This window comes from Callospermophilus lateralis, chromosome 9 (assembly GCF_048772815.1).
Source record: "Callospermophilus lateralis isolate mCalLat2 chromosome 9, mCalLat2.hap1, whole genome shotgun sequence".
Lineage (NCBI taxonomy): Eukaryota > Metazoa > Chordata > Mammalia > Rodentia > Sciuridae > Callospermophilus > Callospermophilus lateralis.
The window spans coordinates 7,082,327-7,641,395 of NC_135313.1; the positions used below are offsets into that span (position 1 = coordinate 7,082,327).

General features: G+C 43.7%; 7 protein-coding genes, 1 non-coding gene and 1 pseudogene across 14 annotated transcripts; 4 read left to right on the forward strand and 5 right to left on the reverse strand.

Annotated features, from left to right (window-relative positions):
* Positions 1-15,247: 15,247 nt before the first annotated feature.
* Ecel1 (endothelin converting enzyme like 1) lies at positions 15,248-21,998 on the forward strand. Of its 2 annotated transcripts, none has more exons than XM_076866196.1 (17): positions 15,248-16,033; positions 16,617-16,685; positions 16,790-16,900; positions 16,979-17,071; positions 17,247-17,371; positions 18,039-18,261; positions 18,713-18,811; positions 19,041-19,115; positions 19,268-19,371; positions 19,668-19,726; positions 19,803-19,854; positions 20,414-20,481; positions 20,620-20,744; positions 21,053-21,118; positions 21,461-21,556; positions 21,705-21,781; positions 21,899-21,998. In XM_076866196.1, the coding sequence occupies exons 1-17, from the start codon at positions 15,248-15,250 to the stop codon at positions 21,996-21,998; spliced, it is 2,328 nt and encodes a 775-aa protein (XP_076722311.1). The 2 variants fall into 2 exon arrangements, with proteins under 2 accessions (XP_076722311.1, XP_076722312.1); XM_076866197.1 differs by having other exon boundaries at positions 19,268-19,365.
* Positions 21,999-31,341: 9,343 nt separating this feature from the next.
* On the reverse strand, positions 31,342-34,199 carry Alpi (alkaline phosphatase, intestinal). Its single transcript, XM_076865971.2, has 12 exons — positions 34,130-34,199; positions 33,932-34,048; positions 33,703-33,818; positions 33,388-33,562; positions 33,138-33,310; positions 32,764-32,898; positions 32,605-32,677; positions 32,357-32,491; positions 32,081-32,272; positions 31,775-31,891; positions 31,507-31,691; positions 31,342-31,440 (listed from the first exon to the last, which is right to left on the reverse strand). Exons 1-12 carry the CDS (start codon positions 34,197-34,199, stop codon positions 31,342-31,344), a joined length of 1,587 nt encoding a protein of 528 aa, XP_076722086.2.
* Positions 34,200-41,177: 6,978 nt separating this feature from the next.
* LOC143407092 (mitochondrial import inner membrane translocase subunit Tim8 A pseudogene) lies at positions 41,178-41,548 on the reverse strand (annotated as a pseudogene).
* Positions 41,549-60,153: 18,605 nt separating this feature from the next.
* LOC143406969 (intestinal-type alkaline phosphatase-like) lies at positions 60,154-63,021 on the forward strand. The gene is made up of 12 exons (XM_076865976.2): positions 60,154-60,217; positions 60,299-60,415; positions 60,529-60,644; positions 60,794-60,968; positions 61,047-61,219; positions 61,455-61,589; positions 61,671-61,743; positions 61,869-62,003; positions 62,091-62,282; positions 62,472-62,588; positions 62,672-62,856; positions 62,923-63,021. Exons 1-12 carry the CDS (start codon positions 60,154-60,156, stop codon positions 63,019-63,021), a joined length of 1,581 nt encoding a protein of 526 aa, XP_076722091.2.
* Positions 63,022-77,701: 14,680 nt separating this feature from the next.
* Positions 77,702-80,513, forward strand: LOC143407257 (intestinal-type alkaline phosphatase-like). The gene is made up of 11 exons (XM_076866415.2): positions 77,702-77,774; positions 77,855-77,971; positions 78,084-78,199; positions 78,348-78,522; positions 78,601-78,773; positions 79,009-79,143; positions 79,225-79,297; positions 79,423-79,557; positions 79,646-79,837; positions 80,027-80,143; positions 80,227-80,513. Exons 1-11 carry the CDS (start codon positions 77,702-77,704, stop codon positions 80,511-80,513), a joined length of 1,593 nt encoding a protein of 530 aa, XP_076722530.2.
* Positions 80,514-99,304: 18,791 nt separating this feature from the next.
* Positions 99,305-102,115, reverse strand: LOC143407258 (intestinal-type alkaline phosphatase-like). The gene is made up of 11 exons (XM_076866416.2): positions 102,043-102,115; positions 101,846-101,962; positions 101,618-101,733; positions 101,295-101,469; positions 101,044-101,216; positions 100,674-100,808; positions 100,520-100,592; positions 100,260-100,394; positions 99,980-100,171; positions 99,674-99,790; positions 99,305-99,591 (listed from the first exon to the last, which is right to left on the reverse strand). The coding sequence occupies exons 1-11, from the start codon at positions 102,113-102,115 to the stop codon at positions 99,305-99,307; spliced, it is 1,593 nt and encodes a 530-aa protein (XP_076722531.2).
* Positions 102,116-118,032: 15,917 nt separating this feature from the next.
* Positions 118,033-461,709, reverse strand: Dis3l2 (DIS3 like 3'-5' exoribonuclease 2). 6 transcript variants are annotated; one of them, XM_076866043.2, is made up of 23 exons: positions 461,551-461,709; positions 444,492-444,539; positions 444,032-444,122; positions 410,609-410,757; positions 409,925-410,082; positions 402,555-402,608; positions 398,531-398,632; positions 344,812-345,046; positions 308,394-308,494; positions 304,764-305,011; positions 286,069-286,242; positions 247,397-247,476; positions 213,366-213,478; positions 197,936-198,043; positions 183,184-183,417; positions 151,001-151,080; positions 124,382-124,565; positions 123,600-123,686; positions 121,042-121,189; positions 120,595-120,725; positions 120,353-120,457; positions 119,117-119,218; positions 118,033-118,547 (listed from the first exon to the last, which is right to left on the reverse strand). In XM_076866043.2, the coding sequence occupies exons 4-23, from the start codon at positions 410,658-410,660 to the stop codon at positions 118,380-118,382; spliced, it is 2,664 nt and encodes an 887-aa protein (XP_076722158.2). In that variant the 5' UTR covers positions 410,661-410,757; positions 444,032-444,122; positions 444,492-444,539; positions 461,551-461,709; the 3' UTR covers positions 118,033-118,379. The 6 variants fall into 6 exon arrangements, with proteins under 6 accessions (XP_076722158.2, XP_076722157.2, XP_076722159.2 ...); XM_076866042.2 differs by lacking the exons at positions 444,032-444,122; positions 444,492-444,539; XM_076866044.2 differs by lacking the exons at positions 444,032-444,122; positions 444,492-444,539; positions 461,551-461,709 and adding an exon at positions 461,129-461,503.
* LOC143407689 (U6 spliceosomal RNA) lies at positions 204,356-204,461 on the reverse strand. The gene has a single exon (XR_013092430.2). It is a non-coding gene; the product is annotated as a U6 spliceosomal RNA (small nuclear RNA).
* A 32,435-nt stretch (positions 461,710-494,144) lies between the features above and the next one.
* Nppc (natriuretic peptide C) lies at positions 494,145-498,333 on the forward strand. The gene is made up of 3 exons (XM_076866478.1): positions 494,145-494,343; positions 494,746-495,056; positions 497,962-498,333. Exons 1-2 carry the CDS (start codon positions 494,254-494,256, stop codon positions 495,034-495,036), a joined length of 381 nt encoding a protein of 126 aa, XP_076722593.1. The 5' UTR covers positions 494,145-494,253; the 3' UTR covers positions 495,037-495,056; positions 497,962-498,333.
* Positions 498,334-559,069: the final 60,736 nt, after the last annotated feature.

A 559,069-nucleotide genomic window follows, 5' to 3' on the forward strand; every position in this document is an offset into this window, starting at 1 on the left:
TGGGGTACAGGCAGCCTTTCTGGACCCCTGGAGACTAAAAATAGGAGGGCAAATACTCTAGATGGTCCTTAGAGCCTGTTCAAAGCCCTGTATTTACTTACTCAATCCTTACAACAACCCCATTAAACAGATCTTATTACTATCTCCACTTTATAGAGAGGCTCAGAGAGTCTAAGTGACTTGTCCAGGACCACACAGCTAGTGAACTCTATGCTTTGTATCTTTATTAAATTTTCAATGCTGGTTTGTTGGAGAGGGACTAGCCTATCCTCGTTTTACAGATGAGAAAATTGAAGTGTCCACCCAGCTCTTGAGTCCTCTGGCATGGCCCTGTGCCCCACTATGGTCCTACCTTCCTTATTGAAGAGAGGATGCACTCAGCAGGCTGCAGAGTGGGTGTGATGGGAGCAACTTTGGGGGAAACAGGAATATGAGGTTCCCTGGTCTGCCCTGTCTTGCCCTTTAGCCCCACTGTGGGACCACATCCTCTCCACACCATCACCACACCACTTACGTCTGAACATCTACAACCTGGAGTCCAGGACCTACAACTCAAGAACTGTATTCTATGGGAGGGACAGTTCCTGTTGCTGCTTGGACACCAACTCTGTACTCACTACATCAGCCTGGTTCCCATAGTAACCACCAGCTTGCTGTCTCCTAGAAACTAAGTGGTCCTCAGAGGGGGAGGCAGAATAGCAGAGAGGCTGACTGAGGCCAGGGCACTTGGACTCCAATTCCCACTATGTCATGTTCTAGCTGTGAGGTTTTTAGCAAGTCATTTAACCTCTTTGGACTGCTTTCCCATCTGTGAAATGGGGATGAAGCTGTTAAAGGGTTAAGCATTTAGGACAGACTCAACAATCTCTGAAACAGTGATGGGCCAAACCAAGGTGTGGAACAAATGGGAGATAGCCAGTGATCCTGGGTCCTGGTGGGAGCAGAGGAAGGTGAAGTTTGGATTCAGGATGGGACCCTTGGTGTGGGTAACCTCCTCAACACCAAGGACCCCAACTTGCCCACCTGGACTCTGGCCACCTGGACTCTGGCCCTTCAGATCACCACAGCCTCAATGTGGTGCTTTCTAACCAAGCGCCAGAGCCCAAGCTCCCGGCAGAAGGGAGTCCGTTCCTCCAGCCCAGGTGGTTTAGACAGTTGGGACAAATGCCAAAGTGTCCCAGACCTGCTCTCAGCCGGCTCAGAATTAGCTGTTTTTCTGGGTTTCACGGTTACTCGGGGGAGGGTCGAAACGCGGAGGGGGGCCGACCACCAGGGGAAGGTGCAGAGAAGGGCAGGGGGTGAGCGGCTGGAGCGCCCGGACGTGGGCCCGGGTAGGAGCGGAAGCGTCTCCCCAGCCCGTGTGTGCAGGGGTCTGACCCGGGCCAGCCGCCCAGCTCCACACGGCGGTGCCAGGCCCCAGGTGCGCACGGTGCGAGGGGAGGGAAGGCTGCGCGGGACGCTGACCCACATTCAGGGAGGCCGCGCCTCCAGCCGCAGTCCCGCCCCTGCGCCCTCGTGGGCTGCTCCGCCCCGCGGTGCCCAGCCCCCTCCCGGGAGCCAGCGCGAGGTCGCTGAGGCAGTGCGGGCCGCCTGATTCAATTAACTAATTCCCGACAAGACAGATGTGCAATTCCCTGTCGCCTGCATTAGGCGGAGATGGAGCACCTCGCGGGCGGGGACCCGAGAGCGGTGGGGGCGGAGCGGTGACGTCACGGCCCCGCTGCTGACGCCAGCGGCGCCGGGCCAGGTGTTCTGCAGCGACCGGGCCAGCCCCAGCAGCCTGTTTCCTGCGCACACCTGGGTCTCTGGGCCTCGGGGGTCGCCACCGAGTTGGTGGTTTGCTCCACTTAGGACTCCGGTGGACGCGACCTCCCTCTCGTCTCCTCCCCTCCCTCCTCTGTCCTTCTCCTTCTCGGATTCCCAGGATTTGCTCTCCTCCCTCCCCCGCGCCGGTCCCCTGGTCTTCTACTTTGGTAGTGCCTTCTGTGGGCGTGTGCACGGTGAGGTTCACACGTGTACCTAGGCACCCAGGCGTGCTCACACGTGTGCGCACAGGGGCCTACCCGTGCACACAGCAGGAGCACACTTCTGACATACACGTAGTGGTGCTCAGGCACACATGCACACAGGGACACAGCCACACCTGCACACGCATATACACACATAAACACGCCTTAGCTCTGGCCAGAGCAGACCCCCTTGGGCCCACTCAGCCTTAGAGGTGCTCAAAAAAGCTCAGCTGCTCCTCAGCCAGGTTTCCAAGAAGCGTTCGTGCAGTTAGAGCCGGGGTTGGGAAAGGGGGCAGGAGAGGGGGAAGGGAAGCCTTGTCAAGGACACCAGCAAAGGAAGGGGGAAAAAAATGAAGTGGAAGAAATAAAATCAAAAGGCTTTTAAGGCTGCTCTCCCCAAGTAGCTGATGTCTTGGCTGCGATTGCCGCAATGAAATATTGTGCTCTCCGATCGCTTAATGCACGGCCTGCAGCCCCCTCCCCCCGCCCCCGCAGCGCCTCCTCTCCTCCTGCTGCCTCCACCTTTCTCCCAGGCAGATCTGCCTCCTTGCTCTTGGAAGGACCCAGATTGGAGAGCACAACCTGCCACTGGGAAGCCACGCTGGCTGGGGACCCACCCACAGCCTGGGCAGGAATGGGGAGCCCTGCTTGGGGCTGGAACCCCTGTCAGTTCCCGGTAATTGTGGTGGCGGGGGCTCTCTCCTTGCAGACTTTGGGGATCCTCTAGGTGTAAGGGTATCCTCTTCAGGAGGGGAGGGAAATGAAGACCCTGGTGTGGTGATAGGGATCTCATCTCTTTTCTTGGAGTCCTCAGAAGCTGCTCACCACCCTCCCTGCCCGGAGGAGTGAGGGTGGGGCTCTTGGAAACTTGAATAGGTGTGTGGGGGGGAGTGGGTGTCCCAGCCTAATTTTTAGTCTTTAGCTAAAAACTGAGCCCAGTAATTGTTACAAGCCTGACTTTGCCTCGGCTCACATTTCAACTCCATCACTTTGTGGCTCTGTGACCTTGAACAAGCTCTGGGCCTCATGTGCCCAAGTTTCCACACCAGGAAGGATGGAGCAAATAATAGAAGCGGCCTCATAGGGTTATTGGAGGATTAAAAGAGAAAATATATGCAAAGTGCTTAGCACAGGAGGTGCCCTAAGTGGGGCTAATTATCTCTGTAATCTCCCCAATGGCTCCACCCCCTCGCCTGGACTCCAGGGGCAGGGGGGAGCTGGCAGAGAGGGGGGTGCCTGCAGCTCCTTCTCCTTCCCATCCTCCTCAAGCTTTCCCACGGTGGCTTTGGTGGCTTCCGCACCCTACCCCTCCCCCAGGCAACTGCTCACTCTGTGCACCTTTTTGTCAGGGCCGCCAAATTGGCCAAATCTCCGTAATGCTAAAAAATTGGTCCATTAGCTGGCGGGGAACATTGACGGGAGGAGAGAGCAGTGAGTGTGGCTGCCACCGATGCCTGGGCAGGGAGGGGTCTCCAGGACTCCCTGGGGGAACTGAGCTCTCTCTCTCTCTCTCTCTCTCTCTCTCTCTCTCTCTGAGTGTGTGTGTGACCCCGGCTGTATGCTAGATGAGTCCCTGGGAGCTTTCACTGTGTCACCTCCCGTGAGCCCCACAATGCCCTGAGAGGTTGGCCCTGTTATGATTTTGTGGACACTGAGGCTCAGAAATAATCAGAAGGGCTCCAGCAAGTTTGCTCAGTGGGTGTGGCCTTGAGGACTGCTCCCTGGCCTGAAATTCCACTGGCCTCCTTGGGACCTCTTCCCAGATCCCTCTTATCCCCAAACACCCAGCAAGCTTGTTTCCAGTGTGCTCTGCTCTGGCCCTGCCCCTGGGAGCTCTCACTGCGCAGGGGCAGCTGGCCTGGGGAGTTCATCTCCCTGGGATCAGCCTGCTCAGTTGCTCATTCTCAGGGAGCAATGATAGGTGTGAGGAGGAGCTAGTAGGTGCCTGGACTAGAGAGGGGAGGAGAGGTGGCTCAACCTTCATCCTGGGGCTGCTCAGCAATCCCTGCCTCCCTCCCTTCCTGAATATACTCACCGCTGTGCCATCCACTGAGCTTCTACAACCATGTGGACAGACCCTCATCCTTGTCTTTAAGAGGGAAACACTTGCTAATCTCCCACTCCAGTTCCCCCATAAGAAGTCAGGCAGGGTGGTAGGAACCAGGCCAGTCCCTGAGGATGTGGCTGCCCTCTTGAATCCTCCTAAGTTTCCAAAACATCAAGGTCAATGGCCTGAGCTGGGCCTGGGGCCTGGGAGGCCGAAGAGAGTGAAGCCTGCAGGCTGGGGAAATAGCCTTCTCTCTTGGCCATAATCTATCCTGTGTCCTGAGACATTACCAAGAGCCTAGCTGGGCTGCCATTCGCCCTCTGACCTAACTGTCTATTATAAATTGCATAATAGTGTCCCCCAAATCACAAGTTGAAACCCTCATCCCTGCCATGATGGTACTATCCATGAGGCCTTCTGAAGTGATTAGGTTATGGGAAGGGACTCCTTGTGGTGGGATTCTTACCCTTAGAAGAAGAGACATTAAAGAGTTTGCTTCCTCTCTGTTTTCTATCATGTGAGGACACAGAAGAAGACAGCTATCTGCAAATCAGGAAGAGGGCCCTGATCAGAACCTGACCAGGCTGGCTCCCTGGACTTAGCTTCCAGCCTCCAGAACTGGAAGGAATAAATGACCCCAGCTACTGTGCTTTTACAACAGCCCCAACTAAGAAAAGATTCATCCTCAACCTGGCTACCAGACTCAAGAAATGAAGGCTTCCCCCCAGATCCAGCTATGGCCCCCCAGTGAGAAGACATTGACGGACAGGGGAGTCTGGCTTCAGTTGGGCTGGAGACAAAACTAGAGTTCAGCTTCTCAAGGCATAATGGCTCTTTGAACCATTCCCCTTCTGCAGCTCTGGCAAAATCCAGCCAGAGGGGAGGCTGGGGGGGGGGGCAGGACTGTCAAGCACCAGCAGGTGACAGGGTGGCTGGTTGCTCAGAATACTGGGCTGCAGGAGGACATGCCTTCATCGCTGCTACTTCCTGAGGAGTGCAGTGGCCCTCTCCCGACTTGCTTTTCGTTTTCCCTGGGGCCGATTCTTCCCTGGGGCCCGATTTCGCGGTGCGGTGTAGTGCCTATGACTTTGGGTTTGGGATCAGGCGGTTTAGGTTCAACTCTGGCCTCTGTCACTGGCTGGCTCTGTAACTTTGAATAAGCCTCTTTGTTGTAAGCTTTGGTTTGCCCACCAGTGAGATGGGCAGGTAATGAGGGCACCAACCTTCTGAATGTTGGGATTGAATAAGACAGCGCCAGGTACAGTGGGAGCCCTTAGGACCCTGACGGTGAGGTTGGTGAAAGGGACAATGATGATGATGGTGGCCATGACAGGATCGTTACCATGCTGCTGATGATCATGGCGGTGATGATGGTGGTGATAATGATGGTGAATTTGGCAAAGACGATGGTGATAGATGAGGTGATGTGACGATGGCACTAACAGTCATCTAGAACAGGATGATGGCAGGGATGGGATGCTGTCACTCAGGCCTAAATGAAGGGCAAGGACAAGGCAGAGATGTGGCAGGGGCAAGCAGCTGAGGTACTGCCCAGCAGATCTGTGCCTGCCCTCCTGGTGAGGCCAGCTATGGTTAACCCCTAGTTCCAGCCACCCAGGAGAAGACAGGAGGCCCTCTCTTCTGGCCTGTGCCTGAGCAGGGGTTAGTTTGGGCCTCAGTCTGACTATGGCCAGTGTGAGTCCTGCTCTGCTGCCCAGAGCCTGCCAGCAGGTGAGCATGGGGTCTAGAGAGGCGCTTGTGGACTGGTACCTGATGCAGACCTATGCAGGGGTTCAAGGCCATAACCACTCCTCCCCTTCCCATGAGCTCAGGGTTGGGGAAGGCTAGTGCTGTGGAACTCTGGGCTTCTCTGCAGGAGGGGACAGGTCTGTGCGCTGGCTGGGCAGAGCAGCAGGGCTTCTGAGTTTGGTGTTGGAAGAGTTCAAGTCCAGTCTCACTGCTGACAAGTCAGGAGGTTCTGTTTCTGAATCTCTCTGAATCTCAGCTTTATTACTGTCCTGACGCCTGGGATAATAATAGTATCTACCTGGGAGTAGTTTTTTGTCTTGTTTTGTTTGCAAATTGGGCAGTCAGCGAAACACCTGCAACTAGGAGGCCCAGGAGATGTTGTTGACTTCATTATCATGGCCTTTGTTGGCTGTGATGGCTGCACAGACCTTGGCCAGGTCCCCATGCAGGATGCTCATGGGCTGGGCCCAGGGCCAGATCAGGGGCTCCCTGCAGGTGGGCTGAGTTCAGTGCTCCCCCTCTGACCCCTCACATGCCCGGCGCCCTGCCCTCCATAGCCTCCCTCCTGACCTCCCCCTGCGCCCTCTCCACAGGCTGGCGAGGGCTCTGACGTGTGAAATAAAAAGGGATTTTAATTACCTCTCAGCAAAACAGCAATTAGAGAGAATCACAGCACAACAGCGGCCCCCTCCTCCACTCCCCCCTCCAGGCCCGCCTTCTGCCTGCTCTGGTCCCCACCCTAGAGCTGAAGCCGGATGTCAGAGGAGTCCTCCAGTTCAGTTTAGTTCCCTGTCCTGTACCCTAGGAGGGTGGTCTGTGCTGGGGATGGGGACAGAGTAGGGCAAGGGCTGTACTCGAAAGCTCCCTGAAGGATGAGGGTCTCCTGGTGCCCACACTTCGGGGAGTATCAGTACCCCTCTCCTTGGGGTTCATGTGGGCACCACAGGGCTGTGCATCCATTGCAGGTGCCCGGTCCAGGCCATGGCAGTGGGCATGCCCAGCCCGTGTGAACACTGACTGTGGTGTGCAAGTCTGTCAGCAACCTGGGGCGGTGTGACCCACAGAATGAGCCAGGCACTGGGCAGCCAGCGCATTTTCCCTCTACAGGCTTTTAAAATAATTGCCTGTGACCCTGAGCTGTAGCTCTCTGTCCACTGGCCACTCCCACCCCAGGCTCCTGCTGCCAGGGTCAAGTCTCTGTCCATCTGCAGAGCCCTGGTGCTGCATTTGGGAGGGGGCTGGGGGCGGGGTGGGGGTGTCCCCGTGGGTAGCCTGAGGCTGGGGGCGGCCGGTAGTGGGTGGCTGATTGAAGTGGTAATTGCAGGCAGCAGGCCCTGGCTAATGCATGTTATGATTAAGCCCCATTACTGAGGGAGGCAGCTCAAGCGTGGGGCGGGGGCGGGGGCGGGGGTGGGAGGTGGGGAGGCTGGCTGTGGGAGGCTGACTGACAGCCTTTCTCCTGGGGAGGGTAGCAGGTGGCCACTGCCACCTCTGAGCTGTCCTGCGGAGTGGGGATAGCCGTCCCTGGCTGTGGGAGAGGTATACCTCATAGACACCCGCCCACCTGGGCCAAGGTCTGCAAGCCCCCATTCGGTTGTTGAGGGGCCCAGCCAGGGATGAGCAGCAATTTTCTGGCCATTAATTTTGGGGTTCCTGTGTCTATGAAGCCTGCTGGCCTCAATGCTCGGGTCGTTGAGTTGCTGATGTTAGACTGGCTGTCACTGGACAGCTGACATTAGAGACTACTCCCACCCCACCTTATCAGGTGGTACAGATGCGAGGGACCCCCACATGCCAAATGGCTATAGGAGGAGAGTCAGCTCACTGGTCCCTTGCAACATGGGCCCAGAGTCTGGCCTCCAGGGAAACAGACCTCAGCATCCAGAGGCCCAGAGTGGTTGCATGACTTTCCAAAGAACACATAGCAAAAGCTAGATGATCCCCGTGTGTCGCTCTAGTGTTTCTGTTTGACTACTTGCTTATGTAGCTTTGCATAAGTCTCTTAGCCTCTCAGGGCCTCAGTTGTATCCTTTGAAAAATGGGAGAAATAGTAGCATCCACTCCTAGGATTGTTGTGAGGACTGAATGAGATAATTTAGCACTTTAGAGCCCAGGGCCTGGCCTGGAGGTCAGGGCTAGTACACTTAGCAATGGCTTTGCTCTTTGACCCATAGCCTTTGGTAGGCAGGATCCTAAGATGCCCCCAAGATTCTTGGCTGTTGGTGGACACATGCACTTCTCCCCATTATTCACTCAGGCACAGACCTGGAGTCGGGGGATGGTGGCACATGCCTGCAATTCCAGCGCTTGTTAACAGTCAGCAAAAGCAAACACCTGATTCTACAAATTCAAGGAACTGAATTCTACCACAACCAATGAGGACCCCGAGCCCCAGCCCCTGCCAACACTTTGATTTCAGCCCAGTAAAACTCTGAGCAGAGAATCTAGCCAGGCCGAGCCTGGACAGGTGACCTCCAGAGACCGTGAGAGAATGAATCTGCGTTGAGGGAGGTGCTGAGTTTGTGGTTTGTTATGCAGCAACAGAAAATGAAAACCCTTGGTGGCAGTTGTGACAGAGGCTCTGGGACACTGTGCCAGGAGGGGAGCTTGGGGCCAGGCTACCAGCAGCCCCAGGTCTACCTGGCATTCTCAAGTGTGCAGATGTGCACCTGGATGCTGGCACCTCTGTGAGGCCAGAGCCCCTGCCAGGGCTATCGGAGGGGAAAGGAGGGCAGAGCTTGGCAGCCATTCCCCCTGCTCAGGGGCCAGCCTGGAGTTGTGGCATCCTGCCACCTGTCCTTGAATGTGACCTACTAGCCACACCCAGAGCGTGTCTGTGGGAGCCCCTTGCTAAGCACCTTCCCGGTCCATGCCCCTGGGGCGGGCACTTTGGGCAGAGGTGGTACAGAGGTGTTGCAGGCCCTTCCAATCCACACTCTTGTCCCTCGCCCAGTGCTGCTTTACACAATCTGCAGCAACAGTGCTCCCCAAAAGCGTTTGTGCATGCACGCATAGCCTGGAAGGAGGCCACACCCAGGGCCAGCCTGTGCCCAGTTCCTGAGCCCCTCTGAGCCCCTCTGTCTCCGCTCTGCAGCCCTGCTCTCTCTCCTACAAGGGACAATTAGTGGCTCAGCTTTAATTAGCTAACGATCCCCTTCAGTTCCAATCACTTGAAATGATGATGGAGTGCTGGGGGAGGGGACCTCAGGCCCAGGGACCCCACAAGCCAAGGAAGAATCAACTCCCATTGCCTGTCCCATGCCCACACCTCCCCGCAGGCACAAGCAGTGGGCCACGGTAGCCCAGACGGGAAGGAGTGCCGAGCTTTGAGTTCCACGCCCTGGGTCTCCCAGCCCCCACCACCTTATTTCCATCTTGCACAGGAGCTGAGCTGCCTGTGTCTCCATCAGATGGTGAGCCCAAGGAGCCCAGTCATCAGAGCTAGAGGACCACAGGCCCTAACCTCGCCACCGCCTCGTCCTTCATGTTCCCTGTCCCCACCCTTGGCTCTATCAGCCTGGCCCCACCCCTGATTCCCGCCTCGTGCCAAGGCTTTGCTAAGCAGGAAAGATAGAGCAATGGCAAACTGACCCATTCCCAGACTTAGCACCCCCAAAGGTTCCTGGGTCTGAGGTCATGGCTGGGCCCTGGCTCTGAGCTGCCTTGGCTTGGGACTCTGAGTGTCCTGCCTTCTCCTGAGGAGATCTGTTCACCCTCGAGCTGGGTGTCCCTGAGACTCTGACTGCAGCAGATATGGGTGCAAATCTCAGCTTCATACTTAGAGCTGAGTGGATGGGCTTGTTTCCTCCTTTGGAAACTGAGGCCAATAGCAGGGCCCCCCTGTGGGGTCACTGAGAAGCTCAGCCTGGGCCCCAGCACAAGGGGTCCCGCTCACTGCCCCCAGCTGGGGAACTGCACAGTGGAGCCTGTCAGGGGGATCCTGGGCTGACCTAAAGAGGGACACAAGGCTGAGGATGAGGACCCCAGGGGGAGGGTCCTGAACAAAGGCTGGAGGGGGGACACTACCATGCCTCCCACAGTGCCCTCCCCACTAAAAGTAAATGAAATAAAGAGATGTCAAGCGGTCACCGAGCTCACCCTAGTCGGGAGGCCTGAGGGGCAGGTAAGGAGGGCCTGGGAGTTTGTCTGTACACATACAAATGGGTGTGGCACAAATCCTTTGAAACAAGAATGTGTTTAGATATTCCCTCTATAAAATAAAACCCTGTGTAGAGGCTGGGCGGTGGCCAGGGAAAGCACAGCCTGCGTGGTGGAGAGCAGAAGGGAGGACGTGGGGGAGGGGAGAGGTAGCCCCTCTGTGGGCCACCAGGTCACAGGGCAAAAGAGAGCTGGGGTGTGTAGGGGGTGGTATGCACTGGTGCTCTAGAAGGTTCCTCACACAGGGGTCTCCATGGGCTGATCATAGTGGTCATCGGAGTTCACCAGATGTGTTCTCCATGCTGGGCTCTCAGAGGGACTGGGAGCTCCAGATGAAGGAGGAACAGGAGAGGGCCCAGGGGAAAACTTTGCATAGTACAGTGAAAGCAAAGTCCCAGCCCGCGGAGGCAGCACCTGACCAGATGGGAGAGGCCATTCCTAACTGACCCAGAAAGATGGATGGCAGGCAATTGGCCAAAAGAAGAGGTGATGAAGGAAGGGTGTTCCGGGTAGCTGGAACAGCAAATGCTAAGGCCCTGAGGTGCAGAAGAGCCAGCTCTGTTTTGATAAATGAAAACAGATCAGAGTTACAGAGGGAAGAGGGAGGCAGGGGGTGGGGAAACACAGACTGAAAGGTCAGAAAAGGTCTGAGGAGAGACATTGCCTCCCTGGCCACGTTAAGGTGAGTGGATAGCTCAGTCAGGAGGGATGAGGGGGGCTTCTGACAGCTAGGGGCCAGTAGGGAGGCCATCCAGACGGGAGGAACAGAGCAAGGGGTTAGGGCATAGCAGAGGAGCTCAGGTGGGGATCTGCAGAGGGTGGAGAAGACTCCAGTTTTCCTCTGTCCCTCTCTGTCACCTCAGTCACTTGGGAGAATAATTTCATTTCTCAAATTAAAAATCCATTTTTGCAGCTAGGCGCCATGGCACATGCCTGTAATCCTAGCAGCTTGGGAGGCTGAGGCAGGAGGATCACTGGTGTCTAGGAGTTCAAGGCCAGTCTAGGCAACATAGCAAGACCTGTATCAAAAATAAATAAATCAGTCAATAAAATCAAAATATTTTTAAAAATCCATTCTGTGCTGTGAATGATAGATGGGATAATCTCTGGGAGGCCAGGCAGTGAGGGCCTGGAAGTCTAGGGAGGTGCTGGATCAGGCCAGGAGTCCAAGGGTAGCCCTGGAGGCCTAGGACTCTGAAATCAAGTGGAGAGCAGGGTCTGGCCCCCCTCCCCCAGGAGACTCCACTGGGGTCTCAAGTAGGACTGATGGGTACTCCTTGCCCCAACTGCTCACGGCAGGAGGGCCCGTGGAGAGGCACATGGGCATGTGGGGCCCCCTAGCACCCGCTGCGCACACATACCTTCCCAGGAAGAGCCTGAGTCAGAACCATGTGACCGTCCTGCGGCTCCAGCCTTCCTCCACCCCTCCTTGCCACACTGGCCACTTGGGAGAGTCATTTCATTTCTCAAATTAAAAATCCATTTTGTGCTGTGAATAATAGATGGATGAGCCCAGGGAGGCCGGGCGGAGGGCAGGAAGCTGGTCCAGAAGACACCACAGAGCTGTGGGGCAGGAGGGAGGCCGAGGCTTATTCCAGAGCGGACGCCTGCTGCGACCTGATGCAGGGGCCTGGTGTTCCACCCAGAGATGGTGGAACCAGAGCAGAGCAGAAGCGGGGCGACCGTAGCAGGCCAAGAGGGGCTCCCGACCTGGCCTGGGCTGGCCAGGGCAAGGCACATGGCGCCTCACTTCATGAATGCTCAGTAGATATGAGTCCTTAGTGGGAACACTGCTGTCCCCAAAGAGTGCCAGGAGTCAGGGCTGCTGGGCACTCCTGCCCCAGAACCCCAGCAGAGGGGCGGGGATCTGCCTTTGGTTAGGGAGAAGGCTGAGGGTTGGCTCCTGTCCCCTCCCGCTCCCCCTGCACCCCAGATCTTCTCTCTTCAAGGTGGCTCTTGCTGCTGCCCGTCCCTCCCCCAAAGGCTGCACATCCAGCTGCCTCCCAGGCTTGGCTGGACTAGCTGGGCACTTGCTCATCAGTCATGGGGTCACCTTGGCATTTAGGGAGGGGCCCTAGAAACCTCAAAGAGAGCTGGAGGAGCTGGAGGTCAGAGCCTGGCGTCTGCCTCTTCTGGACTGTCCCACCTTCCATTTCTGAGAAGGGGCAGGAGAGTGAAGCAAAGGGTCTCAGGCCCCTCCTGAAGGCAGGCTGCATAGGGACAGCCTGGGCCAAGTGGTCAGAGGGCCTGGTTGCTGTGCTCAAGGATGGGCTGGCAGGGGAGCCCATGCGGCTGGGCATGGGAAATGAGATGCTGACCAGAGCGGCAGGTCGCCGGGCTGGCAGTCTGGAGGCAGATGAATGGATCAATGCCAGCTGAGTGTGGGAGCAGCGTGGCCTGAAGGGGTCTAGTAGCTGACCTGGGAGGGAAGAGAGGGGGACAGAGGTCCCCAGTCTCCTGTGGCTGAAGCAGGAGAGTCCCTGGAGAAACATGCTTGCCTGCATGCCTTGCTGTCGGAGGACAGTCGGCTTCCTGAGACAATATCCATTTTTATATTTCTTGGAAATTTCACAGCATTCATTTCGGGGAAAATAAAAGCTGTCATTGCTGGAGAAATGATACCAATCAGGGTCTGAAAAGGCTGGAAAATTATCCTCCTGGAGACGGAACGTTGAGGGGAAAATGCAGATTAAAAGCACAAAGAGGCACTCTGCCACCGCCCTGCCCTCCCCTCCCCCTCATGGAATCACCACGTTGTGCGTAATTCCATCTCTCCTCGGTGGAATTGATTGGACCTGAGAATGTATGGGTCAGAGGAGGACCCTGGGACAGCCAAGGACCCGTGTGGGGCTTAGAGATGGAAAGACACACCGAGGATAGGTAGAAGGGCAGAGGTGGCCGCTTTGGGCAAGGGGCCCAGTAGCTGGCTGATGACCACCCCCAGGGGAGGGTGACAGGATAGTGGCCTGGTCCTTGTAGTCCCCCCTTATCATTATTTTCATCAGGTAGGGCTCCATGGCTGTCTCCAACATTGCTCAGGCTGCTCCAGTAGAGTGGAGCCTTCAGACCTGGGAGTGCTGATGCTTTATGGGGTCCTTTGCTAGAGGCCCTGGGTGGAGCAATGGTGCATAGGGTGGGCAGAGGCAGCAGACTCCGGAAACAGAATAATTCATTCAAGAAGTCCGGAGTTCTCTGTTCCCCCTGTGGGCCTGGCCCTTTGAGTACAGTGTGAAGTGGGCTCTGCTTTGGGGGAGGAGGAAGATCCTACATTAAAAAAGCAAGTTCAAGTGGATGGGAGGTGGGTAAATTCAGAGTCCTGCCTGCACTGCCTGTCCACATAACAGGGTCTTGAAGCCTAGGCCTGTATGAGGCCTGGGGCTGCTGGGCAGAGGGGGCAGGTTCCCTCTCGCCCTGCAGGGGAGAAGCCTCTCTCATTCTTCTCTAGACCTTTCCTCACTACTCTGGGCCAGGTACTTCCTGGGCGGTGGTTCCAGGGCCAGCCAAGGCTGGGGAGGCACAGAGTCCCAGGCTCAGATTCTTCTTGTAACCACTGGGGTAGGGTGAAGGGAGTGGCTAACCAGAACCCCAGAGGTGGGCTGCCTCTAGGCAGAGGTTAAAAGGAGGACAAGGAAGCCCTGATGTTGAAGGCCGGTTCCACACCGGCCACTGTGTGGGCAGACACCGGCTCTCCATCCGCACCTCCCCACAGCCCTTGTGAGGAGTCTTCCCTGGGCTCAGCTCCAGCTCTTTGGGCTTGGCTGGGACGGCCCATGCGCCTCCCGGTCTCCAGCCTCTTTCCAGCAGGCTGGAAAGGAGGCTGAGTGGAAGTGCCACATCAGAAGGGGACCTCTGTATAAGGAGCAGTAGCTGCGCTCATTCCTCCCGTGACAGAGCTGGACCCGGAGTCCCCGAAGCTGGTGCACGACCCTCAGGAGCCTTTTTCCGCGGCCAATGTCCCCACCTCCGCTTTGCTGCGGAGCTGACAGGTAGCCAGGAGGGAAGCAGGAAGAAGGAGGGGGCGCGGGGGGCAGGCGGTGGAGGGTGGAGCCGCCGGCGCGCCCCCTCCCTCGGGGCCGGCGGGCGGCGCGGCGCGGCGCGGCGCGGCGGCCTCCGCGCGGAGGCAGAGGAGGCGGCGGGCTCACGGAAAGAGCGGACGCCCGCCCTGCTCAGCTCCGGCTCAGGCCCGGGCTCCGGCTCGATCTGCTCTGTCCAAGCCAGACCAGGGCGCGCACCTGCCTGGTAAGTGGCGCTCGAGTCTGCTGCCCCTAGGACCACGATTGCAGCCACATTCAGCCACCGTGGCCGCGGCGCCGATCCTCCGGCTTTGTCTGCGTGCTCCCGGCTCTGACTCCAGCTGCGGCTGCAGCTGCGACTCCAGGGCTCAGCTCCGCGGACTGCGCCGCGCCGCGCAGAAGACTCCCAGCCCAGGGCTCGGGACGCGCAGTGCTTGCTGGCTAGCGCGGGGGGTGAAACTTCCCCCAAGTTTGGGTTCTGGGGAGAACCTGTTGAAGCCGGGAGTAGCCCGGGCGGGGACGGAGGCAGAGGCTGGAACCAGTCTTGGGTTCTCCGTCTAGACCGACGGGTTGGGGGATGTCTACGACTCTGGCTGAGGGTGCTGCCGCTTGGCATTTGGGCCACTGAGTAGAAGGAGCCAGAGACTACTAGAAAAGACATAGAGGGCTTCCTCGAGGACAAAGTTAGGTTCTTTAGTGGCTTTTGAGCTTCGCAGTGCAGTGCGAAGAGCTGAAGGCACAGTCGCCCAGTACCGCACCTCCTTCTACAGCCTCTGCTCTTTCCCCCTCCCCCACCTGGCCTTGGCTGGAGCAGGTCTCGGACAAGAAAGGCGAAGAGAAACCGCCTGTCAATGAAGGCCTACTACGTGCCAGGCCCCGTGCCCTCCTGCTTTCTTTCAGGAGTTTCCCGAACCTGCAGCAGGCATGTGTGTGCAGGAGGAGGGGAGACCGGTTAAAAGACTCCACTGTGCGTTCGAGAGGTGGTGGTCACACTGAGCCTTCCTCTTCCCTCCTTCCCCGGGTGATGGAGAGAGGCCAGGTTTAGGCCGCGGTTGGGGAACCCGGGTGACCTCCGGCCCACAGACAAAGGCCTCCGCCCTGCCTAGCCATAGACGTGGGCTCCATGCGGCTGCAGCGCCTCTCTAAGCTGTCTTTGCCCTTCCCGCAGTTGAGGCCGGGGCCATGAGGACGCCCGCGAGGAGGCCGTCAGCTCGGCTCATGGTGTAACCCCCAGACGCGTCCAAGGCGTGCGTCGCGACCGGCTTGGCACCATGGAGGCCCCATATTCGATGACCGCGCACTATGACGAGTTCCAGGAGGTCAAGTACGTGAGTCGGTGCGGCGCTGGAGGCGCTCGGGGAGCGTCACTGCCCCCGGGTTTCCCGTTGGGTTCCGGGCGTGGAGCATCCGGGGCCCGCACAGGGCTGCCGCGCTGGAACCGGCGCGAGGTGTGCCTACTGTCGGGGCTGGTGTTCGCTGCGGGTCTCTGCGCCATCCTGGCTGCCATGCTGGCGCTCAAGTACTTGGGCCCGGGAGCAGCGAGCGGCGGAGCGTGTCCCGAGGGCTGCCCCGAGCGCAAGGCCTTTGCGCGCGCTGCCCGATTCCTGGCCGCCAACCTGGACGCCAGCATCGACCCGTGCCAGGACTTCTACTCGTTCGCGTGTGGCGGATGGCTGCGGCGCCACGCCATCCCCGACGACAAGCTCACCTATGGCACTATCGCGGCCATCGGCGAGCAAAACGAGGAGCGGCTGCGGCGTCTGCTGGCGCGGCCCTCTGGGGGCCCCGGCGGCGCAGCGCAACGCAAGGTGCGAGCCTTCTTCCGTTCGTGCCTGGACATGCGTGAGATCGAGAGGCTCGGGCCGCGGCCCATGCTCGAGGTCATCGAGGACTGCGGGGGCTGGGACTTGGGCGGTGCGGCCGAGCGCCCGGGGCCCGCGGCCCGCTGGGACCTCAACCGGCTGCTGTACAAGGCGCAGGGCGTGTACAGTGCCGCGGCACTCTTCTCGCTCACCGTCAGCCTGGACGACAGGAACTCCTCGCGCTACGTCATCCGCGTGAGTGAGTCCCCGGGCGCTCAGGCTGCCCGCGACCCGGGGGGCCGCGTGCGGCACGAGCTACCCGGTCGCCTGGAGGCCATGCCGCCCGGGAACGTAGTGGCAGCAAGGAGCTGGGCAGGCGGGCAGAGCACGGGAGGAGGGCGCGAATAATTTCCCTGAGTAATTGCGGTGTTTAGCGGAGCCGCGGGAATCGCGATTTCAGGCCTTCTGGAAGGCGGGGACAGCTGAGGGAGGGGGGACCTTGGGCTAGGCTGTCAGTACTGGGCTGGCTGGGACTGACCAGGAAGTTCCCGGGGCCCCAACTCCTATTGAGGGACCCTGTGAATGGCCTCTTAGGTGGGCAAAGCCGAGGCTGAGAGACAAGGGAGGATTGAGAGGTGGGTTCCCCCTGGCGCCCCCTGGCTGAGATAGGGCTTGGACCGTCTTTGTGCTTGAGGGAGGAATTCCAGTCTTTGTGCCCCTGGGGCTTGCAATGATGCGTGTCTGGCAATCCCTCTCAAAGCCTTTGGGTGTAAATTCAGTCTGTTTGGGAAATGTGGCATGTTGACCTCTGACCAGAGGGTCCTGTCTCCTTGTCCAGATTGACCAGGATGGTCTCACACTGCCAGAGAGGACTCTGTACCTAGCCCAAGATGAGGAGAGTGAGAAGGTGCCTGGGCATTGGGATGGGGCTGCAGGGAAGGCTGGGGTCCCAGGAGGGATGGCCTGGGCTAGGCCCGTCCCCAGCTTGAGGAGGCCCCTGTCCTGGTGCAGATCCTGGCTGCCTACAGGGTGTTCATGGAGCGTTTGCTCAGCCTGTTGGGGGCAGATGCTGTGGAGCAGAAGGCCCAGGAGATCCTGCAGCTGGAGCAGCGGCTGGCCAATGTGAGCAGCATTGGGGGGGCTGCCAGGGGCTGGGCAGAGGGCATGGTAGGGCTGGGTCAACTCTGGTCTCCACCCCAGATCACTGTGTCAGAGTATGATGACCTCCGGCGAGACGTGAGCAATATGTACAACAAGGTGACACTGGGGCAGCTACAGAAGATCACACCGCATGTGAGTGTGGCCCGGACCTTGTCAGCAGGGGTTGATCTTGGGACTCTGCGGTCACTCTCCCTAGGGATAGACAGGGCTTCTGTGGACCTAGACTCCCTGGTCTTCCTGTTGCCTCTCTTTGAACCTGCCCCCCCCCCCCCCGCTGTCCTCTGTGGTCCCCACCCTGTGCCCCCAGCTGCGGTGGAAGTGGCTGCTGGACCAGATCTTCCAGGAGGACTTCTCAGAGGACGAGGAGGTGGTGCTGCTGGCCACAGACTACATGCAGCAGGTGTCCCAGCTCATCCGCTCCACACCACACAGGTGGGCTGCACATCCCCCATGCCTGGACCCTATGTCCCCCAGCCTTCCCCCTGCCTGCTTCCCCGACCCTGGATCCACCTGCACCTGTGCTTGTGTGCAGGAGCCCTGTGGAGAGGCGGTGGGGAGCCTGGAGCAGGAGTGCAGTCCTGGGTTCTGGTGCTGGAGCTCCCCCTGCCTGTGGAGCTGGGCAGGCTGTGGCTTGCTGAGCTGCAGTCCTCACTGGGGATGCAGGGGCTGGCTGACAGGGTGGCTTCTCTGAGGGACGGTGTGGCCGCAGTTCTGCTGGCCCAGAGCCAGCTCAGGGCCAGCTTCCTGACCTCTGCCCACCTTGGGGAGGAGCAGGGGCTGATCAAGGCCAGTCCTGAGGCAGGCAGAGAGCCCTGAGTGTTCCCTGTCCCACCCCATAGCAAGTCAGGAAAGGGTGCTGGCTGTGACCCCTCAGGGTCAGGGCTGGTCAGTAGCAGGACTGTGTCCTGCTGTGCGAGTGGGGCTCAGGGCACTTCAGGCTGAGGCCCTGCTTTCCAGGACTGACCTGACAACCCTTCTCTGAGGGCAGTGTGGGGACCAGGTCCAGCCCCTGTGTGGGGACCCTGGTGTGACAGGTGGTTCCCTGGGGTGGCCCCCATGCCTGTGTGTCTGGACATCCCCCTGTTCCACCTCCCCCCAGGATTCTGCACAACTACCTGGTGTGGCGTGTGGTTGTGGTCCTAAGTGAGCACCTGTCCCCACCGTTCCGTGAGGCCCTGCATGAACTGGCCAGAGAGATGGAGGGCAGTGACAAGCCCCAGGAGCTGGCCCGTGTCTGCCTAGGCCAGGCCAACCGCCACTTTGGCATGGCGCTTGGTGCCCTCTTTGTACATGAGCACTTCTCAGCTGCCAGCAAAGCCAAGGTCAGGCTGCCCTGGGTTCGGGGTGGGTGTCCAGGTGCTGCTGGGTGTTGGGGATGGGAAGCCCTACACATCTCCCTGTGGCTGGGGCCCAGCCTCAGCTTAGGGCTCAGCCCTGAGCATTCCAGACTGCTGCTCACCAAGGGTCCTTCCCCCAAGGTCTCAACATGCTCTCTCAGCCACAGGTGACCTCCTCTGCCTTGCTTCTGCCCACCTTTCTCCGTCATGCTCAGGAGGCTTGGCGTTAAGAATGTATGGAATTTTTCTGGGGCAGGTTCCCCATTCTGGGCTGGTAGCTTATTGCAAGGTGTGGATCCTCACCTCTAAGGTCTTTCTTTGGTGCTCAATATTGCACCCTGGGCTTAGGAAGTGGCACTGAATCATAGGGACACCCTGGGAGCCAGATGCTGGGGCCAGATCTAAAGCCTTGTGGCTGCATCCTTGAAACCCACAGGTGCAGCAACTGGTGGAAGACATCAAGTACATCTTGGGCCAGCGCCTGGAGGAGCTGGACTGGATGGATGCCCAGACCAAGGCTGCTGCTCGGGCCAAGGTAAGGTGGGACCTGAGTCACAATTGTTGGTTCCACAAACATTTTCTGGTGCCTAAGGGTGCCAAATGCTGGGGAATAACAAAAGATATCAAAAGAAACAAAAATACCTTTGGAGAATCGACCTGACCTTGATCCCCGGACCTGGGCTGGCCTAGAGCCTCCTCCCATGGCAGTGAGGGGGCTGTCTCCTGATGCCCTGGTCCTTCCTCACCTGACCTGTCACTTGCAGCTCCAGTACATGATGGTGATGGTTGGCTACCCAGACTTCCTGCTCAAACCAGAGGCTGTGGATAAGGAATATGAGGTGGGTCCCACTCCCCCTGCCCTGCCCAGACTCACTGGGCATGCTTCCCCAGGCCCTTTGCCCAGACACCTGGGAAGCTCACCACCAGACACAGAGAAAGCCTCATTACTCCTCAGCTGGTGGCCTGGCCCTGAGTACTGCTCCCCTTGCAGTTTGAGGTACATGAGAAGACCTACTTCAAGAACATCTTGAACAGCATCCGCTTCAGCATCCAGCTCTCTGTCAAGAAGATTCGACAGGAGGTGGACAAGTCCACGTGGGTGCCTGGACCCAAGCAGGGGGTTCTGAGCAGGGATGGGGTGGGACAGCAGGCTCCTTCCCAAGGCCAGGGCTGGTGGAGCAAACCATATCAGATCCATGCCAGGTGCATGGTGTAGGGCCAACAGGGTGGTGGCCCTGCCCAGAGAGGGCCCAGAGATTCACAGTCAGAAGTTAGCGGTGGCGGGGCCCTTCAGACGGCTTTCAAGAAGGAGGCCAGGATGTGAAGGGGAGTAGGGGTTTTGCCACCCCCCACCCCGCCATGCCCCAGCTGACTGTAGCCTCCTTCCACAGATGGCTGCTGCCCCCACAGGCACTCAATGCCTACTACTTACCCAACAAGAACCAGATGGGTAAGGGGGTATGTCTCCACCAGGGGGCGGGACCTGAATGTGGGTGTGTCTCCCACTGACCACTGCCTCCCCTTAGTGTTTCCGGCAGGCATCCTGCAGCCCACACTGTATGACCCTGACTTCCCACAGTGAGTAGGGAAGCTCCCCTGGATGTGGCTGAGGGGTGGGGTCCCTGGTAGTCCTAGTCCTTTCTGCAGATTGGGGGTTGGGTTCTTGATTGCTACAGAACTGGGATAGGTCATGGCAACTGCGGACCCTGGTTCCCTATAGTCTTCATTTAGAAGATCAGGGTTTGTTTATTTGTTTGTTTGTTTTTCAACTCCTGGGCACCCCCTTACCTGTTCTAGGCTTGTTCAGGTGTTTAAAAAGTGGAGGGAGCTCCTAGGCTCCTAGTGATAAGGAGCCTCCGTATGGGTGGTAAGGGTGCCTTAGTTTCCCTCTTGTACCCCTCCAACTCTCTATAGCCCCCTCTAGCTTTGCTAGTTGTTATTTCCTAAAAGGCAGCTGGACAGGTTTGAACGCTTTCATGGCTCCCGAGGAAACTTAGGGCCCAGGACCTTGCAAATGCCTCTCTAGTTTCCCTGGCCACCTCCCAAGCTGTCCAGGGATCTCCAGGGGCCTGTACAGCAGTTTAGGCTCTTAAAAGGCAGATGAAAGCTGGGGCCTGACCCTGCTGCTGTGGCCCAGGTCTCTGAACTACGGGGGCATTGGCACCATCATCGGGCATGAGCTGACCCATGGCTACGATGACTGGGGTAAGGCCTGATGGAGCTTGGGATGGTGGCCGGGGGGAGGGAGGACAGGCAGTGGGGGTGCGGTGATGGGCTAACAAATGGATGAAGGAGGGGCTCTGGGGTAAGAGTCAGTCTCTGCTGCCCTGATACTGTCCACAGGGGGTCAGTATGACCGCTCAGGGAACTTGCTGCACTGGTGGACTGAGGCCTCCTACAGCAGCTTCCTGCGCAAGGCAGAGTGCATTGTTCGCCTCTATGACAACTTCACTGTCTACAACCAGCGGGTGAGGCCCCCTGCCCCTCGTGCCTCCAGCCCTGCTGGGCATGGACTGGGAACAAACACACTCAAGTGCACAAGTCCAGACCTGTGCCGGACCCCTGTACACACTCAGGGTTCCTATGCACAAGCACACAGGCAGCTGGGAGTTCACACCCCCATGGCACAAGTGGGAGTGGGGCAGGAGGAACGCTTTTTTCAAAGTCTCTGGGAAAGGAAAGGAGAAAGTGGGCTGGGGTTAGGGGCCAGGGCCCAGAATAGACAGGCCTGGGAGGCCAGCAGCTCCATGCAGCCTTGCCTCTTCCACTCCGGCAGGTGAATGGGAAGCACACACTTGGCGAGAACATCGCAGACATGGGTGGCCTCAAGCTGGCCTACTATGTGAGCCACCCTGCCTGCCCTTCATCCCTGCTGGTAGATGGTGGAAATTGATGAGGACCTCAGACCAGAGACATGGCCACCCTCCTGGCCTGCTTTGCTGAGCTCTGGCCTGGGCTGGGGTGAAGGGGTCATGAGTCAGGCCTTTACTGGGAGATCAAAGAGGGCTACCTGGAGGAAGTGGCTCTGGTCAGCTTGCCCTGAAGCTGACCACAGAGCATGGTGGGTGGCATGCAGAGCTGGGGTAAGTAGGAGCTGGCAATGCAGGGAGGAGCCGAGGGGGTGGGGGTGGAGAACTGTGCCCAGGGAGGGTGGGAGTAGCAGCCCCACACTCTGCACCCCCAGGCCTACCAGAAGTGGGTGCGGGAGCACGGCCCAGAGCACCCGCTGCACCGTCTCAAGTACACGCATGACCAGCTCTTCTTCATCGCCTTTGCCCAGGTGGGCAGGGGTGGCACTGGCCTGTGGCTGGGGTGGGACCCACATCCAGACTCTGCCCCAGCCCTGCCTTACCCAGGCCTGGCATGGGGGTGGGCAGTAGATGCCCAGCTTCAATTCCCCGTCCCCATCTGCTCTCTCTGTGGCCCAGAACTGGTGCATCAAGCGACGGTCTCAGTCCATCTACCTGCAGGTGCTGACTGACAAACACGCACCCGAGCACTACAGGTATGCCCACCTGCCTGCCTGGTTTGGGCAGCGGGCAGGAAGGGAAGAAATTAATGCCAGCAGCTGGGGTAGAGTGGCCACTGGGATCCTCAATGGCTGGGTTTCCCCCAACACCAGGGTGCTGGGCAGTGTGTCCCAGTTCGAAGAGTTCGGCCGGGCCTTCCACTGTCCCAAGGACTCGCCCATGAACCCTGCTCATAAGTGCTCTGTGTGGTGAGCCTGGCCGCCCACCCACCTGCCTGCACGCCCCCTCTGCCCTGCACGAATTGTCTCCTGCCAGCTGCCGGGACAGGCTTGTGCCCTGTGTGGCCTTGCTCCTGGCTTCCTCACCTTTCCAGCTCCTCCAGGACCAAACGCCTGGGCCTGCAGTCCCTCTCTTCAGGAGAGGATTGGAGCAGGTGTGGGGTGAGCTCTGGCAGGGGACACTGAGGTCCCCAGACTTGGCTCTAGGGAGCGGACCCCTGGCCAGGTCGGATTGTACAGGCCCCACCTCCACTGTATTCTTGCTGATGAGTCTGGTCAATAAAGCTGCTAAACTCTCACTGTGGCCTCATCAAAGCCCCCAGAGCAAGTGAGGCTGCAGCAGTCCCTTGGGAGGAGATTCAGTCCTATAGCACAGTCAGGACCCCAGAGGTCCCTTCTGGTGGCCCTGGGGTGGCTACCTCTGTCCTACTTCCCTGGGCACTTTGTCCTCCACCAAGCACTAATGCCTCCCTAGCCAGGCCTCCTCCCTCACACCCTGCCTGGTGCCTCCTGCCTGTTCTGAGACATTCCCTGGCCTGCCTGTGGCTTGCCCACCCATGGTCAGGGTGACACAGGGAGAGTGGAAAGCAGAGGCTGCTTCTGCAGTATCCTAGCCAGGACAGCACCAGCTTCCCCTCGGGAGGGGGTCGTGGGCCCCAGGACAGCACCAGCTTCCCCTCGGGAGGGGGTCATGGGCCCCAGGACAGCACCAGCTTCCCCTCGGGAGGGGGTCGTGGGCCCCAGGACACAGCACCAGCTTCCCCTCGGGAGGGGGTCATGGGCCTCAGGACAGCACCAGCTTCCCCTTGAGAGGGGGTCATGGGCCCCAGGGGAGGTGAGGCTGGGCCACACACCTGGGCTTCTGCAGTCTAGAGCCAGGGTCGCTGGGTGAGAAGGGGAGGAGCGGTGGGGGCTGGCAATGGGGCTCCACAAGTGGCAAGGGGAAGGGAAATAGGAGGCGCTGCTGGGCTGGACATGGCTGCCTGCCTGGTACTGCCCATCCTGGAGGGCACAGCTGTGGGCGAGGACACTTGTACTGATCAGTCTGGGATTCTCAGGGTCTGCAGGAATGGGGCCAGTGACACTTGCCCTTCCTCCCAGGTCCCTTTTTGCCTACTTCAGAGGCCCTGTTCCCATGTCTTGCACTACAGTGGTGACCTCCTGCCAGCTCAGTTCCTGTCACTATGCTTGGTGACCATGGTAGGCTCACCTATGCCCAGGCGTTCTCAGAGTGCCCCTTGCTGGGGTGACGGAAAGCAGTCTTCCGGGGAACGTTTAGTAGCAGAGAAATAAAGGAGCCATGATGGTTTAACTGTGCTTAAGCTTCCAGGCCCACCTGTATGCCTGTGTGTCCATGTGCCCAGGGACTCACTGCTCCTGCCTCAGCAGTGTTCTTAGAGGCTGGCTTGTCCTCTGCACCAGACCTGCTTTTGCCACTCACAGCTTTGTGATTGGGCTTTGAGCCCAGGGGTTGCTGCTGGGTGACCTTGGCAAGGGACTCACCTCCTCTGAGCCCAGGAACAATAATAGCCTCCGAGAGGAGAGGCTGGCTCACAGCCACCTGTAATGATGGATCCCAATGAGCACTCCCTCCCCCTCCCCAGGACCGCATGCTGCCTGGTCCCCAGCCCTCCCCCTCCCCACCTGTCACATACAGTTCATCCATGGAAGCCTGAATGAGGGTCCTCAGGGGGCCCCAGCCTAGGCATGCACCTCTGTGCCGACTCAGGAAGGCTTTGAAGCTAACTGGAAAGATGGCTGAGGCGGGACATCAGTGAAGGTGGGGGTGTGGCAATCTCCAGCTCTGGGACCCTGGGATTTCTGAGGCAACCAGAAAGGGACATAAGACATCTGGTGCCACCAAGTTATCCTCAGTTTCAGGCTGTTCTGACTCATTCAGTGGAGCCCAGAGTTAGGTTCTGTCACCCCTGGGTTTGCTTCCTTGCTGACCCAGATGTCTAGTGCCCTGGGGTGCACCTAGTGAGGAGCTCTGGTGCCATATTTTTAAATGGCTTGAGCCCCAGTCCAAATATGTTGGAAGTTTCGGGTTTTCTGTGTACAAAGGCCTCTGGGGGCCGGGGATGTGTTCCCTGGGGACTTGGGCTTTTCCTCATGGCCCTTGGGTAGGCTGGCCCTTTCCCACCCCTGCCCCTGCTCAGCAGGAGCACCACCCACACAAGACTGGTGTGAGGCTTAGCTGAAGGTGGGCCTGCCTGGCTGGGGCTGAGGCCTGATGTCCCTTTCTCTTTCCTGCCCCTCTGGGCTCTTTACTCCTTCCCTAAACTAGCTTGAGAAGCCTGCTTTCCCCTGGTTATTAGAAAGAGCCATTTTCCCAAGCCCTGGCCTCCAGATTGGTCAGAGGCTAGGACTGTCTGCTAGCCCATTGTCCTCTGGGCCCACTCCAGGGAGGACAGGGCAGTGGCAGGACCCTAAAGTCCAGCTTTTCTTCTCCTGTTCCTGTGGCCTCTGAACCAGCAAGACTGCAGAGAAGAGATTTAATTTTACACACAGGAATTACTTCCTCTCCTACTCCTTAAAACGCAGAAGGGACTGCAACTAGTGTCTGCTCAAATTAGCATTTTCTTCTTTCCTATTCCCCTTGTTAGGGGTCACAGGCCACTTTCATTGCCTCCTCCAGCTGACAGCGTATGTGGAGAGGGCTTCTTGAGAGACTGAGACCCTTTCAGCTTTGGAATTTGCTGCTGGCCCGGGCCTAGGCCACTGCCCAGCAATTGGTCCACAAGGCAGTCCTTGGAAGCCACCACTCATGCTATTTATAATTCCTTAGTATGCCTTTAGAAGGTTCCAGGACAATGAGGAGCTCCGCCCATCCTCCCCAGGGAAGGCTCTCTCCATGGGCTCACTTGACATTGCATTTGGAGCCCAGGGTTTACGCAGCACATCACCATTTAGCCCAGACCTGGGCAGCCGGGTAAAGGAGACTGGCCTTCTCTGCAGCATTCCTGGGGCGGTCACTTGGCCTTGCCTGGAAAACCAGCAGGGGAGGGAACTCCTGCTTCAGAAGACCCCCTCCCCTTGGGGACCATATCTGTGTCCTGGCCTGGCCTTTCCTGCAGAGTCCTTGTCATAAATTGGAACCTTCACCCTTGTGTCCTGATGGGGTCTCTGCTCCACCCCCACTGTGACGCCTTTTCCTCTGGTCTAAGGCAAGCCACGCCTCCTGTCCCTGCAGATATTGCTCCCCCCCACCCCCGCTTCCCCATCCATGACAAGTACCAACCTCTTTGTTCTGACTGCTGTTCTTGTGACATGGGTGTGGCTCATCTGGGCCTCTCTCTGGGGCCTCCTTCCCATCTCCTGGGGTGGAGGCTCTCAGCCCTCCTTGTTTGCAGCCCACTTTTGAGGTGCCACGCCACAGGGTACCCCCTTGCCCCCTGCACTGTGTCGGTTGTGCCTCATTCTCTCTCAGGTCGCCTGTCCTGCCGCTGTGTGCCCTGCTATAGCAGAAATAAGCCACTCTGTTGACCACAGTAGGTGCCTCTTCCCCGCCCTCCTTGCCACCCTGGCAGAGGGTTCAAGGTGCCCAGAGTGCCGCATGGGGGCACCAGGTTCAGCCCCAGCCAGCCAAAGTCCAGCATGAGCTAATTGGGTGGGATTGGGTTGGGTAGGGAGGCAAGGCAGGCGCCTGACTTTCCCCTCTCAGATGCCACCCAGGACCTGGGAGCTTCTGGCAGTGGCTCATAGCTGATTCATCAGGCCGCAGGCAGCTCAAGTCCCCAAGCTGCTGTCACACGGTGCTGTTAAACCGTATCTCTCCTTGTCTATACTTTGCATAAATAATAATAAAAAACTCCCACTTTCCTGTGGGACCAACCATTTGTAGGGGCTGCTGGGAGAGATGTGCACAGGGGGTCCTGCAGGAGCCCTGTCTTACCTGAGGGGCCCTGTGCAGGCTGGAGAGGGGCAGAGGTGCCATGCTGACTGATAAGGACAATTTGCAAGTCTGGTGAGCAAATTAGGACCAGAACAAGGAGCCAGGGCCAGGACACCTTCCTGTTAAGGGCCGATGGTGGCCTCACCCTTTGGGACAGGGGTTGGCTGTTTCCTCCTTGAGGGGCAGCTTCAGGGGCAGCTCAAGGGTCAGTCCAGGAGTCACACAGTTGGTTCCTGGGCACTTGCCAAGCACACTGGCAAAGACTGGCATCTCTCGTGGGCAAGGTTATATCAAGGGGATCTTCCTGCTGCTCAGCTGTGCTGCGGTCTGGTGTGTGCCCTGCTAGCAAATGTGCAAGTCCCACACAGCGGGAGTAAGAAGGCCCAGGGGCCACTTTAGATCAGAGGGTGCAATTGCAAATTCTGTGTAGCTTGCCCAGGTCTCTGGAGGCCTCCCTTAGGCCTGGATTCAGGGAGCCTCCGTGGGGGAAATGGAGCATCATGTGGTACTAATAGGTTGGGGGGCACCTGTTTCCAGGACCAACATCGGATGCCACACAGCACCAAGTTCAGGAGGAGGATATACCTGCTACCTGCCTGAGCCCTCCTGAGAGGCTGTGGGGAGCATGCCTGTCTCTCCCTATCATCACTCTGTGCAGGCCACCAGAGCTGCAGGGGGCATGAGCAGTGGGCTCCAGGTCTGCTTGGGAACCTGTGGTGTCCTCTGGGAGCAGGGAGCAAGGCACCCATGGTCACAGGGTCTAAGAGTTCTGCCTTAGGGCCCAGCATGTCTGGACCCTCCTGGTGGCCAGGGGTTTGGCTAGAGGGGCATGTGCCTACTATGTGCCTGCCCTATGCTGGGCATCTGGTCATCTCCTTCACATACTTTGGCACAGTCCTGCACAGTGTGTACCCGTGATGGGAATAAACACTCCTTGTGTTTAACACTGAGCCCCATCAGTCTTCAGCTGGGCAGCTGGGCAGCTGGGTACCTTCCCATATGATTCTGTTCCAGAGGGAAAGAATGTGGTGCCTCAGGCCAGGGGTTGACAGAATAAGCCTCCTCCTGCGAATTTGCTCACTCTGAGTGGATTGTGATGTATTAGAGTTTAGTGTGCCTGCCTAAGTGGATTTATGGATTATATGATCTAGTTTTAACCAAACTAATCCTCCAGTATGGTCAAGTGGCTTACAAAAGATTCCTGTAAAGAAACTGCAAATAATACCAAAAATCCACAGGCAAGCCAGAAGTGGCTGGGCTGAAAGTTCCCTAAGCCTGGTGCATCCCCCATGTGACATGGGACAAGGCATTAGCCCCAAAGAAAGAAAACAAACACAAAAAAACCATCTGAAGCTAGTCCTTCCTCATCCTTCCTAGTGCCTTGTCCCCCGAGATATTCATCGACAACCACATGGAACACTCATGGTTTGCAAGGGATTTAAAAACAGCTTTCAGAACATGAATACAAACCCCCGCAATTCTTTTCCCGGCGACGTTTAAAGTTATGTGCTGTTCAATCCAGTGCTTTTTGATATTTCCCTAAGCAATGATAAATATTTGGAAAGCTCTTTTCAAGTTTCTTGCATAATAGCATAAAACAAAAAACACCTACCACTAGGCAAACACTTTTTCTTTCTGCTGCAGTAAAAATGGCAGAAACAATGAACAGTAAATGATCTGTCGACAAACCAAAAGGCATTTCTTGTCAGCAAATGTTCTTGGAAGATGTGGAGAAAACATCACCATAGATTGGAAGAAATGAGTATTAGAACAAATTACCCAGTGTGGGAGGTTGTCTATACAGTTGGAGGGAAGTACAGATGTTTCTAACACGCTTCAGCTTAAGGTATTTGCTGGATTCTGTTCCAATAATGAAATACACAAACCACTTTGTGTGTGTGTGTGTGTGTGTGTGTATGTGTGTGAGTGCAGCTAAAGGAAAGACATAGCAGAGAAGATATATTGCCAACAGTAAATGCCTTGTTTAATAAAAACAGTGTCATGTGGGGGAAACAGTAAAAGTGGATCCACTGGTGGAAGAACTATTTGGAAAAGATTTTTTTTTTTTTTTAAAGAATTCTGGATGTCAATAAGGGTCCACAGGTAGCACTGCCTACAAAACCCACCCACCTACTAACCCACCCATCTACTAACCTACCCACCTACTCATCTACAAACAAACAATGATAGGATGGAAATGGAAGCTTCAAAGGTACATCAAATGCTATTGGAGGCCATCAGTGGGGTGAATTTTATAAAACCAAGATTGTCCTATTAGAGTAAAATCTTTGGTAATGAGAATGGGGTGACCATGAGAACGTTCCAGAAAACAAATGATGAATCTTCTTTATGGCTCCTAAAGATGAACGTTTAAAAGTACTGACAGGATGGGGCTGGGGATGTGGCTCAAGCGGTAGCGCGCTCGCCTGGCATGCGTGTGACCTGGGTTCGATCCTCAGCACCACATACATACAAAGATGTTGTGTCCGCCGAGAACTGAAAAATAAATATTAAAAAATTCTCTCTCTCTCTCTTTCTCTATTTAAAAAAAAAAAAAAAAAAAAAAAAAGAACTGACAGGAGTTGTTCTGTGTTTTTGCCTAACTTTCCTCCCTCTTTCTTGGAACTCCTGTGCCAAACAGATCCTCTTGCCTCAGCCTCCTGGGAACCTGGGACTATAGGTGTACCGCAACACCTGGCTCTTTCTTCAGGATGAGTGTGCTGGTATTTTTTGAGGTGATATGAACTTAGTTTTAGGTACTCAGTAAAAAGCTTGAAAAAAATAAATGCACTTTTGCTGCCCTGGCCCCATCTAGATAAGAATATCCTTTTAATGAAAAAGTAAGAAGATAATTATCTTGTTATGCTAAAGAAAGAACATTTTTAAAAATATCGTTTTGTTTTGCAATGCTGGGCTTGAACCAGGGGAGCTCTACCACTCTCCTACGGACCCAGCCCCTTTTAATTTTTATTTTGAGACAGGATCTTGTCAGGCTGTCCAGGCTGGCCTCAAACTTTTGATTCTCCTGCCTCAGCTTCCCAATTTGCCAGACATGCACCACTGCACCTGGTTTGAAAAGTGTTTTCCTCGGCACATGATTCTGTGGTCACCGAATGTAGTTGACTGGTAAAACCTACTCATACCCACACCTTGAAACCTAGAAGCAGAAACTATCCAACCTAATCTGTTTTTTAAAATTTAGGTATAATCTACATAATGTAAAATTAACCCTTGTAAAGTGCACAATTTAGTGGGTTTTAGGACATTCACAATGTTGTGCAACTTATCACCACCATCTAATTTCAGAGCAAACTGTTTTTAAAACTTGCAGTTTGGGGGGCTGGGGCTGTGGCTCAGCAGTCGCGCACTTGCCTAACATGTGTGAGGTACTGGGTTTGATTCTCAGCACAGCATATAAATAAATAAATAAATGGTCTGTCAACAACAAAAATATGGGCTGGGGATGTAGTTCAGTGGTAGAGTGCTTGCCTAGCATACCTGAGGCCTTTGGTATATCTCTAGCACTGCAAAAAAAAAAAAAAAAAAAAAGTAGTTTTCAAATGAAAAAGGTCTTTGGGTTTAAAAATATTTATAAAACATGAATATGTAACACCTTCCCACTGTGTTGAAAGACCAACTAATTGACATCAGGGAAGACAAAAATATACTAACTGGATTTTAACAAAAGCTTTCACATAATTGGTGGATGGAATTTAGAAACAAAAATGATGATTTTTGTAAATTCAGCTAAAGATGCCCTTCTTCCTTTCAGCTCCCATAGTTTTTGTGACAGCCACTAAAATTCAGAATTGAAATAAACGGCCCTGAGAGCCAAGCTATCAAATTGATGCTTCACAGTGTTAAATCAAGATTTTAGTAAATAAGGAGGCATATTCGATCATATTAATATTTCTAATGGGAGCAAAGTGCTTTTTGGAGTTTTTGTAAATGTACTAATAGATTTATAATATTGCAAAATTTATTGAAACACATGGTTGATTTCATCTTCATATAATTTTTTCGAATGTTCTTACTAGGGTAGGTAAGACCTGACTATTTGGTTGTGTACTCTAGAATGTTTTGGGGGATGCAGTTCAAAAATATTAGAAGTCCATACCTCATACCTCCCCTCTGCTTGCCCAGTTTCCACCTCTGCTCCACCCCACTAAAAAAGGAAAGAGAAAAAAAGACTAGACCTTCTCTGGAAGCAGCTAGAGTACTATGTTCTAAGCCAGGTCTTACAGGTCTAGAGTTCAAGCTCCTTCCCCATCCCTCCCAGCCTTCTACCCCTCAGGCTACTTCCTTGCCCCCAACCCCCACTGCTGTTCTGTACTGCTCAGGCCCTCACTTTGTCTCTGGACTCTTGCTCACTGCCTGCTCCTCAGGCAGCCTCTCCCTGGCCTCCTAATCTTGATCACGCAGCTGTCTGCAAGCACTCTGGGCCCTATACGCTCAAGGTTTTTCAACATCATATTGTACAACAGCTTATTTTATTATTGGTTTGTCTCTCTCAAGAGAATAGGAACCCCAGAAGGGCAGGGAGTCTTCTTTGTTCAGAAATCTGTGAGCAGCCTGAGATGGTCCCGGGAGGGGCCCAGGGTTGCTCTGGGCTGCCCCTCCATCCCTGCCAGTTATATGTCTGGGGGAGGGTTCTTGAATTTCCCGGCCTGGAATGGGCATTGGGAGGCAAGCATGGAGTTGCTGAGTATCTTGGGGCACCTCTTTAGTATGTGTAATGGCACCACTGGGCCTCTGGGGTGAAGAGAGGGGCAGAGAGGGACAGCTGAGCACTGTGTCACAGCCCATTGGGGATTAGCTCTAGCAGCCTCCTTGGCCTGCAGAATCAGTGGCAGGGTCAGTGGGAAGGTGGAGGAAAGCCAGCCTCTCTGGGGTTCCTCACATTCCTGAGTCCTAGGGTACCCCAGGGGTTTCTGGATGTGGCTCTGTGGGGGACCACTCTGGAGTGCTGTCATCTTGGTCATCCCCAAGGCTAGTAGGTGTGGTGGAGAGTCCTTCTGTGAGCCCGTTTTTTTTCAAAGGTGTGGGCAGCTGAGGTTCTAAAAGGGAATCAGAGAGCAGCCCCAAGAAAGCGTGAGTGTCACAGGCTCAGTCACAAGGGCACCTCTGCGGCACATCCATCCAGTGTCCACAAAGTGAAAAATGGAAGCTCTTCCAGGTCTGAGGCTGGTTCATCTCGCAGAGATGGCTATACCTTGGTAGAAGTCCGAGTGGGTACTCTGGAGGTGGCAGCCCAGGGTGAGGGCTAAGGTTGAGGCCCTAGACGTGGGGCCTCCGGGACCAGTGATGGGGACCCTGGGGTGGAGACCCGTGGGGAAGGAGGCAGTCGGGCCTAGGGAGCACTGGGCCGGGGAATGAGAACCAACTGCGGGGATCCTGGGGTGATCCCCGTGGGGCTGCGTGGTCAGGGCTGGGCGACTGCCCCCAGCAGCAATAGCAGCGTCCCAAGCAGCAGCGTCAGCGACAGTGGGGCAGCGACAGAGCTGGAACCCGCAGGGATGCTCTGGCGGGTTGGGGACGTCAGCTGAGAGCCTGGACCCACAGTGATGCTCTGGAGGGTCGGGGAGGCCAGGTCGCAGGCCTCATAGGGCTCCAGGCAGGCGGCGAAGGCCATGACGTGCGCGATGTAGTTCTGCTCCTGCACCCCATGCACCAGGTGCGCCTGCGGGCCGCGCGCCAACACCGCCACGTCCTCGCCTCCGTGCGTCTCCGACGACACGGGCACAGCCGCCTGCTGCTTGTAGGTGGGGGCGCCTGGCGGGAAGAGGAGTTCAGGGCGGGAGAGTCCCCCTCCACCCCTGTCCCCAAGAAGACGACCTTTCAATGGCCGCACTCACCGCTCTCAACCTCCGTGACGTCGGGTCGGTTGCCAGAGTTCAGCACGTAGCCAGGGCCATTGCCATACAGGATGGACGTGTAAGACTTGCCGTCCTGGGCCTTGAGCGGGGCCAGCCCTGCGGGGACAGGTGGCACCTGAGCTCACCGCCCTCCCCCGGGGACCCCAGTGTGTCGCACAGGCGCCTTTCGCCTGGTCACCAGCTTACTCCTCCCAAGAACCCTGCGAGGCAGGCGCCCTCAGTGCGCCCGGTTGACAGATGAGATGCGACCCCCGCCTCAGCAGCCCCTGTCGCGGTCCCGCCTACCGAAGATGGAGCTGCCCCGCAGCGTGTAGCCGCCAAAGGAGAAGACGTGGGAGTGGTCGGCGGTGACGAGGGTCAGCGTGTCCTGGTCGCTGGTGAGCTGGCCGGCCTTGTCGATGGCAGAGTCGAACATGACCGCCTCCGTCAGAGCCACATAAGCTGTGCCCTCGTGATGACCACGGTCAATGCGGCCCCCTGCGGGGAGCCAATAGGAGGCACGTGAAGCTTGCTCCTGTCCAGGTCCCCCTCCGCCTCCGCTCTTCTGGCTCCCAGACTTACCCTCCACAAAGAGGTAGAAGCCGAGGGGGTTCCTGCTCAGCACTCGAATGGCTGCCTCCGTCATCTCCATCAGGGAGGGGTCCAGAACCGGGTTTCGGTAGATCTCAAATTTTGTGTCTACAGGCTCAAAGAGGCCTAAGGGACAAGGGACCCAGTGATTACTGACTTGGGAGGGGGTCATGGCCACAAGCACACTGGCTCCAATAGCAGCTTTCTGAGGCCACTGAGGTCAGGAGTGGGGTCATTACCCATGAGATATGTCACGGATGGGTCCTGGGATGCCTCAACGAGCTGCTGGCGGTTCCACACATATTGGGCCCCCTGGAGGGACAGAGCCAGTTTTTAGTCTGAGACCTGCAGCCCCACCCTGGTCCCTGCCATGACTGTGCCTCTGTGAGTCCCGTCACCTGGTGCTTTTGCAGCCACTCCTGCACGAGGTCCCGGCCATCCAGCCTAACTCCAGTCTGGTTGACATCACCTGGATACTCAGGGTCTGGGGTTCCCTTAGGAAACATGTATTTGCGGCCCCCACCCAAGATCACCTGTTGCCAGAACATAAGGACAGTTGAACTTGGGGCAAAAAGAACCCCTTCTTTCTAGCTTACAGACAGCCCCCGCTACCCCACCAGGTCAGTACTGCCCCCGCTTGTTTGCCCACCTTCCCAGAGACCCTAACAGGCCCCAGAACTCAGGCTATTGGTTGCTTGGGGCTGTGGCCTTTCAAAACCCACTCCTCCAGCCAGCCCCCCCCCCCCGCCCCGCATTGCCCTTTGTGCCGCACATTAATGTCCATGTTGGAGACGAGCTGCGTGGCGATGTCCTGGCAGCCCTCCTGCAGCGCCGAGGCTGGCATGTCTGCATCTGAGTACCAGTTGCGGTTCACCGTGTGTACATATGTGCCAGCTGGCGAGGCATGCTGCACCCTGGTGGTGGTCACCACTCCCACGGACTTCCCTGGAGGTAGCAGGGGTCAGGGTGGGCCATCCAGAGCTCCAGGCCTGCCCTGACCCCAAGCCCAGGCCCAAGCCCACCTGCTTTCTTGGCCCGGTACATCACAGAGATGACCTCGTTGCCTCGTGTTGTGTTGCACTGGTCAAAGCGGGCAGCCGCACTCAAGCCAATGGTCTTGTAGTTGGCCTTGACCCCACACAGGTAGGCCGTGGCTGTGCTGGCGCTGTCTGGCACCTGTCTGTCCACACTGTATGTCTGGGGACAGAGATACCCTCAGCTCTGCTCTGGGGCAGACGTTTAGTCCTTCACCCAGGCCTAGGACAGGGAGGACAGCCCCATCTCTCCTGGGTCCTTCCCCTGCCACAGCCCCCAGCCCCCTGCTCAGGAGGCCTCACCTTGGACAGAGCCATATATGGGAAGTGGTCCATGGCCAGGGGTGTCTCGGGCCCCAGCTTGCCTTGCATCTGTCCCTTTAGGATCCTGGTGGCTGTCACCGTGGGCACGCCCATCCCTGAAGGAGCAGATCCCCGTCAGGCCTGAGCCCCAGGGCTGGTCTGGACCCAGCAGTGGCCCTGGGTTTAAGGTCCGTGAGCACCACGGGGTGGACCAGCATGGCGCACTCACCGTCCCCCAGGAAGATGATGAGGTTCTTGGCTGAGGTCTGAATGGGCTTCAGCTTCTTGGCGGCATCCAGGGCCTCGGCGGCTTTCTGGTTCCAGAAGGCTGGATTCTCCTCCTCCACTGGCCAAGGGGAGAGTGCAGGCTAGGTCAGCCTGGGGGCTGGCCTGTGGGGCAGGGAGAGGGGCTGGGGGAACCTCGTACCTGGGATGACACCATGGGCCAGCTGCAGCCTCAGGCCCAGCAGCAGCAGCAGCACCTGGGCTCCCTGCATGTCTGCAGGCTGGTGGTCGGTGGCCAGGCTGGGACACCAGGGTACCAGCTGCAGTGCAGGATGCTTGGGCTTAAATAGGGGAAGACTTTGTTCCTGGCTGTAAAGGTTCCATGTCCCTCCCCTTGCTCCAGCTAGCCATCCTGGCCCTGCCCTGCCCTGCCCTGTGAACTGAAGGCTTGCTGGCTGGTGGGTGGTGGAGAGTGTGGCTGAGCCTGCCTGGCATAAGCATCCAGACAGAGGTGGCTCCTGTGATGGACCCAGCAGGGGAGACAGGCGAGTGGGGCAGACGCCCTCTGGGTGCAGAGCTTTCACAGTGTCCTGCTGAGGTCACCCCCCTCTCTTGTGGAGGACCATAGTCCTTCCTTCACCTTATTTTTTCCAGTATTTCCTAGGAGCCTGCTGGGTCAGGCTCTAGAACAGAGCTTGACCCAGCAGGCTCTGGCGGGAGCTGGGTGCTGATCGGAGCTGGGGTTAGAAGCACACAACTTGGGCCAGAGACCTGGGTTTGGCTTCCTGATGCCACCAGCCCCATAGACAGGGGAAAGAGGGACATAGGGTAGCTCAGCTGCCCTGCCACCCACTTGGCCTCTCATCATAGCCTTGACATGTGGGTGGGCCCAGCAATAGGTCCCATGGTGACCTTGCTGTGGGAAAGGACAGTGCTGGGAAGGACCACGTGAATTTGGGCTTCTAGTCGAAGCTCCAGATTGTACAGGTGGGCTGGGCAGGACTGCCAGGGTGTGGAATTCACCCCTGGCCAGCCAGCGGGTGGGCCGGGTCTTTCAGAATGGCGAGCAGGCAGTTGCCCAGGAGGTTGACCCCTGTTCCCTTGAATGTGTAGAAGGACCCCAGGTGTGAGCCTGTTCTCCACAGGCCCTGGGCGCTCCCACGGTGTAGCCTCTGATAAAGACCTAGGAGGTTTCTGCAGCCCCAGGCTGGGTTCAGGAGTATTTCTCAGTTCAGTTCACCCCCACCCCCACCCCCACTGGTGCACATTCGAAGGAGCCAGAAGCAGGGGCTGAGCTCTCTGTACCGGGTTCAGAGCGGCAATGCTCATGTAGCCAGGATGCGAGGGCTGCCAGGGGCCGGGGACTGGCGTGGTTCAGGTGTGTCCCCCAGTGTGGTGATGATGTTGGGAGGTGGTGGACCTTTAAGAGGTGCAGGTAGGGGGAGGTGACCAGGTCATTTGGGGCCCTGTCCTTAGAAAGGATTAATGTAGTTCTCCTGTGGGGGAGGTGACCAGGTCATTTTGGGCCCTGTCCTTAGAAAGGATTAATGTAGTTCTCCTGGGACTCCAGTTAGTTTGTACCAGGGTGGGCTGTAAGAGTAGAAAGAATAGCCCCTCCTTCCTTTCTGGCTTCCTGTCTTGACTTATAATCTCTCCCTCTTCCATATACTCCCACCATGATGCCATCTACCATCAGTCAAGGGGCCCTTACCAGAGCCAGGGTACAGAACTTTCAAAATTTTGAGTGGAACAAACCTCTTTTCTCTACACATTATCTAATTCAGGTATTTTGTTGTTGCAGTGGAAAATGGACCAATACTCCAAGTGCCCATCAGTGGAAGAATGGATAGACAAAATGTGGTCCATACATATAATGGAATATTATTTAGCCTTAAAAAGATAGGAAATCCTAATACAGGCTACAATGTAGGAAAGCTTGTGGTCTTTATGCTAAATGAAATCAGCCAGTCACAAAAGGACAGACACTGTATGATTCTGCCTATTTGAGGTAGCAAGAGTAGTCTGATTCCTAAAGAGAAAAAAAAGAATGATAGGTCACCAGGCACTAGAAGAAGGGGACATGGGGTATTGATAATGGATACAGTGTCTCATTCAGCAGGATGAAAAATTCCGGAGATCCGAAGTACAAAGTGTGAATGTCCTTAGTACCACACACTTAAAAATAGACATCTGGAAGCCAAGGGCAGCGGCACCAGTCTGTAATCCCAACTACTCAGGAGGCTGAGGCAGGAGGCTCACAAGTTCAAGGCTGGCCTGGGCTACCTGGCAAGACCCTATCTCAAAATAAAAAGTCTTAAAAAGGCTGGGGATGTGGCTCAGTGGTGTTTGCCTAGCACACACAAGGCCCCGGGTCCCATCTCTAGCACCGTGTGCACACACACACACACCCAGGAGCCTTCCCTGCCTCCCTTACTGCCCCCTGCTCCCTTTCTGTCTTGTGCTGTCATGCTGTGTTAGGAAATTTTTTTTTCAAGTTTATCAACGAGGCTTTTTTATTGCCATATAATAATTATACCTATTTACGAGGTGCAATAGGATAATTTGATACCTGATACAATAGAATGAGGAAATCAGGGTAATTAGAATTTTCATCTCCTTAAACATTTCTTTGTGTTGGAAAGGAAATTCTTGGCTAAAGGTCAGGGGTGACTAGCTACTGGACAGGCCCTTAATCAATTAATCATTTAAAAAATTTTTTTAAACCAGGCTGTAGGTTAAAGGTTCAGAACTCCAAAGTCAGTCTTCAGCCAGAAAACTTTTGCAATGACTTATCATCCTGCTCTTAAACTGGAGTTCTCACATAACCAGAGATTCCCATAGAGGCGTAAGCCTGTAATTCCAGCTACTTGGAGGCTGAGGCAGGAGAATTCCAAGTTTGAGGCCAGCCTGGGTAACTTATTGAGACCCTATCTCAAAGTGAAAAATAAAAAATTCTGGGGATATAACTCAGTGGTCGAGCACCCTGGGTTCGATTTCCAGTACTGCAAAAAGAAAAAAAAAGAAGGAGGAGGAGGAGGAGGAGGAAGAGGAGGAGAAACAAGGCCGAGAGAAGCCCGGTACACTGTCCCCCAATGGTACCACCTACAGGTCTCCCTGTTTTTAAATGTACTCATTTACACGTGGGTCTCAGCTTCTCCTCCATTATATCATGGAGTAGGTTCGCGATGGCAGCGGAGGCTCAGGTCTGCCCAGCTCCGGCCCCACAGGACCCCTGTGTAAACACTCCACCTCCTGCTCAGCCCCTAATCCCTGCCAGCCAGTATGGAACCTGCTCTTCTAACCCTTTGTCATCTCTAAGTCATATCGATGGAATCAGTGTGTGGTCTTTTTTTTTTTTTTTTTAATATTTATCTTTTAGTTCTCCGTGGACACAACATCTTTGTTTGTATGTGGTGCTGAGGATCGAACCCGGGCCGCACGCATGCCAGGCGAGCGCGCTACCGCTTGAGCCACATCCCCAGCCCTGCGTGTAGTCTTTTGAGACAACATTTTTTCCACTCAGAATAATGCCCTGGGATTCATTCAAGCTTGGACTGGTAGTTCACCCTCTGTGTTGCTGAGCCCTATTCCTTGGGAAGCATGTACCATTTTACCGGTTTCGGGCTTAAAATGCTATTCATCCTTTTCAACCTTTCCAGAAGACTGAAGGTGATCAGGACAGTGGCAGTGCCTTATGTTTACAACACCTTATCTAGCACCTTTATAACCTACCCAATGAAGGAGGTCCTCTGTCCCGAGGTTTCCCCAAGAACCACATAAAGGAAATACATCTTCTAACACGTGGTGACCGTCCCAGCCTGGCTTTCCTGTGTGGGAAAGGTCCCATCCAACCAGAAAGCATGCAGCGAGCGCACGCAAGCACCCCACTGAGGGTGGCCTTGAAGGAAGCCCTGGGATGTTCCAATGGCCCCTCAGTGGATTTACGTCTTCCTACATACCAAGACTTTCCCCTGCAGTTTGGGTACCTCCCACGTTTTATTAAGCAGATCCCCTAGGGGGTTGTCTTGATCAGTCTTGTGGAGATCATCAAAGTACGCACCCTAAGAATTTCAGTTCAGGAAAACCTGCCAAAGCATTTCCTTGTATTTAGTTCACTCTTGTTCTGCTTGATGTTAGGTTAGCAGGTTTTTGAGCCAATCAATTTCCTTAGCTAATGACTAAACCTATGATTGATGGCATTAGGACTGTTTGCTTTCTGTGAATCTGTACAATTCCAGAGACACATTAGTAACACACTCAGGCAAACGCAGCTCAAGGAGGACTTGGCGATTTCCTCTGTGTCGTTCAGTAGGTCAAGGAAGCCTCATTAGGCCAGGCATGGTGGCACACACACAACCCAGGCAGCAGGATTGCGAGCTGGAGACCAGCCTGGGCACCTGTGAAACCCTGTCTCAAAATAAATTTTTAAAAAAGGGGGCGGGAGTTGAGAGTGGGCTAGGGATGCAACTTAGTGGTAGTAGTGCCCTTGTCCAGTGTGCCCAAGGCCCTGGGTCCAAACCCCCCCCCCCCCCCTGTGCAGGACATGGGTGGGGCGGGGGAGTCTGATTAGTTCTTCTCTCTTCCACAGAGTAAGACACACCCTTCAAAGCTTTCTGGGGGCCCAAATGGAAAATCCCCAAATTAGTTCTGTGTCAAAAAGACGCAATCTAAAATTTGATTTGGAGGCTTGTCAAAATTTATGAAAGGCTAAAATACTTGATCGAAATAAAATCACCGTGAACGATGGTCATTCAAACAAACTGACATCAAACACTCCAGAAGGCAAGCACAGAAAGTGATACATTGTAGAAAAACCCCGGCCCTTTCACAGAAAGGACTCAGTTTCCCAAGTGACCAAAACCCTAATAAAGACCACAAAGAAATGATCTTGGTAAAGCACAGAATCTTTGCTTCCTAAGCCAGTTTTCTGAAAAGTACCAGATAAAATAAACTGCTCTCATAATTTCCTATTAAGAACAGATCAATACTCCAGGAAAACCTTGTTATTTTAATACATTATACCAAATTCTAGTTTTCCATCACTGTACCTGATATTAATGCTTATGTAGAAAAACTTATAAATAATCCCCTTCCAATGTTAGCCCCCTAGATCACACAGAATTCCTCTCACTGATGACCTTGCACAGACTCCCACCTCAGCAGCTGTCCTGGGCTTCACTGTTTTCCATGTTGGAACAACCCGTCATTTATTCTAATTTAAGGCAAAAATCAATCTTTTCCTAAAAAAAAAAACAAAAACAAAAAAAACAACCAACCCACTTTAACTAGAATTTTTTACATTTAGTACCCTTCATTTCTAGTAAAACCCTACCAGGTAGGCAGCTTTGAAGGGCGTCATATTAGTGTTTTGTGGGCGGACACCGTTGCATAATTTTTCATGTTAACAAATCCACGTATGCTTACTTACTTCTCTGTCTAAAAACAAGATGACAAATGCATATACTCAAAACATGTTCAGCAATTAATGTTTCAGAGTGTTTCAGTTTGTTCTTTTTAAAGTTTTTTCCTGTGGTATTGAGCATTGAACACAAGGGCACCCTGCCACAGAGATACTGCCCCAGGCTTTTTTGTTTCTTTAATTTTGAGACAGGGTCTCACCTAAAGTTGCCCAGGTTGGTCCCAGGTTGCTCTTGAACTTGGGATCCTCTTGCCTCAGCCCCCAAAGTAGCTGGGATTGCAGGCATGGGTCACCTTGCCCTGCTAAATTTTTATTTAGTGTTGACTCAGACTTTCCATGAATACCTAGTTCTTAGCTTTACTAACATAACCTTAAGATTTCAAATCACTGGCAAAATTTTTCAAACTCTGTCAAGTTCATTTAGAAGTTTCCTGCCGTTTAGTCACCTGGGTTACTTGTCCCCACCATTGTGTCTGAACCACTCACTGAACAGAGCTAGCCTTGGGAAGGGTTTGGGAACCCTCAAGACACACAGGCTGGTACGCAGACTCTTGGTGTGTGGATGATTTTGAGTGGAAAGTCACTTGGAAAATGAAAGACTTCTGTGTCCCCTCATCTGCCTAAAGACCGGTGTCTCAAAGGACTCAGCTGTCAGCCATCTCTTCTCTTCTACTATCACCTTATGTCGGGTTTAGTTGTTGACAAATTGAGCAAGTATCTAAACAGACACAGAAGCAAAGAATCTAAAAGTTAAATGTGGTCCTTCCCGCCCCTCCATGACTGGCACCTGTCGAGATGTGTTTCCACTGTGCGTTCTATTCTTAGGCTGGATTTATACTTTTATGGCCTTGAACATCTAGGCATAGCGTGTCTGGACCTACAAATCCAGACAGGAAAGAATGTATTCCTATACTATCACTAATGCTGACAATTCCAAAGACTTTCCCATTTTCAATCAACAATTTTTTTGTGTGTGTGATACTGGGAACGGAACCCAGGGTGCTCGAGCACTTACTACACTCCCAGAGGTTTTATTTATTTTATTTATTTATTTATTTTTTTTTCACAGAGTAGAAGCTTTTATTTCAGTGATCAAAAGAATGCAGTCAATTGAACCTATAATGATTAACATCAGGCATGCACCTCTACCTGAAACTGCTGTTAGTTTTTGACTAGCCTAAATCTTTATAATTCTTTAGGCAATTTTTTTACCCTGATATACAGGGTAACTTAACCTCTTTCTATGCTATCTAGTAATGAGAATTATGTTCATTGGTTAGATTCCTTTATAATTAAAGGTCTTTAGATCCTTAGATTGCCTGGTCTACCTTGAGACCATACTTTAGATATATTTAAATAATCATAGGGAAGGGAGACAACCTAGAAAGCTGAAGAGTAATAAACACTCCATAGGGTTTTTTCCCAGCACTGATAGTCAAATATTAGATAAGACGACCCAGAGTTAAGTGCCAAATTATTATTCTCCCACTACTGCCTTTATGAAATGTGTCCCCCAAAATGTGAAATGAAGTCACACAAAAAAGAGATTTTACCTGTGTGGTCCCACCATCAAATTATAGAAAGCAGTTCCACTATCAAAATCATAGGAAGCAGTTAAGGGGACCTTGAGAAAAGCACAGTCCCGCATACAGTAATGTGCATATAATAATTTTCCATCTGTCAATTATTTTCACAAGATTAGCATTAAAAAACATAACCAAGTACATAGATGACCCTCAAACCCCACACCAGAAAATTGGTCTTTGTTCATTATCAGATGACAAGATGTCCAAGTGGGACAAAATGTGGGAGCCAGTTGTTTCCCCATAGCCATTTCTTCAACCATCCCTTCAACAGCTGTTCCTTTTCTTGAACTACCTTCTTTTTCCAAAAAGGTAATGCTGAGATCAGTCAGAAAGGCTTTCTGAGAAGACTGGCTTGGATTTCTGGGTCTGTTCCAGTCGATTCAAGATGAATTGGGCTTGTATCAATGAATCGCTCAGCCCAGTTCACAAAACAGGCCTCAGCCCGACTGTCCAACTTTGGCCCAGGCTTGTCCATGCACTTCTCCCAACAAAGTTCAGTCATCTGGTGCACCAGCTGCTGAAAGCGCTGCTGCTGAGTTTCCACCTCGATGAAATGCTGCAACTGTGGGTCCACTGCGCCCAAACCCGCCGCGGAGGAGGACGAGGAAGACTCCATCCCAGCGCGACCACGTGTGCGGAGACGGACTCCACACCAACTCACCGACCTTCCCAGAGGTTTTATTTTGATATAGGGTCTCACTAAGTAGCCCAGGCTAGCCTCTAACTTGCCATCTTCCTGCCTCAGCCTCCGGAATTGCTGCAATTACAGTACGTGCCCCATAAACAAATTTAAAACTAGTCTAGCTCATTTACCAAAGATTGACCTAGGTGACATGTACTGAAAGGCACATGGGTTAGTGTATTACTGTGTTTTTGTTGTTGCTGCTACTGTAATACAATACCTGAGGCTGAATAATTTATAAAGAAAAGAGCCTTATTTATCTCATAGTTCTGACATTGTCTTGCCTCTAATGAGGACCTTATGGCCAATGGCATCACAACAGCAGAAGAACGTTAGAGAGGGACAGATTGCATCATCACAACAGAAGCCAGGGTTCAGGAGGGGCTCTTTTTATAACAACACTTTCCAGAGGTAACTCGGGGTCCCAAGGATGGGATTTCCATGGGATGCCTGGGGCTGTGACATTACCTTAATCCCTCCCAAGGGCAATGGCTTCTATGACCTAACAACCTCTCACTAGGCCCAGACTTTTGGGGATTAAACCCAGGGCCTCGTGCATAGGTCCTACCTCTTAAAAGTTCCCACCATGTCTTACCATTGCCATGGAAACCCAAGCTTTCAGTACAGGAACATTTGGGGGACACACTTAAGCCATACTAGTTAGTTTCCATTCTTCTGAGATGATACTTTATATAAGCATTTGTATTAGTCTGATTTCTGCTGCTATAGTGAAAAGCTTGAGGTGGGTCCTTTATAAAGAAATGAGGCACTGGGCATGATACATATATATGTGTAGTCCCAGCTACTCAGTGCCTGGGTAGCAAGATTGCGTGAGCCCGGGAGTTCAAGCCCCTCTTGACAACATATCAAGACTGTGTGTCCAAAACAAACAAATGAGCAGAGCTTTAGGTAACAGCTGGAGGTCCAAGTATACTGGCCTTTGCCGGTCTCTGTGAGGGCCCCATGATGGAATCAAAATGGCAGAAGCACATGGCAAAGCAGGAAGCCAGAGAATGACTCAAGGGTCAGACGAAACTTTTGTGACAACCCTCCCATGAGAATGAACCAGATTCCCACAAAAACTGCACACCTTTCTCTGTGGGCAGTGTCCCCAGTGCCCCAGTGGTTCAATGACCTCCCACTAAGCCTCACCTCTTAAACATTCTACCATCTCGTAACATCGACACACAGAAGACCAAGCTTCCAACAGAAGGATCTCGAACCGCCTGGTCAGAAACCACATTTATTTGGAACGAATTAGGATTGCAACCCAGGAGACACAAAATCAAACAACCCTGATGTATTCCCAGGCTTAAGGAAAATGGTGGCCGTATTTAAAACCTGAAACCACGAGGGATTTGGTAGTTGGCATATTTGTTAGGAATTCTGAGGGGTGATGGTGAACGTTAAACTGTTATGAGAAAGGAATTGGGTGCAGCCAGCCTCTGAGTAGTTTGGGGGAAGGGGTCCCTAGTACAGAGGTTCAGCAGAGGTTAACAGAGAGTGTTTCAGGAAATTGGATTGGTGTAGTTCAGTGGGAGGGGCCCACGTGCCTCCTGGCTTTATTATAGGTGCCCTGAACCTATGTTACTCTATTTTAATTTTCTTCCTTGACATTTCCTTTAATTTCCCCAGGAAAGCATTGATGATTAAGGATTGGCAATCCCATGTCACTGGGACGGATCTGTCCCAGGAAGTCACGATCCCTGTCTGCAGGTGGACTTGGTCTCTGTGACTTCGGATGATGGCTTGGCTTTTAGGCCACATCTGACAACCAGGAAGCATCTGAAAATCCAGGGTCTCAGGCAGGTCAGAGATGAACCAATGTCTCTGGAGCCAGTAGAGAGTCCACTGGGGCCAGGGCTGGGTGGATATTTCCTAGACACTGGGAAACCAAAGAGAAATTGCTCCGAGGGAACTGGGGACAGATCCATCCAGCAGTTGGTGGGATTCCCATGGGATGCCTGGGGCCGTGACATTTGGACCATGGCATTCTTTTCCTAGAGTGGGGTGCAGTAAGAGCTGGACTTGGAGCTCTTGAGAGACAGAATGAGAGAGCAAGGATAAAAAGATGGGGGTCATTTCTAGGGCTAAGGGATGCTGATACTTTCAGAGGTGTCTTCTCAGGAAAGGCCTGAGTGTGGTGAGAGAGTTCAGATACCATGTTTCCAATGCTGTGACCAGGAACAGGAAGGCCTGGGAAGGTTCACAAGAGGTTCTGAGGCAGAAGGGAGGCACTGGTGTCAGTTAGGACTGGATAAAATTCAGGTCCAATTTGAATTGTGTCCCTCCCAAGGGATTTAAAGGAAGGAGGGAAGCAACCTCTATTTCCTCCAGGTCAAAACTCCCCTTAGGTTGGGGACAGTGGTGCACGCCTATCGTATCAGTAACTTGGGAGGCTGAGGCAGGAGGATCACAAGTTCAAAGCCAGTCTCAGCAATTTAGCAAGGCCCTAAATATCTTAGTGAGACCTTGTCTCAACATGAAACCTAAGGGGCTGGGGTAGTGGCTCAGTGGTAGAGTCTTTGCCTGGCACGTGCGAGGCGCTGGGTTTGATCCTTAGCACCACATAAAAATAAATAAATGAAATGAAGGTATTGTATGCATCTACAACCAAAAAAAAAATTTTTTTTAATGAAACATAAAAGGTCTGGGGTGTGACTCAGTATTTAAGAACCCCTGAGTTCAGTCCCCAGTACCAAAAAAAAAAAAAAAAAAAGTCCCCTCAGATTTTATCTCTAGGAATGTGTATCAATATGTTCAGATAGAAAAAAATGCTCATAGAAACCGTAACTTTTATTTTTTATCAATTTGTTCAGTCTCACATTAACTAACACTTAATCTGCCTGACTTTGGTTAGTGGTTTCATGAACCCATTAGCTTCCTCATTTAGAGTTTTGGAAAATTCTTACCCAGTCCAAAGTTCCATGACTTCCTTTACAGAACATCTCACTCTCCTCACACACAGAGTTGTTTCCTTTGGTATTTTTAGTTCTGGTCACAAGTCCCCAGCACTTTGAACCAGCATTCTATGGACTAGCACCATTTCATAATTATCAGAAATCTGTGCTTTCTCATAACACAATTTTAAAATGTGAAGGTAGAGAACGTTTAAAGACCCAAACACCTGTTTTTATGTCATGTAAAAATAAAATACCAAAGCAAAAAAAGTTTAACTTAAACTTTATATTTGATGTTTCAGTATTTTAACTTATTTAGGATACCTAAGGAATATTCCTTAGTTTGGTACAACATGACCTTAAGAGTTCAAGATACCGACAAAGATTTTTTAAACTATGAAGAGAACATTTACCAACCTTTATCCCATTGAAATTTACTTCATTTACTTGTTTTGAGCAATGATGTCTGGATTTCTCCTGGAGCCCTCAGGTCAAGACGTTTCCTGCCAACCATTTCCATAACATGCAGATGTTGGGTCGCTGTCCCCCAAGCAACAATTCCAAAGTTAAGTACATGGTATTTGGGGGATCAGAAGCGTAGTTGTTTATTTCTTCCATTTGATCAGCAATATTTATTTACTTAAGATTACTTGAGATTTCCTGAGTTACATAAACTTTGAAAAGCTTTTGTGCTTCTTTTCTTTAATTGATGTGAGCTCATTTAATTCTGAATCAACTTGGTCCTGTGTAGGCGATACACAATCACAAGCACAGACATAAGCATACATGTAGACATAACGTGCAATACAAGTACACATATGTACATAAATAGAGAAAAAAGCAAAGATCCTGCAGCTTCATTTAGATTCTTCACTTGCTAGCATTTAAACAGGTTCTTTCTTAGACCATCACCCTTTGGGTTACTTTTCTATCACCCCAAACCATCTTAGCTTGGGAACCCTAAATTTGCATGAGCAAGTCAACTAAGTTAAAAAATTTCTATCTCAAGCAGAACATAGATCTATGTACCATTATTTGCTGAGACAAGGGCATAAGGAAAGGCCCAGTGAAGGCAAAATGGTCAAAGGTGAGGTCTGTCTTGCAGATTAAGGAGTTTAATGTCTCTCCCTATGATAAGAGTCAGTCAGCCTGGCAGGGTGGCGTGCACCTGTAGTCCCAGCACTTGGGAGGCTGAGGCAGGAGGATCCACAGAGTCTAGGAATTGAGACTGTTGCCAGGCTGGGCAACCTAGTGAGAACCCATCGTGAAAAAAAGTCTGCAGAGTGGGAGACCCCCTTACAAATGGCAATGTCCTCCATTGATGTGAATTTCTTCCACAAAGAATTTCAGAACAACCAACTAAAACATCAGAAAGTTTTACTCTGCTTAGTAATGTGTTGGAGTCATAAATTCATAATTTGTGTGATCTGTTACTTTGCCTTCTTTTAAAGGGGTTTAGAGCTGTTTGGCCATATTTTCAAGATCATGGGTTAGTACAGGGGTCCAGTTTAACTGGTGCCATTTTACAGGCGAAGATAGCTCGTCTCATCTGCTTAAAATCCTGGTGGGGGAGAGAGCTTCTAAATGTCATTCAAGGTCAGTTTAAGGCTCATTTTGTCCACCCAGATCCCATGGTATATAAAAGGCAGGTGGCAGACAGTGACATCCAGACTCAAGACACCTGCATCCTGATCCTGAACTAAACATTCCACTCCTGACAGCATGAGCTGCTACTATGGCAACTACTATGGTGGGCTGGGCTACGGCTATGGTGGCCATGGCTGTGGGGCTGTGGTGGCTATGGTTATGGATGCTGCCGCCCACTCTGCTACAGAAGATACTATTCCTATGGCTTCTTCTGAGGCATTTCCTCAGCTGCTGAGCCTGTTGGCTGTCACGTCCTGTCTTAGGAATCATCTCCAACTTTCTTCACATGAAAAATGTTAAATGTCTTCAACATACCAACTACACAACAAGCTGTCTGATAAAAATGAATAAGATCAGCTACCTGTTTTGATTCATTCTTACCTCTTGGATTGAATGATAGTTTGGAGAAATGTTTTTTTTTTTTTTGATAATTATAACACTGCATAAAATGTGATTGAATTTGTCGACTTCTTTGTAAACACCCAAATTACTAAATTATTTCATTGGAAATAAATAAATAAATAAATACATGTAGATTTTTTTAAAAAGGCTCATTTTGTCTGGTTTTAAAACCAGCTTTCTGGGGCTAGGGCGGTGGCTCAGTGGGACAGCATTTGCCTGGCACCTGTGGGGCACTGGGTTCGATTCCCAGCACCACATGTAAATAAATAAAATGAAGATCCATTGACAACTACAAAATATTTTTAAAAACCAGCTTTCCCCAGTTGTGCACAGAAATAAACTAATGTTGGGTTTCTGAAAATTCCCTCTTTGAGCAGTGAATTTTAAGTCTTCCTGGGTTATTTAGAAATTCATGTGAAGAGGGTCAACAGGCATGGGGCCAGCTGGGGCTCCAGAGGGCTTGCTGGTCAAGCTCGTCTTCTTTATGAGGGAGCTGCCCGTTGTCAATTACAGAACCTGCTTTAAGTTGACCATAGACTGCGGGTGAGCGTTCTAGATCATATAACGTGCTACTTGAGGGCATGTCCCCAACAGTGTCACCAACAGGGTGGGCCACTCTCTTACATGTGTGGGGAAGGGAACTCCCCCCACAGGTGAGGGTGCACAAGGTGTTGAGGTGCTTGACTCCACGGAGCACTTGGCTAGGCCAAGACCTCCCTCTCTGACCCACGAATAGGCACACTCACGTAAGAATCCTGACGAAGCCACTGTTCGTCATGGATAGTGGGTCCCAACACCCCTACCAGGCTCTTGGTTGCCTACAGACACCCCTGGGCTGGAGGCCCGGGGTTCAATCTCCACCACCACAAAAACCCACGCCCTACTCTGCAGCAGTCGCAGGAGGAGCCGGGTCGTGACACCTCATGAAATGATTCATATTCAGCTAAAGCAACTAAAATGTCTGACGTGACATACCAGGGATGTCACGTTGAGCTCAATTATATCAAACCTATTAGTTCTCACCAGAAAAAGAGCCTGCAACCCACTGAACACGGGGGACCTGAACAAGCGCCAGCTTTGCCTGCTGAGTTACTTGCCTTGGTCACGGTCTTAGAGGCCCTTTGGCAAAGCCTGCCCTGCGTTAGGTTTGCTGCCGTGACACCTCCGAGATGTGGGCACCATGGTGACACTTCTTCACTTGGGCCTCTGCCGGGGTCTGATAGTAACCTCCTGTCCTCAGGGGCCATCCCTCCACCCTCAGAGCACTGGGGCTGCCATCTTCTGAACATGCATCCTGGTTCAGAAAAGCACAAAGACTTCGCTTCTGCTCACCTCCAGTCACCTGTCCCCAGGCGCAGACCACCCTGTTTCTTTAAATCTCCCTGCCCCTATCCTGGAGGAGGTGGATTTAAGATGTGGGGCTGTCTGTCCTCACCTCTGGCTAGCTTATGAACTCTTTTGCCAGACTGGTCACTGGGGTGATTGGCATCCTACTTAGGGACAAGATGGGGCCCATTCTGTCTGGTAACAAAACCATAGAAGTACCAATTTTTTTTCTTTAAGTCAGCCTTAAACAGAGCCGTATATCTATATATCTATATCTATATCTATATATATATATATATATTGGCATTATTAGAGGTAGGAAAATATCACATATACATAATGCACAGACATAAACCAATGTTAATAGGCACGAGCAGATCTCAGGTTTCTTTCTAAAACTGTTGCCTCATGACAGGTCCAAGACTCCCAGGCTGGCACTGGCCTACAGAACAGCTTAAGGTTACCTGCTCAGATGGCCAAAGCTTTCTTACCAATTTTTATGAAGAAGGATTTTAAGTTTTTTTTTATTTTTTGTAGTGTTGGGGACCAGACCCAGGGCCTCCCACATGCTAGGCAAGTGCTATATCACTGAGCCACACCCGAGTCCCAGGTTTTTCATTTTGAACAGTTTCCCGTAACCCCACAAGTCAGGAGGCTGAGGCAGGAGGCTGAGGCAGGAGGATCCCAAGTTCAAGGCCAGCCTGGGCAACTTAGAGAGATGCTGACTCAAAATGAAGAATGAAAGGGGCAGGGTGTAGCTCAGTGGAAGTACCCTGAGTTTAATTTCTAGTGCTACCAAAAAGTTGTTTAGAATTTTTAAAAAATGTTTTCTCTCTCCTTCTCCTGATGACAATCATTTCTTGAAGGCTGTATTTCTAAAAGATAACTATCAATTCTAGAGAAGGCAGGGTAGGAAATTTACATTTCAAAGACATAAAACTTAGATTTCACGCTTAAATATGATTATTTCTCTAGACAAAGAAAGGTGTGGGTGGGAAGCCAGGGAGGTAGAACGTGGGGCTCGTTGTGTGGATTTAACTCCACTTTCTCCAGGGTTTCTCGAAGCTGAGGATTCAAAGGAAGACGCCCTCACACATGGAGTTTCTTTCTAAATGTAAATTTATTCTACCAAAAAATAAAAAATAAAAATCATGAAAAACAGGGAGTTGTTTTTTTTTTTTTTTTTTTTTTTTAAATGTAGCTAATGTTTTTAACAAGATTTGTTCTGAGTTCTGGGGGACCCACTTCCTTTATGGGGCAGATACATTCTCAAAGGTTCTAGGTTGAAGCCTCCAGCCTCCGACCAACACATTCAGTGGTGAAAAGAGCAGGCTCTGCTTGATCCGAGGGCTCACCTCAATGAACCACTTTTTTTTTGTCACTGGGGGTTGGATGCAGGGTACTTTATCATTGATCCTCACCCCCGCCTTCTCTTTTTTCCTCATTTTGTTTAGTTGTCAGTGGTCCTTTATTTTATCTATCTCTCTATCTATCTATCTATTTATATGCGGTGCTGAGAATAGAGCCCACTGCCTCACTTATGCCAGGCAAACACTCCACCACTGAGCCACAACCTCAGTCCATCTCCGGCCCTTTTTATTTTTTATTTTGGGACAGGGTCTCCTAAATTGCTAAGGGTCTTGATAAGTTGCTGAGGCTGGCCTTGAATTTGCAATCCTTCTGCCTCGGCCCACCTGGTTGCTGGGATTACAGATGTGTACCACCGTGCCCAGTGATGAACAACTTTTTGAGGTGGGAAAGTAGCTAAACAAGAAAGTCATCAGATTCCCAATAAACAGAAGACAGAGAGAAAAATAGAAGGTATCGTCAGAGTCATCTGTCAATGTCAATGAGTTGCATGAACTATTTTTACTTTTCATTTAGAAGTCTCTGTGTGTCAGTCAAAAATACATCCATTGTTTAATTTAGGTTCGATTTTTCCCAGTGTGGCCACTGTGACTCTTGAGTTATTTTGGGTAAAGTCCAACTATTTCTGGGATAAATTCTTACATGACCATGTTATTTTAAAAAAAATACCCACCTCTTCATTGGATCCAAAGTAGTTGGAATCCACTGTGGAATCCAGTCTGACCTGGATACCTGAGGCCTATGTACAGGGTCAGTTTTGTTTCTCTCATGACTTCTGAACCCAGGATTTAAAAAAAAAAAAAAAAAAAAAAAAAATTTTTTTTTTCTTCCTTTCTCAAGGAGTTCAGAACAAAAATGTGTGGAGCTTGGGATCCCAGAAAGATGGACAGGCTTCCATTTTCTGCCTCCTGCTCCTGAGGTTGGGGGACTCTGCTTCACATCCACGTACTGTGCCTGCTGACAGGAGAAACGACAGCATGTTAAATTGACAGAATTCACTTGAGCAAGGAACGGTTTGGAATCTGGCAGCCTCAGACCAGAAGAGGTTCAAAGAGGACTCTGGCCAGCGACAGGGCCAGGGTGGGGCACAGAAGAGGGTCCCCGTACACAGGTGGCATTGGCCTTCTTCAAATCAGCAGGGGTGATGGAGGCTCTGCTGCGGTCACCAGCTGAGACTCGCCTGCTAGGAAAGCGGCCTCCTAAGATAGGCTCTCAGTTAGTTGGTGGCACTAGGCCAGGAGGTAGCTGCTTATGTGAGGTCACAAGTGTGGTGACATCCTCAGGCCCAGCTGAGTTTAACTGAACCATCTTCATTTGATGTTCATGGTTTCAGGAGCCCACAGTGCAGCTTCTCCTGTTGGTGAACATCACGTGAGTTGAAGACATGCCCCATTGCATGTGTTATTTTGTGATTCTCACTTTTCATCCAACTTTATGTCTGTGGAATTCCTTTAATCTCTTGCATTTAATAAAAGCCCTATAAATTTCATTGCTGTATAGTTTTCCATGCATGAAAATACTACACTTATTTTCTCCTCCCCTATTGATGAACACACTGGGCTGTTTCCAGTTTGGAGCTATATAAACTCCACCACTTTGACCAGATCAGTACATGTAGCTTTGACCACAAAGGCCACAGTGTCTCCAGCATTTTTACCCAGCAGAGCGCGGCCACACTGTGGGGTGGCACACCCTGACCCTCCCGGATGCTGCTCCAGTCTCTGGGGTGTGGAACTCCCGCTCCTGCTCTCCTCCAGGGCCTCCCACGGGCGGCCGCTCAGTCCCTGCCAGCGAGGGGGCTGTAATAGGCCCCGCCTGGTCTCTCTGCTTGGGCTGGACACCTCTCCAGGTGTCTGCTGGCCTTCGGATTCAACCTTCCTGAAGATGCTGGAGGGGACTGAGCGACCCAGGCAGAGCTGATCAGGGGCTGCCAACAAAGGAACAGCAGAGCTTGGAAGAGCGACCAAGGGCGGTGGAGAGAGGCGGCTTTGGGGCTGCTGTCAGAAGGGGGCCAGCAAGGAGGTGGCAGAACCTGAGACCAACGTGCAGCGAGCCACACCAAACCCCAGCTGCCTCTCTGACCTCTTCAGGGGCCTCTCCCTCCTTTGCGCCCCTTCCACCAGCATCCTACAGGCCAGCCCCCCTCCATCAGCTTCGAGCCCCCTTCCAGCCCCATGGCACAGCCTAGGGCCACACTTGCAGCCCTGTCTGTGGGATTAAATCAGGTGTCTCCCTGGCCTTACTTCCTGCCCTCTCTGAAGGGGCTCCCACACCTGGGGCAGGACAGGCAGTGTGGAGTCTGCCCCTACTGCATACTTTGCCCCAGCGTCCCCCCTGCCCTGCAGCTCCACCCTCCAGCCCGTGAGGTCCACACTCTTCCAACTGCCCAGCCCAGCAGTCCCATCTCACATCTGAGGCCCCAAAGTCCATGATCATGTCCCTGGACAGTGTCCAGGAGAATGCCTGGGTTATGGCTCTGATTCTATTTTAGGCAGGAAGCCCTGGGCCTGTGAGATCTGATTTGAACATCCAGGCTTCTGGGTGATCAGTGCTCAAAAGATTGTAACCGAATGAAATTGAGCTCTCTAGACAGGTCAGTGTTTGCTCCTGAGACCCCCACGGAAGCTGGTCTCTTGAGAAAGCCCAGCGCATCCTCCATCACTTAAGTGCAGCTACCAACAGCCCCGCAAGACCCTGAGGCCTCCCCACCTCCTCCTGGGCCTCACCTGCCAGGGCTGGCCAATGGGCTCCCTCCGTCATTAGCCTTTGGTTTCTGAGGCTACATCAAGCTTGGTAACTTCTCTGCCACCAGGCGTCCAGCTAGTGCAGACCCTCTGGCTGGTCAAGATTCCTGGCAGGAGGTGAGTGACAGTGTAATCCCTGGGGTCCCCAAGTGGCACCCAGTGTGCACCCTGGAACCACAGCCTCTGCTCCATGGAGTGGCCCTCTGTGACCTGTGTCCTTCCCCAGTCCCTGCTGTCTGGTTTCTGCAGGGACACTGGGGCCTGGAGTGGCCCTCTTGGGGCTGCCTCTGCAGTCAGTGCCATCTGTAGGGCAGAGCTGGTCCCACAGAGGACAATAAAGCTCCAGGAGCCCCCTCCCCATGTCCTGCAGCCAGTGCCCTCGCCTGGACTCCAGGAAGAAACTCCACACACCCAAGTGAGCCTGGGACCCCGCACATGGGCGAAGAGCTCCTTCAGGGCCATCCCTGGCCTGGGCCACGATATCCTTAAATGCTCTGTGAGCTGCACTGGCTGCCTATGCCCAACTTCCCCAAGGGACCCTTGCTCAGGCAGGTAGGGAGGATGGAGGGTGGCCCAGCCTCCTCTCCTGGCCCCGTGCATGGGCAGGACTGGCCCCGAGGGGAGGCTCAGCATGGCAGCTGCTGCCTCTGTGGCCTGAGGTGGCATGAAGACCCACCAGCCTGCTGCTCACCTGCCCGACACCTGTCCACCATGTCCCTGGGTGGCGTCAAGACTCAGCACCCCTGATCCCATGAGGTCTGCTAGAGGTGGCATCAGGGAGAAGAGGAGAAATGCAACCGGGGCTTGCTTCCAGAATCCAGCCCAGGCAGGGGTCCCACTGCGGCTACATGTGGCTGGGAGGCTCTGCTCGCACCCCAGGGCTCCCCGTATCCTGGAGATTGTTCCCTGGTACCCCATCCAGGGATTAAACCCTGCCACATACACTCCAAGTGCTGGGGACTGTCACCACAGCTCCTAGTGAGAATCTTGGTGAGCCCTGGAGGGCAGGAGGCTGGCGGAAGCCATTGCTCCAAGGTGGGTGGCAGCGGGTGGCAGCGGGTGGTGGGGTGGACTCTGCATGGGTTGCCCTGTCCTGGCCATGTCCACAGTGTGCCCTGCTGCTGGGGATCGGGACACACCCAGGACAGAGCTCAGCATCTGCAAAGGTGTCAGGCAGTGAATTGGTGGTGACAGAGGGGCCTGGTCCAGTGGGCCCCACAGGCTCAGCTCCCTTCCTGAGCACACTAAGACAACCCGTCCCCACAGAGCTGTCTGCACAAGCCTGGGCGTGCCCTGCCCAGGCTAAGGGTGTTGACAAACATCCTTTGTTTACCGCTCATGCCTCATGGTCCTCAGTCCTGCACAAGCACATGAAAAAAGTGTGCAAGAGATGAGGGAGGATTGTAGCTGGACATTGCTCAGGAAGAGCGTGTAAAGGGCATTTCACCAGCTATCGGATGACTAACATAAGAAATAAAGACACCAGCAAATGCTGCTGTGAAGATGTCAGAATAAAGATGGAGCCACTTAGGTCAACCCTGACTTTTTTTTTTTTTTTTTTTAATGGAGGCCATGAAGGGAGTGCCCAAATGAGGCCAGTCTGGTGGACACAGTGACTCTGAATTTGGCTCATTTCTAGATTCTTTGGACTTTGGTGTGGCCAATAAAAATATGATTAGAAACATATCTATCATGTAGTTGTCTTACAGATTCTGTGGCAAAGGCTATTGCTGCTCAGGAACACTCATTAAAGTCCCTTGTCAGAGTAGTGGATAAGAGAATTGCTCTTGGTTATTGGCTGTACAATGTGGTGCCTGTGCTGTTACTAATACTACATGCTGTACTTCTACAAATTCATTTGGGAGAAATTTAAACCCAATTATACAAAATAAAAGAACAGACCAGCTGGGCGTGGTACACACCTGTAATCCCAGCGGTTTAGGAGGCTGAGACAAGATTGCAAGTTCAAGGTCAGCCTCAGCAAAGGCGAGGTACTAAGCTACTCAGTGAGACCCTGTCTCTAAATCAAATACAAAATTGGGCTGGGGATGTGGCTCAGTGATTGAGTGCCCCTGAGACAACCCCTAGTACCCTCCCCGACCCCAAAAAAGAACAGACCAAATGTCTACATCAGATCTCACTTAGTTCTCCATGGTTTTCTGACTGCTTACCTTTAGGTCTAGGCTCATGTTTCAAAGCCAATGATATGATTTGAAGTTATAATACCATCTGTAATATCTATTTGCCTTTTTAAAACTTTAGGCCTTTGCCTATCAAATTTTTGCAGAAGTTCAAGTCCTAACAAAATAAGCTGACCTAACGTATTAAGATGGTTGCTGCTATGGAACTGACAACATTGAGCTTACAATGAACTTCAGGTAGCCTGAGACCACTCCTTCCAAACCTCCTTGTTGCTCAAATGTGGCTAAAAAGATTTTGGTACTTAGTTTATCATTGCTAGTGACATCCCTTCAATCTGAGACCAGGCCAACCAGGAAAGATCCATCCCAAAGGACCATCAAAATCTTCCCATGATGTTGATAAGCCAAGCTTTCAGAAAAAGATCTTGATCAAAAGGGAGGGAGTGTAAAAGTTGTCAGAATCTAATGGAGTCATTTATATCAACCCTAAAAAGTAAATGAAGCCAGAGCCAGGAATCGGGGACCCTCAAACATATTTGCCTGGTAACAAGAACTATGACCAGACACTGTGCCAGAAGCATCGCCTTGCCCACAGACCACCACACACTCACCCCAAGAGGACCTCTGCAAGTGCCTCTGCCCATCTACTTCCTGTTCCACCGAGGGTGAACCACACTTGTTATTAATTATTGTTGCCAAGGATTATTATTTCATAACAGCCAATGTAAATCTCATTTTTGCCTTTAAAATTCTCCCTTTACCAGGGTGTGTAACCCCAGCTATCTGGCAGGAGGATGGCAAGTCTGAGGCTGGCCTGGGCAAAAATAAAAACTAAAAAGTGCTGGGGATATGGCTGAGTGGTAGGGAACTTGTCTATCAGGCACGAGGCCATGTGCTCAATCCCCAGTGCCCAGGGGAAATGAAACCCTCCCTTGCTTCAGCTTCTCCAATACACCTGTGATCCATTACAGTGCACACATTCCAGATCAGGATTTCATTTCACCTGGGCAACAGTAATAACAAGTGTGGTTCAGATTGAAGGGATGTCACTGAGAGAGCCACTACTCTCTCAGTGTTGAAACTCCCCTGGGTCCAACCCTTAGTATTAAAATAAATAAATAAACTGGGTGTGGTGGTGCACACCTGTAATCCCAGGGACTTGGGAGGCTGAGGCAGGAGGACTGCAAGTTCAAAGCCAGCCTCAGAAAATTAGCAAGACCCTAAGCAACTTAGCAAGACCCTGTTTCAAAATGAAAAATAAAAAGCTCTGGAGATATGGCTCAGGGGTTAAGTGCCCTTGCATTCAATCCTTGGTACCAGTAAATAAATTAATAAATAAATAGGCTGGGGCTGTAGCTTAGTGATGGTGCGCCCCTGGGTGCAATCTTCAGTACTGAGAAAAAAAAATTACTGGTTGTCAGAGGTCAGGAACAGAGAACAGGGATGTGAAAAGGAGATGGAAAGGTTACACAGGGGTCCTGTGGAGCCGGAGCTGTGCAGGAACTTGGCCATGGCAGTTCTAAGAACCTACTCATATGAAAAACTGAATGAGACCTAAGACCCATGTGTATATGGTCATGTAAAACTGGGGAAATGTGAGCAGTGTCTGTGGGTAGAACACCAGAGGAACCAGGCAGATTATACCAGCATCTCTCTGTCTTATTTCTTAAAACTACATGTTACTCTCCGGTATGTCAAAATTACAATTTAAAAGGGGGATAATGTGTCAGTGCCAAGGCTTTCTGATTGGAGACTGACTTTGGAGTCTTGAACCTTTAATCTATAGCTTAATATTTTTAAAAACCAATTAGTTTGATTAAGGACTTGCCCAGTGGCTAGTCACCCCTGAACTTTAGCCAGGAACTTCCTTTCCCAACACAAATAAACACTTAAGGAGATGTAAATTCTAATTACCCTGATCTCATCATTAGACATTGTATATACATATCAAATTATCACATTGTATTGCATAAATATATAATTACTATATGCTGATAAACTTGAAAAAAAAAATAAAGACTTTTCCTAACACAGCATGATGAGCTAGGAGAGCTCTAGGGGTAACTGACAGGAGGCAGGAAAGCCTCCTTAGAGGGAATGTTCTCCCTGAGATGGGAGGACAGCAGCAGGTTCAGAGATGGGGCGAGATGGGAGGACCTAGGAAAGTTCTGCCTGAAAGGAGGCGTGTGGACCTGGTGGGGACTGAGCAGGGAAGGCAGATGCCAGGTGGCATGTGACGGTTCCCTGGGACTCGAGGTCATGCCGGTGGCTCAGTCAGTGAGACTTGAGTGGAAAAAGAGGCCACTGAGAGAGGTGTGGCAGGGGAACTTTGAGGAAAGTGGTTTTATTTTCTTTGAAAGAAATTGAAAATGCGATACATTTTACCATCCAACCATTCTTAATGCAGTCCGGTGGCATGGAACACTCACACCGTTGTGCGACCACCCCTGGGACTTTTTCGTCTTGCAAAACTGGGACCCTGGCAACCACCATCCCACTTTTGTCTATCAGATTTGACAGCTCCAGGAACTTCATATCATACGGTGTGTGCCAGGTTCAGCCCTACCCTAGCTGATATCAGCCTTTCTTTCCATTTTTTAAATATATATATATTTTAGTTGTTGTTGAACACAATACTTTTACTTTATTTTATTTATTCTTATGTGATGCTGAGGATTGAATCCAGGACCTTGCATGTGCTAGGCAGGCGCTCTGCCACTGAGCCCAGCCCCCTTTCCTTCCTTTTTAAGGCTGAGTGATATTCCACTGTATGTATGTATGGACCACATTGTGCTTATTTATTCATCCAGCCACAGGCACTTGGTGTATTTATCCATTTTCCATTGATATAACAAAATACCTGAATTGAGTAATATATATATATACATATATATATATATATATATATATATATATATATATATATATATACATATATATATATATACACACACACACACACACACACACACACACATATATGAAGTTTATTTCACCAACAGATCTGGAGGTCAACCCTGGTGCAGACATCTGCTCAGCTCTGGTAAGGGACCCCTTGATTGCACGACAGGGTGGATGGTATAACAGTGTTAGAGGGTGGGAGACAGAGGACCACCTGGTGAGATAGGATTCAAAAGGGAGTCAGTCTTCTCTCTCTCTTTAGTTGGTGGGTAGGTACTGGAGATTGAACCCAAGGGTGCTCTGTCACTGAGTTACACCCACAGCACTTTCAATTTTTATTTTGATTCGAAGCCTGGCTTCTAACTTGTGATCCTCCTGCCTCAGCCTCCAGAGGAGCTGGGACTACAGGTATGGGCCACCACACTTGGCAATCTGTCTCTTTTATCACAACTCACTGAGTACAAACTACCTGGGTGTCAGAACAACATCCATCCCTTCTGAGGGCGGCCGCCCCATGACCTGATCACCTCCCATGACTACCTCCTCCAGACATCATCCCCGTGCTGGGGACCAAGCGTCCAACACACCAACTTTCCAAACTTAAATCATAGCACTTGGGTTGTCCTCACATTCTGGCTACTGTGTTTTTGAATAAATGAATGGTGGGGACTGAGAATCAGGAAGTTCATTCACCTGTCTGGTACTATTCAGTTCGTGTAATCTTTTGGGGGTTTTTGTGGGGTGGGGGTACCAGGGATTGAACTCAGGCTCACTCAAACACTGAGCCACATCCCCAGCCCTATTTTGTATTTTATTTAGAGACGGGGTCTCACTGAGTTGCTTAGTGTCTTGCTGTTGCTGAGGCTGGCTTTGAACTCTTTTTTAAAAAATATTTTTTAATTGTTAATGGATCTTTTTATTTGATTTATTTACTTATATGTGGTGCTGAGGATTGAACCCAGGGCTTCATGCATGCCAGGCAAGCGCTCTACCACTGAGCCACAACTCCAGCCCCTGGCTTTGAACTCTTGATCCTACTGCCTCAGCCTCCTGGGCTGATGGGATCACAGGTGTGCCACACCGGGCCCAGCTCATATAATCGTTTTATTTCTTTATTTGTCCTAATTAGTTATTCATGTAATCTTTACTAAGATTATTCCTCCAGGTTCTTCAATGCTCTTTCCTTTCCCCTTCCCTCTCCTTCCACTTCTTTTTCTTTTCTTTAGTTGTAGATGGACACAATATCTTTATTTTATTTATTTATTTATTCATTCATTCATTTATTATGTGGTGCTGAGGATCAAACCCAGGGCTTCGCATATGGGAGCTCCACCGCTGAACCCTGACCCCAGCCCCACTCTCCTTCCATTTCTAAGATGCATTTCCTCCCTTCTGTGTGGCTCATCAGTGGTTTTTTTGAGGTGCTGGTCCCCCTCGGTGGGTTATCCACCGGCCCTCCACCAGGCCTTGAGCAAGCTGGGCAAGTGCTAACTACCACTAAGCTACACCCCAGCCCCTGGCTACTGTGAACAATGCTGCTCTGAACGTGGTTGTGATGGTTTAGATATGAGGTGTCCCCCAAAAGCTCATGTGTGAGACAATGCAAGAAGGTTTAAGCTGGGCACAGTGGTGCACACTGCAGCCCCAGTGTCTCGAGAAGCCGAGGCAGGAGGAACACAGTTTAAAGCCAGCCTCAGCAAGGTCCTAAGCAACTTAGCAAGACCCTGTCTCTAAATAAATAAATAAATAGGGCTGGGGATGAGGTTCAGTGTTTAAGTGCTCCTGAGTTTAGTCCAAAAAAAAGGTTTAGAGGTGAAATGATCAGGTTATGAGAGCTTCAACCTAATCAGTCAATTAATCCCGGATATGGATTAACTGGGTGGTAACTGCAGGCAGGTGGGGTGTGGCAGGAGGAGGTGGGTCCTGGGGGCGTGCCCTTGGGGTGTATATTTTGTCCTGTTGAGCAGAGCTCTCTCTGCTTGCTGATCACCATGTCATGGGCCACTTTCTTCCGCCGCACACTTCTGCCATGACGTCCTGCCTTGTCTCAGGCCCTGAGGAACAGAGCCATCTATAGACTGAGACCTCTGAAACCGTGAGCCCCAAAATAAACTTTTCCTCCCCTAGCTGTTCTTGTTGGGTCTTTTGATCACAGCTTCGAAAAAATCTGACTAAAATACTGGTACAGGAACCACATTCCTTTGCGGATACATGCAGAAGTGGGGTTGCTGCTGGATATATACTTTTGAAACTAGCCTGAGGCTAAGGAAAACTCTAGGACTTATCAGAGGCTACCCCTTGGGTGTGCCCAGGCCTGTGGAGAACAGTCTCACCCCGGGACCCATCTACCTGTCCAAGGGAACAGGGGTCAACCTTACGGGCACAAGAAGCGCTGGCTACCCTAAAAGACTCTGCCCATGCCTGGTTGGGTCCAGGGCCCTGGCCACACCCCTGCCTCCTGCTCCAAGCACAAGGGTGTGCACATGACACACACATGCAGAGCAGGCCCAGCACACCCCAACAATAGGCACAGACAAGGTCCCCCCTCGGAGGGGATCCACCAGCCCTCACGCTCCCACACCATAGTTCCTCAGGACCCGCTAGCCCCAGCCAAGCCTGGTGAGAAGGCACTGGAAGACTGGGCAGCCAGGTCACCCCATATCCCTCATTCCCTTGCCTACAGGGCTCATGGCATCAGGAGGCTAAACCTCTGCCCCTTCAGCACCCAGCACAGAGCCTGGCCCAGCCGACCCAGGAACAAAGCAGTCTGAGTCCCATGAGGCAGCAGGGGGAGGGGTGGTGGCCCTTGCAGCACAGAACCAAGCTGCTCCCGTGGTCCCACCCTACCTGGAGGAGACACAGGACCACACCCTGTGAAGACCACTGTCAGGACCCCTGCCCAGGCTGGCTCAGACACACCCTGCCACTTACCTTAGGCAAGCAGCTTTTCAGTTCACAGGACAGGGGCGGGGTCAGGGTGGTCACCAGGATTGTGGGAAGGGACAGCAAGACTTTACAGCAGGAACAAAGTCCTCTGACTTGGGCTCAGACAGCCTGCGCTGCAGCTAGTACCCTGGTGTCCCAGCCTGGCCACCGACCACCAGCCTAATATGCAGGGAGCCCGGGTGCTGCTGCTGCTGCTGCTGAGCCTGAGGCTACATGGTGTCATCCCAGGTAGGAGGTCCCCCCAGCCCCTCTCCCTGCCCCACAGGCCAGCCCCCAGGCTGACCTAGCCTGCACTCTCCCCTTGGCCAGTGGAGGAGGACAATCCAGCCTTCTGGAACCAGAAAGCCGCCGAGGCCCTGGACGCTGCCAAGAAGCTGAAGCCCCTTCAGACCTCAGCCAAGAACCTCATCATCTTCCTGGGAGACGGTGAGTGCGCCATGCTGGTCCACCCCGTGGTGCTCACGGGCCTTGTACCCAGGGCCACTGCTGGGTCCAGACCAGCCCTGGGGCTCAGGCCTGATGGGAATCTGCTCCTTCAGGAATGGGTGTGCCCACGGTGACAGCCACCAGGATCCTAAAGGGACAGGTGCAAGGCAAGCTGGGGCCCGAGACGCCCCTGGCCATGGACCACTTCCCATATATGGCTCTGTCCAAGGTGAGGCCTCCCGAGCAGGAGGCTGGGGGCTGTGGCAGGGGAAGGACCCAGGAGAGATGGGGCTTAGTTTGGGGTCCAGGGCAGTGAGGACCACCCCAGGCCTAGGCCAAGGAGTAAGGTTACACAGAGGAGAGTGTCTCTGTCCCCAGACATACAACGTGGACAGACAGGTGCCAGACAGCGCTGGCACCGCCACAGCTTACCTGTGTGGGGTCAAGGGCAACTATGGAACCATTGGCTTAAGTGCGGCCGCCCGCCTTAGCCAGTGCAACACAACACGAGGCAACGAGGTCCTGTCTGTGATGTACCGGGCCAAGCAAGCAGGTAGGTATGGGGCTGCCAGTGAGAACCAGGGTAGGCCAGAAGGCTTGTGTGGCCCACCCTGACCTCTGCCACCTCCAGGGAAATCCGTGGGAGTGGTGACCACCACCACAGTGCAGCATGCCTCGCCAGCTGGCACATATGCACACACGGTGAACCGCAACTGGTACTCAGATGCAGACATGCCAGCCTCGGCGCTGCAGGAGGGCTGCCAGGACATCGCCACGCAGCTCGTCTCCAATATGGACATTGACGTGAGCACAAAGGGCAAGGGGGAGTGGTGTGACCAAAGGGCAGGCCTGAAAACTGGCTGGAGTCCCAGGCCTCCAACCATCTGAACCCTGTGGCCTGCCTTGGCCTCTTGGGGTTAAATGGAGTACCCAGAACAGTCCTTCCCACAACCTGATGGGCAGCAGGGGGCTGTCTGTGACCAGGGGGCTGGAGGCCCCTCAGGCCCCAAGGCCACCTGTCCTGGGTCTCTGACTACAGGTGATCCTCGGCGGGGGCAGAAAGTTCATGTTTCCCAAGGGCACCCCAGACCCGGAGTACCCAAGTGACACCACCCAGAATGGAACCAGGCTGGATGGACGCGACCTGGTGCAGGAATGGCTGGCAAAGCACCAGGTGATGGGGCTCACAGGGCCGGGACCAGGGCAGGGCCGCAGGTCTAGGGATGTGGGCTGAGTGTGGGCTCTGTCCCTCCAGGGGGCTCGGTATGTGTGGAACCGCGAGCAGCTCATTGAGGCGTCCCAGGACCCAGCAGTGACCCACCTCATGGGTAATGACCCCCACTTCCTATCCTGGCACCCCTCAGGTGGCCCCCTGGAGCTTGTGTGCCTGTGGCCATCACCCTCCCCTCCCCTCCCCGGCCAGCGCCTCATCACTGGGTCCCTTGTCCCCCAGGCCTCTTCGAACCTGGACACTTAAAATATGAAATCTACCGGGAGCCAGCGCAGGACCCCTCCCTGGTGGAGATGACAGAGGTGGCCCTGGTCCTGCTGAGCAGGAACCCCCGCGGCTTCTACCTCTTCGTGGAAGGTGGGCGAGGCACGTGGGCAGCAGGGAGGGGGGCGGGGCAGTGCGGGGCGGGGCGGAGCTTCACGCCCCTCCCACTGGCTCCCGCAGGGGGCCGCATCGACCACGGGCACCACGCGGGAACCGCTTTCCTGGCTCTGACGGAGGCGGTCATGTTCGACTCCGCCATCGACAAGGCCGGCCAGCTCACCAGCGACCAGGACACGCTGACCCTCGTCACCGCCGACCACTCCCACGTCTTCTCCTTTGGCGGCTACACGCTGCGGGGCAGCTCCATCTTCGGTAGGCGGGACCGCGACAGGGGCTGCTGAGGCGGGGGTCGCATCTCATCTGTCAACCGGGCGCACTGAGGGCGCCTGCCTCGCAGGGTTCTTGGGAGGAGGAAGCTGGTGACCAGGCGAAAGGCGCCTGTGCGACACACTGGGGTCCCGGGGGGAGGGCGGTGAGCTCAGGTGCCACCTGTCCCCGCAGGGCTGGCCCCGCTCAAGGCCCAGGACGGCAAGTCTTACACGTCCATCCTGTATGGCAATGGCCCCGGCTATGTGCTGAACTCTGGCGACCGACCCGACGTCACGGAGGTTGAGAGCGGTGAGTGCGGCCATTGAAAGGTCGTCTTCTTGGGGACAGGGGTGGAGGGGGACTCTCCCGCCCTGAACTCCTCTTCCCGCCAGGTGCCCCCACCTACATGCAGCAGGCGGCTGTGCCTCTGTCGTCGGAGACGCACGGAGGCGAGGACGTGGCGGTGTTTGCGCGCGGCCCGCAGGCGCACCTGGTGCATGGGGTGCAGGAGCAGAACTACATCGCGCACGTCATGGCCTTCGCCGCCTGCCTGGAGCCCTATGAGGCCTGCGACCTGGCCTCCTCGACCCTCCAGAGCATCACTGTGGGTCCAGGCTCTCAGCTGACGTCCCCAACCCGCCAGAGCATCCCTGCGGGTTCCAGCTCTGCTGCTGCCCCACTGTCGCTGACGCTGCTGCTTGGATCGCTGCTGCTGCTGCTGTGGGCATTTGCCCAGCCCTGACCACAGGATCTCAGGGTGCTCCACTGTGCTCCTGATTGTCCCTGGTTTCACCTCAGGTCCCCACCACTGGCTCCTGCTTCCAGTGCCTGGTGCTTCCTGTGCCTCTATGTGGGACCCCAGCCCAGTGCCACACTCCAAGCTGTCACCTCCAGAACCACCACAGGGCTTTTCCCATGATGCCTTCACTTCTGGGAGAAGCAGCCTCAGGATGCTCGGCACTTCTAAACTAGATGTCCCTTGCAGAGGGACCATAGTGCTTCCCAGAGGCTGAGACCATGACACTCACATCTCTCCAGGTTGCTCTGGGACTCTGCTTCCTGACTTCGACTGCCTACGCTCCAGAGAAGCAGAAGATGCAGAAGGGCCACTCCACAGAACCTGCAGCCTTGGGGAATACCATGAAGGCACCTTTCCAGAGGCGTCCTCACCAAACCACTACTGGCCTTGACCCTGTAGTGCTGTTCAGCTTCAGTCTCTACAGAATCATAGGTCCCCTAGACCTCCAGCATATGGACAGTACTGGGAGAGGTGGGCATCCTACCACCCTCCCACTGACCCTGCAACTGACCCTGCCAGCCAAGGAGGGCTTGGGTGTGGAGCTTCCCAGCAGGCTATGACATATCCTCAGCTACCCCTCACTGCCCCACTTACACACTCTGCACTCTTCAGAGGTGCCAATAGTAGCAGTGCACACAGGAAGCCCAAGTCAGTGCTGGCCCCCTAACACCAGGCGAGGATGTCCCAGGCACACATATCCAAGGAGACACCCAGGAAGCTGTGGGGTTTAGAGCAGGCAGATCAGGGCAGCCTTCAGTCCCCTCCCCAGACCACCTAGGCTCTGGGCATAGATTACTGAACAAAGAAGTTCCTTTGCCTCTCTGGGGCCACCATTTTCCTGGAGAAAAAGCAATAAACTATGATACAATGTACTCCCAGTAATATCTTCATAAACCATGAGTATGTGGGGCCCAAGTGCAGGAGGGCTGGGTAATTGTGACACAGAGGCCAGGGTCAAGTACCTGCAGAACAGACAGTGAGTAAGATGTGGACAAGTGAGGGCATGAGCAATGCAGAAACCCAGTGTGGTGGCCTGGGTGCCCTGGGACATGCCCACCCTGCCCCCTGATAAGGAGTTCCCAGTGTGCAATGAGGAAACCCCTGGCGATAGATGGGTCCAATTCAAAGGCACCAGCTCCTGAGCATGGCGACAAGGGCTTCCAAAGAGAAGGTAATCTTCCAGAAGGGAGGCGGTGCTAGCAAGGAGCAGCTTGGGGGCCCAGCTACAGGGAGACATGGAGGGCGTCCCATGCACCACCTGGATGCCCATTATGAACCCAACTTAGCTTTGCTGGCAGCTAAGAAGTGCTCATATACAAAGAGGGCACCAAGTGCCATGCCAAAGGGCGGTTGGCCTGGCCTAGGCAGACGCGGGCCATCTCCTGGGGCTTGCCACTGCCCTCTATCTCTCTGGCCAGCTCATGCAGGGCCTCACGGAACATTGGGGACAGGTGCTCAATCAGGACCATGACCACACACCACACCAGGTAGTTGTGCAGAATCCTGGGGGGGAGGTGCAACAGGGGATGTCTAAACACACAGGCATGGGGGCCACCCCAGGGAACCACCTGTCGCACAAGTGACCCCACACAGGAGCTAGAGCTGGTCCCCACACTGCCCTCAGAGAAGGGCTGTCAGGTCAGTCCTGGTAAGCAGCCTCAAGTGTCCTGAGCCCCACTCGCACAGCAGGACACAGTCCTGCTACTGACCAGCCCTGACCCTGAGGGGTCACAGCCAGCACCCTTTCCTGACTTGCTATGGGGTGGGACAGGGGACACTCAGGGCTTTCTGTCTGCCTCAGGCCTAGCCTTAATCAGCCCCTGCTCCTCCCCAAGGTGGGCAGAGGCCAAGAAGCTGGCCCTGAGCTGGCCCTAGGCCAGCAGAACTCCAGCCACACCGTCCCTCAGAGAAGCCACCCTGTCAGCCAGCCCCTGCATCCCCAGTGAGGACTGCAGCTCAGCAAGCCACAGCCTGCCCTGCTCCACAGGCAGGGGGAGCTCCAGCACCAGAACCCAGGACTGCACTCCTGCTCCAGGCTCCCCACCGCCTCCTCCACAGGGCTCCTGCACACAGGCACAGGTGCAGGTGGATCCAGGGTCGGGGAAGCAGGCAGGGGGAGGCTGGGGGACATGGGGTCCAGGCGTGGGGAATGTGCAGCCCACCTGTGTGGCGTGGAGCAGATGAGCTGGGACACCTGCTGCATGTAGTCTGTGGCCAGCAGCACCACCTCCTCGTCCTCTGAGAAGTCCTCCTGGAAGATCTGGTCCAGCAGCCACTTCCACCGCAGCTGGGGGCACAGGGTGGGGACCACAGAGGAAAAGGGGCAGCGATGGTGACAGGAAGACCAGGAGTCCAGCTCTATAGAAAAACTCATCCATCCCTGGGGAGAGCGATCACAGAGTCCCAGATTCAGCCCCTACACCTGCCTGCACACAAGGTCTGGGCCACACTCCGGTGGGGATGGATTGTCTGCAGCTGTCCCAGAGTCACCTTGTTGTACATATTGCCCAGATTCACCAGAGGCCATCGCACTGACCGTGATCTTGGATGGAGACCAGACTTGACCCAGCCCTGCCATGCTCCTGCCCCAGCGGCAGCAGCCCCCAGCTGCTCCAGCTGCAGGATCTCCTGGGCCTTCTTCTCCTCAGCATCTGCCCCCAACAGGCTGAGCAAACGCTCCAGGAACACCCTGTCAGCAGCCAGGATCTGCACAGGACAGGGGCCTCCTCAAGCTGGGGACGGGCCTAGCCCAGGCCATCCCTCCTGAGACCCCAGCCTTCCCTGCAGCCCCATCCCAATGCCCAGGCACCTTCTCACTCTCCTCATCCTGGGCGAGGCACATAGTCCTGAGCCCATCCCCATGATTCTGGGGACCCTAGGTCCGAAGTCAGAAATCCACGTGCCAGATATGCCAGAGAGTGAAGTAGCACCCAAAGGCACGAAGAGAGGGCTGTCACAAGGCCCAGGGCACGAAGCTCCTCCCTGCACCCACAGAAGCTGGTCCAAGCCCACGGGGGTTGGGGTCCCCTGGGAGCTGGGCCCCCAGAGCTTCCTGGCCAGCCCCAACCCCCGCCCTAGCAGGTCTGTTGCCCCAGCCCCAGGTCCCTTGTCCCTCCACTGTCCCGCCTTCCTCCAGGCAGAGAATTAAGGCTCCCGTGGCTCCTCCTCCCCGCTCAGCCCCTGGATGCACCTGTCCCCATCATTGCGCCTCCATGTCACCCGAGGAGCTCTTCTCCACAGGCTGACAGCAGCGAGAGGAGCGCGGTGCTGTCCGCCCTGCTCGGTCTTGGGCTGTCCAGGCACCAGCCAAGGAAGGTTCGCACCTTGGGCTGAACTACATGGTTTCCCAACACGTTATCAACCACCATAAACTACTGGGAGGGGCATCTGGCATCCCAGGTATTTCCCTGTCTCATGCTGATTGGTGGCTGCTAGGGGGTTGCTATGGGTCTCCACCTAGCCTGACTGAGTCAGGGACACCTGGCTCAGCAGATCTCTCCTTTTATTTGTAGATAAACAACTTATCAGGGTGGAAATGTGCCTAGGAGTGCTCTGTGGGTCTTTTCATGGACAAAGATGATGTCCCTTCCTTGGACAGGCTTTGCTCTGAGATAGAGGCTGGTTTTTCATAAACAATGATGGCGGGAGGCAGGGAGCCTGAGAGAGGGGACTTTCTTTCTCCCACCATCAGAGAGCAGCCAAAAAAGAGGAGGAGTCATGAGGGGAGGACCCAGGGAGACTCTGCCTGAGGCCATGTTGGCCTGAAATAATGATTCCACTTTGAAGAATAAGAAAATAAATTATTCTGAAACAAATGAGCAACCAGGGGCCCAGAAAATGGACTCAAGTTATCCATGACAGCTGTGTGCAAGACGTTCATGAACTCTCAGTGTAATGCTAGATTCGGGGACCCCAGTAGACCTCCAGGAGCCGAATCCGAGGCAATCACAGAGTCTTTATTGCAAGCTCTCCAACCTGGACTCACAACCATTTCCCACGCAGTGGTCCAGAGGAATGAGTCCTGACCCTTAGTTCAGTGAGGATTTATAGTTTTTGTGGCGATACTCTATGGGTCACAATATCACACCGTTAATCATTTCACACCACGGGGAAAATCAAACAACAACTCTTAACGGTGATTAGCACATTCATTGGCGGGAACAAGTCGGGTAAGCATGATCCCTTAGTTCAAGTGGTGGATTGGTTTAGGCCACTAGGGGTTGCAAGAGTGTAGATGCTAAACTGCAGGGTGGCCTAAAACCACTGGGAGGGTCGCCTGGTATTTCCTGTGTCTTCCCTGACTCACTCCGATTGGTTGTTGCTATGGTCCAAATTAGGCCTCAGTCATTTTTTTGGTCTTTTCAGGAACTTGCATTTGCTGAGTCAAGGACATCTGGTACAGACAAATGACTCATGGGGTAGCTTATGCACCTAGGAACAGTTTTCCTAGGATAAGGATCCCCCTCACCCACAGGCCCTACTCTGAGGTACAGGCTGGTTTTTCAAAAATGGAGTCACATCAGTTCTCATTAAGGCCACAGGAAAAAAAAAGAAAGTCATAATTAAAAACATTTACCAAGTACTTTGATAGGAATATCAGGTAGATGGGGAATCTCTTCTATAGGTTTTGCTGAAAGTTGGTCCTTGTCCCTGTTGCCAATCCAATCTCAAGGACATGATTTTGATAAGAAGGAAAAAGAAGGTGTACTAGTTTGCTAGCAAAGGAGAAACACAGGGTCCTGTCCCAGAGACTGTGGCTCTCCCCATGAGCAGGAACAGGGGGCATTTAAAGAGGCTTACTGCCTTCCTTGTGTTCTCTGTTGGAGTGTAATTCACTTGGTAATTTGGGAGATAGTCCTTTCTGAGATCTTCAGATACCATCCCCAAAGTCTGGATTCTTTCTTTCCTATGGTGGGTGTGTACTCAGGACAGATAGATCTGTGCCTAGGATGGGAAAGAAAGGTAATCCTGTTTCCCCATGAGAATGGGGAGGGGGAGAGATTAGGGAGGAGCAAGTGACAGAGCAGCAAGGGCTACATTTAAAGCATAAAGTGGACCCCTGTTACAGGTGAAGGGAATTATGGGCTGGGGAAGGCTGGAGCTCCGTCAGCTTAGGGATCCATTCCAATCCACTTGGGATGCTTATGAGAATGTTAGGCCAGGCGCCACGGGTTGGCACAGGCCTGTAATCTCAGCAACTCAGGAGGCTGAGGGAGGACTGCAGGTTCGAGCCCAGACTGGGCAGCTTCATGAGACCCTGTCTCAAAAAAAAAAAAAAAAAAAGGACTAGGGATGTAGGTCAGTGGTATAGCACCATTTCATTCAGTCTCCAAAACAAAAACAATACAAAATTAAGGTAAACAGATATTCAAAGGCTGAAGAATGCCCAAGATAATCTCTGCTTCGCCCTCCAACAGGCCACCTTTCAGGGTCACGTGGCCCAGCCATGGACAAGCAGCCTGCAGTCCTTTAATGGAGATGCAGCTTCTTGGAAAACTGGTTCACAGGAGGCAGAGGGCATGTGGGGGTGGAGGGGACAGCCAGTGAGGCAGGCCTGTGGCTCAGGTGGTGAGGCCTGATGGGAGGAGGAAGAAGGCCGCTGCAAGCAGGTGCATTACACAGAGCGTGAGGATGGATTTTTTTTCCTTTGGAAAGATTTAAAACTGTGATAAAAACACAGAACATGAAATTTAGCACCTTAGAGGCTGGAATGAAGCTCAACACAGAACACTCACCTAGCATTGCCACAGGCCCTGGGGTGGATTCCCAGCCTGTTACCAAAAGCTCAGTCCTTGAGGCCAATCCAATAACAAGACAAGGTTTTGAGAAAAAGCAGAAAGAAGGTTCATTGCTTTGCTAGCAAGGGAGAAACACAGGGGACTCCTGTCCCAAAGGCTGTGATTCTGTCTAGCCACAGGAACAGGGGTTTTTGCAGAGGTGTGCTGGGAGCCATTAGCCAAGTAGGTATGACAATTTCCTTGCCAACGTACCCCATGTTGCTTATTGGAAGGACTCGTGGAAATAGGACATTTTGCAGTAACATTGCATGTAAGGTGACCTTGCTCAAGGACCAGGGTGGATCCGGGTTTAGGGCGGTTCCAGGTTTAAGATTATTCCTGCTGGGAATAGGGCGTATCCTGCTGCCTGAGTTCCCCTTGAGTCTCTCCCGGGATTCAGAGAGTTTTGGGGAGGCAGAGGAGGTGGATTTGGCAGAGAACGTGATTTTCCCCAGAACGTGTTTGTAGAAGGCCGGTGTGACCACGGGAATAAAGAATTGCTGTTTGAATCTACAAGCTGTGTGGTGGCTCGTGATTTTTGCCCAGCCAGACTGCGGCATCTGGTGGCTCGTACGCGGAACGCCTGAAGCTTGGGGGTAAGTGAAATTGCTCGCCCCTGAGGGAAGGCGAGAGAATGGGTGACCATTTCAAAAAACAATGTGTTCTTCTTTTGATTTATTTTGTTTTTGTTTCAAGCTGCCTATCCCTAGAAATTTCTCAGGCAAACTGGAAAAAATGGTTGACTAAAGGTTTGAAGTTTGTTGGCCCTGAGGAAGAGAAAATTGATACAACGATTTTTTATTCCATTTTTGTTTCATTCAGTTTCGGTTTTGTTTTGTGTTATCTTATTGGGTTGCGTTATCTTTATAGTAGATTAGAAATTAGTAAAAAACAAACTGAAAAGATGTTAAGTAAATTGTTTGAGGTTCAGACCATGGAGAAAGACATTTTAGATTAAGCAAAAGAGAAGGTCTCTCGAGCTAGTCAGACAGAGAAAGAAAATTTAAAGGAAAAGGGGTTGTTAGGAAAAAGGCCACAACAGGAGGCTGTTACTAACTCCGTTTTATCACCAGAGGGCGTAATTCAACCAATAGCCCCACTGATGGAGACAGCTGAGTGGCCCTCAAACCCCGTAGTTGATAATTGGTATCCTGAGACAGGACCTCAAAGATTAGCATGCCCTGTACTTGAACAGGTAGGAGGGCAGCGAATTCACCGTGCTTTAGATTTTAAAACAGTGAAGCAGTTAAAAGAGGCTGTAACAACCTATGGTCCCCAAGCTCCCTTCACAGTAAGCATGGTCGAGTCCATTACTAACTTGGACATGACGCCAGCAGATTGGGTTAGCATGTGTAAATCTGTGCTAAATGGAGGACAATATTTGTTATGGAAGGTTGCCAATGAGGAATTTTGCGCGGAGACAGCTAGGTGAAATGCAGCTAGGTGAAATGCAGCAGCCGGTTACCCTCAAAGAAATCTAGATATGTTGTTAGGAAAAGGACCTTATGAGGGTCAGCGGCAACAAATTGAATATGATCCTGCTATATATGCACAAATTGCTGCAGAAGCAGTTAGGGCATGGAAGACTTTACAAGGACATGGGGATTTACAAGGTCAGCTATCTAAGGTAATACAGGGAGCTAATGAACCTTAGCTGACTTTGTAGACAGACTAATTAAAACGGCTGCCAAAATTTTAGGGGATACAGAACAAGCAATGCCATTAATAAAACAACTGGCTTATGACCAAGCAAATCGTTGCTGCAGAGAGGTTATTAGACCATGGAGACATGAAGATTTAAACATATATATTAAATTATGTAGAGATATTAATGAACAAGGGCAAGTCTTGGCAGCTGCAGTACAACAGGCTTTAGATGCCAGGCCAAAAACATGCTATGATTGTGAACAAACAGGACATTTTAAAAGGAGCTGCCCCATAGGAGGAGGGTTTAACAAAACTAGGTATCAAAGAAATAGAATACCGGGTATTTGCCCACGATGCCATAGAGGGAGACATTGGGCTAATGAATGCCGTTCTCAAAGCACCATAGAGGGTACTCCCTTATCAAAAAACGGACAATGACCAGGTATTTACCCACAATATCGTGGAGAAAGGCATCAGGCTCCATTGCCAAAAAACGGACTGGTGGGCCCAATGCTCCGGGGCCCACAACCACAAATATACGGGGCAGTGGAGGAACCCAGCAACACCATCAGGGTAGTGCCCAGGACACAATGTCCATTAAATCCCTCATCAGACAAACCCGAGGGAGCGCAGGGTTGGACATCTGCGCCTCTGCCAGAGCAGTACTAACTCCAGAGATGGGAGTTCAAATCATTCCCACAGGAGTAAAAGGACCTCTTCCCCAAGGAACAGTAGGCTTATTATTGGGATGTAGTTCATCTACATTAAAAGGACTTATGATAAGTCCTGGGGTAATTGATCCCGATTATGTAGGTGAAATAAAAATTATAGCTAGTTCTCTAAGAGGTATATCAGTAATTTCACCTGGAGATAGAATAGCACAGTTGTTAATAATACCCAGCCTACATAATAAATTTCCTAGTCGTAGTGTAGAAAGAGGTTCCAGGGGATTAGGCTCCACAGGTGTAGATTGGGCTATGCTGTCTTTAAATTTAGATTCTCGCCCAATGCTAAAACTAAATATTCAAGGACATGAGTTTAATGGGCTACTGGACACAGGTGCTGACCTTAGCATCATATCTCGTCATGAATGGCCAAAACATTGGCCATTACAACAAGCCACTCAAACGCTTCGAGGCCTAGGAGTGGCGACTAATCCCCATAGAAGTGCAATGGTATTAGATTGGAAGGATCCTGAAGGATGTGAAGGAACTATACAGCCATATGTATTGGATCATCTTCCTATAAATTTATGGGGACGAGATGTCCTAGATCAATTAGATTTGATGTTAACAAATAACATCAATCCTAATGCGCCTACTACTAGGGCTAGACAAGTTTTTAGGAAAGAAAAAAGATTAGGAAAACAAGGACAGGGTATAGCAGCACTAATTCAAATAGATTAAGGAACAGACAGACATGGGTTGGATTTTCAGAAAGGGCCACTGAGACAATCAAAATTACTTGGAAATCAGAAAGACCAGTGTGGGTTCCTCAGTGGCTCCTGACTAAAGAAAAGATACAAGTAGCCCATGATCTGGTCAAACAACAATTAGCGGAAGGACACATACAACCTTCCATATCTCCCCATAATACTCCCATTTTTGTCATCAAAAAGAAATCTGTTAAATGGAGATTATTGCAAGATTTAAGAGCCATTAATAATGAGATGGTTATTATGGGACCTGCTCAATCAGGGATTCCTCAATTGTCTGCTTTGCCAAAAACCTGGCATGTTTTAGCTATAGATATTAAAGATTGTTTTTTTTTCAATTCCAATTCATCCCGAGGATAGTCCACGTTTTGCATTTACTATCCCTGCATTAAATCATGAAGGTCCTGATCAGAGATATGAATGGAAAGTACTCCCTCAAGGGATGGCTAACAGTCCAACTATGTGTCAAATATATGTTAACAAAGCAATCCAGCCACTTAGAAATCAAAATCCTGAACTACAAATATTTCACTATATGGATGATGTATTATTAGCACATAAAGATAAAAACATATTGCTGGAATGTTATCCACACTTACAAACTTATTAAAAAATTATAATCTAGAGATAGCAATAGATAAAGTACAATTAAATTTTCCAATTAACTATTTAGGAGTTCTATTATCCTCAACCATGGTCCGTCCACCAAAAATTCAAATACGAGTAGATCAACTCAAATCACTTAACGACTTTCAAAAGTTATTGGGAGAAATTGGATAAGGCCTTATCTAGGCATACCAACAGGAGAGTTGGGACCTTTATTTGATATTCTAAAAGGTCCATCAGATCCAAACTCACCTCGCATGTTAACTCCTAAAGCAAGAAAGGCAATAAAAATTATTGAGATATATATGGAAAATATACATTTGGATAGAATTCATATAAGTTTGCTTTATTGTTTATTGTACTACCAACAAATAATATTCCTACAGGAGTATTTTGGCAAGAAGGTCCATTATTGTGGATACATTTATCTTATTCTCCTAACACTATTCTTACTAGGTATCCTGAGGCTGTAGGACAATTAATACTCAAAGGAATAAAAGCAGTGAAGGGAGTGTTTGGAATTTCTCCCAATAAAATTATTACTCCATATACTATGGATAAAATTGATGAATTAGCTAATGAGTTAAATACTTGGGCAATAATCATGTGTAAATCTAATGTTACATTTGATAATCACTTACCATCTAATCCTTTGTTGTCTTTTTGGTCTAAGCATCCTGTAGATTTTCCAAAAATGACAAAAAAAAAAAAAACCCTATCATGAATGCTCCAAATATATTCACTGATGGGTCAAATAATGGTACAGCAGCAGTAGTTACCCCTTATCAAACTTTTACATTTTTAGTACCCAAACAATCAGCTCAAAAGGTAGAGCTTAATGCAGTTTTACAAGCCTTTTTGATGTTTAAAGATTCTGTATTTAATTTATTTTCTGATAGTCAGTATGTAGTTAATGCTATAGTATCCCTTGAAGATGCTGGTAGGATTTCCCCTTCTTCTACTGTTTTCTCTTTGTTTTCCACTATACAAAGTCTAATCTGGGACAGAAAAGATCCATTCTTTATAGGACATATTAGGGCACATACAGGATTGCCTGGAGCCCTTAGTTTGGGCAATGATTTAGCAGATAAAACTACACATGACATACATATTTTCTCTACACTAGAAGAAGCTACAAATTTTCATAAAAGATTTCATGTTAATGCTAATAGTTTACAAAAGCATTTTAAAATAACTAAGGAACAAGCCAGACATATAATAAAACAATGTCAAAATTGTGTGACCTTTTTACCACAAGTTAATCTTGGAGTCAATCCTAGAGGACTGATACCTAACCATATTTGGCAGATGGACGTCACACACTTGCCAGAATTTGGAAAATTAAAATATTTACATGTTACAGTTGATACTTCTTCCGGATTTTTGATGGGGTCCCTTCATGCCGGAGAAAAAACTAAAGATGTTATAGCTCATTGCTTACAAAATTTTGCCACTGTGGGCGTTCCTAAACAGTTAAAAACCGATAATGGTCCTGGCTATAACTCTACCTCTTTTAAAAAATTTTGCTCATCATTTGGTATTACTCATATAACAGGAATCCCATACAATCCCCAGGGACAAGGCATAGTTGAAAGAGCTCATCAAACTATTAAAATGTACTTATTAAAGCAAAAAGAGGGAATTGGAAGGGGGTATATATCCCCCAAAGATAAACTTAAAATAACGCTTTTTACTCTAAACTTTTTAAATTTGGATTCATCAGGACTTAGTGCTGCAGAAAGACATATTTATCCAAAAAATGTACACAAGCCTAAAGTACTTTGGAAAGATATTCTAACAGGACAATGGAAAGGTCTGACCCAGTGATTGTCTGGAGTCGGGGTTCTGTTTGTGTTTTTCCACAGGAAGAACAGCAGTCGATTTGGATTCAAGAGAGATTAACTAAAACAATTTCTACAGATCAAAAAGAAGATGATTTGACTCAAATCCATAACAGCTGATATCCAGAGCTCCAGCTTGGCTATTCTTACATCTGCGACAGTGATTAACCAGGGTGATTTTTTTAATATCTATTTTATTATTGCATTTTTCCACATCATAAGGTTCTATTTTTATTTTTGAGCTCATACAAACCTAGGTTAATGTTTTTCTGATCAGTTTTATTTTTTGACTGGAAAATAAACATTGCAATGGAGATTTCACCTAGGTAAAGCTACAAGGCCTTTATTATTGTCTTATGTGTTGTACGTTTGTGTGCACATTTGTGTTTTGTGTTGTATGTCTGTGTGTGCATATGTCCATATATCATATATGAGGAGCGCTCATGAAAAAATGGATCCGAATTATTTTTTTTCTATTCACGTGATTTAAATGGCTTAATTTAAATTAGGTAAACAGCTGTTAAGGATTGTTTTTAAAGGAGGTTAACAGATCTGTTTGCTTACTTTCACCTTTCCTTTTCATTATATTTAATAATTCTTTTCGGGATAATGTCTATTTAGCAACATTGCCAGAATTCCTATCTTCATCCCAGTGCCAGTGAAGACAAAGATAAAACCAAACAACAGCTTCTATGATAGCTATCACAGTAAACCGTATAAACTGATGCATCAATGAATATAACTCAACAAGTAATGCTCAATCAAGGAGTCAACGGACTTTGGGAGGAAACGGACTTTGGGAGGAAATGGACATATTGATAGATTCCTCCTCTTTGAACTGCTTGCAGAACTTGCCTGGACTATGTAACTAAAATTTGGTGCAGCAAATTGTGGTAGTGCTGGCATATCTTGCCTGATGGTGTCACCAGTGATACAATTTTTATTTCCTTGCCAGCGCACCCCATGTTAATTGTGGTAGTGCTGGCATATCTTTGCTGATGGTGTCACCAGTGATGCAATTTTTCCAAAGGAGCCATCAATTGACTTGGTGTCATGGCATTTCTGTATCTTCCTCCCTTCTGCTAGTGATGGTCTAAAATTTGGGGGCCAATGGCTGTATGCTGGACCGGTAGTCAGTGATGGGTATGATCCAATTGCAGTGGTATCAACCTAAGACAGGAGGCTGATGCCTAAAGGTCAGTTTTCCAATGACGGGTAAGAACCATATTTGAATTGGACAACCTACCAGGCACGGTCCTTAAGCCACATGGCTTGTTGTTTAATTAATCAGAAGCGGGGAGATGCTGGGAGCCATTAGCCAATTAGGTACGACAATTTCCTTGCCAGCGTACCCCATGTTGCTTAGTGGAAGGACTCGTGGAAATAGGACATTTTGCAGTAACATTGCATTGTAAGGTGACCTTGCTCAAGGACCAGGGCGGATCCGGGGTTTAGGGCGGTTCCAGGTTTAAGATTATTCCTGCTGGGAATAGGGCGTATCCTGCTGCCTGAGTTCCCCTTGAGTCTCTCCCGGGATTCAGAGAGTTTTGGGGAGGCAGAGGAGGTGGATTTGGCAGAGAACGTGATTTTCCCCAGAACGTGTTTGTAGAAGGCCGGTGTGACCACGGGAATAAAGAATTGCTGTTTGAATCTACAAGCTGTGTGGTGGCTCGTGATTTTGTGCCCACCCAGACTGCGGCAGAGGTGATTCAGAAAAAATGAGATTAGGGAGGAGAGATCAGAAAGGAGAAGATCAGGGAAGAGAAGTTTAGGGAAAAGAAGAATGGAAAAAAGAAAAAAAATCATGTAAGTTTCAAGGACACAAGGGATATAGTCAAAGCATCAAGTGAACCCCTGTTACACGCCCAGAAAAAAAACAAAAAAAAAACTTGTCCATTTTTAAGTTCAGTACTGTGAGGTGCATTCACAGGGTTGGGTAACTCCTCAGAACTTTCTAGTCTTGGAAGCTGAGGCCTGTCGCCATTAAGCTACCCCAGTTTCCCCTTGTCTCCAGGAATCTCACTCCACTGGGAACCCCGTCTGAGTGCAAACTCTGAGACTGGCACTTCACCAGGTGTACAGCCCTCGGGTTCCCCCTCCCAGCCTGCTGCAGGCTTTCCTTCATTTTTTAAAATAGTTTTGTTTCTTTATTTTTAAAAATTTTTTAATTTTTATGTGGTGCTGAGGATCTAACCCAGTGCCTCACATGTGCAAGGCAAGCGCTCTGCCACTGAGCTACGGCCCCAGCCCTCCTTCATTTTTTTGAGGCTGAATGATATTCTATGAAGGGCATGCCCACATTCGGCTTCTACATTCATTCAGTAATGAGACCTGCTTCTTGGCTACTGGCGACCATGCTGCTCTGAACCTGGTGTACAGAAATCTGAGTCCTGCTTCTAATTCCTTCACACATACATGCAAAAGTGGGATTGCTGGATCGAGAAATACTTTTGAACCCAGCTTGAGGCTTCAGAAACCTCCTAGGTCCTCATCCCAGGCTACATCTCTGGGTGTGCCTAGGGCCTCTGAAAACAGACTCAGCTCAGGGACCCTTCTACCTGTCCAAGGGAAACTGGGGTCAACTTCAAGGGCAGCAGCCTGCCCACTGTTCAGAAGATCAGCCCATGCCTGGTTGGCCTGTGGTTGACCCCATACCCACCTGCTGCCCCAAGCAAAGGTGTGGACACACAAGCAAGCACACCAGCTGACCCAAACCATAATGGCAAGGCCCAGGATGAGGTTCCACCAACCCCACCCACTCCCACACATAGTCACCTGGGAACAGTTTCCTGAAGGCCCACCTGCCCAAGTCAAACATGCAAAGACACGACGGAGTGGCCAGGAAGCCAGGCCACCCTTCCAGCATCATTTATGGTATCTATGGGGCTGGTGGCATCAGGAAGCCAAAACCAGGCCTGTGGCCCAGGTGATCTGCACCCAGAACAGGCCTGGCCCAGCTGGGTCTCAGGGACAAAGGGGTGCTGAGTCCCACAGGGCAGCATGGGCAGAGGGGTGGTAGTCCAGGCCAAAAGCCAAGCTCCTTGCCCAGAGGGAAGCGGCCTCCACTCCCACCCTACATGGAAGAGACACCTGGGGCCCAAAATGAGAGCTGCCTGTCAGCTCCTGCCCCAGGCTAGCTCAGCCACACCCTGACACCATCCAGGTTTGCCTTCACAGCACAGGGGCAAGAGATTAGGGTGGGAGAGAGACAAGAAGGCTTTAAAAGGGCAAATGGTCTTCCGACTTCTACACAGACAGCCTGCTCTGTAGCTGGTACCTAGGCGTCCCAGCCTGCCACCAACTACCAACCCGCAAACATGCAGGGAGCCCCGGTGCTTCTGCTGCTGCTGCTGAGCCTGAGGATACAGCTGGCCCAAGGTGTCATCCCAGGTAGGAGGTTCCCCCAGCCCCTCTCCCTGCCCCACAGGCCAGCCCCCAGGCTGACCTACCTGCACTCTCCCCCTGGCTAGTGGAGGAGGAGAATCCAGCCTTCTGGAACCAGAAAGCCGCCAAGGCCCTGGATGCCGCCAAGAAGCTGAAGCCCATTCAGACCTCAGCCAAGAACCTCATCATCTTCCTGGGAGACGGTGAGTGCACCATGCTGGTCCACCCGTGGTGCTCAGGGGCCTTGAACCCAGGGCCACTGCTGGGTCCAGACCAGCCCTGGGACTCAGGCCTGACTGGGATCTGTTCCTTCAGGGATGGGAGTGCCCACAGTGACAGCCACACGGATCTTAAAGGGACAGGTGCAAGGCAAGCTGGGGCCCGAGACGCCCCTGGCCATGGACCACTTCCCATATATGGCTCTATCCAAGGTGAGGACTCTGAGCAGGAGGCTGGGGGCTGTGGCAGGGGAAGGACCCAGGAGAGATGGGGCCTAGTTTGGGGTCCAGGGCAGTGAGGACCACCCCAGGCCTAGGCCAAGGAGTAAGGCTACACAGAGGAGAGTGTCTCTGTCCCCAGACATACAACGTGGACAGACAGGTGCCAGACAGCGCTGGCACCGCCACAGCCTTCCTGTGTGGGGTCAAGGCCAACTACAAGACCATTGGTTTGAGTGCAGCTGCCCGCTTTGACCAGTGCAACACAACACGAGGCAACGAGGTCCTGTCTGTGATGTACTGGGCCAAGCAAGCAGGTAGGTATGGGGCTGCCAGTGAGAACCAGGGTAGGCCAGAAGGCTTGTGTGGCCCACCCTGACCTCTGCCGCCTCCAGGGAAGTCCGTGGGAGTGGTGACTACCACCACAGTGCAGCATGCCTCGCCAGCTGGCACATATGCACACACGGTGAACCGCAACTGGTACTCAGATGCAGACATGCCAGCCTCGGCGCTGCAGGAGGGCTGCCAGGATATCGCCATGCAGCTCGTCTCCAATATGGACATTGACGTGAGCATAAAGGGCAAAGGGGAGTGGTGTGACCAAAGGGCAGGCCTGAAAACTGGCTGGAGTCCCAGGCCTCCAACCATCTGAACCCTGTGGCCTGCCTTGACCTCTTGGGGTTAAATGGAGTACCCAGAACAGTCCTTCCCACAACCTGATGGGCAGCAGGGGGCTGTCTGTGACCAGGGGGCTGGAGGCCCCTCAGGCCCCAAGGCCACCTGTCCTGGATCTCTGACTACAGGTGATCCTCGGCGGGGGCAGAAAGTTCATGTTTCCCAAGGGCACCCCAGACCCCGAGTACCCAAGTGACACCACCCAGAATGGAACCAGGCTGGATGGACGCGACCTGGTGCAGGAATGGCTGGCAAAGCACCAGGTGATGGGGCTCACAGGGCCGGGACCAGGGCAGGGCCGCAGGTCTAGGGATGTGGGCTGAGTGTGGGCTCTGTCCCTCCAGGGGGCTCGGTATGTGTGGAACCGCGAGCAGCTCATTGAGGCGTCCCAGGACCCAGCAGTGACCCACCTCATGGGTAATGACCCCCACTTCCTATCCTGGCACCCCTCAGGTGGCCCCCTGGAGCTTGTGTGCCTGTGGCCATCACCCTCCCCTCCCCTCCCCAGCCAGCGCCTCATCACTGGGTCCCTTGTCCCCCAGGCCTCTTCGAACCTGAACACTTAAAATATGAAATCTACCGGGAGCCAGCGCAGGACCCCTCCCTGGTGGAGATGACAGAGGTGGCCCTGGTCCTGCTGAGCAGGAACCCCCGCGGCTTCTACCTCTTCGTGGAAGGTGGGCGAGGCACGTGGGCAGCACGGGAGGGGGGCGGGGCAGTGCGGGGCGGGGCGGAGCTTCACGCCCTTCCCACTGGCTCCCGCAGGGGGCCGCATCGACCACGGGCACCACGCGGGAAACGCTTTCCTGGCTCTGACCGAGGCGGTCATGTTCGACTCCGCCATCGACAAGGCCGGCCAGCTCACCAGCGACCAGGACACGCTGACCCTCGTCACCGCCGACCACTCCCACGTCTTCTCCTTTGGCGGCTACACGCTGCGGGGCAGCTCCATCTTCGGTAGGCGGGGACCGCGACAGGGGCTGTTGAGGCGGGGGTCGCATCTCATCTGTCAACCGGGCGCACTGAGGGCGCCTGCCTCGCAGGGTTCTTGGGAGGAGGAAGCTGGTGACCAGGCAAAGGCGCCTGTGCGACACACTGGGGTCCCGGGGGGAGGGCGGTGAGCTCAGGTGCCACCTGTCCCCGCAGGGCTGGCCCCGCTCAAGGCCCAGGACGGCAAGTCTTACACGTCCATCCTGTATGGCAATGGCCCCGGCTACGTGCTGAACTCTGGCAACCGACCCGACGTCACGGAGGTTGAGAGCGGTGAGTGCGGCCATTGAAAGGTCGTCTTCTTGGGGACAGGGGTGGAGGGGGACTCTCCCGCCCTGAACTCCTCTTCCCGCCAGGTGCCCCCACCTACAAGCAGCAGGCGGCTGTGCCTCTGTCGTCGGAGACGCACGGAGGCGAGGACGTGGCGGTGTTGGCGCGCGGCCCGCAGGCGCACCTGGTGCATGGGGTGCAGGAGCAGAACTACATCGCGCACGTCATGGCCTTCGCTGCCTGCCTGGAGCCCTATGAGGCCTGCGACCTGGCGCCCCCAGCAGGCCAGAGCAGTGCTGTGGGTCACTGCCCTGTCGCCACCATAGTGTTGCTGCCCTTTTGGTTGCTGCTGTTGCTGAGGATTGCACCCTGACACCCAGGCCCTCTGAGACCCACCCAGGAACCCTGCAGCTGGCATCTCCTACCAACCGCACCCCCACTGCCAGTCCAAAACTGGGCTGCCTATCCTGATGCCCCCACCTTTGGCTCTTACCAAGAGATAGAGGGATAAGGCAGACTCAGACCAGGCAGCACTGCCCATCCCAGCCCCAGACCCTCCAGTGAGGACTGCAGCTCAGCAAGCCACAGCCTGCCCAGCTCCACAGGCAGGGGGAGCTCCAGCACCAGAACCCAGGACTGCACTCCTGCTCTGAGGACCGGAGGTCCGAAGTCAGAAATCCACGTGCCGGATATCCCAGAGAGAGTGCAGTAGCACCCAAAGGCACGAAGAAAGGGCTGTCACAAGCCCCAGGGGCACAAAGCTCCTCCCTGCACCCACAGAAACTGGTCCGAGCCCACGGGGATTGGGGGCCCCTGGGAGCTGGGCCCCTGGAGCTTCCTGGCCAGCCCCAGCCCCAGCCCTAGCAGGCCTGTTGCCCCAGCCCCAGGTCCCTTGTCCCTCCACTGTCCCGCCTTCCTCCGGGCAGGGAATTGAGCTCCTCGCCGCTCAGCCCCGGGAACCACCGGCCTCCAGAGGAGCGCGGCGCTGTCCGCCCTGCTCCGTCTCGGGCCAGTCCAGGCACCAGCCTAGGAAGGCGTGCACCCTGGGCTGCCCCGCGCCGCCTTGGCCTCCAGAGAGCGGCGACAGCAGGCGCCCCAGCCGCCCCTGGTTCAAGGTAGCGCGTCCTCTGGGATGGCGTGACCCCGCGGCCACCGCAGCATGCAACCAGTGGAAGTCCTGGCACCTGCCGGTGCTGGCGTCCAGGTTGGCTGTTCGCGCCGAGGCCTTGGCAAAGCCGCCTCTCTCCACCGTCCTTGGTCGCTCTTCCAAGCTCTGCTGTTCCTTTGTTGGCAACCCCTGATCAGCTCTGCCTGGGTCGCTCAGTCCCCTCCAGCATTTTCAGGAAGGTTGAATCCGAAGGCCAGCAGACACCTGGAGAGGTGTCCAGCCCAAGCAGAGAGACCAGGCGGGGCCTATTACAGCCCCCTCGCTGGCAGGGACTGAGCAGCCTCCGGTGGGAGGCCCTGGAGGAGAGCAGGAGCAGGAGTTCCACACCCCAGAGACTGGAGCAGCATCCGGGAGGGTCAGGGTGTGCCACCCCAGTGTGGCCGCGCTCTGCTGGGTAAAAATGCTTTAGAAACTGTGGCCTTTGTGGCTAAAGCTACATGTCCTGATCTTGTCAAAGTGGTGGAGTTTCAACAGCTCCAAACTGGAAACAGCCCAGTGTGTTCATCAACAGGAGAGGTTATAATAGTTGTGTTACTTTTATAAATAAAAAACCACACAGCAATGAGCATTTGTGAAATTCAGCAAATTACATGCATTCCTTTGAGATAATGTAGGTTGGGTTCTAGGTCACAATATTATATGGATATGACAATAAAGTAAGTCCTTTTCCCCCACCGAATATAAAATATCATGTTTACAGTGTAGTTTGTCAATCTTGTAATAACATATTGTTATGAAGTGCTTGGAATATCTTAAACTTCAGCACTTGGTAATCTTTGCTGGTGGAGGACCTTGTTTGTATGTTTGTAGCTGATTGATCTCTAATTGGTACTGGTGTCAGGAAGGTGACCCTGGCAGCCCTGGGGACACACATTGTCACACAGCATCTGGACCCACTTACTTGAGCGCCAGTTTGGTGGCCAGGATCATGTAGAGACCTGGTTCGAACACCAGCCCTACAGTAAGTACACTTCATCCTGCCAAACCCCATGGATAGTGAGGAGACTCCACCCAGGTCTCCCGAGCCACGTCCAATCATGTACCTGACCTCCTGAAACTCTAGTGCATTTGGCCCTGGCCTCAGCCACTGGAAGGGCAGAGACAGCTCAGAGAAGAGCTGCAGCTGCCTGGGACCTGTGTCTACAGGGGAGCCGGGTGGAGACCTAGCTCCAGGGGCCAGAGGTCACCCAGGGTTCCTTAGCCATCGCCTAAGGCAGAGCCTTTGTCCTTCACTAGGGAAGGAGGAAAGAAGAAGGCTCAGTGTGGCCACCACCTTTCACACACACAGTGGAGTCTGTTAACCAGTTTCCTCTCCTGTGCACACGCACTGGATGAAATCGTGAAAAAAAGCAGGAGGGGGCTGGGGTTGTGTGGTGGAGCGCTTGCCTACCATGCGTGAGGCAGTGAGTTCGATCCCCAGAGCCACATAAAAATAAAATAAAGATATTGTGTCCACCTATAACTAAAAAATAAATATTAAAAAAAGAAAGCAGGAGGGCCAGGGGTAGTAGTGCATGCCTGTAATCTCTGCTACTAGGGAGGCTGAGTCAGGAGTATCACAAGTTTGAGGACAAGCTCAGCAAATTAACAAGGTCCTAAAGGAACTTAGTGAGATCCCATCTCAAGAATAAAATAAAAAGGGTTAGGGATGTAGCTCAGTGGTAAAGCACCCCTGGGTTCAACTCCCAGTACTAAAAAGGAAAACAGGATGGCCTGGCATGAATCAGGCCTTCACTGACAGGCAATTTCTCTGCGTTTCTTGTCCAAGACCTGCTCCAGCCAAGGCCAGGTGGGGGAGGGGGAAGGAGCAGAGGCTACAGGAGGGGCTGGCTCATCCATAGGAACCCTGAAGCTGCACTTCACCTCTTCCCCTTGAACTGAGATTCTCAAAAAGTAAGGAAAAGTACAGGATGCCAATCCAGTATGGAAATGTCAAGTAGATGATGGAATTTGGAAAAGGAGTCAGAACTGGAGTTACACATTTGGGAGCCATAGGAATTTGCAGCTGTGAGACCAGACAAGGTAATTAGGGACACAAGAAGTAGCAGAGAAGGGTGACCTGAGATGATAAACCAGTGTACTCTAGAATTTAGGGCTTGGCCAAAAGAAAAGAAATTTGGGGGGGGGTAGGGGGATACTGGGGATTGAACCCAGGGGCACTCGTTCACTGAGCCACATCCCCAGCCCTATTTTGTATTTTATTTAGAGATGGGGTCTCACTGAGTTGCTTAGCGCCTCGCTGTTGCTGGGGCTGGCTTTGACTCGTGATCCTTCTGCCTCGGCCTCTGAACTGCTGGAATTATAGGAGTGTGCCACCGCGCCCAGCGAGAAGACTTTTAAGAGACAGAGAAGGAGCACTATAGAGGAAGGGGAAATGAGTCAAAAAGCCAATCAATGCATAAAGTGTGTTAATTGTCATTGTTAATCAAATACAATTTAGTTATTAGACATTTTTGATCAGTTGTATTGGTAAGAATTGGTAAATATTATTTATTAATGCTAGTTGGAAATCAAGCTTGCAGAATGTCTTCATAAATGTTGGATATATTTTGACCCAACAGTCTCATTTTTAAGACTCTCCTAAGAAAGTAACCAGACAAGAGCTCAAGAATATGGAAACTCATAACGGAATGAAATTAGAAATCAACATGACCAGATCCTACCTAAACTGTATAAACACATGGAGATTGATCAATACGCTTTTGAATGATGAATGGGTGATAGAAGGAATCAAGGAAGATATTTAGAAATTCTTAGACTCAAATGAGAATAGTGACACAACACACCAGAATCTCTGGGACACCATGAAGGCAGTCCTAAGATGAAAGTTTATAGCTATGAGTGCCAAGAAAATCAGAAGATCCCATTAAACAACCTAAAGATGCATCTCAAGGTCCTTGAAAAAGAACAAACCAACTCCAAACAGTAGAAGGGAGGCAATAATTAAGATCAGAGATGAAATCAATGAACTTGAGAATAAAAGTATGATACAAAAGATCAATGAAACACAGTTGTTTTTTTTTAAAAGATAAACAAGGCAAACTACCAAAAGAAAAAGGGAAAAAAACCAAGTTAATAAAATTAGAGATGAAAAAGGAGAAATCACCATAGACACAACAGAAACCCAGCAGATCATTAGGAGCTATTTTGAAAACTTATATTACAATAAATTAGAAAAGCCAGAATGGAGTCATTTCTAGACGAATATGATGTGCCAAAACTGAATCAAGAGGACAGAAAACCTAAACAGATCAATTACTTGGAATGAAATAGAAGCAGTAATAAAAAATCTTCCAAAAAAGAAAAGCTCAGGAGCAGTCGGATTCTCAGCTGAATTCTAGCAAACCTTTAAAGAAGAGCTAATGTACCAGGTGAGGTGGCGAATGTCTGAAATCCCAGCAACTCTGGAGGCTGAGGCCTGAGGATTGAAAGTTCAAGGCCAGTCTTAGCAATTTAGTGAGGCACTAAGCAACTTAAGAGAGACCCTGTCTCAATATACAAAGGGCTGGGGATATAGCTCAGTGGTTAAGAGCCACTGAGTTCAAATCCTGGTATGGAGAAACAACAACAACAACAACAACAAAACACAACTACTGCCAATTACCCTCAAATTATTCCATTAAATAGAAAGGGATGGAACACTTTCACATTCATTCCAAAACCAGATAAGGACACACCAAGGAAAGAAAACTACAGACAATATCCCTGATGAACTTAGATGCAAAAATACTGCATAAAATATTAGCAAATCATGTTCAACAACATATTAAAGAAGAAGGTACACCATGACCAAATTGGTTTTATTCCCGAGATGCAAGGATGGTTTAATATACGTAAATCAATAAATGTAATTCTTCACATAAACAGAATTATGGACAAAAATCACTTAGTAATTTCTGCATCTAAGATGCAGGAAAAAATATGCAAATTCATCATTGTGCTGTTTATAATGAGAAAATTATGTCATCTCCACCAAGAAGATAGGGGTAAACTTGAACAGTGGTACATGAATATAATGGAGTTTGTGTAGTTATTCAAATCATGAGGACATATGTGTGTATACACATTTATTTACACGATATGTTCACAGTGTCACAAAAATACTATTGATAGATTTTTTTTTTTTTTTTTTTTTTTTTTTAAGAGAAATCAAAGAACTAGACTTTGACCTGTGTGGGAGGCTTCTGCTAATCCAGCTTCAAGCCCAGGCTGCCTGCTGAGCATCGCTTTCCCAGACTCACTCCTGCACCCCCAGATTCTTACAGATTGAGACCCGGATGCCCTCACGCATTCAGTCCTTTGAGGTCCCTTCCCAGAAAATACCTGGGGAAGGCATGGGGCACCTTTACTAGGCAGTGGGACACTCTCCTTCCTGGCCCCACCCAGAAACTTGGCAGTTTTCTGTGGAAGGGGACATCTGCATGCGCCCCCTGGTGGGTGGAGTGGGCCACAGCGAGTCCCTGCCACACAGGGCATCAGGAACACAGAAGCAATGAGCCTCTTCTTGTAGGTGTGTACCCAGCCCTTGGGCTTTGGGTCCTTGGTGACAGACTTCCAGGCATTCTAAGCCTGGTCTCTTTGTTCTAAAGGTCAGTGATCCTTGCAGCGCTGACCTGAGTCCCCACAGCAGCCGTATGACACAAGGCTGTTGCTCCCATTTCATAGATGAGGGGTTGAGGCTTGGGAAGCTTAGGGTCCAAGGACACCCAAAAGGTGGGGATGGGGTTTCAACATGAGTTCAGGCTCCAAACTGTCTTAATTTCTTTCTTTTCAATCAGCATTTCTCAAAACTCAGCTGCTTGTGTATCACCTTAGTGACTGCTTGCCTTAGCCACATACCGCCTGTGGCATTAATAATTCCCATTAAGTGAACTCAGATTTTCAAAAAAATAATAATTATAAAAGGAAACTTTTAACTACCAAAAAAGGAGCACTACCATCTCCAGCCCCAAATAGTGGGCAACCGTGTATTTCAAGCGAACAAACAAAAAGTGACATTAATTGATTTCTCCCTAGGTCCTGTTGCCTCCCAGGGAAGTCTACAGTATGCTTCATCTGTGTTAGGAGGGAAATGGTAAAATTAGGGTCTTTTATGCTCAGTTTTCTGTTACTATAACAAAACACCAGAGACCTGGTAATATATAAAGGATAGAGGTTTATCTAGCTCATGGTTCTAGAGGCTGGAAAATTTGATATTGTGGTATCTACATGTCTGGTAATTTTTTTTTTCCTATAGAATCTCTTGGTGCAGGCAAAGGAGTTTGAAAACTCAGTTTTCTCCTTCCCTTCTTGTTAAGTCGCTAATCTCATCATGGGGAACCCATCCTCATGACCTCATCTAACTAATTTTCTTCCAAAATAGCTCCAACACGTGAACTTTTCGAGGACACATTCAAAGGATAGAGCATGATAGTGAAGGTGTTCCAGAGCCAGGAGAGTCTCCCCTGGCCAATATCAGAAGGGTTAGAAGAGACTCAAAAGGTCATTTTTCTCACTGGGAAATTCAGGGCTATTTAGTATCCTGCGTGGCTAGCAGCAAAAACACTCTCTGTTCTGCCTAAAATAATCTGGAGGACCCTACCTTGAAAATATATGTATATCTGTCACATATAATTAATTAGAACAAATTTAAAAATTAAAATAAAAAAATATGTGTATGTCTGGCAGGTTTTGCATTGTTGTGACCAAAATTCCTAACAAGAACAACTTAGAGGAGGAAAACTTTATTTTGGTTCACAGTATCAGAGGTCTCCGTCCATAGATGGCAGACGCCCTTGTCATAGGCCAGAGGTGAGGCAGAACATCCTGGAAGCCAAGAAGCAGAGAGAGAGGGAGCAGAAGGGGCTGCAGGACCCATAGACCCTTCCAGTGGCACAACCCAGTGACCCACCTCCTCAGCCACCCCGCACCTGCCTGCAGTTAACACCCGGCCAGTCCATTCAGCCCAGATGGACTGATTAGGTCACAGCTCTCCCAACCCAGCATTTCACCGCTGAAAACAGGAAACCTGGGGGACACCTCATATCCAAACGGTAACAATATGTATATCACATTTTGGGAAATGCTGGCTGAGATGAAAGTGGGAAACCTACCAGGAACAGAATTGTCTAATCCAGAATAAGCTGTGCCTTGTTCCATTTTTCCTTTATCTTTCTTTTTGAAATATATCAAACATTAAGCACAGTGCATAACACTAAAGGTATAACATGAAGAATAATTATGAATTTAGACATCCAAGTAAGTACCACCCGAATCAAGAAATAGACCATAGGCAGGAGCCCGTACCCCACCCCACACCTTCCCCTCTGGCCACCCCATCCCTTCCCTTAGCACCAAAGAAAACCACTTATTTTATTTTTTACAGTTGAAAGGAAAAATCTTTCACAAGCTAAACTGAGCAGAGTTTCACTAAGGAAAAAGGGTGCCTAAATCTGCCAACCCACAAAATCAGAGCAAGGTCTGAGGAGCCTGTTGGGCCCGCCACGTGGCCAGGCAGTATTTATGGACAGAAGCGGAAGTGAGGCACAGACACAGCATGATTACTTGCAGCTGGGCCTGGACATTGGGAATCAGAGATGCTCCTGCAAGTGACTGAGGTTCAGCTGGGGTCACCAGCTAAGGCTGGGCTATGTAATCCGGGTTTCGATGGCTTTAAGTCCGGCTGAAGCCCCTGGTGTGAGAACTGGAGTGCAGAGGCGCCACGGGCCGGGCTGAGACTAATATTCTGCCTCTTTGGGTCTCATCTAGATGGAGTGTGACCAAACCCTAGGGCTTGGAGCTATCTTGGTCAACACCTGCTGTGATTTGCATCTGGAATGCTTCCTGAAGGCCCAGGTGATAAAGGCTTGGTCCCCAGCTTGGTGCTATCAGAAGGTGGTGGAACTTTTTTCCCCTTTTTGGCATAGAGATGGAACTCGGGACCTCACACATGCTGGGCAAGCACTCTACAACTGGGCTCCATTCACAGCCTGTGGATGGAACCGTCAAGAGGTGGAGACTAGTCTTCAGGTCACTGAGGGCATGTTCTTGAAGGGGACAGTGGGATGTTGGCCCCTTTTTCTTTTAAAACTTGTTTGATATTGTGGATTGAACCCCCAGGCACATCACCCTGTGCTACCTCTCCAGGTCTTTTTATTTCTATTTTGAGACAGGGTCACGCTAAGTTCCTGAGGATCTCTCTCAGTTGCTAAAGCTGATCTTGAACTTGGGACCCTCCTGCTCAGCGTACCAAGGTGCTGGGATTACAGATGTGCACCACCATGCCAGCCCATGGCCCCTTTCTCTTCTTCTCTCTCCTTTGCCTCCTGGCCATGGGCTGGTGGTTGGCTCTGCCATCTGGTTCTGCCACGATGCACAGCCACAGGTCTGAAGCTGTGGGGCTGACTGATCACACACAAAGACATCTCAAACTTTGAGCCAAAAGAAACCTTTCGCTTCTTAAGTGACAGTGTATATCGGTCCCAGTGATGGAAAGCCGACATACACTGTCCTTTGGGGTCTTGGCCTTAACGTACATTCAAAGGTTCAGGTGTCCTTCTTGTCCTATCTTTACTGAAACCATCAACACTCATCCAGAGAGACCACTGAGCATTCACTATAGACCACACGTAGGCACTGAGGATATTTGAAGGGATACAGCACAGCAAGGGACCATCATGACACCGTAAGGAGATAATATCAACAGACTGAAGTGCATACTATATAGAAGCCCAAACCTGAACTAATCAAAATCAAGGAAGTCCAGGTTCAGGCGACATAGGCAGCTCGTAATATTTGAATCCATTTAGTCATAGTTCTCGTTTGGAGAGTGATGGCAATTGAGGACCGTAGCTCGTCATCAAATGGCCTGACTCAAAGAGGTGCCCACATTTGCTATTAAGACAAGTTCTAATGATCTAGAAGACCATTCAGACTAGAAAACCCTGGGAGGGCCAAGGCCACCACCATGAAAAGGGAAAGGAAAGGCTGACCTACCTGCACTCTCCCCTTGGCCAGTGGAGGAGGAGAATCCAGCCTTCTGGAACCAGAAAGCCGCCGAGGCCCTGGACGCCGCCAAGAAGCTGAAGCCCCTTCAGACCTCAGCCAAGAACCTCATCATCTTCCTGGGAGACGGTGAGTGCGCCATGCTGGTCCACCCCGTGGTGCTCAGGGGCCTTGTACCCAGGGCCACTGCTGGGTCCAGACCTGGGGCTCAGGCCTGACGGGGATCTGCTCCTTCAGGGATGGGCGTGCCCACGGTGACAGCCACCAGGATCCTAAAGGGACAGGTGCAAGGCAAGCTGGGGCCCGAGACGCCCCTGGCCATGGACCACTTCCCATATATGGCTCTGTCCAAGGTGAGGCCTCCTGAGCAGGGGGCTGGGGGCTGTGGCAGGGGAAGGACCCAGGAGAGATGGGCCTGTCCTCCCTGTCCTAGGCCTGGGTGAAGGACTAAACGTCTGCCCCAGAGCAGAGCTGAGGGTATCTCTGTCCCCAGACATACAGTGTGGACAGACAGGTGCCAGACAGCGCCAGCACAGCCACGGCCTACCTGTGTGGGGTCAAGGCCAACTACAAGACCATTGGCTTGAGTGCGGCTGCCCGCTTTGACCAGTGCAACACAACACGAGGCAACGAGGTCATCTCTGTGATGTACCGGGCCAAGAAAGCAGGTGGGCTTGGGCCTGGGCTTGGGGTCAGGGCAGGCCTGGAGCTCTGGGTGGCCCACCCTGACCCCTGCCACCTCCAGGGAAGTCCATGGGAGTGGTGACCACCACCAGGGTGCAGCATGCCTCACCAGCTGGCACATATGTACACACGGTGAACCGCAACTGGTACTCAGATGCAGTCGTGCCAGCCTCGGCGCTGCAGGAGGGCTGCCAGGACATCGCCATGCAGCTCGTCTTGTCTCCAACATGGACAATGACGTGAGCACAAAGGGCTCCTATCCAACCAAAAGCATGCGATTATGACAAGAGCACACAAGCACGCTGCTGAGGGTGGCCCTTGAGTGAAACCCTGTGAATGTTCAGATCGCCCACGGTGGTGGACACAGACCACTGAGGCTTTGAAGATCTTCCCAGGATTATGGGCTTAACAAAGAAAATTCTGTTTAAACCATTAGAAACTATTTAAGCAATTTTGAAACAAAACCCACCAGTGTTTTTCCATAATGTGTGTCATTTTGTCTATTCTATGATGTGTAATGGAATGCAAAACTTTCACTAGCAATTTTTTTGTACAGTGTTAGAGAGTGAACCTAAGGTCTTGTGGACGTCAGGCTAGCCCTCCCGAGCCACACTCCACAGGAGTGCAGGACCTTCGACTGTGGAAGCCTTAAGGACTCAGGAAGGACCAGGCTCTTCACGAGTCCACCCTTTTCATACTGGACTCACATCTTCTGACATGCCAGTTTTCCCCTGCAGTTTGGGTACCTCCCACGTTTTATTAAACAGATCCCCTAGGGGAGGATCTGGGGACAGAGATACCCTCAGCTCTGCTCTGGGGCAGACATTTAGTCCTTCACCCATCCCCTGCCAAAGCATTTCCTTGTATTTAGTTAACTCTTGTTCTGCTTGATGTTGGGTTAGCAGATTTTTGAACCAATCAGTTTCCTCATAAGAGTTCTGTAAATTCAGTCAGGTGCAGTGGTGTGGACTTGCAATCCCAGCAATTTAGGAGGCTGAGGCAGGAGGATCGCAAGTTCAAGGCCAGCATCAGCAACTGAGGCCTTAAGTAAATAAGCCTAACCCTGTCTCACAAAAAAGAGGACTGGGTGTAGCTCAGTGATAAAGAAGTACCCTCTGTTCCATCTCCATGACCAATAAATAAGTAGAAAGAAAGAATGAGAGAGAGAGAGAGAGAAAGAGAGGGGAAGGAAGGAAGGAAGGAAGGAAGGGAGGAAGGAAGGAAGGAAGGAAGAAAATAAAGAGCTCTGGGAATTCTCATCCAGTCCCATGGTACAATCTTAAAGTCATCATCAACCTCCATTTGTCAGCATCCTTTCCATGAGTGTCCTTGAAAAAAAACCTTTTAGGCTGATAGCTGCTCTGGAAAGTACCAGAGTGAACGATTAACTGTGGACGAGGAAATTCAGTTATTTCTGTTGCATACGTTTCAAGCTAATGACTGATGGCATTAGGACTGCTAGCTTTATCTTTATCTGTTATCTTTATATTATTTCTGTTGCACACATTTCAAGCTAATGACTGATGGCATTAGGACTGTTATCTCTACTATTTTTCGAGTTGGGGATTGAACCCAGGACTTTGCAGATACTAGGTAGATGCTCTACTACTTAGCCGCCAGGGCTTTTATTTATTTATTTATTTTGAGACACGGTCTGGCTAAGTTTCCTAGGCTGGCCTTGAACTCCTGCCTCCACCTTGTGGTAGCTGGGATTATAGGAGTCCCCCCTCCCCACATGCCTGGCCAGAGAGAACTTGATCTTCGAGTTTGTCAAGTTTTATGAAAGTTTCAAACACTCGGGCAAAGTAAGATTGCTGTGAACAAGTCATTTAACCAAACTATCAAAAGACTCCAAAAGGCAAATAGAGAAAGTTCCACAGTTGGAAAGTGGGCATAGGCACAGATGCCTGGGATCCCAAAGACTTTGGAGGAAGGAAGATCCCAAGTTCAAAGTCAGCCTAAGCAATTTAGGGAGACCCTGTCTCAAAAAAAAAAAAAAAGCACTGGGGATATAGCTCAGTCAGCACCCCTGGATTCCATCCCCAGCACCAAACAAAGGGGAAAAAAGAAAAAAAGAAAGAAAGGAAAAGAAGAAAGAAAGTTACACAGTTGTAGAAAAACCTCAGCTCTTTTATACAAAGGACCCGGTTTTGTCAAATGACTGAAAACCTAATAAAGATCACACAGAGCACAGGAAACAATGTTGGTAAAACACAGAGCCAGGTTCCTAGAATGTAAAAGATGAAATAAACCACTCTCACAATTTCCTATGAAGAGCAGATCAATACTCCTGGCAGGTTATTTTAACACACTGGACCAAATTCTAATTTCCCATCAGTGTACCTCTGATATTAATGCTTACATAGAAAACTTATGATTTATTTCTAATTTTAGTTCCCCAGCTCACACCTGGAATTCCACAAACCCTCCCCAGCCCTCCCTCCTGCCTCAGCCAGTCATCCTGTCATCCTCTCCTTCTCCAGGGACCGGTGGTCACTCTGCTTCAGAACAGAATGACTTTTTTCTCCCTCTCACGCCCCCTCCCTTGCTTTCCTGTGGATATGGGGCCCCACTTTGCTGCCCAGGCTGGCCTTGTGCTCCTGGGCTAGAGTGACCCCCCCTCTTCAGCTCCCTGGGTAGGCTGAGACTACAGGTGTGGCACTGTGGTTCCTGTCTGTGCCTCTTTTTAAAAAAGCCACCAAGATTCAATCACAGAGGCCCCACCCTGATGAGCTTTCCAAATCCTGATCACTTCCCAGGATCCCACCTCTAAACCATCTGCTTCCACCCTCTTGATCTTTCACAGCGGGGATTGAATTTCAGCACAAGAAGAGTTGGGGACACTCAGAACATACTGAAACCAGACTATAGCGTTTTATTCTCCCCTTTTCAATGAGGAATTTTGTTAGGATTGCTTTCCCCCACTCTGACCTCTACAATTCTGAGTTATTTTTGGTGAGGTTCGCTCATGTCCCTGGAAAGTTTTGTGGTTGTTTTTAGTATTTTAGTGCTGGAAATCAAAACCAAGAACTCATGCAAGCTAGGCAAGCATTCTACCATCGAGCCAACCCTCCAGCCCTCTAGAAAGTTCTTACATATTGTTATTATACCTAAAATTAGCTGGAGTCCCACCTTGGATCCAGATGATTTCTTCATCAAAAACAAAACAAACAAAAAACTTACCCCAGCCTTCTTAACTGGCTCCAATCCAGCTAATCTTCAAATCCAGTCTGACCTTGGGCCCAGTTCAGTCTGTCTGACCCAGACACCCGAGACTGCCGGCCTTGTTTCTGTCGTCAATTCTGAACCCAAAGGGAATTTGAATTGTGTGTGTGTGTGTGTGTTTTCCTCAGATAAACTCAAATAACCCAAAATACAAGTCCTCAAAGCCCCAAAGACTATCAGCACAGTGGTGCCACCAATCCACACTTGGTCCCTCTGCTTGGGAGCAAAGCTGCTCTGCATCCCTGACTGTGCCTGTCTGCTAGAAGGAGAAACCACAGACAGGTTCAATTTGGCAGAATTGGGGCTGGGGATGTGGCTCAAGTGGTAGTGTGCTCGCCTAGCATGAGTGAGGCACTGGGTTTGATCCTCAGCACCGCATAAAAACAAAATAAAGATATTGTGTCCACCTAAAACTAAAAAATAAATATTTAATAAAAAAAAAATTGGCAGAATATACTAGAGTAACAAGCAATGCTCAAATTGGGCAGCTCTCAGAGCTGGGAGAACTCAGCCCAGCGAGGCCCAGCAATGGGGCCAGGCAGCATTTCGATAGAAAACAGAAGTGAGGCACAGACACAGCTTCACTGATCACAGTGCAGTCTGCAAGGTGGCTCTTTTGAATCAGAGGGTCACCTGCAAGTGACAGCCCTGGCTGCTGCAATCAGCCAGTGCTGTTTGTTACAAAGGTGTCCTTGGAGGTGGGTTTTGGGTTAAAGGTATTAAGCCAGGCTACAGGTTTCTACCTGCAGACATGTCTCCGGCCCCACTAGGGGAATAGCACCAGGTGAGCTGTTGTGCCCCACAGAGGGTAGTTCGTCTGTTCCGAAGTGTGTGTAGGTGAGACTTGTCCATCACATGCTTTCTTTTGGGACTTGCACCCTTTGCCTAGCTATGGGGTTGTGACCTTCAGTTGAAGGCATACCCTGTTTTATTGTGCCTCAGATTATCGGCTTTGCAGTAACTCAGTTCCCCTGAAGACTGGTGGCGGCCCCGTGATGATCAAGCCCATCAGTGACATTTTTCACAAGCATGTGCCCACTTCCTGTCTCTAAGACATCAGCAATTCTCACAGTATTTCAGATATTTCCTTTTTTTTTTTTTCCCCCCCTTGGTGCCAGGGATTGAACCAGGGGTACTTCACCACTGAGCCATATCCCCAGCCTTTTTAAAATATTTTATTGAGAGACAGGGACAGGGTCTCTCTGAGTTGCTGAGGCTGGCTTTAAACTCATGATCCTCCTGCCTTATCCTGCGGAGCCACTGGGACTACAGGTGTGTGCCACTACTCCTAGCCATTTCCCTTTTTATATCTTTGATGGTGATCTGTCCTCAGTGGTCACTGGTGTTGCTGAGGATTCCAGGGTGCCTTGAACTGCATCTGTAGAGACTCTGCTTGCCACCAACCACTGCTCTGGATCTCTCTTCCTCTCCTTGGCCCCCTCATTCCTTGACACACCACAATATTGAAATTAACTATAGAAAGGCCTCTCAGTGTTCAAGTTAAAAGAAAGATCACACATCTCTCACTTTAAATCAAAATCTAGGAATGGTGAAGCTTACCAGGAAGCACGTGTTGAAAGAGCTCGGCTGGCGGAAGCTGGGTCTCCAGCAACTGCAGGCCAGCTGCGAATGAGAAGGAAAGGTGGTTGGGGGTTTTGTTTGTTTTGATGATTGTGCTGCTCTTGCAGTGCCAGAGACAGACCTGGGGGTTACCACATGATGGCAAAAGGAAAAAGTGAAAGGACAGGGCTGGGGCTGGGGCTCAGCGGCAGAGCACTCACCTCGCATGTGTGAGGCCCTGGGCTCAATCCTTAGCACCACATAAAAATAAATAAAATAAAGGCATGGTGTCCAGCTACAACTAAAAAATAAAAATAAAAAGGACAACTCTCATGAACACACAAGTGATAAGGCATCAGGGAAAAACATGCCTGTCATGGAGGAAGTTTTAATGGTCTGGGCGTGGTGGAACTTGCCTGCGATCCCAGCGGCTCCAGAGGCTGGCAGGAGCACATGTTGAAAGAGCAGGGCTGAGTTGCTCAGCCTCATAAGTGTGAGGCCCTAAGCAAGTTAGCAAGGCTGTGTCTCAAAATACAAAATAAAAAGGGCTCGGGATGTGCTCTGTGATAAAGCGCCCTTGAGTTCAATTCTCAGCGCAGCCTGAAGATGTGACGGAAGGGTTGCAATTCAACCATCAGACATTTTTGGTGGCACTGAGGGACTGGATCCTGCAGTGCTCTACCTCTCAGCCATTTCTGGCCTTTTTTTCCCCCCCTTCCTTCCTGCCTTCTTTTCTTTTCTTTTTGAGATAGGATGCTCAGGCCACTTTCAAACTTGTGATCCTCCTGCCTCAGCCACCTGAGTTGCTGGGGTTACAGGTGTTTGCCACTATGCCCAGCAAAACCGGAGCCTCTTACATGCTAGTCAAGTGCCCTACTACTGAGCTACATTGCCCACAGGAGTTGCTACCTACAGATGAGCAAACAGAGTGTCTTCTGAGATGGAATCTGCTGATGGAGAAGCTATGAACATTGTTAAAATAATAACAAAGGATTTAGAACGTCATATAAATTTAGTTGATGAAGCAGTACCAGGATATGAGCAGATGGGTCATCTTTTTTAAAGAAGCTATGCTGTGTGTGAAATCTATCAAACAGCATCACATGCCACCAAGAAATCTTCCAGGAAAGAAAGCATCAACTGGTGCAGCAAACTTCATTGTCCTATTTCAAGAAATTGTGCTAGGCATGAGGGCCATGCCTGTAATCCCAGCAAATCTGTCTCAAATAAAAAATAAAAATAAAAGAGATATATCTCAGTAGTAGAGCTTCCCTAATTTAAATCCTTGCTACCACTATCATGGAAAAAAAGGAAAGACAAAAGAAATTGACACCAAGCTGATCAATCAGCAGATGTCAACATTCAAGCAAGACCTCTACCAGTAGAGATTACCACTTGATGAAGTCAGCAATGATTGATATAGATATATATATATATATATATATATATATATATATATATATATATAATGAATGTCTTATACAAAATGCTTTGCATACTCGACAGACTTACTAATTCTGAATATAATAATTTATATGCAGTGGGGAAAAAAGACTTTTTTTTGCCATATTCTTCTAATACTGTGGTCTAGAACCTAACCTATAGTATCTCCAAGGTATACCTGTATTTTTTCCCCTTTAACAAAAGCCCATATCTATCATATTGTATGTCCTCTCCAGTTGATGAACACACTGGGCTGTTTCCAGTTTGGAGCTGTTTAAACTCCACCACTTTGACCAGATCAGTACATGTAGCTTTGGCCACAAAGGCCACAGTGTCTCCAGCATTTTTACCCAGCAGAGCGCGGCCACACTGGGGGGTGGCACACCCTGACCCTCCCGGTTGCTGCTCCAGTCTCTGGGGTGTGGAACTCCTGCTCCTGCTCTCCTCCAGGGCCTCCCACCGGAGGCCGCTCAGTCCCTGCCAGCGAGGGGGCTGTAATAGGCCCCGCCTGGTCTCTCTGCTTGGGCTGGACACCTCTCCAGGTGTCTGCTGGCCTTCGGATTCAACCTTCCTGAAGATGCTGGAGGGGACTGAGCGACCCAGGCAGAGCTGATCAGGGGTTGCCAACAAAGGAACAGCAGAGCTTGGAAGAGCGACCAAGGACGGTGGAGAGAGGCGGCTTTGCCAAGGCCTCGGCGCGAACAGCCAACCTGGACGCCAGCACCAGCGGGTGCAAGGATTTCCACTGGTTGCATGCTGCGGTGGCCGCGGGGTCACGCCATCCCAGAGGACGCGCTACCTTGAACCAGGGGCGGCTGGGGCGCCTGCTGTCGCCGCCCTCTGGAGGCCAAGGCGGCGCGGCGCAGCCCAGGGTGCACGCCTTCCTAGGCTGGTGCCTGGACTGGCCCGAGAAGGAGCAGGGCGGACAGCGCCGCGCTCCTCTGGAGGCCGGTGGTTCCCGGGGCTGAGCGGCGAGGAGCTCAATTCCCTGCCCTGAGGAAGGCGGGACAGTGGAGGGACGAGGGACCTGGGGCTGGGGCAACAGGCCTGCTAGGGCTGGGGCTGGGGCTGGCCAGGAAGCTCCAGGGGCCCAGCTCCCAGGGGCCCCCAATCCCCGTGGGCTCGGACCAGTTTCTGTGGGTGCAGGGAGGAGCTTTGTGCCCCTGGGGCTTGTGACAGCCCTCTCTTCGTGCCTTTGGGTGCTACTGCACTCTCTCTGGGATATCCGGCACGTGGATTTCTGACTTCGGACCTCCGGTCCTCAGAGCAGGAGTGCAGTCCTGGGTTCTGGAGCTGGAGCTCCCCCTGCCTGTGGAGCTGGGCAGGCTGTGGCTTGCTGAGCTGCAGTCCTCATTGGGGATGCAGGGGCTGGCTGACAGGGTGGCTTCTCTGAGGGACCCTGTGGCCGCAGTTCTGCTGGCCTAGGGCCAGCTCAGGGCCAGCTTCTTGGCCTCTGCCCACCTTGGGGAGGCGCAGGGGCTGACTAAGGCTAGCCCTGAGGCAGACAGAGAGCCCTGAGTGTCCCCTGTCCCACCCCATAGCAAGTCAGGAAAGGGTTCTGGCTGTGACCCCTCAGGGTCAGGGCTGGTCAGTAGCAGGACTGTGTCCTGCTGTGCGAGTGGGGCTCAGGACACTTGAGGCTGCTTACCAGGACTGACCTGACAGCCCTTCTCTGAGGGCAGTTTGGGACCTGGTCCAGGCTGTGTGGGGGCCCTAGCGCGACAGGTGGTTCCCTGGGGTGGCCCCCATGCCTGTGCGTCTGGACAGCCCCCTGTTCCACCTTCCCCCTGGATTCTGCACAACTATCTGGTGTGGCATGTGGTCATGGTCCTAATTGAGCACCTGTCCCCACCTGCATGAGCTGGCTCAAGAGATGGTGGGCAGTGACAAGTTCCAGGAGCCGGCCTATGGGCCTGGACCAGGCCAACTGCCACTTTGGCAAGGCACTTGGTGCCCTCTTTGTACATGAGCACTTCTCAGCTGCCAGTAATGCCAAAGTCAGGCTGCCTTGGGTTCATGATGGGCACCCAGGTGGTACATGGGATGCCTTCCATGTCTCCCTGTAGCTGGGGACCCAGGCTGAGCTTAGGCCTCAGTGCTGGTTCCCTAGACTGATTTGCACTACACTCCTCCCTGAAGTCACTCAGGTGCTGTCCCCACCAGTGATCTCTTTGCCCACCCTTTTCACCCATGATCAGATTATTGAGCCTTGGGCACAGACTGTGTCTCTGCTTGGACTGTTTCCCTGTGTGTAGAGGGAGCAGGGTGAGGGGTGTGGTGCTCCAAGACCTTGCTCTGCATCTCAACCACCCTTCCACCTGCAGGCTGGGCCCCACTCATGACCTATCTTTCTGAAAATAGCTGGCACTGTGTTGTATAACCGTTTATTGCTTTGTCCCTCCCAGGGGAATGGAGGCCCCAGGAGGGCAGAAAAATCTTAGTTCAGAGATCTATACTCAGCTTCCAGATGTCCAGGTAAAGGGTCCAAGGGCCACTCTGGTGGCCTGTCCCACTCCTCCAGCCTAGAGTTGGCTCTGCGGAGGGGTGAGCATGTAGCTGCTGGTTACACAGGACTGCCCCTGTATGCAGTGACAGGGCAAGCCCCATCTGCAGTTTGCTTGGGTATGGAGGTGGCTCAGCGAGATGCAGGGTCTCCTGGTTCCAGGACATGCCTGAGTCTTTGGCATCCCACTGCTGGAGTCTGAGGCCAACAAAGGCAACCGTGGGTCTGGTGGAGTCCTGGTCTGAGGGTGCCTGGTGCCTAACTCGGTCCTTCTCAAAGTATAGGCACAGGAGGGACTGGGTGGCTGAGCTTGCTGTTTTCCTAGGAGTTGAGGTTGGAGTTCAAGAGCAACCCAGGGATTGCAGTGGATGTCATTGTCTCAGCCTTGGGGGTACCATAGTGTCCTGACCATGGAGGGTCTGGGGCTGGGATGGGCAGTGCTGCCTGGTCTGAGTCTGCCTTATCCCTCTATCTCTTGGTAAGAGCCAAAGGTGGGGGCATCAGGATAGGCAGCCCAGTTTTGGACTGGCAGTGGGGGTGCGGTTGGTGGGAGATGCCAGCTGCAGGGTTCCTGGGTGGGTCTCAGAGGGCCTGGGTGTCAGGGCGCAATCCTCAGCAACAGCAGCAACCAAAAGGGCAGCAACACTATGGTGGCGACAGGGCGGTGACCCACAGCACTGCTCTGGCCTGCTGGGGGCGCCAGGTCGCAGGCCTCATAGGGCTCCAGGCAGGCGGCGAAGGCCATGACGTGCGCGATGTAGTTCTGCTCCTGCACCCCATGCACCAGGTGCGCCTGCGGGCCGCGCGCCAACACCGCCACGTCCTCGCCTCCGTGCGTCTCATCTGACAGGGGCACAGCCGCCTGCTGCTTGTAGGTGTGGGCGCCTGGCGGAAGAGGAGTTCAGGGCGGGAGAGTCCCCCTCCACCCCTGTCCCCAAGAAGACGACCTTTCAATGGCCGCACTCACCGCTCTCAACCTCCGTGACGTCGGGTCGGTTGCCAGAGTTCAGCACGTAGCCGGGGCCATTGCCATACAGGATGGACGTGTAAGACTTGCCGTCCTGGGCCTTGAGCGGGGCCAGCCCTGCGGGGACAGGTGGCACCTGAGCTCACCGCCCTCCCCCGGGGACCCCAGTGTGTCGCACAGGCGCCTTTCGCCTGGTCACCAGCTTACTCCTCCCAAGAACCCTGCGAGGCAGGCGCCCTCAGTGCGCCCGGTTGACAGATGAGATGCGACCCCCGCCTCAACAGCCCCTGTCGCGGTCCCGCCTACCGAAGATGGAGCTGCCCCGCAGCGTGTAGCCGCCAAAGGAGAAGACGTGGGAGTGGTCGGCGGTGACGAGGGTCAGCGTGTCCTGGTCGCTGGTGAGCTGGCCGGCCTTGTCGATGGCGGAGTCGAACATGACCGCCTCGGTCAGAGCCAGGAAAGCGTTTCCCGCGTGGTGCCCGTGGTCGATGCGGCCCCCTGCGGGAGCCAGTGGGAGGGGCGTGAAGCTCCGCCCCGCCCCGCACTGCCCCGCCCTCCCTCCCTGCTGCCCACGTGCCTCGCCCACCTTCCACGAAGAGGTAGAAGCCGCGGGGGTTCCTGCTCAGCAGGACCAGGGCCACCTCTGTCATCTCCACCAGGGAGGGGTCCTGCGCTGGCTCCCGGTTGATTTCATATTTTAAGTGTCCAGGTTCGAAGAGGCCTGGGGGACAAGGGACCCAGTGATGAGGCGCTGGCTGGGGAGGGGAGGGGAGGGTGATGGCCACAGGCACACAAGCTCCAGGGGGCCACCTGAGGGGTGCCAGGATAGGAAGTGTGGGTCATTACCCATGAGGTGGGTCACTGCTGGGTCCTGGGACGCCTCAATGAGCTGCTCGCGGTTCCACACATACCGAGCCCCCTGGAGGGACAGAGCCCACACTCAGCCCACATCCCTAGACCTGCGGCCCTGCCCTGGTCCCGTCCCTGTGAGCCCCATCACCTGGTGCTTTGCCAGCCATTCCTGCACCAGGTCGCGTCCATCCAGCCTGGTTCCATTCTGGGTGGTGTCACTTGGGTACTCGGGGTCTGGGGTGCCCTTGGGAAACATGAACTTTCTGCCCCCGCCGAGGATCACCTGTAGTCAGAGACCCAGGACAGGTGGCCTTGGGGTCTGAGGGGCCTCCAGCCCCCTGGTCACAGACAGCCCCCTGCTGCCCATCAGGTTGTGGGAAGGACTGTTCTGGGTACTCCATTTAACCCCAAGAGGCCAAGGCAGGCCACAGGGTTCAGATGGTTGGAGGCCTGGGACTCCAGCCAGTTTTCAGGCCTGCCCTTTGGTCACACCACTCCCCTTTCCCCTTTGTGCTCACGTCAATGTCCATGTTGGAGACGAGCTGCGTGGCGATGTCCTGGCAGCCCTCCTGCAGCGCCGAGGCTGGCATGTCTGCATCTGAGTACCAGTTGCGGTTCACCGTGTGTGCATATGTGCCAGCTGGCGAGGCATGCTGCACTGTGGTGGTGGTCACCACTCCCACGGACTTCCCTGGAGGCGGCAGAGGTCAGGGTGGGCCACACAAGCCTTCTGGCCTACCCTGGTTCTCACTGGCAGCCCCATACCTACCTGCTTGCTTGGCCCGGTACATCACAGACAGGACCTCGTTGCCTCGTGTTGTGTTGCACTGGTCAAAGCGGGCAGCTGCACTCAAACCAATGGTCTTGTAGTTGGCCTTGACCCCACACAGGAAGGCTGTGGCGGTGCCAGCGCTGTCTGGCACCTGTCTGTCCACGTTGTATGTCTGGGGACAGAGACACTCTCCTCTGTGTAACCTTACTCCTTGGCCTAGGCCTGGGGTGGTCCTCACTGCCCTGGACCCCAAACTAGGCCCCATCTCTCCTGGGTCCTTCCCCTGCCACAGCCCCCAGCCCCCTGCTCAGAGGCCTCACCTTGGACAGAGCCATATATGGGAAGTGGTCCATGGCCAGGGGCGTCTCGGGCCCCAGCTTGCGGTGCCTCTGTCCCTTTAAGATCCGTGTGGCTGTCACTGTGGGCACTCCCATCCCTGAAGGAACAGATCCCAGTCAGGCCTGAGTCCCAGGGCTGGTCTGGACCCAGCAGTGGCCCTGGGTTCAAGGCCCCTGAGCACCACGGGTGGACCAGCATGGTGCACTCACCGTCTCCCAGGAAGATGATGAGGTTCTTGGCTGAGGTCTGAATGGGCTTCAGCTTCTTGGCGGCATCCAGGGCCTTGGCGGCTTTCTGGTTCCAGAAGGCTGGATTCTCCTCCTCCACTAGCCAGGGGGAGAGTGCAGGTAGGTCAGCCTGGGGGCTGGCCTGTGGGGCAGGGAGAGGGGCTGGGGGAACCTCCTACCTGGGATGACACCTTGGGCCAGCTGTATCCTCAGGCTCAGCAGCAGCAGCAGAAGCACCGGGGCTCCCTGCATGTTTGCGGGTTGGTAGTTGGTGGCAGGCTGGGACGCCTAGGTACCAGCTACAGAGCAGGCTGTCTGTGTAGAAGTCGGAAGACCATTTGCCCTTTTAAAGCCTTCTTGTCTCTCTCCCACCCTAATCTCTTGCCCCTGTGCTGTGAAGGCAAACCTGGATGGTGTCAGGGTGTGGCTGAGCTAGCCTGGGGCAGGAGCTGACAGGCAGCTCTCATTTTGGGCCCCAGGTGTCTCTTCCATGTAGGGTGGGAGTGGAGGCCGCTTCCCTCTGGGCAAGGAGCTTGGCTTTTGGCCTGGACTACCACCCCTCTGCCCATGCTGCCCTGTGGGACTCAGCACCCCTTTGTCCCTGAGACCCAGCTGGGCCAGGCCTGTTCTGGGTGCAGATCACCTGGGCCACAGGCCTGGTTTTGGCTTCCTGATGCCACCAGCCCCATATACCATAAATGATGCTGGAAGGGCGGCCTGGCTTCCTGGCCACTCCGTCGTGTCTTTGCATGTTTGACTTGGGCAGGTGGGCCTTCAGGAAACTGTTCCCAGGGTGACTATGTGTGGGAGTGGGTGGGGTTGGTGGAACCTCATCCTGGGCCTTGCCATTATGGTTTGGGTCAGCTGGTGTGCTTGCTTGGGCGTCCACACCTTTGCTTGGGGCAGCAGGTGGGTATGGGGTCAACCACAGGCCAACCAGGCATGGGCTGATCTTCTGAACAGTGGGCAGGCTGCTGCCCTTGAAGTTGACCCCAGTTTCCCTTGGACAGGTAGAAGGGTCCCTGAGCTGAGTCTGTTTTCAGAGGCCCTAGGCACACCCAGAGATGTAGCCTGGGATGAGGACCTAGGAGGTTTCTGAAGCCTCAAGCTGGGTTCAAAAGTATTTCTCGATCCAGCAATCCCACTTCTGCATGTATGTGTGAAGGAATTAGAAGCAGGGACTCAGATTTCTGTACACCAGGTTCAGAGCAGCATGGTCGCCAGTAGCCAAGAAGCAGGTCTCATTACTGAATGAATGTAGAAGCCAAATGTGGGCATGCCCTTCATAGAATATCATTCAGCCTCAAAAAAATGAAGGAGGGCTGGGGCCGTAGCTCAGTGGCAGAGCGCTTGCCTTGCACATGTGAGGCACAGGGTTCGATCCTCAGCACCACATAAAAATTAAAAAAAATTTTTAAAATAAAGAAACAAAACTATTTTAAAAAATGAAGGAAAGCCTGCAGCAGGCTGGGAGGGGGAACCCGAGGGCTGTACACCTGGTGAAGTGCCAGCCTCAGAGTTTGCACTCAGACGGGTTCCCAGTGGAGTGAGATTCCTGGAGACAAGGGGAAACTGGGGTAGCTTAATGGGGACAGGCCTCAGCTTCCAAGACTAGAAAGTTCTGAGGAGTTACCCAACCCCGTGAATGCACCTCACAGTACTGAACTTAAAAATGAACAAGTTTTTTTTTTTTTCTTTTTTTTTTTTTCTGGGCTTGTAACAGGGGTTCACTTGATGCTTTGACTATATCCCTTGTGTCCTTGAAACTTACATGATTTTTTTTTCCGTTCTTCTTTTCCCTAAACTTCTCTTCCCTGGTCTTCTCCTTTCTGATCTCTCCTCCCTAATCTCATTTTTTCTGAATCACCTCTGCAAAAACCCCTGTTCCTATGGCTAGACAGAATCACAGCCTTTGGGACAGGAGTCCCCTGTGTTTCTCCTTTGCTAGCAAAGCAATGAACCTTCTTTCTGCTTTTTCTCAAAACCTTGTCTTGTTATTGGATTGGCCTCAAGGACTGAGCTTTTGGTAACAGGCTGGGAATTCACCCCAGGGCCTGTGGCAATGCTAGGTGAGTGTTCTGTGTTGAGTTTCATTCCAGCCTCTAAGGTGCTAAATTTCATGTTCTGTGTTTTTATCACAGTTTAAAATCTTTCCAAAGAAAAAAAAATCCATCCTCACGCTCTGTGTAATGCACCTGCTTGCAGCGGCCTCCTTCCTCCTCCCATCAGGCCTCACCACCTGAGCCACAGGCCTGCCTCACTGGCTGTCCCCTCCACCCCCACATGCCCTCTGCCTCCTGTGAACCAGTTTTCCAAGAAGCTGCATCTCCATTAAAGGACTGCAGGCTGCTTGTCCATGGCTGGGCCACGTGACCCTGAAAGGTGGCCTGTTGGAGGGCGAAGCAGAGATTATCTTGGGCATTCTTCAGCCTTTGAATATCTGTTTACCTTAATTTTGTATTGTTTTTGTTTTGGAGACTGAATGAAATGGTGCTATACCACTGACCTACATCCCTAGTCCTTTTTTTTTTTTTTTTTTTGAGACAGGGTCTCATGAAGCTGCCCAGTCTGGCCTCGAACCTGCAGTCCTGCCTCAGCCTCCTGAGTTGCTGAGATTACAGGCCTGTGCCAACCCGTGGCGCCTGGCCTAACATTCTCATAAGCATCCCAAGTGGATTGGAATGGATCCCTAAGCTGACGGAGCTCCAGCCTTCCCCAGCCCATAATTCCCTTCACCTGTAACAGGGGTCCACTTTATGCTTTAAATGTAGCCCTTGCTGCTCTGTCACTTGCTCCTCCCTAATCTCTCCCCCTCCCCATTCTCATGGGGAAACAGGATTACCTTTCTTTCCCATCCTAGGCACAGATCTATCTGTCCTGAGTACACACCCACCATAGGAAAGAAAGAATCCAGACTTTGGGGATGGTATCTGAAGATCTCAGAAAGGACTATCTCCCAAATTACCAAGTGAATTACACTCCAACAGAGAACACAAGGAAGGCAGTAAGCCTCTTTAAATGCCCCCTGTTCCTGCTCATGGGGAGAGCCACAGTCTCTGGGACAGGACCCTGTGTTTCTCCTTTGCTAGCAAACTAGTACACCTTCTTTTTCCTTCTTATCAAAATCATGTCCTTGAGATTGGATTGGCAACAGGGACAAGGACCAACTTTCAGCAAAACCTATAGAAGAGATTCCCCATCTACCTGATATTCCTAACAAAGTACTTGGTAAATGTTTTTAATTATGACTTTCTTTTTTTTCCTGTGGCCTTAATGAGAACTGATGTGAGTCCATTTTTGAAAAACCAGCCTGTACCTCAGAGTAGGGCCTGTGGGTGAGGGGGATCCTTATCCTAGGAAAACTGTTCCTAGGTGCATAAGCTACCCCATGAGTCATTTGTCTGTACCAGATGTCCTTGACTCAGCAAATGCAAGTTCCTGAAAAGACCAAAAAAATGACTGAGGCCTAATTTGGACCATAGCAACAACCAATCGGAGTGAGTCAGAGAAGACACAGGAAATACCAGGCGACCCTCCCAGTGGTTTTAGGCCACCCTGCAGTTTAGCATCTACACTCTTGCAACCCCTAGTGGCCTAAACCAATCCACCACTTGAACTAAGGGATCATGCTTACCCGACTTGTTCCCGCCAATGAATGTGCTAATCACGGTTAAGAGTTGTTGTTTGATTTTCCCCGTGGTGTGAAATGATTAACGGTGTGATGTTGTGACCCATAGAGTATCGCCACAAAAACTATAAATCCTCACTGAACTAAGGGTCAGGACTCATTCCTCTGGACCGCTGCGTGGGAAATGGTTGTGAGTCCAGGTTGGAGCGCTTGCAATAAAGACTCTGTGATTGCCTCGGATTCGGCTCCTGGAGGTCTACTGGGGTCCCCGAATCTAGCATTACACTAAGAGTTCATGAACTTCTTGCACACAGCTGTCATGGATAACTTGAGTCCATTTTCTGGGCCCCTGGTTGCTCATTTGTTTCAGAATAATTTATTTTCTTATTCTTCAAAGTGGAATCATTATTTCAGGCCAACATGGCCTCAGGCAGAGTCTCCCTGGGTCCTCCCATCATGACTCCTCCTCTTTTTTGGCTGCTCTCTGATGGTGGGAGAAAGAAAGTCCCCTCTCTCAGGCTCCCTGCCTCTCGCCATCATTGTTTATGAAAAACCAGCCTCTATCTCAGAGCAAAGCCTGTCTAAGGAAGGGACATCACCTTTGTCCTTGAAAAGAACTTCAGAGCACTCCTAGGCACATCCCCACCCTGATAAGTTGTTTATCTACAAATAACGGGAGAGATCTGCTGGCTAGGTGTCCCTGACTCAGTCAGGCTAGGTGGGGACCCATAGCAGCCCCCTAGCAGCCACCAATCAGCATGAGACAGGGAAATACCTGGGATGCCAGATGCCCCTCCCAGTAGTTTATGGTGGTTGATAACGTGTTGGGAAACCATGTAGTTCAGCACGTACACCCCTCTTGGCTTAAACCAATCATTTCAAATGAATACCCCCTTTGTATTGACCAATCACCCCTAGACAACTTGTTCCCGCCAGTGAATGTGCTAATCGTGTTTTGGAGTTGTTATTTGATTTTCCCGCGGTTTGGAGTTGTTATTTGATTTTCCCGCGGTGTGTGATGATTTGCTAGGAGATGCTATGATGTATGTGAGGTCCCTGCCTTCCCCAAAGAGTGTATAAAACTGCTGCAAGCCCTGGCTCGGGGCCTCTCAGCGTCACCAGTTGCTGTGTGCGCGCGGAGGACCGAGCTAGCTCTCCATAAACACCTCTTTGCCGCTTACATCAATCTTGGGTAATTTGGGGGTCCCGAATTCGAGCATAACATTTAGTACCTCTATCTCCTGCACATTCTGCTTGAGGGTGGAACATTCTGGGTAAATAGGATAGCCTGCCTTGGCCAAGCTCTTAAATGAACAGTTGGTTTTATTTACCAGGCTTAAAGTAAGGGATCCACAGTGATCTTCAGCCAGAAAGCCTTGGCAGTGAGCCAGGTGGGATGGACACCCCTGTAAGTCCAGCACCTCCAGAGGCTGAGGCAGGAGGATCACAAGTTTGAGGCCAGCCTTAGCAACTTAGTGAAGCCCTAAGCAACTTAGCAAGACCCTGTCTCAAAATATGAAGGACTAGGAACATGGCTTCGTGGTAGAGCGCTCCCAGGTTCAATCCCCAGTACCAAACAAAAAAACTACCAAAATCTGTGGTAACAACCTGGCCACATGGAACACCTGGGCACTCAGCCTCCACCTCCATGTCTGAGTCACCTGGCTCTGATGACATCAGTCTCTCTTGCCTTGGGATCAGGGATGACACGGCAGCTACAAGGCCTGCCCATGCACGGGGCTACAGACTGGTGTGGACTGAGAGAGAGCCTCTATTCCTCCCATTCCAGCATGATCCTTAGCTCTGTGGGGACGAGTTGTCTTAGTGTGCTCAGGAAGGGAGCTGGGCCTGTGGGGCCCACTGGACCAGGCCCCTCTGTCACCACCAGTTTACTGCCTGACGCCTTTGCAGATGGTGAGCTCTGTCCTGGGTGTGTCCCAATCCCCAGCAGCAGGGCACACTGTGGACATGGCCAGGACAGGGCAGCCCATGCAGAGTCCACCCCACCACCCGCTGCCACCCGCTGCCACCCACCTTGGAGCAATGGCTTCCGCCAGCCTCCTGCCCTCCAGGGCTCACCAGGATTCTCACTGGGAGCTGTGGTGACAGCCCCCAGCACTTGGGGTGCGTGTAGCAGGGTTCAATCCCTGGATGGAGCACCAGGGAACAATCTCCAGGATATGGGGACCCTGGGGTGCGGGCGCCCTTCCTCCCCCAGCACGGAGCCTCCCAGCCACATGTAGCCGCAGTGGGACCCCCACTGGGGCTGGGTTCTAGAAGCATGCCCAGGTTGCATTTCACCTCTTCTCCCTGGTGTCACCTCCAGCAGATCTCATGGGATCAGGGGTGCTGAGCCTTGACGCCACCCAGGGACATGGTGGACAGGTGTCGGGCAGGTGAGCAGCGGGCTGTGGGTCTGCATGCCACCTCAGGCTCAGAGGCAGCAGCTGCCATGCTGAGCCTCCCCTCGGGACCAGGCCTGCCCATGCATGGGGCCAGGAGAGGAGGCTGGGCCACCCTCCATCCTCCCTACCTGCTGGAGCGAGTGTCCCTCAGAAAATCAGGTGCAGCTCACAGAGCATTTAGGAGCATCATGGCTAGGGCCAGGGACGGCCCTGAAGGAGCTCTCAGCCCAGGGGAGGCCTCAGGGCCTTGAGGGGCTGTTGGAGCTGCATCTGTACTGCCGTGTTTCTCATTTTCTCGACCAGCATTTTCCAAAATGTGACAAACTCACCTTTCCAAAATGTGACAAACTCACCTTTCCAAAAAGTCTAGTTAGCTGCCATTCACAGAGGTCATTATATAGCACCAAATTGCATAATGAGACACTCTGTGTTGCCTGGGCTGGCCTCAAACTCCTGGCCTTTAGTGATCCTCCTGTCTCAGCCTCTTGAGTAGCTGGGACCACAGGTGCACCCAGTGAAAGTCATCCTTTTTTTTTTTTTTTTCTTCTTCCAACTGGCAGTTGAACCTGGGGTGACTGACAGCTGAGCTACAACCAGCCCTTTTCCATTTTGTGACAGGGTCTCACTAAATTGCCCTGCTGGCCTCGAACCTGCAATCCTGGGTAGCTGGAACTAAAGGCCTGCCCCACTGTGCTGGGCCACAACTTTCCTTTTCTAATTAAGGGAAAACTGAACTTGTTTCACAAAAACCATGAAGTGACCCGGGACACAGGTGTGGCGTGGCTGAGGCCATCGATCATTAAGAAGCTGTATTCCCGGGCCAGTAGAGAAGCATGCATGATATATGAGTTTTGAGAAATGCTGATGGAAAAGAAAGGAAGGAAGGAAACTTTGAGCCTGAGTTCATGTCGACACCCCCAATACCTGTGTGTCTTTGGAACCTAAACTCTCCAAGTTTCGGGGGCCTGGTGTGGTCAGTATTGCAGGGGGCCAGAGGAGGCCATGCCCTTGAGACTGTCCCACCAGAGGGACAGAGGGTAAATACTCTCCTGGCTTAGCAGCAGACCTCCAGAGGCTGTGTGCCACCCTTAACCAATGTCAGCTTTGCTTTGTGAGGTCAGGGTGCCCTGTATGTGTCCTCTTGAATAGCAGCAGTAATTTATCTTTGGCACGGGAAATGCTCGTGTTGAGAGCCACTCGAGCCAGCTAACACCCCCACACTGCAGGGAACCAATCAAATGAGCGCCCTCCTTGGGTTCAGGGGGCCAGCCTGGTGCCTTCTGCAGAGCGGCCTCCTTTCTAAAAGCTCAGATGACCCCATTTCATTGTCATCATTGTCGGGTCAAAAGATCCCAGTGTCCGACAACCTCCTGTCTTTGGAACAAAGAGGGCAGTCTGGGAATGTCTGGAGGCCTGTCACTGAGGAAGAGGCTTATTCCTTCTCCCATTCCTGAAGGCCTGTGTGGCAGGGCCTTGCCCCGGCCCACTCCACCCACCAGGGGATGCAGGTGTCCCCTTCCCCAGAAGGTGCAGATTCCTGGAGTAGGGACAGGAGGGAGAGTGTCCCATCACCAAGCAGGAGACCCCCACACTCTCCCCATACAGTTCCTGGGGAGGGGCGTCAGGGGACTCTCCAGCCCCTCTGCAGCAGTGAGCCAGGGCATTGGCATCTCAGCCTGTGAGACTCTGGGGGGCCGGGAGTGGGCCTGGCAGAGGGACACTTAGCTAGGTGGCCCTGAGCCTGGAGTTGGCTGTTCTTGGCAACCTTACCAAGGTGGCCGGAGCCAGGTCTCCCCTTGCCCAGCTGGGGTGGTGGTGGTGGTGGTGGCAGGGACAGCTGGGTGGTTCTACCAAGCTGTGGCTCAAAGTCCTGCGGAGGTGATGGGTGGACATTGGAATTCTGGGCCGAAGGGCTTGGGGGCAGGAGAAGCGCTGAGTGAAGGCCAAGCCCCCGCTCCTGTATTCAATAATTTCACTTTGATTTGGTATAAGAGCTGGAGGACAATTTTATTCCAATTTCACCCTCATTAGTCTGAAAACCTATTAAGGCGAAATATGCTAAAGGAGAGTTTTTGTTTCGTGTTCTACTTTGCATCTCAAATCTGGCTGCCTTTTCAATACTTGCTTGGCTAACTGCTTTCCTAACGGGACAGTGTACAATTTATGAACATTAAAAAACACAACAGTTCATGAACCTGGTTGAGGAAAACTACTTATCTAAGTAAAATAAACTATTTAAATGAATCTTACTCCTTATAATAAGTTTATATTGGAAAAAAAATAAACAATGAATGCCATAAAAGGCATAAAAAGAGAAGGTTCGAAGAGATCATCTAATAATAAGGTTTAAATTCATAACCTAAACTCAGTTAGGAGCAGATTCAGACTCATCACTCCAAGTTCAGAACATACTCCACAGCCCCCGCTTCCTCTAGAATCTTCTTTTCCTACTTTTTTATTTTAGGGATAAACCCAGGGCTTCTTCCACACTGAGCATCTGCTTTACCACTGAGCTGTGACCCAGTTCCAGACCCTTCTTAACTTTTGTGAAGTGTATCACCATCCTTTTCCCATCCCTCAGGGCTGAATTTCTTTCTTTTTTCTCTCCTGGTCCTGGGGATCAAACTCAGGGCCTCACACGGGCCAAGAAAGTACTCTACCCCTGAGCCACACCCCAGCCTCAGAGCTGAAATCAATCCTTTCCATCCCCACCCTAAATCTAATTAGCCTCTGAAATCTGTGATCTCAAGCCATGAATGCCCAGGACTGTGGCATGGTCTCCACACGCTGCCCACTGCTGGGCCAGCAGCCTCATCTGCAGTGCTGCCCTCCCAGGTCTCCCCTCGCCCTGAGCCCCCACCTCCCACCCCAAGCCTCTGCTTAGACACAGGAGCCTGCAGGTTCCACTGAGGGAACCAATATTTGTCGCCACCAAGACTGCCTATTTTATTTAATTTGTTTTGTTTTTGTGGCACTGGGCATTGAACCCAGGGGCACTCTACCTCTGAGCTGAATCTGTAGACCTTTGCATTTCATTTTGAGACAGGTTCTCACTAAGACTTGCCCAGGCTGGTCTTGAACTTGAGATCCTCCTGACTCAGCCTCCGGAGTTACTGGGATTACAGATATGCACCACCGTGCTAGGCTTTGCTACCTGTGTCTTTAAGTAGAAGACCTTAGGCAGCATTCTAACTGAATGGGAATACGAGGTTCCTGTCAGCAGGAATTTTATGTTAGTTACTAATGGACTGTTTAATATACCCTTTGCTGAATGTACAAAAAGCCTTTTAAACCAATTGTAGATCCATTTCTGCTAAGGATAAATAGCTTTTTTTAAACTTTCAGTTTTATTTTAATCCAAGTTATGCATGGATGTAAAGTATCAAAGAGATCTGCACAATTTGTTGAAACCAAACCAGAGAGAGCATTTCCCGGTCCCCTTCCCGCCTTTTCCCCAGAGGCAACCACTTTCCCTGTTGGCTTATTTTGATATTTACCACTGTTTCTGAATAACAGATGTCTTCATTTCTCAATCTTAAGTCATATCTATTGACACCTTCTATTTTTTTTTAATTTTTAATGTTTATTTTTTAGTTTAGTTCTCAGCAGACACAACATCTTTGTTTGTATGTGGTGCTGAGGATCGAACCCGGGCCGCACGCATGCCAGGCGAGCGCCCTACCGCTTGAGCCACATCCCCAGCCCTGACACCTTCTATTGACATTGTGTTATTGATCATGTAATGAACTATCCAACACAGCCTCACACAAGACATTTTCTGTCACAAACCTGCCAATGGCAGGGTGTTATGGGGACTGTGTCTGCTCCATGAGGTCACCACTGGGGTGGCTTTCCCCTAAGACAGCTGTCAGGAGGCTGGGAGGAGGGCTCCTCTCCCTGCGGGCCTCTGGATTTGCTCAGCTTCCCCACAGCATGGCTGGAGTAGATGCTCTAGCCTCTTAAGACCATGGCCTGAAACTAGTGCGTCATGTTAGCCATACCCGAGCCTGTCCAGATTCGAGGAGAAAGACATACAACTGTTTGGTTTTGAAACAGGGTCTCACTGTGTGGCCCTGGTGGGCCTCAAACTCCTGGGCTCAAGTGACCCTCCTACCTTAGCCTCCTCAGTAACTGGGATTATAGGCGGCCAGTGGGGCCCCATTTCTTGACAGCAGGTAGCAGGGCGGGACACATGACTTCTCTCTGCACTGGCTCTTTACCAACCGCAGCACCCTGCACAACCCCTTTGGCATCCCGCCACCCTCCCTTCAGTGGTGACGAGGACTATGTAGATGTACAGGGAGCTGGGAGAAATGACTTTCTTTCTTGCAGTTTTATTTCCCCTGAAGTCAGTCATTTTCTTTCTTCTTTTTGGGACTGAGGATTGAACCTAGGGGTGCTTAACCACTGAGCCACATCACCAGCCCTTATTTTTGAGACAGGATCTCATTAAGTTGCTGAGGCTGGCCTTGAACTTGCCATCCTCCTGCCTCCTGAGTTGCTGGATTACAGGTGTGTATCCAGAAGTAATTTTCTTATTGTCCCGTGTGAATCAGTTTCCATGTGCTTCATGTCATCTAATCCTAGATGGGATTGTTCTGATGGGACCGGCTTTCCAGTCTCCTCACCCTCTGGTTGTCCTGGCTGGATCTTCCAGCCCGGATGCCCTGCCCTCGCAGTGCAGGGAGGGCCTCCTTCAAATGGGTCCTGAGCTCTTTGCCACCATGGTCTGGGCTGGGAGCCACTCCTGTTTCCCTTTTCCTTGTCTGTGCCCTAACTTGTAGAGCCACATCCTTCCTGAGAAGCAGGCATGGGCCACACACTGGGAACTTGCATTTTTTAAAGTGTTTCTAAGCTGGGGTGGGGCTCAGTGATAGGGCCCTTGCCTGGCATGCATGAGGCCCTGGGGCCAATCCCTAGCACTGAGGGGAAAAAAAAAAATAAAGTTCTACTCTGACACTTAGATTTTCCCACCCCAACCCCAAGAGCCCTCATTTGTCCAGCATATTTCCTAGAGAACTCCATTTTTTCGTGATGGTGCGCTCATCTCTTTGAGGTTATCAAGGATAACTTCGTTATCTGGCACTTTCCTTTCTCTCCCAGCATGGTCTGTGTTATGGTTTAGATATGAGATGTACCTTAAAACCTCACGTGAGAGACAATGCAAGAAAGTACGGAGATGAGATGATTGCGTAACGGGGGCCTTAACCCAGTCAGTGCATTAATCCTCTGATAGGGATTAACTGGTGGTAACTATGGACAGGTCGGTCACTGTGGGTGTGCCTTTGGGGTCTATATTTTGTCCCTGGTGAGTGTAGTTATGTTTCTTTGTTGCCACGTCCTACCACTTTCCTTTGCCACACTCTTCTGCCATGTTTTGCCTCACTTTGGGCCCAGAGCTATGGGGTTGGCCGTCTACGGACTGAGGCTTCTGAACTTGCTCAGATTGTTCTTGTCCAGTCTTTTCGGTGGCAATGATGGAAAAGCTGACTAAAACAGCCTGTTTTCTCCTCATAGCTTTTCTGTATTTGAAGGTTTCCCTTGGAGGAGTGTCATCTTTGATGGGCTTATTTATACTACGGGAGGCGACAAAGCCAAAGGAAGCTCCAAGTACCTGAAAGGCGCTTAGGGACAGACATTCCCTGGGGCGTGAACTGCAGGGTCCCTTAGTTAGGGAACCCCAGATGCCGGGACATCTTTTTCCTCTGAGGGTGGAGGGAGTCCCTGGTAGGACACTTTCACTCTCCTGCCTGGCTGCCAGTGAGAAACTGATACGACTCCATTTTTGAAAATAAATAAATGACAGCAGCTTCTACCTCAAGGCCTGTCCTAAGGAAGGGGGCATGACCCTTGTCCTTGGAAAAACCCACAGAGCCTTTTTAGGCACATACCCACCCTGCTGAGTTGATCTCACCGCAGGTGAGATCTGCAGTGCCAGGTGACCCTGACTCAGGCTAGGTGAGGACCCATAGCAACCCCCTAGCAACCTCCAATCAGCATGAGACAGGGAAAATACCCGGGAAGCCAGATGACCCCCCGGTAGTTTATGGTGATTGATAACATGTTGGGAAACCATGCACTTTAGCACGTACTCCCCTCGTGGCTTAAAACAATCAGTTCAAAGGAATCCCCCTCTTGTACTAACCAATCACTCGGACCCAACTTGTTCCCACCAGTGAATGTGCTAATCAATATTAAGAGTTGTTTGACTTTCCCGCCGGTGTGAAATGATTTGCTGTGTGATGTTGTGACACATAGAGTATCCCCAAAACCTATAAAATCTCACTGAACAAAGGACGGGGACTCACTCCCTGGGGCCGCTGCGTTGGGAACGGTTGTGAGTCCAGACTCAAGCTTGCAATAAAGACTCTGTGATTGCATCGGATTTGGCTCCTGGAGGTCTACTGGGGTCCCAGGAATCTGGCATTACACCAGTGTCCTCAGGGCTGATTGGGCAGGGGGCAGTAGTGGTCTCAGCATCTCTTGGGTACATGTGCACAGGCCTGATGGCCCCAGAGACCCTGAGGTTTACCAGTCCAGTGATCTGTTTTCGCCAGTGTCAGGTGGGTAGTTGCCAGGCTCTGCAGGAGGGTTGGCCTACACTGGCAACAGTTGTTGCTGCCCAGAGGGACCCATTGCCAGGGTTCTGCAGCACAACTGGGGCTGACTCTCCACGGCTGGCTTCCTCCAGTCACCTGCTCTCCATTTCCTGGCTTCCAAAGGGCAGTCTTTCCCCTCCTCCCTTCAACCCCTGCCTTTCCCCCCTTCTTTCTTCTTCTTGCAGTCCCAGGGTCCTGCACATGTGAGGCAAATGCTCTACCACTGAGCTATATCCCCAGTCCCCCTTTTAAATATGAGACAGGGTCTCACTAAATTTCCCAGACTTGGTCTTGAACTTATGATCCTCCTGACTCAGCCCCCCAGGTGACTGGGATTACAGTTGTGCACCATTGTACCTGGTTTCTCACTCCCCTTTGGGGTAAATACTTTATAATAAGCCTTTCTGTCCTTGGGAGACTCTGGGGGTGTTGAAAGCCACAGCTGGTTTGGGATGGCACCTGGATTTTGCCAGAAGGAGTGGTTGTGAAGTAACACCAGCGAGCCATTAAGATGATGATAATTAAGTTAAGCTGTGTATAATTATTAAGATAATGACTGATTACTGTAACTGGATGATGCTAAATTGAAACAAGCTGTGTATTCGTTGTGTATGTGGACCTCTGCTGTCCGGCAGTGGGGAGGCTCCTGATGCCTCGGGTGCCTGCTATTTTTGAGTTCTCGCGGGGTTCCCATTGAGTTCCCGTTGAGTTCCCATTGGTTCTCACAGAGTTTCCGTGGAGTTCAAGAGAGTTCCCGTTGGGTTCGGGCAATAAAGTAGTTCCTGTTTGAATCTACAAGTGGCTCGTGACCCCAGTTATTTGTGCCCAGCCAGACTGTGGCACTGGGGAGGTGGTGGGAGCAGGTGTTTATTCATACTCTCCGTAATGACCTTCAGCCAGGGAGATCTGGCCCCAGCCCCAGCCCCGACCCAGGCCCTGGCTCCAGGCTCCCCTCGTCTGGAATGCTCTCTCCTCAGATGTCTAAGTCCACTTCACTCCTGGTTAGAAGTACTCTGGTCCCTGTAGGCCAGGCCTGGTGTCCTCTGGCCTGCTCCTGCTGCACACCCTGGGCTCCCCACCCTTCCTGAGCATCCACTTGTGCTGTGGTACCCACGCTGTCTCCCGAAACTTTCCTGACCGGCTGCGAGCCTCAGCCCTCCTCCCTCTTTTGCTGAAGGCCCCTCAGTAGTGTTGGGGACCCTATCCTTGGCAGCTCGGTCTCCACTCCCCGTGGGCTCTCCCAGCTGCACTGTCCTCATGCCATCAGCTGTTGGGTGCTCCTTTGCCTTTGGCCAGCTGAACTTGCCCCACTCTGTTCTGGATTGCCACAGCCCTCCTCCTCAGCCATTTGCTCCTGCGCCCTGCTTTGTGGTCAGAGCAGCTGCTAGGGGCACCTGGCACTGTGCTGGCACCTGCTTCTCCCACGCTATGTCCTGCTCTGCCTTCAAAGCAGGGTGCCCAGGGGCAGGCCACAGGGCAGGCCTGCTCCATGCTGGGCCACCACAGTTTTTTTTTTAATACCTTTATTTTATTTTTTTTATGTGGTGCTGAGGATCGAACCCAGGGCCTTGCACATGTGAGGCGAGCGCTCTACCAGTGAGCCATAACCCCAGCCCCCACAGTTCTTTTTTGAGGTCACTGCTCAGTGAGGGTGTGGGCCCCTTTATGGGAGGCCAACTACAACCTCATATGGCCTCTTCTCCCTCAGCCAAGCCAGGTCCAAGGCGTGTGCCTTCTCTATTGGGTCCAGGAGGCTGGCAGCGACCCATCACAGCTGGAAATACACTCACCTCCGAGCTTTGCCAGTCCCTGGTCATCTAGGGGGATTATTTGTGGCGGGCTCCCTCCCATGGTGACCTTAGGAGGCCCCTTGAGAAAAAGAGCCTCGTTCTGAGTCCAGGCTTTAGCCTGCACCAGCACACGGGTGCTTTGGGACAGCTGAAAGAATGAGCTTTTGGATCAGGTTTTGTCTTGTCACTGTGAAACAACCCTTGGAAGGGGCTGTCCCCTCATGGGACCTAAGGACATCTGGCCCACCAATGCACTACGCTAGATTGATCAATAATATTTGTTGGATGAGGGAGACACAGGACTCGGCTTCCATGCATGGACAAGCCTGAGCCATTTGCTGTGAGCCCAGGAGGCAGTGGGGTGGGTGGAGGCCTGGCATCTGAGCCTGGGCCCTGGCTGGGTGCAGTTGGCTGCTCCAGTTCAGGCAGAGACCAGTTCCCTTGTGGGTATGGTTCCCATTCCTGTCTAACAGGGCAGGGGCTCCAAGTGCCATCATGTCCTGGGCAGCAGAGTGAGGCGAGACTGTGGGGAGATTTGCAACCAGTATCTGCCCCAAGCGGGTGATCTGACTACCCTTCCCTGGGCAGTGAGGGGAGGTGTCAGGTCTGAGTATGTGCTGCAGGGTGCAGTGTGAGGGGATGGGACATGGCAGGAATGTCACCTTTCATGGTCTGGCTGCCTGGGCTGGGGAAGTACCCAGAAGCCTTCTAACTCAAGTACCAGACCCTCCCCTATCCCTCCTTCCAGATATATGGTTCCAGGAGGAGGCTCGGGGGATGGGGCAGAGAGGTGACATCCTCTGGGTGGCAGGGGAACTGGAGGGCAGGAATGATGACGTGTCTTTGGTCCTTCTGGCAGCCGGCCCAGGCCGATGGCAGAAGCACAGTGGCACCCAGACCGTCAAAGTGTCCTGTTACTGCAAAACATTCTTACCAGGGACCTATTGAAATTCTCTTTGAAGAAAACTCACTGTACCAAGATCTAAGAGCCTGCTAACCGACACCTCAGGGGACAGTATGGTAGAAGAGGGGCCTGGGTCGCCATGTTTTCATCCTAGCTCTGACAACCCCACGAGGCCAACAGGCACTCTCCAGTCCATACGTGGGACCAGGCCAGCTCTGGGAGAGGGTTGCTTCATGGCCCAGCTCTGTCCCTGGGTCCCAGAGGGTGGGGGATGAGTGGGAGCTCAGGATGCAGGGCAGGGGATGAGGCCAGGCAGGGCCAGCAGGACCCACTCCTCTTCCTGGTTGGGAAGGCTGATTGAGGACCCTCCTCTCCTCCAGCAGGCCCAGCCTCACTCTGTCCCCACATTCTCTGGGCACCGCCAGGGCACAGGATTGGGACTGGAGATGCTGAGGCACCGAATCACTTCCAGGGTGTGACTTAGGCCACTTGGGACTCTGGTCTAGGAATGGGGGGAGGGCTGTCACAGGACCCACATCCCTGTGGATACATGGGGCCCATGGCAGACAGGAAATGGTGGGGGCAGGGCTGGACACGGCCACATGGCAGGGTGACGGGTGGCTCGCTGTCATGCATACTAATTACATCTCTCATCAGCCAGATGAGGCCCTGGCATCAATCTGCCATGCAGCCAGCTCTGAATCACCCGAGGACTGTCAGGGGTTATCAGAGCTGGTGGCCCCAGCTCAGCTGTGGGGGTGGATCCCGAGCAGAGTCCCTTGCCCTGGGTGCACAGGGCCCCTGCTGCCCACTTCTCCATGGACCTCACACGCCACACAGCACTGCACACTTGATTTTATTCCATGACACTGATTTGCTGAAAACCCCCATTTCCTGGGCAGGGGAGGGCAGTGGGTGGCCTGGCAGAAGCGGGCTGGCCTCTCAGGAAGGCTGGAGCCCTCTTTGCTTGAGGAAGTGCCATCCAGGCCTCAGCCTTCCATCCAGCCTTGCCCTCTCCCCTCCAGTTCATCATTTAAAAACTGAGCTGCAAAAATAAAATAAACTGAAAAAATAAAAACAAACCCCTGAGATGTTAAAAACCAAATTAAAAATTCCCTTTGGTGTCAAAAGGTCCTATTCCTAAAAGCCAATGGGGTGGGGCTGGCTCGGGCCAGGCTCAGGGCTGGCATTCAGTCTTTCAGTGCACCATGGGACTCCCCCTCCTCCTCGTCCTCTTCCTCGTCCTCCTCCAGGGCCAGGGAGCCCTCGGGGCCCGGCTGCTTCAGGATGGCACTGTACTTGAGAACTGCAGCCTCCGCCTGCAGGACCACCTCCACCAGGCTGAAGATGGTGATGACCTGTGGCGGAATCCAGTAAGCGGGGACAGAGAGGGGCCTGTGGCCAAAACCCAGCTCCACCACTGTGTGTCCAGCTGGCCATGGAGGCCCACTCCCTCAGCCTCCGAAACTCCTGTTACCCCTGTAAACAGCTGCTCAAGGCCTCAGCCATGGGGTTGAGGGACAACCAGGAGCCAGGCAGCCCTGTCCGTGCACCTCGCTGATGCGCAGTGAGTGCTCCCGAGGGTCAGGGCAGACAAGCTAGCTGGACTGGCCTTGGAGTGACAGCTGCTCTACACAAACATGGGTGTTAAGGTCCCCAGCTCCATCAGATTCTCAAAGGACCCCACAAGTTAAAAATTCCTGCTTCAGAGAGACAGAGAGCTGCCCAGAGGTGTCTCCAAGTAAGGGTCAGGAGGCCAACTGAGCCCTGGGTGTGGCGGGGGCCTTGGCATGGAGGCCTGAAGCCCCACCTGGAGACTGTAGTGCTAGGGAGGGCAGGGGGAAGATGAGGGCACAGGGGACACCTAGGAGGCAGGAGAGGGCCCACTGCGACCTGCGGGGCAGAGGGAATATGATGGGGCTCTGACCTGCCGTGCTGGCTCCTGTTCAGGGTCCTTGGGTTCCCAGATGAGCGTGAGTTCGGGTTTCTTGCCCACCTTCTGGAAGTGGTAGGATCGCAGGGCCAGCGCCTGGGGGTGCACATGCCAGCTCCTCAGGCCTTGGGCTCTGGGTGCCACCTCCTGACCTTTAACCCCGGAAGGCCCCTTGCGTGGAGGTGGCCCTTTGTCCTGACCCACCTCTGACTGACTGGTCATGAGGAAGCTCCTGCCCTGCTGCCCACCCCACTGCTGGTTTTTTGACCTGAAGCAGGGGCCACCCCGTCCCTGGCCTCTTACTTCCAGCCAGCTTCAGGGAGGCCCAGCCAGTCCACCTTTGGTTGACTCAGCACCTGAGGGTGACCAAGAACCAAGGGATGGCTGCGGGTGGGTGAGGCAGGTGCGGCCATGCTGCTGGCACTGCCTGTGGACTGCGCCCCCTGCTGGCGCGGGGTCTGATAGCACAGGCTGAGGGCGGACAACAGCAGAGCTGACCTAGGTCTAAACTTTGGTCCTGCTCAGTGAACTTCAGCACCAGCGCCCTGATTACTTCCAGCTGGACTCTCTCGTGTTCTATGTTACTAATGCTAGTCCGTTCCACGCTGTGTGCCAGACTCCCCCAGGCACTTAGGACGTTAGGAGATTCAACCCAGGACAGGAGCCAGGTGCTCAGCACAGAGCCAGCTAGAGCCTGGCCCCTCGGCTAGCATCAGGACAGGGACCAAGACCCTTGGGAGAGCCAAGGCACCTGTCCTTCCTGGACCATCCTCTGGCCTTTCCTTTCTATGTTCCTACAAAAACATCCCCAGACACACATACTCTGCCACCCTGGGCTTGTTCTCTGAGTGCCTAGGTCTTGGGGACGGGGCCCAGCCTGACTCTTGGCCTGGAGTCCCATCCCAGTTGAGCCTAGCTGAGTGTCTTGTAAAGGTCTATCAGTAGGGCTAGGGCTTGGGGTCGGAGCTCTGGACTCTGCTACCATGTGCCCCAGCTGAGGGGACAATGGGACCCAACAGCCCGTGTCCCTCCAGCGTGGACGGCGACAGCAGGAACCTGAGTTTGTGTTCTTATCTCCACACTCGTGAGTCTACCAATAGCTGCTCTGGGCCAGGGACATTCAGATGAACCCCCGCAGTGGAGTGGAGACAGGCAAGGGGAAAAGGCCAGGAGCATGGTGCTAGGTCCCCAGGGGACGCCTGCCTCCCTGCTCAAGCCGGCCACACTCACATTGCAGTAGATGCGCTTCTGTACCCCGTAGCGCAGCACCAGGACGTCAAAGGCTTGGTTCAAGACGCCCATCACCATGGCTTCTGACTCCAGAGGGCCACTCTCCTGTGGGGACAGTGCTCCAGCATAGCACCCTCCCAGGGAGGGCCTACATGGTCACACCTCGAAGACTTCCAGGGAGGAGGCAGCCAGGAGTGGAGGTAGGGCAGAGGGAGGGGAAGCTGTCAGGCTGGTGGACTCACCTTGACCAGGACAGCAAAGAAGAGGCTGGCGCTGAGCTCCTGCACGCGCTTGGAGGCCATGCGGCGGTCATTGCAATGGTCAGCCTGCTTCTGCAGGGCATGGGGCTCCACTTCCAGCTGTTCCCTGTAGCCTGGGAAGAGGGTGGTCAGGGCTGCTGGTGGGGGCTGCGTGCATGAACCATGCTGGGTAACAGACAGCATGGGGCCCTAGCCCAGGCATGAGCTGGGGCTGGCAGAGGCAGGGGCCCTGGAGCTGCCCCACTGCCGTCCCCCAGCACCTGTGCAGAGGGAGAACATCCAGGCCCAGGATCCCCCGTACCCAGGCTGTTTGTCCCTCTGAGGCTCCATGGTCACAGAAGTGTAGCCTCCCAGCACTGGGCCCTCCTCACTCTGGGGTGGCAGCCCTTAGCCGCACAGGCCTGCCTGGGCCCCAAGCTGTACCCTCACCCAGCGCAGCGGCCAGCAGGCGGTGCACCATGACGTCAGCGAAGCGGCGGATGGGAGAGGTGAAGTGTGTGTAGAGAGGCACGTTGAGGGCGTAGTGCCGGAACTGCGCCTGGTCCTGCAGCACCCCTGAGCAGAAGTAGAGCGCCATCTGGGGGAGGGGGCGGGTCTCAGTGTTGGCTGGGCCAGGAGGGTACTGACATCAGAGTCTGGCCCCAGGCGCTTGGCACAGACTAAAGTGACAGGCAGCAGGCAGGTAAGTGGAGTAAGGCTATATTGGGGCCACTTTGCATAAAGGACCCCAGGGGCTGCACAAAGTTGGGCAGAGCTCGGGTATGCCCAGGCCCCTCTCCTGCTCAGAAGCTGGCTTCCTCCCAGGCTGCCCAGACTAGCTCCACCTCTGGTGGGAATGGGGTGCTGGGAACCCTCAGGACACTGGGTGGCCTCTTCCCATCAGGGTCCTGTGGCCGCCAGGTCAACTGGGCAGGAGCTCAGCCTCCTCAGGGCCCGTGGCTGCTGAGTTCCTGCCAGGAACAATAAGAGGAAGGTGGTCCCTTCCCTGGATGTCTATGGGGCTGCCACCGAGTCAGGACAAAGGGGGAGAGGAAAGCCTGTGGCCACACTTGCCCAGGGCTGCAGACTTGTCTTCTGGAGGCAAAAGCAGAAGCTGAGGGGAGCAGAAGCGTGTCTCTGCTGGAGGATACAAGTCCAAGGTGCTGTCTCCCGGACGGGCCTGCAGGGGATTCTGCGGCTTGTGGTTGGGTCAACCTCAAGCACTCTGGTCTTCATCCCTGCCCAGTTGAGGGCCACACTTGCACCCTGGCACCCCTGTGCCCTACAATGCCCCACCCCACAGCAGCCAAGGGGGCAGTTTTCCAGCCTACTATCCTGAGCCTCCATGGGGCCAAGACAGAGATCGGAGTTCTAAAGGCAGAGATTTGATCTGGGGCACAGGAAGCACCCTGAACCTCTTTTGGGCCCCAACACAGCCTGACTGGATCCTGGACACAGCCCCTTTGCTGCCTGGGAGCAAGTGACCAGGTTCCTTCTCTGAGACTCTAAGTCATAGCCGGCTGTGCTGGCCCCCCTGTCTGCTCCCTCCCCATTGCTCACACATACACCCTCCTGTGCACTTGGCCAATGGACAGCAGGCTCCGGTTACTCTGAGCTCAAGGGCCCTGGAATCCAGGGCACAGCTGGCGGTGACCTGCTGGGCTCCCTAACTCTGCTTCCCTTCCAGCACCTGCTGGGCTCTGGGTTATGTCCGGGGCAAGTCGCTGGGGGAGGTGGGCGCAGTCTCCAATCCAAGCCATGTCTGGCCTTTGTTCTCAGTGGTGGCCCAGTTCCACAAACTGGGGTGAAGAGGACAAAGGGCCCTGGCTCCCTCCTGGCTGGTGGAGGTGTCTCTGGGTAGGGTGGGATGGGTGGGGACCACCAGCTATCTCCAGGGCAGCCCTGGTGTCCTATGACAGCAGTTTACTTAGGACCCAGCCTCCCCCACCCCCTTCATGCTTGCTGGTGCTATTCCCTCTGCCTCGTCCCCTGTCCCTGCCCTGGTTCACGGGGCTGGGAGAGTGGAATACCGCAGACTCTTCTTCACTCCCTGACATTATATCCCTGGGTGGAGGTGGCTTCTGAGGTCACTGGCAGGCAAAGCCAGGAGAATCTAGTCTTTTCCAGTGACTCTGGGAGGGGAATCTGTCATGGAGTTCCAGTTGGCTTGATCTTGGAGTGGACAGTTTCTAGAGGATGGCCCAGGGGCTGCTGTGTCTTCTTGGCCAAGCTGAAGGTGTTGGGGGGGTACCATGCACAGTTCCTTTTTGCTTCCGGGGAGCCTGGTGGGGGACAGACACTTGGGACTGGGGGCAAGGGAAGGGCAGCCAGGTCCAAGTGACTCTACTCCAAGCAGAGCTATGAGGTTCAGGAAATCAGCTGCAAGTAGCTGAGGCCATCTGACTCTGGGGAACAGACTGAATCTGCTGGTGGCTGGGTCCAGAAAACTGGCCTGTGACTGCTTAGGGCAGGGCTGGGGCCCAGAGCTGTCCCCATAGCATTTGCAGCTCCTGTTGATCTGACAGACTACTGGGATGGCCTCTGTTCCCAGGATGCTTGGGCCCTGCAGGGGCTGAAGCACAGTCTGGAGGGTGGTGACAGGCTGCCAGGAGCCAGCCCACCTGTCTACCTCAAAGGCAGCCACCTGCCTATAGACACCAGCCCAGGCCCATGGTTGACTGTGCTTCTCCTGATGAGCTCTCTACTGGTTGGGTGCTGAGATCTTTTCTCCCTCTGGAGTCCCTAGCCAGCCTCCATCTGGAGCAGTTCCTGAGCACTGGAGCACACCGTCCTGCACACACAGCACAGGCTAGTCACCTGTCCCACGTGTTGCCTAGCCATCCTCCCCTCCCCCCCAAGGAGTGTTCCTCAGTACCACCCTGGTCTTTGCCTGCTCCAGCAGGTGTCCAGAGCAGAGGAATGCTGGTGGCTATGCATGCACATGGAGATCACCGGTTAGGGCTGTGGGTATTCCTGAGAATGGGGACAGAGGCCAGGTCCCTCCTTACCTGCATGGGCCGGGAGTACATGTTGGTAAGCACCTCCTTCCGGGCCAGCGAGTACTTGTCATCTCCAAATATTTTGGTCAGACTTTTCTAGAAGCAAAGCCCAGAAACCTGTGTGAGTGTGGTTAGGCTCGGGGAGAGGATCTAGGCCCATCACTGTCGACCATCTGATACCAACTCTGGGAGGAAGGTGGCCATGGGCCCAGACTGCTATGCTGGGTGCGGGAGGTGTGGCCCATCACCTTTGGCCCACACGGGGCCTGAGATTAGCCCTTCCGTGTTTAGGTGGCTGGCCTGACAGACTGATGCCCAGCTCTTTGACCTAAAGTACGTCTCTGCCTCCCCTAGGCTTGGGGCTTGGGTGAGAAGTCTCCCTCCTATGGGATCAGAGCCAGAGCTTGGGTTCCTCAGCCCCCTGATGTTTAGCTCCAGGTAGGAAACACCTGAAATCGCCTCCTATAAGGAACACTCCTTGACTTCCAATAATCCCAGGCTTCCATACTGTAAGCCTTTTGGTCCAAGACCAGTCCAGTCTGGCCCCAGGACCCTGGCCCACAGCTAATACTTGATTGGCCTTCCTTGGCCGGGTCCTGGTGAGGGACCCATGCCATCAGGGTCTCTGTGACTCAGGTCTTTTAACCAAGTCCTCCCTCCCCACTGTGGGAAGACCTGGTTGAAGGGGAAGGGGCCATGGTGGAAGTAGAGACCACCTTACCTGCCTTCTAGACCTCCCTTCTCTTTCCTCCCGGTAGGGCCTCCCGCCACCCTGTCTGCTGAGCACTCACGTTGAGGGCCCCCGCAGAGCTGGCATCCATGGACAGCCCCATCTGGTCACAGAATTCAACCAGGTCATTGAGCATCTTCATCTGCGGGGGAGGGTGCCGGCGCAGCAGGGCCTGCTCGGGGAAGGCGCGGTAGACCTTGTGGGCCACTGCCATGTTGGCCAGGAGCATGAACTCCTCCACGAGCCTGTGAGAAGGGAGGACTGGAGGGCCCTGGAGACCGGCGGCGCTCCGCCTGGCTCTCCAGCACCCTCAGGTCCGGTGTGAGAGGACCTTCCCACCATCCGGTCAATGGGATCCTCCAAGTCCTTTCTCTTTCCTCCCCTGGCTCATACCCATCTCCCTGAGTGTGGAAGCTTCCAGGAAGGTGGCTCAGATGATTCTGGTGCCAGGGCATTTGCATGGGGAAAGCCTGCTTCCTTGGAGAGGTGAGGGTCTGCTGGGCCTTGCCCAGCTTAGGGGAGACTCTCTTCCCTGCCTTCCCCAGGCTTCTGTCAAAGCCCAGTTTTCTCCCACCATGGCAGGAGGGGTCAGTGAGGAAGTTCTACAGGCCTGGCAGTGGCCAGAGGACTGGGATGAGCCCCCTTCCTGGAGGAGAGGGTAGTGTTGTGGGGTCAGCCTCATCATCTGGCCTTGTTCTTGGAAAGAAAAGCAGGGGCTCTCATGACAGAGAAGGGGCAGGGAGTGCTCCAGCAGATGGGGCCTGGGGCAGCCCAGGCCCAGGGTAGAGGCTCTGCCCACTGGCATACCTGGCCCCTCTATCAAGAGGTCCTTGGAGTAGAGTGGGGAGAACCACTGCTTAGCTGTGACTGTAAGGTCAGGCCTCACTGGCCCTTCCGCTGTAGGAGACCAGTGCACGGAATAAGCAGCTTCTGTGCTACCCCTGAGTTACAGCCACAGCTTTTCAAGTGGCCGCTTACTCCCAGCCTCTGATATGTCCTTGTGCCCTTTAGTGCCTGCCGAAACATGCGCATTCAAGCACCTTCTCTGACCACCAAGTTTCCTGAAATGTGGTTTGAATCCTGGTTCTCCCACACTTTTGCTGTGTGACCCTGAACCAGCCACAGACCCTCCCAATCCTCTTCCTCAAACGCATGTCAGGGCTGGTGCCAGCAACTGACCATAGGCTTGCGTGAAGGCGGATGGCGGAACAGGAGTGTCCACAGCTGTCCCTCAGACACAGCTGCGCTCTCCTCCCCCCACGCCTGCCACTCAGTGGCCAACACATGCCCTGTGGTCCTCTTCCCTGCCTGGCCCCTTCCCAAACCTTCCCAGAAGGCCAGGCCCAATTCCTCTCTATCCCTCCTGGGCCAGTTACTGATCCAGTACCATTAGACCCTTCTTGTTTGGTTTCTATACCTAGACTTTGACTTTGTCCACCCAGTTCCTGCTGGGAAGCATCTCCTGTAATCTACAGTCTGCTCTTAGTCAGGCCAGCACTGCCCACAGGCTTCATGTGCTCACATTCGTTCATTCATGCGCTTGTCCACTCAACGGACATTGCTATGGTGAGCCAGGCACAGTTCCAGACTTTCCTCCCATGCAGTCTCAGAATCCTATGGGCACCCAGTCTGTTCCTTGGATGAAGAGGAGACACCTGCAACCTCAGGGCTGACCCTGGGCTGCATTTCATGAGCAAGGCCGGTAGGTGGCAGCATGGCCCTATAGCAGGGCTGTGGTAAGACTGCTAGGCGGGCAGGCAGGGACAAGGAGTAGGGCTGTGCTGGGTGGCCCATGCCTCACACCACAGGTCAAAGATCCCCTCTGGGCAGAGTCAGCCTCTTGCTTCCAGTTCCAGATTCATCTCTCACAGTCTCAAGTAAGGACAAGGATAAGAATAGGAGGGAAGGGACAGGGAACAGAGTGGGCTCCTGCCAGGGGCCCCAGACAGTGACAACAGACTCCAGGGGATCTGCTTCTCCAGTGAATCCACTACTTTTCCTCCCTGGACCCCAGCACAGTTCCACAAGTCACCTGAGGCCTGTATAGAAACAAGTATACGTGGCCTGGGTGTGGCAGCACATGATTGTAATCCCAGCTATTTAGGAGGCCAAGGAAAAAGGATCCCAAGTTTGAAGCCGGCCTCTGCAACTCAATGAGACCCTGCCTCAAAATAAAAGACTAGGAGTAGAGCACCCCTGGGTTCAATCCTCGGTACCACAGAGGGAGGGAGAGGGAAAGGGAGAGGGAGAGGGGGAAAGAGGATAGAAAAGAAACAAGAACATGCTGACTAACCCTGACAATAATCTGGTAAAAACTTTGGATGCAGAGGTTGACCTTGGACAGGTCCCTTGGTGTCTCTGGCCTCCATTTCCTTTGGAGTCTCACCTTTCCTCCCTGTCGTCCTCCCTCTGCGGCTGGGAATTAAGACAGCAGCCTGTGGACTCTCTTCAAGACAGACTGATGATGTCAAGCATTAGCCTCAAACACCACTGTCACCAGCAGGGAGCTGGCACAGCAGTAAGTCCAAATTCCCTGGGTGTCGATAAGGCTCATTAGTGTTCTAGGGAAGCTGCAAGGACCATTTCCCCAAAGCCTGTCCTTAAGATCCTCCTCATGCCCGCAGGTGGGAAGAGGAGGAGTGGAGAGAACAGGCGAGCCTGTGCATACGGGCAGGCAGGCTGCACGGAGCTGGCAGAATCTCTGGGGACTGGAAGGTGGTCAGTCTTAGCAGAGCCAGGGATTTAAGAATCCTGGTTCTCCCACACTTATGCTGTGTGACCCTGAACCGGGCAAAGCCCACAGCAGCCAGAGGTCTTCTGAGTTCAAGATTCCCTGTGAAAAATGGGGTCAGGCAACCCAGGATGCAGAAGTGGTCTGGGAAGCACAAGAGGGGTAGGCATCCCTGCTCTCATCTGGGGGCAGCAAAGACACCCTTCCCTGGGGTCAACAGTCCATCCCCAGTCAATTCAAACAGTGGCCAGCAGGGGGCATCCACCATCTTCCTTCCTAGGACCTGGGACGTGGCAGGAGAAGCTTAGAACCCAGTAACTCTCAGGCAGGAAAGAGCCTCAGAGTTTAGAAACTACAGCCCTGTGGTGCAAGGTCCAGAGGTTGAGCCCCGAGGGGCTCCCAATCACTGTTTCTTCCTGAGCCAAAGCTGGTTCTGAGAGCGAGGTGGGCAGGCTCTGAAGAAGCACAGGGTGGCTGAGGGGCCTCTGACAGCAGAACCCTCTCATCTGATCTGATCAGGCTCCTGGGATGCAGTGCTGCAGGCACAAACCAGCAGCCGAGACTCAAACCAGGCCCCAAGAACATGCTGCAGGGACGCGGCCCTGCACACTGTCCTGCCTAGACCTTACCCCCTGCTCTGGGCACCTGTCCTCAGTTATAAGCCACCTCCTCTCCCAGCGACAGCATGGTACAGGCATGAGATCATCAGCCTGCTGGGGAGGGGGAGCTGGAACTCAGCAACTGCCTGACAACTGCTCTAAATAGGGGCTCAGGAATGGCTGTCAGCCAGGATCACCTTCCAGAAAAGCAAGCCAAGCCCTCAGAGACGGGGCCTCGGTCCCAGGCCTGGCATCTGCTGAACATCTGGAGCCCGCCACCACTGGGGCCCCACGACTCTGGAGGTCTGCGGCAGCGCTGTGCTGTGACAGGCGGTTGCCGGCCAGGAAGGCCAGGGATGCCAGTTTGCAAACTCCTCAGCCCTCACTCTGGGCATCCCCTACCTGTGCCCTGGGCCTGCAGGGCCTGGAATGGAAGGAAAGGGGTAAGCGGGAGGGAGCAGGTGTGAGGCTTCTCATCCCAGGAAGCAGCTAAGCAAGGCCCTCATCCCTGATGGCAGACAGTGCATAAGGGACACAACCATCCCACACACCAGACGCACCCCTCCACACAGCGAAGGCAGCTCTCGTCTAGAATGGCGTCTCCCAAGTGTACAGTGACAAAAGTATAAGCACAAATGAATACGAAATGCTGGGGGTTTGCTTTGTTTGTTTATTTTTACTAAGGCCACTCCTTTGCCTTTAAGAAGTGAATGTGCTCGTATGATAACGTTAGAAGAGGGAGACGCTGAAGGCAGCATCCCTGCCACCTAAAGATGAAACCTGTCTGTCATGTCTCAAAGGAGGACATTTGGGCAGTGTCTAACAGAGGTCAGAGAGCAGCTAGTTGAGATGTGAACTAAAACATCTGCCCCTTTTGAGGAAGACAGCCATCTCAACCAGGCAGGGGTAAAAAGGACAAGTGCATGGCCCTAAATAAATATCACCTTATCACTACACATATTATGATGTGACGGTCTGGATGCCACAACTCTGGGATTTGGGTTAGATTTCTAGAAGACTCTCCTGCTCTCCCACTACCATGCCGCCACCACCCTTGTCCAGGTGGCCACCTTCTCCCAACTAGCCTCCCCACTCCTAGTCATGCCCTGCTTGGGTTCTCTCTTCACACCAAGCCTGGTCACATTCCTGTCCTAGCTAAGCCCCCAGCAGCTCCCACTGTCCCTGCTGTAGTTCCTCCTCTTAGGAAAAGCATGTTGTAGGCCCCGATGGCTTCTACGTTCTTGACTGCCCCTTCTCCTCGTCCCCTACCTGACTCCAGCTGTCCCGAATTCTTATGCCCTTTTTGTTTTTGTCCTTTTGCCCTGTCTTTTCCAAAGCCTGGAACCCTAGGCCACTCTCCCCCATCGCTTTTTCTTGGGTATCACTCACTGGGAGGGCAGTGCTCCCTGGATATTCCCTTTGTCCTCATCATGGCACCTGGCTTTTGTGACTGCGATAACCTCTTGGTCATGGGCCACATGCTGTATGCTCCAAGGAAGGGACACTCCAGGCTGCAGCTCAGGAGTCAGGAGCGCTGGGTCCCCGTCACCACTGCCTTCCTACCTGGGCATGCAGCTCTCCCTACAAAGCATTCGCCCCAGCTATGCTGATACCAGTGCCCTGCCTGAGTCAACTTCCAAAGCTGGCCAGGAGGAGGCCACACTGTCTTATGCTCTTGCTTCCCCACTTCCTGAACAAGATGGTGGCATGTTATTTAAACAGCCAGAGTTGGCAGGCCTGACCCTGCAGTTATTTCTTTGCTTTCTTAACTTCTGAGCAGCAGCCTCACTCTGCCCTGGGTACCACCTGGCCGCCCCCCACATTATATGCTCCTGCTGCCCTGGGAACTTAATGTACCAACAGAAAAATGATCGGTTTCAAATGCACTACTCTCTAAGCAGTAGTTTTCATGCCTCCAGGGCCCACTGCCTCAGTGGCACTGTGACCCCAGAATTCATCCACTAGAAAGTGCGACAATGAGCAAAACACTGATTCTAAGAGGTGACAGAGGAAGGAAATGTTTTACATGAAGGATGAAACAACAAAGGAATGGGGGTGGGGTGGGGGAGCACTGGGCCAGTTTAGGAAATAAGGAATGGAGGACAAATTGTGCCTGGGTGGAGACCTGACCCTGGCCTCTGGTCCTCCTTTGGGGGCTATTTCAAAGAACAATGCAGGGGTGGTCAGGGGCAGGCCAGAGAAAGGCAAGGCAGCTGGGATGGAGGCTGAGGGCCCGATGCTGAAGCAGAATCAGGCAGCAGGAAGCGGGCCAGGGCCAAGAGCTGGTGCTACACAAGGGGCACCCTGGGCCCAGGCAGCTGGAGGAGAGCACAGAGGCAGTGGCCCTGACCAGAGGGACGCAAAGTGAGCTGTAGCAGGCTGTTTTCAGGCAAATGTGGAGGTCACTGGAGGGCAGGGAAGGTCACTGGAGCTGCCAAGAAGGAAGCCTCCAAGGTGGTGAAGCTGGGGAGTGGTTCAGGAAACAAAGGCAGGTGGCAGAAGCAGGAGCAAGGCTCTCAAGAGCAAGCCGAAGGTGCCCTCAGGGCAGAGGGCTGCGGGTGAGAGCCTTCAGGAGCCCGCCAGCACCTGGGTGAGGCCAGCAGGAGGAGAGAGGAGCTGATCCCGGTGTCTCCCTTCAGTGTGAGGAGGCCCTCCAGGGTTTGGGTGTGCTACGCAAGGCCCTGTACAGCGCCCACACCTCTCTGCTCCTACCACACTCCCTACAGGAGGGCTGTCCCATGTCAGCTGTTTCCTTATTGCACCCTGAAGGGCTTTTTACTGATACCCATGCTTCAGTGGCCAGGAGAGGAAGGGCCTTGCCCAGGGCCACAGTCAGTCAGGAGCAGAGTGGGTAACCTGGCGTGTGTTTAGAACTGTCAGATTTATACCCATTAGGCCAACTATCATGGCCTCGGGTCAGGGCCACCTCCTTGGGCAGATGTGGGGTACAGATAGGCATGGTTCAGACTCAGGACAGCTCTGTCTCTCAGCTGGCTCTTTTCCTCTCCTGGAGCTCAGTGGCTTGAGACAAGCAGAGGGAGGCTGGCACTCACTCCTCTTGGGCTTGTCTGTCCCCAGGTGTAGGCACAGAGGCAGTTACCACCTTCCTGACTCAGCCTGCTCCAGTCTTGCCCTCAGATCTCAGATACTCTGCACTTGGCCTCTCAAGAATGTCCATTTTACCGGCTGAAGCAGATGAGGAGCACCCTTGCCCCTTCAATTCGTGGAATAGACAGCGTAGATTTGGAAGTGACCGGAGCTAACTCAGGCTGAGTGGCATGGCTATTGCCCAAATCAGAAAATATATCCATTTTCAAAGACCAAAACCAAGAGTGAGACAGGAGTTGCCTCTCCTGCCCTCAGCCACCAGGGCACTTGTCACTCTGTGGGAGTCTCATGCTAATGGAATTAGGCCACTCACAGAGATTGTTCAATTAGCTTTTGGTGAAAACTGCTAACTTGGAGACTTGATAGGAATCGCTCCCAGCCAGTTTCAATTCATTTCTTCTGAAGACCACATTTTCCCCACTTGGGTACATCCTCGCTGTGGGCTTCGGAGCCCTCAGGCTCCTCCACGGCTGTGAAGGCAGCTGCTGGGCCTCTCACAGGCTGTGCACCCGAGCATAGCCCCTTCTCCAGGGCTGGGAGCCTGCAGGGGCAGAGGCAGTGGCCACCTCACAGGGGACCTACCGCTCTCCTAGCGGCTCCAAATTGAGTGTATGTGGCGGAAAACTACAAGGGAGTGGGGTGTGATGGGAAGGCAGTGGTCTGATCAGCATGGGATTGAGGGCTGCTGCTGGGGATGGGAAACTTTAAAAGATCTTTGCTGCTGTTTCCTCCCAGGCCAGGCCAGGGTGGAGCTGGTGGCCTGGGGTCTGGAAAGTGGAGGCCTGGAGAGGGAGCTGCAGGCAGTGTGGCTGGGGGCTGGAGGGAGGGCACCTCAGGAGGGAAGGCCACAGGCAGACTGCCATGGGAGCCCATCACAGCTGGGCCATGCACCCTGCTGCAAGCCTCTGGGCAGAGTGACCCAGAACGTCACAGCTCGGGCCTCTCACTGACCTCTCTCCTCTTGGGCTTGCTGCAACCTGCTGAACGTTTTGGACATTCCCGTGAAACCACAGGGAAATGAATGGGGCCTAGTTCCCAGGCATGGAAAAGCCCAGAGGAGCAGGCCTCTGGAGCCAGACACAACAGGCCCCGAGGGTGAGGCCGGAGCCAGATTTCCTCTTTGGTGAGGCGTAGCCCACTCCAGGGCCTTTCTATAGGTCCAGCAGGCGGGGCCTGCTGCAACAAGGCACTTGTTTTTCTAGCTCAAAAGGAAGTCTCTGGAGGTTAGGCATCCAAGTAAGGGTCTAGGGTCTTGCCAAAGGGAGGCCCAGTGGCTGTGGTAGGGAGTGGGAGAGGGCTTGCCCCAGCAGTTGACAGCGCAGAAAGTTCTTTGTCAGCATAAAGCTAGCCACTAAGCAGTGCTCTTCCCAAGGCTCGGCTCTGCTCATGGAGGCACGGGGCAGGCCTGCAGACGGGCAGCAGCCCTGGCCCCTAAGCAGAACCAGGTGGCAGTGTGTGCTGTGCGGCCTTACAGAGGGGGGCAATTAGGGTTTGCTGGCTCCTTGATGGTGTTGACACATATGCCTTTCTCCAGTCCAGCTGCTACCCAACTGGAACTGGAACTGCTGTCCAGAGGAGGTGTGGCTAAGGCACACAGAAGCCGGTCACCTTGGGGGAGCTAGGGAGCCATTGTAGTTCCCCCAATAGCTTTGCAGCCCCGCTGAGACTCCCAGCCAGGGAGTCTTTCATGCCCCAACAGTGGGAGCTGGCTCTGTAGCCCTGGACCAAGCACAGAGCTTGGACCAGTATACTGGCTTCAGAAGGGGGTGACTTGAAGTTGTTGTTTTTTTTTTTTTTTTTTTTTCAGTGCTAGGGATGAAACCCAGGGCCTCATGTATGCTGGGCAAATGCTCCATTATTGAGCCATACCCCCAGCTCTGACTCTGATTTTAAAATTAGCCTTTGGGCACTAAGACATTCAAGGGAGAGGGGTGTTCTGTGATGCTATGCTTTTAAAGTGAGACTTGCTTTGCTCACCTCTGAAAAGGCCTTTTGCCTCAAGGATGCCAGGGAATGGGCCCTTCAGCAGGGCCTTTGTCACAGTCACTAATGGTCGCAAGGAAACCTGAATGCAGCTGGGCTCTTGGTGTGTGTTCTCACCCACTCCTCACAAACCCCTTCATAGGAGAGGACTGCCGTTCTAATGTGCAGAAGGAAACTGAGTCTCTAAGAGGCCACAGAAGGTGACCACGTAGCTCTTCTACCAGAGATGGTGGGGCCCAGATCTGGAGCACCTCCTAGCGGTGGCCTCCCTGGGCTTTGGGGAGCCCAAGTGGCTGTGCTGGGTGGGAGGAAGCATGGAGACCCTGATCTAGAATGGCATACAAAATCCCAGTTCCCACCCTGAGGCCGAGGAGCTGCTACCTACCTAAGGCACGCCAAGCCTCACTCTGCCCATTCCAGAAAACCCTGTTCTCCTAGGACCCTTGCCTCCACTTGCATGGGCTGGAGGTGGAGCACAGCGGCAGGTCTGTGAGATGCCTGTGCTCCCACAGGGTGGCTCTGGTCAATCCAAGGGGAAGGGATCTTCTGAAGAGCATGAAGCCACTGTCTGGGGCACACACGGTCAGGCTAGAGAGGCTAAGGGGAGGGGAGCTGTCTGAATGGGCCTCCCACGATAGCAAGGCCAGAGAGGTGCTCAGGTCGGGGGAGGCCCTGCTGAGGGTGCAGCGAGCCACCCACAGGACCCACGGGCTGTCACCACCAGGACAGCCTGCTTCCGCTTCCAGTGATGCTTACTGCACCTGCACAGCCTGTCTGTCTGCTACCCCAGGCCACGGGGGTGCCAAGAATAGATGGGAGGAGCAGGTAGGAGGCACTCTGGCAGGTGGACATAGGGCTATTTGAGCTGTCAGGGTACCTAGGGACCTGTCCAGGGCACTGTTCATAGGGTTCCAGGCTCTGAGAGGCAGTGGGCAGAGTGGATTATTTTCACTTCAACCTCCCATATAGAAGGCTGTGTCTGAGTGAGCTACACTCTGCCATGTGGGTGAGGCAGAGATGGCTTCCTTGACATAGTATAGCTCCTGAAACCTGGGAAACCATCAGCCCTTCCTCCTCTCCATAGGCCTGGGGCAGAGCTGAGGCTTGTTCTGGAACTAGAGGTCAGAAGTACCTCTAGGTGTCTCTGGGCAAGCCTGATGCCATGTGCAGTGCCAAACTCAGCCAAATCATCCCACAACAAGTCAGAATTCTCATCGTTCATGTGAGCAGAGGGAGACAGAGCTGGAGAGACTCCCTGAGCCCATGGACCACAGACCCTGTCCACTGCTAAGGACATCAGATCCTGTGTTGCTTGCTATAAGCCCCCTGAAGATGAGAAGGAGGCAGCAAGGATTTTTACTAGCCCTTACCAAGGGTTCAGGGCCTTCCTGAGGCCACAATGGTACCCTATGGATGGGCACTTATGGTGGTCTGTCACATCACTACCCTCTTCCTCCTGACTAGTAAGGAACTTCCTCTCCTCAATAAGGGCTGTAGAGCTGAAAGTCACCAACTGTGATCTGGTTCTCCATCTGCCTAGAAATGTTTGGGCAGACAGAACCTGTCCCCAAAACTGTTCCCTGCCTGTGTCTGAGGCTGGCCACTCTGGGCAGGGCTGGTTGGGTTGGGTCACTGTCACTCTGGAAGCCTTATCTTCAGACATTTGCTTTGCCTCTGATGCTCTCTTGCTGCATAATGGGGTAAATAGGGCAGAAATAGGACTCAGTCCTTTGCCACGAGCTCCCTGTGCAAAGCTGCTTCTTCCCTCCATCTTCAGGGCTCCGGCCCTGTGGAGCCTGACAGCGGCCCCAGAACAAGCACAGGTTCTGTGCATTTACTTCTACTCAAACTTGGGGTCCCCCTGCTTCAGCCTCCCAGTAGCTGGGGTTACAGGCATGTACCACTGTGTCCAGCTTTCACCGTCTCATTTGTGAGGCCACTTTTCCTCTGCAGACCAGGCCTTGGGGCAAGGAGGATGGGGGACCCTACCTCTGGACTTGTGGGTACTAGTGAAATGTTTAGCAATCAGTGGGTACTGGTGAAATGTTTAGGAATCAGACTTGCTTGGTGCTGCACAGAAAATGGTGAGTGTGAAACAAGGCCTATTTTGTGGGGTGGAAGCAGAACCCCAGGAATAGAGAACAGGCTGGCACAGTTAGGGTTCCTGGAGCTTCTCTTCAGCTCAGCCCTGCGGAAAGATGGGCACATGAACTTGGCAGACCTAGATGCCTTCTGCTGGCCTAAGGGGACCCACTGATTTTGCCCTGATCAAATTCTTACTTGCCTGTAGATGGTTATTGCTTAAATCTAACATGGAGGTGCAGTGACTGGGACTCATTTTTCAGGACCTGATGAATGAATACTCTTGCCCAAGGGCAGCTGCCTCACTATAAACCCAAAACCCAGAAGACTGAGAAAAGCCTCTCCTCTGGTGATTTCCACTGCGCTCACACTTGTCCTATCACCCACTGGGATGCGGTCTGTTGAGTCTGGCAGAGCTCTTCATTAGTTATGTGACTTTAAAAATATTGACACATGGTTTTATGAACTAGGTTCAGAGTGGTTTAAATGGATATGTTCCCATCCAGAGTGTTCTGGGCTTCCCCGACATCATCTATCTGCCCCAGACACACACAAGCAGCGCCAACGGCACAGTGGCATCCGCCCTGTCCTCTCCTGCGCATGCAGGACGGCACCCTGCCACCTTCTCAGAGCACTTGCCTGCCCTTGGTTGGGATGGGGCTTGCAGGGCTCCACACTAGTGCTCCAGCCCAGAGAAGTACTGCACTACCTTTCCTTCGTGGGTTGGGCATGTCACTGGGAGCCTACTCCCTGCATTCCCTGTCACCTGCCTCATGAATGTTGGTTTATATGACTGTCTTCCTCAGTGTCTGTCTGGGTCTTCTCAAACCCATGCTCTGCACAGTGCTTGACAGTCTCAGGTGTCCAACAGTTTGCCAGAGCTGTGCAGTGGGCACATCTGTGACCCCAGACACTCAGAAGATGAGACAGAGGATGGCAAGTTTGAGGGCAACCTCTGCAATTTAGCAAGATTCTGTCTCAAAATAAAAAAAAAATGAAAAGGATTGCGTTCTATCTCCAGTATCAGGAGGAAAAAAAAAAAAAAAAAAAAGCAAGTTTGTTGAACAACCAAAGGACTGAGGTTTACAACAGGGCTAGAAAACACCTGGTGACTGGTCCTCCAATCCACAAGGACATGAGTAGGAGTTCCTGGGCCTTTCCTTGCACTCTGGGGAATTTCCTAGGGGTTGCTTTCTAGATTTGGAAGCGGGAAAGGACTCATCTGGCTTGTAACACAATTTTGAATATAAGGGCTTCCTGAAGATTCTCCTGACTAGGGGCCAGTTTTACTGGTGCTCAGACTAGCACTGGCCTCAGAGTCCCCGTGGAAACCTAGCCCAGCTTCAAGTGGAAGGAGGTACAAGGAGGGCAGGGTTCTTCACTTGGATGGTGGCTTGACTTTATCAGAGTTGGGCAGGCAGCAGATTTTAACAAGCTTTCTGGTCTGGTTAGAATCCCCAGGGCGAGGAAGGGAGTGGCCAGACACATGCTACCTGAGTATCTCAGGGAGGTACTTAGCCTCTCCCATCCTCCTCCCAGCAAAAATTATAGGAGGTCAACTGTATAAAGCTCTTAGCTCAGGGTCCAGCATGTTGTTAAGTATTATGCAAATATTAATCATTAATACGAGAGGTTGGCTATCCCATGTTTGAAATTCTTGGGATTAGAAGTGCTTCAGGTTTTGGAATATCTGCATAGGCTTTACTGGTTAAGAATACATGATTCAAAAATCTGATAAGCTCCTCCAAAATCCAAAATCTGAAGCTCAAAAAACTTCTAAATTTTGGATTTCCAGATTAGGGCTGCTCAACTTGTATTATGAAAATTCTCTATATTCAATTATGGTGACAAGAGCCTGCTATTATTGAAAATAGAAGAATGTTAGGAACAGGAAATATGAGGGGAAAAGCCCATTCTGTCCCCTCCCAGGAGGCGTCCCTGGGATCTGCTGAGCACCTCCAATGCTCCTGATATTATGCTGGGTGCTGGAAGAGCTAGCCTTGCTCGTGGGCAGAGACCCTCCTAAGTAACTCCATACCCCCAAGGCCTAGTGCTCACAGCTGGGCTGGAGGGGTGCTCCAGCACCTTCTGGACAGGGATGAAGGGACAACTGGCCCTGACTGTTAAGGGCAGAGGCAAAGACAGACAGGGAGGGGCTCTGTAAAGTCCAGTGAAAGCCAGTGACATTTAGTGTAGAAACAAATGGCACTGCGGAGTGCAGTAGACCCCATAGAAAACACTTTATGTTACAAAATAAACTTTTTTTTTTTTGGTACTAGGGATTAAACTCAGGGGCAGTTAACCACCAAGCAGCATTCCCCAGCCCTTTTTCTTTTTTTTTATTTTGAGATCTTGCTAAGTTGCTGAGGGCCTTGCTTAGTTGCTGGAGGCTGGATTTCAACAAGCAATCCTCCTGCCTTAGCCTCCCAAGCCACTGGGATTTTAGCGTGCTACTGTGTGCTACATCCTAAAATAAATATTTTAAACAATCCTAAGTTATTAAAAAAAAAAAAAAAAAAGGAGATGGCTCAAACATCAGCATGTTTGTATAAGGACTACAGCTGTCCCACAGGGAGCTAGATACCCACGACAAGGCAGCGAACAAGTGAGGGCATCCATGAGGGGGACCATGGAAGGGTGGGCACCATGCCTCTGCTCAGAGCTTTGTTCCAGAATCAGCTCTAGGCAGGCATCAGGTCTAGGGTGGTGAGAGCAGAGTTGCCAACCCGAAAAGAGTCCTGACCCTGCTGACCTGCGCTCATCACAGTCCACCCTCATGTGTGGTGCCGACTCTCCTCTGGCCATCCCTTGTTTCCCTCAGTTTTTACCTTGGACTCTGGCCCTGTGGTGCCTGGCCCATCCTTGTGGCTGGCGTAGGGTCACATGGGGGCCACCTGGGGTGGGGGGCTTCGAGTCAGTGGAGTGATATGGGTTCTCTATATCAGACAGGCCTTGCCAGCCTGATTTAAGAATCACTGCCTGGGCTGGGGATGTGGCTCAAGCGGTAGCGCGCTTGCCTGGCATGCGTGAGGCCCGGGTTCGATCCTCAGCACCACATACAAACAAAGATGTTGTGTCCGCCAAAATCTAAAAAATAAATATTAAAATTCTCTCTCTCTCTCTCTCTCTCCTCTCTCTTTAAAAAAAATCTATTTAAAGAATCACTGCCTAAGTGGGCCACTTCTTCCCATTTCACTCAGCTGGGGCTCTGAGTCACTTTGTGAGATCCCTTCCCAGGCCACCACTGGAGAAGCACTCTCAGAACAGACAGTCAATGCCTTAGGTTGCTCTTCAGTACAGGAGGCTGCTGCTAAGTGATTTATAGCCATCAATAGCCTTTGTCTGTCATCAAGCACAGCAGTTCCTTCAGGCCTCAAAGGCTTTTTGCCCAACCACCAAGAAAAGCCACAATGCCCCAGAAAGCCAGGGAGTGGCAGTGAGGATAGATCAGAAACACTTCCCTACAGAGAGCACAGCCAAAAGCAGAGTGAGCCAAGCACGTTCTGGTCACCTGCAGGCAGCTACAGGAAGGGACAGTCACAGGCACCTTTCTTCAGACTCAGACCCAACCTGTAATCCTGTGGCTTGCTTCTCTTCGGGGGCTAACCTCCTTCAGAGTGTCTAAGGCCTCTGTGGCCAGGGCCTGGGCTCTAGGTACCAAGGGAGGGTGCTTAGGCAGAGGCATTCTCTACCTGCAGCATCCGAATGGGCCTAGTTTGGAGCAGCATACAGATGGAAGGGGCTGTGGCACATGCCTCACTGTGTACCTAAGAGGGGACTCACCCAAATATCACAGTTTCTTCTAGAACTCCTGGAAGTCTTGGAAAGGAGCAAGCCTCCTTGATTAAAAACTGTTTTGTTGAGCCTTAGGCTCAAGGAGGAAGCCTCAGGGGACTGCAGAACAGTCTCCCTCAGGGATGTAGACTGTGGACACACAAATACCCAGAGAAGCCCAGAAAGAGACACGGGTCATGCCAAGAAACTATGAGAAAGGCACAGATACGGCAGGTACGGAGAGACAAGAGCGCTGGTTCTCACCCTGTCACTGAAAGAGCATGTCACCGTGGGCTGTGACTTATCTGGAAAGGAAACCATGAAAGGGCTCCAAGCCCCTATGGACAGCTGCAGCCCCAGAGTCTCCCCAGAAAGGGATCAACTGCAGTCCATCCCAGATAGATGAGAAAAGAGAATGGCAGAATCATGCGAAGGCAATTTAGCTTGAGAAAGGAAAAAAGTATTTCACTTCATGCAGCCCTGTGTTAGATCAACCAGAACACATCTACTCTCTTAGAAGGTCTTTGAGAGTTTTAAAGTACTTAGTTTTGAGGGTTTCTGGTGTCCTAGAATTTTCTGTCTTGTAGGGAAATCTCTTGGGTCATCCTTGGGTAGTTATTTGGGTTGCAAAAGGAAGTGTATGAGAATTAGGGAACATTCTCAGGCTCAGGAGCTCTTCCCAGCCCCAAGGCTTCGAGGCCTGCAGGGCCTGTGAGGTTTGGCTCTCTAGACTCTCTGGGCTCTTCATTCCTTTGTCTGAGTCTCAATGCAGAAAGTAGCTGCACTCAATTCATAACCCTCAAACAGGGACAGCTGGGACTACCCAGGGTTTACCCAAACATGGGTCTCCCAACAGCCAGAGCAGCCTGACCAGGAGGAAAGCCCTTGATGGCCACTCCCACCTTCTGGCCCCAACAACAGGAGACAAATGTTGGAAGAGGCTAGGAAGACCTGGACCTGGTAGGTAGCTCATCCAGGAGACCTGCAGGCACAGCTCTTTAGGGTTGCAGGCAAATGTGGAGGGCTCCTCTTAGCTTGAGGATGCTTGCTGCCTGAGTTTGCTTCCACAGCAATGGACATTGGAGAGGTGAGATGTGGCAGATGACAGGGCGTATAAGGAGATTAGGTGGAGGGGGTTACTGGAAAAAGGAACAGATGCTAAATAAACCTGTGAGACAATTTAGCAATTCCTATCTTGAACATCCATGATACAAGTGGCATTTTTGCAACCTTCAAGGTTATATATTCAGGGTTTTATCAAGGAATATGGGAACCTGGTCATTGATTCTGAAGTCATACTGCCTTAGTCACCATCTTAGAGCAAGGTCCCAACCAACAGAATTGATGACTCCAAGAACCCACGCCAGTGGCTGGTGGCCAGGAATCCAGGAATCAGCACATGCTGATCAACTGTAGCTCCCACCAATCTACCCTGGACACAGGAACCCCAGATTTGACCTCTCTTCTCTAGTGATGTACTTCCTGAATCTAAGTCTCTGGCAAATGACTCTCTCTCACTTTCTTTTTTTGATGGATTCTGGGGATGGAAGCCGGTGCCACTTTACCCCTGAGCACACCCCTAGCCCTTCATATTTAGAAAAATTTTTTTGCGACAAGGTCTCGCTAAGTAGCTAAGGCTGGCCTCCTGTGTTGCTGAGATTATAGGCCTGTACCATGATGCCAGGCTATGAATTGCTTTAGAAAAATCTAAATCACATCCAGAGCCACAGCTACAAGGAATCTGTGAAGTGTACCTTTCTAATTCTAGGTACGTTCAGCAGGAGCTGGAACACACTGCTTAGTAAATCAGTGCCGGGGCAAACAGAGAGGTTAGGTCAGCAGTCAAGACCACAGATTTAGCTTAGGCCTGGCAATGTAAACATTTGCTCCTCTTAAAATTTTTTTACCAAAAAGTATTTTTATTTGTAGAAATAAAAATACTGGGTAAAGACTTTTTTCACAAGAGGTATAAAAATCAGAACAGTATTATACTGGCACAAGAACAGTTTGTAGATCAGTGAAAGGGAACAGAGTACAGAGCCAGATCCAAGCTTATATGCACCTTTACTGCACTTTTGATAAAGCTGACATTGTGAAGCGGTGGGAAAGTTTTTTCAGTGAATGAAAAGACAAGACCTCCCTCACAAGGTTATGAGTAGCTTATAATAATTTTTTTCCTTATTCTTAGAATAAAGTCTTGTTTTAATCCCAGATTATATGTCCAAGCTATAAATTAGAAACAAGAATAACAAGATTGTAGAATTGGCATCTAGCCCACCCCCCTTCACTTTATAGAAGAAACGTAGGTTCAGATATGAAGAGACTTATCTGAGATCATGCAGCACACAAAAGTCTGAAGCCCAGGGTTCAATGATGAGCAATGACATTTAGAGTGCAAACTTTCCTTGTAAGATCAGAAATCAGTCTAAACATTTCCTTCCAAATGAGTTTTCCCTTAGGCAAGAAGTAAATGAATAGCTGAAAATCTTTGAACTCTAGAAAGGCAGAATGAACAGAGAGGATTGGTGGGAATTTTAATTGTCCAGAAGCATGCCACACAAAATCAACTCCTGAATACCCTACTATACATACACACTCTCCTGCTCACACATCCTCCACACACTTTATCATCATTTTCATAATAAAAATCAATTCCCTTAATGACACAAAACATAGCCCTAGTTTTCATATTCACTCTTCCCCATGTAACAACTTTACCCTTGGTCAGCAATTCCTTTTCTTTCACTTTTTTGAATTTTTTAATATTCATTTTTTAGTTTTCGGCGGACACAACATCTTTGTTTGTATGTGGTGCTGAGGATCGAACCTGGGCTGCACGCATGCCCGGCGAGCGTGGTACTGCTTGAGCCACATGCCCAGCCCAGCAATTCCTTTTCTTTGAAATAAAATTTCAGATTCTATTTGCTTAGCTGATGGTCCATACACCATCACAGCCACATTTTAAACTTAAAAATACTCTCAAGCCAGGCACGGTGGCGCATGCCTGTAATCCCAGCGACTTGGGAGGCTGAGGCAGGAGGAGTGCAAGTACAAGGCCAGCCTCATCAATTTAGAAAGGCCCTAAGTGACTTACTGAGACCTTGTCTCAAAAAACCAAACCAACAAACAAAACAAAAACAACAAACAAAAAACAGGACTGGGGTTGTAGCTCAGTGGTAGGGTGCTTGCCTCGCATGTGGAAGTGGGTACTGGGTTCGATCCTCAGCACCACATAAGAATAAAAAAAAAAGGTATTATGTCCATCTACAACTAAAAGAAAAAAAAAGAATATTTAAAAATAACAAAATAATAAAAAACAAAAAACTGGGGCTGTAGCTCAGTGGTAAAGCACTGCTGGGTTCAATCTCCAGCGCCAAAAAAGAAAACAGCTGCACAGGCCATACTCTATACAATCGACAGTGCAGCGGGAGTGTTTACATCAGCATCACCACAAACACATAAGGAATGTGCTGGGCTTTAAGATGGCTATGATGTCACCAGGCAATAAGAATTTTTCAGCTTCATTATAATCTTAAGGGATCATGGTCTGTCACCGAATAAAACATTAAACACATACCAAAAAGCAGTGTGTGACTACAGTATTACGAATCACATGCATAGGAGTAAAACTAATGAAAAATGAGCAAGACCCAGAGAAGGAAAATCACATATTATTGAGGAAAACTAGAGAAGACCTAAAAGAAGAGGACAGATTGTGTGTGTGCAGTAGAAGACCTAACATCATAGGAGTGTCAAATTTTGTCACGTTGATCTACAGATTCAAACAATCTCAATATAAAACCTAGTAAGTTGTGTGTGTGTATAGTAACTGACAATCCCAACTCTAAAATTCACAGGGGAGTGGAAAGGGCCGGTAATAGGCTACTTCTTTACAGAAGAACAAGAAGGTGGAAATCTAGCTCTACTGGGTAAAGACTTTTTTCACAAGAGGTATAAAAATCAGAACAGTATTATACTGGCACAAGAACAGACATGTAGATCAGTGAAAGGGAACAGAGTACAGAACCATACCCAAGCTTATATGCACTTTTACTGCACTTTTGATAAAGCTGACATTGTGAAGTGGTGGGAAAGTTTTTTCAGTGAATAATGCTGGCTTAGTTCAATATCGGTATGTAAACAAGGAAACTTATACTATATTCAAAAATCAATTCTAAACCGGGCGCAATGATATATACCCACAATTCCAGCAACTTGGGAGGCTGAGGCAGGAGAATTGTAAGTTCAAGGGCAGCCTCAGCAACTTAGTGAGACCCTATCTCAAAAAACAAACAAACAAAAAAGGACTTGAGATGTGGCTCAGTGGAAAAAATGGAAAAACACCTTTGGGTTCAATCCCTAGCACACACACACACACATACACACACACAAAAAAAATCTGAATAGATTTTTCTATATGAAAATGCCTTTGAATTTTGATATAGACAAATATTTATTAAATGGATACAAAAAGCACTCAAGCATAAATATAAATATTTTTTAAGAGACAGAGAGAGAGAGAGAGAGAGAGAGAGAGAGAATTTTAATATTTATTTTTTGGCAGACACAACATCTTTGTTTGTATGTGGTGCTGAGGATCGAACCCGGGCCACACGCATGCCAGGCGAGCGCACTACCGCTTGAGCCACATCCCCAGCCTGAAATATAAATATTGATACACAAAATTGCATTAAAATTACCCACTGGTGCTCATCATAGAAGGGAAAAGGCAAAGTAATCAACAGAGTAGAAGATAAGAGCAACATGAGTATCTTAGACTAGATACCACGTCCAGATTAGAGAGAACTATAAATCAAGAAGCAAACCAGAAAACCCAGCTGAAAAATAGGTAAGAGATTTGAAAAGGCACTTTACCAAAGGGCCAATGAACAGCTGAATGCTCACACACTGAGGGTAAGTGGCCCAGTGAATTTTGACACCCAAGATATCTTGATTGCTCCCACCAGGAGTGGGGTGAAGGGAGTGACAGGTATGAGAGCCTCAGCCATCCCTCTGTGCAGCAGAAACGGGGCCATGGGAGAGATGCACCCTTCTCTGAGCACCAGGGACCCCAGGGAAATAGAAGTAAGGGAGTCACACTAATGCCAAACCCCACCTGCAGCAAGGCGACGGGTCGTAGTGAGCTCACACCCGCACTGTGTGCAGCCAACTCCCACTTGCACGTTACAGCCACAGCTGCTCCCATGAGGTCACTTCTGGCACCTCTGGCTGTGCTGCCTCCAGTTGCCCCAAGCCCCTCCTCTTCTGCTTCCCGGCTCCTTTCTCCTAAGCCCAGGCTTCAGCAGGAACAAGAAAGCCATTCTTGATTCTGACCTGGCAGTGTCAGCAGGGCCTGGAGGCACTCACCCTCTGCCATGAATGGCTCTTAGGTGACATGGCTTTGAGCCGAGGAACTGGCGGCAGTCCCTAGTGCACACAGAAGTGCCACTGCCCAAGTGCTGGGCAGCGCTGCTGCTGGGCTGGAGATGTCAGAGCTGTGGGAAAACATCCCCTCTCTTACTCAGGGGAGAATGAGGAAAAGAACCAAGTAGAGGAGACAGAAATTAAACATGGGCCTTGATCCAGATTCCCCTGCTCTCCCTCCTGCCCAAATGTGGCAGCCAGCAAAAGGTGCCACTCAGATCCCCTGCCATGGAGCACGGATTGCTGATAGCCCCAGGGATGGCTGCTTAGATCACCACAGCATCTGCTTGAACCACACTTCCTGAGGGCCACCAAGGACTGCTACCAGACAGTGACTGAGCTGCCTCTCTTAGTGGGATTCAGACACAGGCCAGGTCCTGTAGGAAGTGAGGCTCCTATATAAGGCGACCCTGGCTTTGGCTCTGGGACTTCCCATTGGCTGGCCAAAGCTGTCTCAAAAGTGTGCTGCAGTTGGGACTTGTTGCCGAGCCCCTTCCCTTCACAGGGGTCAGGGCATAAAGGGGCTGAAGGCTCCCCTGCTCCCTCCTGCTTGTTCCCCCTTGATCTACTACAGGTGGCTCCCTCCACACATCTCATACATTGGATCCTCCCTCAGGGTCCGCTTCTTGGTAGATCTGAGCTCACCCAAGGGGTGATTCTGAGAAACAGGCAGAAGGAAGGAGATGGGGAACTGGCTACTTGTCTGATGGGCAAAGGACCCTAACCAATAGGTCCATGAGCATGAACCAAAACAAAGTGATGGCCCAGGTGCTCAAGGGTTCACCGGGAGCAACCTGGAAGAAGGCATTGTATCTCTTTGCCACGATGCAGGCATTGCACGGTCCTGGAGGCATGGTGTCTACAGGACTGTGGAGTTTGCCTGTCACTGCAGGTGAACGATGCTCTGCAGAGGGCTGACGGCAAACTGGTGTCCCTGACAAGCAGGTACAGGCTTAGCGTGAGTGCTGCAGGGCCTCTCTGGCCTGCCCTTCCCAAGTAAGCCTAACAAGTCCTGGCAGAAGGATGCTGAGGCCTCTGCCCTCAGAGCCACCCTGTGGGCCTGGTAGTCTACATGGTAGACTCTGAAGGCCTCAGTCCAGGGGCGGAAACCAGCAGGCGAACCAATGACTGAAGTGTCCTGGGGAAGGAGATCTGACTCTGCTGGTGATGGCTGTTAGGGTGTGGAACGGCTTCCTGAAGAAATGATGCTTAGCTCAGAGTGGGAGTAGCAGTAGGGTTGAACCAGATGGGTGGGGAGAGGGCTGCAGAGAAGATGGTTGTTCTTGAAACAGGAAATGATGTGGTTACACAGAGACACACTGTGAGAAACTCCAGGTGGTCTGGTAGGGTGGCAGTGGGGATGCTAAGCAGGCTCTTGGCCCACAGAGCTGCCTTGTGATGGGCACCCAGTCCCTTTCACTGTCCATGAGCTTCTGATGGCAGTGCCAGTGTTTTTCCAGCTCTGCAGCCCAACAGCCTAGAATTATACTGATACATAACTATATATTGGTTGAATGAATAGTCATATTTTACATTTTCAAAAGATAATCAGGCCAGGCCTGGTGGCACATGCCTATAATCCCAGAACTTAGGAGGCTGAAGCAAGAGGACTGCAAATTAAAGGTCAGCCCAAGCAATTTAGTGAGGCCCTAAGCAACTTATCAAGACCCTGTCTCAAAATAAAAAGTGATGGTGATGTAGCTAAGTGGTAAAGCACTCCAGTGCCAAAAAAGAAAAAAGTTTATTTAGATTTCTGGTTCTGATAGATGGTCAACTGAACTGATGTGGATCACTTTCCTTACACAAATACAAAGATGAAAAAAATATACTAAAAGAATAAGAAATATGTAATTAATGAAGAGGAGATGTCCAGATCCTTGAACTGAAGAGCAAACTAAATCAGAGCTGCAATCTTTACAATGGCACCCCAGGGTTGGGAGTATCCAACTTTGATACAGTTAGAGGGGCTGGGGTGTAAGTGCCACAAGAGGCAGGAAACCTGGCCAAGGAACTAAAACACAACCCACGTGAGCCAGGATCCAGAAGGGGCTGCTGGTCTTAAGCAAGGACCCAGGGAAACCTTTCCCACAGCCCAAAGGAAAGCTTGCATGTGGTGCAGAGTGAAGACATTTTCACTGAGCAAGGGAGATCCCGAGCCCATGCTATGCATGGGTGTGCAGTGTGAACGCACACCACCTAGGTGCTGGGACTAGGAGTCAGGACGTTAACATCCACACTGGCAGGATCCATGACACTCCTGGGGGTCCTGGCAGGAGACAAGCAAAAGCAATGAAAGAACACACCCATACGCGGGGTGTGTGGAACTCCTACAGCCAAAATGATCTCTGCTCAATTCAATCTTAAAATAAAAAAGAAACCACAGGAGCAAATGAGACATGCAAAGGTGGGTCAACACACACAACCAGAGAAGTGGTGCCCTTAGAACTAGAGCTAGAGATAAGGACCAGTCTGGAAGAGGCTATCAAGAAGTGTAGTCAAAATAACTCGAGAGATAAAAGAATGAACAGAAGTCATAATGAAAGCCCAGGAGACAGACACACACACACACACAAATAAAAAATAAATAGGCTGAATTTTTAAAGTGCCAAATAGAACTTCTGAAAATTAAAATAAGAACTAAACACTCTTATTGGGAAGGAGTATTAAAACAATAGATGCCAAACAGCTACAAGGAGAGTAAACCAACAGGCATTTGTGAGGAAGCTTCCTCACCTGCAGGACTGGCAGGTGAGAAGATAGAAAAAGAGGGGGCAGAGGAAGTGAGATGGTAGTTTTCTAATGGAAGTTCCAGAAGGAGCAATCAGAAAGAACCAAAGAGAACCAAAAGACAATAAATAAGAATTTCTAATTGAGAACTACACGAAACGATATAAATAAACACTCTAAAATAAAACTAGTCCTCTTGGATACAATGAAGTAAAATCTGCAGAACAGCAAAGACAAAGCTCAGGTCTCAAAAGCAACCAGAATGAAGCTCACTCAGGCAGCAGAGAGGACAGACTGGAGGTCAGAACAGACCGAAAAGCAGCTCCACAGTCCTAGTAATGCCAATGGCAGGGGGATGGACAGAAGGGAGCACTCTGGACCAAATTACCAGCTACTCCAAATCTGAAGTGGTCCCTTTCCCCAACTTCGTCCCCATGGCACATGAACCTCACCATTGCAGAAGCATACATTATCCCCAGAGGGGATGTGTAAAAGCTCCTCTCGGCCATGGACTGGGTCTAAGCTATCTCTGGCTCTCCTGCATCTAGCACAACACACTGTACACAGCAGGGGCTCAACATGAGTATCTGAGCTCCCACAAATCACATACACGCTCTTTCAGGCCTTGTTCTCTGTGAAGAGATTACATAATTTTTCTCAAATTGAGAAAAATGACCTTCAATCAGGACTTGATCAACTGGCTTTAACATTAAAGGCAGATATAGTTTTCTAGAACAGTGAAAAAGAAGGTGGTTCTTGGGTGGGAACTGGTGGCATCTGTGAGGGCTGTGGAGTGAAGCCTCAGACCTCTCAGACACAGATGTGAATAGCTGTTGGGAGGCTGACAGAATATTGTGGATGGAGAACTTTACTGGCTAACCTAAGGCACAATAGGGCAGCTTTATCTTTCTTCTAATGACCTCAGAGCTTCTTTAATTTTTAAAATTTGCAGTGCTGGGAACAGAACCCAGGGCCTCCCACATGCTAGGCAAGTGCTCGCCCTTCTTCTATTTTATTTTGAGTAAAAGTCTTGCTAAGTTGCCCAGGATGACTTGGAACTTACAATCCTCCTGCTTCAGCCTCCAGAGTAGCTAGGATTATAGGTATGCCCCAACCACCCCAGGACTTTAAGAATGTTTACCTGAGAACTGTGCCTCTAGCACCAGAGGAGACAGTGTCCAAGTCTCACCAGAGATGAACAAGTCCCAGGGCTCATCCTCCCTGGAGCCTGGAGACAGAATTAAGCCCCTTTACGCAAACAGAAATGGGATGACATAGGGCCAAGGACAAGGCTACCAGGATGCTCCAGGGAAGGGAGCTGGTAAGAGAATCCAGGAAACTTAGCTGACTCTCTATCTATAGATCCTGCATCCATGGATCAAAAATACTTGGGAAAAATTGATCTGGACTGAATATGTACAAACTTTTTTCCTGTCATTATTCCATAAACAATACAGCATAATATCTATTTGTACAGCATTTACATTGTATTAGGTACTGCAAGAAACCTAGAGATGATTTGAACTCTACAGGAGGATATGCAAATATCACACTGTTTAAGGGCCTTGAGCATCCACAGGTTATGGGGGGTATGTGCCAATCTATTGCAGATACCAAGGGACAAAAACACAGAGTTCATTTTTTAGGGCCACTGCATTTACAAGGAAAGGCCACTTGGGAGAACTGTCCACCAGCCTCACTACTTATTCAGAACAACACTTTTGCTGACAGACTGAATATGGCAGAGATGAATACTAAATGATTACAAATTATATTTCAGGAATTATCCAAAAGAGAAAGTAGTAGTTTCAATAAGGAGTCAAACCAAACTAACATCCAAGCTAGTTTTTTTCATTTGTAGACTATCCTGTCCCTGGCGTTACTCCTTCACATTACTTGGCCTGAAGTGACAAGGGCTCCTGAGGGCCTGGGTTGAATATCCTTATTTTCTATATGCTACTCTTCCCCTGTATTTGGGTTTTCTACCTAAAAGTGAACAGAGCAGAGACAGGGTGGAGCTCATGGGCTCTCCTGGGCTTCACGCCACAGTGTACATGTAGGAGAGGAGTCTGCTTTGAACAGAGAGCATGGCATGCAATGGGGGCTGTCAGAGGCATGTGAACCGCCTCTTCCCCAAGCAGCACAGTTAGCTGCAGCAATGATTTGTGGATGCAGCGTTGGTGACACCACAAAAACAGAAGGCAGATGAGCATAGGAGAGCCGAGTGTTCTGTTGGGAAGGAGGGTAACCAGCACTACTGCATGCATCCTGTATGCAAGGCTGGTGATGATGTGCTTGAGCTGACACTCCTGCCACAGGGAACTAGCAGTCTCATTAGTTTGAACAGATGAAGAAGCTGAGGCGGGGAGATTAGGAAAGTTGTCTAAGGAATGAGAATGAACCTCAAGACAGACTTAAAGACAAACGAGAGTGCAAAAGAGGCATTTGATTGCCACTTTTCTAGATCACGGCTCCTATGCAATTTCCTGCACGAATACTTTCTTTTATAGGTCTTTGGTGGCCAAGGCTCATCTATATTTACAACCCCTGGATTCTCTTCTTGCTATGATAGTATGCTGGGAACTTAGCATAGTTCAAAAGAGCTAGATTATCTTCTCTCATATTCAAAGATGATCTAAACTGCCGATACCAGACTTCTGCTAAGACATGACCCTGAAGGTAAGGAGGGTCAGCACCCTTCTCTCTCTGGACAAAAATTCTGCAATCTTTCTCCAAAGAGCAGAGTCAGGCCAGAATCAGGGTTCATAACACCCATGTATCCAAAGGCCTATCTGCCACCACAATCTGCATGCCTGAGGCTGCCACCCACTGACAACCAGCAAGCAGCTATGCAGGGAGAACAGCATGGTGGGGGACAGGAGGGTGGCAGAGTGGCATGTGTCTCTTACTACCCAGTGAATTTGCCTGGCTACCTGGGATCTCACCCAATTGTCCCATTCAGCCTCTGGACCATAGAGAAATCCTGCCCTGCTTCTCTGCTGCATTAAGCTTTATGAGAAGTTGCGATGGAGGCTCTAACACAGGTCTAGAAACTTTCTTCCAAAAGCTGTGCCACCCCAGAGGAGGAGTGTGGTGTTAAAGGATGCCCAATCAGCCTTTCCTATGACTCATGTGGTGGGAACAGCTGACCACAGCATCTACCCAAAAATAAACTGAAAGTGTCATAATGCCTCGAAGGAAATGTGAATGGAGATATGCCCATGAGGATAGCCAGTAAGCTATCTTATAGCCATAATAGAACGAGAGTTCTTGAGGAAGGCTGGACTTCTCTTCCGGGAAGTACTGTACAGCTCTGCTGGCAGGTGCCCCCTGCTTCCTTCCACTGGGAAAATTAAACAGTTTGGATTTTTAAATAATGAGACTGGAGCATACTGTCCTCAGGTCCAGGCTGGGACTGCTCTTGTTCCTGACCTGGGATTTCTGAGAGTGGTAACTTGGGACAATGATCTTCCTTCTGTTCTCTTCCCTGTGTGAATGTGCTAATGTTGACTTTGCCTCTCAGAGCTGTTCCAGTTACCTGCAGCAGGTAACTTGGGGCCCCTAGGCCTCAGCTTCTGAGGATACAACAGTAATCAAGAATGCTCCACAGGGTGTCACAGGGATTAAATGGGATTACAGATGTAGACTCCCCAGGACTGTAGCCAACACAGTAGGTGCTGAGCAGTACCTGCCACCTCACCACCAGGGCACATTCCTCATGCTTCACTCACCACCAATGTCACTGTCTCATAAACAACACACAGGGAGGCAGATAGTCCGTGACGAAGAGAGAAGATGCTCTAAAATCATGCCAGTGCCACCATTCTAACTTCCAATCTCTGTAAGCACCCAGAAATCAACCTCCACACTACAAAACCCACAACAGAGACAACCACAACAGAACCCGTTAGGTACATTCACAGGGGCCCAGAACCACAGCCAAGGTCAGAGTCACAGTGGATGAGCAATCACATGATCAGGGACCCGGCAGGGGGCAGGCTCTGGAGGACAGCTGAGCCTGGAGGGCAAGGTTTGTTGTCAAATGTGCTTCTAACACAGCACAACTTCTATGTGCATTCAAATCCTGTGTTTAGGAGCAAAAGAGATTTTACAGGAGAAATATTTTTGTCCCAGTCATTTTCCTGAAGTGAAAAGTGAGAGTCCCTTCCCAAGCACACCCATAAAGGAAGCCATGGCCAGAAAGCCTGTGTACGTGGCAGGGCCAGGTGGCGCTTCTGAGTGGGTGGCTTACTTGTTGCTGTCCCGGTACTCGTAGATGTGACATCCTTGAGGCAATCCAGTCTCAGAGTCCAGGATAAAAGCAAGCTTGAGCTGCACAAAGAGAAGGAGAAAGCAGGTGAGCTTCAGGCAGCGCTCCAGCAGAAGGAGGGGTAAAATGATCAAGCAACATTGGCTCCCATGGCTATGGAGAACCTGGTCCTCCCGCTCTGGGAAGAACCCACACCTCACAGGAACCCTATTGTCCATGTCCGTGCTTTTTCATTCAGCACACAACCAGTATTTGGGAAGTATCCCCTTCATGCCAGACACTGAGCTGGCTGAGAAGAAGTAACAGTACACTGCTGAGGCCACCTTCATGGAGTCTGGGTCTAACAGAGGAGCCTGGCAGCAACCAAACCACCAAACTGAGGACCAGGCACATCTACGCAGAACTTGGAATTAAAGAGTCTTTTCTGAAGCAAGAAAACCACCCCACGTTTCTGTGAAAGCAAATGACTGACTTAGAATGGGATGCGGGAAGGAGGGGGTCACCTGGAACCTGGAGGGGGGGCGCCTAGCATAGAGCGTGACATGTGCATAGGTCCTGGGGATCACCTGAAGCATGGCTGGTGAAGCTGAATCCTGACAGATAGAGGGACATAGTGGCTGGTGACAATGGGGAGGAAGGCCAGGAAGAAGATGAATTTTCTCGGCCACACTGGAATTTTGGGCCTTTATCTTAATAGCAAAGGGAAGCTTCTGGTTTAGGGAAGAGCTGTATAGTGTGATCAGAGCTGTTTGGGAAGGCTGGCCTGGTGGCTGTGTAGACATAGCAACTTGCGGTGAAAGAGCGGGAGGAGCAAGAGCCTGCGGGAAGCAGAGGCAGAGAGTGGTGAGGGGCGGGGCCGGAGGAGATGGAGAGAAGGGGACAATTGGAGATTCATAGTAGAAGTGCATTTTTAGAAGTAGAATCAGCAGGATATGCTGATGGATTTGATGTTGAAAGTGGTGACGACAGAAAGAACCAAGTTAAGGATGGTTCAAAGCATGTGTGCGCGCACGCCTGTGTGTGCGTACGTATATGTGGTACTGGGAACTGAATCCAGGGCTTCACATATGCTAGTCAACCATTCTGCTCCTGAGCTACACCCCCAGCTCTGTTTATTTTGAGACAGGGTCTCACTCAGTTGCCCAGGCTGGCCCTGAACTTGCGATCCTCCTCCCTCAGCCTCCCATGTAGCTAGGATTACTAGCATAATGCCACTGAGTGTGGTTAGGGATAGTTTAAGTTTTTGATCTGAACTAGCAGGCAGATGGTTGTTCCATTGTTAAGTGGGAAAACTAACTTTGGGAAGGATGGGGAGTCAAAAGTTTGATTTTTGACATGCTATCTTGGAGACACCCATTAGCTTCCTTTTGTTAGGGAAGATCAGGAGTAGGAATGCTGGCAAAGTTTTGGTTTCTTTCTTGACTCTGGTGGGGAAGGCTCAGGGTCCTGTTAGAGTCAAGGGGTCACCGCAGCCTAACATTTCCAAATGCAGAGCCAATTATCATACTTACAATTTACTGGGCTTTTAAATCACTAGGGAAATTTTAACTAAAATTAACTGCACTTTAGGAGGACACATTATTATGATCTTTTTTAACTGCAGGGCTGTTAACACAGCTAATGATCTGCATCATTAGATGCTGGACAAATTCTCTCTTCCTCAGAGGGAAACAAGCTCTCAGGAATGGTTTGTCCTATTATCGACCCAGATGAAAATTAAAAAACAGAAATAAGCCCTTTTTTACCATCATAAAACTGGAACTTGGAGTCAATGGCGTCCTTTCTCTAGAGCCCTGCTTGGCTCTCTCCAGCATAGCTATTTAAAAAAAAATTTATTAATTAACAATTTTCTCCTTATTTCTCTCTTTGCAGCTGAGGTCAGGCCCATATTAGTTTTGTCCATTTCAAAAGTCTACATTGCTTAGAAATTCTGACATCCTTTGGCTCAATGTTTAAATAATGGATTTGTGGCTCAGAAAAATGATCAGAAATGTAAGAAGAGGCCATGTATGGTGGTGCTTGCCTGTAATCCCAGCTACTTAGGAGGCTGAGGCAGGAGGATGGCAAGTTTGAGGTCAGTCTGGGTAACTCAGCAAGACTCTGTCTCAAAATAAAGAATCTAGCTCAATGTTTGAGCACCTGCCTAGCATATATGAGGCCTTGGGTTTAATCCCCATGACTGAAGAAAAAAAATGCAGAAAGAAAAGTTTTAACCGCAAAACTGCCTCCATGTTACTTGCTGGAAAGGCTCTGGAATGGCAGAAGGTTAAAAACTCACACTACAGACAGTCACACGTGGAATAGCGTATAGCCAATAACCTGCTTATGCAGAACTTCTTATTAACGTGGGAAAATATTTGGAATATTTGGATAAAGCAGGATGCATATTTGACTATATACTGTTAAAACTGTGTGAGAAAGAACAAAGACTGCATAGAAAGAAGGCTGGGAGGCGAGAGATCATAATGGCCCAGCAGTGGTCCCTGGATGGGAGGTTCTAGGTAACTGCTTTAATTTCTTGGCATTTTCTAGATTCTTCAGGATAAGCATGTTACTATGATTCTGAGTAGAGACTAATACATTTCCCCCTTATTTTATGACTGGTAACTCTTTTATTCGTTATTTTTTTAAGTTGTAGATGGACACAATACATTCATTCATTCATTCATTTATGGTGCTGGGAATTAAACACAGTGCCTCCCATGTGGTGGGCAAGCATGCTATCACTGAGCAATAACCCTAGCCCATGGTGACTCTTAATTCTCTTAAGGAATTCTAAGTTGTTGTGGCTTTCCTGGGTCTTCTGCTTCCTGGCTGTGCTTCAGCTATCATTGTTGAGGGTCTCTGCCTGTCTTTTTAATACCAAGAAATGTTGCCTTCAGGTCCTCAACCAGCCCCTATTTCCTGCTCCCTTATCATGAAAGAGGGCACTGGTTGGAGAGGGCTGAGCCACAGAGTTAGTTCAGAGACACAGGGATCTGGATGAGCTGGCAAGGCTGGCTGATAAGAGGCTCCATCTCAGGCAGAGCTGGGGGACGGAGGTTCTGGGAGACAGGTAAGATAGAAGCCTGACAGGACACACACACACTGAACCATGAGACACCGAAAGCCAGGATCTGCCATCCAGCCCCACTGCACCCCCAGCTCCTATGACCAGGTGAAAAAGGAGGGATGAGATAGAAGTTCTGGTCCTTGGTTCCGAAGGCTGAGGGAGGTAATTTCATGGAAAGTCTCAAGATCAGGAAGCTGCATACACAACAGCAGAAGGGCAGGCCAGGTGCTGAGTGGAGAGCTCAGCTTTGCTGCCTGCCTGCCCAGGGGAGGCTCCCCTTCATCCTGATGAGAGTCTGGACTAGGTATGCCTGCTGTTCATACAGAAGAACAACTTGGGGCTGAGAAAGACTAGTTAATCTGTCCACACCACAACTGGACTTAGAATTCAACCCACCCACGCTCTCTGACCACTACCAGAATTACAGGATGTGCTGGGTCTTGATAGGAAGACAGGGAGAGAGTGTCACAGATAATGTTTAAGATGCTCTGGCCCGAGCAGCAGAGTAGATGGCCCTGCTTCTCGCCCTCATGAGGAAGAATGGCAGGCTTGGGAGGAGAGTCTGGGTTCATTTGGGATTGTGAGGAAGCTAGTGGCAATGACGGGTGCTGGAAAGATAGTCCTGAGGTTCAGAAGCAAGATTGTAATCTGGAGGTAAAAATATGAGAGTTGGTAGTAAGATGGCAACTTATCTGCAGGATGAAATTATTCCAAGACAGTGTGTGGAGTAGAGAGAGCACTGTAGGTAGAGTCCGGAGAATCATCTGTATGTAAGAGGTGGGGAGCAGAGACTGAGGAGTGGCCAAGGAGTTTTGAGTGATGATGGTACAGGAGCCAGGAGAAGACATCGTCTGCAGGAGGCAGTCATCAGAGGTCATGCCCTTCTAAGAGGTCAGGTAAAGCAAGAATGAGCACCCAAATGAGGACTCTCAAGGCAGTAGTGGGAGCAGAGATCAAGAAGTGACAGTCTGAATAATGAGTGGGTGAGGAAATAGGAAGTGCAAGTGTACACAATTCTTTTGGCAAATTTGATAGGATGTGGGGCTGAAGAAGAGCATACCTTGTTTAAAGGAGGGAGGCACCCTGAGGAGAGGGGTGAGAGACATAGAACAGTGGTAACCAGAGAGTCAGGCTCTGAGATGAAGAGGGACTGGAGTCTGGCATAGAGCTGAGGACCCCTGCTCCTCTGCAGGAGCAGGCAGGTGGGAAGAGATGCAGACAAAGCTGCAGATTGGGCAAGGAGATTCGAAATGTTCTGGTATGATTTTTGTTCTCTCCTGAGAAATAGAGGGCCAATGGTCTGCAAAGGCATGGGAGTTTGGTGGGGGAAGAAGTGGAAATTTGAGGAAAGCAATAAAGGTTTCAAATTGCTTGCTTGGCAATGACCAGGGAAGAACACACAGATTGCAAGGGAGCACCGAGGTTCCACCTGGGCACTCAGATATGAGGCTACTGTAGCAACCCTTGGCCTGCTTGCTGACTTTCTAGACTTTGGCATGAAGAAAGTCAGGTTGGTCCAAAGCTGATATTTGCCAGGAAGGTTTGAGGAAAAAAATAATAAGGCAAGGGAATAGTGTCATGATATGGCGACAGAGGGACCCAAATGGACCAGGGAATATAAGGGGAAACAGGAAGGAAGTTAAAAACAGAGGGCTAGGGCTGGGGTGCAGCTTAGTGTGGAGGACTATGCCTATCTAGCAGGTGTAGCCCTGGCTTTGATCCCTGGCAGCCTAAAAGAAAAAGAAAGAAAGGAGGGAGGAAGGGAAGGAACATGAGATTAGGGAATAATTCTACAAACTGGGCCCACTGTGGTGACCCCCATGTGCTCTCTTTCAAAAAGTAATTAATCTGCAGCCCTGGCTGGCTCAAGTTGAAAGGAGATATTACATTCGTCAGCAAACTACCTGCTATCTGCATAAGTACAGACCCCAAGCATCAATAAAAAGAACACAAGTTACTCTGAAGAGGGTAGGGGTGGGGGCGGGATTTGCGACACTTACATAGATCAGTCCCAGAACTCAGGAAGGTAAGAATATTTTTTATAAGACTATATTTTTTTCTTATATAAAATATGTAAGAACAGGTTCCAACTAGAATTGGTCAGCATGAGCCAAAAGAACCTAGAGTTGTCAAGAGCAGTGGCACTTGAAATTATGACATCATCCTGTCAGTCAAAAGTCAAGGAATTTCTCTGGAAACTTCCCTGGGGCCAGCAGAGAGGTGGGTTGTCCTTCTCTCCGGAAAAAAGCCCTCTCTCCTTTGAGAGTGTCCCCTTTTCCCTTTTCTTATCCCTTCTGATAAACTCATACTCGTACTCTGGGTGACATGTATAAAATTTTTCTGGCCTGATCATAACAGTCAAGGCTTGAAGCGGGGTTGGAGGGGTTTCTCTGTGACCCTGGCTGGCTACAGACTTACAGCAGACCTCTGCCTTGTAACTCTGTGAACCACTGGGTTGTACCAGCCTAGGGTTAGGTGAGTTCAAGGTGGGGAAGTTGGGGAGTGGAGGTCAGGGAGCAGGCTATGCCTGACCTCAGAGACGGATAGTCAATCACAAGATCCAAGAAGAAGTCAAGGAATGGTGAGCTGGGGGTGGGGACCTCCTGAGAGCTCTGACATTCACCCGGGATGATGACATGACATGCTGTTTCTCAGATAAAACATGTCCTACAGGTATGTATGAAGATGTCTACTATGTGCAAGGTTCAAAACATAAATTAGTGAATCTGCTGGTCTCTGCAGCAGACATGGATGCAGAGAGAGCAGGCTCTTCTTCCTTGCTGATGGTATCCTAGGTTCATTCAGCTGGTCACATCTACCTCCTCCCCAGTTCCAACTGCCAGCTCTTGGCCTGGATCTGACACTTTTAAGGGAAGTCCATGTGCCTTTCAGTCACTGATTAGAAACCCAAGCCAATCAGTGCATGGCCCATCCTGGCCCTAAGAATGGGTTCAGGAATGGCAGCATAACTCAGCTGAGGCCAGCCAGCTAGGGGCAGATGTGTGCCATGTGCCTCTGGCCTTAAGGACTAGCAACCAACTTGCTACCAGTCTGAGAACAAAGAGAACTCCCAGAAGAAGCAGGCGCAAAAGAACTGCAGGAGAGGAGAGCCAGCCTCAACAGAGCATGCCTGGTGCCTATCACCTTCTGGACATCAACTGCTCATCATTCCTCTTGAGGATACTGACACCTAATCTGTCAACCCATGCCATTAGCTCTCCTTTCCTGACCCATTTTCACCGCTTGGCTGAGTTGTTTCTCTAGAACATGAACCCTAAGATGCTTCCCTGTTCATGCCTTGGCTGGTTTCAGGCTGCTGAATGTATGGAAATGAGTTAACGGAAGCCCAGGCTCTCTAGAGATTAGCTGCTTGCATGCACAAACACAGACTAACAGAGGGTGAGGAGGTGGATGTGTGACAATCAGGCTGGCCTCAGGGTGGACCGCAGAAATCCTAAAGGCCAAGGAGTGGGTCCCACTCTCCTCTGCCCTAGATAGCTCACTGCCCGAGAGTGTGTGGGGGGGGGCACATGCTCCTACCCCAGTGCCCTTTCTCATGCTGTACCTGCTCCTTGAGAAGCTCTTGCCACCTGCCTTTCTAAACCCTCTGTAAAACGACTCTAATTTTCTATCCATCTCTCTTCTGGTATGCTAGAGACTGGGCCTCTCCTTAGGGATCCTGATAGGTAGCTTTACCAGGGACCTTGGGTGCCTAGTGCCCTTATTGCTGTCCACAGTGAGGGTCCAATTTCATCCCTTGCTTTTTAAAAAAATTCCTCCTTTCCTTTTGGTAAACAAACACTGCCTCATATCTTTCCCTTTTCAGTAACTGTCACTGGCTGACAAATAGTAGCTCACATACTCCATGGACAGGTACTCTCTCTCCCTTAAGAGGGCACATGGTCCTTCCCTCTACAGTGGTTCCTGGACACTTCCTACAAAGCTGGACCAGCCAGGACAGAGGCACACCTGTATGCTGCCACCTGGGGGCCAGCCTAGTGGCCCTATCCAAGGCCATAAAGGATATGGAATGGGACAGAAAGGAGTGGTCAAGTGGGCACACTGGATGTCCCCTGGACCAGTGAGCAAGCCAATCTTTAATTGCTTAGGTGCCTAGTTGGCTTGCCCAAATAGCCACATACCTGGAGAATGTTCTGCACAGGTTGCGGGCCCTAAGCCCCACTAGTTAAGGAAGACACCAGTGCAGAACCTTGGGTGCTTTTAAACACTCTGGTCTGCCAGGCACAGTGGTGCCTGCCTATAATCCCAGCTACTCCGGACACTGAGGCGGGAGGACCAAAGTTTGAAGCTAGTCTCAGCAACTTAGCAAGGCCCTCAGCAACTCAGTGATATCCCGTCTCAACACAAAAAATAAAAGAGGTGGGGCTGGAGTTGTAGTTTAGTGGTGAGCACTTGCCTAGCACGTGTGAGGCCTGGGTTTGATTCTCAACACTACATGAAAATAAATAAATAAAGGTATTAAAAAAAAAAAAAAAAAAAAAGAGGGCTGGGGATGTGACTCCATGGTAAAGTACTCCTGGATTAAATCCTCAGTACCAAAGAAAAAGAAGAAAGAAAACTCCTGGAAGGGCAAAGATGGAGTTAATGAATTGAGGAACTTCCTGCTTTGTCCCTAATAGCTCTAAGATGCCCTCTCAGAGGTACCTGCAGTCCCAGCCGGACAGCATGGTAGGGCTTTCTCTGCAGGCTGCTCTGTGATGGAACAGGGCACCTGGGAGCCCAGCTCAGCGAGTCCCTGACAGGGTTGTAATGAGAGAGGTCATCTGTGAAACTCCAGTTTCTTTCTTTGGCCAGAATTTTCCGGTTCAACCCACCATGGGTTCTCCAGGAGGCCTGTGAGCTTGCTTCAATGCTTCAATCTGCTAGCTATTAGGACTCAGGTTCAAGCGCAGGTCAAGGACCATTCTGGAAGCCTCCAGCCTCCCCATGGCTGACACTTCCCTGTGTAGCCCACTGGATCTTGCAGGGTGTCCAATTCTTCCTAAGCTGAAAGTGGCCAATCCTAACATAGAGCCAATATTTCAGAACACCATTTATGACATACTCAGAAGGAATAGGAAAGTTACCTCTACCTGAAGCCTTGGTTTTATAATTGAAAAATCTTATTTGGAGGAAATCTTCTTATTCTCGAAATGATCTCTAGTTTTCCTTCCTTAGTCTTCATTATTTGGTTTGGATTTCCTAAGCATTATTTCTTTTTTCCATCTCCTCTTTGCTTTCTTTTATAAGACAAAGATGCTGTGGGCTTTGCCTTAACTTGGTTAACAGTGATTCTACAGCAATGTATTAAATTTCTTTCTCCTAAGTCCACTGAAGTCTTTTTGGACCTAGAGGGAGCTTTTTAAGAAAGAACTTGCTCACTCAGCAGGATTCTCCTCCCACCCCAAGCTCCGGTTCTGACCTGGAAAAAATAAGAGTGAGAAAGAGCAAGAGAATCCTGCAGTCCTGACGCTCGACTTTACAAACCACAAAAAAGGACCTTGCTCCAGTAACGTAATCATGGAGATTTCTGGCACTTTGGTCTTTCAAGAAAAATACATCCATCTGCTGGCACAGGGACCCATCAAACTCGATCCTGTTCAGCATGGAGTTCCCGATTCATTAGTGTTGGAAAGTCTACCGCAAGGCCACCGCTCCCACTGGACGACGCCTCCCTGCAGCGCTGTCTGCAAACCCCACAGCTGCATTTTCACTTAAGGCCACTTCTCCTGACTCCACTGTACCTTGTTCCAGGGGCTTGTTCTATTCTCATTAAGACTAAAAATGACAAGGATTCTTCAATCCTAAGGCTTTACTTGCTCAGAAGAAAAAATGTCTATCCTAGAGCTCCCATCAGTTCACAGGGAATCTGCTCTTTAGTTAGGAACCCAAAGAGCCTGTCCCATGGAGCAGAGCTGGCAGCAGCTCTCCTGCCCACCTGTCAAGCTGCCTCCTCTGCCAAGTGTTGTTTCACTGCTCACTAGCAAGACCCAGGCAGCAGAGCTCTGCTTGCCACCATCCCAGGTGACATTAGGCTTTTATTACTGGTGAGACCAGCACAGAAGGGCTAGCCTGAATCTCTTTTAGCAGATCAGCAGCCTCCTGATCAGGCTCCACCCAGGCCCTGTTTTTTGGCCCTTGAAAAAATTCCTGAGCAATGCAACAACAGTGAATACAGGCATGACGAGCAAGTTTGCCTATACCATCTGCAGCCAGATGAAGAAAGGATATAATCTACTCATCCTACTCAAAGCTGGCCAGGGTGTTGGAAAATTACCATACAGAACCATTTCTGCTGGAGCTCTGGGGCCTCAGGTCACCCACTGTTCAGAGGCTGGCTGCTGCCCAAGACAGGAAAGCATCAAGAATTGACTGCAGGGACTGTACATCTCTCCAAATGCATGGAGGTGGAGATGCATCTGGGAAAAACACTGATTTTCTGGGGCAAAGAATGCTTCCATTTTGCCATCTACTTATCACCTTTCTAGAGCTAATGGTCCTACCCTAGGCAGTGGAGAATCCCATGCCCTAGACTCTGTCAGAGACTCTCCCTCCTCATGTCAAAGTGGCTACCACGAGACTTGCATCACATGCTCAGTGAAGAGGAGAGGAAGAAGTCAGGTAGCAGCAGTCTGTGTCCATTTCCCACATCCCTCCACCCCTAGGCCATGCTCTAACCTCATCCTGGAATCCAACGAGGCCACAGGAAAGTGAAACATGTCAACCAGATGAGCTGGTGGTTTTCCTTTCCTCAAGGGCATTTTAAAGATATTCCTCCATTCTCACCAAAGTTCATCCTAAGAAACAGCCTTATAAAATCTATTTCTTCACAGGCTTATGGTGTAAAAGCTGCCCACTATGACATTCAAGGTCCCCAATATCAAGCCTCATGTGAGGAATGCTTTTAGTGCTAGGAGATATGTTCTTCAACTTTCAGTGAAGTTTGTTATTAAAAACGACATTATACAGGACTGGGGTTGTGGCTCAGTGGCAGAGTGCTTGCCTAGCATGTGTGAGGCACTGGGTTTGATTCTCAGCATCACATATGAGTAAAAAAAAAAAAAAAAGGTTCAATAACAACTACAAATATGAAAATAAAACAAAATTCCTTAAAAATACTTATAAAATTCCCCACCCCATGCTGGACTACTTCTGCCATGCTGACATTGAAATCAGGGACATCCTGTGACTTGTGCTCCTTCCCTTGCTTCTGACTTTCCCTCTTTCTATTATAGTCATTTCACTCTTTCATTTCCTGTGTTGTAGGTCCTCTCACATTCTCTTTAGAAATATATAAATAAAGCAAAATTCTTCAAAATATAAGCCAGACACATATGAAACTGTGAGAGGCAGGCATGTTTGAATACCCCACTAAACAATGGCCACTACGGTAGGCAGTCAGTTCACGGTTGAAAGAAAAGGGGACATTCCCATACAATTCTCACAACCAGTGATCAAGCTGGCTCTCTTCTTGAAAAAACAGGAGAGAACAGAATGATCTTCCAGGGAATTGGCCTCAGTTTCCAGTGCCTTGAGGAGTCAGAAGTTATGTAAGCCCCGCTGGGAGCCAGCAGCTCTGCCTGCCTCCCCTCTCCCTGAGCTGGTGTAGAGGTAGGTTTCCAAGGCCTGAGGCTCTCCACCCGGAAGATGGAGCTGAGTTCCTCTGTGGTTGTCCCTGTGGTTTGCTTCCTGGAGGAGGGAAGAATTCTTTCTAGGTTTCCTAGAGTAAAGCACCCATAACCATTTCTGCCATATCTCCCGGAAGATAAGCCCCGATGTTCCAGAAGAACCAATGTGTGCATCATGTGATATTTTAATCAAGTATGAAGTTTTTTTTAATCAAGAGCAAGTAGCAGTGGAAAGCTCTTTTGCATAAGGCTGTCTGTCACAGAGAAGAGCAGCTGTCAAAGTTTATGACTAGATTCCAGGGTAATTCTGCTTCCTTCCTTCCAGTCAAGGCCAAGTACCTGAACAACATATTCCAAAACAACATTGCCATCTGAGGTCCTTTCTGGTCTTGGAGAAAGGACCAGAAAAGATTAGCTGCCCCTCACCAACTGCCTGCTCCCACAACTTGGCTTCAACCTGCAGAGGCCTTAGTGCCGCTCCTGGCAGGAGAATCACTTTCTACCACCAGCCAGCCACAAAATACCCATAGATCTTACACTGCTTAATGGACTGCTCAGAATAATCTAGAAGGGACACTTAGGAGACTGGGGTACGTGTAATGTCTGAAGTTTCCTATTCATATTCCTCTTACTTGAGGTTCCTAGTCCCATGCAAGATAATTACATGTGTCTTTGTTTCTTTACAAAACATCATATCAATCTAAGAGACACTGTTCTACCTGCAGTTAAAAACCAAGGAACACACGGGTAGTGCTACATTTAGACTGTATAGGCTGGGTGTGGTGGTGGTGCATGCTTGTAATGTCAGCTACTCTGAAGAAGGAAGATCACAAGGTGGAGGCCAGCCTGGGCAATTTAATGAGACCCTGTCTCAAAATAAAATTAAAATAATAATAATAATGGACTGGGATGTAGCTCAGTGGTAGAGCTGTTACCTAGCATGTATTAGGTCCTGGGCTCTATCCCCCCATCTCTAGTACTGCAACAAACAAAACAAGACAGTATAGACAGAAGTTTATAGCTAAGATGAAATGTAAAGGCTAAAAAAATGTAGGCTATAGGAAGGGCCAGGACCCAATAGGAGGGACATGAACATCCTTTCCACCTGCCTTGCTAATTCAAAAACTAGCTTTGGTACAGACACTTCTGGGGTAATCTCACAGTTCACAATCCTTTAAGAAACTATGCATAATATTAAATGTTAAAAAATTTCAAAATAATTTCAGGGAAACATCCTATTAAACTCTTGTTTTCCCTCAAACCCCACATAGTCTCTGGCTCTGGGGATAGAACTCAGGTGACAGAGGCTTTCCAAGCCCAACTTTCTAGACAAGTCAGATCCTTTCTCTAGTCTAACATTCTAGCTGTAAGACTAGACAAGATTCTTTTTCTGGTATCTCAAAGGGTTCACTATAGCATGTACAAGGTCCTGGGTTCAAACCCTAGTACTCCAAAAAAAAAAAAAAAAAAAAAAAAAAAAAAGAAAGAAAGAAGCATTTGCCAAAGGGTTCACGTTTTGCTTCTGCCTTCCTGCCACGGGCCTAGACCTCACCACCTTGAGGAAGGAGCTTGCTCTGCTTGTGAACACCACCCTCAAATACCCCAACAGGAGGAGGCACCTAGTCTAGAAGGAAAAGGTATGACCTACCTCTTTGTACCTTGTTTCTCACCTCTGTAGAATGGAGACAGTGACAGCACCTACTTCACAGGTTGTTGTGAAAATTAAATGATAAAAAGCACAGAGCAGGGCCTGGCACAGCCAACACAATGATTCTGAGGTGGCAAGACCTGGGGACAGTCCTCCTGATGGGCTGAGCTCCAAAGGAAAACCTGATACACTGAACAAGCTACTGGGCTCATCTGACTGATCACTTCAGAAGCAATCTCTAAAACCTGAGGAATTTCAAGTATCAGGAAAATCAGTTTCTTGAGCAGTATTCAGAAAACTGCTGCATATCTAAAGGCCTCCCTGGAGAAGCAGCAGGAGGAGACAAGGCCACTTGCTGGCCTCAGTGGCCCCAAACTTACACTGTGCCCCAGGGGTCATGCCAACCAACACAGGGTCCTCTGTTTCAGGGCAGCTAACCCTGATTTTATTCCCAGGGACTGGTCTCTAGGGCTGCTTCAGACTGGCAGCATACACCTCCAGATGAGGCTCTCTACTGGGGCAAAGCTTCTGAGAGGTCCTGCTGGGCTGGCAGATGTGCCTTACCATGGAGCTGCCCAATACCTTGGCACCAGCAACAACTTGTGTGTTAATCTCTGCTTTGGGAAGGAAGAGGTCACTGTGACCTGCTAGCATATGGCTGAGGCCACCGCCAGTCTGGATACAAAACTGCTTCTATCAAGGTCTGATGCTTATCATTAGGGCAGGCCTCCAGCTGTGTTTCTATTCAGCTGTCATACCAGCCCAACCAGACTAAGCTCTGATAGGGAAATCCCAGTTGACTACTCTGGTGATTGGTCACAAGGCTTTAAATACAGGTGTTGCAGGGACCTGCGCTAAACAGTGGGAATTGCAGGTTCTATGAATTGCAGGGGCACGCAGACTACTGCCCCTACTTTAAAGGAAAGGAAGTGGATGCTCAAGAGAAGTGAAATACTGCCCAAGGTCAGCGAGACATAAATCAGTACTTGGCCTATTTGGAAACAGAACCCAAGCCTCTACAGTTTGCATTGCCTCCTGGGCACCCTTGCTCTCTCTTTCCCTGTAGGTAGGAGCTCCAGCAACTTAGCACTTCTTCCTCTAGGTCCCAACAGACAGGACAGACATGGTGCTAGGACATCAGCCTTTTGAGGCTTTCTGGCAAAGGCACCAATGAAGAATAAACTGGGGACCTCCTTTCATCCACCAGAATTTAGGACAGGCAACCTCAGGGAGAACGTTGGTCTGCCCAGATTCAGGAGAGTCTGGGTAGAAGGAAGGGGCTCTGAGGCGGCCCTGCAGAGGCAGTGTCAAGGGTGGGGAACGGAGGGCTAGGTACACCCTCTGGGGTGAGAGCAAGGGAGACAGAGGGTGGGCTGGCCCCACCTCTGCAATGACCCTGCCCTCTGGTTGGCTCAGTCACACAGCTGGTTAGCAGTGATACCAGAACTCCATCCAAAGCCTTTTCATGCTCAGGGTTTGCAAAAGCCTAAAAGAGGAAATGTTACTCAGCTAGTCAAAATACTGAGTGGCAGGAAAAAAGAAAGAAATAAAACAACAAAAATTAAAATTAGTATAGGATCTATTATTATCCTATTGAAGAAATGGGCTAGGGACTCAGATAGCCAGTTTCTAATACTTACATCACAGGCCCCTTCTGTGACTTCATCCATAAAATGAAAACATCAAAAAGGCGATTCCCTGAGGCTTCTCTCTGTGCCACAGTTCTGCAAGTATCATCTCTGTGGCACCCAGCACCCTGCCAGGCACACTGTGTGGTGGAGGGGAAGGGCTGGCAGACAAACTAAATCACGGACTCTCATGATGTGGGAGTGCAGAGGAGGATCTGGTCGAGCAGCCTGCGTGGATTAGAAGAGGCAAGACAGCAAAGATCTGAACAATGCAGACAGGAGAGGCTCCAGGTGATGGGCCCTTTAGTGTGCCCAGGGCAGAGACCAGCTAGGTCATGCCCATCACTGTATCCCTGGCACCGACCTGAGTTCTCAGCAAAGTTGGTACTCAATAAGCAACAGATGAGGGAACAAATGACCAAAACCAGAGGGAAGGATGACTACTTACTGTTCCACAATAAGTAACAGATAGGTCTGACTACAAGTAAGGTACAACTTGATAATAGACAAAATAATATTGATGATGGGAACACTACTGTCAAGATTTACTGAGCTTACTCAAGAACCTTTTTGTGCTGAGCACATTCACCCATGCTCTTGCTGAATTCCCCTCACTGGTCTTCGAGGGTGGGTACAATCGACATTCCTCCCAAGCGCTGGAAACCTGGAGCTCATGGTGGTTGAGAGGTGTGCTCCGGGTCCTGCATCTGCAGCTCTGGGACTTGAGTCCAGGGGCCCTGGCCTCCAGCTCAGTACCTTTCCATAAGACAACAGACCCTCAGCTTATATCAATGAAAACTAAAACTGGGCCCTATTCTGTGTCTGGTCCCTTCCTAGGCCCCCTGGAGCCGAAGGATATGGACTGCTTTCCAACATCAAGCACCCCTGAGTGGAACCCCAGCCCTTTCCCGGGGCAGTGCTGGTGTCCCACATGGGGAATAACAACAAACAAATCCTTTTTTGTAATTATAGAGCCACAGAAATTGCAAAGATGGGACTGAGTTTCCACATCCCCATTGTTCCATTTTTACCTGTAAGGTCACATCTTACCTAATTACAGTATAGCACCAAAACCAGGAAAGGACACAGCCTCTTTACAAACATGGCTGAATGTGTGTAGCTGCCTCTGCCATCTAGACACTGCCTGCTCTCTCAGGATAAGGGTCTCTCTCCTGGTCCCACCTTCCCTAATCCCTGGCAATCATTGGTCTGGTCTCTGTCCCTTCTCTGAATTTTTGTCATTTTGAGAAATTTCTATAAATGTAATCATATGATATTTTAAATGCAGTTTTTAGATTTGTAGAAAAATATGAAAAAATATCCACATCCAACAAGAGAAAGAACTAAGAGGCAGGAGAAACTGGTCCTGCCACTTACGGCTTTGTGCCCTTGGAGAAGTCGGTCACTCCACGCCTCAGTTTCCCCATCTATAAAAATGGGTAAGCAGTTTAAGGATTAAAAGAGGTAAATTATGAAAAGCACTTGGCAAACAGAAGGTTTGTAATAAATCCTAGTCTTTGTTGTTATTACTTAAAAGCCAAGGAGGCCTATGAGCTTCTTTATGGAAAATGAGGCTCCTGGTGGTCACAGGTGATGAAGGACATGAGCTCAGCAACACTTAAATGACCCAGGCTATTTTTCCTCTCTCTTTCCAGACTCCATTATGGAAGCAAACTGGGACTTCTAAAGGGTACTTCCCACAGAAATCTCCATGCCCAGCTCCACAGAAGCCACCAGGTGCCAGGTTCACAGGGGACCTAGAATTCTGAAGGTGGGAAAACTGGCCGAGTGCTCTCCACTCAGCACAGAATGTCTCCTGAGTGGCCAGGCTGATGGGAGGCCCCTAGCAGCTTCCTGAGCTCAGAGAAGAGGCCAGTGCCAAAGTAGGGTAGGGGTCAGATGAGTGATTGAATTAGGTGCCGCATGGATACCCCACAAAGCTCCACATCACTCAAAGGCTGTATATGTGAAGGGGGACAATGGCCTGTACTACCCACGAGGTCACCTCTACTATGACTAGCTATGGAAATCTGAAAAAAGTCTCCCCAAAAATCACATATGCAAAGACTCCATTATATAGCTGAGAGAGCACTCGACTTTGAGCCTTTGAGTAGCTGGGAACCCAGCACAAATGGCTGGCTAGATCTTAAGCAATATGCCCCACAGCCCATTGAAAATGGGACAAAACCAGGCATTCAGGATCCTTCATGATTTATTGAAAGTGGTATTGTCTGGGCCTCTGCATGGCACCAGCAGGGGTGGGTTGGGGGCGCTTCTCCTGATGGCGGGGTCACCCATGTGTCTCCTGTTCTCTTGGACTTTTCAACTCCCCTGGCCAGTGTTCACTCACTCTGTTTTTCTCCTTTGAAGTTATAGAATACGGCCTCATCGATCACTGACATGTTGGGTTTCAAAAGGACTGGGAGTGAATTCACTTTTTTTTTTTTTTCTTATAACAAGTGAGAAGGGCTCAGTTAGGAAGAGAGAGCAATCAGAAGGTTGGGGGGAGGCGGGGCACAGGCATGGTGAACACGATTGCTTTGCCCCAGTTCCATGCTGAGCGTCAGGGCTCATGGTGGGGAACAGAGGCTTTCATGGCATGCCACACACTGCTCCCAAGTACCCACGTGGCTCACCATGGTCTCTCCAGCAAGACCTGATGCTGCCTGCTAGTCCTGCTAGCTGTATCTCGGGGGTGTGAGCAGGCCTGAGGCAGATGTTCAAGGCAGGGGAGGGATGTGCGCCAGCCCCCCAAGGCTGGCCACCCTGTGGGTGCCTTTAACTGAATGGCCCCAGTGCACCTCAAGTTAGAGGGTGCCTGCCTTTCCTCCCCGGGTGGCACCACATCCCCTAGCTACTCAAGAAGAATCCCACGAGTATCCAGATGTTCTCCTTCCATGTTTTGGTCCTGATTTCATTACTCAGCCTCTCTCACCTGTCCCTTCCTGTCAGCAGTATGACCTCAAGGTTGAGCCTCAGCTGGGGGACAACTGCAGCCCTCGAGTTGGCGTTCTGGATGTGCACATATTGACCCCTTCCAATGCAGCCTCTACCGAGCTGCTAGAAAGGGCTCTCTGAAACAAAAGTTCTATTCCTTCACTCCCAAGTGTAAAATGCTTCAACAGTACCACGCTGGAGTCAAGGACACACTCATATTTCAGGGTAGAGCAAAGGAGGTCCCTCAAGATCAGCTGGTCACTTCTCCAATAGCATCTCCCATAGCCATGCCAATGTAATGCACATTCCAGAATGTCTCAACCACTGCACTGCTGTGTCTGAAACTTTCTTGGAGAAGCCATTCTCCATCTGCCCTCACCTGCCCTCCCCTACTGGGACAGGAATCTTCTGCTGCTCCTGTGAATAACCCAGCACACTTACACTCTGGATCCTGGGTTTCTAGAAGACAGGAATGGCTTATCTGTCTTGTAGGGATTGACCCAAAGCAAAATTATCAGTGTTACTTTCTGAACATGTTTGTTGCACTGTATTTTCCCATGGGTGAAAGATGGCAGCCTCTACTTAGGTTCAGCTGATGTGGATCATCTCAGATCTCCATCAACATCCGCTGCACAGCCTTCCCAGGCAAGCAGTCCTTGGCCTCTCACCCACAGCAGGCTTTCTTCCCACCACACAGTACTCCAGCTGTTCTGAGGAAAACCCAATTCCAATGGCAGTTGTAACCAGCAAGCTGCCTTGTTGACTGTAATTTTTAAAAGCCTCCTGGTTAGGAGATTAAAGCATGATGGGGTGACTCACTGACATGGGGGTTTGAATGTAATCAGCAAAGCTCTAGATTTGGCACCATTCACCATTCCAACTGTAGGCAACACTCAGGAGGATTTACCTAGAAAGTTTAGGGGTTTTTCTCTTATCATTCCACACCCTCTTTTCAAAAGATGCAATCTTTAGTTCTATTTATCTATTTAGTTCTATGGCCAAGTCTGAAGCCATGGAAAATTCTTTTCCTGGGGCAACATCCTTTGCAGATGAGTCCTGGAAGGCACCATGCCTGGCAAGGCCCAGGTCCAACTCTCTTCCAAATCGCTCAGGTGTGTCTGACTTTGTTTCTGAAACTATTTTCCAAAAGGAACTTCTGGGATTGAGAAATAATGTGCTTAGAAAGGAAGGGGGAAACTAAAAGTAAATCCCCAAACTATTAAAGTTCCAGAAGAAAATCTCTGTGATCCTGGGTTAGTCACAAGTTTCTTAGATATGATACCAAAAGCATAATCTGTAAAGGAAAATTTTGAAAAATTTGACTTCATTAAAATGAAAAACTTCTGCTTTGCAAAAGAGAGAAGCAAGTCAGAGAGAGTAAAGAGATATGAGAATGAACAGCAAGTCAAAGGCTGGAGGAAATACTGCAAATCACATATCTGGTAGGGAATTTGTATCTAAAATAAAGAACCCTTAAAACTCAGTAACAAGAAACTAACTAGCCATTAAAAGTCATAAAGAGTAAAGCTATGTGGTGAAGAAATGCAGCAGTTTTTTTTTTTTTGTGTGTGTGTGTGTGTTAAATACACACTTACCATATGACCCAGCAATTCTGTTTCTAAGGATTTAGCCAAGTGAAATGAAAATAGCTATATGAAAGCTTATTGGTAGATGTGGGATTATTCACAGTGCCAAAACCTGGAAAAAATCCAAGTATCCTTCAACTGATAAAAGGCAGAACAAACTATGGTACATCCACATGATGGCATGGACTCTATGACAAAAGGGAACTTAAAGACTATCAACTGGACAATTCCATTTGTATGATATTCTGGAAAAGCCAAAAGAACAGTGACAGAAAACAGGCGCTGTGGCATATGTCTATCATTCCAGTGGCTCGGGAGGCTGAGGCAGGAGGATATAAGGTTGAGGTCAGCCTGGGCAACATGACAAGACCGTCTATAAAACAAAACAAAAAGCCTGGGATGTAGTTTAGTGGTAAAGTGCCCCTGGATTCAATCATCATCATCATCAGCAACAACAAACAAACAACAACAACAACAAAAGAAAGAAAGAAAGAAACAAACAAAAGAGGTTAGTGGCTGCCAAAGGCTAAGGGTAGGTAGGAGGGGTTGACTATTAAGGGCTACTCAGGAACTTTCTAGGGTGATGGAACTGCCCCTATGTACATGACTGTGTGTATAGCTTACATAACTGTGTGTTAAAAAGGGTAAATTTTACTGTAGGTATTAATAAGGCAAAAGGTGATTCTGACTAAACATGGCTGGGGAGTCTGTGTTAGGAGATCCCAGAGACAGGATGTGAAACCTGGCCTTTTACAGACAAAGCAAAGAGGCTGAAGTGTTGGGTGGAGCCACAGCAGGAAAAAAAATGCAACTCAGAACAATAATAAAAACCCATTTCCAACCTGCGATGTTAACAGATTAAGGCAAACCCACAAGCTGGCAGCCCGGTGAGAAGGGTGACAGTGTACCATTGTTGTGGGCCTTGAACACCTCAGAGCCCGAGTGGCCCCACCTTCCTGGGAAATATGCTGAAGCCAGAAGCTCAAAAAATGTCCACTCTAGGATACACTGAAGAGCACTATTATTAGACGAGGAGTGAACAATGGCTATTTGTTGTTTTCATATTAATTTCAAAATTTTTTATAAAACAAATGTATTATTTTTATAATGAAACAATGAAAGTTACTTTAAAAAATTTCACAGAAAGGTTAATTTCCTTCAATCTAGTATTAAGAATGCATTCCTAAGGAAATAACTCATAATTCCGCTTTCATTTTGTAAGAATATGAATTGCACTGTTATAACACCAAGACCTGGAACTGTCCTGGCTGTAACCACCTGGGGAAAGCGTTCTGCTGTATATCTCTGCTGTATACAGATACTGTCCTTATCTCCTGTGACCAACAAGGAAACTGAGCACATAAGAATTAATGTCACCCTGCTGAGTGAAAGCCAGGGCTAGAGCTGGGCAGTGGACCCAAAGGCTACGCTCTGGACCCCCACCCTTGATGCCCTGCAGAAGGGCCTCAGCATGCTTCACGGACTGGATCCTGGTAGTAACAAGATAGCTGAGATGCTGGGCCTGGGCCGTCAGGAGGGAAATGGGGACTGAATAAGAGTCCTAAGCCAGTTCCTAGATAGACAGGGGTCCAGAGACACAGGGTGGGCAGCAAGGAGTCAGGCAACCAGATCAGGAAGCTGGGTAGCTGGGAGGGGCCCAGAAAGAGGCGTTCAAAGTTCTGTTGCTCTCCAGGAAGGCCAGGATGAGTGGGCAGAAATGTGAGGCAGAAAGGCAATACAGAGTTGGGGCAGTGTGGAAGAAGCGCTAAGACCCAGGATGTGGCTGGGGTGGAGCAGGAGAAAGGTAGGGGCGCATGCTTGACTACTTATAGAACCAAACTACATCACTTACAGAGCGCAACACACCAGCATTCTCAGAGCTCAGTCACAGCCCTTGCTCAAATGGGCTCAGACCTGAGCAGATTCTAATCCTTAGCAGAGTTTCTTATTTAGGTGACTCAGCTAAACACAAGCAGATAAGGAGCCTGCTAGGACTCCCCACCCCTTCGCCCTGTGTGCTGCCCTCATGTCCTTCCACTCTGGCAGATTTCCTTTATCTTAGGAGGTCACAATTCAAAGGGCAGCTAAATAATTTCTCTTTGTTTTCAGCATTTCCAGTATTTTCTTTTTTCAGGGCCGAGGGCCAGGCAAGCGTCCTGCTACTGATCTAAATCCCCAACCCCCGTTTTAAGTATTTTCTAACAGCAAATTGCTAATCCTCATCATACAGAAGAAAACTTTTAACAGAATGACTGTGTTTCTAGCTGACTTTTTTTTTTATAATTGTTTAGTTGTCGATGGACCTTTATTTTATTTATATATGGTGCTGAGAATTGAACCCAGTGCCCCACACATACCAGGCAAGCGCTCCACCATTGAGCCACAACCCTAGCCTAGCTGACTTTTAAAGTACCCCTTTGGCCACAGCTTGTGTCCTCATGTGAAACACCAGAGCAGGCACCTGAACACAGGCCCAGGTTCTTCCTGTGCCCTTCTTCCACTGTCTCCACTTCCTCTGGGAGGTGCTACTCTGAGAGCTGATATCATATTCTAATCTTTCTGTCCCCAGGGCCTAGCAGGTACTCTGTACCTAGTAAATACTCAAAAAATGTGGGAAATTAAAAAGATAAGTCAATTGGAATATTGTCAAGCTAGAAAATAAATTTAAGATTCTAAATTCTCTCTAGTTAACAACATGTCATTTGCATATGTTCCTTAAAATGGGGATGAAAGTATGATTACAAAACAAAACCAGTTGTTATACAAATCTATCATCCTTTCAGGAATGCAGAAACTTCTTAAGGAATTATGGAACCCCAATTATAAATGGCAGACTATAAAATGGGCATTATGTCCTCAGGCCCCCATGGCCTCAATGACATCCATTGCTAGCAGCCTGTGGCCACCCGGTGGTACACTCCATGAGGCCTGGCATGCCTCCTGCACCTGACAACGTGAGAGGCTGATGGTGAGAGAGGAACCACAAGTGGTCTGCTCCCACCAGTCCAGGGTCAACACTGTGAACAGAGAGGAAAAGAGAAGCAAAGCTGCAAAGCAAAATCAATGTGGATCTAGAATAGGCTCACTAGGCACCCAGGAAGCCCCAGGTGTCAGGAGGGCAGGGGGAGAAAGGGGGAGGATGAAGAGGGGGAGGACAACTACGTGGGGCAGGCTCCTGAAGGGAGTGGGGTGTGGGACTGGGTGAACAAGTGGGGTCCCAGGCTCTGCAAAGGCAGGGAAGGAGGAAGGGAAAAGGCAGAGAGCTGGCAGGAAGCAGGTGCACCACTAGCAGATACACAGCAAGGGCCTCCAGAGGCAGGAGGGTCTGGAACTGATGTATGAGCCCAGTGGTTTTCACATGTGGGTCTCAGATGAAGCAAAATGTGGGGAAAATGAGACAATTAAACAGACTTCACCAAGCTCAACCCAGTCAATGTAAATGACTACTGGGTAATGTGAAATCATGTTTAAATAATGGAGATAATAGACTAGCTTTTTAAAGAAAGTGTCCTTGCCTGGCAAAATAAAAAAACCAGTAATCCTATATTTTGTCCCTCAAATATTTTTGAGAATCTTGTTGGTCCATGACACCTGCAGGTTTTTGGGTGTCAAGGCATAGGCAATATTTAGGGGGAACTCAGTGTAGCAGTGGAGTTTAAGACAGGGTCTGGCCTGGGAAGCAGAGCCCCTAGTTCACTGAACAATGAGAAAGGAAATCAACTGTGTCATTCCAAAGTAGCAGTCATGGTTGAAATCTAAGGATCAGCTGCAAGGGTTTCCTTTCTCCAATGCAGGTTTTACGTCAAAGAATTCCATGTCTCTTATGTAGCTGTTTGGCTCACACTCCAGTGACGGGGGTGTGACATGGGGGCAGGGCAAGGACATGCAGAGTGTCCTGTGAATATAAAAGTGACAAGTCCTACTGTTTCCAAATCATGAGTACAATTACCCCAAAAGGCAGGGTTCCAGGGAGGTCAAATTGCATCCTACCTGTTAAGGCTACTAACCTGAAAGAAGAGGAAGGAGGGTGCTGGGCATGGTCCAAGCCTGTTTTACTTAATTGCCCCTGGAAAGTCAGAGACTTAACTTGAGGACGCTCTCAATGCTGACCAGGATGTGACCTAGTCTCTTTTCTGACAGCCCAGCAGCAACCATGCAGAATATGTATGTCCTAGGGAGGTCGCTTCCACTCAAAGCAAATATGGACTCTCATCTGAATTGCACAGAGGGAACATCAGGCTGGAGAGCTTCCCCTGCTACTCAGCTCATTCTCTCTCTATCACAAGGACAAGAGGAGTGGCTGATGGTGGCTCGTCCTAGAGAGAATCCTCTCAAGAGACAGGTAGAGATTTGGTGCCTCCTCACCTCTCCATGCTGAGGGTCAGCATCTCCCTTCCCTCATGGCACCTCAGGGTCTCTGCCTTCCCTTGGAGAGCCCCTTCTGCCAGGCTCCCCTGCAGGGGTGCAGCTGCACATGAGAGAGAACACAAAAGTGCTCAGTGGCCTCAGAAGCACTGCAAACCCCTGGGGTGCTGAAGCTTTCTGGCTCCTCACACCTGTCCAGGCAGCTCCACCTCAGAAACTCCTCATTATACCCTGTTTTGGAACCTTGGACGCCCTGGAAAATAATCAAATACCCAACCCTTTTATTCAGGAGAGGAAGACCGGCCCTGGCGGTTCATAATGTGTGTCTAATTCTCTTACATAAAGGCCCCTCCCCTCTAAGGACACAGTCCACTCTCCCCACTGTGGCTGGCACTACCCACTTATGAGAAAGACCAGTATGCACAGTGGTGTTTAGAAACCTGGAAGCACCTGGGTAAAAACCAAGCACTGTGCAGGGGCTGGTTTAAGAACTAAGTCTTAGGAAAGGAGACAGGGTAGCAACTGGAAGATGACAAGGTATTGTGACTGAAGACAGGTGACAGGTATAAATAAAGTGTTAGAGGCATGCTAAAGGGGAGGGCTGGTGGAGCAGGTTGTGCCTGGGAAAAGCAGGGTGTGGCAAATGCAAACCTTTCTGCAGAGGCTCTGGAGCCTGAGAAGTGAACAAGAAGTTACAGAGGAGGCGGTGAAGGAGGAAGGGTGGGAATAGCTCTTTTTCTATCTGTAAGAAATGAGCCTGGATATGGGCACATGGAAAGAACCAGAAGTGAAAAGTTTCTGGAGTAAAAGCCAGGCTATTTTCTAGAGTAACTTAGAAAGTAGTATTCAGGGTCCTGCTGAGGCTCTGCACTGGCCCTGCCCACAAGAACAGAAGCAGCACTGCAGTCCTGTCCTAGAAGGGCACCCACAGCCAGAGTGCTAGGACCACCCTGGAAGCACCCAGGGATTCCATCAGCCTTGACTCAAGCTGCTGTGCTTTTGCTTTTGTTTTACCTACATTTCTAGTAAGTACACACAGTTCTTTGCAAGATCACTAGGTAGCCCTAGGGTAGGAAATTTGTCTTATGCTGCCTTCTGGCTCCTTACCAGGGGTGAGTGGCATTCATACTACAAGAGGAACTCCAGAGGAAGCCTAACCGTCCAGTGTCAGGAGCAATCGTGTCTGAGTGTGCATGTGTGATAACTTTCAGAATAAACCCAATCCCTTCTAATTTTTGTGAACTGTAAGTAATGGCTATGTGACATGAGCACGTGAAGAGTGGAGGGCTATAATAATAAGCTGCTCGGCAGGGTTAGTCTGACACTTAATGATATATATTAGTTTTTATGTATAGGTTAATAAGCTGCAAATAGTGATCAGCTCAAATAAGTAACTGTAATTAGTATTAGTTATATATAAGTAGGTCAAATTTGTTTATGCCTTGGAATGTATAAGCATGAATTGTTTTCTGTAATTTCATGTGAAATTAAAGCTCAATAATGAAATCAATCTCTGCCCCAGCTCTCTCCCTCAAAGGAAAGAATTTGGAACCCCATGACTGGCATTCTTGTGCTCCCAATTCCCTGTGAAGCCCAGAGTGCCGTGTGCTCCCCTGCCTCCTCTGCACAGCCTTCCTGGAGAGCCCTGTGTGCATGAGAGCAAGGAACCTCGGCTAGGGGTTTATTTTATAAATGAGATAGATGCATTTAAGTGAAAATTTTGCTAATATGATTGTTATGAAACTGGTAACTGGGAAAAACAAGGAAAATCAGGCAGGCTAATAAGTATTCTTTAAGCTTCACTGACTCTAGAACTAGCCGTGGCCTGAAGTAATGTGCTGTCAACATTTAAATGGAAACCCCGAGCTTCTAGCAGGAGCCCTCCTGGACCTGTCTGTCACTACCCTAACAAGAAGGCGGTGGTTCTTATGGGGGCCAGAGTATCTAGAGCAAGTCTGTTTTCTCTAGCCTTAATTCAGTTGATTTCCTTATAAGTATTCTTGTCAGGCCTGGGAGCTATTTTACACAGGGGACTGCATTAGAAAACTAATGCAGTCACAAGTGTTCTCTAAGAATCTGAGGGAGATGGTTGCTCTCACACCAGTGCAGATGTGAGGGGTTTCTTTAAGGTCTCTAAGGAAAGGGAAGGGAGACATTAGTTTGGGGCAGGGGTCACTCCCCAGTCTCAACATTAGCCAAGAGTTTTGCAGGGTATTTTAAACTACTATGGGATTTCAGTTTCTTCTTTATACTCTTCTATTCTCTAAATTGCTATAGTCTATTTCAAATGTTAGGAGCCTTAGAAATACTTTTCACAATAACTAATGCAATGGGGAAATCCTTTCACATGTGCCTGGGCACAGGAGAGAGCAGGAGACAGCTAGCGAGGGCAAACCTACAGGCAGAGCGCCCGCCTCTTAGGTGCCCTGATTCACGTGCTGCTGAGAGCAGGAGTTGGTATGACCTCTCTTAAAGGGACACAGCAGTGTGTTTCAAGATTCTTAAAAATGTCCACATCCCTGCCCGTCATCACAATTTAAAGACTGTCAGAAATAAAGATCAGGCTGAGATTTATGAACAAAAAAGGCAATCATACTATTATTTATAGTACCAAAAATCATAACTAAAATGTCCAAAACTGGGAGTACTTACATGTTTAAGAGATTATTGATATGACAAAATATAATGCAGGCATTATAAAGTTCTAGAAAGCTACATCCCTCGGGCCCTTGATTTCCTCAGGACACGGGAAAATTTCATTGCTTACTGTTACAGAGCAGAACATTATATATATATTATGTTATGTTAACTACCTTCCCTCCTGTCATAATGTGGTGAGGGGAAAAATCCACGAGAAATGATAGTATATACCTCCAAAAATAAAAAGAATTCACACCAAAATAATAACAGTGGTTATTTCTTGGAAATGGGATTTCAGTTTCTTCTTTATACTCTTCTATTCTCTAAATTGCTATAGTCTATTAGAAAGCTTTCTTTCTGGAGGCAGAAGCAGGGCAGAGGCAAACGTGGGGTCTTGGCTGATGATTCTGGTGATTCCCACCCTCCTGTCTCGCCTGTCTAGGCTTCAAGGCCAGTGTTGGCGGAGCCCTCCCTCCAGAGGTCCTTCCTTATACAGCTCCATAACCGCTTCTATGCTGCTGGCCCCCAAATGGTTACCCCTTGCCCAACCTGCCTGATAATGGTTTCATGGCGCTCCGCCTCGTTCCTGCAGTCTTCAAGGCCTAGCCCCTTCCCCGTTTTCTACCTTCACCCTCTCTATGCTCTACACCACACAACTGGAACAGTCTTCCATCTCTTGCCCCTCTGTGCCTGCACCCGCACTCTGCTGGCCTCTGCAGCTTGGCTGGTCCCTTGGGTCTTTCTAGAGCCTCTGCTGGGAGATCGTGCTCACCCCAGGCCAACCTCTCCAAGGCAGTACCCCTGCACTCTGGGCAGGGTTGTCCCACACAGCATTCTTTTCTGGTCTTCTTCAGGCTCCATCACAACCTTAAGAACTGGGTCTGAGTCTTATTCCTTCATCTTTACATGTTCAGCACCCAGCACACTAGGCCCCCAATCAAAGCTTTCTGAAGACATGCTGAGGGATGGACCCTCTAAAAAGCATGCCTCCTGGTCAGCAGCTTACTCTTGTGTTTTACTCACGACATATCAATGAGGCTAAGAGTCAGATGGTGTGAAAGTGCCCTTCCTCATCTTGCACCAAATACCGTCCTGTACAAAAAATAATCAGCAGAGAGCTGGGACGCTCACTTCTGGAGAGCTGCTGTGTAGAAGGGAGGGAACAGAACCAGATCATATGAGACACACTGCTTTCAGCATTGGGGCAGGTTCGGGAAAAGCCACCCAGCCTCCCCAGAGCCTGTTCTGTCAAGAGCAGTCCCTGCAGTCAGTCAGCCAGGAAGGCATGGGGGCCCTACCCTGGCTGGGAGGAGCCTACAGAGGGGTTAATGAGAGCCACTGATCCTTTAGCTTCAGGCTGATTAAAGCGACCTGTGCTGGTAAATAGAGCAAGGGAGCTGGTGCTGAACAGATTTGTCCTTCCAGTGCCATCCTCCAATCAGACCTGCTAAACATGGTACTAATAAAAGGAATAATTTACTTAATTGCAAGAAACCATCCTGGGAGCTAACATAGCACAACTGTTCTCCATTACCCAGCCTGGCTTCCCAGGGAAGTGATGATGAGCTGCTGAAAAAGCTCACTGGGTGATAGGGCTGAACTGCTTGCCCTTCATTTAAGCAGGGGTTATCAGCAATGTGTGGACCCACAGGCCAAAACTGCTTTTCAACCATTCAGGTGCCAAAAATAAGCTTTACATTTTTAAATGGTTGAAAAATAATCAAAGGAAGAATTTCATACATGTGACAACTGTATGAAATTCAAGTCCTTCAAGTTTTATGGGATCACAACCACCTTCATTCATTTAAAGCACGTGGACATGGCAGGGCTGAGGAGCAACACAGAGATCATATGGCCTGTGAGCCCAAATCATTTTCTCTGGCCCTTTAACAAGTCTGCCAACCCCTGATTTAAAGACTAGGCTAGGTCAAGGTCATCCACAACAGCATTCCATAGCAGCTTGGGTCCCAGAGTATTAAGTGATCTTCATTAACAAGGTCAGCTTTACAATCAAGTCTACAAAGAAACTTCCTGAAGTCTGGGCTTCAAAATTGTCTCAAGTAGGATTTATATGAGATGCAGCTGAGAATTTAGGAAAGCTACAGCCTCCTTTAGTTTGGAGGAATTTGCCTCAGAAGATGGAAACAACAGGGTACCTCACCCAACTTCAAACACCCTCTGAATTCAGAAATTGCTTCAACTCTGCCCCATGACCCCTGCGGGGGGCGGGGGCGGGGGTAGGGCTCTCACAGACCCCAGGCGTAACCACAGAAGTTCTCACCTCAGCAGCCTTCCGGGAGGTGCTGTCACCTGACTGAACAGAGAGGCTGGGGAGAAAGCCCCAGAAAGCTTGAGTTTCCCAAAACTATAGACTGTTCTTAAGTTTTTGTTCTCTCCCAAAGCTCAAGATGCAGATGAGATTATAGACCATTGTGATTTTTATTTTATTTTTTTACTATAAATATAAAAAAAAGTCTGGGCAACCTTATGGCAGCCTCCTTTTAAGAAACAGGAGATACATGTTATAAACAACCTAGAATAAGCATCTTTGTTAAGCCCTGTGTTATCATGACGGCAGCAAACGTGGAGATGGAAAACATGGAAAGGACATCATTTAACTCATTCAACTGAAAAGCACAAGACTGCATATGAGGACTGCATTTGCTTTTGGGTAGTGAAGCAAAGGAGAGTCATTTCATGTTGCAAAACCCTATCTGGAACTAGGTATGAGCTCCAGGAAAGAGACATCTGAAGCGGGCATCCCACCTGGTAGGCACTGCTGCTCAGTGTATTTCCCATCACAGGACACAGCAAGTTTGCTATTATCTGATTGCATGGTGGAGTCAGGAACAGGAGGCCCCAGGCTGAGGCTCACCAGCTCAGACAAGGTTGAGGCAGTTGCACTCTGTTCCCCTAGACTGGGGAACACCCAGTGATCACGCTGCTCTGCTTTTCTGAGGTTATCATGGTTTCTGTCCCAGACTCCACAACAGGCACCAGATTAGAGACATGCACTCCGCCCTTATTCATCTCAAGGGCAAACCGAATACTTAGAAAGGTGAAACTTCTGGTTTGGCTGATTTATCCTGGACCCATGGGCCCAATGTGTGACATGGATGGTGTCTCCTCTCTAATTGAGCTAGCTTTTGTAAAAGGACGTATTTTTTAGGCCACCACCCAAAATGTGGACATTGTGAACTGGGGCAAAAAAGCTTCAGAGAACAACTCCAAACAGTAGACTACTCAAACAGCACCAAGGAAAAATGGATTTTTGTGAGGGCAAAAGCAGGCAGTAAGGACAGGAGGACAAATGTAGTGACTTCTGAATGGGGCCATTTAGCTGATTTATAAACAATCTCACCAGTGTCCCTGGCTGTGGGAGATTGATGTCTCCTCCTTCTAAAGCTGGGGTCCCCCAGACTTGTTTTCTGGAAAACCAAGGAATAAACTCCAAGGATGCAAATTCTTTATTTTCAGACCTTAATTAACTGGAACCTAATTAGGACTTTTGAGAGTGTTTTTTCTCCCACTTTAAAGGAAAACTTTTTTTTTTTTCTTAAGTCAGCATGGTTTAAATGGAGAGAAACTGAACAAAGAGCTATTTGGATGTTTTGCCTTTGGGGGTCTCAGCTTTCTAATTTATAAATTGAAAAGGCCATTGAGGTTTAGATATCAAAAGTCATTTTCAGCAATAAAATGTGGATTCTTGGATATGCCGACAATTTATCAATAATCTGTGAAGGTTCCCTGTCTTCACCATCACACCTCTCCTACTGCTGCGAACTGAGGTCACCCGCAGTCTTTTCCAGTTTGTTGAGTATTTCACACACTTAATCCAATTGAACTTTACATCAACCTGATGGGGTAATGTCTCTGTTATACCAGAAACCCGCATAGTTGGTGTGACTGAGTAGCACTTGGTGAGTTATTCTAGAAGTCAGGTAAAGAAGGGAAACATGTAGAACAGATTATATATATACATATACATAACACACACACACACACACACACACACACACACACACATATATATTTTGTGTTTTGGCTTAATTTATATAAGTGCACATTCATTTACTATTGTTGAAAAAGTAAGCCTTTTTAAAAAGTATATGCTACTTAGATTTCCACAGTCTTTTCTGAATGGACTACTCTCAATTTATTGTCTTTTACTTACAGTTTAAGCCATTTGTAAAGCAACTGAATACAGAATGATTCTTGAATTTTAGGATTTCCCCTGCACTTGTACAGTTGTCTCAACTACAGAATGTTTATTTATTTATTTTTATTTTTGATAGTACTAGAGATGGAACCCAGGCTGAGCACAGTTGGCAACTGCTCTATCACTGAGCTACATCCCCAGTCCTTTTATTTAATTTTATTTTGAAACATGGAGTCTTGCTAAATTGTCCAGGCTGGCCTGGAACTTGAGATCCTGCTCCTCAGGTTTCCTAGTAGCTGGGATTACAGGCACGTGCCACTGCACCCAGCAAAAACAGAATTTTCAAACACTCATCCAAATCTTTCCAAAATATTTAACTTAGTTTTTACAAAAACAACACATTTCTTTTTTATGTACTCAATTACTTGACCTAATATTTAGGTAAACTAGATAGTTATTTATATTTAATTACAACAATGCATGACAAGTGCTGGAATCACCTAGGTTCAGGGACATATGCACAATTCCCCTGATCATGGAAGGAAGAGGTACTAAACAGCGTGAGGGCAGCCATGAGCACCAGGCACTGCTGTGCACAGAGGAAGGGGAGTGCTGGTGAGATGGCTGTGAGCATCCAGGCAGTGAGTTTTAAGAAGACAAGTGGAGCCAGGCGTGGTGGTGCCAAATTCCAGCAACTTGGGAGGCTGAGACAGGAGGTTTGCAAGTTCAAGGCTGGCTGGGCAACTAATGAGACCATGACTCAAAATAGAAAAAGGCTGGAGGGCTCAGTGGTAAAGCACTTGCCTAGCATGCATGAGGCCCTGGTTTAATCCCCAGAACTGGAAAACGAACCAACCAACCCACACAAAACACAAACAAAACTTGCCTACCCACATACACACACACACCAAAAAAAAAAAAAAAAAAAAAAAAAAACCAAACCAGGAGGCAGTAGAAAGGCTGAACTGGAGCTGAGGAGGAAGGTCAGGGCATCATTAGTATCCATGCAGCTGAGAGTTAAAACCAGGAGAGCAGAAGAGTCCATTCAGGGAGGGAATGTGGAGCGAGATGAAGGGAAGTGGGGAAGATCCCAGTGAATGGGATCCCAGGGTGAGCAGAGGTAGAGGCTTCTAGAAAGGGGACATTACTAGAGATATGCAAAGGGAGATTCAGGAGGTGGCCCAAGGGCCTAGTGCAGGACTGATATCCAGGAAGCAAGAATCCTGGGGGTGCTGGGGGGTGGCAATTAGAGTGCCTTGGGGATTTGTAGGAAGCAAGGAGCCCTGCTGTAGTCTCCTATGCCTTAGTTCTTCTTCCTCCAGCTCATGTCCTCCTCCTGCTATTCTGCCTATCATCTCCCCTGAGCATGCAGAAGGGCAGGAGAGTTCAAGAAGCTGCTCTGACTGTAAGCACAGGCAGGTCTGATCATCCAGGTCCTGAGACCTTACTACTAGGTTGGGGCAGCACCTATTTGCAATGCCTGCTAGGAAGCTGTCATGCAGGTTTGTGGCAAAAGGTAGGATGAAATCAGAACCTCCACTGCAAGGTCTTAAAGCAGGGCTGGGGAAAGAAGTCTCTGCAGGGTAAGCTATGCTAATGGTCCGATAAGCAGATCCCTCAGGCAATCCCAGTGATCTTGCTGCTACCCACTCCATTTTTCAGACACATGGAGACAATTCCACAGCACACAATGGCCTGGGGAGGAAAGTGTGGGTCAGAAATACAAATGAAAAAAGATTCCATGATATAAAACATAAGCTCCACTCTTGTAATGTGCTGACAAGCAATGAAGAGAGAATTCCTGGGTCCTAGCTGTTATCAACTCTGGAATATGGAAATTTACCTGATCCAAGTGACAGCTGCCTAAGTCCCAGTGGGCTGACAGTGTCAGAATCACTGTGACTGCAGCCACTGTTTGCTTCAACAGCCAACATTCTCCAGGCTCCTCTCTTCCCTACTTCTTCAGATGTTAAACAAGTAACTCTCTTTGAGGAATAAGAAGACACACTGGGAGGCTGGGGCTGGGGCTGGGGCTCAGTGGTAGAGACCTTGCCTAGCATGTGTGAGGCACTGGGTTCGATCCTCAGCACCACATAAAGATAAAAAAATAAAATTAAGCTAAAAAATCCACATAATATTAAAAAAAATGACATACTGTTTTTTGACCCTCACAATCACACACTGGCCAGCTACTTCCTAAACATGACTGTCTTCAGTTCTTGCCTTCATGAGAAGGGATTCAAACTAAGAACCTGAAGTGAGGATCAAATCCCAGGCACAGCCTCTCCACAGAAAACAGCAGTGGTTTGCTTGCAGAGCTACCTGCACAGACACCATCCTTTTCTGTGACTGTGTCACCAGGCCTCATGCCTGTGGAGTCTGGAGGGTGGGTGGGAGAGCAGCACAGTTTGGTGGAATGCCTGGGGAAAAGCCAGGAGAGACAAAGACTGCCATGCTGCCTCATCCCAGTGGCTTCAGGAATGAGTCAAACTTTACGGTCGCACTGAACAAAACACACTGACCTGATCCAAACGCAGTGCACCGTCCACAAAGCGCTGTTGGCGAAGCTGTTTTGCGATTCTGTGCAGGTTCAGGACCGCCTGGTGCACTTCCTCGCTGCTGTGTTCTGGGGAGATGGGGGGCAGCTCCTCCTCAGGGATCTTCTCAGATGGGCTTTCAATCATGCTCTGAGCGTGCTCATAGCTCAGTTTGGTGCAGGAGCGGATGATGGTCCGGCCAAACCACTCCTTGAGGATCTGCAGAGACAGACACATTGTGAGAAAGCTGGGAGGAGATGCTTTTCCAGGATTTTCTTCATTCAAGCCTTCACCACACAAACTCAACAAAGATTTATGGAGTGCTTGACCTTGTGCTCAGGATGGTGTTACACAGTTGAATCAGACATGGTTGCTGCTGCCCTCAAGCAGCTGGGACTCTACCAGGCCTGGGCTGAATTCGATAGGCAGTGAAAGTCTACGAAGGTCCCCAAACACACCTCGAAGAGGGAAGAGCCTGTGAGAATCTTCTTCATTAGTTTTAGGAGAGTGGTCATCAATTCATAACTTGGGGCAAGAGGAAGGGACAGTTGCCGGAGATGTGACAGATGATGTCTGGGCTTGGTAATGGCTGAGGAGGAAGGAAAGGGGAGAAAGTAGGGCCATGGACAGAAGCAGAGGACACAGGTGAGGAGGAAGGATGAGTGGACAAAGGGAAAACCAATTTCCACATGTCTACGTAGAGAAAGAACAAGGTTTTGGACAACAATCCCTTACTGTGAGGGACTGTCCGGTCATTATTAAATGTTGAGCAGGATCCCTGGCCTCCACCCACTAGAGGCCAGTAACATCCCCCCTCCCCAGCTAACAACCAGAAATGTCTCTAGACACTGCTAAGTGTCCCCTGGGGAAAAAGCCCAGACTCCAGGGGCTATGCCAGTTCAGTGGTGGAGCTTGATGAATGCAGAGCTTACTTTGAGGTATATTTCAGTCTTTCAATTTCTCTGTATTTTCTATAAGCCTTTATGATTTTAAGAAGAAAATAAAATAAAACATGAAAATTCTGGGGGGACTTCTCAGTCTGAGGTGCAGATTGAGATCCAGATGAGGGTATCTACAGGGCATCTGGGGTGCTGGCTCAGGGCCTGAGACAGTGGCTGGTCTGGTTCAGGAAAGCTGGCACCACCCCTCCAGGGGCTCAAGGAAGGAAGCGTCGGGCTATGTTCCCCTATACCTGCCCATGTAGGGAACAAGGAAGCCAGAGGATGAGAACAGAAGAAAAATAAGAGGGTCCAGAAAAGAAAAGACCAGGTATGTCTAGTGGTAGGAAAAGGGGGGTGGGGGAGAACTGTTAGAAAAAAGGACACTGACATGCAACAAGACCATTTAAAATGGCACTTCCTACGAGACAGGCACTGATGACCCACTTTCCACATGGCAGCTACTGATTCTCCCAACAGTCCTATGAGGTAGGAAGTTTATGAACCTTATTCTTCAGTCAGGAAACCAAGGCACAGAGAAAAAAAGTAATTTGTCCAAGGCCATGTCACTACAGGATGGCAAAGGGGAACAGAACCCAGGTAGTGCCACCTCAGTGTTTAGCTCTAACTCACCAGTGTCACACAGCACCATCTGAATGTCAAGAGGATTAAAAGAAAGAGAAGTCCAGGCGTGCAGCACTGCACCTGGCACTTGGGATGTCGGAAAGACTGGACACTCTGGACACCCTGGGTGGGCTCCTCTGCCTTCAGGGCAGCCAGAACTTTGTCTCCATCAGCCTCAGCCTCAAGCATGTGTCCATATGCCACTCAAAGAGTGATACTTCAGGGCTGGGGTTGTGGCTCAGTGGTAGAGTGCTTGCCTAGCAAGTGTAAGGCACTGGGTTTGATTCTCAGCACCATGTATAATTAATAAATAAAATAAAGGTCCATTAACGACTAATAAAAATATTTTTTAAAAAAGTGACACTTTTTGTACGGGTCATGATATGAAAAAGTCTGGGAAGCTTTGGGTGGGGGATGAGCATATGGCTAAGCAGAGGCAATGCAATTACTGTGGATGGTGGTTTCCAGAAGACTGGCGAGAAGGAAAGCCGTTGAGAACCATGACAGAGGGTGCATTCGTTGTGCTTACAGGGTAGGGAGAAGAAACCAGTATGGAAGGAAGATTGAGTACATAGAAGAACAACAGGACCTGGGGTTAAATGGAGGTGATGGAGGCCATCCATCCAGTATGGGAAGAGAGGCCTGGGGAGGCAGGCAGGGAGGAGGGGGATGAGCCCCAGGGGAAAAAGAGTGAAGTAGGGAGTGCTCACACCAGAGAGCCCCAGTCTATGCAGGAAAGGATGAAGGAGACAGTTCAAGGCTCTAGAGCCTGAGGAAAGTATAAAAGTTCCAAGATGCAGACTGTGGGAATCATGATTCTGAAGCAAGGGAACGCAGCAGAGCTGAGTGACTGGGGGTGAGGGCATGCAAGAAGGGGTGAGCATTGGTCAGGAGCAGAACCTTCAAGTATGGGCATGCAACACCCTCTTGCTCTTCATCAGCCAAACCACTCTGTTCACAGCTTCAGAGACAATGCCTCCCATGAACAGCCCTCAGAAGGTCTGTATGTGAGTGCTCCTCTAGGGCAGAGCCCAGCTCAGGACTGCCCACCCGACAAGGCCTTCATGGACACATCTGCTAAGCTGACAGGCTACAGAAAGCCCTCTGGTGCCCACGTCCTCCCTTAAAGAAGAATCAACACTGTCAAAAAATGGCAGCCGTGAGATGGAGGATGAAAATGGTGACAATCATTCATGTCTTGTATTCATTCAGTGCAAAGAGCTATAGAGAGTTGTGCATTTAATTTTTTCTTCAAAAAAAAAATACAATCCTGAAACTATGCTTTCCAGATTATTCCAAGAACTAGGAGGAACTCAAATGCACATTTGAGTCTTACACTGTGGCAAGCAGGACCTGAAGCTGGCTCTTGGGAGCTCCTGTGCTGCAGGCAAGGGTGCCCACAGCACCAATCCAGTCCTATCCAATAGCTGGGGGTGCCCTGTGCAGGAGGGAGCCCCTTCCAGGGCAGCCCAGGCTTGCCCTACACACCACATTTCCTGAAGAGAGGTGCTCCAACCTCCTCTAGAATGACAGGGCCATGGCCTCTTCATTCTTGTGGTCTCAGTGTTTTCCCCTGGAGAGTCGGCTTGCTTCCGTTTCTCCCTTTCCTTCCAAATCCAGTCCCTCCTCCTGTGTGTCCACATTGTGTTTGTTAGACAGCCTGTCTTTCACTCGCTCAGGGAATCCAGCTTCCACCCCACGGCACGCCTCTCTTTCTCACAGGTCACAAGTGGCCTCGTGGATTCCTTCCTGTGCCCAGGTCACAAGGTGTGTGGCCTCCCGGGGTCTGCGTTCTTTTTCCCTAGAGGATGCTCTGAGCAGGTGACCTCAGCACCCTGAGGGGCATTTGTTTTCACCTAAGCTGTGGGGCCATGAACTGCTTTAGAATCTAATGAGAGCCCTGATGAGATTCACCCCATAACAAGTGCATGAAATTTGGCAGCAAGTTGCATGAGGTACCCCAAGCCTATGCACACTGTCTCCATGCATACCTTTGTGACTCCCTCTGAACCCTCTGATTGCTGAGCCCTGACCAGGGGCTCCGAGTAATCTCGGGGAGTTCTTAAAGTTCATTACCTGGCCCTTTCCCAAATCAGATGCCCCCGCCCCCAGCTTGTTTACTGCCATCCTGGCGGCACATGCAGTTCACCTGAAGTACCGCTCTTTGTCCAATGGGCACCTCTGCTCTTTTGCTTCCTTCTCAGTCAAGGCAGAAATCCCTTCCCAACAACACACCTGGATGCTGCCAAGCTGGGGCCTGAGTTGGTGTTTCCTGAAGCTCTTTCCCCTGGCTTCAGCCCTCCCCTCACAGCTGCATCTCTGGAAATCTGCCCTGATCTTCTTTTTAAACATAGAAAGGGTTGAGGAGGCGGCCTGGAGTCACACCTGACAGTCACTAAAATAATTATGAGGCTAGGAAAAGCGGCCTGAAACCACCTCTGGGAAGGAAGGATGCCTGTGGCAGCTGCAGCGGGAAAGCAAAGATCCACCCAGAGGGGACCAGGAGCAGCCAGCCCCGGCGTGGAAGGCAGGCCTCTCTGGAGGGAACACCTCATTAATTTCCAATTTGGAAACTGTACTCACATCAACGCCCAGTCCATAACCAGGGCCAGTGGCAGAAGACAAAAGGACAAAGGGTTTTTCATGGAAAAAGTTAAAAAGTCACGAGGGGATGCATAAACAAAACCCTTCAGAAGAAGATCATGTCCTGCTTCTGCGGAATCACAGGACTCGGGCCACTCCTGCGGCAGGCAGCAAGTTTGCTGCACACACTCTGGGACACTAATGCTGGGAATGTCAGGTTAACAGAGTCAGCCCTGACTGCAGGGTATTGCTGGGAAAACCCTGGGCCAACTAGGAGCCCACACCATCCACCGGGCACGGCACCTCTACACCCAGGAAGACTGAAACAGCCCAGCACCCTCAGTCCCAGACCCTGCCATCCCACACAGGCCGGGGAGGGGGAGTCCCTTATTCAGCCTGTTCAACAGCTGAGAAAACAGACTTCCTGAGAGTCACACAAGCTCCCAAGTGGCAGCCATGGGCAGATCCACAACCAAAGGCTTAGATTCAAAGTCTATTTTTTCTTATATTTCAGCTGAATGTCATAAAAAAGAAAAGCGATAGATGTGAAATAAAGAAGCAAATGTACCTCAAATGCATATCAACTTTCTATGTAAGATGTAAAATCACTTCTGCAGCAACTCTGAGTCCCATCTATAAAATGTTTAGTTCAAAATCATCTTAGAAAGAAAGAAACATTTTCCTGACTGAAGCAAAACCAGGCTGTTTGAGTGGCAACGATGGGAAAAGGGGTGAGTAAAAGAGAAGCCAAATGTGCCAAGAAGAAAGCATCTGACAAAGAAGTGGGCAGAAAGAGGAGGGCTGGAAGATAGCAAGGGGCAGGTCAAAGGAAGGACTGCCTAGTGAAGGCCTTGGAAGCAGCAGGCAGAGGCTGGGGGGGTAGTTGAGGAGTAGGGGACTCTTCCACTAGGCCCACCCCTGTACTAGGCCCAATGTGATGGGGTGAGACCCAGGTTCTTCTCAAAAAACACAAGAGCCTGAGCATACCTGCAATCCTAGTGACTTGGGAGACTGAGGCAGGAGAACTGCAAGTTCAAAGTTCAAGTTCAAGGCTAGCCTCAGTAACTTAGCAAGACCCTGCCCCTCCCACAAGCAAAAAAAAAAAAAAAAAAAAAGGCCTGGGGATAGAGCTCAGTGGTAAAGTGTCCCTGGGTTGAATTCCTACTACCAAAGAACAACAAACAAAAATTAAAAAAAAAAAATAACAACTAACCAATCAAACAAATAAAAAACTTCCCCAAAACAGAGCCACCAGGCTAAGATGAAGTTGTAAATAGCAAGACATGTGCCCCAGCAGCAGTAAGTTCCATTTATACCTGAGAGCTCACTTGCTCCGTATTGGCACACAGAGGCCAGATCCTGGAGTGTTCCATGGCTGCACTGTCGGGGTCCCAGAGGAATCATGCAGAGGCCCACCAGAGCCCTCTGCCCAGGGCACAGGCTGCAGAGGGCCTCATGTCTGTCAGCCTGTTTTAATTCCTAAGTCAGTTTGTTTATGTGCTAGAATTCTCTCCAATATTTATTTGTATAGCAAAAAAAAAAATGCCTAAGTGTACTGAGCACTCTTCTGCTCTCCAAGGTGGCCTGCCATTGAGCTTGCCCACTGGTCCTGAGGGCTAGAACCAGGTCCCTTCCCATTCTGACCTGTTGACAGCTGTCTAAACTTCTGAGGAAGGAAGTGGAGGAAGCTTCCTCGAATGTTTGCCTGGCACACCAAACCCTGAGAGCTGCAGGAAACGTGAGGAGATCCCAGAGGCTCTGATGCTGCTGAGGCAGGAATTTCATTCTGGTAACAGTGGATGAGGGTGCTATGCCCGAGCGGGCCTTGAAAGTGTCCCCTTTTCCATAGGGCAGTGGGAGGAATCCTTAAAGCTCATCTTTGAGAGGCCTGAGGGTGTGGGAAGGAAACTGGAGGCTAGGGGGAGAAAGCAAGGAAGGAAAGTGGGAGTGCACTTGTTTTAGAGCCCAGGACAGCCCACTCTGTTCTTTCTGACACTCAGGAGCCATGTCTTCAGGTTCAAGTCAAACCCACTGTTAATAACATCAAAACGTGGGAAAAAAGCTGATTAAAATGAATTTTTACCTCCTGGCATGACCATCTTATAATAAATGCCTTACTTTGTTTCATTTCTTGAAAATATTTCATTTTGAATTCTTATTTTAAGTCCAAGCAAAATCTGTTTAGTTCAGTTCTGTGATTCCCCTGAAGTGACCTTAGGTAAGCCCTCTCATTGTGCTTTCATTAGGAAATGGGACATGCAGGGCACAGAACACAGCAAAGTTCTTCCCAAAACACCCTTGTCCTAGAGCTGTTGCTACAGGCCTGAAATAAAACAATTCTGCTCCGCCTCTGGTAATGACTAAAGATAGATATTCTGGGAACTTTCTCCTTATTTTCAGAACCAGTTTTTGAAGCTATTGTCTCATGGGAAGCTGCATGGGCAAGGTTTCCACTACAGCGTCCGAGGATGAAACACATCAACCAGTGAGTGCTCTGCTTCTTACCACCAACTGAAGCCCCAGGTTGCATGATACTATACAGAAGCCTTGCTTTGGGAGCCTCTACAGACCATGATGACCCAGGGAGAGCATAGAATTTTTTCTTTCTCTTTTGGCAATCCTGGGGATTGAACCCAGGGGCACTCTACCACTGACCTACTTCCCTAGCCCTTTTTATTTTAAGACAGGGTCTTGCTAAATTGTCCAGGCTGGCCTTGAACTTGAGATCCTCTTGCCCCAGCCTCCCGAGCTGCTGGGATTACAGGTGTGCACCACTGTACCTGACCAGCATTTTATTTTTCAAGTTTCACAAGATTCCTAGCAGTGGCAGATGGCAGGCCAGCAGCAGGACATGAAACTCTACAGGGGTCATCATGGGGAGAGCAGGATTGTGCAGAAGCTGAATGGGGTAGTTTGAGGCTTCGTTCAACCCTCAGCACTTGGCTTGCAAAGTGGGGAAGGTTGCTGTGGATGCAATGCTTACCAAGAGACCACCTTTCTAACAAGGCAGAAAGAATAAACATGTGTGCAAATCACTGTATGAAATATTTTCAGCATTTTCTGGGTATGGGCACTGTACTATGGGCGGAGAGGTAAAAACTCAGGAATGGGTACTGCTTATAAGGAGTTTATAATCTTGCAGGATAACAGATCTGTGCACAAATGGCTCTAAAGTCCAGGGAAAGAGAACAAGTGCTGAGGGGGTGGAAAGATGGGAAAACGGATTCTGACAGGGAGGACGATGCCCTTCCATCTAAGCACCTTCTCAAAATCTAGGGCATCCCACTCCCCCACCCCATATTCACTCCATTTAGGATGAGAGACTCCCCAAATCTATCCCTTCTCCCTTGTCTTGTCTGTTCACCTTAGCACTCAGCCTACAAACATAATCCAGTATCTCTCATCTGCTTACTTAAAAAAAAAGAAAAAAAATCAAAATAATTTTTTACTTTTCTAATTGGTATTATGAATTCATTATAGGAAAATTTACAAATATGGGTGGGAAAAAGAAAAATTAAAAATCTATTCACCCATCACCAGGAGATCACTACTATTTCTTTTTGGGGCTATTAATTTCATATATTCAATACCTTATACAGTATGTGAAGACAGCAAGTATCCCCAGCATACTGAGTGGGTGGATTAGTGACTATCCCTGACTCTTGTGAAGAAGTGGCATCATAGCTGCATCTCAAAACATAAGCAGCATCCTTGTTGGCAGAGCTGAGGAGAAGCATCTTCAAGGAAGAGGATGGAGCGCATGAGAAGTCTTGGAAGCCTTGTGGCTCCCTCTTAAGCCAAATGAACCCTTCAGTAGCAAGAGGAGAGATGGAGGGGGCTGGAGGATGGATGGCAAATGGTCACAAAGGGTGGAGGTCTTTTATGTCAGACTCTAGAGATCAGACTTTTGGGGCTAATTATCACATGCAGTCAGAGGAAGTTGAGTAAGAGGATGATCACTAGGGAAACAGAATAGAGGTCACAGTCTATACCACTGGTCCCAGGATAAGATGGCAAAGATGTGAACTGGGATGGTGGCAGTGGTACAGAAAGAGAGGACTGATTAGAGAGGCCCACCACAAAGGTAGCCCTGATAGAATGTAGAACTCCTAGAGGTAGTAGATGTTTGAAGCAGGCTGGCCACTTTAAAGTCTGGGTAGCTTGGTTGTCACTGATGCCATTAAAAGATCCAGAGAACACAGGGTTTAAACTCAGGTTGCAACAGGGGCATTATTATTGCAGAAAGAAAGGGGAAAGGCAGAGAGGAAAGTTGATCAAGTAGATCCAACTGGACGTTCTCTGGTTTCCAAGAAGGAGAAATGAAAGTTACCAGAGGGGAATGGTGGGTCTTGAATGAAAGAGGGATGGGAAGCAGCACAGAAAGCTGAAGCCTAGGAATAAAGGTCTAGAATAGCTACCTTAGCAATTAGTAAAAGAATTCCTAAGTAGTATTAAGGCTCTGCTAAAGAAAGTCGGCCTGTACTCTGCACAACATTCTTCTCTCAACGCGTGCTTCTTGAGGCAGGAAGCAGAGTTTCCCTAGAGCTCCAGGAACAGGCCCAGGCTGGAATGGCATTAGGAAGAGGTGGGTAGCAAAACTTGAGCTTAGTGGATTAAGGCCACATAAGCTGAAAATGGGAGGTGTTGCACAGGAGAGAGCTCATCATAAGTGATCTCCACATGAGCAAAGATGCTTCAGCAAGAGAAGCAAGTCTGTTTCCAAGTTGGCTCTGGATTCCATGGGTCTCTAGCAGAAGAAAGAGAAAGCAGAGAGGAGGGGGCATCCCATTTTAAAGGCTTTTGGCTTTTGTTCTGATGAGAGATTGAAGAATTTTAAAAGAGAGATAAGACCTAGTTTAAGATTTAGAAGGCTCCTTCTGACTGCCATGTGGGGAGAAGATAAATGGGCAAGAGCCAAAGCTGGAAGAACAGTCAGGAGGCCTCTGAATTAGTTCAGGCAGGAGACAGCAGCTGGAACCCCTGCCACAATGCTCAAGGTGATAAGGAAGGGGACAGATTCAGAGAGATTTAGAAAGCAAAGCCGAGATGACTTACTGGCAGACTGGATGTGGGTGGGGTGGATGGTGAGAGAAAGACCAAAGTAGTGAAAAAGGACCCCATGGTTCTGGCTTGAGCAAATGGCTGAAGTCTTCTCTTTTGGAGCACACTCTTGGTCCTAAAGGATGCTGGCACATGGCAGCATCCCAGTTGTGGCAGGGGAGGCAGGTTGGGGACAGCTGCAGCCAGGGAGGCCCTCCTTGCATCCTTCTCATCTGTGACCCTGAGACTCCTACTAAGTCAGCTTTGTTGCAGGTGATTTTCTTCAAAGTCTGACACAAGAATATTCACAGAGGTGACCTTGTATTTCAGGGGTCTCTGAGAACTGGTCTTTGGTGTGCAGGCTCTTATATTCCTGAGTGTCAGATGAGACAGAAGTGCCAGAGGTGTTCAGGAGGTGATAAGGCCACTGGATGGATATGGTAGAGCTGATTTTGTGGTTCCAGAGTTGCATTTTACAAAAAGCACAAAATTTACTTGGGTAACTTTTCCCTTGTGACAATATTTAATTACAAATGTCAAGATTAGAGAACAATGTTCTTAAAACAAACACATGAAAAATATGCTAAAAATAGATTCTTAAACATTTACTGACCTAAACATTGGGGCACTGGCTTGATGAAAGCAAAACTATCCAAGATTTTATTGTGGGTGTTAAAAAAAAAAAAAAAGTAGTAGCCTTCCAATGGTGGACCATGCCTGCCCCAGAGAGTAAGGCAGGTCAGTAGCGTAAGGAAAACCTTCACTTTGGCACCAGGTAAAAGTGGCAGCCATGTGGGAGGAGTGGGGACACAATGCTGCTGGCCCTGCTCTGGCTCCTTCTAACAAAGCCTAAGCCCTTTTGCTAAGAGAGACTAGAAGCAAACCCAGCCTCCTGGCTCTGACCACACAGGCTTTGAGTTCCTTCCTCTTTATTCATTTGGGTTCTTGATGCAGGGCTGCCCTCAGGGCCTCCTCTGGCACCCTGATCTCTCATCTGATTCTGAATCTGTGCCCCTCTAGCTTAACTCAGGCTTTGCTTACCAGCATCTTAAACAAGCATTCCTTGGATACAAATGTGGAATCAGGCCTTTCATTATGGGCCCTGACTGCAGGTAAGAGATACTCAGGACTAACCAAACGGTCTACTTTTCATGGTCCCCTGGTCTCTGGGTAGGGTATTTGGATAACCACAGTGGGCCTTGCCCTGCTAGTCTCTGTCCTTAGTTCCAACCCTGGTCCTTCCTATCTGGTGTGGTTAGACAGAGGCCCAGCACCTTTCCTGGCCCTGTGCCTCCACCTGCCCTGCAGCACCCTGTGAAGAGCAGAAGCCCTAAGCACCGGCACTGCCTCGAACAGAAACCCCAAAGGGCAACTGCATGTCAGGGTTTGCCGCTTTCTAGTGCTTCTTTTATGACCCTCGTATTTTAGAAGCACATTAGATCAGGCAGTTTTTATTTCTCGGGTCTGATCCTGGCAGGCATAATTCAGATTCAACGTTCTTCTCTGTTGACTCAAGTTAGTTTTCTTCTACAGGCTTTTATTTTCTATTTAGTTAAACTTTTGCAAAAATAAGCATTTATAAAAATATAAAAGTTATACATGTTTTCAAAAAACATTAGAAAATACAAAAAAGTAGAAAAAATTACTCATAGTTTTACTACCCAAACACAACCACAGTTGGCATTCTGTTTTATTTCCTTCTGATCTTTTTCCATTCATTTTCCCCCCATGCTTGCTCTTACCCCCACCAGAATATGAGTGCTGGCATACTGTACTCATAATTCCTTCTCTGCATTTCAGATAATGTTTGCCTCTTAAACCTTAGAAAGGAACTTTTTACCAGATAGTTAGGAGCCATAAAAACCAAAAGCAACGTGTGTATTTTTTTTTTTTTTTTCATTTCAATTTGGATAAGTCCATCGGAGATACTCAGGGAAATGTGTTATGGGTTCTGGATGGCACCATGGCATTAGCGTCCATTGTTAGGTATGCTACAGGGTTGTGTGTGTGTGTGTTTTTTTTTTAATTTTTTTTTTTAGTTGTAGGACACAACACCTTTATTTTATTTATTTATGTGGTGCTGAGGATCAAACCCAGTGCCCCATACATGCAAGGCAAGCACTCTACCACTGAGCCACAACCCCAGCCCCAGGGTTGTGTTTATATTAAAGGAAGTCCACAGTTTTTAGAGTTGCATATAAAAGTACATATCAGTGAAAGGACCTGACTATGGTTTGTTTCAAAACACTGTATCAAAAACCAAAATCTTAACAGTAGTTGAATTTGGGAGATGTGCAAAGAGCATTTATTGTGCTATTTTCTTTACTTTCAGGTATAACTGAAAAATTGCAGGTTAAAAATTTTAAAATAAAGTATACATAGCTACAATAATCACATAGTTTTAAAGGCTTGTTATGAAAGACAGTAACCCTCTGTTCCCCTCTCGTCTGTCCCTCCCCATGGTAACCACTTTTTTTTTTTTTTTTTTTTTTTTTTTTGGTGCCTGGGATTCAACACAGGGGCACTTAACCACTGGGCCACCACATCCCCAGCCCTTTTTATATTTTATTTAGAGACAGGGTCTTCCTGGATTGCTTAGGGCCTTGCTAAGTTGCTGAGTTCCACAGATTCTTTCTTGGGGATCTCTGAGACCTTTCAGGGGTCCATGAGGTCAAAACTGGTTTCATAATAACACTAAGGCACTGCATGGCTTGTCCCATGTATTGATATTACACAGATGGTCCAAAAGCACTGAGGGGTTTGGGTACTGCTGTTTGGGTATCAATCACCAAATTATGGTCCTGTGGGTCAAATCCAACTTGCCATCTGAATTTAAATAAAGTTTTACTGGCACAGAGCCAAGCTGTTTCATTTACCTATCATGTGCTCCCCTGCTAGAGTGTGAGAGTTTCATAGCTATGACCAAGAAGGTGGCTTGTAAAATCAGAGATATTCACCATTTGGGCCTTTAAAGGAAGTGTCTTAAACCCTGATCCAGGTGATTCCTTCCGTTCTTCCCTGTGCTGATTTATGTTTCCTATGTCCAATATCTTTCTCTTTCTTTTTTGGGGGGGCGGGGTATTGGGGGTTGAACTCAACCACTGAGCCACATCCCCAGCCCTATTTGTATTTTATTTAGAGACAGGGTGGGGTGGAGGGGGTGGGTCTCACTGATTGGCTTAGTGCCTTGCTTTTGCTGTGGCTGGCTTGGAACTCCAATCCTCCTGCCTCAGCCTCCTGAGATGCTGGGATTATAGGTGTGCACCACTGCGCCCAATTCTTTCTCTTTTTTGATTTACTCCTTCATTCTGGTGAAGCCTATTCTCTGGCAGCTTTCTGAGAAACAGTGTACCAGAAGTACTTTTTGTCTCAAAATGTCCTCTCCTACTCTTGCAGTTTACTGAAAGCTAGGTACAAAACTTTGGTATGGAGATCACAGACTTTCAGACATGGAGGTTTTCTTCACTGTCACGTGGCTTCTAGAGTTGTGGTAGAAAAGTACTAGTTATTCATCTAGTGTAGATGATCCCCTCCTGCATCTTATTCTTTGTCTCCAGGGTTCTGGAATTCTCTGGTGATGTGTCTTGGAGACATTTTTCCACCACTATGCTGGCAGCGAGCTTTTCCAATCTGGAAAGTCATGTCTTCCAGAAACAGAGCATTTCCTAGAATGATTTTGCCCACCCCACCCCCATATTTGTTTAATTGGTATATTATGGTATACATAGTGGTGGGATTCATGGTTCCATGTTTTTACATGCCTGTTGATCATTTCTTTCCTTCTGATCTCTTTGCTATTTCTAGTATGCTCGTTGAGCAGATGCTGGATACCTTGGACTTGTCCTCTAATTTTCTTATCGTTTCTGGGATAATTCTTCAACTTTACTTCCAACTGGAATCTTGAATCTTTTTCATTTCTTCTATCTTGTGATATAGATAACTCTCTTTAAAAAATTCTATAAAGATATCATTTCTTTTCCTTGTTAGTGTGTTTTGTCCTAGTTGCTTTTCTTTATTAGATTACTTTACCTTTCTATGTAATATTAGACACTCTCCTCTTGGTTGTCCCTTCAGACATGAAAGTGAAATACTAAAAAACTGTGATAGGGCAGTGGGGCTCACTGTCTGTGAGCTTTACTGCAGAAGAGAGCTGGGCTGCTCCTTGGGAAACCCTTAAGGTTATTAGTATGCCTTTATTATTTACTACTCAGACTCTTCAGAGAAAGATGTTTCCATCTCCTAACTCATGGGTGCAGGCCTGGCCCCCAGAACTCTGGAGTTGGTGGAAAGAACTTTCAGTATGCCAATATTCACTCGATCCCTAGGCCCAGCAGCACCGAGTGTGTCACTGTGCCTCAGTTCAGACACCTTCCTCTGTCCTGTCCAGAGAATAAATTTCTGGTCTTCTGTGTAGAACATGGGAACCAATCTTTTTTAAAATAAACTTGCAACTGATACTGTTGCAGCCTCATGTTCACCCACCCCTCCCTGCCTTCCAGAGTTATCTAGTGCTGTCAATTTCTGGATTTTTGTTTTGTTTTGTTTTGTTTTTGGCTTCCTCTGTTGCTGGCTCAGGAATCAACTTTCTCAGGACTGCTAAGTCAGTTACCACTCATCCATCTGCTGCCCAGCTTCCAAAATTTTGTTGCTGTTGTCTCCTCTCCCACTCTCTTTGTCCTTGTGGGTTTATGTCTTCAAAAAAAATTCTCTTTATTGTTGTTTTAGTGAGGTTTGGGAGGGAATGAAAGTAAATGTGGGTATTCGATCTTCCATCTTTATTTGGAATCTCTTAATAATAATTACCTTTTTTAAAAACTTCTATTAAATATTACAGCATAAACATTTGCCATGTTCTTCCATGGTCTTTGTAATCAGCTTTAGTAACTGTACAACATTCCAGATTAGGCACCATAGTTTATTTATCATTACCCTATTCTGGATGTGCAGAGCTGTTGTTCTCGGGGAAGAAACTGCTTTTTTTTTTTTTTTCCATCTTTCTTTATCGGCTCCCTTCTTCCCCGCGTCTGGGACATGCTTGCTGATGTTCCACAGTGCCCCGGGATTTCGTACCTTGTGTCTTGACACAGTGCTACCTTGCTGCCTGGCCTACACACTCCCAGTCACCCTGCACCCTGATGCAGCACTCATCTTTTGAAATGCCACATTCCTCATGAAACATGAGTCCTAGCAGCCGCAATTCATCTATGACTGCCATTTCAGACTTTCCCTAGTTTGATGTTGCACATCTTTGCAAACTCTCCCCATTCATTAATGGCCTCCTCCCCCAGGCCCTGCTCCCTTCCTGCAGTGGGGCCGCCTGCCTCCCAGTGCATACCCAACCTCACTGAAACCCACTTAGTCTTGGGCAAAAATCAGCTCCTGCCTCCCAGGTGGGGCTGACAGTCAGTTGAGGCCAGAGCCCTCGCATTTCCTTCTCACCACCCTTCCACAGCAGCACCACAGCCCAGCACCAGGCACACCGCAGATGATTCCCACTACTCAGTACGGGATGCTGGTAAGCAGAGAATGAATGGCGAGATGTAAGTTGTTACCTTGCCCTCGGGGGTCAGCGTCCAGATCACAGAGAAGGTCAGCTTGTCCGTCATGGGGTTGAGGCTACACAGCTCCTCACATAGCAGCCTGGGAAGCATGGGGACCACCTGTGAACAGATGATAGCTGTAAGCACCTTTCAGCACTTTTAGTGACCAGGTTGAGGTCTCAGGTGTTTCTGTTCCCATAAGATTCTGAGGAAAGACCACACTGTCTCAGGCTCTTCCAGGAGCCTCCACTGTCAAGGAAATGTAATCTGGGAAAGTGGAAAGAGTTGCTTACAGAAGCTAAAAGAGACACCGTAGCCATGAGAAAAGAGCTACCCTTTGCTATCCACAGTTTGCCCTCTGGTTCTTCATCCATGGATTCAACAAACCTTGGATGGAAAATATATTTTAGAAATTGCATCTCTACTGAACATGTACAGACTTTTTTCTTGCCATCATCACTAAACAACACAACATAACAACTATTTACATATCACTGACATTGTATTACAGTTTATAAGTAATCTAGAGATGATTTAAAATATTCAGGAGGATTGTGAGTTACATGCAAATACCATATCATTCTATAAAATGGTTTGGAGCATCATTGGGTTCTGGAATCCACAGGAGTCCCGGAATGAGTCCCCATGGATAGCAGGGTCAGCTACCTTAAAGGTAAAGCTCTACACTCAAGAATGACTGCAGCTTGTGGCTATAACAATTCTGGTTGAACAATACACTTAAGAACCCAAAGCCTGAAGACAAAGTCTTCACAGCATCATCAGAGTAAAATCAAGCTACTTCTTGATTTAGTAATTGTATATAGCACAATTTACCAAATTATATGTTGGAACATTAACAGAATAAGAAAATGTCACTATTGCAATAAAGCAGAAAAGTTCTTAAGTGCAGTTCCCTAGATGAACCTTGGTCAGCCAGTCATCCATTTTGCAGTTTTAACGCCTAAGTGATTTCTTCCCATTTATCTTTCAATCCCATAATAGGATGGTTTGATGGTATCCTTTTTAATTAAACTTTTTACTTTCCAATGATGATTTCTAGCTGCTCCAGAATACTACTGTTTCTCTGTAATATTACTGTTTCTCTGTAATTCCAAAGATAAAATGAGACTCTACCTGTACCTCCTGAAGAAACTTCCCACTCTCTCCCTCCTGCCTTCAAATTTGCTTGCTCTCTCTCCCACATTTTCCTACTTTGGATGGAATCAATCACCAGTTACTTCTCTCCACATTCACTGAAGACCTGCTTGCTCCATGTGCTGTGTTGAGGGCCTGTGCTGACCAACCAAGAAGGAACAGGCAGGAGGGGCCATTATGCAGTACTAGGGGTAAATCCAGCTGACTTCTTGAGTGGTAATAACAAAAACAGCCCCAGTGGTTTCTTATTCTATGTGAAATATCTGTACTACACCCTGCTTCAGTACACTAACCATCTTTGGTATGGAAAAGTAAATTTTAGAACTCATGGCCCACATCAGTTAACATCTAATTAACAGTTGTTTGGCATTATTTTAAAGGACACTACTTTTAAACATCTATTGTTAAATCTGATGAGGACCTGAAAACTTTTGGCAATGCTCTCGTGGGCAACTACTACTTTTGAAATGTTTTTCTTGCCCTTGCTTTTGCACAGTTACAATAAAATTATATTTTCTTTGCTAACTTGTTTAATAGTGCATTAAATTGGATCTTAATATTGAAAACTTTCTCGTGGTGTCAAGTGTTTTACAGCATAGTATATCTTTACCTTTATCAACATTCTGTTTAAAATGGGAAGGTCTCAACTTCATACTATTTCATGGTTAGATTATAAAGACATCTCACATTATTTTCAGCCTCTGAATTATGCTATGAACTGAACTGTCCCCACCACCCTAACCCCAAACATATGTTGAAGCCCCAACCACCAATTTGACAGTACTTGGATATAGGATCTTTAGGAGATCAATTAAGATGAAATGAAGTCCTAAGGGTGGGGCCCAGCTCCATAGGATTCGTGACTTTATAAGAAGAAAAAGGGAGAGAGAACACACACATTTGATCTCTTCAAGTGGGTACAGAAATGAGGCCATGTGAGGACACAGCCATAGTCAAGCCAGGAAGAGAGCTCTCACCAGGAAACAAATTGGCCAGCACCTTCATCTGGGACTCATAGACTTCAGAACTGTGAAAAATAAATGTCCACTGTCGAAGCCATGTAGTCTGTGGTATATTGTTATGGAGCCTGAGACAGACTAAGTCAAGTTTTCTGGGTGTGCACTCCTGTATTCTTCTTTGGGCTGCATTATCAGATCATGACACCAAATATATTTTGGAAACTGGCTGCAATGCCAGTGTGCTTGCTGCTATATTAGTCCAGGGCTTAATATTTTTTGATATCATTTTTTAAAGATAGTATAGTGTAGTTCAAGGCAGTATCTTACTTTAAGTCACAAAACTGAGCACTGGATAATGTAACCTAATTCCTGACATCATGTTTTAAGTTTTTGTTAAAAGAAAGTTATTACAACTTGGGGTGGGACTGGATCCTGGAATAATGAAAATAAAACACAAAACAAAAACACTGAGGGAAAATCACTCAAATCCAAATGAAGTACAGAGCGAGTTCACAGTAATGTTGCAATGTCAGTTCCCTGGTCCTGTCTCGTGGCTGGCAGTGCAGGTGTTAACAATGGGGGCAGCATTGTCATCTGAGATTCTGTCCTGTCTTGACAACATTCCCGTACATCTAAAAGTATTCTAAATTAAAAGAGGTTATTAAAAAGAAAGCCAGGGCTGTAGTTGTGGCTCAGTGGTAGAGCACTTGGCTGGTATATGTGGGGCATTGGGTTTGATTCTCATTACCACATGTAAATAAATAAATAAAATAAAGGTCCACTGACAACTAAAATATATGTATACATATAAATTTAAGAAAAAAGAAAGCCAGTGTTTTCATAACAGATCTTGTGTTATATACTTCGATATGAAATAAACTTATGCTAATGCAATTATGCTCATGAATCATGCTGTTTTTATACCTTTGAGTTTGGGATTAATATTTTATTTGCAAAAAGAGCTTCACCATTAAAGAAACAAAATCCAAAACAAAGTCTAAAGTCTATTAAGCAGTTGAGGGCTGTGCAGGTGCATCAACAACCCTGAGCAGGAAGAGAAGGCAGGCTGGGACGCCTGAGGCCTGGGGGTCTCATCCTGGCCTAGCCCTTCCTGTGTGATCTGGGCAAGTTAGTACAATTCCAGGTCTCGGTTTTCTCAGTAGAAAAACAATATTGAAGATGCTCAATAAAGTCAGCTCATGGTGTCCAAGCTCCTGCGTCACCAGGCTTAGCCTGCTGTTCAGACTTGTGTCCAGATGCTCCCTTCTAATACCCACATTGCCAGTAGCACAGACCTTTCCACTGCAGGTCCTACACCTGCCCTGCCTTTGCACTGCTCAGGCTCTTTCACATGTTGTTCCCTCTTTCTGGAACACTTTTCTGGAAGTTTTGCATCTGGCAACTTTGGTACATTCTCCCAGATTCGATTGATCTCCATCTCTAAAGAGCTTATCCAATCTCCCCCAGAGAACACACTGTGATTTCTTCACCTCCCCTGTTCATTCAGAGGGTGAGGGGCAGTCCCAGCCAGCCAGCCACTCACTCCATCCTTCCTCCATGACACTTCCACACTGCTGACCACACTATGTCCTAACTGGCTTCAGGTGCCTCCTTCTTCCTCCGGACTGGAGAACCTCAAGAACGAGGACAGGGGTCTTGCCCTAGGCTTGGACCCAGCACCTGACACACAGCAGACCCCTTTCAGTCTGCACACAAACTGTCTTTTGCTCAGGAAACGGATGACCCTTGATTTTTTTATTTGCTGTTTTACTGAATCACATAAAACATTTTATGAAATACCTGGTAGACTTCTACTTAAACATTTTTACATAAAAATTTCATAGGCTATTAGTGTTTTAAGTACAATGTAAACTGTTTTAGCCACTGCTCCTAAAAACGACCAGTACATCCAGTGGCTGCACAGTTATCCAAACTGCTCTACAATTCATGCTGCAGTGGTGAGATGCCAAAGAACCTAAGTGCTCACGAAGAAGCAAAACACAAAAGCTTTTTGGGTATTTAATTTTTAAGGTATAGTCCTTTTAATAAACTTTTCACCAGATCTGAAGGCAGAAATCAGATGGAATGCAAAGAAAACAGTCTTGGTGTCAACAGAGTTTTGTAAATAGGTGGTTAGGCTTCTGTCTCTTAAAAGAGAAGGAATTAAGAGGTTACAAGCACACTTGTGGTCTGGCACACCACAGCCTCTCATAAATGGAGCCTGACTCGCAGGGGTCCCCTGCCCAGCAAGCATCCCTTCAGGAGGGCTGGCGAGTGGACAGCCACTTGAGAGCCCCTTTCTCAAATACATGCCCGTTTCCATCAGGTAGAAACCTGCCTGGACCCTGGTGCAGAATGTGGGCTGTGTGAGGCCCTCCATGGAAGCTGGAGACATGAGCCAGGGTGACAAGTGCAGAAACCATGCATGGCTGGAAGAGAAGCCACCCCCCACCCCCCCGAAGAGAGAAACCCTGGCTGTCCTCAGCCCCTGTCACTGCTCCTCAACCACCTGATGTTGGCTTCCCTCTCCCGTCCTCCTCAGCTGAGCAGGGACTACTTCAATGCTCCAGCTCTCTCCCTCCTACTGCCCCAGCTAAAAAACCCAAGGCCAACCTCACAACTGTCTTACCTGTATTTGCAATCCTGGTGAGCAGAGATGGGGACAGGGAAACTGGCTGGGCCATGTGGAGATGGGTCTCCAAACAGCCTCTGCTCTTACTTCATAAGACTGGCAGGTCTTTTGTATTCAACTCTGGTAGCTCCCTCTCCATGCCCTTCAGGTTCCATTCTAAAATGCTACAGCACTCCTCCAACCTCCCACCCAGCTGCCTTCACACTCTCTCTCTCATATGAAAATCTCAACTCTCCTTCACAGAGAAAACTGAGATGCCAAACCTCACCCCTCACAAGTACCCTTGTAGCATTTTCCTTCAACTGTTTCTCTGGACCCTGTGTGCCCTGGTCCTCTGCTATTTCACAATGTGTATTCTCTTGTCCAAAGCCTAGACCCCTCTGCCCGGCTCTTCCCAGTGAGCAATCTGATCTACTTGGCCTCTCCCTCCCTGGAGCCAGGACCCAAGGTCAGAGCTGCCATTCTTTATGGTGGACACCTTTCTTCTCCCCAGCCTATGTCCCAGTCTCCCACTTTTCACAGTAGTCTCTTAGTAGGCTGGTATGGAGTCTTTGTCTTTTTTCTATGCACAACATGACTATACCTCAGGTAAGACATTTTATATTAAAGATGTATACATTTCATTTATGTTAGTAATATAAATGTGTGTGTATATATGTACCTATGTATATACACATATTTTTAAAAATTTTTCTTATTTAAAAATTTTTTTTTGCAGTATTGGGGACTGAACCCAGGCCCTTGAATATGATTGTAGGCAAGTATTCTACCTCTGACTGTATCCCTCTAGTCTTTTATTTTTGTGAGACAGGGTCTCGCTAAGTTGCCCAGGCTGGCCTTGGACTTGCGATTCTCCTGCCACAGCCTCCTGAGTTGCTGGGATTACAGGCCTGCACCACCAAGCCTAGCCACCCCAGGGCCTTTACTGGACTCCTCTCCCTGCCCTTCGCTTTCCCTCTTCCCCAAGGATCTCCTGAGTCAATGTCTCTCTCTGTTGACAGCAGTACTCTGACCCCAGTTAAATAAGCAAAAACCAAAACTCCCTTCAAAACCACTCAAAAACCAAAACAGCACAGTCACACCTCCGAGCCATGCCCCTCTCCTCACACACAGACCGTAGCCATGGGTCATCTTATGGCTCTTCCACTCCCGTGGCCCATCATATCCAGTCAGTTCCTGAGTCCTGAAGGTCTGACCTCTCTCAACTGAGTCTCTTCACCTCTCCATTCATCCACATTGTTCAAGTGCGGCACTTCTTTTTCTCTCTCATGATTTAGTCTCCTAAGCCAGTGGCAGAGTTCTGGAGTGCAAATCATTCTGGATAAGATTTCTGCTAGAGTTTGGACACGGCTTGAATGTGTCCATGTGTTCAGAGCTTGGTCCCCAGTATGGGTGTTAAGAGGTAGTGGGACCTTTAAAAGGCAGGCCAGGGCTGGCTCCTCCCATCACTTTAAAGGCCTTCTAGCCACAGGATCTCTCCCTTTCACAAAGCTCCTGCCATTGTGGTGCCATGAGGTGATACAGACAAGGGCGGGGCCACTCCCCAGAGCTGGCATTACATTGTTTAGATTTTCAGCCTCCAAGTCAGAGTTAAATAAACTTCTTTTCTTTATACATACCCAACTTTGGGTATTTTTTTATAGTAGCAGAAAACAGATTCATACAACTTCCTTTTTAAATGTTTAAAAAGATATGGAACACTTTACAAATTTGCATGCCATCTTTCCATAGGGGCTATGCTTATCTCTGTACTGTTCCAGTTTGAGTATGTGTGTGCTGCCAAAGAGAGCACCACCTTCCTACTGTTGTTGAGCTTTCTGCATCTTCTCACCAAACTCCACCCATGACCACTTGCAGTTGCATATTAGGACATGCTGCCTTCATCTTCCCAATAATTGTTGAGCTGAATTTAATTAACAGGATTTTCACCTGTCCTGTGGACGAGGAAGGGCCCAACTGCCTCCAGTGAGGCCAAGAGGTCTCTGGCAAAGTCTGTACTCTCCATAGTCAGCGAGTGTCCAGAAGTCACAGGTAGCCATGAACTGCTAGGGACAAGCTGGTCTCCAAGGGGGCAGTAAAGATAAAGGGGGCATCTAACTTCTCCCACTTACTTAACCTTTGCCTCTCCTTACTTTCTGTTTTGTGAAAAGGACTGCAGGATTGGGAGTAGGCTGAAATCTGGGGTAACTATGAAATGCTGCTTGTTTGGGATGTCCATTTGGTGCACTGTCTATAGACACCTATTGTCCTAAGTTTTCCTGGGGCTAGTTAGACACCCTGGTGCTGGTAAATTCTCTGAAAATTCAGTGAGCAAAGATTTCCATCTATTTTAGGATGGTTACTGGTCATTTAAAGTTTCAGGAAGACATAACTGGAGGAAGGACCCTGGTACTAATAATGAGATCTGTGCCTTGGGCCTCAGCCTCCTACAGCCATAGAGTGCTCAGGTTGACCCAGTCACTTCCCTATCTGCCCTCTTGGTAAAGCCCAAGCAACTCAGTCTGACACTTCAGACCCCTCCCTGGAACATCATCTCTTGGCTCCTCCTTTAGGAGTTTTAACTCATACCCCAGAGATTCCAAACTACATGCTGCTCCTTGAACACACCACTTCCAGCTCCTGCTTGGAAGGCCCTCACTACCCACTTCTGACCATCTGGAAGTTTTCTACTCAAAATGTGAAACATGGTACAAAAATTGATTGTTAGGTGATGCCTCTATGCCCCTTCAAAAGTTCCTCTCCCTGCACCATGCAGGTAAGTATGAATTCTCTCCTCTCTTTATGTCTTCACCTTGGGCACTTCTGTCACTGAAGACAGCCCAGAGTACTTCAAATGTTAGTTAAGTGCCCTCTTCCTCTGACTTCCCCAGGGCAAGGCCGCCTCCACCTCGTCTTTATATCCCTAGGGCCTGGCACACAGCTAGTACTCAATAAATTCCAAGTGGATCAGAAAAGGAAAAGGAGCTTGAAGCATGCACCATGGTCAGGTCCAAAGTTAAGTCGGGGCACAGCTTAGAAGCTGGCCGTGGAAAAAAGGGGCAGATGACAGGACCCTGACTTTCTAAGCATTCTGGACCAGGGCTTGGGAGAGTTGAGAGAAACTGATCATTTGGGCAGCTGGGTGGGGGTACTAACAAGACTATAAAATCTTACATTAACCTCAGAGAGCAGAAACATCTGCAAAAGCCACAGCGGCGGGCTGGCCAAGTTCAGCAGCGGGTTAGCCAGGACAGCCCTGTGACCAACGGAAAGGGCCACAGAAGGGAAGAATCAATCACCAGACAAGGAGGAGCAGGAAGGATGAGCTATGACATGGGGTCAGATGACCACAACCCACGGGGGGCTCTCCAATGTCTGTGGGGCCTCTCAGCCTCTCTGTACCTTTCAGCCCAGGCCTTGGCAGGCCTCCACCTAAACACCCCCACAACCTAAGTGCCCATCAGCCCAGATCTGCAGCCTGACAACGTGGTGAGTTTTTCTGCTTTTCTCTGAGGACTTCGAGGTTTTAACACCAAGGTACACTTTAGAAACAACATCAAGGAAATAGATAATTTGTTTTCTGGCCAACATCTCTGTTTAAAAAGTTTTCTTTTTCATATCAACACTTCCATGACTTCAAAATTTGATCAACTTTTTGCTACACAGTTTGACATTAACAAAACATCAACACAGACAATCTGCTGGTGTCAGAAAGGAACATCTTAAAACTATCTGGATGTGACATGAAGCCAGGCTTCCAATCCTCATCTTTGATGTCTATTATAAAGCAGTACCAATAAAATATCATGGAGATTTATGGGCGAACTTTCATTTGAGCTGTTTCACACCTAAAATAACATGAGTGGATGAGCCAGTAGGCAGAAAATTTAGGTTTAGGTTTCAACTGTTTAGGTTTTCTTTTACTTTTAAAACTTAATTTACTTACTTAAAAAAATTACCTTAAAACTTAAAATTACATTGTGTTCTCTCCCAGAGAAAACAGTGGAGAGGCATTAACTGCACAGATATCATGTCCTTCTGAGAAGAATGGGTTCGAGTTCAGGTAGACAGTTGTCCCCTGTCCCAACAGAACCATCTTTTGTCAAAAAGGAAAGATGTTTTTTCACGGGATTTAAACAGATGCTATTTAAATTTAACTTTCTGCCTGAGTACACCCTATTGTTAAGAAGAGTTAACAAATACTTATTACTGTGAGTAAAATCTCAACAAAAAGAATTTCATTTAAAAGCCAGTGGGACGGGCCCAAGATTGGTTTCACTGCACATTGTCCTACTCCACAGGAGGACTCTCCCAACCAAGCTGAGATTGTAATTCTGACCATCAGTCACTTATAGGTCAGCCTCTGAATGAAAAGAAGTCAGAGCCACATTCTCTATAGATGGGAAATCAACCGGAACCCCCAGCCCCACCCCCATCTTCCTTCCCCTGAGTGATGAAGTTGGGAAAAATGACTCTGCCAAAGGAGAAAGCAAGAGAATCTGGAGGGGGAGCAGCAGCTCATCCAGCTTTTAAGAAGACCTTTATAGGCAAAATGAAGTGAAAACAGCAGAAAAGTTCCTGGACACAGTCCTTTAAGAAACAAAAATGAGTAGGAAGAAAGGTCAGAGCAATGGTTCAAAGGCATGAGAAGGGCCAGCTGCTGCTTTCCAAGGCTGCGGGCTGGCAGCAGAGGCACACAGCCCCTTCTGCCCAGCTCCCTACCTGTAGGATTCAGCAGCAGAGCCCTGGCTCAGCAGGCCCCAGGAGAGACACTAGGACTGTGACAACCACGAAACCGTTCAGAGAGTAGGGAAGGAAACATGCTTAGCTGTTCAACCCACCTTTATTTATTTTTCATTTTCTGATTTTAAAACAGAATTCCTGGTTTTAAAAGGAGAATGCAGCAGCTGGACAAGAGAAAGTCACCTGCTTAGAAGAAATACCTTTAATGGCTTCAAATTCTTAAATATTCAAAGAATACTTAACTGAAGAGCAAAGTTAATTTTTCTAATTGGGGAGAACATTTCACATTTATTCACTTAGTGTGGACTTTAGAGTTTAAGAAACCACTTCAAAGATTGAAGTTTAAGAGGCGACTTCTCTTTCTCTTTCCGTCATAACATTATAGTTTCTGCAGTTAAAAGGAATTTGGAGTCTCGTCTTCCTTCTCTAAGAGGCCCTGGATCAGGCAAGGGCTGGGTTTGGCCAACGGCATTCTGAGGCAGGAAGTGAGGATGGATGCCTCCAACTGGAAGTCATGTTAAGTGGGATCAACGTTAAGTATCATAACTATGTCCTCAGGAGGGCCAAACTAAGGAAGAACCTGGACCTTGATGTGGTTTCTCTGCCTTGGTAGGTAGATAGAAGATCCTAAAGGAGTTAAAGTGGAATGGCAATTGCCCACAAAGCTTCAAAATAAAAATACATGTTTTAAGAATAACATGTATATATAAATGTATAAGCCATGAAAGTTTGATTTATTTTCATGAAGTGAACCCACTTCAAGACTCACTGGAAGTCCCCCACCACTGAGAGCTTCTTCCCATCAAGGGTAACCACGACCCTGACTTCTAATAGTGTAGATTAGTTTCACCTAGTTTTGAACTTGTATGGATGGAATCTATTCTTGTGTCTGAATTCTTTCACCACTAAAGCTGTTGTGTGAATCCACTGTGCTTTCCTTCTCATTGCTCTACAGCCTCCCACAGGGTGAATATACATGATTTATCTGTTCATTCTAGGTGATAGGTATTAAATAATTTCTATTTTTTATTTTTTTGCTAGCTTGAACAATGCTTCAATGAACATATATCATTGTTTTTTTGGCAATACACACAATAAGCACATCTATGGGGTACATCCTAGAAGTGGAATGGCTGGGCCACAGGTATGTATACACTTAGCTTTAAAAGATACTACCAGAGTTTTTTTGTTGTACCAATTTGCCTTTTTCCAGCAGTGAGAGTTCCCATTACTTCAGAGTCTTATTAAGGAACACATGGTATTTTCTATCTTTTAATTTTAACCATGCTGGTTGGTTATGCACATCTTTGAGGTAAGAGTCGGGTTCCTTCTCTTTCTCTCATCTTCTCCAGAAAAGTAATGTCAATTAGATATGGTGGTGCTAGCTGTCATAACTAGCAGACACTTGGGCTCCCTCTCCCAGGATGTCCAAGCAAGTGTTGGCAAGCTGGTACAATATGGAGGAGTTATAGGGGGTGAAGCTGGCAGGCCATGAATTCAATGACTTTTGGAACTTTCAAATATCTAGGGAACTGGTCTTCCAGTTCCTGCAATTGCAGATGGCATGTGTGAACCTGGAAGACAATCAGTCTTCCACATGGACGTCTTTGTGAGATCCAGGCTTGACTGGTGAAGTCCTCAGTCCCATCTATCAGAAAATCCAGGGTCCTTCCAGATAAGTCATGACTCCTGAGGTATCGACTGGCTGCCTCATGCTGGAGAACCTCAGAAATTGTAGCTACAGTTATCATGAATGGGAATATGATGTAAAGAAGTGAAGAAGATTGTACAAGAAAGCTGTCAGTATAAGGGGTATAACACTGGAGGTATTTCTTCTATACCAGGTTAATAAGTCCTGACTGGTCATGAATAAAGGTCAGGTGAATACAAACTTTGTAAAATGTTAAAGAAACCTTCTAAAAATCCAAACATAACCTGAAGGCCAGCTCTGTGGAGCTATGTTCCAGGGGTGCCATATGCATAGTCAGTAATGGAATGTGAAGGCCTATTTCATGGCCAAAGAGGAAAGGCTGGGGAAGAAGCCTGGTGTGCTCACATGCAGAGAGATCTGTGGGTCGGGAGTTTGTGCTGCATTCCCATAAGACATCTATACCTGCTCATGACTTGACAAGTATAAATACTTTGAGGAAGGAAGTCAAGCAGAAATTCTTGAACACTGCATTTAGGTTCAAACAGGCTTGGAGGCAAATCAGGGACATGGTTTGTCCGATATAAGCAACATCTGGTGAACTTCTGCTCAGCTGAGGGTACAGTTATTCTCACAGGGTGGCCTTCAAAAGTTCTAGATGTTTTAGGCACACTGTGTAGAGGTCACCTATTGCCCATGCTCACTCTGTTACTTGAAACTGGATTTAGATACCCACGCAGCTTCTGACTCATTCACAGCTCTAATCAATTCTGTTCCCTCTCCACTTAGCACTGTCACCCTAGGATGGTAGAAAACACCTGCATGGTGGTTCTGATCACCAAGTGTAAATGGAAAACAAAGTTGAACCCCTAAAGAAAGTGGCTATCCAGTCTGATTTTTTTTTCGCGGTGGGGGGGGAGTGCTCCACCACTGAGCTATACCCCAGCCCTTTTTATTTTTACTTTGAGACAGGGTCACACTAAGTTGCCCAGGACTGGACTTAAATGTGCAATCCTCCTGCTTAGATCCAGGTCACCAGCTATCCAATCTTAGAGCAGGCAGGACTAGGGTTTTGTTCAGATAGTACAGACTGTAGTGATCTGAGAGCATCATCCTAGAGCAGGAGAGAGGAGATGCTAGGTCTTTCTAGGAAGAGCCTCAGCATATTGAAGGCAGCCATGACACATGCACATGACAGCCTCTCACTTGGGGTAAAAGCATATCTGGGCTAGCTCCTTCTGGAGTGGGAGCAGAGAGTGCTGGACAGTGTGATTTCCCTCATGGGATCGATGACATCACTGTCAACTGCTGGCCTGATTGGGGGTGGGAGAGCCAACAGGCAACAAAATCTTCAGCCCTAAAAGAATGGGGCTGCAATCAGAGCCTAAAAGAATCTCCTTCACTTTGAGAGGCTAGTAGTAGTGGACAGCAGATAATATGACAGGAACTCTCAGCATACTTGGTACACTCCAAAAACTCAGGAATGTCTACAGTGTCCTGAAGGACTTTTGTTCTAGAACTACCAATATCTTTTTAGGAATTACATTGATGCTTGGACAAAATGGGAGCTCAGGGGTTCTAGAACACTAGAATTCTAGAGGTTAGCACGAGGGCTACTACCCTGTTATAAGTGGCTTGGGACCATCTGTGTGAAGTGGGGGAATATTGGAGGATGTATACAAGGTTGGGCCGAGGAAATGAATGGCTCATTGTGTGTCAATCTTTCTGTTCAGCAGGCGTGTGCTTTTATTGCTAGCAGATGGTCAGGCACTCAAAGGTCACGAGACACGATGGCTTATTGGATCTGCTAGAGGTAGGTATGTCTCTACATGTCACAGTGCTACCGGTATGGCTGAGGGGAGAGGTGCCCTGATTCTGTGACTCAGACCACAGATACAAAAGAACCTGGGCTGTGGGACTGGATGGGAACCTTACATGATGGTCACATTTGATCTGTGGCAGTCATGACAATGGGTACCATCCACAGAAAAGAGCAAGTGGCCAAGAAACCCCAAATATAAGCTGAGGTCTCTGCTGATAGAAAGCCTTGGTTTCAGGCTTGAAAAGAAAGTCTACTATATCACAGCTAGGCGTGCCACAAGCCTTAGGCCCCAGGCCAGTTGTGCATTCGGAACACGGGTGCAGCTCTTCTACTTCTGTGTCTAAATGCTCTTCTGCCAGGTGGTAGATTCAGTGGGATCCTTGGCAAGGGTGTGAAGGGGAGGTAGTAGGTATGATGGTGGTGCCACAGAATCATTCAGGAGACAGAAGTGACATGAAGTAGTAATCAGACTTCTAGCTGGGACAAATACAGAAGGCAGGAAAACACTGGCCCTTAAAAAGACCCATTACCCAAATATGTTGCCAGGATGAGACTCAGTCTTCCCCATGGCCAGGGCCCAGGCTAAAGAAGAGCATGGGACTGGCTTCAGTGGAGCCCCAGGGGTGAGGTTATTTCCAGGAAGAGCAGTACACAGAACCCCGGTGGCCTACTCTGACAACACACCTGGAAAAGGCCAGCCTGTTTTGGAGAACAGTAGAAAGTAGGAATTCAGGAGGCCAGGAGCCCACACACATTTCTCAAAGTTCCTGTTCTGAAAGGGTAGGTGGGGGGGGGGGGAGGACAGTGAGAACCCACAGAGGAGCTGTTGGGAACCAACAGAGGGGTTGTATATGTGGGTCTATGGTGGGGCAGGACTCTCACCTCTGTGTAGTCAATGAGTAAATATTAGAAGTTGCATCCTAGGGCACAGGGCTTGGGAGGGAGCAGGGAAGATTTGATCTAGTGTAGACAGAGATCCTAAACTGGACCACTGAGCTCAAGGAAGCCAGACAGGAAGTGAGTCAAGACACAACCAAAGACGCAAGATGAGCCCAATGAGCAGATGAAGGCAGAGTGTCAGAAGGAGGAGAAAAAAAGCTGGAAGAATTCATTACTAACCTGAGGGAGACAGACATAACTTGTTTACAGTCTTTCATTCACCACTGTCCCCAGGACCTACTGCAGTGCCCAACACATACTTGTGCTCAGTAAATACCTTTTTTTTTTTTTTAATGTGTTCCAATGAAACTTTATTTATAGACGCTAAAATTCAAAATTCCATATAATTTTTATGTGTCATGAAATATTTTTTAACCATTTAAAAACATAAAGACCTGGGCTGTAGCTCAGTGGCAGAGTGCTTGCCTTGCATATGTGAGGCGCTGCGTTTGATCCCTAAGGCCACATAAAAATAAACAAATAAAATAAAGACATGCTGTCCATCAACAATTACAATTTTTTTTTTTTTAAAAACTCTCAAAACATAAAGACCATTCTTAGTTCACAGGTGGTAGGCTGAAATTGATGGGTATAGTTTCCTGACCCCTGGTCTAAAGTGAATACTTGTTAAAGTAATGGTTATCTGGATGTGCGAGGCACACAGGAAGGAATGGACGTGCTGAGATGATTCTGTTCATTCCTTTCTTTTACAGATGAGCTGAGGGAGGCCTTGACACTGGACCAGGGGGAGTTGCAGAGTTGGGAAACTCCGCTCTGCTTTTCCATTTTGAACACTCCTCTGATCATCTTGTTAAGGGCAGGGCATGACTAGATTGGTGACCCTCTTTAGAATAGGGTTAAAAAGGGTTTCTTGAGCTGGGGCTGTGGCTCAGACGTAGAGCAATCACCTAGCATGTGCGAGGTCCTAGGTTCGATCCTCAGCAACACATAAAAATAATTAAAATAAAGGTATTGTGTCCAACTACAACTAAAATAAATAAATAAATGAGTATTTTTTTATTTTTAAAAAGGGTTTCTTAAAGGACCTATAGAAAATAGTAAAATTGTTCTTCCACTTTGCTACTGTCCTGTGAAAGTAGCCACAGACAATTCATGAATGAGTGTGTGTGGCTGGGGCCTAATCCTAATTCCTAAACTGCAGGAAAACTGGTGGCTTGTGTAGGCTGTGTTTGTTCATTCCTGCTTTGGAACGGCTATTAAAAGCAGGTATCTCTCCTCATTTCTTTCTGAAGCTGACCATTTGTCAGAGTGACTAACATGACCAGGCCACTCCGAAATGAGGCCTGAGATGAAAACCTGCGTCTTCCCTTGGCATCTTTCAGGAGAACACACAATAACAGAGGGCAAACACTTTTCCAGTGGTGAGCACTTTTTTAGAATACTTACGATATAATAAGAGATATCCAGACAAGACTACTGTTCCTTGTAATTTTGGGGAGGGGGAGGGAGACAAGTTTTTTTTTTTTTTTTTTTTTTCCCTTAAAGGAAGATTACTAAATGGAAGCATGTTTTTTTGATCTAAGAAATTGAAGACTGATTTTTACCTTTTGAACCAAGTAGACACTTGTGGCTCTGTCAGCGGCCACCTTATCCAGATGGGATCCTTCGGGAACAAAGTAACTCACATCGGCAATGTGGACGCCCACTTCAAAGGTGCCTGTAAAAGCAGAAGGAGGATTATCAGCCTGGTTTGGAAGGCCAGGGTAACCCTCCCAGGAGTCCTCTCTAAGAATGCATGTCACTCCCAGAGGCCACAGGCCCTGAAGGGCAGACTGCCATTTTCTGCCTTGCCAGATACCCCTCCTAACCCCAATGACCCGCACCATTGTCACTTTCCTTATTATACACCAAAAGATGGTGGGATTTTTATTATGAACAAACAAGATAAACCATTTTCTCAAGGATTTCTTCTGTGAATTTGCTGATGTTTATTCGAAGATTAGAAAGATTTAGAAATGGAAGAAAACATTCCTTACAACACTTATTAAAATATATGTATTGCTCATTCTAGATGATAAATAAAACACTTTCAGGTCACTACAAGAGAGCTAATCCCCAGATCCTTTAAGACTCTGCTCTAAAAGCTTTGCCTTCCATCCATCCCCATGGCCCCTCATCTAGCCCACCAGACTGTTGCTGTAATCATTCTACACATGCTGCTCCTTAGCCTGCCCCTCACGTCCTTGCATAATTTCACCCCAATCCACCATCAGCCTCAGGGCCTATCCTCCGCACACTCTGGAAGCAGCTGTCATGGGAACCTCTTTCTACTCCCTGAATGCATCTTACCTCACCCTGCCCTGACGCTCACTGGGTTTCATGCCTTTTCCCATGATTGGGATAATCTTAGCAAAGAGAATCCCCAGCAAGAAGAGATTCTTCTGCCCTCTTTTTTTTCCACCTGTGCTGTTTAAGCACCTGCTGTGTACCTGATGCCAACCATGGGCTGTCTCTAGGGCTGTATCTCTACTGGATGTCATAGGATTTTCATTTGCTTATGTGCGTCTTGTCTAACTCTCTCTCTCCCTACAGGGTAAATTTAGCCAGTATGGCCTTTCCTGCAACATTCCTGCCCAGTGCCTGGACAGTGCCTGGGTAAGTACTTATGAAATAACCTGTTGAGTGACAAAGCTAATAGTCAATAGGCCAATAATTGGTTTGTTTGCCTGTTGTTTTTTCCCTCTACTTTTCTCTTTTTTTACTTTGCAGTGGAGGAAGGTGTCTTTGATAGCCTCTTCTTTCCCTACTAGTTATTCCAGAGAGGTGAGATCGCCCTGCCTGGTGGAACTTGTACCTTAAATAGAGTTGGAGAGGCATTTAGGTTATAAAATTGAGAACTACTCTTGAATATCCTGTATATCATCTATCAAATATGGTGTAAATATAAATATAAATACACACCCAAGACACACATATGTAATACATATACATGTGTGCTTATGTATGTATATGTGAATGAACTGAAGATACAAGCACAGGCTTGGAGATGCTTCAACTGAAGTATACACCTGCTGCAATTCCACTACCCTACAGCCCTGTTGACAGTGACTGATCTCAGCATAGGCCTGTGACTCAAGTAGGTTTATTCTGAGACTGTTTCTGGGATGGAAATGGACTTTAAAAAGAGGTTCTCTCTCCTGGCATCCCAGACACTAAGGATCGCATAAGCCTGGAGCTGCCAGGAAACACCTTTGCTATACACTTCATAACAGAGAGAGGTGCCTTGCAATAGGACCTTTCTTCTTACCAGTTATGCCAGAGAGGTGGCCAGATCACCCAATCAATATAGATCCACCAAATCACTCAGGCCAGTAGAGGAAATCATGAGTCTAAAAGAATTACCATGGCTTTATCTGAACTTCAGGATCCAGCTGAAGCTGAACCAATCCCCTTCCAGTTCTTTGACTCACTCAGGAGCCCTGCCTGACCCTTGCTGACTGGAAGAGCTTATTAACACATTGCCACTTGGTCCTCTGGTGAGCTGGATTATCAGTCCTAAGGCATCAGATATTTTATCTGCAAAATCTGTATCTGCAATGCAAAGTTCGTGATTCTTTATTATCCTCCTACTCCTTTGTCACTGGCGACATTTCTTCCCCTCAGTTTTTAAAACATGGATGTTGAAATAAAGGGTTCAGACAAGGAAAAGAATTTCAGATTTCCCCCTTCTTCATCTGCTCTGATACGGAGACCCTCATACAGGGCTTTTTTATTTTTATTTTTTCCCCCTGCTTGATCCTATAGCATTTCTACATTAGGGGAAAGCAAAGTTCATATAAAAGAGCCTGGTGCAATGGGGTGGTCCCACAGGCCTGTCTCCCACAGGAAAAGCTGCCTGCAGAGCTGGGAGAAACCAGTCTGGCCCTAAATCTGGTGGCCTCGCTGGACCAAGCATGCAGCTGTGCCGTAGGGTCACTGAGAGTAGTGATCAAGAAATTCGATCCCCAGTGGCTGCAACCAGAGTCTCAGATGGCTAAGCTTCTAGTTTTGATATTTCAAGTATCTAAAACCAACACTTGAAGAAGGTAAAATAAAGTGTCTTCTTTTGAAGTCAGGATTATAGTATGTTGGCCTCACAAGTAAATATTGACTAAAGGAAAAGGGAAAGGGTTATTATATCATGAAATAAACCATAATTTTAAATTTGGGCTCTGTTATTACTACACATGAACTTTCTGTCCTTATGAAAATTGACAAACTGACAAAGATTTCATTACAAGAGATAAAACATGACAGAGGCCAATCAAAACCTATTCAAAAGGCTTCAATTTCACTCAGAATTCCCAGCAGAGCCTCTAAAACCGGCAAAGAGACATTTTCTTATTCTCTGCTTATGACATTTTTATGGAAACCCTAAGTAAATATTTTATTACATATATTTACATAATGTGAACTTGCAGAACTCTTGAGGTAGTGGCACTGAAGTTTTAATTCTGTGAAAGAGAACAAAAAAAAAAAAAAAAAAAACCTCCAAAAGGTTCTACAGCATATGCTGCCATGACACTGAGGATGAACATGGCATGTTGAAAAATACTCTCTTTTAATCTCATTAAAGGAATATAAAAGCATTTATTTAAATTTCTTTTTAATTTAAAAATTTTACACATACTGGGGATGAGGGGAGTCCCATGAAGTTTTGAAGATCAGTGGAAGCAGAGACAGGAAGGATCTCCAAGGCTGGCCAGGGTCCCCAAGCTCAGAGGAATATAAATAATACTCCTTTGAATGAACTTAGTAGTCTATTGGAACTGCTTTGCCCAATTAAAACACCAAGGGCTTAGAAACCATCACATCCAAGTTAGCCTTCTGGCCAGTGCAGCCACTTCCCAATAGTGTCCTTGTCAAGTGGCCCCTGATGTACCCTTAGTGTGAAGAGCTTACATTGTCTTGAAGCCACTTGCTCTATTTCTGAAGAGCCCCAGTATGAAAGTGCTTCTCTGTACGGAACTGTGCATAAGCTTATGCGGAGTTGCATAAGCCCTCACTGGGCATCCCTAGGTGGAGATCCCTCTCCTAAAGGAGCTCTTGGTCTAGTCGGGTGAGCAGATACACTCACATTGCAACCATATGATCTGATAGAAGGAAGTCACACAAGCCCACGAGAGAGGACTGCACTGCAACCTTGAGAATGTATGTAAGTGTTTTGTAATCTATGACAACTCCATGGGCTTAACACTGGCAGTGACCATTGTAACAGGGATAATCAGGACAAGAGGAGGGATCACTTATTAAATGCTCCTCTGTGCCAGGGGCTTCACACACAATATAAGCTTGACAACAGTCATGCAAACCATTTTGCACAAATATACCAAATGAGACTCAGGGAACTTCCAAAGTTGCTTATCCAGAAACCTAGTCAGGAACTGATAAACCTCAGATCCCAAACTAGGTTGGATCCCAAGCTTTTGCTCCTATTACCCCTCCCCTCCCCCACAGTCACTTCCAGGATAAGCGATACAACCTCATTTTTTGTCTTCGTGGGCCACAGCTCAAAATCCCTCCCTATCTCTATGACTCAATGGAAGCCACATTCTTAGCTTTGGATTCAGAAGTCCTTTTCCCAGCCTTGTTCACAGCCACACCCCTGTCCCTGAAGGCTCTTTTGATTCCCACTGCCAATCTCCTTAACCACTTGTAGCAGGGCCTGATCACAGAACAACCACTAAATCATAAACTCCAGTTCTCTTTAATTAGAAGAATAAGCCCTTAAAACCCCAGTAGTTCCTTTCTGAATTTCTAGCTTAGAGTCCTCTTTAGCTGGGAGCAGAGTGATTATCTTAACTACTAAAAAAGCCCTGTGTCAGGCATGAACACTACTAGGGCTGCCACCAATTAGGGGTGGGAACATAGCAGGCTTCTCTTACCTGGAAGGAGACCTGGGCTTTCAGACTTGGGTCACCCGAGCTTACCCTTACCCACCACTTAGACTTTACAGAAAGTATTCCTCTGGTGACAAAGGCTCTTCACAGAACATAATAATACGTGCTGCAACAGAGTGACTGTTTGGGTCTTCCCCAAATTCACACATGCCCAGTGTGTGTGCATCTGGAATGGGGCCTCTGGGAGGTGACCAGGCCATGTGGGCAGAGCCCTCACCAATGAGATTAGTGCCCTTATAAGAGATCCCAGAGAGTTCCCCATCCGTTCTACCACGTGAAGACACAGCAGGAAGGTGCCATCCATGAAGTAGGAAATGCCCTCACAGACACTGACCTTAAGACTGTGAACTTCCCAGATTCCAGAACTGTGAGAAATAAGTTGGCATCATTCATAAAGCACCCAGTCTTCAGTACTCTGTAAGAGCAGCATGAGTGATGCCTGCAACCCTCTGAATCAAGAATGTAGGGGAAAACACTGCTGAATGTGCCTCATCAGCAAAAGTCACTGATGACCTGCATCACTAAACCCAAACCCTGCCAGGCCTGACTTTACAGTGGCATTCGAAGCCACTTTTCCCTCATTAAGGCCCCCCTCCCCCTCTGGCCCTGAGCTCCCAGGGTCTGCTTTCTGCGGCTGCTCCTTCTTCCTTGGTTTGTTCTGAACATGTTGGTGTGCCCGGCGTGTGCTCCGCCCAGCTGCCTTCTCTTCTAATCCCACTCTCCCGGGGATCAGACAGTGTCTGACTGTCTCATCTATTTCCAGTGGTTCAAGCATCACTTCTGGGCTTTGGTCTCCTGATTCTATACTGCTTTCCCAGACCCCTGTGAGCTCCAGATGGATATATGCAATAGTCTGCTAGGAGCAACCTAGCAGCCCCCCAGCTACCTGCCAGGATGTGAAGTCATCCCCACTAAGCCAACAGTGGCACCATCACCACCTCAACCACAAAGAAACCAGAACCCTCTTGGCCTCTGTGGACCCATCACACTGAGCTCCACCTTCCAAACTCTTCCCAAATCTGCCCAGATCTCTTCCTCCCCACCATCTCCATTGCCACCTTGGCCTGGGACTATTATTTTTTAGGGAGAATCTTCCAGCTAACTTATTTCTTCCCCGCCATTTCTCAAGTTTCCATACTGAAGATAGTGGTTCTTTAAAAAATCCAGATCTGCCTGTCCCATGAAACCCAGTCCTTTGTCTCCTATCTTCCACTCCTCCCTCTGCACACTACCTCTGATCACTATTTTGCAATGAGGTAATTAATACTAACAAAAGTTCCTCCTCAGTCTGGTCCACCCTGGCCATTTATGCTAGGCACACCACCATCACCATGACTAGCCTCCTCTGAGCAGCCTCCAACTTCAGGATCCTGCTGTTTTCCCTGGGCTGGAGGCTCCTCCCTGAATGTTCCTGACAGTTCCCTTCACACCAAGCCAGAGTGGCCTTTCTTTGGCAGGTGTGTCCTGAGGATTGAGGCCAGGCTTGACTCCTTTCTGAGCCTTCCAGCACTACTCAGCCCACTCCCAACACGGTTCCTACATGCCCACCATAAGCTACATAAGCATGAAGCACAGGGAAAACAGGCCAACACATAGCTGGCATATGACATTGACTGAATGAATAAGAAATAAACAAAAAATACATGGCAGACTTGTCAGTACTCCAGGCAGAAAGAGGCTGTGAGCACCGGCTGGTCTCATTGCCTGAGCAGTGCCAAGGTGCAAGGCATCCAGCCTGTGCTGGCATCCCTCTGATGACAGGGAACCACGACTGCCATGTAGTCTACTCCATCCTCAGATAAAATGACAGGTAAGGATTTTCCCCCTTGTAAAGACAAAATATGTTTCCTTAGAATTTCCATTTATTGGTTCCAATTCTGGCTCCTGGGGCTGCCCAGAACAAGCCCATCTCCTCAGGGGACAGCAGTCCAGCTGGCTCTACCTCTACTACACAGCTGTGACTAGGCAGCACCTGACCCCTGGAGCTCCCTCCATCAGGAGAAACACCCATGCAGCTTGGCTCCGAGTTACCCCACAACCCTCAACGCCTCCCTCCAAACCCGCTTCTAACAAGCATGTTCATTTACTCAGCCCTTTAGTAAGTATTATGAAGCTCCTACTGTGTGCCAGGTACTCTACAGGTGCTGGAGGAGTGCAAGTAGACTAATAAGGTCCCTTCCTTCCATGGAGCTGACATTCTAGCAAGGAAAGAATGACAAGAAGCAGAGAAATAAAGGACAACACTGTTTAAGTCAGTACAAAGGACTTGAGAGAAAACGGTGCAGAGTGAGATATGAGGCAGGCCCAGGTTCTCCCTTAGGTTTAGTTAGGAAAGATGTCTCTGAGGGAATACCCTCAGACCGGGGGTCTGGAAAGGACCACACCATATGATACACCCTGCCAGACACAGCCAATGCAAGCTTGGTGTGGCTAAGGAATGGAGAGAAGGCTGAGAAGGGGAGCATGGGAACCAGGAGGCTGGTGCGGGATCAGAGAGGCCCTGCGATCAGGATAAAGCATGTCAATTTTATTTCCTGGGACACTTTTAAACACAGAAGTGAAAAAAACTGAATGTATACCATGTTCACGTTCCATTTGGCCACCACCCTCATTCTGCATCCTGGGAGTCCATCAATGCAGTCTACAGACATACTGAGACCAGCAGGCCGGAGAAGGCCTCAATCTCTTAGGAATGGTGCTGACAGGCAAACTAATGAACTGTGGGGGGAAGGAGGACATGCAGTAAGCATGGGCGGATGATGAAAGGAGGCCACACCTGAGGGTTTCTCTCCACCCCCACACAGCAGATGTTGGGTTTCCACGGGCTGTTCCCAGGTGACAATGGGAATATGATGCTCTTGCATAGCCATCCTTTTGACCCTATGGCCAGTCTTTCCAACACACAAGCTTCAAGAGAGTTAGAAGTGGTATCCTGGAAGTTCAGAGAGGTAATCCAACTGAGAAAATTGAGAGGACCCTGCTCCTGTCTACAGGATGCCAGCAATGAGCCTCACTTAGGGTGGTTTACTCAGCCAGAACAAGGGCCCTGGCCTTGGTGGGTCCCACTGAATTTTAGAGATAGACTCAAAAGCTAAAAAACAACTGGGCTTGGATCACCTTGTGGCTACACAATAAATCCCTTTTTTCACTTGGGGTAAGCAAATTCCCGCTGCCTTTGGTGGAAACACCGATTGGGTTGCTAGGTAAGAGGGACAACTCAAACTCTGATGTCTTCCAGTTCTGTGCGGTATTGTGTTATGTAATCTCACACAAAAATTGACCACCAGGATAGTGTGCCATGGCAATACTTCAGGGCCATGATGTAGTGATGGCTTGAGGATGTTTCGTAAACTTAAAGGAGTCAAAGTTAAAAAAAAAATCCCTGGTACCTGTCAATCTGAACGCAATAAAGGTTGCCGAGTACAAGGAGCAGGTGTTTGGGTCTTCCGGGGTTTCCCTCAAGGACAGGATTTGAAGAGTCTCTGGATTTTCTTTTTACCATCCAGCAAAGGGTTAAAGATGATTTTTAGCTGCAAACTTCCTAACTGGTGAGCTCAACTTCTGGAACTAAGCAGCTTAAAAAACCTTTTCCCTTCATTATTACAAAGTCGCTATCAATCTGCAAGTACTCAACGAAACTGCCCACACAGCAATTTTTGTCATGTTCAATCTAATTCTCAGGAATCTCAGTTTAAATTTATATGAACAGCATGGAAGAGGAACACCCAGGTAGTAAATTCCACTTTTCCCTTTCCAAATGATTTGAGCAATGGCCTCCTTCATTAACAGGAAAGAGAATGAGGAGCTGAACATGTGAGGCTGGCACACTCAACGTCTGGGAATTTCCAGGCGTTTCAGAAGAGAGTGGAGAAAGCCCAGGTCAGCTGGTCAGGACTGGGACGGTACCCCAAGCACATTTTGTTGGTTCCTTCCTCAATGCCAAGGGATAGTGAAGCCTGAGGGGCCAGGAAGGACCCTGGAAAGCAGTTACATGTTAGGGGTCAGACCAGAGGGCGGAGTGTGGGGGCAGGGTGGATGGGTGGGAATACAGCAGACTGGCCTTAATTTGAGGGTGGCAAGGTGGGTAATGAGAACTAGGGTTTTCATTATACTAGTCTGTCTGCTTAAGTGCATATTCAAAACTCTCATCCAAAAATCAAAAAAATAAAGTAAAAAATAAAAAAGGCAGTGTGGAAGCCAAGGAAAGAAAAAAGTTTGAAAAGGACAAATCCAGTTAAGTAAAACTACATTACATATGAGTTTTAAAAGAAAGAGAAGTCAAATAGAGAGGTGATTATAGCTTAAAAGAGTGATGGCCTCTAGAGGCTGGAGGATTGTTTCTTCCTACATTGCACCTTTTGTAATTGCTTTTAGTTTCAAAGACTGGAAAAAGCAATAAAGAGTATAAAATTAAAAATGCAAACCTGGCTTAAAAATACCTGGAAAGAAATACATGAAGATAACAGCAGTATTCTTTGAGTGACCGGATTACAAATTTCTCTTTTATATGTAAATTCTAATTTTTCTAATGATAAATGTATTATTTGGGTAAAACTTGGGTTATTATACACACACACACACACACACACACACACACACACCCGAAAAAAAGAAAAAAAAACCCGCTTTGTCCACCTGTCACCTCCATCCCCCTTGAGTCCCCAGCACACAAAAAGAATCAGCCCTGGGCTAGCCTCTGCAGGAGGCCATGGGTGTCAAATTTAGTTGACCACTCTTCTGGAGGACTGTGGTGACTAACGCACTCTGTGAGTAAGCTCCACAAAGGCAAACTCAGCAGAGGAGGCGGCAGGCGTGGGCACACCCTCCTCAATAAGAAACTGTTATTTTCAAGCCAGACTGTAGTTCACAGCAGCCGGTGGCCGGTGGCCGGTGGCCATCAGTGCTTTTACAGGCTTCAGTACATACGGCTAGTCTGTGGTGGTGCAGGGGCCTTGTGACCTCAGCACAATGCTCTTCCACACCTCTAGATATGACAACAGAATTTTAGCATACTTTCAAACTCATTTAAGGATTTTTCTATTTTAGAGAGCTTCTCCATTCACAAGACATAATTACTACTCTCTAATAGCAAAAATAAAAGAGATGTAAAATTTTCAACATTTCAAAAAAGCATAAACATCTATGTGTCTTTAAATGACTATCCACTGAATGTTTATTATAATAGTTCACTGCTTAATCCCAATCCCAGCTCTTGTTTCACTTAAAATTAAAATTTTCATACTCACACCCAAGACCGAGGGCCAAAACTCAATGCTTTATATCCTGGTGACAAACACCTTGTAATGCTTTTCTCTCATTCTGGAGATATCTTTTTGGGTTGTTGTTATAGTCCCACCATGCCAAATTAGCTCTTTTTGGATCTAATTACTCGATTTAATTCAAATTTCTTTGCATAGAGGAGAAATCTTTTTCTGATTCCCAAAGGCTTCATAAGACTTCACAGAAGTTAACAAGAAATTATACCCTGATCTATGTGTGCTTAGGATAGGAGTCCACCACAAATACCATTATGGACTGCTTACCTTTTTTTTTTTTTTGTAGTGGGGATTTAACCCATGGGCATTTTACCATGGAGCTCTGTCCTCCATCCCCTTTTGAGGCAGGGTCTGACTAAGTTGCTGAGGCCAGCCACGAACTTGCAATCCTCCTGCTTCAGTGCCACTTCTTCTGGGTACTTTTAAAATACTTTGCATTAATTAACCTAATCTTCCAATGCTATGAGACAGATACCTTATTGCAGTTGGAGAAATTAAGGCATGGGGAGGTCAGTCAGACACCTTGCGTCCAGGCATGGCTCTAGACCCTGGGTAACTATCTACTACTTCATGGGGTTTACCCCTTTGTAACAGGTATTTAAAGAACTTATTCTTGTTTGTTTCTTTCTACATTGTACCTTTTGTAATTGTTTTAGTTTCAAAGACTGGAAAAAGCAATAAAGAGAAAGGGTGTAAAATTAAAAATGTAAACCTGTTTTTTTCCTCAGTTCCTATAGGATATAAGAACTCCTAGTCAGAAATTTTTAAAATGACTATTATACATTTATTTTTGCATAACATAACTTTTAAGACAAATAAGAAGAATGTAGAATAATTTTCCATTATATATGTTCTTCCTTGTGGTGCTGAGGAATGAACCTAGGACCTATGTATACTTGGCAGGTGCTAACACTGAGCTACACCCCCAATCCCTAGAGTATAATTTTCAACAGACTGAAAGTGACTTCTTTATGGGGACAATAAATATTTGCTGAAATAAAAACCCTGCCATATATTCTTGTAACTACTGGTCACTTTCTATTTTTGAACTACTCTTCTATTAATTATAGTTATAAACCAACTTTCCAGGTTTTTATAAACCAAATTTTCATACTGAGTAATCTGAATGCTGAATTTTCTAGTTAACTGAATGCCAATCCCTTAATCATCAATCCTTTATGGTTTTAAAACTTTGGGTGGAAATCCTCTGTAAATGTATTACATGCTTCCTTTTTCTTAACAGCAAAATATAACTCAATATTAATAACTCAAGGTTGTAATATGAATGTGAATATGTTCTGTAACAGATGCTGATATGGCCCAGTGGAGAAACATGTCCCTTCTACCATATACTCTACAAATTATTTTTCACCTCTCTTGCTAAAATTCAGTTAGGACTCTTCAGATGCATCACCTTCTAGGTAATTATAACCAGTTATTTACTGTACCCGGCACAAACAAGACACTCCCACACTTCTTTGAGGAAATGAATACTCTTCATAAAAATTCTTTGGGGTAGGTACTACTGATACTCACATTTTTACAGACAAAGACATTCAGACTCAGAGAAGTTAAACGACTTGCCTAATGTCATGCAGCCAGTAAACGGCAGAGCCAGGACTACACAAGGTCTGACTCCAATCGCAAAGATCATCACTATCATACTACAGGACCACACGGCACCTTAGACTTGTCCTGAGGTGTTTTAATCATTTCTGCAGAGATCAGGGTACCTTTACTTTTTGTTCTGAAACAGCTTTATATAGATTTAATTCACATACTATACAATTATTCAACGTGTACAACTGAATGGTTTTTAGTTTAGGCACAGAGTTGTACAATCAGCATCACAATTAATTTTAGGATATTTTCATCAGCTCTAAAAGAAATTTCATATCTATTTTCAGTCACACCCTATTTCTCCCCAGCCTTCCCAGGCCCAGCAACCACTCATTGACCTTTTGTCTCTATAAATGTGCCTCTTCTAGATGTCTCACACACATGAACTCATAGAACATGGTCTTTTGAGATTTCATTTCCCCACATGAACTGGCCTGTTGTCAAAGTTCATCCATCCAGAAGAACTTTGCTTCTTTTTATGGATGAATAATATTCCACTGTATGAATATACCTCATTGATTTATGCATTCATCAGATAGACATTTGGGTTGTTTTTACTTTTTGTGTACCCTTTCAATTAAAAAAAATAATTTTGTTGTTGTTGTTGTTATTATTATTATTATCATCACAGTACTGGGGATTAAACTAGGGATGCTCTACCATTGGAATACCTCTCCAGCCTTTTTGATTTTTTTTTTTTTTTTTGAGACAAGGTGTCACTAAGTTGCCCAGGCTGACCTTACACTTATAATCCTCCTGCCTTAGCCTCCCCACCATGCCCAGTTCTCTTTTACTTTTTAAAATAAACTCCATTGAGACACATATTATGGAAACCTGAAGCATACAGCTCAATCAATGTTACAAAATGAAAATACTTAGCATCCAATTCAAAAAACAGAACATACTTAGCATCCAATTAAAAAAAAAAAAAAAACAGAACATAAACAGAATTCCAGAAGCCTTTCTCATGCCTCCCCCCAGACTTTATCCTACCAAAGAGAACTACTTTTCTGACCTCTATATAATCTACAATTATAGATCAATTTTGCCTTTCTTTACACTTTACATAGTAGATCCATATAGTATGTATGTATTATTATTTGGAGGGAGAGTCTGCTTCTTTTGCTCAATATAATGTTTCTGGGCACATCCATATCGTGTTTTGAAGCTATATATTAATCCACTGTAAGCATATACTGTAATTTATTCATTTTAATTGTGATTCATGCTTGGTTATTTCCAGTTTTTTGCTATCATAGATAATGTTGCTTCAAACATTCCTATACATATGGGCTCATTTATGTTAAGTATATACCTAAAATTGAAAGTGGTGGGTCATGGAATATAAATATGCTCAGCTTGATTACACACCACACAATGGTTTCCCCAAAGGGGACTTACACCAACTTACACTCCCACTAGCCTCATAAGACAGCTCTAACAGCTCCATACCCTCACAATCATTTAATAATGGCAGCCTTAAAAAAATGTTATTCTAGTGGGAACACACAGTATTATCTTACTGTGGTTTTAATTTCCACTTTCCCTGTGGATTAATGATGCTGAGCACCTTCTCATCAGCTTTCTTTTATGAAGTGCCTGTTCAAGTGTCTATGTATTATTAGTAGGAGTCTTTTGCCGGACATATTTATTATAATATCTTCTACCGTTCTGTGGCTTGCTTTTTCAACAATTTTAATGGGATCTCTTATAAATAAAAGTTCTTAATTCTAATAAAATCTAATTTGTTGATCTTTTCCTTTAAGGACCATGCTTCTTGTTCTTTGCTGAAGGAATCTTTCCTTGCCCTAAGGTCACCTGGTTATCATTCTCATGCAGTCTTCTTGAAGTGTTCATGTTTCTCTTTTACACTCTTTTACCCCCTCCCCAATATGGATATCCAATCAATCTAGTACCATTTATTGATGAAAAACATTTTTTCCTATCTACACTGCAGTTGATGTCTTTGCTAAAAATCGTATAATACATGGGTGGTGGTATGAATGTGGGTTTCTTTCTGGATTTCTATTTTGCTCCAGCCTTGACTTCTGAATATTAACTCAACATTTATTATTCCAGCCTAACCCTTCCTACAATTCCAGGTCAATTTTAATCTTCCTGTGTTTATATTAATAACTTTCACTGAGCACTTATTGTCTGTCTGGCGCAGTTCTAAGTACCAGGGCTTATATTGTTTAATATTGCCAGCGATTCTGAGTTAGATATTATTATCCTTGCTCTATAGACCTGATAAGATAAGGCACAGATAAGATAATCCTTTCCTCTGAAATATGAACTCTGTCCCTTCTTATTTTTGTTGTCACATCATCTACTTTTGTGGAAAAGCAGCAATAGTATGTGCTACTGCTATCGCTTTTAAACCCAGGTTGTGTTTTTGCAACAGCAGGCATAAATAGGGTCTAGCTCTTTTAGCTTTTCATATGCTTATTAATTTGGAACTTGTAGATACAAAATGTATAGTTCAAATCACTATTTTATAGCTGAGGAAAGGCAAGAAACCACAGACGTGCCTAAACTTCTATGACGCAGCAGAAGCAAAGGTGAGACAAGAAAGGTGTTCTGCTCCCATTCCAGTGCTCCTCCTGGTCTACCACACTGCCTCTCCGCATGCAATGGTGTTGGATCACTGACACTTCTCAACCGGCTTCCAGGTTTACCTTGGTGCCAGACACTTGAGGATGCCTGACTGGTGGGCGCCAGATTATCTTGGCTTTAATGAGCAAGGAAACTGGAACCAATCAGCAGAGCTGGAAGCAAATGAACAGGCCAGAGTCCAGATTTGGTTTAACAAGGTGCATTGAGACATCCATGAAAAAACAGAATTTCCAAAGCCCAGACCCCACAGAAATCAGGCTAGCGAGATTTGAATGGAACATAGGAATAAGACTTAAAGGGGTGGAGCTGTCTCTCCACTTAATCTTTCCACTTAGATCTTCTGTCCTCAAAACAGGAACTCATTGGCAAGCATCCCAGAAACCCACTTCAATGCCAGAGTCCTTGCATGACTATTCAGTTATTTGGATTTTTGAGTCAAGGTATAATTCAGTAAAAAATGATCGTACCTCAAGGAGAGTTAAAACTGTTCACTCACTAATGTCACAAATGAATGGAGAAGACATGCTCTTCCTTCTAAGTTGGTAGATCTACAGAATTTTCCACTTCTCTTAACAGGCTGGTTATCAAGGGCCCAACTACGAAAATATAGTTTGTTTGAGATCAAGTTCTTGGGTTGCCTGGGATTTGCCTGAGGTCAGAATGTCCTCTGACATAAGAGACTGCAAAAGGAAAAACATCAGTGTTTCAAAACCGGGATTAGAAATGACTTCACATGGAAGAGGCGTAGGAGGAACAGCATTCGAAGTGCTGGGCATCATGAAGATGTCAGAGACAAAACCCAGAAACGCATCCAAGCAGAAAATTGCCCTGAAGTGGAATTTTTCTTTTCCAAAATCTACTGAAGAGTGATTAAGGTTGCCTTTCTAAAGTACAAAGAGCAGATTTTTAAACACAGCTTTTGCTTAAATTAAGTAGTGCATGTAGATCTTCTTTTTCAGGTACATATGGAATATATTTTCAACATCTAACAGATTAAACTTTCCTAATTCACTTTGAGTTGCCTTCTACAAAATTATGCTTAATTGTTGGAAGGGTATCCCTTTGAAACATGGCATTTAAAGATCCAGCTTATAGAAGTGGAGGCACCAGGGAGAAGAACTTAGAGGCTAAGAGAATACAGAGGACTGAGTTCAGGCTTTAACCAGAGGTGATATGTCTGGAATACAAATTCCCAAAAGCTAGAACCACTGAGGAAAAGCTGAGAAAAAAACAAGGTGAAAAGAATGGTAAAAAAGAATGATCTGACACTAAGAAAGCAAGCATGTGCCAAGTTGCATGTAGAGGGTCTAGAATATGGTCATCCCTCAACAGCCTCAAGGGACTGGCTCCAGGACCCTCACAGACACCAAAGTCTGAAGATGCCTAAGTCCCTTATATGAAGTGTAGTATGTAATCTAAATAAATCATTCTTTATACTTTTAATCATGTCTAAATTAGTTATGATACCTAATACCATGTAAATGCTATGTAAACAGCTATTACACTATACTATTTGTATTGTTTAGGGACACACAAAAAAAGCAATGACAAGGAGAAAAAGCCTGCAAATGTTTAATACAGACAATGAAAAAAAAAAAAAAAAAGACTATTTTCAATCTGCAGTTCATTGAATTGCTAGATGGGGAAACTGCTGGAATATACAAAGGTTGCATACAGATTCGCATAACTGACCACCTGGGCTCTCCTTCAAGTCATGTCAGGGCAGAACTTTCAGTTGGTCCACACAGAAGGCTGAGGTGCCTGTTTCAGTGACCTACATGACAAGCCCATGTCAATGGGTCTTGTAAAGGCCTGGGATGTATGGAACAAGAGTGGTAAAACACACCATGTGGCATTTAGGTGGTGGGCAGCACAAGGTGATGTAGTGGTTATTGTGATGTAACACGGGAAACAGCAGACAGGTCTCATACCAGATGGTGCAACTGATGTCCTGCTTCTCTTACACTTCTCTTGCCTGACACTGCATGAACAAGACAATCCACCTGGAGTGGCTTCCAGAAACGTGCATACTCCTCTCCAAAAGGAATGCACCTCCCTATTGTTTCTCTTCCTGGGAAGGGGCAAGTCCTCAGGAGGGAAGTGTAAAATGCAAAAAGGCAGCCCAACATCCCTCTTAGAACCTCTTAAGCTTCCAACTTTTGAGGAGAAGATGTTGAGGTATGAGTTCTTAGGCAATGTGTACAGTGTAGGGGCAGATCAGGGCCAGGCTTTCTGCTCCTTTCTGCTTATTTCTTGTTGCTAGCTTCTAGTCTTTAGTAAACTCCTGTTTGAAAATTATAATCTGTTTTCAGTTGTGCTTTAAGTACTAAGCAAAGGATTATGGGATCACACTTTGAGCAAAATGCTAACAAGTGCTGTCAGTTCCTCTGGTCAGCAAACAAGAGTGGGTGGATGTCCGGAACACCCCTGTGGGTCAGCCTTCTGCCAGCTGTTACCCTTTCTCATGGCCAGGCTTTTTGGGAACCTTTACTAGAGAAGGTGGTTTCCTTTTTGATGACATTCTCTTGCAGGAATGGCCTCTGAGACCACCTTGGCTAGCTAGTAGGACAGCACAAGGAAAATTCTAAAGAACTAAGCAGCTCCAACATAGTTTAACAAAAAAGTAAGAAGAGTAGAAACCATAAGTCCTAAGAAAAGGAATCTTCTGTATTCTGTGTGAAAGGCAATGATAGTAAATTCATCCTTTAAAACATTAACAGAAGATATGACATCAAATATATTCTGATTTATGCATTCATCTGGCCACTAATCTTTGAATGGAAGGGGAAAAAAGGTAATTTGATACTTCCAAACATTAATTTTTGTTAATCCGGCAGATGTATAATAAGAAAACTATTTAAAATTTCCAAATGTACTGAATTTTTCTTGAGTTAAAACATTTTTTTATAATTACTTTAATTGCATTGTGACCTGAATATGATGTGTATATCAATGGTTTTTGAAGTGTGCTAAATGGTTCAATACAAAGTCAACATTTGCAAGTGTTTTTTGTGCCTGAGAACAATGTGTATTCTAGATCTGTTTATTAGAATCAACATCAAACATGATGTGCAATTTTTCTATAGTTTTACTCAATTTCTGGACTGCTTGAATTATTATTTCCTGAGAATGGTATATTAAATTGACCCACAATGATGATAACTTTATCAATTTGTGTATATTTTGTCAAGTGTTATTTTATATATTTTGAAGCTAATTGTTTGTTATTTTACTTTCTTGATGAACTGGCCCTTTTAATCATAATTCAGAGCCTCTCTTTATATTTAGTACTGTTTTCTATCTTAAGATCTGTTTATCAGAGGCTGGGTTGTAACTCAGTGGTAGAGTGCTTGCCTAGCATGTATGAAGCCCTGGGTTTGATTCTCAGTACCACATATAAATATAAAATTAAGTCCATGGCATGGGGGGAGGGGGAAATCTGTTTATCAGACGTTAAGAAAAATATTCTAGTTTTTCTTTTGCTTAGCATACTACCGGCATGTTTTTCCACCTTTTTGTCCTTTATTTTGTGTCTTCATGTTTACGTGTACCCATGATAAATAGCATATAACTAGGTTGTATCTAGTCTTCACAGTCCTTACCTTTTAACTATAGAGTTAAACTGGTGGGATTATTAAATTTTTGGCACTTTAACATATGGTTTTTATTGTCCTGCTTTTATATATTCATTTTTCTCTTGTCATCCTTTTAGATTGAGGTGTTTCCCTCTCTCCACTAGTTTGGAAATTATATACCATTCTTATGTTATTATTACATATTTGAAATGTTAGTAGAAGAAACATATTATAAACATAATTTATATAAAAGAAAAATAATATAGAAGCTGAATATTAAAAGATATGTTTATATGTCTTAAAATCTGATCCAGTTAGATCCTAATATGATAAAATATTTTTCAACATTAATGGGTTTTGAAAAAATATTTTTGGTTTGACAAATAGTAGCACACCCTGATACTAGAGAAATGGAAGGTGAGATCCAATAGCTTTATGCCTGATATTTTGTGCTTAGTTGTTAAAATTTCTATTTGGGGCCAGATTTGGAAAAAAGAACTTTCTCTATGAGCTATTTTCACTATGACATGAATGAAAAGCACAGTAGGGTCTGGTTATTTGTCCATTTGTCTGGTGTATCTCTTTGGGGATGTAAACAGGCATCTATTGTTAGAGTAGATAGTTCCCATGTTTTGGTTCAGTTCTTAAATTCACAGTATATGTTCATTTAGTAAATCATCTCATACCTTTCCCTGTATCTCTGAACATTTGTGAAGCTGATTTTTTTTAAATTTTAGTATTTATTTTTCAGTTTTTGGCGGACACAATATCATTGTTCGTATGTGGTGCTGAGGATTGAACCCAGGACGCACGCATGCCAGGCGAGCACGCTGCTGCTTGAGCCACATCCCCAGCTCTGTGAATCTGATCTTGATAGGCTCAATTGTTTATCTGTTAGAGCAATTAAGAATAAAAAATAAAGTTTTATTTTACCTTTGTTTATTCCTTCTCCCATATTCTTTCTTTCTTTATGTTGATCTGAGTTTCTGATCTATGTTATTTTCCTTTTTTCTAAAATGCTTTTTTTAATATCTCTTCCAAGCAGGTCTACTGGCAACAAATTCCCTTATTTTTGCTTGTCTGAGGAAGTCTTTATTGCTCCTTCACTTTAAAGGCTAATTTTGCAGGAGATAGACTAACATTGGTAGCTTTCTCTGAACACTAAATATTTCTCTCCACTCTTTCTGGGGGAGGGGGCTATCTCTGATATTAACTGTAAGATGTCATCATGCCTTGGAGTTTTCAACACTTTGGGATGTCCACACTGAGCCTCCAGCAATTTGTCAATTATGGTTCATATTTTCTACCCCAGAACTGATTTCTGTGGTAGTTTCTGCATGTGAATCTCTGCTCTGGTAAGCTGTAATCCAGCTTACAAACTAAAAGATGAACAGAATGAAATGGATTCTCTGGACTTTCCAATCGATGCAGCACCAATTTGCCCATGTCATTCCCTCTCTTACAGATCTTAAAAGAGTTGTTGATTTTTCATTCTGTCCATCTTTTTGTTTGTGGTTAGGATGGAGTGGCAACATTCAAGTTCCTCATGTGTAGAACTGGAAATTGGGAGTCTAGGGTAAAATTTTAAAACTTTTTCCTGTTCTGACATTAACACTTAAAAAAAATAAAATTTCTTCCAAGTGTTACTATAGTTGTATCTCACAAATTTTAATGTTATGTTTTCATTATTTAAGTCAAACTATTTTCCAATCTCATGATTTCTTCTTTGATTCATCAGTTATTTAAAAGCATACTGATAAATTTCCAAATATATGAGGATTTTTCCATATACCTTAATAATAAGAGTATACTGTAGATTTTTTTTAGTATCTTTTAGGTGGACATAATATCTTTATTTTATTTTTATGTGGTGCTGAGGATCGAACCCAGTGCCTCACGCATGCCAGGCGAGCATTCTACCACTGAGGGCACAACCCCAGCCCCAGGATTTTTAATTTATGTAGAAGTGAAGGTATGACAATAGTACCAAAATATAAAGGGGAAATGAAATAAACTGATGAAAGATTCTTAAAATTGAAATGGTAGACAATGATAAGTTAAAGAGGAACACTATAAACTCTAGACTCCAGAGCAGTGGTGCTCAATCATGCCATTTTGTACCTAAGAGGACATCTGTGAGTTTCTGGGGACATTTTTTGGTTGAGACATCTGGAAAGAGGTGCTACTGTTATCTAGTGTGTAGGGACTAGGTATGCTGCTAAATATCCTTCAATCCATAGGGCAGTCCTCCACAACAAATAATTACTGGCCCAATGTGTCAACAGTGTCAAGGCTGAGGACTTCTGGTGTAGAGCAACACTAAATAAATAAATCAAAGAGATATAGCTAATATGCATATCAAGATGATACAGGATAGTACTAGTTATAATGTTAATGGATTTCTAGGATTTATTGACGAACTCAACATATATGCACATTAGGTATACATGTGGGCACTCAAGGTTACTTCACAACAGTTGCAGTAATTACTGTTGTTCTTACGGGGTAAAGTTATTAGTTGTGGGGCTGCGGCAGAGTGCTCGCCTAGCACATCCAAGGCGATGGGTTTGATCTTCAGCACCACATAAGAATAAATAAATAAAATAAAGGTATTATGTCCAATTACAACTAAGAAAAAAAATTTAAAAAGTTATTAGTTGATGAGCAATTTTTAAAATTATTTATTTATTTATTTAATTGTAGATGGACAAAATACCTTTATTTATTTTTATGTGGTGGTGAGGATCGAACCCAGTGCCTCATCCATGCTAGGCAAGTACCCTACTACTGTGCTACAACCCCAGCTCTTGATCAGCAATGTCAAATGGAGGTAATATGATGTGATATTCAGCTATGAGTGTGAGGTTTCATTTTCTGTAGGAGGCTGAACAGTAGTTGCTGTAGCTGATGCATCACCAGACATCAGCCTTCCAAGCGTTGTCTTCCACAACATATTATTTTATTATTCATTTTCATTTCGTCTTATGTATGTGGGAGCAGATTTTGCAATTATAGGAGGATTTGTGCCTTGATTCCCACTATTTTCAAATTAAATACTTGACTCTATATGAGCAGAGATTCACCTTACCGTTATGTTTGTGGAAGTTTCCATAACACTTCCTTGAGTTATCAGGTACAACATGAGATTCTCTGATTACTCAGGCACATTTACACCATAAAATACAGTATCAGCTATAAGCTCATTTCTCTTATAGTTGTAGTAATAATAATTTTCATAATCTGAGAAGCTTTTGCTTAAAACAAGAAGTCTGGGTAGTAAAACTCTTTATTACAAACTTACAGTTACTTCTTGGCTGAGTACTACCTTATCATACATTTGCAGAATCTATCTTATCAAAGTAAAAAAGGAAGGAATCAAATCTCCATTGTAGCTGGTTTCAAGCCAGTCCATAACCCTTATGACTTTCTGTATAAGTAAGATATTACTAAAATCATTACCTAACTTTGTCAAACTTAATTTATAGGTAAAACCCCTGTCTATCTTTATGGCACACCTCTTTCCAGAAGGATTCTGAGATACAACATCACCCATATGGAAGAATTTCTTTGTTTTCATGATTGTACCTTAATAATTATGTTCTTAATTAGTTTCTTAACCTGCTATATTATTTCACTTATATTTACGACTAAATTAACTTGAACAAGCACCACAGATGCTCAGAAGATGGAAACAGCATGAATAATCCTGTCAGTTATTATTATAAATTTTAATTGCTTTACTAACCTTATAAATCCTACATCTAGTAGATGAAATTAATCCACTTAACTGTAAAAACCACTGGCCATCAATGATATTGAAGCTATGATACACAAGCTATGATACACAAATTATGAAGATTTAAACCTTAATTCTTACATAGTCCACACAGTAGATGTAAAACCAGGAGAATTACAACTACTTAAAGTAGTAATCAAGTATTATTATCAATAGAAATATCAATTCACATATTGATTTTATTCAAAGATGTGCTGCACTCATAAGCTGTCCTGTCAATAGGGCTAAGACTGAGGCAATTCCAGAATGCCTCCATCAAGCAACCACAACATGCATGTGATCATCTGCGTCCACAGGCAATGCTCAGAAGTGTGTGGGTCACATCACAGCTTCATACCCACTGTTCTTGAACTAGTCCCACTAAAACATTTCAGAAACTGATCAGCATCGATATTATAATATCATTATGAAGCTGTTACAACATTAACCTTTTACATTAAAGGATGAGAATATAAATCTCTCCAAAATGAGAGGCCATAACGAGAAACATTGATATGATTACTATTATATCCATAATCCTAGAACTATTCTCTTCCAGTCAAAAATCTCGACATATCTATCCTCTAAATCAACCATCAAAAAACATTGAAACACTACAATATAAACCTCCTTGAGAAAAAAAATGAATGAAAATCTATTTGCCTCTTTCACTATGATAACAGCATTAACTGTTATTATTCTAATCTCTCATTTCCCAACATTATATTCTCCACTTCTGAGAACTTGATTGATGGCTGACATCTCTTTTCAATGATTAGCTCAACTTGTACTTAAACAAATATTACATAATATTAAAGGATGAAACTTATTATTAATATAAATATCATTTATTATGTTTATTGGCTCATCAAACCTACAAGGACTACTACCTCATCCATATACAACCACTCAGCTATCAATAAATTTAGGTATAGCTATTGCATTATGAACAGGGGCAGTGTTTTTGTCAGCTTTTTTCACTGCTGTGACCAAAGACCTGACAAGAACAATTTTAAAGGAGGAAAAGTTTATTTGGGGCTCACATTTTCAGAAGTCTCAGTCCACAGACAGCTGACTCCATTGCTCTGGGTCTAAGGTGAGGCAGAACATCAGGTGGGAAGGGTGTGGTGGAGGAAAGCAGCTCAGGGCATGGACACCAGGAAGTAGAGAGATGGCTCCGGAAACCAGGGATAATATATATATATATATATCTCAAAGGCATGCCCCCAGAGACCCGCCTCCTCCAAATCCTACACCTGCCTACAGTTACCACCCAGATAATCTGTAGCAGTGGATTAACTTACTGATTGGGTAAGGCTCTTATAACCCTATCATTTCACCTGTGAACTTTCTTATGCTGTCTCACACATGAGCTTTGGGGGAACAACTAGTACCAAAATCATAACAGGCAGTAATCACTGAATTTCATCAACATTAGCTACTTTCTACCTCAAGGAACACCAATTCCACTAATCCAAATGTGAGTGATTGTTGAGATGATCAGACTTTTTATTCAATGTATAGTGTAGCTGTCTAATTAACAGCTGATAGTATGGCCAGCCACCTGCTTACACACTTAGTGGAGGAATCACATTAGTGCTAATGTTCAAATTCTCTAATTAAATTTGTTATTATGATTATACTATCAAAATATTGTGGCTTCAATTCAAACTTACACATTTACATTCCTAATTAGTTGACACTTACATGATAATAACTAACGACTTGCCCAACTCATGCCTATAATGTAAACTAATGCAAGCCCCTGAGCACTAATAGAATATCACCAGCCCTTCTTCTGGCATCTGGCATAGCAACATGATTTTGCTTTCACTTAGTAACTCTAGTAGCCCTATGTTTATTAACCAACTCAACAACAATATGCTGCTAATGATGATACATGGTAGGAGAAGGCACATTTCAAGGTCACCACACATTACTTGTCCAAAAAGTATTTCAGTATGGCATAATCTATTTATTATTTCAGAAGTCTTCTTTGCAGGATTTTTCTGAGGCTTCTATCACTTGAGCTTAGCCACCACCCCTGCATTAGGAGGAGTCTCAACCCACTAGAGGTCCCACTACTCAACACCTCAGTCTTAACTAGCTCGGGGAGTCTCGATTACTTGAGCCCATCATCCTCTCACTCAGAAACATAATGAATTAAGTCCTCCTCATAGCAATTTTACTAGGAATTTATTTTACACTTCTTCAAACCTCGGAGCATTTTGAAATACCACTCATCACATTTTAATGAACATACCCTGGGCTAAAATACCCAATTCAAAAGAAGAAAAAAAGGAACAAAGAATAATACGAAACATAAGTAACAGCAAGAAAACTGTACCCAATTGTATACCTTAAATTAAATTAAGTGCAGTCTAAAACTGTGAACTAAACAAAAAAATATATTGGATAAAGAGAACTATAAGATATAAAATTTCAACAGAAGAACGGGGCGACTCAAAACAGAGCAAGGAGGAAGAGCATGAGAAGAAGATTACCATTAAACAGGGACGAGGGGTGGGAGGGAAAGGGAGAGAGAAGGGGAATTGCACGGAAGATGGAAGGAGACCCTCGTTGTTATACAAAATTACATATAAAAGGAAGTGAGGGGGAAGGGAAAAAAAAGAGAGAGAGAAATGAGTTACAGTAGATGGGGTAGAGAGAGGTGATGGGAGGGGAGGAGAGGGGAGGGGGGATAGGAAGGGGATAGAAAGGCAGCAGAATACAACAGACACAAGTATAGCTGTATGTATAAACGTGGCTGTATAACCAGTGTGATCCTGCAATTTGTACACGTGGGAAAAATAAGAATTCATACCCCATTTGAATCAAATGTATAATATATGATATGTCAAGATCATTGTAATGTTTTGAGCAACTAATAAAAAAAATGTTCTTTTGACAACACTAAAAAAAAAAAAAAAAGAACCCATTTAAAAGTGAAAGGATGGATTATACCCTAGACCCCCCCTTGATCGCAACTTCCCCATAAAATCCAATGAAGTTCACAAAAAGATAAAAGTGAAAGATTGGATTGGGAAATGATATAAAATGCACACAGTCATTAGAGAGCTGGAGTGGCTATATTATCTCAAAGTAGATCTTGGAGATAAAAGTGGCATATTTCATAGTGACAAAAAGGTAGTTGAGGCTGTGGCTCAGTGGTGGAGTACTTGCCCAGCACGGGCGACGAGGGCCTGGGTTCAACCCTCAGTACCACATAAACATAAATAAATAAAATAAAGGTATCGACAACTAAAAAATAAATATTAAAAAGGTATATCATCAAGAAGATACAATACTTCTAAATATGTATACACTTAATAATAGTACTTCAAAGTAAATTAGGTATAAATCAACAGAACAGGAAAAATAAATGAAATCCTAAATTATAGTTGGAAATTTCAATATTCCTTTCTCAATTAACTGGTAGGGCATGTAGATAGAACATCAATACAGAAGAGTGGAACAACACTGTCCCAACTTGTCTGTGTAGACACTTACCAAACTCTGTGTTCAACAATAAATAGAAGACATTCTTTTCAAGCACACATGGAATATTTACCAAGAAAAACATACTGGGCATAAGACAAGCTTAATACATTTATTTAAAAGGAAGAAAAAAATATGTTCTCTGACCAGAATGTATTAAATTAGCATTTATTTCATTTGGAGACGGAAAGGATACAGACAAGAGTTAAAAAAATGACAAGAGAAAATCAAGACATGAGTTTCTGTGGAAGGATGTAGGCATGAAAAGAGAAAAACGGAGTAGGTCATACAGGAGGCTGCTGGGGAAGAAGTGAGCCCAATTCACCAAGCTGGAGGAATAGAGAGCATACATGTAAAATAGAATTGTATGACCTGATAGGTCATGACAGACATGACAGACGAATCAAAGACTTGAATGAAGGAAAAAGTATGCCCAATTCCAAAGAAACAAACTTGTTTTAGAAGATAAAGCAGTTGGCTTGTGGGTCAGAATATATACACATAGGCAATCACAAACTTAAGGATAAAAGAACAGTGGAAATAAAAAGGGCAAGTCAAGAAATAGGAAAAGGAAGGAAAGTATGGTAGAAGAATATGGTAGGTTTTCTGGTTAGACATGACTACACCAAACCTTTTTTTTTTTTTTTTTTTTTAATGCAGGGTACTGTGCTTGATACTCAGGATGTAGAAATATCCAAGGAATGCCCTGCCCGTAGGCAAGAAGCAAAGTGGAGAATTAAATCCAGAAGTAATGACGTTTATTGCTGCTTTAGAGACATGAAGAAAATGTACTGATAGGATAAGATAGGAACAATTCATTCTGCCAGGAGAAAAGGAAAGCTCTACAGAGGTTGGTCTTGCTCTTGAGTAGATTTCAATAGGTGACGATATAGGCAAGGAGGCAAGGCATAGTAAAGGGACAGAAAGGAGCAAGCAGAAGCCTGGAGCAAGACCGAGTGCCGTGGATAGACACCAGTGTAGGTGTCTGTGTGGGTGGATATAAAAGTGGTACTGGGAATTAGAGAGAAAGCTCAGGACTAGACTCAAAGGGCTTTGGCATCAAAGCTTTGCTAAAAAATAAATAAAATAAAAAAAAAAAGACCTGATATGTAGTACAAGCAGATTTCAAGCAGAAAAGGAACTGCTGATCCTTGTGTGCACAATGTAGGAAAGATAACTGAAGAACAGTGAGAGAAATAAGGAAATTATTGAAAAGGCCACACACACACACACACACACACACACACACACACACAAAAAGACCTTAGAGGAAAAGGAATCAAATGTGACTATGGGTTACTCTTTCTTTCCTTTGTCTTTTTTAAAGAAACTTTGGTTGACTAGGTGTAGGTATGGAGAAGAAATAGGCTGAGAGGGGACCCTGTTCAGTTGGCCTCCCTGGACTCCCTCTAGCAACCCATAGCTGGACCCCTGCAGTCTGTGCTCCACATCTAGGAGGCTGAGAAGATCTTATTACCATCTGGGCTTCACAGGGCAGAACCTAGGCACATCTGAACAGTATGTGCCCAGGCTAGGGCTGGCAAGTCCCCGGTTGCTCTCTATCCTTGCCACTATTCCCCCAGCCCCCGTAACAGAGTTTTGGTTCCTGTTCACAGAGCAAGGGGACACTGTCAAGCATAAGCACTCAGCAATGGTTGCCCATTCCTTGGGTCCTGCCTCTGTCCCAAAAGAACAGGTGTTCTTAGCCTTACTTTCTAATTAGACTCTGGGTTCATCACTCCATCTCTTCAAGACCAATTAGCTTGCAAAGCAAGCTCTCCTTCCTATATTTTTAACCTATTTTTCTCTATCATCTCCAATTTCTTCCATCATAAACACAAAGAAAACAGCCATCTTTGACCCTGCCCTTGTGCTCTCCTATTTTCATAGCCCAGCCTCTCAGAATAAGTCATCTGCATTCATGGTTTCCATTTCCAGACTTTCCACCCCCTCCTCCACCAACTGCAGTCTGCTGGACCTCTTCTAAGTCACTGACACCAGTTTCACCAAGGGCTTCCATGATACCCCGGTTGCCAAAGCCAAGAACTCTTCCCATTTCTCTTTGATTGATGTTCCCTATGGCCGTTCTTATGGTTCACTGTGCTAGCCTGCTCCACCTGACTGTCTTGCTTATCCTCTGCTTGAGGCCCAATCTCCCCCAACCTGTCTTTCAGTTGCTGCACTGGGCTACTCATCCTTGTTGTGGGGTAGCTCTTCCAGATCTTCAGGCTGGTCTTCCTCACGCCTGTGACTTTTCCCTAGACTGTGTCCCAGGTGCCTGCACTGATGACTCCCAAATCTCCAGCCCTGACCTTTTACTTGTTGCCTAGCTAGTTCTACCTGGATGGCACTCAGGCACTGCAGTGTCAACATGTCCTTACCTGAGTTACTATCTTTCCCACCACAGACAGTGGCATTATTTTCCATCCAGTACACAAGCCAGAAACCAAACGTCATTCTGGAGTCATATTTCCAATAGCCAAAATGTTATTAATCTGCTTCTTTTACTCATTCATTGAATAAACATTTCATAGATGCCAAATGTGGGACACACTGTGCTCTAGGCACCCAGGGTTCAGCAGTGAACAAAATGATGTCCCTGTTCTATAAAGCTCACCAGCCAGTCGGACAGATCCTCAAGAAGCACCTAAAACCAAGAGGGAGGGGGCAGAGACCACTACGGGCCAGTGACTGGGTGGTCAGGAAGGGCCTCCCCGAATGACATCTGAGCAGTGAGGGATCTGGAAGGAAGGGGACAGGAGCGAGGGAACAAAAGTGCTAAAGCTGTGAGGCAGGTGTGGCTTGGTGTGCCTGTGGGCAACAGGTGAGCAATGGCTGGAGTAGGCCAGAAAGCAACAGTGGGGTATGCAGTGGGAGAGTCTGAGAGAGCAGCAGTTTAGTCCTCAGAAGGACAGGCAATCTTGGACAGCGTGGAGCAGGAAATGATCCATCTATTTCATAAGGACTGCCTTCGCTTAGCATGTGGCAAGACACTGCAATCTCTGCAGCAAGATGCCATGTCCTACGGCCACTCTCTTCCTGCCTCCCACCTGGGTCATTGAGCCCCACTGTTCTCACCCAGGTCCCCTGCTGCCAGAGTGATCTTTCCAAACTGTGAAGGAGACTGGGACTCTCTCCTGCTTAAAGCCCTGGCTCACTCTCAAACTTCCACTCCTCCTGAGCACGTGCACTTTTTCCTGACTTGCCACAGGATCCTTCTTCACCCCCATATTTTGGCTACACTTTCTTTTTTATTTGTTCCAGTGCCAAAGTCCCTTTCTAGCTCAGGGCTCTTATTTACCTTCTTCTCTTCACCAGAAATGTCCTTTTCCCCAAGCTTTGGCCTACTCTGATTTATTCTTCAAGTCTACATAGATATCACTATCCAGCCCCTATCTCAACCCCACATCTAAATAATAGATCATACTGACATTCACATGGTTAGTGTTAACTAATAGTAAACTGGGGAGGATAGGAAGCCTGTCCAGTTTCTCTAGCCACTGTACATCCAGCACAAAGCATGGTGTCTGGCTGGCTCTCAGTGCATATTTCATGAATAAATGGATGCTGCTGGGCTCCAGCTCAAATGCCTCCCCAGCCATCAACCCTAGCCCTCCAGCTGCACCTGCAAAGGAGCTGGTGGCCTCATCTCTGCTTTACCAACCACTACTATCCAGCTGAACCTCGTGATCTACCACCTCATGAACTACCACCCAGTCAAACCGCTTTTGTGTGTGTGTGTGTTTCCCTCCAAAACACCACACTTTTGTCATCCCAGGGACTTCGCAGCACTGCCCTCTGCCCAAGAAGTCCCTGCACTCTTGGGTGCTGCAAACCCCAGCACAGACTCTCAGAGAACTCATCCTGAGTGGCACAGGAATGGTGGGATGACAGATAAGGAACAAAAGGAGTGAATTAAGAGCAAGGGAGTAAATGACCAGCAAACATGCAGGGAGGGTGGCTAGGAGGTAGGACTCCATAGGGAAAGGCTGAGAACACCTTCCTGAGAAAGTGATCAATCAGATCCTAATGCGGCTCAGCCACAGCTGCCCCCCAGGCCAAAGGAAAGGCAAGTACAAAGGCTGCAGAGCAGGAAATGAAAGACTACAGGGAAGGGGTGGACAGTGGAGAAGGGGACAGCAGATGCCTGGGGAGGAACAGCCTAAGGTGCAGAACCAGGGGCAGGGAAGGTCCTCTGGGCTGGAGGAAGAGGGAATTTCAAGGAGAAGGAGACAAAAGAGCAGAGTGCTACACCAATTAGGGGCCCTGAGGTCAGGGATAACCTGGCTCACTGGTCTTTCTAGATCCCAAAGCTCTGCTGCGTAGGGAGTAAGTAATAAGCAGACTGTAGGAGAAACACCAGCAGGGTACACACTGCTCCTTCAAGGTCGGGGGAGAGGATGCAGCAGGTCCCTGAGCTGTGGCAGGGCTGGGGAAGGTTCAGGAGAAGGAAGGGCCTTTCCATTTGCACAGTGAGAGGAGGAATCAGAGCCAAGGGAATGGCGCTGGCACTGGGTGGGTGGCATAGCTGCGGCTGTCCTTGGGGTGAGCGCCAGGCATTATCTCCTATGCAGATGAGAGGATGCGCCTTCTTTTCTTGATTCAGATGACTGCGCTCTGTGGGAATGGGAAGTGTGCAAAGACAGGTGGACAGAGGACTGTGCACCCTGGAGTGGGATTTCATGGTCCAGAGAGGAAAGCAGTCAGAAGAGAGGCAGGCAAGAGGGATGTGGCTGTAGGTACCCAGACAGGCATGCTATCAAGACCCTGACAAACAGTGGGTTAGCTGTAAACTCCAAGCCTTAAGGATGAGTGGATTCAGATTATTCATTTTCTTCTCATTCATTCATCATTCATTTACTCAGTAGTTTTTAGCATACTCATAAAACATGCAACTATCTAATCCCAGAACATTTTCATCACCTCAAACAGAAACCCAACCCATTAGCAGCTACTCACCCTTGCCACTCACTCACTCATACCTGAGGCCTAGCCAGGATTACCCTTCTGTGTTCAGTGGCACAGCACACACTAGAGAACAAAACATCAGAGAAGCAAGATGCTGGAGAAGTGGACTTCAATTTCCTGTAGGATCGTTGGGGGGCTGAACCAACCAAAAGCTGAATGAAGGTCTTGACTTGTGTAGCTGACAACTTCCTCTATGAGACTACAGCAAAGCAAAAATACTTGTTAACTGAACAGAATGGGTAGCTGTTATGGTTTAGATATGAGGTGTTCCCCAAATGTGAGACAATGCAAGAAAGTTTAGAGGGGAAATGACTGGGTTATGAGAGCCTTGACCTCATCAGGTCATTAATCCAGTGGAATGAATTAACTGAAGGCCTGCCGGGGAGTTATATATTTTTACCCTGGAGAGCAGAACTCTCTGCTTCCTGATGCCCATGTTCTGAGCCACTTTCCTCCACCACACTCTTTCACCATGATGTTCTGCTGTATCTTAGATCTAGAGCAATGGAGTTAGCTGTCTAAGGACTAAGACCTCTGAAACTCTGAGCCGCAAATAAACTTTTTCTCCTCTAAAATCATTCTTGTCAGGTATTTTGGTCAGAGGAGTGAAAGAGCTGACTAAAACAGTAGCTATTACCCTAGCCTCGATTCTGACCAACAAGGAGGAACTGTTTAGGCTAGAGCCTGTAGGCCTCGATGTGCTTCAGACTTCATAAAGGCAGGAGTGAATCCATGACATGGGGAATGGACTCACACTTCAGGAGCTACAAGACATGGAAGAATATTTAGGATATTTAGCTGAGAAGCTATAGTTCACAAGATGTAAGATACCAGTTTTCTAGTATCTGAAGGGTTTTTGTATGAGATACTAGATTTGTTCTATAGGGACTGCCTGATGACCACACTTGGGACTAATGGGTGAAAAATAAGAGGAAGACAGCAGTATTTCAGATCATCACAGGGAAAGGATTCCTAAGAAACCTCAAGGCAGAATGGTTTGCCTTTAAGGTAGAAAGTTCAAATGCAATCTGAATATTCAATAAGTAAATGCTATGGAGATAATTCAAAAAACAGAGAGTGATCTGACAACTGTGGCATTCCCACACTTGAGGGGTGAGGTCAATCGTGAGGTGTGTTGCAAGTGATCTGTTAAAATAATCATAAAACACTGAACTGTGGGATTTACTGTCTTAGATTCTAGGTTATCATTATAACACAACTCTTATTACTAAATATTTTCTTTGAGCAAAAATGAAATATTCCACATTGCTGGATAATGCTCATGGTAGTATTTATTCCCCTCAAGGGTATTTATAGGCTGAAAAGGGGGCAAGAATCACAGGTCAGGGACTGGCAGAATTCCTTTCAAAGCATTGGTAGCACCCGCTCCTTGGCCTTCAAGCTAATTGCTATGTACTGGTGATTACTGGAGAACAAGTAGGCCATTGCATTTTTTGGAGTTGATCATCCACATCTTGCACTTGATAAGAGATAATGCTAAAGTCCTGGGAATACATCTGAACTCCATGGAAAAGGAGAATGAAGACTAGGTATACTCTGCATGTCTGTGCATTTCATTTTTCACAACACAATCACTTTGATGACTTCAACAGGACCAAAGAAAAGTAGAGCTTTTATATGGTATTTCTTTAAATAAGCACGGCTATAGATGATATAAGTATGCCCAGAAAACATTACTTTCTTTTTCAAACACTGAACACTTTCCTCTAAGCAAGAATTGACATAAACTGGTAACTAACGGAAACCAAACTTAGCCAACCTTACCCCAATCCAAACTGGAATTGACTTTTCACTTTTCATCTCCCTGGATAAATGGCCCTGGCAGAAACTGCTGTCACAAAGGCCAACTGTATAAGTGTGACCATAAAAACGCTTGACTGGCCACCTGAGGCCTTTCCCGAGTCTTCCCTGGCTCCTTTCCCATGTCCTTTACAGTGGCCTTGCCAAACAAACAGATGTCAACTGCCCCTCTGGAATGAGGGACGCTGAGCAGATGGAAGGTGTCTGATCACCTAGTGCAGTGGGCTACTGGGCAGCCTGTGATTTCTGGCACCTCATATTTTTTTTAATTACAAAATTTTTTCATTATAAAGCTATTATTACCACATTACAAAAATTTGGAAAGTAGAGAAAAATCACTTAGGATCCCATCATCCTAATAAAATTACTGTTTGCTTACTCTTCCTCAGGGCTGCCTGCATCTGCTTAGCCTGCCGACCCTAGAAAGAACACGCAGCAGCAACACGCACAAATATGTGTCCTCAGACAGACACCGCCGAACAAAATACCCTCCCACACCTGGTGTGCTCCTCACAGGCCAATTTCCACTCGTGGGCTCCAACTCCTGTCACATTGGCTGAGACCTTGATGCCACCTTGGCTCCTTTCCTCAGCTCCAAAATCCAGGCCCATGGGCGTCTGTCATTATCTCTCCTCACATCTGTCCACCTACCTCCTGAGGATTGTGAGTGCATCTCCAGCCAGGTCTTCCTCCTCTGGAGGATGGCAATGTGATTTGCTTACTGATTTGCTTCGCTGACTCTTCCTCCCTCCCTTTTCTTTCATTTTGCACTGCTAAATTATTTTCCTCGTTTTTATTGAACTCTTGCTAAACAACATCTATGTGGCTTTCCACTGTCTGATAAAGAAAGAACATTCTTTGGTTTGCAAATGTGCCCCCAATTTACCTTTCCTGTCATTATTTATTGCTTTTTGGAAACAATTATTTACTTATTTTTATATGGTGCTGAGGATCAAACCCAGGACATCACATGTGCTAGGTAGAGCTCTTCCAATATGGCTACAATCCCAGCCCATTCCTGCCCTATCTTTTGCACTTTCCTCCACAAAGATTCTGCTGCCACACTGATCCCTCTACATGAAGCTGTGGTGTGCAGAGTGGGTGGGGCAGGGTATAAGTCAGCTCCCTGGTATCCCCTGCAAGGTCAAGGGTTCCAGGACAGCAGAGATGGGAAAACAGGTATTAAACTTCTGCCATTAACAATTATAAAACTGGACAGAATAAACGAATCAACTGTTTTCAAGTATCAGACTATTACCAAAGCAGAGCTGTGACCCAGGAGGGAAGGGTAGCCTTCTGCCTGGGGCGTTTTTTACAGTGAGGCTCCGGGAAGTGGAGTCTATAAAAAGTGGGCCTGCCCAAGCCTTTGCATGCAAAAGAGATTGCTCAGAATATAAGAAATCAAGTCTCCATTTGCCTTTGTGAATATGCTGCTCTGATTTTGGATTGCAAACATATGTAATTTCTCTAAAATTTACATGGGAATTTTTAAGCTTTATCTTCCTTTCAATTTTCTTTAATTGAAAACATTGAGCCACAATTTCAAGGGGGATTCTGACTACAAGAAGATAAACACGTTTTAGGCAGTGGTGTTTTCTGACTCTCAACCTTCCACTACTGAGCTTCATTGCCTTTTATAGCAGCGAAGGGTCTCACACAGACCCAATGGAGATTCGTGTCGGACAAGATGTGAGCACTCTATAGTGTTCAATGCTCTGTGGCAGACTGAAGACAGGAGGGCTGGATAGCCACCATGGGCAAGCCATCAAAGGCTACATTAGGGCCCAGGCCATCTCTCAGAGTGACCAAAGCCACAGTTGTCAGCCAGACCCATTCTAGAGAAGCAGGAAACAGTTAGAGACTGTCAGCAGCACATCTAGGGGCATGAGGAAGGGAATTGAGGGGGCTTACCCCCATCAGCCTGCACTCTCTCCCTCTGAGAGTCAGGTGCCCTGCTTCCTCTGTTATCATTTACAAAGACTACTGTCCTCAATCCTGCTTCTTCTTATTTAACAACATTCCAAAAGAATGTTTGAAGAACCCCTAACTGTTTGCCTATTGCAATCAGCTGGACAGCAGAAGCAGGGAAGACCTAGCGAGAGTAAGCAGCTCAGGCCTGGACAGGCATTACTCGGGAAGATACTCCTGCTAACCACAGTGCAGTGTCTTAGGAGAGAAGCCCTTCAAACTCCCTGTGCACTACAGGGCCCTCAGTCTCTCTGAACAGAGCTGCAGGGGCTTTCTTTATGGAACTCCTTACACCCAGACTGCAACTTCCTGAAGGGCCAAGGCACTCACTGTTGCCTCTTCTAAGGCCCAAGAAGCCCTGGTGAGAAGCCATTTCTCACTCTCACCCTCACCAAAGTCACCATAGGAATACAATCTTAAGGTCACACAGCTGTGTAGGCTCAGAGGCCCAGGGCAAGTTCAGGAAGAAAATAACCCAGACCTTGCATGTTCTGCTGCCTGGAGAGCACATAGCTAGGCAATGCCCACAGGTATGCAGACTGCCTGCTACCCAGAATGTTATAGAAACTTCCATCCTACCATCAGCCAGTGGCCTACAGGAGAGGGCATCATCGAGGTCTCGGGCAGTTGATGGGTCAATGGTGAAGATGCAGTCTTTTCTAGGAAAAATTTTAAGATATAATTAGTAATGGCACAAATAATAGAAACTCTTCTTACTATAGTACAGAATTAAGAACAGTTTGTTTTGCACAGATGCTCTGTTATGTAGAGTGAAGAGGAGTTTCTATCATCTCTCTCTGAGAAGGGAGAAATCTGAGACTAAAATGTGAAACTGAGGAGAGAGAAATGGGTGAGCACCTTCCCCTTCTGTTTGGGAACTGGCACTGAATTCTCCTCTACCCTGGGTGAGAATACATGTGCGCAGGTGAAGGGAGTCTGCTTCCGTGAAAGGTGCTTTCCAAGAAGGGTCCTTGGCAAAAGGGCAGGTCCTTTGCTAAGTTACTCTCTGATGGTCAACTCTTATTTGGCCTTCCCTTCATCAGGGCTGATGGGAACCTGTTCTTCAATAATCTGTTTGACATGGTTTACTCTCATTTTCCTATCTTGACCAAATGGGTGTGCCAAAGAGTAAGTTACCTGACTTGTGACACGGGTGGGGGTGATGGGTGAGAAGGACCCAAGAATAGATTCTGTAAAATGCTTTGGGCATTTAATTTAGTTAACTATAACACAATATTACTTGGAAATAGCCAAAATCAGAGGATGTGTTCATGAACAGTCAAGTACTTTACCCAAGCTCATCCTCAAACACAGCCTGTGTCCATTTATCCTCACACTACCTTACACACATCTCATGCCTAATGTGTGCGGTGCCAGGACATTCTTATACTGTTTCACAGTTTCTCACACAATGCACCCCACCCAAACCATCAATTCCCAGCCTGCAAATACCTAAAGATGCTGGCAGCAGATGTCCCCAGTTCTCTGCCCAAGTTCTGCCTGGAAATTGGGGTGTTCTGCAGTAACCCCCTACTGCCCCTGCATTGCACTGCAGCACCCTCTGCTTCTATGGCCTCATCCCAAGCTCTTCCCTTTCATCTTGACTGTCACTGAAAGCCCTATCTCCTGATTCACTGGCCCTGCTGATATTGACCAGCTAGATAAATTTTCTCCTGGAGTTGATTCTCTGTTCAAAACTTCCCCAAAGCTCTCCAAGGCTGCTAAGCTGCTCCAGTGCAGCCTGCTAAGCTCTCAGGGCCTTTAAAAAAATCCACCACCCTTACTCCTCATCTCCCTCACGGCCCACTTGATGCTTACACTGCTCCTCTCACCACCACAAACCCTCAAGTCTAAGACAGCATTAATTATAAAACACACCAACAATTCAGTGATAGCTTTCTGGGGAAATAAAAACCCCACCACATTAAATATAGACACTGATTTTAATTAAGTACAGGAAAAAGAAATGTTGAAGTTAAAAAGGATGGAATCGTAAATGGCAAATATATAACCAAACTGTAATATATATAACCAAACTTCCACAAGGAAGAGAACCTAGCAACAAAAATGAAGAAAACTACTCACACATGCCACAGCTTGAATGGAACTTGAAAAATTATAGTGACAAGAGAGCAGGTCAGTGGCTGCCAGGGCCTGCCAAAGGGGTGCCTGTGCAGGGGGTAGAACTTTGCTGATCTTGCTTGTGGTGTCTAAGATCTATCATCTTTTTTTTTTTTTAAATTTTTAATTGATTTCTTTTAAAAATGACAGCAAAATGCATTACAATTCTTATTACACATATACAGCAAAATTTTTCATATCTCTGGTTGTATATAAACTATGTTTACACCAATTTGTGTCTTCATATGTGTACTTGGGATAATGATGTCCACCACATTCCACCACCTTGCTGACTCCCTGGCCCCTCCCTTTCCCCCCCATCCCTCTCCCCTATCTAGAGTTCGTCTATTCCTCCCATGTTCCCCCTCCCTACCCCACTATGAATCAGCCTCCTTATATCAGAGAAAACATTCAGCATTTGTTTTTTTATAAGATCTATCATCTTAAAACTTAAAAGCCAAATAAAGGTCAAGTATACTAATTGCTAATTTTAAAATGTGAGTTTTGAACTGAGGAAAGTAAAAATATATGTGTTAAAATGTTCATAGCATTAATCAATGGTTGCTAGAACTATGGATTAATTTTTCCCTTTATGCTTTTTTATATTTAAAAAATTACTGCAATTAAGTTTTCCTTTTGGAGAAAATTAACACTGTAGATAATCTTCCCTAATCAAAAAAAACAAAACAAAAAAAACACCTGTGCATCAGAAACATAATATTGCTTATTAAGGCATTTGGCACTTTTAAAACATCTTTTTAAGACCCTTTATCCTTAAGAAAGTCAATAGCTTTAAAATTATAGATCTGGTACAATTATGTATTCACTGATATACTGAGAAGAGGCAGAAAAAAATGGGTGCCACTTAGAAGGAAACAAAAGCATGTAGAGAGTAGTCCCAGGAAGCGGGGGTCATCGGGGGACCACATGCAGACTAAATATTTCAAGGACAGTAACACACAGTGTGGGGAACACAAGGCTGAGCCTTCAGGATTAACTAGAAATAATTTCTGTTCCAGCACATAAAAGGAATTGTAAACAAGGGTGCTAGAGGAAGAGAGAAACTCAGGGTCCCCTGGAAAGCACACTCCCCAGGGCTAAGACCCCAGTGCCTTGAATGGAGGCTGTGACTCAGAGGTGACTGCTGAATGAATGAGTGGATGGCTGGCAACAGGAAGAGCAGGGAGGTGCCATGAATCCCCACCCCACAGCATGCAACCTGGCTCGGGTCTGCTGGGGGCCTTACATGTGGCTACAGGGTAAGAAGGAACTGTCTGCTCCTTGCTCCTTTTTGTATCCCCCATAAAACCTAGCCAGTGTTTGTAAACACTGAGTACTCCATAAAAATACTTATGTAACCAAGAGTGAAATGTCAGGCAGGTAGTAAGACTGTTTGGGGCCTTCTTCTTTCATCATAATGACATCATAAGAAGTTGAAAGGATCCCTCTACGTCAAAATAAAAAAGAACAGTTATCCTGGCCAGGGGGTGGGAGCCACAGTTAACTAGTTTACTTGGAGAGTTAACTAGGAAGTTCTATTTTCTTAAAATTAACTGTCTTCAGGCATTTTGAGACCTTCATTTCTATGGATACAGTGAATGGATGATAATGCCCACAAAGCCATTTCCCTTCTAAAACTTACTCAGCCATATCTGACAAGTGTTAAGTCTTCCACTGTTAGTTGGTAAATGTCCTCCTTGAGAGGAACCTCTACCCCAACTGTTTTCTGAAGAAAATATCTGACTAGCAATTCTCTACGACTTTTGTTTATTATTTTATCTGCTTTTAAACTAGAAAGATAAAAGTCAAAATTAAAACTGACCTTGAGGGGCTGGGGTTATGGCTCAGTGGTAGAGTGCTTGCCTAGCATGTGTGAGGCACTGGGTTTGATTCTCAGCACCACATATAAATAAATAAATAAATAAAGGTCCATCAATAACTAATAAAAATTACACACACACAAAAAAAAACCCCTGACTTTAACGAACAGTACTCAGGAAAACTTGCTTGCTACACAGATGTGCCATCCAGACACTACGCTTGATCGTGGAGTGGCACACCACAGTTCGTAGACCAGATTTAACCTGTCATCATCGTCTTCTTCTTCTTGCTTTATTTTTTTGGAGGGTGGGGAATGTGGTACTGGGGATTGAATCCAGGGCATATTAGGCGAATACTCTGACACCACTGAGTTTCATCCCTGAATAGGTAGGATTACAGGCATGCACCATCATATCTGGCTCTGTTTTTCAAAGGCTTTTGAGCTAAGTTCAGCTTTTGCATTTTTATGTGGTTGAAAAAAAATCAAAATACTATTTTGTGACACATGAAAACTATAAGAAATCAAAATTCAGTATCCATAAATAAAGGTTGATTAGAACACAGCCATGCTTTTTTGATATAATAGCAGAGTTGATGGAGATAAAATGCCTAAAACATTTACCGTGTAGGAGTCTGGGGATGTAGCTTCCAAGTACAGAAAGTGTCTAACATACTCAAGACCCTGGATTAAATACCCAGCACCCCCTACAAAAAAAAAATAATAATATGTGGCCCTTAATATAAAGTTTGCTGGGTCCTGTTTTAGATCAAGGTTTCCAAATGGCCAGATAAATCTTTTAATTTATTAAAAATGGTCCTGTCATTCAAGCAGTTTGGAACATGCTAGGCCTATTTCTAATTACAAGACTTCACAGAGCCTTTAAAATGCTGATGTCAGTAGTTCTTGCCAGACCCATTTTGCCCCCCCCCCCCCCCCGGCACTTTTCTGCAGCACAGCATCTCCCTGAATGAAGCAATGTTCACCCCTAGAGAAGTGATGGTCTGCACTGGGACACCCTATACACTGGCTTTTCCACCATGTCTACCCCAAGGGACACCAAAGGACGCCAACTAAGTGGTTATTCCACCAACTGCAGGAAAGCTCATGAAAGCAAGGAACATCTGATCACCTGGTGTTTTTCCATGAGCACTACGGGGCAAGCTGGCACAATGCAAGGAAACTCTTCTCCTAAGTGGACGGCCTACATCTTACAGATGTATGAATTTTGTCCTTAAGTTTCTTTTTGCTCTGGCCACTGGGAAACTCAGAAAGACACTCATAACTTGCCTCAAGAAGATATCACTTGTAGGTTGAACTTTATGAACCAACTTTTACCTAATGATCCTACTCAAAGATGTCTTTTGCCCCATTTCCTAATTTTAAGAAAACCACTGCATGATATGTAATATTTGCAAATGGCCTGAAGCCTTTTTTGTGGGGGGGAAGCAGCATATAAACAAATACATATGTACAGCATTTCAAAATCATGTATTGAGGGGATGTTGGAAGAAAGAGACACATGCGTAAACTACTAAGAGAACCAGCTTCCAGACAGAAGTAAACTAAGAGGCTCCTAACAAGGAACTGTATTGCAGCAGTGGATTCCAAACTGGTGTTCACACTGTGTAAAACTGGGAGAAGCAACGGACAGTGAGTGACCCTGACAAACCCCAGTCTTTAGCGCTAAGAGCCAGTGATTTAATCCGTTGTCATCGCCATGATTACGAATAAGCCAAGATGTGGTGCATGAGGGCTCCTTCTGGTTGTGGGCTGTGGCGGCTAAGAGTTGCTGGCCTCAGCACTTGAGAGCCCAGCCCCATGGGGCGGGGTTGGGGGGACGGGGCAGTGCGCCATCCAGCTGTTATACTCCTGTTAACATGCTTGGGATTTTACTGGCTCCTTTTCTGGATGGCTCACAACCTGCAGGGAGCAGCTTGGCCTGCCAGCATTTAGAACCTGTGAGACCAAATATTTAAAGAGTTCTGCAACAATGGTTAGAGAGAAGCTAACTCTGACCCACAGAAAATTAAGTGCCGGGAGGGGGAGGGAGAGAATGAGGCTCCAGTTCATGAGGCTGCAGAATTCCAATTCAGAGCAACTGTTATGTAACCAAAACTTCTGAAGGCACCTGACCAAGGGGCTTAGTAGAACCTCTTAAAGTCACAGTAAACTTCTAAGATGGTTTGTTTTATTCAAGAGCCATTGGTGCGAGAAACAAACACATAAAAAAATTTAACAATTGACTTTATTTATTTATTTTTTAATATTTGGCGGACACAACATCTTTGTTTGTATGTGGTGCTGAGGATCGAACCCGGGCCGCACGCATGCCAGGTGAGCGCGCTACCGCTTGAGCCACATCTCCAGCCCCTCTAAAAGCCTTCTATAATCCCTTAAGACTTGGTCAAGAGCCTAAGAAAAGTATAAAAGCACAGGAAAAATTCCTGCTTCTCTGTCACTCATACCCCTCCTTGAAACCCACACCTTCTGCCTCTTCAAGATACCAATATCCCTGCCCCTTTCAGCTGGAAGCGCTGATGGTGTAGACAACATTGACCCACCACCTCATCACTATTTACCTCTATGGGTTTTGGCTAAGACCCCTTCTACACCGTAATTACTGTTCTCCCCAAGGTCATGGTTATTTCCAGATTAATCTTGTTTTCTTCCTCTTCTTTTGCATTGCTGCAGATTAAACCCAGGGTCACACACATCCGAAGCAAGCACTGTACCACTGAGCTGCATTCCCAGCCCTAGATTAATCATCTTACAGCATGTATATGGTCAAAACTCCTCACCAACTCCTCACTGAACAAAGTAAAATTTGGCTCAAGATTCAAAACCCTCCATGTGCTTTTCTAGTTAGTATGTGTACACTGCGTGCCAAACTTTTCTCTATATTCTCTGGTGTTTGAAATGTCATTTGTGCAGTTCCTGTACTGGAACACTTTGCCACCAGCCTCCAAGGTAAAAGAGCTACCTAGCTTTCAAAGGACTGGTCGCCATCTTTTCTCCATGGAACTCTTGTGTCTCCACGGAGTGGAAGCCACCTCTTCCCACTTGCCATGCCCATGCCTGTGACCTGACCCTCTGATGGTACCAGCTACTATCCTTGGTATGCTGGTGGCTGCTTATTGCTGTGACAGGTTGAGAGCCAAATGTCAGGTCTGGCTCATCTTTGTATATCTTCTAGCACACCAAAGGTGTACAAGTACTAAACACAGATGGACAGATGAATGGACAAATGCCAAGGGGCTCTCTTGAGAACTTTTCCATTCAATTTTGCCACTGTGCCTCGGGAAATACATTTAGGATTAGAACTCATGACTTCCTGGCATTGGATCCTGTGGTCACACCACAGTGTTATTGTTTCCAAGGGTGTCCTTTTCTGTCTTCATCCCATCTTCTTTTCTCATAAAACAGTGTTTTACAAACTGCGGTTCAGGGACCACTTCCAGATTAACGAAATTTATAGAGGCCCTCCTCTGTTCGTGACTCTGGGTTTGTCTCCTTGCTAGCAAGCAATTCTAGTGGGAAGGATCTGGGTCAATGGTGGTAAATGGGTGAAAAGGAATGGAAAAAATCTAGAAAATAACCTTAAGAGGATAAAGAGTAAAATTTTTATTTCAACTCTTTCTTCAATTAGATAGTATCACAGTTTATATAGAAACCAGTAAATGTTATGTTAATCATAGCAGGAAAAACAGTCAAAGAGCTAGAGCACTCATCCATAGTAATGTGTCCCCAAAAGCCCAGTCAGCTGTGCTAGACCTTCTAGTAAAGTATGATGCTGAATTCATCTTAGCTTCCGGTTCAATCAGATGGGATTATCATTTAAACCCAGCCTATCCCTCCTGGTTCAGCAGTCAGAATCTTTTATTTTTCTCGAAGGCAGTTGCTGATATTTTAATACTCTTTCTCCCTCAGCTCTGCTAACAGAATGAATACTAAGGTGTCTGATACAAATCATTTTTTTTTAGAACAGAAAAAGACTAAAGCCCATTAAGAGCAGAAAGCAACCTTGGTCCATGTGCCCTCAGCCTGTGCTCCCATCCTCTACTCAGTGATGAAGAGACATGCATGAGGCCACACAGTGGGCAGAAAGAAATGACCAGTGCTCTGGGCAGGTCCTTCTCTCCTGACCAGAAACTTTTAGCTGTGGGCCACCTCAATCTTTACAAAATTCTAGACCAAGTGAAAGTGTTTATCAGGTTCTTCTACTTCCTAAAGGACTAGGAGTACGAGACTCCAGAGCCCATGGCAACAGTCTCCTCTGTTCCACTGTTTACACAGGCACTCAGTGAGCCTCCCGGTGCTCTGCGAGCACAGGCCACAGGACGAGGCTGGCCTGGTACTATGGAAGCCAGGATGGGCCAGAAACGCCATGATTTAAGCCAGAGAATACACGCAAAATAATTTTCTTCCCCTCAAATTCCATTTTGAAAACTTCAACTTTCAGGGAAGTTGAAGGAATAGTAAAATGAACGTCGATACGCTCTTGCTCCAGACTCTTTTAAAAAAGAGGCCAACGTTCTGTCACTAGTTGCTTTTACTTTCCCTCTGCCCTGTCACCGCCTTCATTCGTAAGGCTCTGTTCTTTCTTTTCACATCTTGAGCTCCTGATGTGGAGGAGATCACACAGCCCCATTGCCCCTAGCCCTAAACTGCTGCACGTTCACAGCAACGAGGCTTCTCCTACAGCACCACAGAGCTGCCACCCAGCCAAATGGCTACCCAGCCCTTGTCACCCAAATTAGAGACTACATGCCAGTGTCTTCATTTATCTCCCAAAAGTCTCAACGTTTTACATTTTGTCTTCATCCTGATCCAGGTTCTAATCGGGTCACATGTTGTATTCTGGTGGTTGCATCTCTTGAGTCTGTTTAATGCCCACCTATCTTTTAATATTGCTTTTTTGGAAAGTGACCATATGTACTGAAGAATGTCTTATATTCTGATTTATTGGTGTTCTTCATGGAAGAAGGAAGAGAAGAGGGGACAGAAATAAACCAAACATGGTAAAATTAATCTCCTCAGTATTTCCTATAATCAGGAGGCTTGATTAAAAGGCTTGACTAGAGTTAGCTGAACACTTGGCTTGAACACTTCTTTGGTGAGACACGCTGCATCTCTTCAGAAGGTACACTGTCAGGTTGCCTGACGAGATGAGTAGGTCAAGGAACTGATAGCCTACTCAGCCTATCTGAGATCCCTGTTACCCTCTGTAAATAATAAGTCATCTATGGAAAGAGATTTGGAGATCATGTGAATATCCCGTTGACAGAAAAAATTTTCAGCCACTAGTTTTGGCATCCATTGATGATTTTTGTCTGATCAAGCATAACTTTGTACATTGTAAAATGATAATTTTCTAATCCTATAATACCTTCTGCATTTATTTGCTGGCTCTCTTCTGTTAAAAGGAGCTTTTAGTCAGATATGGTGATGCACACCTGTAATCCCAGCTACTTAGGAGGGTGGGGCAGGAAGATCACAAGTTCAAGGACAACCTCAGGAATTAAATGAGACCCTGTTTCAAAATAAAAAATAAATAATATGTAATATAGTTCAGTGGTAGAACCTCCTTGGATTCAATACCTAGTACCTTTTTTTTTTTTTTTTTTTAAGAGCTTTTCCTGTACTGCCACCAATATCCCCCCCACCCCTTTGGGATCATTACAGAGTCACTGATTCTTTTTTTCTTTCTTTTTTAAATTCAATGTGTTATTATCCAATACCACCATTATTCTTTTTGATATGTAAATTATCTGAAATTAGGCTGCTGGGGGCCCCTTCAAGTGACCTGTATTCCTGTGGTGTGGGGATCATCTCTGAGCACTTAAAAGCCTTCACCACAGTGAAATGGCCCAGGTTCACCTGGCACATCCTGCCCCAGCCCTGCTATCACCCACCTCACTAAAGAGCTCAGATTCCTTCTGGTTGGGAATGTCACTTAGAGATCAACATAGGGTGCAAGATAGGCTTGTTCCCTACTCCCAGGGTCCCTTGCTTTTAGGACACAGCAAGGAGAATTAGAAGTATTGGGTTTAATCATGAAATTGTTGCTATTTGACTATCTTATCCCCAAAATGGATACTTACTCAATCTAACATACTGTTAAAAAATCATGAGTTCACACAGGCACTGAGATAGTTAGGGACCATCATGGGACATACAGAAATGACATACAGAAAGAATGGGAAGGCACCAGAGGTTTAAACCCCTAACCTGTCATTCCTTAAAATTGGCACACTTTTTTCCCCTTTTCTTTATTCTTTCTCTCCCACATTTTTCAGCAATCTTATCGCAAGGACCAGATCACCATAAAAACCAATATATCAGTGACATAATGTCTCCAAGAATAAACTAAGTAACTATTGGTCCATATCTTTCATGTGGAAGAAATTCCTTAAGAACATACCAGACCCTGCTCACTCTAGCATTTGACAGGAAGCTGGCTGCCTTGTCAGGGCCATCTCCCTCAGTGGGAAGCTCACCTGAGTGTTCACAGGACGTGCCCTCCATGCCGGGCTCTGTTCCTTCCTACCATTCTGCACCTAAAGATCCTATCTCTGGTAAGACCATCTCTAAGAGAAAACAGAGACCGCATGGTTCCTTCTCATCCTCTCCCCAATTCCACACTGTGTCTTCCTTTTCTCAGTGACAACTCCAGCTCCCTACGGCCTCAATACTCAAAATTTGTATCAGAATTACAACACCAAAAATCGCCAACAGGAGAAATGACCCTGGGAAGCCTATGATTTTTTTCTCTGCAGTTTTATCCTTAGAGAATACTCCATAAGGGGCTGGGGCTGGGGCTCAATGGCAGTGAACTTGCCTGGCATGTGTGAGGCACTGGGTTTAATTTTCAGCACTGCATATAAATAAATAAAATAAAGGTCTGACAACAACTAACAAAAATTTTAAAAAAAATACTCCATAGGCACTGAGGGCTCAAAAGTAACTTGAATTTAATTATTTATGTGCTGATGTTACATATTTGACAACTTGATTTTATTTTACTTAAATTTTAAAAACTTTGTTACTTTTTACATTTAATTTTATTGTTGAATATTTTAAACTTTAAATTATTCAAAAGTTAAAGTGCACTCTTAGTTCCATTCCATCTCTGTCGTTCCATCCTGTTCCTCCTCATCCCCTGTATACAACCATTTCATCATTTTCTGGTTTACCCTTTCTAGTTTTTTTTTGTTTTGTTATACACACACACACGCAATACACTCTCCTATTTTTCTTTTTTCCTTCACAAATATTCAAATGTTATAAATTCTCTTCTCACCTTGTTTTTTCACTTAACAATAAATCCTGAAAATCACTCCATATCAGTTCAGAGGCCACAATCAGAATTGTCAGAGTTGGAAGGTCGCTACAGTCCAAATTCTCTCCCTAGGCCTTCAAACCAAAACCAATGATATAGACCAGCCACATCTCAAGCACTGGGGCTGGAGTGTGGGAGGAAGGGCTCATCGCCCCATTAGGCATGCATTTGATTTTAGAGAGCTCTATCAGAGTTTTCATAGGCTGAAGTGAAATGTGACTCTGGTAACTTTATGATTCAGGACCTTTAGCCACAAAGAATCAGCTAACTCCCTTTTATACCATGCAGCCCTACAAACATGACTTTTCCCAAGAAATACGCCCAGGTCTTTCTCTTCTAAAGTATTATAACTGTGTAATTACACCCCTTTGCATAAATTCTCACTCAAAATTTTATGCCAAAATAAACCTAAGTTGCAGGAAACAGTGGAACATCAACATGGAGAAGGTGAGAGGTCAAGAAAAAGAAGACCAGAATTCCTTTCTCCAACAAATACTTACTGGGCACCTGCTGCTCTGGGTGCTTGGAACACATTTAATAACAGAAAAAAGATTTTCTACTTATATTGTAGTGGGGAAGAGACAGAAAATACTAAGCAATGAAATTAAGTGTTGGGGGGAAAAAAAACCAGTAGAACAGAGGAGGAGGAGGATGGGAAGTGCTGCTTGCCTGATGGTGTGAGCAGCACAGTCAGGTGGCCTGCGGTAAGAAGCTATGGGAAGACGGTTGGACAGAGGCAAAGGAGTGAGCCCGGGCTACCTGGCAAGGAAGGGCATGGCACAAGAGGAGCCAGGGCAAAGGCCCATGATCTGCCAAGGTAGTTTACCTGAAGGCACTGAACTACGCAACCAAGAGCGTTCACACAGAAGCAGATGGCTTGGCTCTGGACTCCTGCACTTCTGGCTTTCCACACCTAAGGGAGCAATGGGGCAACAAGTTCTACCAGGTCCAGAACATCTATCTGAAGCTCTCTGAAGCTCTTTCTTTCTTCTTTTACTCTGATAGTAGAGTTTTCTTATAATCCAACAAAATGAAGTGGTTACAAGTTCTAGAAAGGATCAAATATCTGAGCCCCCAAATCTAGAATGCTAAAAAGCTCCTCACAAGAAATAAAATCTGCAGAGTGAAAACACATTAAAAGCCTTCAACATGTGCTCTCATCAAAAATACTTTTCCCCTCAATTTCCTAGAAATGCCCCGTGAGAGAAAAGGATTAAATGATGGTGATTGTTATTTTTATTCACATTTTGTGGATGGGGAAACGAAGGCTTATAAGAATCTAAGTAACTTACCCAAAGTCACAAAGCTGCAGAGTATGATTCTGTCTGCACTCAGAAGACAATCCCCCATAGTAAAGGTGTTAGAATCTGAGTTTCTCTCTCCTCTTTTCCTTCCTTCCTGTCTCTGATCCCTTACCCTCCCCCAAGGCAGGACACAGAAATCAGAACTGCTTTCCCCCTGCCCCCCAAACCAGCCATAAAACCTAAAAATACTACTCTAATGCTCCCCTACTTTTCTGTGTAAAAATTAGCCATAAAGAAATTTTCGGACCTACCTTGTTTTTCTAGATCTTTAAGACCCTCAATTCCAGACAGGATACCTGCCCCATACCTGGGAAAGAAGGAATGTTGAACAGAGAAGAATCTGAACAGACAGTTCTTGGGGGGTCCCTCCCAGTCTATTAGTTCTTTCTGACCAATCATAAAAGCTGTCCAAACACACAGATGAATAGTCAGTGTGCCCTGATATTTTGAGTCATCAGTCTGAAGACTCTGTTTCCTGTCTAACTAAAGACAAACAATTTCTGTCATCTTTTCTCTTATTAATTTGGTTTTGTCACAAGGGTGTCATCCTTGACCCTTTATGATGAACAGTAAAGAGATCGCCTCCATTTTCTGCCCCTACAACTGGACAAGAATTCTCCAAAGGGGGAAGTGTTTCAACATAAGCTGCAATATTTCTAGACTAAGATTTAAATAACTTAAAAGCATTCTGGCTGAAGTAATATATTCAAGTGCTCTTTAAGAAACATTTCCTTTCTGTTTGGCTGGGTTGACAGTGACTTCATGTTAGGCAGCCCAGCCAAATCTGACAGCTTGCTACCCACCACCTGAAACTCCACACCCAGAGCTCTGACAGCAAGTTTCTTCAAACTGAATACTCCTTGGTACGTCCAAGAGAGTCAAGTCCCAAGCACTTCCTTTCAGAAGTGGTATACAAAAATAGGGAAAAAAGTAACCAAAGAAAGAATACAGGAGGATATGCTTGCCCTTGGGAGGGGGGTATCTTGGGTTGGGGGCGGGCCTTCACACACGCCAGGCAGGTGAAAACACTACAATGTAAAATTTGCTTTACAATTTCCAGAAGCGATATAGTTAATGTGTAAAAAATAAAACAGAAAGTGTAACCAAATCTTAATAGGACCTTTCCTGAGACTAAACACAATGGGGTAAAGGCAAAAATTTAATGGCTTTAAATTCAAGTGGACAGAATTAGGAATAGTTACAAAGTCAAGGAATTAACTATGTCTAGACATCTCTCCTAGATTTCTATTTGAGGAACAATATATATATTTTTCTCATCCTTTGAATTCCCAAGCCAGGAATTTAGAACCTGCTGTTGAAAGGATCATCATCCTTAATTCTCCATTTATCAGGCTAAAATGCAAATACAAGTGGTAAATGACTTCAACAGCTCCCAGGGAGCACACTGAGCTAACTGGGGAAGGGTTAAGCCACCTCTCTTTTTCAGGGCTGAAAACAGTTGTTCTGATATGAGAAGAATCATCACAATGGTGCCAGCTCCCTTCTATAAAAGCTATACACATTTTTTGCACAACTGTATGATTGTTATGGCAACCATAAAAATGGAACAATCATTCTTCAAATTACACACTACCCATACAAGATTACCTACATACTGTTTGTTTCTCCACATTACCCAGAAATTTCTTTTCAGAAAATGCTATGTCTGTCCCATAGATGTTCAGGAGCAAGATAAAGTGGTCTCTTTCAAAGGGACATTCCACAACAATGAATCTTTCAAAGGCCTTGCTCTTCAAGAATTCCTGGCTTTCCTGTCAAGTCTTTTTATCCTTTGGTCACTGGGCAGCCTTAAAATATTCCCCTCCCACTGGGAGGCAGAGGAACTGGCTAGAAAATGTATTCTCAAGATGAATGTTTTTATTAAGTGGATGATATGGAAAGGTGACGTGTAAAGCGTCATGAAGGGGCCTTAACAGACCTGGCACAGTTTTGGAAGACACTGAGACCATTTACCAGCCTCAGTGAGCAAAGAGACTTTTGTAAGAGACACATACAGCCCTTGAAGGAAATTTGCTCTGCTGAAAGAGGCAGAAGGAAGACAAAGAACACCACCAGGAATATACATTTCTTTCAATAACCAGATAAATTTCAGTTATGTTTTCAGATGACCAGGGACTCTTATTATTATTTTGGCCACAGTGTATAGTACTTTATAACTTTCAACAGAAAAATAAGTATGAATTCTTTCTTCTCACTAATGGGAATAGCCAAGCCTAATGTTGTAAGCCTTTAAATATTCATCTTGGGCTAAAATTCTGTTGCATTGATCGAAGTTGGTTCTATAGTTTTAAAAAAAGGCAGGCTGACAATGGCTTCCTGGTCAACTTTCACATTAAAGAGTGCCTACTCCACTCCCACGTGCACCCAACCTCAGGAGAGGAGCCCGAGTGACCCTCACAGCCTGCACCACCTGCCAGATCTTTGCCACTCTCTTTACTTCAGCCCAACTGCTACTGCCCAGTCCTTACCAGGCCAGGGACCAGCCCTGACTTCATCATCCCACTCTTTTCCATGCCTACAAAAGCAGCTCACTACCTCTGACTCCAGTCTCCCATCTTTCTTCCCCGACTTTCTCATCCTTTACCATTTGGCTATTGGGATGAAATAAGCTCCTAACACATAGCATTAAATTCTACTCCCAGCCTCAAAAACCCTCCCTGGCATCTAGCTATCTCTAGACTGCAGTCCTCAGATGGGCATTCAGCATCCTCTGTGATCTGCTTCATGCAGCTTCTCCATTTTTCTTCACCCCAGTAACACGAGCCTTCAATAAACCAGTTCTGCCAAAATATCCTGAATTGTTTCCTGTGTAGACTTACCATATTTTCTTCTGAAGTTGATTCTCTTTGAAAGAACTGTTTCCCTCAATTATATTGTTTTCAATTATTACAATAGCTATTTCAATTTCTAGCAAATAGTAAGAGAAAATAAATTTACCAAATTAAGTCTATTTTAAAAACTTGAGCTTTTTGAACTCCAATCTCTGAAGTAAAGGCTGGTAGTTACAAAAGGTCCATTTGCCAGAAGCATCACCATATCTGTGAGAATAGAGCTCACATAGATGATTCCTTAGGACTTCAAACCATGACCTGGGAACACTGCTCTACAGACTTTTCTGGGCTTAGAACCAAAGACCTTTGGATTATAAACATACTGATATCCAGGGGTATGTAAAAAGGGGACCAACAAAGTGGGAAGAGAGAGTAGAATTCAGGGGCAGAAAATAGTGTGAAATATTTACTCTTCATATGGCTTAAACATCTTTTTAGTATGGTAATTTGCCTGAATGATCATCAAAAAGAAGGAAGGACTGATGTTTCATCAAGTATATCTGACGCTTTATCCTATGCTAAGTACCATGCATGTTCTTAAATTCCACTGCAATGACATCAAAATAGACTATTTGGCTGGATGCAGTGGCACACACCTATAATCCCAGTGACTTGGGAGACTGAGGCAAGAGGATCACAAGTTTGAGGCCAGCCTCAGCAACTTAGCAAGGCCCTGTCTAGATAGACAGACAGACAGATAGATAGACTGAGTACATGCCTCAGTGGTTAGGTGCAACTTGGTTCAATCCCTGGTACCAAAAACAAAACAAAACTGTTTTAACTTTAAAAGAAAGTAGGGCTCAGAAGAGCCCAAGATTAAACACCTAGTAAGTGGCAGAATAAGTGAAGATTCAAACCAAATTCGTCTCTAAAAACTATTTTCTTAGCTAGCCGTGATGGCTTGGAAGGCTGAGGCAGGAAGATCCCAAGGTCAAGGCCAGTGTCAGTAGCTCAGTGAGACTTTGTTCAAAATAAAATTTTAAAAAGGGCTGGGATGTAGCTCAGTGGCCACTGGCTTGCTAGGCATGTAGGAAGACCTGGCTTTAATCCAAGCAATGGGTGGGGCTGGGGCGGACCCCATTACATTCTTGTATCTCATCCCTGTGATATCAGAATAATTTAAAAACTTCAAGCACCTGGAATAGAAAAATAATGAGTAACAGTGTCCATGAAGTCAGGCTTGAATGTAGCAGTATTAGACACACTGGTTTTCTGATCTTACACTTCCTTTCCCACACCAGCATGGAGCCTTAACTGGGGCAGACTGATCCCTGCCCTAGAATCTGGAATTGGGACAGAAAAAGGGAAAGATAGAGGCAAAGAGGAAAGAGGGGGGACAGTTGAGGGAGAAATCCATTTCCCTTTGTATGGATAGGTCAAGACAACAACATGGGAGCTGTAGACAGCAGCTGACCAGCTGGGGAGCAGGAAGCAAAGACAACTCCTCCAAGAGGAGAAGAGGAAGTGGATGGACAGAAAGCAGCAGAAACAGAGAAGTGGAAAGTCTTTCTGCGTTTCCTGCCTCAGTGCAATTCCTGGTTCCTGGCCCTTGGACTCTGGGAGATATTACAGGATCCTTTAAACAGATTCCCCCTTCCGCTTAAGTGAGCTCCAGTGGTTTCTGTTCTTGGGACCAAAAAAGTCTTAATGAAACAGCTGTGGAAAGTTTCCTAGAATGGCTAACTTGTCATGGCTTTCTCTGGTGCTTTCTCATTAATGAAGCCATGACAGGATGCGACATTCACAGCTTCCAGACTGCCCACTTCAGGAAGCATCGCCAGCCTCCCGGGGGTGTGAGGCAGATGAAGGGGCACACTGAACTGCAATCAGGTTTTCATTTAAAAAACAAATCACCTGGGCCTGGGCTTGTGGCTCAGTGGTAGAGAGCTTTCACCTAGCACATATGAGGCACTGGGTTCCATCCTCAGGACCACATAAAAATAATAAAAATAATAATAAAATAAAGGTATCATGTCCATCTACAACTAAAAAGTATTTAAAAACAAAAAACTTGGGCTGGGATTGTGGCTCAGCGGTAGAGCGCTCGCCTAGCACATCCTCAGCACCGCATAAAAAAAATAAATTAATAAAATAAAGATATGAAAATAAAAACAAATCAGCTTCTGGGGTTGCGATTGTGGCTCAGTGGTAGAGTGCCTGTCTGACTCGTGTGAGGCATAGGGTTCAATTATCAGCACCACATACATATAAATAAATAAATAGATAAATTAAAGGTCCATCAACAACTAAAAAAAAATTTTTTTTTTAAATCACCTTCAAAACCTTTGGCTTTGCCATTTGGAAATTTTTTCCTTTTCCCAATAATAAGTAAAACTACTACCACGTTTGTACAAGTCTTGGTATGAATTCCTGATTTAATTTCTCTTAAGCAAATGGTAGCTATATGTTTAAGTTCTTTAAAAGGTGCCAAGTATGTAATTTTGTATAACCCTGAGGGTCTCCTTCCATTTACACGCAATTTCCCTTCTCTCTCCCTTTCCCTCCCACCTCTCATCCCTGTTTAATGTTAATCTTCTTCTCATGCTCTTCGTTCCTACTCTGTTCTTAGTTACTCTCCTTATATCAAAGAAGACATTTGGCATTTGTTTTTGAGGGATTGGCTAGCTTCACTTAGCATAATCTGCTCTAAAATATAAGGGGGGAGAAATGAATTACAGTAGAGGGGGTAGAGAGAGAAGAGGGGAGGGGATGGGGGAGGGGGGATAGTAGAGGATAGGAAAGGCAGCAGAATACAACAGACACCAGAATGGCAATATGTAAATCAATGGTTGTGCAACTGATGTGATTCTGCAATCTGTATATGGGGTAAAAATGGGAGTTCATATCCCACTTGAATCAAAGTGTGAAATATAATATATCAAGAACTATGTAATGTTTTGAACAACCTACAATAAAAATTAATTTAAAAAAAAAAAAAAAGGTGCCAAGTAGTTTCCCACAGTAGTTTACCTTTTTACATTCTCAACAGTGGTCTATGAGCGTTCCTCCACATTGTTGTCAGAACTACAGTGTGGTCAGTCTTTTTAATTGTAGGTGGCTTGTTTTGCCTTCTCCTTACAGTGTCTTTTGAAGAATAGATGTTCTAAATTTAAATGAAATTACATTATTTCTCTTTATTTAAAACAAACAAACCATTGCCTTTGCCATTCAAATTCCATGAAGCACAATGGCTATCAAATTGGTCACAAGGAAGCTCCAACTCCTACTTTCTCATCACAAGGCAGGAGAAGAGGACAGTGTTTCTTACTGATATTTTTATGTTTATTAAGAACTTGGGTTAAAAAAGGTGGACATGGGGGTAGAGAGTGAGAGCTTCCAAGACTGCAGACCCAAATTCCAGTCTTAGTTCTGCCACTCTCAGCCATGTGAAGTTGGGCAAGTGACTGCACTTGTCTGGGACTCGGTTTCATTGTCCATGAAATAGGGACAAGTATTCCACAGGGCAATTTCAATGACTAAATGAGAGTATGGATGTATAAAAAAGTATAAAATACCCATTCAATAAATGATTTGTCTGGATATATTAACAAAACTAGGGGAAAAACTTCAAACTTTGCATATCTTATTTTTTCATCCTCAAAATTTTTGGCCAAATACTAACAGAGATGATCTACTAGGGAAGTGATTTATCTTAGTGTACATGGTGGAAGAGATAGGAGAGGGATAATAAGTAAGGCCTACTATGTGACCAGCACTGCCTCTGGAATAAGAGACATTCAAGAGTGTGTGAGTGATTTAATATTTTCAAAATAACTTTAATTCAAAAAGAAAAGATTAAATATGACTATAGAAAAGGATAATTGAACACACATTTAAAGCATTGTTATGCTTGTGGGAACACTCCTATCCTAGGAATTCTAATTACATCTGAAAGACCACAGGAGAACTGTTTAAACAATCACAGCTTCGAACTCTTGATTCTCCCATATATGAACCCTGGTGTAATTCCACTAAGCCACCTCTCAGGCAAAGACCATAGGCAGCTACGTTTGAGCCTGAGGAGGGAATCCACTGGAACAAGAGCCACTTCTGCACACAGGTAACAGTTTTTTCCGCCTCTTTCGAGAGCTTAAGGACTCCATGTACTCATCTACACAAGGCAACAATGCTCCAACAGCTTTTGGAGTTCTTTAAGAACCACTTTCTAAGCCAATTCATGAGCTTCACAAGAAAATCAGTTTTACTGCTTTATAATTATACCTTTTTTTTGTAGTTGGATTATCCAACTTGATCACCCACCTGATTTACCACCCTTGGCTCTGAACTGACTTGGCTGTTTTCAAAAATCAAATCTACCCTCAAAAGATGAAGATTTGCCTTTGTTGAAAATGTGCCTCAGGCTCTGAAGGCAATTTCCTAAAAGGAATCCAAAAATGTGTATGTCGTCCACAGCTCCTCACACACTGCTGGCCAAGCTGGAATACTCCCCCTTCACAAAAATGTCCTCGGTACCCTGCTTCTCTCAAGCTCCCCTTACCTCCCTGCACAGTCAGGCCACTCAGGCTCCCACCTTCTCACACCTCCCACCCACTCCTCCACTGACCTAATCTAGTTTTGGCTCCAATCACTCCTTAGTGAGATACCCAGATGAAAAAGAACTTGATGGTTCAATCCAGTGTCCCGAATTCCAGCTTTGTCCCAGTTGACCTGTCACAGAGCACAGGGCAGCTCACACTTGTCACCAACCTTGTCTCCTCTTATCCTTTGATTCTTCTAATGCCCATCTTTGGTGTCCCCAGACCCACTTCTCCTACAAAGTTTCTCCCTGGGAATGTGCAGCCCCTCAAGGTCTCTCCCTGGCTCTTTTCCTCCACATTACAAGTTCACCCTGCACATACTGGTTCCCGTAAAGGCCAATGCCACTTTTATCCACCTAAACAGATATTTACCAGCCAGACTTCTTCCTTGACGAACAGGCCTATTTTTCTGTAACTGAGACAGGATCTTACTACATTGCCAAGGCTGGCCTTGAACTTGGGATCTTACTGCCTCAGCCTCCTGAGTTGCTGCGATGACAGGTATGCACCACTACCCACCATGCCCAGCAAGCCTAAGGTTACTGATACAATCCAAAAGCCATGTGGGCTTCTCCCTCTACTGAGAGATCTTTGAGCATGCAGCCATTAACAATGTCAACTGTTTTTTCTTCCTCTTTTTAAAATAATTATAAGACAAAAGTATAACGAAATCCTATTTATCCTTCAAGATCAAGTTCCAAGATCACCTGCACTTTAAAGCATCTAAGTTCCTCATATCCTATCAGCTGCTTTCTCATCTCTATATCTGTTGCCTTTAAAATTTTTTTTGAACCTTTTGAAACACAGATTAACATGCAGTTGTAGGAAATGACAGCAATGCTGTGTATCCTTTATCCAGTTTCCAATGGTAAGAGCTTAGAAAAGGATAGTACAATGTTAAAACCAGGAAATCAATAATGATACAACCAACCTTATTGAGATTTCCCATTCCCCCTTGTACTCATTCAAGTGTTTATGTTCTATAGAATTTTATTATATGCCAGGGTTCGTGTAAACATCATGTAATTCAGGATCGTGAGCACAACCATTTCAAAAATCCTTTGATCACACCCAACTCCCTCCTGTCCTGCCTTCCACAATCAACTGGCAACTACAAATCTCTTCTCCAGTTCTGAAATTTGATTTTACAAAAATGTAATAGAGGTAGAATGCTATGGTATATAACCTTCAAGATTGGCTTTGTTCATTGCCATCTTTTACTGGCGATCCATCCCAGTTGTTAAATGTCACTGTAGCTCCTCCCTCTCTATTGCTGAGTGCCATCCTGTGGCATGGATACACCACAGTTTGTTTAACCACTCACACACTGAAGGACAACTGAGTGTTTCCAGTTTGGGGCTACTGTAAATAATGCTGTTATGAAAATCCACATACAGGTTTTTGCAAGAATATAAATTTTCATTTCTTTGGGATAAATGCCCAGGAGTAGCAATTACTGGGTTGTGTGATGGTTATGTTTAGTTTTTAAGAAACTGCCAAAGCATTTCAGGAGTGGGGGTGGCATTTTACATTCCCACTGGCAGCATGCAAGTGATCCACATTATCTGCATCCACAACAGCATTTGATATTGTCAGAACTTCTCAGCAACATAGGCTCTTTTCTTTTCGACATTCTGATAGTTGTGCACTGATATCTCATTGTGGACTCAGTTTGAATTATATATATATAATGGCAGTTAAGTTAAATGAAACAAGAATTTCCATGAAAAACAGCACTCCTTTAAGATTAAGGGAGCAAAATACCTGAAGGGGGAAGAAGACAGCCCAAACTACTTCTTAGTCTTCTAGGGCCAAAAGACACATCAGATAATTAGGAACTAAACAGTGAACCAGTCTATGAGGTATATAATTAAGCTAACACACCAGGAGATGGGTGGCTGAGAGGTCAGCTCTACCTTCTGAGCCTACATGGTCAGCAGAAATACCAAGAAGCCACCGCCAGACAAGACAAGGACACTAAAATCAAACCCTAGGGGAGACAGGACAACAACCCACCCTATCCCAAAAATATTAGGGACTCCTCAGAGATAAAGGGCATTCCAGGGGGTGAAGGGAAAGCACATGCATAGAATGATCACTAAAGTAATCTAGAGTTACCTTTTTTAGCACAGCAAAACACGCCCCAGGGAAGACCTAAGGCAGCGATGAGCCGTGGATTACATGGAGCAGCATGATGAAGAGCACAGATGCCACACATCCCACCTGTGATGACATCAAGTGACTGCATGCCAGCCTACCCTGCAGACTCTAAGAACTGTACACCTTTGTCCTTTGGAAAAGCCAGCCTGACACTCTGTCAGTCTGTTACGTCTCTCTTCTCACTGGAGCACAAGTCCCAATAACCCTTGTCAGTGTCCACGATCATTTGACTAATCTTCATCAAAAGCGAGTCAAAAGTTCCTCTCTCTGATATCAAAACAACTTTTTATTTGCTCAAATACCATTTGTATATCCTCTTCATACATATATGCCGCCCATTTTCTGATTGGATTGCTTTTACACTGTTGAGTTTGAGAGCTTCCTAATGAATTCTAAATACTGGTTCATTGTTGGACATATGGTTTACAAAATAATTTCTTCCAGTGTGTAGTTTGTCTTTTCATCCTATTGGGGTCTTTCACAGATGAAAGATGTTTGATTTTGATCCGATTCATCAAAAGTCTTCTTTTCTGGACTGTGCTTTCCATGTCAGAGTCAAAGAGCTCTTTAGCCAGCATCTTCTAAGTTTTCTCCTGTGCTCTTTCCTGTAAGTTTTAAATTTTATGTTTTATATTTAAGTCCTTGACCCTTTCTAATTCTGGCATAAGGCACAAGATTTTGGTAGAGATTCATTTATTTGCCTGTGCCTGCTAAACTTCTCCAATACCATTTGTTGAAAGGCTATCCTGCCTCCACTGAGTTGCTTTTGTTCCTTTGTCAAAAATCCATAGGGCATATTTGTGTGGATCTAATTCTGGCTTCTCTATTCTGTGCCATTAATCTGTGTTCGCTGAGCACAGTGTCACAAACCTATAATCCCAGCAACTTGGGGGTGTGCTGAGGCAGGAGGATTGCAAGTTCAAAGCCAGCTTCAGCAATTTAGCAAGACCCTGTCTCAAAACAAAAAGGGCCAGGGATGTAGCTCAGTGGTAAAGCTTTCCTGGATTTGATACCCAGTATTACCTCCCTCAAAAAAAAAAAAAAAAAAAAAAGTGCTTGGACCATGTATGTGTTTGTAGATGCTCTCTATCAAGTTAAGAACACCTCTCTTTTCCTATGAGCTAAATTTTTAGTACAAATGTGTTGGATGTTTTAAAAAAGCCTTTTCTATATCAACTTATCTCTGATAAAACTAGATGAATTCTGTTGAATATTCTGTTGATATGGCGGCTGACACATGCTGACTTTTTACAATTGTGTCACTGAGATAAAAGTCACCATAAAATTTATCCCTCGGGGCTGGGGATGTGGCTCAAGCAGTAGCGCGCTTGCCTGGCATGCGTGCGGCCCAGGTTCGATCCTCAGCACCACATACAAACAAAGATGTTGTGCCTGCCGACAAACTAAAAAATAAATACTAAAAAATTCTCTCTCTCTCTCTCTCTCTCTCTCTCTCTCTCTCTCTCCATTCTTTCTTTAAAAAAAATTATCCCTTTATAGCACACAATTCAGAGGTTTTTATTATATGCACGGAGTTTTGTAATCAGCACCACTACCTAGTTTTAAAACATTTTTAGCTCCCCACAACTCCATACTCAGAGCAGACCTTCATGTTTCCCCTTACAGTCCGCCCCTAGCAGCTAGTAACTTTCTCTACAGATTAGCTATTCCAGGCATTTCATAAAATGGAATCACAGCTTTTTGTGTCTGGCTTCCTTTTCTTTTTGGAATGTCTTCAAGGTCCGTCTATATCATTCCTTTTTATGGCAAATCATAAATTTGCATGGATACACCACTTTTTTTTAATCCATTAACCAACTGATGGGACATTTGGGCCATTTTCATTTTTTAAAATAATGCTGCTATGCACATCCATGTAAGGTTTGGTGCAGATATGTTTTCACTCCTCCATGAGTAGAAATGCTAGGTCATGTGGTAACATCTAAGGCTTGGATAAACTGCCAAGCTGTTTGCAATGGGGCCACACCATCATAAGTCATCACCTGTGCTACATGAGGGCTCCAATGTGTCTGCATCTTCACCCTCATTTGTTATCTATGTTTTTCATTACAGCCATCCTAGTGGGTGCTCTGATTTGCATTTCATAATGATCACTGATATTATTTTTCATGTATTAATTGCCATTTGTATATCTTCATTTACAAATGAATACATAACATTCATTTCCCTCCATTCTCAGGGTTTTCACTTAAACCAACCAAAGTAGCCTTTAGGCCTCCTGCTGCATGGAGAACAGAAGATCAGCTACACCCTCAGCTCTGCTAGTACTACCCTAGCAGGGGAATCTGCAGACAATTTACTTTCACTGGTGAGGGAACTGGGTCAGCTTCTCACTTGGCCCTCGTGATGCTATCCCAAGAGAGAAATGGTAGCATCCTTTTACTGAGCGGGGTCACAACAGCTGACGTTTTGCCAGCAGGGAAATGACAGCACTGTTAACCACTTCTGCTATGCAGAGGAAGTGCAATTGGCTACATGTTCAGACCTGTTGACAGCACTCCAAAGGGAACAGGAGCATCACTTGCACATGGCAGGCAGGATGGAACATTAACTCACTGCTTGGCTCCATGGACACTACCAGGTGTGGGAAATATACCATCAGTGCTTGACTTCATGGACAAGGATGACAGCATATGCAATATTAATGTTTTACTCTGTCCCACTGAAACTGAGGGTGTGTGTTGTATATGTGTGGCTTTTCTGTTAGTGTTTGGTTAGCATAGGGTGGGTACTGCCATAAAAGTTTTCTGTTGTTAGATCATCTGGCTGGAGGAGACAGATTTTTGTTGGGGAGTACCTTTTATGTGTTTTTTGCCCACTCCAGATTGGTGACCTCTATAGCACTCTGCCTGGCATATATGGTGGCAATAAAGAAACCCAGGAGAGTTACCACCATGTGCTTCCTCAAATTCTAAGATCCCTAGGTACTGACTTCTTTTTCTAACTTTCAGACTATTCGTCTCATTTGTTTTGTTATGTCCATGTTTTTAGTTTTAAGAAGGAAGACCTGAGAGGAATAAGTATATTCCATTTTTGCCAGAAACAGAAGTTCTGCTTCTTATTTTATGATAGTAATTTTAACATTTTATTATTTAAGATGTTTTCCTGTCTAATTTTTTCACTGCACTAGAACAACTTTGAAGGCACTAGACTATGTTTTAGATCGTATTTTATCACTATTCATTTTCTTGGGAATATCAAAAAGAAACAGGAAGAAGTCCCAGCACTTTGTGGGATACATCACGGCACACTGAATAAATTAATTCTACAAACTCTTAAACAAAACTTTCTTTGATCTTTTTCCCTTTTCTTTATCTTACACACATTTATTTACATATATACTTTATTTTATGACAAGTACCTGAATTAGAGCCTAGAAACAGTAAATTAAGGTCCAGCCCTGGTTCTGATGAGGACTTTGCCCTCCATCAGGAATCAGAGTCTTACAAAGGGAGGTCAGACTACAGCATGGTGAGTGAGCAGCTTCCAATGGAGAACAAAGCAATGAGAACTAATTCCTCCAAACCAAGAGGACAAAGGCCTCACTGCAATTAAAATGGGCCCTAGGAAATGGAGAAAGTGCAGTGTAGTATGGGCAAGACACAGAGGAGAGTGAAACTGGGGAGAGACAAGGGCTGAACACAGAACAGAATACTAGGAAGCAACAAAATGTATTTTCATCTTATAAAGTTGATCATTTTTATTTTTTTTTCATGGTTCTGGGGATAGAACCCAGGGCATATTACCAATGAGCTACATCTGAAACAGGGTCTCACTGAGTTGACCAGGCTGGCCTCAATTTGAAATCCTCCTACCTCTGCCTACTGAGCAAGTAGGATTACAGCCATGTATCACCATACCAAGGACTGTTTCTTATCTTTGTTTCTTTTTTTTGCACTATTAAGAATGCTAAGCTACTCAACATTCCTAATGTTAGGAATGATTTGCCCACACAGTTATTGACTACTTTTGTGGCTCTTATTTTCAAACTCTAGCTTTTTTATGCTTTGTTAATTTCCCCAGGAAGCTTGTCACTTTCCAGAATTTGCATCATGACAGTGGTCTTCTTTCATTTACATTCTAGGCATCAAAGGGAAAAGACTTGAGAATTATATCCACGGGACTGGCAAAGTAGAGACCTCTGCAAAAGTATTCCACACATGTAACAATTTTTGCAAAATTATTAAAACAAACGTTTTCAGAACTCTGGAAATTAAAAACTTATAACAATGTGAAATGCAATTATTTAAGAAAAATGGCTGAATATAAATAAGAACATTGAGCTTTGTAAAGTTTCCATAGTCTTCGTCCCAGCTCTGCAGTAATCTTGAAAACCAACAGTCTTCTAATTGCAGTGAGAATTAGCAGCCTCACAACCACTGGAGGGGCAGAACGAGTTTAGAGCACCCCAAAAACAGCATTCCAAGAGAAGTTTCATTATTTAACCTCTGCAGTAGTTCCCTGAAATCCCCCATTTATTAAACTTGTTAAATATGAACTTCATCTCACTGACAACCATCAGCAACATTTATTTTACACTATAGCTGTCTGGGATGGCAGTGACAAGAGGTGCAAACAAGAAGCTGACGAAGGAAGGAAGGAAGGAAGGAAGGAAGGAAGGAAGGAGGGAGGGAGGGAGGGAGGATGGAAGGAAGGAAGGAAGGAAAAGTTGGAGAATGAGATGTTTACAGAGGGCTATGAAAACACCTGACATATTCCTGAGGATCTAGATGACTACAACCACGTACTTACGGGGTTATGCACATGCCTACGACCTGAGAACTTTCACTTCTGACTGATCTTAAAGCGCTACATAGGCAGGAAGTAAAGGCTGAGGCAGAGCTATAAAGCACATGGCTGGGCACTAAAGGTGTGCTCTAACACACACACAGCACTCAGCAAAGGATGGGAGACTACTGTTTTCAAATACTTAGGGAAATCTCTGTCTATGCATTAGCTGACAACTTAAAGCCAGTTACGCAGAAACTGTAGTGGCCTCATAAGACAGAGAATACAGACTATCTCAGTCCATCTGGAAAGCTATAACAAAACACCATGAACTGGGTGGTTAATAAACAACAAATATTTATTTCTCCCAGTTCTTGAGTCTAGGAGTTCAAGATTAAGGTTCTCATGGATTTGGTGTCTGGTAGAGGCTCACATCCTCACAGATGGCACCTTTGTGCTGTGTCCTCTCATAGTGGAAGAGGTAGAGTTTCTCTCAGGTCTCGGTAATAAGGGCACTAATATCATTCATGAGAGCTCTACCTTTATGACCTAGTAACTGCCCAAAGGTCCTACCCTCCTAATACTATAACTTGGAGGGAGGTCAGGATGTCAACATATGAATTTAGAAGACCATGAACATTCAAATCTTAACACAGGGTACATAGTAAAACAGCAAGTAAAACAAACTGCAACAACAACAAATCCTAGGGAAAGAAGATATGGAGTTGGGAACAGGGAGCTGATTTCCAGAGTTGCCCTGCGACATTATTTAAGATATATGGTATATAATCATACACATGGTAATCAAAAGAGCTGGAGTGGCTAAACCAATAGCAGATGAAATAGAATTCAAGACAAGAAGTACTACTAGAGACAAAGGATGACATTTTATATTATTTTATTTTATGGAGTGTTGTAATTTTAATTTTTTCCATATTTTTATTGGTGCATTATAATTATACATAATAGTGGGATTCACTGTTACATATATTTTCATGAATACAATATAACAACATAATTTGGCCAATACTTTTTTCCAGTATTTTCCCCTTCCCTCATCTCTTCCATTTCTTGGTCCCTTTCCTCTATTGATCTCTCCATTTCTACTCCATGAATTTCTCCCTACCTTTTTTTGTCCTTTTTCCTCTCTAGCTTCCACACATGAGAGAAAACATGATTCTTGGCCTTTTGAGTTTGGCTTATTTTGTTGAACATAATGTTCTCAAGTTCCATCCATTTTCCTACAAATGACATAATTTCATTCTTCTTTATAGCTAAATAAAACTCCATTGGGTATATACACTATATTTTCTTTATCCATTCATCCACTGATGGCCACCTAGGTTCGTTCCATAATTCAGCTAGTGTGAATAGTACTGCCATAAATAGGTATGTATGCATTATCACTATAATATGCTGACTTTAATTCTTAGAATAAATACTAAATAGTGGTATAACTGGATCATATGGTGGTCCCATATAAAGGAAGACACTTTATACTGTCAATAGGTTCTATCCATGTAGGAGACAAAGCAATTATCAACATGTGCGCCTAACAGAGCAACAAAATACATGAAGCAAAAACTGATAGAATTAAAGGGAGAAACATAGAAATCAACTATAATAGTTGGAGACCTTCATATACAACTTTCAATAACAGAACAATTAGATGGAAGATCAACAAGGAAATAGAAAGCTTTAAGAAAACTATCCATCAAATAGATCATCAGATCTATTAAACACTCAATCCAACAACAGCTAAATATATATCCTTCTCAAGTTCATATGGTACATTCTCCAAGCCAAATAACAAATTTCAATAAGTTTAAAAGAACTGAAGTCATACTGACTACGTTGTTCTTTCACCAAAATGGAATGGAGGTAAAATTAGTAACATAAGGAAACATAGGAAAATCAAAATATATGGAAATTAGATAATATCCCTAAATAATCAATGGGTTAAAGAAAAAGGAAAATAGAAAATATTTTGAGATTAATATTCGACAAAAACACAAACAACCAAGAACTGGAATGCAGCAAAAGTAAAGCTTAGAGTAAAATTTGTAGTTGTGATTGCCTGTACCAAAAATAGAAAGATCTGAATCCTTAACATAAACTTCAAACTTAAGAAACTAGCCAAGGAAGAACAAACCAAACTCAAGCCATCAAAAGAAGGAAATATTAAAGATTAGAACAGAAATAAATGAAATAGAGAACAGAAAAATCATAGAGAAAATATTCATATGAAAAGTTAACAAAACTGACAAACCTTAGTTATGCTGACCAGCTGACGAAGGGTTCAGGGGGAGAGATCCAGATTTAAAAACTCACAAATGAAAGAGCAGAATTTACTACCATCTTCACACGAAGGGGGGAAAAAGACTATAAGGGAATACTGTGAATAACTGTATGCCAATAAGTTATATAACCAAGATGCAAAGACAAAATTTCTAGAAAGATACAAACTGCCAAAACTGACTTAAGAAGAAATGGTAAAGTTTAACAGCCCTATAACAGCAAGAGACTGAAAAGCAGCACTGGATGGCCTCATAGGTGATTTCTACCAAAAACCTAAAGAAGAATTAGCACCAATTCTTCTAATTAAGCCAACACTTATTTTATGAGCCACCACGATCCTCATACCAAAATGAGTCAAAGAAATCACAAGAGAACTATTGACTAAGATCCCTTAGAAATATAGGTGCAAAAATCATTACAAGGACACTAGTAAACCAAATCTTATGAAATGTGTTACTAAAGAACCATCTCAATAGACAAAGAAAAACCATTTACTAAAATCTAACACCCTTTCATGAGAAAAGGGAACACCAGAAGGGAACACTTTCAAATTGATAAAGGGTATCTACAAAATCCCTACAGCTTACCATACAATTAACACGGAAAGGCTGAATGATTTCCCTTCAGAGGTTATACATAAGACAAGAAGGGCTACTCCCATTGTTTCCATTTGACATTGTATTGAAGGTCATAGCTTGAGCAAATGAATAAGAAATAAAAGGTATACAGATTGGAAAAGAAGAGTTAAAACTATCTCTATTTGCAGATGATATAAACTTATCAATAAAGAAAATTCCTAGGGGCACGTGCTTGCTCCGCCCACGCACACCCACCCACCCCCACACATAACTATTAGATCCAATAATGAGTTATGCAAGATTACAGGATACAAGATTTTTATACAAATATCAATTTTATTTCTCAATATTATATGAACTATTTGAAAATAAAATTAAGAAAACAATTCATATACAATAGCCTTAAAATACATAGGATTAAGTTAACTAAAAAATATAAGCTTGTTAACTGAAAACTACAAAGCATCATTGAAAGAAATTAAAGCCCTAATAAATGGAAAGACATTGCATACTCATAGGTAAGAAGACTTAATATTGGTAAGATGGCAATACTAATCCAAATTGATCTAGAGATTCAACACAATGCATTTTCCCCCTCCCCTAGAAATAAATAAACTGATCCTAAAATTCACATGGAAATTTAAGGGAACCAGAATAGTAAAAAATCTTGAGGATTGGGGGGTGGAAAATAAAAGCTGAAAGACTCATGCTTCTCAGTTTCAAAACTTACTACAAAGTTACAGTTACATAGATTAAAAAAAAAAACTTACTACAAAGTTACAATAATACAGATAGTGTGATACTAGCATAAGATAGACCTAGATTGATGGAATAGACTTGAGAGTCCATACTCTCAAGAAAACCTATACGATAATTATGGTCAACTGATTTTCAGCAGTTCAATGGGAAATGAATCTTCAAACAATACAGTCTTTTCCTGTGGTGCTGGAACAAATGGTTATACACATGCAGAAGAATGAAGCTGGACCCCTACCTCATACCATTTACAAAAATTAACATAAAATGGATCATCAGCATTAACATAAGAACACTATAAAACTCTTAAAAGAAAGCATATGCTATGGTTTTGATATGAAGTGTCTCCCCAAATCTCCTGTGTTAAGGCAAGAATATTCAAGGTGAAATGACTGAATTATGAGAGCTGTAATCTATTCAGTCCATCCTAGTTTGAATGGACTGCCAAGGTGGTAATTATAGGCAGATAGGGCATGAATGGAGGAGGGGAGTCACTGGGTCATACCCTAGAGGGCACATCTTTCCTGTAGCCCCTTCTGCCTTTCCTTCCCTTCTCTGCTTCCTCACTGCCATGAGGGGGCAGCTTTCCTCTACCATGTCCTTCTGCCATGAGGTGCTGCCTCACCTTGGACCCAGAGTAATGGAGGTGGCCATTTCTGGACTGAGAACTCTGATACCGTGAACCAAAATAACCTTTTTCTCCTCTACATTGCTCATGTTGGATATTTTGGTCAGAGCAACACTAAAGCTCACTAAAACAAGGACATGTGTAAATCTTTGTGATCTTTTAGTAATGATTTCTTAGGACATCAAAAATATAAGCAATATAAGGAAGAGTCTTCAAGCTGGCATTTATCAGATTTAGAAAACCATTTGCTTCAAGACACTATCCAAAAAGTGCAAGACAATAAACAGTAGAAATATTTGCAAGTGTTATATCTAATAAATGGCATATTAGGAATACATAAAATAATATAACCAAAATTATCTTCATTGCCATTTGTATGTCTTTCAAAGAAGACATATAAACGGTAGTGAAGCACATGAGGATATGTCCAGCATCATTAATCATTACACAAATACCTATCAAACCCACAATGAGCTAATACTTCACATCTGCACGATGGCTATAATCATACACTGCCAGTGGAAATGTAAAATGATGCAGCCAGTTTGGAAAACAGTTTAACAGTTATCCAAAAGGTTAAATAGAGACTAGACCATATGACCCAGAAAATCCACTCCTAGATATATACCCAAGAGAACTGAAAATACACACCCACAGCAAAACCTACAGCTAAATATTCAGAGCAGCAATACTCATATTAATGAGAGACAGAATTAACCCAAATGTCCATCAATTGATGAATGAACAAAATGTGATACATTCATACAATGTATTCAGCCATAAAAAGAAATGAAGTTCTGATAAATGCTATAACATGAATGGACCTTGCTAGGGGATGGGGTTGTGGCTCAGTGGTAGAGCGCTCCCCTAGCACATATGAAGCACTGAGTTCAAGCCTCAGCACCACATAAAAATAAACAAACAAAATAAAGATATTGTGTTCACTTACAACTAAAATAATATTTTTAAAAAAGAAAACATGTTAAATAAAAGAAGCTAACTACACAATACAGAAGCCTATTTGAGAATAGGGAAATCCAGAGAATCTAAAAGTAATTAGTGGTTGCAAGAAATTAGGTGGGTAGTGTGGGGAGTAAAACTTAACTGAAATTTCTCTGGGGTATGATGAAAATGTTCTGGAATTAGATAATGGCAATGGTTGCAAAATTTGGTGAATGTGTAAGAAACCACTGACTTGTACTATTTAAAAGGGTGGAATTTACAGTATTTGAATAGTGTCTCAATAGAAAAAACAGTGAAAACACTTCGCCACCCTGATTATTAGCTATCTCTATATTCCAGTTTGCTCTAATTACAGGTCACCTATATAAATTTTTTTTATATATCATTACAGTACAATTGCAAATAGAACTTATTTATAGTATGTAGAAATTGGTCATTTTGCCCATGCATTCACATTTCTACAATGCTATAAAAATATTTCTAGGAAATAGATTTAAATATTGTCTTCTCTTGCCAGTAGGCATTTTTCCACCTGTTAAGACAAAAAATCTATTCATCTTTGAATATTTGTATTCTTTAAGAATAGTGCCATTTATCAACATAAGTTTTATGGGATGGAAAATTACTAAAGAAAGTACATACTTAAAACTAAGAATACCCAGTTGTGAATCTACTTTAGGATCCATTAATCCTTGTTACTATCTATGAGTTTCCTATAAGTTCACCAACAGTGAGTTGGGATTTACATGAAAGGAATAATATTGCCATTAGTTTCAAATGACAATAACAGTTTCTCTACTTGATGCCAAACAATTTGATCTTGCTTCCCTCTAGCTAAGGCAATATGGGGTTCCCTTGGCAATGGAAAAACTGAGATTTAAAGCACAATTCTCGAATTTCCTGCAATATCATCTTGTGTGGCCCATGGAATACTATTTTCTTTCAAATCCAGAAGAGGTGTCTCTTACTAACTCAGAAGAATTGTTTCAAACACAAAGTTACCGCAGTATTAGAACTAGAAGGTTTGAAATGTCTGGTTCAGCTAATTTGTAAAGAATACTCAATGGAATACCAAGTTCAATGAGATGATCTCCAGGGGAAAAAGCTCTAAGAAATCTATTAACCCACTATTTTAAAAAAATATTTGGTTATAGAACCCTTTTTCTCCATAACACCTATTAAAATCCCAAAGAATTCCTGACCTACCAACACCTTTTGGAAAATTCTAACCTGGTTAAAAGTTCATCTTATAAAAGATGAAACTGCTCACTCCCCTCAACCCCTTCCCAAAGTTAACTGATTTTCCCAAGGTCAGCCAGCAGGTCTTGGGAAAGCTAGAACTGACTACTAGAGCTCCTTCCAGGCTGCCACACTGAATTCCCAAGGGAACCTTTTCTAAAGGGCAATTGAATCACACTGGACTTCCTGATTAATAGCAAGAATCAGTTATTTAATGTTAGTTAGCTATGTTTAAAGTCTCTCCCACAAAAGGGTTGACCTGAAAAATGTTAGTATTACGTGACACTCCTTTCAAATTTCTATTTCAAGGTTGGTTTTACCTGGAGTGAGAGGAAATTTCTGGCTTTTTGGAACATTTCCATCTTGAAGATATTTCAATAGTTCTTACCACAACACCCTTTCTAAGCTCAGTATTTTTAGCTCATTGTTTTCTATTTTGGCAGTCAAGAAGCTGCAGTTTGTAATTTTACCTCCAACTTCATATTTCTTCTTAAAAGTGAATACAATGTCCCACTTATAATAATAAAATCACTAGTTGGCAGAACGACATTAAATGGAAAAAAAGAGGGGGAGACAGAGAAAGAAAGGGGGGAAGCAATTGGAAATTTTAGAGCAAGCAATTTTAAGTGCCAAGTTTCACATTTGTAATGGTCCAGTGGAGGTCACTGGGCTTCCTTTTTATTGAGGACATAGTAAAGAAATAGATACCCACAAGCTCTCTTGTAAAAAGCTATAGAAACCACCTCCACTTCAAGAAGCTTTACTGAAAAGTGATGTAACTCAAAGATCCACAATAATACGAACTACAAGAAAAACATAAAAATTATTTTAGTGTGGTATTTTCCTCTCCAATATTTAGATTTTCATTTTCCACATTGAGCTTTTAATCTTTAGTTTCCTATTCCAGTTTAGCAACAAATGAAACAAAACAATGAGTGAAATGGGAAATAACTGCATCCAGTCTCAGAAATAACACTGAGTTTCTTGGACTTCTGATGCAACCAACCACCCCTTTAAGCAGTTTCCTGGGACACAGTGTCTTCCTGATCCTCAAAGATTTGTGGTATTGGTGTTGTTCTTGATGTTTTCTTTTTTTAACCTCAGATGCCCTACTGAAAATGAGCTACAAGTCTAGGCCATACAAGAAAGGATTCTCTAGAGAAGGTAGCCAAAGGACCAGAAATTTGGTGAGCCCAATCAAAAGGGCCAGATCACCCCTACAAGTTCACACCAGCTTTACTTCTTAAAAAATTGCTAACCAACCATTTTTCTTTTCAAAATAAACACTATTTCTCTCAACTGCAGTTTGCAAAATATTACCCCAATTCCACTGGACTAAAAAACTGGAATTTTACTGACATAATTGGATTATGAGGTTTAAAGATTGATGGAACTTTTCTGTTCCAAATATAATTGTTCAAATACCAAACCTAAATGGGTATGTAGAAGTTCTGACATAGTTAGAGTCAGAGTACCACTGCAGGCTCCAAGCCAGGGTGACATAGGAGAGGGAATGGAGAGGCTACCAAACTAAAGACCTGCCAAGCCCTGCCAAAGAAGGGTCTTGGGGTCTCAGAGTCTCGGGGGGCACATATTGCCCTTCTGCTGACACGGCTAGCACTACAATGGAGACAGCTTTGGTCAGCTCCCCCATGCTTGCTCATTTCTCAGACCTCAGATCATATACCAATGACCTTGGCACTTTACTCATACCAATATTATAGCACTAGCTATTCTTTGCTGTAATTTTACTGAATATGAACCTGTTTCCCTGAAGAACAAGTTGTTTTTAGTATTTCCTATAGCTATATATTAAATATACATATGCATGTATATTATACATATATAAACAATATATGAAAATAAATGTTTTAGGAGAGGAGATAGAAGGAGAAGGAAAAAGACACAGAAGAGTTTGATTTTAGGAGTTTGGAGAATATGTATCAATTTATTCAATATAGCACATATTCTTCAGCATTTGCTAGAAAATGCTAGTTCCTTTGTTATTCCTCAGAAAATAAATACTGGTTTTAAAAAATCTCTTTGAACACTGAACCCGTGGGCAGAAGAAATCACACTATCTCAAGTACTTGTACCAAGTGCCTCTCTCCTTCACTACAATTCCATATTTGACTATTGTTTCATACATTTGACTTATGTTCTTCTGCTGTGAGACCATGACCATTTTGGTTCATATTTCTAGTGGCCAGGATGGTGTTTAATAATTATCTGTTGGCTGAAAACTGTTTATTATCTATCACAACATCAAAGAAAAAGCTAATCTAATCAGATCCAAACACTTCAATATATTTCTCTTTATTAATTTTTTATTATAAAAGTAAGAAATTAATCAAGACTACACAGCTACACAAACATATGAATTAACTCTGGTGTCCTCACTGGGTGTTTGGGCCACAGGGCAAGAGAGGCATGCAGATGAGTCAGCACTCCAGAACAAGAGGCAACCACCTCAGTGCTCCTTGGTACCTACGCTTTCAGCCCACTATGATTAAAGGGTATTTATTTAGGCCCAGCTGCATGGATTTATAGATATGATTAGTTTTAGCTTAAACCAATTCTTACAATAAAGGCAAGTAATAAAAATATTCCTGCTAAGATCCAGAGATTAAAGAAAATATTAAACTAAAAATATCAATATTACTATTAATACTACTGATATACCAGAAAAATGGCAAAGCTAACATTTCTTCTATTTCTGACATAAAGTCATTCCCAGCTGCATTATGACTTAAAAATAATGGCCACCAATCATACATTACCCAGAATATCATTTAGGAAAAATAAACACATTTAATCTGTCCCTTCAATGTAAAGATGGCATTTTAATATTAAGAAAAAAGTTAATGCATCTTGAAAACAATATAATATTTGTGTTTTGAAGATGACATTTTAAAAACTGGATTTGTTGAAATGCATTGATGTATATGGTTTGAGGCTTAAAATTACATAGTGTATAAACTAAAAAACTGTCACACACCTGAACTTAATAGAATTTTCTATTTTTAAGATGACATCAGAAGAATAACCAAGGATTATGAACCCATCTTAAAACAAACAAACAAAAAAAAAATTCTAAACTAAAGATGCAGTGCCTTTCAATTAGTCCACAAGTATGACATCAGGCAGGGAGAAAATATATTTCAAAATGAATTGGAAGGTAACTGGTTACTAGGACTAAAAAATGAGCATTTATTTAGTGAGCTCAGTTTATCTTCTAAAGATATATCTTTTTCATTTATTATAACTATTAAAGCAAGTAGCAAAATATATAGGACAAACAAGATTTTTGAATTTCCATTTCAAAGTTGTTAAGCAAAATTTAAAAACAAATTAATGGAAAAAAATGTAAACATAACAAAAAGGAATAATTAATCAAACTGCTTTCACCAAAAGCAAATTGTTAATGTGAACAAACCAGGACTTCTACACCTTTGTAAGTAAAAGTAAAATATTTAATAATTTATTTCATTCTCACTTCATTTTAATTTTTCTACTTTCATCTGTGTTTATAAGGTAAATAATAGTTTAGTGAAGAAGTACATTTGCTTATAATGTTAAAATGAAGTCATATGCATAAGCACAAATGTGTATTCAACACTGTTTTAAGATTTCTATCTAAGGTATCAGGAAACAGTTGAAAGACTCTTAAAGCAAAGAATAAAAAAATCAGATATGAATTTTAAAAATATAATTTTGGAGATAGCAGACAGGGAAAAACATATTTGAAGCTTTATGTAGTTTTTTTTTTTTTTTAATCCTTGTTACTCCACTAATTGGCATAGAGCATCCTAGAGTCCCTCTACCTTTCCATCCCTCCTCAGCAAGTACAGTAGACTTTAACAGAGGCTTTCCGCAGAGTAAGGCCTTGTATATTCTGCAATTCTGTAGTTCAAGGCAATGAGGGCCAGAGAAATGGTAGGGCGGAGCTTGGAGGAATACTGGGCCCTGTGACTTCTGCAATGCTTAGTATTTATCTGCAGCTAGTAGACACGCTAGAAAAGATGAGCACATCTATTTTCTTACATTTGTATTTATAATAAAGTTAATTTTTTTTTGAAAAATGCAGAGGTATACAAAATGAAAAGTAAAATATTACTTCCCTACCTCCTTACTACTCCATTGAATTCATTCCCCATGGGAATGTTATTATGTTAATAGTTTCCTTCTTTTAGATTCTTTGCTGCACATATATACTTGTGTGTATGTGTATTATACGCATTTTCTATATATATACTTATATCATTTTATATTATATTATTTTATAAGAATAGGCCCATATATTATTCTGAAACTTGTTTCTTTCACTTAACAATATTTGGCCACAGTTCTAGGACAGTCAACATGCACCTAGCCCCTTTTGGCATAATTGGAGAGAATGTTATCATATGGATATACCCAAGTTATTAAACCATTCCTTTATTAGTGTATATCAGTACTGTTTTTGATGTTTCACTTTTACAATAAAGCAGTGATCATTCTCATACATATTTCTTTGTGCACTTCTTTGGGTATTCTTTGTACACTTCAGGAAGTAGAGTTTTTTGGGAAAGAGTAAGTACATTTAAATATTTGGTCAAAAATGCAGAATGGATATACTAAATTATACTTAAAACAAAAAAGTTCAGCCATTCATTCTGATCTTTTGTCAGCAAATCTTTACAGCTTCCTAAATTCAGGGAAAGATCTCAGCAAATAAACTTCTCAATCTGTTTATGAGAAAACCAAGATTCACAGAGTTAAATAAAGGTCAGAGGTCCCAGATCTCAGAGCCCCTGAGGAGATAATGTACCCATGCACCACCAAGAGCTCAGGAGAGAGGGGAATACTACAAAAATCCAGGATAGCAACTGGGTCAGCTGACTTCAAATATAATGTGTGTTCCACCAGCCACACTGACAAAAAATGGCAAGAGGGGGCAGAAGAGTACTCTCAAAGTCAGTGGAGTTATGGGCATCCAGAGTGGAAGGTACTGTAAGTTCAGCTGCACAGAGGGACCAAGTATGGTGGAAAGACTCTGACATGGGATAACCTTAGTAAAAACCTTCCACAGCCTCAGTGGGTTGTATGAAAAGTTTCTTGGTTCTAAATATCTCCATGTGGCATCCAAAATGAATGCCAGTACTGAAACCAAATTCTGAAGAGAAATATCAGAAAAGAACTAACATCCCACAATGAAGAAACATCTTCAAAGAAGATGTTGTTATAAAAATACCACAAAAGTACTTTCCAACAAATTCCAGACCTAAAAGTAAAGCTTTAAAATGAGACTCCAAGCACAGAAGTCTTGAATCTTTTGGTCTGTGCCTAGAGAGGCCCACTTAGAGGAAGCATTTCTAACCAGATAACACTGCTTTTATTTGACCAGACGTATGGGTACAGTGAGAAGAAAAGAAGTGGCACCTATAATTTTTGAAATCGGAATGGTCCAGAACAGGGGTCAGCAAACTTCTGTAAAAGGCCAGATGGTAAGTATTTCCAGCTTTGCAGGCTACCTGGTCTCTGTTGCAGCTACCCAACCCTACAGTTGTAGTGCAAAACAGCCACAAGCTATATGTAAATGAATAAGCATGGTTATGCTCCAATGCAACTTTATGGACACTGAAGTTTGAATTTCATGTAATTTTCTTGAAATATTACTATTATAATATTTCTAACCATTTAAAATATAAAAACTATTCTGAGTTCATGAACTGTACATAAAATGGTATTGTGCTGGGTTTACCTCATAAGCCAGTTTTGCTTTTTAAGTACTCAAGAAACACTGAACTCTCAACTGAATTTGAATGTTGGTGGAAAGACGGAAACTTCTGCGTCCAACCCCTAGGAAATAGGTTATAAGGCAGAAAGATATTAGAGATTTCTTAAAGGATTTCAGGTATTTACCTTAAATCTCTTCTCTTGCTGAGTTCCTCTGGTGGAATAGTCCAGGGCAGGCTTTGGGGGAGACATTCTAGAACTTCTGAGGAGAAATCAGAGAAATCTACACCATACTCTGTTAGTATCCCTTCTGTTTCAGGCTCAATTTCACCAGCCTGCCCAAGACTCTTAGCCAGTTGCCTGTGGACAGAACAAAGAGGGAACCTTGGGTTAGTGAACAAATGAAACACTGGCACCTGTCTACTCTTTAAAAGAAAGGTGCTGGGAGAGTGTTAAAAATCTTCTGCCCCTCCATAGCAGGAATGCAATAACCAGTGTATGAGGACAGGGAAGGGGTGAGAAGAAGAAACAAGGATATTCTTGGCCTGTAAAGTCCATGATTACAATGTAATTTTACCTTTCTTAAGGAATTCTGATTTGGCTACAGGGCCAGAAGGCCTTTCTTGGAACCTGCAATTTTTTGTGGAGAAGTCAAAACTGACATTATAAAAGGCTTGCATAGATGCTTCTGGAAAACACCTTTAGAGACAATTCTGTTCAACTCAGTTTGCTGTTAAATCATTACCTTCAGAGTGCCTACACCTGAAGTCACTGGATTAGAGCTGATAACTCATATTTGTTTCATAATTCTACTAGATTTTTACCTTTAAAAGGTAAAAATACGTTATCTAAACATAGTAATGTATGTTTACTATAAAAAGGTTAGAAAACCCAGAAAGGTACTGAGATGAAAATTTAAAGTACCTAGCAAACCATCATTCACAATTTAGGGACTGGACATTAAAGTCCAGTCTGCATTTAATAGGACATTCCTTACATGAACACAGTTCTACCTTTTAAAGAGAAGATCTCACTCATCAATTGGTCATCTACACATATATTAAAATTGATAATTCTCTATTGTAAATATTGTCATGGCACATACAGATAACAAGTCTCAAGTTTCATGTTAAAAACAGATAGCAAATAGGAAATGTAATCTGAACCTTGCAGTAGTTGCCTTTCAAGAGGGTACTGGGGAAACCAAAGATGGCCTTCTCTCCTGTTGTTCACGTCTACTCATCTCCCAAGATGATCCAGGAATCCCCTCTGCTCTTTTTGCAAGGAATTTAACTCTGGCATCATTCAATTTCACTAAAGAAAACTCTGTTTAGATGCCCGGCTGCCAGAGTTCTCAGGTACAGAGCTGTAAATTGAAATTGGGGACTTGGTGGTCTAACAGGCCGACTTTTAACAAATTCTGATCTTCAGCCTTGAGGAGTACAGCAGTGGTGGCAGCAGGGTTGGCCCCATTTCTCACCCATCAACCATGAAAGGGCAGCCACAGTCCACACACACTCCTGTCCTTCAGGTTATATTGAGGGAGCCTGTGCAGTGACCTATGGGCTCAGATCAGTGACTCCTCCGCAAACCCAAGTGGTGATCTCACAGAAAGCACACCAAAAAGCCAAAGGCAGAGAAATATGAGAACATAAAATTATAGAGAGCTATCTGGAAAATCCCCAAATATTTGGAAATTAAACAATGCACAGGTTGAGGAGGAAAGAAAAGTAAATTAGGCAATATCCTGAACTGAACAAAAACATAACACATTACAGAAGCAGCTAAAGCAGTGCTTCTAGGGAAATTTATAGCATTAAATACTCATATAAAAAAGGAAGTGTCAAATCAATGAACAAAGCTGCTTCTACCTTAAAAAACTATAAAGAAAAGAACAAATTTGACTCCACAAATGTAGAAGGAAAAAAAAGTAACAAGAATCAATGAAAAGAAAATAAACAATGAAGAAAGAGAATAAAACATAAATTTCTATTCATATTAGTCAATAAAAACAGAAGGACATGAATTATCAGCATCAGGAATGAGGAGGAATATCATTACACATGCTACAAGTATCAAATGGATCATAAGGGATTTATGAATGACTTTAAACCAATAATTTCAATATTCTGGATGAAATGGACAAATTTTAGAATGACAGAAATTACCTAGGATTATTCAAGAATAAATCAACATATGAATATTCCTACATCTATTAAAGAAATAGAATTCATAGTTTAAATCCTCCCTTTAAAAAAACACTGCAAGTCCAGATACCTTCACTGATGAATCTTACCAAGTATTTAAGAAAACAGAATTGATCACTATATAAAAAGGATAACACATTATGATCAACACTAAAAAATAAACAAACAAAAAGTCAACCAATATAATTCATTATATTAGCAATCAACAAACATGTATTATCTCAATAGAAGAAAAACAATTTAATAAAATTTCAATATTCTTTAATAATAAAAGACCCAGGATTAATGGACATAAACTTCTTCAACTTATTTAAAGGCCATAATCCTAGAGCTAATGCCAAACTTAATGGTAAAAGAATAAACAGTTTTCCTGGATCAGGAAGAAAACAAAGGTGTTCATTCTCTTCAATAATATTTAACATTGCATTGAAGTTCCTTGTAAATGTGATAAGGCAAGAAAAAATAAAAGGTATACAAACTGGAAGAAAGAACTGAACACTGAAGTGGGAGAAAAGACTTGATTCCCATTACAGTAATGGCCAACCTCCCACTACATGATGCCTGGCCTCTCTCTAAGGAAGACGCACTCACACCATGCACACCAGAAGCCAATACACTGTGTATGACTTAAACTTTGCCTCAGCTCAAGACTTTGAATGTGAAAATAATGACTCAAAGAGGTACTCCAGACCCATTCATGGCAGCAAGAATGGTTTCTAGTGACTGCAGTGGTAGTAATAGTGTCCAGTGGAAGTGGTGGTTTGCAAGAGCAGTGGTAAGAACCACCATGGTAAACAGTGAGGGCTGGATGACTTCTGAGCTCTCCAGAATTGTCTTAATTCACTCCTCCCCTTTTTTCAGGGAATTCAAGCCTCTCACTGTTTCTGTGAGCCCTTCAATATTCTTCCAATAAACTCCTTCCCCAACAGAGCTCCTTTCTCTTTCCAGAAACTAAGAATCCAGACAGTTAAAGACACAGGTTACCCCAATGTTACCTTATTTTTTAAATAACAAAATCATTACCAGTGTGCACTAGGATGTGAAGATCTAGGGGACAAACTGTCCCTGCTTCTGAAGTTTGAAGGACATGGGAATTCCACACTGCACTGGATGACTACTTGCAATAATGTTGTTTAGATTAAAAAACAAACAAACAAAAAACTTTAAATTCTGGAGATCACAGGCAATAATTAGTCATTTAAAAAATTAATTCGTATTTAAAAATTAATAGAACCCAAGGTATTTCCCAACCATCTAACTAACCTATTCATTATTCCCACAGGTTCCTGAAGTTTAGTTTCCTACATTCATCTCCTAACATCAGTATCTTTTAACTGTCTGAGTTCTTGGTTACAAGGACAAGAAACCAACTCTGGTTGGAAAGAGTTTATTAAAAGGATACTTGCTGGGTGTGGTAGCACACATCTGTAACCCCAGCAGATTGGGAGGCTGAAGCAGGAGGATCAGAGGTTCAAAGCCAGCATCAGCAACATAGTAAGACCCTATCTCAAAATAAAAAATAAAAAGGGATGGGGATGTGGCTCAGTGGTTAAATGCCCTTGGGTGGTTCAATCCCTGGTCTGGCGGGGGGCAGGGGGTGGCGGAGATATTGCAGGGCTCACAGAAATAGAGACTTTCAGAATCAAAAAAGGAGATGGAAACGAAAAATTATATGCTTAATCTCTAAATTCTTGATTCTGGGCTAAGATGAAAACTCAGGAACTTTCTTTTTTCATCAAAAAAGATTCCTGGGGATGTTACTCAGTGGCAGATCACTTGCCTTGCACTTGTGAGGCACTGGGTTCAATCCTCAGCATCACATAAAAATAAACAAAACAATACAGGCATGCTGTCCATCTACAACTACAAAATTTTTTTTTTTTTTGAAAAAAAAAGTATCCTGAATTTCTTGTAGCCGCCAGGCTAAGGCAGAAAAAAATTTTTTTCAAAAGATGATGAATGAGGGCTGGAGTTGTAGCTCAGCGGTAGAGAACTCGCCTTGCACGTATGAGGCACTGGGTTTGATCCTCAGCACCACATAAAAATAAATAAATAAATAAAATAAAGATTAAAAAAATTTTAAAAAAAGATGATGAATGATTACATTACTGGATTTAGGGTCTAACAAGTATCTTAGGTGAAAAGTAGGGGCACTGATGAGAAAGAATAAGATTCAGGGGATACAGAAAGGTCTGAGTACCCTGAATGCCTAGTCGCAAATGACCTTCCACTTTCATGATTCTTAAGTGGACTCTGATAGCATTTGAAGGAAAGACTCTGAAAAGAATTATAACCAAAACCTTGTAATATATCCATAGTCCACTTCGGCTGAGAAAAGATAGCCCGATAGGCAGTGACTTTAAGTTTAGCTAGAAGAACAGGGACCTCAAAGAATGATTGAAGGACTGGTGACAGGCATATCTGGGGAAGAGACATGTGGATGGAATGGGACTATTAAAATGTACCCAGACAGAATATAACTATTAGAATTCCACAAGAATGCTCAGCCAAGTGATCCCACTGTGGAGGGAGGAGGGGTCTGGGAATGGAAGATTCTGCCTTCCCAACCACTGCAGTGCTTCCTTGATATGAACAAGGTACATGGCAGCAGGAAATGAGCTCCACATTAACTTCTTCTTCTGATAACCGGCCCCTGCCTGTCCAGGATACCAGTGTGCCAGCAATAGTAATCAATTTTGAGTCCATGATAAAGAACCAACACTACTTGATAACAAATTGTATCCCTCAGCTCTTCTTTAATGAAGAGGGCAGAAATCTTACTCCATTAAAATTGTAAGATACTAACTCTGGGCTTGGGACTGCTGTCTTCATCTGTCCTGCCTACCATGCTCTGCATGAACATCACAATCCATAGATTTCAGAAATACAGAAAAAGCTATTGGTATCTCATTCAATTTTGTTTATAATCAAGTATTTCACCTCTTGAAAGAAGCAAAGCATATAAAAGTCACTGAGTGAAATGGTGTAATTGTCTGCTGACTGCTAAATTATGAGACTAATCAGAAGACAACACCTTGTAAGGTTGCAGAGCTTCCTCCAGGACAGTCATGGTGCTCTCCCTTGGCAGTCTAGAGCCAGTGCACAAGGTCTGGATACCAAGGATACAAGAGGAGTCAGGCTTTTCAATATCACACTAAGACCCACTCACAGTTTTTCTTTTCCAGTACTGAGAATTAAATCCAGGCCTCACACTTGCCAGGAAAGCACTCTATCACTGAGCTACCTTCCCAGAGCTTTTATATCATTGTATTTCCTTTCCTTTCTTTTCATTTTACTTGGAGACTGGGGCTTACTAGGTTGCATATGCTGGTCTCAAACTTGTACTCCTCCTGCCTCAGGCCCTAGAGCAGCTGGGATTACAGGCAAGTGCCACTGGGCTCAGTTCTACTAGTCACAACATTTTTAACCTTGTCCTCTAACACTCACCTTTATAATAATAATGATTCTTCTGACTGAGACTACAAGAATCCTGACTAATATAAACAGACACAAAACATACTACTCCAACTTCTTTCTTAAAAAAGCTATATTCAGTTTAAGCCAGTGAGTGATGACTTGGAAGCAAAGGATTCAAGAATGGCAAGTAATATATAAAGAGGATAATCATACATGATATTGAGGCACATGAAATTGCCAATATTGGATTTTTAAGCTATAAAACATAATTTCATATAATTCTATCTAGTAATATTAAAAATAACAAATAACCATTCATTAATCAGCATACATAGTTGCTGGGAGAAGAATAAACAACGACATATATCTTGTATAGTTTATTAGACAACTACAGTAACATGAAAAGGAACACATTCTCACATGTGGTGGGTATCTCAGGGCAGTGTATGAGAGGCAGATCTAGAATACCATGACCACCCTACTTTCACTTTGTGAAATATATATATATATGGCCAAAATTTATCTCCTTAGATCTAAAGTAGAAAAGAGACTAAAATATGGACAAAAAGGCATTTTATAACACCTAACTTTTGAAACACAATACTAAAATCCAGGAAGAACTCATAATAGCAGACACCTGTACCCATGGTTTTGCTTTCTGAGGTTTCTGTTAATCAGTGGTCAACCATGGTTGGAAATTATTAAATGGAAAACTCCAGAAATAAGCAATTCTTGAGTTTTAAACTGCATGCCATTCTGAATAAAGAAATGAATCTGTGTCATCCTGCTCTGTCCTGCATAGAACATGAATCATCCCTTGTCCAGCATATCCATTCTGTACATGCTACCTGCCTGTTAATTGTCTAGTAGCCATCTCAGTTACCAGAGCAGCTGCTGCACTATCACAATGCTGTTATTCAAATAAACTTATTTTAAAATAAAAGTAACAATGGTCCCAAAGTGACTGATTTATTCCTTATGCATTTGCAATTTTGCTTCTAAAGGAAGCATCTAGATATGAGGAATAGAAATAATTTTCAAAGATATCAGTTAAGACAATCTTCCTGACTGGTTGCCGTGTCAGGTGCTTATAATCCCAGGAACAGGAGGCTGAGTAATCAGGACGCTGAAGCAGCAGGATTAGGAGTATGAGGTCAGCCTATACAACTCAGCAAGACTGCATCTCAAAGAAACAAAATCAGATTGTCAATCAATCAATCAATCAAAGAAACAACAAAAACCTATAAAGACAACTTTCCTGAAATAAAATTTAAATTTACAGACAGAAAAATTGTCTCAGGAAAAATTAACACACAAAATCACCACTGAACCACATTCTAGGAAGGGTACCACTGGATTTTGAAGATAAAGATATCCAAATTCAAGAATTCAGAGAACATACCTCTCACAAATCCTTTCTTAAAAACTATTAGATAATAAACTAAGGGCTACCAAGAGATGGTGGATCCAGTATTCAGCACGCCTCACAAAGGCAACCAGCGCTGATACTGGATCCATACCTGTAATGTAAAGGCAAAGAGAAAGGAGGAAAAAGCTAGCAGGTGAGGTGATGGATCTAATACTATCATAAGAACAAGTCAAATCAGTCATTGGACCTAAAGGCAAAAGATTTTTTTTTCTCATTTGATGCTTTGTATTTTGGCAAAATTTTCACTAGTTTTAAGTCCTAGAATCTTAATTAGTTTACTGAAATTACAACATAATTTATAATGACAAAATTATATTTGAGGTATGGTTTCTAAACATGATCAATGACTCCAAATTCCTATTAGCCTTAATTAACATTTATTTTACTAAGTTTCAGAGGACATTTCTCAAGTGCCTTATTTAAATAAATTCATTACAGATTTTCACTGGAATATACTTGATAGCAGCACAGACTGAAAAACTTGTCCAGGATAAAATATCTAACAGGTCAGCATACTGAAAGAGCCCAAGCTTTTCAGGCCTTAGATGCCCCAGAAAAAATAATGCAGTATACTCACTCATAAACTCTGCTCTCTCCCTAAAAACCAGACTACCTTTGAATCTAAACAAAACTAAAATCCACAAGGGAACTAACATATACATTGTGCATTTGTCTTGCAAGAGAGTTTGTTTTTATGTTTTAAATTTAATTCTGGGGTAAATTTTATTTAAAATGAATAATGAATATAACTTTCCCTTTCTTACAATACAGTTCAAATGCTATAGCTTCCTAAGTAGTTTCTATGTCTTCTATTCACTGTCAGAAAAGATGGCAACAGCTGTTTTAGGACAATTATAATGTCACACTGAAATATCTGGTGTTTTCTTAAAAGCACATTTCAAGCTACTCTGCCTTTCAGAAATAAGAAATTCTCACAGCTATAAAACCCCAAGGAGACAAGATAATTAAATGTAATATTGGATCCTAGAAGAGAAAAAAGGAGTTTAGATCAATACTATTACTACTACTGAAACTGCCACTGCTACTATCAATAATAAAAATAACGAAATCTGATTAAAGTATGAACTTTTGTTCATAATGTATCAATATTGGCTCATTAATTGCAACAAATATACCACACTAACATGTTAATACATTGGGAAATTATTTGGGGTGGACATACATGAGAATTGTACCATCTTGACAATTTTCTGTAAATCTAAAACAGCTGTAAAAAAAACTTTAAAAAAAACCTTAGAGCTGAAAGGAAGTAAAAGAAGTTATTCAGATTTCCAATAATATATAAATGATATACTAAATAATGGCATGTTTGTCCAATTGATTATTATGCATTCTAGAAAAATCATTCTGAAGATATAAATGACTATGACATAAAATGTTAAAAACATAAATATGGTATAGTTTAAAATATGTATTGACTGAAATAGAATTCCTTAGAGGAAGGATTATGAATAACTTTTTCTCTATTTTCTAAGCTTCCTTTAATATCATGACTATTTTTTTTCCAATTTAAGAATTATAGAAAAATAATCATGATCTAATAAAAACTCTCGTGCCCATTCTTGATTCATAAAAGACAAGACTAAGGAACTATGACGAAATGGAGATACTACAGTGATGTTACACTTAATTTCAATGTGGGGTCCTGAACCAAATTCTGGAACAGAAAAATGGTATTAGTGAAAAAACTAGTAAGATGTGCTAAGTTATATAATTTAATAGTCTTGTACCAACATTCATGTCTCCTTCCTCCTTCCTAAGGGAAACTTAATCTTTGTTCAAGCAAGGAACTTAGCACCTTCAGCTCCAGAGGCAGATCATTGTTACTACAATGTAATCAGTACCTGGCTTCCCCAGAGACAGTAAATGGAGTCACATCCCTTTGTGTGGAATGTGATTAAGAAAGCCTGGCAGCCTACATGTATTAGCAGCCATCTTCTCAACCACAGAGAAACCACTATAGGATCCCTGAGGACTGCAAAGGGCAACTGGAAATATCCTCAAGTCACTGAGTCTATTAGGTAAGGAGCTGTACAACTTCTTAACTCTTATTTAGAGTGAAGGGGTTTGGTTTAGTTTTGCTTGTGATACTAGGGATGAAACCCAAGGTAGACCCAAGGTATTCTACCTTTTTAAAAATTTTTGACAAGTGGCCTTGCTAAATTGCTGAGGCTGACCTTGGGCATGCAATCCTCCTGCTTTAGCCTCGCAAGTTGCTGGGATTACAGGTGTGCCCCAATGCATCTGGCTAGACCCTTATTATAAAGTCATTTTGGGTCAGAATTTTTATTACTTGCTGATAAAAGCATTCCAATACAATTTACTGAAAAATATCCATGAGAAGCAAATCCCTTCACTCTGCAACAGAAAATATACAGTTCTTACTCCCAATAATAAAATTTCACAACTGTTGACATCATATATCTTGTAGGTAATCACTCTACACTGACATGGTGGTGCTGGTTCTACAGCACACTACTACTATAAATGTCCTTTTCTTAAACAATATATTTCAGTCATAAAATGGCTTCTTTTACTTCCATGGTAAAGGAGGCCCACAAAACATAAGCCCAGTTCATTTCAGGTACGTGGATTAAAGCAACAAGGTCAGAGAGTCATCCTTGTCCTGCAGAGCAAATATCCACACTTCAAGCTCCCCATCCCCCAGTACTATCACTCTCCTTCAATTATATCTCCTTTCTAGAATATTCCACTTTATAGCTGTGCCACAGCAATTTAGGTGCATATCATCCATACCATCAGATGGGAAATATCATTCATAGAAGAAAAAACATTTCTTTATTTCTGTATTCACTGACATATATATATCTTAGGTGCCCGATATATATTGGTTTCAATGAATGTATGAGTCAGTGTTTTAGGGTCTGGAAAAGAAGCATACTAGCCTTTCTTGAAACTCAAAAAACAAACAAACAAAAAATGCTCATTTGAAATTAAACTTGTATTAGTGAGTAGAAAAAATCTCCTCCTTAATGGTGAAGTTCTAGTTCAGGAAGATAGAAAAAAGAAAAAAAAGGTACAGGGATTAGAATGAAAGAATTAAATCTGGCATTATCAATGATCTGATAAAACAGGAAATCTTAAAAAAATTACATATAAAGCATTAAAATTAATAAAGGAATTTATCAGATGGTTGGATAGAGAATTAATGTAGAAAAATTAATTGCAATTCTATATATACCAGCAGAAAAACTTTAAAAATACAATTCTGAACACCTGTTCTTTAGAATGAATCATTAATAACATGAAAGTCAACTCATAAACTAGGGAAAATACATTTTTCCATATCTGTGACTACAAAAAGATTACTTTCCAGAATATTTTTTTGACTTCCAAAAAAAAAAAAAAAAAAAAAACCCAAATGGTAAATAATATCCAAACTTAAAATGAGAAAAAAAAGTGAATGCTAAAACAAGTGGATCAAAATTTAAACAGAAACAGTATAACTGCAAAATCCCAAAAAATCTTCTCAAATATAATAATTACAAGAAAACATAGAAAGTTAGGAATCCTGGTAGATAGCTCCTGAGCCTAGTGATCGAGGTTAACATCACCAGTAGTAGAAAATGAAGCCATGTCCCTCTGATCTGATGCACATTGCTTCTGTGGTTCTTTTCCCAGAAATGTCTAATCTCAATATAATCACAAGAAAACAACAGAGAAACAATCTACAAAACCACTGCTCAGTATGTCAAGTTCATGAAAGACAAGACTAAGGAACTATGACGAAATGGAGATACTACAGTGATGTTACACTTAATTTCAGTGTGGGGTCCTGAACCAAATTCTGGAACAGAAAAATGGTTTTAGTGAAAAAACTAGTAAGATGTGCTAAGTTATATAATTTAATAGTCTTGTACTAAAGTTAACTCCTTAGTTGTGATAAATATCCTATTGTAATATAAGTTGTTAACAGAAGAGAAGATGGGTAAAGGATATATTCAGAAACTCAGTATTATTTTGACAATTTCTGCAAATCAAAAATATCTAAATAAAAAAATTTTTAAAAAACAATAAAGACATGAAGACATTTTCTAGAACAGAAAACATCTGAACACAAATATATGAAAAGATGTTCTATCTCCTTAGTAATTAGGAAAAAATAAATTACAATGAATGGACAAAAAGTGAAGAGTCTAACAATATCAATGTTAGAACAAAGAAATGAAAACTCTTTTAAGACACACTCTTAGTAATGGACTAAAATTGGGTACAATTTGGAAAACAGTTTTTTGGCTACAAAGTTGTAAAGTTAAATACATACATACATATGATCCAGTAATTTTACTCCTAAGCAAAGGCTAGAAACTTTAGTGAGCACTTGAATGTTTATGGGAGCATTATTTGTAATAATAAAAATCTCAATTTAACCCAAATGCTCACTGCTAGATAAATAAATTGTGGTATAGTTCAGGAAATGAAAATATGCATTAAAGTGAGTAAATATAGGAAAATATTTTAGAAACATGTTTAAAAATGCAAGTCATAGAAGAATATCTGTAATGTGATATTTTCGTAAGGTTCAAAACCAAGCAAAACTAAGTCACATTATTTAATGACATAAATACGGATTATTTTAAAAGCATATTTTGATTGCATATTTGAGACACTAGTTAACTCTAGGGAAAAAACACAAATAGATCCACAGTATTGGTGATATTGTTAATATTTCTTAATCTGGGAGGTGATTCCATTGGTTGGTTTTAATATCAGGCTCCAAAAATTACATGTCACATTTTGTTCTTTGGTCTGTGAAATATACTTTGTTCATTAAAAAAATAAAAATTTTTAAACTGTATTTTAGTTAAATATATACCAAACCAAGTGAATACTTCTGGGGTGACATTTTAGAAAATTTCCATTGTCTATAGTATATGTCCGAATGATTTTAATAATATTCATTACAAAATTTCAAAAAATTAAAAATTTTATCCTAATTTTTTAAAAAATGTAATTTTAATGATCTATCTGCAAATTTATTTTGTTTATTTATTTTCATGTGGTGCTGAGGATCGAACCCAGGGCCTCGCACGTGCTAGATAAGCGCTCTACCACTGAGCCACAATCCCAGCCCCTATCCTAATTTTGATATTGCAATAATAAACAGTTATGAGGAAGAAAGCTTTCCTCAGAGAAATTTATAATGTTCATCACTTCAAGTTTTTTTTCACTCACCAAAGCTCTTCTACCAACACTATTCCCACTCACATGAAGGTCGTCCAGATAATGCCTGAAACATTCCCAGCTTTCTGCAGTTGATAGGTAGGGGTTATGGAGTGTCTATATAAACATTCTATAGAGATAAGCATCAGACTGACTTGTCCTGGGTGATATGGAAATAAAAACTAGACAGAAGAAACTATGAAAAAAACAGTCCTTCAAATCAGCCTGTTTGTCTTAAAGAAAACAAGAACATTTACCAGTCAGTATTAGTGCTCTTAGCTATGCATCTCTTTCCTCTTCTAAATATTCTTAGAAAGTTTGGCCTTAAAACTAGGCTATGTACAGGTCATACATTCTTGTAGTGGTCACCACTATCATTACTGCTCTTAAATAAATGCTCCCATGCACACTGGTTCATGCTGAAACTCACCCAAATAAGCAAAATGGTATCAGATCCCTGAAAAGACAGGTGTGGGGAGGAGTCAACACTGGCTGAACATATGGCCCAGAACCTCAGTAACAACACAAGGTGAACAAGACATGTGACAAAGACGCAACACCACTGGCTGTGTATTTTCTACAACCAGGAAGAGAGACCAAGTTATTTTCCCTTCTTCCAGCTCAGTAATATGACACAATAGAAGGTAGCAAGTAAGGAACAATGACTTCAGAAAAAGTGTTTTATCAGTGAAAACAGACAAAAAAAAAACCAGGAAGAAGGTCCAACAGTACTGAATGATTTTAGGAAAGACCCTGAAGCTTGAGAATGAATTAGTGTTGCTACGTAGGATCAGCAAAGAGACTGGAACCAGTCCCGAGAGCACAAGAAGCTGATGGCATCTACAGTTCTCCTTTAATACTTTGAAGAAAGAGCACTAGAATTTGCAGGTGGGGATGGCGATTTGGGAAGAAGTATAAGTGCCTGCATACAGTGTCCTTGGGAAACAAACCAAGTGACACCAGGACCAACCTCCTCTATTCTTTGACTTTTGCTCTGCTTTGACCAGGATGCTCTTGGTTTGCAAGATGTGGCTTTTTCCAAAGCTGAGCATTGTAGACCAGCAGGTGGAGCCCAACAATCACCAAAAAAGAGCCCCCTCCTCAGCCTGATTGGCTTTTTATCTACTAGCCAGCTAGAGACACGCCCCTGAAAAGGACTTATAATTTGGTAACACAAGTTCCTGGCATCACACAACTCAACCTTTCCCTCAGAAGGTTCTTTAAATAAGGAATATGTTCAGGAAAGGTAAAATATTCCTTTTGTGCAGGGGGAATGATTGAAGAGTTATTTTTCAGTGTGCTCATCTTAGAAGCAATGCTTCCATAAAAAACACTAATTTTCCATTTGCTTTTTCTATCTACCTGGTTTCTTTTTCATTTTCCTAGTAAATATAACTTATTTAATGTGTGACCACTTCAATTCATATCTACCCCCAAAAGAATTCAGTACCTATCAAAACTGAGTAGAAGAGCAAAAGCATCTACTTTTGTCTGTCAGCGAGTATCTGCCAACTGGCCCTACAGAGCAAAGCCGGGAGACAAAGCCCCCGCACACTTCCTTCTCCACACACCTGGCAATCAGAACTTCCCTTCCTCTGCTTTCATCCTGTCTCCTTCTTGGCTTCAATAGACTCTGTTGTCCTTCATTCATAAAAGCCAGCAGCACAACGACAAAATCTCTATATCTCATTCAAATAGCCTTCCATTAAGACTAGGCAATCCCAGGTTCAAACCAAAATTTCTCATTCTGCACTGACCTATTCATCTTATCTCTTCTCCCAACCCCCATAGCCATCAGAGTTTGGCAGATAAAATAACATGAACATGTCAGTTTGCTCCATGTTAGTTTACATCTGACATCTTCAGTTAGCCTTCAGTGTTGCTACTGTTTCTCACAGTAGCTGCCAAAAAACTTTTTTTTTTCAAGATTTATCCTTACATATTTGAGAATAAACCATAACAAATCTAGGAGAAAGTGATCATGAAACCTCCATGCTCACAACATCCTGGCAGGAAGGCTGGGACTGTGAGCTCTGGACTCCAGGATAGCATATTCCACCAAGGCAGGAGTAACACAGGCATGAGGGCCACTGCATGAGTTTCTAAAAGGAAAGATGATTTAAGAGGGTTGGGAAGCTCTTAAAACTGTAAATCTGATATAATTACAAATCATTCCAACAAGGATGTCAATGTGACTTTTTAATTATCCTGGCCAAGAGTCTAGTACTAAATATCAAAAGTATTAAATATATTGTGATGTATGACAAAAAGCAGTCATCCCTAAAAGCCAGCAAGGGCTCACCAAGAACAGACTACCTTTGGGTTTTTGATAGCATTAAAAGATTGAAATTCATGAAAAAGTGGTAAATGTGATATACAGAGAAGAGAACAAGGCTCAAGGAAGAGCTTTCATGACAATTTTAAAAGTAAGATGGAAAATAACTTCCTAACTAGAGGTCTCCAATACTGTAATATTCTTTAAGTTCTCCTTTAATGGAGACACCAAAGTACCTGTGGGACTGCCAGAGCAGCAATGCTTACAGAGAACATGAAGCCAAAAATCAATGGTCTCCTCCTGGACCCTTCCAAATTACTGACATCAGATAGCCAATGTGTGCATCCATTCTATTCAGACTTTTTGTTTAAACATCTGTATCTTTTAACCTGGCACTCTGCATCTGATTTGTATACTTGCTGCATGCTGTATACACCTGTCAAGTGTTTATTCTGAAGCCACAGAATCTTGGTTCTCATCATTTTCTGTTCCAAATGCCTCCTGTTCTCTAGCTTAATTTATGTTCTACTTTCCTAGCTGAACTGGGTCAAGACCTCAAGGTCATCAACTCCTTTCCATCTATTCACTTGACCAGTCTTGTCCAAAAATATTTTCATCTTAAAGAAGTTCACAGCCAAGTAAAAACACTTAAAAGGAACTGCAGTCCACACATGGGAGAGCTACATCAATGGTTACTCTGGAAAGGTATAGGAGTACCCCCAAAAGAAGGCCTACAGGGAAGATGTTCTGAGCAGACAACTGAGTTGAATTTAAAAGTTGAGTATTTCATGGAGCAAACTCTGGAGAGGAGAGTCTCTGCTGGCAAAGGAAGTACAGTGCGCAGGGTCTGGAGCTAGGAGCAGTCGGCCAGGGAAGTAGCAAGCACTGAGGCATAAGCAAAGGCAGGTGGGGGCCAGGACTGCTCTCGGGTAATCCCACCAGCATCTGCCCTCCCACCCAAGTCTGAGGCCTGTAGTTCACACAAGATTCTATGATTGGTTTTTCTCCTTTGTGCCCCATTCTAATCAGTTATTGCATCTGGGAGTATTTACCTTCTTAATCTCCTCTGAATCTTTCACTCCTCCTCTTTCTCCCATAGTGGACTCTTCATTTCAGATTCTCCTACCTCCTCTGTCTTCCTGAATTAGCTTATAGTGATTCTGTCTGCTGGTTGTGTCCCTTCCCATCCCCACTGTACTCTCAGTCCAAGAGATCTTTTAGGAAAGATCTTCTGTTCTCCAAGAAATGATTCTGGATTTCTCCCTTCACATACCTCTTTCACTTCCAGAAAATTATTTCATTTCTATGGAAGAAGTTATGACATTCTTTTTTTACTACAGTTGGAGCTCAGAGAGATGGGCCATTCAACTCATCTTCTTTATCCGCGCTCCTGCCTAGGGTGTTGAGTCCCACAGTTCTGCTAATTGGGCAGTGGATTGAGGGAGCCTGGACCCCACCAATGGGTAAAACTACTGGCCAGGGTAAATACCTGCCTCAAGCTAGATCAATAAGATATTCTACCTTAGGAATTCTGGGCAATAATCTAGACATGAGTATGTAGCCATGCATTTTACTAAGCATATAGATGGCTACTGTGCAGAGATATGCCAAATGACATAGTCCATGACAGAAAGGGGTCTCTATCAAATAGTGCCTGGGCTGGTCAGAGTGGTTGAGAGAGAAGCTGTGATCCTTTGCTGCATGTTAGTTCTCAGTTTCTCATGAGCCCACATCCATTTCCTGCCCTGAGATTTAGGAAAGCCATCATAGCAATTCCCTTTTATTTAAATTATAAGAAAGGGATTTCATTTCTTATAATCAAATAATCCCTATGCCATTTAAGTCCTTTTGCATTATAGTTTCTTGGAATAAAGAAAATATAGCTGTTCATTTTTGTGCTTCTCAGATAATAAGGCATAGCACATGACATAAGGCTGATAAAAACCTGTCGGGAGAACTGAATTTAACTACAGAGAGGTAAATAATTTTAAGACGTAATTAATTAGTAGTAATGACACATGCAGAAGATGAACGGTATCATTAAGAACAGAGATGCAGGGGCAGGGAAGAAATTCAGAAGCAAAGCATCTTAGCTCTACTTGACTTGTAGGCACAGTGTACACCGAAGCTGACCACACACACAGCACCACAAGTACTGCCTGGTCAATGCCAGGCAAAGATGAGGGAAGAAACCTCGGCAGTCAGCACAGCACGTTCAGCACGGGAAACGGTGGCTTAAGTTCCTAAAGATCAGTGACTTACAGCCAGAACAGCACATCAAGGCGACCACCGCCTTGCCCAGCAGCTGCAGCCCTCACCCCTCATGTGACAGCATCATCTGAGAGCTTCGTCATGAAAACCTGCCAGGTTTTATTATTCAAAATAATTCAAAATATTCAAAATAATTTTCTCTATTTCCACAAAGATGTTTTAATTTGCTCTAATCAGTTATTCATGTCCACAAAGATTTTAAAAGGCATAGTTCCATAAAACACAACTACAATGTCTTAAGAAGGTAGAGAACAAGCATAGTTTTTTATTTGATTATCTTAAAATTTTATTTTGAAAATTACACGACAATACATGATTACCATATTTTTAAAATATTCTTTCTTGGGGCTGGGGTTGTGGCTCAGCGGTAGAGTGCTCGCCTAGCATGTGTGAGGCATTGGGTTTGATCCTCAGCACCACATAAAAATAAATAAATAAAGGTTTAAAAAAATAAAATAAAATATTCTTTTTTTGGATCCAACAAAGGTGTTTGTTACTTCAAAGGCTCGACTCCCTTTTGGTTGTTGTTGCATCTACCCTTTGACTAGGGTCCTGATGAAGCAAGGGCTCAGTTGTATGAGAGAACCTACAGGATCATTAGAGTAATAACAGAAACAGAAACATAAGAATCTTCCTGGTTGAAGATTTCCTAACTACACCCTTACAACCTGAACACTAAGGCAGCAGTCCAATCCAGAATGCACAAAGGGCTCAGGCAGAAAGGCAGATAAAGGACAAGACTGGGTTTCCTGGTGTGATGTGAAAGACTTCCCTTCTCACTGTCAAACAGCATGGCAGCATAATCAAAGTTAGTATAAAGGTGCCCTAAACTGAGTTCTTTCCTGTGACCAGAGGCCAGTGTCATGGCCACCATCAGACCTTTTGATTTGATAGTGAGAAACGGGAAAGCCTGTGAAAAGGATTACTTGGGGCTCAAGAGGTTGACATCACTCTTGGATAATGAGTTAAGTTTAAAAATAATGACACTGCAATCGCACCATTTTAGAGCAAAAAAGAAAGTTCAACAGTTCCTAAGAGGCTCTGAGTTCAAGGAAATCACACTGATCTTCACATAACTGAAAAGTGGCTCTGGGGTATTTGTTAACATCAGTATGACCTGGATTACATGGCTAGGCATAAGAAGCTAAGTGTAGAATAAGCCTGGTAAAAGCAGCACACTGTGGCCATCCGTTCAGTGTTGCCTCACATCACCACAGAACATTCCCAGGAGGATCCATTCTGTATAAGTCAGATAACCAACCAGCAAGCCACTACACTGGACTAAGAGTTAAATGTCAGGAAAGACTCTTCTATATTGTGTACCTTTCATTGCCATTTCCTATGAAGCAAAAGTCAGACATCATTCATAATAAAGACCTAAAGATACAACTAAAAAAATTATTTTTCTTTCAAAGTGATTGCTAGTTATAAGAAAACAGTCATAGCACTTGATCAGATAGTGAAGTCTAGCAGTTTCTTTAAATAAAAATTAAATGACCATCTCTAAGACTTAAGTTAGGCTGATTTCTGACAGCTTCCACAGAAACATGGCACTCTTCTTCCTGCCTACAGTAGTAATAATTTAGCTTTTAATGCTAAGGTGAAACCTTTGGCACTAATCAACCTGACTGCAAGATCAACACCAAAAAGCACACCATTCAAACAAGACTTTATATTCATACTTTAAAGCAAAGAAACTGGGAGGTCTCCTGAATATGCTTGGACTTTGCATATTTTAAAAAAGCATCTGAAAGGAAAGAACTGGCTATTTGATGCAATGAATTTGCTGCAGAACACAAGTATGAATAGGATTCATGACACAACAGGAAACTGTAGAGGCTCAGAATGTGCTTATATTTTATGCCAGAAACAAAAACAAAAAGGCTACTGTTTGGTAATTCAAGGAACCTGTTGGCAACTAGTTGAAGTGAAGTAAGGGTAACTTCTGGACTCAGAACCACCATACCTTGGCTTTAATAAAGAAACAATAACTAAAATTCATAAAAAGTTAGTATGAAGTGCCTTAAACTGAGTTCTTTCCTGTGACCAGTGGTTTTTCTTGCCAGAGATCACCTACCCCAGCGCAAAATTGCTGTCCTCCTTCCAGTCCACGATGCGGCAGATGAACAATGTGTTGGCATAATCTTTAGGCCGGGTCACAAAGTCCTGGGGACAGTCCTTGAGAGGTACATAGATTCTAGGCACTCGGTGGTCTGAGGGAGAAAACAGGGCATATTTCCTAAACAGCTCACTGTTCTTATCAGCCAACAGTTTGAGGATGCCGGTGGCCGCTCGGGAATGTTTTTTCTCCAAGATGTAAACCACCTGAAAACACCAAAGATAATGTCAGTGTTGCTCATCTGTAGAACTGGGTATCAGGTGAAGTCAGGAGGATATTATCTGATCAACTAGCAGAGTCCAGCAGTAAGTAATCAATAAGTTGCAATAATTTAAGCATATATAGCCAAGGAAAAAAAACTATGCAGTACATGAATAAATTAGATCAAAGTGCTTTTATAACTGTGACCTATGTCTTATGAAGAAAAGTGAGACTTCAGCAGATAGGTATAGCTCCAGGTATTTGTTCTGCATTATACTTTTCTCACATCAACATACCAGCATACTCTATGAACAATATATAAATGCTTTAAAAATGTTATTAAATATAAATTACTATTCTTATTAAGTTATAACTTCTTTGCTGAGATTTTCTATTTTCTCAAATGTTTCAAGAGAATTTTCCAGAGCTTGCTGAAGCATCTTCATAATGGTCATTGTGAAGCCTGGTCATAACATCAATGGTTTCATGTAGGTATAAGTTATACCTTTTCTCTCTCAAGTTATGATTTTCCTGGTTCTTGGTATGATGATTGGTTTTTGTTTGAATCCTGAACTTTCTGGCTATTGACATTAGGAGATGCTGGTATTATTTAACTCTTTCATGCTTGGCAGTCACAGTATTGAGGTTTACTTAGCATGCAGATCCTGGCCTATTGCTGTGGGCTGAGATTCCAATGACAATTTTGTTTTCAGGGTCTCTGCAGTATTATTTTGCAAAGTTTGGTTTACACGGTGCCACTGGGACTCCCACTGGTTCTCTACTGATGCTGTTTGTGAGGAATTAGGGGACTCTCCAGGCCAGGGCACCTGAAAATGTGGAATAGTACTCTCTAGCCTGCAGGGACAAAGAGGTTTCCCATTTAGGGATTTCCTGTTTGTGGCACAATCTCCTTACTGGCACTACCTGACTATCTGTCCAATGTCTCTGGATGTGAGAGAATAGTCTCCAGTCCTCAAGGACAAAGAGACTTCCCAGATTGCACACCTAATATGGTAGAATTCCCCTTCAAACAGCTTTCATAATTTCCGAGTTGCTCTGGGTGAGGACAAAGGGGCCTTGCCCACCAGGTCGTTTGTTGTGGCAAGATCCTTTTTACTGGTATCCTCATGCTTTCTGGTGCCTCGAGGTGAGAGAGGGGAATCCCTGGCCCATAGGACAAAGAGGCTTCCTGTATCAGGTGCTTCTTGGAGTAGGATCTCCCTTGGTAGAGTCACTCAGATGCCCACTGTCTCTCAGTGGGGAGAGGCCTCTCAGGCCTAAGGGGAAAGGAAAGCCCTTCTCATGATCACTCACTGTTATCAGGGCTCCCAGTCAACTCCTTCACAGATGCTGCTGGCTTGCCTGGCATCTCTGAGATAGAGGTTTCTTGGACAGACCGGAGTCTATCTGGCCATTGCCAGGCTGAGATTCAGAAACACCTTCTAATAGTAGGGCTGTAAAGTCCCTGACTCTATGTAGTTTCTTTAGTCCGGAGGTCCCTAACAAGTGTTCCCTTCTTTTTTTTACCCTTTCAAGTTCTCTTGGGGTTTCCTGCCCCCACCCCCCAAACCAGCGTTTATAGATATCCTTAGTGGGAGGAGCAAAAAAAAAAAATCAAGCCATGCTATCTTGTCTGACCCAGAAGTCCTTGCATCCTGGTTTAATTTCTGATAGCACAGAAATGCAGAAAGCAGCTTGAACCTGTGGTTCATATGAAGTTAGCTTTAGGCAGAGCATAAGCTTGGCATACAAGTGCTGCTTACCTTGTAATTTTATTTTATTTGATATTTTTTACTTTTTAAATTTTTTTGTACTAGAAATCAAACCCAAGGGTGCTCTACCACTGATCTACATGCCCAGCCCATTTGAAATTCTGAGACAAGAGTCTTGCTAAATTGCTGAGGCTGGCCTCAAACTGGTGATTTTCCTGCCTCAGCGTCCTGAGTCCCTGGGATTATAGATGTGTGCCACCTGCCCTGCCTTGTAATTTTAGATTAAATTCATTAAAAAATGTTATCCAAGAGGGAGAGAAAGAAAAGGGGAGAGGATGGGAAGAAGGGGTGGGCACAATTGGAGGGCAGTAGCAAATCACAGAATACAAGTTCTATGGACGGAGTGTTGCTCTATTCAGCTCTTATCATAGTCATTTAGAAATGTGGCCCAGTACAGCCAGATGTTTGTTTGAAAAAGAAGCTAGAAGCATGATTTTTTTTATGGAAACACTTTCTGTATGTTTGTTTAATGTAAGTTATGAAGTCAAAGTTTTAAAATCCTGCACAGGTAAAATGAAACAGGTGTAGGAGCCAGATGCAGACCCCGGCCACCCAGTCATTACAATCTTCCACACCTAGCACATTGCCTGGAACATGGTTAGTCCTCAAAATGCCTATTGAAATATAGATCTGGATAACTGAATGGCAGTGGGAGTAACATACATAAATTTGAAATTGTTCAGGTCAATATGTTGGTGAGATTCTCCTAACCAGCTGGCTGGCGACTGGCACACTGCATTCCCAGGTCAAGCACACTGACAAGATACCTCTGGTACACGAAGCCTCACATTATGATGCCATTCAATTCTTTGCCCTTGCGTCACTTTGCCTTCTGCCACCATTAGTTATCTGCATAGCCAGAGTCGGCTGTATTTGATCCCACATCTGAGGATGCTACTAACATACATAAGCTTTTAATAAAATTGTGCAAAAAAATGAAACAGGAATGTAAAAATAATTATTATGTGATAAGTGAATTGAATACTTTGAAAAAACTAAAAAGGAATTCTTAAAATTCATTTTTTGAATTAGCTATGACAGTTTTAAAAATTGAAGCAAAAACTAAAATCTAGAAGGAGTTGATATTCCTATTACTTCTCCCAGTGTCTTAAATTCTGAGTTCACTTTATTCATCCATTCACTTATTGCTTGTAGTACTAGGAATGGAACCCAGAGGAGCTCAACCAGCCGTTTTCATTTTTTATTTTGAGACAGGGGTTTGCTGAGTCGCCTAGGCTGGAAGTGAACTTGCGATCCTCCTATCTCAGTCTCCTGAGTCAGTTGGATTATAGGTGTGTGCCACTGTGCCTGGCTTTGCTCCACTTTCAATAACCCAAACTGGAAGTCATAAATGCCTGATTGTACATGGGTTATAAACAAGAAAGAATACAAAACTCCAAACATACTTAAAGAAAAGGCCTTGGCCCTTTATACAAAGATAAGGAAGTGAATACACATTTACTTTTTTAAAGTTACAAGACCCATTCCTAATTTCCTGAGTCTACTAACTTTTCTGATTCACTGACTAACTATAGTCCTAACTGAATCTCAGGAGACTGACAAGTAGCTCAGGTGTTAACCATTGGAAGAGTGGAAAAAATCTGCAATCAATGACCTTAGCTGATTTCTGCAGCGACTTCTCTGATAAAGCTTTTGTGTCTTGTGACATGGAGGTGCTCTCATCTTTTGTAACTGGTGCATTAGCATCCTCTTTTCCTAAATTAGAAAGACAAAGAAAAAGAAGAGCAGGGATCAATTAGATGAATATCCATTAGGCATACGGACTTTGAAGATTTGAAAACTAAGACTGGGAAAGATTTCTGGATACCAAGTACCCCACATCACTCACTCACAGTGGTTGGATGACTTGACTATGGCCAATCATGTCACATATCTGTATCAATGCTCACTTTGAGCACCTGGCTCAGCAGGCCACATTTGCTCTACTTTACATCATTCGCATGCTAAACACCATACTAGCAGAGAACATCTAATATGCTGAATTAAACTAAATCATCTGTGTATCAAAATGCCAACAAAAAAAAAAGATATTAAGTACTGTCCAGCCCACAATGAAGAATAGAGATAGATTAATTTATTAAAGCACATCTGCTGAAACAGTACAAAATCAAAATAAATGTTAACTTTTAAAAGAACTTTGGTACCAGCCATAACAAACAAAATGGTGGAAAATTTATTATATTTATTAAATAAATAAATAAAAGCCCAACCCTGATTTTCCTGGCATTTCTTAGAGACATTATATAAAGAATAAAGCACTTAAAGTCTTTTATGTTTAATTTCCTTTCTTAAAAAACTTATAAAATGCACATTCACCCAAGAAACTAAAACCACATCTCCCGAGAAAGAGGCAATTAGGCTCCATACCAGAAGTATTAAAAACACACATGAATAAAAACAGCAAATTACACACCTTTGAACATTTAAAATTTTTGTATTTTCATTTATTACATTAGATTCCTCCCCACTAAAAATTACCCTCTATCCAAGTATATTGGAATCGCAAGTTCTAGGGATCACAACCAAATTCATGTGGGACCCACTTCACAGAGACTCATACTTATCATCATTTAGACATAACCAAAGCCAAAATAAATAAATAAATTCTTTTCAGGACTGGCTGCCTCTAGCAAAGGCTCAGCTAAAGGCCAACTTTGACCATTCTGGGCATGCTCTGAAAACACTGACATGATCTGACCTACTGAAGCTAAAGAATGATCAACTGTGTGCTTTTCCATCTATGAAATCTACCTACTGATGAGCCCACTAAAAGCAGAATCTTCATTATCTTCTGAAAAGAAAATGCAAACACAAACTTTTCTACTATCGATGACTTATCCATCAGTAAAAGAGGGATAGTCATCCAAGTTCATCTTTTAATTTAGGCCATAGTCTAGAATTTCAAAATCATAAGATGCTTTCAGAACAACATTTTTTTTTTATAATCTTGGGGCAAAAATAAAACAATACAAGCGGTGGATCTGTTTGTTCCATAATATACCTTGCAGTGTTCTGCAGGAAATAAGGTAACTTAGGAAAGAACAGGAAGATAAAATTAAGAGTACATGCTACTTAGAAATCTGACATGTAAGCTTTTGGTCTCAAAAGCTGTGGAAATGAGTTCAGGGTAGAGAGAGAACTGGTTTTTCCAGGACAGCCCAAACCCAAGGCTAGTAGCTTTCTAGTATGGTCACTGATGGTTCCATCTTAAAATGACTATTAGTTCAGATTCCACCCCAACAACAGTGACTCTTCTATTCCAAAGGTTATTCGAGGTTAGATCCAAAGAGAGAGGGCGACCCATGGCAGTGGGCCCAAGCATGATTTCCAGATATCACACCTGAACATGACCTTTATAGGTTCTGTATTCATAAGGTTATCCTGGAAAAAATAAGGCTTTGTTCATAGTTACATCCTAATAAATTAAAGCAAAGTTTATAGCCTTGCAGGTGAGAATCATAGATATTATGATCAATGAACGTAAAGAAATACAATGCCAAGTTGGAAAGGTGAATCACCTTAATATGTTTCCAACTACTACTATTTCTTGCCACACTGAAGAGCAAAGTTGTCAGTTTAATGAGAGAATCGAATGCATTACTGAATCACAAGATCATGTATTTATTCATTTATTCCATGTATACTTATTGAGCACAGGGCATTGAGGATTCAGTTGTAAGATATAGATCCCAGCCCTTAGGGAACATACAGGCTAATGTGGAAATGATGTTATATAAATAATCACTCAATAAATATAAAATTACAGATTGTGATGAAGAATAAAAAGAAAAGAATAGTCCTATGGAGGAAGGGAAAAGGATGTGAGACTTAGGTTAGCGATCATGGAAAGGCTTGTGAGGAAGTAATGTTTAAGCTGAGAAAAGAAGACGGTGTATATAGAGTAATAGGGGGTCAAAAGACCCCAAGGCAGGGAATGACAGGAGGGTGGTAAAAACAGGAAGTTCTTTGCACAGTCAAGGACTGGAAAGAGGACTGGAAATAGGACTGGGAAGGTGGAACACAATTAGCAAGAATAGGCAGTGCAAGACATGAGAATGAGAGGGAGACAGGAGTCAAGGCAGGTGGGCACTACAGGAGATAAGAACCCCGAGCTAAGCCTATGTTAAATGGGAAGCTGACTTTTGTGCAAGAATAGCATGACCAAGGCAAGATTAGAGCAGGCTATGAGTGGATGTGAGGAGATCAGTGAGGTGTTACTCCAGGAGTCCAGGCGTTGGAGGACACAGCTGTGATGCAGACTCTGGAGGCAGAATTAAAACGTATTTTGCAATTGAGCTGATATACTGGTGGGGATTTAATATAAGATTTAATATAGAGATCCAACATGGCGGCGGCCGCGAAGAGATCAAGTCTCTGACCTCTTCAGCTGCGCGGGCATAGGGAGTCGTAAACTGTCTAAATGCTGTTTGCTCAGGATCACTAGGCAATGCTGAGCTAACGTGGATCTGGGGTAAACAGTCTGGGCCTCTCAGAACACACACCGAGCCTGGATCGGATGCATTCAAGCTCCGGTTCGCCTGCTTCTCGCAGCCATACTGCTGTGACTCAGCACTAACGATCTGGCTGAAACAACTGCTCGGCCCTTCTGAACTACGGAGGTAAAAGCCAACCGAGCCTTCAAAGGCAGTGGCCACAGGATTGAAACGGGGCTTGGGAGAGACAGTCAGGACCCACCCGTTGCATTGGTCACCCGGCAAAGGGAACGAACTATCACCATTTGCATGATCACCACCAAAACGCGGAGGAGGAGATAACTTCATTGAAACCAGCGGCGACAGGTGTGTAATCCCCTAGCCTTCCCTCTCCACACAGCGGGGAAACCTTAAGGGCCCCTCCCAGCTCTCCCCTGAGCGCAATAGCCAGACCGAGGGAATCAGGAGTGGCGCGGGACTTGCAGCGCAGAACTCCCGGCTACCGGTCCCACCAGTACTGACAACTGAGGTCCCTTGCACCAGCTACCGGGGGCGTGGCTACCAGAGGGCAAGCTGGGGGTTCTCAGCCCCAAGCACTACAAACTTAGGGTCTGAGGGAATAGCAAACAGGAGAGTGTGCCCTGTCGTTTATGAAAACAGGGCTCCCAGGAGCAGCAGACCTGGCGTGTAGCCAGTATTGTGGTGAGCGTCACCAGTGAGCGGGGCCTGGCTTGAGGAAAAGTGGGGAAGTGACTAGACACAAGAGAAGGCCCTAGGCAATTAGGATTGGAGACCCGCCCAGTCTGGGAGGAAGAGCTGCTGCACAGGGATTGGTTCCCGCCTACTGAGAGGAAAAGCTTGGCCCAGTGGGCACAGCTCCACCTACTGGAAGAGAAGTTAATCAAACTCTAAGACTGCATTTATTAATTTTTTAAAAAATTTTTTAATATTTATTTTTCAGTTTTTCGGTGGACACAACATCTTTATTTTATTTGTATGTGATGCTAAGGATCGAACCCAGCATCCCGCGCATGGCAGGCGAACGCGTTACCGCTTGAGCCACATCCCCAGCCCCTATTAATTTTTTTTTTTAACTTGGGGATTTTTTTTTTCATTTTCATTTTTTTGTTGTTGTTTTTTAACTTTTTAAATTTTTTTAAATTTTTTTATTTTATTATTTCTTTTAATTTTAATTTCCATTTCTTTTATTATTTTTTTAAATTTTTTTCTTTTTTTATTTTCTATTTTTTTTCTTTTGTCTTTTCATTTCTTTTCAATTTTCTTATTCCCCCTTTCTTGAATTCTACCTGCTTACTCTCATTCTCTTTAGTGACTTCTTCCCTTCCCTTCTAATATCTTTCCTCCCAAGCATCAAATAAATTTAGAAGAATAAACAGTAACTCAGCAGTCAAACAGAACAAGAAGTAACATGAGCAGCATGAAAAAGCAAGAATAAAAGGAGTACAAACAATGCAGGACAGCCTAAATAGTCAGGAGGACCTAGAGTCATCAGAAAAATGGTCATATAAAGAACTCAAGGAATACCTTAGACAGATGGAATGGAACCTTAAAGAGGATACGAGACAGCAAATTCAAACAGTGAAAGAACTCATTGAAAATAAATTACATAAACAGATAAAAGAAGAAGTTAAGCATCTTTATCAGGAGATAGAGATTATAAAAAAAAATCAAACAATAATTCTTGAAGTGAAGGAAACTATAAACCAAATTAAAAACTCAAATGAGAGTATCACTAACAGAGTGGAGCAAGTAGAAGCCAGAACGTCAGATAATGAAGACAAAATATATCATCTTGAAAAGAGCCTAGCCAACTCAGAAAGGCTGGTAAAAAATCACGAGAAAAGCATCCAAGAGATATGCGATAACATAAAAAAACCAAACTTATGAGTCTTCGGGATAGAGGAAGGTATAGAGATTCAAACCAGGGAATGAGTAACCTGCTGAATGAAATAATTACAGAAAACTTTCCAGAAATAAAAAAGGAAACGAATATACAAATTGTAGATGCATACAGGACACCGAGCACACAAACTCACAGTAGACCAACGCCAAGACACATTGTTATGAAGATATCCAATATACAGAACAAAGAGAAAATATTAAAAGCCACAAGAGAAAGGAGGCAGATTACATTCAATTACATTCACCAATAAGGTTAACAACGGATTTTTCATCACAGACGCTGAAAGCGAGAAGATCCTGGAACAACGTATTTCAAACACTGAAAGACAATGGATGCCAACCAAGAATTCTGTATCCAGCAAAATTAAGCTTCAGGTATGACAACGAAATAAAAATCTTTCATGATAAACAAAAGCTAAAAGAATTTGCAGCCAGAAAACCAGCATTGCAAAGCGTCTTGAGCAAAACACTACACAAGGAAGAAATGAAAAACAATAACCAAAACCATCAGTAGGAAGTGCCTCGGTAAAGACAGAGGGCGGGGGGAAAGCTAATCATGGAGAAACAAACTAAATTAAAAAAAAAAAAAAGATAAATAATCAAACATGGCTGGAAGTACAAAACATATATCAATAGTAACTCTAAACGTTAATGGCTTAAACTCTCCAATAAAGCAACATAGGCTGGTAACATGGATTAAAAAAACAAATCCAACATTATGCTGCCTCCAGGAGACACATCTGATTGGAAAAGACATACACAGGCTGAAGGTGAAAGGTTGGGAAAAAATATACCACGCACACAGTCCTCGTAAGCAAGCAGGGGTGGCCATCCTCATATCGAATAAAATCGACTTCAAGACTAAGTTAACCAAAAGGGATAAGGAAGGACATTATATACTGTTAAAAGGAACCATTCACCAACAAGACATAACAATTATCAATATTTATGCACCAAATAATGGTGCTGCGACATTCATAAAACAAATTCTCCTCAAGTTCAAGAATCAAATAGACCACAACACAATAATTATGGGTGACTTCAACACACCTCTCTCACCATTGGACAGATCCTCCAAACAAAAGTTGAATAAAGAAACTATAGAACTCAGTATCACAATCAATAACCTAGACTTAACTGACATATATAGAATATATCAACCATCATCAAGTGGATATACTTTTTTCTCAGCAGCACATGGATCCTTCTCAAAAATAGACCATATATTATGCCATAGGGCAAACCTCAGTAAATATAAAGGGGTGGACATAATACCATGCATTTTATCTGATCATAATGGAATGAAACTGGAAATCAATGATAGAAGAAGGAAGGAAAAATCCTACATCACATGGAAAATGAACAATAGGTTACTGAATGATCAATGGGTTACAGAAGACATAAAAGGGAAAATCAAAAAATTCTTAGAGATAACTGAAAATACAGACACGACATATCGGAATCTATGGGACACAATGAAAGCAGTTTTAAGAGGGAAATTCATCGCCTGGAGGTCATTCCTCAAAAAAAGCAAAAACCAACAAATAAATGAGCTCACACTTCATCTCAAAGCCCTAGAAAAAGAAGAGCAAAACAACAGCAAATGTAGCAGAAGGCAAAAAATAATTACAATCAGAGCGGAAATCAACAAAATTGAAACAAAAGAAACTATTGAAAAAATTAACAAAACCAAAAGTTGGTTCTTCAAAAAAATAAACAAGATCAACAGACCCTTAGCCATGCTAACGAAGAGAAGAAGAGATAGAACTCAAATTACTAACATACGGGATGAAAAAGGCAATATCGCAACAGATGCTACAGAAATACAGAAGACAATTAGAAATTATTTTGAAAACCTATATTCCAATAAAATAGAAGATAGTGAAGACATCAATAAATTTCTTAAGTCATATGATCTGCCCAGACTGAGTCAGGAGGATACACACAATTTGAACAGACCAATATCAATGGATGAAATAGAAGAAGTAATCAAAAGACTACCAACCAAGAAAAGCCCAGGACCGGATGGGTATACAGCGGAGTTTTACAAAACCTTTAAAGAAGAATTAATACCAATACTTTTCAAGTCATTTCAGGAAATAGAAAAAGAGGGAGCTCTTCCAAATTCATTCTATGAGGCTAACATCACCCTGATTCCGAAACCAGACAAAGACACCTCAAAGAAAGAAAACTACAGACCAATATCTCTGATGAACCTAGATGCAAAAATCCTCAAAAAAAGTCTGGCGAATCGGATACAAAGGCACATCAAAAAAATTGTGCACCATGATCAAGTAGGATTCATCCCTGGGATGCAAGGATGGTTCAATATACGGAAATCAATAAATGTTATTCACCACATCAATAGACTTAAAGATAAGAACCATATGATCATCTCAATAGATGCAGAAAAAGCATTCAACAAAGTACAGCATCCCTTTATGTTCAAAACTTTAGAAAAAACTAGGGATAACAGGAACCTACCTCGACATTGTAAAAGCTACCTATGCTAAGCCTCAGGCTAGCATCATTCTGAATGGAGAAAAATTGAAGGCATTCCCTCTAAAATCTGGAACAAGACAGGGATGCCCTCTATCACCACTTCTATTCAATATAGTTCTGGAAACACTGGCCAGAGCAATTAGACAGACGAAAGAAATTAAAGGCATAAAAATAGGAAAAGAAGAACTTAAATTATCACTATTTGCGGATGACATGATTCTATACCTAGAAGACCCAAAAGGGTCTACAAAAAAATTACTAGAACTAATAAATGAATTCAGCAAAGTGGCAGGATATAAAATCAACACGCATAAATCAAAGGCATTTCTGTACATCAGCGACAAAACTTCTGAAACGGAAATGAGGAAAAACACTCCATTCACAATATCCTCAAAAACAATAAAATACTTGGGAATCAACCTAACAAAAGAGGTGAAAGATTTATACAATGAAAACTACAGAACCCTAAAAAGAGAAGTAGAAGAAGATCTTAGAAGATGGAAGAATATACCCTGTTCATGGATAGGCAGAACTAACATCATCAAAATGGCGATATTACCAAAAGTTCTCTATAGGTTTAATGCAATGCCAATCAAAATCCCAATGGCATTTCTTGTAGAAATAGATAAAGCAATCATGAAATTCATATGGAAAAATAAAAGACCCAGAATAGCAAAAGCAATTCTAAGCAGGAAGTGTGAATCAGGCGGTATAGCGATTCCAGATTTCAAACTATATTACAGAGCAATAGTAACAAAAACAGCATGGTACTGGTACCAAAACAGGCGGGTGGATCAATGGTACAGAATAGAGGACACAGAGACTAATCCACAAAGTTACAACTATCTTATATTTGATAAAGGGGCTAAAAGCATGCAATGGAAGAAGGATTGCATCTTCAACAAATGGTGTTGGGAAAACTGGAAATCCATATGCAACAAAATGAAACTGAATCCCCTCCTCTCGCCATGCACAAAAGTAAACTCAAAGTGGATCAAGGAGCTTGATATCAAATCAGAGACTCTGCATCTGATAGAAGAAAAAGTTGGCTCCGATCTACATATTGTGGGGTCGGGCTCCAAATTCCTTAATAGGACACCCATAGCACAAGAGTTAATAACAAGAATCAACAAATGGGACTTACTTTAACCGAAAAGTTTTTTCTCAGCAAGAGAAACAATAAGAGAGGTAAATAGGGATCCTACATCATGGGAACAAATTTTTACTCCCCACACTTCAGATAGAGCCCTAATATCCAGAGTATACAAAGAACTCAAAAAATTAGACAATAAGATAACAAATAACCCAATCAACAAATGGGCCAAGGACCTGAACAGACACTTCTCAGAGGAGGACATACAATCAATCAACAAGTACATGAAAAAATGTTCACCATCTCTAGCAGTCAGAGAAATGCAAATCAAAACCACCCTAAGATATCATCTCACTCCAGTAAGATTGGCAGCCATTAGGAAGTCAAACAACAACAAGTGCTGGCGAGGATGTGGGGAAAAGGGTACTCTTGTACATTGCTGGTGGGACTGCAAATTGGTGCGGCCAATTTGGAAAGCAGTATGGAGATTCCTGGGAAAGCTGGGAACGGAACCACCATTTGACCCAGCTATTGCCCTTCTCGGACTATTCCCTGAAGACCTTAAAAGAGCGTACTACAGGGATACTGCCACATCGATGTTCATAGCCTCACAATTCACAATAGCTAGACTGTGGAACCAACCCAGATGCCCTTCAATAGATGAATGGATTTAAAAAAATGTGGCATTTATACACCATGGAGTATTATGCAGCACTAAAAAATGACAAAATCATGGAATTTGCAGGGAAATGGATGGCACTAGAGCAGATTATGCTTAGTGAAGCTAGCCAATCCCTAAAAAACAAATACCCCAATGTCTTCTTTGATATAATGAGAGCAACTAAGAACAGAGCAGGGAGGAAGAGCAGGAAGAAAAGATTAACATTAAACAGAGACATGAGGTGGGAGGGAAAGGGAGAGAAAAGGGAAATTGCATGGAAATGGAGGGAGACCCTCATTATTATACAAAATTACATATGAGAGGTTGTGAGGGGAATGGGAAAATAAACAAGGAGAGAAATGAATTAGAGTAGATGGGGTAGAGAGAGAAGATGGGAGGGGAGGGGAGGGGGGATAGTAGAGGATAGGAAAGGTAGCAGAATACAACAGTTACTAATAGGGCATTATGTAAAAATGTGGATGTGTAACCGATGTGATTCTGCAATCTGTATTTGGGGTAAAAATGGGAGTTCATAACCCACTTGAATCTAATGTATGAAATATGATATGTCAAGAGCTTTGTAATGTTTTGAACAACCAATAAAATAAATTAAATAAATTAAAAAAAAGATTTAATATAATATGAGAAGTGAAGAACTGTTTCCCGTTTTCTGAATTCTGCATCTAGGCTGAGGGAGGCATGAATAAAGAAAGTCTAGAGAATGAAGTAAAATCAAGAGTTCTGTTTCAAAAGTAGTTATATATGTACCTTCGGATGATGTTGAATAAGCAGTTCAATATGAAAGTGTGGAACTCAAAAGTGAGGCCTGGGCTGTGGCTTTATATACAAATTCTATGCTGTGCACCTCCAGCCCATGCTGGAGAGCAGAGATTCAAACCAGATCTGTTCAACTGTTAGGTCCACAAAGCTTTGCCACTGTTCCACACTGGTATATGCACAAGTACAGAGCGCTGTGCTGGCACTGTGGAGCAAGTAAGAAACATTCCCTGAAGAAGTGGCCTGGGGCTTGAAGGATGTATAAATGTTTCAAAGAGAAACAAGGATGTTGAAGGGCACCCAAGACAAAGGCCAGAACTTTCAAGAGGCCCTGTTCTGTGAGAGAGCTGATGCAGTAAAGGTCTAAGAAGAGATATATTGTAGTTACCAACAGACTGTAGACACTGAGCTGGGTAGAAAAGGCTTGAGATGCATAAGGGAAGGAACAACGCTGGGCAAGAGGTCGGACAGGCCCTAGAGCTGAGGCTTATGTCACAGCCATATTAGCTAGTCTCTTCAATTTTTAGTGGGACAGCCCAGCTAAAAGACCACATCCTTTGGCCTTCTTGCAGGGGCATGTCTAAGTTTTAATCAGAAAGATGCAGTGGAAAGTGTTGTAGGTGACTTCTGAGAAGTATCTTTAGAGGGCACAGACCCAGTCTTCTCTTTCCTCCTCTCTGCCAGCTGTTAAGAAGATGTGTTAGCTGGACCTCCCTTGAGCACTCATCTTGGTCCTGGCTATAGGACAAAGGTGTTTCTACCCTGCAGAGCAGCATAAAAGAATGAACTGAAGATGTGGAGCCACCCTACATGTGCCAGCCTGCCTGCCTCTGGTCTTCTTTTGTGTGAGAGAGAAACAAACTTCTGTCTTATTTAAGCCATTGGTATTTTAGGATTTAAAGCTATTCTCAGCAAAACATAATTTCTAACATACAGGTTCAGACATAGAGACTGACAAGCTCAGACACTATCCCATAAAGCTTAAAAGCCAAAGAAGTATCCTCTGAAAGAGTTATACACCAAAAGGAACCAAGGGATGGGAGGCGGAGAGGTTAGGGGCAAGTGCTGGGGAGTGATACTGGCTAAATTATATTGTTATACTGTGTGCATGTATGGATATGTAACAACAAATCCTTCCATTATGCACAACTATAACACACCAATTAAAAATGTAGAAAAAAATTTTAAAGAGTTAATACACCACATTTATGTGTTAAGGCCCTGAATTTGGAAGCATTCTCGAGTGAAAAAACAACAGAAGCAGAGATCTTGGACAGCTATGGTTACAGCCTAGGGGAGACACAATCAGAAACTGAATCAAAGATAGAAAGAGACACCATGATGCTAAGTGAAATAAGTCAGACTCAGAAAGTCAAAGGTAAAATGTTTTCTTTCATATGCAGAAGCTAGTTCAAAATCTGGAGAAGGGCTGGGGGTGTGGCTCAAGCGGTAACGCGCTCGCCTGGCATGCGTGCGGCCGGGGTTCGATACTCAGCACCACATACAAACAAAGATGTTGTGCCTGCCGATAACTAAAAAAAAATAAATATTAAAAAAAAATTCTCTCTCTCTCTCTCTCTCTACCTCTCTCTCTTTAAAAAAAAATTAAAAATTAAAAAAAAATCAGGAGAAAAAGAAAAGGGAGAGGAATTCCATCAAAATAGAAGAAAGATCAGTGGAGTAGAGGAAGGGGACTGAGGTGAAGACAGGAGGAACAGGACAGGGGAAAACAGTGGAATGAGTCTGACTTAACTTTCCTATGTACATATATGAATATTCCACAGTAAATCTCACCATATGTATATCCCCACCAAGACACTAATTTAAAAAAACTATAAATAGCAGAAAGATCAGTAGAGAAGAAGAGGGAAGGGAACAGAAGAGGGAAGAGGGGAGAAAAAGGGGAAGTACTGGGGACTGAATTAGAGAAAATTATTTTCTGTGCTTTTATGTCAGAATTAATCCTAATATGTATATAACTGAATCAGGAGAGTGGCAGTGACAGTGAACAGGGGTGAGACTTGACAGCACTTTCTGAGAAGGATGCTGCTTAGCATCTTCATCACTGTGAGAAAACGGGCTTCAATGGAAAGAGCTTCTGATGGACTCTCAAGAATAATGCTTTGACAGAACAACAAGACACCAATGAACTGTAAGAACAAGGCCAAGCTGCCAGTGGTCCTCAACAAGGGGGAGAAAAGATGTGTCCCCACAGCCTTCAGTTTTGCTGTATTAAAGTGAGAGCTATGAGGCTGGGATTGTGGCTCAATGGTAGAACACTCACCTAGCACAGGTGTGGCCCTGGTTCAATCCTCATCATCACAAAAAATAAATGAATGGAATAAAGGTATTTTGTTTAACTACAACTAAAAAAATAAATATTAAAAAAAGAAAGAGCTATAAATCTCTGTAGCCCCATATAGTTCATATAATTCTATAATCTAGTAATTATTAAAATTCTTCATTTAAAATAGAATTTTTGAAAAATTAGGTACACTAGTAACCAAACAACTCTTCAAAATTCCCTGAGAAAAACAACAGGAAGAAAAGGTCCAGTGAAATCCTGGTCTTTTCCTATAGACTACCTGGAACTTCTATTTAAACATTCAAAAAGAAAAATGCCCCAGTTTGCTGGAATTGGCATTGTCACTTGCATATAACAAGTACAAACTCCACACCTTATTTTGGTAAGAAAAATTATTCTTGGCTATCTCCTACAGAAATGGTAGACTGACAAGTCTGATGATTAGTAATACTTTTCAAGCAAGTTTTCAGATGACTAAACTATGATACAAAGGTTGGGGGCAGTTGAAGGGAAAAAAAAAAAAAAAACAAGTAACTGGGCAAACGGGTGTGTTTCAATCTATCCTGTGCAAAGAACAGCAAACTGACAAATCCAAGCTCACTACATTCTGAAGAGGCCACAGAAATTTAAAATTTCCAAATAGAACTCAGTAAAAACTGCAATACATATTTGTAAATGAAAATATACTTTTTTCAAATCTCTCAATATCAGTCTACTAGGAAAACTTACATTATGGGCTCCTCTTCCTTTTGAAACACAGAGGTGACAACCCAAGTCCTCACAGGGCCAAAGTCACATTCACTATAATAATCGCTTGCTGTGCTACATTCCTGCCAGGCATAATGAGTGCAGATGGGCCATATGCAGCTCCTGCCAGGGACAAGGCTCAAAAGGGACTGTCTTTGGGGACACGAACAAGTTCCCTTCTTCACAAAATCCCCAGCCCAAGCAAGTCTCTCAGTGTGAAATGAAGCTAATGAAACTGTCAGTGCCAGGGGTTTTCACAGTATGTTTGCCTACATTACCTCATTTGATTCACAAACTTTACGCTAGGGGCAAAGTGGGTACTGTTATTGAGTTTCACCAAGGAAACGGGTAACGAAGAGGCAGAGCCAGGAGATGACAGCATGCAGGGAAGCAGGTGCTGATTGTGGTGTCCACACAAGCATGAATGAGGTGTGATGGGAAGGGCCAGGGAAACCTATATTGAGGTATTACTTAAGTGGCCACAGGACTCCCTGAAATGCTGGAGTCAGCAGGAAAGGTCCTGAATATCTGTGGAATGTCAGACACTGCAAATGACCCTGCTTGCCTCCCGAGGAAGCTCATGTGCCAGAAGTAAAACAAAGATGCAAACAAATATTTAAAGCACATGGTGTTGGTAAGTGCTGGCCAGCAGTGAGCCCAGGGGCAATGAGAAGGAGCTGGATAGAGTGTGACAGAGCAGCTGAACCCAAGCTGGAAATGGAAGGCCAAGTAGCAACTGCCTAAGAAGACAAGCCTTGGGAGCACTCCAGAAAGGGAAGAGTGTGCAAAGGCACGTACCAAGGGTAAACCTAGCCAGAGGGAAGACTGTGTGTATCTAAATGGGTCTACAGACCAGACCCTGAAAGACTCCACAAGATATCTGAAGAGATTGTATTTTATACCTTAGGGAAGGAAAGCCACTGAAACTTTATACAGAAAACCTAATTAGGATTATATTTGATGAGAAATCAATAGTCAGCGTGCTCGCTCTCACGATCTCTCTCTCTCTCTCTCTCTCTCTCTTTCTGTCTCTCGCTGCTTTAGGACTTCCTTTTTGCCTTTGATTTTATGTAATTTCTTCTATATCTAAACTTGAACTTTTTTTTTAACTCTACTTAGAAATCACTGGTCTTATATCTGTGATTCGATATTTTACCTAATATGGAAGATCTTAGCCATTACCTTCAAATTTCACCTTTGCCCATTTTCTGTTTCATCTTCTTCTAGGACTCCAATTAAATTTATTTAAACCTTATCATTCTATACTCTTTTGCATTTTCTCTTTGTCTCTCCATGCCAGTATACTCTGGATAGTTTTTCCTATTATCTTTCAGTTCATTAATTGTCTCTTCAACTTTATCCAATCTGCTATAAGCCTATCCACTGAATTTTCTCTTCAAACTAATTACTAAATACTTTTCATCATCCACTGAGTTTTTATTTCATTATTCTGTTGTCTGTTTTAGAAGATTTTTTTTTTGCTTCTTTTCCAATTTGCTATGTCACAATTCATTGTTTCCCATTCTTGCAAATATCTTCAGGCTTATCATTTATTTGTTTAAATAGAGGAACATCTGATTATGTTTTTTAAGGATTGTTTCCTTTGTTTATGGGTTCTTACAGTTCCTGACTTTGGAGTCTGGTTTCCTTGGGTTCCTGGTAATTTATGTGTTGGTCACTGAATTATCTGGGGCCATAACTACAGAAATCTTCCTTTTGAAAGATTTTCCACTTGATTTCGCCAGATACCCAGAGGCATCACCAGAACCTTAAACCAACTCAAGACTTGAGATTCCTTGGTTGCTCCAGTCAACTTGAACCTGGGCTAAAAGTCCCTGAGAGAGTTTGTCTGCTTCAATTCTACCCTTATGGGGTTGCACCGTCTTGTGAAGAAGCTGAGCTTTATTTCTAGCCCCATAACTGCTGATCAAATCCACAATGTCATCTGGGTTCTTGATTTCATTTTTAACCTGATGATGAATATCAGCACTATGAGGTTTTAAGATTTAAATTCAAATATTTTTAGTTATTTTAGTAGGAGGGTATATTTGAATGACAGCCCATTCTTACCACTAGTGGAAAGTCTCTAGGATCTGTAATTTGTAAATATTTCCCAGATGGCAGTGTAGATAGGGAACTGATAGGAGGTAACAGTGGCAAACTTCACAGGAAACACAAGGACAGTATGGTAGCCCTCAATGTTCCATTAAAGTAGAAGTACAAGGGATGGAGAAAAGAGAAGAGGCAGATTGCATTAGTCAGATTTCCATCACTGTGACCAAAATACCTGACCAGAATAACTTACAGAAGGAAAAGTTTATTTGGGGCCCACAATTTCAGAGGTTCAGTCCATGATTAGCTGACTCCATCATTTCACATCAGGGTGAAAGGCAAGGCAGAGGAAAGCTGCTCACCTTTTGGTGGCCAGAAAGCTGAGATAAAATTAATCCCAAGGGCACACCCCTAGTGATCTACTTTCTCCAGCCATGCCCCACCTGCCCTACAAGTGGTAACTGTAGGTAACTCAGTAATCCATTCAAATTATCTATCCATAAAATGGATTAATCCAATGATCAGGTCATAGCTCTCAGATCTAATCATTCCACCCTGAACATTCTTAACACTGTTGCATTGTCTAACATGAGCTCTGGGGGGACACCTCACATCCAAATTGAACCACATATAATAAAACATGTGTGCTTCCATTCATAGGGATGACAGAATGAGCTTTGGAGTCACAGGACATAAATTCAAACTCAGATCCTACAACCTCGGGCTGTGTGACTTTGAACAAGTTACTCTTTATCAATTTCCACCTGTTCAAATTAGGTACAGTTTACATGAGTTATGTTTACATGTAGTACCCTGGCACAAAGTACATTAACAAAAATTGTTAGATGTTATTAACAGATGTTAATTAACTCTTGCAGTAAGTTCTGAATGAATCCAACTCTGTTCCTTGAGCTCAAGGGCCTGGACAAGACTGGTATATAGGACAACAAAAACATTATAAAGTAAGTCTCATTTCTTCATGTGTAAAATGTACCTTATGGGCTGAAGTTGTCGCTCAGTGGTAGAGCACTTGCTGAGTGTGTGTGAGGCACTGGGTTCAATTCTCAGCACCACATATAAATAAAAATAAAGGTTCTGACAACTAAAAAAAGAAAAATATTTTTTAAAAATGTAACTTATAACTTATTCTATAGGGCTAATGGGAAGATCAAATGGAATATATGCAGAAGTGCTACCGTGGCTAGAACAGTTACGGTAAGCACTCAATAACTGCTATATAACACACTGAAATCACACATGCTTTTCCGTTTGATGCATGCTATGCAAAATGAGGAAGGATAAGAGATGGTGCTATGCAGGTAGGCAGAGGCCATGCAGGCATTAGAGGAGCTTGGATTTATTCTGAGGGCAGTGGGAGCTGGAGGAAATAGCAGCAGGAAGCTGACATGATCTGTTCTTATTAAGCAGATTGCACTGGTTTATTCAGGAAAAGTGAGACAGGAGTCAGGCAGAAGGTCCAGGTTGGCGGGGCAGAGCTGAAAAAGATGACTTAGTGGGTATCTGTAGGTACAGATCTATGGGGTCAAGCAAAAAGCAGGAAAGCCTGCCTCATTTCCTTATCACAGAGGGTCTCTAAACATGGTTCCCAGAGCAGCAGCATAATCATCACTTAGGATCCCATAGAAATCACATTCTCAGGTTCCACTCATGACCTACTGACTCAAAACTTCTGGGGTGGGAACCAACAGTCTGCATTTTAACAAGGCTTTCAGGTGATTCTAAAGCACACTGAAGTATGAGAGCCAATGCTATAAGAAGAACAATGAGCTACCACAGGAAGATCACACTCAGACTATCAAGAGAGAACACAAGGCCAGTAGGGTCTCAGTGAGTTTGAGGTGTCATCTACTAGATCTGGAACTCAAGAGAAAGTTCTGGGCTTGCAACAGAGATGAGGGAGTTACCTGTGCACAGAGAATCAATGTCTGAGTGGACTGACTCCCTTGGGGACTGCTCAAAATCCAAAGGGAAGAAAACCCAGGATGGAATAGCAAGGAACACCAACATTTAAGCAAAGCAACAGCAAAGCAAAATGTCTGCAAAGAAAACAGATGTGGTCAGAGAGGCAGAAGAAAAGTCAGGCTGGCCTGAGGTTAGAGAACACTGCAATAGGGAAAGAATGGTCCGCAGTGTGACAAGGTCACAGGTAATCCTAGTGAGACTCTTTTTAATGAAGGAAACAAAGTGAAATTAGGATGCTGTGCCTGGAAAATTGAGTGGGATGTGTGTGGGCTTTGGGGATGAGGGTGTGGAATGGGCTCGGGAAGCCTGGCAGAGAAGGAATGGAATAATACAGGGTGGTAGCTCTACAGGGAGACAGAAATCATGATACAGCTTTTAATATTTTTTTTAAGATAAAAGAGGAGGTTTGGAATGGTTAAATACTGATGAGAAGGAATGAGTAAGGAAGGTGTGGTTGAAGCAGGCACAATTAGGAAAGGGAGGGGCCCCTGGAAGGAAGGGATGGGATCCAGAATCCAAGGGAAAGGATTAACCTCAGGCAGAGAGGACATGACAACTTCACTGTATCAAAACACATGGAGGAGGGCATGAGATTACAAAAGGCCTGGCAGAGCTGTTTTCCACACTTCAGAGGAGGCTCAAGTGAGAATGTTATCCCAAAACAGCATCCCTGAACATACTAGGCATGGTGCTCTATGCTTTCAATCAAATAAGTAGTAACTCATCATTGAGCCCCTATCACACATCTGGCACCTTGTTGGGTAATTTGCACATGTTACCAGATTTAATATTCTCCACAGACCAATGAGGCAAGCATAGATTAATGTGCCAATTTTAGAGCCAAGAGATTTGAGGCTCACAAATATCAAATAGCATGCTTATCCATGGATATCAGCCAGGTAGTAGCAGAGACAGGATTCAAACCCAAGTCTCATGAACACTAACACCTTATCCCTTCCCCATGCTGCTACACTAGCTCCAGGATCTCAACAGCATTGACAGAAGTGAGAGTGGAAAGGAAAACATGATACGTGAGAGAGATGCCCAGGTAATAGATAATGGGAGTCAGTCAACTTTACTTGGGACATATTTTGAGTTTGGGGAGACAATGGGTCATAAGCATGCCCACTTCCTCTGCCCAAGCTGGAGATATGGTCCTACATATTGGGGTAGAAGTTGGGAATATCAATTAGATGACATTATCAGAGAGTTTACACTGTGGAAAAGACTGGGGAAAGAATGCTTGAATACATTAAGAGCAATATGATAAATAAATGAATGAAAAGGGAGCTGATATCCAAGCAGCAAAAAGGGAACAAAAGCCTTTCAGAGCCCATTTTCCCATATCATTTCAGTTTGCAAACTGGTGAGAGATTAAGAAAGGAGGTGTTCATTCTGGCAGAATGTCACCACTCCTCCTTGGGCCAACCACACAGGAGCCTTCAGGCTCCTGAGCTGAAGCTGAGCCCTCGTTAGCTTGGCTTTTGGCCCCCAACCCAAGGCCTTCACAGGGTCATCTTCTAAGATGGGCTTTGCACTGATTCCCATCCTCAGATGTTAACAGCATTCACTTCAACACCCTCCTGCTTCTCTCTGCTCCATATCTTTCTCTTGCCCAGGAGAAATGACTTAAATTTCTCTCTAATAAAACTTTAATTGGCTTTTAGCCTCATGGCTCCCCAAAGACCCAAAATGCGAGCCCATCCACTGATGTGCTTCCATCTAAGCTGGCTTTACCTCCCTCATTCTGCATCTTTCCCAACAGAGGAATGATTCTTCCAACTTTCAGTTGACTTCCATCTGAGGTTTTCTTAAAGGAACCAAACTTCACATCCAACTGTGATGTGACCATTTCAATCCCAGAGACATGGTGTCAACTGAAACCAGACTGGTGTTTCTTTACCTGCCTTCTAAAGACAAGCTAATACATTAGATCTGAAAACAAGTGAAAAAGGTGATAAGCTATCTTAGAGGGCTACATAGAAAATGGCCTCTAAACATGGAGAGTTTGACTAGATGAGTTATATCATGTTCTGAATCTGCCACATACATTAAGTACTTATCAAATCTCGTTATGCTCCAGGTCTCTTAAAGCACATTCAATATTTGCCCCATTAAACATCTCCAACAGGGATAATTAGATCCAGCCCACTGCATGGGTGAAAAGGAAAAAAATTTAAGTGGTGCTTCCCCAAAGGCCAGCCCTCTTTCTCAATTCATTTGCTGTGATCTAGAAATAGCAGAATCACAGAGTCATCACTGCAAGGAAAGGAAGACAGATAATTTAATGACGACTGAATTAATATTTACAGACGGCATCATTTCTAAGATCCATAAAGTCACTAGGAAAATGAACAATGCATCGCTCAAAAACAGCTAATGTTTGAAGCTGATGTTGTTTCTATCTTGATAGAAAATTGTTTCTCCTTAATAAGGTAACAAACTGTAGCTCTGAATGCAAATCAGGCTAATGTGGATGCCTCTAATCAAGTTATATAGATGTGGATGAGTCATATTGGTTTTGCTGCCAACTTGGCAAATTTGAAGGCTTTACAATGACTGCTGTGGAGAAAGAGGACTCAGGCATGACACAGGAGAGTACCTGGTCAATCCTTCTTTGGTTTCAAAGAAGAGAAGGAAGGAGACTCTTCTGCAGAACCATTGCAAACACAAGACTCTGTTCTGGGTCTGAACTAGAGATAAGCAAAAAAAAAGTTACATGAGGACATCTTTTCAAATCCAACCATAAATATACCAGTCATACAATGTAATCTGGAAAAAAAAAAGTAGTTATAAAGAAGTCACAAAAGGGAATGGTCATACATTTTCTGGGAAGAAATAAGTAGAGGCTTACTCTAAAATGGTCCCCAATGTGCAGTGGCATATTACCTGTAATCCCAGTGGCTTAGAAGGCTGAGGTGGGAGGATTCCAAGTATAAAGCCAGCCTCAGCAACTTAGTGAGACCTGTCTCAAAAATAAAAAACAAAAAAGGGCTGGGGATGTAGCTCAGGGGTAAAGTGTTTCTGGGTTCGATTCCCAGTATATCCCCCCTCAAAAAAAACCCAAAAAGGTCCCTAGTAAGACCCACCCTTCATGTCCTTATAGAATCCCTGCCCATTGAGCACATGCAGGACCATGACTTGCTTCTAACCAACAGAATACAGCACAGATGATGGTGTGTTACTTCCACGACTGGGTTACACAGGATTCTAACTTCCACTTTGACAACTGAGTCTCTCTCTTGCAGGATCTGATGAAGCATCAGCTGCAGGAAGGCCTATGTAGAGAACAGCTAAAGGCAGCATCCACTCAAAGATGAGCAAGAAGCCAAGTTCTAGTCCAACAGCCTACAATGACCTGACTCTGGTCACTAACTACCAAAGCTTAGTAGCAGATCTTTCCCCAGTCGTGCCTTCAGATGACCAATGCTCTGACTGCAGCACTGTGAGGAACACTGAAGGACTTCTGCAGGAGGACAATGTGATACTCATTACTTCCAGAGACAATAGGCTTCAAGCAGAGGGCCTGGATGAGCCACATCCCAATTCCTGCCTCACAGAAACGGTGAGAAAATAAATGTGCTGTTTTAAGCCACCAAGTCTGTGGCAATTTGTTACACGGTGATAGAAAAGTAATATTTTTCTAAAATGAAAGTTGGCACTGGAAGAATGGGAGGCATTTTCCCAGGAGGAGCGGGGAACTGGGTGGCATTTATGGCAGAAGAGAGGAAGCTCAGACACAGAAAGGGTAGAAGAAGTGAGTGTTTAGGGATACTTAAGTCCAGTTTGCATTCCTGAGATTTTAGTGGCAGGTTCAAGAGCAAGAGGCTCTGGTGAACAAGGGCAGTCAGAGAGCTGTTAAAGCTCATCACTACCACCAGGGGATCTGAGGACCTCTGCAAGAGGACAATGTGAAAATCACCGCTTCCAGAGACAACAGGCTTCAAAAAATAGTCTGGAAAATGCCCACAGTGGAATGCTAGACCTTATTTTTTTTAATAAACAATACATTTATTTCTCATGGTTCTGGAGGCTGAGAAGGCCAAGATCAATGTGTAGGCAGATTTGGTGTCTGGTAAGGACTCCTTCCTGGTTCACAGATGGCCATCTCTCACTGGGTTCTCACGTGATGGAAGGAGTGAGGGAGTCACAGGTGTCTCTTTTATGAGGTCAGTAGCCCCATTCATAGGGACCCCACTTCTTAATACCATCATATTGTGTAGGCCTTATTCTTTTTTAATAAACTTTCCCTTCCATTACCTAATTTGATTTATGCAAGAACCTGTGAAGTAGTTGAGGCGAGTATTTATTACAAAGGTTTTTTTATGAATAAAGAAAATGAAGGCAAGGATGACTGGCAAAAGTGCCTGTTCAGTACTTTTTTTTTTTTTTTTCTACTAAGAGATTTGACACATTTTATTAGAACCCTCATCCCTGGTAGAGAAGTGAACAGGGCTAGTCAGACAGGTTTGGATTCTGGTCCCGCTGCACCAGGGTGGGCACAACAAGCATTCGTACCTGGAACAGAAGATACAATGTGGCCTGAGTGAACTGCAGAGACAGAGCCAGAGGAGCGTTGAGATAGGTGGGCAGCAGTGAGCATCAGAGTCAAGCTATCAAGTTCACTTTCAACTACTGTTTGTGGCTCCAGCAAAGGAATCAAAGCTAAGGGGCACTAAAAACTGAGGAACAAAGAGGAGAGACCTCACTGTGGAGACAAGCTTTCATTCAGGGGACTAGAGAAAGGGTGTGCAGGGTAGAAATCAGATTCCACTTAAAGGGACAGGGTAACACACTTACTTTTTAATGTTTTGAAGGCTACTGTTTTGTTTAATTAGCATTACTGAAAACCATGGACAGTTTTCTATTGTAAAATGTTAAATAAGATCTGTCCTTAATGATAGTCCTTTTGTATCCAGAGTGGGGCAGGTAGCAGTTTCCTCCAAAAAAGAGCCACATGGCCCAGTTTTTATGCAATAGGTTGAGCTAGAATCCTCAACAGCTTTTTGAAAATCTCTGCAGATTACGACCATCATTACTCCAAGTCTATCAATCAAGGAATGATTTCCCTTGGCATGTTGCTGCATGACTTGAAAAGCCTCACCAATAGTTCTCAGAGGAGGATGGGAATTACACAGAGCAATCCAAAGAGGAATGAGTGCCAACAAGATGAATCTGCAGGCACATGTAATTCTGTAAAGTGGCACAAAAGGGTCCCTAACAAAGGGAAAAATACACAAAACTTTAAGGTCAAATGCCAAATTGCAAAAAAGGCTTTATTACTAATTGAATAAACCTGGATCATGCCAACCAGAAGGAGAAAAAAGGAAGTATTGACTACAGGGCCTTCCCTTCCTGGAGTCTGAAGGCCTGAATCTAACTTTACAACCAGCCAGCCTCTGAACTGCAGGAAGAATTAAGTGGGGATGCCCTTGCAGAGCGTTCAGTAAATATCAAATCAAACTTTTCCAGGCAACTGTTACAAAGTAATAATGAAAACAAAGGAGAGAGGAGTGTTCCCTAAATAAAGGCTGAAATTCAATTCATATGAGAATTAGTCTTTTTAATGAAAATAATCTTCAATCACCTGACACCCACTAAAGAAGAGAACTTGTTCCTTTAATACACCCAACACAGCCGGGTGCAGTGGCACACTCCTTTCATCTCTCTTCTTGGTGTTGTACAAGGCTCTTAAAATCTCCACCACAATTAGCTTCCAAATGTCCACCTCTGCCCCTGAGCTTTCAAATTTCCAAGTAAGATCTCATTTTACAGGATGATAATCACTTCAGGCAGTTCTGATCATAGTCCATCTACCTGACAATCTCGCTGATGTCCCACAGCTTTAATCAATAATATTCTGAGAGGTACTCTCACCATCCCTTCTATGGGTCTATAATTCTATAAACCAATCACCTACTAATTGTCACACCCAGATTGTCCCTACTAAACTCAAGCTCAACATGCAATCAGAACCTGAATTCATAGCCTTCTTCATCCTAAGTCTTTGTTTTTTCACTTAAGAATGTCAGCACCCAAGCAGTTCCTAACTAGAAATCATGTCCAACTCATTCTTGAATTCTTCTCTTAAGTATTTTATCTGATTTTCCATTGAACTTGGTCAATCCTGACCTGTGTATAATCCTGCCTGGGCTTCTATTCTCAGAGACATAAAGTAGTGCAATGTCCACTTGCAAATGAAAACCTTGAAGTAAAGAAGAAAAGTGATGTGTTCAAGTTCATATAGAAAGCAAATAGCAGAGTAGAACCAGAGCTCATTCACATCACCTTTCACCACACAGATCTCCCCATCAGCTATGAGATTTGCCCCAATTTGCAAAATGGCTTACTTAGGAAAGTGACTTACTGGCTCATATAACTGGAAGTCCAAGACTAGGAAGGCTTCAGGGTCAGTTGATCCAGGGCTCTCATAGCTGTAGGGGCCCAGAATTTCCTTAGTCCTCACTCTTCTGCTCATATTACTAAACAAGTCATATGGTAGCTGTCAACAGTAATTAGGGATAAATGCTTCCTTACTTGTATCCATTAGGAAACTAAGTCCAGAATTCAAGTAGGATTCACCCTGATTGGATTGCTTTCGAACAGAGTCTCTGGAAAGAGGCAATGATATAAAGCTCCAATGTTTAAAAAAAAGTGGCTAACTACATGTAGTTAAATAAAATAAAATACAATTTTAAGGGCTTGACAATCACAAGTGGCTAGTGGTTACAGTACTGGACAGTATAGATTAGAACACTCTCATTGATGCATAAAGTGCTATTGGCATAAGGCAACCTAAGTTTGCTAAGAAATTTATATATGACAATGAGAAGACCTAGCTCTGCTGCTAGAGTCACCTTCACCCAAAGTTCAAGGAATCTGAGGAAGCAGCAGATATCCAATGAAAATCTGGGTAAATACAGGAAAGTGAAAAGAGGAAACAAACTCTAGACAGACGTGAACAATGCCCCCAAAAAAATTAAATTGAAAAGGCATGAGTTACCCTTTTAAAAATATAACCTATTGTTATGGATACAGTTATTTTTCTTTTATGAACTCTCTACATTCCTGTGGAACACTGGACAAGCAAAGTACTTCCTCTGAGCTCAGTTGCCTTGTTGGTAAGACAAAAAAGGATGAACTAGATCAGTTGCTTTTAACCTTAAGCACAGTGGCATTGTTTGTTTGTTTGTTTGGGGTGGGGGGGTATCAGGGATTAAACTCAGGGACACTTGACCAATAAGCCACATCCTCAGCCCTATTTTGTATTTTATTTAGAGATAGGGTCTCACTGAGTTGCTTAGCACCTCGCTTTTACTGAGGCTGGCTTTGAACTTGTGATCCTCCTGCCTTAGCCTCCTGAGCCACTGGGATTACAGGAGTGCACAACTGCGCCTGGCCACAGCAGCATTTATTTTACAGATTTTTTTTAATTATTCATTTTTTGCCTAGGATCTCTCTCTCTCTCTCTCTCTTTTTTTTTTTTTTTTTGGTGTGTGTGTGTGTGTGTGTGTGTGTGTGTGTGTGTGTGATGCTGGGGATTGAACCCAGGGCCTTGTGCATGCGAGGTAAGGACTCTACCAACTGAGTTATATCCCCAGCCCTCGAAGTATTTTTAGGAACAACTACATTTATAATAAATTTTCTATCACTTTTTAAAATCAAAACAACATAACTGTTCTTTAGAGCTTCTGATCAGCAAGAAAAGCCAATGTTATCACAGTTGAATGATATCATTTGCAACAAAATGAATTCACCATGCAATCTAACTAAAAGCAAATTTACCATTTTCATCAAGTGTTATGATACAGCTGCAAAAAAAATACAGTGCCCTACAAGGAGCCACTAGGGATCAAACATTGCATGTCAATAAGAACAAATGATCTTTCAGGGACTGTCCAGTGGGCAATGATTTCTATAGCAATGAAACATAATGTATAACAGATATGACACTGAGTTCATTCATACTTGTTGTTAGCATGGACTGGCTTGACCTGGAATGTACCAGAGAGGAAGATTTGTGGGTGGACTGGGAAAAAAGTCCAAGGGTAACTGAAGTCTAGTGATTACAGGAAGGGAAATAAGGAGAAAATTATGCTATTACTCAGAAGTTACTTACAATAAGTAAAAATAGCCAAATAAATTTATATTAAAAATTGGACAAGTCGTGAGCTAGTGTAAAACAAATGAAAGACAAAATGAAAAGGGTATGATCACAGATGCAGAGGAAATTAAATAACTGAAGATACTCTATAAAAGTCACTTCTAATACATTACAATATGTAGTTACAGTGCACGATTCTTCCTGGAAAGCATAAATCATCAAAATTAATCAAGAAGAGAAAGAAAATAGAAATCAATAGTCATTAGAAATTGAGAAAGTTGCCAACAACAACAACAAAAAAAAAAAAACCCTAGCCCATGCTTCAAAAATGAGTTCTTTAAATGATTCACTCACAGAATACTCAATCCTCAATGCTATTTTAACTATTTCAAAGTAATGAGTAAAAAGGTTCCCTACTTATTCTTATAAAGTTAATACAGCCTAATAGCAAAACAAAGATAGCACACAACAAAAAACTACAGTCCAATCACATTTTTATTATAAATCCAAAAATCATAAACAAATTAGTAGCAAACCTAACTGAGGTACACATTGAAACATGTTACATACCCTGGCCAAATGAGGGTCATGGCCATATGAGGGATATAAACATTATTCAACGGTAGATGCCATCATATTATTAAGTCAAAGAGGAGAAACAACATATTGGAACACGTTCAAAGGGCACTTGAAAAAAGTTCAGTATCCATTCCCAACAGAAACTTTTAGTAAAAAAGAGGACACTGGGTTAACTGGGTCTCAAACCCTCAGCATTGTGCTTGAGGGTTTAATCCTGGAAGCATTCCCATTCACACTGAAAAAGGTGTCACTACTATTATTCAATACAGTTCTTAAAAGTGGTAGCCAATGAAATAAAGTCATAAATAAGAGGTACAAAATTAGAAAGGAAGAGGCAAAATTATTACTTGCAGACAAAATTATTTTACCCCAGGACATCAAAATAACCAAGTGCAAGAGCATAAAAGTGTCTTGAATTCAAAAACATTGAGAATCACTGGTTCAAATTATTTGCTTCCTTACAAGTGACAATGAGAATTTCCTTGAATCTACATTCAAGAATTTTCTTGGATATTTAATTCTCTCAGTGATTAGCACTAAGATCAGAAAAGGGGTTGTTTAAAGTTAAAAAGCATTACACATCATAAGACAGAATCTGAAAAGGATTCTCATTCATAAGTATGTTCAGGCCTACAAGTATGGACCACAGGAAACCTTAAGATAGGCTAAAGTCTTATCTTTCATGCTTCACAGCATTTCTGACTCTCAAATCATCCTTGCCAACAAGGAGAGTCTATGGAGAGGAGGCGATCTGCAGTTCATATGATGTTAAGTACAGGAAGAAAGGATCACAGGGTAGTGATCCAGCCAGAAACCCTGAAGGTGGTGCACTTGATCAGAGATGAGATGGGTATAAGTGACTTAATGAAAATCCACACTAGAAGTTATCCAATACAGAGGACTCCCTGTGGGTTGAGATAAGACAACTTTATTCGTAAGTAACTATAATCATTATTAACCTTCCCATAGCCAAACAAAGCAACTCTGGAGTCAGCTGTAGGAAAAAGAAGGGAAATGGGAGTAGCAGACATCTGCAGAAAGGGACTCTTGAAAAGATCCTTAAGAACTGGGGGTAGAGGGATACACAAGGTGCCTGGCACAGCAAGGAGGAAGTAACAAGGATTAGTTTTGTATGATCCATGCCATAAATGCTGGGTGAATAAACAAACAAATAGTAGAGGTAAGGAGCACTGGCTGTAATGGGTAAGAGACATAGCAGTGCTAATGCAAGAATCCCAAGCCATTCAGGTGCACAACTCATCACAGGCTAACAATTAAATCCTTAATACTATTGAAAATATATTTTACTCACATAATCTTTTAGCTAGAAGCTTTTCACCCAATTTGCCCCAATTTGGGGGAGGGGAGGGGAGGGGAGGGGAGGGAGGAAATAAAGGCATGTGTCCACCTATAATTAAAACGATATTTTTAAAAAAATACAATCTTTTGCCAAAACACTTGAAGGTTTCATTATTTTCCCCCAAGAATTTCACTTTCCCTACTATTATTCAAATAATTTAAAAATCTTTATTCAATATTTCCTTTACTGACACTATATATAAAACATTGAGGGTTTTTTGTTTGGTTGGTTCTGGGGACTGAGCTAAGTTTGTTTTGGTTATAAGATACCTTACCCCTGAGCTATCCCCAGCCCTTTTTAATGATTGATTGAGACAGGGTCTTGTTAGGTTGCTGCTGGCCTCACTAAGTTGCTCAGGCTGGCCTCAAACTTTGTGATCCTTTTGTCTCAGGTGATCCTCCTGAGTGAATGTGCACCACCACACCTGGCCACACATTGCATTTTTAATGGAAAATAAAATTGAATGAAATTAATTACTAGGAAAAATACTCTACCAAAAATAGTAGTCCTATTCATGCTAGTTTTGAACAATAATCAGGAATGCTTTTTAGAATGCTTTGAAGTCAAAGACCAGGGATGCACAATGCCAGTTCTTTAAATCTACACCCAAACTGAAGAACTTGGCAGTATTTCTCTTTCAGTAATGCAATGATATTTTCTCACCTAGTTTTTTTTAATTTTGAAATTTTTTAAATACACTGAAAAATTGAGAGTGACATAACCAACACCCATTGATTCACCAAGTATTAGCATTTTGCTACATTTGCCAGCATTTTCTCTCAATTCATATAAGCACATGAGCATGCATATGGGCACACAGTTTTGTTTCTCCTTCTTTCTGAAATAAAAAATTTCAAAACAAGTTCAAGACAGCATACTTCACCCCAAACACTTTAACTAGAATCTCCAAAGAATAAGGACATTCTACCATATATCTGTAATTTATTCTTGCACTTAAGAAAAATAACAGTAATTGCAAAATATCATTTAATATTCAATTTAAAATTACATTTCCTTAGTAGAAGTTATCATATATTTTCCTCAAACCAGGATTTTATCAAGGTTTATACATTATTTTTGGTTATATCCCTTTTGGGCTTTCTTCCCCTAGAAAAAGCTTCCCTTGTTTTTTGTTTTTCATGACATTGGATTTATCTTATTATTCTTCCCCTGGTGTCATTAAACTTGTTCTAGTTTCCCTATATTTCTGGTATACTGGACATAGGGGGTTCGAGACTTGATAGAGGTAGAACATTTTGGTATAAATGTTTCACATGTGATGGCTGGGGTTGTAACTAGCATGTGTGAGGCACTGGGTTCGATCCTCAGATTTAAAAAAAAATACACACACACACACACACACATACATACACAAAGGTATTGTGTCCATCTACAACCAAAAATAGTAATTTCAAAAAAAAAAAAAGAACGTACAAAATGTCAGGCTGTTCTACTACTAAGCTTGTCTACCTGGTTAAAGAGGTGACCACCAAATCTGCCTACTAAAAAAGCTCATTTTGCTCAGTATAATTAATTAGTAAGTCAACTATGGCACAATACTTTGAATCCATTAACTATCTTACTCCTGATGAGCCTTCCTGGTTTTTAGTGTCCACTGATGATCTTGGGTTGATTCAATAGTTACACTGTGGACTGGACACTATGAAATGTTTGACCTGTGCTGTGTGTACTGCTTACCAGGAGAGAGAGCATAGTGACTAAGAGGACAAGTCTGAGACTAGTCCTAAGGCAGCTCAATCTGGCTACATAAGAGAATTCTTGGAACTCTGGAGGGCTTTTTTCCAAAATACCAATGCTAATCCCTATCACAGATCAACTAGAATTAGAATTTCTGGGGTGGTATCCAGGCATTGATAGTTTTAAGCTACTAGGTGATTCTAAAGTGCACCTGCCAACTATGAAACTTTTCTTTTTCTTGGGAAGAAAAACTATTAATTTGTATCTAAGTAGATACTATCAATATTCCTAAAATGGAGAGTAGGTATAAGAATTAACTAATTAAATTTAATGAAAAGTCCTCAGGGCCTAGCACACAGCAAATGCTCAATATCAGTGATCAACATGTATATAAATATTTACCAAAATATATCAATGTGAGTATGCATGCATATATGTACCTGACAAAACAACTTCAAAAAGATATCAAACTACAGTTGATATAACTGCATGAAATAAAAATAAGCAAAAACTTCTGACACAGATTTTTAAACATCCCTCTCAGAGATTAAGTACGAAAATAATAAGTAGTACTTAGGAGGCAAGGCAGGAAGATCACAAGTGCAAAGGCAACCTGCACAACATAGCAAGACCCTACAAACAAACAAACAAAAGCTTATGAAAGAAAGAACAATAAGTAAGTTTTTATATACACAGACTTTGTATACACATCTTTCTTTCAAAACACACAGAAAATATTTACAAATATTGGCCATGTAATATATAAAGGGTCAATAAATTATCAAGAATTAAGCATACAGACCATTTTTAACCAAAACACGATAAAACTAAACATTAACAAAAAAAATTAGCAAAAAAGTTAGAAAATAGCCTTGGGCTAGAGATGTGGCTCAGCAGTAAAGCGCTCGCCTACCATGTGTGAGGAGCTCGGTTTCATCCTCCGCACCATATAAAAATAAATAAATAAAATAAAGGATGGGGGCTGGGGTTGTGGCTCAGTGGTAGAGCACTTGCCTAGCATGTGTGAGGCACTGAGTTCGATTTTCAGCACCACACATAAATAATTAAAGATCCAATGACAACTAAAGAATATTTAATAAAAAATAAAGGTATTGTGTCCAACTACAATGGAAGAAAGAAAGGAAGGAAGGAAGGAAGAAGGGAGGGAGGGAGGAAGGAAGGAAGAAAATAGCCTTAATAAACTACTAGCCTAGTTTGTTATAAAGGACATAAAAGATTTAAATATTTTATACATCAAATATTTAAGAGTAACATTTAAGTTACTTATAGGTTAACATTTATTAATAAGTATTGTTATTTTATTAAATTAACTTGATACTAATATAATAATAAATACTTTAATATGACCTATGCTGTATTTACTGCTTACCAGGAGAGAGAGCATAATGACTATTTAGACATCTATTTATATAAGTTACTGAATAACAAAAATGCTGCATATCACAATCTATGAAATATAACTAAAGAAATATTTAGAAGGATATTTATAGCTTTAAAAATGTAAATAAGGAATAAGAAAAGTTAAATACAATAGGCTAGGGGCTGGGATTGTGGCTCAGCAGTAGAGCACTCGCCTCGCACGTGCGGGACCCTGGTTCGATCCCCAGTACCACATAAAAATAAATAAGTGAAGTAAAGGTATTATGTCCAACAATAGCTAAAAAAATAAATATTAAAAAAATACAATAGGCTAAGTATTAAACTCAAAACACTGGAAAAAAGGGGGGAAAAAAGCAAAGCTCCCCCAAATTAGGAATTAAATAATAAAGAGCAAATACTGATGATATAGAGAACACCATCATCAACAATAAATAAATAAAAATAACAGCCAAAAAACTTATTCTTTGTAAAGATTAATAAGATAAAACTTTGGCAAGCAAGAGTTAGCAAAAATTTAAAAAGAAAGGAGAAAAAAGATTAATAAAGAATGAAAAAGGATGCAAAAGTACCAACACAGAGATATTTTTTAATAATAAAAGAATATTAAAGAGTATTAGGACTACCTATATGCTAATAAATTTGAATGCCAAAATTGGCACAAGAAAAAAATATAAAACTTGAACAGACCAATTAGTGTGAGAGAGATTAAAACAGCAAAGATCTTGCCTCCTGAAAAACAGCAGGTGCAAGCTGTTTTACAATGTGTTTTACCAAATTTTAAGGAACAGTTAATTCCTGTTTTATACAAACTGTTCTAGAAAAATACAGATGTCAAAAACCAATGTTATGGTTTAGATGTGGGGTTTCCCTCAAGAGCTCATATGTGAAATAATGTAAGAATATTTAGAGTTGAAATGATTAGGTTATTCTCATAATTGCTCAATATAATTAGTAAGTCAACTATGGCACAATACTTTGAATCCATTAAATATCTTACTCCTGATGAGCCTTCCTGGTTTTTAGTGTCCACTGATGATCTTGGGTTGATTCAATAGTTACACTGTGGACTGGACACTACGAAATGTTTGACCTGTGCTGTGTGTACTGCTTACCAGGAGAGAGAGCATAGCATAAACTTAAATTGGCGGACTGATCCACTGATATGGATTAACTGGGTAACTGGAGGCAGGTAGGATGTGGCTGGAGGAAGTAGGAGGTAGAGTGACTTCGGGGTTTATATTTTGTCCCTGGTAAGAGGAGCTCTCTGCTTCCTGTCACCACATCCTTAGCTGTTTTCCTCTGCTCTGCCTTTCTACCACATTCTGCCTCACCTTGGTCCCACAGCAATGGAGCAGGCCATCTATGGACTGAGATCTCTGAAACCATGAGTGCCAAATAAGCTTTTCCTCCTTTACATTGTTCTTGTCAGGTCTTTTTGGTCACAACGACAAAAAAATGACTAAAACAACAGATGAGGGTATTTCATGAAGCTATTATAATTTTGATTCTAAATATTGGATAACAAGAAAATCTGAGATCCATTGTAATGTGACACAAAAATTCTACACTCCAAAGCACATAAATGAATCAAATAGTATATTTAAAAAATAATAACACATCAGGATTCAGTAGGATTTCTTCTAGGAATTCAAGGATGGTTCAGCATCAGAGAGAGAGGAAAGGAGACCAGATGAGAATCTCAATCAATGAAGAATAAGCATCATGAAGTTCATCAAAAAAGCACACTGTAGACTTAATGAAAGACGACATGAGGAGATGTAAAAACGGAAACACACATAAGTATATGGTTAATGTTGTCACTTCAAAAATAAAAATTTTTGTTCTGTGACAGACACTGCAGACAAAGTTAATAGAAAAATGATTGACAGAATAGGAGAAAATAATCTGTTATATCTAAATCGAAACAGGATTTATTACAAAAAAAATAATAAATTCCTGCAAATCAACAAAAATCTAACCCTGACAAAACACTGAGAAAATGATATGACTAGGCAATTTATTTTCAATCACAGAAATTTGAAAACTGGATAGTCTTACTTTTCAGTAGGGGTATGATGATGTAAGCAGCCTCATTCATTGCTAGATGATGTAAGCAGCCTCATTCATTCATTCTGGAGTGAATAAAAGCCTCAGTTAATAAATAACACCTCTGTTTGCTTTGTCTTCTGTGCATATATTTCCTTGGAGACTTCATGGGCTAGTCTGGCATAAGACTAGGGTCTTAGGATATCACAGGTTCTGACCAGCTATCTCTATCTAATATGACTACAATATCTACCCTAGTTTAAAAGACAAAGAAGCAAAAATCCCCACTACAGTCTTTTCTAAAAGGAATCTGAACAAGACTTTGCTTATTTTTTTTTAAGTCAGATTTTTAAAGACTGGCACAAAACAATAGTCAAAAATTGTGGCTGATATAAACTGCTACACACTTAATTTTTAATATAATTACTGAAACAAACTGTCTTCTAGTTGTATTAATCATCATTATACAGAGTAGGAGCTAGCAAAAGAAGAAACTAAGCTCTGAGAAAGAAAGAAAAATTCAGCTCTGAGGTTCAAAACACAATCTGGATAAGGGGTTCTTAGGGTTTCAATAACCCCTAACTATCACACTACAATAATCACCTGAGTCTGCTTTTTCTCAGCCAAAGGGGAATAAGGAAAGAGAACTTAAGGAAACCTAGGTACTAAAACAGACTGTCTTGGAGGATAACCTTAAGGGAGGAAAAAAAGGAGGGTTTTCCTGATTCCTAGTTATGACTTGGGAAGGCCCTGACAGAAGTAGTAAGAGCTGGATTCAAATCTCAGGAGGGACTAAAAATTCCACATGGAGCTGGGCACAGTGGCTCACATCTATAATCCCAGCAGCTCAGGAGGCTGAGGCAGGAGGATCGTGAATTCAAAGTCAGACTCAGCAACTTACCGAGGCCCTAAACAACTCAGTGAGACCCCATCTCTAAATAAAATATTAAAAAGGGGGCTAGGGATGTGTCTCAAAAGTTAAGTACCTCTATGTTCAACTTTCAGTACCAAAAAAAAAAAAAAATCCACATGGAGCCTCCTCTCCAGAAAACAGCAGAAGCTGCCAGATATAAAACTGGAAGAGTCATCAACCTCATACTTCAAACCCATGCTCACTCATCAGGTACTGGCAGAGGCTTGTCTCTAGACCAGAAAATAGAGAAAGATCTCTGGCAAGCCCTATTGGAGTAGGGGCAGAAAACGTACATCATAGCCTGATGATGTCATGCTCACAAGATTCAGAGGCCAAAACCATTCTTATGATTATTGGTGATGAAAGATGCAGAGATTCAGTATTATTTGGCTATGATGATTTTTATCCTTTGGCACTTGCAAACCAGGAAACTCTTACCCAAACAATTTTGAAGCCACTGATACATTTCATACCAGGGGAACCTGACAGCAGTCTTCATACATAGATAACAGATTTCTATGTTACAACAAAGCTGGTGCTTGAAGGCAGCAAAAGCTCAGTCTCAAGACGCTGTGGGCCTGGACTTTCAAGAGGTCCCAGGTCTTCAGTTCGCTTGCCCAGTGGCTCAGGATGATGTGTACTCCTGCTCTCTCCATAAAGAAAACTCCTGTGTGGGTCTGAGAGGGAACTTTCCTTTTAACACAACGATTGATACTTTCTGCAGGCAACTGGGGCTCTGGTGCCCACACCAGAGAAACTGATGCTAATTATAAGATAGAAAAGTTTCCTGGGCAAATAGGAAGAAATCATGCATACACATGCAGTACATACCATTTGCTTTGAGTAAAGAAACATTATATTAAAACTAAAAAAAAAAAAAAAAACCACTTTCGAACACAAGCATGAACTAGGCTTAATAATATATTTGCAAGTACAATACAAAGCAAAGAACCTTTCTAGAAGTCTAAGGAAAAGTTTATGGTATTCTTAAGGTTATGGTTTGTTTCAATAACAAATTTCAAAACCTTAAATGGTGCAAAAAGTACCAATATCTTAACTGTAACCAGATTTTATATTATTCTGAGCAAGAGAAGTTGGTTAAAATACCCTTAAAAACACAGTGATTTTTAAAAGAGCAAATTGCAATTTTCCTAAATATCAAGAGCACAAGAAATGAGAAACAGCCATGTGGTTTCACAAACTCTCTATTTAGAGGCTAGCAGGAAAAAGAAATCTGTACCAGATACTGAGGAAGGATGAAGGCTGTTCCTTCGGTCAGTGCTACTAAGGAAGCAATATAAATAACAGTGGGTAGGAAGAATGGACAAAAAATAAGGGAAAAAAAGCATGCATCCAGTGAACTTGTAAAGCACTCAATGCTTATTTACCTGTCAGAGGGAGGGAGGAGAATTACAACACAAAACACCTCAAAAATGGGTCTGGCATCAGGGTTTCCCAAAGGGCAAAGTGAACTGTTAGCACCCAACCCAGACATCAATCCTGTTCTCACTTACATCCATCAGTATTTTCTCACCCTTGCACTTGTACCAATTGTTAATAAGAAACTAAGGTGAATCTTATTCACTGAACTTGGAGCCCAGGGGAAAAGAGGCTGCTGAGATCTGTCAAGCACAACCTCCAGGGCTAGGCTTCAGCAAAGTAGCTTAAAGCCAAACACTCAATGTATTTTAAAGTATTTCTTTGCCTGGCTCTGTCCTGTCATTCTCTCTCCTTTGTGATCTTCCTGACGAAGAATTTGACTATTTAGGGTCCTGATTACTTCCCTCTCTTCTCATTAAAAAGACAAGAGAACTGACACTGCCATGACAATACACATGCACATTAAGCAGGGTAAGCACAGGACTTGACCATTTTTAAAGAAGAAAGCAGAACACTAGAAGAATGAAACTTCAAGGAATTAAGCACCCAAAAGAAATTAGCTGAATCCTGAACAGCTAATTTCTCTCTCCTTTGTGATCTTCCTGACGAAGAATTTGACTATTTAGGGTCCTGATTACTTCCCTCTCTTCTCATTAAAAAGACAAGAGAACTGACACTGCCATGACAATACACATGCACATTAAGCAGGGTAAGCACAGGACTTGACCATTTTTAAAGAAGAAAGCAGAACACTAGAAGAATGAAACTTCAAGGAATTAAGCACCCAAAAGAAATTAGCTGAATCCTGAACAGTGAAACCACTAGTTATCTAAGCAAAACCGAGAGGAACTACTATAAAACAAGAGGAAAAAGTCAGTGGACCTGGGGTGGCAGGCAGGTGGCAGTGACAATTTTTGAAGTTGGAAAGTCATTTTGAATGAGTAGTACTTGCCACCAAAAAGGACGCATGCTTTCAGAACATGCTCCCTGGCCCAGCTCACTACCCCATGAGCAGTGGAGAAAAACAGGGTCATCCTTTATAGTCAGTTCCTAAAATCACCTCCAGCTTTCTTCAGGATGCAGTGGGCTTGCTCACCAGTTCCTATCACAAGTTGTCTACTGAACATCCTCCTTTAGTAATCTTCTGGCATCGCTTCTAGCCTTTCTTGGGGACTGTGCCAGAGACTTCTGCCTGATAACAAAGCCCATCATCTAGTCAGCCAGGCTTGGTCAGTATTGCTAAATCTTCTCCATTTCAGAGTACACAGAGATATTAATTTGGCTAGAAAATACACTCCCTCTACTTAGAGCCTCTTAGAAACCTATAGTTTGGAATACTCAACTTGTCAATGCACCTTGCTCTTCAGTTCTCTAAAGTAGGCAGGGCCTTTGGGTACAACACTTCATCTGTGTGTTTGCAACTGCTTTTTTCTGCATAGCTTAGATGTTAATCAAAGAAAATAAGAATGGCTTTCTTAAAGGCTTAGAATCAAAATGTTTTCAAAAGATAATCTGCTCATAAAATTTAGGGTGACCTATGCCCACCACAAATGACAAAATAATTTTTAAAGGTAATGAAAAATCCTACTAAAGTCCTTTTTTATAAGAATTTTAAGGCTGGTTTAATTCTGGCTGGGGATGCAGCTTAGTGGCAGAGTGCTTACCTAGCATGTACAAGGCCCTGGGTTCAATAATCCCCCAAAAACGACAAGAAGGGGAAGGAGGAAGTAGGGAGAGGAGGATAAAGGAAGGAAGGAATTGTAACTCTGTTCACAACCACCACAGGGTGGGAGATCTGAAGGTAACTACTGACACAACTCAAAGCCCATTAGGAAAATGGCCACAGCAACCATTGCTCACAGGAACCGCTAGGCAGAACTTCAGTCCCCTTTCTTACCACCAGCAGCTAAAAACTTGTCAGACAGCTAAAAGCTGCCACAGGTCAGTCACTGGGAATATATTAATTGTGCTGTGTGACTTCTTCTGTTGCAGAGAGAGAATTCCAATATTTAATCATTCACAAAACAGAATGTCAGGCAGTAGTCCAGGACTCACCCTTGTCTTGAGAGCGAACTGAGAGTTTCTCAACACCATCAACCAGCACATTTTGTGTGTCTCCATGTCCATCTTCTGAGTCACTGTCACCAAATTGAGCCTCTACAATGACATCAGGACTATCATTAAAGCCTTTCAAGGCCTGCTGAGGGAGGTGGTGTCCACAGAGCTCCTCGGGGAGATCAGACTCGTAGGCAGGTTCTGTTTCTTTGTCATTGCTCTCTGGCTTAATTACCTGAAGAAAGAGAAAAACTCTGTGGAGTAGTTTTTTCTTTTCTAAGGAGAAAAACTATATATTCAGAAGCTGACAGTATTAGACATTTACCACACAGTTTGAAAAAGAGCTCTTATTTCCCAGGTGTACAAACTACCATGTGAGATAATCCCTCCAGCAATGCCAGGTTGATACTCAGCTCTTCAAGATACCCTGAATCAAGACTATATCCACTTCTCATTCTCCTGATCTACACTTTCATCCCTTCTCTCCCAAAGGTCTTGAATGCCAGAAAGTATCATGCTACTTCTTAAGAGTTCATCCTATAGAACGAATCAACATGTTCGAAAATGATAAGAGAATTCAACAAAAAATATGACTGTATTCCCAAGTGAAACCACTAGAATGAAAAATGAAAGGGGAGAGGGGACAAAATTATATGTGAACCACAGTCTACAAAATATTCTCATTAAAATATAAAGTCTTGGGCTGGAGCTGTAGTTCAGTGGCAGAGCATGTGCTAGGCCCTGGGTAGCCAATACTGAGCCAATCTTAAACCTTACATCCCTGGGATAAAACCTACTTGATCATGGTATACATTTTTTAATGTTTTTGTAAGAGATTTGCCAATATTGTAAGAATTTTTGCACCCATATTCATCAAGGATATTGGTGTAAAGTTTTATTTCCTTGATGTTTCTTTGGTTTTGGTATCAAGGTGACACTAGCTTCATAGAATGTGTTTGGAAGAGTTCCCTCCTTTTCTATTTTGTGAAGTAATTTGTGGAGGATTAGTATTAGTTCTTCTTTAAAGGTTGGTAGAACTCTGCTGAGAATCCATCCAGCCCTGGGCTTTTCTTTGTTGGGAGGCTTTTGATGGCTGCTTCACTTTCCTTACTAGAAATTGGTTGGTTTAAATTTTCTATATCCTCTTTGTTTAGAATGAAGATTACTCAAAAAACTAGTAATAGATCCACTGTCAATCAACTGTCCCACTCCTCAGCTTACATCCAAAGGTTTTAAAATCAGCATACTACAGTAATACAGGCACATCAATGTTTATAGCAGCTCCATGCATAACAGCTAAGCTAGGTGCCTTTCAACAGATGAATGAATAAAGAAGTTGTAGCATGTATATACACAATGGAGTACTCCTCAGCCATAAAGAAGAATGACTTTATGACATTTGCAAGTAAATGGATGGACCTGGAGATTATCATGCTAAGTGAAATACGCCAGTCCCAAAAGACAAAAGATTGAATGTTTTTGCTGATTTATGGAAGCTAACTCACAATAAGAGAGTTAGAAGGAGAAGAATAGATATTTAATAGATCAGACAAAGGGGGAAAAAGGGAAGGGAGAGGGTATAAGAAAAGGAAAGATAGTAAGATGAATCCAAAATAATTTCCCTATGTACTTAGATGAATAAACCATGGTGAATCCCACCACCATGTACATCCATAAGAATGTGGTCCTAACTAGGATAAGCTATATTCCATCCTTGTACAATTATACTGAAATGAAACCTACTGTCATGTACAACTAAAAAGAACCAAATAAAAAAATATATAGCATCAAACCACAGGTTCTAGATGTTACCTGCAACACCACAGCATTTTTAGTAATCTTTCTGGTTGAGAAATCTATACAATTCAAGCATACAAATTAAAATTATTGCATGTTTATATATATAAATATAAAAAACAAATTTGATCACCATTTGTAGTACATTCCTTTCATTCTTTGAAACACTTGTTGGAAGGCCCACCTTGTGCACCTCATGAGGCTACATCCTAATGGGATGAACATAGGACTCATTCAACAAATGATTATGCAGTCCCTCTCAAGGTGTGAAGCACTGTTTCAAGTGTCAAGTATGCCTCAGTGAATACAACTGCCTGAGTGACAGTGCAAGTAAAAATATACAGCATGAAACTAGAACACAGGGGCTGGGGTTGTGACTCAGCGGTAGAGCACCTGCCTTGCACGCATGAGGCCCTGGGTTTGAACCTCAGCACCACATAAAAAATAAGTAAATGAAAATAAAGATGTTGTGTCCATCTACAACTAAAAAAAATTTCAAGAAAGAAAGAAAGACAGACAGACACTAGAACACAGAACAACAGAGAAGGTAAGGCTATTCACCAGGAATGCAGCTAGGCAGCCCCTCAGAGGAAGCAACAACAGAGCAGAAGCTTGCATAAAGTAGTAAGCTTGTCTGTTTCTCCTTGCGTTTACATTTGATAGGGCTAAGATGTTCCTGAGTTTAGCCAAAGGTTTCAAAACTGATGCCTACCTTCAACAAATCAGATTAACAGTCTAATTAAATCACATAAAGGCCATACTTAATGAAACATCTTCATCTTATACAAGGCAGAAAAAGCTATTAAATATTTCCCAAACCATTTTAATGCCACAGGTTCCAATTAATACAATCATCCCCAGATAAATAATATTATAATGTCCACTTAAAAAACCAAAGTAAAATGTGACCAAGAAATACACATTCAACACAAATGCTCCAGCCACGCATGGTGGTATACCCTGTAAACCCAGCTACTTGGGAAGCAGAAGAATTACAAGTTCAATGTCATCTAGGGAACTTAGGGAGAATCTATCTCAACATACAAATAAAAGGGACTGAAGATGTAGCTCAGTGGTAGAATGCTTGCCCAGCATGCACAAGGCCCTGGGTTCAGTCACTAGTATCACAAAAAATAAAGAGTAAATTTTAGAATATTCCCAAAGTTTTTAAAAAGTTGACTTTACAAATATATAGAAACAGAAAAACTGGTAAAAAATGATTAAGTTTTTCTGAGAAAACAATATTTTTTAAACCCTTCATTCCTAGTCTTAAAAAGTAATGGATTTTTTCTTCTCATTTTTGCTGTTTTGACTACTGTCAGATTCATTCTTTGATTCACTCATTCATTCTCTCTAGAAGTTGTTTAGAAACAAACAAGACTCCTTTCCTTTGCTAGTTTAAAAAAAAAAAATAAGTTCAACAGGTTAGGCCAGCCATCTCCAAAAAGAAAAAGATTTCCTCAGGTCCCTTCTTGCAAGAACACACCCAAGTGAAGCCACAACTAGGGACTGCATTTATACAATGAGAAAACCAGCTCCGTCTCTGCATCTGCCTTGCACATGAGTCCTGGTTTCGTAGTTGATCCAAAACAGATTATTCAGAAAACAAGAGAATTATTTTCTATATTTTTAAATTGGTATATTATAGTTGTACATGATAGTGAGATTTGTTGTTTCATATTCATACAGGCACACAATATAACAATGTAATAATTTGACTACTATCATTCCCCAGTATTTTCTCTTTCCTTCCATCCCTTTCTTCTATTCTACTGATCTCCCTTCAATTTTCATAAGATTCTCTCACCTTTCTTTTCCTTTCACCTCTCTAGTTTCTACATATGAGAGAAAACAAACTACCCTTGACTTTCTGAGTTTGGCTTCTTTGAGAATGGGAGAACTTAACAACAAATTATGAAAGAGAAAGAATTTCATACAATTCAAATCAACAAATCAACTTGCTTAAACACACATGGTAAATTCAATAATCTTTAGGAACACTTGCTCCTGACCATCCTGAAAGAATCCAGCCAATCGTGGGTTATGTGAGAGTGGCCCAAACACAGCAGGAGATAACACAGCCCATGTCTGAGGCATGAAGGTTTCAGCCTGATCACTGCTCTGTTGATTTGTCCTTGTTATGGTTTAGGTATGAGGTATCCCCCAAAAGCTCATGTATGAGACAATGCAAGAAAGTTCAGAGATGAAATGACAGAATCTGAGAACCTTAACCTAATCAGTGTGTTAATCCACTTGAATGGATTAACTGGGTGGTGACTGCAAGCAGGTACGGTGTGGCTGGAGAATGTAGTTCATTAGGGGCATGCCTTTAGGTTTATATTTTGTCCCTGGTAAGCAAAGTGCTCTCTTTGCTTCCTGTGGCCATGTCCTGAGCTGCATTCCTCCACCATGCCTTTCTGCCATGATGCTCTGCCTCACCTCAGGTCCAGAGCAATGGAGTCAGCAGTCTGTGGACTGAGACCTCTAAAACTGTGAGCCCCAAATAAACTTTTTCTCCTCTACATTCAGTTCTTTTCTTTCACAGTCCTATATTATCCTCACACATAGCTTTACCTCAACAACAACAATAACAAAAGGAGTTGGGGGCAAAATAAACAACGACAACAAAATTAGTGACAAGGTAAAGTTGAACTAGCAAGTAAAATACAGTCTCTATGGTTCTGTGCATAAATCCACACACACACTTTCTTTCTTTCTTTTTTTTTTTTTTTTTCCTGACAAGGAGTCTCTCTATAGTACCCAAGCTGATCTTGAACTCCTGAGCTCAAGCTACCCTCCATCTAAGCTGGAACTACAGGTGCACACCAACACACCCAGTACCCTAGAAAGATATTAAGAAAGGGGTCCAGGCCTTCAGTTGCTATTATGTATTAATTTCTGCCTCTAATGGTATGGTCCAACAAGCCACTGAGAAAATACAACATGGGAAACCAGAATTCTGACTTTATACAATTTGAAGGCTAAACAACAAAGGCAGTCTTTGTATGCACATGTGCATAAGTGTGTGGGGACGCACATATGCGCGCACACGCATGCGCGCACACACACACACACACACACACACACACACAGAATTCCTTAAGCACCATGATTCTTGTTAAAGCACTCCTTGTTAAAAATTATACTTTGGTTCATGCATAAAAAGTTCAAGGAACAGTCAATGGGAAGAGGAGATTAGTGAAAAGCAACAACCAGAGTACAGTAAACTTAACCATACAGACATTTTAAAAGCAGCCCAGTTGTGACTTTGTGACAATCTCCATGGTTTAGATTACCTATTCCCAAGATTTTGTATTTTAGGCACAAAACTCATGTTTGAGTTACTAAAGCAAAAAAAGGCTATAAGGTAACAGGACTTGTAAATCAAGTCACTCAAAACTGTGCCACTAAACTATAAATTAATATGTTGCATTTAAAAATATTTTCATTCTTGTTTGCTGACCTAGAAGCTCGAGATGATGAGGAACACCCAGGCAACACATGGAAACATGGGTCTAGTGACTGAAGATAGACATCAGATTAGAGAGTTACCCACCACCAGCTAACAGCTATGCAAACGTGTCCCAAGGCTAAGTGTCCACTGAGAAGAGAAGTTAAAAACAGCCCTGAGGAGAGACTCAAATAAAAAGGGTCCAACAAGAACATGAGTTAGGTAAATGGAGAGAATTTAAAATAATTATGAATACATGAATCAAAATAAGCACTAAGGCTGGGCGCGGTGGTGCACACCCGTAATCCCAACAGCTGGGGAAGGCTGAGGCAAGAGAACCACAAGTTTAAAGCCAGCCTCAACAATTTAGTGAGGTTCTAAGCAACTCGGTGAGACCCTGTCTCTAAATGAAATACAAAAAAGGTCTGGAGATGTGGCTCAGTGGTTAAGCGCTCCTGGATTTGATCCCCAGTACCAAAAATAAATAAATAAGCACTAAGGCTTTCAGTATAACTGTCACATTCATGCTGCACACTCTCCCATGTGCTTTTATACACATTTGCAGATCTGATCCACACACTGATCCTGGGTGATACATAGGAGAATCATCATCTCCAACTCACAAGGTAGAAACAAGTTCAGACATGCCACAACCCACAGGTCCTAAATGGCAGAGCTGTCACATATGCACAGGTCTAGGTCCAAAATTCTATAGAGGAACTCTCCCACAGGAGCTGAAGACAGATTCCTTCATTGCAGAGTTCTTTGATCAGGTTAAATTCCATTTATTTGTTTTTATATTTCTCCTCCAGATGGCAAAACATGTCACATTCACCTTTATATTTCCCATAGTCTCCCACAACGCCTAGCACATAAAACATAATAAATATTGGTTCCCTTTTCTTCTGAATAAGATTTGAATCAGCTTTAAAAGAAGGATTTTTGCACAAAAAAAGTAATGAGAGATAAATAAAATAATTATCAAGTAAGTGCCACAAAATGAAAATGCATGTTCGTGTGATGCAACATGGTACTGCAATGTCTTCCATTAAACACAATGTGTCTGGAAGCCGGGAAACAGTCAATAGGTAGAGATTGAACCAACTTAACAGGCAAACTTGAATATATACGATTGAATAAAATTGGAAGACACTGAAATAAATGCATTTTTCTAAAGTGATTCTAAGCCTTCACATCTAAATTATAATTTAATTTTCAATATAAGTTCACTGTGCCCCAATTTGAACACATCAGCCTTAGCAAGAAAAGTCACAAACAGCCAGAAAAAGAAGAGAAAGCTATTTCCTGATCCTTCCAATTGTAAAGTAGCCTTCTGCCACCCAGAAATGGGGGAAACTGTCTGCACTATGCAGTAAATTAGATCAACTGCAAAAGCAATTGCAACTCACCAGAATCAAGAGGAGGAACTGGCCACTTCATACCTGTTTGATGTGCATTAGATCTTTCTTCCCTTCCTTTTAAAATTAATATTATTGTATTTCAAAACTGGGGAGCAAACAGAAAAAAAGAAGTCCCTGTAACCAAATATTCAAACAGAATCCTAAATAAAAATATCAGATAACATTTCCATTAGGCTGGCTTACTCAAACTTCAAATGTGAGAAATTTCATAGCTTCCCTACTTACTGATATAGAAAAAAATGCTTCCTTGAACACAAAAGCCATATTTGAAGGGTGTTATTTAATATCATACAAAAGTCTATATTTACATGGGGAAAGTATTCCAGCATATAAACTCTATTACATTATCCTTGTGTACAGGTTGCTATCAACTTAGCATAATGAAGCATTTCCAAAAGATTCCTGTGGAGGAAGGGCTTACTTTTTCATCCAGATCTCAGAGGGATCTGCTCATCTTCAAAGCTGGGAGCTGCTGGATTAGGCTTTGTAACTTTGTCAAGGTCAACCCCATAGAAGAAAGCCTATTAACTTTATAGATTTCAGGAAAACCCGGGCTACTAGTTTCTAAATCACATACTCGTGTGACTGAAAACCTCTAGAGATGTTTGAAAGTAAATAAGTGGATAATGTCTTTTCAGACAGTGGTAAGGACAACAGTTAATCCTTGGAGCTCATTTGCAGTGTGATACAGTGCTCTTCAGAATGGGTTCTAAGACAGGTCCTCTTTGTAAGGCAAAAGCCACTTGGCCTTATGAAAAAGGCAAGAGACTCTTAGGAGTTAGACATTTGACTGTTAAAAATTGTAGTCAAAATTGTATATTGCAGCCTGCCCATTTTAAACCATAGTGATGCAGAACAGTTTTGTGGAACTTTCTGTAAATTACAAAATATGTTATATACATTTCCTCACTGAAACTCTACAATAACTTAATAGGAGGTAGGATATTTACTGCCACCATCTTACAACTGAAGAAACTCAGATTATAACTCAGTGGTAGAGCACTTGCCTAGCATGTACCTGAGTCCCAACCCCAGCACTGCACCCCCACCAAACCAAAAAAAAAAGAAAGAAAAAAAAAAAACACCTGGAGAAGTTAAGTGGCTTGAACAAGGTTACAAAGGCTACAAAGCAAGTAAATAGCAAAGTCCAGTCATGCGCCTAGATGTTCCACCTAGATCGTCCTTTAGGAGACATTAGTATTATCCCCTTTAGACTCACAGCATCTTCATGGGACATCACACTGAGAAAACTCCCATACCCTTCTCAGCTGGGCAGCTGCTGATATTAAGTTCTTTCAACCTCAAAGGGGTCCTGGCAGAATGGAGAGTAAGTAAGAGAAAAAGGAAAACTCATTCTTTTCCTGACTACTTTCTGTTACCTAAACTCAGCAGTACTTCTTAGACAACTCCCTGTGCCATTACCACCTAAAACTCAAAATATTCACAACTACCCTGCTCCTTCCCTGCAAAGCATGTCCTGCTCCTGCTCTTCCCTTTCTCCCAATATCATCATCATTTCCTTCCAGGCCATTCAAGCTTATAACCTTTCACTGTTTCCAATGCTTAACATGCTAGTCACCAAATTGTTCACTTATCCTTTTACAAGCTCTTATATCTCCACAAATTCCCTGGAATTCTCAGTGACACCATCCTTTAAATCTCCAGAAATAAAAGTCAGATTACATTATTCTCTTACTAAAAATCTTCCATGGACTTCTCTTACCTGGAGAAACTACTTTTCTATTCTTGATCTTACCATTCAGATCTCAACCTTGTACATAAGTGGTTGCTTGTCTCTTCTATTTACTGCATTCTGACTTAAGTCTCTAAAACATATCCAATGTATTTGTAATTCTTGTTTCAGTTGCAAAAGACTGAAAAAACAACTTGAATTGTCTAGGTTTATAAAAGTAATCCATGAGCTTATGTAATGCAGTTTATCTGATCACATGGAGAGGCTCAGATGATATTTACAGGACCATGTGTGCAGGTGTGTGCATGCGAGTGTGTGTCTCGGCTCAGTTTTCTCAGTATTAAAATCCCTTACCAGGGTGGCCCTCTCCCCACAGAGAAGGATGAAGGAGGCAAGGAGGATGCCAGCAGCTCCAGATTTACATCTCACTCTCTTAGACGCCAGCGGGGAAAAGAAAGAGAAGCTCTTGCTAAGGCACTCTATAGTACAGTCACAGGATCAGATCTGCTATGACTGATCCAGGTTGCTTGCTCACCCTGCACCAATCACCACAACAAGGAGGTGGACTGCACTGACACTTCCCCAATCTGAGGAATGTGGCCTAGTTTTCGATCCTACTAAAGGATAAAGCTTAAGTCTCTTTGGAAATGCTTCAACAGAATTCTTTTAAAAGACAATTCTCTGTATTTTTTGTCATAGAAATCTACTTGCAAAATTTTCAGAGCTTGCCTCAGTCAAAGATGTAGAACCAACACAATTTTTGATGTAGAATCAAATCAGGGATGTAACAATATACAGGAAAGAAAAAAACCTGAAAAGTTTAAACATCTTGCCAAATACAAAAAAAAAAAAAAAAAAAAGATCATTTTTATCTAATGATTTTACATAGGTAGACATAGTATCAGATCATACCAACTTGCAGAATAATATATTTCTCATCTGGGAGATACACTTCACTATCCCAGGCCTTACTGAAAAATAAGTTCAAATCAGATCATTTCAGAAAAATCAGGCAACATACAATGAAAATTTTTCAGGAACCAATGTAAGGGCCACAACTCCAGAGAATATTCCATACAGCCAGTTCACTACTAGAGATTATGAACAATTACCTGAAAAGTCATGCAAAACTTCTATCCTCATTATTGATAACAGAAACTGAAACCATATTTCTCTGATTAATGATTTCTGACACGCTGGAAACTATACCTATTGCTAGATTTTAAAAACAGATTTCAGGTATGGTCAACTCTAAAAATCTAAGTGGTATCCACAACCATCCATTCCTTCCTTCCACCTGAAACCACAGGTCAAGGGATACCCTTTCCTCCACAAAAGACCAACCCCAGCAGGTGTGCTCTGGCCACTACTTCTTGCCTTGAGGGCTTTGAACTTTGAGAACACCCTCAGCCCCCTACTTCACTGCCCCCTCCCTCTCATATAAGTATAGAAATGTTCCCTCTTATTTCCCATCTTTGAAAACACAAAGTTTAAGTGACTGCATTAAAGTGAAATAAAAGTAAATTTAAGAAAAAAGGGGGGCTGGGGATGTGGCTCAAGCGGTAGCGCGCTCACCTGGCATGCATGCGGCCCGGGTTCGATCCTCAGCACCACATACAAACAAAGATGTTGTGTCTGCCAAAAACTAAGTAACTAAATAAATAAATTCTCTCTCTCCCTCTCTCTCTCTCTCTCTTTTCCTATGTTTCCTCCCCCTCTCTCTTTAAAAAAAAAAAAGAAAGAAAAAAGAAAAAAGGGAATTTACTGGGAACAAAGTGGAACATTTCATGTCTATAAGAGGAAATGTATTAGTAAAACAGTGATTATAATTATATATGCACTTAATAAAAAATATTCAGACTGTATAAAGTAAAAACCAACATGAATAAATTCTCAATCACAGATATTTTCACAAATAAATAATAAAACTAGATAAAATACCAGTGAGGACAAAGACTTGAACAACACATGCAGCCACCTTAACCTAAGAGACATTTATAGAATGTGACACTAAACAAGTGCAGAATACAAATTCTTTTCAATTGTACACAGAACAATTACCAAGACTATATATCGAGCCAAATTATTCTCAGTAGGCTTCAAAACACTGATACTTTACAGAGTATGCCCTCTGACCCTAACACAATTATGTTAGAAATGAATAACAGCAGTAGATCTAGAAAAGCTCCTAAGTATTTGGAAATTCAACTACACACTTACACTTAATAATAATAAATGGGTCAACAAAAATTTTCAAACGTTTCAAACTGAATCATAATAAAAATAAAACATCAAAATTTGTATAATGCAACGTTCAGCAGAAACTATGTACCTATAGTAAGTGCCCATAATGAAAAGAAGGGAGGGAAAAAGAAGAGCTTACATCAGTTGGCCAAGCTTCTACCTTGCTACAATTTGGATCTAAATATCTCCCAAAAGCTTGTGTGTTAAAGACTTGGAACTAGCTTGGCTACTGAGAGGTGGTAGAAACTTTAAGAGGTATGGTCTAGAGAGAGGTCTGTAGATCATGGGAGGTGTGTCCTTGGAGAGTACTGTGGAACTCCAGTCTCCTCATTTTCTTTCACTTCCTGGCCATGAAGTGAGCAGTCTGGCTTTGCCTTGCACTCCCGCCATAATGTGCCACTACAGGCCCAAAGCAACAAGGATAACCAACTATGGAGTGAAACCTCTAAAACTGTCAAGATCAACCTTTCCTATTTTTAAGTTGATCACTTCAGATATTTATCACAGTAAGGAAACCTGACAAACACTTCAGAAGTTTGAGGGAAGGGGGCAAATGAAATGATAGCTTAACCCAAAATAAGTAGAAAGAAAGATATAATAAACTTAAGGGAGAATCAATGAAACAGAAAAACTGAAAAGTCAAATAAATGTGATCACAAATTATTTTAAAATACTGATAAATTCATAAACCTTCCACTAAACTGATATATAGATGACTAATTTCAGAAATAAAAGTGATTGGTAATCATTAGAAATCATAAAGAGGGCTGGGTATAGATATAGCTCAGTTGATAGAGTGCTTGCCTCACACGCAGACATTAAAAGGATAATATAGGACTACTATGAATAGCTTTATGCCCAATATTCTACAACTTAGATGAAATGGACAAATTCTCCAACTGTTAATAAATTATCAAGATGAACATAAGAAGAAATAGATAATCTAAACAGCCTTCAATATCTGTTATCAATATAAAAAGTATCAAAAATAGCATCATGTTTATAACTACCACATCTTATATCATAAAGAAATTTATACTTTCATTTAAGATGAAATTTTTACTAAGACTATCAGGGTATTTGCAGCTTTATAAAGTGCATCTATGAAAAACCTAAAGCTAATATCATAATCATCCTGTTTTTCATCTAAGATTAAGGACAAGACAAGAATATCCATTCTTTTTTTTTAATATGTTTGTTTTATTTATATGTGGTGATGAGGACCGAACCCAGGGCCTCACATGTGCCAGGTGAGCACTCTACCGATGGGCCACAACACTAGCCCAAGAATATCCATTCTTAACACCTCTGTTCAACATTGTAGTAAAGATTCCTTATAAGGTAAGAAACAACTAAAAGGTACACAGATTGGAATGAAAGAGGCAAAACAGCCTTTATTCACTATAACATGATATACAGAGACTCGTGTGTGTGTGTGTGTGTGTGTGTATGCGTGTGTGTATGTGTGTGTGTGTGCATGCGTGTATGTGTGTGTGTGTGTGTGTGTGTGTGTGTGTGTGTGTGTAACTGGTCTATCTATTTTATGAGGAAAGCCTTTGGGACTGTATTAAATCTACAGGTCAGTTTGGGACCGAATGGCATAGACTGTGGTGTTCCAATCTATGAACAAAACATTTCTCTCCATTTATTGAAATCTTCTTTTTTTTTCTTTTAGTACTGGGGATTGAACCCAGGGGCACTCTACCACTTAAATTTAATTTCTCTTGACAGTATTATATATATATATACAGAGAAAATCCTATAGAAGCTTTAAAGAAGCCACTAAAAGGAATAACTATGTCATAGGACATTAAAAATGTGCAGAAACTTTTATATACTAACTATGAATGACTAAAAAATAAAATTAAAGAAATAATCTCATTTATTATAGCATCAAAAAACATGAAACTGGAAAAAAATCTAGCAAAATACAGGCAAACCCTACACACTGATATATTAAAGTAGATTTAAACAATAGGGCAACATCAATCTATGCTAATTGATCCCAAGTTGTCCTGTTGGTTCAATACAATTTCAATAGGCTTTTCTCATAAAATAGATAAGCCAATTCTAAATTTCCTATAATATACACAGGAACTAGAAAGCCAAAATAGTTTTCAAAAACAGATATAACCAGGTATCAAAAGCTTCAATGACCAAGCAAGGAGAGATGCATAGATAAATGGAAGAGCATTTACAGACTAGACATAAATCATGTTTGTAAAGTCAATTGACTTCTGATAATCCAATAGGGAAGGTCTTTTCAACAACGTGCTGAAACATGAGAAAAATGAAATTCAACCCTTTCCTCATAGCATATATAAAAATTAACTTTAAATAAATGTGAAAATAAAATTCTATAATTCAAAAAAAGTGATTTCCAGAAATAAAGTAGACTAGTGATTGCCAGAGACTGGGGGGAAGGAAAAATGAGGGTGGCTAGTCAATGAATATAAAGTCTCATTACGTAAGGTGAAGAAGTTCCAGAGATCTCCAGTATAGCCTCATGCCTACAGGTAACAACACTGTACACTTAAAATGTTCAAGTGTAATCTTGAGTTACATATTCTTTCCAAAATTTTAAAAAGAAAGAAAAAAGAAGAAATCTTTGCAACTTTGGGACAAAGAAAGATATATTAGACAGAAAACCAAAAACATAAATCATAAAAGAAAATATTTGATGAATTGAATTTCATTAAAATTAAAACTTCTCCAGGGAGTAGGGGAAGGAGAAAGGAGGAAGTACAGGAGAGTGATATTGGCCGTATTATATTGTTATATTGTACACATGTATAAATATGTAATAACAAATCCCACCATTATGTAAAATTATAATGCACCAATAAAAAATTTCAGGGAAAAAAATTAAAACTACTCTTCAAAAACAGCATCCTTAAGAAAACTGGGTATATATACATACACACACAAAAAAAAATAGACACACACACACACACAGCATTCTATATTACATAAAAACTCTTATAGGGCTGGGGTTGTTGCTCAGTGATAAAGCACTTGCCTGGCATGTGTGAGGCACTGAGTTTGATTCTCAGTACCGCATATGAATTAAATGAATAAAATAAAGGTCCATCAACAACTAAAAAAAAATATTTAAAAAAACTCTTATAATCCATTAATATAAATACAAACCAATTTAAAAATGGATAAAAGAGAGAGAAAATATATGCAATACAATGACCATAAATAAACATACACACAAACACGTTCAGCATCTTCTGTCATGAGGGAAATGCAAAACGAAATAAATAAAGAACAGCAAGGAAATACCCCTACCTATGCACAAAATGACTGAAACTACACCACTATGTAGAGGTGAAGATATGGAGAAACTATGTCACTTACATATTTTTTAAAAATATTTTTAGTTGTAGATGAACATGACAACTTTATTATGCAGTGCTGAGGATTGAACCCAGTGCCTCATGTGTGCTAGGTAGGCCCTCTACCACTGAGCCACAACCCCGGCCCATTGCTCACATATTTTTAATGGGAATGAAAAATGGTATACTGCCTAACAGTGTCTTATAAATACATGCTTACCTTATGACCAGAAATTCCACTGCTAGATATTTATTTAACCAAGAGGAAATAAAGCATCTATCCACACAAAGATGGGTATAATAATGATCATAACAGCTTTTTTGTTTCTAATAAAAAAATTAGTCATGGAATTAAAATTCTATAGAAAAATGGAAAGATAAAGTTGGACTAATATGGATAAATTTGGGCAAGGCATACTCAAGAACTACTTGAAAAGGAACAGAGATAGCAAAAAAAAAAATCTATCAAGAAGAACTATAATAAAAGGTGCATTCAGATCATCATCTATGCTTATCTGTATTGTTTCTCCATCATACCCTTCTGTTTCAATTGTAGCCACAAGAGACCCTCTGTACATTTAAGTTTCCTTCTTTCTAGCAGCTTTATTTTTAATCATCAAAAACTGGAAATAATCAAAACATCCTTCACCTACTGAATGGGTAACAAACTAGAAGACATGCATGCAATAATGTCTAATACTGCTCAGAAACACTACACAACACAGATAATTTCTCATGAGTATGCTAATAGGAAACAAGCAGACTTAAAAAGTTTCCATTGATATGACATTCTGGAAAAGGCAAATCCACAGGGGCACAAAACAGACCAGAGGTTGGCAAGGGCTGTTGGGTGCAAGTGGTAATGAAAGGGGTCACAAGGGAACCTGGTGGCATGACTGTTTTCCATCTTGACTGTGGTGGTGGCTATGCTAATCTAAATATGTTTTAAAATTCACAGAACTGGACACTTAAAAGGGATAATTTTTTAAACACTCATAAATCAATTGTGTTTCCATACACCAATGATGAATCAATTGAAAGAGAAATTAGGAAAACTATCCCATTCACAATAGACTCAAAATAAAATAAAATATCTAGGAATCAATCTAACTAAAGAGGTGAAAGACCTCTACAATGAAAACTACAGAACACTAAAAAAAAAAAAAAAAGAAAGAAAAGAAATTAAAGAAGACCTTAGTCGATGGAAAGATCTCCGATGTTCTTGGATAGTCTGAATTAATATTGTCAAAACAGCCACCCTACCAAAAGCCCTATACAGATTTAATGCCATTTCTATTAAAATTTCAATGATGTTCTTCATAGAAATAGAAAAAAACAGTCATGAAATTCATTTGGAAAAATATGAGGTCCAGAATAGTCAAAGCAATCCTCAGCAAGAAATGTGAAGCAAGAGGCATCATAATACCAGACCTTAAATGATACTACAGAGCTACAGTAACAAAAACAGCTTGGTATTGGCACCAAAACAGAAATGAAACTAATGATACAGAATAGAAGACACAGAGACAAACCCACATAAATAAACAGTTACCTCACACTAGACAAAGGTGCCATAAACATTCATTGAAGAAAAGATAGCCTCTTCAACAAATGGTGATGGGAAAACCAGAAATCCATATGTAGCAAAATGAAATTAGAACCTAATCTCGCACCCTGGACAAAACTCAAAGTGGATCAAGGACATAGGCATTAGACCAGAGAACCTGCTCTATTAAAAGAAAACATAGGCCCAAATCTACATCATGTCAGTGTAGGAACTGAATTCTTCAACAAGACTCCTGAAGCACAAGAAGTAAAATCAAGAATCAATAAATGGGATGCTATCAAACTAAAAAGCTTCTCTTTTGTAAAAACAAAAAATTTTAGTTGTCGATGTTACTTATTTATTTTTATGTGGTGCTGAGAATCAAACCCAGTGTCTCACATGTGCTAGGCAAGCGCTCTACCACTGAACCACAATCCCAGTCCCCTAAAAAGCTTCTTCACAGCAAAGGAAACAATAAAAAATGTGAACAGAGAGCCTACAGAGTGGGAGAAAATCTTTGCCACCTGCACCTCAGATTGAGCATTAATCTCCAGGATATATAAAGAACTCAAAAACTCAACACCAAAAGAACACAAATAATCCAATCAATAAATGGGCAAAGGAACTGAACAGACATGTCACAGACAAGTACAATTAGTCAACAAATATATGAAAAAATGTTCAATATCTCCATCAATTAGAGAAATAAAAATTAAAACTACATTTGAGATTTCACCTCATTCTAGTCAGAATGGCAGTTAACACAATAAATGTTGGCAAGAATGTGGGGAAAGTTCACTCATACATTGGTGGTAGGAATACAAAGTGGTACAAAGACTCTGGAAAGCAGTATGGAGACTCCTCAGAAAACTTGGAATAGAAACACTCTTGACACAGTTATCCCACTCCTCAGCATATATCCCAAAGATTTAAAATCAGAATCCTATAGTAATGCAGCCACATCAATGTTTATAGCTGCACAAGTCACAAAAGCTAAGCTATGGAACCAACCTAGATGCCCTTCTACAGATGAATGGATAAAGAAAATGTGCTATGTATATACAGTGGAATATTAGCCATAAAGAAGAATGGAATTATTGCATTTGCCAGTAAATGGATGAAACTGGAGACTACCATGCTAAGTGAAATAAGCCAATCCCAAAAACCAAAGGCCAAATGTTCTCTCTGATATGTAGATACTAACTCACAGTAAGTGGGGAGGGAGGGAAGAATGGAAGTTCACTGAATTAGACAAAGAGAAATGAAGGGAAGGGAGGGAGTGGGAATAGGAACGACAGTAGAATGAACTGGACATAACTTTCCTATGTTCTTATATGAATACAGGACCAGTGTAACTCCACATTATGTACAACCACAAAAATGGGAAGTTATACACCATATATGTGTGATATGTCAAAATACATTTTACTGTCATGTACAACTAAAAAGAACAAAAAAAAAATTAAATAAAAAGTAAATAAATAAAAAGGGATAATTTTTACTATATATCAGCTGTCTTCAATAAACCTGAGCAAAAATAACATGTGGATCAAATAAGTCTCTTTGGTATTGAAGCCAAACAGTTCAACATCTATACACAGGGGAGACCAAAAACTCAATAAATATATCCAAATTGTGAGCCAAGGTTATGATCTGAAGGTACCAAATATTTTCCTTTTAACAAAATTTAAAAGCCAATAAAACATTTAGCTACATTTTAATGTACAAGGCACCTGTTAGGCATTCAACAGCTCTGACTACAACAAGGTAGCACTTTCAAAAATATCACTAGTGGGGCTAGGGCTATAGCTTAGTGGCAGAGCGCTTGCCTAGCATGCATGAGGCACTGGGTTCAATCTCAGCACCACATAAAAATAAACAAATAAAATAAATGCATTCTATCCATCTACAACTACAAAAATTTTTTTAAAAAAAACATATCACTAGCATCAGTCTGCCAACACTTGGAAATAAGTAGGATCTATAAAGCACACCCTTAAGTATCCCTGAAATGACATGAGCTCTAGGAAATAAGAGGAACATCTGCCTCCTGCTGAGATGACCAAGGATGGCCTCACAAGAGCAAAACACAGCATGGATCAAAAGAATGGTGATTGATGAAACAATGGCCTGGCCTAAAAGTCCAGGAAGCAAGCATGTTGGAGGAACATCATGGAGAGAGGAGTTGTTGGAGCTGGAAGCTTCTGCAGAGTGAAGAGAAGGAAGAGGGGAGGGGAAGGTAGAGGGGAGGGGAGGGGGGAGGGGAGAGAAGAGGGGAGGGGAGAGAAGAGGGGAGAGGAGGAAAAAGGGGAGGGGAGGGAAGAGGGGAGGGGAGGGAAGAGGGGAGGGGAGGGGAGGGAAGAGGGGAGGAGAGGGGAGGGAAGAGGGGAGGGAAGAGGGGAGGGAAAAGGGGAGGGAAGGGGAGGGAAGAGGGGAAGGGAGGGGAGGGGAGGGTCCATGAAGAAAGATAGCTGTTCCTTGCCAACACAGGCATACACCAACTTATATAGACACGTACCTGTGCACACCCCACCCACACAGTTTCTTTTCTTTTCTTTTTTTTTTTTTCCCCTCAACTTGATACTTAAAAGAGAGAGAAAGACAGGTGCAGTGTTTTAAAAAAACATATCACTAGCATCAACCTATAATCCTAGCTCCCTGGGAAGCTGAGGCAGGAAAAGTCACATGTTCAAGACCAGCCTGGGCAACTTAGCAAGTCCCTGTTTCAAAGTAAAATTTTAAAAAGGACTGGGGACATACCTCAGTGATAGAGTGCTTGTCTGGCATACACTGGGTTCTAGGTTCTATACCCAGATGGGAGTGCCTGTGTGTGTGTCCAAGCACGCGAAAGCAAGCACCATCAAGAAAGAGATCAAAATAGAAACATTAGGTATTCCAAACACAAGTAGAGCTGGGGTTTTTCTATATCAAATGTCACTGATGAAGTAGCTATAAGATTCCATGTATTAAAAATCAGAATTCCCAACTATCAAAAGAACCATGCTCAGAAATAATGTGGTGTGATGGTGGGGGAATCACTGAGCAGGAGGAACACAGCAACAGCAGGGACTAAAGTCTAAGCAAGGAAGGTGACCTGGTGGAATAGAAGGCCAGCATATTAGTCACAAACAGGAATGAACAAAAAGCAAATATAGCATGGACAGTAAGGGTCAGGTTTCTTATTGTCAGAGAAGGAGGTATAAATGTAGGGAAGGGAAAACCAGAACAAACCCTGTGATTTGCACTGGAATCGGAGATATGTGTGAACACTATTTTCTGGATGTATGGATGGATGGGAGGGAGAGAGGAAGGAAATACACACACACATACACATATGTCTTAGTTCTTGTTCGCTAAAAGGGCCTGGTAGAGTCTGGATTTCTCCACTAACAGAAACAAGGATTCTTAGAAAAATGGCTGATTCCAAGGATAGTACAGGGAAAGCACAGGATAAGGTGAGAATATCCACAGAAAATAAATAAGTATTCACAAAGTGATAAAGGCATGTCAAAATGACAAAGAAGTCAACATGCAGGTATTCTGCTGGTCAGATCCACACCAATCTGAACAAAAAAGTACTGATAGAAAAAGATTATCCTTAATAAATAATGATAAATAACAGGTTACTCCTCTGAGAAGCAACACACTGCTCTTCTCCAAAGAGCTTCTCTATACCAACTACACCCATTTTTCAGGACCTGGGAGTTCAAACATTTGCTTACTGCCCACTACTACTTCCACACCTCACATTCTGACCTTGAGATCCTCCTAGGTCATGACAACAGGAGCACTTGTCTCCCTAGAATGAGCAACCTGTTTTAAAACAGGATTAGGCCAGGCGGGGAAAGTGGCCTCTTGGCAAGGCTGACTGAAGAGAAAAGCAACATGCCTCAGTTTCAGCAGATGAAGCAGACTTTTCTCCACCTCAGCCATTGACCAAGTGTTCCTCCTGCTCAGTGATTCCCCCACCATCACACCACATTATTTCTGAGCATGGTTCCTTTGATAGTTGGGAATTCTGATTAGACTCTTAAGAATCTAAAGCAAAAAGATCTGTGAATCAACAATGACCTGACTTAAGATGTATTTGTTTAAGGAAATTGTTTATAAAGAAATAAGTGCTGTTTAATTTTATATACTAATGGATTTTGTTGCTGTTTTCACCTCATTTGGTCCTGGGTACAGCACAGCACGATTACTTTGCAGAATAAGGGGGAGAAATGGTTGTGGGAAGATGAAGGAAGCATGTCTTTAATGAGGTATTTCCTTCTCCATCATGGAGACATTTCTGAAAAACTGCACATAACTCAATATCATTTCCAATTCATATTTCATATAAACTCATATTCCATTGACAATACCTCAAATGTTCCCTGAGGCTCTACACACATAAACTGTATTCCATGGTCCAGAAGTGACACAAGAGGAAGCTACTGTCAACTCTGAAGCCAGTCTGGCTGCCTCACATGAAATTACCCTGGAGCAATCTGCTTATGAGATTTAATTATGAAGAAAGAGTAGAGAAGAACTAGGAAGAAACCTGGATGCGAGCAGTAAAATGCAGTAGAACTATATGTCTAACTGCGCTTGCAATGATATAAAAGTAAGGAGCTTATCTGCATTGTGGCTGATCACTTCAAGCTAAGACCTGCTCAGAGAGTTAGGGAGAAAGTTACATTACCAAGAAGCTCTCCAGCTTCACTGGAAAATGTGTCCAATCATGCATACATTCCCACCCCCACCCCATTCCCCCCAAAAAAGTCTTTGCTTTCCCATCAGGACTTTCTTACTTTATAGAAAACTAAGCCCGGTACCAAGCAGAAAGCTATTCCAACATACGAGGGCAAAGGACAAAAAAGACTCTTTGGGGTTACACAACCACTGAGCAGACCCAAACACTGCTCTACCAGGCACAGTGGTACCTGCCTATTAAACCCAGCGACTTGGGAGGCTGAGGCAGGAGGATCCTCAGTTCAAAGCCAGCCTCAGCAACTCAGCAAGGCTTCAAGCAACTTAGTAAGACCTTGTCTCAAATTTTTTTTAAAAAATGAAAAGGTTGATAGATGAGGCTCAGTGGTTGAATGCCTTTGGGTTCAATCCCCAATACCAAAAAATAAAAGATAAATTGTGACAGGGCTGTGGCTCAGTGGTAAAGTGCTTGCTTAGCTTGCGTGAGGCACTGGGTTTGATCCCCCACAGCACATAAAAATAAACAAATAAAATAAAGGTGCACAACTAAAAAACAAATAAATAAATATTTTTTAAAATAAAAGATAAAAGGAAGGAGTGGGGAGGGGAGGGAAGAAACAAACACTGCTTTTAAAATGAGCTGCTAAGATCTTAAGAGTTGTTCTGAAGTCACCCAAGATTTGGGGCTTATGCTAGGTTTGGTGGTGCCATTTTTTTATATTTAAGCCAATGTGACTATTTTGATGGCAGAGCAACATTGTTTTAATCAATAATTTTCTAATCCCACAAGTCAAGAAATAAGTTTCATACTGTTTTACAGGAATCATTTTAAAAGCTGTTACCTTTCTCCTACTTTGACTGAAGCAATAAAAAATGAATTCAACATAAGTTGGTTCTGCCATGTAATCTCAGTTTGTGCTGTTGTGAAAATTCTTCTTAAAATTAGCCTGGACAGAGATTTTGTATACAACACATTGGCCAAGAACAAATTTTTACAGCTCACTTCTAAACCCTTTAAAATTACATTTTATAGTGGAAACACTGCAGATGCTTTACTGTAGGAGCACTATTTTAATATTTCTAGCTTTTCTAAAATAAACAACTATGAATACAGGATCATAGGTGTGAAAAAGAAAAAGGTTGGGGCTGTGGGGATGGGAATGATGGTAGAAAGTGACAGACATTAGTATCCTATATACATGTATGATTACACTACTGGAGTGACTCTGAACCATGTACAGCCAGAGGAATGAGAAGTTGTGCTCCATGTGTGTACTATATGTCAAAATGCATTCTACTGTGAAATTAATTAATTAATTGATTTTTAAAAATTTTTAAAGGAAAAAGTTATTACATTATAAAGCTATTTTTCCACCAATTTTTAAATTGGTGCATTCTAGCTATGCATATGGTGGAATTTATTGTGATATTATTTATACATGAAATCAATATAACAATAACATTTGGCTAATATCATTCCCCAGTATTTTCCCTATTCTTCCCCTCCTTCCTTCCCTCTACTGAACCCCCCTTTGACTTTCATGAGATCCCCACTCCCACCTTTCTTTTCCTTTTTTTTCCCCTCTAGTTTCCACATATGAGAAAAAAACATACAACTCTTAACTTTTCAAGATGAGCTTATTTTTCTTAACCGTGTTTTCAAGTTCCATCCATTTTCCTGGCAATGACACAATTTCATTCTTCTTTACGGCTGAAGAAAACTCCACTGTGTATACATACCACATTTTCTTTATCCATTCATATACTGATAGACACTTAGACTGGTTCCATTATTTGGATACTGTGAATTGCACTGCTATAAATATGGCTATGCATGTATGGCTATCAAATAATGATTTTAGTTCTTTAGAATAAATACTGAGAAGTGGTGTAACTGGGTCATATGGTGGTTCCAAGCCTAGTCTTTTAAGGAACCTCCATAATGATTTCCATAGTGGGTGTACTAATTTCTAATTCTACCAACAGTGTCACAGTGTTCCATTTTCTCCACATCTTTTCCAGCATTTATTATTGTTTGTATTCTTAATAACAGCCATTCTAACTGGAGTAAGATGAAATCTCAAGTGTATTTTTGGTTTGTATTTCCCTAATGGCAAACAATGTCAAACATTTCTATAAAGCTGTTTTTAAAGGTATAAATAGATCAAACATGTTTACATGAATCTGCCTGCCACAACTGTCACATTTAATTTTGCAAATGCTGTTTTTTTAATATTTATTTCTTAGTTACAGTTGGACACAATACCTTTATTTTATTTATTTTTTTATGTGGTGCTGAGGATCAAACCCAGGGCCCCCGTATGTGCTAGGCAAACGCTTTACTGCTGAGCCACAACCCCAGCCCCTGCAAATGCTGTTTTAAACCACTGAGTCAGTATTTTCATTCAGTGAAAGACTTATCCCAAGGATTCTCTGTAATCAATGACTGAGTTAACCTTGGCTTTATACCCATTCACCAGTGTACAGAAACCAGTTCCTGTTTACACACTGGGAAAAAGTAGAGCATTATCTAACTTTATGTTGACTCAAGGAGAAGGAAGGCTGTAAACCTAAACCAGCATGAGCCTGAGAAGACTCAGAACAGCAGATACTCAAAAGTAGGTACTCAAAAAACAGAAAATCTATGACAAGGACATCCCAGTGAGGTACTAGCTTTACTGCTCAGAATTTAAATTGAAGCATGTCCCAATTTCAACACCTTAAACTGGAAAATCATTACATCTCTAGCTTCAAGACTATATGACTATAAGTTAAATTGCTTAAGGGAAAACGTAAAATACAAGTGACAATTCATGAAGAGCAAGGGCAGAAGGTGAGGTCACAATTTTGTAAACAAATATGCTGTGTTACACTTGATGATCACATTTAAAACATAAATATGTTATTATAATTGTATACAAATGGGATTACACAGGAATGCCATTATTTTTTACTTGTTTTAAATACTTCAAGTCTATATAATTCATTTTTATTTACATACAGAAAAGCATACAAACCATAAATGCATAATACGATGAATTTCTACAGCCTAAACACATCATGTAACTATTGCCAAGAGGAAGAAGCAGCTTCCTATGCTGTACAGAAACTTAGGCCCACACTCTACTAATCCTGGTCCAATAAAATCCCTAGAAAATCCTCCTGAACATGCACAAAGGCACACATGGACAGTCAGAGTCTTAACGCATGTGAGACATTCAAGATGACAGAGATAGGACGAAAGCAACAATGGGTATCAGTGGAAAGTTTCCAGGCAAAATGTAAAGGAAGGAAAATCACAGGAAAAGTGATGCATTCTATGCCTACTTCACATCTGAAATCAGCTAAGGTCTGCTCACACCAGGACATAAATTGGGGGAAAAGCCTCCAGAAGTCACTCAAAAATGGTCTGGAAAAACCCACTCTTCAAAAAAGGACAGGGACAGAGGAAGCCAGATCATCTGGTCAGTGGCTTTTTTTTTTGGGGGGGGGGGCATTGTAGATGGACACAATACCTTTATTTTATTTATTTATTTTTATGTGGTACTGAGGATTGAACCCAGTGCCTCACACATGCCAAGCAAGTTCTCTTATCACTGAGCCACAACCCCAGGTCATAGTCAATGGCCTTTTGATACTACAAACTCAAAATCCTCCTCCCAGAACATGAAAACTCTACCCCCAAAAGAAACATGTGATCGCTGTAGGCAGGATGACTATCTAAGCCTGTGCAATACAAACTCCAAACTCCACCTTCCCACATCCAGTCAACAAACAGCTTTTCCCATCTTTCTTCCTATAAATTCCCCTGCTACCCCCGATTGTGTGGTAGGAAGGCAAACCTGAGTATAGCACTCCTGGCCTCCATGCTGACTGACTACAGCATAAAGCTTTCTCTTTTTACAACTGGTATTGACATCTATATACGCTGGATGGCAAGCCCTTGCTCAGTATCACCTCCCAAAAACATGTCAAGTAAGTCTAAGATGGTTCTTAAAGAAATAAAGAAAAGGGCTGGGGTTGTGGCTCAGTGCTAGAATGCTTGCCTGGCACGTTTGAGGTCCTGAATTCAATCCTCAGCACCACATAAAAAATAAATGAGGGCTGGGGATGTGGCTCAAGTGGCAGAGCGCTCACCTGGCATACGTGCGGCCCAGGTTTAATCCTCAACACCATATACAAACAAAGATGTTGGTCTGCTGAAAACTAAAAAATAAAAATAAAAATAAAATATTAAAAATTCTCTCTCTTCTCTCTCTTAAAAATAAATAAATAAACAAACAAACAAACAAATAAATTAAATAAGACTATAAAAAGAAAAAAGTTACCTCATTTAAAAAAATAGTTGTTGAGATTAAAAAGAAAGAAAAGAATTTGGAAATAAGCCTTCTTAGGTCCATTCAGGCCTAATAAATGATATAAATTTTCTGTATGACCCATGAGGACAGCACACTGTTATATTAAAATGACATATTCTATTACCTGATACACTGTAGATACCCAAAATAATATTTGGTGAATGAATCACATATCAATGAATAAAGGAAAAGGGGAAATTAATTGAAAATTGTGATAAATAAGTACGTATTTGGTCTTGTTCCCCAGTTCTTATAACAGAGCTTCTAAAGCCCTTGTAATTTCCCGAGAGAAGGGGGCGAGAAGAGTATCTTTTGATATTTGTAATAGGCCCCTTTCAAACATAATCCACTTATGCTAATGAGGTGATCTGGAAGATGAGGGCTGGTTGCCAGAGAACTCACAATGTGATTAGAGAATTGGAACCATCAGCCCCACCCTCTGAGCTCCAGAAAGCAGAGGGGCTGAAGATTGAGCTAACTGACAAGGACTAGCAATTTAATCACTCATGCCTGTGCAATGGAACCTCCATAAAAACCATAAATGACAGAGTTGGGAGAGCTTCCCAGTTGGTGAACACAGACATAATGTTAGGAACCACCTAAAGAGGGCAAGGACACTCCATGCCACTCCCTCATGCCTTGCACATGTCCCTCTCCACCGGACAGTTCATCTGTATCATTTGCAGTATGCTTTAAAATAGGTAAACAGGTAAATGATTCCCTGAGTTCTGTGAGCCATTACAGCAAAGTACTGACCTTGAGGAAGGGATCACAGGAACCCTGATTACAGTCAATCACTCAGTCATAAGTACAGGAAGCCTGGATTTGAACAGGCATCCAAAGTACAGGAAGCCTGGATTTGAACAGGCATCCAAAGCACAGGGCAGTCTTGTTGAATGTGCCTTTAAAGTTGTGGGATCTGAGCTAACTCCAGGTAATTAGTGTCAGAATCAGGTTAAAGAACAGGACATCCAGTTGTTGAAGAATTGCTTGGTGTGGAAAATCCACACACTTGATGTCAGAAGTATTGTGAGAGGTGTAGAAAACCGAGTTTTCTTTTGAGACATACAAGTACCCTATTTGCCTTTATTTATTTTATTATAAAAAGCATACTTTCAAACTACTTTTAAAAGAACTTAATTATAAAACTGACAGCATATGCATTCTAAGTTCTTTATACCCTGAACAGCCTCAACAAAAATACCTTTACAGATCAACTTTTCATCTATTGCTAGACATTGCCCCCTCAGGATTAATATGTTCTGTCCTATTTAGAAATGAGCACAAAAAATGATGAAAAGAAATACTATCTGCAGGGGGGATCTAAGTCTGCAACATGCAGTGCTTGCAAAGGCTCTAGAAGAGGGCCTACAGCAGATTAGGTCCTCAATAAATGATGCCTGCCACTGTTAACACCATCATATAGTGGGAGTCATTCCTCACAAGCAGTGCAAATACCACCCAGAAGTAGACACCAAGTATCACTGGAATGTGAACAGAGTAAAGGGTTCTATTATATGAGAGAAAACATCTAAAGAGTTTTCAACTAATAAAACAGCAGCGCTGAATAATAATTGTGAAGATACGAGGAAAGGCTTCACAGAGACAACTACCTGTGAATCTATCTACAAAGATGAGTAGGGAACAAAGGAAGAGACACATGCAGAAAACTGCAAAGGAAACTGCAAAAAAACAATAAAAATAAACTGCAGGCATGCAGCTGCGTGACATCTTCAAAGATTTGCAGTCTGTGGTACCTAAAGATGAAGGAAATAAAGTTGCTCAAGAGAGAAGAAGGTAGGTTGGGGAAAGCCTTTGTGTCACATAGAGGTACAAGAATGTAACTAGTAAATAAAAGCCAAAGAGTCTAGTCTGAGCTGATGTTGACTGAGCTATCAGTGAACTATACAGCATCTGAGGTCTAAGGGCAAAACAGACAATCCTAGAACAACTGGAATCTACGATCATTTTTTTTTTTTTTAACTATACTCCAAAAGAAATTGCGAAGGAAACAAATTTAAAACATCAATGAGAAACACTGCAAATGATGTTTACAATCAAATGATGTATTCAAGGGGGAAATCACATCCAGTTACCATACACAAACATCTAGCAAACCTTTGACCCATTGCTCTGTTTTTTTTTTTTTTTTTGGTCCAATTAAAGTTAGCTGTTAAGAAAACGAATCTTTACTTCATAAGATTACTAGGTTTAGTGAATTTACCTTATGCCTTTTGTGTTTCTAGTCACAAATTTTTACATCAAAAGAAGCAATGCCAGATATTTCTCTCATGTTTGCAAAAACTGAAATTGTTCAACAAGTATAATTCCCTACCTGCTCTATGTAAGTTATGGAATGGCTAGATTCAGAGAAGGGAAACCAAAAACAGAAGCTCACATTTTAAAAGCATCCATTGCTTATCAGACACTTTCCTAGGTGATTATAACTCATCAACTCTTACCAAAAAAAAATTTATGGGTCACTTTTCTCATCCTCTGCAAAGCTCACAGCCAATAAATACAGGATCTAGAATGTGGACCCCAATCCGACTTGGCAAACACATGTTCCTAGCAGTCTACCATGATTTAAGCAAAACCAGGACATAATCCCTTGCCCTCACTAGGTTAAGATCTGGAAGGAATACATGCTTCTACTCCTTTAAACATACAGTTCCTTTGCTTAAAATGCTCCCTCTCCCATTAATTTTTTACCTGGCAAACTCTCAAATTATAGTTTAAATGTCATCTACTGTAAGAAATTTTAACACATTTGCTTTAGGCAGAATTGTCATCCTTTCCCCTCTATTCAGCTCTTGCATCTCGGTGTTCAACTCTCAAAGAAATATCTCACACAGCACTAGGGCTGATATCTGCACTGGTCTGCAAGTTGATGAAGGGCAGTTGAAATGAGTTCATCTTTACAGCTGACCTAGGCCAGCTCCAGGTCAAACAATGTTGAATAAACAAATGAATGGTGGAAATCTTTCAAATAAAAATGCAAGTTTAAACTATGAAAATACATAAAAATGTATATGGGAAAAGAATGTAAAGAAAGAAAAAACGACTAAGGACAGAAGCCAGAGAAATGTCCACAAGTAGGTGAAGGAAAAGAGAAATCAACAGAACCAGGCCATGGAGCTCATGAGGTATTATTACAAAGAAGATGGAAATCAATAGTCTTAAGTCATTATTGAAATCTCAAGGAAAATACAAACTAAGAAAATGACCAAAGTAAGCAGAGAGACATGGAAAGGACCACCTTAGTAGAAAGGTGGGATTGAAACCATACTGCAGAATGCAGACCACTAGTGAGATGCAGGCACTGGATCCAGAAAGCATGGCTATAACAAAGGGAAAAAGAAACAGGAGCGGGAAAGAAAAGCCTATGCAAAACAGAGATGCATCTGCTCAGAAGTACAAAAGGGCCCTGACTTGAGAGTAAGCACCAAGGACACAGATCTGGCACGATGCTTCTGTATCCACCAGAGAGCTGTCGCCTTGCCCGGCACAAAGAGTCAAACACAAAAATACCACATGTAGGGGAAACAGCTAATCCTGAATATAACAAAACCAACATTCCACATATTGACAAAGCCCAAGGATGGGTAGAACACAAAAAGTAAAAATTAAGGAAAGAAATGCAAAGTCACTTATTGATTTAATTATGTAACTAAAAAGTAGGTAAAATCTGTACTTTAGTCTATTAACTGTTGCCATAACGAAATATCACAAACTGAGTCATTTAGAAAGAACAAAACTGTTTTCTCTCAACATTTCTAGATCAAGGTGCCAGAAACTGAGCACGGACATCTTCCTATGTCCTTATATCATGGCCAGCAAAAGGGCAAGAATTAGCAAACCCACTCCTGCAACCCTTTTTTATAATGGCATTAATCCATTCCTGAGAAGTCGGCCCACAAAACCTAAACACCTCTACAAGGCCCCACCTGCCAATACTGTGGATTAGGAATGAAATTTCTAGTACATGAATCTGGGGGCAATATTCAGACAGACCATAGCAACCTGGAAGTATGTAAAAACCATGTGAATAATTTTCATATTTTTTGACCTAATAGTTCTATTCTGAGAATTTAATTAAAGGAAATACTCTTATGAAATAAAAAGTTACACATTTAAGGAGGCTCTCCACAATATTATTTAAATTTAAAAAATTATAAACATCTGAAATATCTGTTAATAAAGGAAAGTTATTTAGGTAACATTCACACAATGAAATACTACACAGGCGTTAAAGGTGGTCTTAAGTACATTTTAGTGAGCTACAGAAAATAAATCATTTTGGCAATTTATTCATATACTACATGTACCTATAACAATTAAGTAATAAATAGTTATGATACATAAAAAGCTCACAATATTAAACTCCGTGTGGATATACATAATATACAATAAGAATTTATAACATAGTATATATGCATTTGTAAAGTATGTAATGGTGACACAAAATGCTGACTTATGTTAGGTGAGTAAGCTAATCTATTTTCTAAACCGCATTCAGTAATGTAATACTTCTATAACAAGAAGAAGAATTGAAGAACCTCCTTCAATGACAGCAACAACACCAACTTAGGCATATAACCCTTTGTAAGTGCCCACATTTTTTTAAAGCAATCTTTTGACACTACAAAAATATTCAATCAAGCAGAAGGTCATCAGTTCATAGGCTGGGCAATAGGAAGCTTTCATTGTGAAATGTCCAAAATGGAGTCTTGCTGGTGAAAAAGAACAGCAGCAGCACGGCTACTGCTCAAATACTGGGCTAAACTCAAGAACATAAGTGATTTCAGGATATAACGTTACATGTTCATAAAATTAATTCCTTTTGGAATTAATTAATTGGAAAAGTTTGGGGACCGTACATTTTTTTAAAATCAACCTACCTTCCTTCCTTCCTTCCTTCCCTCCCTCCCTCCCTCCCTCCCTCCCTCCTTCCTTCCTTCCTTCCTTCCTTTCTTTATGAATGTAGTACTGAGGATCAAACCCAATGCCTCACATGTGCGAGGCAAGTGCTCTACCACTGAGCTACAGCCAGTCCAGGGACAGATACCCAAAAGAATTTAAAACGTGTTCACATAAAAACTTATACATGATTGTTGTGAACAATTATTTATTATAGCCAAAAAAATGAAAACAAGTCAACTATTTTTCAATTAACAAAAAGATAAACAAAATGTGGCACAAATTCGGCCACAAAAGGAATTCCACTGATGATACGTGCTGCAATGTAGCTGGGTGAGTACACCACTTACCTCTACACTTTAAAGTGGTTAAAATAATGAGCATTATGTGAATTTTATTTCAATTTTTAAATTATTTTTGGCATAATCTAAACTTTGACCAAAATATAGAAAATAACAGAATAAAAAAGATGATTCCAATTATAATAAATCATTTTGTTAATATGGGTACAAATAGTATCTTTTTTAAAACCTCAAATATACTTAAAACAACTTAATCATTGCTCTCTTTTAAATTTGCTTTCTCCAGTTCTTTACTTCTCAATCCCACCAGATGGAATAGCATCTGAGAGACACTACAGCAGCTTAGGAGGGATAGAAAAGAATAAACCTCATGTTATTAGGAAGTGGTTCAACTCTGAACTACTTCAAGATACAAAATTCTGTACAGGGGCTGGGAATGTGGCTCAAGCGGTCACGCGCTTGCCTGGCATGCACAGGGCACTGGGTTTGTTCCTCAGCACCACATAAAAATTAAAAAAAATAAAAAAATAAAGATGTTGTGACCACAGGAAATAAATAAATAAATATATTTTTTTAAATTCTCTCTCTTTCTCTCTAAAAATAAAAATCTGCACAATGAAGTAACTTTTCAATATTCTGTAAGTTTAATTTTCAACAAGACTTTAAAACATGCTTAAAACTACTAAAACCAGATCTCAATTAGTGGTTTAAGGAAAAAAAAAATCTGTGTCATAACAAACATGTTTTAAATACAAGATACAATTCCTCAGGAAAAAATGCATGAAACAAGAGGCTATTAAGACAGAAATAATAAGATTGCTTGAACTTAATATTAAAATGATCTCTGAAAAATGGAACAGAGGTAGGTTACAGAACACTTATTGGAATAAAAACAATTTATGATAGATTGAAATATTTTTTTCAATAAACAAATTAATAGGGTTTTTTTTTCCCACTACAAGAATAATAGTTCATTTATCCTTCATCTGCTAGAGAGTAGGGAAGAAAATAGATCAGAGGGTGATGGGGGCCCAGAATCTAAATGAGGAAACTATTATGCTACTGCAAGCCTCAGACACCCCAGCCACTCACACTGCACTCGTGACTCTCCTCCAGGAATAGCCTTAATGATGTCACATACAGGTTCCTCCTTTCTCTATTATGCCAAAGTGATTTTTCTTTTAAAAAAAGTCCCTTCTTTAATCATCCACACCAATGCTTCTCAAAATTTAATGCTTATGCAAATCAGCTGGGGATCTTGTTAAAATGCATATTCTCATTCAGTGAGTCTTGGAGCAGAGTCTGAGATTCTTTAGTGCTGCTGCTACCCACATCACGCTTTGAGCTGGAAGCACCCAGATGACTCCAAAGGGAATACCACACCCAACACACCAAGTGCACATAAGAGAGCACCAGCAGAAGTTCCAAAGTCAATACATCCAGTGAATACATCCAGTTTGCCAAAACTCAAACTGCTTACTTTCAAAAGACAGCCAGATCTCATCCCAGAGGACCTGCAATCATGGTGTTCACAGACTGAAGACATACCATTATAGTGCATTACAATGAGACCTCACTCCACCAATGTTCAGGGTCAGGGAACAATCAGGCACCAAGGGTTGTGATAGCACCAGTTCTTCTTAGTGGCCATTCAGAAGAATGGGTGCTATAGTTTGAACATGTCCATTTCAAACTTCAGATGTTGCCGATGTGACAGCATTAGGAGCCAGGGCCTCTATGAGGTAATTAGGGCATGTGGGCTCCTCCTCCCTCATAAGAGAGGCTCCACGCAGAATGCAGCAATCTGCCTGCCTGCCCTTCTGCCTTCTGCCATGTGAGGACACAACATTCCTCCCCTCTAGATCAAGCAAGCAGCCCTCACCTGACAACTGAAACTGCCGCAACCCTGATCTTCGCCTTCACAGAAATGTGATGGAATAAATTTCTGTTCTTTATAAATTACTCAATCTCAAGTATTTTGTTATAGCAGCACAAAACAAACTGAGAAACTGGGTCCTCAAGTCTGCAACTTGCCTTGGCCAGTATCCAGAGAAAAGGAGCTCCAGCAGAGCTGACAAGGACTTATCTCTGGCCACTACTCTTCCCTTCATAATCTCCACTCCAGCTAGCAGGTTAGGCTCTTCTCTCCATCCTCTTTGCCAGTTCTCCATGTGCTTAACACTTTCCTTTTCAGACTTCATTTCTTCCCAAAATTTTCTTTTCAAAAAGCATTTCTCAGACCTCAGCAGGCCTGATGGATATCCTAGTATGCACTCCATCACAACCCAACATTTTCTACCATGTACTTTTTTGTAGCATCTCTAGACTAAGTTCCTCAGGAGAAGTAGCCCTATTACACTAAGGTATCCAATATTTGAAACTAATCTCTCCACTTTCCATCTAGAATGGCACTATTTAAGTACCACTCTTGGAAGAACTGAGCTGTCTCTGAAGTCATTTTCTATATTCTGTGGTTTAGATGCACAATGGGATCCTATTACTGTGTTCCTAAGCCCTAGCATGGTGCTTGACTCAACACAAGTGCAGCAGAGGAGCAGCATTAGTGGATCAGTCACCTCTCTTGCTTAAGCTTATGTTCTAAACTATTTCTCTCAGTCTTTCTCATTTCTTCTGTTCCTACCTGCCAGAAAGCTCCTTCATTCCTGATTCCAACCTTTCAGAAATCTCCTCTGTTCCTGACTCTGAACTCACATCCTGTTTGTATCCCTTTGAACTAACCTTTGTCACTTTGCCTTAAGCACTGACCTTCAGCTGACTATTACTGTCCTTCTCTACTACATCCTGTACCCTGACAGTTTTTCTAGTAACACAACGGATCTCCATTTGGTTTTAAAAGGATTGAGTGTAGAATTACTTATCTGCTCTCTGATCACTGGAAACAGGAATTCATGCTACCATTGCTCAAGTGAATGACAGAAAGGTCTGAGGCATGAGGGTAAAGCTTAGGGATCCTGAATAAGAAACAGAATGAGAAACTAAAACAGTACCAGTAAGGAGAGAGCCAGATCAGAAAGTTAAAGTGGACAACGTGCTCTCTTCAATTTCAACTGTTTCCAAAAAATATTAGACTTTCATCTGCAGTATCTACTTGTAACCTGATTACAAAGAATCTAAAGGGCTGCGGTTGTGGCTCAGTGGCAGAGCACTTGCCTAGCATATGTAAGGCACTGGGTTCAATTCTCAGAACCACACAAAATAAATTATCAACAACTAAAAAATTTTAAAAATTAAAATTAAAAAAAAGAATCTAGAATTCCTAACACACTTTACACTCAACATTTTCACATCATTAAAGAGAAAATTCTACCTTTTGATTCTGTTGCCTTCTGCCATAAAAAGGGGAATACTTCTGATGGCACCTATTCCATCTATCCCAAGCTTTGGAGTGAAAACAGTACAAAGTCAAGGCCCTAGGTGATCCTGCAGGCCAAGGAGCATGAGCAAGAAATAAACCACATCATCTCACAGTGTAACCTGACCACATAACTGTTCAGCATTTTGATGATTCAATGAAACACATATTAAGACAGCAACAATTTATAATACTCTTGGTCTCCTGTGAGTAAATGTTATCAGTGGTAAATTCAAGAGCTAGAAATACTAAACTTGAGTTATTATGTGATCTTGGCCCAACTAGCACTCAGTCACAATTTCTAAGAATAATAATAGAAATAACTGACATCTCTTGACATTTATATACCATCTTTACTATAACTATTTTATTTACATTAACTCATTCATTATAATGAATATGGCTTTCACCAAAGCAACTCCAGGGAATTAAGAAGGAATGAATTAAATTTCTAGCAAGGGGGCTGGGGATGTGGCTCAAGTGGTAGCGCGCTCGCCTGGCATGCGTGCGGCCTGGGTTCGATCCTCAGCACCACATAAAACAAAGATGTTGTGTCCGCCGAAAACTAAAAAATAAATATCAAAACTAACTCTCTCTCTCTCTCTCTCTCTCTCTCTCTCTCTCTAAAAAAAAAAAAAAAAAAAAAAAAAATTCTAGCAAGTAATCCTAAAACATTAATTGGGAGTTTCCCAGCACAAATAAGCTACACCATCCTTAAATGACACAGTCCTGATTTCAGACATTTCAATTTGAATTACAGAGATCTGAAGACATGTTTAAAGCAAGCAAGAACCTGAAGTACTTGATCCCAGAGCTGGCAATAATGAAGAAGAAAAAATGACTGTTAAAAATAGGCTTGTGTATATAACAATCTTTGGAAAATCTGATCGTGGTGATAGATATACCTTACCTACCATGCTACTCCGGGTGGAGGCACCAAAGACCTTGCCCTCCCATCATTAAGAACCTTCCAAGTCCTTTCTGGGCCTGCCATATTGGCCAAGAAACCAAACATTTCTAAGAAATCCTAATTCCACTGGAATTGAGAACAATCCAAAATGATAGTGGTTATATAAGAGATTGGATTAAATATAATCTAGTATGATGGGTGCATATTTAAAGAAGAACTTGGAAGACAAAACTTTAAAACAATCACTTGAAGGAAAAGTTGGTTGTCAAAGGAAACAATTTACTGTACTAGACCAATTTCATGTGACCATAGAAGGTTTGGAACATCCACTGAAAATTAGGGATTAAATGTGCACTTTGATTTTGTTTTTTTAACTTAGAACAAGCACTCCTATAAGCACTTCCGTTATCCTTTCAGACCCGAGTTATTTTTTTCTGTGCCAATCTCTTCCAAAATACTCATCCATGCTTCTGTTATTCCCTTGCTTAAGTATTAAAAATGCACAAAAATAAGTACTCTTAGTAACTGTACAACAGACATGTTAGAAACTATTTAATAACTGTCTCTACTTATCTACTCTCCTTACTTTGCTATGCTATGAGTTAAGTGAGACAATCCTGTCTTGAGAGAAATTTAGACTTAGCTAATGTAGTACTTGGCTGACTTATTTCTACTTTATCCTCTCAGTCCAACATAAGTACTCAACAAATACATGTGGGATAAATGAACAGGTCCCTAGCATTACAGGTTTCTAGTAGGTATCAATACATCAAGTATATTCTAGTCTGCCTCATTATAACAGCATTCAGTCAAAAGAATATAGAGGCTAAGTCCCAATGAGTAAAAATTTCACTTGAAATTCATCTCTTTAGCTAGCTGGTCTCTGTTTCACACTGTTCTACCTGATGGAGCCTAATTTTCAGATGTTCTCATCAGCCTCCTTTAATTTTCTCTGGGCCAAACACCATGGCTATATCAACTAAGCTTTTCACCCTAGTTTCCAACCAAGCCTACAGAGGGCTTAGATTTTAACCCACCTCTCAGAGTCAAGATACCAGAACAGAATCCTGGGTTCCCAAGTGTTCCTTGGTGCAACCAAAAAAAGCCCAGAATTCTAGCCCTTGAGGTTAGTCTGCTTCGGCTCTTGTTCCTTGTATAGCTCCATCAATGCTCCTCGTGTGAGAACAAATCATCTCCTTGACTCCCAGCACAGTGGCTGTCTATGTGTTTGTTGTGAGACGGTCTCCATCTCCAGAACTATAGCCCAGTCAAACAGCCCCAGAAGGACCAATTTCCTCCTATATGACAACTGCCTACCTGCCTGTTGAATATCTGTGCCACATCAATTTGGGATCTGTTGCCATTGAGCCGATGATATCTGGGTCAGTAACTCCTTTGATTCTGCCTTGACCAACAAGCTATAACCTCTAGGTCAGCTCTTTCAGCATTTGATCCACTATTTAGGGTAGATGTTGGGTAAGAATCTGGCTCATTTCCACCCTTGCCTTCACAGCACCCTGAGAAGTTATCCCACTTCCCCAGTACCACCATACAACTAAAAAACTCCAAGCAATTCTCCCTAAATTATTTATTTTCTGAGACTAACACTAGTACTTTGGTCATTTCAACTGATAAGCTGAGACATTATTTAATAAAAAAAGATACATGGTTTTCTAAATTTGTGCAAATTTTTATGATACCTGTCAATACCCATCTATAGATCACATAAATCTCTCGTATTGATGAGATCAAATCAAGACATGAAAATCTAAATCCCAGCTCTTTTGTTCCTTAGTTATATGTTCCCTAATTAGGTAAGATATTTAAGCTAAGCCCCAGTTTTCTCATTCATAAAACTGGGATACAGAAAACAGCAAACTAAACAACAGTGCAAGGCACCAAATACAGTATGTGGCACACAGTAAGCATCAAGAGGCAATCACAGTAGTACCACCGGTCTACACATGCTTATTTGCAGTGTACTGTACTGAAATATTAAGAGAAGGAAAACAATAGGATGAACTTGTTGTGGTTAAAAGAGAAGGACAGGGCTGGGGCTGGGGCTCAGCAGGAGTGCACTTGCCTGGCATGTGTGAGGCACTAGGTTTGATTCTCAGCACCACATATAAATAAATACAACTTAAAATATATATGTGTGTGTGTGTGTGTGTGTGTGTGTGTGTGTGTGTGTGTGTGTGTGTGTGTGTTATATACTAAAGAGAGAGAGAGAGAGAGAGAAGGCCAAGGCTGTGTAATGGTTATTATGGGAGACAAATCTGAAAGGCAGGCAAGGAAGAGAATGAAAGAAGCAGGATGAAGGTCAACTAAATGTCAAACAGAAGAACAGGGAGCAATATTCCAGAAGTCTCTATATAAGGGACCCAAGGACAATATCCCCCACACACACCAGGGCAGGATCTTGAGAACAAGGAGGAATCGCATGTCCTTCCTTGTGTCTGGAAGAGTTCATAGAGGCGTCACAGCACTCGGCCCACCGTGTGGCAGGAAAAGAGTGCCCCCATCTGTATATTACTCCCTGAAACCTGACATTTCCACAATGCTCTTTGGCCAAATCATTCTCAGTCCAAATCATTCTCACCCTGAAATGAACAAAAACATTTTTAAAAAAAAAAAAGCTCTCTATTCTCAGCCTTCGAACCCCAGTTCAAATGTGACCTCCTCTATGCAACCTTCACTAATACCCTCAAAGAGAGTTGGTGCTCACATTCCACGTGTATTTCTGTTACCATCCTGTGAACCTTACCATAATTGTTTCCATCCCCTTCCAACTAGCCCACAAGCTCCTTAAGTGCAAAGCCTGGAACCCATTCTGTTTGTATCTTGGGGATCTAGCACAGAGCACGATGAGTGGAAAGTCAGAAGCCCCTGGGTATCTTTATGCTGCTCCAGGCAGAATCAGGATCAATGTTTCATAGCCATTTGGGGACATGGTCCTCCATTTAAAAACCTGAGGAAAAGAGCATTAAACTAAAAGTCAAGAATTCTGGATTCTGCCCCTGGTCTGCCAAAAACACTGAGGCTTCAAACAAGTCACGCACTCTCACATTACCTTAATTTCCCAATTGGCAAAATGGAGAAACTCATTTATCCCTCATTAGACATCTGTAATATATGCACTAAAAATGTGGACAAATTCTCAAATTAAAATTGTTACATAAGAGCAAATTATTTTTTATTATTGTCTCACAGCTTGATACTTTTATAGCTATCTATTTTGCCAAAAAGCATGCTGTGAAATAAATTGACTATTTACTACTATAACTAAAAGAACAGTTGTTTTTTCTAAAACCCCAAAGGCCCTGTAGTTTACATATCCAAGAGGGGTGAGCGCAGCAAGCAAAAGAATCAAAGATGAATAATGCTATTAATTCACATTGCTCAAACCACTGACTACAGATTCCTTTGATAACAATACACTTTTGTCTAACAAACCTGTAAGACAATTGGCCAGTATGCTTTGAGATGTTTATATTCTGGGTGTCAAAAGATTCTTGATGACAGTCTAAATATTCTCTTCCATCTGACCTGTCACCAACAACTGTCATAGATGGGTTACAGACAATACAGCTTCCCCATTCAGAATGGGAAGCTTGAAATACCTGAATCAATGAAACCTAAAAGAAATACGTAAGGGACCAATTTTGATAAAAAACCATCATTAGGCAGCCACTGTGAAAACCCTGAGGAGCTCTACAGACCTAGACAAAGGAAACTGTGATGTCCTCCACATCAAGAACCTTCTGAAAGATAGAGGCCTGTACGCTCACCAAGGCAGTTCCTGAGCAGTCATTTCCCCTACATCACCCCCTGACCAGCAATTCAAAAAATGGGGGCTCCTTTACCAGTGTAGTTCCTTCTCGGTGTCCATGCCAACCTCTGCTCATCAGAGTGTTATTAACAATGGGAAGGCCCAAAATCCAGTCTCTTGGAGGGACTTTATATCTCAGCCACACTGTTTCTCATTCAACTCTCTTCCTACCAACCAGACATACCTAGCTGCTTCTTTCACTTGTCTTCCTGCCCTACATAGAAACCCAAGTCTTCTTACTCACAAGTATGGTTCCTGAACCAACAAGATCAATGTTGCCTGGCAACCTATTAGAAATGCACAACTGCAGGCTCTAGCTTAGCACTACATAGGAGAACTTGCATTTTACCCAAATCCTCTATAGAGTTTCTTCTCCCTCCCTCAGGGTTATCCACTCCCCCACAGTTCAGTAACTGTTATGTCTCTTGAGCAGGGCCCACCTGCCAGGTAGTGGGAAGCAAGAGGGTTCCAGAATCCTCTGATTCATACTCACTACAAAATTTGGCACTTTCAGCACACCTTCCCTTCCACCCCCCCCCCCACCAAACCTCCAGTGCTAGGGATTGAACCTGGCCCTCCCATAATGCTAGGCAAGCACTCTATCACTAAACTATATCCCCAGTCCTTTTTTTTTTTTTTTTTTTTAACTTGAGACTGGGTCTCCCTAAGTTGCCCAGGCTGACTTTCAATTTGTGATCCTCCTGCCTCAGCCTCCAATGTAGCTGGGAATACAGGTGTATGACATCTTATGCTTGAGCTCTAACACCATGTCTGGGGCCAGCAAGAAGCACCCAAGATTCAGAGAATCAGACCATTTTCCTGTTGACTTGAAAGATACACAGTTTATTCTGTGGAATATACTCTGGAGTATTTCTTTCCATGAGACTAGCGGGTGGCAACATTCAGACTAGACCAGTCCAGAGGACACACAGGCCTTTTACATTTTAAGAAGTTTGCTGCTGACAGGAAAGTGAATTTTATACCATAGGGAAATGCAGAAATATTATATGGGAAGCATTATAGATTTTAGCAGATAGATTCTTCCACCAATAGTCCTTGGTTGGTTCTTTTTCCTGAGGACAGCAGAATCCAATGAACATCCTCCTCTTTCCTGTTAACTCTTTCCATTTCACTTTCTCTTACCAGCCAGTCCAGACAGGTCTGAAGAAGCAAACAAATGTCCTCTATATTTCAACAGAGAGCATGGACTCTAAGAGCCTGAAGTCTGTCAACCCCATTTCACTAGACCTCTGCTGCCTGAATCCTCAGACTGTATTAGACTCCTGTAGGCCAGGCACAGCTGAAATTTGGCAATCATGGTTCATGTCCTTGCAGAGGAGGACATGGGCATCTCCACACCTTTATCACCTGACCTCTAAATGTTGGCCTGCTCAAGAATTGAGTATTCCACCATCTTCCCTTCTTTAGCTGTGGCTCCAGATGATTGCTTATCCACTAATGTTGCTTTGGACACCACACATATACAGATGACCCTAACTCCCACTTCTCCTTGGAACTCCATACTCTTGTGCAAACATTTTCGTTTTCTTTCAGGTTTTTTTTTTATATATATATAAATTTGTGAGGTAAAACTAATGTACAATAAACTACATATATTTAAAGTGTACAATGTGGTGAGTCCTGACAAATACGATCATGATAATCCCATCAATATAATGAACTTTCCGTCATCCCCAAAAGTTTTCTTGGGACCTCTTGGAAACATGTATCTTCTACTCCCACCTTAGACAACCAGTAATGTACCTTCTGTTACTATTCATTAGTTTGTGTTTCTAGAGTTTTATATAAAGAGAATCACATTGATTGTATTCTTTTATACCTGTCTTTTTTCACCCATCATAATTATTTTGAGATTCATGATTCATTCATGTTGTGACACATGTCAATCATTCATTTGCTTTTCTTCTCTCTTTCCACAGTATTTTTCACATTTAAAGTTTTATACAAAGTGGACCTTAGACCTAAAGGTAAAGATTTCTGAGATTAAAAGCTGGGAAACTACAATATGTAGACCAGATCAAGCAGGCCATCCTTTTTTTCCCCACATTTTTTTTTTGTTGTTAGTGGTGGTGCATTATAATTGTACATAATGATAGTGTGTGTGTGTGTGTGTGTGTGTGTGTGTGTGTTTGTATATATCATTTACTGCTACATATTCATACATGCACACAATGTAACAAAATAATTTGGCCAATATCATTCCCTAGCACTTTCCCCCTCTCTCCCAACCTCCTACCACCTACTCCCTTTCCTATACTGATCTCCTTTTGATTATCATGATATCCACCCCACATTTCTTTTCCTTTTTTCCTCTCTAACTTCTGCATATGAAAGAAAACATATAATCCTTGGCCTTCTGAGTCTGGCTTATTTTACTTAACATGATGAACTAGTTCCATCATTTCCTGCAAATGCCACAATTTCATTTTTCTTTATGGCCAAATAAAATTAGATTGTATATATATATATACCATATTTTCTTTATCCATCCATCTGTTGATGGATACCTAGACTGGTTCCATAGTTTGGCTATTGTGAAATGTGCTCCTATAAACATGGGCATAATGATTTAAATTCTTTAGGATAAATACTGGGAAGTGGTATGACTGGGTCAAATGGTATCTCCAAGCCTAGTCTTTGGCTTAGAATTGCTTTGGCTAGTCTGGGTTTTTTATTCTTCCAAATGAATTTTAGGACTGTGTTTTTTTAGTTTTATAAAGAATGTCATTGGTATTTTGATGGGGATTGCATTGACTATGTATATTGCTTTTGGTAGTATGACCATTTTATCAATGTTAAGTCTGCCTATCCAGGAATATGGAAGGTCTTTCTATCTTCTAAATACTTCTGTAATTTCTTTCTTCAGTGTACTATAGTTTTCATTTTAGAGGTCTTTCACCTCGCTAGTTAGATTTATTCCTAGAGTTTTGTTTTGTTTCCAGGGGGCAGGGGGGAGGTTTATGTATTTCTGGGTTTTTGTTTGTTTGGTTTTTTGAGGCTATTGTGAATGGAATTGCTTTCCTGATTTTTTTTCTCAGAGATTCATTGTTGGTATATAGAAAAGCTATTGATTCTTGTATGTTGGTTTTGTTATCTGCTATTTTGCCAAATTTGTTTATTAGTTCTAGCAGTCTTTACTGGTTTTGTTTTTTGTTTGATTGGTTGGTTGATTGGTTTTTTTGATCTTCTAGGTATAGAATCTTATTAACTACAAACAGTGATAATGTGACTTCTTTCCTATTTTTATCCCTTTTATTTCCTTCTGTTGCCTAACTGCTCTGGTTAAAATTTCTAGTACTATATTAAATAGGAATGGTGAGAGAAAATGTCCTTGTCTTGTTCAGATTTTAAAGAAAATGCTCATTTACTGTGAGGTTGGCTTTGAATTTTTCAAATATAGCCTTTATGATTCTGAGGCTTCTATCCCTAATTTCTTCAGTGCTTTTATAATAAATGGGTGCTTAATTTTGTTGAAGGCCTTCTCTGCATCTACTGAACAGATTAAGTGATTTTTGTCCTTAATTCTGCTTATGTGATGAATTACATTTATTGATTTTCATAAACTATCTTTGCATCTCTGGAATAAAATCAACTTGGTCATGGTGTACAATCTTCTTAATATTTGTTAAACAAAATTTGCTAATACTTTATTCAATATTTTTACATTTAAGTTCATCAGGGATATTAGTCTGTAGTTTTCGTCTCTGATATGTCCTTATCTAGTTTTGGTAGGAGTATGATACTGGCTTCAGAGAATGAATCTAGAAGTGTTCCATTCCTTTCTGTTTCATGGAATAATTTAAGGATTATTGGCATGAGTTCTTCTTTAAAGGTTTGGTACAATTCAACTTAGAATCCATCTGGTCCTGGACTTTTCTTTGTTGGAAGTCTTTTTATGACTGCTTCTATCTCATTACAAATTATTCATCTGTTTAAGTTTTCTATATCCTGTTGATTCCGTCTTGGCACATCATATCTGTCTAGACATGTATTCATTTCTCCTAAGTTTTCCAAGTTATGGAGTATAAGTTTTCAAAAAGCTCCTAATGATCCACTGGATTTCTGAGATGTCCGTGGTGATTTCTCCTTTTTCACCTCTAATTTTATTAAATTGGGTTTTCTCTCTTTGTCTTTTTGATTAGTTTCGCTAAGGACTCATCTGTCCTATCTTTTCAAAGAACCAACTCTTGGGCTGGAGATGTGGCTCAAGAGAGAGCACACTCACCTGGCATGCGCAGGGCACTGGGTTCAATCTTCAGCATCACATAAAAATAAAATAAAGATATTGTGTCCACGTAAAACTAAGAATATTAAAAAAAAAAGAACCAACTCTTCCTTTCATCAATCCTTTGTATCATTTTTTTAAAATTCTAAAGTTCATTGATTTTTGTCTCTGATCTTAATTATTTCCTTCCTTCCATGGGTTTTACAATTGGTTTGTTCTTTTTCAAGGGCCCTGAAATGCACCAAGAGGCTGTTCATTTGAGATCTTTCTGATTTTCTTACATAGGCACTCAGACTATAAACTTTCCTCTTAGAACTGCCTTCATGGTGTCCCAGAGGTTCTGATATATTATATCACTATTCTCAGTTGCATCTAATAATGTTTTTAATTTCTCCCTCCATTTCTTCTATCACCCATTCAACATTCAAAAGTATACTACTGTTTAATCTCCATGTGTTTACATAGTTTCCATAGGGTCTTGTTTGATTGATTACTAATTTCATTTCACTATGATCTAATTAAGACACAAGGAATTATATCAATTTTTTAATATTTGCTAAGAGTTGCTTTGGGGCCTAAAATATGCTCTATTTCAGAGAAGGATGCATGAGCCACTGAGAAGAAAGAGCATCCAGATGTTGTTGGATGAAATAGTCTGTAAATGTCTGTTAACTACATTTGATTTATAATATGTTTCAAGTACAAAGAGTCTGTATCAAGTTTATGTCTGGATGACCTATCTAATGATGAAAGAGGTGTGTTGAAATCACCCAGTATTGTACTGGGGTCTATCTGAGACTTAATTTTTGTTTATTGAAACTCAAAAGTAGTGTGTCATTCATATATATATATATATATATGTGTGTGTGTGTGTGTGTGTGTGTGTGTGTGTGTGTGTGTTATATCTTCTTCTTGGATTGTTTCCTTTACAGTATGAAGTGATCTTCTTTGTCTCTTCTGATTAATTTTAATGAAGTCTGTTTGTCAGATGTAAGAGTAGCTACTCCTGCTTGTTTTCGGGCTCCATTTCCATAGTCTATAAATTTCTATCCCTTCACTTTCAGCCTGTGGCTGTCTGCCTGTAAGATGCATCTCCTGCAAACAACATATAGTTAGGTCTTGTTTTTAAATACATTCTGCCAGCCTATGTCTTTCAAATGGAGAGCTGAAACCATTCAATGGTGTTATAGAGATGTTTACTAATTCAATGTTATTGTAGAGGTGTTTACTAATTTCTGCCATTTTGATTTACTTATAATGTTTAATTTTTTCTATCACTTGCTTATTCTTCAAATAAGATTTGTTAATTTGGGGCTGGGGATGTGGCTCAAGCGGTAACACGCTCGCTTGGCATGCATGCAGCCCGGGTTCGATCCTCAGCACCACGTACAAACAAAGATGTTGTGCCTGCCTAAAAACTAAAAAATAAATGTTAAAAAATTCGATCTCTCTCTCTCTCTCTCTCTCTCTCTCCACTCTCTCTTTAAAAAAAAAAAAGATTTGTTAATTTGTGAGCTCTGTGGTTTTTTATTTCTTCTGTATGCAGCATTTCTTTAAGTAAGCTCTGTAGTGCTGGTTTATTAGTCATGGATTCTTTTAATTTCTGCTTATCATGGAAGGTTTTCATTTCTTATTCAATTTTCAAGGACAGTTTTTCTAAATATAGCAGTATTTGTTGACAGTCAGGTTTTTTCATGAATTGGAACACATTATTCCAAGTCCTTTTAGAGTTTGTGCTAAGAAATCTGAAGTGATTCTGATAAGCTTGCCTCTATATATTATCTGACATTTTTCTCCTGAGGCTTTTAAAAGTCTACCCTTGTTCTGTATGTTGGGCATTTTCATTATAAAGTGTCATGGTGAGGTTCTTTTGTGATCTTGTCTATTTGGGGTTCTATATTTGGGTGCCCATCTCATTCTGAAAGTTTGAAAAATTTTTCTCTTATTATTTCCCTAAAGAGTTTATCCAGTCCATTAGCTGCATCTCACAACCTTCCTCAATTCCAATGATTCTTAAATTTGATGTCTAATGTTGACCCAGAGTTCTTGTATATTCTAATCATGGTTACTTATTTTTTTCTTTAAACCTATTTGAATGTGAAAGCTTTGTCTTCCAGCTCTGAGATTCAGTATGGTTTACTCTATTAGAAAGATTTTCAACTGAAGATTTTATTTGTTGTGTGTTTCATATCTAAGATTTCTGTTTGGTTCTTTTTCAATATTTCTATCTCCTGTTGAATCTCTCATTCATTACCTATACTGACTTCCTTATTAATTCATTCAGTTGTTTTCTGTGTTCTCTTGGAATTCATTGATCATTTTTATAATGATTTTTTTGAATTCTTTGTGTGAATTTCATCTACTTCAATATCTTTGGGGTCAGCTGCTGGTGAATTTTTAGAAGGAGTCGTATTACCTTGTTTTTTCATATTTCTTACATTCCTGTGTTAGGTTTTGTTCATCTGTTGGGAGAGATTCTTTCCACTTTTTTTATTGGTGCATTATAATTATACATAATGATGGGATTTGTTATTAACAATATAATGACATCATTTGGTCAATATCATTCCCTATCATTTACTTTTTTTACTGCTGAGCTGTATTCCCTTTTAATTGGATATACCAAATTCAGAGAAGACTTATGCCAAACTATTTTCCAAAGTGACTGTACCATTTTTCCTATCAGCAGTGTATGTGAGTTCCAGGAGCTCAATATCCTTGCCAACATTGGGTATGGTCAGTCTTTTTAACTCTAGCTATTCTTATGGTCTATAGTGTGTTTTATGGTTTTGTTGGCAGCAGTGGTGGTTTTTTTGTTTTGGTGTTTTTTTTTTAGGGGGGGAGGCGGTGATTATTGTTGTGGTTTGCTTTTTGCAGAACCTAGGAATTAAACCCACTGAGCTACATCCCCAGTCTTTTTCATTTTATTTTGAGACAGGGTTTAAGTTACCCAGACTGGTCTTGAATTTATAATGGCTTGGGCTCCTGAGTAACTGAGGATTATAAGTGTGTGCCACCACATATAGCAGTATCATATGCTTTTAATTTGTATTTCTTTAATGACTATGCTGAATGTCTTCAAATGTTTATTTGCCAACATATATCTTCTTTAGTGAAGAAGTTGTTGAAATATTTTAATGCTTTTGGTAACTGAGTTATTGTTGAGTTAGAAGATTTCTTTGTATTCTAGATAAATGTCATTAAATAAAGGACATTTTCTCTTCAATCTGTGGCCTGTCTTAATTTTTGTGTCTATTGAAGAGCAAAAATTTATGATTTTGATGAAGTCAAGTTAATTGATTTCTTTTCCTTTTTGTTTCTACATAGCAAATCCTATGGTCTGAGAATTAAAACCTCTTTACTTTCTTTTTCCCAAGCAATATGTTTGTTTTTTTCTATTGCTCTTTTGTACTGGCTAGGATCTCCAGTGCAATGCTGAATAAGACAGATGAGAAAGGACATTCTTACTTCAATTTCAGAGGAATGAGCTCTTTAACCTTTAAGAGAGATGTTTGTTCTAAATATCTCTTACGTGTTCTCCATCAGGTTGAGGAACTTACCTTTTTTTTTTTTTTTTAAGAGAGAAAATTTTTTAATATTTATTTTTTAGTTTTCGGCAGACACAATATCCTTGTTTGTATGTGGTGCTGAAGATCGAACCCGGGCCACATGCATGCCAGGTAAGCGTGCTACCGCTTGAGACACATCCCCAGCCCCAGAGGAACTTACTTTCTATTCCTACTTGATGTGAGTGTTTATCATGAATGGCTATAGAATTTCATCAAATGCATTTTCTGAATTACTGAATATTTGACTGAGTATGGTATCAAATTTAGTCTGTTAAGATGATGAATTATAATGACTGCTTTTCAAATATTAAGACAACCTTGCATTCCTGGATAAGCCCCAGTTGCACAAGATGTATTATGCTTTCTGGATTCTATTGCTAATATCTTGTTGAGTATTTTTGCAATGGTGTTTATGAGAAGAAACACTGGTCTACAGCTTTCCTTTCTTATAATGTCTTTTCCTGGTTTTGGTATTACATCAATGCTCATGTCATCAAATGAGTTGGGAAATGCTTCCTTCTCTCACATTTTGCTAAGTGTGTGTGTAAAAGTAAGATTAGTTCGTCTTTGAATGTTTAGTAGAATTCACAAGTAAGTCAAATAATCTAGGCTTCTATATTTTCTCAATAACACATCTAAAAACAAAAAGCAAACTTACTACCGCCAGGTAAAACTAATAATTTTTACACCACAACATGTTTTTTCTCACTGTATTTTATTTCAATTAATCACATCATTTCACCCATTTTAAACTTAAACTCAAAACTGAGCAGTTATCTCTGATTTCACTCTTTCATTTGCCCTCTGCCTCAATGGAATTTATCCTCAATTCCTAATGGCTCTACTTTCAAAATATATCCCTCCTTCTCTCCATCTTAACTGTCGGATTTCCCAGTTCAGGCTTCCTAATTGGCCATCCCAATATATGACTGTCCCCATACAGTCTACTCTTTTGGCTTAAAGCCCTCATCTGGACTTTAATTTCTTCCGCCTTTAGTTATTAACTGCAAAACAGAAAAACAACAAGCTGAATGTACTGACTATGGAAATGCTACCTATTTTTACAAACTCTTTACGGCATAACTAGATCCAAGACCTGGGAAGTCATAAAATTATACATCTAGAAAAAAATATAACTTTGTTGTATTGAATCTTATAGGAGGTACAAATTCTTATCCAGGAAGCAAGAGCACCAAGAATAGCCAAGTACCAAACTTGTTCTTCCAGATCTAAACAACAACAATCACCTTACACCCAACCTGGTCCCAAACTTTGGTCAGCTACCTATCCCATCTCCTTAGGCTTCCTGCTCAAACTGAGAGCACTCCTGACAATATCAGAAAAGGCTACACTTGCTGGTCTTATCAACAAGGTAGGTAAGGAACAGGGAAATAATGCAACAGACTTATTTACTCATGTTGATTTATTTCAGACATCTCCTGCGCCGGGCAAGAGCAGGAAAGATGCCCAGCAACTTGGCCTTGCTGTTTTAGCTACATCACCCACTTCTGAAAAACTCAACTGATAGTCTACCAAACGCTCTCCTTTCCTGCTGTCTCACCAATCGACACTTCATTTCATACTCTGGCCTGCTCCAGACAAACTGCTATGGCCTGAGTGTCTGTCCCCTCCAAAATTCATATTGAAACATCATTACAAAAGTTATCTGTTAATGGTATTTGCAGGTGATGCCCTCAGGAGGCAATCAGATAAAGTAATGCAGATGGGACCACCTGACTGCATTAGTGGCTTTACCAAAAGATTAACCCAAGTAAGTAAATTTGTTCAGTCTCACCATGAGCCACTTGGGACTCTACAGAGTCCCCACCAGCAAAAAGTCTTTCACCAGAAACAGTCCCTCAACCACAGATTTCCCAGACTCCAGAACTGTAAAAAATAAATGTCTTTTCTTTATAAAATTACCTAACTATGGTATTCAGTTACAGCAAAGGAAAACAGACTAAGACACCCACCCAACCTACTAAGTACTCTCTTCCTAGTCTACCACTGTCATTCCTTATGTCAAATAAAGCCACTATTTCTTTTGTTATTTCTTTGGCACTTCTTCATTATCATGTTACTTCTTTTTTTTTTTTTTTAAGATTGGGGATAATTTTATTTCCTTCTTTAAAAACCACATTTTCCATTTTCTAGAATTCTTATGTATTTTTTATAATAAAAGAAAAGTAATAAATTTTATATTTTAAATGAACAAATTCTATAAAGACCAGGCTATCTAGAATCAATTCACATTCATCAGGCTAAGAATACCCTTATTTATAGAATACAAATTTTATTTATTCTGTTATGTTCAAATTCTTATGATAGCTGAGGTTACACAAGGAGGGTTAAGGACCCTTGATCACAAGGGAGATTTAGTTCTTATTTATGTGGTGTTTGTGGAAGAGAGAGCTGAGGGAATGTTTAGCAGACAGATATATTAATATTTCTTTGATGAATAAGAGAACACTAGAAGTGGATATATTTTATTTACATGAAATGTAGTTCAACATGGCATGACATGTTTTATCTTCTGATGTGGGAAACCCTTCCAACTCTGGATAAATATTAGGAGACACTCAAGTACCTATTATCAGCATATTGCCAAAGCTTCTCTTAGAGTGATAAAATTTGAAGAGTGCTTATCATTATTTATATTAGGTTAAATTATTTAAATATTGTCAGAAAGGTCTTTTTTTCCCACACTTTTAAGGGTAGGATAATAAAATAATAGTAATAGCAACATCATTTAATGAGTATTTATTTTATACTAGGCACTTTACATTGATAATCTCATTGGGTCTGCAAAACAAATCTCTTAAGGTTAAGTCTTTCAGGCCCACAATCTCTTATCCAAAACTTTGGAGACCACATGTGTTTTGGAAGTGAGATTTTTTTTTTTTTTTTTGCAATTTAGAAAAAAATTGGTATTCTTTGGCATATAATACATATACTATATACTTTGTAATATACTAAGTGGGTATGAAATATATTAATATTTCTATAAAGAAATGTATGAAGGGTTAGGGATACAGCAATGGTGGAGTGCTTGCCTAGTGAGTGTGAGGCCCTGTGTTCAATACCCAGCACCACTCACAGACACACACAATTATACTAAGTGGAATAAAGACCATAAATAATAATAATATGATTTATTTACATAAATAAATTAGTGAATTTATCAATAAATGAATACACTTACTGGTAAATGAAATAAGAATAGACTATATACTTTAAGCTTCTTATTTCTTTTACTTCTGGTAAAACTTCTCACTTTAAAGGAAAATTTTTTTTTTTTTTTAAAGAAATAGTGAGAGAGAGAGAGAATTTTAATATTTATTTTTTAGTATTTGTCGGACACAACATCTTTGTTTGTATGTGGTGCTGAGGATCGAACCTGGGCCGCACGCATGCTAGGAGAGCGCGCTACCGCTTGAGCCACATCCCCAGCCCAAAGGAAATTTTTAAGTAAAAATTACATTCATACTGATGAAAACTAATGTATAACACATATAAATGCAATAAATGTTCATCACTTCTGGTTCCTAGAGAATCTTGGAGAAAAAGTTACACCAATATTACCATTGTCTATAAAACCAGGAGGCAGCTAGACATAATGAGCCAGAAACAGGATTTTCAAGTGACATATAAGAGAACTTTTTAAAAGGCCTTTTTCAGTGTCATCTGCCTCCTTAATACAGGTTTTTGTCTAAGCAATTTCTCTTTGAGTAAATCGCCATGATCTCTTGCTCACTGATGAATGCACATTGTTCAAGACCAGCAATTAACTGGTCACACATTTTCACCAGGTGTTCTATAGAGATTTTTTCATCTGTGTTCATGTCATCATCGTGACTGCTACTATCTTCATACTGATCTGTATTTACACCCATTTCAGCAAAATCCCCCTCGCTCAAAGGATGCACAACGGGTACATCATTATCAATGTTCAGTATTTCTTCAATGTCAGCTTCTTCTAACTTATTTACACTTTCAGCTGATAAACTTTTGGCATAAGTAATAAGTTTTGATATCATGATCTTCTCATTAGAGTCTCTAAATCCTTCAAAATCCTCATCAGCAAGGTCATTTTCAAACATCATTGTAGCCCAAAGTCTGTGCCAAGCATTTGTTAATGTTGACTTATCAACATCATTCCATGCATTAGCAATTGCATAGATGGCATCCTTAAGACTAAATTCTTTAAGGAAGTCCTGGATTTTCAGGCCTCTGTTCACTGAAGCAAGCATGCTTTTCAAGAAAAAGTGTTTATATTTGCTCTTCATGGAGCGTAAAATTCCTTGGTCACAAGGCTGTATTACGGATGTCACATTCAGGCGAAGGAAAATGCTGAAAACATTACTTTTCACAAGAAGTTCTGGAGGGGGATGTGCTGAACAGTTGTCTAGGAACAGTAAAATTTTGCAATTGTCTTCTAGTCCGGCTTGCTTGCAATGAGCTCGTGCTGCTGGCACAAAGTGCTTATTGAACCAATCAGAAAAGATTTCTCTGGTCACTGATGCTTTTTTGTTTGCATAATAATGCACAGGTAAGCTGCCTGTACCTTTTAAACATTTTGGAGGTAGGCTTTTCCCAATCACTGCCAGTTTTATCTTATGTGTACCTACAGCATTAGCACATCCAAGAACAGTTAACCTTTGCTTGGCATCCTTGAAATCTGTTGGTACCTTTTCATCGGCCATGATTAAGGTTTTTCTAGGAACATAGCACCAGTACAGAGCTGTTTCATCAGCATTGTAAATTTGTTCAGGGCTAAGGTTTCCATCAGATATTATCTTAGCAAATTCGTCAATGTAATTTTCAGTTGTTTCATGATCCGCAGAAGCTTTTTCACTGCACATTTTAAGATATTTGATTCCATGACGCTTTTTAAATTTTTGCAGCCACCCTTCTGAATATTCACACTCGCTTTCAATGTTCAGTTCTTCATGATATATTCTAGCTTGTTTCATGACCAATAAACCAGTCAGGGGCATATCTTTGCTTCTTTGTTGTCGAATCCATTCAATTAACACACGGTCAAGATCTTCACTTTTGGCCCTATGTAATGTTTTTCTGTTTTTCATTAGTTCTTGGTTATCACTGTCACTGTAAAATTTCAGCAATTTGTCTTTCTGTTTCTTTAAGTCATATATGGTGGTGGTCCCCACACCATATTCTTCTGTAAGACACCTTACAGACACACCAGCATCAAGCTTCTGTAATAACTCTACTTTCTGAGCTATTGATAAAGACAGATGCTTCCTTTTCTTCTTCTCACCGTTATCCGTAGGTATATCTTTAACTCTTTTGGACATTTTCCAATGCTATTAATTCCCAAGTCACAAAACATCAGCAAATAACAGAGGTATGTGTGTTGAATGGATATGACTAGTGAGAAAATGGAGGCTTCATGTTTATACACGGTTTATTTTGTTGTCAAAGAGTCCCGGTGCCAAACTCACAAAACACTTTTGAGTTTCAGCGTGTTTTCTGTTTTTGTCTTATTTTGGGATTGCAGAGTAGAGATTGTGGACCTCTGAAATCTGTCCTCTGTTTTGCATCTTCTCTGCCATTTCCCAAGTCCACATTATCATATCTTGCTGGGATGATGATAAAAGCCTTCTAACTGGTTCAACAGCATCCTCCTTGGCTGCTTCTATTCTTGTCTGGGAGAATAACCTCAAAGGGTTCTCAGGATCAGTGAGACAATCCATTTTATAAGTTTAGCACCACAATGGCACAAGTAAGCGCTCAATTTATGTTAGCAGTTATTTTTCTTTAAAATCAAGTAGAGTTAGGAGACAGCCTAAATAGTAAATAGTTGTCATATAAATGTAATAGTAGAGCACCACACTCAAATAAAAAGGACCACTTAAACAGAAGCAGAGAAGGATGCACTGGCACTTACATTTTGGGCAATGCAAAGACCATGCCTATGATAAGACTAACAGCACAACGCCTTGCAGCGGTAGCTGATTTAAACTCTCAGAAAAGCCAAAAAAATATTTAAAAAAAAAAGAAAGAAAATGCTCATAAAATGTGTTTGGTCCGTCAGGGCCGCTGTCTACAGGTAGGCTAGTGCAGCTAGGGAAGTGACCCCTGGTTCCGACAAGAGGAGTCTTTTCCGGCCCCGAGGGGACAGGACCCGGAGGTGACTAGCCCGCCATTCTTCGGCCCGTCCCTGGGGAGCCGCAAGAATAAGTGCGGCGGCAGAGGCCTCACCTCCGGGCCTTCGCCACATCTTTCTTGTCTCAAGGATGGAATCCAAGACCTGCGTCCCAGCCAACAGATAGTGATACCTATAGCGGCCGCAAGGAGCCCCGAGGGAAGTCACATCCTGGGCTCCCGGCCGCCCACCAACCGGTCCCTGCCCATTGGTCCATCATGTTACTTCTTTATTCACTAAATTACCTCTAGGACTACATCCTTTGGTTTAATCAAGTCCTAATATGCTCCTCTTTGGTGGACTTAGACAATATTAGCAAGGTTGATGCTTTTCAGAAAACAAGTAGTGACCAAATCAACCTATGTTCCCAGGACCCGGAGCCAACTTTTAGTTGCACTTTCAAGGAATCAAGGAAGGGGACTATTCCCATACTAAGCAACAACTGGGAGTGGAAGGTGGACCCCAACTAGATTAGGAAAATTCACTCCCATATAAAACCTTGCTTGTAACTTCACACTAATTAAAATTATAATTAAATTCATATGTGTGACTAGTATATCTCTCCCTACCTGCGCTCTCCACTAAACTGTAAACTCTAGGAGAGCAAGAACTATATCTAACCTGATCATTAGTAAAATTCCTACACCCTAGAAATACCTGGCACACAGCTATAATCAATTAGCTCCACTGGGTAAAAAAAAAGCAGTTAATTTATGACTCAATAAAGCTCTATTATAAGGTGGTACTCTTGTGGTACATATTACATCTTTTCTGGAAAAGCTTATAATAAGATCTAATATTTCTTGAGTTCCTGCCATTCTAAGACTTTTTTTAAGGACTCCTTTGTTTTTTAGATGTAGCCTCAATTAATCCTCATGAGAAATTTATGGAGTAGGTACTAAAATTATTCCCACTTTATAAATGCAGCACTTAAGACAGGTTGCATAATTCATCAGCAGTTATATAGAGAAATGACAAGAGTTGAGAAGACCCAGGTAGCCTCACCTAAAAGCCCACACTTCTCATCACTACAGTATATCTCCCCTTCCTGAAAACAATCCAAATTCCTAAATACCAATGAATTAAGCCAAAATTAAACAAATGACATGAAGATAAATTCGGACTTATACATACATACAAGTCACCAGTTCCACATGACAATTTGAAAAAAAAAAAAAAAAACTGATTCTTTCCAATGTCTGACTCTTACAGTTATTTAAACCAACAGTCAAAACTAAAATCACTCTTACTTTTGAAATGACATACACTAATGGGAGACTGAAACCCAAAACATTCTCATATTAAAAATGTTTTCTTCTGTCACTAAATTCCTATTATATAAAAATGCATAAAGACAATCTTTATCTGCCAGGGATGCCAAATCACCAAACTGGGCCTAACAGATATGACATGTATTGCCCAGATTTTCCAGTACAGGAAGCATGTAATTGGTATATTCCAATTATAATATACCATCTCCATGGTTTTGTCTTTCCAGATCTTGCAACATAGGTGTAGGGAAATAACATGTTTCAAGTTTGACTGGATCCTGCAAGCTTTTCTTCTAACCAAAAAAAAAAAAAAAATACCAGAAACCAATGCAAGGCTTTGGGACAGGGAAGACTGACTGGAAACCAATGTGACAGGGAAGACTGACTGGAGAGTGAGCAACAAGAAAACTCAAACTATTAGATTTCTGCCCAGCAGCTGCCTATTAAGTCCTAAACACTCTATAGCATCTTTCAGAGGCTTGGAGACTGAGAGGTCTGTGACTCCCCTGGTTTTTGATGTTGCACTGGTGTTCCATGCAATGCAAAAGGCCCTAAGAAAAATATTTCTAAAAAAAGAAAATTGAACTCACCTTCCACTGCTCCTCCGGAAGCAGTTTCACAACCACCAGATCCCCATTCAAAGCTCTATTACGAGCAACAACTCCATCGATAAAAATGTCTCGATCACCATCCTGGGTTGAAGACAGAAATGAAGGCACAGTCATCTCACCAGGGCTTGGAGCTAAAAGGATTTCTTTGGTTGAAGAATGTTAGACTCCATAATCTTTCCACTAATTTAACAGAAACACTAGTTCATAGCCACACACATATATAAGGGGAATTTAGTATCTTTCATTCTTCCAGAAACTCATACTAGCTGTGTCTTTTCAGAGGATAAGAAGTCAAATGCTGATTTTTCTTATAGAAGGTGACAATAAATAGGTTTAGAAAGTCACCACTCAAATTTTTCTATGAGACACTGGATACAGATAAGAGTCAACACTTAAAGGGCAGAAGGTGACTACTATAAACTTTGTAGTTAGCTAAAAGTGACATTTCAAAATCACCATGCAAAAGGAGGGGGAGGTTTAGTTGCTCAGCATTTTTATAGTTTCCAATTATAAACCATCAGATATCTCTTAAAATAGATTTTCTGTTCAATTTCCAATCTAGCTAGAGGTTGGCAGCTGTGGCCTCCGATCTACCAAACCTGACCCCACCCTACTCCTTGAGCAACAGCTACCATGTTAAGAGATAAGGAATTATTGCAGCTGACCTCATGATGAGCTTCGCCGGAAATAAAGTGACACTAGGAAATAGAGAGTGAACAACTCAAGTGTCGCCCATCACCATCCTGCTGCCTTCTGCAATTTACAGAGTGACATGATCCTGTCGTCCTCCCTGGAATGAAGAAAGCTATTTGGAGGTCACCCTAACCTATTCTCATGTGTCAAAACATATGCATGAAATGCTTTTTTTCATAAGCAGCTTATAACCACCCCTTGGCAGCTCAGAGATATAAATGCTAGGATGATGGTAGTGTCATCTTGCTATCCCAAGAAACCAAGGAAAGAAGGGCTGGGTTAAACCCCAGATAACACACAAACCTCCAACTATTCCACACTACTTGGCTCTGCCTTAATTCATTCAGAAGCTTGTTTCTATTGCCAAATCTCTTATTATAAAGATACTAAACTTGGGAGCTATTCAATATTAATGTTTGAATAATCTCTCTTAACTAACTTTTAAGGCCAAAAAGTTCATCTCTGTATTTTGATGCCAGAAGACTTGTCCTATCCATCAGAAAAAAAATTTTTTTTAAATGGATGCTAAGCATCCACAGAGGAAATATAATGGGATCTGGGGTAATCTAAACACTCAGGAGAGAGTATGAAGAAGGACAATCTAAGTATGCCATGATAGCCAAAGCATCCTCCATTGATGCAAGAGCTAGCTCCCTGTGGACCAGAAATAAACTCCACAGCTGCATAAAGGGTGCCTCCCATAACAAGACCCATAAAAAATTTCTGAGTTTCTTGGACTAATATAATTCAGAATAGAAGCTGTGGTTAAAAAAAAATATTTTTTTTAAAGGCAGGCTTTTCCATCTGATTCATTTTCCCCCTTTATCCTCTCCCCAAACAGAATAAAAGACATCTCAATAATACACTTTTATCTTGATTTGCTTGAAAATCACATGACTTTATTCATACTCTATATTTTATTTTTATTGAGAACCCCCAAAAGACTAGCAGGGACACATAAGGAACTTATCCCATGTGTTTTGGATATGTCAAAAGAAAATGAAAACTGATTTTCTATCAGTGGAAATTACAATGAACCTAAGTCAAGTTCCCTCGGAACAAAATAGTATTTGATAATCAATTCACTGTTCTTAAACTACTAAGTAGATACTTTGGCACAGCAAAACTATTTACTTGACATTGTATAAATTCATAACCATTTGGAGTAAGAATTAACCTAAATAATTTAATCAAATCTCTACTTTTTTTTCTTTCCAAAACTCTTGATATTTTAAAGTTGTAATGAATACATAATATTTAATCCACCTCTTCATTTTACAAATAAGGAGTATGCTCCCCCAGAGTAATCAAGCCCAAGCCCACTGGCGACAGCCCCTATACTTAGTGGTGGCTAAAGGGCAGGTATTTCTAAGGGGTACAAGTAGAGCTTAGGCACATGGGATAAGATGCCCACATACATGCATGCAAGAACCTTCAAGGACTGCAAAGGAGACATGAGAAGACAGGGAGTCAGGCTTGAAAAAGGAAGAGGGGCAGGCCAGAAGTGGACCTCCTGTGCATTTCAGCAAAGAGCTCCAAGAAATCTGAAAATCTTACATTTGAACAAAACACAGGTCCACTGAGGTAAAATTGGCAAGGAATATACTATGTCATGGAATATATTTTACTTAAGTGTTTGTTAGTTTGATTTGTAACTTTCCAATATTTGATATAAGTTATACAGGCCTCCTCTTATACTTTTGTCTTAAGCCTCAAACCTGATAAGTAGAGACCTTACAGATCTAACTTAGGGAAACTCAAGACTGTGTACTCGGGGAGGAGAGAAAACTAGCAGTAAACTTTTTAAAATGCTGTAGCTCCCCTTATCACTCCAACCCATGAGTGCAAACCTCAGCGTGCACAGATGAGATTTGAAATCTGCTCAGTTCACAGGTGCCTCTCAGATTGAACTCCTTATTGCACTGAATGTGATTCTCATGTTTAAAAAATCCATGTTTTCATTCATATGGGCTCCTAATGCAATCAGGTTCTTCCAATCAGTATGCCAATGAAAAAAATCATTCTAATGCATAGAGAACACAAGTTATACAGAACTTATTGAGAGAGAGCTTATCCATCTCCAGCATTATTTCTTAGGCAGCTTCCTAAGAAATAATTGTGGGTAATTTTTATGATTCCAGTATGTGATCTTTATCTTATGAGCAAACTCTGGAATGTAATACCCATGTAAGCTGCACTTCCACTGTATAATGGAACTGCTCCTGCTAACCCTCAATTCTATGACTCAAGTGCCATGGTCAGTATATATACTATGTTCTGTCACAGAAGAGAACAGAATATAATTCAGAATAATGTGACATTTTAGTGATGCTTTTTACTGAGTCAAATGGGTAAGACTTGAACTTGAATGCAAATGCAAATCCTTGCTTCCAAAGGGCCAGGGAAAAGGGTCTAAACAGAATTTGAGATCAGGTCTTAAAATCTTATAACAAAAAGAATAATAGTATCACTTCTGAAAGATATGACTGGACTTATAATCTCACTAAATTTGTTATTTAACATAATGATTTGTTATTTAACATAATAAAATACATAACTGAAATATATGTATTTCATTTCCTTGTCTATAGCTGAAGTTGATCCCTCTGATTTCTTTGTGAAAAATCTAGAGCTATCCTGCTTATATGGCACTCTGGAAAAGTTAGGCCAGGAATTCAAGAACACTGCCCTCCCAGCTTTGCACGATCAAGCCTTCTCCAGAAATCTACAGCAAATGATATGTCAGTATGAACTTGCTTTAACTAAATAGAACCTCTAAAAATGAATCATGAATATAAGAAAGGATTTAAAGCACCAACAGTAAAGAGCCTTGTTACCAAGTGCTATCACCTGCATAGAAGTAAAGTGAGAAACCCTAACCAAAAAAAAGTGTTACACATTATTTTTGGACAAATGTTCAGATTAGATCATGCAGTAGATCGAAAGTAGAGAGCATATTTGTTTAGGAAAGATTAACTTAAATCAGTGGAAAAAAACCATAAATCCTTTTAAGCTGTAAACCAAGGGCATCCAATTACACGAACTGGTGGGTAGTCTGCCTGGGGCCAGCTGCTCTCTGCAGCCTCCTAACAAACGCCATCCCTCTCATTTGGCCTGTGATTTCAAGACTGGCAGAAGGGATGGTGAACCAAAGGCAAATTTTACTTATTTACATTTGAAACAAATCTTTCCCCATCCTCAATTTCATTTTACTACTCTGCTTTTTAGTTAGAATATATAATTTCAGTTTCAGAGCACATCTAAAAAATTAAGTGTGACACCAAGCTTATTATAAAGTTATTGAACTTACCGGGGAAGGAATGAAGGCTTCATGAAACTTCTTTGGATTGATTCTCAGTACACCCTTTAAAATGAAAATAAAATCTGTGAAAATCTAACTACATGTATATTTTTATTTTTCTATGTGTTATTCTCCAATAAAAAGTTGAACAATTTGTTCTAGAAAACAAGTTAGATATATGAGACCCATTCATTAAATACATAAAACATGATTTATGTTGATATGCACTACACCAGAACCCATGGAAAACTGAAAACTCAAAGACTGACACTTGCTGAGAACAGGCAAAGGTGAGGAAATCAGCAGAGCGCAGCAAAGAGTGGGAAGGTGGCAATTGTTGGGATTTAGATGCCACCATATGTGCTAGTCTTCAAACTTACACCTTGACCTTAAGAATGAGGTTATCTGGGTTCATACCTCATTACATAATAGTTTTTTTTATTCTCCCCACTCTAGGAACTCTATACAATTGCTTGTTTCTGAAACAATTTTCAAAGTGATACAAGTTGATTTCATCCTGGATACTTAGCCTCAAAGAACTGGATGCATATGGTTTTCTGAGGCCCCTCTGTAGAGCTGAATGAGTCAATAATTCAAAATGGTCCATAACCAGCTCTTAATGCAAAAGAGAATGCTGGCTCCAAGAAACCAGGCCACCCAGTCAGCCTTCTACTTCATGTTATTCCAGCATCAAATCAGGATCTGCTTATATTTATGCACAGGGGTGCAGGTGGGGCCAATCCTTAATAGCAGTTCGGTGTTTTAGGCCTTTGCAGGAAGCTGTAAGGCTCCCCGGTTCCAGCTGCATTTGCAGGCCACTGGAGCAAAGGGATGGAAGCAGTTATTTTCCTAACAGCCAGATTCAATGGATAACTTGAGAAAGTGTTTTAAACAAAATTTCCCACTAAAGTGAATGACTCAAAGAAACATAATTAACAAAATAAGTGAGGACATAAAATTAAGCAGAAAATAATTACTTTCTTTCACTGGTATACCACGTTTAAATTACAAATGTCCATGCCACAATATGCAATGTCATATCAAATAGACTACTACAAATGATCCTTCGGCCCCTAATTATTTATCAAGGACTAGGGTCAAGACCCCGAGTCAGATAATAACAGGGATGAGGGTGATAACTAATCTTGATCCTTGTTGTAAAGAAAAATGTACAAAATGTCAAAGTGAGGATTCAGTTTACTTTCAGCTGGAGGACAAGAAAAGCCTCCAGGAATGGGATCTAATCTGATCCCTGAAGGATGAGCAAAATCTGCAAGTAAATCAGAAGAGAAGGATAGTAGAAGGCAATGTGTTAGCAAAAGTAGGTTAGAGAGCCAACATTTACTCTTCCCCATCATGCTACAAATTCACTTCCGGTGAGAGAGAAGGGCAGGGAAATATGGCTGGCAAAGCTCCCTGAGGCCTCCCTTAACGATGCTAAAGCAATTCACTTCTAGGACAGCTGTTTCCTCCTGGGGAAGAGGAAAAATAAAACTTACGTTTATCCTAAATATTCATCTACTCAATAATTCCTGATAACTAGTATGATAGGTGTCCGGTTGAGTGACACAAATACAGTGAAGAGTCACAGACAGTCTCCACCCTCACAGAGCTCACAGGCTCAGCAAGGAAGGAGCCACCAAACAAATCAAAGTCAATTCACTGAAATTACATTTTCTGACTCCAGGCACTTTTTTCTAGCCTGAGCATGTTGTTGTTGTTGTTGTTGTTTTTAATTCCTATTCTTTTATCACCCCTTCCAGTTCAGTAAATGGTTTGCACATGAAGAAATAAAGAAGTGAGAACGCCCCCTGCTTTAAATGTGCCTTTAATTACAGAGCACTCAGAGAGGCCAAGGCTGGGCTCAGAGGTAAGAGACATGTTGCTCAAGGCTGCATCTCAGCTCTATTAAAAGGAAAAGACATTAAAGAGACCTTAAAGATTTTACTCAAAATTTTCTGTCCCAGAATTTCTTATGTATAAACAAACAGGGAAGGATAGAAGTTGTGTTCCAAAAAAATTTCCCACTAAAGTGAAATTTGTAAATTTGATTGGAACACAACTCTTAAGAACTGTACCTCAGAAACAGAACCTCTGAGAGTTCAGACAATAATAATAATAAAGAGAAAGCTCCAACAGGGTCCCACAGCAGACCAGGGTGGTTCCTACAGCCTGCAGAGAAGCTAGCAGCACAGTTTGTCAAGAATGATCTGTCAGAATGAAAGAAAGAGAGAGTGGATGGGAATAGGAAAGACAGTAGAATGAACTGGACATAACTTTCCTATGTTCATATATGAATATGCCACCAGTGAAACTCCACATCATGTACAGCCACAAGAATGGGATCCTAATTAGAGTAATTTACACTCCATGTATGTATAATATGTCAAAATACACTCTACTGTCCTGTATTTCTAAAAGTAACACCCCCAGAGAAAAGATTTGTCAGCTGCAAAACATATCCAGCACATGCTGTTTAAGAGAGAAGTGTAATACTCTCATTCTCCTGTTTTCCCAACTATCCCTAACCCCATCCAGTCACCCATCTCTCATTTGCCTCCTAAACTCTCCTCTAGCCCTGGAATTTGACCAATAAGGATCCTGCATCTTTCATCTCTGCTCTGAATGCTCCTGCAGTTCCTGACTGGAAACCTAGCTGTCCCTTGATGTCATTACTTCCCTTGAGTGCTCTCAGGAATCAGGGGAAGACTGTCTTTTCTTTGCTTCCCCGTATGTCTTAAAAATTATTTTTTCCTTCAATTCACTTTGAAAAAACCCCAGGTCCTTTGAAGTTCATATCATTAGCTCCTGCTACATTTCTTTGGTGCTACCATCTTCAAACTTTCCAGCCACAGCTCCAAAACACTAGTGTGTTGACTGGTAGCTCACTGCCTTTCCTTTCATCCCCACATTTTGGGGACTTTACATCCATATCAATGACTAGGCAACCTAGTCAGTCACTCTAGGTACCTTCTCCATCCATCCCAGCCACACCCCAGCTACTTTCTCCCACATCCATCACCTATATTCTGTCATCACCACTAATTACACTACTTTCAAACACAAGCCAAACATCATATTTTCTGATCACACTCTTCTGTCCTTCCAGCTCAATTACTGTAGAAACCCCACTTCACAATCCTTCAGTTTCATCAAGACCTCCAAGCCATAGTCTGACCACCTTTTCATTCACTATCTTCCCTTTCTTGGCTACCTAATTGACATGGCCTGCCATTATTCTTTACCCTCACAAACCTTAAGCTTTGGGTCCCCTCTTCCTCTTACACTCAACCAGTAAAGCCCTCCCCCAACTGACTCCAACTGTCTTCCTTATCCCTGCCTACCCAAGGAACTGAATGGCATTATAGAAAAATACCACACAACTGGGTTCATTTGTCTAACTTGGCACTCACAAACATGCTTTATCTGACTTATATAATGTTTGAAAACATCTTGAGGAATTTCACACATAAAAAATATGTAGTTCAGATTATCTTGAAAAACTATAAGATTCAGCAGCAGCTGTGGTCAGCTATCTCCACATGACAGCAACCACCTGAGCTGAGTAACAGATGCTCTTCTGACAATAATAAAAGCAATCTCAAGTACTACCACTTCCATAGGTGTCCTCCAGGCCACATACTGTTTTGACAGCTTTATTTCTGTGAACTATTTAACCCTTACAACAACCAAGAGGTATAGACTATTATATTCTTTTTTGTGAATGAGAAAACTGAGGCACTGAGAGGGTGAGTCAACTGCCACTGTCTTACTACACTTAAGCCTGGGCAAGCTGGCTACAGAATCCCAGCACTCAACTACTGCAGGGCCCATGTGCTTGCCACCATGGCCTTGCCACCAGGGCCTCTTCACTCACCCATCTGCCCTCCTGCTCCCCACAGGTCAGCACACATACTAACCCTCAATCTTCCTTGTCTTGGTTAATGACCACATCATCCTTGAGCCATCCTGGCTTCCACCCTTTGCCTCACTTTCCACATCTCATCGGTCAGAAGGTCATGTCAGCAATCACTCCCCATCTCCTTATTTCTCTCCCTCCTAACTGCCACCACCCTTGTTGAAGTATCCATATGATCTTGCTTCGATGGCCTCCTAAGTGGTTTCCCAGCTTCCACCCTAGTCTATAGCCAGAGAAACATTTTTAAGACATGAAACAGATCATGTTCTTCCTGCTTAATACCCTTCAATGACTTTGCATTGTCCTTGAATAAAATTCAACTCCTCAGACCCTCCATGACTTGGCTGCTGTGGAACTCTCCAACTATTCCCATGTTGTAATTCCCTCTGTTCACTTATGTTCCAGCAGGCTTCCTTCTTGTTCCTCAAAACACCAACCCTACTTCCACTTGCTGACCTTTCTGCCTACATTCCTCTCCCTAAAGCTTAAAATGCCTGACTCCTTCTCACCCTTCAGATCTCAAAGCTTCTCACAGAGGACTTCCCTATCCCCCTAAATAAAGTGGCTCCCCCCAATTATTCTCTCTCATCTTTCTTATTTTCCCATTTAACAATTAACATAATCTGTAATTTCTTTTGCATTAATTTAGTTTCTTTCTGCCTATCTCCCCTATCTTGCTCACTGGTATACATGTGGTGTTTACTAGGTTGTCAAGAAACATTTCTTGTGCTAATTAATGTCTGTAGAGTTGACATTCACTACTGCCCCCGGTATTAATGTTATGAGTGCCACCTCTCCCTTCTGAATGACTGGGCATTCCATTGTAATGTCACCTTTATTCTTCTCATCCTTAATTTACAACAAAGTATTTTCCAGCCGAATTCATGCTTAACAAGGGGTCCTAGAAACTAGCCCATCCTGTCCTCTGTCTTCCTGGATTAGGATTTTTTTTATTACTTTTATTTTATTTATATATTTTTATGTGGTGCTGGGGATCGAACCCAGTGCCTCCACACATGCTAGGCAAGCGCTCTACCACTGAGCTACAGACCCAGCCCCCTGGACTAGGATTTTTTTCAGAGTCCAAATAACAATTACTCCAGGTGAAACTCCTGACATGGTGCCTCAGCCAAAGCACCCTCTGGGATCTAAAACAGCCAATTCTACCATCTTCCTCCTTATTTCTCCTTGGTCATCACCCCAAACTGAGGCCTCTTCTAGATTGTCTATCACTCTCATCTCTCCCAACATTTCCTATAACAACCTCCCAATATTGCACCTGTGGAGAACAAAATGACATGTGCTCTTTGATGTGAGAATCTATTTAAAAAAAAAAAAAAACCTTCAAAACTACATGCACATGATCATGTGTTATTGCTGATCAGTTCCAAACACAGAAGAGAGATTTCTTTGGTCACTGTGGTCTCTTCTTCCCCACATAGGGCAAACCAATGAAATATCAAATTATTAGTCAAGGTATTGAAAATATATTATTTTACTCCTGTTTTAAAACCATAAAATCTCTTAGTGAAAGTTTATTTTCTCTGGATTGGGAGAAAGAAAAGGAGGACATGATATACAAAAGTTAACAAATATTTCAAAGTATATCTAATACACTTAATTTTCTCCAACAGCATTAAAATATCCTTTCTTACCTAGTTTTTTACTTTACACAGCCAGACCTACACACGGAAAGTTTATATCCAAAAGCAGATGGACTCTATTTCTCTGCCTATGAAAATCTTATTTACAGTGTTATATATTTCACACGGTGACCTCATATCTGGAACCCATTCCTCTCCCCATCTGCAAAGAACAACTGTTCTCACATGTGGGGGGAGGCTCTGGCTGCAGAGTCTCATGATGTCACAGGCCAGGAGGAATCACTTACTAACTCCTGGGAATGAGAGTTGTTATATTGATCAGATTTTTGTTTTAAGAGCAGCGAAAAGTCACTTCAAAAGCAAAAGTTAAAAGACAGCAAAAAGAAACACCATGGAAGAATATGTTCTTACCCTGTCTCTCTATAGGTATAATTCTGCAACAAAAATTCTAAGCTATTTATCTCTCAAATTATAACAACTGAGTTTCCTTCTCACTTTTCTTCAAAAGATAATATCTTGACCTCTAGGCAGATAGTAAATATATATTCGACCTAATTTTTTACTAAGCATCAGCCAAGTGCCAGGCACTGGGCTAACCTTTGGAGTAAGATATAAACCTGCCACCACTTGACCGCAGGTCATTATGGAAAGGTTTAAGGAGAGGTGGTGATAGTATCTATTATTTAGATGTATCTTCAGCTGCAAACACAAATACAACAGCTGGGCTTTCAAAATGAGAGAAAATAGAATATGGTCAGTATTTTTAAGTGAACCATGTAGCATGTGGCCATACTTCTGTACTAATCCAAGAATTATAAAACAAACTTTATTCAAAGAATAGCTAACCCTCCCTTCTTCTCTAGCCTTGTTACCTGACACCTGCCTTATATTTCACCCCCAAGGAGACCTAAGCTGCCTTACTACATGTTGTTCCTCAAGTTCATGTTTTCATTAATGCAACTACATCTCCACATCTCTGTCCCACACCTGCATCACTCATCCAATAGGCCCAAACTATCATCCTCAATACCTACCAAAGACATCACCTCCTAGAACAGACCTCTCCAGAACCCCAGTCCTATTCCCCCCAGTATCTTTCCCATACACCCTGGTCACCCTTCTACCTCAGCACCTGCCATTTTATCCTCCAACCGTCAATTCACATGACTGCTTCCCTGTACTGGGCTGCAAGCTCCAAGAACAAAAAAACAGTCTCATCCACAGTCATTTCAAAAGTAATCAAGCAATATGCTCCTAACCTTAACTGTTCCAGGTTCACAGGGAATGATTAATAATGTCTACTCCACCAAAACACTGGGCTAGCTTGTGAACACATTTTGCATAAATTCAAAAGCAATCAACAAATATTGTCTATTATTTTTCACTGTGTTTTTTTCCCAATCTTATCCATTTTTCTCAGACATTCAGCATATTTGTGCTTCAGGCAAACCAACCTATTCAATGTTTGACATATCCAAACCCTACTTCCCAGTCTGCTTTAGTGTCTCACACTAGTACCTCCACTTGGAAAGCTCTCTTACTTACTCAAAACTTCTCTTCACTTACTCAAACTGCCCAGGGCCTGGCTGCCCATGGCCTGCCCATATCCCTTCCAATAAAGCATCCCTAGGCAACAACACTGGAAGTAAGGGCTCCCTCCTTTCAAATCTCAGGGTATTTTGCCTATCATTGTCTTGTGGTGCTTATCACTTCTAAATGCACTTCAGGGCTAAGAAGCAGTAAGCCCTGCACCAATTATATCAAAGCATCCAGCACAAACAGAAAATAGCTGAATGAACAACAGATTGCTTTGGTTCCACATATTTAGGGAATAGCCTGCCAGTAGTTTTAAGCACCTGGATAAGTGCGCCTCTCTTCAAGCCTTCTGAAACCGCTTCCTTGGACATGTAGGTCTCAAATATGCTCCTTTTCTTCCCTCGCGTGGACTTGTTCTTTGACTTTTTGTCACCTGGCGAAGCACCAAAACCATGGGGACCAACCACAGAGGACACACCTAGAAACATGAGGCAGCAATCAGCTCTCTCCTCAAACATTTCTGTATTTTTAAAACTGGAGATATTATGCTTATTATTATCATCATTCTTATTATTTACAAAGAACAACAAGAGAATGAAATTCTTTGATGATGAATTCAGTCACAAAGAGGAGAAAATGGGTAAGGAAATATGAAAAAATCATGTACAGATGAGATCTGAACTTTAAATAAGCACAACATGCATGGAACAAAATATGAATAATTGGTTTAGTATGCCTTGCTGTTTATAGATACAAACTTTTAAAAATAGGAATTATTAAAAGATGATCACTTTTCTGGAGGAAACAGCTATGCACAACATAATAATGAATTAAGACAACAAGAAACCACACCTAATTCTAGAATAAATAACATGGGAGAACAGTTAATAGTTCACCAAAAGAATTAGTCCCCTCATCCTAAGAGCTGCCCTCCACCTCCACACCCGCTCCATTCGTATTTCAGGTTTCCTGTTGCCAGGGCAGACTCCATTTCCTTGTGCTACCTCTGGGGGTCCCCAGGGGCCGGAGGTTCAGTCTGTAGTCAGGATGGCTCATTACTGGTTCCAGGGGCTCCTCTTCTCTCCAGATTCAGGGGAGCCACTACTGCTCAGCTTAAAGTTCTTCCTGTCTGAAGCAGCTCAGTTGTCACCAGCTGAAATCAAAGAGATCAATGAGTGGACACCAGTCAACCTGCAGCCTCCTCGGCCCACCCAGAAATTTAGTACTCTGGTATACTTGGATGGCAAAGGCAATATGGTGTCCTCTTGGGTCCTGGTGTCACATTTTCCTGAGCAGTCCATCAAGCACACCATCTGTGCTGAGTACATAAAATTGCTCCTTTGGAACATTTCAATTAAAAATTTGCACAAATGGCTCAGTGGTAGAGCACTTGCTTAGCACGTGTGAAGCCCTGGGTTCGATCCTCAGCACCACATAAAAATAAATAAACAAAATAAAGGTATTGTGTCCAACTACAACTAAAAAAACAATATTAGAAAAAAAAATCTCCACAAATGGGGCAAATGAGGCAGAAAATGAGGAACTCTGCAGTACTAGTGAGGTTATGAAATGCATAGAAATAGGAGAAAATGTAGTTTGAAAGATGATAAAAAGATTCAGAATCTAAAAACTGTAATGGGATAGGTAATAAAAAAGCTCTAGAAGTGGCATTTACTAAGTTGAACCTAGCTGAAATATATCTCTTCCAATAAAGAATCCCGAAGCAAAGCTAACTGGACATAAGGGATCCCTGCTCTCCAATCTCAAGAGCACTTTACCCATCACTGCCTTATGGTGCTTATCATCTCTAAATACACTTATTTTATTTATTAAGTAAGTTAATTCCTTAGAATTCATCCATAAAACCTAATTCATTGCCACAATTTGATACCCAAAATTATGAAGGGAACCCTAGATGGTTCACAAGCTTTCAAAAATGGCAATAATTATAATTAGAAGTCTATTCCCCTATTCTTATCTTTCATCACCTCAAACCAGGTGTCTAATCAGAAGCTCAAGCAGCCACATCTAAGGGATATAAGAGCAGCTACCTGGGTCAGCAGGCTGGAAGGTGTAGCCTTACGGCTGGTCCCTGGCCTTCCACTAAGATAATGAACACTCCACCACTTCTACTTTCTAGTCTCTGCTAGAAAAGAGATCAAGTCTATATTTGCAAACTTCCAAAATCCTGGAAGCAGCATATTTTCCCATGAAATAGATCAAGATGTTACTCTGAAGACTAGCTACCACTTCCTTCAAATTGTCCCAACACACATCCTTCACCAAAATGATATAATTTTTCATTCAGTTAAACTTAATACTAACTCTAAAGAAGAAATAACAAAGATTAACAGACACTTAGTGATAATGAAATGATTGAGAAATAAAGTTACCCAACTTTAAGGACAGTGTGAAAGAGATGGCCTTCCAGGCATAGCAAGGGGTCCAGACTGACCAAGTGTTAAACCAGAAGGCCTCACTCCCTTGTTAACTCAACAAATTCTTTTACAAAGCACTGTACTAGGCAGAATGAGGGGTAAAAGGTCATTAGTTTGGTGGTTGGGACTTCTTCCCATTATTTTCTGTCCTTTCTTTTTATTTTTATTGGTGCTTTATAATTTTAGATAGATAGATAGATAGATAGATAGACAGAGAGTGTCTGAGTGTGTGTGAGATTGTTATATATTTGTATATGCACATGATATAATAATAATTTGGCCAATTTTATTCCATAGCATTTCCTCTTTCTTGTCCCTCTTCCCTTCCCCTGGCTCCTTTCTCTAAATTACTAGTCTCCCTTCCACGAAATCCACCTCACCTTTTTTTTTTTTTTTTTTTCTCTTTCTTTCCTCAAGATTTCACATATAAGAAAAAAAAACAGATAACCCCTAACTTTCTGAGTTTGGCTTATTTCATTTAACATAATGTTCTCAAATTCCATCTATTTTCCTAAAAATGACATAATTTCCATTCTTCTTTATGACTGAATAAAACTCCACTGTGTATATATACCACCTTTTTAGAGGACATAAGACTTTTAAAATCATACTGAAATAATAATAACAGTACCATATTTTTAGTATGAACAAATGTACATATGATGGGAGGGAATGGATGTCTCCAGGTCAGGGAATATAAAAAAATTTGTGGCTCAGCGGTAGAGCGCTCACCTAGCAAGTGCGGGTCCTGGGTTCGATCCTCAGCACCATATAAAAATAAAGGCATTGTATTGTGTCCATCTACACCTAATAAATGAACAAATATATTATTTTTAAAAAAGGATATTTATTTTTTAATTTTAGGTGGATACAATATCTTTATTTTATATTTACATGGTGCTGAGGATCGAACCCAGTGCTACAAGACCTTTAAAGGAGAACTAATACCAATACTCTTCAATTTATTTTAGGAAACAGAAAAAGAGGCAGTAATTCCAAACTCATTCTATGAGGCCAATATCACCCTGATCCCAAAATCAGGCAAAGATACATCAAAGAAAGAAAACTTCAGACCAATAACTCTAATGAACATAGATGCAAAAATTCTCAATAAAATTTTGGCAAATCGAATACAAAAACATATCAAAAAGATTGTGCACCATGATCAAGTCGGATTCATCCTAGGGATGCAAGATTGGTTCAACATACGGAAATCAATAAATGTAATTCATCACATCAATAGACTTAAAGATCAGAACCACATGATCGTCTCAATAGATGCATAAAAACATTTGACAAAATACACCACCCCTTTATGTTCAAAACACTAGAAAAACTAGGGATAACAGGAACATATCTCAACATCGTAAAGGCTGTCTACACTAAGCCTCAGGCCAACATCATTCTAAACGGAGAAAAATTAAAGGCATTCCCTCTAAAACCTGGAACAAGACAGGGTTGTCCTCTTTCACCACTTCTATTCAACATAGTTCTTGAAACACTGGCCAGAGCAATTAGACAGATGAAATAAATCAAAGGGATATGTATAGGAAAAGAAGAACTTAAATTAGCAGTATTTGCTGATGATATGATTCTATACCTAGAAGACTCAAAAAGCTCCACCAGACAGAGATCCAACATGGCGGCGGCCGCGGAGAGCTCAAGTCTCTGACCTCTTCAGCTGCGAGGCATAGGGAGTCGTAAACTGTCTAAATGCTGTTTGCTCAGGATCAATAGGCAATGCTGAGCTGACATGGATCTGGGGCAAACAGTCTGGACCTCTCAGAACACACACCGAGCCCGGATCGGATGCATTCAAGCTCCGGTTCGCCTGCTTCTCGCAGCCATACTGCTGTGACTCAGCACTAACGATCCCGCTGAAACAACTGCTCGGCCCTTCTGAACTACGGAGGTAAAAGCCAACCGAGCTTTCATAAACAGTGGCCACAGGATTGAAACGGGGCTTGGGAGAGACAGTTAGGACCCACCCGTTGCATTTGTCACCCGGCAAAGGGAACGAACTGTCACCATTTGCATGGGATACCACCATGGCAGAGAACTGACGTCACCAAAACGCAGAGAGGAGATAACTTGATTGAAACCAGCGGCGACAGGTGTGTAATCCCCTAGCCTTCCCTCTCCACACAGCGGGGAAACCTTAAGGGCCCCTCCCAGCTCTCCCCTGAGCGCGATAGCCAGACCCAGGGAATCAGGAGTGGCGCAGGACCCGCTGGGCCGAACTCCGGCTACCGGTCCCACCAGTACTGACAACTGAGGTCCCTTGCACCAGCTACCGGGGGCATGGCTACCAAAGGGCAAGCAAATTCACAGGGGGTTCCCAGCCCCAAGCTCTACAAACTTAGGGTCTGAGGGAATGGCAAACAGGGAGAGTATGTCCTGTCGTTCATGAAAACAGGGCTCCCAGGAGCAGCAGACCTGGCGTGTAGCCAGTATTGTGGTGAGCGTCACCGGTGAGTGGGGCCTGGCTTGAGGAAAAGTGGGGAAGTGACTAGACACAAGAGAAGGCCCTAGGCACTCAGGATTGGAGACCCGCCCAGTCTGGGAGGAAGAACTGCTGCACAGGGATTGGTTCCCGCCTATTGAGAGGAGAAGCTTGGCCCAGTGGGCACAGCTCCACCTACTGGAAGAGAAGTTAATCAAACTCTAAGACTGCATTTATTAATTATTTTTTTTTTTAAATCTGGGTTTGTTTTTTTTTTCTTTTCATTTTCAATTCTTTGTTGTTGTTTTTTAACTTTTTTAATTTTTTTTTATTTTATTATTATTATTTTTTAAGTTTAATTTTCATTTTCTTATTATTATTTTTAATTTTTTTTCTTTTTTATTTTCTATTTTTTTCTTTTGTCTTTTCATTTCTTTTCAATTTTCTTATTCCCCCTTCCATGAATTCTACCTGCTTACTCTCATTGTCTTTAGTGACTTCTTCCCTTCCCTTCTAATATCTTTCCTCCCAAGCATCAAATAAATTTATACGAATACACAATAACTCAGCAGTCAAACAGAACAAGAAGCAACATGAGCAGCATGAAAAAGCAAGAATAAAAGGAGTACAAACAATGCAGGACAGCCTAAATACTCAGGAGGACCTAGAGTCATCAGAAAAATGGTCATATAAAGAACTCAAGGAATACCTTAGACAGATGGAATGGAACCTTAAAGAGGATACGAGACAGCAAATTCAGTGAAAGAACTCTTTGAAAATGAATCACATAAACAGATAAAAGAAGAAGTTAAGCATCTTTATCAGGAGATAGAGATTATAAAAAAAATCAAACAATAATTCTAGAAATGAGGGAAACTATAAACCAAATTAAAAACTCAAACGAGAGTATCACTAACAGAGTGGAGCAAGTAGAAGCCAGAACGTCAGATAATGAAGACAAAATATATCATCTTGAAAAGAGCCTAGCCAACTCAGAAAGGCTGGTAAAAAATCACGAGAAAAGCATCCAAGAGATATGGGATAACATAAAAAAACCAAACTTATGAGTCATCAGGATAGAGGAAGGTATAGAGATTCAAACCAGGGAATGAGTAACCTGCTGAATGAAATAATTACAGAAAACTTTCCAGAAATAAAAAAGGAAACTAATATACAAATTGTAGATGCATACAGGACACCGAGCACACAAACTCACAGTAGACCAACGCCAAGACACATTGTTATGAAGATATCCAACATACAGAACAAAGAGAAAATATTAAAAGCCACAAGAGAAAGGAGGCAGATTACATTCAGGGGTAAACCAATAAGGTTAACAACGGATTTTTCATCACAGACGCTGAAAGCGAGAAGATCCTGGAACAACGTATTTCAAACACTGAAAGACAATGGATGCCAACCAAGAATTCTGTATCCAGCAAAATTAAGCTTCAGGTATGACAACGAAATAAAAATCTTTCATGATAAACAAAAGCTAAAAGAATTTGCAGCCAGAAAACCAGCATTGCAAAGCGTCTTGAGCAAAACACTACACAAGGAAGAAATGAAAAACAATAACCAAAACCATCAGTGGGAAGTGCTTCGGTAAAGACAGAGGGCGGGGGGAAAGCTAATCATGGAGAAACAAACTAAATTAAAAAAAAAAAAGATAAATAATCAAACATGGCTGGAAGTACAAAACATATATCAATAGTAACTCTAAACGTTAATGGCTTAAACTCTCCAATAAAGCAACATAGGCTGGTAACATGGATTAAAAAAACAAATCCAACATTATGCTGCCTCCAGGAGACACATCTGATTGGAAAAGACATACACAGGCTGAAGGTGAAAGGTTGGGAAAAAATATACCACGCACACAGTCCTCGTAAGCAAGCAGGGGTGGCCATCCTCATATCGAATAAAATCGACTTCAAGACTAAGTTAACCAAAAGGGATAAGGAAGGACATTATATACTGTTAAAAGGAACCATTCACCAACAAGACATAACAATTATCAATATTTATGCACCAAATAATGGTGCTGCGACATTCATAAAACAAATTCTCCTCAAGTTCAAGAATCAAATAGACCACAACACAATAATTATGGGTGACTTCAACACACCTCTCTCACCATTGGACAGATCCTCCAAACAAAAGTTGAATAAAGAAACTATAGAACTCAGTATCACAATCAATAACCTAGACTTAACTGACATATATAGAATATATCAACCATCATCAAGTGGATATACTTTTTTCTCAGCAGCACATGGATCCTTCTCAAAAATAGACCATATATTATGCCATAGGGCAAACCTCAGTAAATATAAAGGGGTGGACATAATACCATGCATTTTATCTGATCATAATGGAATGAAACTGGAAATCAATGATAGAAGAAGGAAGGAAAAATCCTACATCACATGGAAAATGAACAATAGGTTACTGAATGATCAATGGGTTACAGAAGACATAAAAGGGAAAATCAAAAAATTCTTAGAGATAACTGAAAATACAGACACGACATATCGGAATCTATGGGACACAATGAAAGCAGTTTTAAGAGGGAAATTCATCGCCTGGAGGTCATTCCTCAAAAAAAGCAAAAACCAACAAATAAATGAGCTCACACTTCATCTCAAAGCCCTAGAAAAAGAAGAGCAAAACAACAGCAAATGTAGCAGAAGGCAAAAAATAATTACAATCAGAGCGGAAATCAACAAAATTGAAACAAAAGAAACTATTGAAAAAATTAACAAAACTAAAAGTTGGTTCTTCAAAAAAATAAACAAGATCAACAGACCCTTAGCCATGCTAACGAAGAGAAGAGGAGAGAGAACTCAAATTACTAACATACGGGATGAAAAAGGCAATATCGCAACAGATGCTACAGAAATACAGAAGACAATTAGAAATTATTTTGAAAACCTATATTCCAATAAAATAGAAGATAGTGAAGACATCAATAAATTTCTTAAGTCATATGATCTGCCCAGACTGAGTCAGGAGGATACACACAATTTGAACAGACCAATATCAATGGATGAAATAGAAGAAGTAATCAAAAGACTACCAACCAAGAAAAGCCCAGGACCGGATGGGTATACAGCGGAGTTTTACAAAACCTTTAAAGAAGAATTAATACCAATACTTTTCAAGTCATTTCAGGAAATAGAAAAAGAGGGAGCTCTTCCAAATTCATTCTATGAGGCTAACATCACCCTGATTCCGAAACCAGACAAAGACACCTCAAAGAAAGAAAACTACAGACCAATATCTCTGATGAACCTAGATGCAAAAATCCTCAAAAAAAGTCTGGCGAATCGGATACAAAGGCACATCAAAAAAATTGTGCACCATGATCAAGTAGGATTCATCCCTGGGATGCAAGGATGGTTCAATATACGGAAATCAATAAATGTTATTCACCACATCAATAGACTTAAAGATAAGAACCATATGATCATCTCAATAGATGCAGAAAAAGCATTCAACAAAGTACAGCATCCCTTTATGTTCAAAACTTTAGAAAAAACTAGGGATAACAGGAACCTACCTCGACATTGTAAAAGCTATCTATGCTAAGCCTCAGGCTAGCATCATTCTGAATGGAGAAAAATTGAAGGCATTCCCTCTAAAATCTGGAACAAGACAGGGATGCCCTCTATCACCACTTCTATTCAATATAGTTCTGGAAACACTGGCCAGAGCAATTAGACGAAAGAAATTAAAGGCATAAAAATAGGAAAAGAAGAACTTAAATTATCACTATTTGCGGATGACATGATTCTATACCTAGAAGACCCAAAAGGGTCTACAAAAAAATTACTAGAACTAATAAATGAATTCAGCAAAGTGGCAGGATATAAAATCAACACGCATAAATCAAAGGCATTTCTGTACATCAGCGACAAAACTTCTGAAACGGAAATGAGGAAAAACACTCCATTCACAATATCCTCAAAAACAATAAAATACTTGGGAATCAACCTAACAAAAGAGGTGAAAGATTTATACAATGAAAACTACAGAACCCTAAAAAGAGAAGTAGAAGAAGATCTTAGAAGATGGAAGAATATACCCTGTTCATGGATAGGCAGAACTAACATCATCAAAATGGCGATATTACCAAAAGTTCTCTATAGGTTTAATGCAATGCCAATCAAAATCCCAATGGCATTTCTTGTAGAAATAGATAAAGCAATCATGAAATTCATATGGAAAAATAAAAGACCCAGAATAGCAAAAGCAATTCTAAGCAGGAAGTGTGAATCAGGCGGTATAGCGATTCCAGATTTCAAACTATATTACAGAGCAATAGTAACAAAAACAGCATGGTACTGGTACCAAAACAGGCGGGTGGATCAATGGTACAGAATAGAGGACACAGAGACTAATCCACAAAGTTACAACTATCTTATATTTGATAAAGGGGCTAAAAGCATGCAATGGAAGAAGGATTGCATCTTCAACAAATGGTGTTGGGAAAACTGGAAATCCATATGCAACAAAATGAAACTGAATCCCCTCCTCTCGCCATGCACAAAAGTAAACTCAAAGTGGATCAAGGAGCTTGATATCAAATCAGAGACTCTGCATCTGATAGAAGAAAAAGTTGGCTCCGATCTACATATTGTGGGGTCGGGCTCCAAATTCCTTAATAGGACACCCATAGCACAAGAGTTAATAACAAGAATCAACAAATGGGACTTACTTTAACCGAAAAGTTTTTTCTCAGCAAGAGAAACAATAAGAGAGGTAAATAGGGATCCTACATCATGGGAACAAATTTTTACTCCCCACACTTCAGATAGAGCCCTAATATCCAGAGTATACAAAGAACTCAAAAAATTAGACAATAAGATAACAAATAACCCAATCAACAAATGGGCCAAGGACCTGAACAGACACTTCTCAGAGGAGGACATACAATCAATCAACAAGTACATGAAAAAATGTTCACCATCTCTAGCAGTCAGAGAAATGCAAATCAAAACCACCCTAAGATATCATCTCACTCCAGTAAGATTGGCAGCCATTAGGAAGTCAAACAACAACAAGTGCTGGCGAGGATGTGGGGAAAAGGGTACTCTTGTACATTGCTGGTGGGACTGCAAATTGGTGCGGCCAATTTGGAAAGCAGTATGGAGATTCCTGGGAAAGCTGGGAACGGAACCACCATTTGACCCAGCTATTGCCCTTCTCGGACTATTCCCTGAAGACCTTAAAAGAGCGTACTACAGGGATACTGCCACATCGATGTTCATAGCCTCACAATTCACAATAGCTAGACTGTGGAACCAACCCAGATGCCCTTCAATAGATGAATGGATTTAAAAAAATGTGGCATTTATACACCATGGAGTATTATGCAGCACTAAAAAATGACAAAATCATGGAATTTGCAGGGAAATGGATGGCACTAGAGCAGATTATGCTTAGTGAAGCTAGCCAATCCCTAAAAAACAAATACCCCAATGTCTTCTTTGATATAATGAGAGCAACTAAGAACAGAGCAGGGAGGAAGAGCAGGAAGAAAAGATTAACATTAAACAGAGACATGAGGTGGGAGGGAAAGGGAGAGAAAAGGGAAATTGCATGGAAATGGAGGGAGACCCTCATTATTATACAAAATTACATATGAGAGGTTGTGAGGGGAATGGGAAAATAAACAAGGAGAGAAATGAATTAGAGTAGATGGGGTAGAGAGAGAAGATGGGAGGGGAGGGGAGGGGGGATAGTAGAGGATAGGAAAGGTAGCAGAATACAACAGTTACTAATAGGGCATTATGTAAAAATGTGGATGTGTAACCGATGTGATTCTGCAATCTGTATTTGGGGTAAAAATGGGAGTTCATAACCCACTTGAATCTAATGTATGAAATATGATATGTCAAGAGCTTTGTAATGTTTTGAACAACCAATAAAAAAAATAAATTTTAAAAAAAAAAAAAGCTCCACCAGAAAATTTCTAGAACTAGTAAATGAATTCAGCAAAGTAGCAGGATATAAAATCAACACCCATGAATCAAAGGCATTTCTTTATATCAGTGACAAAGCCTCTGAGAAGGAAATGAGGAAAACTACCCCATTCACAATAACCTATTTTGTATTTTATTTAGAGACAGGTCTCATTGAGTTGCTTAGCATCTCACTTTTGCTGAGCCTGACTTTGAATTCTCAATCCTCCTGACTCAAGCCACCCAAGCCACTGGGATTACAGGCATGCAACACCGAATCTGGCTCTTTTGAGCTTTTTAAAGAATGGTTACTTTAACTGAAAAACTGCCATTTTTATTCTCATAGGACATTTTCTCAGGTTTTAGAATTCTATACTGTGGATTATTTTCTCTCAGTGCTTCGAAGTTGTCATTCCATTATCTTATAGCCTTCACTGTTTCTAATGAGATGTCAGTCATTAGTCTAATTGTTAATTCTCTCAAAGTACACTGTTTCCTCTCCCCTAGCAGCATTATACATTTTTTTCTTTATCTTTGGTTTTCTGCAGACTTACCACAGTATACAAGTATGAGTTGCTTTTTCTCCCATGAGGTGGTAATAGGCTTCTTGAATGTGTTGCTTGATAATTTTCATCAGTTTAGGAAACTTTTCAGGCACTCTCTTTTCAAATATTATTTCTACCCATTATCCCTCATCCCTGTCAGGACTCGATTACACACTTTTGATCTCCTCAATATATCTGTGTCCTTCAATCTCCTCAGTCTTCTCCATCTTTTTTCTCTGAATCTTATCAATTCCCTAATTTTCCTTTCAGCTCTATCTCATCTTCAGTTAAACCATCCATTAACTTCCTATTTCAGCTCATTTCTTTTTTTTTTAAGTTCTCTTCTGAAAATGCTGAACCTTGTCTTTTATCTCTTTGAACAAGAACAGCTATATTTAAGTCTGAAAACTCCATTTTCAACAGCCCCTATAGATCTCCTATCTTCTGTTGCTTCTGCTTGATCATGTTTTGCCTGAATTTTTTAAATTAGGAGATGAATATACTTGCATGATTTCTGCAGTAACAATTTGAGGCCTCATGTAATGTTGTTATCTTCTAGATAGGATTTGTATTTGCTTCTGCAAAGCACCTGAGACAAAGACAATAAACTATAAACATATTTAAAGTGGAGTTACAGTCACTGTAATGTTCTAATCTATCAGATTCAGCCCTGCTTCAAGGTGTGGCCCTTCAGTGTCCTAATTCCAAATCAGAGTCACCAGAACCACACATATCCCACATTCGCAGGGCATGAGTTCTACTCCCTTCCCTTCTAACCCTAAGAGGTTATCAAATGCACTGCTCAGTTTTTCAAATGATCTTCCAAAAATCAACAAATATCCACTAGAGAGAAACAGCTCCAAATACTAGTCTTATTTCCCTAAGCTTTTATTTTCTCCTAGATATTTACCCTCTTATTACTTCTCAAATACCTTCAAGTAGTTTAGTAGGTGAGAGGGAACTCGCTTTTCTATTTATTGTCTGAAAGAAGATTTATTGCCAACTATTTTCTATCCCCTAACCTTGGGGAGAAATAGCAATCTCACTCTTCACTTTCATTCTCAAATGTATTAACCCAACTTCTTCCAAATAGACTCACTTTTATCCCTGACAAAACTTTTCCATAATTTTCCTCTCTTTCCTGCCTGTATCATATTTACAACCTAAAATCCTCAATTCTGTGTAAACCTATCTACTCTAAAACTTTACTAACACACCTATTGTTCTCTCCATAGTTGCCCTTCCAGCAATGTACAACCACAGGGTGTGGTGACGCACGCCTATAGTCCCAGTGGCTTGGGAGGCTGAGGCAGGAGGATCAAGAGTTCAAAGCCAGCCTCAGCAAAAGCGAGGCACTAAGCAACTCAGACCCATCTCTAAATAAAGTACAAAATAAGGCTGGGGATGTGGCTCAACAGCTAAGTGACCTTGAATTCAATCCCTAGAACACCCCCCAACAAAAAAAAAAAAAAAAACTAAGAGCCTGGCCTTAAGCCACCAGCTACCACTCCATTGCTCTCATTCCCCTCCCTGAGAAAGTTTTAAAATGTGGTCTAGACTCACCATCTCTATTTCCTCTATTACATCCTCTTTACTCTCCTTTGGAATATAACTTTTGCATTCATCTCTACAACAAAATTACATTTTTGGTATTGCTAGTGAAGAAGAGCCTCATTACTAAAAACTGGCATGCTCAGACTACAAACTTCTCCCTTTTGTTCTCCAGTATACCTCAGTCTCCTGGCTCTTCTAACTTTCTCTTAAATTCTCAGATTTCCTGCTGATTCCTCTTCTTTCACGGGTTTACCTCTTAGGTTTCTACCATTTGCAAGGTCTATTCTTAAGACTCATTTCACTTCTCTGCTAAATAGTTAAATCTTCACCTCTAGTTCTGTTCTCCAAAGGTTCTCTTTAACTTTCTAACTTCCTGCTGAGTAATACTGGCCAGCAATTTGAATGAAACATGTTTCTAATTCAATTTATGATTCTCCTCAAACTATACTGTCCACCTATGTACTGTATCCAGATTAATGACATCATTATCATCCTTAGATAGCAAACAGTAATCATCTTACCTCTTTCCTCCATTAATAATCTATGGCCGAATTCTGTCTATTCTCTTTTCAGAATATTCCTAAACAGATTCCTTCCTTTACAACTTGATTAGCACTGTCAGAATTCAGCTTGTTGCAACAGTACAGCATAGAGATAACAAAAGTTTTTTAACAGATCTTTCAGCCATTAATCTCATCTTCAACCCATGTTTCACCTAAAACATAGAAGATATTTAAGAATTGCCTTTCAAAAAAACGCTTCAAATTACTGCAACTATGTAATCTAACAAACATTTTTATTCTCATCTTTTACTAAAACTTTTTTCAATATTGTACTAGGTAAATTCCTGATGAAAACCTTAGGCTGGGAGAGCCCATGCTTGGCAAATATAAACTTTGGCAAAAACAACAGAAACAACTACCTGTAGGTTCTGAAGAGTAAACAAATGAAAGACAGACTTTGGGGAGAAGAAAATTGGAGAAGTGACTGATACTAGGATGAGTGAGTTTCTAGCGTTTGTGTTTTTGTTTTAGGAAGGGAGAGGAGTACATGTTTTGCCCCAATACTGACTCCCATCATACAAGTGATACAGGGCAGGCAGCTAAAACATCCATAGAAATTCCAGGTTGCCTGGCCAGAAGAAGGGAAAACAGCCTGATCAACCACAGATGGCTGCCAGTGGCAATCAAGAACAGGAAGGAGAATGCTAAAGAAAAGAATGCTCTAATTTCTATGAACATTGTACAAATCTCAGACTGACCCTTAACTCTTTTGGTGTATACGACAGACTCAGTGCAGCATCATAATGGCTTAAAATTGTAACTGAGAGTTCAGCCTTCTTTTATAGAGGACTAAACTTACAGTGTGAACTTAAAAGAGGGTCTGAAACCAATGGCTAGTAAAATAAAAAAACATCAGGGACCGGAGTTGTGGCTCAGTGGTAGAGCACTTCCTAGCATGCATGAGGTACTGGGTTCGATCCCTGGCACCAGATTGAAAAAAGAAAACAAAAGAAAGAAAAACTAACAAAATAAAGGTTCTGTGTCCAAAAAAAAAAAAAAAAAGAATAAAGATTCCTCAAAAGAATCCAATAGAATTCAAAGTCTACACAGGAGACTCACTTGAGTCCAGAAGTTTGAAGTCAGCTTAGACAACACAGCAAAGCCCTCCAAAAAGTAAAATAATAATAATAAAATAAAATAAGACAGATACAATCCAAAATCATTTGACATACAAAAAAGAACCCTGAAAATGTAACCCATTCTAAAGGGGAAAATCAACACATCCTAACCTTCCCAATCTCAAAATGACTGCCATTAGAATTATCAGAGAAACACTTTAAATCAGCTATGGTAACTATGCTCCCTGAGGTGAAAGACAAGAAACTTGAAATGACTGAAAAGAAATCTTAAAGAAATAAAAATTTACTTTAAAATGAGAATTTTGAAGCTAATAAATGCATTATCTGAAATTAAAGCGGCAGTGGGTGAGCTGGGGTTATAGTGGTAAAGCATTTGCCTAACATGTGAGGCACTGGGTTCAATTCTCAGTATCACATATAAATAAATAAAAAATAAAGATCCATTGACAGCTAAAAAACAGAGTGAGAGAGAAATCTTTATAGCTAAGTAGAAATAAAAGAAAAAAATGTCAGTGAGCCTGAACGTTACCAACGGAAACTATTCAACCTGAAAAACAGAGAAAAAGGATTGTACACAAAGATGGACTGAGCATTATGGACCTGTAGGACAATATGAAAAGGTCAAACACAAAGATAACTGGAGTTCCAAACATAAGAAGTATATACGTCACCCAAAATTAATTAAATAATAACTGAAAACATCCCAGATTTGGTTAAATTCATAGACATACAGATTCAAGAAGCTGAGTGAAACCAAAAAAGGAAAACTTCAAGAAAACTATCTAGAAACTTCATAATCAAACTACTGAAAACCAAATACAACGAAAATCTAAAGCAGCCAAAGGAAAATGACATCCTCCATAAAGAGAAAGCTGGATTCTATATCCAACAAAAATATCCTTTAGGAACAATGGCAAACTGGAAACATCTTCAAATAAAAAATAAAATCTACCAGAAATGACTATAAAAAACACCAAAAGGAGCTCTTTAAACTAAATGGAAACACAACGGGAGCAAAAAGTGGGTCTTCAGGAATGAATGTTAAGCATTTGGTATTATTTAATGCATATAAATTATACCTCAATAAAATAGTTAAAGATTTCAAGGAAAATTTTCTGTCAACCACAGATGGCTGCCAGTGGCAATCGAGAACAGGAGAATGCTGAAGAAAAGAATGTTCTAATTTCTATGAACAGTAAAATTGACAATCACATAGAGAGGTGGAATAAAGACATTTTCAGAAGTGCAGACCTCAAAAAAATTTCATGTGTTCTTTCGTAGACAGCTACTAATGTATATGCTTTGCCAAGATAGTACAGTGAACTAAGAAAGAGGATGATGTGGATATAATAAGGAACACCAAGACAAAGAAGTGTAAGGAATTTTTCCAAGATAACAGAGAAAGGAAACCCCAGGATAGCAAATGTGCATCAAGCATAGAGGGCAACCTCTTGAGGAAGGACAGCAGTTTAGATTGCAAATTATCAAGAGTGAATGTCATCACCAAGATCCCCTGCATAGAACTGCCATAGAAACAGACACACAGACAAATGGAACAGAATGAAGAGCCCCAAAATAAATATATTTATGATAAACTGATCCTCAAGAAAAATGCCAAGAGCACACAATAGGGAGAGCACAGGCTCTTCAATAAATGCTGCTGGACTATGAACTGAAATTCTGCTGTCATATATAACAAATTAGAATAAATAAATAAATTTTTAAAAATAAAAAATAAATGCTGCTGGGAAAACTGGATATGCACATGCAAAAGTATGAAATTAAGACCATATACAAAAATCACCTCGAAATAAATTTAAGATTTAAATATATGACTTGAAAGTGCAAAACTATTAGAAGAAAAAAAATAAAAGGATAAAGCTCTATGACACTTATCTAGGCAAAGATTTCTTTGGACTATGAACCCAGAAGCATAAGCAACAAAAGCAAAAAAAGGACAAATGAGACTGCAATCAAACTAACCATCTTCTGCACAACAAAACAATCAACATAGTGAACAGACAATTATGAAATGGGAAAATATATTTGCAAATCATACACCTGTAAGGCATTAATATCCAAAATACACATGGCAACTACAGTTAATAACAACATCGTTTACTTGAAAAATGTTAGGAGACATTTTAAGTGTTCTCACCATGAAAAAATAGTAAGTATGTTAGATAAGGAGTATGTCAATTAGTTTGATTTAGTCATTACACAATATATACATACAATTGAACAAATAAGCAAATACTTGTAAATAATGAGAGCCAGGTTTATCAAGGTTGAAGAAATTACAAATGTACAGAAAGGCTAGAAATACAATGGATTGGAAAGTATAACTCAATGGTTTATAATTTTTTAATATTTTTTAGTTGAAGATAGATACAATACCTTCGTTTTATTAATTTTATTTTTATGTGGTGCTGAGATAGAACCTAGTGCCTCGTATGTGCAAGGCAGGCACTCCAAACTGAGGTACAACCCCACCCAATAATGTTTAGAGACATACAGAAATACAGTTTATATATACACACACACACACACATGCACACACACACACGCACATCTACACACTGACACACACAAATGGATACAAGTTTGTGTGTATATTCTTATATGTATGTGTATTCTTTATTCCCTACCTCTCTATGCTGAGAGCCTAGAATCAATGCTACACCAGCAGCAATGAACATTATCAGGTGCACAGATCTGTTTCTAAATACCACTCACCACTAAAGGGAACCAATGCTGCTTTAAAAAATGGCCAATGCTGAGCATAGAGTAGGAAAAGACAAATATGAACCCAGAAGAGCGGCTAGCAAACTACAGCTCACAGTCCAAATCTAGTCAACGACCTATTTAACCTTAAATTGGAACACAGACCACTAGTTAGTTTACAAATTGTCTATGGCTGCTTTCCTGGTGCAAGGGTAGAGTTGAATGGCTGCAACAGAGACCACATGGCCTACAAAGCTGAAAATATTTACTATCTGGCCACTCACAAAAGAAGATTGCCAAGCCCTAGCCTAGAATATCTTACTCCAGAGAGTAAGGAAACACTTAAAAAATGATGGGGACATGTCAAAAGTTCACAGGAGCCCACTGAAAAGGCTCCTAATTGGCCAAATATATGACAATTTAAGTATAACATTTTTAAATGATAATGGATTATAACCCACTAAACAAAAAAAAAGAATCCATGAACCCATATTAATAAAAAGACAAAAAAATTAATAAGCAAATAAAAGGGAGAAACTCTTCCTTACAGCAAACTCACAACAAATATAAAAAATAATGATGGAATTAGAAATTTACTATTGGCAAGCATATCACAATGATTCATATTCATCATGTTGAAACTAGTGGGTGAAAGTCTGAGAAGTAAACAAATATCAAACAGTCTCGAAGTATCCTCTAAGATATTTGGTGAATATCAAGAAGAAAATCTTATCTTGACAATGCAGTCATCTGGCAGATATACCTTAACCAAGTAATCAAAGTAAATACCTATAAATGGACATCATCTGCCTCAAGAAAACATATCAATTTTGAAAACACTGGTCCAAATGGAGGAACTTGCTACAAAATAACTGGTCTGTAATCTTCAAAAATTGTGAACTAATGAAAGGAAAAATCTGTGCTATACTGTACTGATTCTGGTAATTGCACATTTATCAAAAGAAGATGGCTTTCTTTTGTGTTTCTGCCATTTACTCTCAAGCAACTCAAAAAAAAAGAGGTCAAGTGAATAGGTTATCTTAAAGGAAATATGGTAAAATGCTAACTCTGGGGAATCTGGTGAAGAGTCTAGAGTAATTCTTTGAACTATTCTTGCATCTTTTCTGTAGGTCTGAATTTACACATTTTTTTAAAAAAAGTCTTTAATTATAGAATAATATGGGTTTTGTTTTGTTTTTGTTACCAAGGATTGAAGCCAGGGTGCTTAACCACTTAGCCACATCCTCAGCGCTTTTTTACATTTTTATTTAGAGACAGAATCTCACTGAATTGCTTAGGCCTCACTTTTTGCTGAGGCTGGCTTTAAACTTACAATCCTCCTGCCTCAGCCTCCAGAGCCACTGGGATTACAGGCATGCACCACCACACCCGGCAATCACATGGTTTTACTGAGTTACTTTTTTTTTATGTAAAGCATATTCCCAACAACTGACAATGTGACAATTTTAAAAACAGTCCCTACATAGAATACAAATGATGCATTAAATCAGGGAAGTTCAAATAATCAATTAAAGGATATGTTAGCTACAAGATTATTCCATCCAGCTTGATATAAGCCAAAACAGATTTATTAGCTGCAAGCTCAACTAAGTGATCTCAAATGAGAGTTATGTCAGTAAAAACATTGCCTCTTAACAGGTCAGAAGTGATTTTACTCACTTATATCTTACAAAATATTTTGAGGATTTAAAAGATTAAATGTCCTGAAAGGGACAACAAACCAGCACATTTTGCAAACACAGCTGTTAGTTAAAGCTCTTGAGAAAAGAAAAGTTCTGGAATAGGAATCAGTTGTAGGAAGAGATAAAAGTTATAAAATATTGAGCAAACTTTGGAATTGCTTATTATTAATCTAATATTTGACTTGTTTCTAAACATTTGTTTCTCTACTACATGTCAGTAGGCCTCTTCAGGCCTGGACAGAGAGCTATCAACATGTCCTAGGAGGTCCTTTCTCTCATGGCACTTCAATCTAGGGAGGAAAGGGAAACAAAAAACACAGGTAAGACAGGTAAGACAAATTAAACAGAGTGAGGAGCTAGAGACCCACAGGATGGACTGACAGAGCACTACTTTTAGCTTCCACAATTAGGAAGAGCAGCCTTTGAGGAAATAATACTACTGAGGCTAAGTCCACTATGCGAAAGTCAAAGTAAAGCAGAGTACCTGACAAGTACAGAGACAACAAAGGAGGAACAATCTCAGCATGTTCAAAGAATTTTTTAAAACCATCTCATTAATATTCTATAAATAATAGATAATGATCAATTTTGCATTAGGTGTGGTAAGAGCATTGTGACTATGTGTGAAAATATTCACATTGCGTAGTGAGATTATATACACAAATGATGTCAGGGATTTCTTTAAAATATTTCAGCAAGGAATGATAAATTTAAAAGATGAGTGAATCAAATGTACAAAAATTATTGAATTGGGGTGATCAATAAATGGAGATAGACGCTCTTCTCTCTACTTTCTTATATGTCTGAAATTTTTCATAAAACTTTTTAGAAATGCCATGTAACAAAAGTTTCACATTCAAACTGACAATACCTCATACCTTCTCTCTCTTACTTTAATGCCCCAGCATGACTCTCACCTCTTCCGTTCTGTTCTGGTTGTCTCATGTGAGGAAACAGACAAGAAAGCTGTAAAGGCAGAGTACCTCCATGGCTGAATCCAGTTCCTGTGACAGAACTAATCTATCTGATGCAAGACTGAACCCCAAAGAGTATTCAAATAAGAGAATATAAAATAAACAACCACATACTGATAAACAAGTTATTCTTCCTGAGAAAAAAAAAAACAGAATTGCCCGAACCAAGGACCACCATCCTCCCAGAGATTAAAAAACACAATAGGCTTCTTCCTCTTGCATTCCCTGGAGACTGCTCTGCAAAGTTCTCCTGACCATGAAATCCCACTGCCAATGTTCAGTCTTGATGTGCCTTGACCTTGCTGTAGCACTTGACACAGCTGCACACTGCCTCCCTTCGTGAAGCTCTAGACTTCCTTGGCAAACAGGAGAGCATGACCAAAGATGCCTCTGCTCCTTCCTCTTAAGGACAAGTGCCACATCTTAAGGACAAGTGTCATAATGCCCCTCCTCAGAGATAGCAAGCAACTTTGTCCCGCATGACAGTTCTGAAAGAACACGGAGTGAGTCCCTCCTGGAACCCAAAAATCTATGATTTGTAGAATAGTGTGGAAATGGTGTGTCAGAAATTTCTGTTTCTATTAAAAGACTCAATCCTTGGATACAGGTAGAGTGTTCATAATCCGAAAACCTGAAATCCAAAATGCCTCAAAATCCAAAAATTTTTTTAATGCTACCATGATACCACAGTAGAAAAGTCCACACCTGAGCTGAGGTTGTGGCTCAGTGGTAGAGCGCTCACCTAGCATGCGTGAGGCACTGGGTTCAATCCTCAGCACCACATAAAAATAAAATAAGGATATTGTGTCCACCTACAACTAAAAATTAAATATTAAAAAAAAGTCCACACCTGACCTCACATGAGAGGCCACAGTCAAAACATGGCATGCTAAAAATACTGTATGAAATCATCTTTGGGCTATGTGTACATAGCATATGCAAAACATAAAAGAATTTCGTGTTATCTTGGGTCCTATCCCCAAGACATCAAATATTCCAAATTTAAAAAAAAATCTTAAATACAATAAAAGTATTTTGGATAAGGGATATTCAACCTGTATCAAAGTATAATTTCTTTTAACAAAATATTTCCATCTTCTTTTAAAATGTATAATTGAGTTCTCAAGAAAGCAAAGAAAATCCCCAGAAGCTAAAAATCAAGTGGGAGCTAGAAACCAGAAAAGGTAGAAAAACCTAAGGGCATGAGATCTGGGAGCACTGCCCAGTGTCTGCATCAAGGGCCCTATAATTTAAAGTTGAAGAATAAGAGCTACGGCCTAGGGGCTGGGGATGTGGATCAGGCAGTAGCGTGCTCGCCTGGCATGCGTGTGGCCTGGGTTCGATCCTCAGCACCACATACAAAGATGTTGTGTCCGCTGAAAACTAGAGGGTAAATGTTGAAAAATTCTCTCTCTCTCTCTCTCTCTCTCTCTCTCTCTCTCTCTCTCTAAAAAAAAAAAAAAAGAGCTACGGCCTAGACCATATGAGCTGTGCAGAGATGGTAATAAGCCCCCTTGCAAAACTCAGACTTTTGAAGGTTAACAATCTCAATGAAGAGAGATTGAGGAAATAATACTACTGAGGCTAAGTCCACCATGCGAAAGTCAAAGTAAAGCATTTTACCTTTATAGGTAAAAGATAGAAAAATGTGTCTATCCAACCCGAGCTCTATTTGGGGCCCAGGAGTTTGCCCTAAGGATCCATGACTCAGGCTAGCACTCATGCAGTATAGTCAAGCTAGCTAATGAACCCAAGCACAGAAACTAACTGAAATTGATCCTAGGCTAATATGGCAGTGCTTCAGGGTGCTGGCTAAACCAAAAAAATCCTCTCAGAACTACTTACTTCAGAATATTCCCACAGTCAAATCTACTAAATGCTTCAGCAGGATGTGATACAAAATAATTACAGTTCTTAAAAAAGATAAACACAATATTTTAAAACAGTAAAGTGTAAATAGAAATGAGGAAATAAACCTAAGTGGAAAGCTAACTAAAAGACAAGATAAATCTTAATTTTAAACATGAAAGTAACTCATGTCAGTGGGTAACTTTACAGGTAAATATAGGTATCAGACCATTTGAGTTTTAAAAATTACATTAGATGTTTCTCAATGAATGGAGATGTTTGAGGCATCTAATCATAAAGCAGGAAGGAACAAGGGCCTAAGGGGTAGTAAGGTCCCTTTGTCTGCAGTGATAACAGTAAAGATTACAGTGTACTACATTTGTAGGGATCTATAAGTAAAACACAATTCTTTGGGGGCTGGGATTGTGGCTCAGCAGTAGAGTGCTCACCTAGCGCGTGCGAGGCCGTGGGTTCGATCCTCAGTGTCTGCATCAAGGGCCCTATAATTTAAAGTTGAAGAATAAAAGCTGCGGTCTAGACCATATGAGCTGTGCAGAGATGGTAATAAGCCCCCTTGCAAAACTCAGACTTTTGAAGGGTAACAATCTCAATTTTATAAAAATAATTTAACTTTATAAAAATAAAATAAAATGAAGATATTGTGTCCAACTATAACTAAAAAATAAATATTAAAAAAAAAAACACAATTCTTGGGCTAGGGATGTGGCTCAATCGGTAACGTGCTCACCTGGCATGTGCGGGGCACTGGGTTGGATCCTCAGCACCACATACAAATAAATAAAGATGTCATGTCCACCGAAAACTAAAAAATAAATATTTAAAAAAAAAATTTCTCTCTCTTTAAAAAAAAAAAACACAATTCTTATCAAAATCCCAAGATCTTTTATTAGATCTAGATAAGCTAATCTTAAGATTTATTTGGAAACACAAATGAACTAGGAAAACTAAAATAACAAAAAAAGAATAAAGTTAGAGGAATCACACTACCTGATTTTAAGCTATATAGTTACAGAAATCAATAGTGTGTAGTATTTCAAGAAGGACAGACACCCAGGCCAATGAAACAGGAGAGAGAACACAGAAACAGCACCAAATATATATGTCCAACTGATTTTTAACAGAGGTACGGAAAACAATTCAAGGGAGAAAAGATAGCCTTTTAACAAATGGTACTGAATGAACTGGACATCAATAGACAAAAAAAATAGACTTTGACCTAAACCTCATAAAATTAACTCAAAACAGATACCAGATCTAACATAAAACTATCTTTTAGAAGGGAACAACTTTATGACCTGGAATTAGGTGTAGAGTTCTTAGACAAAACACAAAAAGCATGATTCATAAAGGAAAAAAAATGGATAAATTATTAATTTTTTTATTTCTAGAACATGGTCACAAACACAGCTGAATGACAACAAAAGACATTCTTATTCAAAACATTGAACCGTAGTGCTTTTTCCTTTTTTTTTTTTTTAACTTTTTGGTGCTGGGGAATTAAACCCAGCAATGCTCCACTACTGAGCTACATTCCCACCTTTTTTAATTTTTTGAAATAGGGTCTCACCAGGGTGGTTAGAATTTCTCTAAATTGTTGAGTCTGGCCTCAAACTTGCATCCTCATGCCTTAGCCTCCCAAGTCCTTGGGTTTACTGTCTAGTACCACTACACTCAGCACATTAGAGCTCTTGTAACACCACCAAAAAGAGTCATTCAAATCTCAGTTCTCTGTTTTCTCCTTAAGCAATAAATGAGTGGGAAGAACTTAAACATATGTAATTATTTCATTTTAATGAAAGGCATTCTCTATTTACCAACACCCTATCATTTAAGGACCTGTGTAAAAAATCTCTAGGGAATTAAACTTAAATGTTGAAAACCCTTGAGCTAATTGTGGGCCTGCTAGCCTCCATCAACTTATGTATTATAGCAAGAATGATACCATGTCATCTTGAACTTTAGCTCCCAACTACTTTTCTGACTTGTAAGTATAACTCTTGGTGGAACTGGGCCTATATGCTTTTATACTTTATATACTTTTGGTCTAAATTTCAAAAACACCACACTAAAAAACGTAATTGAGACTGTGAAAACTTTTATTCACTTCAACAACCCCAATGCCCAACAGAGTGCCTGCTGAATGAGAGCTTTATAAAGTTTGTTGGACAATTCTACCATTTTCAAAAGAGAAGTGCTGAATTTAAGTAACTGAGATAATGAAACTCACAGAAATGGTGCCACCTCAACCCACCTGCACATTCTATCATTCAATCCCATCATTTTCCTTCTCCACTCTCCAAGAAGCACAGCTTCTGTCACCTAGCACTATCCACTAGCCCGCTCTCCTAACTGTACTGGCTAGCTTCTCCTGATCCACAATCCTCCTCACAGTGAGTCCTGTGTCCCCTGTCAGTTCACCTTGCCTGATATGTAGCTCTGTAACCATACTACTCAAAACTCATGCTCTTGGGCTTGATGGCGCATGCCTGGAATCCCAGCAGCTCAGGAGGCTGAGGCAGGAGGACTGAGTTCAAAGCCAGTCTCAGCAATTTAGCAAGGCCCTAAGAAACTCAGCAAGACCCTGCCTCTAAATAAAATATTAAAAAGGGCTGGGGATGCAGCTCAGTGGTTAAAGAACCCTTCGGTTCAATCCCCAGGACCAGAAAGAAAAAGAACACTTCCTGCCACCACCTCATTTCATCCATCCCTTCACATCTTAGGATTCTGACTCAAATACTTTACTCAGTCAACAAAAATGCAGTGAGCTTTTACTTTAGACCTGGCACTTTGCTTAGCCCTAAAGAATACATAGAAAAAAGAAGAGACCAGTCCTTCCTCTCATGAACCTGACAGTCTAGAAAGATATCAAACTGAATTGTAACTTCAAGTGTAAAACTTTGAACTAAATTTACACTCTGGAGTTGGGAGGGTATAGAACACTGAAGGAGGTGGCTATAGCTTCAAGGATAAAGGGAAAAGTTAGGTAAGATGCGGCTGGAAAGAAAAGTAGGCAGCTGCACCATGCCAGGCTTGCAGAATATATTTGTTTGTTTTAATCTTACAAACAATGGCGGAGGTACTGAATTATTTCAGTGGGAAGACAAACAATCAGATTTACATTCTCATACGACCCCTCTAGCTTCAAAGCAGGGTTGGAGATGGGAGACAAGAATGAATGGGGGTCTCAGCTAGAAGGCTCTTTGAATAGTCCATGGTAAAAACGATGGTACTGAAATCAAGAAATTTTAATCAAGAAATGTTTAGGGAACCTAATCAATAAAAATGGTGACTGCCTCAACATGAAGGATGAGGAAAGGGGGATCAAGGATAATTGGTTTTCTGGTTTACTCAAGTGAATGGATGGAAGTGAAGGTCACTAGGTCAGAGTTACTGAACTTAGGCGGAAGAGTAGAGAGCACAAGCCCAGGACGGACATGTCAAGTCAGAGGTGACTACCATCCTGAGATATAGTATCAAACAGGCAGCCAGAGCTCTAAAGATGTCTGAGTTTAGGTCAGATTTGGGAATATTCAAGAAATAAATTGTAACCTAAGTCATGAACACAGATGAGATCAGCTTGGAAAGAGTATGAAAAAAAGGAAAAGGGACACAGGCTTGACACTTGAAAGGTCTCAAAGTTCAATAGACAGAAGGAAATCAAAAGTCAGATTCAGCTGAATGCTAGAGTTCAGCATTTTCCCATTTTGGTCATAACATAGGAAGACATCTGTAATGGCAGGATGGACCCCGAGGACACTGGTAGGGTGGATATACAATATCACCCACCTAACGAAGATAGAATCATCTGATCATAAGTCATATAATAACAAATACAAGATCTGCAATGAGGGCTGTGGTTGTGGCTCAATGGTAAAGCACTTGCCTAGCATGAGTGAGGCACTGGGTTTGATTCTCAGCACCACATATAAAAAATAAAATAAAGGTCCATCAACAACTAAAAATTAAAAAAAAAAAAAAAGATTTGCAATGAGCCCGTATACAAAATCAAAATTGAAAGTGATCACCCAGATTCTTCTAAACATAAGCTTTGCTATCAAATAAGGTCCCAACATGTATGGGGTAGAAACTCTCATTTTTCAACAAATAGCTTCATTTCTTATGCATACTTCATACAGAATTATAAATCCAATCTCACCTTCTCTTCCACATTTTATTACTATGATTAAAGTCATCTACAGAATAACTAAATTAGAAAAAATAAGACTGTTTCTCATGCTAAGGACATTCATACCAACTGGCATTTTCAAGCACCTGAAATTTACTCTAACCTCTCTTTTGGGGAAAAAAAAAAAAAGTACAGACTGTTAAGACAAATTCTAGATAATAACAAAAGCTCAAGTCAAACATGAGAAAAAACAAGAAAAAAAATATATCTCCATCCATCCTTCTTCCAGTGGAGGAAGGAACAGAGACACTTGTGAAATCAAAAGCATATGGATTAAATAAAAAGCCTCTTCTTTTTCAAGAAAAGCAGAGTCTAAAAAAGAAAGGAAGGACCCATTGGTTATAGAATTCATGCTCCTCTCCAAAAACCAAAAGAAAGTATCTTATAAAAAACAAAGGGCTTCCTTTCCCACTGTGTGGGCAGTCACACTAGACTTTGCCATAAATGTAGACGAAAGCAGGGTCAAATTCTATTATCTTCCTACAGTAATTTGGGGACTCTGCTTCAGTATCATTGAAAAAGGCACCCCAGAAAGTTTTGGAAATTAAGATACCTATATCATTAGCCCTGTATCTACTATCAAATAAAATCTCTCTGAGTTTTGTCACTTTGCTTCATTACCTTTCGGGGAGGCTTTTTTAGCCTTTTATTTTGGAAATTTAACAACATATACAAATGAGGAGCTGAGGTTTTAGAGCACTTGTCTAGTACATGTGAGACACTGGGTTCTATCCTCAGCACTATATAAAAATAAATAAATAAACAGAATAAAGGTATCCTATCCATCTACAACTAAAAAATTCTAATTTATTTAATTAGATAATTAATTTAATATATTTGAATATAATTTAAAAATATATACAAATGAGAAAAATAACATTGTAGTGAACTTCCTTATGTTTATTATCAGACTTAACAATTATCAATTAATAGTCAATGTGTTTCATCTACCCCTACACACACACACACACACACACACACACACACACACATTCTAAATTATAATGAAGCACATGGGAAAACCTTTTAATCTCCTTTAAAAACTTTCAATTATAGGTCATAAAGTCAAAAAATTTAGCAAACAATTCAGCAACTACTATTTTATCACTTAAGACCCTTACTTAAATACAGCATAAGTTATATGAAACAAGGTTACCACAGGTATAATCCCAAATTCATGCTGAGCTACAGCAGCAGTTGTTTAATAGAAAAACTGAAAAATAACTCCTCCATAAGAGATATGCATAATTTCCATAGTAATCAAAGCCATCATATTTTCATTTCTAACCTCTAAAAGCAATAATTCAAAGGAAAGAGACTTGGAAAGCTTACCCACATGGCCAATTTTACCATGGAAATTTGGAAAAATATATGACTTTCAGAATCTATAATCTAAAAAACAAAATGTAGATTATGACCTAAAACACACAAGAATTTAAAGTAGTTTTCCCTAAATTCATATCATTTCAAATAAAATGCCAATGTTCATGAGAATTTTTAATTAATTTTACATGAGACTAATATTACCCTGGCTTCCATGTTTGTTCTTTATTTTGAGGGGGGAAAAGTCAATCATATCATTATCCTTGGGAAAATATTACTCTACATATGTCTACTACTCTCAGGGTTGCAGCCACTAACATCTGGAATTTACTATCTATAGACTCTTTCAGGCATGTTTCTGCCTACAATACAAGGTCCATATCATGTCTTTGACAACACTAGCAGAGGAATACCTATAAAGTCATAAGCAATTACACCATCCCCTCAAGTAACAGAGAAGATTTTTAGCAATATTCAAGGAATCTGGAGGAATGAAGGATACAAATTCCTAACCAGCAAAATGACTTAAGACACAAATGCAGACAAGACCTAGAGAGATGCCATTAAGTTTAATGACTCCTAAGCCAACCTACTGATTCTATACCTGGTCTGTCAGCTAAGCACCCTCTACTGGTGGCCCTGAGAGGCCCTACAAAGTCAACCCTAATCCTAGCACTCATTTCTGTAGAAAAATTATGTTCGGCATTCATATAGTTTGATGTGACTGGGTTTGGAAGACAATGGTTCTAGGGTTTGCAACTCTCTAAAATTCTACACTTCCCAGGAAAAAACTACTACCACTCATAAATAAAGGCCATCACCATGAATTGAATAATTAACTTCATGTAGACAGCAGAGAAATAGGACAATCCAAGAAAAACTAATAACCAAAACAATTCCTAAAATACTCAAACACAACTATTTCAGACCTGGGGCATTTCTTCTCCCTATTGCTTCAAAAAGAGAAGTCACAACAGCAGCACGGGATCCCTGCTTCTCAGAGAGACTAAATAAACTGAGACCTACACACCCCAGAGAAATAAGCCAGGCCTTTACTCCTACCCAAGAGCTCCAATGTGCCTGCCAGCTCACAGCCTTCTGAGCAGAGGGTCGAGCACAGGTCCTGGCTCCACTGCAAAGCTCAGAATCTTGGGATATTTTAAACCTTCAGGCTGCAGATATTCAACCTGTCACTGATGGGGAAACTATATCACTAACATGGTACTACTTCTTTGTGCACATTAAATACAAGCTGGTATTCATGTAACACTGGTCCCTTCACCTTGTTGCTCTAAGGCTTATTTTTCAAAAGAACATGTTTTTTTCTCTTTTCTCCCCTCTCCTCCTCCATAACAAGATTAGGGAGATGGTGTTATCTTTTCTTCCCCTAGTTAACTGCCCTTGAACATACCCACTACAGGAAGGAGATGCCTGCTGGTCATCTGGGAAGTGAATCTCTCTCCCAAATTAACAAGTGAAATCCTAACATGCCATGAGGGCACCCTGGGACCCCTTACCAGAACACACCTGGAATGTAAAACCTTCAAGAGTTCCCTTAAAAACCCCCTTTCCCCATTTCCCTCTCAGAGGATTTGTCACTGGTACACAGAAATGCCTTTGATTTATGGGTGTTGATTTTATATCCTGCTACTTTGCTGAATTCATTTACTAGTTCTAGAAGTTTTCTGATGGAGCTTTTTGGGTCTTCTAGATATAGAATAATATTGTCAGCAAATAGTGCTAATTTAAGTTCTTCTTTTCCTATACATATTCCTTTGATTTCTTTCATCTGACTAATTGCTCTGGCCAGTATTTCAAGAACTATGTTAAACAGAAGTGGTGAGAGAGGGCATCCCTGTCTTGTTCCAGTTTTTAGAGGGAATGCCTTCAATTTTTCTCCTTTTAGAATGATGTTGGCCTGAGGCTTAGCATAGATGCCTTTAAGATGTTGAGATATGTTCCTGTTATCCCTCATTTTTCTAATGTTTTGAACATAAAGGGGTGCTGTATTTTGTCAAATGCTTTTTCTGCATCTATTGAGATGATCATATGATTCTTATCTTTTAAGTCTGTTGATGTAATGAATTACAACTACCCTACTGACAATAGCCTCAAAAAAAAAAAATCCTTAAGAATCAACTTAATGAAAGAGGCAAAAGATCTATACAATGAAAACTACAGAACCCTAAAGAAAGAAATCAAAGAAGACCTTAGAAGATGGAAAGATCTACCTTGTTTTTGGATAGGCAGAATTAATATTATCAAAATGACCATACTACCAAAAGGACTACACAGATTTAATGCAATTCCGATCAAATTCCCAATGGCATTCCTCATAGAAATAGAAAAAACAGTCATGAAATTCATCTGGAACAATAAGAGACCTAGAATAGCTAAAGCAATCCTTAGCAGGAAGAGCAAAGCAGGTGGCATCGCTGTACCAGACCTTAAACTATACTACAGAGTAATAGTAACAAAAACAGCATGGTATTGGCACCAAAACAGACTGGTAGATCAATGGTACAGAACACAGGACACACAGACTAACCCACAAAATTACAATTATCTTATATTAGACAAAGGTGCCAAAAACATGCACTGGAGAAAAGATAGCTGCTACAACAAATGATACTGGAACAACTGGAAATCTATATGCAACAAAATGAAGTTAAACCCCTATCTCTCACCATGCCCAAAACTCAACTCAATGTGGATCAAGGACCTAGGAATACAACCAGAGATCCTGTGTAGAAAAAGTAGGCCCTAATCTTCATCATGTGGGATTAGGACCCAACTTCCTTAATAAGACTCCTATTGCACAAGAATTAAAACCAAGAATAAATAAATGGGATGGATTCAAACTAAAAAGTTTCTTCCCAGCAAAAGAAACAATCTGTGAGGTGAACAGAGAGCCTACATCCTGGGAGCAAATTTTACTCCTCACACATCAGATAGAGCACTAGTCTCTAGGGTATATAAAGAACTCAAAAACTTCAAAAAACACCAAAAAAAAAAAAAAAAAAAAAAAAACGAAATGACCCAATCAATAAATGGGCCAAGGACCTGAACAGACACTTCTCAGAAGAGGATATACAATCAATCAACAAATATATGAAAAAAATGTTCATCATCTCTAGCAATCAGAGAAATGCAAGTCAAAACTACTCTAAGATTTCATCTCATTCCAGTCAGAATGGCAGCTATTATGAAGACAAACAACAATAAGTGTTGGCGAGGATGGAGGGGAAAAGGCACACTCATACATTGCTGGTGGGACTGCAAATTGGTGCAGCCAATATGGAAAGCAGTATGGAGATTCCTTGGAAATCTGGGAATGGAACCACCATTTGACCCAGCTATCCCTCTCCTCGGTCTATACCCGAAGGATTTAAAAACAGCATACTACAGGGACATGACCACATCAATGTTTATAGCAGCACAATTCACAATAGCTCAACGGTAGAACCAACCTAGATGCCCTTCGGTAGATGAATGGATTAAAAAAAATATGGCATATATACATACATACATACATACACACAATGGAATATTACTCAGCAATAAAAGAAAATAAAATCATAACATTTGCAGGTAAATGGATGGCATTGGAGAAGATAATGCTAAGTGAAGTTAACCAATACCAAAAAATGTTTTCTCTGATATAAGGAAGCTAATTCATAGTGGGGTAAGGAGGGGGAGCATGGGAGGAATAGACAAACTCTATATAGGGCAGAGGGGTGGGAGGGGAAAGGAGGGGGGAGGGGGTTAGCATTGATGGTGGAATATGATAAGCATCATTATTCCAAAGTACATGTATGAAGACACAAATTGGTATGAACATACTTTATATACAATCAGAGATATGAAAAATTGTGCTGTATATGTGTAATAAGAAATGTAATGCATCCCACTGTCATTTATTTTTTTAAAATCAATTTAAAAATAAATAAAGACAGTTTTTTAATTTTTTATTAAAAAACCCTGTCCCTCCTTATAGGGAGAGTCACAATCCTCTGTCTTTCTCCTTTGCTGGCAAAGCAATAATCCTTCTTTTTCCTTTTTCTCAAAACCATTTCCTCATTTTTAAATTGGAATTAATTAGCATTGGGGACAGGAACCAATCTTTCAGTTACATTCATACAGGGCCTTAGTGCACATTCCACTAACCCAGATGTAAAGGGATCTAAAGTTACAATTCCCACAGCAACAACAATCCTGGCAAAACTAGACACAGGTATTTTGTATTGCTTCTGATAGCAGTGAACTTAAAAGCAGCTTGAGGGGTTGGGATTGTAGCTCAGTGATAGAGTGCTTGCCTTGCACATGTGAGGCACTGGGTTCCATCCTCAGCACCACAAAAAAATAAATAAATAAAATGAAGGTACTCTGTCCATCTACAACCAAAAAATTAAAAAAAAAAAAAAACAGCTTGAAAGAATAAAGCACATTTTAATCTTCACATCTTATTACACCCAAAAACTCCCAGAAACATGAAGATTAGAAAACTGCCTTCCTCCAGGCATAGTAGAGTTCTTTCTTTGATAAATTGACAAAGACTGGACAAAGCACTGAAGAATGCCCTGGAGGAAGCATTCTTTACCTGGCCTGAAGGACACATGGCTTAGAACCTATCTCCAAAACTGTGAGCCAAAATAAACCTTTCCTCTATATAAGTTAATCATCTCAGGCATTTTGTTATAGGGAAAGCTAACACAGTTTCCACTCCTTACACAGAAATATTTCTGTCATGTCCCAGATATTCCACATGAGAACTTTTTTTGAAAAGACATAAAGTAGAAATTAAATTATTTTCATACTACTTCAGGAACACAGGGCCTTTACATTAGAGAAAGAATGATACACACTAAGAAAACAAAAAATTATTTCATTAATATTTTGTGTTAAAAAAAATTCAACCTTTTTGCAACATTTCATTCCAGCAACTTCACTGTATACAATTCTAAAGTGGTTCTAGCCAAGAGGTGAAGAATGGCAATGATAAATAAAACCTCTGTCTTGATACACCACATCTAAGTTTCTCTTTAGAAACTAGGATGACTGGGGATTCTCACCTTAAGGTATACAATTTAGTGATGTTTAATTTTTTTGTTTCTTATAAGAGTATGAATTACTTTTATAATCAAACCACAATATAATACACACAGAGACACACATACACACACACACACAGAGAGAGATAGGTATACATATATCTTTATTTCTATTCAGAACACTGGAACAGGAAATAGTGAGACTTATCAATAAAAAATAACTATGCTTTTTCACAAATCAATTTGGTTTATGATTTATGACAACATGCTAAGCAAAGATTTTCCTTTTCTGGAACCTACTACTGCAGGATTTTACACATTTTATAATTACCAGCCCAGCAAATAAATGTGACTATCTCCCCAAAAGCACAGAGAACTATACCAGAGGACTTCCCATTCTGCCAAATGCGACTGGTACTCATTTCTTTTCTCTGTGTAAGATAAAATGATGACATAAAAAGTACTAAAGCACAGAGTCTTTTGGTGCAATAAAACTGCAAATTACTTACATAATGGTAATTTACAATACCTATGTCCTGTGACAGATGATACAGGGGAAAGTTATTAAGTTTGACTGAAATAAAGTAAAAAGGGCAGCAGAAGAAAAAAATGAAGAAGAGAAACAGCAACAAACCATGCTCCTGATGGCTAAATGCCACCCCCTTTGAGTCAGGGCTTCCCAGACACTAAATGGAGCTCTATGGCCAGTGCCACTCAACACAGCACCATCACCACCGCAGCACTGGAAAGGGAGTGGGTTCAAAATGCAAATCACCAGATCTCACTGCAGACCTCTGGAATCTGTTTCTGGGAATGGAGTCCTAGGTCTGTATTTTAACCAGCTCTCCTGGAGGCTGTGATGCTAAGTAATGACTGGGAAGACCACACAGCCTCCCAGGAGTGACTGAAGAGCACTGCTTAACACGCCTTAGCTGCACATTTCCAGGTGACACCTTTCTAAACACATAACCATACTGGCCAGGACACCAGTGTAGGTAAGGCTGCTAACTGTAACTTTGTTAAAGTCACCTCAGGTGATCCTGCTGTCATCAGCTGTGAAACAAGAGGAACTGTTTCCACATCTAAACACATCTTAATCATCTGTCATCTCAGATTGTGAGTTAGAAGATCCAACTGGTTGAACAAATCAACAGACTAGAACCCCACTGTTCTATTAAATTCTTTCTAAATCAGAAAGAATTTTTTTTTCTTCTACAAAGATAGCAAAATGAGGTCTTCCTTGACCACTCCATCTAAAAACCAGTAGTTCTCCAATGGGTTATCTGCCACCACCTTACCCCAAGATATTAGACAATGTCTGGAAACATTTTTGTCTATCAGAGCTGGGAAGGGCACTTTGACATCAAAGGGGAAGAACCCAGGATGTTGCTATACATCCTGTAATACACAGGATAGCCCTCCTCCCCCAACAAAGAATACCCAGGCCAAAATGTCAGCAGGACTGAGGGTAAGAAACCCTAACTCCCTGGCTCTCCCTGTGTCCTCCTAGTCATGAACACAATCCTCATCACTCCCTGAAGTAACCATGGCCATGTCTTTGTATATTGGGTCATTTTCCTGTATACTGGGTCATTTTCCACACCCCCTGCCTACGTTCCATGAGGACAGAAACCTTGTCATCACTAGTTTCACAGTGCCTAGAACAGGAGTGGCACACAGGGTAGAACACAATAATCACTTTCTAAATAAAAGTGAAAATAAATGAGCGAGAAACTATCCCCAGGAGATGAAGAAAAAATAGACTATAATCTAAGATATAAAATCAGAGAAAAACACTAATCATTTGTTGTAAGTTGGAGATTATATATCTTCTCGAAAATTCATATATTGAAGTCCTAAGCCCAAAGTACCTTCAGAACATGACCTTATTTGGAAATAAGGCTGTTGCAGATGCAATTAGTTAAGATGAAGTCATATTAGAATAGGGGCTTACCCAATACAACTAGTGTCCTTATGAAAAGGGAAAATCTAGACTCAGATGTACTCACCAAGATAACATCATATGAAGATGAAGGCAAACACTGGGATGATGTGTCTAAAGGCCGAAGAATGCCAAAGATTGCCAGCAACCACCAGCAGCTAGGAGAGAGAGAGAACAGATCCTCCTTCACAGCTTTCAGAAAGAATCAACCCTGCCAACACCTTGATCTCACACTTCTAGCCTCCAGAACAGTAAGAAGTAAATTTTTATTGTGCAAGTCAGTTTATAGCACAGCAGGCCTTCCATATCCATAGCTTCCACATCTGTGGATTCAACAGACTAAAATATTTTGGAGAAAAAAATTACTGAACATGTACAGACTTCTTCTCATTAATTCCAAAAATATATAACAATAACTATTTATACATATCAACTATACTGTATTAGGTATTATTAAATAATCTAGAAGTGATTTTAAAGAAGGATATGAATAGGTTATATGCAAATATACCATTTTATATAACTACCTGGAGCATCAGCAGATTTTGGAATCCACAGGGTGTCCTGGAACCAATCTAGGATGTGAGGGATGGAGACACTTTATTACAACAGCTCCAACAAATAATCACACCACTGTAACCAGATTCCTGAGATACTGTGAAAATTTCTCTCCAAAGACTTCAAAACAACTATGTCATGTATAACTAAGAAGAACCAATAAAATAAAATTTAAAAAATTTTAAAATAAATTTTTATTTTTAAAATAAATTTAAAAATAAAAAAAAGTATATAGGGAGAGTAAAAAAATCTAACGCAGGGCCTAATTAATAAAACAGATTAAAGTCTAAAGGGTTAAAAAATACTTATCTTTTGCCAGGCACAGTGGCACACACCTATAATCCCAGCAACTCAGGAAACTGAGCAGGAGGACTGCAAGTTCAAGGCCAGCCTCAGTAACTTAGGGAGACCCTATCTCAAAATAAAAAATAAAAAGGATTGAGATGTAGTTCAGTGGTAGATGGTAGAGCAACCCTGGGTTCAATTTAATTTTCAAATGAATTTACCAATGCTTATTATTAAGAAACACAGAAAGCTAAGAAAGAAATCCAAATTTATAAATATTTAGTGTGTGATGGGTAGCACTTCAGCTCACAGGAAAAAAGTTTTCTTACTAAATGGTATTCCAAAGGGAAAAAAAATTAATTAGTCACTATATCCTATCTACTTCATACCAAACTTGATGGATTAAAGAAGTGGCCATAAGAAACAAAAATATAAAAAAAGACAAATAGACTTACTTGCAAAAAGTTAAAATCCCTAAGTACTGAATATATACTATCATAAAGGCAAATATCTTGCTTCCCCTGTTAGATACACTATTCCAAAATTTAGAACAAAATGAAAAACTCCCTAAAGTGCTGTAAGTTAAATATATTCTAGATTGCAAAGCCAAATAAAAAAGCACATTAACAATAATAATAATACAGTGCAAACTGAGGAACAATAATGTAAAAATTCTAAATAAAATATTAACAAATTGAACCCTCAGAATATAGTGAAGATGATACTCAAAGTACATTCTAAGAGAATCAATCCACTAATATAATTCCCTACATAATAACAAGGGAAGGTGGACAACAGATGCCAAAAAAAAAAAGATCATGATATAATTAATCACCAGTTCATATTAAACAATATCTAAAATTTTTAACTGAAAAGTGGAAAACTTCAGTAATTAAAGTTACATGTATAAAAAGGATAAATGTGGCATATTACTGCCATTCCCTTTAAAGTTAGGATAGAATTTAAATTTTAAGATTACTTTTAAAAATACTTTAAAAGACCTAAACAACCAACAAGCCCTGTTCTTGAACTGAAAGACTCAATATTATAGAGTTGACTGTAAGTCAGTCAAAAAGTTAATGTGATTCCAAATTCTAATCATGACTTTATGGAAACTGACAAGCTCTGTCTGGCATGGTTGCAATCCCTGTTACTCAGGAGGCTGAGGCAGGAGGATCACAAGTTTGAGGCCACTCTCTCCCCACATGAAAATAAAAAGGGCTCGGGGTATAGCTTACTGGTTGAGCACCAGCGGGTTCAATCCCCTAGTTGGGGGAACGGGGGAGCTGGGGGTTAAAAACTCAACTTAAAAATCAAATGGGGCGGGCTGGGATTGTGGCTCAGTGGTAGAGTGCTTGACCAGCATGTGTGAGACACTGGGTTGGATTCTCAGCATTGCATACAAATAAACAAAATGAAGTCCATTGACAAGTAAAAAAATTTTTTTTAAAAATCAAAAGGGGAAAAAATGGGAAGGAATATAGATTCAGATCTGAAGAGACATTTCTCCAAAGAAATCTGTATTGTGATTCCATTTTATAAATTTCAAGAACTGTGGGCTGGGATTGGGGCTCAGCGGTAGAGCGCTTGCCTAGCAGCACGGGCGGGACCCAGGTTCGATCCTCAGCACCAGATAAAAATAAAGGCATTGTGTTGTGTCCATCTACACCTAAAAAATAAATATTTTTTAAAAAGAACATGCAAAATTAAAACAATAATTTAGGTATACAAACTATGTGGTTCAAGCATGAAGAAAACAAAATTCATATCATTTAAGAAAGGCTAAGGAAGATGCAGGATTAGGAACAGGCACATAGAGATCTTCAAAGGCAATAATTTCTTAAAGTGATGGTTGTATACGTAGGTATTTGTTGTCCTGTTATTCTAGATATCTTACACAGTCTGCATACATTATTTTGTAACTTCTCATTATTTAATAAAAGATCACAACTTAAAAACAGGAGCGTATTGAATGCATGTAAAGATGTGTATAGTCTTAAGTCCAGACTCAATCATTCACTAAAAATCTCTGAGGTCCTATCATGCCTTTCTAAGTAGCTACCTGTTAGGAGTTAGCAAACTCCTTGATTTTCATCTTTTCTTCTAAAGTTGCATTTACAAGGAGATCATGGAAGAAGGAGGGAAGATAGCAAGGGACGATGCTCTGATCAAACTACTGAGTTTGGCAAAGGAAGTTTGGCAAAGGCAGTGCTTGCCAAAAATCCAGAGTAAAGAGGTTTGTATAAGATAATTAAAAGTATTACAGGAAGAATGATGTGATTTTAACACTAAGATATTTTTCCATTAATTACTTTTTTAATTTTTTTAGTTGTTGAGGGACCTTTATTTTATTTATTTTTATGTGATGCTAAGGATCGAATCCAGTGCCTCACACATACTAGGCAAGCACTCTACCACTGTGCTACAACCCCAGTGCCCATTAATTATTTTTTAACTGCTCAAAATTCATTGAAACTTCAGCTCTCAATTCCTGTGAGATACAAAGATTGGCTGAGTCCAAACCAAGCACTTACAGCATCATGGTGGGCAGTTTTGAGTTCAAGGACAGTCCCTCAGTTACTCCTTCCTATTGCCTAGAAACAGAATGGAACCAGGGCTGGACTATGCCTACCACACTATCACCTAAGGGTTCCTTTCATCACAACAGTGCAAGGCCACACTATGACCCTTAAGTTGAAGCTGGATTCCAGATGACTGAGGAAGTGGGATACCTCTTTCGGTTTGGTAAGCTGACTGCTGAGATAATCAATAAATAAATTAGCATAAAGTACACTGACTTCTATGGAAGGAATTTTATGAAGAAAGCTTTAATACTTCTCATAAAATAAGCAATACAATCACAAGTACTAATAATGCAACTAAGGATGTTATAGTAAGAAAATGTTATCAATCAATCAATCAACCTGTGAATTAATTATGTGGAAGACTGCATTAAATAATGAAAGGAAATTTTAAAAGACACCTTCTCAGACACTTACAGTAGCTGAAAAGACAGACAAAAGGCTTGTGTTAAAAAACATCAAAAATATTGAACAATTCAGAAAAGAAAAAAAAAAAACATTGTCATCTGCTTTCCATATTCACACCCAATTCAGCCAAACACATGCCCCTCTTCTATCCCCACACACTGCAATACACTCTTCTCTCCTTAAAGGCTTCACCCTCTTTATAGAAACCTACAAAACCATACTTGTCTTTCAAAGTTCATCCCAAATGCTTCTTGCATTCTTCAAAGTCTTTTATAACCTAACTGCACACTTATGATCTTTCCCAATTCTTCTCTATGATGGTACCTCCCTACTTTAGATTTAACCTGAACATTAACTGTCAAAACCAAACTATCCTTCTTAAGTATCAGTTTTCAAATACACAAAATAGGGAAATTATTACCTAACTTATTTATTTATTAACAGGTATTGGGGGGGTGTAACAGAGGCATGAGAAGAACGAGTTGAGAATAGAAATATTTGGGAATAATAATAAAGGACACAAAAGTGGTTGTTAGAACTACATTCCCTATTTCAGAAGCTAGAGGAAAGATGGACCACATTAATAAGAAACTGGTAAATATTAAAAAGATCCAAATCAAACTTCTAAAGATAAAAACTGTTGATGGCTGAGATAAAAAAAAATATAGATTGGATATACTAGATGATTAGACTGAGAGCAGATTAGACACTGCAGAAGGAAAAAAATGGTAAACTTGAAGATTCAGCATTAGAAATTATCCAGAATGAACCAGAGAGAAAAAAAAGTTAAAAAAAAAAAAAAAGACCAGTGAGCTATGTGGCAAATTTAAGCAATTTAATATATGTGCAATTAAAATCTACAAGTGAGAGGGTAGAAAAACATATATGAAGAAATGAAAGTCAAATATTTTCCACAAAGAATTCAAAGACACCAAATCATAAGAAATGTAAATATAACTATACCAAGACACATCATAATCAATTTGCTTAAAACCATTTTAAAGGGAATACCTTAAAAGCAGCCAGAGGAAAAAAGACACATTAAGTAAAGGGAGAGAGAAATAAGGATGTCAGCAGATTTCTTTTCAGAAAAAAGTAAGGTAGGACACAATAAAGCAATAGGGAAAATCAAAAATTCTTTCCTCGACAAATATACCTTTCAAAAAGCAAAGGAAAAGTACTAAGTTTTCAGTCCTATGAGAGCTGAAATAATCATTACCAGCAAGTTCACATTAACAAAAATCTTAAAGGAAACTGTAAGGCAGAAAGAAAAGGGGAACAGATGCAAATGTGAATGAATCTAAACAACCAAACGGAAAGCTTCAAGTAACTAACTCCATGGTAACTATGATAATTATATTCTTATAATTAAAAAGATAACTGTTAGTTTATAAATAATAAAAAATGTGTACCGGGGTTCATAACACATATAATCAGAATGAGGTGGCATCACTATAGATTCTACAGAGTTTAAAAAGATTGTTATAGGGCTGGGGTTGTGGCTCAGTGGTAGATTGTTTGCTTCTCATGTATGAGACACTGGGTTCGATTCTCAGCACCACATATAAATAAATGAATAAAATAAAGGTCCATCAACTAAAAAAATTTCTTAAAAAAAGATTGCTATAGATTCTGCAATGGCACAGGCCTATAATCCCATCAACTTGGAAGACTGAGGCAGGAGGATCCAAGTTTGTGACCAACCTGGGCAACTAGCAAGACCTTGTCTCAAAAAAATAAATAAAAAGGGTTGAGGTCTGGATCAGCAGAAGTATACCCCTGGGTTCAATCCTCAGTACCAAAAAATAATAAAAGTAATAAGAGACACAGAGTTTAAAAAGAAACAAGGGATTATTATGAGCAACAATACACTAATAAATTCAACATCTCAAATGAATAAACAAAGTTCATGAAAGAAAAAAAAAAGTTCATTCAAAAAAAATTAAATTTGTAGATTCAAAACCTTCCCACAAAAAGCCAGGCATTGTGGGCTAGGGTGGTGGCTCAGTGGTAAAGCACTTGCATAGCATGTGTGAGGCACTGGGTTCAATTCTCAGCACCACATATAAATAAATAAATAAATAAAGGTCCATCAATAATTAAAAAAAAAAAAAAAGCCAGGCATTGTAGCACACAACTGTAAGCCCAGTGGATCAGGAGGCCCAACAGGAGCATCTCAAGTTCAAGGACAGCCTCAGCAACTTAGCAAGGCCCTAACCAACATAGGCACTGTCTCAAAATAAAAACTAAAAAAGAGCTTCGAATGTGGCTCAATGGTTAATCACCCCTAGGTTCAATCCTTGGTACAAAATAAATAAATAAAACAAAAGGAAAACAAACTTTCTCACAAAGAAATTTCAGATCAAATGGATTTACTAGTAAATACTATAAAATACAAGGGAAAAATGCCAATCTACATAAAGTATTTCAGAAAATTGAAGAAAAGGAACATTTTCCAACACATTCAAGGTTTCCAGCATAACCGATACTCAAAACAAAGATATTACAAGGAAAAAAAAAAACTCTAATCAGTATTCTTCATGAACACAGATCCAGAATTTTAGGAAATCAATTCCAACTACATACAGAAAGAATAATACCTCAGGAACAAGTGGGGTTTATCCCAGAAGTACAAGGTTACTGTTTCAGTTTGGATCTTAAACATCCTCCAAAGGCCTTTATGCTAAAGGCTTAGTGCCCAGTCCACAGCACTATTATAAGGTGGCAGAACCATTATAAGGTGGAGCATGGTTTCAGTTACATCACTAGGGGCTTAGTATACCCTTGAGGAGGATATTAGGACCCTGTCCCCTTCCTCCCTACATCTCAGCTGTCATGAGGTATTCGGCTGAACCCCACCATGTGCTCCCTGCCATGACATTCTGCCTAATCACAAGCCCAAAGCAATGGGCCAAGGGACTGAAATTTATGAAACCAGGTCCAAAATAAATCTTTCCTCCTTTAAGCTAATTATCTCAGATATTTTGTCACGGTGACAGAAAGTTGAATAAAAGTTACTTCTAATATTTTGAAAATCAATATAATTCAACACATTAACAAACTAAAACTGAAAAACCTTATGATTATTCAGTAGACTCAGAAAAAGCATTTGACAAAATCCAATATTTATTCCTAATTTAAAACTTTCAACAGCAGCTGTGAATACAACTTAGTAGTAGTAGAGTACTTGTCTAGCCTGCACAAGGCTCTGGGTTTGATACCCAGCACAACAAAAGTAAAAAATAAAAAACTGTTAGCAAATTTTGAATGAAAAGAAACTTCCTCACTGATAAAAAGCATTTACAAAAAAAAAAAATCTACAGCTATCATTTCAGGGTATGATGATATGACTGAGCATGATTATGAAAAACACTATGTGCTTGAAATAGGTTCATACATCCCTCTGATTTCCAGCTCCCTGTGCCATACTTATAATGTTGGGAAAGCAGAGACTGACAGAATTCTGAACAGTTTCTTGCAAAGACTAAATGCTTTCTCCCTAAGATCAGAAACAAAACAAAAATGCCAGCTCTCATCATTTCTCTTCAATGTTATACTGGTAATTGTGGCCACTGCAATAAAGTAGGGGGGAAAAAAGATTGCAAAGGAAAAAGACTGTATTCAGAGATGGCATAATTTTGTACAAATCCAATGGAATCTACAAAAATGCTAATAAAATAAATAAGTGAACTTAAAGGACTGACAGAGAACGTCTGTGTACAAAAATCAATCAAAAAAAAACAAGCAGAAATTTTCAAAATGAAAGAAACAATAAAACAAACTAAAAATTCGACAGAAAGCATCACCAACAGACTAGACTACTTGGAAGACACAACCTCAAGCAATGAAGACAAAATATATAATCTTGAAAATAGAGTTGACCATGGAGAGAAGATGTTAAGAAACCACAAACAAGAACTATGGGATAACAAGACCAAATTTAAGATAGATGAAGGTGCAGAGATACAATCAAAGGAATGCACAATCTTTTCAATGAAATAATATCAGAAAATACCCCAAACCTAAAGAATGAAATGGAATATCAAATACAAGAGGTTTACAGAACCCCAAATGTACAAAATTACAACAGACCCACACTAAGACACATTATAGTGAAAATGCCTAATATACAGAATAAGAATAGAATTTTAAAGGCTGAGAAAGAAAAAGATGAGACTACGTATACGTAAAAAAGAAACCTATTCAGATCACAGCTAATTTCTCAACCCAGACCTGGAATAACATATACCAAGCTCTGAAAGAATATGGATGCCAACCAAGAATCCTATATCCAGCAAAATTAAGCTTCAGATTTGAAAGTGAAATAAAAATCCTCCATGATAAACAAAAGTTAAAAGATTTGCAAAGATAACGCCTACACTACAGAATATTCTCAACAAAATATTCCATGAAGATAAAATGAAAAAAAAAAGTGAAAACCAACAAAGGGAGGAACTACACTATTGGAATAGTCAATCAAAGGAGAAACTAATTCAAAGTAAAAACTAGAAATGGGGCTGGGGTTCTAGCTCAGTGGTAGAACGCTTGCCTAGCACATGTGAGATAGTGGATTTGATCCTCGGCACCACATAAAAATAAATAAATAAAATAAAGGTATTATGTCCATCTACAACTAAAAAAATTTAAAAAGAAAAAACTAGAAATAAACACAAATGACTGGGAATACAAATCAAACCTCAATAATAACCCTGAACATTAATGGCCTAAACTCATCAATCAAAAGCCACAGAGTAGCAGACTGGATTAAAAATCAAGACCCAACAATATGCTATCTTCGAGATTCACCTCATAGGGAAAGACATCCACAGACTGAAGATGAAAGGATGGGGAAAAAGTATCATTCACATGGATCACATAAGCAAGCAGGGATTTCTATCCTCATATCAGATAAAGTGGACTTTAAGCCAAAGTTAATCAGGAAGGACAAAGAAGGACATTTCTTACTGCTTAAGGGAATTATACATCAACAAGACCTAACAATCATAAATATTTATGCCCCAAACAACGGAACATCTACATACATCTAACCAACTTTTCTCAATTTCAAGACTCAAAAAGACCACAACACAATAATAGTGGATAACTTTAACACACCTCTCTGGTCACCACTGGATAGATCCTCCAAACATAAACTAAATAACAAAACTAGAGAAGTAAAAATTACCATTGATAATTTAGACTTAACAGACATATATAGAATATTTCATCCATCAATGACTGAATACCCTTTCTTCTCAGCAGCACATGGATCCTTCTCTAATATAGACCAGCTTGTGTAAACTATGACATATGTTGGCATACAACTGTAATATTACCTTAATATACTTTGAGCATCTGTAGGGTTATTTTGAGATCTTCCTTTCCATTGATATTAATTTTTGTGGTTTTGCTTTTTTCTTATTTATACTTATTTTTTATTAGATTTTAGCTGTATTATTTTTTTCTCTATTTTATGTATGTCTGCTCCTACTCTTTATTTTTTCCTTCCTACTATATAATTTGAAATTAATTTGATTGTTATTCTAGCATCTTTCTGATACAAGTACTTTAAGTTATAAATGTTCATCTGAGAACTGTTTCATCCCAGAGATCCTGATATTTTAAGATTTTATTATCACTTAGTTCAAAGCATTTTTTATTTATTTATTCTATGCTTTCTTTCTTGACCTCTGTGTTATTTATAAGTGTGCCACTTCATTTTGAAATAGTTGACACTATCAGGGTGTCAATAGTGAGGGTGGGATTCTATATATCTTAAGGTGAGTGATTTCTAATGTAATAAAACATGCAGGAGGCTAGGGTTGTGGCTCAGTGGTACAGCGCTTGACTAGCATGTGTAAAGCCCTGGGTTCAATTCTCAGCACCACATATAAATAAATAAAAAATAAAGATCTGTTAACTAAAAAATATTTTTTAAAACACACGCAAGAAATGTAGTCTGCATGATTTCAATTTTTAAAAAGTAATGGAAATGCTTTTTATATTGATTATATCTGTTACATGTCAAAACTGATCAAATCACATACTTCAAATATGTGCATTTTACTGTATGTCAATTTTACCTCAAGAAAGCTATGGAAAACAAACACATAAAACAACAAAAAAAAAAAAACTCTCAAACTTCAGTAATAAGAAAACACAAAATAGAACTAAAAATGGGCAAAAGATTTGAACAGACACTTAACCAAAAAAGAGATGTGGAGAGTAAATAAGCTCATGAAAAAATGTTTAACATCTAGATGCTTAACACACTAGTCTAGGGAAAGGCAAGTTAAAAACGAAAATCATGATGCAGAGGCACATGCCCATATTCCCAGCCATTCGGGAGGCTGAGGCAGGAGAATCACAAGTTCTAGACCAGCCTGGGAAACTTAGTGAGTCCCTACTCAAAATTTTTTAAAAGGGTTAGGATGTAGTTCAATAGCAGAGTACTTGCCCAGCATCTCTAAAGTGTGGGTTCAATTCCTAGTACCAAAAAATAAAATGAGATATTACTGCATATCTATTAGTATGTCTAAAACTAAAAACCAATAGTTGGCAAGCATATAGAAGAACTGGACTTCATACATACTACTGGGGGAATGTAAACTTTGGAAAACTTTTAACAGTTTCTTTAAAAAGTTAAGGATATATTTACCACATGATCAGCCATTCTACTCCTAGGTATTTAACCAAAATAAATAAAAATATATTTCTACACTGTGACTTGTACAATTTTACACAGCAGCCTTATTAATAGCTAAAAACTAGGAACACCAATATGGCCATCAGTAGGTCAACATATTAATCAAGTGATGAGCAACTATACAATGGAATCTCACTCAGCAATAAAGAGGAATAGACAATGTACAAATATATCACAATGAGTTCTATTTTTATGTATAATTATGATGCTGCAATAAAAATGTTTTTAAAAAGAGCAACTACTAATATACTAAACAATATAAATGCATCTCAAAATAATTATATTAAATGAAAGAAGCATAACTACAACCTGTATGATCCATTAATATAATAAAAAATTCTAGGAAATCAAAACTTATGTATAGTGATAAAAAGATCATTGGCTATCTGGAAGGCAGGTTGGGGCAAAGAGGCATAAGGATGTTTTGAGGGTAACAAATATGTTCACAATCTCGCTTATACTGACAGTCTCACAAGTATTAAAATTTAACAAACTGCACACTTTAAGTATATGAATCTTATATAGTGTGTTGATAAATCAGCTTTTAAAAATGGTCTTATTAATCCTCATAACACAAATCAAGCCCTAATTCAATTAAAAATTTTTCCCTGTTAACATATTTCAGTCATAAATTCATAATATCCTTACTTCCAAATTATGAAGATTGAGTTTGTCAAAAATTTGCTAAGTCACAAAGAAAACAAATGTCTTATTTCAGCAAGAGATCTCTGAACAATTCAAACATTTTTCACTTAAAAACTTAGCTGAGGGGCTGTGGCTGTGGCTCAGCAGTAGAGCACTCGCCTAGCTTGTGTGAGGTGCGGGGTTCGATCCTCAGCACCACATAAAAATAAATAAGCAAAAATAAAGGTATTGGGTCCAACTACAACAACAACAAAAAAAATTTAAAAACCTAGCAGAGGACTTGGGTTGTGGCCCAGTGGTAGAGCACTTGTCTAGCATGTGTGAAGCACTGAGTTCAATCCTCAGCACCGCATAAAAATAAATAAAATAAAGGTATCGTGTCCATCTACAATTAAAAAAAAAAAAAACTTAGCTTTAAAAAAAAAAAAGCCATGTAAATTGCTGTTTGGCTCCTCCCAAGCATAACACCTGCTAACATTTCATATCCAGTCCTTTAAAACTGATTAAAGCTAACCATGGCAGACATTAGAAAAAGTATTAAGGTGAGCAATGCTCTCTAAACCAGGTAAACAGTAACGTGCAGACGTCTCTCTGCATCCCTGAGTACCAAGACAATCACCACAACCTCCTCTCCTCATGAATGCTTCATGGAAGACAGAAACCATCCAATTTCACTAAAGAGGGCTGAAGGGAAACCTGAAGGACAGAACTCTTCATTTAGTACCTGATCCTGGTTTGGGATACCCAAGCTCCCAAGTCTACTAGACAGCACCAACTACTTCCCTTTAGTTCAAGAATTTTCTCAGGAAACAGATAATTTCTTGATATATCAATCTATTTCACTACTTGCCTTTTTCTTTACCATTATTGTAATATGTTGATGCTTCATACCCAGGGTTCAGGCTACAGTCAGACACTGACTTAGGAAGGCAGCATTGTGTAGAGTTGGAAGCAACATGAGCTTGAAATCAGATATAGCCCTGACTTTGGGTCTAAAACTTGTAATCTTGTGACTTAAGTAAGCCCCTGAACTTCAATTTTCTCCTAATCATCTTCCTCAATGGACAATTGGTGTTAATTGACACAATGCATGTGAACTGCTTCAGACAGCGGAGGGAATCCATAAATGATAATCCCTTTCTTCAAATTAAAAGCCGAGTTCTGGTGCTGGGGTTGTGGCTCAGTAGTAGAGTGCTTGCTAGCATGTGTGAGGCACTGAGTTCGATTCTCAGCACCACATATAAATAAATAAAGGTCCATCAACAACTTACAAAATATTTTTTAAAAAAAGACAAGTTCTGAGGACAGGGTACTTTATCATTGGTCCTTACCCCATGAGACTTCATGAGAGACATTTTCACTATATACTGCATCATACAAAGATCCTTCCCCACCTGTGTGAATACTGGCTCTTGTCTGCCACCATTAGTGAAGCCCAGAGCCAGCCAGTTATTGGGAGCCAAGAAAGGAACCCAAAGTAGTTGGACTAACAATTGATTAACTTGACCAATTCTAGCTTCAATATAGCTAGTCATATAATAGCAGCTCTGGGTCATCAAGTTCTCGCTAGGGCTGCAAATAAAATGCTCTCAACCTGAAAAGACCTCGTCAAACCGTTTTGCTTCATGTTACATGACAAAAAACATCTTGTGCGGGTCCACAACTATCCTTGTCTAATAAACATAACAAAAACTCTGGCCAAGTCTCCACCTCTCTGACATCACCAATAATGGCCCACACATTTGGACCTCAGAGGAATCCACTGACTTATTCTCAGTTTCATTTGTTCCTGTGCCCACAGCTACTTATTTAAAAACAAAAAACAACTTTTTAGAGGTTGAAATAAAAAGATTTTCTAGAAACTACATTCTAGAAGACTGGTCATATAATATTATGAGAAACCAAGGTCTAAAATAAATAAAGCTTATAAATCTTCCTCACGCACACGCACACAAAAAAATGTTGTTATACTTTTTTGAACTTGAATATTGGTTCATCTCAGAATCATTCCAAGTACAATACCTAATTCAGCTAGTTCTATAGACATTCCGAGATAAGCACTATAAACTGTGGTAGAAATATAATTCAAAAACATTTAGGAGCTTAGGCTGGGATTGTGGCTCAGCGATAGAATGCTTGTCTAGCATGTGTAAGGCCCTGGGTTCAATCCTCAGCACCACATAAAAATAAATAAAATAAAGGTATTGTATCCAACTACACCTAAAAAAATAAATATTAAAAAAAAACATTTAGCAGCAACAAAATTCAGAAGGATAAACTTTTGCTTGTAAATAAATCAACTAACCTAAAAAGCTTAATGCATTAATTTTTTCATTTGATGGCTCTTTCAGTAGAGTATCATCAAAATTTTCAGGGGAACCCAACTCGATGTGTCATGGGCAATCATATGCACTGTAGAAGGCTCTAGGAAAAAGTGAAAGAGCTTAACTATAAAAGGGAAAGAATTACTCAATTGCAGAAAGACCAATGTAAATTTGATTACGATAACCAAAGGTCCATGAAGTTCAAAACTTCACACAGGGCCACCTTTTAAGCAATAAAATTCCTGAAGTCAATCAAGTAACTAACAAATATTCCTTGAGTTTCTGCTGTGGCCTGAATAAGTGAGTGTCTCTTAAAGATCAATGTGTTAAAGACTTAGTTCCCAGCCCAGGGCACTACTGGGCAGTGATGGAATCTTTAAGAGGTGGGGCCTACTGGGAGGTCTTTAGGTCACTGGGTGTCACCCTGTGTCCTTCCTCCGAACTCTTTCTTTCACTTCCCAGCTATATGGTGAGTGGTTCTGCTCAGCCATGTGCTCCCACATGATATGCCACCACAGGCCCAAAGCAACAGGGTCAACTCATCACAGACTGAACCTCTAAAACTATAAGAGAAAATAAATCATTTTTCTTTATATTTTTATTATCTCAGATACTTGTTATCCAAAGCTAACATACACAGCATCTAATATACCTCAGTAAAATGCTACAGGGATACAGATAACCATTCTGTACCTCAGGATGATTCTGGTGTAACTAAAGAACAGAGTATTAACCACCAGTAAGCAGCCAAACCAAAAAAGATACCATCGAAGGGGTGAAAGACCAGAGAGCTCATCCCAACTCTGTTCTGACTGATTAGATGTCTCTCCTTTGGCAAAGCATGGGCCTCTATTGTCTCATACAGAACAAAAGAGGGTTAAACAAGATAATATCTATAGCCTCTTCCACTCTGGCTCTAGGAACATGATCAAAAGACAAGGGAGAAAATCTGGGTCTTTAAAAATTGGTAGGATTGAACTGACTGATGGGAAAGGCAAGGATATACTAGGGGAAAAGCATGAAGGTAAAAATGAATATGTCTTGTATGATTCCACTTACATGAAATATCTAAATTTGTCAAAATCATGGCAACACAAAGTAGAATGGTGGTTGCCAGGGACTGGGGAGTAGGGGATGGTGAACTGTTTGATGGGAATGGAGTTTCAATTTTACATGAAAGTTCTAGAGACCTGTTATATAACAATATAGTTAGCACCACTGAACTACCACTAAAAAAAGTTTAAGAACATAAGTTTTAAATTGTGATTTTTTTTAAAAAGAGTCACTGAAATTAGTTTCTTATTAGTAGTTATGATGAAAAAGTATTTCAAATCAACTAACTCCTAATGACCAGTCTTAATCCCTAAAACTCCTTTTCTCTCAATTAAAAAATAAAAAATTGAGCACATCTTACTAGTGAAACATTGAGGCTTCTCCATCTGTAATAAAGCAAAGGGATTTGTTGTTGAGGGATGAGAAGACAATAAAAACACCAACCAGTGGGAGAAATACAAAGCAGGCTATTCAAACACAATCTAATTGTGTCATCCTCATGAGAAATCCAGCCCAAGTCCCTAAGTAAAACCCTTTACAGAGGCTTCTCTCTACTCCGAGGATACAGAATCTCTACCTACAATGTCCACCACCATCTGGTCCCTGCCCACCTCTCTGGTCCTCTCCCCGACAAAATTCTGTCGTATTCCTCCAGAGATACAGAGATGTACCTTAAGTCCCTGGTCCTCTCCATGCCCTGCCATCAGAGGGTCTCTGCCCTCCTAATTGCTCTCACCAGAACATTTCCTTCCCTGTGCATCCTTCAGTTCTCAGTTCAGATGCCAAAACACCTGTCACAGCTATAGTTTTAACATTTGTGTGATTCCCTGATTACCATCTGCTGAGGACAGGGACCATGTATACATTCACCTTTCCCCATCTCCAAGGCCAAGCACATGCCTGATACCAAGTAAGCACTTAAATATTTGTTGAATAAGTTAATAAATGAATACTATCTATAAAAAAGTAACAAAAATCTTAAGAGTTTGCGCATCTTCACAAATGAATCTTTGGTAGATCCCCAAGGCAAATGAGTCTAAAATTCCTATTAAACTTTTAAAAAGAGTGTTAGTTCAGGTGCCTCCAAGTTGTTCTGGCCCTTCTATGTCTCAAGGCAAATGCTGACCAACAAAGACTGATAAACTAAATACACACCCAGGCACAACATAGATAAAGTTACTGGTTGTTGAGTAAATGTTGTTTTGTATATCACAAAACTGTTGTTTCATGTTTTGAAACAACACATTTGCTACATAGGAAACACCCAGGAAATAACAGAGCAGAATTTCTCAAGACTCAGAAGTAGCGGTGGAGTGCTCACCTAGCGAGTGTTCACCTTGGTTCCATCTTCAGCACAACATAAAAATGAATAAACAAAAATAAAGGTGTCCAACTACAACTGAAAATATATAAAATAAAAAAAAACTAAATAATTCTACCTAAACTATTGGGTTTCATATAAATGCAAGACCAACTACAAAAGCAATTAAACTCTAAGGAGCAAAGTCCCCTGCTGTAGCGTCATTGTTTTCGCTCTCACTCAGGAAAAATGTCAGAGAGACTTGTATGAAGAGTAAAATAGACCCAAAATCAAATGACCTTAGATGATTAAATTAGGACTTCAAAATGCCACATTGAACTATTTCCAAAACCCTAAAGAACATAAGGAAAGAAATTACTTAGCACTCCCTAACTCCCCCAACACAATGGTACACACCTGCAAACCTAGCGACTACATAGGCCGAGGCAGGAGGATTCCAAGTTCCAGGCCAGCCTGGGCAACCTGGCAAGACATTTGTCTCAAAATAAACAAAAATAAAATAAAAAGAACTGGGGATGGGGCTGAGGTTGTGGCTCAGTGGTACAGCAGTCGCCCAGCATGTGGTTCAGCACCACATAAAAATAAATAAATAAAGGCACTGTGTCAAACTACAACTAAAAAATAAAATATTTAAAAGGGGGGGGGGGGACTGAGGATATATCTCAGTGCTAGGATGCCCCATGTTCAATCGCCAGTATGTGTGTATGTGTGTGTGTGTGTATATACATATACAATTCTACCTATACTTTAGAGACAAACCAAGTCTCATTTAACCTATCATCCTATTCCTGAAAAGCCCAATCCACATTGATTTCCCCACCCTGACCTACATATTTTTGCATTTACACAAATGATATCTTATTGCTTTCCTAATGATTTAAGGTGTGCTGTCTTCTTTCTTTTAAATCCTTTCAAGTACATATAATGCTGTAGGTGCTTAGTAAATGCTTATTGAATTGAAATCATAAGTTTTGAATGGTGGATTTGGGTATGTAAACTACTGCACTTTATTCTTAAATAATGCCATTCCCAAGCCTGTTCACATGTCTGTCTTCGCTCCATCATCATCATCATCATATTCAAGTATAAAGTCGGTATCAACAATGTTCCTATGCCACTCATTCAAACTCTGAAGGGAGGTCCGGTGCCGCGGTTTCTCTCAAGCGACAACCCGGGCCATAAACACCACCTGCCCCACTTCACTCTGGCAACTCGTCAGCCCCAGGTCAAGTTCCTCCGGCAGAAAACCGGAATCCACAAGTCTAAGCTACAGGCTACTGACCTCAACACCCCGCTCACACTGGGAAGCTAATTCCCTCGAGAAGGACAATTCACGACGTGCCAGTGCACCGCCGTGGAGGGCGCGCAGGGAGGCCGGCGCAGAGAACCACCGCCGAGGGCCGCAGCTCCGGACTCCCGGGCGCCCCGGCCCTGCAGGTCCCCTGACTCTTCGTCGGACCCCGGAGAACGCGGCCTCTCCGGACTACAAGCTCCACTGGGTCTCCCTCCCAGCGCACCGCACTGGACTCCAAGAGCTGGGGGCGTGGGTGGCCGGGACGCCGCCGGGGCCGGGAAAAGCCGCCGGAGGCAGAGGATGCTTGCCCCGAGCCGCCGCCTCAGGTGCGGGGCGAAGCGTCGAGGCGCCCCGGGAGGCCTGCCCGGGTGGCGCCGGGGCTGCATGCGGAGGGAGGGGGAGGGCCTCACCGTTGCTCCCCGGAGGCCGGCGCCGCGGCGGTCCGGCAGTTGCTAAGGAGAATGCTCTTCCGGGTCACGGGCGCGTGCTCTAGAGCGCGACGGCAGCCGGGTGGAGCCAAGAGCGGCGCGCGCGGGCGGTGGAGTTGGTGGGCCGGCGTTCTGCTGCTGCGGGGCGAAGGGGTGGGAGAGAGGCCGCCACCGCTTCTCTGGCCTCGCCCCACCGGGACGACTCGCTGTCGCTGGCGGATCCAGTGAAGGCGGTCCCTGACACGCCTTCCTGCCCGGTAGGGCCCCCCTTCCTCCGACGGGCGCGGCCCGCCCTGGCCCCTGCCTTCGGGGCTGTGCACCACCCAGCAGGGTGTCATTCAGCAGGCGCTGTTAGTCATCCTTCCATTCACCCAACGCTACTTTATTGGACACCTGCTCAGGGCTGCGAGCAGTTCTGGCACTGTGGGTACAGAGGTGGACAACTCAGGTGTGGCCCTTACCCTAGAATGGCCATGGCGCCATTAATAGTGTTGCTTCTGGATCTTTTGTGTGTTGACCCTCATTTCCCTTTACACAATCAGGGAATGAAAGAATGTCACTGAGCAGTTGGTCACCATTGTCAAATGCTGTGGGGATCAAGTGATCATAGAAAAATCTAAATTCAGGAAATCAATATCGAAGCAGTAGATGACTTGCATCTGTATGGTGAAAGAAACCATTGCCATATATCCTCCATAAGAAAAAAGTACGTTAAAATTGTGCCTGGATTTCTTAATGTTTTAAAAAGCGCTGTTGTATTGTAAGCAAATTTCAGGATTCCCTATTAAATCACATGAGCTCTTTGAAGATGAAAAACTGTTTAACCTTGCATCTTCAGTGCCTGCAACACACATAGGCCTCAGTATGTTTAAAGAATAAACTCATGGATCCTTTGGTTTTTAACTTTCTCACAGATCCTGCCAGAGCCTTCAGCCAAACTGTGTGTAGGCAAAACTTGTCTATTCAAACCGGAGAAGATGAAAGAAGCCCAACAGGGCAGGAGGCAAGGGTTGGGAGGGGCCAATGGCGACAGGAATGAGAATATCCAGAAGAGGAAGAGAACAAAAGACTGAAACAATGAAATCTGGATTTCAGGAGTAGACATGGAAAATGAAGCCACATAAATCAGAAAAAGAAGCAGAAGTAGTAGTGCAAGGACAAGAGCAAAGACCACATCAGATAGTTCAACAAGGCCAATCTCATTTTGACATCTGGCAGAGAGTATGATGTCAGCCAGTGTGAAGGCTACAGGCTGGGGTGGACATATCCCTGAGCCCTCCAGTGCAATGAGCCCGCTTCCTCTAGTGGACTAAAAGAACCTGGGGTGTTTAAGTCCGCTTTTGCATTGCTGTAACTGAAAGACCTAACCAGAACAACTTAGAGGAAAAGTTTATTTTAGCTCACAATTTCAGAGGTTCAGTCCAAAGTCAGCTGACTCCATAGTGGTGAGGCAGAACATCATGGTGGAAGGGAATGGCAGAGAAGCAGCTCAGGACAAGGAAACCAGGAAGAAGAGGGCAGGCTCCACTCACAAAAGACAAAAGATTTACTCCCAAAGGCACGCCCCCAGTGATTTACCTACTCCAGCCACACCCTATCTGCCTACAGTTACCACCCAGTTAATCCGTATCAGTCCCAGAATTTCATCATTCACTTCTAAATGTTCTTGCATTTTCTCAAATATGAGCTTTTGGGGGACACCACATATCTAAACTATAACATAGGATAATAGACTTGCCCTGCAAGACTACCTCTAGTCCATAACTTCAGTGTGTTTCCATTAAAACAAGTACTACAGGCTGGGGCTGTAGCTCAGTGGCAGAGTTTTTGCCTTGCATGTGGGAGGCATTGGGATCCATCCTCGGCACCACATAAAAGTACACAAATAAAATAAAGGCATACTTTCCATCTTCAACTATACACAAAAAAAAATTAGAAGAAACAAGTATTACAATTAAACTCTCTCCCCGCAAAAAATTAAAATAATGTTTTATTCTGAGAAATTGTTAATCTATCCTCGATGAATTTGACTAGTAAACCAAGAAATTCAAAATGTATAACAGTCAAGGGGGTTTATTTCACTCATACTGCTATAACAGAATACCATAGACTGAATGGCTTATGAGCAACAAACATCTGTTTCTCACAGTTCTGAAGGCCTGGATTCAATGTCTGGCATGGACCCACTTCCTTGTTCATAGATGGCTATCTGCTTTCTGTGTCCTCACATGACAGTAGAGTCTCTTTTATAAAGGGACTAATCCCATTTGTGAGGGCTTTGTTCTCAGGACCTAAAAACCTACCAAAGACCCCACCTCCTGGTATTACTTTGAGGAGTTAGGATTTCAGCATAGGAATTTGGGGGGACACAAGCATTTGATCTATAGCAGGGACCCAGATGTAATACCAGCAAAGTTTAAAATGGGAAAGTGGTCACAATTTGAAAATGAAAGCTTAATTGTTGTTTTTTTTTTTTAAGAGAGAGAGGGAAATTTTTTAAAATTTTTATTTATTTATTTATTTATTTATAGTTTTCAGCAGACACAACATCTTTGTTTTGTATGTGGTGCTGAGGATCGAACCTGGGCCGCACGCATGCCAGGCAAGCGCACTACCGCTTCAGCCACATCCCCAGCCCAGCTTAATTGTTTTGTGAACAAAAGGGACAAAGTCAACTCATGATATAGAAAAGAGAAGACTCAAATACATGAAGTTGATGAATTCTATCTTGCAGGCCCCTGGAAGCCTCAAGTGCATCATCTACTCCAAAGGGCTATATTCTGTTGAAAGGTCAAGGTTTGTCCTTAGGTGCCATTTGGCTGAGGTTCTGAGAGTTTTCAGTGGTTTCTCAAGGGTTGAAAGTATATCCTAATTGTTGGGAGTCTCCCTGAGAACTCCTCAGGCCTTTCAGACATGGCAGCGGGGGAAATTGCCAGTGGGCGGCTAGAACTCCCCGGCCTTTCAGATAAGGAGCCCCTAATGCAACATGGCCGAGGGCAAATTGCCAGTGGGCAGATAACAAGTTGTTTTGAAAATTCTCTAATTGGCCCTCCGGTCTTCTGCAATCATGGACAGTTTGTGCCCCCCATGAATCTATGCAGGGCGGAGGTGCATGCACTGTAGGTGATGACCTGACCTTTACTATGATTGGTCCCGGGAGCTTCCTGGTTTAAGATAACTGACTCTCACTTTCTATATAGCTAGCACCAGCTTGCAGTAAAGTGCTTCATCTTTGTCACTGCTATCTGTGTGTGTGCATTTTAATCTCCGACGATGAACTTTGGCCTTTCACTTATTATGAAGGGAATATTTTTAGAGAACTGCAGGGGATCGTAGAGGAACTCTGCTTTGCCTGACTTTGGTCTCTGGATGATGGATGGCGAGTAAATGATGCAAAATGCTTTGAAGGCTATATGAGTAGGACCAGATTCCCATTCCCTGTTGGCACATCTGCAGTCCCCAGAAGAGTTCAGTTTGGCTTTGGGAGGGACTTTATGTCTTAGTGTGGAGCGCTGCAACCAATTACCACAGACTGGGAGGAGCTTAAATAAGAAAAAATTAATTCTCACAGTTCCAGAGGCTGGGAAGTCCAAGATCAAGACACTTGTTAGACCAGGACGCAAGAAAAGACCACTGACTCCAATTAAAATCAAATTAAAGCAAGCTTATTATTTCGACCGGCCAGGCCGCCTCTCCCTCCCAAAACGGTGGGAACAAGACAGCAGCAGCAGCTTTCCTGCAGCCCAGCTTTATAACCCAGAAAGTTACACAAAGGGGGGTCACAGATAACAGAACTTTGACAAGCATCACACTAATGGTAGTTTACATTTTTTGCTGGCCCCAACATCAGAATTTATGAGGACCATTAGAGCCTCAGAGAGGGTCGTTGTCTGGCCAGGGAAGGCCAATATTTATGAGGTGTCACTAAAGTTTCAGAGAGGGCTGCTATCTGGTCAGAGAGCCAGGCATGGGTGAGTTCAAGGCACGGGCAGGCATTCCAAGCAGGCTCAGAATTTGCAGTAATTTATAGTAAAGCTGAAATTATCTTTTCATAGCTTTGTGGCGAGATGGCTCCCAATTTTAAGAAAAGATCAGGTTGGGTCTGTTACACTGATAGATTCATTGTCTAATCACGGTCTACTTCCTGTTCTTATCATGTCCTGACATAACAGGAGGAGGGTGAGCTGGCTCTCCAACTTCTCGTAAAAACACTAATCCCATTCTTGAGGGTTCCACCCTCATGACCCAATTATCTCCCAAAGGCCCCGCCTCCCCTCACACTGGGAGTAGGTTTTGAACAAGTATTGGGGGTGACATAAACATTCAGTCCATAAGCCTGTTATAAAGTCCTATCTTCCCAGGAGTTTAGGAGTTACAGATAGCTATTGTTGCCCCAAGAGGACTCCAGTCTGACCTTGATTCCAGTCACCACCACCTGCAACCTAACCTTCGAACATCCACCCAGTCACAAAAGCAGGTGTGGAGGAATTTCCTTGACTACCCCACTCTCACCCACCAATCCAGCCATGAGCAGATCCTATAGATTGTCTAATTCCCCCACCCAATTCCACCACCACCAATAACAGTGAAAGAAGCACCTCAGAATCAATAAAAAGTGTTGCAACCTTAAAGATGAACCAAGATGATAAAGGTGGGGTGCTTGTGAAAGAGTATAATGACCAAATGAAAGATCACAAGAACTTCAAAGCTTAAGGAGATAAGAGGAATGAATTCATTCAACAGCATGATTTAATTGCCTGTCACATGCTAATTACATTATAAAGGAAGTAAATGATAATGAAAGGACAATGAAGTAGGGTAAAGAAACTAAGAATTGAACACATTCCAAGAACCAAAGTGAAGTAGTGTTTGCGGGGCCCAGGTACAACTTTGGGAGAAACCAGCTCATGGAAGGTGGGCCGGCCTTCAGTTTAGCTGTGGGATTCCAAAAGGTGCCAGGAGCCTGGTCTTCAGCTGCATGGCCTGAGAGTGCCACGGGCCTAGGGTGCTATGGGGGAGCAGTAAAAGTGTTTCATCACCACATGGAGGGGTCTGGCCTCCTTGGTTTCAGCAATTAGACCCGCCTACTCAACTGCTTCCAACTGGCAGGCATCTGATATAGTCTGATTTTGTTCTGGCCTTACTCAAAGCTAAATAAATACATTTTCTTTTCCTTTTTTCTGGTATTTTTTCTCTTTTAATGTCTACATCCTACTAGTACATTCATTCCCTTTTCATTTTGGGTCCTCTTAGGTCTTGACTTTTACCCTTTGTTTATCTTTTATCTTCCAGCACCTAATTAAAATTTCATCTTTTTAAATACTTTTTAACTGTTAAGTTGATAGCATCATAATTTTTTCAACACATTGCACTATTCTTAAGTTTTTAGGTTTAATTTATTTTTTCTAGTGCTTTCCTCATTCATTCCTTTTTTTTATTTCATATAAGCTACCGTGTGTGTGTGTGTGTGTGTGTGTGAGAGAGAGAGTGTGTGTGTGTGTGTGTGTGTGAGTGAGAGAGAGAGAGAATGTGTGTGTGTGTGTGTGTGTGTGTGTGTGTCTGTTTTAGGTACTGGGGATTGAACCTAGGAGGTTTTACCACTGAGCTGTATCCCCTCCCCATTTTATTTTGACACCCGGTCTAGCTAAGTTGCTCTGGCTGGCCTTGAACTTGTGGTCCTCCTGCCTCAGCCACCTAAGTGGTTGGGACTAAAAGTGTCGGCCACCACATCCCATTTACATATGCCACATTAAATATGGGTTTTAGAAAATGTTCTCACAACATCGACTTATTCTTTCTAAAATTTTATTTCCACATTTTTAGCTTTAAAATTATTTTAATTTTAATACTCTTGCCATCATATTTCATCTTTCTCTTTTCTCTACCTTACATAGTATTTCTGGTTTTGAATGGTCTCTTAATCACAGACATATCTCACCAGTTGCAAGTGACGTGTGATAATTTTGCCCTTTTAAAGAGAAAAGAATTGCATTTAATTCACAAAACCCAAAGTGCTATACCTTTGTTTTGTTGGGAAATTCTCTGTAGACGGATTTCTTTATAGAACAACATTTAACTTTTCTTTGTACTTTGCCACCTGCCAGATACCAGCTTCACGTGAAACTAGTTTAACAAAAATGGGGAGCCAGACTGCTGAATTAAATCCAGCTCTCCAAGTAACTCACTACGTGACCTTGGACAAATTAACTCAACTTTTCTGAGCCTCTGTTTTTCTTGCCTGTAGAATGTGGATGATTAAAGTAGCACCTGATAAGGTTGGTAAGAGATTTAATTTTTAGTTAGTACAGGTAAAGCCCTTAGAACAGCACCTGGCACATAATAAATACATAATTATCATTTAATAAGTTATCCTAAATGGTAGTCAGTCTTAGGAATGTAAAATAACTATGCACCTTCTAGATGGTGGTCTTACCCAAAGGGCAGCTTCTGTTCCTCCCCATTAGTGGGAACTTAGTGCCTACCAAACCTCTTTTGGCACTCTCTTTTATTAATAGGGTCCCAGTTTTTTTCCACATCAACCCTCCCCCTGAGGAGCCTCATGCTATACGTGTGCATATATATGTGTGCATGCAAGCACACATGTGTGTTGGAATGTTGGCTAGAGGAGATATCAATGACGAATGAGTCTGCTTCTCCCTTTTCAGTGCCCAACATTGACTGACTGTCTTGGCATTTTAGAATTCTCGAGAGAACTGGAATCAGTCAGTTGAGCCAGGGAAACACACTTACCCAGGAGAAATGTGACTGTCAGGTATTTGTCTTCATGAGGGACTGAATGTGTGTGTGCATGTAGGTGTGGGAGCGGGTGACAGTTTCAGTGACAGGTGTGTAGGGAGAAAAGTTACTCTTATGCAGTGTAGCCTGGTATTTCCACAGATATGTACATCTAGATTGAAAAGCCAGGATACAAAGTGCGGCTATCATAAAATGTGATAATCATATTTTAAAATATTTCACTGGAGAGACAAGTTTCCTGAATAACAAAACAAAACCAAGAGGATTTGAATAAAGAGGACTTGGAGAAGATGAGTAAATCACCAAAAGAATTCTAAATCTATGTATAAGAAAGAAAAAATGCTGTTAGTTTGAATAGATATGAAAAACAAGCACAGGATGTTTTTTGTTAAGGGAAGCACAGTAAAATGCTAAGAAATTGAGCTGTTCAAAAGCATTATATTTTATCTCACTTAAATAATTTTAAAAACACAGCATCTAACAGAAATCTTATGTTAGAGAGAAAACAAAGAATTTTATTAACTGAGAAAAATACCGGATAACACAATTATAATAATTATAAGATTACATATAAATGGACTAAATTCTCCTATTTAAAAAACAAAATCATAGACTGAATTAAAAAGACAAAATCCCCATCTATGCATCTTATAAAAAACACACTTAAAGAAAAAAGAGAAGGATTTTAAAACCTGGCTCAGATAAATCATACTTGCACAAAAGCAAAAGCATGTCCCAGCTTGACTGAAGTTATGTTCATCCCAGGATTCCATCACACCTAGGCTTGCCCAGAACCCCAGTGGGAGGACCCACTCAGGGTCAATTTGCATGGAAGGCCAGCCCTCTAGGGGAGAATCCCTCCTTCAGCCAAAGCCAAAAAGAGGACCAGGGATAGCAGGTCAGTCTGATGCTTTGTGCAGCAGTGAGGCTGCAGGGGCCTCATGAAACATGCTCTTTGACCTACTAATCATGCTCTGTAGATTGTCAACAAAACAAACACCAGCAGAAGAAGAGCGCTGTTGGAACATGTTGACAAAAATTCCCAACAGTACTCCATTCATTGGTTCTGAACACTGGCTCTGCCCCAGATCCACTGAGGGACCATCAGCAAGTTCTTGTACCTCACAGGCCTTAATTTCTTCTATGAAAGGAGGTGATTGGAGAATCTCTCCAAAGAGAACAAATTAGGAAATAGCTTTCTCGTGTGTACTTTAAGCTTTCACAGAAATTAATAGGAATTTTACACATTCTTTCTCAGACCACAATACAAAAACTGGAGAGAAAGCCAATGTACCATGTATCCACATATGACCAGGCAGAAATGGGAGAAATATGTGTGATGGAACAGTGGAGTTGAAGAGGCCACACTGAATATGGAGACATTACTCAAAATAATACACACACACACACACACACACACATAAATACCAAGTTTACAGACAAGCTGAATCAGAGGAACTTTACCTTTTACTACATGGTAAAAGAAAGAAAAGAGAAAAATAATGAGATCTATACCTAAATTATATATATATATATATATATATATATATATATATGTATATATATATATATATATATAAAGTTTAAAATAGAAAACTAATAAGCATGAAATGAAATAAATTAGAAAAGAGAATGTTTAGCATACAAAACTGAGATAAAAACAAATGTGATATTTTAAACTAATACAATAAATTAAAAATTCTAAAGAATAAAACAAAATTCAAAGAATGTGTAAATATGAAAATTTCACCTTATTAAGAAATATTATTCAAAGTTAAAACCTAAAAACTTTAGAACATTATAAGAAATGAAGGGACTGGGGTTGTGGCTCGGTGGTAGAGCACTTGACTAGCATGTGTGAGGCCCTGGGGTTCGATTCTCAGCACCACATTTAAATAAATGAATAAAATAAAGATCCATCAACATCCAAAAAAATATTTTTAAAAGATACTAAATAAAGGTGTTGTGACAATTTACAACTAAAAAAATGTTTTAAAATTAAAAAAAAAAGAAATTAACAATTTTGGATAAAAATAATACAAGAAGGAAAATAAAACTCAGGTTGAACAACAGGTAAAGATTAGGAGAAGGGAAAATTACAGGAAGAGAGAGGGGAAATGTATCCAGTAAAGATTTGAAAAATAAAGAGGGCACCTGTCATTGATAATGTTGTCATAATCATTTTTAATATCAAACAAAACCCCAATTCAATTTGTGAGGCAAATGTGGTCATTTCCCATATTTGTAAAGATAAACATTACCATACAAAAAAGGTTCAATTTATTTACATTCATGCATGATTTTATTACCTTTGCATACTTATTTTCATTTTTATTCTATTTTTTACTAATATTATACATTTATGTTGCATAGCTGCAGAATATGCAACTATTTCATATCCTTTCTTTTATAAGAAGAATCTCAAAACTGTCCATGTTTATATTAGAGTTTCAATTTTTCTTTTTTCACAAATTATAAATGTTGGGGCTGGGAATGTGACTCAGTGGAAGAGCACTTGCCTAGCACATGTGAGGCACTGGGTTCTATTCTCAGCATCAAATAAAAAAATAAATGAATAAAATAAAGGTATTATGTCCATCTAAAACTAAAAAAAAATAAAAATTATAAATATTAATTGGAAATAACTTAATAATGAATTGCATTATGAAGAAACTAAAAATAGATATGTAATTCCACCAACAAGAGAGGAAGATAGCTGGGCATGGTGGCACATGCCTGTAATACTAGTGGCTTGGGAGGCTGAGGCAGGAGGATCATGAGTTCAAAGCCAGCCTCAACTTAGCAAGGCTCTAAGCAACTCAGTGAGACCTTGTCTCTAAATAAATACAAAAAAGGGGTGGGGATGTGCCCCAGTGGTTAAGTACCCCTGGGTTCAATCCCCAGTACAAAGAGAGAGTGGGGGGGGGGAGAGAGAGGAAGATACATAAGTACATTTGGATTGGACGTGACCACTGAGCCACATCATCAGCACTATTTTGTATTTTTTTGAGAGTCAAGGTTTCACTGAGTTGCCTGGCGCCTCGCTTTTTGCTGAGGCTGGCTTTGAACTTGCAATCTTACTGTCTCAACCTCTTGAGCCCTGGGATTATAGGCATGTGCCACTGTGCCCAAATAAAAGTTTCACTTTTGATGAAGTGAAGTCCAGGTTATCTGTTTTCTTTGGTCATTTGTATTTTAAATGTCTTATCTAGGGCTGGGGATGTGGCTCAAGCGGTAGCGCACTCACCTGGTGTGCGTGCGGCCCAGGTTCAATCCTCAGCACCACATACAAACAAAGATGTTGTGTCCTCCAAAAACTGAAAAAATAAATATTAATAAATTCTCTCTCTCCCTCTCTCTTTAAAAAAAAAATGTCATATCTAAGAAACTGCTTACTTCAAAGTCATGAAGATTCATGCCTATGTTTTCTCTTGAGAGTTTTAAAGTTTTAGTTCTTATATTTACATTTTTAATCCCTTTTGAGTTAATTTTTGTAAATAACATGAGGTTAAGGGTCCAACTTCCCTCTTTTGAAAGTAAATATCTAGTTGTATAGCATCATTTATTGAAAAGACTCTTCTCCCATCGAATAGCTTTGGCATCCTTGTTGAAATCAATAAATGTGTTTTATTCTGACTCTTGATCAATTCCATTGTCTATAAATCTACCCTTATGCCAGTAACACCCTGTCATGACTGTAGCTTTGTAGTAAGTTTTGAAATTGAGATGTGTGACTTTTAACTCTAGATGCCTTTGTAATTTTTCACTTAAGAAACTTTGAAGTTTTCACATCTGTATGTCAACAAATTCTACAGCACCAATTTAAATAAATATGTAGAATCCTACATTGGGAATTTTGTTATCATAAACAGTGCCTAATGAAAAACCCATGCAATTAAAATTTGCACCTTCATTATTTGAAAAAATTTTGTTGTTTTCAGGATGGGGATGTGGCTCAAGCGGTAACGTGATTGCCTGGCATGTGTGGGGCGCTGGGTTTGATCCTCAGCACCACATAAAAGTAAAATAAAGATGTTGTGTCCACCGAAAACTGAAAAATAAAAATTTTAAAAAAATTTTGTTGTTTTCAAAAATTGTATAAAATTCCAGTAAGTTCTATACAGTAATTACATTCAGTTTTATTAACATTATAAATAATGGGGCAATAATATTTTTAGATATTTAGTTAAGCTCTATTTGGATATTATCTATAGACAAATTATTCTAACTTGAGATTTGTCAGTCATAAGATATCAATTTTTTTAAAAAAATATTTATTTCTTATTTGCAATAATTATTTTCTTAGTTGCAATATCTTTAATTAATTAATTAATTTTTATGTGGTGCTGAGGATCAAACCCAGGACCTTGCACATGCTAGGCGAGCGCTCTACTGCTGAGGCATAACCCCAGTCCAGATATCAATATTTTTGTGATAATTTATACTCATCATATATATGTACATATATTATTCCAAATACATATTGTACCATCTTAATGCTGCTCCAAAACCATACTTTTTAAAGAATTGAGTATTATGCCTTTTTTAAACTACTTTAGTGATTGAAAGTAGTACTTCATTTTTGTTTTAATTACCTTTGTAGAATTACTACAGATGTTTTGACTTCTGGATACTGTGAATTTATTTTCTTTTGTGTATATTGCTTTTTATGAGGATTACTCAAACTTCTATTAAGATTTTCAATCCAAGTCTTCACTCCAGATAGTAAAAACTTTCATTGAAGTATAATGTTGCAAATTAAAACCATAATAAAGGCTGGATTGTAGCTCAGTGATAGAGCACTTGCCTAGCACATATGAAGCACTGGGTTCGATTCTCAGCACCACATAAAAATAAACAAATAAGCTGGGAATGGTGGTGCACGCCTGTAATCCCAGCGGCTGGGGAGTCTGAGACAGGAGAATTTCGAGTTCAAGGCCAGCCTCAGCAATGATGAGGCACTAAGCAATTCAGTGAGACCCTGTCTCTAAATAAAATACAAAAAAGTGCTGGAATGTGGCTCAGTGGTCAAGTACCCCTAAGTTCACTCTCTGATACAAAATAAATAAATAAACAAACAAATAAAATAAAGATATTATGCCCATCTACAACTAAAAAAATATCTAAGAAAATAAGAAGATATCACCTCATACCTGTTAAGTTGATTATTATAAAAAAGATGAGAAATAACTGTTGGTAAGGATACAGAGAAAAAGGAAGACTTGGTGGGAATGTAAATTAGTACAGCCAATACGGAAAACATTTTGATGTCTCTCAAAAAATTATAGAGCTATCTTATGACCTAGCAATTCCACTTCTGGATATATGTTCAAAGGAAAAGAAACCAGTATGTCAGGGGGGATAGTAGAGGATAGGAAGGGCAGCAGAATACAACAGACACTAGTATGGCAGCATGTAAAGATGTGGATGTGTAACGGATGTGATTCTGCAATCTGTATACGGGGTAAAAATGGGAGTTCATAATCTGCTTGAATCAAATGTATGAAATATGATATGTCAAGAGCTTTGTAATGGTTTGAACAACTAATAATAAAAATAAATAAATAAATTACATATATATATGTAAAACAATGATGTTGGTATTAAAAAAAAGAAAGGGAAAAAAAAAAAAGAAACCAGTATGTCAAAGAGACGCCTGCATTCATGTATTTATTGCAGCCCCACTCACAGTAGCCAAGGTACGAAACCACATAGGTATCCATCAGAGGACAAACAGATAAATGAAGTAGATTTACCATGAAATACTATGCAGCCTTAAAAAACATGGAATCCTGTGATAACATGAATGAACTCAAAGGACATTATGCTAAGTGAAAGAAACCGAGTGTGAAAAATTAAATAATGCATGATCTCACTTATAAGTTAGAATCTAAAGAAGTTGAACCCATAGAAGTAAAAAGTAGAAGGGTGGTTCTCAGGGGATGCCGGGTGTGGGTGTTGGATTGGGGAGATGTTTTTCAAAGGATACAAGATTTCAGTTACATAGAAGGAATAAATTTCAGAGATCTCTTGTACACATAATGACCATAGTGAATGGGGATGTCTTGTACACTAGAAAATTGCTTAAGGAGTAGGGTTTTTTTTGAAAGAGAGAGAATTTTTAATATTTATTTATTTTTTAGTTTTCAGCGGAACCCCAGCCCCAAGGAGTAGGTTTTAAATGTTCTCACCACAAGAAAATAAGTACATGCCATAATGGGTATGTTAATTAGCTTGATTTAGTCATTCCACAATGTATATCTCTATCAAAACACTCTATACAAGTAGGTACTATTTCTGCCAATTAAAATTTTAAATTATAATGTAAAAAAAATTCTTAGTTGTAGATTGACACAATATATTTATTTGTTTATTTTTATGTGGTGCTGAGGATCGAACCTGGTGCCTCATGTGTGCAAAGTAAGTGCTCTACCATTGAGCCACAACCCAACCCCAAATTATAGTTTTTAATTTTAAATATTAAATGAAATAAAGTGTAGTATTAAGCATTTTCTATAATTCTTTTTTTAAATATTTATTCTTAAGTTTTAGGTGGACCCAATATCATTATTTTACAGTTATGTGGTGCTGAGGATTGAACCCAGTGCCTTGTGCATGCTAGGCGAGCGCTCTACTACTGAACCACATCCCCAGCCCCCATTTTCTATAATTCTTGCTATAAGCAATCACCTGCCCTTTTGCCTCAACTCTTTCTAGGGTATGAGAATGGAAAGTAGTCAAAGCATCCTGCTGGGCTTAGAACAATTTATTTTTGAAAACAGGACTACACTGATTGTAGATCCCTCAAAAATGGCCTTTTATTCAGCTTGGGAGATATTAGTCCTCTTTATTATTTTGTATATTTGTCTTGGAAAATAACACTCACTTAGTGCAATATGTAAAAGGTGCCAAGGGATGCCAGGTGAAAACCTCTCCCCCCTCGCAGTCAGCTCCCCCTCTCTGTTGCCAGTGTCCCCCATCCCAAGGTGCATCCTCCATCATTCTTTCCAACCAACACTTCCCTGGTGCCTGCTCTGTACAGAGGCAAGACACAGGGGTTCAGAGAGAACTGAAGCCCACCTCTGCCACCTGACAGCCCCCACCGTGGGCCAGGTCCCAGCATTCTCATCTGTGAGGTGGGGTTAGTGACAGTTGACTTGTGAATGACTGAGAGGAGACAGGTGAGGTGGCTGGCAGAGACCCAGGTCCCATGGATACCACTGTGAAGAAGCAGTGGGGCCTTTCCTCAAGAACTCTGCCCCCGAGTCCCTCCGGACTTGCTTCTTGGTTTCCCCTTCCCACTTCTCCACTTTGGATTGGGCTACTTCTCTTGCTGCTGACCTAGAATCCTCCCATGTCACCTCTTCCCACAACAAAGAGGCCAGGCCCTTCCAGCAGCCATGAGGTGGAAGCCTGGGAATGTCACTGCCTCAGAGAGTCTGTGAGAGTTTTCAACCAAATTCTCAAATTTCACATTCACCAGAATTATCTTGTCAGGTGCAGATGTACCACGAACCCACCCACTTATTCAGGTGTCATCGGTTTTGTTCTCTTTGAAGAAAGTCGCTGAACTGTTTCAAAACACTGATGACATCTTCCCCACCTCTGCCCGCAGAGAAGACCAAGTTCTCAGTCTGCACATACCTCTATGCCAACATGCTGATATTTTGACAAGATGTTCTCACTGCACTACCCAGCACACTAAGAGGCAGATAGGTTCTCAGTGTTCTTAGGTTCTCAGTGTTCTTCTGAGTTGGATAGGTTCTTGGAGGAGTCCAGGCCTTGGTACCTCTGAATGACTAGAAGCCCAGGGGCAAGACTTTACCAGTGCTGTCTTTGGATCCTCCTCTGATGAGGGAGTCGCCTATGTGAGGTGATAAAGCTGTCCCCAAACTGCCTGGTACCCAGGATGCAGGCAGCCCTGTCCAGAAGAGACCACCTCTCTTCTCTCCAGAAACAGGATCTATGGGCTTTGACCAGGTCCAATGCACTGGACTAGTGAATCTTGGGAAGCAACTCTGCCAAGAGCTGGCAGTTTAGTGAGAACCCAGCTACCAAGTCCATGGCCTGGTTACCCAGGACCTCTCCAGCGAGACTCCCCGAGGCTAAGGGTTTTCTTGTGGACTATGAGTCTCTAAAGGGGAAGCTGGATGCTGAGACCTGTGACACTGGCTGGTGAGCAGGGAGGACACAGTGCAGCAGCAGGAGGCACCCAAGAGTGACCTAACTGTTATGCACAGAGGATGCTTCTTCCCGTGTGCATCTTTGCTATTAGTGTTTGGAATCTGTTCCTCTGATGGAAATCACTGAGAGCTGACTCTATGAACTTGGTTTATCTCTGGACCTCCTATTTTATTTTATTATTATTATTTTAGCCTACTTACTTATTCCTTTACCAGTAACACATCCTAAATTGGCATTTATAATATATTTTTGTATCTCAGAAGACATATATATATATATATATATCTTAAGATTTTTCTTTTTGGGGGGGCTGGGGATGTGGCTCAAGTGGTAGCGTACTCGCCTAGCATGCGTGAGGCCCTGTATTCAATTCTCAGCACCACATAAAAAATAAAATAAAGATATTATGTCCACCTAAGACTAAAAAAAAATTAAAAAAATATTTTTCTTTTTAAAAATCTTGATTATCTGCATGTATTTATCACTTATTTATCATTCCTGAAAATGTTTCAGTTTTCACAGAGTCACTGAGGTTTTGTTCAGAATCATGTTAAATTTTTCCCATACTTTGGGGAGCATTAACACCTTTATAAGGGTAACTCTTCCTATAGAGGCACATGGTCCAGTTTTCCACTTAATTAGGTTTTCCTTTATGTCTGTGTGTGGATGTATGTGTGTGTGCATGCACACTTGCTGAGGATTGAACCCAAAGACACTTTACAATTAAGCCACATCCCCAGCCCTTTTTAATTTTTATAAAGTGAGACACTAAGTTGCCTGAGGCCTTCCTAAGTTGCTGAGGCTGGCCTGAAATTTGCAGTTCTCCTGCCTCAGCCTCCCAAACTGCTGGGATAAAGTACCACCACACCTAGCATTTAGGATTAAATTTTTTGACAATGCTATAATTAATGGAATTTTTAGAAATACTTGCTGATGGCTTATTATTGTCATATACAAATCTTTTTTTAAATATTTCTTTTAGTTGTAGTTAGACACAATATGTTTATTTTATTTATTTATTTATTTTTTAAGAGAGAGGGAGAGAGTTTTTCATATTTATTTTTTAGTTATCGGCGGACACAACATCTTTGTTTGTATGTGGTGCTGAGGATCGAACCCGGGCCGCACGCATGCCAGGCAAGCGCGCTACCGCTTGAGCCACATCCCCAGCCCTTATTTATTTATTTTTATGTGGTGCTGAGGATCGAACCCAGCAGCTCGCTCCTGGTAGGCAAGCACTCTACTGCTGAGCCCCAGCCCCAGTCCCTCATATAAAAATCTTTATATTTTTCTTTTTTAAAAATGTTCCTTTGAACTGTGGAATGAAATTGACCAAATTATGCTGTGTGCATGTGTGACTATATCACAATGAATTCCACTTTTATGTATAGCTGTAATGTACCAATTAGAAATAAATAAACAAATACCCAGTAATTGCAGCAGCTCAGGAGGCTGAGGTAAGAGGATCACAAGTTTGAGGGCAGTCTGGGCAACTTAGGGAAACCCAATCTCAAAATTAAAAAATAAGAAGGTTTGGGGCTATGTAACTCAGTGGTGGAGCACCCCTGGGTTCAATCCTAAGTACTGGAAAAATAAAACGAAAATATTAAAGCCATAAAATACTGATTTTAGAGTATGTAGATACTTTTATGATCTTGTGTTAGAGTCATTGATGAATGAGATTTCTTGCCTTTGGGACGCCTTTCAAAAACCAGGTTACTGTTAATGAACAATGTTTGCAAAGCCCTATGTTGAAGCATACCTGGGTAATACTGAGGCTGCACAGCACAACTGTCTCGCAGGGCTGATGTCCTGTTCTGGGGTGATGAAAATTGTCTAAAGTTGATTATGGGATGATAGGACCACTCTGTGAACACCCTTGACTCTCTGATGCTGGGCGCTCCTGCTTCCTGCCATCCCAAGGATGATCCTTGCCTCATCCCAGCACCTTTCCTCCTCCCCCAAAACACAGGTCTCCAAGGAGGTGACTGTTTTAAGAAAACTGAGGTGGACAAGCTATGTTCAAATTCTTTGGGGAATTTTTTGCCTACGAGGACATCTTAAAACTCTTCTAGGCATACGTCAAGGGAGCTAGTTCTTCCTCCCACCTCTTATCGACAGATGGTCAGTAAATTCAACACACTTCCATCTCAACATCTAAGGTTTTCCCATTACAGTCCCGCGCAGCCCCCGCAAGCCAGAAAGCAGGACCTGAAACGAGACAGATGACATCTGTCTGCCGGTGCTGTCTTGCTCTTGCCCTAAACTCATTACCACTTTTTCTATCTTGGGAGAAAATCTAATTTGGGCTGTTTTAATCAGCTGTTTAGCCACTGTGACCAAAAGATCTGACAAGAACAAATAGAGGTGGAAAAGTTTATTTTGGGACTCACAGTTTCTGAGGTCTTGGTCCTTGGATGGCCGACTTCGTTGCTCTAGCCTGGAGGTGAGGCACAAGAAAGCAGAAGAGCATGGTGGAGGAAAGCAGCTCAGAGAAAACTTCCTGAACGACAGACAAAATGCAAACCCCAAACCCAGTCCCCAGCGACCCACCCCCTCCAGCCATACCACACCCGCCTGCAGTTATCACCAGTTAATCCCTATGAGTGATCTAATGTGCCGATTAGGCTAAGGCTCTCCTAACCAATCATTTCACCTCTAACCTTTCTTGCATTGTCTCACAAGTGAGCTTTTTGGGGACACCACATATCTAAACCATCACATGGGCCATCAGGTAGGTATAGTGTGAATTTCTAAAGGTTTTGGATGATACTGGGAGACTTGCTTGATGCAGTTTTATGAGAGGGTGTGGTTTGACAGGTGGCTTAACAAACCAACAGACATGTGATACGCCTTTGTCAACCTCCCAAATGTATATGACATAGAAAACTTTATTCTTGAGTACAAACTCTGAAGTCAAACATCCTGGGTTTGAAATCGGGTTCTGCCTTGCTTAGTTGTGACCTTGGGCAAGTTACTCCACTCCGATATGCTTCAGTTTCCTCATCTATAAAATGAAGATGAAGGGCTGGGGGTGTAGTTAGTGATAGAGAATTTGCCTAGAACAAGGTCCTAGGTTCCAATTCCAGCACTGAAAAAAAATTTTTTTAATAGAGATGGAATTGCTACTAAGATTAAATAAATAAGTTAATAACTAGTAACTTATTGAACACTTGAAACAGCACCCAGTACAAAGTAGGGACTAAATGGGTATTGTTTTTTAAATACTCAGCTTAATGAATTGTTTCTTCTAATTTTCCCCCCACTGGTGTCTAGGTTGAGGCGTCTGACAAGGGATGCTGTAGTTTGGATGTGTCTTGTCTCCTAAGACTCCCAGCTTTGGAAGCTACCTACCCAGGGTATCGATGTTAAGAGGCAGCCTAGTGGGAGGTCATTAGGTCACTGGTGGGCTGCCCTCTGAAAGGATTAAGGTAATTCTTGTGGGACCCTGGTTAGTTCTGAGAGAGGGTTGTTACTAAAAAGCAAAATGGGGGTCTGGGGTTGTGGCTCAGAGGTAGAGTGCTTGCCTACCATGCGTGAGGCACTGGGTTCGATCCTCAGCACCACATAAAAATAAAAATGAAGGGCTGGGGATGTGGCTCTAGCGGTAGCGCGCTCGCCTGGCATGCGTGCGGCCCGGGTTCGATCCTCAGCACCACATACCAACAAAGATGTTGTGTCCGCCAAATACTGAAGAATAAATATTAAAATTCTCTCTCTCTATCCCTCTCTCTCACTCTCTCTTTAAAAAAAAAAATAAAAAAATAAAAATGAAGACATTGTGTCCACCTAAAACTAAAAAAATAAATATTAAAAAAAGCAAAATGAACCCCTCCTTACTCAGCTTCCTGCCTTACCATGAGCTATAGTTTAGATCTAAAGGTTTGGTCTATACCTTGGTGCTATTGGGAGGCTGTGGAACCTTTAAAAGGTGAAGGCCTGTTGGAGATTTTAGGTCACTGGGGGCATCCCCTTAAAGGGGATTGTGGCTCCATTGCTCTCTTTTTAACTTAATTTCCAATGCAACAGTGTTGGGAGGTGGAGACTAATGGTTGGTGTTTAGGTCATGGACTAATGCCAAGTGTAAAAGAGTTTGAGGTTGTGAGGTCCATCTAAAGCTCAATCTATCTCCCCACTCCTCCTCCTTCCTCCCTATCTCAATTTCTGTTTTGTCATATGACACTTTTCACCAGGGTATGACACATCAATCAGTCCCAGGCTCCAAAACCATGAGTCCAACATACTTCTGCTGTTCATGAATGACCCAGTCTCTGGTATCCTGCTACAGAAGCAGAACCTGACACAGGCCCTCTATCACTTGGCCACTTGAAGTCCTCTCATATTCATCATTTTGGAAAGTGATTTTCGATGTAAAACAACTTATCACCTTGATTAAAGCTCTTTTTCTTGGCCTCGGTTTCCAGGGGCAGAAATTGGTGCGAATTTGGGGCTGGGGCTGTAGCTCAGTGGTGGAGCGCTTACCTCGCATGTATGAGGCACTGGGTTTGATCCTTAGCACCACACAAAAAGAAAGAAAGAAAGAAAGAAAGATATTGTGTCCATCTACAACTAAAAAAATATTTAAAAAAAAAAAAAGGAAAGAAAGAAAGAAATTGGTGCGGATCTAAACCTCATGTGCTCAGGGAGAGCCCAGTTCCTGGCATATCTGAGGTTAGCACCTTAATGCCATAAGCTCTGGTCCAGGAGGGAGACATTGATCAGATATAATCTCAAGTAGAATGAAACAGTTGAATTCTGCACCTTCTTCTTCATTTTTTTTTTTTTTTTTTTAGTTGTCAATGGACCTTTATTTCATTTGTTTATATGTGGTGCTGAGAATTGAACCTAGGGCCTCACACATGCTAGGTAAATGCTCTACCACTGAGCCACAACCCCAGTCCCTGCACCTTCTTACTAAACTGCATTTTAATGACTTGGTATCACTTTGGGTGAGCTGCCTTCTCACCCCTCTTAACTCCAACCCACAGCAACTGTGCTGGGGAGAGGAAAACGTTAAACACGCTCCAGGGACACGGGTTTACCACCATGAGCTCGTGAGGACTTGTGAAGGCTAAGACCACTAAGTACTGCCAAAAAAAAGATGGCTAAAAATCAATAATTAAAAAAAAATCATTCCTTCTGAACAAAACTTTCTTGAGTTAAATAACCAGATAAAAGAATTAATAACATTTAATTGTTAAGTCTGAGAGTGCGTTTTGCAAGTTATTTACCCTGGAGTTTTCACCAGGAAATAACATCATCTAAAATAAAATAAAGATATTGTGTTTATCTACAACTTTTATTTGGATTTTAAAAAAATGATTGTGGTAGGTGATTGGGAACACCTGCTTTAAATTTTTCCATGTTAAAAAAATAAAGCTGGATCCCTACCTCACATCTTAATAAATTCCAGATGGATTAGAAGTAAAAATGTGTATATAAACCAATACATACCAAACTTAATAAAAGTACTAGAAAAAATCGGTGAAGGTTTATTGAATCTTTGGAGGTGAAAGGGGAGGTCTTTCTGAAAATGACACTAAAGCTAGAAGCTAAAAACCGTTCAACAAATGATGGATTTGACTATCTGGAAAATTGACATTTCTATATGGCATTCATGTATATTTGAAAATCAAAGCAGAAACTGAGAACAGTATTTGGATGTGTGAGAAGCAAATGCAATAATGTTCCTGATATCTGAATAACCCTTACAGATGAAAGAAAAGAATACCCCGGTAGAAATGAATGATATATTTAAAGCAGTTGTTGATCAAGGTATGCAAAAAGCCAGTAACTTTGTGAGCAGACAGTCAAGCTTACTGTTCACCAAGGGAAGAAGAGGGAAAGAAAAAGAAAACCATACGCATCACTACCATCACTTCCACAAAACCCAGGGAGTGTCTCTCCACCCACTGGATTATCAGAGGTGAAAGAGATTAAGACCCTCTGTCCGAGAGGGTGCAAGGAAAAGACTTCCCACATTCCTGGTGGGGGGAGGGCATGTCTCTGCCACTTTTCAGGGAGCAATCTGTCAATATGTACCTGAAGCCTTCATAAAGGGATATCTTTGACCTAGTAAGGCTCCTGTTATCCCCACTGCAGTTGAGGGAAGGGACTCTGTCTCCTTAGCTAATCATTCCCTCCTTTCAGTTCCCCCAGGAGTACACAGCCCAGGCTCTCGAAGTGCCCGGGACTAGATAGGGAGCACAGCACAGACACCAGGGTCACAGTCACTGTACAGCCCAGACCCCACCAAGGTCATGCACCTGCTTCTGCACTGCCCACTCCATAACTGCCCTGGGCCTCTCCTTGGGGCACAGCCAGGCCAACCCAACCCTCAGATCCAAAGAAAGGAATGCTTAGGCCACTCGCCTGGGAGCCCCTCCCACCTACATGACCCACAGAATCCTTTGTAATGGAATTGGGTTTCTCTCTAATTCAGGGGCTTATGTGCAGGCACAAAAATCTCAGTAAAGTTCAAATCCCTTAAATAGTATATGTTGTATTCTCTGGCCATTATGCAATAAAATTAAAAATCTATAATAAGAGTTTAAATGAAAATAAAATATAACTTATTAAAATTAAACTTAATTTTATAAAGCAATAATGACTTCTATATGGAAAAACAACAGTTCAGTTAATTTTCTTAAAGTAAAACCAGGGGAAATGCTTACAGACTATAGAATACATGTGACAATTGTCAAAACTATGTGATAGGGCAGATGTTTGAGTTTAGTATATCATGAGTCAAGCGAATATAAAATGATGAAAGAAACAATTATCACTACATTCATAAGGGAAATGGATAGTAATGACATGTGGATAGCAGATCTTTACTCACCACTCACCACAGAATGTTCCAGACTGATTGGAATTAACATGCATACACACACAACTATTTTTAAAACCACAGCAGAAGGTAAAAGTGTATGCTCACCCTATCCACTGAGACGCTGGTGTCTGGCCAGGACAAAGTTCAGGCTCTTCGATTTGGTCCTATCTAAGGCGTTCTTAGTATTTAATATTTCTAAGCTCAGTTTCCTATCTGCACCATGTAGGTACCCAGTTCACAAGAACCAAAGTCCCTCTGTGGTCCACATGGTAAGGTGGACTTTCCCAGGCTGGGTCTAGCGAGAAGTGGGGAGCAAAGCAAACCTGATTGCAGCTCTCCAGGGGGTCTGGGAACAACTGCCCTAGTCAAGAGACAAGTAATGAAAGTACAGGGACTGTGAAGCTAGAATATGTACTTTGCAGGCACTCATACACCAGCACAAAGAAAGGCAATAGAGCGGAAGAAAATGTCATGGTAAACGTGAGAAATAGTAGTTAAGATATCTAGGGCTGGGGCTGGGGCTCAGAGCGCCTGCCTAGCATATGTGAGGCCCTGGGTTTGAGTTTCAGCACTGCAGATAAATAAATAAAATAAAGGCCCTTCAATGGGCTGGGGCTGTAGCTCAGTGGCAGAGCACTTGCCTAGCACTGTGAGGCACTGGGTTTAGCACCACGTTAAAAAAAAAAAAAAAAAAAAAAAAAAAAAAAAAAAAACACAAACACACAAATAAAACAAAGGTATGCTGTCCATCTACAAATATGAAAAAAATTATAAAAAAGATCCTTTAAAAACTAAAAAATATATTTAAAAAAATATCTAATAGGGGCTCCAGTTGTAGCTTAGAGGTAGAGCACTTGCTTAGCATGTATGAGTCCCTGGGTTCAATTCTTAGCACTCCATATAGATAAATAAATAAATGTCCATCAACAACTAAAAAAGATTTTTTTAAATCTAATGATCTGATAAAGCATTTAAGAAAGTCCTTAGAAATTAGAGGAAGATCATTTAAGTTAACTCCAAGGGTCTTTGGATATAACACAAATAAAGATGCAGCCCTAGCACAGAGGCTGAAAAAGAGGCCAATAAGTACACACCCAGCCATGCCAGGTGGACTAGGCCCCTACATAGCTGCCAAGCCAGAGAATCCCTTGCTACAAACTCCCTCACCCAGCAGTTCCTTGAATGGATGGGTGGGATGAAGGGAGGGAGGGAAGGAGGAAAAGAGGTAGAAAGGAAGGAGAGAGGGAGAAAAAAGAAACTTTGTATAGAGATGTTTTACTTTTATAATGTCTAAGCAGATGACACTAAACCAGTCCGAATCCTGACGATGGACTGCTCCATTGTATACCATACAGATTCAATGGGAAAGGACACAGTGAAGTAATGTTACAGGAAAAAGTTGGTTGCAAGATATGTGCATCTCAGTTTCTGGCTAGGCACAAAAGTTGCCGGGAAGATCTGAAAGCTTAGGAGAGGAGGAGGCAGGTGGTGCTATATCACCAGAGGGACTTGTGTATTTTAATATTATTTTGATATTTCAATCTAAAACTATAACCTTGGATGGATATGCCATGCCCTCCCCCCACACACACAAAATAAGAGATTGGTTTTAGAAATAATGTTCATCAGACATCCAAATAAGTTCAGCATTGCCTAGGTCATCTCAGTGCTGGGTTTCTTGGGCTCAGCCTGAGGTTTCTGAGAAAGGGTGGTGAGAAAGACAGAGGGGGAGAGAGGTGTGTGTGTAGGGCAGGGCCAGGGCCACAAGGCCACTTGGAACAGCTGCCCTGGCTCCTGGCCTGGCAAGGCCAGGGGATGTCTTATCGAATGAGCTCATGTGAAAGGCCCAAGCCTCCAGGTCTCCGGAGAACATTTGCCATTCCTTTCCTGTCACCACCCAGTTCTACGCTTGTGCCCATGAGCTCATCGCTGCTGGACAAGTCCTCTTGGGGTCAGATAACTGCCAGGAGCAGCTCCTTTCCCAGCCTCTGCCCCTGCCCTGGAGGCACAGGGCTATCCCGATTCCCACTGCAGACCAGAAAATCCTGTGAGCTGAGCCTCCCCCCGCCCCCAGGATGAACAGGTCCTCCTACCTGGCTGTGACCCCCAGCGATGGCCTGGCCTTAGACTGGAGGCTTCCCAGCCACTAGGACCAGGTGGACACACACACACACACACACACACACACACACACACCTCAGCCAGACTTCATCCCTTCCCACATCCGGGCCATTGTCTTGGTTCTGTCTCTCCTGTCTCAGTCCCAGACTCTGCAGTAACCCTAGGCCCTGGGGCCACCTCCAGGTGGGTGTCAGACAGAAGAGGAGTTGGGGAAGGGGCAGGAGGTGAGCTGTGAGGTCCCCACCCCTTGTAACTTGTCAAGGTGAAAATAGAAGCTCTGCCTCAGCTGGCCTACAGCAGGGTTTCTCAGGGGAGGTCAGAGCGGGTTCATGCCTTGGCTCTGAGGTCCAAGGGGTCCCACCACCTGCTGGCCTGGGAATCTTAGGTGAGTCCCAACAGTCCAGGGCTCAAGGACAACTGAAGAGGGAGCAGCTTCCTGCTTTGCTCTGCTGTGCTGCCCAGCCCTGTACCCTAGCCCCTGCCTGGCCCCCCTCCCGTGCTGAGACTCTGGCCTGAGACCCTCTGATTCACACTGGCCACCAAGAAGGATGTTTCCCTGCTCCTCACGGCCACAACATTCCCGGCCAGTCTGGCCCATCCTTCCCAGACCTCCCAGAAATTAAAGAGTAAAGAATGAGAAAAAGGACAGTGAGGTCCCAGAAAAATGGCCGCTGACAGATGTGACAAAGGCCCCAGAGCTCTGAGCTCCCCCTCCCACAGAAAATGGCCATAGATGGTGGAGGAGCTGTGTCCGAGTGTCTGCCAAGCTGCACACCACATTCCCACGGGAGTCGCTCAGCGCGGGGCGGAGACAGCTGTCCTCAGCAGATGTTCTTGCAGGGCAGCAGGGCTGCGCTCTCCAGCCCCATCCTCATGACTCATGGGACATCAGCCAGCTCATTCGCTAGGCCTGGGCAGCCTACAGTGCCTTGGTGTGGCTGAGGGCTGATCAGGGTGCTGGTAGGGGGCCTCCATGGCCCCATCTGCAGAATGGGCAGCTGTGGCTTTGCCAGACCCTCCCTCTGTGAAGATGGGAGCTGTTCTGTCCTTGCTGCTCCTGCAGCCACAAGAATTCAACCCCACACATTCACTGAGCCCCAACATCTGAGCAGGCAGTTTGGGGTGTTGAGAAGCTAATAGTGTGAGAGAGGGGAGCCCCAGTGGTTCTCGGGCTGTGAGAGTGATATGCTCAGGGAGCTATAGGCCTCCAAGGCTGGGCCCCACGATGCCTGGCTGAACACAGGACACCACGGGAGCCAACTCAGGGGAAGCACAGCCTTGGACCTCAGCAGAGTCATCATCCCACTCTGAAAAAAGTTCCTGGCCAACCCACCCATTTTGGGTCCTGGCCACGCCTTTTGGAGTCCTTCTCCAGGAGCCTTGCTTCCCAGAAGGTTCTCCGCGAGCAAGCCCAGCAAGGCTACCCCAGCCTGACTGCTGCTCCCATGAATGTCCATCCAGGGCAGGTGGGAAACCCAAGAGCACAGAGAGAGGTGGCAGTCTAGAGCCCAAGCAGGGTCAGGCATCTGGAGGTCAGGATCCAGGGCTTGACACTCAAACCATCAGAGTCCATATTTCCGTGGGTCATAGGAGATTGTCTGGCTACACAATCTGGGCACTGACTCTGAAGCCAGGTGCCATGCTCTAGCGTCACATCCAGGACCAGAGCACTTCCAACACCCCCCTTGGCTTAGCCAGCACCCAGCCTTCAGGACTTTCTGACAGCACCTTGCTCACCTTATCTCTGAGCTCAGGGAAGCCTGTTATGCTTGAGAAATACGTTTGGGTCTCATGGGGTAAGGAGATGTTGAGGTTAGAAATATTTGTTTAATTTAGTCCTGTGTATGAGCATGTGTCACATCCACTCACTTCACCCAAGTTAATGCTCCAGGAATCAACTCAAGAACTCTCTGATTCTATAGAGGCACAGCGAGACCTTTAATCATCCCCATAAAACAATTTATTTAGAACACGACTTTTAGAGACAGTCAGCCTGACCCAATCACTGAATGTTGTCCCAATGATTCACTTTGCTATTTCCAAAGGGGAACGACGTGGGTCCCCTCCCTAATTTTGCTTCTCCTTTGTCCTGGTATCTATTGCTGAGGGAAGAAGGCCAGAACACCCCCAGATGTCCTCGCCCACACATCAGGGGGGTTCTCTGGCAGAAAGCCCAAGAACGAAATGTTGGAGAGGTCAAGCAGTGGACCCCAGGTCACCTCTATCCCCAGTGTCCATTCAGGAGCTGATGATAAGCAACCAAAGCACCCCAGTGGGTGAAGTAGAAAAGTGGTGAATTAAAAGGCATGATTGGAAAGGGGCTGGGATTGTGGCTCAGTGGTAGAGTACTTGCCTCACACATATGAGGCAGTGGGTTCAATCCTCAGTACCACATAAAAATAAATAAATTTTAAAAAAGATAAAGGTATTGTGTTCATACATAAATAAAAAATATTTAAAAAAAAGACATTGGAAATGTTAGCGAGGATATTGGGAAAAAGGCATACTCATACATTGCTGGTGGGACTACAAATGGGTACAATCACACTGGAAAGCAGTATGGAGATTCCTCAGAAAACTTGGGATGTAACCACCATTTGACCCAGCTATCACTCCTTGGTTTCATTTGCCAGTTAATGAATGGAACTGGAGACAATTATGCTAAGTGAAATAAGTCAATCCCCAAAACCAAAGGCCAGATGTTCTCTCTGATATGTGGATGCTGACTAATAATAGGCTAGGGTGGTGGGTATTCACTGTATTGGACAGGAAAGGTGGAGGAGGGAGGAGGCTGGGAATGGGAAAGACAGCAGGATGAATCAGACATAACTATCCTGTGTTCATATATGAATACACGGCCAGTGTAACTCCACATCATGCACAACCACAAGAATGGGAAGTTATACTCCTTGTATATATGGTATGTCAAAATACATTCTACTGTCGTGTATTTTGTCACTAAAAAAAAAAAAAAAAATTACAAAAAGGGTATTGGGCTCTCAGGAAGGCTGGGAGACAAGCCATCCAGGGTCAGACCCCAATATACACTGAAGAGTGGACCCACAGAGGACCTCAGGGCAGCCATCAGTGCCAACATTTATGAGACATTTGTGCCAATGATGACCCTGACAGGGAATAGTGGATGCTATTGCCACTGTCACCCTCTCCCCAGGAACTGCCTGCAGAGTGACTGACACCCCCTCCTGTGGGACTGACTTCTTTGAGATCTGATGGAAAACCTGGGGCTGGCACACTGGGGTTGGGGTGGTCTGGTCACACACCCAAGTGCAGGCTGCAGGGGTGCCTGGGAAAGCCAGCACTTGGCATTTCAACTTCTCCAGGGATGCCAGGCAGCAAACAACGGTTGACGTGTGTCCACTCCACACGTGGCCTGCCTCTGCCCTCTCCCAGCTCCCTGGAGACCAGATCCCTAATCAGCTGCTTGACAGAAAGTTCCAAATCCTACTCAACTCTAAGCTGGGGCTTCCTTTCTTAATTATTTCTCCCACAAGGCAAAATGGGACACTTGGTGGGGGACCTTCTTCTCCTAGGCAAACGCATGCTGGTCACAAGGGACCTTCCTGGGCAATCCTTGGGACAGGTTTCTTGTGTGATGTTACACACTGGTCCTAGAGACAATTCACACATCACAATGGTAATTTTCCAAACAATTTACGACCTTTGGGCTCAAAAGTATTTTCTAATCCCTGCGGAGCCCAGATTGCAAAAAGCATGTTCCCTCCAGCCCTCATTAGCATCTGGCTGGGTCATGTCTCTCACTTGCTAGTGTTTTCTGGTCAGTCTCATTTTTAAAATTGACCACTCACCAGAGAGTGGTGAATGCTCACACACTCACTGGGCAGAAATCTGCAGAGAACTTTCTGGCTTCAGAAACCTGGAGACGTAGCTCCTTCAAGCTGACTGGGGTGACGTTGGGTCCTGATGAGCCCATCCCATGATCCCTTCTACGAGAGACCCAAGTTAAGGGGTTTCTGTAAGACACTTGGGGTCCCTTCTATCCTCAGGGAGGGGCCCCCATCCTTGAAGACTGTGGCTTCTGTCAGATCTGAAATAAGGACTGAAGATCAGATAGCAGGCCCCCTTCTACAGAAACAAACCAAAACGGGGGATTGCTGCAGGGACCCCCAGAGCAGTAAAGGAGAGGTTCACTGTTTGGAAAGTTCCATATGCCAAGTCAAGCCCGGTCCCCAGAGTACAGAGCCGGGCAGCAAACCTGTTCCCTCAGCCAACATCTGGTGCCAGCTCCATGCGGGTGAACCTTGGGGTACTGAGCTATCTTCGGCTGGGAAGTCTCTCTCCCTCCAGGCTGCTCACTTTCTCAGGAGTCAGCTCTCCTTCCCTGCATGCTCACCTGCCTGTTCAAAGCAGATGGGGAGCAGTTGTTTCCCCTGGAACTGAGTCTATCTGTTGAGGACCTCTCTATTCTTTTTGGCAGGAAAAAGGGGAGCAGGGAGGGATAAACTCTGACGTCATGGGCCTGCGTAGGACAGCGGGGTTGGAGGCCATCTGGAGCAGGTGCTGGCAGGGCCCCTGGGAAAGGGGAAGGAGGGCAGCTGCCTCATCAGGTGGGGGTGTTCTGGGGTCAGACAAAGACTCATGGCATGATGAAGCGAAGCTTTCCTGGAATTTCTGGCCTGCGAAGGATGAATGATGTTTCCTTGGCCTCCAGCTCCTCTCCTAAGGCCAGGCCCATAGGTGCAGGACTTCAGGAGGGAGGTGCCTGGTTCAAGCAGACCTGGTTAGGCCTCTCTGTCCCCTGAGGGTCTGTTCCACCAGACAGTCCTGGGATCCTGTGTACGTGCTGTGACATTCAGATCCCTCTGCCTCAGCTGCTTCCTGCTGCTTTTGCCAGGGGCTGGAGGTCCTCAGGGGGCCTCTAGATCTACTCTGCCCCTGTCCAGGAGGCAAGGACTGTCTTCTCACAATTACAGGTGGTGACACTGAAGGCCCTGCACAGGGATGGGACTTGGCCAAGGTCCCGCTGCTATTTTCCTACCCAGCCTCCCCAAGAACTGCTCACTGCCTGTTTAGTATCCTCTCTGAGAAGCTCTGCAGCTGGAAAGGGGCCCCAGGATGAAATAACTGCAAAGAAAACAGATGGGCCGCTCCGCAGTCCTTCCGTGGGAGGACACGAGATTCGGCCTCTGCAATCCCTGGCCGGGAGGGGGCGCTCTTGCCCACTTTCTGGGAGGGGCTGCGCCGTCTGGTCTGGCTTAGCCAGATCCTAAAACTCCCAGAAGCCTTGTACCTTTCTTGCCTGAGAAATCCTGGCCAGGGCCCCCTCTCCTATTTCCTCCTGTCATGTTACACACTGGGCAGTTACTGTTCCAGGAAGGGCCCCTCTGTGATGGGTATGCTTTACCTTCCCCTTCTTGGATAGAATGAAGAGGCACCCTCTAGAGAGGGATCTTTTCTTCCAGATCCCCGCCCTCCAGGGGACCTGGGGCAGGGGGTGGGGGCGGGGAGAAGAGAGAGAGAGAGAGAGAGAGAGAGAGAGAGGCAGAGAGGGAGAGATCCCAACTATGCAGCACTCTGATTCCTGGCTCTGAGAGTCCCGACTCCCTGCTCCCTCTGCCCTCTCCCTCAATTGATTGCTCTCCTTCAGCCTCACCTTTCAAGCTTGCATGATCCCCCCTCCCCTATTGGCTCCCACTTTAGGAAGACAAGCCCCTCCCCACTCTCTGTCACATCTCCTGCCTCCAGACCCCAGAATTGCCTCTCTCCCAGGCTTTCCTAATTCTGGACACATAGGTTCTGCCACTTCACTAGCACCTAATCTGCCTCAATTTCTCTAGGTCATCCTTTGCAATCTTCTCATTTGAGTTTTTTATTTTTATTTTTATTTATTTGTTTTTTTTTTGTCCTTTGTTTTTTTCTTGGACAGTTTCTTCTGAGCCCAAGTCTGTTAGCCTGCTGGGAGTTGCTTTATTTTCTATCTAGGTTTTCCTCTCTTCCCTCCCCATCCTGTGTTTCTGGCTTGGCATAGAATCTCCTCTGGGAACCCACTTTGCTGACCCAGGCTGGGCCCCCCAGGGTGCCACTTCCCTGTCATTGCACCTTTCAGCTGACACAGCCAGTGTGTGTTTCCTGGCAGTTCTTCCCTGATGGGATAGAAGTCAGGACACTGAGCAGCTTCGAGGGATGCTCTGTGGATACCTGGGAGATGGGTGACAAATGACAGGATTCCCTACAGAATTGTCAGGTTCCTAAGACCCAGAGGGCTCTTCTCCCTTCTTTGCTATCAGGAGTCTCAACAAGAAATCAGGACAGTGGCCTGAATGAGCTCATTTCAACTGCTCTGTGAGTTTCTGAGATAGACCTGTAGGACGGGGCAGAAGGAGTAGACTTCCCATGGGAAAGACAGGAAGGGGCCAGACCCCATATCTAGGCCCAGGAGGCAAACTACAGGGAGCATGAAACCTTCCTCTCTGCTGCACTTAGGTGCTGTCCCTCCCTGACATCCCTACAGCCCAGACCTGGAACTCCTACCCACCCTGCCCCAGCTAAACAAAAGCTGCTATGGCCTGCCCCAGGGAAGCTTCACTCTGCAGGTAACTCTTCAACTCAATGGTCAAGAGCCACAGCTACCAGAAGATTCCCTTTGCAAAAAGGGGAAGTGGAGTGCAGGGTGTTGGCCCTGCCATGCTGGGATGTGGGTATTGGCTTAACTAAGTCCCAAAGATCAAATAGAGGGGAGACCTAAAGTCACTGGCCATCACCAAGTGACCCAGGGACACAAGAAGCAGCCTACAGACACTGAGAAGGAGGTGGCCATGAGCATGGAAGCTTCCAACCTGCGCTTTTAAAGGAACTTTTAAAGGAGGTTACTGCTGCCTCAGAAACCAGCCAGTGTCTGCCTCTAGAGGCAGTTTGTCTGGCTCTGCTCAGCTCTTTAAGCAGGTATAAATAAAACAAATCTCAAAGAAGTTTGGCTGGTATCAGCCCTCTTTGTCCTGTAGACAAAAAGGAGAGAGAATTTGCATAGGCCACCTGGAAGCCCTCCCTCTTTCTCCTTGCTTCTCCTCTTTTTTCCTCAAACGGGAGTGCTATGACTCCATGGGTGGAAATGGAGATGATGAGTCAACTCAGCAGAACTGACAAAGGATGCGCAGGCGACATCTGGATCTTCCTAGAGATCAGGTGATCTGCTGCCCCAAACTCAGACCTCACCAGTGGATTATCTCCTAAACAAAAAAGATCCTGGTAGCTATTGGTCCTCAGTTTATGACTCAGGGCACAAGGTTGGGAAGGGGCCATGGGAGAGAGAGACTGAGACTGAAAGAGCAGATAAGAGGCCCTTACTTCCTCAACTCCAGACCTGGTTCCACTGCCAGAGCCACGTGGTGCTCCAAGCCTCTTGACTCCAGCAGCCTTCCTGTCTCTAGTGAGGTCTCCTCTCCTTCCTCTCTCAGGTCCTCTTCTCTCCTGGGGACCACCAGAAGCTCGGTCACAGGACATTCCTTCTCCATCTTCCTGCCTTCAGCCTGCTCAGCACAGGGGGCAGAGTTTCCTGCACCTTGCTCACTTCTTGGAGTTGCAGGCCCTTAAGCAGTTGCATGGGCCAACAACAGGAGGCAGGAACTCCCCTGGAATTGGAGGAACCAAGACAACCCAGCCAAGGAGAGGGAGTCATCAGCAGCAGAGATACCTGGCTTATCCTGATAGCCACATTGGGGACCTCTCTACAGCCCAATACATGAAGTTAACCCAGGACTTAGGGAGGCTAGGCAGTGCTTGGGCCTGGGCAGGTGCATTGGACACTGGAGCAGACATCCCCATGCTGCAGATCCTGGTGCAGTAACAGGAGAGGGCAGACCGCACTGGCCAGCACAAACGGAAGCCACCTGTAGGGTCAGATGCCAGGACACTCTGTACAGCGATCCCAGCTGAGAGTGAACCTAGAGTCGCAGTGGCCTAATATGGTGCCACCGCCTGTATACACACGGGTACAGGTATTTTGGGCCTGCCCTCACAGTCCCCCTGATTCCCTGCTGGTGCTCTAACATGAGGGCTGGCTCTCACTTTTGCATGTAGAAGACTTGCACTCCCCTACCCCCTCACTCTTTGCCTCCCGCCAAGACATCGGTGGTATCTCTGATGCCCAAATCTAAGACTTCAACTTCGGGGCTATCTGTACTCCCACCCTGGCGCGGAGGTAAAAAGTGGAGCCGCAATGCCAGACCACGCGTGTCGGGTGCCCTGGTAAGAGTTTGGCAACAAGGCAGACGTGCAAGAATCTTGGAAGGCGCCAACTTATTGGCTGCGCTCCTTTAGGTAAGTGACTTAATTCCTCTAAACCTGGCTTTGCACCTGCAAGGAGAAATACGGATCTCTTCCTCCTAGAGAGCATGTAGTGGGTACCCAGCGAGTGCACATGTCACTGGGCGCACCGATACTTGCATGCCAGGGAGCTCGATCTCTGCAAATGGAGTTTCCTTGCGCGCTGCTTTGCAGCTCCGAGTGCAGCCAGAAGCTAGCTCAGGGGGTGAGTTGTGGGTGGGGGCAGAGGGGAGAGCCCCCGCAACTCCCTCCCGGCCCTCGGCTCGGCCTCGTGCGCGGTGCCATTGGCCGGGACGGCCTGGTGGGCGGGAGGATGACATCAGCGGCAGGTTGGATTATAAAAGCACGAGCGGAGCCACGGACTCAGAGCGCACCCAGCCGGCGCCGAGCAGCACTGGGACCCGCACTCGCCCGGCAGCCCTGCCCGTCTGCCCGTCGGCCCCGCGCGCCCTCGCTGCCGCGGGTCTGCGCCCCTGGACCCCACCGGCACCATGCACCTCTCCCAGCTGCTCGCCTGCGCTCTGCTGCTCACGCTACTCTCGCTCCGGTCCTCCGAAGCCAAGCCCGGGGCGCCACCTAAGGTGGGTGCTGTAGCGGGGACGTTGGGCCTGTGAGGGGCGTGGGAGGATGTGGCGAGCTGGAGGGACTGGAGAGTGCGAGAAGGCAGCCTTCTTCCCTGGATATATGTCCTCGAAGCCCGGACGCACGGGGTCTACTCCCCTAACCTCGGGAGAAAGTCCACACATGCGCAGCCCCCCACCTCATTGTGGCCAGCCCTGCAAGTGGCAAAGGAGGGGTGGGCAAAGGGCACCCCGTGGCGGGTGGATGGGGGCTAAGTTGTGCGGCTTCTGTGAGGGTGCACTTGCGGCTAGGAAGGGACAACCGTGCTGACGGGCGCGTGGGGCTTGAGTATCAGGAGCTCGGCAAAGTCACCTGCACTGCAGCCGTGCGTCCCTTCACCTGCCCACTCTTTTCTCTGACAGGTCCCGCGAACCCCGCCAGGGGAGGAGCTGGCTGAGCCCCAGGCTGCCGGCGGCGGTCAGAAGAAGGGTGACAAGACTCCTGGGGGCGGCGGCGCCAACCTCAAGGGCGACCGGTCGCGACTGCTCCGGGACCTGCGCGTAGACACCAAGTCGCGGGCAGCGTGGGCCCGCCTTCTTCATGAGCACCCTAACGCGCGCAAATACAAAGGAGGCAACAAGAAGGGCTTGTCCAAAGGCTGCTTTGGCCTCAAACTGGACCGGATCGGCTCCATGAGCGGCCTGGGATGTTAGTGCGGCGACCCCTGGCGGCGGTGAGTACCGCCAACCCGACCGTAGGGCGCTCGCGCTCGCAGAGCTTTAGCGCCCTGGGGAACCAAACCGTACCCCCACAGCACAGGCGAGCTAGGTTCCTCGCTGATCCCTGGGCCCTGGGACCTACCGACACCCAGCTGACCTCTAGAGTCGATCCAGGAGATTCTCGCATGGGACCGAGTTTGTGCTAAGCATTTGCCTGCAACCCCTTTTATCGTTCCAGAAGAAATAAGAGAAGGACGAAGTGGTCAGGGAGTCTGGCTTAGCCTGAATGAACCCATCTGCCTCCCTTCAAAGAAGCAGAAACAGGCTATGGGGTCCCATCCACCGAACTAGCACTTGACCTGTTGTCCCTGAAGTGGGAATGATTGGAGAAGTGCCCGCCCCTTGTGGTAGAGTATGGCCTCCATGAGCAGCATCTGGGAGCCCTTCTCCGTGGGGCATCCTGATTCTTGTCCTTTCTTCAAACCCCTTGTGGGCAAACTGGTCTGTCCAGGGTCCTGATGCTGCTTAGCCCTGTGGTTCAGGGGAGAACTTCGGTGTTTGTGACCCTGTTTTAGGTCAGGGAAAGAAACAGACTAAAATAAATCCAGGTCTTGCCCCCAACCTCAAACTCCACATACCCCACAAAACAAATTTCCTCACTAACCCTGTCACACCCCATCCAAATTGTGCTGAGGGAACCCTGTTTCTGGCATGGCATCTTCACCTTCCATCAGAAACCTCTGCCTGTCCGCAGCCCCTGCCAGGTGTGCATGATGCCAATTTACTGCTACAAAACCTCCCTCCCCTGCTCTCCCCTCTCCATTCTTGCTGCCCACCAGTGCACATGGAATAACATCTCACATTGACATTCAAGGACATTCGGGTCAGACTCCTGCTGCTTTCTAGCCTTGCATCCAGCCCAGCTGCTGTCCCACACCCTGTCTGTCCCACCCCAGGCATAAGGAGGCTGCTCTCTCCATCCAGAAAGCCTGGTCAGTGACCACAGCCTTCTCCCAGCAGGAAACAAGAGGGCCTCTCCAGAGCGTTGCCTGAGACTTTTTTATGGTCCAAGACACTTTTGCAGGAAGCACATTTTGATTTGTGACCTATTCAAGTCCCCATATTGATTTATGCAATTTAAGGGCCAGACGCTGGCAATCTGCAACCTACCTCACCCCCAAGGGAGTACTTAGAAATATTTGTCAATGACCAGAGGAACCTGCATACTCAGACTCATCCCACTGCCACCTGCCACCTTCTCTATGTTTCTGCCTCCTCCTTCCTCTCTCTGCAGCCAGGTTTGCTCAAGCTTTGTGCTTCTCCCCAGTTGCCTGTGATCTTGACTCTCCCCTGTATGGGGAGAGAAATGGTTTTCTGGCACTTAGATTCCAGCCCTCAGTGCTACCACTATGATGTCTTTTGCTCTCTTTTCTCCTGTCTGAACAACAAAGAAATGGAGTTTAAAGCTTCAAATGATCAGTTTGTGACTTAAGTGCCAAGCTCAGACTTCAGAATTTAAATGAAGTTAGTTAACCTTCTATGGGTTAGTGCCTGGAATGTACTTTCCTGAAAATGCTACCTTGTTCTTGGCATGGCTGGGTGTGGGCACCAGGTGGTGGCCACAAGGGTTGTGAGTTCAGATAGCTAAGACTCCTCTGACCAGGTCAGGAATCAACCTCCTGGAAGTTCTTAACTTAGATGACTGATAACAGCCTTAGCCTGTTCCACTCCACTCTCACCGACCCCATCCTGGTGAGAGAGCGGATCATCCTTCCTACACCTGCAGTCTCCTGGGAGAGATGCCCAGGATAAAGCCTTAAAGAGAAAAACAGGTTATGGCCATTTCTCCAGTCAGGGGGTTGACTTTAGTTTCAAGTACCACCATAATAACTGTTGCTGATGATGGTTATAGGTCTGGATTATAAACTACTAATGACAGAGCCCAGATGGCTGAGACCTCAATGAAAACTTTGCCCCTGGGCCCCAGGAACATCACAGGCATCTTTCATCTAAACTGATGGAGCAGCCAGAGAAGGGGAGAGAGAGCCGTACAGGCCTGGGGTCCCTCAGTGAGTGCTGTCCTTAGGGAGGACTGTGCACTGTCTTAGGAGGAGAACTTCCTTGGGCCCTGGAGCACCATATACCCATTAGCAGGGACCTGGTACAGCTCTTTTCACAGTACTCTGATCCTCTTAACTCAGCAACCAACTTGACTGACATTTCCTCAGGCTGTCAGACATCCTTTGCCCTCTACTCCAGGGGACCTGGACTAGCCCCTCTGCAGCGAGGGCAACTAGGGAAGGACATGCTCTTTTACGAGTGGTGGCTATGAGCCAGACCCTGCTGCTGCCTAATATGGGACTCCTGTTGAATGCCAGCACCTTGGGAGGTGGCAATTATCCACTTTATGGGTGAGGAAAACAACACTCACAGCAACCCAGGGAGTGGAGTTTGAAGCTGAGATTTGAACCCAGAATTCCTGACTCCCCAGATGTTTCTCTTCTCTGTCCCTCTGTGGCCACCCAGACACAAGCGGGGCAAACCCCTGGCTGAGGGTTTGTATTGCAGCAAAAGAGATTGAGGCGCGGGGGTGGGGTGGGCTTGCTTTTCCTTAGCATACCTCATGGTGCTGAGGGCAAAGCCTGGATCAGAGGAGGTTGGGGGGGAGGGCTGGAAGACATGCTGGTTCTACCTGAGCTGGGGCAGCCAGTGCCAAGGGCAGCCGCACAAGCTGAGGGCGAGTGCAGAAGGTCTTTCCCCTCCACAGGAAAGCCTTTGTCAGAGGCCCGAGGGTAAAGGCAGAGGGACATTACTTTGTGCTGCTGTGGAAAAGGGGAGGAAGGTTCTAGAAATGGCCTGTAGGCTGGGTTTCTCAGCTAAAAGGCCAGAACTGAGTGTCCTGTGTCCACTCTGTTTCAGAATTGGGAACTTGCTCCGTGTGCTGAGGTCATCCTTGGTCATCAGCCTCTAGCATCTGGAAACACCTCCAACGCAATGTGGCTTTTACATTTCTTCTTTTTTTTTTCCCCTGGTACTGGGAATACACAACACCAGCTGTTTTATTATTATTTTGGGGAGGGGAGGGTATGATTTTATTGTTTGGGGGTTTTTTTGAAAATTAAAAATAAAAAGTTATATATTATATATATATATTATATACATGAAACACACACACTACACCGACTTGATGACAAGGGACAGTTTTTAAGAGACTGACAACACCAGCTGTAAAACATTGCTGTTTGTAAATTCATGCCATGCATAAATGTATTTATGTTGTAAATCTATTTATATTGTTTATAAAGAGATATTTATAAAAATTTTATTTATGTAACTAAATGAAAGAAGCCAATCATTGTAATGTTTTTGTCCTAACTAGTTGAAAAAATGTAAAAAAAAAAAAAAAGTCATTCCATGAACATATTGAAAACTGTCTTTATTTACTCATTGTATTTATTTTTTAGGAATTAGTCTGAGGCAGAAAGCAAATTTGATCACAAGATATTTACCTCCAAAATAGATCAGTCAGGTTCCCAATTCTGGATTTATTCATACCAGAATACCCCAGGGAGCTTGATAAAAAACAGATTCCTGTCCCTATGTTCCCTTTGCTCTATTGAATATGAGTCTCTCAGGACAGGACTGGCCTTGTAGACTTTGTCCCAGGTAATTCTGACTAGCTCTCTCAAGCACCTGACCATTGGGAATCCAAGGCCACTGACCAAATTGAAATTGGATTCGGCTGCCTTAAGGGCTGCTCAATCCCACTCCATCTTTTCTGTGAAATGTCCAGAAATCTCAAAAAATGTGCCTTTGCTTTGGGGAGAATGTGTCTGGACATCTTGCAGGAGAACCAAGCCACCCTGGGCATCTCAACTACTCCCTTACAGACTTGCTCCCAGTGTCTAGAATGGGTCATTTCCTCTAATGACTGCCACGCTGGGCTGGAAGCCTGAGGCTGAGGCCCTCAGAGGCAGAGTAGGTGTTGGCGGAGTTCACATCTGTGTCACGTGGCATGCTTTTGTGAGGGGGCTGTGGTTTTTCTCTTCATTTGAAGCTGTGACAATTACAGTTCCTAAGCCCCATGGAGCCTTGAATGTGAAATTATGAATAATGATTTTGAATTTATGAATATCATTTAGATTAGATCTCTTTGCCTGAAACCAATAAGAAATTTTTAAATAACTTGGAGGCAATCTCACCACATACTCTGTTCCACAACACTCCTATGGAATGCTCCTTGTTCCCAACAGGGGAAAGCAGAGACCTAAAAAGCTTCTCGGGCTGCTGACATCAGGTGCTTTGGAAGCACTTTGTTCAGGAGAGTTGGGAACTTCAGGCCAGATCCAAGGGAAGAATTCTAGAAAAAAACTGGCCAGAGAAGGTGGCCAGTAGTACCTGGTCTTCCTGCTGGCATGAGGAGCCCCTTGTTCCTTGCAGCCCTCCAGCAGCAGGTTCTCGGAGATGCAAAGCCAACACAGACATATTCCTGCTGGGGAAGGTGGGATCCTCCACCCCTCCACTTCTGCCAGTGCCCTTGGAGACAGCTCTCCAGTCCCGGCCTGGCACCTTCCTGTCTCACTCCCTCTGTGACTGGAGATGTGGTGTCCATGCTGGTGAGGATGAGGGCTCCAGCACCCAGGCCTCACCAGGACTTTGGCTCACTGTGCTGTTCACAGACCCCCTTGAAAGAGGAAGTGGAGGAATGTGACAGGGCCAGGGAGATAGAAGACCGGGCAGGTTTTACCCTGCAGGTTTCACTGGTGACAATGCAGGCGCTCTTCCAAAAGCCCAGAGACAGAAGGGACATTGAATTCTGGAATCCAGGGAACTACTACTAGATGCTGAAGGATTTCCCAGTGGACAGCACCTGGGCTGCCAGCATCCAAAAGCACATAAGGATTCTCAGCCCCAAACTATAAGTACTATTCTCCTGAGTAGCATGCATCACTTGCAAACGACACAGACCACCCTCTGCTGCCAGTGTCCACCTCTCTGGGCCAAAGCTAGCCCCTCAATCTGTGGGTTAGTAGATGGTGGGGCAGCCAGGTCTCCTTGTACATCCACCTTGGAGTCCTGTCACTGCCTCCTGAGCAGCAACCGGGACATGTCATTCAGCCAGGGAGTTCTGCTGGAAATCCAGGAAGTACTGACAAACATTCAGTAAGTACCTGGAAATGTTGGGAAGCCTCCAGGGATTCCCCTGGTGATACTGTCAAGAGCTCTGAGCATCTAGTGTGGGTCCTACCTCCTTTCTGGCCTCTTGCATCTCATCTCAAGCTACCCGCAGACCCTGCAGCTTTGCTCCCACATGGGGTGACAGCAATAACCAGGACCTGCTTAAAGACTGACTGTAGGGATGGGGAGCCTGGAGTCCTGGTCTTCTGGGACAGGCTGGAAAACTCTGCAGGATTAGAAGCTGCCCTGTGAAGGGCCAGGTGGGCAGAGTAGTGGGGGTCAGGTGTTGTAGGGCCCAGGAAACCTGTCCTTTGCTGAACTGCTCAGCTACTGGGGGCCAGAGAGTGGTGGGCAATATATGAAGAGTTACAGGGACTGTCACTCTGTCAGCTTTCCATTTTCTTATCTTCTTATGTGGTGTTTCCACTTTCATGTCTTATAGTCATGCTTCTCTCCCTAACAAGTGTAATTTAATTTTGGCTTACTATTTTGTACTATTAACTTTAGTATTATTGAGATTGGGTTCAATCTTTGTATACTTTCTCCTTATAATAATAATAATTATTATCATTAAATTTATCAATTCCTATGTTTTAATCAATTTTCTACATGACACATGGATACTTTGAAAATAAGATGAATGCCTATTTGCATGGTTTGAAATTTAATCCATTTTACTTTGTGTACTATTATGTCCAAATATCCTGACTCTATTTTTAAAAAATGTTTTTTAGTTGTAGGTGGATACAATACCTTTTTTTATTATTATGTGGTGCTGAGGATCAAACCCAGTGCCTTACACATGTAAGGAAAGTGTTCTACCACTGAGCTACTACTCCAGCCCCTGACTCTATTTTTAATTCACTGAAGACTGATAATAGTGTTGAAAAAACATACTGTGATTTTATTTTTTCTATTCTCATATTTTAATAGTTTTAGTTGTTATTTATTCAGCACATGAGAGTTTAGTGTTAATATATGTATTAGATAGGGTATGTGAAGGTATGCTAAGGTAACAAACTACCTCAAATCTCAGTGGCTTAAATTCTAAAGATTTGTTTCTGGTTCATACAAAGTCTGCTGTGGGTGCCTGTGCAACCCTCCAGGGCAGCTCCTCACCCTACCTATGTTAGCCCATGCACCTATGTGCTAGTCAGCTTTCTGTCATTATAAAGAAATACCTGAGATAATTAACTTATAAAGAGCAAAGGTTTGCTTTGGCTCACAGTTTTGGAGGTTCTATGATTGGTTGGCCCCATTGCTTTGGGCCTATGGTGAGGCAGCACATCATGGTGGGAGTGTGTGGTAGAACAAAACCAATCACCTTACAAGCCAGGGAACAAAAATATTGAGGAGGGGGCTGGATACCCTGATTGCCTTCAAGAGCATGCCCCTAGTGACCCAATGACTTCCACTAGGCCCGACTTCTTAAGGGTTCCACCATCTCCCAATAGGGCCATCCTAAGGACCAAGCCTTTAACACAAGAGCCTTGGGGATTTTCATGATCCAAATCCACATGTGTTTTCTCCATCAACAAAGCAGGGGAAGAGAGCGTGCCAGGAGGTCAGACCATGAAGGACTTCCACCCAGACACAATATGAGACTTATGTTCATATTTGATTGGCCAAGCAGTGCCGCCCTCCTTGTGCCTGGAATGGAGGAGGCCTGGATTCCAACCTGCAGGAGCGGAGCTGTGCTGATGCAGTTTCCACCAAGCCCACTCCTTTCTTTGGTGCCACACACCCCCTAGGAAATTCTTTTTTAGGTCATGTGAAAATAAATTCCTGCTTTATTTTTATTTGTGCTTGATAGCTTTGCTCAAACTTTGATTCTTTCCCTTTTTGTGTTTTTAAAAGTTTAGGTGTATTTGTAATATAGTAGATTAAAATATATGTACTTTGATAAATTTTACCTTTTAACCAGGAGACCTAGATGCTTCACATTTATCGTCATTATTGCTTATGCTTGGGCTGACTTCTGACTTCATCTTGAGTATCAAGGTTCTTTAATCCCACCCTCCATAGATGGTTGTGCTTGCTTATATCTTCTGCAATGATTTGGAAAGTAGACATCCTGTTTTCAATTCTGTTAGTGGTTCCTTGAGGTTTTTCATGAAAATTACTAAACCCACCTTTATACTGTTATCAGAATTGAAATCACAGAAGCTTCAGGCTCCTTTAGAAGAGAGAAGAATTGAGTCCATTTGCTTCTTCCTTTTCTCCTCTACCCTTTAAGGATCTCCATGAATACAGTCTGAGACACTCCCCTTAACTGGACCATTAAAAGCACCAAAGCCTCTCCTCCCCTTCGGTATCTTCCTGGGTCTGCTTACATCAGTTGTTCAGACTTCTGACCCTGACCCTCTTCCAATTCAGGCCCCATCACACGCTCCTCTTAGTCTGGGGCTGGCTCCTCTGCTCTGTCCGCCTTCTATGACAGTTGCCCCCCCTGCAGGCCTGGGTTTGGACTTCAGCCCAATACAAGGGCATGTGAATGTGTCTTAGTCCATTTCTGTTGTTCTAACAAAATTCATAAAGAATACAGGTTCATTTGGCTCCCAGTTCTAGAGGCTGGAAGTACAACAGCATAGTGTTGGCACTAGCTTGGCATTTCCCTTCCCTTGCAGGCTGGGAGACCTCACCATCTTTAAGATGATGCAGTATTGGTATTGTCCTTGTGCCAAGATGCACAAGGGTCTGCTCTGAGCCTGACCCTAGAAAAGCTGTGGTCAGTATGGTACTTAAATGCAGACTCCGTCCCCAAGGAAGCAGGCCTCCCAAACTGTGAGCAAGAACTCAGGCCCACTAACAGTGACCTGCAGTAGGAGCAGCCTAGAGGATGAGGCCACCACCTCAGTCACCCACCACTCCAGAAGCCCATGGCACTTCACCCATGGACAGAACAAGCCCACATGCTTTCTTCTCATTTCCTCCAGGTTGAGAGTTGATGGCTCACAAACCCTCAAAGAGGACACTGGCCACTACACACTATCAATGCACTGCTCTACAATGGGGCCACCCTCCAAAATGGCAGGCTAAAAACCTCTACTTATTTATTTATTTTTGGTACTAGGATTGAACCCAGGGGTGCTCTACCATATCCTCAGTCCTTTTTAATTTTTTATTTTATTTTATTTTCTAGTTGTAGGTGGACACAACACCTTTATTTTATTTATTTATTTATTTATGTTTATGTGGTGCATGAGGATTGAACCCAGTGCCTCACATGTACTAGGCAACTCTCTACCATTGAGCCACAATCCCAGTCCCAATTACTTTTTATTTTTTGAGATAGTGTCTCACTAAGTTGTTTAGGGCCTCACTAAGTTGCTGAGACTGGCCTTGAATTTTTGATCCTCCTGTCTCAGCCTCTTGAGCCACAGGGATTACAGGTGTGCTCCACTAGGCCTAGCACTAAACCTCTTTTCTTTATAAAGTACCTAGACCCAAGTTATTTTATTATAGCAACTGAAAACAGACTAATACTCCTACTTATTTCAATCAGATCTCTGCTCAAGTGCCAATCCCTCATGGCCTTCCACAGCCATGATATCTGAAAACTCTTCTTGCCTTACTACCCCACACCCCGGTTATCCCTCATCCTGCTTTGCTTCATTCTGTGCTTATTTGTTTCTGCTTGACTTTTCACTAGGATGTAAATTCCATTGGTCAGAATTTTGTCTTCTTCACCACAAATGTCCAGTGTCTGTCTAACCCCAGAGCACTAAATGCGCAGTAAATCTTTGTCAAATGAATAAACCATCATGTTTACAGCCGATTCCTAGACAACAGTTCCAATTAAGTAAACAAACAAGGAATTTAATAGAAGTGACCTTTTAGTTCTAAAAACCTAATCTGTCTTTTTTACATATATTGAATAAAATCCTCGCAAAGCTCTGCAAACCAGAAGAGTAGCATCTGCAAATCATGGAGATCCTTGGTGGGCTTAATCAAGAACAGTGCCTGCTGGGCTGGGGATGTGGCTCAAGCGGTAGGCGCTCACCTGGTGTGCATGCAGCCCGGGTTCGATCCTCAGCACCACATACAAAGATATTGTGTCCGCCAAAAAAAAACTAAAAATAAATAAATAAATAAATATTAAAAAATTCTCTCTCTCTCTCTCTCTCTCTCTCTCTCTCTCTCTTAAAAAAAAAAAAAAAAAAAAAAACAGTGCCTGCACACAGGTCTTAGTACACATCTGTTCAATAAATAAGTAAAAGGAAAGATTTTTAAAAACTTAAATGTCCACAATAAGGGTTCACCCTGTAACTATAAGGGGGAAAAAGAGGGGCTGGGGATGTGGCTCAAGCATGCGTGCGGCCCGGGTTCGATCCTCAGCACCACATACAAACAAAGATGTTGTGTCTGCTGAAAACTAAAAAAATAAATAAATAATTTTAAAAAAAGAAAAAAAAAGGTGGGGGGAGAGGAAGCTCTTCATGTGCTGATAAAAATGAGCTAAGGGAACACAGCAACCTGTGGAACAGAACAGTGGCCGCCACCATGTAAAAGGTGAGTCTGCAGGAAGATGCAGATGTACAGAAACTGTTCACACCATCTCTAGGTCTAGGGAGAACTAGAAAGCTGGAGGACAGGTGTCAAAAATGTCTTTTCACTGATTGCTTTTTATTTTTTAATTCTTTTGAATTGTTGCAAGTTTTTAATTATTTGTTTTTTTAAAAAATATTATCCATGTGCATATTTTATCTTTTCTTTTTGCAGCTACCTGGAGAAATCATTGAGGTTGGAGTCATCTCAGAAAAGGGAACTCGGGGCCATGGAGGAGACAGCTGAATGCCCTGGGAGGCAGCAGGAAGCTGCACCACCTTCCCCCGTCGCCCATAGCACTCCTGGACTCCTGTCCTTCTGTGGAGGCTCTTGGGGCAACCCAAAGAGCACCTCAAGAGAGCCCCTCTGCCTGGAGCCCACTGTTCTGAGGGTACATTCAGAGCCCGTCAGGTGCTAAAGTGGCAACCAAACACAGTGTTTGACGCAGAGATGGGAGGAGAGGCAAATCATGGATTCCTAATAAGTTTCATTTTTAAAAAACACTCTGACCTGCTGTCCAGCCTGTGGACTTCATTTCCCAATATACTGTGCCTGTCAGTGTGTCCTGGCCCACCTACCTGAAAACGTCTGTGGCCAGCATCCTGGCCATATGCTGGGACTGACATAATGTACAGGTATTACCCATCCAAGTGACAATACCACAGAGTCCATCAAAGCCTGGAAAGCTCAGAAAGGAGAACTTCAAATTTCTTAGTCATAGAAACTTTAAAATACAACTATGTCAACAATTCAGTGAATGATCTTATGTGTTAAAGATGTGTTTGTCCCTAAACACATCTTTAACAAGATGTGATGCTCAGTAGATATGAAATGATACACAGAATTATATTTTGGATTATATTTTATATATATTTGGATTATATTTTGACCAATATTTTTTTTGCATATCAGCAGCTTCTTGAGTGATATCTGGAAAATATCTAGTCTCGAATATCACATGAAAGGGTATTCACAAAAATCTCCTGCCATTATAATTCTGGCTTATTTCTCTGAATAAGTTTGATTATAATGCAAAAGAGAATGATAAATTAAGTGTAAGAAAAGTGGTACTGATAATGGAAAAAAATCAGTAGGGTGGTGGCTACTTTTGTCAAAATTCACCAAACTTACAAGGTATCAAACACTTACAATGTGTACACCACTACATATAAATTATACCTTAGTACAGTTGTTTGAAAATAACTGATGGAGAGAGGAGTCTCTGGGCAAATTCTCAGCCCAAGGGACTCTGCCCACTGTAGTGAGAAGTCAGGGACTTCCAGGAGAAGGAAAGAAAGGAATGGGACACAATGGAGCTGTTGCCTGCCTTTTCTGGACATCGGCTTTCAATAGGAGATCATTTCCATTTCCAACCCCAGTGCTCTTATGTTTCTTTATGTTCCAAACAAAAAATGAGCCATCAAATAGGTTCTAGCACCACTAAAATACACTGGGTTCACAGTTAATCAAAGACTAGAACAACAGTACAATTTAGTCCAAACACGATGACATTAACATTAGCCATTATTTCCAAAACATCAGCAGTCTTTACATATTTAAAAAATAAAGACAAAAACCCTAGCAAGGTCTTAGTATGGGTTACAGGTCCTCAGAGAATGTAAAAAAGTGGGCTGGCAATTGCAGGAGGAAATCTACAGCCTGCTGGTGCCCTCTGGTGATGAGAGTGCAGGACTGCATGAAATTACAAAGATTAAGGTGATTCTCAAACTTTCACACATTCGGAAAACCTGTTAAAACAGCTTGCTGGGCCACACCCTCCATTTCTAATTTGGAAAGTCTGAGCTAGGCCTGAGAATTTGCATTTCAAATAAGTTTCTGGGGAACATTGCTGCACCTGTTCCTGGAACCACATTTGAGAATCACTGGTTTGGGTAAAGTAGCCCCATGACCGCTTCTATCATGGTACTGGATTGCATGCTGGGGAGTTCAAAGAGCAAGCATTTCCTACATCTCAACAAGGCTATGAGTTATGTTTTTGTTTGGTTTTCATTCTTCCAAATGTTTGCAACGTGGTTTTAACTTTCCTTTCTTATCCAAAGTAGACTCTTTTTTTTTTTTTTTTTTTTTTTGCATCATCACTGGGGACTGAACTCAGAGTGCTCTACCATCAGGTCACATCTCCAGTCCTTTTTATTTTTTATTTTGGGGCAGGACCTTGCTAAATTTCCCAGGCTAGTCTGGAACTTGCCATCTTCCTGCCTCAACCTCCTGAGGCACTGGGATTATAGGCATATGCATTCATGCTCATTCATCACTCTTGCTGTAGAATTGTTTCTAAAAGGTGGGCACAGACTACTTTTGGCAAAGATGGACTGGGCACTTGAAGCAGGGGCTCCTTTTTGCCTTTTTAGTAGACTTCCATGGGGAGGATGAAGATTGCCCAGACACCCTGTGGGACTGGCTCTTCAAACATGGACTTGACTTTGAAGAAGCCATGTCACCCTCTATCTGGGGACTCCAGACCCCTCTCCACTTGTTGCCCCAGCCCTTTCTAGGATTCTCACTGGGACTCCTCCAAGAGCTTTTAGGAGAGGACAGGTTAGCCTGGGCCCAGTCCCTGGGCTTGCTTGTGGGCTGTCTGATTCAGGGCTGCAAATATGAAGATTCTTAATTCCAACTGGCTTTGTAGAAAGGAAAACCCTGAACTGTGAGAAAGTGCCTCTGGGGCAGAATGAGCTAGGAATCACCATCACCAAAGCCACAGGGATTTTCCTTGAATGAGTCTTCAAGAGTAAGGGTCAGGGGCTAGGGTTGTAGTCCAGTGGTAACATGCTTGCCTAGCATGCGTGAGGCACTGGGTTTGATTCTCAATGCCACGTACAAATAAATAAAATAAAGGTCCATCAACAACTACAAAATATTTTTTTACAAAAAGAGTAAGGGTCAGTCACATTCTCTTGGATCAGCTAGAAACATGCTGCCTCTTTCTTCCTAAAATGGTAGATCAGAAAGGAAGTGGGGCAGGGAGGGCACTCAGGGAGTGAAACCCCAGGGACGGACCCCAATTGGCCTAATTGATTCAAAGACTCATCTCTGGGCCAAAGGACTATGGCTATGGTCCAAGTCTCCTGTGATAGGCACCTACATGAGGACCATTTGATTTGGTTGGAGCAGGATCCACCCTTCTAAGGGACACTTGGCAGATAAAGTGAGTGTCCTAGTAGGTCCTCCAGAACTTGTTTCCCAGGTTCTGGAGCAGTGTCCATGCTTGGGTCCTCTGTGGTTGGCTCTCCCTCTAGCCCCGGCAGACAGAAGCCACCGGTCCCTACACATAGCTGTGCTGCTTCTTTATGCAGACAGGCTTTGCAGTGGGGGCACTGGAGAAAGGACACTGCCTCAGGCAGTGGGGTGATGAGTGACCCTGGCACCTGTAGCGGCTGGTGCAGGTCAACTATCTCCCCCAAAGACAGAGTCCCAGGGAGGCCCCAGGGCAGCCAAAATGGAATTTTCAGAGTCTCCATGTCCCACACCTTCCATATAAAGTCTCAGACTCCCTCTGCTGAGACAGAGAAGGTGAAGGAACCCTGCTGGAGCTGATGCCCAGGACAAGGGCCTCTGCCAATGAGGGCAGGGCCCTGGTGAGGGCAAGGAAGATCTATGGGTCTACAGTGGCTGGGTCACAAAGGGAAGCACCTGCTGGGGTGCTGGGACCTCACCGAGGCTGCACAGCCCCAGGCTGACCAACTGCTCTCCAGCAGGAAACTTTTCCTCTTGGTTGCTTGGAGGTTCCGGCCTGCTGTAGTCTGATGTATCCCCCAAAAAACCCATATGTTGGAAACCTAATCCCCAATGTAACAGAATTGGGAGGTGGCACCTTTTAGGAAGTGAGGGCTCCACCTCACGACTGGATTAATGCCATTATATAAGGGCTTGACAGATAACGTGTGGTCCCTTTTTGCCCTTCCACTTTCTTCCATGTGAAGACACAGCTCTCCTCCCTTGCAGAGGATGCAGGGTTCAAGGTACCATTTTGGAAGCGGAGACTGGTCCATTACCAGACAATAAACCTACTGCCACCTTGATCTAGGCATCTTGAGAACAGCCTCCAGAACCATGAAAAAATAAATTTCTGTTCTGCCCAGTCTCAGGCATTTTATTACAGCTTTACAAAATGGACTTAAGACACAGCTTCCTTCTAGACATGAAGGTGGAGCACTAGGCATCTTTGCCAAGCAACCCTACCCATGGGGTCTAGCTCCTCACCCAGTCCAAGATCTCCTCATGCACATGGTTCTTGTCTACAGTTACCTGGCTATGGCCCATAACTCACAAGAAAACCCCTGCACTGGAGACATGGCTCAGTGGTGAAGTCCTTCCTGCATGTGAGACCCTAGGCTTGAGCACTAACACATGTATGTGTGTGTGTGTGTGTGTGTGTGTGTGTATGCACGCACACACACACATATGTGCTGACATAGCCTTTGTCAGTTCTGGGAAACCTACCTTCTCCCCTTCAGGTCAGGTTGGACCACCACTAAGTCTAGCCTTGCCTACACCCTGGATCCTGGATAACTACAAGGACTCTGGAAGAGCTCAGGGCTCTAAAAGCCAAGGAGTAACACCCAATAGGTGAAGTTAATCATGGGCCTTCACCAAGGTCTAGGTCCATAATGCAGTTGGAGGCAGGGGGGAAGGGGGACTATTATAAACAGCCCTAGACTGTCACTTGCCAGATTCACTCAGCAGTCTAACTATGGGGAAGCGGCAGAATGTTGACTTCCCAAAGAAGTCCATATCCAATTCTGGAACCTTGAATATGTCAGTTTATAGGGTGCAGGGGGCTTTGCTGCTGTGATTAAGGGTACAGGGTTAGAGATTGGGGAGATTATCTGATTATTTTGTGGGACACATGCCACATACAATCACAAGGGTCCTTTAAAATGGAAAGGAAGGCAGATAGCTCCATCAGAGGAGGAGGTGATGAGACAAGAAAGGCACAGAGATGCAACTCTGCTGGCTTTGACCATGGATGAAGGGGCTACCTATCAGTCAAGGAAAGTGTGGGCAGCCCCTGGGAGTCAGAGAAGGCAGCAAATGGATTTTCTTCTGGAGGGTCCAGGACACCATGCCTTTTGCCCAGTGTCACTTGTGTTGGAATACTCACCTCCTTTTTGTTTTGTTTGTTTGTTTAATTTTTTAAATACCTTTGTTTATTTATTTTTATGTGGTGCTGAGGATCGAACCTCACATGTGCTAGGCGAGCACTCTACCACTGAGGCACAGCCCCAGCCCAATGTGTGTGGTTTTAAGGGTCTAAGACTTGGTAACTTGTTACAGCAAAACCAAAGGAAGTTAATATGCTATGACAGTCTGACTGGTCAAGAGAGAAAATTTAAGAGCTGCCATGGAATTTAAAATTTTTTTAATAGTTGTTTTGAGATATACTCCACATACTGTACAATTCACCATAGAACTTTAAGAGTTGTGTTACAAGTTCTGGAAATAATTTCCACCTTGCCTTCTACATAGCCATCACTACCAAACTTCCAACTACATTGCCAGAGACACACACAAAATGCTTGTGCATATTATCAGTGCTTATTGAATAAACCACCAATAGCAACTAGCTCAATCTTGCCTAGACAGACTTCCTACTAGAAGTGCTGGGAGAGAGAAAGTAAATTGGTATCAATTTAACAGTTGGAAGCAGGATCCCCTTAGAAGGGCAGCCATCTTTGTGTAGAGAATTACCTGGAAAATGTGATATTTGAGAACATGGAAGGTGACAGGCACCCATAGACTGTCATAAAAGGGGACAGTTATCAGAGGAGACAGGCTGAGCAATTTGTCTGAGCTAAGGGGGGATCCCACTTTACTCCAGAGGGATCAAGAACGAGGAGAAGGGATCTGAGAAGACAGGGGAAGGGACTAGCAAGTTGGCAAGAGCTGAGGGTCATTCAAGACTAGCCAAGAAAGAGGTAGGATGTTGACACAGGAGGTATCTAAGGGTCATCTTGGAGTTGAATTTGCTGAGATAAATTTGCTGGGTAGGTTTGGGGGGATAGAGGTCCAGGGGAGGCCTGAGCCTCATACTCAGATCCCTACTTGCTGAGCAGGGTCCATTATTAGCTGTGCCTGGGGAACAGGCTGCACTGGACCTTGCCAAAATCCTGGACAGGACTTGAAACTCCCCTGGATATGAAATGGGCTACAGCTGAGCTTTTATCAAGTCTGAGGGGCTAAAAGGCCCACCCCATCATACACCAGGATAACATACACCTGTATTCAGGTAGGGAAAGATCTATAACGTTCTAGGTATATCCCACAGCTTTTTGCTTTACTTGAACCAATAATCAGTAAACCTTCTCAAAAGAACACAACCATCAGGTAATCAGGCTCCTCTCAGCTCCCTTCAATGACCCCATGCAGCAAATATTGGTGTCCCCATCACTCACTTACTAAATCTTCCCTTTCATGGAGCCCCTGGGTCTCTCAAGTGCCAGGGTTGACCATCACTGGCCATGGGCTGTGGCACCAGTGTGGCCATAGGTACAACCCACTGGTCAGAGTGGACTTGGAAGGCACTACTGGAGTCTGGTGCTCTGGCTGGCTTCTCCAGCCTCCTTGAGACAGCAGTGCCCACCTGGCAGGACTTTGCACTATGCATACACAACACCAATCCCAGTTGAGCTGTCCCAGGACATCAATCAGAGCCTTGGAGACCAATTTCCCAGAAATCCCGTAACAAAGATTCTCTGCTTCTCTCAAGAAAATTTTAAGTGCTAAAATTAGAAGCAAGTCTAAGAGGCTGGTTTTTGTTTGTTTGTTTGTTTTTTTTTTCCTCTTAAACCTTTATCAAAGGGTCTAATTATCTCTGCTGGAGTCAGGCTGCCCACATTCTCTCCTCTAAGCTCAGCATCTGCTTGGCCTGCCCCTCCCCTTCTCAATATAAAACCAGTTCCTGAGCACCAGATGTTCCCTCCAGATATGCTAAGGTAGGTGGGGGCTGCCCTTAATAAATCTAAAGAGGTTTTCTGGAATCTTCCTAAGAATAAGAGGAACAAAATATAAAGTGACCCCATACAAGTTCACTCTGACATACCTGTAAGCCTCAATTTAATTTTCAGGCAAAGATAGTGAACATCTTGTATACTTAAAACTGCAATGCATGTTAATTAAATTATCCACTAAAGTATTTAAAACAGTGGCTGTACAGTCATATATTTTCTACTTCAACTAGTACAATTATTTCATCATGTGTCAAAAATAATGTGGGACCTCAGCTCCATGCAGACAGTGATTTTTGCCTGTTTTGTTCATCTCTGCATCTACAATGTCCAGAACAGTGTCGGTCTCATAGTAGGTTCTTAATACTATTTGTTGAAGGAGGAAATTAAACAATTATGTAATTAATTTTACAAAAAAATATGTATCAAAGTATCTTTGTTACTATAACTCACAATTTTATGTAATTAAAGAAGTAATAGAATAGTCATTTTTACATTTTTTAGATGTTTAATCTAGCAATTTTGTCTTACATTGAACGGATTAACTATTTCATTAATAAAGAAGATTGGAGGTTGGGCAAGGTGGTGCACATCTGTTATCCCAGGTACTCTAGCAGCTGAGGCAGGAGGAGTTCAAGGGCAACCTGGGCAACTTCGTGAGAGTCTGTCTCAAAATAAAATTTAAAAAGGGCTGGGGTGGAGCTCAGTGGTAAAGTGCTTGCTTAGCTTCTGCAAGGCTCTGGGTCCAATCCCTAGTACTGCAAAAATTGAAAGGAAAAGATTGCAATTTCCTATGGCATTAAATTTACCTTCTCCTGAAATTAGAGCATAATGTATTAGCATTAATAATTCTGAAACTTGGGCTGGTGTTGTAGCTCAATGGTAGAGTGCTTACCTAGCATGTGTGAGGCACTGGGTTTGATCCTTAGTACCACAAAAATAAATAAATAAATAAAATAAAAGTGGTGTGTCCATCTACAACTAAAAATTTTTTTAAAAAATAATTCTGAAACTTCAGAACTAATGGCAATTCATTGGAGAAAAAACTAACCACATTGGCTCAAAAAAAAAATCATGATTCAATAAACATCCAGCAAACTACAAGTTAGCCCCTGATTTTACCACTTAAAATTTCCCTAGGGAAATTAACATCACTGAATCTTTGAACTCCTTATTTTGTAAAATCAACATAATTAACACCTCTCCTTCCTACTACATAAAATTACTATGAAGATTAAGTGGGATCACACATGATAGCTTTTGTAACCCTTCCCACCACTCAGAACTCTGCCTTCCTAAAGAACATGCACAGCTGGGTGCCTCGGCCCATACCTGCAATCCCTGCAACTCAGGAGACTGAGGCAGGAGAGTCTCAAGTTCCAGGCAAGCCTGGGCAACTCAGTGAAATCCTGTTTCAGAATAAAAAATAAAAAGGACAGGGATGCGGCTCAGTGGTAAAGTGCATCTGAGTTTAATTCCTAGTACCAACAAAAAAACAACAACAACAAAAAACCCTTAATGTGTACGAGTGTGTCTCTGTTGCTATAAGTGAACACCCTAGGTAATTCATAAAGAACAGATGTTTATTTAGCTCATGGTTCTAAGTCCAAGAGGATGGCACTGGATCTGGTAAGGGCCTTCTTGCTGCATCATAATGGTGGAGGGCATCACATGGAGAGATGAAGCAAGCATATGTCAGCTAAGGTCTCTCTTCCTCTTCTCATGAGGTCACCAGTCCCATCATGAAGGCCTTACTGTCATGACCTCACCTAATCCTAATTATCTCCCAAAGTCCTCACCTCTGGATACCTTTAACATATAAATTTGGGGACTGTTTCCAACACATAAGCTTTTGGGGGACACATTCAAACCACAATAGGGTATCTGATTCTGTACACCAAAAATTGATTTTAAGTTTTTAAAAGTCAATCAAACAAGTAAATAGTCAACCAAATTAACAATTATTATTTGTATTTCTTTGAATCCCACGCTTGGGATTAGATTTTGCTTAGATTTTGTCTCAGTATATAATTTCTTCCTCTTTGCCCATTTTCCTCTACTTGATTTACAGTAGCTTTTTCTGTATTAGGCATTTTTATTCCTTATTTGTATGATGTTGCCATTGTTTTCCCCAGATGATATTATATGCCATTTAAACATTTTAGATTTTTTAAATTTGTTTTTGTTTTTTTTAGTTATATATAACAATAGAAATCTATTTTGATATATTTATACAAAATGGAATATATCTCATTATAATTTGGATTCTAGTCTTGTGGATGTACATGGTGTTGAGATTTACTGTATTCATATAACTTTCAGGTTCATTCGACTGTCTGTCTTTCCTATTCCTATCCCTACTTCCTTCTCTTCATTCCCCTTTGTCTAATACATTGAACTTCTGCTCTCCCCTTGTTGTGTGTTAGCATCCACATATCAGAGAGAACATTTGACCTTTGGTTTTTGGGGATTGGCTTATTTCACTTAACATAATAGTCTCCAGATCCATCCATTTACCAGCGAATATCATAAAGTCATTCTTCTTTATGGCTGAGTAATATTACATTGAAGTTTTGGATTTTTATCAAGTTTGTCATTCTTTTATATAAATAGGCATTTGACCAATGCTTAAGAGAGCCATCCAACTACAAGACTGTAAAACATTATACCTATATTTTTCTTTAATAGATTTATTTTTATATTTAAATATTTAATCCATCTGACATTTATTTCAACACAAGATAAACCTCATTTCCTATGATAATAAGCCAGCTTTCTCAAAGCCATTTATTGGCTAATCTGTACTCCACAGACTTATCTGAATTGCTACCTTTATCATTTATTAAATTCCCACTGAAATTTAAAGTTGTATCTGGACTCTGCTCTGTTCCATTGATCAATTTGTTTCTTCATACACTAGCATGATGTCATATTGATTCCTATAGGCTCAATATACTATTTCAATATCTGAGAAGGGGTGAATCTCATAGACACAATGCTAAATGAAACAAACTAGACACCAAAGAAAATATTATATAAGATTCTACTTAGATGAAATTCTAGAACAGGTGGGTCAGGACTAGTGTTGGGAGGATGAGAGGTTTGGGGGAAATTGACTACAACAGGGCATAAGGGAACCATCTTTGTAGATGAAAATATTCTATATTTTGAGTGGATTGGTGGTTATAAGATTATACCCATTTGTCAGAACTCATCAAACTATACTTAAAATGAATCATTTTATTTTATGTAAATTATATCTTAACCTTAAAATATCTGGTAAGGCAAGCCTCTCCCTTATTTCATTATTGTTTCACCATATTGCTTCTCTATGCTTATCAAACTATTCTTCCAGATGAACTTTAGAATACCTTTATACATTTTTAATTACATTGAGTGCTTAATAGGAATTTTATTAAATTTATGTTTATTTACTTATTGCTATTGTTGAGATGAGGGTCTTGATATATTGCCTAGCCTGGCTTCAAACTCCTGGGCCTAAGTGATCCTCCTCCCTTAGCCTCCTGAGTAGATGGGACTATAGGAGCACACTACTGTGTCCGGCTCTAAATTTATTTTTATTTTTTTCCAGTTCCTGAGTTTCATTTCAGATTTCAGGCTTTTAAAATCCACAGGAAGACTTGAGACCTATTGGTACTTCTTTGAGTCAAACAGAAAACTAAAACTAAAGTATATTGAAATCATTTATGCACATTTTAACTGCTCAGATTCCTTATCACATACATAAAAACTCATACATAAGCTATTCAAAATCATTAGTATGTAGTCTAAGCATAGAAAAGTGTGCCTAAAATCACCATCATGAAAAACAAATACAATTTACACCTATATTGACTCTGTGTCATAATCATACCCTATTCTAGCATTCTCAGAAGGATCCCATCCATGATATATGAAAAAACTGCAGGTACATTTGGAATGGTATACTTTGTGATTCACTCTGAACTTCCTTAAGATTGTTGTCTCTTTCTTGTTCACCTTGAAGACTTAGGAGATATCTCCATCTTGCCACACGGTCTTTCTGTGCAGATAACAATGTCCAGACTCCTCGCCACCTATTGGGAAAGTCCCTTCTGACCCTCTCACTCCTGTCCTGTAATTGGGGTGGACCTTCCGGCAGAGGGGATGGGCATTTAGCACAAGGATTCAGAGTCAAGTCATGAAGTTGCTTTACTAGCATTTCTGAACTGACCGGATGAGAGTCTACTAATTTTCTTCATTTTCAGACATCGGAAAAGACTCCTGGGTAGAGGTTGGGTTAAATTTTTGCAATGGGTTTATTGGGAGGTGAGCAGAACCCTCACAATTTGCTCCCACTGTTGCTTGGGAGGAAAAAAAACCTGTAGCCCTGAGACTAAAACCTCAAACTTCAACATCTGGTGAGATGAGTGGAGCCAATCTGAAAATTCGGTCTGGTTTCCTTTTAAATTCTAAATTTATTTTTAATTTGAAGTAGAACTGACATTCATATATTACTAATAGTTTCATTCACAAAGAGAATGTATCTTTTCATTTATTCTAGTCTTCTTTGGTAAAAGTTTTGGCATTTTCTTTATGTGTGCCATAAGCATTTCTTAATTATATTATTTGAGGATATAGTTCTAATGGTTACTGTTGTCAAAAGATTCTTTAATAAATTATACTATTTTATTTCTGATATATTAAGAGGCTCTTGATTTTTATTTATTTATCTTGAGTCTAGCCACATTGCATAAGTTTCTTATTGTTTTAATACTCTACTGAATTTATTTTTTTAGGAAAGTAATCATTATACCTGGAAGTCATAATTTTGTCTTTTCCACTATTTATACTTCAACTTCCTTTTTATTATCCAGTTTCATTATCTGAAACACCGAGTGGTTTTTGATAGCTGCAAATTGCAATGGGCATTCCTATTTTGTTCTCGACTTAATGAGGTATTTATTTTTCCTTGATGAAATACAATGTTGGCTGTTAGTTTCTGATAAATACTTCTAACTAGGCTAAGAAATCACCCCCCTTTTTCATTTTGTTTTTTGTTTTGTGAGTTTTTTAATTTTTTTCTTAGTTGTAGTTGGACACATTACCTTTATTTTATTTATTTATTTTTATGTGGTGCTGATGATCAAACCCAGCGCCTTGCACATACTAGGTAAGCGCTCTACCGCTGACCCACAACCCCAGCCCCTGTTTTGTGGGTTTTATTGGTGCATTATACTTATATAATAACGGTAGGATTCCTTGTGGACACAGTATAGTTCTGTTGATTTTGTCTCGCAGTGTCTCCCTTTGCCCTCCTTCCCCCTCCCTCTTGATCCCATTACTCCATTCTATGGTTCTCCCTTCTATTTGTGTGAAATCCTTTTTTTATTCCTTTTTTTCTCTCTCTAGCTTCCACACAGAAGAAAAAACATCTGACCTTCAATTTTCTGAGTTTCACTCCCCTGTTTTAGAGTTTTGAATCTTTTAGTTAGAAACAGATATTGAATTATATCCAATGTTTTTCATCATTTACCTAGACAATGGCTCTCAATACGAGCTTCACATTTGAATCACCTTGAGCCTCTTAAAAATATTTCCGCCTGAGTACTCCATCATGCAGATTCTGATTTAATTTGTCTGGAGGAAAAAAAGCTCTTCTGGTAATAACAGTATCTTACCCAGCAAGAAGAGCTATTTAGCAGTATTGTTGCTTCTCAAACTTCTAATATGCCTGTGAGTCACCCAGGGATCTCTAAAATGTAGGCTGATTCAATAGGTCTAGAGGGGGCTTCAGAGTTTGCATTTTTGCTACTAACAAGAACCACAAACATCAGCATCATTCAGAAGCTTGTTAGAAAGGAACGAACTTGGCCCCATGTCAGACATATTGAATCAGAATCGGCATTTTTACAGAATTCTCAGGTGACTTATATGCATTAAAGTTTTAAGATACACCAAAGATAATTATATAAGTTTTAACCTTTATCTTATTAATGCAAAAATTACAAGAACAAATTTCCCCGATTTTTAATGATTCTTGCACTTCTCTAGTAAAATCATGGCTTAACATGTTGATGAATCAGATTTGCTAATATTTTATTGAAGACATTTATATTGATATTCAGAGGAAAGATTGATCCATGTAATCTTTTTGCGCTGACTTGTCAGGATTGGGATCAGGGGCTGCCTCAGGGTTATTTCTTTATATTCATTCATTCCTAATTGTGCGTAATTTTTCATCGTGAAACATGCCGAAAGATTTCATAGTTTGATCTTTGCAAGGAATGAGCTCCCTGTCCTCCTTGATTAAATGTTGACTTCTTAGATGTTCCAAAATCTATTGGAGAGATCTCTCTTTTAACCACTTGGCAATGTCTAACTATTATAGCTCTATGAAATATTTTAGTATTCTTACCAAGAGCTTTTGGTAAATCCACTGAGCATTCTGAAACTTCTCTTTTCTTTCTAACTTTCATGCTCCCTTCAGGCACCTGGTAGCATGTCAGGACAGTGGCATCGTCTCTGGAAGGCTTCTCTGCGTGCCACTACATTGACTGGCAGCTGCTAGCTGTGTTGGTGTTCAGCCCTCCCATCTGTCGGCCTGAAGCACATTCACCTTCATAAGTGTTTCCACCACATGCTGAGCAATCCTGAAAAGGAGCCTGGGATTCTGAGATCAACCCAGCCAAGAACACTCTGTTCCATCTTCCATCTTAATAATGAAATGCTGACTGCCTGCTAAAAGATGCACAATTTATTTTAAATATATGAATAGGATGATTGTTTAAAAAGAGTTCCAGCTGGTTAAATTAGGTTTTTGCAATAAAACTCTCCTCCGACACATTCTCTGGCTTCGGGCCGCAGAGGGCTACAGGTTCTGTCCACTGAACTGGAGACTGTGGTCTTGAGTATTCAGGTTTTCCGGTGGTGGTTTTGATGCTCTGAGTCAGGGCATAAGTGACTACACTGGCCTCAAGAGGACTTCCTCCATTATTTGAGCAATCCATTTCTAGATTATTCTTGCCAGTTAGGAAAAGTTTTATTTGGCAAAATATTTTCAGTGAACTATTGGACAAAAAAAACAGGTGGCTACTCTTCCCTCACCATGATCAGATAGGACTTTCCCCGACTCCTTTGAATGTATTCACATCTCAATGATCACCTGCTGGGCTTCACAGAACTCCTAGTTGCCACCATGTTTCAAGTCAGGGCTTTATCAGGCCTCAGCAGTTCTCAGGTTCAGTTGTCAAACTCAGCTTGACCTCCAAGTCAGTCTTGATCAAAGCACCAAGGCTGCCTGGCTTCTTCCCTTTGTCTCTGGTACCTTCGTAGCCTGTTCCTTTGGCTTCAACAGCTTCAGACTCTCCTTCATGAGTGACCATGCAGTGGTATAGTAAAAAGAGGGCTGGAAAAGGCCCTGAATCCTGCAATCTAATTCCAACTCTGTTAGTCATTCAGTCTTAAGTCTTCTTCCATTTCCCTCCTCCAATAAGGTGGTTGGTTTAGCTGGTTACCAGGTCTCCACCAGCTCTAGATATCATGAGTCCTCAATGCTCAGATCACTCAACTGGTCACATGTATGATAGCTTTGGAAGAAACAGAGACCAGAAACAAGATAACTAGGAAATGAGTGTACAGGAGGGCAGGCATGGAGGGGACAGGGAAGGGTGTGTTTGCAAAATTTCACAGTGTTACGGACATTCCCAGGTTAGTAATAAAAGGTTATATGTTTGATTTCTGTTCAATGGGCCAGTTTTTCACACTCCACCTGACAGGTCCAGTGAGGCCTACGGTGGTTGTGTGACATGCAGAAGGTTTTTAGAGAGCTGGCCAGGTGAACAAGAATCAGAATACAAACAGCAATCCTATGACCTTTCCATTATTCTACAATCTTTCATCTGGGTTCCAATTTATGTGTCAGGAGCTATTCTGAAACCAGTATCGGTCTCCATATCCTTATTCGATGTCAGAACTGTAAAACTGAACGATTCTCAATGGAATTTAAAAATGAGTTTCGTTTAGAGGACTTCTGTGACTCTGGCCAGCTGGAACAGATAGGAAGCACAAAGGAAGGCTATTGGGACATTCAGAGGGATCATGGGAAGGCAGAAGAAAGGTTGGGATCAAATTCAGAAGCAGGGTAGAAACCAGGGTGGTGCTGCAGCTGCAAAAAGCCTATTTTAACTTTCCTTTTCTGTCCTGTGTCTCTCTACTTCTTTTTCTATCTCAGAGACCTAGGACAGAACTTAGGCCCCAAGGCCTCCATGGCAGTACTGGGGTCCATGATAGGTTCTGAAGATTCTCTGGGCTTCTGCAGCAACAAGGTTGTGGAGGTCCTGACCCACTGCTTCCTTCCCAAAGGCTGCTTCCAAAGATTGTACCCAGTGGGGAGAAGCAAACACCCTAAAATAGGTCAGAGGCTATTAAAAAGGGCAATGGATGTCCTGTGCCCATAAAACCAACTAGTTTCCATGATAAGTGGGTAGAAGTTATGTAATTACAGTAGTGGAAAAAAGACAGCAGTTCATAAAATCCCCCTGAGCCATGCCCCTAGGGATGTGTGTAAGCCCTGGCCAGGCAGCTGTGGGGTATTCCTACCTATGACTTTCATTGGGATGGTCAAAATTGCTAACGTTTATCATGGAATGGCTCTCTTGTCCTTTACTTCATGATAAAAATGAACTAAGATAAGCAATTACTACATGCCAGGCACTACTCTAAAACCTAATCAATTCACTTAATCCTCACAAAAATCCTAGTAAATGTTTACTATTCTTATCCCATTTTATAGATAAGGAAACCAAGGTAGAGACTCTAGATCACACAGCAAATAAAAATTAGAATGGGGACTCAAACCGAGGTGGTCTTGGTTGGGATCATTTAACCCCTCCATGAACAACCATTTTTCATGGAGAATGCCTGGGTATGTGCTCTCTGTAGGATCTTGGGACATTATTTAGGGGTCTTAACCAGGGAAAACTGGGACTATTTTGCAGGTGCTTGGAGCAGGAAGTAACCATGAGACCAAAGGAGGAGAAGGAGATTCAGAGAAGGCATTTTTTTTTTTTTTAAAGAGAGAGTGAGAGAGAGAGAGACTTTTTTAATATTTATTTTTTAGTTTTCTGTGGACACAATATTTTTGTTTGTATGTGGTGCTGAGGATCGAACCCAGGCCACACACATGCCAGGCGAGTGCGCTACCGCTTGAGCCACATCCCCAGCCCCGGCAATTTTTTAAATACATAAAATAAACGAAGAGGCAGAAATCTTTTAAAACCCTTGAGGGTTTCTCTGAAGTGTTGGGCTGGGAAATTTCAAGAGCTGCTGCTATCACTGCATTCCTACTTCAGCTCCTACCTGGCGAGGGACTCAAATTTTCTGAGGGTTCCAGGATGGTTTATATTCCATTCTGGACTCATCCCTTATGTGGACTGGCTCAAGTGTGGGCCAAGTATACAGTTTGAGCACAGCTGGCTCTCATTTGAGGCCCTTCTGCCATTTTAGGATGACCTCATCCCATTTCCTTGACTTCCTAATAGGCAACTCACGCCACTTTTCAAAATCTGGGGTAATGATTTATTGCCTTTATTTCTTGATTTATCCTATAGTGTGAGGGGTTTTTGTTGGTTTGGGGCCTGATAATTGTTCTTGATAGGGATTTTGTAAATGTACATACTAAAGGAGTGGTCAAAAACAATACTCATTTCCATTTAGCAGGGGGGAGAGAAGGGAGGGGAGGAAAGAGAAGGGAGGAAGGATAGTAGAATGAATCAAGCATTATTTCATGCATATATGACTATACCACTGGTGTGATTCTATATCATGTACAACCAGAAGAATGAGAAGTTATACTGCATTTATATATGATATGTCAAATACATTCTACTATCATGTACAACTAATTAAAACAAACTTTAAAAAATAATAATCATTTCCACAATTTTGGTCATATTTCAGTATTGGCCAGGGAATTCCCTTGTATTTCCCACAGCTACCTTTGAAAGACCAGCAGAGACAAAGGGGCTGACGGTTCAGTAATAGATTTGGTATATCAACAGACCTGGCTTTGAAACTTGCCTCTGACACTTGCTCATAGACTTGGGCAAACAAGGGTACTGTGCTCTATAGCCCACCCCAAGGGCAGCAGGGAGCCCTTGACACTCTGAGTCCTTCCTGACAGGCAGCCTCAGGCTGTTGCTAGTCAGGGTGGTTACACTCAGTGCTAACCTTCCACAGTCAGGGGGCATCTGCCCTGTGAGTACCTGACAGGAAAGGAGAATAGGAATGAACTAGGATAATCATATTCTCTCAAAAATCAGAAAATTAGGAGTGAGTGGTACATTTTGTAGGAGCGTAGACCTGAGCCCAGGTTCTGGTGAGTGGCTGGATCTCAATGGGTGATGATAGAGCCTGGGGGTCTTTTGAACAAGTGATATAATACCTGGTCCTAGGGATTGCCTCAAATCCACAGCTTACATCTAGAAGGTGGGGATGCTATTCTGCCTGTGCTGGGAGAGCTGCCGGTGCCTCTCTCTGAAAGAAGATAGGTGAATACTGAATACTGTATGTATTAAAATTAAGTAAGAATGAATCAAAGACCTAAAAAGACCTAAAACTATTAAAATCTTAGAAAAAAAAAAACAGAGCAGAAGCTTCACAGCATTGGATTTGGCAGCAATTTCTTGAATAGAATACAAAAATGTTCTATCGATGAACAAAATGAACAAAACTTCATTGATCCAATGGCTTAGAGGGCACATGTACTTTTCAAGAAAAAAATAAAATGACCTGAAGCATCTTTGTAATACTAAATGCCTCAGAGGGAGCACGGTGCCACCTGAAAGATAAATGTGCTCTCAATTTTGCTTGGATCAAGTTTCCCTAGACCACACCTACCCCAATCACCATGGGAGTCACTTGCATTCCCATGGGGGAAAAAACCTCATATACTCCCAAGGACTTTCTTCTTCACAAAGTCCCCATGATATCAGTTAATTTTGTATAACTATAACAAAACACCTGATGTAGTCTACTTTATTTTTTTTAAAGAGGCTTATTTAGCCCACACTTGTGGAAGCTGAAAGTCCAAAACAGCATGGTGCAGGCTCTTGTAGTGCCTGCCTTTGGCTGTATCACTTCATGGCAGATTACAATGATGGGAGCATGTGTAGAAGGAGGGATTACTCTTTAAACAGGAAGCCAAAGAGAAACTCAGGCATTAGGTTGAGGCTTTTCTAACTACTCACTCTCATAAAAACTCACTCCAGGAGACCAGTAATCTCTTCTGAGGGTGGTGTCCCCTCTCTTTAAGAGATCTTAAGGTTCTTTCATCAGATCCCATCTCTTAAATGTCTTACCACCTTCCTATACTGCCACCCTGGGGACCAAGCCTCCATGAACCTTTGGGGGTCAAACAACATCCAAACCAAAGCACCATCCCAAGAATCTTCTGGGAGACCCAGAAGTTAGTGCTCATGAGCTCCTGGATAATCCCAGTCAGCTCCTGCAGAACATAAGTCACCCCAGCTGTATAAGTGCTGCTATCTCCCCCTCAGTGTGGTCTTCCATACCCTGGGCATCAAAATGGCATAAATGTGCATGTTGATGGGCAGATGACACTTATAGGGCCATGAAGAACCCCCAAAACAATGGTTCAGAGATGAGGGTTACAGAAAGTATCATTATGCTCTGTATCATTAAACTCTCAGATTAAAAGGCTACAAGGAAGAGAAATAGGGAGCAAGTTCTAGTGCTGTTAGTGAGTTTGGCCCAAGAATCAGAATCACAATGTATTTCTTCATCATAAGAGAGTGGTACAAGTCATTTGTTTGTTGAACAAACAATTTCAAGGACACTGGCATTTTTCATATTGAGTTTAACATTTTTTCTTTTTTAAAAAAATATTTTGTTTATTTAGTTGTAGTTGGACACAATACCTTTATTTTATTTTTATGTGGTGCTGCGGATTGAACCCAGGGCTTTGCACATGCTAGGCGAGCCCTCTACCACTGAGCCACAACCCCAGCCCGAGCTTAGCATTTCTACTACAACTTTTGTGAAGGGTGATCTGGGTCTCAGATGCTCTGAGAATCAGGTGATAATCAAGGTGACTTCTGGGACGTAAAGTCATCCCAAAGTATATGCCACTTTAACAAAAGAATTATTTTGGCATTTTGAGTTTCTGAAGTTCTTTATATGCCTAAAAGCAGGATCATTCTTGCTAATCTGTCTCCTATTAGTCTAATTTACAGAGCCAAAGCCAAAGAACCTACTAGGGAAAAATGCAAAAAATTGTTTTTCGCCCCTACAGGCACAAACTGTTGTCTCTTCACCAACCATCTTCTTTCCAGGCATTGCTGGACTTTGTTTTCCAGCCTTGTTTACAGTTAAGCATGGCCCTGTGACAGTCAATGGGATGTGAGAAGTGACACGTGGCTCTTCCAGGCCTGGCTCTTAAAAAGCTCCCCAGAGTGTGTGTGTGTGTATGAGAGAGGGAGAGAGGGAGAGAGGGAGGGGGGGGGGGGGGAGAGAGAGAGAGAGAGAGAGAGAGAGAGAGAGAGAGAGATTGATTCTCCATGTTCTTTGCCCTCAGTAGCTTCATGTGAACAGACTTGGTAACCCTGGAAGTGGCAGACTGAAACAGAGCCATAAAGTAGCAGGATCCTGGGTGCAAGAATTACTGACCACTAGTTCCACTTTGGACTGAATCACTGACCACTAGTTCCACTTTGGACTTTCTATCATGTTTAAGACCAATGTATTTGGAGACTTATTTGTCACAGCAGCTAGCATTACCTTAAGTTTTTTAAAGCCAGTTTGAAGATATATTTGACCATTATAGGAAAATGCATTTCTGTTCTAAAACTTTGAAACTTAGTTGTGTTTGTGATAAATATCTGTTTCCTTCCTTAAAGCTGCCCAAGCAAACTTGATCTTGCAAAATACTGAAAATTAACACTCAGTGCTACACTCATGGAGATAAACAGTACTTACCAGCTTAGTGTACAAGGAGTCACATCTCTAGGAATTTCCAATTACAAGTCCACAGGCTTCTGTTACCAGAAGTGCATTCATTCCCTCCCCAACATGTTCCCTCACATAGGCAGGGAGAGTCAGCTGCCATCTTTGCTTCTGCTGCTGCCACTGAATGTCACTGCTACAAACTATTCTCATAGTCTAAAAGATACCTATTGAACAATGCAGTTGATGCATCTTCTGGTCTCAGCCTGAGAGTACCCCTTGTTTGGGCACCCAGGCCCCAGCCTCCTTCTTGAGCTCAGGATTGCCCCCAAACTTCTACACCAGCAAGATGGCTCAGCCCCAGGACTCTCAGCTTTGGCCCACACTGTACCAGAGTAGCATGACCCTTTCATCAGGAGACCTTGGATGGAACCCTCTAAATAACCCCACAGGTCTCCTAGCTTCAGATCTCAGGGAAATGGGGGCTAAGGCCCCTGTTCTTTCCTTCCAGGAGGCTCTGGTTTGCTTGTGCCAAATCTCTGCTCACCAGGGAGGCCAGCACCTGCTAAGCCTTGTCTACACTAACCTCCATCTAGAAAATAGGAACCGGCCCTCTTTCCACGGTAAAATAAAGAGGCCACCCAGGGACTTCAAGCAGAACACAGATCTACTCCAAGATGTCCTTCTGTGGGCTTGTTCAAAAGAGCAGCTGGGAGCTTTTCCTTTTCTATTAAAAACAATTACTGCAGATTACATTGAGTTGAGAGGAATAGATGATGAGCCCCTGGGAAGATATTAATTTCCATTTTGTTACAAAGACATACAAGCAAACTGCTGAGAATCCAATACCCTCATTTTGCTTATAAAACATATTTTGTATTAGTTCATTCCTTTTTTTTCAGAGCATATTAATTTGTATTTGCTCTTTTTGAGAATCTGGTTAATGACTTATTAATTTTTTCACTGACTATAAAGGAATTTTCCCTTCAGATAAACATAATATTAATCCTCTAAGCAGCCAGACCAAAAAGAACTTGAAGGCCTAGTTTAGCAGTCTCTCCATTCTGAGCCCATACTGGTCACCTGTGCCCTTCTCCACCCTGCCTAGGCTACCTCATCCCCAAATGTTTTGGCAGAGGGCAGGCAGAACCAAGGCCTTGGCAGAATTTTATTTAGTTATTTTTTGGGGAAGGTATTGGGGATTGAACTCAGGGGCAGTCAACCACTGAGCCACATCCCCATCCCTATTTTCTATTTTATTTAGAGACAGGGTCTCCCTGAGTTGCTTAGCACCTTGCTTTTGCTGAGGCTGGCTTTTAACTCCAGTCCTCTTGTCTCAGCTTCCAGAGGCACTGAGATTACAGGCATGCACCACTGTACTCTGCTGGAATTTTAAAAAGAAATTTGACTAAAAACAAGAAAGATAGAGGGAAACAAACACCCTATAAGTATTATGAGACCAGATGGATTGATGAAGTGCCAAGGCGCCATACATGCTACGCCATGCTCACCCCAAGTTGTGCACCTCCTTACCTCTGGATGCTGGTCCTGGGTGCATTCCTAATTCTGAACATTCTCTATCCCTCCCCAAATATCTGGAGTTCTGGTTGGGTAAAGAGCTCTAGTCAGAAACCCATGGGCAGTGGTGGCCATGGGATCAACAGAAGCCCCTGCCCCAGACCCACTTGCCTCCAGATGTATGGTGAGAAAGCAGAGCCAGGCTCCCTCTCAGGACCTGTCCTGTCCCACACTGCTCTACTCTGCAGAAGGGCCACTTCCTCCCAGGTGCTATTAATTAAGTTTATCAATTCTCTCTTCTTCCTCCATTTTCTTTAAATTTATTACTTCCTTTTTCTTCTTTCTCTAGGTTTGTAGCTTAAAGGGAACAAAGTTCATCAGGTACGGACTTGATTTATTGTTTCTCTTTTTTTTCCCTCCCTAATGTAAGCACTGGGACCAATAAATCTCCTCTAAGTACTGCATTGGCAGCATCCCAGAAATAGAGATGTGTCACTTTCATGGCTGTGTTCTTAAAATATTCTGTGGAGTCCTGAATATCTTCCCTAACAAAAAGTTTATTTAAGGAAGGATTCACTCTGCTGAATGCAATAAGAAACAGCTGAAAAAGAGGTACAGCTGGAGGAAGGAAAAGGAAGGAGATAAAATCATTATCTGTTGATAACATGGTTCTATACCCATGATAATCAAATGAAAAATTCTTAGAATCAGTATGGATTTAGTTAAAGTGAATGGATACCAAATAAATATGCATAAATCAATTCCTTCCTTCTGACCAACAACTAGAAAATAAAAGAAGGGGAAAGACCCACACACATAAATAGCACTGTAAAAATAAAGCTCCCTAGAAATTAGCTTAACAATCAATAAGCAGAAGCAATATAAAAACTACAGAATTTTACTGAGATTTTTAAAGGAAATCTAGAAAATAAAGAGACATGTCATGTTCATTGTGAAAATAATTAATGTTGTAACCATGTCTTTTCAGATGGATGTGTATATTTAGAGTAATGTCAATGAAAATCTCAAAGAAGCTTCTCGAGAAACTTGCCCAAATAATTCTGAAGGTCTCCTGGAAAAATAGAGAGACAATGAGAAGTGATTATCCCCACCTCTCTTCTTGGGGAGGTGAAGGTCTGAACTGGGTGTGGGGGAGTCCAGATGACTGGGAAGAAAGGCAGGCAGGGGAACAGGGATAGTCACCACCTGGAGTTTTATGGTCCCCAGGACAAGACTTTGGGCATTTCCCACTGGGGAGGATATAAGTTTATTCAGTCATTTAACAAATCCTCACTGAGCACCTGACATGTCTGAAGGAACATGTCTGTAGGAACAAAAGTCCCTTGGGGATCTCAGGGTCTTGTCGGGGAGACTGACACCAGACAAATGAACTTGTATTACCACATCCAGCATGGTCAAGGAAAACTTAAGCCCTGTAAAGGGACAGAAGAGGGTCTGGTGGCTTTGCAGAGGAAGCAGGAGGGAGATTCTTCTTAGGAGACGGCAGAGGGCCCTGATAAAGGGATGGGAGGATTGGTCATGCAGGGTGAAGGCACCTCTAAAACCCAATCTAGGGGAAGAAGGGTGAGAAGCCAGGCAGGGACAAGCTCACTTGTCCCTGCCTCTTTAGAGGACTGTCCTGGTCCCAGCAGGTATGGTTCCACAGGAACAATGAGACACTGACCTAAGCCCAGCCAGGCAGCCTCTTTGGGAATCTGGAATTCAAAGTCCTGAATACAGTTCTTGAGAAATGAGGCACCCAGTGGCAGAGAATGGGGAGTTAGGCTCCAAGTACAGGCTGGACACACCTGCCACATGAGAAGTGGAGCTGAAGGCAGAAGTGGGTGGAAGATGAGGCCAGAGCCAGGAGAGGCAGAGAAGAGCTATACAGGAATGTCTAGAGGGAGAGAGACAGACAGTCAAAGACAGATAAGAGACATAGAAGCCACCATGACTTTCAGCTGTGGATCTCACAAATTCCATGAGAATTCATCGTTTATCAATTGGTCATCAAATGACCAATTCACCAAACATAGCTAGGACACTAAGTTCTCAAATACCATTTTAGCCAATATGGTTTTTTTTAGCTATTTCATATTCTTTAATATCTTGCCAACATTTTAAGAAATGTTCAAATTGTTAAATGCTACAAGATAAATTTAGCCTTCACTATTCCAAATCTGTAACATCTCATAGAAGAGATTTTAAGTTGACAATGATTTTTTCTTGAATTCTTTTAAAGTCATTTTCTGTTTTGCCAACATTTAACATTTTTAGAATTATACCAATTTCTCTGAGTGACCAATTTGATGAGTTTAGCAAATGTACAGATGTACCAGACTTACTGCTTCTCACTATTTATAAAGTTGACAAGTAACTTGTATTTTATGAAATGGTTTTAGAGAAATTTGAAAGCAGTTTGATTTTTGACTTCAGATGACATGTGAAGGAATGTGCAGTGTGTCTCTGTCCCCCAGAGCTACCGACAGAGGAGAAGAAAACAGAATGGAGAATAGGCACCTTCCACAGCCTGGCTGCCAATTCTAGTAAGGGTCTGGGGCAAAGGTAGGCAATTTTGTCTGCAAGGAAGAAAGGGGCACTGGAAATTGGGTGCCTGTCACATGAAGGCAGTCAGGAGAAAACAGATCAGTCCTGGGGTAAGACCTGTAGAAAGACCCCAGAGAAGGGACAGAGGCCCCAAGGCAGTGTGGTTTGGGCAGCTTTCCTGACCCAGGCTTCCACATCCTTACAGTGAGCACATAATTCTTTCTTACTCACAACCAGAGAAAACAAAGTGGAAGGCAAGGAAACTAAATATTTGCCTAACCCATATGCAGGTAAAATTAGGTTGCTTATGCTCCCCATTACAATAATGTTATATAGAATATAATTGAGCATTGAGCTTTTGTTGTCATTTTTAGGATTACTCTCTTAGGATAGAATTCCTAGGAATTAATGTGCCAAAAAGTTCAAAAATTAGCGTTCATGTGAAATGACTTCCCCATTTGGTGGAAAGGGATTTACCAGCAATGTCTAAGAAAACCAATAAAACAAGCCTATAGACCCATGAAATGCTTGTTGAGTGTTTGTCCTTAAGATAATTCTTATATTTTACTGTATTAGTTTGTTTCTGATCACCATAACAAAATATATGAGGCAGCCTAACTTTATAAAGTAAAGAGGTTTATTTAGCTCATGAAAATCCAAACAACATGGTTCAGGTTCATACAAGGGCCTCCCTAGGTTGTGTCACCTCATGGTAGATGGCAATGGAAGAGTGCATGTGGGAAAAAGTGATTATATTACCCAAAAAAGAAGGTGAAGAGGCTAGTGTTCCATGATCCTTTCCAAGGTCACACCCTTCCCAATGACCTACAGAATTCTACTAGGGTCCGTTTCTTAGAGCTTCCATACTACCTACATACTGCCACACTGAAGACCACACCCCATGCATGAATACTGGAGGAAAAATACATCCAAACCACAGTAGTGTGAAGCCTAAGTTCTCTGAAAAAGCTACATCTGAGATTTTCAATTGAAAATCCTGCACACTGTTTGACTGCAGCCGAATAGAACATTGTGACTACGGAGAAATGGTGTTACAGTGGCCAAGCCTTTGAAAGTTATACTTTGGCTTCCCCTCTTTGGAATTCTAAATTCTAGAGAAAAACCACATCTATATGATTCAAATGATAACTGCTAAATAATGTTTCTTTATATTTACAGAACTCAGAACATCTGGTGACCTTCAGCTAACATCAGAATATGCAATGCCTCTCTTTATTTTTCAGTCCTGTGCATCAACTAACTCAAAGCATGTATATTGCTATGAGGTTTAACTTCAGAAAAGCAATGTTTGTCTAATGAATTACAGGAATTAGCCCCAGGAGGTCAAGGTTTGTTGTGATGTTCTGGCCAGAGGAAAATTAATAAATCAATAAAGGAGACATGTGCTCTGGATGACAAAGACCTTGCCCAGCACATAATCTTCCTGTCCACTGACCCTTGCACCTTCTCTTCCTCCCTATATAATACCTTTTACATACTTTAATTCTCTGAAATAGTCTTTTTCTTGGGGGGGTGAGCAGAGATGATAGCTCCCCCATATTCTCAGGGTGCCCTTAAATAGATCTGATTTCCTTTCTACCAATTCTTAGGTCCCAAGTATTGGCTTTTTAGTGGTGAGCAGATGGAGTTAGGTCTGGCAACAATGAAGGTCAAAAAACAAAATTATTTTGAGCTATCTTAATTCTTTAATTGCCATTTACCTTCAACCTCTGAATCTGACTTAATGTTCTCATGACTCTTAGGCAAATCTCTCAGAATATATCAATAAGCTTAGCAGATCTCTGTTCTCCACTAACCCTAAAGCTAAGAATATTATAACATCTAAAACCTATGGAAGAGGTTTTACCCACTTTTCTGTAGCCTGCCTATCTAATGCCCCCATAATGTATTAAATAGATGTATTGGTTTATGAACTTTTAAAAAAATATTTTGTAGTTGTTGTTGGACACAACACCTTTCTTTTATTTATTTTTATGTGTTGCTGAGGATCAAACTCAGTGCCTCACACACACTAGGCGAGTGCTCTACTGCTGAGCTACAACCCCAGCCCCTTATGAACTTTTTTGTTCTATGGCTATAAACTTCATGTAGCTTTTTCCATGGTGGAAAACATCATTCAGGGTAATTTTAATCCATGTTCCTAGGTCACAGTCACTCATATTTGGCTCAAAAAAAATCTATTTTCTTGGTTCTTATTATAGTTTATATATAAACAGCAAAAGTTCAGGTGTGAGATAATGCAAGATATTTAAAGGTGAAATGATTGGGTTATGAAAGCCTTAACCTAATAAGTGCTTTGATCCACTTAATGGATTAAATTGGTGGTAACTATAGACAGGTAGGGGTGGGCTGGAGGAGGTGGGTCAATGGGGATGTGCCTTTAGGGTATATATTTTGTCTGTGATGAGGGGAGTATTCTTTCTTTTTTCTCTCTTTTCCCTCCACCTCTTCCTTGTCATGTCCTGAACTTTATTTCTCTGCCATGCCCTTTTGCCTTGATGTGCTGCCACACCTTGGACCCAAAGCAATGGATTTGGCCCTCTATAGAATGAGTCCTCTGAAACAATGAGCCCCCAAAAAACTTTTTCCTCCTCTATGTTGTTCTTGTCAGGTCTTTTGGTCACTGCAGAAAACAAACAAACAAAAAAACTGAGTAAAATAGTTCGCCAAGTAGAGCTGTTATTTTACATGTGTAGCAGTTAGTGATCTACAGCTATGAACCATGAGAGAAGAGTTTCAGTTTGGCTCTTGAAACATAATCAAGCTCTGTGGCAACACACACTGTCTCCTGTCATAATTGTCACTGATTCTCACTCAGGAAAGGAAGGAGCTCTATCTTTTGGCAGCATTACTGCATTTTGGTTTTTTTCAAGTCCATTCAGCAATTGCTAAATTTGGAGATCTGCATTATTAAAAAATAAAATGCAGTGATTATCATCATTGAACACTATCAATTTTCTCAAGAGGAGGACTGACTGGAAAAGGAGCTCCTATAGTGGAAAGAATGGGAGGGGGAGAAGTTCATAGTGGAAAGTCTGAGAGGGGAACAACAAAATCCTTATATACATGAAGGAGCCCAGAGAATTTTACCCAAAAATATGATACCCCAATATGCAAATTATTTTGTCATTTATTTATTTTTGCTGGGGATTGAACCCAGGGCCTTGCACACATTAAGCAAACACTATACCTCTGAGCTATGCCCCCAACCCCCATGATCATTGTAAATTGAAGGCTCTTGAAGATGAGCAGTCACTGGAAGAGGCTTTTTCCTGGAGTCCATTCAACTTCCCTAAAATAATTTACTGCCCCTCAAAATTACATACATCTTCCCTGCTCCCCTCCTATGTAGAAAGGTACTTGGCATCTGCAGTTCACCGAGTTATTGGCAATTACTCAACTATGATTTTTACCCCATGATTGTTAAATAAATTTGTATGCTTTTTCTCCTAATCACATGGCTACTATTGGTTCATGTCAATGGACCCTCAAAGGAATAAAGTGGATAAATACCTTCAAACAACCTCCTCATTAGTTGATTCTACTGTCTCTCTTCTGCACCGAAGAGCAGCAGATGCATACACTGCTAAAGTGGTTGGTGGCAACCTAAGTGGGTCAAGAGGATGGAGCTAGGCAGAGGTCCCTGTGTGGAACCCGTGAAGCTAAATTTCTCTGAAGAGAATCAATTTTTTTCCTTTAAAGCATAGTTGTTATTTTGTGTCAACAACCCTGATGTCTTGGTACAAGCAACTGTCCTTAGCCAGCAATAGACAAGTTCAGAAACCACTTAAAATCTCGATCTATAGTCTATATGTTTTCTGCTTTGAAATTCTTTTTTATTATTATTATTTTATTTTTTAGTTGTAGTTGGACCCAATACCTTTATTTTATTTATTATTTAATGTGGTGCTGAGGATCGAACTCAGGGCTTCACACATGCTAAGCGAGCGCTCTACCACTGAGCCACAACCTCAGCCCCTTTGAAATGCTTTTAATGATTTAAGATGAACAATGAAAATGCAATTTTTTAAGAAAACAGTTTTTATTGAGGCAAGAGTCAAAATTATAGGTTTTAGATGGTTGCTAGGAGAACTGCTATCTCCAAATCCTGGATGGATGAAGAGTGTGTGTATGCATTAGTGCGTGTGAGAACCTGGGGCAGGGGGTGGGTGGAAGGGGACTTAAGTTACCAAGCCATCCTTTTCACTCATTACAAAACCAACCTTGTGTTTAGTGTCCCTTTCCGCAATTAAAAAAAAAAAAAAAAAAAAAAGCTCTGGGAAAAGCTTTCATCTTCATGCTGACCCAATGTGAGAAACCATTATCAACATGTGGATGGAAAAATTCCAAGTACATCCCTGTTGGAATCCTCAGGGCTTTGTTCCTCGGTCTGGTCAGGCTGTTCATATACTGCCCACTGTTTGAAAATTCACAGCAGGGAGGCTCTCAGAAAATCAGATCTCCAAAGAAGAACAGGGTCTCTCTGCTGGGCCCAGACTTGAACCCCCAGAATTCCATCAGGGCCCTTGGAGCTTTGAAGAGGACTCTGCCTACCTAGTCCAGGTTCCACTCCACCCCAGAGATTCTGACACCTCCTCACCTGCCCTCCAAGATAGCAGGGTCCTGGAAAATCAGCCACGAGCAGCAGGTGGGGAGGCTAGTGTCCACAAAATGGGCAGCACAGGGGGCTGTGGAGTTTGTTCCCGGGACCTGGACAGACCAGGGAAAGTCCTGCTTTCCAGAAAAGGGATGCATGGTTTGCTCATTCATTCACTGAGTACCTACTATGTGCCAGATATTTTGATAGATGCTTGTGTAAAGGGAAATACAAATCTTTTTTTTTTAGTTGTAGATGGACACAATACCTTTGTTTATTAATTTTTATGTGGTGCTAAGGATCAAACCCGTGCCTCACACGTACTAGGCAAATGATCTACCACTGAGCCACAACTCCACCCCACAAATATTTTTTTAAAAAATTAAAATTTTCCCTTGTGCCAAAAAGGAAAAAGAGCTTCCCACCTATCATAGTTTGGGTATGAGGTATCCTCCAGAAAACACATGTTAGGCAAAGCAGGAATGTTCAGAGGTGAGATGATTAGATTATGAGAGTTGTGACCTGATTTGTGGATTTATTCATTTGATGGTTTAATAATTTGGATTACTAAGTGATAACTGTAGGAAGGTGGAGCATAGCTGGAGAAAGCAGGTTACTGGGTGTGTGCCCTCTGGAATTATGATTTATCCCTGGTTCATCACACTCTCTCTGCTTCTTGGCTGCCACAAGCTTAGCAGGTTTCCTCCACCACATCCATCTGCCATGTTGTTCTGCCTCTCTTCTGGCCCAGAGCAATGGAGCTGGCTGACCATGGACTGAACCTCTGAAACCATGAGCCCCAAATAAACTTTTCTTCCTCTAAATTTTTCTTATCAGGCATTTTGGTCATAGCAACAAAAAGCTGACTACTACACCACCTCTTTAGCATTTCCTCTAGAAGCATAAGAAAACTTCCTCTCTTTGACATCATCAAAATTTTTTAAAAATTCAGATAAGTCTCTAGCCAGTTTGTTGTCCTGGGAATTACTTTCTTGGGGGGGTGGTCTTTGAAATGTGAACATTGAGTAGGACACCCCAGTCTCTCTGTGGGAGTCTAGGAGTTCAAGCCTAGTTCTCTGCTCTAGGATGTGACTTCCCATTTACTGAAAAAACCCAGTGTTTAAACATGTATGTGATAATGGGTTGACTCTGATTGCTTTGGTGGATTGGCCTGAGATAGATGTCCATTGCAGCCTAATTTAATATTTATTCAATAGTAAGACCATTTTCTTTCTCTTTTACCTTTATGCAGATATTCTGGATTGGCTGGGAAGTTTACTTTCAACTACTCTCCTAGCATCTGGAGACATCCATGAATGAGGTACAAATGATCCCAGATTTTAGAAGTTTATGATCTACTGGTGTAACAAGGAAGACAGTACCCATGGGCTCTCTCTCATCCCACGAGGAGGTCCACAGAACAGAATAGAGGACAGTGTGGCTGCGGAGTCGCTAATCAAGACCTCCAGAGACCAAGCAAGAAGCAGGTCTGATGTTATTACACAGTTACCATTTATATATACTCAGGCAGTAGCTAAGCAGATTACAGGCAGCCACCAATGCAATTCCTGCTAACTGTCCTTGCAGTGACCAATTGAGGAGTGGGCCATGGAGCAAGCACAGGTACTGCAATACCTGGCCTCACGCCCAAGGCTGTGCCTACGGGCTAAGCAGCCTGCTGCTCATGCACCTAGCATGAGGGGAATGGCCTGCCACTCAGATGCCCTTAACGTATCCCATGTATGCAGTACTCCCTGTACCTGTCCCAACAAGTATCAAAATATTGCCAGAAATGAAGACATAGTTAGGGATGGATAATCCTGAACAAGGGTGGGGGGTGGGGATCCCCTCTTCCTTAGGCCAAGTCCAGGCCCCTCTTCCTGGGGAGGAGAACAGGGAGCCTGTTGCCCTGGGGGTTTGTCCTGAGTTAACAGCAGATCAGTACTGTTGCCTAAAGATAAAAGACATAGATTGGTTATAAACTATGCTGGAGAATCTGTGAAGCAAAGGAAGAAATAGCAAAGAAAAACATGAACAGATGTGATCACATAGAAATTTAAAATTTGGTTTTTCCTTCTACTTTACCACATTTTTTAAAATTTATTTTTTAGGTGTAGATGGACACAACACAATGCCTTTATTTTTAAGTGGTGCTGAGAATCAAACTCGGGTCCCGGCCATGCTAGACGAGGGCTCTACTGCTGAGCCACAATCCCAGCCCAACTTTACCACAATTTTAGGGCTGATCCTACATGGAAAATATGCATATTAATATTCAATAAAGGATTTGCAAATGTTGATAAAAAGACAAATACTCTAAAAACAGGCCCAACTCAAAAAGAAAACACAGTATAGGGGATATGTTTCCCCTAGAAATAAAAATATCTATAAAACAAATCAATAGGGCTATTTCTCACAGTTACCAATTGACACCTCCCAACAGCAGTAACTAGAGGTTATACAGAGATAAATGAGACCTAGTGGAGGCCTGTAGAAATCTGTAAACCAGAGGGGTATGTATACAGGCTCAGATATAGACTATCTAGCATCTTAAGGAAGTGCCTTAAAAGCTGCCCTAGGAATGGGTGTGGGGATGGGTGCAGGAGAGAAGCACAGGATGGAGCCTGAGTACACGACCTTGAGGAAGGTGAGTCTTAAACAGGGAAAGTCAGGAGCAGTGGTAAAGTACTTGCTTAGCATATAAGAGGTGCCAGCACTGATTTTAAAAATTATTTAAGTCTTCTAGGGTTTCCCTCTTATATGGTAATTTCTTCACTGATCAAAAATAAAAATAAAGTAAATAAATATATTGAGAAAGGGGAGAGGGTAAGAGGAGTCAAGCTCATACCCTGGTCTCAGTTCCAACAAGAAACTACCCTGCCCTTTTGTACCAAGGTGCTTCCAGACCTCACACATGCCACATGCCTACTTCCCAGATTAAGTCCTGCCCTAGGCCTCTACTGTAGGACCTGAATGCCAAGTCTCAGAAAACAGGTGAAAAGGAAAATAGGACTGGGGGTGTGGCTCTGATAGGGCACTTGCCCAGCATGTGGAAGTATCCCCAGCACTAAAAGAGAGAGAGAGAGAGAGAAGAGAGAGAATTGCTGTGGAAGCAGGTTCTTTACAAAGGAACTTAGCTTGTGATCCTCATTAGCCAAGGAGAGAGCATGTTGTGGAAGTGAGGCTGGTTGTCTTATAGCATTCTTTGCTTTCCTTTTTGCATTGAAGGCAATACATCTTCCAAGAGTCATAAAAAGAAAGCTTTAGTGCCAGGTAATAAACTTTCAGGGTGTTGTTTAGTGACAAAGATGAGGCAGTTTTTTGATGACAGTGTGAAAGTATAAGTAGGATATTATATTCCTATATAAATCATGGTTGAGACCAGGTTAATTTTTTCTAGGGTTACATATGGCTGAGAAAATGGGTGCTTGCATTTTTATAAAGCCACAGAATGTCAGAGCTGACTAATGTTTCTGAACAAGTATCTTGTGTATGGAATTTAACCCTCTCCCAACTGCTTCTTGGAGAAAAAGCCAAATAGATAGAGAGCCACCTGCAGACTGACAATTTCTGTGTTGGGGCACTTGATGAAAAACTCACTTTCCCCACAGGGAGGGAGGCCCTTGGAAGTGATCCATGGCATGAGTGACTGATAATCAGCCTCCAGACTGCTTGAGGCTTGACCAAACAGTGAGAAATGCACAGGTCTGGGCCATATTCACTGTATTTACAGCATCCAAGTCACAGTTCAGGTCCCACACCAGAGGCCCTGATGGAGTACTAAATTAGTTATATCTGTTTGATGGCACTCCTCAGCACTTGTAATGACACTTTCCCAAACCCTCCAAGAATATATAAGATGGCAGAACAGAGTACCTTTAAAATCTACAAAAAGAGCCTGGAGGGCTGGGGCTATATAGCTCAGTGGTAGAGTGTTTGCCTTACACGTATGAGGCACTGGGTTCGATCTTTCAGCACTGCATAAAAATAAATTAATAAACAAAGATACTGGGTCCATCCACAACTAAAAATATATTTTTTAAAAAAAGGTGTCAATTGGCCTACATCTTGGAAGCAAATCTTTACCCCTCACACATCAGATAGAGCACTAATCTCTAGGGTATATAAAGAACTCAAAAAGTTAAACACCAAAAAACCAAATAACCCAATCATAAATGGGCCAAGGACCTGAACAGACATTTCTCAGAAGAGGATAAATCAATCAACAAATATATGAAAAAATGTTCATCATCACTAGCAATTAGAGAAATGCAAATCAAAACCACTCTAAGATTTCATCTCACTCCAGTCAGAATGGCAGCTATTATGAAGACCAACAATAATAAGTGTTGGCGAGGATGTGGGGAAAAAGGTACACTCATACACTGCTGGTGAGACTGCAAATTGGTGCAGCCAATATGGAAAGCAGTATGGAGATTTCTTGGGAAATTGGGAATGGAACCACCATTTGACTCAGCTATCCCTCTCCTCGGTTTATACCCAAAGGACTTAAAAACACTACAGGGACACAGCCAAATCAATGTTTATAGCAACACAATTCACAATAGCTAAACTGTGGAACCAACCTAGATGCCCTTCAATAGATGAATAGATAAAAAATGTGGCATATATACACAATGGAATATTACTCAACAATAAAAGAACAAAATCATAGCATTTGCAGGTAAATAGATGGAGTTAGAGAAGATAAAGTGAAGTTAGCCAATCCCCAAAACCAAATGCCAAATGTTTTCTCTGATACAAGGAGGCTAATTCATAGTGGGGTAGGGAGAGGCAGCATGGGAGGAATAGATGAATTCTAGATAGGGCAGAGGTGGGAGGGGAAGAGGGGGCATGGGGTTAGAAATGACGGTGGAATGTGATGGTCATTATTATCCAAGGCACATGTATGAAGACACAAATTAGTGTGAATATACTTTGTATACAACCAGAGATATGAAAAATTGTGCTATATATGTGTAACAATTGTAATGTAATAATTATAATAATTGTAATGCATTCTGCTGTCATATATAAATAAAATAAAAATTTTCTTTAAAAAGAGCCTGGAAAGGATCCCGAAGAGCTATGCAAACCCATCAGACAGACCTAAAATAACTCCCAGGCCTCTAAAACTCTGGGAGCTCTGCAGATGGAAGACTATCTCTCAAAAACAATCACATCCTCCAGAAGAGGGCTGTCAATGGACACACACATGGAATCACAGTGGGACTGGCAAAATCTTGGAGGTCAGAAAATCTGCCCACAGTCTCTAGTTCTCACTCCTTGGAGAAGGCTGCCCCTTTAATAGATAGATGTGCCTTACTATGCTGACCTGATGCCTTTAGCTGTTGATTTATCTGATTTCCTTATTCTGAAGGTGTGGTGACACATACCAGTAATCCTAGCTACCAGGGAGGCTGAGACAAGATGATTCAAAGTTTGAGGTCAGCCTGGGCAACTTAGACTTTGTTTCAAAAAATAAAATAAAAGGACTGAGGATGTAGCTCAATGATAAAAGTGCAACTCTAACATGCATGAGGCCTTGGGTTTAATTTCCTTTACCTCAACAATAACAACAAAATCCTTGTCCTGATTCCATCTTCCCCAAATAATCTGCTTATGGTTTGTTTAACCAAATGTGGGTCTGCCACAGAGATTACAATTTGTGGATTTAGAGCCAGGAGTTTCCCAATTCCTCTGGCAGCAATATTTAGCAAGAAAAAGAACCAAATTGATGTTCTTTGGTTGATAAATCAATCTCATGTTTGGTTACTGTGAATCTGTCCTAGCAAGGAGATGGGACTGCTAGACCCAATCAGGACTGTCTAACCCATGCCTGACCACCATCCTCCCCAATAGAAAGAACAGTTGACATTCATGTATGTTTTTTTTTGTGTGCACATGTGTGTGCTTTTAGTTCTTTGAGGCATATACCTAGGAGTTTTGGAATTGCTGGATCAAATGGTAACTTTAAATTTCTGAAGAACCACTACACTGCTTCCAAAAGTGGCTGTTCCATCTTGTATTCCCACCAGCAGCACAGAGACTCTATCTTTTCCTTATTATCTCCAACACTTGCTGTCCTTTTAATTATAACCATTCCAGTGGATATGAAGTAGTATCTCAATGTGGTTAGTTTGTTCATTTGTTTGTCTATTGAGTTGACTGGGTTGGTCTAGAATTCTTGGGCTCAAGTGATCCTCCTGCTTCAGCCTCCTGTGTGCTGGAATTACAGGTGTACACCACTGTACCTATACCTGGATCCTTATTGTGGTTCTGATTTGCATTTTTCTGTTGGCTAATAATGTTGAGCACATTTTCATGTGCTTATTGGACTTCTGTGTATCTTCTTTTATATAAGTATAAAATTATACAACACACTGGTATGTGTTATGTATTCTAATATTTATGTCTATTCAGATATTTTGCTTATTTTAAGTTGGGTTGTCTTTTTATTATTTATTATATTCTAAGAGTTCTTTACATATTCTAGATAATGATCCTTTATCATATATATGATTTTCAATTCTTTTCTCCCATCAATGGGCTGTCTTTTTACTATTTTTCTTTTTTGATTTAATATTTGTAGCTGTAGATGGACACAATATCTTTATTTATTTTTATGTGGTACTGAGGATCAAACTCAGAGCCTCACATGTGCCAAGCAAGTGCTCTACTGCTGAGCTACAATCTCAGCCCCTAATTTTCTTGTTGGTATCTTTCAAAACACAAATGCTTTTAATTTTGATCAAGTTCAATTTGCCTGTTTTTCTCTTTGCATGTGAATATCCAGTTGTCCCAGAACCATTTGTTGAAAATACTATTCTTTCCCCTTTAGATACTATTCTTACCATGTAAAAATCAGTTAACTGCTACTGTGCATTTATTTCTGAATTCTCAATTCTATTTGATCTTTACAGCTATCCCTTTGTCAGTACCACACTAAGTTCCTTACTGCTGCTTTTTAGTAAGTTTTGAAGTCAGGAAGTGTGAGTCCTCCAATATTTTTCTTAATTTTCAAGATTGTTTTGGCTGTTCTAGACCCCTTGATTTTCCATTTAAAATATAGGTTCGGCTTGTCAATTTCTGCAAAAAAGCCTGTCAGAATATTGCAAGAACTGCATTGAATCTATAGATCAGTTAGGGAAGTAGTGCCATTTTAACAATATTAAATCTTTCAACCAACAAACATGTCTTTCCATTTATTTAGGTCTTTTAAAATTTCTTTAAATGATATTTTGTAGTATTAAGAGTACATTTTACACTTCTATGCATTTTATTTTTTGCTATATAAATTAAATTGCTTTCTTAATTTCATTTTAATTTTTTCTTTGCAAATTCATTTGATTTTGTTATGGATCTTGTATCCTGCAACCTTGCTGAACTTAATTAGTTCTAGTGGTATGCCATACTTTTTAAATACATTGTACAACAACAGTAGAGAGAGCACTGAGAATTTAGAATAGCTTCCTCATTCTACCTCATCCCAAAAGTTCAGGGAAACTAATTTTATATACAAAATAGGTAATACAAAGTAATGCCAAACTCCATTAAAAATATCTATATCTAACAAAGAACTAAGGAGGCTAGGGTTGTGGCTCAGAGGTAGAGTGCTCGCCTACCATGTGTTAGGCACTGGGTTCGATCCTCAGCACCACACAAAAATAAAATAAAAATATTGTGTCCACCTATAACTAAAAAATATTTAATAAAAGAACTAAGGAGCAGGAAAAGATCCATATAGACAATGAGCTATGCTGGCTATTTCAAACCAAGAAAAAAGGGGCAAGGGATATGGTTCATTGGTAGAGTGCTTTGATCTGCAAGATCCTCCTCCAGTGTCCCTATAGTGCCCTCTACTGACACAGTTGGCCCCTCGGCAAGAGAGAACTTGCTCCCTTATTGCAGAACCAACCATTTGAAGGATGGATTGGAGCTGGTATATAATAAATTAACAACTGATACATATGTAAAAAAAAATTACATAATATTCGTGAGAAAATGGACCCAGAGGGCTACAGATGTAGCTCAGTGGTAGACTGCTTGCCTGGTGTGCACTAGGCCCTGGGTTTGATCTCTAGTGAATGAACAATGCCAAGACATAATTAGAAAATGTACAGAATATTAAAAGGGTTGGGGCTGGGGGCATAGTTCAATGGTAGAGCTTGTGCTTAGCATGTACTTAGCACATGCAAGGCTCTGAATTCAATATCCATCCCCCTACAACGGGAGAGGATTCCTTGAAGAATCAAGGGGGAAAGGAGCAAGAGATTTATAAAGGAAAGAAATTTAGATAATCATCACACTTTTCAATAGCATTGCTCTACCAGAAAAAATAATAGTCGGGACTGGGGTTGTGGCTCAATGGTAGAGCGCTCACCTAGCATGCACAAGGCACTGGGTTCGATCCTCAGCACCACATAAATGTAAAATAAAGATATTGTGTCCACCTAAAACTTAAGAATAAATTTTAAAAAAATAAAAGAAAAAAAAAGGCAAGTATATCTAAAGGAGTAAAATTTGAGCCAAGGATCTGATACCCAGGAAAACTGACTTTGAAATATAAAAGACACAGTGTTATCTAGGGAATATTGTTCCCATAAGCCCTACCTGAAGAATCAAGACTCAGACTTGAGACATCAAGTGGGAGATCACACATACACAGGTACTTGTCAAACCAAAACAATATGAGGCTTAGAAGGAAGGAAATGTATAAATAGGCTGCAAGCTTTAACCTAATAGAACAGCTGTAAGACTCAGTGAGTACTTTTAAACTCTCCAATTACCATCTGGGAGGGTAGCACTAGGATTGTTACTTCCTTTTGCCTGAAACAATAGATATTTTTACTATTATCCCCCATGTTACAAAGAATCAGGATTCTTAGTGAAAAAGGAGATACATATGTAATTTTTTAAGAAAAGAGTAAATTTAAAAATATGCTACTAAAATTTCAATAGAAAATAACAGTACACACTAATGTGGCATCTTATTTGTCATTCTATGTCTGTTATCTCAGTTAACAGTGAGCAGCTTTGGGGGTCCATGTGTGGTCAGGGTTATGTGGGAAAAGGCTGATTCCAGATCTAAGGAGAAAACATTCAAAAGGAGCCTGGAACATCTTGACATGCATGACAGCATGGAAGCCACACTCCAGAGCCAGCCAGGAGAGGCTCCTACTGGCCAAAGCTGGGACAATATGAGCCACAGTAATAACTGTAACAAAGTGAGACCCACCAAATACATTTAAATCCCCATGGGTTCATAATGGTGTTGAAAAAATGAATTGGTCACCTCCAGAGGATAAAAGAGACCAGTTTATTGCTTTGCAAATGGATACATAAAGGACAAGAAGGAGCATTTATCCTGCCCCTTCTATATGAGCTTTCCTGCTGGATAAACTCACAGTAGATGAAAGGAAGCATCTGTTGATGGAAATAAATGAAAAAGAAATGACGGAATTAAAATATCATCATTTGGTAGTGGCAGCAGCTGAGGTTCTCTCCATTACCTTATGTAAAACACTGGAGCAGCCTCACACGAGCCGTCATCATCTGTCTAGCACTCACAGTCTATTTTCTCAAAGTCTATTTACTTATATATTGTGTGGAATAACAAAATTAAGAAGCAATAAAATCTGCATCAGAGTACAATGACAATATATGTTCACTCTGCAACTCCCAGGAAGTTAATGGGCTCTAGTTCTGAGCATCAATAGTATGAACACCCCTAAAGGAGGGGCAGGTGAACATGACACACCCCCATGAATGAATACACCACCTCCTTGAGTCTCACTAGAGAATAAGCAGATCTGATCAAACTTCCAGGTCTGGCTAACAATGAGCAGCACCCACAGAGCAGGAGAAGCACACCGAACCGACCCATGAGTAGGGGGCCAGCAGAATTCAGTAGAAATGCTACAAAAGAAAAGGATGAAGGGATAACATGTGGATTAAAAGAGAGGTAAAAACATGTATTTTTTAAGTTGGCAAAACAATACCATAATGGCTAGACATGCATGCTTGGTTGACAAAACTATAAAGGAGAATAAGAAATGGCTGTGTATCCAGGCACTGTGGCATGCTCCTGTAATCCCAGAAACTCAGGAGGCTGAGGCACGAGGATAGCAAGCTTGATAGCCACTGCAACCTAGTAAGACCCTCAGCAACTTCATGAGACCCTGTTTCAAAATTTAAAAAATACTGGAGATGTAGCTCTGTGGTGAAATGCCCCTGGGTTCAATTAGAGAGAGAGAAAGACAAGGGGAGGGGAGGGGAGGGGAGGGGAGAGGGAAGGGGAGGGGAGAGGGAAGGGGAGGGGAGGGGAGGGGAGGGGAAATGGGGGAGGGGGAGGGGAAAGGGGGAGGGAGGGGAGGGGGGGAGGGGAGGGGAAGGGGGAGGGAGGGGAGACAGAAGGGGAGGGGAAAGGGGGGAGGGAAGGGGGAAGGGGAGGGGAAAGGGGGAGGGGGAGGGAAGGGGAGAAGGGAGGGGAGAAGGGAGGGGAGAAGGGAGGGGAGAAGGAAGGGGAGAAGGGAGGGGAGGGGAGAAGGGAGGGGAGAAGGGAGGGGAGGGGAGAGGAGGGGGGAAGGGAAGGGAGGGGGCGGGGAGGGGAGAGGACAGGGAGAGAGGATGGGAGGGGAGAGGAGGGAGGAGAGGGGATGGGAGGGGAGAGGAGGGGAGGGGAGGGGAGGGAGGAGGGGAGGGAGGAGGGGAGGGGGAGGGGAGGGGAGGAGGGAGGGGAGGGGGAGGGGAGGGGAGGGGAGGGAAGGGAGGAGGGGGAGAGGAGTGGGAAGGGAGGGGGAAAGGGAGAGAAAGAAAGGGAAGGAAGGAAGGAAGAAAGAAAAAAGTGGTTATATAAAAGCAGGCAATTGTTGCTTTGGCAGGGAGTTAGGGGCTATAATGGGGACAGAGAACCCTCTAACTCTTGGGTTACAAGAGCACTTTGGGTGCTTGCTTTATAATACTTCATTAAGCTCTAGATCCATTTGTATGTTTCTTGGAGACCTCCTGAGAGATCTGTCCAGCTGTCACCCCATTATGTAAGAACCACAGCCCCATCTCAGTAAACAGCCTGTACTATGTGATGCTACCCATCTGGTCATAACTGATTTGAGCAGGGAGAAACTTCAGACCCCATGCTGGAGGTAGTAGATACCTGTGGTTTACTGTTCAGCATCAATTTCCCCTCCCTTCTGCTAACAGCATCTCAAATTTCTTTTCTGAAGCCTCTCCCATCTGGTCTGGGTAGGATAAGCCCACCTCCAATTGAAATCAAATTAATAAAAATGTCTAGAACTACTGTAGCCACTACCGGGAATTTGAGGGAAGGAGCCCTAAGGATGAAACCAGAACTCAGAGGTTCACAGAAGTTGCAGAGAAATAGAGCAAACTCTCTGATGACATTCTGAACCTGTAGAGTCAATTCAGTCATCCTCTGGATTTTATTACATAAACCAATATTCCATCTTCTTTTTTTGAGTTTGCATTAGATTATCTGTTCCTTGAAACTAGATGTATATAGGAATATTATGGCTACAAAGAAGGAAAACCCAGCTTATGATGATGTAAACAAATACAGGTATTTACACAAATCAATAAGTCCAACAGATGACATCAGGGCTGCTCATGTAGCTCAGCAGTGTCATTAAGGACCCTGGCCCTTTCCATACTTTCATTGTATCATCCTCAGTATGTTAGCTTCTTGTCCCTATAGTTGTCACCTGACATCACAGCTGCTGCTGCTCCAGAAATCACTTCTGTGATAAAGGCAGGAGAAGGAAAGGACTGCACAAACTTCAAGCCACACCTGACTCTTTTTCTTAGGCAAGAAAAAAAAAAAAAAAAAAAAAACTTTTACAGAAAAGGATGGAGACTGGGGACTTAAATATCCAGTGAAAAAAGATTAGCTTAGACAATCACAATTTATCACCTGGGCTGGGTACATTGGCATTTAAAACAAAACGGGAATAATTTGTTTGCTTTGCAGGAATGAAGGGGAAAGTGACTTTTAGGTAGGCATCCAATAGTGCCTGCCAGTTAGATTCTCTCTCCCAGAAATGTGGAGTTGAGACTTGGAGACACTGGTCAGTGCAGTTGGCCACTTCCCAGGGAGTGATGTCAGCCTTGGGAATGACAGCCCATGCCTGGAGAAGTGAGGCAGGGATTTGCAGAGACAGAGCAGGGAGGAGCAGATGGGCAGGAAGCAGAGAAGAGAAAGCAATAGCCCCAGAGAGGAAAGGAAGGATGTGTAAGACAAATATTTCAGTTCTGGTGCCCATCATCACTGGCCACAAGTCCCAGTTTCAGAGCACACATTTCAAGGACCTAAACAGCTGCCAATTCACATGTCTGCTGCCTATTCCTTGGACAATGGGATCAGATAGGGTATTCTAGGACCTATGATCTTCAGCAGCACATCTGTTCACCTGCCTTCCAGGGGTGTTCCCTATAAGTAGTCATGGACTGTAGTGGCATTATTAAAGTAATAGCTAGTGTTCATTGAGTACTTATTAAGTGCTACATACTATCTGATATGGTTGAATTGTGACCCCCTCCTCCCAAATTCACATATTGAAGCCCTAACTCCCAGTAACTCAGAATGTGATCTTATTTGGAGGTAAAGTCTTTATAGAATTGATCAAGTTAAAGGGAGATCATTGCAATGGGAGGAAGTTAATCCTTGTGAAAAAGGGAAACTTTGAACACAGGGGGAAGATGATGTGAAGATAGAGAAGGTCAGGTGAATATGAAGATGATCACCTACAAACCAAGGACAGAGGCCTAGAACAGATCCTTTCCTCACAGCCCTGGGGAGGAACCAACCCTAACAATCCCTTGAATTTGAACTTCTAGCTTCCAGAACTGTGAGACAATAAATCTGTCATTTTAAGTCAGCCAGTTCATGGTACTTCGTTATAGCATATAAATTTTCATTCATTTTATTAAATCCTTAGAATTAACCAAAGGTCACATGGCACATAAAATTTGAATTTCTCTTGACCCTTCTGCCACACCACTTTCTAAGATACTGTTCAACCAGCCAACCCAGAGGAGGCAAATCATTCTCCCAGCAATGACCTTTCTAAAAAGTCCCCTAAGGAAGTCTGTACGGAGACGAGAGGAAGGAACACAATGGCGATTTTTATTTTTCCATAAGAGCTTCAGTTCTTCTTCATAAGGAGCTGGACTGGGTCCCAAGGAGTACTCTCAGAGCAGAGCAAGGCTGGCCACAGAGGATGGGAACCAACCAAGGACAAGCCCACATTCCACTATGTCTAACCTTGGGGTGCTTTGGTTCCTAGTAAAGGATTCAGTACTGGCCAACTCAAGCAAGAGGGAGACTGAAAGGATCTCTGGAGCCTTTAATTGATGTCAGTGGATAAAGGCTTGAAAATGGGCAAGAAGCATAGGTCCCCTGGCTGCAGCCCAGGTGCAGGGACATGGGGCCACCAACATGATGACTCTGCATCAGACTTAAGCTCCATGGGAGCTTGTGTGAGTGGCTGAGTTTGGCACCAGCAGAGAAAGGTCTGGCTCCATGGCTTCTGGCTTTTGCAGCTGGAATAACTCCCTTCAAGAATACAAAAAAATGGAGTGGGGCATGGTGGTGCACACCTGTAATCCCAGCTACTCAGGAGGCTCAGGCAAGAGGACTACAAGTGTGAGGACAGCCTGCACAATTTAGTGAGAGTCTATCTCAAAATAAAATGAAAAGGGCTGAGGATGCATTTCAGTGGTAGAGCGCTTGCCTAGCATGTGCAAGGCCCTGGGTTCAATTCCCTACACCTTTGAAGAAAAAAATAGATGAAAGATAGATAAATTCCACAAAGGGAAATGGAGTGATTGTAGAAAGAGGAGACATGGGCTGAAGGGCCAACAGTCCTGATGGTCACTGCAGGCCTCAACAGGAAAACCTAGGAGGATTCAGATCTCTTCCACTTCAACAAGAAATGAGCCCAGACAGTAGAGCCAAACCAAAAGAAAATCCATCCAAGTGCATGCCACAGTCTGGTCCCCAACCCCACCTAGTCTTTTCTTTTGGGGGGGATGGAGAAGTAGTGTAAGGGCTCATGCTACCAAGATAAGAGATGGAGACAGAAAGTATCAACAGAAGGGCTGGGGTTGTGGCTCAGCAGTAGAGTACTTGCCTAGCACACGTGAGGCCCTGGGTTTGATCCTCAACACCACATAAAAGTAAATAAAATAAAGGTATTGTGTCCAACTACCACTAAAAAAGTAAATATTTGAAAAAAAAATAAAAAGAAAGAAAGTATCAACAGAAGTAGCCAGCTTTCTCCAAACGAGGCCTGTCTCCAAATGAGGTCTCTTCCTGGAGGAAGAGATCAAACGTGCAGAATTTTGACCAAATTTAGAGAAACGTATTCCATCAGTTAGTAGCCAAAAAATCTTCAGTGCCACAATCTACCATTGTCTGTGTACTCCATTACTTCTTAGTAATTCTGCTTACCTCTCTCCCTCCTCCACATGCACACACTTATCTGGGCTACCAAGTACTGCCATGATTTGGAAAGTCACTTAGCACTTAGGTGAACTTGGTTTCACCATAAACCAGCAGGCCACCCTCCAGGAAGTTATGATACAGTCAGCCCTGGCAGCAAGCTCCCTTACCAGAAACACCCACAGGGCTGGTGCTCTCCCAGCCATATCTGTCACTCATACACTTCCTGCTAGCACAAGGACTGGTTTCTGGACTAGCCTAAGTTTTTGCTACCAGATGAGCCCTTCCAAGCAAATCTGTCCCCTTTTTTATCATTCCTGCTTAAGCACAGACGCAGAGAACTTGGTTCATTCCTACTCTGATGCTTATGGCTGTGTGGCCTTGGGCAGGTGACTTAACCTCTGTGAGTCTCCAATGCCTCACACATAGTAATCACTCAGCAGAGCCTGGTGGTTATTTCTCACACTCAGAAAGCACTTGGCATTGGGGCTACTTCTGCTCAGCTTCCTGTAGCAACTGCATCAGGCTTCTGCAATTTTAGCACTTTATTTTGGATGCCCTTGAGAATATACCTTAGTCTGTCTTCTCTTATAACAATATCTGGGACTGGATAATTTGTAAAGAAAATTGGTTTATTTGGCTCACAGTTCTAAGGCTGAAAATCCAAGATTTGGGTGGCCACATATGGATTCAACTCATGAAGGACAGGCAGGTTCATGTGAAAGGAACAAGAGGAGGCAGCCTCACTTTATAACAACCTGCCCTTGGGTAACTAATACAATCCCCCAAGAACTACATTAAACCCTTTTAACATCCTGATCACCTCTTAAAGGCCCTGCCTCCCAGCACCACCATAATGACTATCTTTAGCACAAGCTGTGGAGAGGACAAACCAAAGCACATCTGATGACTGCTCTGGATCCTTTCAAGAAAACACATTAAGTAACAATCTTGAAATGATCAAAGTATAAAGATTGAGAATAGGTAGTGGTTGTTAGGAGTTAGGGATGGGGGGGCTATAAAGGGGTAACATGAGAAATCTTTGGGGTGACAGCAAATTCTTGATTGTGGGGGGAGTTACATGAATCTATATATATAATTAAGTTGCATAGGGCTGGGGATGTGGCTCAAGTGGTAGCGCGCTCGCCTGGCATGCGTGCGGCCCGGGTTCGATTCTCAGCACCACGTACAAACAAAGATGTTGTGTCCGCCGATAACTAGAAAATAAATATTAAAAAAAAAAACTCTCTCTCTCTCTCTCTCTCTAAAAAAAAAAAAAATTGCATAGAACCATACACATACATGTGCACACAGGAATTCATGTAAAACTCATACAGTCCAAAAACCACCTAGATTATACTCATGTCAATTTCGTGATTTAGCTATTGTATTTAAGTAACATAAGAAGTTACTGTTGGGGGGAACTGGTTGAAAGGTACACAGGCCTCTCTACTACTCCTGGGACTTCTTGTAAATCTATAATTACTTCCAAATTTTAAGTTTTTTTAAAGGAAAATATATAAGTGTATGCACAATTCTGCATATGATCTCAAGGACTTAACATCTTGCTGAGGCTTACCTGGCCTCCAAGGGTGAAAGGAGCTTGGAGATGCATTCTCAGGCCCTTTCCCCAACACAGCACACACTCCTGCAGCACCACCCAGGACTCTACCCAGGACTCTTTCAGCTGCTTCAATCCTTAAGAGACTGAGAACTTCACGGTGGAGAGAGGCTGGCATATAGAAAAGCTTATTCAGCTAGCTTTCAATGGGGGTGGGGTGGGCATCTATGCAAACCCAAACATACACACACACTGCACATATAGCATGCTCTGGCAAAGCCTGGAACTCATGCAATGCCAAAACAACTTGAAAAGTGCCTTCTAGGGGCCAGGGATGGAGCTCAGTGGTAGCATTTGCCTTACATGTGTGAGGTCCTGAGTTCAATCCTAGTACCACATACACATGAAAAGATTAGTTAAAAAGTGCCTTCTAGTCAGGCAGGGTGGTACATACCGGTACCCAAATGTCCCCAACAACTCTAGAAGCTGAGACAGGATGATGGCAAGTTCAAAGCCAGCCTCAGCAACTTAGCAAGGCCGTAAGCAACTCAGCAAGACCCTGTCTCAAAATAAAAAATAAAAAGGTCTTGGGGTGTGATTCAGTGGTTAAGCACCCCTGGGTTCAATGGCTGGTACCAAAAACAACAACAACAACAAATATGCCTCTAAATATCTCTTATGGACAGAATTCATCTACCTCTCTGGGACCTAGAGTCTTGGCCTTTCAAAGTGGTTTTCTTGTTCCCAGTTCACACCACAGACTCTCAGACAAATAACGCCAATCTGGAGAGGACCTTAACCACCTCCACCCCTAGGGCCAAGCTCTCTGCCTTTGCCCAGGATGTACTGCTAAACCTCAGGTTCCAGCACCATTCCCTTAGCATGCTGATGCACTGCTGCCCTCTGCTGTTCATTTCAGGAAGCATTTAAAAAACTATTTTTAAAAATAACCCTAATAGGAAAAGGAGAGAGAACAAGTAACAAAGTAAGAAATGCAATGGGATAATAAGCCTATATAAAAAAAGTTACTCTCATTTGTAACTCAAGAAATACAAACTAAAACACAAAGGGGATGCTCTCCTCTGAGGATGGAGAGATGACAGGCGTCTAGTGCTGTCCAGAGCTAGGGCACAGGGCTTTTCACAAGAAGGCACCAATAGAAAGTGACCACACCAGCAGGGAACCCTGGGCTCAAAAGAAGCAAATGCTCTGGCCCAGAGACAGGAAGGGTCCACGCTTGGTACCTGTATGGTACCAAATGGAGGTCCTGGAACCCTGCTCTGAAGTTCTGGCTTCATAACTTGAGAGGATGCAAGTTGGCAAGACCTTCTGGCAGTTGTTTGGTTCTATGTGCCAGTGGCCTTAAAATTCCAACTCTGAACTTCAAACAGTCTATGTATAGGAACTTTTCTTAAAGAATTTGTCAGACAAATAGGTGAAGTAATTTCAATCAGAAGATCAAATCTTCATATTGCCATATTCTTAGGCAAGGTTTTCCCATTCTGCTCCCAGAAACTAAAGTAACCCTCCTATAGACTCACAGAACTGGGGCCAGTTCTGTCTGACATCCTCTCCTATTTATTGTCTATCTCCATCTCCCCACAAGAACAAAAAGTTCTGCATAGTCAGAGATGCCACTCTATTTTGTCCAGTGCTCAGAAAAAAGTCTGATGTGCTATAGACACAATACTTGTTGAACGAATGAACAAATGAACAACCCCATGGGCTCCTGGCCTAGTCTGGAGGGAAGTGGGTAAATTAGGGTGATTGCTGCCCAATATAACAAAGGCAAACGCCAATCACACTGGAATGGTGTTAGATTTAGGGAAATATTTCTCTTCTATAACAGACATCTCAGGGAGGCAACACTGTAGAGCAGCTGAGAGCAGAGACCTCCCCCACTTTTTAGCTATATCTATCATCTTAGGCAAGCTATATCACTTCTCTGACCTCACCTAAAAAAGAGATAATGACACGTGCTTTGAAGGGTTAGTGTGGGACATGACCCATGTAAAGTGCTAAGCACAGTGCTCTGAAGAGCAGTGTCATTCAAGAATGTTGTTGGTATGAATGTGTGCACAGGGAAAAGGAAAACCCACTTCTCTCCTCACAACACTTTTGATACAAATGAATGGATTTTCCACACCAAAGCAAGTTTCCAATTTTTAGTGGACATCAACTTGGTGGTTTTTGTGGTTTAATTCAATTCTGAAACTGAGTACCTGGAGTTAGCATAGATCCAGAAAGGGTTTAGTCCCAAAAATTGTTCCCACTTCAGATGTCAATTATAAGTACTGGTTACCCCACTCCCATCTGATGTGGCCACAAATCAGGCGTTCTCACAATTCCCTCCTAGGTTAGATAATGTGCTGTAACAGCTCCCAGAACTTAGGAAAACACTTGGTTAACAGCAGTCTATTGGGCTGGGGATGTGGCTCATGCGGTAGTGCGCTCGCCTGGCATGCGTGCGGCCCGGGTTCGATCCTCAGCACCACATACAAACAAAGATGTTGTGTCCACCGATAACTAAAATAAATAAATAAATATTAAAATTCTCTCTCTCTCTCTCTTTAAAAAAAAATAGCAGTCTATTATAAAGGCGATCATAAAGAATATAAACAAACAGTTATTGAAGAGGTACATAGGATGAAGCCAAGCAGGGTCCCCAACACAGGAGCTTGTGTCCCTGTGGCACTGTAGTGCCCCACCCTCCCAGCTTGTAGAGACATTCACCAATTCCAAAAAAGCTCTCTGAAACACTTCCTTTAGGATTTTATGGAGGCTCCATTATATGGGAATTATTGATTAAGTAACAGATTATTAATTGACTGACCATTGATTAACTCAATCCCAGCCCCTCTGTACTTCCTGGAGGTCAGTGGGATGGGGCTAAAAGTTCCTACCCTTGAATTACATGACTGATTCCTTTGGCAACCAAATACCATCCTGAAGCTGTCTCATTAAGCTATACCTCATTGTGGGCTGGGGGTATAACACAGTGACAGAATACTTGCCCAGCATGCAAGAGGTCCTGGGTTCAATCCCTTGCACCCCCAAAAAAGACAAAAGGTGGGGGTCCTTGTGGTGATGGAAATGCTACCTTGACTGTGCTGTGGCCACACAAATCTACAGAGGTGGTTAAAATTGCAAGAATTTCATACACACACACACGTAAATCTGAACTTACCTGAGTAAAATCTTCGGATTGAGTCAATGTCAGTATCCTGTCAATCCCCACCCCCCAAAAAACAGGCTAAATGTTTTCTAGATAAGCGGGGGAAGGGGCAGGGAAGAATGAAGTAACTTTGGATTGTGCAGAGGGTAGTGAAGGGAGGGGAAGGGCTGTGGGGATGGGAAGGACAGTAGAATGAGACAGATATTATTACACTATATACATGCATGATTACACTACTGGTGTGACTCACCAGAGGAATGGGAAGTTGTGCTCCATTTGTGTAAATGTGTCAAAATGCATTCTACTGTCATGTATCACTAACTAGAACAAATTGTAAAAATTAAAAAAAAAACAAATTAATTGGGCTGGGGATGTGGCTCAAGCGGTAGCGCGCTCGCCTGACATGCGTGCGGCCCGGGTTCGATCCTCAGCACCACATACAAACAAAGATGTTGTGCCCGCCGATAACTAAAAAATAAATATTAAAATTCTCTCTCTCTCTACCTCTCTCTTTAAAAAAAAAACAAATTAATTAAAAACATATATCTTGGTTGTCATATGCTAGTTTTCCAAAATGTTACCACTGAGGGAAGCTGAGCAAACTGTACAAGAAATCTCTCTGTATTATCTCTTATGATTGCATATAAAGCTATAATTATCTCAATAAAATTTTTTATGTGGTGCTAGGAATGAAACCCAGGGGCTCATGCATGCTAGGCAAGTCTCTACCTCCAGTTCCCCAATTTCAAAAATAATATTAAGTCTCCAGTTATCACCAAATGGCCCCATGAGCAAAATTATCCCTTGGTTAAGAACTGTTGTTAACAAAGAAGTTCTGACTTTTGGAGTATGCTCCTGGGATTTGAGGAACTGCTGGACCCAGATGCCTGGTGAGGATGGGGGTGGGTCTAGGGCAAGAAGGGGAAGAGGCAGAGATAGGTTTAGTCTGAACAATAGGTGCTGGGCTAGGGGCTGAGGTTGTGGCTCAGTGGCAGAACACTTGCCTGGCATGTATGAGGCACCATATAAAAACCAGTAAATAAAATGAAGGTATTGTGTCCATCGACACCCTACTCTCCCCACCCCCCTCAAAAAGAGGTGCTGGGCTAGAGAGGGGCTGAACCCGGGACAAGGGAGGAGGCTGGCTCAGGGCACAGTGTTGCCTCCAGGAAGACAATGGATCCTGAAGCTCCAAGGGGCTGAGTAGCAGGGGAGGAGTGAAGTGCAGCCTGGGGGAGCCAAAACATGGCTGAGGAGGAGCTGCCATCCAGCAGTAAATGTGAAACAACATCTGCCTTTCCACGCACCAGCCTTCAGAGACAGCTGACCTCAGATTACATGTGCAAACTTCAGTATGAATAGAGATATTTTTCTCAGAGTCACTTTTTTGGTATGTGTGGGTGGGTAACTGGGGATGGAACCCAGGGGCATTCATCCACTGAGTCACATCCCCAGACCTTTTTGGTATTTAGAGATGGGTCTCACTGAGTTGCTTAGAGCCTCCTTAAGTTGCTGAAGCTGATTTTGAACTCATGATCCTCCTGCCTCAGCCTCCTGAGCCACTGGGATAACAGGCATGCACCACAGCACCCAGCAAAGGGTCACTTCTAATAAAAGAAAATACTGGGGTTGGGGTTGTGACTCAGCAGTAGAGCACTCACCTAGCACATGCAAGGCCCTGCACCACACAAAAATAAATAAAGGTATTATGTCCAACTATAACTAAAAAAATAAACATTGAAAGAAAGAAAATACTGGGGGCTTGGAGTGCAGCTCAGTGGCAGAGTACAGGTTTAGCATGCATGAGTCTGAGACTGATTTCTGCCACAAAAAAAAAAAAAATAATAATAATAAATCAAAAAGAACATACTGGATGATCAGTTATAGAATGGATGTACAAATTGGCACATTCACATTACGGAATTCAAATGAGGTAGCACTATCCTCATTGATATGGATTCAAACTATCTAATGCTGGGTAATAAACCACTCCAAATTGCGTGCTCAAGCAGCAGCATTTATTTTCCTAACTAATCTGCAGTCTGTGGAGGACTGGGCAGAGCTGCCCTGCTCTATTTGGCACCAGCCTTGAAGATGGGGCCTGCTCACTCCCACATGGCGCATGAAGACTCCTTGGGCATCTCTTTCCCCTCTCCCTGACTCCCCAGTGATCTCTCCAGTAAGGCAGCTTCAGCCAAGTCCTGCGACTCCAGAAAGACAGCTAGGTAGATGCTGGAGTATCTTTTCTAATTTAGCCTCATGTCACTAACCCTCAGTCTGCTACACTGTCGTCAATGGTGTCACTGAGTCAAGGGCAGTATAATCCCAGTGACTCGGGGAGGCTGAGGCAGAAGAATCCCAAATTCCAGGTCAGTCTCAGCAACTTAGTAAGGCCCTGTCTCAATAAATAAAAAGGGCGGGCTGGGGATGTGGCTCAAGTGGTAGTGCCTTGAGCTACCTGGCATATGCGAGGCACTGGGTTCGATCCTTAACACCACATAAAAATGAAATAAAGATATTATTTCCACCTAAAACTAATAAATAAATAAATAAAAGGGCTGGGGATGTAGTTCAGTGGTAAAGCACCCCTGGGTTTAATCTCCAGTATTAAAAAAATAAATAAATAAGACCTCACGGAGGCTGACCCCTACACAAGGTGAGGGAAATCTGACTACACCTTCTGTGGTAGGAGTGCCCAAGAGACATTTTAAAATTACTGCATGGAAAGTTGAGAACAGAGCAAAGTATGAAAAGACTGGCTGAGCTGACAGCTCCTCTGCTGCCCACCCACATCCAGTCCTGGGCCCTGAACTTGGGCTTGATCCCTGCCAGTCCCAGTCTCCCAGAGGCAAAGTAGTGCCTGAACTTCAAATCCCACAGGAGAGTGGTCATGGGCTGAGCCTGCATCACTCTCAGATCTGAGTTCCAGCTCTACCAAACAGCAAGCCAGGACTTGTTCCCTTAATAGCAGGTCAGGAGTTGTAACAGTTCTCACCTTGAGAATTGTTCTGAGAAAGTGAGCTTCCCATGTTTACCCACAACCGCTCTGTACTAAGTGCTCACATGCGACTCTCTGCCCGGACAAGCCTAAACTGGCATAGGCCCACCCCCTGGAAGCTAAGTCCCTGGTGCACATTTTCTGGCAAAGATAGAATGTCTCTGGCAAGGACTAGTTTATGTCTGGACAACAGCTGAGTGGGACTCCACACTCCATAGCTCTTGGAAACCTCAGTGGCCACCTTCCACCCACTCTGGTCTAGACTGTGGCTTCAGCAGTTCCTGTGGGACCCATACATGACCTGTTGGACGGTGTCCCCTTGCCAGGAGTCTTTTTTTTTTTTTTTTTTTTTTAGCTATAGAAGGACACAATACCTTTACTTATTTGGTGCTGAGGATCAAACGCAATACCTCACATGTGCTAGACAAGTGTTCTACCACTGAGCCACAACCATAGCAACACAACTTCTTAATTTGTCTCTCATGAATAAATTATGATCACTTCATCTTTCCAGAAAATTGTCATTATCATTAAACTTAAAATTGACTAACAGTAATGCAGTTTTTTGTTTAGTTTTGTGTTGCTGGGGACTAAACCCAGGTCCTTGCTCATGCTAGGCAAGCGCTCTACCACTCAGGTACACCACCACTCCTTTAATTAGGTTTGACAGGTATTTCTTCTTTTTCATGGTATCAAAATCTTTAGATTCATAATTTTGATTTTGCCCATTTATTTCTGCATTTGCCTTTTATCATTTCTTTCCATCTACTTGTTTTTAATATTTTAAATTTCTTTGGTTACATCCCTAGCACATAATGTGTATCTGAAGAGTATATTGAATAAATAAATGAGTTTTCAAATGCTTGAGGTAGCAGAGGAAATGGAAAAAGGATTGGTTCAAATAATAAACGTACAATGGTCAGGATGTGATGAATCAAGAGATGGGACAGGCAGGAGTTAAAGATGAATCCCAGGTTGTGGCTCAGGTAAATGATTGTATTGGACTGAATGTGCTGGGACTCTGCCCTAGACTCACATGTTGAAGGCCTAACCCAAAATGTGACTATATTTACACCCAGAGCCTTTAAAGAGGTAAAGCTAAATGGATGGGAACATCTAATATGACCAGTATCCTTTTAAAAGAGACATGAAGGATGCGTATGCACAGAGAAAAGATCACATGAGGACCCAAAGAGAAAGCAATCACCTGCTGGCCAAGAGGAGGCGCCTCAGGAGAAGCCAACGCTGCCAACACTCTAATCTTGGACTTTCAGCCTCCAGAACTGTGGGAAAATACATTTGTTATGTAAGCCATAAGAAAGTAATAATCTTGGGTGATGGGCATCATTTACTGACCGTGGTAGGACCAGAAGATGGCAAGTAAAAATGCTAATTATTCATGTTGGTAGAATGAGCCAAAGATGGAGATCTGGGTGTTATAAATGGAATTAGAGCTATGGGAATGAATCATACAAGCCATGGAGAAGAAAAATAAGGTCACAGTGTAACCCTAGGAAACATTCCCAACTGAACTCTAAAGAAAGAGGTGTCCTAAAGAAATTTTAGAATAGGCAGAGGAACCCAGGAAACTCAGGAGATTAGGGCCAGGAAAGCTAAGAACACCTGCAGTGGGCTCACCAGTCCCTCTGCAAACCAAAGATCAAGCCAGAGGGAGGCTGAGCAACTCAGCAAGCTGGAGGTCAATGGGCAAGAAAATGATCTGGAGTTGGCCAGGTACCAGTGAGGCAGAAGCAGAGATAAAGTACAGACAAGTCTCAAGAATCTTGGTCACTGAACGGGAAAAAAGTTTGGTCATTAGAGGCTGGAAAGACACATCACATTCAGAGAGGGTCTCCTGAAGATGTGAAATTCTTCACCATATCCGGCCACTAGAGGCTGAGGGTGCAAGAGTGAAGACTTCTTGAAGAAAAGGTGAAGTGGATGAAGAGGCGGAGGCATAGGGGGATAAACTTGCTCACACGGAGGAGGAGTCTTTTCCACTGTGAAGAACAAGAGGTAAGGATGGATGGAGACGAGAAATTGCGAGACCCACCTGATATTCTCTATTTTTTCCTATGAAGGAAGTATAATTCTCACTGCAATGAGAGGAGTGATGGGCTAAGCCACTGTCAGAGACAGTGACAGCTGTGGGGAAAGAGTGAGAGCTCACTGGAGACACATAATGGATGCCTCCCAGCAAAGGCTGGTGAGAGCAAGCCCACAGCAGCCCCGTCTGCAGCTGTGAGGTCTCCTCCAGCAAAGAGGAAAGGTAAGTCACCAAACTGATTCACAGCTGGGGGGTGGGGGGATGGGGGAAGTAGGGAATGCAGGGAAAAATAAGGAAAGGATGGGCACAAATAACCCCAGGGAGAGTGTGGCCACCTCACCTTTTCCTTATGGACTTCATTCTTAACCAAGGACAGCAATTCTTATCCCTAATCATTAGACCCAACACTCCATTTTCATAATCAACAGCACCCATGTTTATTGTCCCAAGGTCAAGTCAGTGACAACCTACTTAGCAGACGTAAGTTTAAAGATCAGAGGCCCCAAGGGTAGCATAAAGGAGATGTATGAGGTTTATAATGTGTATTCCAATCCACACATCTCAGGTGAAACTACAAGAACAGACTTTCTGAAGGTGTCAGATGCTCATGGCTCTACAGTCCCCGGGGGGGCCACAAGTGCATCCAGACTACTGAAGGAGTGCTACCCTTGACACTCAAATACCATTAGTAGTGTGATGGTTCCTTCAGGACCAGTAAAATTCAACCAACTACCACTTTTCTAAAAAAGTGCTTGAAGTCTCAGGCTGTTAGAGCAACTTGACACACAAGAACTGGAATGCTTGGTGGGGTTTGCACGACCCGGCACTTCAGAGATGCAGCCCACAGCAGTTCTCTCTTGGTGTCTTTGGTCATCCATTAACCCCTGACTCAAAGTTTGAGGAGTCAAGTTTGGGGAGAGGAGAATTGGCAGTGTCTTCCAATTTGGGACATAAAAACAGCCTGTATTGGCTTTGACCACCTCCCTAATATTACACAAGTAGGGCCCATAATGAATAATGACTCTTATCTGAACAAACAGTAAAGAGGAAAAGGGGCTTCAGGAAGCAGAAAGCTCTGGCTTGGGCCAGCCCCAGGCACCTCCCAGGCACTTCCATGGAGCTCATTCTGTTTAATATGGCAGCATCTTCTTCCCTAAGATGTTCCACTGTTGAGGACACCTCTTTTGAATGTTGCACATCTGCACATCTCAGTCCTAAGCTCAACTGTCGCAGTGTGCAAGGTGAGAAACTGCATGGTTTGGAGGCAAGGTCTTTACTCAAGTCCCAGTGGAGCAATGGACCTTCCAGCTGAACCCTCTGCCCCATATTCTCTGCATCCTTATGAAGTGGCTGGGTGAGTCTGGGAAGCAGAGGCTGAGGCATGTGTGTGGTGGGGTGTCCATTAAAAGCAAGACAAGCCCTCAGAAGAACAAGCAGGGAGGGAGTACAGTCAGCTAGAGAGTAGATTG

Bases quoted from the DNA above. Each gene is read 5' to 3' on its own strand.
- Ecel1 (XM_076866196.1), top strand. From the start codon at position 15,248: ATGGAGGCCCCATATTCGATGACCGCGCACTATGACGAGTTCCAGGAG. The intron at 18,262-18,712 runs GTCAGGCTGCCC...TGAAACCCACAG, and splicing joins CAGCTGCCAGCAAAGCCAAG to GTGCAGCAACTGGTGGAAGA. The intron at 21,119-21,460 runs GTGAGCCACCCT...CTGCACCCCCAG, and splicing joins GCCTCAAGCTGGCCTACTAT to GCCTACCAGAAGTGGGTGCG.
- Alpi (XM_076865971.2), bottom strand. From the start codon at position 34,199: ATGCAGGGAGCCCAGGTGCTGCTGCTGCTGCTGGGCCTGAGGCTGCAG. The intron at 33,563-33,702 runs GTGAGGCCTCCT...CTCTGTCCCCAG, and splicing joins CATATATGGCTCTGTCCAAG to ACATACAGTGTGGACAGACA. The intron at 32,899-33,137 runs GTGCGGCACAAA...TTCTGGCAACAG, and splicing joins TCTCCAACATGGACATTAAT to GTGATCTTGGGTGGGGGCCG.
- LOC143406969 (XM_076865976.2), top strand. From the start codon at position 60,154: ATGCAGGGAGCCCGGGTGCTGCTGCTGCTGCTGCTGAGCCTGAGGCTA. The intron at 60,416-60,528 runs GTGAGTGCGCCA...CTGCTCCTTCAG, and splicing joins CATCATCTTCCTGGGAGACG to GAATGGGTGTGCCCACGGTG. The intron at 61,590-61,670 runs GTGATGGGGCTC...CTGTCCCTCCAG, and splicing joins AATGGCTGGCAAAGCACCAG to GGGGCTCGGTATGTGTGGAA.
- LOC143407257 (XM_076866415.2), top strand. From the start codon at position 77,702: ATGCAGGGAGCCCCGGTGCTTCTGCTGCTGCTGCTGAGCCTGAGGATA. The intron at 78,774-79,008 runs GTGAGCATAAAG...CTCTGACTACAG, and splicing joins TCTCCAATATGGACATTGAC to GTGATCCTCGGCGGGGGCAG. The intron at 79,838-80,026 runs GTAGGCGGGGAC...CTGTCCCCGCAG, and splicing joins GCGGGGCAGCTCCATCTTCG to GGCTGGCCCCGCTCAAGGCC.
- LOC143407258 (XM_076866416.2), bottom strand. From the start codon at position 102,115: ATGCAGGGAGCCCCGGTGCTTCTGCTGCTGCTGCTGAGCCTGAGGATA. The intron at 101,734-101,845 runs GTGAGTGCACCA...CTGTTCCTTCAG, and splicing joins CATCATCTTCCTGGGAGACG to GGATGGGAGTGCCCACAGTG. The intron at 101,217-101,294 runs GTAGGTATGGGG...TGCCGCCTCCAG, and splicing joins GTACCGGGCCAAGCAAGCAG to GGAAGTCCGTGGGAGTGGTG.
- Dis3l2 (XM_076866042.2), bottom strand. From the start codon at position 410,660: ATGAGCCATCCTGACTACAGACTGAACCTCCGGCCCCTGGGGACCCCC. The intron at 305,012-308,393 runs GTCATTGATTGC...TGGTGTTTTCAG, and splicing joins CGCTGCAGAAATCAGCTAAG to GTGGTTTACATCTTGGAGAA. The intron at 120,458-120,594 runs GTGAGTCCACCA...CTGTCCCCACAG, and splicing joins TCTTTGCTGTCCTGGTCAAG to GAGAGTGGCCCTCTGGAGTC.
- Nppc (XM_076866478.1), top strand. From the start codon at position 494,254: ATGCACCTCTCCCAGCTGCTCGCCTGCGCTCTGCTGCTCACGCTACTC. The intron at 494,344-494,745 runs GTGGGTGCTGTA...TTTCTCTGACAG, and splicing joins AGCCCGGGGCGCCACCTAAG to GTCCCGCGAACCCCGCCAGG.